The sequence below is a fragment of the Megascapheus bottae genome, chromosome 18, assembly GCF_031878675.1.
Source record: "Megascapheus bottae isolate mThoBot1 chromosome 18, mThoBot2.hap1, whole genome shotgun sequence".
NCBI lineage: Eukaryota > Metazoa > Chordata > Mammalia > Rodentia > Geomyidae > Megascapheus > Megascapheus bottae.
In genome coordinates, this window is record NC_143526.1 from 26728258 (window position 1) to 27268427 (window position 540170).

At 45.6% G+C, this 540170-nt stretch overlaps 22 protein-coding genes, 1 long non-coding RNA gene, 6 other non-coding genes and 1 pseudogene across 42 annotated transcripts; 13 read left to right on the plus strand and 17 right to left on the minus strand.

The window, feature by feature from the left end:
- Nucleotides 1-7481: 7481 nt before the first annotated feature.
- Nucleotides 7482-18121, plus strand: Slc4a11 (solute carrier family 4 member 11). 2 transcript variants are annotated; one of them, XM_090352061.1, is made up of 19 exons: nucleotides 7482-7546; nucleotides 10256-10417; nucleotides 10532-10575; nucleotides 11391-11622; nucleotides 11708-11789; nucleotides 12056-12179; nucleotides 14187-14390; nucleotides 14466-14559; nucleotides 14653-14778; nucleotides 14859-14972; nucleotides 15061-15193; nucleotides 15452-15525; nucleotides 16000-16258; nucleotides 16331-16437; nucleotides 16539-16707; nucleotides 16798-16971; nucleotides 17154-17349; nucleotides 17430-17599; nucleotides 17735-18121. In XM_090352061.1, exons 1-19 carry the CDS (start codon nucleotides 7486-7488, stop codon nucleotides 17802-17804), a joined length of 2595 nt encoding a protein of 864 aa, XP_090208187.1. In that variant the 5' UTR covers nucleotides 7482-7485; the 3' UTR covers nucleotides 17805-18121. The 2 variants fall into 2 exon arrangements, with proteins under 2 accessions (XP_090208187.1, XP_090208188.1); XM_090352062.1 differs by lacking the exon at nucleotides 17430-17599.
- Nucleotides 18122-20457: 2336 nt separating this feature from the next.
- Nucleotides 20458-33414, minus strand: Itpa (inosine triphosphatase). Its single transcript, XM_090352063.1, has 8 exons — nucleotides 33288-33414; nucleotides 30050-30107; nucleotides 29887-29951; nucleotides 29316-29389; nucleotides 27338-27369; nucleotides 25440-25555; nucleotides 22441-22517; nucleotides 20458-21345 (listed from the first exon to the last, which is right to left on the minus strand). The coding sequence occupies exons 1-8, from the start codon at nucleotides 33351-33353 to the stop codon at nucleotides 21207-21209; spliced, it is 627 nt and encodes a 208-aa protein (XP_090208189.1). The 5' UTR covers nucleotides 33354-33414; the 3' UTR covers nucleotides 20458-21206.
- A 4670-nt stretch (nucleotides 33415-38084) lies between these two features.
- Ddrgk1 (DDRGK domain containing 1) lies at nucleotides 38085-49668 on the plus strand. Its single transcript, XM_090352064.1, has 9 exons — nucleotides 38085-38228; nucleotides 39330-39536; nucleotides 41640-41752; nucleotides 41992-42093; nucleotides 45231-45353; nucleotides 45616-45654; nucleotides 48443-48499; nucleotides 49015-49063; nucleotides 49374-49668. The coding sequence occupies exons 1-9, from the start codon at nucleotides 38138-38140 to the stop codon at nucleotides 49538-49540; spliced, it is 948 nt and encodes a 315-aa protein (XP_090208190.1). The 5' UTR covers nucleotides 38085-38137; the 3' UTR covers nucleotides 49541-49668.
- A 13711-nt stretch (nucleotides 49669-63379) lies between these two features.
- Lzts3 (leucine zipper tumor suppressor family member 3) lies at nucleotides 63380-72992 on the plus strand. Its single transcript, XM_090352065.1, has 5 exons — nucleotides 63380-63499; nucleotides 67790-67952; nucleotides 68464-68941; nucleotides 69235-70089; nucleotides 70444-72992. The coding sequence occupies exons 3-5, from the start codon at nucleotides 68483-68485 to the stop codon at nucleotides 71140-71142; spliced, it is 2013 nt and encodes a 670-aa protein (XP_090208191.1). The 5' UTR covers nucleotides 63380-63499; nucleotides 67790-67952; nucleotides 68464-68482; the 3' UTR covers nucleotides 71143-72992.
- A 2450-nt stretch (nucleotides 72993-75442) lies between these two features.
- On the plus strand, nucleotides 75443-88282 carry Fastkd5 (FASTK mitochondrial RNA regulator 5). Its single transcript, XM_090352066.1, has 2 exons — nucleotides 75443-75532; nucleotides 84594-88282. The coding sequence occupies exon 2, from the start codon at nucleotides 84631-84633 to the stop codon at nucleotides 87076-87078; it is 2448 nt and encodes an 815-aa protein (XP_090208192.1). The 5' UTR covers nucleotides 75443-75532; nucleotides 84594-84630; the 3' UTR covers nucleotides 87079-88282.
- Nucleotides 75443-119736, plus strand: Ubox5 (U-box domain containing 5). Of its 3 annotated transcripts, none has more exons than XM_090352067.1 (6): nucleotides 75443-75532; nucleotides 101050-101221; nucleotides 104573-104667; nucleotides 106129-107326; nucleotides 111131-111292; nucleotides 119001-119736. In XM_090352067.1, the coding sequence occupies exons 3-6, from the start codon at nucleotides 104614-104616 to the stop codon at nucleotides 119207-119209; spliced, it is 1623 nt and encodes a 540-aa protein (XP_090208193.1). In that variant the 5' UTR covers nucleotides 75443-75532; nucleotides 101050-101221; nucleotides 104573-104613; the 3' UTR covers nucleotides 119210-119736. The 3 variants fall into 3 exon arrangements, with proteins under 3 accessions (XP_090208193.1, XP_090208194.1, XP_090208195.1); XM_090352068.1 differs by having other exon boundaries at nucleotides 119006-119736; XM_090352069.1 differs by lacking the exon at nucleotides 111131-111292.
- A 9690-nt stretch (nucleotides 119737-129426) lies between these two features.
- Avp (arginine vasopressin) lies at nucleotides 129427-131052 on the plus strand. Its single transcript, XM_090352798.1, has 3 exons — nucleotides 129427-129581; nucleotides 130487-130688; nucleotides 130811-131052. The coding sequence occupies exons 1-3, from the start codon at nucleotides 129462-129464 to the stop codon at nucleotides 130981-130983; spliced, it is 495 nt and encodes a 164-aa protein (XP_090208924.1). The 5' UTR covers nucleotides 129427-129461; the 3' UTR covers nucleotides 130984-131052.
- Nucleotides 131053-137026: 5974 nt separating this feature from the next.
- On the minus strand, nucleotides 137027-137815 carry Oxt (oxytocin/neurophysin I prepropeptide). Its single transcript, XM_090352799.1, has 3 exons — nucleotides 137638-137815; nucleotides 137245-137446; nucleotides 137027-137158 (listed from the first exon to the last, which is right to left on the minus strand). The coding sequence occupies exons 1-3, from the start codon at nucleotides 137755-137757 to the stop codon at nucleotides 137103-137105; spliced, it is 378 nt and encodes a 125-aa protein (XP_090208925.1). The 5' UTR covers nucleotides 137758-137815; the 3' UTR covers nucleotides 137027-137102.
- Nucleotides 137816-151154: 13339 nt separating this feature from the next.
- Mrps26 (mitochondrial ribosomal protein S26) lies at nucleotides 151155-152913 on the minus strand. Of its 2 annotated transcripts, XM_090352071.1 has the most exons (4): nucleotides 152673-152913; nucleotides 152441-152587; nucleotides 152207-152330; nucleotides 151155-151696 (listed from the first exon to the last, which is right to left on the minus strand). In XM_090352071.1, the coding sequence occupies exons 1-4, from the start codon at nucleotides 152885-152887 to the stop codon at nucleotides 151562-151564; spliced, it is 621 nt and encodes a 206-aa protein (XP_090208197.1). In that variant the 5' UTR covers nucleotides 152888-152913; the 3' UTR covers nucleotides 151155-151561. The 2 variants fall into 2 exon arrangements, with proteins under 2 accessions (XP_090208197.1, XP_090208196.1); XM_090352070.1 differs by having other exon boundaries at nucleotides 152207-152587.
- Nucleotides 152914-153749: 836 nt separating this feature from the next.
- On the minus strand, nucleotides 153750-154251 carry LOC150050271 (progonadoliberin-2). The gene is given in 2 exon segments (XM_090352698.1): nucleotides 153750-153936; nucleotides 154049-154251. Coding segments are annotated over 2 exon segments (390 nt in total).
- A 3135-nt stretch (nucleotides 154252-157386) lies between these two features.
- Ptpra (protein tyrosine phosphatase receptor type A) lies at nucleotides 157387-277901 on the minus strand. 4 transcript variants are annotated; one of them, XM_090352074.1, is made up of 24 exons: nucleotides 277632-277901; nucleotides 246509-246594; nucleotides 237127-237215; nucleotides 217197-217275; nucleotides 215713-216054; nucleotides 208458-208484; nucleotides 198340-198424; nucleotides 197121-197194; nucleotides 196844-196980; nucleotides 179090-179180; nucleotides 175729-175805; nucleotides 173230-173266; nucleotides 170198-170295; nucleotides 169176-169295; nucleotides 168387-168553; nucleotides 167780-167915; nucleotides 166921-167070; nucleotides 165409-165502; nucleotides 165046-165122; nucleotides 164460-164594; nucleotides 161470-161595; nucleotides 161231-161382; nucleotides 158782-158917; nucleotides 157387-158022 (listed from the first exon to the last, which is right to left on the minus strand). In XM_090352074.1, exons 4-24 carry the CDS (start codon nucleotides 217267-217269, stop codon nucleotides 157948-157950), a joined length of 2409 nt encoding a protein of 802 aa, XP_090208200.1. In that variant the 5' UTR covers nucleotides 217270-217275; nucleotides 237127-237215; nucleotides 246509-246594; nucleotides 277632-277901; the 3' UTR covers nucleotides 157387-157947. The 4 variants fall into 4 exon arrangements, with proteins under 4 accessions (XP_090208200.1, XP_090208198.1, XP_090208201.1 ...); XM_090352072.1 differs by lacking the exon at nucleotides 237127-237215; XM_090352075.1 differs by lacking the exons at nucleotides 237127-237215; nucleotides 246509-246594.
- Nucleotides 237513-237615, plus strand: LOC150050273 (U6 spliceosomal RNA). Its single transcript, XR_016538771.1, has one exon. It is a non-coding gene; the product is annotated as a U6 spliceosomal RNA (small nuclear RNA).
- Nucleotides 277902-278245: 344 nt separating the features above from the next.
- On the plus strand, nucleotides 278246-281880 carry LOC150050274 (uncharacterized). Its single transcript, XR_016538603.1, has 2 exons — nucleotides 278246-278342; nucleotides 281686-281880. It is a non-coding gene; the product is annotated as an uncharacterized LOC150050274 (long non-coding RNA).
- Nucleotides 281881-281925: 45 nt separating this feature from the next.
- Vps16 (VPS16 core subunit of CORVET and HOPS complexes) lies at nucleotides 281926-302055 on the minus strand. Its single transcript, XM_090352078.1, has 24 exons — nucleotides 301883-302055; nucleotides 291183-291271; nucleotides 290890-290987; nucleotides 290674-290802; nucleotides 290449-290593; nucleotides 290212-290327; nucleotides 289970-290092; nucleotides 289791-289846; nucleotides 289364-289453; nucleotides 289171-289265; nucleotides 288930-289006; nucleotides 288383-288514; nucleotides 288160-288287; nucleotides 287744-287779; nucleotides 287485-287593; nucleotides 287189-287323; nucleotides 286981-287089; nucleotides 286799-286896; nucleotides 286618-286725; nucleotides 286246-286323; nucleotides 285979-286148; nucleotides 285798-285894; nucleotides 284846-284949; nucleotides 281926-284730 (listed from the first exon to the last, which is right to left on the minus strand). The coding sequence occupies exons 1-24, from the start codon at nucleotides 301933-301935 to the stop codon at nucleotides 284586-284588; spliced, it is 2520 nt and encodes an 839-aa protein (XP_090208204.1). The 5' UTR covers nucleotides 301936-302055; the 3' UTR covers nucleotides 281926-284585.
- LOC150050276 (high mobility group protein B1 pseudogene) lies at nucleotides 294578-295361 on the plus strand (annotated as a pseudogene).
- Nucleotides 302056-302259: 204 nt separating the features above from the next.
- Nucleotides 302260-307130, plus strand: Pced1a (PC-esterase domain containing 1A). 2 transcript variants are annotated; one of them, XM_090352076.1, is made up of 8 exons: nucleotides 302260-302499; nucleotides 302803-302962; nucleotides 303486-303565; nucleotides 303676-303914; nucleotides 304004-304154; nucleotides 304243-304489; nucleotides 306185-306454; nucleotides 306743-307130. In XM_090352076.1, the coding sequence occupies exons 2-8, from the start codon at nucleotides 302839-302841 to the stop codon at nucleotides 306988-306990; spliced, it is 1359 nt and encodes a 452-aa protein (XP_090208202.1). In that variant the 5' UTR covers nucleotides 302260-302499; nucleotides 302803-302838; the 3' UTR covers nucleotides 306991-307130. The 2 variants fall into 2 exon arrangements, with proteins under 2 accessions (XP_090208202.1, XP_090208203.1); XM_090352077.1 differs by having other exon boundaries at nucleotides 306383-306454.
- A 10654-nt stretch (nucleotides 307131-317784) lies between these two features.
- Nucleotides 317785-322049, minus strand: Tmem239 (transmembrane protein 239). 5 transcript variants are annotated; one of them, XM_090352079.1, is made up of 4 exons: nucleotides 321967-322049; nucleotides 321473-321624; nucleotides 320139-321165; nucleotides 317785-317921 (listed from the first exon to the last, which is right to left on the minus strand). In XM_090352079.1, the coding sequence occupies exons 2-3, from the start codon at nucleotides 321621-321623 to the stop codon at nucleotides 320693-320695; spliced, it is 624 nt and encodes a 207-aa protein (XP_090208205.1). In that variant the 5' UTR covers nucleotide 321624; nucleotides 321967-322049; the 3' UTR covers nucleotides 317785-317921; nucleotides 320139-320692. The 5 variants fall into 5 exon arrangements, with proteins under 5 accessions (XP_090208205.1, XP_090208206.1, XP_090208209.1 ...); XM_090352080.1 differs by lacking the exon at nucleotides 321967-322049 and having other exon boundaries at nucleotides 320139-321153; nucleotides 321473-321776; XM_090352083.1 differs by lacking the exons at nucleotides 321473-321624; nucleotides 321967-322049 and adding an exon at nucleotides 321294-321378 and having other exon boundaries at nucleotides 320139-321153.
- Nucleotides 321865-322659, minus strand: C18H20orf141 (chromosome 18 C20orf141 homolog). Its single transcript, XM_090352084.1, has 2 exons — nucleotides 322251-322659; nucleotides 321865-322154 (listed from the first exon to the last, which is right to left on the minus strand). Exons 1-2 carry the CDS (start codon nucleotides 322514-322516, stop codon nucleotides 321914-321916), a joined length of 507 nt encoding a protein of 168 aa, XP_090208210.1. The 5' UTR covers nucleotides 322517-322659; the 3' UTR covers nucleotides 321865-321913.
- A 12901-nt stretch (nucleotides 322660-335560) lies between these two features.
- On the plus strand, nucleotides 335561-342189 carry Cpxm1 (carboxypeptidase X, M14 family member 1). Its single transcript, XM_090352085.1, has 14 exons — nucleotides 335561-335786; nucleotides 336723-336881; nucleotides 337021-337130; nucleotides 337223-337362; nucleotides 337711-337801; nucleotides 338682-338832; nucleotides 338930-339018; nucleotides 339317-339440; nucleotides 339524-339720; nucleotides 339809-339988; nucleotides 340075-340372; nucleotides 340540-340679; nucleotides 341626-341728; nucleotides 341842-342189. Exons 1-14 carry the CDS (start codon nucleotides 335618-335620, stop codon nucleotides 342081-342083), a joined length of 2193 nt encoding a protein of 730 aa, XP_090208211.1. The 5' UTR covers nucleotides 335561-335617; the 3' UTR covers nucleotides 342084-342189.
- Nucleotides 342190-347959: 5770 nt separating this feature from the next.
- On the minus strand, nucleotides 347960-391471 carry Ebf4 (EBF transcription factor 4). The gene is made up of 17 exons (XM_090352801.1): nucleotides 391335-391471; nucleotides 380226-380382; nucleotides 379976-380039; nucleotides 379750-379805; nucleotides 378064-378137; nucleotides 376862-376930; nucleotides 356658-356739; nucleotides 355836-355953; nucleotides 355617-355750; nucleotides 355400-355526; nucleotides 353924-354012; nucleotides 353742-353807; nucleotides 353458-353635; nucleotides 353159-353347; nucleotides 350000-350197; nucleotides 348956-349031; nucleotides 347960-348736 (listed from the first exon to the last, which is right to left on the minus strand). The coding sequence occupies exons 1-16, from the start codon at nucleotides 391469-391471 to the stop codon at nucleotides 348961-348963; spliced, it is 1809 nt and encodes a 602-aa protein (XP_090208927.1). The 3' UTR covers nucleotides 347960-348736; nucleotides 348956-348960.
- Nucleotides 391472-405650: 14179 nt separating this feature from the next.
- Idh3b (isocitrate dehydrogenase (NAD(+)) 3 non-catalytic subunit beta) lies at nucleotides 405651-410584 on the plus strand. Of its 2 annotated transcripts, none has more exons than XM_090352086.1 (12): nucleotides 405651-405701; nucleotides 405829-405909; nucleotides 406049-406147; nucleotides 406266-406386; nucleotides 408096-408156; nucleotides 408232-408364; nucleotides 408457-408590; nucleotides 408699-408801; nucleotides 408893-409039; nucleotides 409268-409362; nucleotides 409466-409526; nucleotides 410146-410584. In XM_090352086.1, the coding sequence occupies exons 1-12, from the start codon at nucleotides 405666-405668 to the stop codon at nucleotides 410233-410235; spliced, it is 1161 nt and encodes a 386-aa protein (XP_090208212.1). In that variant the 5' UTR covers nucleotides 405651-405665; the 3' UTR covers nucleotides 410236-410584. The 2 variants fall into 2 exon arrangements, with proteins under 2 accessions (XP_090208212.1, XP_090208213.1); XM_090352087.1 differs by having other exon boundaries at nucleotides 410465-410584.
- On the minus strand, nucleotides 410582-416640 carry Nop56 (NOP56 ribonucleoprotein). The gene is made up of 12 exons (XM_090352699.1): nucleotides 416095-416640; nucleotides 415845-415934; nucleotides 415416-415530; nucleotides 414116-414277; nucleotides 413775-413973; nucleotides 413219-413406; nucleotides 412981-413136; nucleotides 412753-412849; nucleotides 412255-412403; nucleotides 411898-412019; nucleotides 411552-411689; nucleotides 410582-411019 (listed from the first exon to the last, which is right to left on the minus strand). Exons 1-12 carry the CDS (start codon nucleotides 416638-416640, stop codon nucleotides 410642-410644), a joined length of 2340 nt encoding a protein of 779 aa, XP_090208825.1. The 3' UTR covers nucleotides 410582-410641.
- LOC150050284 (small nucleolar RNA SNORD57) lies at nucleotides 411782-411853 on the minus strand. The gene has a single exon (XR_016538796.1). It is a non-coding gene; the product is annotated as a small nucleolar RNA SNORD57 (small nucleolar RNA).
- LOC150050285 (small nucleolar RNA SNORD56) lies at nucleotides 412109-412179 on the minus strand. The gene has a single exon (XR_016538797.1). It is a non-coding gene; the product is annotated as a small nucleolar RNA SNORD56 (small nucleolar RNA).
- LOC150050286 (small nucleolar RNA SNORD86) lies at nucleotides 412605-412690 on the minus strand. The gene has a single exon (XR_016538749.1). It is a non-coding gene; the product is annotated as a small nucleolar RNA SNORD86 (small nucleolar RNA).
- LOC150050287 (small nucleolar RNA SNORA51) lies at nucleotides 413520-413651 on the minus strand. The gene has a single exon (XR_016538750.1). It is a non-coding gene; the product is annotated as a small nucleolar RNA SNORA51 (small nucleolar RNA).
- On the minus strand, nucleotides 414401-414468 carry LOC150050288 (small nucleolar RNA SNORD110). The gene has a single exon (XR_016538752.1). It is a non-coding gene; the product is annotated as a small nucleolar RNA SNORD110 (small nucleolar RNA).
- Nucleotides 416641-423398: 6758 nt separating the features above from the next.
- On the minus strand, nucleotides 423399-463746 carry Tmc2 (transmembrane channel like 2). The gene is made up of 20 exons (XM_090352802.1): nucleotides 463579-463746; nucleotides 462802-462846; nucleotides 459597-459912; nucleotides 456916-457068; nucleotides 453005-453095; nucleotides 447081-447162; nucleotides 446647-446753; nucleotides 445311-445409; nucleotides 444179-444321; nucleotides 442199-442346; nucleotides 441241-441429; nucleotides 440094-440273; nucleotides 438436-438585; nucleotides 435637-435765; nucleotides 431698-431765; nucleotides 430801-431040; nucleotides 429714-429839; nucleotides 427460-427538; nucleotides 425673-425784; nucleotides 423399-423704 (listed from the first exon to the last, which is right to left on the minus strand). The coding sequence occupies exons 1-20, from the start codon at nucleotides 463610-463612 to the stop codon at nucleotides 423487-423489; spliced, it is 2709 nt and encodes a 902-aa protein (XP_090208928.1). The 5' UTR covers nucleotides 463613-463746; the 3' UTR covers nucleotides 423399-423486.
- A 6899-nt stretch (nucleotides 463747-470645) lies between these two features.
- On the plus strand, nucleotides 470646-478749 carry Snrpb (small nuclear ribonucleoprotein polypeptides B and B1). Its single transcript, XM_090352088.1, has 7 exons — nucleotides 470646-470771; nucleotides 472706-472857; nucleotides 474921-475032; nucleotides 476611-476763; nucleotides 477177-477315; nucleotides 477644-477769; nucleotides 478604-478749. The coding sequence occupies exons 1-7, from the start codon at nucleotides 470769-470771 to the stop codon at nucleotides 478627-478629; spliced, it is 711 nt and encodes a 236-aa protein (XP_090208214.1). The 5' UTR covers nucleotides 470646-470768; the 3' UTR covers nucleotides 478630-478749.
- Nucleotides 478750-496718: 17969 nt separating this feature from the next.
- Nucleotides 496719-514548, minus strand: Tgm6 (transglutaminase 6). Its single transcript, XM_090352700.1, has 12 exons — nucleotides 514323-514548; nucleotides 513680-513922; nucleotides 513044-513162; nucleotides 511674-511802; nucleotides 510095-510272; nucleotides 508967-509105; nucleotides 508037-508140; nucleotides 507716-507961; nucleotides 505837-506178; nucleotides 498602-498756; nucleotides 498267-498400; nucleotides 496719-496872 (listed from the first exon to the last, which is right to left on the minus strand). Exons 1-12 carry the CDS (start codon nucleotides 514546-514548, stop codon nucleotides 496719-496721), a joined length of 2169 nt encoding a protein of 722 aa, XP_090208826.1.
- Nucleotides 514549-540170: the final 25622 nt, after the last annotated feature.

Below are 540170 nucleotides of genomic sequence, written 5' to 3' on the forward strand. Positions count from 1 at the left end.
TTTTTCCACTTTTACTGATAATTTATTCATATTTAATTAGCAGTTATTAGTTGTAAAAGGGAGGGTTTCATTGTGACATTTCAGTGTATCACAATGTTACCCTTCTCTCTCCTCTCCCCCATCTTCCCCCACACACTTTTTTTTTTTTTTGGTAGCACCATCTTGAGGCTTGAACTCTAGGCCTAGGCACTGACCCTGAGCTTTTTTGCGCAAGGTTAGTGCTCTACCACTTGAGCCACAGTTTCACATTAAGCTTTCTGGTGGTTAATGGAAATAAGTTTCACTGGCCTTCTTGCCCAGGCTGGCTTTGAATCACAGTCTTCAGATCTCAGCCTCCTGAGTAGCTAGGATTACAGGTGTGAGCCACCAGTGCCTGACTTTCTTCACTTTTTTTTTTTTTTTTTTGGCCAGTCCTGGGGCTTGAACTAAGGCTCTAAGCACTGTCCTTGGACTTTCTCAAGGCTAGAGCTCTACCATGTAAGTCACAGCACCATATGTATGCAGTACTGAGGAACCAAACCCTGATCTTCATGCATGCCAGGCAAGCACTCTTACCACTAGGCCAAACTCCTGGCCCATTTCTTCCCTTTCTTCACACATGAGTTGCAACAAGTTTCACTGTTCTGTTTTCATACATGCCAGAACAGGGTACTGGTTTGAACTCAAAGCCTCCAGCTTGTATAGCAGGTGCTCTACCACTTGAACCACATCCCCTGCTCCTTTTTTTTTCTGAAGCAAAAGAACACTCTTTCAGACCTGGAGATTTACTTCAGTGGTAGAGCTCTGCTTAGCATGTGAAAACTCCTGAGTGTGATTCTCAGCACTACAAAAAAAGAAAAGAAGGTCCTGCTGGCTGTAGTGGATAAGCCACTGCTCCACACTGGGCGTGTAACAAGAGCATCTTGGAGGAAAAACTGACAAGAATCACCTGATGACAACAATAAAAGTGGAAAAACCCAAAGTGGAAAATCACTGGTATTTTGAAACATTTCCAAGAGCGTTTTGTTTCATTCCCTAAAAGTCTGAAGAATAAATTTGTCCATAAATTATTCCTCTTCTTTCCAGGTCTCTGCACTGCTCTGTAGTGACTAGTTAAAAAAAAAAAAGAACATTGAATGGAAATAAAAATTTATTTCAAACTCATTGTTTATAAATCTTCAAAAAAAAAAAAAGGTATGAATGTATGTCTATCCCTATAATACCCGCTGCTTTTGCTGTACCAGTAAATGTATCCAGGCTCACACGTGTGGTTTGAGGCCAACCCAGGCAAAGTTTGTGGAAATCCATTTTAACCAGGGGAAAAGATATAAAATACTATCTCAAAAATAGAGCAAAGCCAGGCTCCAGTAGCCCATGCCTGTAACCCTATGATCTAGTCATCTTGAGGAGGTTTCAGAGCCAGCCCAGACAGGGAAGTCCACGGGATAACTTACCTCCAATTAACCACGTCAGTGGAAATGAAGTGTGGCCCAAGTGGTAGCGTACTAGCCTTGAGCACAAAAGTTTAAGGTCAGCAAGCACCTAGACCCTGCGTTCAAACTCTAGGACCAGAATTGAAAGGAGGGAAGGAGAAGAGAGTAAAAAAGTTAGAGGTGCGGCTCAAGTGAGTTCAAACCCCAAATAAAAGGGGAGGGATATAGGTGTGTGCATGCCCTTGTCCTAGGGCTTAAACTCAGGGCCGAGGTATCATCCCCAAACGTTTTTGCTCAGAGGTAAAGAACTCTACCATTTGAGTCAAAGCTCCACTTCTGGCTTTTTTTTGGGTCAGTCCTGGGGCTTCAACTCAGGGCCTGGACACTGTTCCTGGGCTGCTTTTGGTCAAGGCTAATACTCTACCACTTGAGCCACAGAGCCACCTTTGGCCTTTTTTGTGTATGTGGTACTGAGGAATGGAACCCAGGGTTTCATGCATGCTAGGCAAGCACTCTGCCACTAAGTCGCATTCCCAGCCCTACTTCTGTTTTTTTGCTGGCTAATTGGACATAAGCTCAGGGCATTTCCTGCTGGACTGGCTTCCAACTATGAATCTCATATCTCAGCCTCCTGAATAGCTAGGAATAGAAGTGAGAGCCACCAGTGCCTGGCTGCTTTCACTTTGTTTGGTGGTGGGGCCTGAACTCAGGGCCTAGGCCTATCCTTGAGCCTCGTTGTGCTCAAGGCTTGCACTCATCACTTAACTACAGTGTCACTTCAGGTTTGTTTGTTTTTGCCAGTCCTGAGGCTTGAACTCAGGACATGGGCACTGGCCCTAAGCTTCTTTAACTTGGAACTGTGCTAGCACTGATGTACATAGAACCTTTGAACATGTATCCTAGGTAGAGCTAGGAACTTAGATTACAGACCCACCCACCACTTATTACTCTACTCCACCTCATGCTTTAGACCACTCCGTGCGTGCGTGCGTGCATGCGTGTGTGTGTGTGTGTGTGTGTCTGATCCTTAAACTCGGGGCCTTTTTTTTTTTTTTTTTGCCAATCCTAGGCTTGAGCTCAGGGCCATTTCTGGCTTTTTTCTATGTATGTAGTACTGAGGAATTGAACCCCCGTCTTCGTGCATGCTAGGCAAGCACTCTACCACCAGGCCAAACTCCCGGCCCCAACACTTACATCTTGTCCTTTAGCTTTTTTTACTCAGAACTGATGGTTTGCCAAGTGTCGGTGGCTCATGCCTGTAATCTTAACTACTCAGGAGACTGAGATCTAAGAATCACGGTTCAAAGCCATCCTCAGCAGGTAAGTCTGTGAGACTCTTATCTCTAACCACCAAAAAATTAGAAGTTGCACTTTGGCTCAAAAGAGCTCAGGGACAGGATCCAGGCCCCAAGTTCATTCTCTTGCTGTCAATCTCTCCCCATCTTTCTCTCTCTCTCCCCCCTCCACTTATTTCTCTCTCAATGAGTGAGAAGTCATTGATGAGGAAGAATGATTTGTGGGGGCTCAGGGGACAGACACAAGTCAGAAGGAGGACCAGGCTGGAGAGCAAGAGGGTGGAACAGTGCTATTTGGAAGGTCAAGGCAGCAACACTTGCCTCGATATGGAGTCAATGTGGATGAGTCAGAACAATGGAATGCCCAGGTCGGGAGCAGCTGGGTGGATGGCAGAGTCGGGAATCCTATTTGCACGCATTTCACTGGATTTGTGTATTAGCCTTAGGGTCTGTGTGGGGTGGGAGGTTACAAGGCTGTAACTCAACTCGGGAACTCAGGGACAGGAGTTAGGAAATTTGAGTCAGCCACCACCAGCCACAGGTGAAAGAAAACACCAGGAAGCTCTTAGAAGGGAGGTGGGAGGCAAAGTCCCTTCACAAAAGTGCTGTGTGGGGCCAGGAGTGTGACCTAGTGGTACAGTGCTTGCCTAGCATGCACCAAGACTCAGGTTCAACTCCTCAGTACCATGGTACCACATACATAGAAAAAAGCCAGAAGTGGTGCTGAGGCTCAAGTGGTAGAGCTCTAGCCTTGAGAAAGTCCAAGGGCAGTGCTCAGGCCCTGAGCTCAAGCCCAGGTCCAGCCAAAAAAAAAAAAAAAAGTGCTGTGTTCTGCTGTTTACTTGCCTGGGCAAGAATGCCCAGGCAGGGAGTTGGTAGAGAGTAATCTCCAAAAGGCAGTGTGAGTGGGTTGAGGAATATAGAGAAGGGGACTGTTTGAGACAGTTTTCTCTACAGTGTAATCTTAGCACTTGAGAACGGAGGCAGGAGGATCCTGAGTTCAAGTCCTACCTGAGGTACATAGTAAGACCCTAAGAGCCTGGGTGCTCTATCAGTTGAACCACAGCTCCACTTCTGATTTTTTTTTTTTGTTGGTGATTGGAAATACGAGCCTCATGAACATTCCAGCCCAGGCTGTCTTTGAACAGCAGTCCTTGAATCTCAGCCCCCTGGCTTGCGAGCCACTAATGCCCAGTAAATGATTTGGTATTTCAGTGAAGGATTGATTACAGTCACTTCTCATCTCAGATTTGAATTACAGGCAAATGAAATAGCAGGTGAAGCCCAAACTGAGCAGAAGGTCCCTTGACATAGGTGTTGGGTGACTGGTGGAATCCAGTGGACATGGTTTGATGTCTACAGCCCAGGGATGTCATAGGTCCTAAAGGAGGAAATGAGAGAAACCCACAAGCCTCTGCCTCTGCCTGGGTCCCTCAGCCTTCTTGTCCCAGTGAGGCTTAAGGGAAGGCTTACGGTTGAGAGGGATGATGCAAAGGATGATATTAATATGCATTGCACTTATAAACTGATTTGTGGGGTGTTCACCACTTTGTGCAACTGAAGATCATTTTTAAAAACAAAAAAGATGGTGGATTATAGGCAGGAGAGCTCAGGCATCTGACTTGTCCTCAACCTCCAAAGTACAAGGCACAGGCAGCTTTAGCTAGAAGAGATAGGTGCTGAGTTCCTTGAGAGCCATACTGGGAGAAAGGTGCCCAGTGGGTCACAGACCCCTCCATGAGGGGGTTTTGCTCTGAGTTTCCCTTCTGTCCTCTGGCTAAGGGGTGAGGTCCTCTGATTCCAGAGTAGGAAATTGTGGTAAGGTGATTTAGGTGCTGCTCTTCCAATCCCAGGTGTGTGGGGTTTTTGTTGTTGTTTACTTTCCTGGAACAATGGGATTGAAAAAACTGGCAGGTGTGTGGGAGCCACTGGGAGGCAGAAGCAGAAGCCAAGACCTCAGGTGCAAGAAGATTGGGGGAGTGTTCCACTCGCACACCTGTCCACACCATCCTCCTCCCCAAGCAGTGTCCACCTGTCCTTCAACTTCATGTACCCTCACTCAGTCACCTTACGGAATCCTCATCCAGCCAGAGCTCTGCTTACAGGACTAGACAAGGTTGGGGGTGTGTGTGAAGGGGTGCACAGGATGACCTGTGTCTTTCCTCTCAGGGGCTACTTACCCCAAGGAAGCAAGCATGCAGCCAGCTCCGAATGCAGCCGCCTGGGATTCAGTGGCCAACATCTTTGGAGCAGTCATTAGGTTTCTTTAGTGAGGCCTCTAGGAACGTAGGTGGAAAGGGACAGTGCCCTGACTGTCCTTGATCCCCTCAGGCTCCCAGCCACCACACCTATATAACTTCCAAATGCATCAGGGGCCCCGGATGCAGTCCCTGCACAGAGAGGCACCCTTAGCCCAAGGGATCCCAGTGTGGAGGTTGTAAAGGGAACGGCGCATTGCTGGGGGAGAGGGTGTGTGTGGGACCATCTGAGCTCCAGGGGCTGTAGACTTATTTACTGAGGACCCCCCACGGGCCAGGCCAGGGGCTCACCGCGCACCAGCATCTCACAGTCGCGCTCAGCTCTCCAAGCCAACCCTGCTCCTGCATGTCTAGGAAAGGACCCGGGGCGGCGGTGCCATTTGGGGAGGCGCATGGCGGGCGAACCCTACACGGTGGAGCGGGAAGTGGAAACCGGCTCGGAGGGCCCAGGGGAGGGAGGGTGCACCTTAGCTCAGCCGCCCGGGCGGGAAGAGTGGGATCAAGTGAAAGGTGCCAGCGAGTTTGGGGCGGAGCCGGCGAGCGGAATGGAGGAGGTGGGGCCGGCGGTGGGCGCGGCCGGCGGACGCCCCAGCCCGTGGGCGGGGGCCGGCGGTGCATTTAAAGCAGGTGCCTCGCCTGACCTCCCGAGCCTGCGGCGAGCACTCATCCCCGCTCTCGGCATCCTTGAGCTCGCCCAGGTTTTGTTTTGGTTGGGTTTGTTTTTTCCCCAGCTACATCCCAGCCCCGACCCGGAGCCGCTGGGGCAGGCGCGTGTGAGCCGTGTCCACGAGGTCTGGCTAAGTGGCCGTGGGCTCTTCGGGAGGTGAGGGAGGGCAGCGGGCGGGCGAGCGGGACCCCGCCGTGGGTGGCACGGCTTCCCGTAGCCGGGAGGGGCCGGGCGGAGGCCCGGGAGCGGGATTAGGCCCCAGGTGAGGCTACGAGGTGGACCGTCGGCTCCCGCCACTGGCGTGCGGGGCAACCCCAGGTGTGAGATCCCAAAGGGTGAGAAGCCCCCTGTGTGTGCGCGCGCGCAGTCACCCGCGGGGTCATTGCCGGGGTCACGGCCACCGCCACCAGATGTGCGTCACCGCCGCCTGGCAGTGGGTGTGAGCGCCGGCCGGCGAGGCGAGGGCGCGGCCGGGACGCGGAGCCGTCGGGGGCACCGGACCCCGCCGGCCTGGGGCAGGGGTCCCCCTGGGGAGAGCCCAAGTCCTGGCGGGTGCGCGCTGGCGGGACGGAGAAGCGGGCGCCCCATGGACAGCGCGGGGCGCACTGCCGTCTCGGTTTTAATCCTCCTGTTTGAACGAGGGATGAAGTCGGTGGGGGCGGCGTGAAGGGAGTCAGAAGTGGGCAGGCTGTGGGGTTCCCGGCACCCCGGAGACCAGAATTCCTCCGGGCCGTCGTGGGGCACTTCCCCGGGGCGTCCCCGACGGCTGCCGCGCAGCGCGGGACCCCAGCCAGAGCCTGGCTTGTCCCGCCACTTCCCTGCAGGTGGTCGCGCGGAGGAAGATGTTACCTCCAGCCGCTGCCGTTTTCCCTTTACTGTCCCTTCCGTAGTCCCTGGGCCCCACTGTCCCGCCCACCGTACATCCCCACCCTGCAAAGCCCCGACTCTCCTCCCCCGCACGCGGCACCGCCTGTGCTTTCTTCCTTGCACCCCTGGAACAAACAGCCTTGCTATCCGGGGCCCAAGCGGGGAGCGCGCCCAGCACCTTTCCAGCTTCCTGTGCTCCCCCTCTCCACTTCGTCCCTCTTTTCCGGACCAGCACCTCCTCCTTCCTGGCGCCCCGGGAACTGCCCCACCCCGGGGGGTGGGGAGGGGGAAAGGGGGAGGAGGGAGGAGGAGGAAGGAGTGGGAAGGAAGAGCATGCCGCAGGCATTTATGGCAATCTGGACTGGGACCCTGTCTGGTCTGAGAAGGAAAAGTACAGGCCCAGAAGTTTGATTTTCAGAGCAATGGAGAGGGAGGATGGAAGGTTCTAGCAGCCAAGGATGGGTATGGTCCTGCAAATCTGGATTAATGTATCCAGTACCGTTAATGGGGTGGGGAAGCATCCTCTGGAAGTCCTTTCTTTTCACCCCTGGGCAGCCTCTTGTCCATAGAGGTATTTATTTTTTTGCTAGTCCTGGGGCTTGAACTCAGGGCCTGGATGCTGTCCCTGAGTTTCTTTTTGCTTAAGGCTAGCACTCTGCCACTGGGCTATGGCTCTACTTCCAGCTTTTTCTGAGTAGTTAATTGGAGATAAGAGTCCCATGGACTTTCCTGCCCAGGCTGGCTTCCAACTGGGATCCTCAGATCTCAGCCTCATAAGTCATCAGGGTTACAGGTGAGAGCCACTACTATAGTGTGGCTTACAGGGAAGAATTTAATCTCTTTAATTAAGATTGGTGTGTTTTCTTTCTCCCTAATACTGTTTCTCAGTGTCTGTCATCCCTCCATGGCTTGGGGCAGGGTAGGTTGCAGGTATGGAGCTGGTTACAAGACTTTGGCTTTCCTTGTAGGAAACCCCCCCCCCCACCATGTCACAAGCTTCCACTGTGTCACAGAATGGATTCCTTGAGGATTCCAGTGAAGACTTAGGTGAGTGCAAAGAGAGCTCCTTGTTGCACATCTTTAGGGACCTGCATGTCCCTGGTCTTAGCTCCCTGTGTGGCCTGGGGCTGCTGCTAAAATACTTTGGAACTTTCCACCAGTTAAGGGTCAGGGGATGCTGAGGTCTGGTGGAACAGCTGCTGCTTCTGCTTTTCTTTATGGTGGTTCACTGCTAAGTGGCAGGTGTCTGGACAAAATTAAGCAATCCCTTGTGCAGTCCCTTATCTCTCAGTCCCCACCTAGCTCTGCACTTGGCCCTTTAGAAAATCTTGTGATAGCCGATTGCGGGCTTAGCTGGGGCACTAGCCGGGGCTTGGTGACTCACGCCTGTAATCCTAGCTACTCAGGAGGCTGAGATCTGAGGATCAAGGTTCAAAGCCAGCCCGGGCACAAAAGAACCTAAGACTCTTATCTCTAATTAACCTCTAGAAAATGGGAAGTGGGGCTTGGCTCAAGGGTAGGGCAGTCACTTTGAGTTGAAGAACTCAGGGACAACGCCCAGGCCCAGGGGTAGGGTGTTAGCCTTGAGCTGAAGAGCTCAGGGACAGTGCCCAGGCCAAGTTCAAGCCCTATGACTCACAAAAAAAAAAAAGAAAGAAAATTTTGCAATATCAGTTGTCCCCCTTAATCTGTTGTCCTTTCCTGAGTCTCTAGGCTGGTGCTGTCTTGCCGCTCCTGTGCCCAGCCCAGTGTTGATTATCAGGGCATAGTTGGAACTGTGGTGGTGTGTTCTTCATGCTGGGTTCCCAGAGGCTGGGGGTTCTGTGTGCCAGTCTGTGGTCAGGTTAGCTTTGTGGCTGGGCTGTAGGATGGCATTGTAGGAGCCCTGCAGGAAGCTAAGGCTACATAGAATAGAGCTCTGGGTAGAGGGAGAAGATGGACACACACACACCCAAGGCAGCATGGGGTAGTAGTGCTGGAAAGAGTAGAAGGCAGACTGGGACAGGTTAGTACTGGTGGAACCAGATATTGTCTTGATTTTTTTTTTTTTTGCCAGCCCTGGGGCTTGAACTAAGGGCCGTGGGATTTCCTCAAGGCTAGCTCTCTACCACTTGAGCCACAGCACCACTTCCGGCTTTTCTTTGAACCAAGGTCTTTGTGCAGCTAGGCAAACACCCTACCACTGGGCCAAATTTTCAGCTCCTGTCTTGATTTTTGTGTGTGTGTGCTATTAGTAGGGTTTGAATTCAGGTCTTCAATCTCTTGCTCAATTTTCTTACTCATTGCTGATGCTGTATCATTTGAACAATAGGTTGAATCCAGCTGTTTTTGCTGATTAGAGAAAGAAGCTCTCAGATTTTTCTTCCTGGCCTGGCTTTGAATGTCAGTCCTCTAGGTCTCAGTCTCCTGAATAGCTAGTATTACAGCAGGCTAACCAGCTGTTTAAACAAGGTAAGTCCAGAATACAGAAGGCAGGGAGGACATTATTTGACTTAATCTTTCTTCTCTGGGCTCTGGATGCAGTATAGGTCTGAGACTGGGAGTCACCAGGCTTTGAAGTCAGGAAATTGGGGAACCAGATGTACAGAGAGGTCTGGTGAACTGGTGTGAAGAAGAGGCAGGTGTAGGTGCACTGCTGGTCAGTCTGTGGGCAGGTGTTTGTGTACTTCTTTCCTAGGAGTACTCACATGTGAGGAAGTCAGTATAGTGCAGTCTGGAAGAGGTTCAGGCTAGGCCAAAAGAGAGGCAGGGCTGTTAAGAGAACTCCCCAGAGGAGGAAGACTCCAAATGAACCCTAAAATAAGGCCCTGGCGGGAGTTATACCTTCTGAGAGGAGTGCGCATGCCTGGGGCACTGGAGATGAGTGTGGAATAGGACTGGGTCTCGAGAGCTGAGGCTCACGGAGGGCCGAGGACATTTGTATGTCACCAGGAAGTCTTTCTATAAGAAGAGGCCTACGAGGGGCAGTTTTGAGATCATGTGCCATGAGAAAAGCATATGATGAGAAGAGGCTTCCTTCCTCTTTCTTTCTTTCTTTCTTTCTTTCTTTCTTTCTCCTTCCTTCCTTCCTTCCTTCCTTCCTTTCCAGTCCTGGAGCTTGAACTCAGGGTCTGTGCATTATCCTTGGGCTTTCTCAAGGCTAGAGATCTACCACTTGAACCACAGCACCATTTCTGGCTTTTCCTGTGTATGTGGTACCAAGGAATGAGACCTGGGTCTTCGTGTATGCTAGGCAAGCACTCTACAACTAGGCCAAACTCATTTCTTTTGACTCTTCCTGGGCCTTGAACATTGCTGGACTGGGTCTCAGCCTAGAGGAGGCCCCACCTGCACTCCCTGGCATCAGGGGCTCTAAGCTGTGTTAACAGGGGTTGATCTGGAAACTGCAGTAGCTCTGCCTTCCCTTGGGTTCCGTAGCCTGGGGCTTTTGGGAGACAGAGGCTAGTCAGTCTTGTCTGTGCTATGTACCTTGGGCTTAGTCTGTGGAATGAACATATTGACAGTGCTAGAACCTTGGTTCTCATAGCTGGGAAATGTTGGTGAATGTGCCCAGCAATGTCTACCTATTGGCACCATGAGTGAGACCAGGCAGGACCAGAAATCCTGCCCCTGTGCGGAGGCCCATTCCTGGTGTGTGTGTGTGTGATCCCTCACCAGTCAAGGTGCCTAGGTGGACATTGCAGGGAAGTCTTCTTGTGCTCTTCCTCCTCCTGGTGTACAGAATTAATGGCTCTCTTGGGTATCTTTTGCTGACAGCTGCATCTCTGAACTATTTCAAGAATGACACAGATAGCACCAAAGCCCGAGAGGAGAACCTGCGGGATGAGAACTTTGATACTGCCAACTCCTCAATTGTGTCAGGCGAGAGTGTCCGGTTTTTTGTCAATGTCAATCTTGACATGCAGTCCACCAAACCTGGTATGAAGCCTTCGGGAGGGACAGGCCTGGGAGGCCCTGGGAAGAGAAAGCCCTGCTCTATCAAGTGAGACCTGAATAGTTGGTGGCACACTGAGTTTTTCTCCATTTTTCTAGATATTGCCACTGGTGGCTGCATGCTCCTGCACACTTCTCGCAAGGTGAGAGCCTGTCTTGGGGTCCCTTGTTGGAGAGAGCTGCTTCTGTTAGATTCCCCAATATGTTCCTCTCTTCCATCATCTCCAGAAATTTTTAAGCAGATGTGTGTGTGCGCGCGCGTGTGCGTGTGTGCATGGATGCACATGTACCAGTAGTGTAGCTTGAATAGCCTCACACTCTTGCATAGTTTTTTCTAAGCAAGGCTGGAGCATTTTGCTGGTTAATTGGTGATATGAATTTTTTTTTTGTCTTGCCCATCTTGGGACTTGAACTCTGGGCTTGGGCATTGTCTTTGGGCTCTTCAGCTCAAGGCGAGTGCTCTACCACTTGAGCCACAGAGCCACTTCCCAGTTTTCTGGTGGTTAATTGGACATAAGAGTCTCATAGTCTTTGGTGCCAGGGTTGGCATTGAACCATGATCCTCAGATCTCAGCCTCCTGAGTAGCTAGGATTACAGGCGTGAGCCACCAGCACCCGTAAAAGCAGAGATTTTATTGATTGATGGATCACCAGTCATTGGGCTTGAACTCAGGGGCCCGGCACTGTCTCTGAGCTTCTTTTGCTCAGGGCTAGCACTCTACCACTTGAGCCACAGCACCATTTCTGGCTTTTTGCATGTATGTGGTACTGAGGAATCAAGCCCAGGGCTTCATGCATGCTATGCAAGCACTCTACCACTAAGCCACATTCCCAGCCCTCTAAGACAGAGCAGTGTTGGTCCTGGTGAGCAGGGGCAGCCAGAGGCCACCATGAAGGAGGGCAAAGACAATAGTGTCCATCACAACCGTGTGTGGTTCTGACCCCGGATGCCCCACAGTACCTGAAGTTGAAGAACTTTGAGGAAGAAATCCGTGCACAGCGGGATCTGGATCGCTTCCTGGCACAGGCCAGCATCATCCTGGATGAAACGGCCACCTCTCTGGATGAAGTACTGCGAACCATGCTAAAATGCTTCACCCAGGACCCCAACCATGCAGAACCGAAGTGCAACCTGGACCGGCTCATGGCCAAGCTCTTTACAGATGCTGAGAACCCCATGGAGGGTAAAGGTAAGACCCACGCCCCTGCCTTATGCAAGGGGACATTAGCTGCTGGGCTCACTGACTGCTTCTTTTCCCTCCATTCTGCCTTTAGCCCACCTGCTGTCAGATACCATTCAAGGAGTCACTGCCACAGTCACCGGGGTGCAGTACCAGCAGTCGTGGCTCTGTATCATGTGAGTTAACAGGCAACAGCCACCATACTTTGGGGTTCCGCCCAGGCTCCCTCTTATCAGCTTGGAGCTTGGCATCTTATATCCCTGCAGAGCACGGCCCATAAGTGACACAGCTGTGTTTGAGACAAGGAGGTCTAAGCACTCTATCCCATTTGGTCATCCTTTCCTCCCTAACTGAGGGTACAGCTTGGAGCTCTGGGTAACTGGGAGCTGCAGCCCCTGAGGGTGGCAGCAGTGGGTCCTGTGTGTTCTTCTGTTCCTACCAGCTGTACCTTAAAAGACTTGCATAGGAGGCACGTGTGCATTAGTCGCCTGATTCGCCCACAGAACTGGGGGGAAAACTCCTGTGAGGTTCGCTTTGTCATCCTGGTGCTGGCTCCACCCAAGATGGTGAGTTCACGTCTTGGGGTGGCTTTGCTTCTGGGGAGGAGGGTCTCTGGAAGCCTTTTTCTCACACCTGAATGTTTACGTTTCTGTCACATCTGTATTTCCCAAGAAGTTGCTCAAAAGGTTTTTCCTTACCTGAAAAGGAATTATTTTTCCTGCAGTACTGAGGTTTGAACTCAGAGCTTGATGCTTTCTAGATAAGCATTCTACCATTCAAGCCATATGTCAGCTTTTTATTTAGTTAGTTGCGGTTTAGTTTAGTTTTCAGGTAAGGTACCATGCTTTGGATCTTTTTGATTCTCCTGCTTATGTCCTGAAATAGCTGGTTTTACAATTGGGCGGCTCTGGGCCCATGATGGTTCAAAACACTGGGGTTTTTCTTTAATCTACTCTTTGCCCACTCTAACTCTCCTCATGTATTATTTGTGGGTTAAGAATCCTTAATTTTATTCCTTGGACCATCACCACCCCATCTAGGACACCTGCTATATATTTTTAGAATTTTTAATCCAATTAAGATAGGGTCTTACTATCTAACACCCTAGGCCAGTCTTGAGCTTCAATTCCTGACTCCATTCCTCCAAGTGCTGAAATTACCATGGAACTACACCTCTAGCTCTCTGTTGGCGTGTGTGCATGCGCGCGCATGCACATGGGCAAGGGCATGTGTTCTGGGGCTTGAACTCAGGTGCTATCCCTGACCTTTTTTTTTTTTTTTTGCCAGTCCTGGAGCTTGACCTCAGGGGCTAAGCACTGTCCTTGGGTTTTCCTTAAGGCTCTATCACTTGAGGCACAGCACCACTTCTGGTTTTTTGATATATATGGTACCAAGAAATCAAACCCCAGACTTTGTGCATGCTAGGCAGGCATTCCACCACTAGTCCAAACTCCTGGCCCCAACCCTTTTTTGGGGGGGGCTAGTCCTGGGCCTTGAACTCAGGGCCTGAGTTCTGTCCTTGGACTTTCTCAAGGCTAGAGTATAACTTGAGCCACAGCAACATTTCCAGTTTTTTCTATATATGTGGTACCGAGGAATTGAGCCCAGGTCTTTGTGTATGCTAGGCAAGCACTCTACCACTAGGCCAAACTCTCGGCCCTGTCCCTGAGCTTTTATGCTTAAGGCTAGTACTCTACTACCACTTGAATCATAGTTCCACTTCTGACTTTTTGGTAGTTAATTGGAGATAGAAGTCTCGTAGACATTGCTGCCCGCATTGCCTTCAAACCCCCATCTTTAGATTCAGCCTCCTGAGTAGCTAGGAATACAGGCATGAACCATTTGTGCCCAGCTGAAGGAGAAAAGCTTTATATTGTCTCAGTGGTTTCAGTCTGTGGTCAGCTGGCTGCATACTGCCTTGGTCTAAATACTGTGGTGAGCAGGGCTTCATGGAACGAAGCTGCACATCTTCTGGCCACAAGGAAGCTGAGAGAGAAGGGGAGGTCCTAGGATAAGACGCAGCCTGCCAAGGCAGGTCCCCTCAATCTACTTCTTCCTACTTCTTTATTTTTACCACCTCCCAATAAATCCCATCGTTATGAATCCATTATGGAATTGACCATTGTTTGAATCTGAGCCCTCATAATCCAGCTATCTCTCAATTTCTGGACGATCACTTGAGGCTTACCCCAACTTCACAGCTCTAGCAGTTGACCTTGGACAGGAAAAAGAGACCAGATCAGCCTGGACCCCTTCCCTTTAAAAGTCAGATGAGCCTGACTTGGGAGTTTTGTTCCATTGTGATTTCTTATCCACAAGTTTTGTTTGTTTTTTTTTTGTTTTTGTTTTGTTTGGTTTGGTTTTTTGGTTGCTCGCAGCAAGGATTTGTAAGGAAAATATTGGCTAGTAGTTCTGCAGAGCAGCCAACCTGATAGGAAGTGTAGTGGGATACTGTAAGGCCTGAGCTTCGAGAAACCGGCTGCCAGTTCACAGGGGAGCCCCCGCCTGGGAAGGGCAGGGCCTTCCCTATGCTCCAAGGCTGCACACGTAACTCTCACATCCTCCAACTCCAGAAGAGCACCAAGACAGGGATGGAGGTGGCACGGACATTTGCCACCATGTTCTCGGACATCACCTTCCGACAGAAGCTTCTGATGACTCACACGGAGGAAGAATTCAAGGAGGCCTTGGTGCACCAGCGGCAACAGCTCACCATGGCGATGCCAACGTTATGGGAATACAGCATGATCTCCCTCCCTTCTCACAAACATCCAAAGGTACAGGAGAGAGGTGGGCCTGCGTGGCTGGGGTCATGGGACAGTTGGGGCTAAGAAGTATCGTCTTCTCCCCAGCCCCCGAAGTTCAAGGACTTCTTGCGATTTGGGAAAGGCATCCGGGAAGACATCTTGCGCAGGCTTCCCGTGTACCCCCTGGACTTCACGGATGGTATGTGGCCCAGAGTTCAGCTATTCAGGCCCCAGAACCACGTGTGTGCCCATGCTGCATTTCCAACAATACTGCCCCATCCTCCATTCCTAGGCCTCATCGGGAAAAACAAAGTTGTGTGTAAACACATCACCACCACCCTGTTCCTCTACTTTGCCTGCCTCCTGCCCACCCTGGCTTTTGGATCCTTCAATGATGAGAACACAAACGGCGCCATTGGTGAGGTGCTGGTGACTAGTGGGGTGTGTGCTGGGCAGGGTCCCAGGCTGCACAGCTGACCTGCCCATGTCTCTCCACAGATGTCCAGAAGACCATAGCAGGGCAGAGCATCGGAGGCCTTGTGTACGCGCTCTTCTCCGGGCAGCCGCTGGTGATATTACTGACAACCGCTCCCCTGGCCATCTACATCCAGGGTGCAGTGGGGGTTGAAGTGGGAGATGGTGCTTGAGGTTCCGGGTCCAAGCCGAGCTCTGACCGCCCACCCTACCCCACTGCTTGCAGTGATCCGTGTCATCTGTGACGACTACAACTTGGATTTCAACGCTTTCTATGCATGGACGGGCCTGTGGAACAGTTTCTTCCTCGCACTCTATGCATTCTTCAACCTCAGCCTGGTCATGAGTCTCTTCAAGAGGTGACTGGTTCTGACCGAGTTGTTGCGGGTCCTTCAAGGCCAGGGATCTGGGTCTGCCTCGTGGCAGCCTCTTGAGTTCCTGTAATTCAGGGGGGCAGGTGGTACTTCCCAAGGGGCTATGGCAGACTCATTGGGCAAAGCCTGAGGCGTTGGTCTTCTTCATTAATGTGGGGTTGGGGTAGTCTCTGCAGAGGCTCAGGGACGACCTACTCTTCCCTAGTAACAACCCCCTCTTACGAGGCATATTGGTTCCTGTAGGTCCATGGAAGAGATAATTGCCCTGTTCATCTCGATCACATTCGTGCTAGATGCTGTGAAAGGCATGGACAAAAGTGAGTGTGAGCCATCTACAAAAGAGCTAAGCTGGGATGGAAAGCTCTGGCCTATGGCCTCATCGGGCAGAGGAGATGGGGTGGGGCTCAGGTTCCTCCTTCCCATGGTCAGCTGTGGAGCTCACAGCTTTGGGAGCTGTGAGTGGCAGAGCAGGGAGAGCAGCAGCCCCACATGGGTGGCAAGGCTGCCCCACATGGGCCCAGAGATGGGGGAAGAGGCACTGGGCCAGTCATGATGGGATGTCAGAGATGTGGGAATGGTGGCCTAGATGAGCAGGTCAGTAGAAAGGTTGCTACAAGGTTAGAGTACTCTTCCTTTTCCCCTCTACCTCCACTTAGAGGCCATCTTCCTTCAGGATCCTCCCCCTTTTCACTCTGTCTCCCTCTCCTGGACGCCCTCCCTCCCCATCCAGGAGGAAGCTGGGCTCCGACTTCAGAGCTCAGATGACTGAGGCTTATTGGCCTGTTCCACAGTCTTCTGGAAGTACTACTATGGTCACGGCTACCAGACAAAAAGAAGTTCGTCTCTGGTGAACCTGCTGGGCATCAGTACCACCCTTAATAGCACCCTCAACAGCACCCTCAACAGCAGCCTCCTGGACAGCCCCCCCCAGGTAGCAGAGGAAGACCACTCTAGTACCATGCACCCGGACCGGGCAACCGCAGTCCTCAGCCTCCTCATCATGCTGGGCACACTCTGGCTGGGCTATACGCTCTACCAGTTCAAAAAGAGGTGAGGGGGGCAGGAGTCGGGGGGCAGGACCAACTGTTGCCCAGGCCATGCTCATGTGCTGGTTGTCTCCAGTCCCTACCTGCATCCCCGCGTGCGTGAGGTCCTGTCTGATTGTGCCCTGCCCATCGCAGTGCTCTGCTGCACCATCATCAGCTCTTCTTGCTTCCGGGAAGTCGAGAGTAAGTTGCACCCTAAGGAGGAACATGGGGAAGAGGGCAGGGCAGCATGGGCTTATTCCCTGGGGGCTGCAAGCTAAGCAGGAGCCTGTCCCCTGCTGCAGTGAGCAAGTTTAGCTACAACCCCAGTGGGAACCTCTTCAAGCTAGCCCACATGCAGTCGCTGTCCCTGGAGGCGATCGGCAGTACCATGATCCTTGGCTTCCTGCTCTCCCTGCTCTTCTTTGTGGAGCAGAACCTAGTAGCTGCCTTGGTCAATGCACCAGAGAACAGGTATGGAACTGGGGAGGGTGGAGCTAAGAGAGCTACTCAGCCTTCTCAGGGGAAAGGGTGGCTATGTCCATGTGTGCCTGTCTTCTGCAGGCTGGTGAAGGGCACTGCCTACCACTGGGACCTCTTGCTACTGGCCATCATCAACACGGGGCTATCTCTGTTCGGGTTACCCTGGATCCATGCTGCCTACCCACATTCCCCACTGCATGTGCGAGCCCTGGCTTCAGTAGAAGATAGTGTGGAGAATGGGCTCATCCATGAGACGTGAGTGTGAGTGTGTGTGTGTGTGTGTGTGTGGCCCCTGGACACTTGGGGACAAGAGCTATGTGGACTTGAAGCAAGGGGAATCTTGGGTCACATAATCTAGGGAGGCATGTGACTTGGAGAAAGAGTCCAGCGACAGTGGCCCAAGATGGGAGTGTGGCCTTTTGCTCTGGGCCCTGCAGGATTGTGAATGTGAAAGAGACTCGGCTGACCTCCCTGGGGGCCAGCATCCTCGTGGGCCTCTCCCTGTTGCTGCTTCCCCTGCCGCTGCAGTACATCTCCAAGCCTGTGCTCTATGGCCTCTTCCTCTACATTGCACTCACTTCCCTGGATGGCAACCAGCTCTTCTCACGTGTGGCCCTGCTGCTCAAGGAGCAGGTAAGTCCTTAGCCTGAGGAAGAACTGTGGGATTGGGGACCCGGCCATTCCTGCCTACACCTGGCCATTGCTACCCACAGACGTCATACCCGCCCACACACTACATCCGGAGGGTACCCCAGAGGAAGATCCACTACTTCACAGGCTTGCAGATCCTGCAGCTGCTGCTGCTCTGTGCCTTTGGCATGAGCTCCCTGCCCTACCTGAAAATGATCTTTCCACTCATCATGATTGCCATGATCCCTATACGGTATGGACAGACAGACAGATGCAGAGGGCAGGGAAGCCAACCCAGTGCTGGGAGAGGGCAGACTGAGGTGGGTACCTGCCGCTTTCTCCTCCGACCATTCACTGCTTACCTTCTTACTTCTCCCTCTTCCCCCAGCTACAAACTGCTGCCCCAAATCATTGAAGCCAAATACTTGGATGCCATGGATGCAGAATATAGACCCTGACTGGCAGGACCTGGCCACTCCCCTTCACCAACTCTCCCCACCCTCCCAGGCTGGATCTGTGGCTATGTAGGGAGATGTGGGTGTCCGGGTTGTTGCTGTGTGTCCTCACGGCTGTTTTCCAGGACTAGGACTGGGATTTGATGTTGTGTGCTCACCACTCTCCCCATTAGCCTTGAGCTTTGGGTCAGGAACATTGCCTAGGGTGGGACTAAGCAGGGTGGATTTTCTTTTGATAAAAGAGTTGATGCCTGGGAGAGAAAACATTTCCTTGATTATGTAAGGAACTCACTGTATGCACATTAGAGAATAAATCTATTTCTAGGCTTCTGTATGCTGCCTCGATCCCTGCCATCCCAGCCCACACTCGGAAGTGAATTGGGAAGGACTTGTATGTGGAGCGCCACCTGCATGGGTGGTGATCTGGGAGGCCTCTGTGTGCCGCCGATTCTCGGCATGTACAGGAATGATTTTACCATATGCAAGGGCTCAGGGGGAAGGGCTTGAGAGTGGCAAGGTGCCGTGGCTGGGGGTGGTGAGCAGTGTGGGATGCAGGGCATATACTGGAGGGTCGCACAGTGACAGTGACTGGTAGAAGATAAAGGTAGGCCATGCTTTTGTTTGCTCATTTGGTTGTTGGCCAGGGTCCAGGACAGTAGCAGCCATCAGCAGGAACACGCTCTGAGGTTCAGGGAGTGCCCCTGTGCACACCTGTGTGCAACAACGGCAGACTGGAAGATGGGCTCACAGGTGCTGCCATGACTTCTTTAAGGGCTCTGGCTTCACAAATGCCCTGCACACCTAGTTTTGCGCTAAGGTAGTGAGTGAAGAGATTTGTTCCATCTAAAACAAAAGGGACTGACACCTAAAACAAGAATTCCTACAAAGCAATTATGGGGCTAAAGGTGTGCTCAAGTGGTAGAGAGCAGGCAAAAAAAAAGTGCTGATGGCTTATGCCTGTAATCCTCTATACTCAGGTGGCTGAGATCTGAGGATCATGATTCAAAGACAGCCCAGGCAGGAAAGTTAGTGAGACTTATATAACTGCAATTAACCATCAGAAAACCGGAAGTGCAGCTGTGGCTCAAGTGGTAAAACACTAGCCTTGAGTGAAAAAGCTCAGGGACTGTACCCAAATCCTGACTTCAAGCCTCATGACCCACAAAAACAAAAAAGACCCAACCCACGATACATATACACACAGAAAAGAGACAAAGACTGAACAGAGGCAAGAAAGGTTAACAGTTCAAAGTCAGCCTGGGCAGACAAATCCCAGTTTTTTGGTTTTTTTTTTTTTTTTTTTTGCCAGTCCTGGGGCTTGAACTTGAGCCACAGTGCCAGTTCTGGCTTTTTCTGTTTCTATGGTACTGAGGAATCAAACCCAGGGCTTCATACATGGTAGCAAGCACTCTACCACTAAGCCACATTTCCAGTCCAAATCCCAGACTTTAATCCCCAGTTAACCTAGAACACTACCCTTGAGCAAAGAAGCCAAGTGAGAACATAAGGCCCCTCAGTTCAAGCTCCATTCCTGGCACACGTGGACACACACAGCTGGACTAAGAGCTTGAGGCTGTGAGATTGAGCCACACCACACACACACACACACACCTCTCAGTAAGCAGAAAGATGGCAAACACCTGCAGGCTGAATGGTGTTGGAGTAGGCCCTGCCCCGCCTGCCCCTGTTGCTGAACAGGGAAACAGCTGAAACTAGGCTCTAGGATGAGAGGTTGGTTCGAGTCTGTTGTCCACGGTCCAATTTGTAAAGATAACTAAAGTCAATAAAGTTTAATGTGCACACAGGCCAGGTCTCAGGAAGGAGCTCAGCAAATACCAGGGTGCCCTGGCAAGCCACATCCACCCTTCCCGTGAGGTACAGGTTCTGTCTTGGTGGCCCCTTCCTCAATTGTCTGGGTAGAGCCCTGTCCCATCAGTCATGGGACAAGCAGTGGCTCAGACATCCTCTCACACAGAGACTAAGCAGGCGCTGTGCTCAGGGGGATGAGCAGGGTGCGGGGTGGTATGCCAGCACTTCTGAGGAAACCACTGAGCTGGGGATGTCAGAGAAGTAAGGATGCTCTGACCTCGCCCAGGAATTGCTCTTCCCCCGTAGACACCATTCTCAGTAGGTTGAACTTAGGTCTAGAGCCATCTTGCTATAAGGAACAAAGATTAAAAGAAAGGCATTTCAGAGCTGCTAAGAGCAGAGGTTAGCCTGGGAGGGACCCACCTGCATTGAGACCCCACTTTTGCTTTCTGTGACTGCCCGACAGTTTCTAGACATCTTTGAAACTGTGTACCCTTCTTCACAAGAGAATGACTTGCATGAAATCCAAGGTAGCCATCTTGGTCCCCAAAGTCACTTCCAGAGGGCACAATGAGAGTTAGGGGCTGCTGAGCCAGGCTTCCTGGGGGCTAAGTCTCCAGGCTGAATTATGTTGTGCCAGCACGCATTCCATCATGTCCTCACACCCAAAAATAACTTGGCATTATAATCAGAAACATTTTAGTTGCTCCAATGTACAAAAACAAAGTAAAAGTGACATTCCACAAGTCCACCCCGCAATCCAGTGAAGACCAGCAGACATCACCTAATTGAGGGGTTGGGGGAGGCAGCATGAATCTGGCAGAGAGAAGCAAGTCTGTGACTCATGATCCATGACTTTAATAATAAGAGAAGGAAGGCATCTGTGGCTCACACCTGGAATCCTACTACTCAGGAGGCTAAGATGTGAGGATGCTCATTCAGAGCCAGCGGGACAGACAAATCTTTGAGATTCTCCAGATAACCAGCAGAAAGCCAGGCAGACATGTGGCTGAAGTGGTAGAGCACCAGTCATGAGCAAAAGAGCTGAGTAATAACAGGAAGCTCAGAACTGACACCCACATGTGCACACATACACACAAGATTGAAGAAAAAGCACAAGTAGAGAAGATGTAACACCAGCTAGCAAGGGCAGATGGATACCCTTGGCAATGGCACTGCCCCTTTGCCACCCTCATTCATAAGGCTTCCTGTACCTGCCAAAGGGGACCGAGATGTCAGCCTGGAGCAGGGCTCAAAGCAAATATAGAGTTTATTTTGGAAACAAATCCCTTCCAAAATTTTCATTTGTTGCACTTTCAAAACATCAACGGCCATCTGTGAGGTTCTTACCCACACACTCAATCCTGCCAAGGCTGCTTTAAACACCTAAGGTCCTGTCAGGATCTCAGGCCCAGAGGCTACAGGAGCAACCACTGAATTCCTGGGGCAAGAGTCAGGCTTCAACTTGCCCAGAGCTTCTCAAAGCAGAGCCAGCTGCTCTTCCATACCGGGATGGTGAGGCTGCCCCATGCCCGGAGCAGAGGGCACTCCTGATGGGCATCGTGGAGGTGGCCTTTAGGATGAGCTGGTTTCTGGCTAGCTCGCTCCAGATCCTGGGCCCAAGTGACCACCTTTAGGCCCAGGAGTCACACTGCCGAAGTATTCCTGTAGCTCCAGCAGGGCCCGGAATCGATGGGAGATGGTATTCTTCTCAGCCTTGGGCATTTCTGCATACCTAAGGGGGTAAAAGGAGCAGCTCAGACGACACAGAAACCAGATCCTGGAAGGACGTAACTCCAAACTCACCCCGGAGCCTCAAACTCAAGGAGCCTTGAAGAAGCAAAGCCAGGGATCCCCAGCTACTGTTAAATTTAATTGGATAGTTTTAAGTTCTTATGTAGGTAGAAACCCTTCTTAATAAGCATGGAAAGATATTAACATTTGCTCTAATGTGTCCAAAAGTCATTAAGGGAAGCTGGAGACAGACGAGCTGCATGTTTGATCAGCTTTGTCAGCTGTGGACAAGAAGCAGTGGACCTGACAATGCAAACATAGCATGGGGGGTGGGGGGATGCCTGGTGGTTGGCCAGCAGCCCAAATTCTGTGAGAGGACTGCAGTGATCCAGTGAGGTATGAAGACACACTGATCTGTGGGCTCTAGACCACTATCCAGTATAGTAGGCACTACCCACACACTGAAGAAACTCAGTGCCTCTAATTACACTGCAAACACTTCACTGGGTTATATGCGCCCAGTGGCCATGCAACCATAGTGCAGATACTTGTCAGTCAAGAGCATTCTTGGACAATGCTGCTTCACTATGTCCTCCATCAGCCTTGTGTGGCTATTGTTGAGGCCTCTGGTCACACACTCTAGGGCCTCCAGCCTGGAAAGACCAAATCTAATAAGAGTAGATGTATGCATCACATACATAAAGGTGGCTAACGGGAAACTGGGAGAGCATCCATCCAGCACCATCGGGTTTATGTTTCCACCAGAGACTGCAAACGTTGGAACATTTTCCCAGTCCAGATTAGGGCACGTGACAATCCTACAAAACTCTCAGCTTTAAACCTCTCGATAAGCCAAGGCCAGAGAGGGAAGCCACGGGTCACACAGCTGCTCTGGGGTAAGTGGAGAAAGAGCCAGGACACCTGATCCGCCCTGGTGTGTGGGCTGGGCCACCTGGATTCCTTGAGTCCACCCCAGCAGAGCTGCTTTCAGCTGGAATGGCACTCCTGAGCCTGTTCCACCCATACCCACATGCCAGCACCTGGGCAGGGTGCCCACCCAAGCCCACACCCCAGGGAAGGGAGTGGAGCTCCTTACGTTTGCTCATATCCATCAGGCTGAAAGCACGGGTCCCAGCCAAAGTCCCGGCAGCCTCGGGGCACAACAATCCGGCCCTGCCACAGGAAACAGGAGACAGGTATAACTGGAGATGCATCTGGTTTGAATTTGGCTATTTGGGAATTTGATTAAACACTCAAATGCAGTTCAAAGGGTCCATGTGTGATGAATACCTGTATACAATTCAGAGCAAGGGTATAGCAAGAATTGTGAATCTGACTGGTCACCAATACAACTCTCTCTTTATTTTGAGAAATTAAGACAAAACATGTATTCCTAATAGGAAGTTAACGGCTTCTCTGTGCATGGCATTTTCAAAAGTACAAGGGAGTTTGGCCTAGTGGTAGAGTGCTTGCCTAGCATGCATGAAGACCGGGGTTCAATTCCTCGGTACCACATACATAGAAAAAAGCCAGAAGTGGTACTGAGACTCAAGTGGTAGAACTCTAGCTTTGAGAATGTCCTAGGACAGTGCTCAGGCCCTGAGCTCAGGCCCAGGATAGGCAAAAAAAAAAAAAAAAAAAGTACATGGGAGGTGACTGGGAAAGTAACTCACTGGTAGAGCACTTGTCTAGCATGTGCAAGGTCTTGAGTTCAATACCCCATACCACAAACAAACAAGAAATAATTAGTATAGCACGTAAAAAGTACTGGTTTAACTCATGGGCATGACAGGATGGGAATTTGCGCCTAAATATCAATTCAAGAGAGCCATGCAAGTAGAGAGCTGTGCCACCAAGTCCAATTACTGGACCACTCAAGTGTCACTCAAGTGACAGATTTTCTGAGTACCTACACTGCACCTGCAGTGTGTCCTTAGTACTAGAATCACAAGACAACCTTCCCAGTGCAAGCCAAATAAACAGTGTACGGAAGTCAAAGGAATAATTAACAAAGGCAAAGTGCCTTACAAGAACCCAATGAGCTGTTGAACACCATAACTAAAATCAGTCTTTACTATTTTTAAAATGTAAAAAATAAGCAGGAACTGGTGGCACACACCTGTAATGCTAGATGCTCAGGAGGATGAAATCTGAGAATCATGGTTTGAAGTCAGTCTGGGCAGGCAAATTCCAGAGATTACCTCCAACTGACCAGCAAAAAACCAGGACTGGAGCTGGTAGCGTGGTAGAGTACCACCCTCGAACAAAAATGTCAAGTGAGAGCATGAGGCCCTGAGTTCTAGCCCCAATATCAGCATGTGTACATACACTCACTCACTCACACACACACACACACACACACACACACACAAGGCAAAAGAATAAATTGAAGCTGGACACTTGGCTCGTGAACCTGTAATCCTAACTACTAGGAGAGCGAGATCAGAGAATTGTGGTTTCAAGTCAGTCAGACAGAAAAGTTTGAGGCTGTTTCCAATTAACCAGCAAAATGCCAGAATGGACATGTGACTAAGTGACAGCACCAGCGTGAGTAAAAAACCAGAGGCCTTGATGGGTTCAAGTACCAGTACACAAAAAGAAACTTTTTTCTTTTTATTTGTTTTGCTAGTCCTGGGGCTTGAACGTAAGCTCTGGACACTGTCCCTGAGCTTCTTTGCCTCAAGGCTAGCACTCTACCACTTGAGCCACAGCACCACTTCTGACTTTTTCTGTTTATGTGGTACTGAGGAATCAAACCCAGGGATTCATGCATGCTAGGCAAGGACTCTACTATTAAGCCACATTCCCAGCCCTAACTTTTTTTAATGTTAAGACAGAATGCTCTATGTGTCACAGATAGTTGATACAGGAGTGCTAGAATGGAGTGGAGCTTGGTATCTCTTAACTTGCTAAAAAGCCCACTTGGCTAATGTGTGCCTATGACAAGGCACATCCAGCACATCAGTGAGAATGAGCACAGGTGAAAACAGAACAAGATGAAGAAACAAGGCAACCTCAGGGAAAATCCGGGACTTGGGACTGGCAAGGAACAAAGCCCATGAGGCAGACCAAACTGAAAGTGGAATAGCAGGGACTACAATCATGCAGACGACAGTTAGCTGCTCTTTACTCCCTACAGAAAGTGAGACCTGTGGCTAAGTGGAGGTTTCTGGAAAAGCAGCAATAACCTGTTGTATTTCTATGTCACCTGGCATTATTTACAAGTGCCCAGAGGTGGGGGCAACCTAAAGGTTACTGAGAAATCCAGAGAATGGAGGGCTATTCACACAAGAAAATATTCTTTTAAATATTCCTTATACGTAAGTGGGATCTATTATACCACAGTATAAACATGCTTAGCACTGATGTATTATACACTTTTAGAAGTTACATTCATGTTATGTTCTTTTACTACTAAAAATAAAATAACCAGGCATAGTAAAATGAAGTATCTGTGAACAGTCCCAGGGAGTTTCTACATTTTAACCTGGCAGAGGGATTTGGCAGTTAAGTGCAGAAGGCATAGCCCTGCCACAGTCAAACAGAAGGAGAGGGGTGTTGATCACCTAGGAGGGACGACTGGACCAAGGGAAATGCAGCTATCTCTAGTGATCTGATAGGCAAATGTGGAGGTATTAGCTTAGGTGATGGATAAAAATTCTGGACTGGGTAAAAATTCTTGACTGGGTAAGTAGCTCATTGATCAGGCACTTGCTTAGTATATGTGAAGTCTTGGTTTCGATCTCCGACATCAACAAAATAAAAAGACCCAAAAATTCTGTGGAAAGCTGTGAGAAAGCTGAGGGAAGCTGCAGCCTTGGCAGATGGATAAGGAGATATGGGTGTAACATCTGACCTATAGATGTAGCTTTCAGTTTGCACAACCTCTTCTTACTGGGGCCCTTGGTGGAGAGATCTGGGCACATCATACCTCAAGAGCTGAACCAGGGGGCCTCAGGGGTCAACTAAGTTTGGGGATTGACAATGCTTTTAACCCTGGTGTCCAAGAATGCCTCCCAGCAAGGTCCTGATAATTGTCCCTGTGCTGCGCCGTCTGGTGGCACAAAGGATAACTGCATCTGAGTGGATACTTACCGAGGTCCGGCCCCTGAACAAACGTACAGGCTCACTTGGGTCCCCTGTGCTGAGAGCAAAGGTGCAGAGAGCATAAGCTGATTTGTCCTCGAAGCCTGCAAGAAGCTGGTGGAGACCTAGGGACAAGTACAGCAAAGTCTCAGTACCTCCATGCTGCTCAGCCACTCTACCACACCCCCCCCACACCAAAAAGAAAGGAATTCCCAAAGTTGGATTGAAGCCAGATGGGAAGGAGAGGCCACAAGAGTTTCACTCCAGGCCTTCATGAGAGCTGAGATTAGGGCCACTTTGAAGTTTGAAACTGGTTATCAGCTAGCTGGCATAAGGGTTTGTAAAATGCAAAAAAAAAAAAAAAAAGTGTGAATCATTGCAATGTGGAACTTGTTGGTTCCCATCTATAAGAAGGCATTTTTGCTGCAAGTCAGGAACCCTGTCCCCAAACAATACTGAGTGAGAAATTAGCTGAGGGTACTGCTCAGTGATAGAGTGTATGCTTTACATGCTTAAGGCCCTAGGTTCTGTCTGAAGCAGTAAGCGCGCACGCGCGCACGCATGCACGCGCACACACACACATTTTACACTTACATCTAATTTTGATTGGTTAACGTTTGCAAAAATTTTCAATTCTCACAGATACAGACTGAAGAACCATGCATGTTTATGATTTGCTTTAGGATACTGTTCATGTTGAGTGCTCTATGACCTTAAGCCACAGCACTACTTCCATGGTTGGCTTGTTAAGTGACAAAAATGACACATTTATGGCATTATTTTCTATTTTACTACTGTGCATGTTTAGGGTTGGAATTCAGGGCCTCACATATGCTAGGTAAGTGAATCTACAACTGAGCTACAACCCAACCCTTAGCTTTTCAAGACAAAGTATGCTGACTTTCAATTTGCTATTGTAGGCCTTAAACTCCTGCCTGTTGAATGCTAGGGTTATGGAGAATGCACCACTCAAGGCTTAAAAAGTACCTACTTTTAAAGGACCTAAAAAGGGAAAACTCGGGGCCAGGAGTTTGGCCTAGTGGTTAAGTGCTTGCCTAGCATGTGCGAAGACCCGGGTTCGATTCCTTGGTACCACCTACATAGAAAAAAGCCGGAAGTGGTGCTGAGGCTCAAGTGGTAGAGCTCTAGCCTTGAGAAAGTCCAAGGACAGTGCTCAGACCCTGAGCTCAAGCCCAGGACTGGCAAAAAAAAAAAAAAAAAAAGGGAAAACTCTAGCATAACCAGGTAGGTGGTAGGGTATAAACAATTCAGACTTGAGAGGGACTGTCCCCCACAACCCCCGCCCCCAGATCAGGCAAGGCCCTGGATGAAGCAGAGCCCACAGGTTGTCACTAGGATCAAGCGCCCCTTCCCCTCCCTTTCTTTTTCTTTTCTTTTTTTCTTTTTTTGCTGGGCCTGGGCCTTGAATTTTGGGCCTGGGTGCTGTTCCTAAGCTCCTTTTGCTCAAAGCTAGCACTCTACTACTAGGAAGTGTCCAGCTGTGATTAACTTTTTTTGATTAATTGGAGATAACAGTGTCATAGACTTTCTTGCCAGGGCTAGCTTTGAACCACAATCCTCAGGTCTCCGTCTCCTGAGTAGCTAGGATTCTACACATGAGCCACCAGTGCCTGGTGGGTCATGTCCTTCTTCAGAGCCAGAATTAACAATCACAGCTTTTAAATCACATCTTTACCACCCATCCCTCACCTTCTCCTCCCTGTCTCAGTGATCTCTGGAGTACAAGGAAAGGTGAGTGTCAGGTTTCAGACAGGGAAGGTAAATGGAGGCCCAATGGTTGAGGCTAGAGGCAGGAGGTCTAATTTCTAGTAGACCTTTCTGTTTTCAAAACTACCCAAGGATTCTCAATTCCAACAGATCCAAGGGAAAAACAATGGGGACAATACCTTCAGGCTGTAACTTCTCCAGAAACCATTTTCTGCAAAAGAAATAAGGAATGATCAGACATTAGGAGCAAATGAATCTTCCTATCGCCTTCTCTGGTTCCACCCTAAAAGGATCAGCACTGTGGGACAGCCAAAAGGAAAAAGAATGCCTCAACTCAAAACTAAGAGCAATAATCTTGGGGATAGGGTACAGCTCTGTGATAGAACTCCTGCACATAGCATGCTTGGTTCAGTCTGCAATAACAGACAGATAGAGACATGTAAGCAGAAGGGCATGCAGGCAAACAGGCAATAAGCCCTAAGTAAATAAAAGCCTCAACCTTCTCACTGGTAACTAGGAAAAGACAACTTAAAACTGCACGTGGTAACATTTCCTATTCCCCAAATTATAATGCTAAAAGGTCATGACAGTAGGGAAGGCTGGTAATGAGGATGGCCTGTTAGGATGTAGATCAATATATACTGCAGGTTTAAGTATGTACAGTGCAAATGCTTTGGCAAACAGACTGGTTATCCAAAATGTGTTTATTTTTCCGTGTCAGTCTTGGGGCTTGAACTTAGGCCCTGAGCACTATCCCTGAACTTCTTTTGCTCAAAGCGCTCTACCACTTGAGCCACTTCCAGTCTTTTTGGTTTTTTTTTTTGCTGGGGGTGGGGCATACAGCTTATTGATAAAAGTCTCACAGACTTTTCCATCCGGGTGGCTTCAAACCAAGATCCTCACATCTCAGTCTCCTGAGTAGCTAGGATTATAGGTACGAGCCACCAGTGCCCAGTTCTACTTATCTTTGAGAACAGGGTCTCACTATGTAATACAAACTTTGCCATCCTCCTGCCTCAACTTCCCAAATGTTGACCTTAACAGGAGTGCATCACCATGCCTGGCTCACATCAAAAAGCTAGATATGTATACTCAAAACCCAGCAGGATGGACCAGGAGTATGGCCTAGTGGTAGAGTGCTTGCCTAGCAGACACAAAGCCCTGGATTTGTTTCCTCAGTACTACATACATAGAAAAAGTCAGAAGTGGTGCTATGGCTCAAGTGGTAGAGTGCTAGCATTGAGAAAGCCAAGGACTGTGTTTAGGCCCTGAGTTTAAGCCCCAGGACTGGCAAAACAAAACAAAACCTAGCAGGAACATTTCTGTACCACTGTCTCCAACAGAAGCATCTTCAACTTGTACTCTAAAAATATTCAAACCCAAGGGGGCCAGGCCATTGGATAGTTTTAAGGAAATTTGTTTGTGGATCTCAACTTTCTTATTTCCTTTTTTGTGAAACTGATCTGCCTATGTGTGAACCTCTGAAATGAATGGGTTTCTCTTTTCCAACTCCGCTTACATAATCACATTCTCACACTTTACAAAAGAAAGGCACTCCTCTTCGGTATTCCTACAGTGAATGATCCAAAATATCAGATAACTAATCATTTGTTTTGCTGAGGGTTTTTTTCTTTTGTTCTGCCAATCCTGGGGCTTGAACTCAGGACCTCGGCACTGTTTCACTCAAGGCTAGTACTAATCACTTTTTTTTTCCTTTTTTTTTTTTTTTTGGTAGGTTATGGGACTTGAACTCTGGGCCTAGGCATTGTCCCTGAGCGTTACAGCTCAAGGCTACTACCCTACCCCTTGAGCCACAGTGCTACTTCCAGTTTTCTAGTTAATTGGAGATAAGAGTCTCAAAGACTTTGTGCCCCTGCTAATTTTGAACCCTGATCCTCAGATCTCAGCCCCCAAAGTAGCTAGGATTATAGGCGGGAGCCACTGTGCCCAGTGCTTTATCACTTTGAACCATAGTACCACTTTCATTTTTCTAGTGGTTAATTGGAATTAAGAGTCTCTCAGACTTTCCTGCCTTGGCTGGCTTTGAACCATGATCCTCAGATCTCAGCCTCTTGAGTATGTAGGATTAAAAACTAAGCCACTGGTACCAGGCTCTGTTTTTCTGGTTTAAGGACCCTGTAAGGAGGGATCACTTACATGTAGGGGCCAGGAAGTCCCCCAAGGGCATTGAAGCACAGACAGGTATCCTCCACCAGTACAGGCCCCTGTACCTGCAGCATAAGGACACACAAGGCTGAGACTTGCAATCAGAAATACATCCCCAAGCCACCTTGGCTAGGGCCAAGCCTATAGCTAGTTAAGGTAAGCAGACAGAAGGCCATCAAGAACCACAGCACGAGCTCCCTTCACCTCCATATTAGAGATGGGAACACTGGAGCACTGACAGGTATAAAGCTTACTCCAGACAAAGCAGGTGCTGGGATTCACATACAGGCAGTTTGACTATTCATAACATGCTCCTAAGTTCTCCAAAGATGTGTGCCTGCAGGGATGGATGTGTGTGGGGAAAATGTAGGGCTGGAACACATGTACCTGAGAAGCAGAAGGGTGTGGGTTGGAACAGGAAGGCATTGTTTCAAAGCCAATTTTAACTGATGCCAACAGAGCTGTGCTTGGGCAGGTCTTTGAAATGCTTTCTCTACTGTTCTATTTGTTCCCAGGAGGCAAATGCCCCAGGATCGAATGTGGACAAGCAGAGGATAAGTACCTGGCGAGCTGCCTCCTGACACTTCTGTATGGAAATTTCATCCGGCTCTCCCTGGTACTCAGGCACTTGTCAGGGAAACAGACACATATATACACAGTCAGGTCACAGGAAGACAGAGAAATCGAACCATCTTTTAAAAAATAAAACAAAAACAAAAACATACGGTCAATTTTCTGTGCCACCAAGGTACATGGAAATTTATCACCTAGAATCTGAATGACCTGTTCCAAAATAAAAGAACATTTATTATCAGTTGAGAATTCTCTATTATACTGTGAGTTGTCATCCAACTTTGTTATCTACTAACTCTCCCTGATCCCCTAAAACTTACCAAGCTGGTCCCATGAGGCTTATCGTAACTTTTGAGTCCCTATCTCAGCAACCTTACATGCCATTTGCCCCTCTTCTAATTTCACATGTCCATTTGTGCCTATCCCTTTCCCCACATTCAGAACACTTCTCGTCTCACTGCTCTTAGGCACCCCAACTATCTTCCTATCAAGGGTCATCCAGAGTTCTAGAAGGTGACTGGATAGGATGAAACATTCTTTACTTCCAATTGAAAGTTAGCACTCTTTCAATTGCCAATGTAGACAACAAAGCAAAATAATCCTCTCAGTTTCCATGTTTTGTTTTGAGACAGGATTTCTGGTTGGGGGAAGGGGGCAGTTCTGGGGCTTGAACTCTGGACCTTGGCCTTGTCCCTAATTTTTTGCTCAAGGCTAGCACACCACCACTTGAGCCACAGTACCACTTCCAACTTTTTGTGTAATTGGAGTCTCATAGATTTTTTTACCCGGATGATTCTGAACTGTGATTCTCAGATCTCACCCTCTTGAATAGTTAGGATTATAGGTGTGAGCCACTGGCACCTGCCTCCTGTGAGGAGTCGAGAGTTCAAGAATAGCAGAGGTTATATAGCAAAACACTACCTCAAAAAGAAAATTAAAAAAAAACTATTTTCCTGACAAAGAGTCCATAATAGTGTTCATCACCTTGCCAATGGAATACCAAGAGATAAAAACTCTCCCCTAGGATAAAACACTTGTCTAGCATGCATGAGGCATTGGGTTGAATATATAGCACCAACAGGGAGAGAGGCAGACTGCCCTGCTTAGCCAGAGTTCAAGTGATCTTCAAGGAAGACTCTCTTGGTACTCAGACCCTTCTTTTTTTTTTTTTTCTGGGCCTTTGTACAAGGTAGGCAAGTTTTCCACCTACCACTGAGCCACACCCACCATCTTAGCCCTTTTTCTGGGTGAGGGTGGTACTGGGGATTGAACTCAGAGACTCATATTTGCTAGGCAAGTACTCTATTGCTTGACCCATGTCCTATCTTTGTTTTTGTTTTGTTTTGGCTGCCCTGGGACTTGAACTCAGGGACTGAGCACTGTCCTTGGACACTTTTTGCTCAAGATTAGCGCTCTGCCACCTGAGCCACAACACCACTTCTGGCTTTTTCTGTGTATATGGTACCAAGGAATGGTACCATATACTAGGAGTGCATGCTAGGTGAGCACTCTATCACTAGTCTACAGTCCCGGCCCCATATCTCAGGTTAATTTTGAACTTGTTAAGAAGCTAGGCCTGTCCTCAAACTTTTTATCCTACTGCCACAGATTTCTCAGTACTAGGATCACAGGCACATGCTACCACAGCTTCTTTTCTTTCTTTCTTTCTTTTTTTTTTTTAATGCCAGTCCTGGGACTTGAACTCAGGCTCGGGCATGCTAGGTGAGCACTCTACCATTAGGCCACAGCTCCTTCTTTAAATGTAGAAAAGTCATATTCTCAGCCAGAGGCTTGGGTTCTGATGTTCACTAACCAATTTACATGGACTTCATTACGATGGTACTGCCATCTGCTTGACTAATTTGGCCTCAAGCTCTCAAAGCTTCCCATTAGCTGGATCCTAGCTCCTGAGAACACCACCCTTTCCCTCATATAGAAGTGCCAATAATCCCCTACATTTCACTTGGAGTTCTGCTCCATGCCAAGGAAGAAGCACTACACAGAGAGAATATGAACTCGAACAGGTTTGCTGCATTTCCCCACTTAGCCTATTAGCACTGGATTGTACATTTTTATTTAGAAAGCCAGGGCTTCAGACTTTCTCGTAGGCATTCTATCAAGTGTGCCACACCCTTAGTCTCTATACATTTTTTTCCCCCAGTCTTCGGGCTTGAACTCAGGGCCTGGGCACTGTCCTTGGACATTTTTTTTGCTTAAGGCTAGCACTCTGCCACTTGAGCCACAGCGCCACTTTTGTTTTCTGGTGGTTAATTGGAGATAAATGTCTCACGGACTTTTGTGGCTGGGCTGGCTTTGAACTGTGATCCTCAGATCTCAGCCTCCTGAGTAGCTAGGATTGCAGGCATGAGCCACCAGCGGCCAGCTCAATGTCTTTCTTGCCTAGGCTGGCTATGAATCATGATTCTCAGATCTCAGCCTCAGCTAGGATTTACAGACAGCTCCTTATACTTTTTGATCAGTCATATTTCTTTTCTTTTCTTTTTGCCAGTCCTGGACTTGAACTCAGGGCCCGAGCACTGTCCTTGGGCTTTCTCAAGGCTAGAGCTCTACCACTTGAGCCACAGAGGAAGCAAACCCAGTCTTTGTGCATGCTAGGCAAGCACTCTACCACTAGGCCAAACTCCTGGCCACAACCAATCATATTTCTATCCTTGTTTCATGAATCTAAGCTGGAGGTGTGACTCAGCTGTAGAGTGGATCTCAGCAAGTGTAACGTCGAGCCTGATCCCAGTACCACTAATGAGCATCTGATTAGATAGATTTATTTCTCAGATGTGGGGTGTAGATCAGGATACCCAGGACTCCTGAGTTAGGTTCATACTTCCCACCAAAAAAACATACAGATTCTTTAAATCTTCAAGGGCTCTGGTGCATGCAAAACGTTACCCTGTCTTCTGCTAGAACTGTCGGCCACAACCATAATGATAGGCCAGAGAAGGTACCACGCGCTACAGAGAGGTGCAAGGTGACTAAATCAATTTCTGGACCGTGATGGGCCGTGGTCCGCTCAATTTGGAGCAACCATTTCACGTTCTCCCGCCGCCATTTCGGAAAAAGCAGAGGTATCTGGATCCGAGAGGCGGCTTGATCAGCCACCGGTTTGGGGGCTACCTCATGAGGTGACCCTTGTTACAGGTGCCATTCCTCCAGCTCCCGCAACCGCCGGGCTCACGTGCCCTGTGCTGACATCTGGAAACTCTCTTCCCTACCTCGACCCTCGGGGCGTCCCCACGAGGCGCCGCTCCTTTCCCCGCAGCGCAGCCTCTTCCCACCTATCCTTCCCGGCAGGGCCTCCGCTTGAGTCCCATGCCGGGAAACCCCACTCAGCCTATTCCCCGCTCCCGGTCGGCCCCCACTCCCTCCCGGCACCTCCTCCAGCTTCTTGGCGTTCCCTGTGACAAACACGATCTTTTTTCCGACCAAGGAGGCCGCCATGGTGAGACCCGGTTAGTCCCTTTGGAGACCCCCGGAAGCTCTCAGTAGCGAGTAGCAAGGCACTTCCGGCCGGAAGCGGAAGTGGCCGAGCCGGCTTCCGGCGGAACCTGGAGCGGCTGGGCCACTGAAAGCGGCTCTGGCAACCTGTGAGCGCGGGCGATCTCGGCTCCCGACCCGCGGGAACACCGCAGAAGATCCGATTCCAGAAGAACTGGAAGCCTCCGTGCCACTCGGGAGCTCAGTGCCCTCGTTTGAGCCCGCATTGCCGTTTGTAGGCGCCAGAGGAGGCTGGGCTGTGGTGGTTGGGGTTCTCTTTGTGTGGGTCCTGGAGCTTGATCTCACGGCCTGGGCGCTGTCCTTGAGCCCCTTTTGCTAAGGTTAGTGCTCCAGCGCTTGGGCCACAGCTCCTCTTCTGGGTTTTGGTGATTAACTGGAGATGAGGATAGCATGGAATTTCCTGTCCAGGCTTGCTTCGAGCCGCGATCCTCACATCTCAACCTCTTGAGTACCTTAAGATTACATCGGTCCCCTGCTGGGACGCTGTGGTTTGGGACCAGAAGAGGCCACACGACCCAGCGTATGTCGCTCCGGATGTGAAAGGAAGCAGAGAACCTGAGAGGCCAGTTATTTGATGAGTTGCAGCCCTGTGTCCTGGCCTGGGGCGCTTTCTTGAGGCTCCTATAAAGCTGATCCCAAATCTGGTTTTTTATCCTGCCTTCACCTTCATCCCCACTCTTTGAACGCTTCCTAGCCAACCAACTCATGTACTTGATTGTGAACTTAAATTTGGCATAACGTAAAAACAAGCCATCTTTTACCTCCCTCTGAAGCATTGGAGATCAATATGTCAACTCATTTTCTAGTCTCCCGAAGCCTCTCAGATTATCATTCCTCTTCATAGTCACCATTTTGACCATATCTCAGAGAAACCCCAAAGTTCCTTGCTCTCCAAAACCTTTGCTTAATGACCTTAAAATAATGGATGCCTTTACAAAGAACAATAGTGTGTTATTGGAAGAAACTGTTCTCAAAGTTTCTCCTTCATCCTGAACGCAGCAAGGCAGACTTAAATTGTCTTAGACTTTCCTCTAAATAGGCCTTGACCCTCTCCTGACACCCTCATTGGGCATGCCTTTTAGGCCTTGTCCTGAGACTCAGCCCTCTCCCTCCAGCTACCCTGGGATAGTAGTTTTTGTTTGTTTTCTGTTTTGGTTTTGATTGACTCCTAATGTTGTTCCTTTGTTTTACTAACTCTTCATCTGGTGATTACTGTGCAAACACTGTACCACTTGAAACATTCCTCAGTTTGGAAAATAGCATTTTTCACACATAAACGTGAAAGGAAGGGTGTTCTTCACCAATTTCTCTAGTCATTCTGTTACCAAAGTATGGGTAGTGGTGGTATTAAAAGTAGTAGTAGCTAAGCTAGGAATGTGGCTTAGTGATTGAATGTTTGCCTACCGTGTATGAAGCCCTGCCTGTGAGTCCTTAGTACCATATATACAAGAAGCAAGAAGTGGTGCTGTGGCCCAAGTGGTAGAGTGTTAGCCTTGAGCAAAAGAAGCTCAGGGACAGAGCCAGGCCCTGAGTTCAAGCCCCAGGACCGGCAGGACATAAAGAGAGGTTATGAATTCCCTTAATCTTACCTTTCCAGCTCAACTCCAAGAAGCCATGAATCCTCACAAAATCACCATTGAATGGGTCTGAAGGAGAAACTTGAGAAGTTTCTTCCAATAACAGTATTGCTCTTTGTATTATAAAGGCATCCATTGTTTTAAGGTCATTTAGCAAAGGTTTTGGAGAGAAAGAGTCTTTGGGTATTGCCTGGAGATAAGACTTGGGTTTTAAAAATTGGAAAAATTAATGGAGTGCATGTCTGTAATCCTGGATGCTCAGGAGGCTTAGACTTGGAGGATCACAGTTTGAAGCAAACCTAAACTGAAAAATCGGAAACCTCCATCTCCAATTAATGAGCAGAAGGCCATACTGGAGGCATGGTTCAAGTGGTAGGGTACTAGCCATGAAGAGAGTACAAGATGGGAGTTCAAGCTCCAGTACTGGATCCAAAAAGAAGAAAAAAACAGTGCCAGTGCCTCATGACTAAAATCCTAGCTACTCAGAAGGCTGAGAGCTGAGGATTGCAGTTTGAAGCCAGCTCCGGCAAAAAAAAGTCCATGAGACTCAATTCATCATAGAAAAAGAAAGCTGGAAGTGGTGCTGTGGCTTAAGTGAGGAAGCCTTGAGGAAAAGGAGCTCAGGGATAACACCCAGGCCCAGCATTCAAATGGCAAAAAAAGAAAAGAAAAATGGGATGTGGTATGGCTGTATTAGGCCCTGAATTTGGTCCCCCGCACCACACACACACACACACAATGCATAGAAATCATCAAGATTATCAGAGGACAGGGCTGGGAGTTTGATCTAGTGGTAAGAATGTTCACCTAGTATGCTCAGAGATCCAGGTTCTATTCCTCGGTACCATATACATAGGGGGGAAAAAAAAACAAGAAATGGTGCTGTGGCTCAAGTAGAAGAGCGCTAGCCTTGAGAAAACCCAGGGACAGTGCTTAGGATCTGAGTTCTAGCCCCAGAACTGGCAAAAAAACCAAGTTTACTGGTAAATTATTTGTTCCCACATTTATACAGATCCTAAAAAAAGAAAATTTATATTTCTTATAGGTATACTGAGTTCTCAGTATAGAAAAGCAATTATTCTATGTACAGCCTAATAAAGCTAATTTTGTGGGCTAGGAAAATGGCTTAGTAGAATGCTTGAATAGCGTGCATGAAGCCGTGGGTTTGATTTCTCAGTACCACATATACATAAAAAGCCAGAAATGGCTCTGTGGCTAAGTGATAGAGTTGTAGCCTTGAGAAAAAGATGCTTAGGGACAGTGCCCAGGCCCTGAATTCAAGCCCCAGGACTGGCAAAAATAAGTAAAAATTAAAAATGATAAACCAAAAGCTAATTTTGTGTAAGTATCCGGCTTGAACTCAGGACTTCATGCTGCTATGGCTTTCTTGCTCATGACTGGCATAATACACCTTGACCACACCTCCATTCTGACATTTAGATGGTTAATTGGACATAGAGTCTCAAAGAAATTCTACCTGGGCTGGAGTTTCCAGATTCTAGCCTCCTGGGTGAGAAGGATTACAGGCATTAACCACTGACACTACATTTATTTGTTTTTGTTGGTCATGGGGCTTGAACTCTGGGCCTGGGTGCTGTCCCTAAGCTCTTCAGCTCAAGGCTAGCACTCTATCACTTTGAGCCACAGTGCCACTAACTTTTTTTTTGTCAGTCGTGGGGCTTGAACTCTTGGCCTGGGTGCTTTCCCTGAGCTCTTCAGCTCAAGGCTACCGCCTTGCCCCTTAAGCCACAGCACTGCTTCCAGTTTTCTAGTGGTTAATTGAGATGAGTCTCAGGTTATTTAGTGCCCTGGCTGGCTTTGAACTGCAATCCACAAATCTCACCCTCGTGAGTACCTAGGATTACAGACATGAGCCACCGGGCCTGGCTAATTTTATTTTTACATAGAAAAAGTGCAGATTATTTGTTTAAATGAGAGATTTGATTTTCCTCACAAATGTTAACAAATACAGTTTAAAAAACCAAAAAATTGGAGGTTATAGGGTTGGAGACATGGCTCACTTGGTAGAGCACTAGCCAGTGAGGGGAAACATAAGGTACCAAGTTCAAGTCCCAGTCTTGGATCAAAAAAAAAAAAAAACAAAAAAAGAAAGAAAGAAAGGAAGGAAAAAAGAATTTAGAAGTTCTAGCAAGAGAGTGTGGCTACTGTCATATCCTTATATTTCTATATCCTTCACCCAAAAGTTGTCCTGTGTGGGGCAGGTTGTCCTCTCCCAAGCACAGCTTGAGAGGAATAAATATGTAGCAGTCAGAAAAGAAAAACTAGCCAATCAGCTCAGCCAAGTCAACCCTGGTGATCAGAGGAGACTGGCTTGATTTCTCTCACATCCAAAGTTCTCTTCAGGTCCAATTGTTTTCCTTTGTCATTCCAATGGTGTTGCATGACTCCCAAGCTTCTTTTTCTTTTTCCCCTTATATTTGTTTCTATAAACACTCTATGGTATTTTTAATATAATTTTGCTTTTTAATTATTATTAATTTTTTTGGTGATGAAGTTCTAATCCATGTCCTCTCACATGCTAAGCAAGTATTTTACTATTTAACCACATTTCCAGCTCCACTGACTTTAAAATATAAACAGTTGACTGCCATATGAAACCTCCTGCAATTATTTCCACTTAACCTTATGGGTTTTATTTTTACAAATACCCTCCATAACTTTTTTTTTGGGGGGGGGGTCCGTCTTGGGGCTTGAACACAGGGTCTGGCTGCCTTACCTCTTTTGCTCAAGGCTAGCATTCTACTACTTTGAGCCACCGTGCGATTTCCGGCTTTCTGGTGGTTAATTGGACATATGAGTCTCAGGAACTTTTCTGCCTGTGCTGGCTTTGTACTGCAATCCTCAGGACTCAGACTACTGAGTAGCTAGGAATACAGGTGTGAACCACCAGCGCCGGGATCATAACTCTTTAAGAAAAACCTTAAGGCTTCACCCCTCTACCCATTACCCCGACAATAAAATACAATAAAAATAAAAACAACTTAGGGCTTCTAAGCAAAGCTAAAGCAAAGCCATGGCCTGGATGGGCAAGTGGGCGGAGCCTCGAGAGAGGGGCCATGGGCAGTGGGCGGGTCCCGAGCGATCCGAGTCTCACGGTGAGATATCGCGCTGGTTCTGCTGGGAGGCGTCATGGTGGCGCCCGTGGTGTACTTGGCGGTGGCAGTTCTACTTATCGTCCTTATCCTCTTCTTGACTCGCATTAGGAGCCGAGGGGCAACAGGTAGGAGATGATACCGCCCCGGGATCGGTTGAATCTGTTCCTTTGGGCTTCCGAGCTTTTGTAGGCCATGACGCTTGCGGCCAATGCGCATGCGCCTGCGTGCCTGGCGGGGTTAGGGAGCCGTCATCCAAGTCGTGCGTATGCGGTTATGTCGTAACTACGGGGACGGATGCGGAGCTAAAACCAAATCTGGGAGCCGGGAGTCAGCCGTCCCCCACCTTTTCTTCCACTCCTAAGCGAGAATCTTGCCCTTCCTTCTCTTCACCACCTTGTACCTATACCAGAAGGGTCGGGCCCTTGCAGATACCCTGTCATTCATTAGCCATCTGCGCTCTTAGGGTAGGCCACAGTTTTTCCCCTCCTAGGCTGGCTCCAGAAGGTGTGCATCTGAGTGTTTTCTGCCGACATGGGGCTGGAGGAAGTATGAATGGGTTCCAGAAAACTCTCTTGAAGCCCTTTCCTTCTCACCAAGGAGACCATTCTAGGCTGCCTTGGCCTCTGCTCCACCAGATTCTGCATCCTGATCAGATCATTCTTTGGCCAGGGCACAGGACAGATGCACCTGTCAGCCCCCATCCCCACTTCTTGTCAGCATCGGAGTTTGTGCATGTATCTCTTCCAGTCCCTGGGCCCACAAACTATTTCAGAGCAAGGGCATGCTCCAAGAGCAAGGGAGAAAGAAGATGAGATAAGACTAACAAGGAACATCATCCTGAGGGCTGAGACTTAGACTTGCCTGGTAGGTGTCCTCTCCAGTTGTGGGTGCCATACAAAATGACAGCAGATGCAGTAAAGCAAGAAGTATTTCTGAAGTAGGCATTTACTGAGATCTGGAGACACTAGGGTGGGAATTTAATGACAGGCAAATTGGAATAGTGCAACATTGAAGGCAGAAAAAACAGGTGAGCTTGCTGCATCAGACCAAGATCTGAGTTGTAAAGGCCTTGGCAGTAGACTATGAAGCTGAAAGTTGGTGCTCTGTGCACTAAGGATCTAGAAAGAGGTTGAGCAGGAGGAGGAGGTGGCTTCCATTATGTTGTTTCCCCAGTCTTGGAGATTGCTGGCTTGGCTGATAGCATTGTGATTCCTCTCTTCCCAAAGCTGGTCAAGAGCCACTGCAGAATGAGGAGGAGCCAGTAGTAGCAGGCCGGCTATCCCAGTCTCAGCCTCCAGAGCCTGAAGAGCAGAGAGCTGGAGGCAGGCCTAGGCGCAGAAGAGACCTAAGCAGCCGCCTTCAAGCCCAGCGTCGAGCCCAGCGTGTGACTTGGGCAGAAGGTGATAACAATGAGGAGGAAGCTGGAGTACCAGGTAAGAAGTGTTTAGCCTTATGGAAAAGAGGGTTGGATTGAGAGTGAAGTTTCCTAAACTCAGTGGAGTTGTAGAGTATGAAACAACAGGGTAGGAGGGTGTCTGAGAGTCACAGGTAAAGATTTAGAATCTGAACTTTGGCCATGAGGGCCAACAATTCTGCATCTTAACTACTCCATTTGGCAAGCCCCTCAGTATTTAAGTAAGACAGCAAGGTTCTTCAGACTGATCCAGGAATTCCTCAGCCCGTCTCTATATCCTAGCACCCTTCCTGGAGTGAGGTCACTTTTAACCCCCAAAGAAGGATCTGGAGGTAGAGACATTTCTGTTCACAAAAAGGCCTCCTTAATTTATCATGCTAGGAGACAAATAATTCCATAAGATTGGAGAAGAAGATGTCTGTGTTACAGTATTTAAAGACTGGCTTGAGTCTGAAGAGGGAGTGTCTGGATCTTTCCCAGAATCTGGGAGTAATTGAGGCTCTTGCCTTGAGCTCTTAGGATTAGCACCTTTGCCTCAAAAAGAAGTTGTCTCAGACAGGTGTGGTGGCACATACTTGCAGTCCCAACACTTAGGATGGTGAGGTAGAAATGTCTCAACTTTAAGCTGGGTACAATGTCTCATGCTCGTAATCCTAGCTACTTACGAGGCTGAGCTGGAGGATTGCAGTTCAAAGCCAGCTCGGATACTAAAAAAGTCTATGAGATTCTTATCTCCAGTTAATCACCAGAAAACCAGAAATGGTGCAGTGCCTCTAGGGATAAGGCAGTAGTCTTGAGCTGAAGAGCTCAGGGACAACACGCAGGCCCAGAGTTCAAGACCCACAACTAACTAACTAACTAACTAAATAAATAAATGTCTCAACTTTGAGGCTACCCTGGGCTACATAGTGAGACCCCATCACAAAACAAAAACAAAAGCTTGCTAGGCATGATAGTATATACCTGTAATCTCAGCATTCAGGAGGCTGAGGCAGGAGGATCAGGTGTTCAAGACCAACCAAAGCTGTTCAAGATCCTGTCTTAGAAAACGAAGCAAAACAACAACAACAACAACAACAAAATGATTAATAAAGCCAGGCAAGGTGGCTCATGTCTGTAATCCTAGCTACTCTGGAGGCTGAGATAAGAGGGTGACAGTTCAGAGCCAGCCAGGGCACTAAATAACCTGAGACTCTTATCTCAATTAACCACAAGAAAATGGGAAGTGGGGCTGAGGCCCCGGGGGTAGGGCAGTAGCCTTGAGCTGTAAAGTTTATGGACAACGCCCAGATCCAGAGTTCAAGCCCCATGACTGGGAGGGAAAAAAGATTAATAACAACAAAAAATATATAGGACCTTCCTGCCTCAGACTTGGGGTCAGAACCTTTACTCAGTCATCAGCAGATCCTTAACTTTCACCTGGCCCTTATATAATCCTGGAGTTAAGGCTGTTCTTTTTGTGATATGTATATGCCAATCCTGGGGCTTAACCTCAGAGTCTGGGCACTGTCCCTGACTCAAGGATAGTGCTCTACCACAGTTCCACTTCCAGCTTTTTTGGTGCTTAATTGGAGATGAAAAGTCTCAACTCCTGACTTGGTTGGCTTCAAACACTGATCCTCAGATCTCAGCATCTTGAGTAGCTAGGATTATACCTGTGAGTCAGCTGAGGCTGGTCTTTAACTTGTAGCCTGGCTCTTATAGGACAAAAGGCCAATCTTGGCCAAGAGCTGAGTCCAGAATGCTCAGGAGTTTCTGACTAGGGTGGGGAAGATTTTGGCTTTGCTATTGGGGTCAGTTTTCCCCAGAGCTATCACCCCTAAAGGTTTGGCACAGAAATGGAAGCCAGGAACTTCTAGAAGCCCAGATAGTCCCCACCTATGATCCTCAGACATTTGAATAGCAGCCCCTCTCCTTTAGAGCTGTACTGTATCTCACCTGTCCCCAGCCCTCACGGCTCCCAGCCTACCCTTCATATACTCATACATGTGACACATGTGATTTACAGTAGATTCCTCTGAAGGACAGACATGAGCAGAAGGGGCTCTCCTTGTGGTGAGAGGGACAGGGATGGAGCAGATTCTCTGGTTAGGAACTGAACTGTCTCTCTGACCATACCCAGACCAAGAAGAAGAAGGCATTGAGAAGCCAGTGGAAACTCACCTGACAGGGAAAATTGGAACCAAGAAACTACGGAAGCTAGAAGAGAAACAGGCTCGGAAAGCTCAGCGTGAGGCAAGGAAAAGGGACAGGGCATATCAATGGGAGGTCTGGGATTTTCCTTTTCCTTTTCCTGTTCTTGAAACCCTGCCCTTGGGACTCCCCTATACTGGGTTGGTGATTGGTACTTGCCTGACTCCTGTCTTACAACTTGGTCTATGTCCTAACCCAGGTATTACCATCCCTGATCTGTCTTGGAGGTGGGCACACTATCTAGGGTTGGGGGACATACCGCTATAAAGGCCTCTCTCTAGGCAGAGGAAGCTGAACGTGAGGAGCGGAAACGCTTGGAGTCCCAGCGTGAGGCAGAGTGGAAGAAGGAGGAGGAACAGCTTCGTTTGGAAGAAGAGCAGAAGGTGAGGCTGACACCTGATCCTATCCCAGCATACCTTGTTTCCTATACAATTTTCTCAGCCCTCCATCCTAAAGGATGGTCTGTGGTTCCTTTGGACCCTGGCCCAAAAATGTCACTTTATGGAAGCAATATTACTGTGAAACCTCACAGGAAATCCAGTGTGGTATTACTGTGGTTTTTTTGCCTTTCATTTCTTGAAAAGAAGTATGTGTCCAGCCTACACTTAAGGGGTAGAAAAGGACCTACAGAAATGACTTTTACAGGGGATAAAAGCTTTTGCAAGGGACTTATCTCTTCTGTACAAACTGCTTCGCATTCATATAAAGTTACGGGTTTTTACTTTGCACTTGTTAGCATGATATTAAATAGTAACACAGTGAAACTGTTTAATTGTTGCACTCTTGGCCATTGTGAGCATGTTCCTCTGTTCCTTTGATCTTGACTCATTGTTTCTTCTTTTTCTTTTTTTTTCTTTCTTTTGCCAATCCTGGGGCTGGGCACAGTACTTGAGCTTATTTTGCTCAAGGCTAGCACTCTACCACTTGAGCCACAGTGCCACGTCCTGCTTTTTCTGTTTATGTGGTAGTGAGGAATTAAACTCAGGGCTTCATGCATGCTAGGCGAGCACTCTACCACTAAGCCACATTCCTAGTCCCTTGTTGTTACTTTTTTTTTTTTTTTGTGGATCATGGGGGGTTTGAACTCAACCTGGCACTGTCCCTGAGCTCTTCAGCTCAAGGCTACCACCCTGCCGATAAGCCAAGCCCCACTTTCCGTTTTCTAGAGGTTATTTGGAGATAAGAGTCTTAGGTCCTTTTGTGCCCAGGCTGGCTTTGAACCTGATCCTCAGAACTCATCCTCTTCAGTAGCTAGGATTATAGGTGGGAGCCACCGTGCCCAGCTTCATTTTTTTTTTTTTTTTTTTTGGCTCTTACTTTCTGTCTTGATGATGATGATGATGATGATGATGATGATGATATAGTACTTGTACCAAAGGATTACAATTCCATGAATTAGGTTATATGTATAATGCTTCTTGGTCAATATCACCCCCTCCCTTTATTCTCTCCTGATTTCCCCTTCACATACCTAGGCTTTTCTCATATTACTTGCCTTAGCATTAGTTTTATATTTTATTTATTTGATCTGTGTGTGTGTGTGTGTGTGTGTGTGTGTGTGTGTGTGTGTGTGTGTCCTGGAGCTTCAACTTAGAGTTTGGGCAGTATCTCAGTATTTTTTGCTCAAGGCTAGTGCTCTACATTTGAGCTATAGCTCCACTTCTTGCTTTTTGGTAGTAAAATGGAGAGAAGAGTCTCATGGACTTTACTACCTGGGCTGGCTTCAAACTACGATCCTCAGATCTCAGTCTCCTGAGAGCTAGAATTACAGGTGTGAGCCACTGGCATCTAGATTTTATTGTCTTTATGTAGTAGCTTAAAAGATTTCAATTGAATATTTTTTTTTTTTTGCCAGTCCTGCGGCTTGAACTCAGGATCTGAGCATTGACTGTCCTTGGGCTTTCCTCAAGGCATAGTGCTCTACCACTTGAGCCACAGCACCACTTCTGACTTTTCTATGTATGTGGTACCGAGGAATTGAACCTGCGTCTTCATGTGTGCTAGGCAGGCACTCTATCACTAGGCCAAACTCATAGCCCACTTCCAGCCTTTTCTGTATATGTGATACCTGGAAATTGAACCCAGGGCTTTGTGCATGCTAGGCAGGCACTCTACCACTAAGCACACTCATAGCCCTGTTTCATTTTTTTTTGCCAGTCCTGGGCTTAAGCTCAAGGTCTGAGCACTGTCCTTGGACTTTATTTTGCTCAAGGCTAGCACTCTACCACTTGAGCCTCAGCGCCACTTCCGGCTTTTTTTTTCTATGTATGTGGTACTGAGGAATCGAACCTGGGTCTTCTTGCATGCTAGGCAAGCACTCTACCACTAGGCCAAACTCCCAGCCCCTGTTTCATATTTAAAAAAAGCTTTCTGAGTGCTTTGGAAAATGATTTGGGTTGGGAGGAGGCCATTATATTAGTTGGTGATGGTGTCAGAGCATAGATAGACTAGGGAATTTTAAGGAAATCAGAAAAAGAAGCAATAGACAAGATCTCATTTCTTGGGCAGTAATGAGGCTTGAACTCTGGGCCTGGGCACTGTCCCTAAGCTCTTCAGATCAAGGCTAATGCTCTACCACTTTGCCTCACAGTGCCACTTCTGATTTTCTGGTGGTTAATTAGAGATAAGAGTTTCACATAGTTTCCTGCCCAGGCTAGCTTTGAACTGCCATCCTCAGATCTCAACCTCCTGAATAGCTAAGATTACAGGTGTGAGCCACCAGTGCCTGGCTGAGAACTCATTTCTAACCAAGGTATCTAGCCAGATGACTGTGGAATTCATTGAACCAGGGAACCAACAGGAGGATCAGACAGGGGATAGATCACAAGGTTTGTTCAGTGCCTGTTTCACCCAAATAGTTATGTGTTTGGCAGAAGAAATTAGAGTGAAAATGTAACTGGCAACCACATGGGAGTTGAGGCTGTTGCCCAGAGAATGCTGAGGAGGAAGCAAGAGCAAGGTTGAATGTTGGAGGTGGGAAGGAAGCCGTAAAATGGAGGATGGAAGCCAAGACAGGAGAGGAGGATGTTTTGCCATTCCCAGAACCACTATAATGGCAGGGATTTGAGGCCTGAAAGTTGTGGTTTGGATTTGTGAGGTAGAGGACATGGTAGAGACCATACCAGGAGGAGTGTTAATAGAGCTGGGTACACAGAAACAGCTTGGAGTAGGCTGCTGAGTGCATAGGTAGTGAGAAAATGTAGCCTGATGTTTCTTCACAAAGTCTGGATATGATTGGGTAAGGAGAAGGTGGGATTATGGCAAGATTTTTAAGAGATTCTTGCTAACTTCTTGAGCAAGGAGGGCAGAGAAGAGGCTGAGGAGACTTTGTCTGGGTGGTGATAGGGCTGAGGACAAGAGAAGCCTCTCTTCCTGTTGTTTACCCAGAAGACCATGGAGTGGGAATCTGGAAGTCAGTGAGAGTAGACTTGCTGTATGTCTGGTGCCCTGCAGGGACAGTAGAACCCAGAACAAGGATGAGTAGGTGGCTGTCCTGACTGTTGTTCTTCTGTGTCCACAGGCAGAGGAGGAGAGAAAGGCCCGGGAGGAGCAAGCTCGGCGAGAGCATGAAGAGTACCTGAAACTGAAGGAGGCCTTTGTGGTAGAGGAGGAGGGTGTGGGTGAGACGATGACAGAGGAGCAGGTAAGCCCACAGCCCTTGGCTTAGAAACTGAGAGCTGGGTGGGCATCAGTACTAGTAAGTCATCGTGGCAAGAGCCTTGTTCTCAGTGGACAGTGATGTTCTATCACCCCAATCCTTGGGACATTGGGGTGCTTATGCAATCAGGTGGTTGGGCTGGCACACCGGCAGGTGACAGGCAGGTGAACAGAAAGTAACGTAAGGCCAGACATGAGCCTTTGTCTCTATCAGGAAGACACTCACTCTGATTTCTCTGCCCCTCTAGTCCCAGAGCTTCTTGACAGAATTCATCAACTACATTAAGGTAAGAGGCTCAGAAGAACACTGGTGTCAGCTCCGGCCACACATGTATGCATGAGTGTGTATGTGTGTGTGTGTGTGTGTGTGCGCGTGCGCGTGCTCGCGCACACGTGTGTGTCTGTGTGTTCTCAGGGCTCAGTGCGGAAGGCAGGAGTAGTTACTGCAGGTGCAGGTGGATCATTCAGTCTTGCCACAGGAGTGGTATACCCAAAGGAGCTAAGCTGCTGGGCCGAGGCCAGGAAAGTCCCTTTCTCCTAGACTCAGAAGGTAAAGAAGGAGGACTGGGTGTCTGGGGGAGGCTCAGGCTTCTGATGGCATCCTCACACTTGGTTTGACAGATCCCCCTGCTCTTCAGACCCCACGCTCAATGAGTCATTGTGTTTTCAAATCTGTTCACATGTGTTTTTTGTCAGTTCTGTCACACTGAGGCTCTGCTGAATTGAAGCAGGCAGCCTTCGCCATGTGCTGCTGACCAGGAACATGGGTTTTCCAGGAGAACCAGGGTGGTATTTCCTTTGAAACTAGGGCAGGGCATTATTGTGCCCCTGTGAGCCCACAGCCACCTCAAAGGCCACCCTGATGCAGCTCTGGGATGCATAAGCATGTCCTGATCTGCTTTGCTGCTAGGCAACTTGTCTCCCATAAAGGATGCAGTGAGGGGAGAGGTTTTCAAGTGCAACTCAGAGATGCAGAGGCGGCTGAGGGAAGGAGTGCAGAGGGAGCGGGGGCGATAGTGGAGGTGGTATCAGGGGCTGCCAAGGAGTCAGGGCTTGCATAATCCTCCCCCACCACTCCTGAAAGAGAGCAGTGTTTAGCCACCTCCCAGCTGCAGTGAAATGGTGGGCTCACAGCCTGGGGCTCAGGGTCCCTAAGAAGGAGAAATGCTGGTGGCTTCCTCTGGCTGCAAATATTCGCTTGTGTTGGGACCTTTGTTTCCTCCCTGAGTGGGGTTTGCTGCTCTGGGCAGGGTTTCTTACACTGTCCTGCTTGCTATCCCCTCCTACCCAACTGGCTGCAATGTGGTCCCAAAGTACCTTGTCCAGGAAGCCTTTCCAGGTGTTAGATTAAGGAGTCATAGTCCATGTCACCTCTCCTTTGCAGAGACTAGAGGAAAGTCTGGGGCCATTCTGGTCCTTAGTGGCTCTCTGGTGATTCCATTCTCAGGGCTTCTCCAAATTCTTGGGAGTAGCAGTTTCTCCAGGATGTGTGGACTGATTCTCCCAGAGCTATTTTCTAGCAAGGAAATTCAGCCCATCTATCTTTTTCCTCACTCCAACAGATTGGGCCTTCTACACTAAGGATTATCAATAGAGCTGGAAGAAGGTTTCTGCACATAGAATATTATATTGATATGAGATATAGGCTTTGCCTGCTTTTGCTGATCCACTCTTTTTTATCATGGCTGGGCTTGTCTGTTTCTTTGGTCATTTTTTTTTCCAACAAACTTTTGGCTAGGTCCTCATGTTGACTTTATGGTCCTGCTCTGAGCTGTCACTGAGCCCAATACCCAGTGCCTGTTTTGTAGGTGGTAGCTAGCTGGCCAGGTCACCTTGTGCTTGCCTGCTCCCTGGGCCAGTTGCCTCTTGCTTTCCCCCTACTTGTACATACAGCTTAGCATTTCAAACAAGTCACATGCCATCTGCAGCTGGGGAGGTGTCACAGTGTCATTCCTCCCCCAGCTCATGTGCTGTGCAAGATTCACAGCAATGTAAAGGACCGCCTTCTCCCGAATCACATGCTGTCTGTGGGAGAGGCGGGGGCAGATGCATGTGGAGACCCAGCCGTGGATCCTCAGCTGCACCCCTGGGAACTCAAATTTCCACCAAGAGTGTGACAACAGCACGTGGAACACGGGGCTGCACACGGGAAGCACTTGTCAGTGTTAGTGACAGTTATTTTCAGGGTGGGCTCAGTGTCTCAGACAGTGCGTAGAGAATGAGTGAAAAGAAATGTGGGTCTGTCAGGGTGGTGAAGGATCCAGGCTGGATGGTAGGAAACACAGGTGAGACAGAAGTGAGCCCCCAGTTTACAAAGGCTTTTTAGTTTTTGTCTCCTGTCCGTCTGTCTTGTCACCAGCTGGTCTGCAAACTTAATGAGTGGGAGCTGTGTCTTACTTTTTTTTTTTTTTGCCAGTCCTGGGCTTGGGCTCAGAAACTGAGCACTTTCTCTGGGTTTTCTCAAGGCTAGAGCTCTGCCACTTGAGCCACAGCAGCCACAGCACTACTTCTGGCTTTTTTCCATGTATGTGGTACTTAGGAATGAAACCTGGGTCTTCGTGCATGCTAGGCAAGTACTCTTAACCACTAGGCCAAACTCCAAGCATGTCTTACTATTTTTGTATTTGCACCTTCTCAGTTCTTTGTCCTGCCTCAGTTCTCAGAAAACACAGATCTTGAACACTGGTTTTGTTTTGTTTTGTTTTGTTGGGGGTTTTTTTGTTTTTTTTTTTTGTGCCAGTCCTGGGGTTTGAACTCAGGATCTAGGTATTGTCCCTGAGCTTTTGTGCTTAAGACTAGTGCTCTATCATTTGAGCCATAGCTCCACTTCCAGCTTTTCTTTGACAGTTAACTGGAGATAAGAGTCTTATAGATTTTTCTGCCTGGGCTGGCTTTGAGCCTTGATCCTCAGATCTCAGCCTCCTGAGAAGTTAGGATTAGAGGTGTGAGCCACTTGCCAGCTTTGTAGACAGTTTTTAAAAATAGACCAGATCAAAACATGAGCCTCAGGAAATATATGTTCTAGCAATGAGTTCACCAAACTCAGGCTTTCTCCCTTTTTTCCCTCTCCTGTAGCAGTCCAAGGTTGTGCTCTTGGAAGACCTGGCTTCCCATGTGGGCCTTCGGACTCAGGTAAACCCTGAAAAGTGAATTGCTATATGAAGAGTGGCCACGGGGACTTTGTGGCTAACAAGGTGAGGGGGGAAGAGGGGAACTATCCTAAAGATGGAGACCACCTAATGTCCCTTCAAACTTGCCTCCAACAATAGGGTGGAGCATATAGGAATCTCTTGGCACGCCAAGAATCCTGCACTTCTACTAGATAAAATGAACATATAGGAAGGAAAAATAAAATATGGATTCCATCTTTCTGCCAAACCTATCAGCAAACAGTGCAAATCCAGTTACCCTGACAACTCTTGTAAACAAGCTGCCTTATGGCTAGATGTTTCCACTTCTCCCTTCCTGACTGAAATCCTTCACTGAGAGTCTTTCAGGGTTCAGGGCAGGCGTCCCTTCTGTCCTAAACTCCTCCAGAATTGAAGCACAGAGTCACACCATGGGGAGATTTGGGAGGCTGCAGGTGGCTTTCCCCCACCTTGGGAACCAGAACACCCATCTCTCTCCTGAGAATTTTTTCCTCATAGGACACCATAAACCGTATCCAGGATCTGCTGGCTGAGGGCACTCTAACAGGTGAGAGGGTTAGAATCAATCACTACAGGGTCTGGCCTTGGGGAATGGCTAGCACAGGGAAATACAGGGACTTGTCATAGGCAGGATGATTGTTATGGGTGGTGGAGGGCTGTGCAGCAAGGGGTGCTGAGTCATCTGCAGGGAGGGGGTCAGCTGAGGGCCAGAGGCACCTGATTTCACTCACTGTCCAAAAGGGCAGACAGGAGACCTGTGGGACTCAGAGTCAGCTGTGAAGGAGTGGATGGTCACACCCAGGCCAGTTGGGGAGGGTCCAGAAGGGCTCAGCCCCACAACCTGCATGTCCCCACAGGTGTGATTGACGACCGGGGCAAGTTCATCTACATAACCCCAGAGGAACTGGCTGCTGTGGCCAACTTCATCCGACAGCGGGGCCGGGTGTCCATCACCGAGCTTGCCCAGGCCAGCAACTCTCTCATCGCCTGGGGCCAAGAACCCCCTGTTCAGGCTCCAGCCTGACTCCAGCTCTTTCCTCTTGGACTTGGAGCTGGCATAGCTTATCTGGCCACACATCTTCATCTCTCCCTACCATCTTGGGGCAGTGGTGGAATATGGCCAGGAAGTTGTAGATTAAAGGTCTACAAGCACTGCTGAGCATTTTGTAGCTTCATGTGGCAGAAGGCCTAGCCTAGTATCTCAGATAGACAGGTGAAATATAGATCTCCTGATACCTGAGAGGTAAGAAGGTTTCCTTGCAATCTGGTAAATGTCCCACTCTCTTCGGCCTTTTTTTTTTTTCTTTTTCTTTTTTTCCTTTTTTGGCAGTACTAGGTTTTACTAGTCATGCACCATCCTGCCCAGTCATTGTGTTTTTCCCCATAGTTTGAGATGACAGATGTGTGCCACCACGACCAGCCATTAATTGAGATAGAACCTCATTAAGTTTTATGCTGGGGCTGGCCTTAATGTGAAAATCCCCTAGTCTTCATCTTCCAAGTAGCTAAGATTACAAGCTTGAGCCACCTTGACTGTGAAGCCTCTCATTCTTTGTGTGTGTGCGTGTGTGTGTGTGTGTGTGTGTGTGTGTGTGTGTAGGCATATGTCTGCCAGAACTCAGGGCTAGAGTGCTCTGCCTTAGCTTTTTCAATCAAGACTAGTGCTCTGGTTAAGTGGAGATAAAAGTCTCACAGATGTTTCTGCCCAGGGTATGTTTGAAGCAGGAGCCTCAGACCTCAGCCTCCTGAGTAGCTAAGATTATAGGCTTAAGCCACCAGTGCCCAGCAAGAAGTCCCACCCATTTTCCATCATTCATTCATTAAAAGAATGTTTTGTGTCCTTTGGGCCTAGCTCCTGAGGCCCTGCCAAGCTCTTTCTCTACCCATATCCTAGGTAGGAAACCTCTCAGATCACACCTTCCTTAACTAGAGAAGAAATCTCCATTTTATTTATTTATTAAAGAATCAAGACTCCCAATCTAGACCAAAAGCTCCAAGAAGAGTTAATGGGGAATACCAAGTATGGAGTCCTAGGAAACAGTCGCCTCAATAGCCTTTGAGATAGAGGGAAAGGAAGTCACTGAAAAAGAAAGGCTGGCTAGCTGCTGTGGGACAGGTAGGCAAAGCAAGCCCACTTAGCTGGATTGAATTGTACAGCGGAGACGTATTGTTCACGCAGCAAGTCACAAAATTCAGCCCTGAATCCTTGATCAAAAAAAAAAAGATGTAAGTGTCGTGGCGAATATGAGGACCATATATTCAGAGGTGGGTGTGAGATGAGAGCTGGCTGTCTCCTGTAGGGTCAGTCTCTGGTTCCTATGGGTTCTTCATAGAGGAGGATCCTGCTGTGCTGAGAATAAGACACATGTTTCAGTGTGGAGGTTTTTTTGTTTTTTTTAATTCAGGGTGGCCCCTAAACATAGGCCACCTACTTCCTCTGGTGCCTGGTAGAGGCAGTTTTCTGTTCTGGCCCAGAAGGAAGTTGTCTGTGTGGATGGTGATGGGGAAATAGTACATCAGGCTCCAGGCTCACAGCCTTCCTAAGAGGAGGAGTTGTCAAGGGTGATTTTGACTCATGTGCCATAAGCATTGAATATAGAAATTCACTTCCAAGTAAGGGGTGACTCTGGTTGATCTCATCAGCACCAGGCACTGCCAGTCAGTGAATGGATTGCATGCATTGTTTGGAAAGCCATCTGGCACCTACAGTCTTAGTGGGAAAAGGAAGGAACATAGTATGAGTTAGTAACATTATGAAGTAAAAAGAGAGCTGCGTGCCAGTAGCTCACACCTATAATCCTAGCTACTCAAGAGACTGAGATCTGAGGATCATGGTTCAAAGCCAGCCTGGACAGGAAAGTCTGTGAGACTCATGTCTACAATAAATTATTCAGAAAAGGCTGGATATGGCACAAGTGGTAGAGCGTAGCCTTGAGCAAAAGAAGCTCAGGAATGGTGCCCAGGCCCAGCAAAATAATAATGAAGTGAAAAAGGACTTATAGTTAGATCAGTGGTTCTCCACTCTGATTTTATTCATTAGAATTACCCAGAGCGTATTCTGTCTTGGATGTCAGACTGCATCCAAGACCAGAATTAGAAACTGTGGAAGTAGCATCAGAGACTATCAGTATGAGACTCCAAAGGGCAAACGAGGTTGAGAGGACCAAGGGACAGGGGTGCAGATTAAACAAGTTGCAAGTAATTAAAATCCCAGTGAAAGCGGTAGCTCCAGAGCCTCTTTCCACTTCCCCTCAGCCATCTTTCCCACTATCCATGTAACTAATGGCTAATGTAGCCCTAACACCAGCCTCACGACCATCCAAGATCAGGAAGAAAGTACATCCCTTCTTCACATCCTGAAGCCTTTTAAGATTCTTGATGTTGAAAAGACTTAGTATGGAGGGAGAAAAAAAACCTACCCAAAAAACCCCTTTATTATTTGATCTAATAAGTTGATCAACTAAACAGTTCATTAAATGATCAAAACATTTTGCTAAATGTGGTTAGCTGCTTATACAACAAATCATCGAAAATTTATAGGCTAAACAACTTAAAGAGTTTTCTGGACACTTAAATTGTTAACTTAAAAGTTTCTAAGAATTTAATTAAAATCCCCATTAGCTCAATAGGTATTCGTATACACAAGGCCCTGGTTTTGATCCCTAGCACAACAAAAATAAGAAAACCTTTTTTTTTTTAATTTTTAATTTTTTTAATGGTTCTAGGATTGCACTCAGAGACTCACACTTGATTGGCTTGCTTGCTTGGCTGATACTTTATTACTTAGCCACACCTCTAGTCCGTCTTTATATTGAATTATTTTGGAGTCTTGTGGACTTTTTGGGTCTCAGTCTTCAAAAGTTCAGCCTCCTGAGCCGGCCACCAGTCACTCACGCCTGTAATCCTCACTCCTCAGGAGGCTGAGATCTGGATTGCAATCAGAGTCAGCCCAGGCCCAAAAAGTCTGTGAGACTTTTATCTCCAATTAACTTCCAGAAACCAGAAGTGGTGCTGTGGCTCAAGTACCAGAGCGCTGGCCTTAAGCTAATGAGCTCTGGGACATCACCCAGGCCCAGAGTTCAGGCCCCACGACAAAAAATAAAAAGGAGTTCACCCTCCTGAATAGGGTTATAGGCATGAGCCACCTGTACCTGGCTAAAATTCCTTAATTTAATATATAATTTTTTTTTCTTTGCCAGTCCTTGGGCTTGAACTCAAGTTCTGGGCACTTTCCTTGGACAGTTTTTGCTCAAGGCTAGCACTTTGCCACTTGAGCCACAGCACCACTTCTTGCTTTTTCCTTTGATGTGGTATCGAGGAATTGAACCCAGGGCTTTGTGCATGCTGGCGAGTACTCTGTCATTAGGATTTGCTCCCAGCCCATGAAATTATTTTAAGTGCTTCTATATCCTAAAAGTAGGCCAGATATACCTAGTGTTATAGATATTACAGTACTGATTTGAACATGTCATAAGTACAAACATTTCATTACAATGGATTTATATTTGCTTTCATTAGCTCTATTTTACTTTGAGGGGAGTGGGATAATTGCCTGAGGATGGATCCCAGGGCCTGGAGCTTATAAGTATTCTACTATATGAACTACACCCTAATTTCCATTTTAGGCTTTATTATCCTGGAGCATCAGATATTCAAGTGATTGATGACCCAGGATCCCGAGCCTACCTACCTGAATCATTTACATGTTGGATTTCTCCCAACAAAAGGAGCTCTGGCCAAATGTTTGCCAACTAAAATTTTGAATTTTGTAATTCCCAAGCAGTGCCTGTTTTGGGTATCTCCATACTTAGTCCAGCATAAGTCTATTTTGGTACCACTTGCTTACAATAGAGTCTAATCTGGCTTATTAATTCCATTATTTTTTTTTCTTTTTTTGCCAGTCCTGGAGCTTGGTCTCAGGGCCTGGGTACCGACCGTCCTTGGGCTTTCTCAAGGCTAGAGCTCCACCAGTTGAGCCACAGCTCAACTATTTCCAGCTTTTCTCTATGTATGTGGTATTGAGGAATTGAACCCTGGTCTTCGTGCATGATAGGCAAGCAGCGTAACACTAGGCCAAACTCCCAGCCCCTAATTTTTATATGCTTAAAATTCTTCATATCAGAAAGTTTAAAATGAACCCAGTGAGTCCTTTATGGCCTGAAGGGGCCGATGTGGCTGGAGATGTAGTTCAAATGGTAGAGGGCCAGCCTAGCAAGTGCAAGACTGTGAGTTCAGTCCCTAGTACTTCCAGAAGAAAAAAGTGGTAACACAATTCACCTGGCAATTGAGTCATTCCCTTAGGCTTATCACAATAACCAAGCACAGGATACAAATTGGGATTTTGTAACATTGAAGATTATTTTGAAATATCTGAAGAACATTTTAAAAAATAACATCTATATAGAACCTGCTAAGTACCTAGCATCCCTTAGGAAGATTTTTTTTTAAATGTCCACACACAATACCACCACAGTGGTATTACCATAGTAGAGACCAGTCCCTCAGTTAAGCAAGTGTGAGACCAGCTGGTAGAATGTAGGAAAGGGACTAACTGGCTAACAAGGACTGGTCTTCCAGTGGAGGGGAGATTAGATGAAGCAGAGAATATAAGGTGTGAGGTGGACATGGACTGGTGGATGAAGAAAAATGTTAAAGGTGAGAGTGAAGGGAATGCTGAGCCCCAAGATTTGGGCTATATTTGGTGAGATGGGGCAGAAGAGTGGAATGTTTTGATCTTGTTTGTTTTTTTTTTTAATTTATTTTTGTCAGTCCTGGGCAAAAATGCTGGGTCTGGGCACTGTCCCAGAGCTTCCTTCGCTCAAGGCTAACATTCTACCACTTGTGTCACAGTGCCACTTCTGGCCTTTTCTGTTTGTGTGGTACTGAGGAGTCCAACACAAGGTTTCATGCTTGCTAGGCAAGCACTCTACCACTAAGCCATATTCCCAGCCATTGTTTGTTTTTATTTTAAGACAGAGCCTCATTATGTATGTAGCACAAGCCAGCCTAGAATTGGAAATCCTGACTCATCCTCTCAGGTGCTGAGATAACAGATATGTGCCACCATGTCAAGTCTGAGAATGTTTAAGAAGTGTCATGAATCAGTAAACTTTATTTTATTTTTTTTGGTCAGTCATGGGGCTTGAACTCAGCCTAGGCACTGACCCTGAACTCTTTTGATCAAGGCTAGTAAGCCAGAATGCCACTTGGAGTTTTCTGGTTAATTGGAGATAAGAGTCCCATGAACTTCCCTACCTACAGCTGGTTTTGAACTGTGATCCTTGGACCTCAGTTTTCTGAGTAGCTAGGATTACAGGCGTAAAACCACTGGTACCTGGCAGTAACTCATTTCTTAGGTCTCCTATATTCATTAGGCTATTATGGGTGCCCTTTAAAGCATGCACATGGCACCTCTAGTTCCAAGCCTTGGCTCCAAAATTAGGCTCTGATGTTCACTTTTTTCAACAGTACTGCTTACTGCAATACTGCAGTTCAGGGGCTGGGAGTTTGGCCGAATGGTAGAGTGCTTGCCCAGCATGCACGAAGACCCGGGTTCGATTCCTCAGTACCACATAAATAGAAAAAAGCCAGAATTGGTGCTGAGGCTCATGTGGTAGAGCTCTAGCCTTGAGAAAGTCCAAGTACAGTGCTCAGGCCCTGAGTTCAAGCCCAGGACTGGCACAAAAAAAAATGCAGGGCCGGGAGTTTGGCCTAGTGGTTAAAGTGCTTGCCCAGCATGCACGAAGACCCGGGTTCGATTCCTCAGTACCACATAAATAGAAAAAAGCCAGAATTGGTGCTGAGGTTCACGTGGTAGAGCTCTAGCCTTGAGAAAGTCCAAGGACAGTGCTCAGGCCCTGAGTTCAAGCCCAGGACTGGCACAAAAAAAAATGCAGTTCTGTTGGGGGGCTGAATAACACCGTGTCTAATAACTTTCTGTAGTAAGGGTAAACACGTGGACCTCTTTGTCCTGCCCACCTGTTGTGCTGATAGGCTGCGGCATATAAGGCTACCAAATATAAGGAGGAGGGATTTAGGGAATAGAGAGATTTTCCTGGCTTGATGAAGCTACGTGGCATCTCTGTTCATGCCCCTGGGCTGAGTACAGGAGGACAGTGGACCCTCTCCTCCCCTGGCTCGTCCTGGTTGGGGCGTGTTTTTCCCCATCCCTCCTACTAGTCGAGAGGGACCTGGGACGAAGGACCCCAACACAGTTCATCTCCAGTTAACCAACAAAAAGCAAGACCAGAGGCATGCCGCTAGTGGTCCAATGTCAGCCAAGCAAGCAATCTTGAGACCCCAAGTTCAAACCCTAGTATATGCATGTACTATGAAAAAAAATATAACTCAGGAGAGGAAAAGTTGGAAAAGTGGTAACAAATCACAAACTACCCAGGCACGGTGGCTCACGCCTGTAATCCTACTCAGGAGGCTCAGATTTGAGGATTGTGGTTCAAAGCCAGTCCAGGCACTAAAGTCTGTGAGACTCTTATCTCCAGTTAACCACTAGAAAGCGTGAAGTGGGGAAGTGGCTCAAGGGGTGGGAAGCAGCCTTGAGGTGAAGAGCTCGGGGACAGCACTCAGGCCCAGAGTTCAAGCCCCACAAAAAAAAAAAGTTTGAAGAGGGGGTCTGAGAGTTTGGCTTAGTGTTTGCCTAGCATGCACAAAGGCCCAGGTACTACATAGATGGAAAAAGCTGGAAGTGGTGCTGTGTCTCTTGCCTTGAAAGCCCAAGGACATTGCTGAGGCCCTGAGTTCAAGTCCCATGACTGACAAAAAATAATTGTGCCAGGCACAGTGGCTCACGCCTGTAATCCTAACTACTCAGGAGGTTGATATCTGAGGATCAAGGTTCAAAGCTATCCTGGGCACAAAAGGACCTGAGATTCATTTCCAGTTAAGCTCTAGAAAACGGGAAATGGGGCTTGGCTCAAGAGTAGGGTGGTAGCCTTGAGCTGAAGAGTTCAGGGACAGGACGCAGGCTCAGAGTTCAAACCCCCTGACCCACCAAAAAAAAAAAAAAAGACTGTGAGACTCATCTTCAATTAACTACTACTAGAAAAGTGGAAGTGGTGCTGGTGCTGTGGCTCAAGGGGTAGGGCTTGAGGTGTAGCCTTGAGGTGGCCTTGCTAACTTGATACACTCTTCCTTCTTAAGATTTTGATTGTATCTCTTATCAACTGCTTACTGGTCATTTGAATCTATTGATTGACTTCTATTGTTGCCTATTCTATAAACTTAGGTTTTTGTGATTTCATTTGTCATTTAAAGCATGAATGAGCATCTCTTTTGGATAGTTTTTTAGTGCTACTGTAATAAGGTACCACAGTGTTGTACAGATTTATTTTTTATTTGTACAATGTATCTTTTTATTGTATCTTTTTTTGGCAGGGGGGAGGTGTCGTGGGGCTTGAACTTGGTCTGGGCACTGTCCCTAAGCTCTTCAGCTCAAGGCTACCACCCTACCCTTGAGCTAAGTCCCACTTCCCATTTTTCTAGAGGTTAATTGGAGATAAGAGTCTCAGGTTCTTTTGTGCCCAGGCTGGCTTTGAACCTTGATCCTCAGATCTCAACCTCCTGAGTAGCTAGGATTGCAGGTGTGAGCCATCATACCCAGCTCTTTTTATTGTATCTTACTGTCCATATAATGTATAGAGGGGTTACAGTTACATTCATCAGGTGGTGAGTACATTGCTTCGAAAATTGATACCCCTTCAGATTTATTATTGTACAGTTTTGTAGCTTAGAGTCTAACATAGGCCTTAGCAGAGCTGAAATCAGGGTGGGGCTCTGTTTCATTTTAGGAGATTTATTTTCAGGTGTCCAGAAGCCACCCACATTTCTTGGCTTGTAGCCCTTTTCCTCCATCTGCAAAACCAGTTTTGTCACATACCTCTGACCATTCTGTAGACATATCTTTCCCTCTCTTTTAATTTGGATTGTACTTAGGGCCTCATACCCTCAGACTTGGTAGGTAAGCACAACTATTGAGCTAGTGTCCAGTCCTTTGGTGCACTGTTTTTTTGCCTTTTTTTTTTTCCAGCACTGGGCCTTGAACTCAGGGCCTGGGCACTGCTCTACCACTTGAGCCACAGCACCATTTCTGGCTTTTTTCTCTGTATGTGGTACAGAGGAATTAAACCTGGGTCTTCGTGCATGCTAGGCAAGCACTCTACCACTAAGCCAAACTTTCAGCCCAGCCCAGAACTGAGACAAGGTCTCCCTATATAATCCAGAATGACCTTGAGCTTTTTTTTTTTTTTTTTTTTTTTTTGCCAGTCCTGGGCTTGAGCTCAGGGCCTGAGCACTGTCCTTGGACTTTCTCAATGCTAGAGCTCTAGCTCTGGAGCCTCAGCACCACTTCTAGCTTTTTTCTATGCATGTGGTACTGAGGAATCGAACACAGGTCTTCATGCATGCTAGGCAAGCACTCTACCACTAGGCTAAACTCCCGGCCCCTTTTTTTGCTTTTGTTTTTTGCCAGTCCTGGGGCTTAGACTCAGGGCCTGGGCACTGTCCTTGTGCTTTCTCAAGACTAGTGCTCTACCTCTTGAGACACAGCACCACTTCCAGCTTTTTCTGTGTATGTGGTACCAAGGAATGGAACCCAAGGCTTCATGCATGGTAGGCAAGTACTTGGCCACTAGGCCATGCTCCTGGCCCCTGCACTGTTTTTTGTTTTTTTTTTTTTGGTGGGTCATGGTGCTGAACTCTGGACTTGGGCACTGTCTCTAAGCTCTTCAGCTCAAGGACACCGCCCCACACCTGGAGCCACAGCCCCACTTCCCTTTTTCTAGAGATTAATTGGAGTGTCACAATCTTTAGTGCCCAGGCTGGCTTGGAACCTTCATCCTAAGATCTCAGCCACCTGAGTAGCTAGGATTACAGGCATGAGCCACCACGCCCGCCCAGCCCAGAGACAGGGTAACTTTCTGCCTGAGCACACACCTTGACTATGCTTTTTCTTTTTTTTTTCTTCTTGCTGTAGCTGGAATGACAGGTACACACTACCAACTGTCCAGGCTGGCCTGGAACAACAATGTTTCCAGTCTTAGCCTACCACACAGCTAGATAACAAGTGTTCACCCTTGCACCTAGCTGTTGGTTTAGATGTAGCCTTGCAGAGGCTGGCACACGACCACATGCTACTAAAGTTTAAACTCAGGGCCTCATTCTTGTCAGGTTGATGTTTTGCCTCTTGAGCCATACCTCCATCTCTTTTTTGGAGTTGGGTCTTGACAGCTTTTCTGCACCCATTGGCCTCAAGCTACCATCCTCCAGATATCAGCTATCTGAGTAAGTAGGATTACAAGTGTGAGCCACTGATACCTAACTTCTTATTCACTGTTTGTTTGTTTTTTTTGGGGGGGGGCGGTTAGTTGTGGGGCTTGAACTCAGGACCTGGATCCTGTCCCTGAGCCACAGTTCCACTTCTGGTTTGCTGATGGTTAATTAGAGATAAAAGTCTCATAGACTTTACTGCCTGGGATGGCCTTGAACTGTGATCCTCAGATCTCAGCCTCCTGAGTAATGAGGATTATAGGCGTGAAGCACCAGCACATGGCCCTTCATTCACTTTTAAAGATCTCAGTAATGCAACCTCAATAATGCAAGCTAGTTTCCTAATGTGGTCAGTTGGTCAGAAGACCTAATTCTATATCATCTTAATCTCCTTTTTCTATACAACAACATATTCATAGATTCTTTTCTCTATGTATGTGGCACCAGGAGTCAAACCCAGGTCTTCATGCATGCTAGGCAAGCACTGTACCACAAGGCAAACTACCAGCCCACATCATAGATTCTTATGATTTAAGATTTAGACATTTCTGGAGAGCTGTTATTACGGTAACTAGAGTATTAAAATGGAGATTAGGAATTTTTTAAAAGGATTCTGAGGCTGGGGATTTAGCTCAGCAGAAGAGCCCTTGCCTGGCAGGTGCAAGGCCCTGAGTTCGGTCCTCAGCTATAGGGGAAAAAAAGGATCCTATAAACAGTGGAGAAAACAGATGATTAATCCATTACAGTTTTCTCATGTCTTTTGTAAGGTTTTAGCATTAAGAGCATTCTACCTATGTAAAATAAATGCATGTCACAGCCTGTAACCCTATAGTTGGCATACACCAATAATTCTAGCTACTGAAGCGTCCAAGGCCTTAATGGTATGGTAACTTGGTGAGACCCTGTCTCAGAAATAAAATGAGAAAGCCAGGCATGGTGGCTCATGCCTGTAATCCTACCTACTCAGGAGGATGAGATCTGAGTTCAAGGTTCAAAGCTAGCCTGGGCATGAAAGGACCTGAGACTCTTATCTCCAATTACCCTCTAGAAAATGGGAAATGGGGCTTGGCTCATGGGTAGGGCAGTACCCTTGAGCTCAGGGACAGTGCCCAGGCCAAGTTCAAGCCCCATGACCCCCCCAAATAAATAAAATGAGAGGGTAATAGGGAATGAATATGATCAAAGTACATCATGTACATGTTTGAAAATGGAATAACCCAGTAATATAAAAACAAAAATGAAGATAAGAAAGAATCCAGGAGAATATAAAAGTATATTATATGCATGTATAGAAATATTGCAGTAACAACCCTTTGTACAATTAATATGAGCTAATAAGAAATAAGCTAGGCACTGATGGCTCACACCTGTAAACCTAACTAGTCAGGAAGCTGAGATCTGAGGATCACAGTTCAAAGCTAGCCCAGGCAAGAAAGACTGTGAGGCTTATCTCCAATAAACTACCAAAAAAGCCAAAAGCAGAGCTGTAGCTCAAGTGGTAAAATGTAGCCTTGAGTCAATGAAGTTCAGAGACAGTACACAAGTTCTAAGTTCAAGCCCGAAGAGTGGCACCAAATAAATAAACTAAAAAGGCTAACACACAGGCTCTGGGCTCAGTCTCTAATACCACACACACACACACACACACACACACACACACACACACACACACAAAATAATAAAAGCTTTTCATCTTATCCTACAATTTAGGATTAATCTTCTTAAAGCATTGGTAGAATGCAGCAGTTAAAAAAAAAGTGTGTGTGTGGGGGGGGTATCTAGGGGATATATACTGAAAAGCCAAGGAACTTGCCTAGTGTACACAGGCTATGGCATCAGTCCCCACCACTGGGGATTCCTTTTTCCTATAGCCTCTCCAATATAGACCATCATAAGCCTTGTGAAGTTTTGTTTTTAACTACCTCCTTATGTCTTTGGTGAGTTTCCCACTCCAGAAATACCACACAGGACACTTGACACTTGTGTACAGATGAGAGTGGCAGTAGTTTATTAGTTACATGTATAATCCCTTCCGAGGGGAGGAGGACACCATAAACCATGGAAGGCTACATAGGACTTGTTTCTGGTAACGGAGTGGACAGTCAGAGGTAGTACAGAGGCAGCTTTTGTAGTAACAAGAGGGTAGGGGTTCCCTGGTTCCTGCTGGGGATGTGATTGGTCTGTTTGAATAATTCCAAAAGTTGGCAGGGAACTAAAACACACAACTGCGAGATAAGCAGGAATTGCACCTGGTCCAATTGATAAGAGGATTGTTTGGGTAGGGAACCTTATCCACGGGTCCAAAGGGAGAGAAAACCTTGTGGTTAGACCATTTAAGGCCTTCCTGATTTTACCAATCAGTGGCAAACAATAGTAGATAAGTTCAGCTGTTTCTGGGTAGTTAGGAGGTTACTGTATGTGCTACTCGAGTGCTCTACCATTGAGTCCTACCCCCAGGAGGGTCTTGAATTTTGCGTGGGCTAGCCTGGATCATGACATGGTCCCTCTACTTAAGCCTCTTGTGTGGCAGGCATGAATCACCACACCTGTTGAGATGGAATCTCTGTAATTTTTGCCTAAGCTGGACTCAGACTTCAGTCTTCTTGGTTATTGAGGCTAGCCATGAACCAAAAAGATGAGTCAGAGCAGGAGGGCTCTTGTTTCAAGCCCTCGTACTGGCACACATTCACACACAGATGCAAAAAAATATTCTCCATGAAATAGAGAAGTATAAAGAGTTAATAAGCCAAAATAAAAATAGAGGTGTAGTGGAAACTGGCTGAAATGAAAGGAAAATATAACATGTCTCACTGATGAAAACAAATAGTGTTCTTGACAAGCTGAGGGCTGGGAATGTGGCTTAGTGGTAGAGTGCTTGCCTAGCTGGTCACCAGTAGTTTTGCCTATAATCCTAGCTTCTTAGGTGGCTGAGATCTGAAGATTGCAGTTCAAAGATAACCTAGGCAGGAAAGTCCATGAGACTGTTTTCTCCCACTAACCACCAGAAAACCAGAAAGGGCACTGTGGCTCAAGTGGTAGCGCCCTAGCCTTGAGCACAAAGAGGCTCAGGGACAGGGCCTAAGTCCCGAGTTCAAGCCACACACACACATGAAGGCTTTCTAGAAATCACTAGGATATAAAAGCAAATGTGGATAACTTCAGAAAACAGTAAGACATAAAAATACTTCAGCTATCACAGATAGAATGAACTAAAACCTTGCTAGAGTGGAGGTGCTGCAGTCTTTAGGATAGACCCTGGTGCATTCATCCTTTTCTTGCCAGTCCTGGGGCTTGAACTCTGGGCCTGGGCACTGTCCTTGGGCTTTCTTTCTTTCTTTCTTTCTTTTTTTTTGCCAGTCCTGGGCTTGAGCTCAGGGCCTGAGCACTGTCCTTGAATTTTTCTCAAGGCTAGAGCTCTACCACTTGAGCCTCTTCCGGCTTTTTTTTCTATGTATGTGGTACCAAGGAATCGAACCCGGGTCTTCATGCATGCTAGGCAAGCACTCTACCACTAGGCCAAACTCCCAGCCCCCCCTTGGGCTTTCTTAAGGCTAGTATTCTACCACTTGAGCCACAACACCATTTCCAGCTTTTTCTGTGTATGTGTTACCAAGGAATCGAACCCAGGGCTTCGCATGTTAGGCAAGCACTCTACCACTAGGCCAAGTTCCCGGCCCCTGCGTCCAGCCTTTTTACTGACGCAGATCCTTCAGCTTGGTTTGTTTCTCCACCCTAAAGGTGGCGGAAGGCCATAGTACAAGGCCAACTACTTCCTCCCGCCCCTCTTGCCGAACCTTGGGGCATTACCTCCTGCAACCCCTCGCTGTAACTGGGGCTCGGCGCTTGCCAAGCAGGCGCTGCCTTGCTTCCTCTCGCTCTGGGGTGCAACACGGGGGTCTGCGTCCTGGTCTGACACCAAGGCACACCACCCAAAATGAACGCATGCAAACCCTTCTGGAGTATATTGTCTATCTCCTAGTCGCACCTCCCTGACAGCCTTCGGGAGGAGCAAGTTTCAAAACCAGCTCCGTCCGCGGAGTTACTGGCCCTCGACGCCTCCTACAAGCCTGCCAGGGATCCACGCGCGCCGACGGATCTTTTCCCAGTGGAGGTCGATCCGAGCCACCTGCACCAGCTCATTCCGCCGGCACCTTGCAGTCTCAGGGTCTCAAAGGCGTCCTACTGGAAAGCTTCGTCCCGAAGAACAGGGCTCGGGGTTCACTCGGGATGCCCCCTCCTCAAGCCAGCAGCGTTCGTTCCCCATTGCCTAAAAGAGATGGTGTGGGGGGGGATCAGGGTAGGCGCGGTCTTGTTGGATTTTTAAAAAAAGAGCCTGGGGGCTGGGCTCAAAGCGGTTGGTAGGGCGGGAAAAAGCTGGTAGCGGAGGAACTCAGCGGAATTTTGGCGCCTCCGAGCGGGCGAGACGGTGGGGGGGTCCCGAGCGCCAGCCCGCGTGCAGCGACTTCGGGGTGAAGGCGCCCCGCCCCGGCTCGGCGATTGGCGGCTCCGGGGGGCGTGGCCTGAGGGCGGGCCCGCGTTTGCCGCAGCCGCTGGTGGGCGGGACCCGGGCGGGGAGCGGGAGGGGCCCTGAGCGGAGCCGGGCCCGCGCCGCGCGCCCCGCCGGGCGGGCTTCGGACTGCGCCAGAGAGCCGAGCCGGTGGCGTCCGCGACGGAGACCCTGCGCCGGACCCCGAGACAGCGAGTAAGTGGGGCTGGCTCACCGCGGCGCCCTTCCCGGCTGCGACCCGCCTCCGTGTCCGCTGCACTGCGTGGCGCGTCTGGCTGGACCCGCAGCTGGGGAGGGGGCGCGTCCCGCTGCTAGGGTCCCGGGGGGAGGGGAGAGATGAGGCTGATGATGTCATGGATGCTTCGCCGGGCCAGGGGGAGGTGGCGGCCGGAGGGGGTGCGGTCAGGATTATGTCACCTCTTCCCTCCGCGCCCCGCCCCCCGGGGCCACGCGCGTTGTCAGGGAGCCCGAAGAGGTGCAGGCGGGATTTCCCCCACCTTGGAGACCCCCCTGGCACCTCTGCTAATGGCTTGATGCCGGGGTCTCTCTCCATTGGCGCTCTGCGCCGTGGGCTGATGGTGAACGGCAAGCCCTCCTCCCCCCTCCCTGCACAGCTGAGCCTCGTGTGTGTGCACGCGCGTGTGCGTGTGTGTGTGTGTGTGTGTGTGTGTGTGTGTGTGTGTGTGTGCTGGGATGTGAGGGGAGTGAGCTGTCGGCCCCCTCAGTCCTGAAAACCCGCTTCATCAGAACTGGGATGGAGGAGGATAGGGTCTCTTCCCCTTCGATGCTCATACCTCCAAGGAAAGATGGATCTTCCCTCATACATCCCAACCAAGAAGTTCTGGAGATCTCTGCACCCCCAAAATCCCACATAGTGCCCCCTGAATCCCTTTCCTTCGTCAGTCCTTCCCCTTGGAAACCCTTCCTGATTCCTCTGCTGGATTAATTGCTTATTTGCACCGTTCCTATCATTCCTATATGCATTTGCCCTGAATTTTCTTGATGTCAGGGCCCAAAGACCCCTAAGATAGCATTTGTTCCCCAGGAGTACCCACAGGCAAGCCTTGGGCAGGCCCCAGTGAAGTAACCCTAGGGTATTCTGAGCCAGGTACTCCAAGACCCCTAGGGCATCAGGGATGTTATCCTCAGAGGCAGCATTTGGACTGGTGCCAGAAGGATTTAGGATGGGCAGAAAGCTGAGAAGAGGTTGAATGTAGAAGTGAGAGGCTCAGATCAGGAGAGATGGATATAGGATAGGTACCAGGACAAGCTGTGGGGCTCTTCTGCAAGCTCTTTTTGGTTGGGGGTGGGGAGGGGGAAGCAATAGAAATACCAGACATCTTACCCATAGTACATTTACTTCTTAAAATTCCTGCAAGGTAGGTGTGAGAATCTGAGGTGAAATAACCTGCATAAGGTTCCACTCCTAATCAGTCGAGCTGCGATTTACACGTAGAGCTGATGCCACCAGAACTACATCCCCTGCATTTGACCCTGGGAAACATGTGGCCAGCGCAGGGACAAAATTGGCACTGCCCTTTAGAAAGAGTCCCTGGCAGCACCTGGGGGAGGGAGAGGAGGAGTCCCCTGCAAGGGTGTTGGCAAGTTGGCAGGGGCCCTGCTGAGATCTTCAGGAGGTGAAATGGGATGGGCTTGGGGCTTGAGATCCCAAGTATTCTAGGCTGGGTGGTCACTATGGGTTGGAGGGACCTGCATGTGTAACTCCCCACTTCCAGGGGAGCTCCATTTGGCCCTTTTGTGGCTGCTAAATACTGTGTAATGTCACCAGCACTGAGGGTTGATGGAACAGGGATAGTCAGGCAAAAGGCTGCTATCCCAGTGTGATGTTATGAGGCTAGACCACTTCAGGATATTGGCCCTTAGAGGAACTTCAGCCCTTCCTTTCTGCTCTCAAAATGTATCCTCCTCCTTGTCCTTCCATCCCTGTGCCAGGGTTAGTAGGGTTAGTAAGGAAAATTTGCAGCTTGCAAGCTTGGAAGCAGCAAAAGATAGGGTATGGTTTACAAAGGGTTGACCATGAGAGATTAGAATTAAGGCAAGAAGCTCTTTGGGGACCAAGGCTCCAGGGGGTGAATTTCTCAGGTGAAGCACAAAGAAGTGAGATTCAGGGCTCACTTGTTTTCATCCAAGACTGTGGGGAAATAGTGGGGCAGACAGTCATAAGACCAGCCTCAAAGTATGGCCCAGTTCTCCTTTCCTGGATCTTAGGAGTAGATGATACTGTCTGAATTCACTTTATAGTTTACAGAGCATCTCCCCAAACATGCCAATTGTTCATTATCAAGATCATTTCTGAGGTTCCTTTCTGCTCACACCTAAGCCTCTGATACAACCTCCCTTGGTAGGCCCCTTCCTAGACCTGCCTAGGATTAAATAATCCTTGTCTTTGGCATATCAGCATACTCAAGTTGCTGCCATATTTAGTTAAAAACAAATTTTAAAGCCCTTGGATCCAAAACCTCCTTAAGTGACAGCATCCTCTGGCCTCATTTAGCAGGGAACTCTTTTTCTCTTTGCACCCTATCACCCCTGTAGCTGCTTTTACTTTGCACCACTTTTCTGAAGCCATGCTAACCAATGTCTTCAGCTGCCAAATCCAGGGCACCTTCTTCAATGCTTTTTGTTTTTAACAGTAAGAGCTGCCCCCACTTTTTTTTTAAGGTAAGAGTCCATGCTGCCCAGAGTGCATTGAACTGGGCTCAAATGATCTTCCTGAATAGCTGGGACGACAGGTGTGTCTTGCCCCTACATTCTTGAAGCCCTCCCCTTGATCAGCTTCTTCTGGCCCTTTTCCTGCTCCCACACTGCCTCCTAGACTTCTGGGACTCTGCCACCCTAGCTCAATGCGGGGCCCTCCCACACCACCCTTGGATCTGACATCCCAGTCTCTCCACCCAGTGCATGAGAGGTATTTTTGCTCTTCTTGAAAGCACCTGTTTCTACAAGCAATCTTCTCCTGTTAAGAGTGTTAAGGGTGTTGCCCCATCTGGGTACCACAGCCCAGACTCCTACTAAGGACCCTGGCAGTATGACGTTTTGTCAGTTCCTCTTTCCCAAACTCTGCCCAGGCCTTCCCACTGGTTCAGACCATTGAGCTTCCATCCTTCTAGACCCAGTCTCCCTACCTCCTTTTATATTCCTGAGGAAACTCTCAGGGATGGTAAGAGAAAGGGGGCATGATTAGGGTGGGAAGAAGTTTCAAGGTGGAAAGGTAGCCAATAGTTTGGATTATGCTGGCCGGTGGAGGCAAAGCAGAGTCGAGGGAGAGGCAAGAGAGGCCTGGAGCACAACATTTAATGAGACCACTCTCTGGGTGGCGCATCTGTCCACTGCACTTCAGTTGTGACCTCGGTACCTCTCATGCCCCAACCTAGTAACAGCTTCCATGTGGGGGCTGGACCGGCCCAAGGGAGGAATGTGGAAACCTGCCCTTCTCCACACCTCTGAGGACAGAGCTGAGAGAATGGAATTCTGCAAGGGCAGTAGACCAAATTAATGGTAAACTTTCCCACCCTCTAGGGCTGTTATTACTGGCATGATCAGAAGACACTGAAGGGCAAGCTCCCTTGGTCTGGAGTCTAATAGGAAGGACACAGTATTGCAACATTAGAACTAGGCAAGAGAGTCTTGCAGAGACCTGAGAGTGTGCCACCAGGGCCCCTCACCTTAGAGGGAGGTGGGTTCCCTTCCTGGTCTCTGCTTGGACTAGGTGCTAGCGTTCTGAAGGGTGACCCTTCTCATTTCTGACACATGTATGTGAGCATCTAGCCAGCAGCTGGCACTGCCTAGTGTACTCCAACCCCTCCCCCCCCCAAATCTGGATTATGCAGATTTCTGAGACAGGTGAGGACCTGAAACAAAAGAACCAGGAAGTGGGGTTTCTGGGAGCCCAGGTAACTTGAGGCCCAGCTCCCCTCCTTCTGTAGGCTGGCTTTAGGAGAGGGGGTGCACACCCAACAGAACTGACTCTGGGGACTTGACCGTGAACGGAGCAGGGGTCAATGTCCATCTGGGAAGGAAGGGGAGGGGTAATCCAGGAAGTCTTCCTGGTGGCAGTGCATTCCTAGCGGAGGGGCGGGACCGGGATCCTCGGGCGCTGGAGGGTGCTGAGGCCCCGCCCACCTGTGGGAAACGCTTGCGGGGAGGGCGGCTCCCGCGGCTGGCGCTGCGTCCCAGCGTGGGGACCCTGCAAGGTACGGACCCCCCCCGCCCTCGGGCTGGCCCCGTGCAGCCCAGTTGGGAAGACTGCCCAGAGGGCTCGCTCGTCACCCCGCTGCCCACCCCGGACCCCGTGCGTCGGTCCGCGCGCTCAGGGCTGCGCCCACCCGGGGAGGGGGGCGAGCGCCGCAGCCGCAGCTCCGCCCACCCCGCCGAGACCCCAGTTCCTGCCCTCGCTCGCCGCCTCTGGGCGCCTGGCGCGCGGCAGCTGGGCGAGGTTGGTTCTTCATTCCTCCCATTTCGCAGAGGAGAAAACTGCAGTCCAGGATGACTCGGTCAGCTCGTCCGAAGTTGCGCCGCTGGTTCGGGCCCAGCCCCGACCGTGAGATTGAGCCACTCGGCCCCTGCAGACCGGGCCTCGGAGGGTCCCAGGCTTGAGGGCCCGTCGGCCCCCCACCCCCTTGGAAAGGCAAGGAGAGAAGCCTGCGCCCCTGCCCTGGACTGAAACACCTTAGGTTAAGGGGCTGGGAAGGATCCCACCGTCAATATTTGGATAGTGGTGTTATGTCTCCCCTTTAATCTCCGAGGTTCTCTATTTGATACCTATACTGCTTTCCCTTTCCCACCCCATCTCCCCAGCCCTGAGGTTAGGATATGGGGGCCCAGCCCTAAAGTGCCCCTAAATTCTGCGAATTCCAACAGAGAGGGACACTGAGTCGGAGAGGCTCCTGGTGGATGGGAATGGGGTTGAAGAGTGGAGTACTAAGCTGAGCCCAGGCTGGGAAGCTTTGCACATGGTACCCTGGGGCATCTGGCAACCCCCTTACCACTCTTCACCCTATTCTGTTCACCTTGAACGCCTATGACCTCTTACATGCATTGTAGGCAAGGGGACTCTGTAGGACAAAGTGGGACAGGGTGGAGGTGGGCTGGCACTGGAATGGGATCTGATCTCTCTGCTTTTCCACCTGTGCCCACAGTGCCCCCTCTGGCGTAGTCATGGCGAAGCTGGAGACACTGCCTGTGCGTGCTGACCCAGGGCGGGATCCCCTCCTGGCCTTTGCCCCACGGCCTTCTGAGCTTGGCCCTCCAGATCCCCGCCTGGCCATGGGCAGTGTGGGCAGCGGGGTGGCCCATGCCCAGGAGTTCCCCATGAAGAGCGTGGGCACCCGCACAGGGGGTGGGGGCAGCCAGGGCAGTTTTCCTGGCCCCCGAGGCAGTGGTGGTGGGGCCAGCAGGGAGAGGCCCAGCCGCTATCCCTCAGAAGACAAAGTTCTCGCCAACTCCCTCTACCTCAATGGCGAGCTGCGAGGCAGTGATCACACAGATGTCTGCGGCAATGTGGTGGGCAGCAGCGGTGGCAGCAGCAGCAGCGGTGGCAGTGACAAAGCCCCACCACAGTATCGGGAGCCCAACCACCCACCTAAGCTCCTAGCCACCTCCGGCAAGCTAGACCAGGTCAGTCACCAGGGTTTTGGAGCCTCTCAGCCTTGTTCTGTGGTGGGAGATAGCCCAGAGAGGAGGGTGTGGTGGGGCTTCTTGGGGACTGGGCTGGGGACCTGAGGAGTGGGGCCCTGAGTGTTGCTGTTTAGATCCAAGGCAGAGACACCTGGCTTAGGGGAGAGCTGAAGACAAATATCAGGAGCTTCTTGGATGGAGATGTAGTAGGAGTGGAAACCAAAGGGAAGAGGCTGGGGCCAAGCAAAGGTCTTCTTCTGATATCTACTCCCCCCTCTCTTGCTTTTATGCAGTGCTCAGAACCACTAGTTCGGCCATCAGCCTTCAAGCCTGTTGTACCCAAGAATTTCCATTCCATGCAGAACTTGTGTCCCCCACAGACCAATGGGACCCCTGAGGCACGACAGGCCCCAGGTGGCCTCAAAGGAGGACTGGACAAGTCTCGGACCATGACCCCAGCGGGTGGGAGTGGAGGCGGTCTCTCAGACTCAGGCCGGAACTCACTCACAAGCCTGCCCACTTATAGTTCCAACTACAGCCAGCACCTGGCCCCCCTCAGTGCTTCCACCAGCCACATCAACCGCATTGGCACTGCCAGCTATGGTAGTGGCAGCAGCGGTGGGGGGGCAGGCTACCAGGACCTGGGCACCTCTGACAGTGGGCGGGCCTCCAGCAAGAGTGGGTCATCATCATCCATGGGGCGGTCAGGCCACCTGGGCTCTGGGGAGGGCGGAGGTGGAGGCCTACCATTTGCAGCCTGCTCACCACCCTCGCCCAGTGCACTGATCCAGGAGCTGGAGGAGAGGCTGTGGGAAAAGGAGCAGGAGGTAGCAGCTCTCCGGCGCAGCCTGGAGCAGAGTGAGGCTGCTGTGGCCCAAGTGCTAGAAGAGCGGCAGAAAGCGTGGGAGCGTGAGCTGGCCGAGCTGCGACAGGGCTGCAGTGGGAAGCTGCAGCAGGTAGCCCGGCGTGCCCAGCGTGCCCAGCAGGGCCTACAGTTGCAAGTGCTGCGACTGCAGCAGGACAAGAAGCAGTTGCAGGAGGAGGCAGCCCGACTGATGCGGCAACGGGAAGAGCTAGAGGACAAGGTGGCCGCCTGTCAGAAGGAGCAGGCCGACTTCTTGCCCCGGATGGAGGAAACTAAGTGGGAGGTGCGGGCTGGGGGGTTGGGCCTCCTCCATCCCCCTTCCTTCTGTTCCTTTAGAAAATTCCATAGCAGTAATCCAGAACTATAACAAGGAAGAGTGGAAGGACTAAGGGAACCAAATCAGTTCAGAGTGTCTGTGAGGATGGATTCTGTGAGATCAGATTCTGTGAGATCAGATCCCATGTCTGTCCTGAGTCCTGCAGGTTGCCAAGTGTGTCTTTCCTGTCTGTCTGAAGTGGGCTGAGCCTGACAGGGAAGCTGGGAGCCTCTTGTTTTTGTTTTTGTTTTTTAGCTAGATTGGGGGTTGAGCAGAGCTTTGTCTTTACCCTGGTTTCTCTTCCTACCTTTCCCTGCCCAGGTGTGTCAGAAGGCCGGTGAGATTTCCCTCCTGAAGCAGCAGCTGAAGGACTCACAGGCTGATGTGTCACAGAAGCTGAGTGAAATCGTGGGACTCCGCTCACAGCTACGTGAAGGCCGAGCCTCCCTAAGGGAGAAGGAGGAGCAGCTGCTCAGCCTGAGGGACTCCTTTGGCAGCAAACAGGCCAGCCTGGAGCTGAGTGAGGGAGAGCTGCCCACTGCCTGCCTCAAACCGGCGCTGACCCCTGTAGACCTGGCTGAGCCACAGGAAGCACTGGCCACCTGCGAGAGTGATGAGGCCAAGATGCGTCGGCAGGCTGGGGTGACAGCTGCTGCCTCCTTAGTTTCTGTGGATGGGGAGGCGGATGCTGGTGGGGAGAATGGGACACGGGCTCTGCGGAGGGAGGTGGGGCGGCTGCAGGCCGAGCTGGCAGCCGAGCGGAGGGCCCGGGAGCGCCAGGGTGCCAGCTTTGCAGAGGAGCGACGTGTGTGGCTGGAGGAGAAGGAGAAGGTGATTGAGTACCAGAAGCAGTTACAGCTCAGTTATGTGGAGATGTATCAGCGCAACCAGCAGCTGGAGCGCCGGCTACGGGAGCGTGGTGCCTCAGGGGGTGCAAGCACACCTACCCCCCAGCATGGTGAGGAGAAGAAGGCCTGGACCCCCTCCCGGCTTGAGCGCATCGAGTCCACAGAAATCTGATCCTTACCTAGGCACATGGCCTTCTGACAAATGCCCTGTCAGAAGGCCTGAGGTCTAGTATCCCCTTCCCTCCATTTCCCTTCCCCATGTCCCCCATATCCCCAGACCAAAGAGGTTCTCAAAGCAGCTGTGGCCAGGCTCCTCCCTACCCCACCCCCACCTTTAGTGCTGCCCTCATGGGCAGCTATGTGGACCCTCCTTCCCAGGGAGGGCATGGGGGAATCAGTGCATGGGTTTGAGAGCCCAGGCAGCAGGGAGTGTGCTCCCTTTCTGGGAAGCCCCTTGTTGGAGATGGAGGCAGCAGGCCTGCAGTGCCAGGAGATGCCCCAGCCCTTCTGGGGGATCTGGGATGCTGCTTTTGGCCACCTTGTGTCCAGTTTCTGTACTCCTAGGCTGTGCAGCCTGAGGGGGCCTGCACGGGTCTGCCAGTGCTGACAGATCCTGGGCTCCCAGTCTCTCTCCTTCATGTGGTTGTTTTTCCCCTCCCCGGGGCAGATTGGCAGGATGAGAGGGAGCAGATGGCCTGCCTGTGGTTGAGAGGGCTACCTGCCCAGCCCCTCCCCCCAAGGTCTCTTGGGCTCAGGCATCTAGAGCCTGGCCTGGTCCTGAGTGTATGTCTGTGTGTGGGGCGGGAGGGAAGGGTTGGGGCTGGAAGCTCAGTGTACAGGACAGATCTGCCCTCCTGTTTTAAAGGAAAGGAGGAGGCTTCTTCACACTACCCTTACCCTTCTGGCCAGAATTCCGCAGGGCCATAGTCCCCACTGCTTGGCTAACCTCACACCCAGGGCCACTGTCCAGCTCTAACTACAGCTATTAAGTGCAAGCTGCCTCTCAGGCACTACCCTGGCCCAGTGTCTGAGGTCAGATGAGTGTCTGTGATGTCTTCCTGTGTCTTCCTTCACTCACTTCCCCCAGCCTCCTGCTTTCACGCTCAGAACATCATCTTCCTAGGCTGCCTTTTCCTCAAAGTCTCACCTTCTAATAGGAAATTCTGCTTGACCTTTGGTGCACTGCCCACTTCCCAGCTCTACTGGCCCAAGTCTGAGCCCGAGGCCCTTGTTTTAGGGGGGCCATGAAGGGTTAGATGTGATTGCCCTTGAAGGACAAAGGCTGACCCGAGAGGAATACCAACCTCTTGGTTCCTTGCCAAGCTCTGAGTTAGCTCAGTATTTGCCCAGGGGTGGCATGGCCACCAGTAGGGGTTGGGACAGCCAATGTCACTTCCTTCTCTGGGATCCTTCTCAGAGTCTATCTCCCCAAGACAGGGAGGGAAATTCAAATTTTCCTTCTCAGAAAGTAATTTTCTAATTCACCAGCAATAAAAATTGGAGGAGGCTTGGCCCTTAGTCCTTGTATTTCTCTTTTTCACTCTCTCTTCCACCCCCAAGATTGGGGGCAGAATGGAGAGAGTTGGCAACTACTGTGAGCAAGTCCCCCAGCCCTTGACCAGCCTCCTCCCATGACTGGTGACTGTTTAATGAGCTGTGCAACCCCCATAAAAACAGGAGTGCATCCTTTGTGGCCTCCAACCCTCTGCACAGCCCCTTCTAGGTGGTTCTCATCAGGTTTCTGAGCTGGATGGGAGGCTATCCTGGCAACCACTGCCTATTCTACCCGACTCTTCATTACACCTGATCCAGAACCTGGGCCTGGGCCACAGGGACTGGAAGAAAAGAAGGCATTAGTACAAAAAATAAATAAATAAAAATATGAACAGACTCAGCTTTGGGATGTCCAACCACAAAATAAATTATATATATAAATATATATATACATATATATATCATATGTGATGGAAAGACTTTTTGTTTTCCTTTCCCAAAGAAATAAAATGGAGAAAGCCTCTTGAACGGCATTCTATGGCCTGGTCGTTTCTTTGCAGGTGTGGGAGGTGAGGTGGAGTGGTGGAGAGGGCAAAGCTGGAGTAAACATTTCCCAGGGGTGAAACCAGAAGGGCTTACTGGACCTTACCAAAAGGTTCGCCCATGTGCAAGCTCCTGTGCACTTCCCCCTAGGGTGTGTGAGTGTGTGTGTGTGTGTGTGTGTGTGTGTGTGTGTGTATTCACTGTTCTATGTTTCTACCCAATGGGGCTTTCTTTTGGCAGGACTAGATGCAGCCTGAAGTTATCTAAGCCACTTTCTACCGACTTGCATATTTTTGAGGGCATAAGCTGTACAAGGACAGAATGGGTTTACAATTAATAACAAAATGGATCTGATAAGTGTGATGCATAGCACTGAGTATTCCTTTTCAGAATTGCTTCTGTCCTCAAAGCTACACCATCAAGAATGTATTCTGGGGCCAGGAGTTTGGCCTACTGGTAGAGTGCTTGCCTAGCATGCACGAAGACCCGGGTTCAATTCCTTGGTACCACATACATAGCAAAAAGCCGGAAGTGGTGCTGAGGCTCAAGTGGTAGAGCTCTAGCCTTGAGAAAGTCCAAGGACAGTGCTCAGGCCCTGAGCTCAAGCCCAGGACTGGCAAAAAAAAAAAAAAAGAATGTATTCTGATTTACAGTATCTTTTTTTTTTTTTTTTTTTTTGCTAGTTCTGGGACTTGAACTCATGGCCTGGGCACTCTCCCTGAGCTGCTTTTCTCGAGGCTAGCATTTGAACAACAGCACCACTTCTGGCTTTTTCTGTTTATGTGGTACTGAGGAATTGAATTCAGGGGTTTATACAAGCTAGGCAACCTACTATTAAGCCACATTCCCAGCCCTACTTATAGTCTATGGCCTATTTTTCCTCACCTTGGGGGAAAAGTCTGTGTGTGGGTGTCAAAGAGGTTGTTTCATTGTGGAACCAAATAGACTTACTATCCCATTCTAACTTGTTTCCTCCTTGCCACAAGGTGGCTTCTATCTTGTGAAGGAATTGGTTTACACCACTTCATCAGGCAAGTAAAAGCTTTCCCATAATCCTGTCAACATCCTTCCTTTTAATCTTATTGGTCAGAACTGAGTCATATGCTCCTACTTCAAGGGAGACTGGGAAATTGAGTGTTTGGCAAACAATCATGGCTCCTATCCTAGGAATGTGCTTTCTGTTGTCTCCTGCTTCAGAGAGAGACTTGCAATTAGCAACTGCAAGAGTTCCCTAGACTGACCTATTGAGAGACCCTCTCAAACTGTAGCATCAGTGGTCTGGGGTGCCAGGCAAACTGCCTGCTACAGAGTTTAGCAGTTGGGATGCTGGATGCTCACCTTGGCCTGGCCTTGTCCTCTCTATATATTTTTTGACAAAATGGTATCTGAAGGGAACATTCTTGGGTCTCCCCCCACCCCTACATGCCTTTGACCAGATGGCAGGTTATGAAGACTCTGATCAGCAGCTTTCAAGTACCCTCAGGTATGGCAATAGAAGCTGGGCTTTCCCTTCTTCTCACCTTACTGCGCTCCCCCACCCTGCCAGCTTTCTGGTGTTTGAATTCAGGGCCTGTGTGCTATCTCTGAGCTTTACTCAGGGCAAGCTCTCTACTACTCATAACACAGCTGTTGTACCACTTAATAGCACTCTCTCTCTCTCTGTGTATGCATGCGTGCGTGCATGTGTAGAGAAGAATCCTTTTCTGGTAGGGCTAGCTTCAAACTCCTATCCTCAGATCTTAGCTTTTTGAGTAGCTAAGATTAAGATTACAGGCCACTGGGGTCTGGCTTGGGGCCTTCTGATTACTGTAGAGATTCGGCAAAGTCTCTTTCCTAGGATCCCCAAAGCTACCCACAACCATTATTTCCAAACAGTCTGGCCCATCCATCACTAATTCTCCTAAGAGCACTTTATAGATATATCTCTATTACAAATGCATTATAATCCTCACTGTACTCACTGTATAGCTGAGAAACTGAGTTTTAAGAGTTTACAGAGTGGTAGAGTGTTTCCCTAGCATGCATGAAGCCTTGATTCGCTTCCTCAGTACCACATACACAGCAAAAGCTGGAAGTGGTGCTGTGGCTCAGGTGGTAGAGCTCTAGCCTTGAGAAAGTTTGAGGACAGTGCCCAGGCCCTGAGTTCAAGCCCCACGACTGGCTTAAAAAAAAAAAAAAAAAAAGTGAGTTCCCCAAAGTCATAAAACCCTGATGCCCAGTTTCTAACCTGTATCTACGCTGCTCAGTTACTTCTAGGGTGACCCACTCAGGGTACTATGTTTCCTTCTGCAGGCCGTGGCTGACCTAGCGTGTTTGTTCACGCCTTCGGGTGGACTTGGTCCTTGAAAACGCGGTAGAGGCTTTTGAGCCTCTTAAGCACCCGTCCCTCGCGTAGCAGACGGAAGTAGCGGCCAGCCGGCCGGAAGTGATGCTGAGGAGCCCGGCGGTGTATGAGGAGCGGTCGTGTCTCCTCAACCGGAGGGGTCCCGGGTCTGGTATTGCAGCGCCGCCTCGGCCTGGCTCAGGTGAGTGACAGTGGCTGGGGAGGAGATCGGGGCGGCCGCTTCCTGTCCTGGCGACCCACCGGCCCGGCCTGGGGCTGAACCTCCGGCCTTCCTGGTGCGTGCCGGCCTTGCGCGCGCCGAGGCCCTGGGCAGCGCGTCCCAGCCGGCGCTGCCCTGGGAGTGCCGCGGTCACCCTCGCCACCCCGGAGTCCTGCGACCTGACCGGACCCTGCCCCGTTGTAAGTGAAGATGGTAACTGTCGTGTCTCCCCCTTGTGAGGACGTAGCGAGATCTTCGCTCTCAGCACACTTGAATCCTTTTGTGCACACGGGTCCTCGGACATTTCTGATTCAGCCGCTCCGGGGTAGGGCTTGAGGTGCTGTTGTTTCCAAACTCTGCTGTACTTGGTTTAGTATCTGGGACCAGGTGAGTCTACAATAAATGAGGGAAGGTTACAAACCCGCCAGTCCTGGGGCTTGAACTTGAACTCAGGGCCTGGGCACTTTCCGGCTTTTTCTGTGTATGTGGTTCCGGCGGATCGAACCCAGGGCTTCGTGCATGCCAGGCAAGCACTCTACCACTGGGCCACGCTTCCGGACCTACAGACTTTGTGTGTGTGTGCATTCTGGTACTGGGACTTGAACTCAGGGCCTGGGTGCCGTCAACCTTTTCGTTGAAGGCTGGTTCTCTGCCACTTGAGCCACACTTCTGTTTTTTTTTTTTTTCAGCTTTTTGGTGATTAATTGGAGATAAGAGTCTTATGAACCATTCTACTGATTTAGAGCCATCGTCCTCAGATCTCAGTCCCCTTGGGTAATGGTTCCTTTTTCTCCTCCCACGCCTCTCCCCTTCCCCCCCTTTTTTTTTCCCCAGTGCAGCTTTTTGCTGACACAGGGAGCTTTGTTAAAGCGTCCCATCCTTCATAGGTCCTTCCCTGGAGGAACGTCATTGCTCACTCACTGTCGACCCTGGGCAATGTCTTGTCCTGTAGAGCTCATAGCCAAATGCTTTCGCATCAATGATGATTAGTGTCTCGAACTCCAGTCACGTTTTCTGCTCTTTGGGTATAGTGTGAACAGTTAAGAACAGCTCCCTTTGGAGAGCTAGGTCTGTACCTCATTGCTGTGGATCACATTGGAAAAGTCCTTTATGATTTGCGACCACCTAAAAGATGAAAATAAAATCTAATGACTGTTGCTTCATGCAGCCAAAAAAGTGAGGTCTTTGGCAGTTATGCAGGACTGTTGTTATTTGTTAGTAAAATTTTTCTCTTCCTTTTTTACTGGTTTATTTTTCTGGTTCCCAGCAAAAAACTTGTCTTTTATCACATAAATAAACCAAATATGATATCAGAGCATTCTGAAATTCCTCCTTGGCGTGTCTGAAATAATATGCTAAACAATCTTGCACACTAAAAAAGCAAGTAAAACCACAGGCTTAGTGGGCTAACAGTAATAGTTATGGGAACCTTTTATTTGAGAATTTTTTCTTGTGACTCTGTGCATATACTAGGTTTTTGTCATGCTTCTAGTAATCTCATTTACATGGGCCAGGAAGACTCTGTTTTGTTTTATTTTAATTAATTAATTAATTTATTATTGTTTGCTGGTACTGGGGCTTGAACTCAGGGCCTGGAATCTGCCCTTGAGCCTCTCTGTGCTCATGGCTACACTTGCTGCTTCTGGGTTTTTCTGTTTATGTGGTACTGAGGACTCTAACACAGGGCTTCATGCATATTAGGCATGCACTCTACCACGAATCCACATTCCCAGCCAACACTCTGTTTGATATGAGAGGTTTTCCAGATCCAGGATCTTAGGAAACACTTTGAAATAAGTTACTCTAACAAGTCATCTTTTAGGCTTCATACCTACCCACATCCTGTTACCATCCTGGTAAAGGAACAGCAGAGTCTTAGAAGGAAAGGAGAAGAATGTGTGTTCTGACAAAGTTTAACAGATGTTTGGGCTATTTTCTTTCCTATAAGCACTGAAACCAGAACAAATAAAAGAGAATGATTTCCTAGATTTGATTCTGGTTTAGCTTAGCTCTGTAGATGACACTTTGACTAAACACTTTTACGTGTGTGGTTAACCTTCCTAATACTAGTATACCTCTCTGGTATGCTCTGTACCTAATGTGGAAACGGAGAGCCTAGCCAGTTAATATCTTTGATGACAGCTAAGCGTCTTTCTGTGAGACACTTCAGCTCCTAGAGAAAGTTAGGTATGTAACTCAGTGATCTTTCCTAGCATGTGTGAGACTCTAGGTTTGAGTCTCAACACTGGAAGAGAAGGAAGGAGAAAAGAGTTGGGGGAGACAGACAAAGCTTTGGTACCTAGAAATCATATATTCTGAGGGTGTTATATACTTAATCTACAGTTAGCAGGACTACCTTCCTCTGCCCTGCTCTCCTCTATCTTTCTGGACTCGTTTAAAATGAAGTTATTTGAACTTGCACTGACCTGTACCTGGAAAGTAGAAAGGTAAATTCCCTATTTTTATGAATAATGTCAGTCAGGGTGGTTGGCAGTGCTTTTTGGAAATGCCAGTCTGTTTTGAGAATATATGCTGATTCAGTAGGACTCTTTCTTTTTTTCTTTCTTTGTTTTTGCCAGTTCTGGGGCTTGAACTCAGGGTCTCAGCACTGTCCTTGGGCCTTCTCAGGGTTACCACTTGAACAACAGCACCACTTCTGGCATTTTCTGTGTACGTGGTACTGAGGGATTCGTGCATGCTAAGGTGGAGCTGGGAAGGAGAATGCAGTTGGGGGCACTCAAACTAAAAAAGGAGCTTTGTGCAATGACATCAGATATCTTTGAGTTTTTAGTGAAAAAGAACCCAGACTTAACAGAACTTAGAACATCTCATAGTCTCTCTTTTGAGCTAATGGATTCTTTGCAATTATTATTGTTATTATTGTTTTTGTCTGTTGTGGGACTTGAACTCTGGGCCTGGGTGCTGTCTGTGAGCTTCTCAGCTCAAGGCTACTGCCCTACTCCTTGAGCCACAGCAACATTTCTAGTTTTCTGGCAGGTTAATTGGGGATAAGAATCTCTTGGACTTCTATGCTCAGGCTGGCTTTGAACCTGGATCCTCAGATCTCAGCCTCCTGAGTAACTAGGATTACAGGAATGAGTCACCCCACCCAGCCTCTTTGCAATTCTTTTTTTTTTTTTTAAGCCAGTCCTGGGGCTTGAACTCAGGGCCTGGGTGCTGTCCTTGGACCCTTTTTTTTTTTCTCAAGGCTAGCACTCTGTCACTTGAGCCAAAGTACAACTTCCAGCTTTTTCTGTGTATGTGGTTCCGGGGAATTGAACCCACGGTTTTGTGCATGCTAGGCGAGCACGTTACCACTAGGCCACAGCTCCAACTTTGTCTCAGGTGTGTTCTACCTGGGTGGCAGACCCCACCTCCATTCCTTTATAATGCTTTTTATCCTAGTTTCCTACCCTACTGTTTCTCTTTCTATCTTTTCCCCCACAGTACTCAAGACCTTTTTTTTTTTTTTTTTTTTTTTTTTTAGTTGGGTGTGGGACTTGGACTCTGGGCTTGGGCCCTATCCCTGAACTTTTCAGCTCAAGGCTACCGCCCTATCCCTGGGCCTGGGTGTTGTCCTTGAGCTCTTCAGCTCAATTGGAGATAGTCTCAGGATCTTTAGTGCCCAGGCTGGCTTTGAACCGCAATGCTCAGATCTCAGCCTCCTGAGTGACTAGGATTTACAGGCATGAGCCACCTTGCCTGGCTTAATACCTAACATCTACAGCGCTCATACTTTAGAACACAATGTATGTGTTGTTGCAGTATTTAGTATAACTCCAAAAGTTGCCTGGTGAAATACGGGGAGTTGGTGGTGGGTGGGGGGAGGGTAATGGGTACCAAGACATGTGAAAGGGTATCAATGTATGTGAATTAATGCACCTTCTATCTGGCAAATATCATGTAACCCTTTTATTAATTACAATATATATATATATATATATATATATATATATAGAGAGAGAGAGAGAGAGAGAGAGAGAGAGAGAGAGAGAGAGAGTCAAAAAAAAAGTTGCCTGGTGAAAAAGTAAGTGGCTACAATTGCAATTTTGTACCTCAGAGATTCCTTGTCACTCTTCATTTCTGTTACTGGGCATCTATAAAGTTCTGTAGGAAGTTCTTACAGTATAAATTTCCCATATTTCCTTATATTTATAAAAAGTTATTTCATTGTCTTTTTGAAGAATACCTAATTTCTTGTTAGCCCATGCATTTTGTAAGTTTAATTTTTATTTAAGTTGCACTTTTTTTTTTTTTTGGTAGTCCTGGGACTTGAACTCGGGGGCCTGAGCACTGTCCTTGGGTTTTCTCAAGGCTTAGTGCTCTGCCACTTGAGCTACAGCATCATTTCTGGCTTTTTCTTTTCTTTTCTTTTCTTTTTTTTTTTTTTTTTTTTTTTTTTTTGCTAGTCCTGGAGCTTGAACTCTGGGGCCTGAGCACTGTCCTTGGGTTTTCTCAAGACTTAGTGCTCTGCCACTTGAGCCACAGAATCATTTCTGGCTTTTTCTTTTCTTTTCTTTTCTTTTTTTTTGCTGGTCCTGGGCCTTGAACTCAGGGCTTAAACACTGTCCTTGGGCTTTCTCAGGGCTGCAGCTCTATCACTTGAACTATAGCACCACTTTTGGCTCTTTTTCTATGTATATGGTACTGAGGAATTAAACCTGGGTCTTCAGGCAAGTACTCCAACCAGTTGGCCAAACTCCTGGCCCCTAAGTTGCACATTTTTATGATTTAAACTACCAGTAGAGCTTATAATAGTATTAGTTCCTTTTTTTCCTCCATTTTTGTTTCTCAATATTTTCATCTATTAATCTGTTTCTTTTTACATTTCTCTATTTTAGAATTTGATTTACTGTTATAACAACATGAGTAAAGGAAATTTTAAATAGAAAACGTTTCTCCATTTCTTTCTTTCTTTCTTTCTTTTTTTTTTTTTTTGCCAGTCCTGGGCTTGAGCTCAGGGCCTGAGCACTGTGCTTAGACTTTCTCAAGGCTCTACCACTTGAGCCTCAGCACCACTTCCGACTTTTTTCTATGTATATGGTACCGAGGAATCGAACCCGGGTCTTCATGCATGCTAGGCAAGCACTTTAACCATTAGGCCAAACTCCCGGCCCTTTTTTTTTTTTTTTTGTATGTTGGTCATGGGGCATAGACTCAGCCTGGGTGCTGTCCCTGAGCTGTTCAGCTCAAGACTACCGCCTTACCCCTTGAGCAACAGTGCCACTTCCGGTTTTCTAGTGGTTAACTGGAGATTGGAGTCTCACTGTCTTTAGTGCCCGGGCTGGCTTTGAATTCTGATCCTCAGATCTCAGCCTTCAGAGTAGCTAGGATTACAGGCCTGAGCCCCCAGCATCCAGCTTCTCTCTTAATTTCATAATAGCAATAGAGCAGCTGCTTTCACATAATATATTTGTCTTGCCTGCCCGCCCTCCCTTCCCTTCCTTCCTTCCTTCCTTGCCAGTCCTGGGGCTTGAACTCAGGGCCTGGGCACTCTCCTTGGGCTCTCTCAAGGCTATTTATTGCTCTACTACTTGAGCTATAGCACCACTTTCAGCTTTGTCTGCGTATGTGCTCCCGAGGAATCAAACCTAGGACTTTGTGCTTTGTAGGCAAGAACACTAGGCCGCCCCCAGCCCCTCTTTTTTTTTTTTTTTTTGCCAGTCCTGGGCCACTTTCAGCTTTTTCTGCGTATGTGCTACCGAGAAATCAAACCCAGGACTTTGTGCATTGTAGGCAAGTACTCTTACCACTAGGCCAAACTCCAGGCCCTTCTTTTCTTTTTAGAGAGGATCACTATGTTTCCCCAGCTGGTCTTCAATACCTATGTGCAAGTTATTTTCCCGCCTTAGCTTCCCAAGTGGCTAGAACCACAGGTGCAGCCAATTCTCCTGCCTTTTTGATATTTATTGATTTCTAACTTTTTTTTGTACTAGTCCAGGGTCTTGAACTCAGAACCTGGGCACTGTCCCTGAGCTTCTTTTGCTCAAGGCTAAAGCTCTACCACTTGAGCCACAACTCCTTTTCCAGCTTTTTGATACTTTATTGGGGATAACATTCTCAGGATCTTTCTTGCCTGAGCTGGCTTTGAATCACAATACTCAGATCTCAGCCTCCTGAGTAGCTAGAATTTCAGATGTCAGCTGTTTATGCCTGGCTTGACTTCGGAGTTTTGTATCTTTTGACTTCTGTATAACAAACTTTAGGACTCTTCTTCCTCCCTCCCCACCCCACCCCCACTAATAAAGTTTGCACTTAGGGCCTTGTGCTTGCTATGCTGTTACCTAGTCTGTGAGACTCATCTCTACTTAACCACTAGAAAACCAGAAGTAGGTCTATGGCTCAAGTGGTAGAACACTAGCCTTGAACTGAAGAGCTCAGGGACAATGCCCAGGCCTAGAGTTCAAATCCTATGACCGACCAAAAAAACCCAAAAACGTTATTTCTCAGTTTTGGTGTAGTGGTACATGCCTGTAATTTTAGCTGCTTGAAACATGGACAAGAGGATCAGGAATTCCAGGCTAGTTTAGGGGGAAAAAAAAAAAAGAGGTAAGAAAGTAAGGGAAATATTAAAGCGGTTACCTAGCATGTGCAAGACCCTGGATTCAGGGGGTGAGGGGAGGGAAATGGGGACAAAAACATGAGAAAGGTTAGCAATGTTCATGAAGTAATGCACTTTCTATCTGGCGAATATAATTTAACTCTTCTATTAATTACAATAAAAAATATTTTTAAAAAAAGACCCTGAATTCAAAACCCCGAACCAAGGGAAAAAGTTATTTCTTAATAGCTAGTGTCTAAGATAGACTTGAACAGTTTATACTCTAAATGGACTAAATGTAGGTTATAGGTTGCAAAGCAGGTCTTGTTAAAAGCCTTGTTCTGTCTTCTGGAACATTCTGTTACTTCTCTTGTATTGCCATCAAGCCTGTGTTATAATATTGAGAGTTTTAGTGACTATTTTGAGACATATACATCTGTTTTTTGTTTTTATGGCACTGAGTCCAGAGTCTCATGCATGTTAAGCACACTACCACTAAGCTATACCCTCAGCCCAAGGCATGTGAATCTTTAAGTATCATCTAAATATCGAAGAAAAATAAAATCATTTCAGTACTAGCTTCCTTTTTTTTTTCCTTCCCTGATCATGGGACTTGAACTCAGGGCCTGGGTGCTGTCCCCCAGCTTTTAGTACTTTATCACTTTGAGCCACAGTGCCACTTCCAGTTTTCTGGTGGTTAATTAGAGATAGGAATTTCATAAACTTTACTGTCCAAGCTGGCTTTGAACCAGGATCCTCAGATCTTAGCCTTCTGAGTAGGATTAAGGCATGATCCACTGGCACTGGAATCCTAATGTTGTTTGAATGTAGATATTGGCTCTCCACATTCATAAAAATCAACTAATAGGGGCCCAGGATATGGCTTAGGAGTAGACAGCGTATGTAAGGCCTTGGACTTTAGCCCTAGCATCTCAAAAATTAACTATTTAACTACCCAATTAATGGTCTATGGCAGAAAGCTGTGAACCTTTTCTATACAGGGCTATATAGTATATACTTGCATAAATACAGTCTTTGACAGTTAATTCTGCTTTAATGACAGGAAAGTCAATTTAAACTATGGGTAGGTTGTGATAAACCTTTGAATACATATTAGATGTAGGATTAGATTTGAGCCCTGAGGTGTCGTTTGCTGACTCCACATCTGTGGCACCTGATACACGGGTTGAAACTTGGTAAGATTGATTCGTAGGTCACAATAAAGAATCAAATGTAGCCAGGCACAGTGGCTCATGCCTGTAATCCTAACTACTCAGGAGGCTGAGATCTGAGGATGGAGGTTCAAAACCAGCCCGGCTCTAAAGAACCTGAGACTCTTATCTCCAGTTAATCACTAGAAAAGGGGAAGTGGGGCTGTGGCTCCAGGGGTAGGGTGGTAACTTTGAGCTGAAGAGATCAGGAGCAACCTCCAGGCCCAGGGGTAGCCTTGAGTTGAAGAGCTTAGGGACAGTACTCAGGCCCAGAGTTCAAGCCCTATGATCCACCAAAAAAAAAAAAAGGTCAAATGTAATCCAGGCACTAATGGTTTTTGCAAATAGTCCTAGTTATTCAAGAGGCTGATATCTAAGGATTGTGGCTTGAAGCCAAATCCAGGAGACTCTTATTTCCAACTAACCAGCAAAAGCTAGAAGTGGAGGCATGGCTCAAGTGGTAGTGCCAGCCTTGAGTAAAAAAGTTAAGCAAGAGCATGCGACCCTTAGTTCAAGCCCTAGTACAGGCACAAGACAAAACAAAACAAAGCTGGGCACTGCTGTAATCCTAGCTCTTTAGGAAACTAAAATCTGAAGATCATGGTTCAAAGCCAGACCAGGCAGAAAAGTCCCATGAGACTCTTGCCTCAAACGAACCACCAGAAAATTGGAAGTAGCACTGTGGCTCAAAGTGGTAGAGCACTAGCCTTGAGCAAAAGTGCTTAAGGAACAGTGCCTAGACCCTGAGTTCAAGCCCCACAACTGATGAGGGGAGGGTGGGAAGGAGAAAGAAGGAAGGGAGGGAAGGAAGGAAGGAGAGAAGGAAAAAACCTAGGGAGGTAGGAGTGTCACTGTTGGTAGAATTGATTAAAACTAACTACCAAATCCCACTTTCCTTTGTGATATTAGAATAGCAGGTTTTATAAATACCTTATTCTCCAAGTATAAACTTTTTTTTTTGCTGTTAAAGAGATGAAATGAATTTCTCACTCTTTTTCTAACCTTCTTTGAAAATCTTCCTTTTTCATTCCTACTGAGTATTAGCAAGCAACTTGACTCTTACTGCTTCTTTCCTACAACAGAGTAGTCTGGGTCAAGCAGGAGTCTAGACACTCCTGGGCTTGGGGTTTTCCTGTGCCTTTATAAAGCAAGGAAATAATTTATCTTTGATACATGCTCACTAGCATTGAACTTCTTTGTGTGGACAGCAGTGTAGTTTGAATCTATTTCTTGTAAGTTGTAGTATTGTGATAGGTGGAAGCCATTTATTCTTCATCTACCCTTTTTTCAGTATCTGGCACCAATTCTGGCCCAGTCATTTGTCATCCATGGCTTTTGTGGTATTCCGAAGATGTCCAGGCAGTTTATGTGGAACACCTCACTGTCCAGCTCTAATCAAGCACCATGTAGACAAGAAACTGGCTCATCAGACCTATGAGGATTGTGCTCTGCCTGCCAGAAAGATCAGTACTCACATCCGAATGGCAGCTACTCTCAAGTTGTTAAAACCTGTAAAATGCAAAGTATTTTGCAGACCTTTTGCCTACTGTGCAAACCAAAGTATGGCTTATTGGAATATGGGCGGCAGCACACGGCAAGGGGGACTATACCTTCCAGAGCAACATAGCCCCCACTATGTTGCCAGAAAAGTTAAGAACATTGCTAGTATAGCCTCTTCTCAGAGAGGTCTTATAACCAGCAGTTCTCTCCTGAATTTGGAATTCAGCAAGGCTTCTATCTCCAATACCAGCATGTTGAAGCCAGGCTCACCCCGTGCCATGAGGGTTGATGAAGAGGATGTAGAAGTTTTTGATACCTTAGAAGACATCCGGGTTTTCCTGCAGCTAAGGCCAGAGTACCAGATTCACAGCTATACCAGATCTGAGACTTCTCAGCCCCTGTCTGTTTCAGACGGTGAACTGATTTTGCACAAAGTCACAGTCTATCAAAATAGCCTTCAGCCTGAAGTCATTGTTGATTACTTCTGTAAACTGAGCACTTTGCCTGCTGATCAGCATCCTGGCTTGCTGCCCAGAGCCAGCTTTGCATTGCTCTGCCAGCTGAGTATAAAGAACATACAGCTCTTCCATACAGAAGATTTGATTCGTATTTTGAAAGCCTTTATTGGTTTAGGAATTCCTCGCTCCCATTCAATTCTAGATGTGTATGAAACCAGATTTTGCCGTCAAGTGTGGAAGATGAGTTTAGATGAGCTTCTCTTGGTAGCTGATCTTTGGCGATACTTGGGCCGCAAAGTACCTCGATTTTTAAATATTTTTTTCAGTTACCTTAATTTGCACTGGAAAGATCTATCCTTGTCCCAACTGATTCACTTAATTTATATTATAGGTGAAAGTCGTGAAGTACCACAAGACCTAATGCAAAAACTAGAATCACTGATTGTTAAATACATAGATCTGATCAATTTAGAGGAGGTTGGCACAATCTGTTTGGGTTTCTTTAAGTCAAACAGTAGTCTGTCTGAATTTGTCATGCGAAAAATTGGAGACATGGCTTGTGCTGACATGAAGCATCTGAGTAATCATGCCTTAGTGCATATTCTTAAAATGTTCCGTTTCACTCATGTAGATCATGTAAATTTCATGAAGCAATTTGGAGAGATTGCTCCTCAGCGAATTCCTTCCCTAGGGGTGCAAGGCGTCATGCACCTGACACTGTCCTGCTCAGCTTTACGCTTCCTGGATGAAAGAGTCATGAATGCAGTAGCTGCCTCTTTGCCTCCTCGGGTAACACATTGTCGAAGTAAAGATGTTGCCAAGATTCTGTGGTCATTTGGAACTCTGAATTACAAGCCACCCAACACCGAGGAATTTTATTCCAGTCTGATAAATGAGGTGCACAGAAAGATGCCTGAATTCAACCAATACCCTGAACACCTGCTCACTTGCCTGCTGGGTCTGGCGTTTTCAGAGTACTTTCCAAAAGAGTTGATCAACTTTGCTCTGAGTCCAGCATTTGTCAGATTGGCCCAGGAGAGAACTAAGTTTGAACTCAGTAAAGAACTATATACTCTTGATGGTATAGTTGGCACTGAGTGTCCAGATTATAGAGGCAATCGTCTTAGCTCTTATCTTCAGAAAGAGGCATCTGCAAAGTTATGGAATTTAGCAAGGAAGGATATGACTTCAAAACCTGAATTTCTAGAAGCTTTCAGTTTACTTGAGACCATATTGGGTGGCCCTGAGTACCTCATGCACCATATGATATTGCCTCATACTCGATCCTCTGACATAGAAGTCCATCTTTATGCTAACATGAAGCCATTACCACTTAACAGAGATGCCATACCAACTGAAGATGCAGCCAAAAGGCTTAAGCGTGTGGGAGTTAGCCTTACAGATGACTTGATTAATCAGTTGCTAAAAGGGAAACCAAGAGGTTATTTCAAGGGGAAAACTGAGTCAGAGACTAGCCAGCAGCTCATGGTGTTAGATAACAAAGGAGCTATTACCGCAGAGGGTGCCCATTGCAATGTAGTAGATAAATTGGGGACTATGGAGATGGCTGGTCCTTGTCCCCCAGTCCAGATAGAGACTCCAGTAGTGAAACTAGCCATTCAGTTGACAAACAGAAACCAGTATTGTTATGGTTCCAGGGATCTGCTTGGACTGCACAATATGAAGAGGCGGCAGCTGATTCGGCTTGGGTATCGTGTGGTAGAGTTATCCTACTGGGAGTGGTTCCCACTATTGAAACGAACTCGCTTAGAGAAGCTGGCATATCTTCACGAGAAAGTATTCTCTAGTGCTCTCTGAAGTGCTCCCAGAGGCATTTGTACCCATAAATGCAGTAGGTATATACCTTACCAGATATAGATTGAGCATCCTTAATCCAAAAATAAAAGATCACAAGTGCTCCAAAATCTGAAACTTTGTTTCATTGTTGGCAATACTGGAGTTTTCACTGTAGGTGCTGTTTTGTTTCATTTTGTTGTAGGTCTTGGGGCTTGAACTCTGGGCCTGAGTGCTGTCCCTGAACTTTTTTTCCTCAAGACTAGCTAGCTCTCTTATCATTTGAGCCACAGTACCAGTTCCAATACTGGAGTTTTGAACTCAAGCATCATGTTGGCTCTGCACATGCTCTATTATTTGAGCCATTTATCCAATGTTTCTTGTTCTTTTTGTTTTATTTTTTACATGTGTACATGCATGTAGCATGCCAAAATGAGGCCTTGAACTTTTTGCTGGTTTTGGAGATAAGAATTTCTTGAATTTGTCTGTCTTTGCTAGCTTTGAATCATGATCCTCAGTTCTCAGCCTCCTGAGTAAGTAGGATTATAGGTATGGGCCATCTGTCTGTACCCAGTGGTTTTTTACTTTTAACTATTTTTTAGATAGGGATTAATTGTGTGTGTGTGTGTGTGTGTGTGTGTGTGTGCGTGTGTGTGCATGCGTGTGCGCACACACATGCGTTTGTGCAGTGCTAGTCTCAAACCACCTCCTACCTATAGCCTTCTAAGTTGCTGGGACCATAGGGTTTATACCGCCAGATCCAGCTTATTGATTTTGATAGGTTTCCACCCAGGCTGGTCTTGATTGGACCATAGTTCTACACTCCAACTCCTGAGTAGTTGGGATGGTAGGCATGAGCTGGCTAGGTAGGGTAGCATCAGCCTATGTAGGTTTGTTCTTTTTCTTTCTTCTTCCCTCCCATTCCTCTCTCTTTTTCTTTTTTATGTGATTTCAGAATATTTTGAATTTTCAGGATTTTGGATTAAGGAAAACCAGATGGCAACCTATGAAAATAATCTCAAATCTAAAACAGCCTGAAATGTGCAATATTTCTGTTGCCAAGCATTTTTAGATAAAGAATATTCAACCTGTATTGCCAATACAAAAGCTAGAATGTAAGCTTGATAATAATAATAAAAAAAAACCTTACAATTTCTGTGTCAGATTAATGCTAAAGTACGTTACTGTGAATTATTTGTAATCCTTAACAGTAGTAAATTGTGGCTAGTTTATAAGTTTATTTTTGGTAAATAAAAAGAAAATCTTAAAATATCCAGTGGTCCATTAAGTCCTATTTAATTTCCCTTTTTCTGTTTACTGTCATTCTCTCATAGTTATTTCGAGCCCATCTAAAACCAATTTAAAAAATTGTCCTATACTTTGTGTCAGGTAAGAATCTCAAAAAAAAAAATCTCTAAACTTCACTTACATTTCAGGATTTTCCTTTATTTGTGCTTTTTCTTTCTTTTCTTCTTCTTCTTTTTTTTTTTTTTTTTTGCCAGTCCTGGGGCTTGAACTCGACCTGGGCACTGTCCTTGGACACTTTCACAGTGCTATCTCCAGCTTTTTCTGAGTATGTGGTACTGAGAAATCGAACCTAAGGTTTCATGCATGCTAGGCCAGCACGCTACTACTAGGATATGCTCCTAGTCCCTCATTTTTGCATTTTTTTACATCCTCTAAACTGACTATCTAAATCCTCCTCCTCCTCCTCCTCTTCCTCCTCCAGTCCTGGGCTTGAGCTCAGGGGCTGAGCACTATCCTTGGGTTTTCTCAAGGTTACCACTCTACCACTTGACCCGGCTACCACTTCTAGCATTTTCTATTTATGTGGTACTGAGGAATTGAACTGGGATCTTTGTGCATGCTAGGCAAGCACTCTAACCCTAGGCCAAACTCTTGGCCCCTGATTATCTAAATTCTAGTTTACATTAAGTTGACTGTCCTTTGCTGCTCATTCTTCCTTATTTATTTGTTTATAGTTTAGTGCCAGTCCTGGGGCTTGAACTCAGTGCCTGGGCACTATCTGCTTTCACACACAAAGCTAGCGTTCTGCTACTTGAGTCACAATTCCACTTAAAGCTTTTTGATAGTTAATTGAAAATAAGAATCTCATGGAGCTGGGCGTGGTGGCTCAGCTTGTAATCCTAGCTACTCAGGAGGCTGAGATCTGAGAATCGCAGTTCAAAGCCATCCCAGGCACTATAAAGCCCGTGAGACTCTTCTCTCCAGTTAATCACCAGAAAACCAGAAGTGGTGCTGTGGCTCAAGGGGTAGTGTGGTAGCCTTGAGCTGAAGGGCTCTAGGCCAATGTCCAGGCCAAAAGATAGGGCAGTAGCCTTGAGCTGAAGAATTCAGGGACAAAGCCCAGGCCCAGAGACCAACAAAAAAAAAAAAACAAAATTTATTTAGTGCCAGTACTGGGACTTGAATTCCAAGGTAGCAATTCAGCCACTTGAGCTATACCTCAAGTTCCAGCTTTTTGCTGGTAAATTGGAGAAAAAGCATCTCAGGCTCATCAATTTGTCCACCCAGGCTGCTTTATGATTGCAGATCTCAGCTACCTGAGTTGCTATAATTGCAATGTGAGTCACTAGTGCTCAGCTTCCCTTGATTTTTGATTGTCAAAGACCAGTATCAAAACTAACAATGTATTTATTAGAAGTTTTGTTTGTTTTTCTTGGGTTGTGAGGCTTGAACTTTAGGACCTGGGTTTTTGTGCATACTGGGCAAGCACTCTACCAGTAGGCCAAACTCCTGGCCCTAAGTTATAGATCTTGACTAAGCTTTTTTTTTTTTTTTAGAAGAAAAATGGATGTTTGCCTATGTCTTGTTTTAATCTTATGTGTTTACTTATTACCTATTTTTTTCCTTTTTTTTTTTTATCTGAGACAGACTCACTGTGTAGCTCAAGCTGATCTTGAACTTTTGATGGCCCTGCCCAGCCATGTGAATGTTGGGATTATACATTTATGCCAGCACTCCTGCCTTTTTTCTTTTTGTGGTGCTAGTACTGGGACTTGAACTTAGGACCCGAGCACTGTCCCTGTGCTTCTATTGCTCAGGGCTAGAACTCTACCACTTGAGCCACAGTGCTATTTCTAGCTGTTTTCTGTACTGAGGAATGGAACCCAGGGCTTTATACATGCTAGACAAGCACTCCACCACTATGCTACATTTCTAGTCTAGCTAAAGCTCATACTTTTCAGCCCAGGCTGACTTCAAACCATGATCCTCAGCCTCCTAAGTAGCTAGAATTATATGTATGAGGCACTGGTGCCTAGCTCTTACCTTTGGGTTTCTTAAGAGTAAAAGCTTTGTGAGGCCCAGAGTTTGGCCTAGTGGCATTGCTTGCCTAGTATGCATGAAGACCTGTGTTCAATTCCTCAGTACCACATACTAGAAAAAGCTGGAAGTGGTGCTGTGGCTCAAGTGGCAGTAGAGCTCTACCCTTGAAAAAGTTCAAGGAGAGAGCTCGGGCGCCAAATTCAAGTCCTAGGACTGGCCAAAAAAAAAAAAGTGAAATGTTTGTTCATGGGCTGGAGATATAGCTCATTGTATAAGGTGCTTGTCTAGCATATTCAACGTCCTGGGTTTGATTCTTAGCACTGCAAAAACAAAACTGTCCACTTGTGCCTGGTACCTTAAACTTCAACACATTAAACCATTGAAGTATGACTTCCCTGTACAACTTACAAAATTACAATCTTCTTTTGAACCTATGCTTATTTGTCTTTTTTGTACACCTTTCACTGATAAAGATAGGCTGGGAGCAGCTGTCTTCATTTTAACCAGCTCTTAAGAAAAAAATGCATAAGTTACACATTTTTCATGGGTGGACAGGTAAGTCAATTTAGAAATTATAAGAAGTATTATGTGTTTTTAAAAGCTGAAATGTTCAATTTTTTTAAATTGCTCACCATATTGGTATTCCACCTACTCTTTGAGGTTAAATGCTTTTCTCTGATTTGACAGGTAATCTTTTTTTCCCCCTCTATAACCTGTTTGAGCCCAGTCTTTAAAATATGTGTATCTGCCAGAATTGCTTTCCATTATATTTTTTTTTGTGAGAATCAGTATCAGATTGTATAAGTCTGTTATGGCAGCTTCTTTGTAGGCCTAAGGAAAATGGATGATTTCGTGTTCAGAAAGTGTCATGGTCACCTTATTCTCCAAATTATCCTTCCACATGTCCCCCACCTCCAGGATTTGACCTCAACAGCATCAGCAAAGTTTGTTTCAAGCTCTAGGAAGTACCTTTGATCTGGGTAACCAATTCATCCCAGTTGGCACAGGACTTTCCCAGTTTTACCACTTGAAAGTCCAATGTTCTAAGAAATCTCTCAGTCCTGAGTAGATCAGTATAGTTGGTCACTACTTCTGGATCCCTTTCTGACCCTTTCTTTCTGTTCCCTTTCCTGAGCCCAAGTACAGGAAGGTAGAGGAGAAAGGTATGTTTCCATCGGAACATAAAGACCTGTAGGGACTTCCAGCTATAAAAAGTAACCAATGGATGGAGATTGTGTAGTCCTCCCTGATACCATCCTGAGACTTCAGAACCAGTCCAGGTATTTAAACTACTCAGCTCAACATAGCTCACTAATCTGGTGTTTACATCTAGTATTTAAATTTGTGAATATATACCATTGCCTCAGAAAGTGCTTGTATATTATATCTATAGATGTGATTTATTTGTTTCATTTTTGTTGTTTGAAGCTCAAACCTAGGGCTTTGCTAGGCAGGTACTACATCCACACTGTGCGTGCGTGTGCGTGTGCGTGTGCGTGTGTGTGTGTGTGTGTGTGTGTGTGTGTGTGTGTGTTTGGAGATTGAATTCAGGTCTTATTTGCACTGTTCCACTTGAACCATATCCCTGTGCTTTATGTTTTTAGTTATTCAGCTAAGATCTTATGCCAGGTTTCTTCCCTATCTCCATCTTTCAAGTAGCTGATATTATACGTATGCCACTATGCTCAGCCCTTTGTGTTATTTTTTTCTCCTTTTTTTTGAGATAGGGTCTTACCATATAGCACAGGGTACCCTCTTAATTCCTCCTGCTTCACTTTCCTAGTGCTGAGATTACAGGTCTGTGCCACTGTATGACAATAGTTCTACAAGTTTTGTGTTCTTTTTCTTTGTCTATACTTAAGATTTTTCTATTGTTAAGATAGCATTTAAGTGACATGAGCAATAAAAAAAAATATGTTGGAGCTGGGCACAGTGGCTCATGCCTGTAATCCTAGCTACTGAGGAGGCTGAGAGCTGAGGATCCTGATTCAAAGCCAGCCTTGGCAATCAGTCTTTGAGACTCTTATCTCTAATTAACTACCAGAAAACGGAAAGTGGCATTGTGGCTCAAGGGGTAGGGTGATAGCCTTGAGCTGAAGAGCTCAGGGACAATGCCCAGGCCCAGAGTTTTAAGTCCCATGACCAAAAAAAAAAAAAAAAAAAAAGAAAAAATAAAGAAATATGTTGGTCCAGGAGTGTGGCCTAATGGTAGAGTGCTTGCCGAGCATACATGAAGCCCTGGGTTTGTTTCTTTGGTGCCACACATAGGAAAAGCTGGAAGTGGTGCTGTGGCTCAAAGTAACAGAGCGCTAGCCTTGAGCAAAAAGTGCTCAAGAGTTCAAGCCCTGGAACTGGGGGAAAAAAAGAAAAGAAAAATGTCTTTCAGGTTGGTTTTTTTACAATATAAGCAGAAGATTTTAATGGGGCTTAAATTGAGATGAAGAATTAAAACACTCATTAATAATTGGGAAGCCAGACACCAATGGCTCTTACCTGTAATCCAGGGTATGTGAGGAGCTGAGGTCAGGAACATCATAGTTTGAGGCTAGCCCCATGCAGAAAACTTTCCCAAACCCTTTCTTAACACATACTTGGGTGTATTGGCACATGTCTGTTATCCTAAGCTATATAGGAGGCAAGACAGGGAGGCTAGTGATTCTAGGACAGCCCAGAGTAGAAAGGCCCTGGAGACTTCATCTCCACAGAGGGAAGCTGGATGTAGAAGTATGGGTGTAGCCTAACGTGGGTTTACTCCCAGATAAGAAGCAAGACCTTATCTGAAAAGTAACCAAAGAAAAAAATTAAAAAAGACTGGAGGCATGGCTTAAGTGGTAAATGCTAGTATGACAAAAGTTTGTTTGTTTTTAAGTATTTAGGAGATATAGTTCAGTAGTGAAGCACTTAATGGGTACCAGTGGCTCATAGCTGTAATCCTAGCTACTCAGGAGGCTGAGATCTGAGGATCAAGGTTCAAAGCCAGCCTGAGCACTAAAGAACCTGAGACTCATCTCCAGTCAATCACTAGAAAAGGGGAAGTGGGGTTGTGGCTCCAGGGGTTGGGCGGTAACCTTGAGCTGAAGAGCTTAAGGACAGCCAGAGTTCAAGCCCCATGACCCACCAAAAAAAAAAAGTGTCCAAGGGTACAACCCCCAGTCCCTGGGTTCAAGCTCCAGGACTGGCAGAGTACTGGCTACTTGAGTAGAGAAGCTCTAGACATATACACAAATAAGTGTAAAACTGACAGAAACTAAACAAATGTGTTGTTACTAGTGTCATGTTCTTAGTGTCATATATTACAGTTGTGTAGTCATTACCATTGGAAAAAATGGTGTAGAGTATGTGGGACCTCTCATTTCTTTTTCTTTTCTTTTTTTGCCAGTTCTAGGCCTTGAACTCAGGGCCTAAGCACTGACCTTGGGCTTTTCTCAAGGCTAGAGCTCTACCACTTGAGCCACAGCACTACTTCTGGCTTTTTTTTGAACCCAGGTCTTTGTGCATGCTAGGCAAGCACTCTACCACTAGGCCAAATTCCCAGCCTGGGATCTCTCGTTTCTTATAATGGCACATGAGCCTAGAGTCATCTTAAAAGAAAGGCTTAATTATTTAAAATACAAATTGCTGGGCGTGGTGGCTCACATCTATAATCCTAGCTACTCAGGAGGCTGAGATCTGAGGATCGAGGTTCAAAGCCAGCCTGGGCACTAAAATGAGATTCTTATCTCCAAGTAACCACTAGACAACTGGAAGTGGTGCTGTGGTTCAAGGAATAGGGCGGTAGCCTTGAGCTGAGGAGCTCAGGGACAACTCCCAGGCCCAGAGTTCAAGTCCCACAACCAACACAAAAATAAATAACATATAAGTAATTTATTAGAGACTAGCCTTGAACTCCTTGCAAGATGCTTAGTAATACATTATATGAATTATCCATTTTCTTTTTTTTTTTTTTTTTTACTTTTTTTTTTTTTTTTTGCCAGTCCTGGGCTTGGGCTCAGGGCTTGAACACTGTCCTTGGACTTTCTCAAGGCTACAGCTCTACCACTTGAGCCTTAGCACCACTTCCGGCTTTTTGCTATGTATGTGGTACCGAGGAATCGAACCCGGGTCTTCATGCATGCTAGGCAAGCACTTTAACCACTAGGCCAAACTCCCGGCCTCCATTTTCTTTTTGAAGACTATCCCTCCCTCAAATTAAAGACAAAATATCAAGGGACAAACTGAAAGTACCCATTTATTTCTAAGTAGTTTGTACCTTGGTGCTCATTTTTGCTGTCTTCAGGCAGCCATTTGCAAAATAGCCTCACCTGTAGTACAGAGAGGTCGTGGGAACACATTAGCCAAAGGAAAGAGAGCCTTGAAGGATGAATCGTTTCTAAGTGGTTCAGAATTGCTTTTGTCATCTACGAGGTTAATGGTGGATATCATTAGTGTCATTTTCCTTCCTTGATTATAAGCTTTCTACTACTTGCTGTTCAGTAGGTTTTAATATTTTTTGTAAACCCTTAGAAATGCCTTTTATGTCTAAACCTTAAATGAATAAATAAATAAACGAACAAGTATATCTATATCTCTCACTATATATATACATAACTGAAGCAAAAGTTTTACAAAATAATACCCTTATGTGTGATACATTCTGATATTTTCTTTCTATTCTATTTAATTAAAAAAATAATGGGGCCAGGTGTGGTGGCTCATGCCTGTAATCCTAGCTACTTAGGAGGCTGAGATCTGAGGATCTAGGTTCAAAGCTGGCTGGGCACAAAAGGACCTGAGACTCTTATCTCCAATTAACCTCTAGAAAATGGGAAGTGAGGCTTGGCTCAAGGGTAGGGTGGTAGCCTTGAGCTGAAGAGCTCAGGGACAATGCCCAGGCTCAGGGGTAGGGTGGTAGCCTTGAGCTGAAAAACTCAAGGATAGCACTGAGGCAGAGTTCAAGCCCCATGACCCACAAAAAAAAGTAAATAAATGCTGGGGATCGGACTTTGGCTTAATGGTAGAGTGCTTGCCTAGCAATGCACATAGACCTGGGTTTGATTCCTTGGTACCATATACGTAGAAAAGCTGGAAGTGGTGTTGTGGCTCAAGTGGAAAGCCTATGATTTGAGCCTATGATTTTGAGAGTAGATTGGGAAGAGTGAAACTGCATCACAACAAAATTTCCAGTCCTTTAAGTGGCATTTCCTGAACTTGTATCATACAGCCCAGCTCCTCTTCTATGACTTGATTGTATGTAGGACTCTTTTTATTCCTTCTAGGATCCTGTAGTTGAGCATATATTCTCCAATGTGTGCTTAGGATGTGACATCTATCACTGCTGTGCTCAGTCTTGTATCCACATTGTTCATGCCAGTTTTCTCTATATTGTCTCAGTTTTACTCTTTGTACTGCTAGAACAAGCACAGTTGTCCATGGTTTTATTTATTTTTATTTTGCCAGTCCTGGGGCTTGAACTCAGGGACTGAGCACTGTCCTTGGGCTTTCTCAAAGCTAGAGCTCTACCACTTGAGCCACAGCACCACTTCTGGCTTTTTCTATGTATATGGTACTAAGACTCGAACTCAGTATCTTTGTGCCTGCTATTGTGCCTGCTAGGCAAGCACTTTAGGCCACATTCCTGGCCCCTGTCCATAGTTCTAATGTTACTCTTATATATTCTTCCCTGACATCTGAGTATACTTTTAAAAATCAAGACTGGGCGGATGCTTATGGTTCATGCCTAGCCACTCAGAAGATTTAAATCTGAGGATCTTAGTTCAAAGCTAGTCTAGGCATAGAAGTCCATGACACTTATCTCCAGTTGACCACTAGAAAACCAGAAGTGGCACTGTGGCTCAAGTGGTAAGGCACTAACCTTGAGCTGAAGAGCTCAGGGACAGCACCCAGGCCCAGAGTTCAAGTCCCATGACTGACTAAAAAGAAAAAAAGAATGGGCCTGGGAGTGTGGCCTAGTAATACACAAAGCCCTAGGTTCCATTCCTTGGTACCATGTATACAAAAAAATCCAGAAGTGGCTCAAGTGGTAGAGCGCTAGCCTTAAAAAGTCCAGGGACAGCTCCCAAGCCCTGAGTTCAAGACCTCAAGTTAAAAAAGAAATCAAGACCAACAATAGGAAATATATTTCATGCTAGATTAAATATGCTTTTTTTTTCCTTTTGGTAGGTCATGGGGCTTGAACTCTGGGTTTGGGTGCTGTCCCTGAGCTCTTCAGCCCAAGGCTACCATCCTACCCTTGAGCAAAGCCCCACTTCCCATTTTCTAGAGGTTAATTGGAGATAAGAATCTCAGGTTCTTTTGTGCCCAGGCTGGCTTTGAACCTGGATCCTCAGATCTCAGCCTCCTGAGTAGCTAGGATCACAGGCGTGAGCCACCGTGCCTGGCCAACATGCTCTATTTGTACAAAACTGAAACAGAAGCTTCCTAACCTAATGCTCATTCTTTATGCACTTTGATATTTGTTATTTTTTTTCTTGTTTTTAATTCCTTTCTTAATTTAATTCCATAACTTGATTTCAAAAGCTACAAATTGAAGAAACATTGGTTTAGGTCATTCACCCCATTTTAAGTATCATCTCCAGAAAGCTCCATTACAAACCTTTATATACTTTTCTTTTTTGCCAGTCCTGGGACTTGAACTCAGAGCTTAGGCACTGTCCTTGAGCACTTTTACTCAAGGCTAGTGCTCTGCCACTTGAACCACCACATCATGTCTGGCTTTTTTTTTTTTTGTCTATGTGGTAAACAAGGAATCAAACCCAGGGCTTCATGCATGCTAGGCAAACAATCTACTGGGCCACATTCCCAGCCCCCAAACCTTTATATTCTGCAATCACTGATAGAAGTCTTGATTTGCTCCAAAATATTAATAGAACTTTTTTCTTTTTTTTTTTGCCAATCCTGGGGCTTGAACTCAAGGCCTTGGCACTGCCCTTTAGTTTTTTCAAGGCTGGCACTCTACCACTTGAACCACAGCATCACTCTCAGCTTTCTCTGTATATAGGGTACTGAGGAACCGAACCCAGGGTTTCATGCATGCTAGGTAAGCACTCTACCTCTAGGCCAGGCTCCCAACCCTTTATTTTTATTTTTATGTTTTTTGTTGGTTGTGGGACTTGAACTCAGGCCCTGGGCATGTCCCTGCAGCACCATTTCCAGCTTTCTGGTGGTTATTGGAGGTGAATCTTAAGAATTGTCTTGCCGGGCCGGGAGCCTGGCCTAGTGGTAGAGTGCCTGCCTAGCATGCATGAAGACCCGGGTTCAATTCCTTGGTACCACATACATAGAAAAAAAGCCAGAAGTGGTGCTGAGGCTCAAGTGGTAGAGCTCTAGCCTTGAGAAAGTCCAAGGACAGTGCTCAGGCCCTGAGCTCAAGCCCAGGACTGGCAAAAAAAAAAAAAAAGAATTGTCTTGCCTATTAGTCCTCCAATCTCAGCGTCCTGAGTAGCTAGGATTATAGTAAAGAGCCACCAGCACCTGGCTTACATTTTTTCTGGTTAATTGGAAAAAAGAATCTCTTGGACTTGTCTGCCTTACCTTGCTTTTCACCCCGCTTCTCAGCTCTCAGGCTTCTGAATAGCTAGTATTACAAGCACGAGGGACCTGTGCTAGCCTTTTTTATTTTTATTTATTTATTAATTTTTTTTTTTGGCCCCCTTCTCTTTCTGGCCCCGCTCGCTCCGGCCCCGCTCGCTCCGGTCAGGCTCGCTCCCGCACGCTCCTGGCCCCGCTTGCTCCGGCCCCGCTCGCTCAGGCCCTTTCTCGCTCTGGCCCCTCTCGCTCCCGCACGCTCCCGCACGCTCCGGCCCTGCTCGCTCCGGCCACCACCACTCGGTTGGGCTCCTCTTGCTTGCTTTCGCTCTCTGTCGCTTGTTGCAGTCTCGTCTCTGCCACTTCCGGCTTGGTTGTGTCTCGTCTCTGCCACTTCCGGCTTGGTTGTGTATGTGGGATACCGAGGAATCGAACCCGGGTCCTTGTGCATGCTAGGCAAGCACTTTAACCGCTAGGCCAAACTCCCGGGCCCGGATCTAGCCTTTTTTAACAGTAAAAAATTTTAGGGCCGGGAGTTTGGCCTAGTGGTTAAAGTGCTTGCCTAGCATGCATGAAGACCTGGGTTCGATTCCTCAGTACCACATACATAGAAAAAAGCCGGAAGTGGTGCTGAGGCTCAAGTGATAGAGCTCTAGCCTTGAGAAAGTCCAAGGACAGTGCTCAGGCCCTGAGCTCAAGCCCAGGACTGGCAAAAAAAAAAATTTTTTTAAGCATCTCATGCATACAATTGTAGCTACTCAAGAGACTGATAATCTGAGGATCCAAGTTTGAAGCCAGTTGGGACAGGAAAATCTGTGAGACTCACTTCCAGTTAACTAGCAAAAATCTGGAACTGGAGGCATGGTTCGAGTGGTAGATTGAAGCCAAGCAAAAACATGAAACTCTGAGTTCAAGCTTTAGTACCAGCGTGCATGTGTGTGTGCGTGCGCTCTTTCTCTTTCTCTCTCTCTCTCTCTCTCTCTCTCGCACATGTGCGTGTGCGCATGCACACACACACACACACACACACAGCATTTAGAAAGATAAAATAAAAATTCTACCGAGACAAAAATCTACTTAAAAAGTTTACCTTAATGTTATCATAAGTAAAGGGTTGCTGCTGATGTAAACCTCCACCAAAAGGAGATGATTTATTACTGATTTAGACCCCATCCTGTTCTGAAGAGATTTTAGGAAAACTTGTTCATAACAAAAGATGACATTGACATATGACATAAAAATATTGACGATTTTAGGATAAGAGACATTTGAGTGATGTGCCACAGATTTTACTGAGCTTTCTAGAAGCCGAAGTAAAAGAACACTGACTTGCTTGTGAAAAGCAATTACTGTGGTACTGAAATGAAAGGAGACGTTTCTTCGTGGGTCTCCAAGAGAGAATCCCATGTAGAATAGAAAATTATCATTTGTAAGTCTAACAAATAGCATCCGCCATTACAGAGCCATGTCTTACACAGGGAACAGTTTGGTGAAGAGTATTTGTGGTGGGATGTGGAGGTTAGTGATGATGGTGGCTGCTGTGAACATAGGGATGGTCCACTACACTGAAGGACAGATTTTTTTTTTTTGGTTGGTTGAGGGACTTGAACCCTGGGCCTGGGCATTGTCCCTGAGCTCTTCAGCTCAAGGCTACCATCCTACCCCTTGAGCCACAGTGCCACTTCAGGTTTTCTGGTGATTAATTGGAGATAGTCTCGTGGATTTTTTAGTGCCAAAGCTGGCTTTGAACCACCATCCTCAGATCTCAGCCTCCTGAATAGGCTGGATTATAGCCTCCTGAGTAGGAGCTAGGATTACAAGCATGAGCCACCACGCCCAGCTGGAAGGATAGCTGTTATTTAATTTTATTAAATCTTTGTGTATGTGTGTGCTGGTTCTGGGGTTTGAACTCAGTGTGTGGGCAGTGTGCCTGAGCTTTTTTGCTCAAGACTAATAATATTCTACCACTTGAGCCACACTTCCACTTCTAGCTATTTTATAGTCGTTAATTGAAGATAAGAGTTTCCTCCTCATGCTAGCTTTGAACTGTGATCCTTATGTTTCAGTCTCCTGAATAGCTAGGTTTACAGACATGAGCCCCCAGTGCCTGGCTTTTCTTTTAGCATGGGTTAATTGTACAAAGGGATCTTGTTGTGGGGGGTTGTTTGACAGTACTGAGGGTTGAACTCCAGGCTTTGTGCTTGGAAGACAAATATTCTGCCACTTGAGCAACACCCCTAGCCTCTTTTTGCCTTGCTTACATTCATGGGGTTTTTGTTTGTTTGTTGTTTTTGCCAATCTTGGGGCTTGAACTCAGGGTCTGGGTGCTCTCCTTGAGCTTCTTTTGCTCAAGGCTAGCACTGTACCACTTGAGCCACAGTGCCACTTCCGGCTTTTTCTGTGTATGTGGTACTGAGGAATGGAACCCGGGGCTCTCTACTGTTAAGCCACATTCCTTGCCCCAATGCCTAGGTTCTTTTCTTTTCTTTTTCTTTTTGCCAGTCCTGGGTTTGAGCTCAGTGCTTAAGCACTGTCCTTGGACTTTCTCAAGGCTAGTGCTACCGCTTGAACCTCAGCACCACTTCCAGCTTTTTTCTATGTATGTGATACCGAGGAATTGAACCTGGGCCTTTGTGCATGCTAGGCAAGCACTCTACCACTAGGCTAAACTCCTGGCCCCTCTTTTCAAGGTAAAGTCTCAGTTTATGCCCTGGACAGCTTGTGTTCTCACTAGCTTCACTGTATTGCTGGGGATAACAGGTATATAGCATTGCACCAAGTCACTGTGCTTCCCTGTAGCTTGGGTAACAGATTCTACCACACCCAGCCATTGGTTGAAATGGAGTCTTACAAACTTTTATGCATGTCCCAGCCTTAATCAGTAATCCCTGATCTCCACTCCCAAGTAAGATTACAGTCTTGAGCCACTGTATACTGTTCATTGTAACTTTGATCAGTTTCACCCAAAGGATTTGTTTTAGATATTCAAATTATGATTCCCAGCTATGTGTTATGTTACCCTAGTGTCCTTCGAGTTTTCTTGATCAGTTATTGAATTTGTTTTCTTGTCACTGTTGGAGATTGAAACTGGAGCCGCATATCTGATAGACAAATAATTTAGCATTGAAGGAATACCTCTGGCCCCCAATTTTTATTAATATGTTGTATTTTTTCTTGTTACAGTTGAAGATCCAAACTGCTGAGAAATTTGTGATGTAGTATTATTGAATATGCCCTGCAACAGCCCTCAGGGATGCCAGGCAGGAGGCGAGAGGTGCGACTTGGGCTAGACTGAAGAGAGTTAGCATTGGATCTACTGAAGTTTTCTGTAAAATTTCCTTCACATTACATTTTGGTGAGTACTTGGGAAAGCAGCTAGTCTGATCAGTTCTAGGCTCATATGCTTTATTTGTTGTTATTTTTGTGTGTGTTTGTTTGTTTTGTCAGTCCTGGGCTTAAACTCAGGGCCTGAGGACTGTCCTTGGATTTTTCCCAAGGCTAGAACTCTACCACTTGAGCCTCAGCACCACTTCTGGCTTTTTCTAAGTATGTGGTACCAAGGAATCGAACCCGGGTCCTCGTGCATGCTAGGCAAGCACTCTACCACTAGGCCAAACTCCTGGCCCATTTTTTTTTTTTTTTTTTTTTTTTTGCCAGTCTTGGGCTTGAGCTCAGGGCCTGAGCACTGTCCTTGGACTTTCTCAAGGCTAGAGCTCTACCACTTGAGCCTCAGGACCACTTCCAGCTTTTTTCTATGTATGTGGTACCAAGGAATTGAACCCGGGTCTTCGTGCATGCTAGGCAAGCACTGTAACCACTAGGCCAAACTCCTGGCCCGCTCATGCTTTAGTAGATAACTAGTCAAGTTGATTACCTCGTTGCAAGGTAGAGCAGCTTCATCAGTTAAGATATTTGGCTAGAAGACCCATCTCCACTCAAGTGGGAAGAAGGGTGAGCCCTGTTAAAAATTTTCCTCACAAGCTAGCACAGTGGTTCAAACTTATAATTCTAGCTACTGGGAGGTAAAGGTCAGGAGAATTGAAGTTTGAAGCCAGCTTAGGCAAAAAGTTGGTGAAAGCACATTTCATCCAATAAAACTCTACTGGATGGCACATAAACTTGACATCCCAGCTATATAGAAGATATAAATAGGAAGACTGTTAGTTCAGGCTGGCCTGAGCAAAAACATAAGACCCTATTTGAAAAATACCTGAAGCAGCTGGGTGCTGGTGGCTCACCCCTGTAATTCTAGTTATTGAGGAATCTTAAGATCTGGGGATCATTGTTTGAAGCCAGCCTAGGTAAGAAAGTCTGTAAGACTCTTATTTCCAGTTAACCAACAGAAGACCAGAAGTGGGGCTGTGGCTGAAAATGGTAGAGCACTATCTTTGAGCAAAAGATCTCAGGGACAGAGCCCAGGCCCTGAGTTCAAGCCCCATGACTGACAAGAAAAGAAGAGCCTGAGATAAAACCCTAGTACTACTGAATAGACAAAGATAAAACAAAAAACAAAGAAATACTGTGTTTATATCATAAAGGGAAATGCTGTGTTTATATCATAAAGGAGGCAAAATAGCTCTTTAAATTGCTCCGTGTAGTCTGTAGAACTCAATTTTTTTTTTAATAAAAAAGGACAGCTCTCAGTGATAATTTTTAAATTTTTTTCCACCAGTCCTGGGGCTTGAACTCAGGGCCTGAGCACTGTTGGGCTTTCTCAAGGCTAGCACTCTATCACTTGTGCCACAGCAACACTTTCGACTTTTTCTATATATGTGGTACCGAAGAATCAAACTTGGGTCTTCATGCATGCTAGGCAAGCACTCTACCATTAGGCCAAATTCCCGGCCACCTTTAATTTTTTTTTTTTTTTGCAGTGCTGAGATTTGAGCTCAGAGCATTACACTCTATCAGATGAGTTACAGCTGACTCTCTACTTGAGTCATGCACTTGTAGCCTTGCATTTTTTTTTTTTTTTTTTTTTTTTGCTTCCAGTCCTGGGGCCAGAGCACTGTCCTTGGGCTTTCCACTTGAGCCACAGCACCACTTACAGCTTTTCTATGTATGTGGTACCGAGGAATTTAACCCTGATCTTCGTGCATGCTAGGCAAGCACTCTACCACTAGACCAAACTCCCAGCCCCCCGCCCTGCTTTTTACTATTTATTTTGGAGATGAGTTTTGACACACCTTCTGTATAGTCTGGCTTTGAATGGTATTTCAGCTTCCAGAGTAGAATTACAGGTATGAGCCACCAGTGCCTGCCTTCTCTCCTCCCCCTCCCTCTGTCTCTCCCTCTCTCCCTCCCTGGGGCACACTCAGGCCTAGGCACTATTCCTGAGTTTTGGGTTTTTTGTTTTGTTTGTTTGCCTTTGTTTTTCTCAAGGCTAGTTCTCTATCCCTTGATCTGTAGCTCTACTTCCAGCTTTTTAGTGGTTAATTGGAGATGAGTGTCTCTTGGAGTTTTCCTGCCTGGGCTAGCTTCGATCCTCAGATCCCAGCTCCTAAGTAATTAGGATTATTGGCATGAGCCACAAGCACCTGGCTTGATTGTTTTGCTTTATTAAGAAAATATTAGGGGGCCGGGAGTTTGGCCTAGTGGTAGAGTACTTGCCTAGCATGCACGAAGGCCCAGGCTCTATTCCTCAGTACCACATGCATAGAAAAAAAAAATCCGGAAGTGGTGCTGAGGCTCAAGTGGTAGAGCTCTAGCCTTGAGAAAATCCAAGGACAGTGCTCAGGCCCTGAGCTTAAGCCCAGGACTGGCAAAAAATAAAAAAAGAAGAAGGAGGAAAGAAAGAAAATAATATTAGGATAAGGCACCCTGCCTCATATCTATAATCCAAGATACTTAGGAGTCTGAGGTCTGATGATCACAGTTCAGAACTAATCTGAGCAGACAAAAATCTGGAAGTAGAACTGTGGCTCAAGTGTTAGTGTCAGTCATGAGGTGGGGGGGGGGGGGCTGGGGGAGGAGCCAAACAAGAGCAGGAGACGCTGCCGGGCGTGGTGGCTCACATCTGTAATCCTAGCTACTCAGGATGCTGAGCTCTGAGGATCAAGGTTCAAAGCCAGCCCTGAGACTTATCTCCAATTAACCTCTATAAAAACAGGAAGTGGGGCTTGGCTCTAGGGTAGGTCGGTAGCATTGAGCTGAAGAGCTCTGGGACAACCCCCAGGCCTGGGGGTAGGGTGGTAGCCTCTCTCTCTCTCTCTTTCTCTCTCTCTCTCTCTCTCTCTCTCTCTCTCTCTCTCTCTCTCTCTCTCTCTCTCTCTCTCTCTCACACACACACACACACACACACACACACACACACACCTCTGAGTTCAAATCCAGCCCCCCCCCCATAAAAATCATCAGTGAATTTACAAATATTAAATGACAGAGGTAGCCAGCACTACTTCCATTCTAGGCTCTCAGGGTTATTTGTTTGTTTGTTGAGCCTTTGGCCCTTTCTTGGAGGGAGCTTCTGTATCAGCACTGGCAAACGTTACCTCCACCAGGTCTTTGGCATGGCTGTCAGCCAGAGAACTGGCAGGTTTTACCAAGCTGAGGAGTCTGCAATAAAAATTCCTTTACAACCTTCATTGTCTAGTTTTCCCCCAATATTGTGTTTAGGATGCAGGGGAGTCTGGATTTCAAGAAAGTATGTTAAAGGTTTTGTTCTCTTGAGTTTTAACTTGTCTAATGCCAAGATTTATTTTTTAAGGCTGTTTCTGATGCTTGGAATCTGTCCTTGCAGCCACAAAGATGGTAATAAATCTTTGTCTTCCACAATTCAGACCAAGAATTCACTGCAACAAGGTAAACAATATATACACATACGTATTCAGTATATATTTTCCCCATTTATTTTCTCTCTTGTGTATGTAGACTTGATTCAGGATTACTGTACTTTCACCTTTAGATTCTACCAGATAGTATTTAGGTAAGCATGAGGTAGACATACCTCTAGAATCATAAAATGCCATGTGAGGAGAGCTGTAACTCTTTTTGTGCAGGAATTTTTTGTTGTTGTTGTCTTTCTTTTTTGGTAGTGGGGAATGAAACCCAGGACATTGCACTTGCTAGGCAAGCACTTTGCCACTGAGCATCCTGCCTCAGCCTCTCATGTACAAGAATTACAAGTATGTTCCACCACTGCCATTTATTATTTGATTTTTTTTTTTTTTTGTCAGATATGGGACTTGAACTCTGGGCCTGGGTGCTGTCCCTGAGCTATTCAGCTCAAGGCTACCATCCTACTCCTTGAGCCACAGTGCCACTTCCAGTTTTCTGGTGATCAATTGGAGATAAGAGTCACATGGACTTTTTAGTACCCAGGCTAGCTTTGAACCATGATCCTCAGCTCCCAGCCTACTGAGTATCTGGGATTATAGGCATGAGCCACCACACCTTAATAAAAAATTAAGACAGAATGTATATAAACTAACTTGCAGTCATGTTTAGCACCCTACCTAAATGCCAAGATTATAGATATCCAGCCCATGCCCAGCTTGGGTGGAGTTTTTTGGCTCCCATTACTTGGGGACATAGTTGCCTATAGCTTTTGATGTGATTATGGGTATTTTACAAAAAACAACAGCAACAAAAAAAAATCTTAGACAATTCAGTAGAGAAAATTTGAAAGTGAGGAACTTTCAACTTCCTTAAGGAGTGGGTTTTTTTGTTTGTTTGTTTGTTTTTTTGCCAGCTTGGGCACTGTCCTTGGACATTTTTTGTTCAAGGCTAGTACTCTGCCACTTGAGCTATAGCAGTATTTCCAGGTTTTTCTGTATATGTGGTACCAAGGACTCGAACCCAGGTCTTCATGCATGCTAGACAAGCACTCTGCCACTAGGCCAAACTCCTGGCCCTTTGTTTTTGTTTTTGTTTTTTTTAAATGAAAAGTTCCTACCTTGGTGTCATTAGCTCACACCTATAATCTGAGCTACTCAGGGCTAAGATCCAGAGGACCATGGTTTAAAACCAGCACAGAGAGAAAAGTCTGTAAGACTCCCATTTGCAGTTAACGATCAAGAGGCCAGTCTAGAGGCATTATAGTAGAGGGCAAGCTTGAGTGAAAGAGCTAAACAAGAGTGTGAGGCCCTAAGATTGAGCCACAGTCATGAGGGGAAAGAAAGAGACAGAGACAGAGACAAAGAGAGAGAGAGGGAGGGAAGGAGGGAGGGTGAAATTACAGAATGACAACACAATTCCTCTTTAATTTTTGAAAAGCAGTTGTTTTCATTTGGATCAGTGTATATCCTATGTCATTAAATCTAGATATCAGCTGATGGTTATGAAGTTGAAAATCTCATCTCTGAAGACCTCACAAAAAGAAGCCATGGTTTTAGGACAGAGTATTTCATTAAGCCACCGGTCCATGTGATAGTTTCCTTTCCTTTTAATGTGGAAATCTGTAGGATTAACATAGATCTCACAGCTGGGGGAGGCCAGAATGTCACTGGCCTGGAAATGTACACATCTGCCTTATCCAGCAGAGCCTCTTGGAGTTCATCTGAGTGCCAGGCACTGGGCCTAACTGAACCATCTGTCCCGGACAAGGAATCGTTCACTTTGGTAGGCAAAGTCCTACTGAGAAACCAGAACCAAGTTGTGTTCAGCCACAGGGGCTTCAAGGCCAGGCCACCTTTTAGCCCACCAGCAGTCACACTGCCGTCTCCTGCTGTTGTAGTCCAAGAACTGTGGAATAAGGGAGCTCTTTCCCTAAACCACGTGGCCCACCTCAAGATCTGCATTACCCACGTGACAGGCAGTGGCATTCCTTGCATCAAACGGCTGGAGGTGTGGGGTCAGCCGGCCAAGACCTGCTCTCAGGATGTGATAGACAGTGTCCTGTTGTTGGCTTCAGACAGCCTGCCTCAAGACTTGGCTTTTCAGACTCCAGCTTTGCCTATGGAGAGCGATTGTGCCCCTGAGGGCCAGTCTCAGCACCCACAGGTCCCCTCGGGCCTCCAGGGGCTAACTAAGGAGATTCAGGATGTGCCTGAGGAGTTTCTGGATCCTATCACCCTGGAGATCATGACTTGTCCCATGCTGCTGCCCTCTGGCAAGGTCATCGACCAGAGCACACTGGAGAAGTGCAACCGCAGTGAAGCTGTGTGGGGCCGAGTGCCCAGCGACCCTTTCACAGGTGTAGCTTTTACTCCACACTCACAGCCCCTGCCCCACACCTCCCTGAAAGCCCGGATTGATCATTTCCTGCTCCAGCACTCCATCCCTGGCTGCCATCTACTTGGGAGAGCACAGATTGCATCAGCAGTGACCCCTTCTGTCATCACCCTGCCCTCTCGGAAAAGGAAGCTGGAGCAAACTGGACAGGCCTCGTACAGCAGCCTTGGTGCAAATGCTTCCTGTTTCTCTATAAACCCTCTGGTCTCACCCACTACCTCAGAACACACCACCAAGAAGATGAAAGCCATCAATGAGCTCGGCCTGATGCACATGGACTGTTCAACAGGTAATTTCCTGTCCTGTGTCCATGGCCTATGGACATTAGCTTATCCTCCTTAGCCATATGCTTTGTAGTTTACTTTGTCAGGCTACTGCCCATGTTTCTTTTTCATTCAGTAAGATGCCCCAGCTCTGTCTTCAGTACTGAGTATTTGGACACCTCAGTGGGATTGTATGTGTTTTTTATGCCTTGACTCCATCTACATTTTCCCCCTCTACCTAGTAATAGTCACACTAGTGGGCTTACCTACCTCAGGTTCCCTTTTTGTGCCATGGCCAGGGCAACACTTTTCTGGCTCAAGTCTTCTCTGGTCACACCTGGGAGGAGAGACACAAATCCTTCAGAGCAGATTATATTTTCTGTTGATGACATCCTTTGGGCTCCTTAGCTATCAGTGAGCTCCTCCATGGTATTCCTTCCCCACCCCCAATCCCTGGTCGTGGGGCTTGAATTCTGAGTCTGGGTGCTATTCCTGAGCTTTGCAGCTCATGGCTAGCACTCTTATCACTTAAGCCACAGTGCCACTTCTGGTTTTCTAGTGGTTAATTAGAGATAAGAGTCTAGGACTTTCATGCCCAGGCTCTGAAACGAGATCCTCAGATCTCAGCCTCCTGAGTAGCTAGTACAGTCATGAACTACCAGTACCCGGCTTCACAAAGAATTCTTTATACTACGTTGTCACTAAACTATTTTAACTAAACTTAACCTTAGCACTAGCTTTTTTTTTTTGGCCAGTCCTGGGGCTTGAGCTCAGGGCCTGAGATTTCTCGAGACTGGTACTCTACCATTTGAGCCACATCACCATTTCTGGCTTTTTCTGTGTGTGTAGTACAAGGAAACAAATCCAGGGCTTTGTACTTGCTAAGCAAGCACTTTAGCACTACGCCAAACTCTCAGCCCTCCCCTCTAGCTTTTTAAACATAAACAATATAGTCATGTAGTTTTAAAAACTGAAAAATTTAACCACACAAAATGAAATAACCGGTACTCCTCTATCCTCCTTTTGGTGGCAGTTAAGTTGTTTCTCATTTGGGGGCTATTAAACATAGTGCTGCACAGAATTAACTTTGTACAAATATAATTTTCCATCTCTGCAGGTGTCTCAGTAGGATATGATCGTAGAACTGGAATTTCTGAGTCAATAGATACATTCTGTAAGTTGGATAGATGTTGGTGAATTGCTCTTTGAATCATCTCACCAGTGATGAGAGATTTCTCATGTCTGTACTAACAGTATTGGCAAACTGTTCACATCATTAGTTGATAAGTTAAACAGTCTCTCAACAGTCTCTCGTATTGTTTTAGTGTCAAACCTTATTAATGAGCCCATTCCTCACATGATTAAAACAAAAACAAAAACAAGCAGCCTGTGCTTCCTTTCCTGTAAGCTATCTATTTCTGCTTGGTGTTTATTTGTTTTGAAATAGGATCTTGCAATCTAACCTACTCTAGCCTCAAACTCTCCATCCTCCCCTCTATCATCCTGTCTTAGCTTCCCAAGTACTGAGATTATGAGTATATACCACTTAGTTTCCTATTGAATTTAGTACCTGACATTTTTTTTTTTGCCAGTCCTGGGCAGGGCCTGAGCACTGTCCTTGGGCTTTCTCAAGGCTAGAGATCTACCACTTGAGCCACAGCACCGCTTCTGGCTTTTTTCTATGTATGTGGTACCAAGGAATCGAACCCGGGCCTTTGTGCATGCTAGATAAGCACTCTACCACTAGGCCAACTCCCGGCAGAGTACCTGACACTTTTATTCATTAGCTAGCACTCTATGAACTGAGCCATACCTCCAATCCCTCCCCCCAATTTCTCTTAGTTGTTGATTTTTTTTCTTGATCCTAGGAACTCTTTATATATTGTGAAGTCTAGCCCTTTATCTTCCACATGAGCTAAAATTCATTTTCCCAATTTGTTGTCTGATGGGAGACAAGAGCAAGGCATCTTTGATCAGGCTTTTATGTATTTTTTTTCTTTATTAAAAGAATTTGAGCCAGCAGCAGTTTGGCCTAGTGGTAGAGTGCTTGCCTAGCATGCACGAAGACCCGAGTTCAATTCCTTGGTACCACATACATAGAAAAAAGCTGGAAGTGGTACTGTGGCTCAAGTGATAGAGCTCTAGCCTTGAGAAAGTCCAAGGACAGTGCTCAGGCCCTGAGCTCAAGCCCAGGACTGGCAAAAAAAAAAAAAAAAAAAAAATGGGCTCGGCTCAGTGGCTCACACCCAGCTACATAGGAAGCTGAGATCTGAGGATCTGTTCAAAGCCAGCCCCAGCAATAAAGACCATGAGACTCTTATCTCTAATTAACCACTAGAAAATGGGAAGTGGCACTGTGGCTCCAGGGGCAGGGCGATAGCCTTGAGCTGAAGAACTCATGGACAATGCCCAGGCCCAGGGGTAGGATAGTAGCCTTGAGCTAAATAGCTCAGGGACAGTGGCCAGGCCCTGAGTCCAAGCCCCACAACCAACAACAACAACAAAAAAAGAATTTGGACTGGAAATGTGGCCTAATAGTAGAGTACTTGCCTAGCATGCATGAAGCCCTGGGTTCAATTCCTCAGTACCACATAAACAGAAAAGGTCAGAAGTGGAGTAGTAGCTCAAGTGGTAGAGTGCTACCCCTGAGCAAAAAAGAAGCTCAGGGACAGTGCCCAGGCCCTGAGTCAAGCCTGAGGATGACTGGCAAAAAAAAAAGAATTTGAAAAATTTTTTTCATATTCTGAAACAATTTCTTAATATTGAAATAATCTACATTTTCCATGTTTGGAGATTGTCCTGGATAACAGTTTATGATACTATGGAAAATAGGTTAGCAGTTTTTTTTCTAACAAAAATTAGTTTAAATGTTATCATTATTTTCCTGTTTTTTCTCTAAAAGGTTATGCAATATACAAATACTTTGCATTCTAAATCACTATATATCCAGATTTGAGAATACATTTTAGCTAACAAGACCCCCAGAAACTTCTGGAAGCATGTTAAGTACAGTAGGATGAGATGGCCCCATCTCCTATGGGGATCTCTGTGGTGTTGGCCTTGTCAGGCTTGATATGACACGGTACCACATTGTGATCCTGTAAGGCCCCAAGTTGTTTTTCTATGTACTGCAAACTAATAAAACATGATACTCACTTTTGGGGGTAGTCTTGCAAATTCTGCCACCAGACAGGTCCTGAGTCCTTTCTTAACCAGCCATAGCTTGGCTTTCTGTTGCTTACGTAACTTTTGTGGTTGTGGCCTGATGAGAGTGAGTATCCAAGCTTTACTTGCTTTACTTGCCAGCAGAGAAAGGACACAGCATGTAGAGTGTGCAGGTAAGCAGCCCTACAAGGATAGCAGCCCAAGAAGGGAGGAATTACATAAATGGAAGACTGCTAGAGAGGAAAGATGGAGGCAGGGGCAGGAGTACAGAGCCTGCTCACTGCTTTTCCTATTTCCTTGGCCAGCAGGGAGGCCTTTATAGAAAGTCATATTCAGAGGCTGGGTTTTAGCTCAGTGGTAGGGTACTTACCCGGAGTGTGCAAAGCCCTGTGTACCATGTCCTCCGCTCCATAAAAAAGAAAAAGAAAAAAGAAAGGCAGCTGCAGTTCTCCAGCAGTGCCACAAGGTGGCCCCCTCCAGCCCAGCTATTGGGTCCCCAGGGCTGTGACTCCAAGTTCTGTCACCTACCCCTGGAAGACAGGAGGAAGGAGTTTCTTCACATTTATTTCTGAAGTTGGAAAGGCTGTTTTGTAGTCCTCTGAAGATGTGTGGCTTCTCTTGCCAAACCTCTCTCTGGATGTTGTGGTCTGCCTATCTCTTAACAGGTCCAATGACCCATGAACAGAAGCTGTCACAAAGCTTGGAAATTGCCTTGACGTCCACCCTTGGCTCCATGCCCTCCTTCACCACCCGGCTGGCCCGAGGGCAGCTCCAGCACCTGGGCACAAGAGGGAGCAGCACATCTGGGAGGCCAGGCACCATCTCGGGTAACCTGGACCAGCCATCTGCCAGGGTTTTAGAACCAGTGGTTTGTCTGTCTCTGGCCCTGATTTCTTGGGACTCCATGGGTCTACATGACCAGCTCCCCTTTCATTGTAAAACTCTCTTTCCTTCTTCAGGGAGAGGTGGGGGGCTACCCAGGCAGGTGACGCTTTACCATCAGACCTGTCATTCTGTGGACTTAGAGCCTGCCTACTCTCTGCTGTGGTTTCTTCATAAGATCCAATGTTCACTATTCTCTCCTGAGGAATTTTTTCTTTTTTGCAGTGTCAGGGAGGGTAGTATTGCTATTTGAACTCAGCGTCTTGAACTTGCTTAGACAAGTATAGTACCACTTGAGCCAGTCCTTTTGCTTTTTTTTCTTTTTTTTTTTTTCTTTTTTTTTTATTGTAATTAGTAAAAGGGTTACATGATATTTGCCAGATAGAAGGTGCATTAGTTCACATACATTGATACCCTTTCACATGTCTTGGTACCCGTTTCCCTCCCCCCCCACACCCCCCACCCGTCTTGGTTTTCCCCCCTTCCCTATCAAATTTCAAATATCCAAATACAAATAAATTCAATATATCAGATAACAAAGTGAGATACTATACCAATATGAGATAACCAAGGGACAGCAAAGGAGATGAGAGACAACATAGTACATTAAGGACAACAATCATTCATTATATGGATTTTGTTTCACTATCCTGGAGGTCCTTTCAATTAGCTTCACATTATATGTCCTTATGTATCAAGATTTTGCTCTATTGCAAATCTCTGCTAGTAGAGTCCAAGGTTTCTACTGATTATGACGAATGAGGGAAACCATTGAGCCTAAGTTCCTTGAGTCTGGCTTACTTCACTTAATATGATTTTTTCTAAGTCTTTCCATTTCCTAACAAATGGGGCGATGTCATTCTTTCTGACAGCAGCATAGAATTCCATTGTGTACAAATACCACAACTTGTCGATCCACTCATCAACTGAGGGACATCTAGGTTGGTTCCATATCTTTGCTATGGTGAATAGTGCTGCAATGAACATTGTTGTGCTAGTGGGTTTAGTATGTCCTTGTTTCTGGATGGTTGGGTAAATGCCAAGTAGTGGAATTGCTGGGTCAGAGGGGAGTTCTATGTTTAGCCTTTTGAGGCACTGCCACACTGCTTTCCATAGTGGTTGGACGAGTTTGCACTCCCACCAACAGTGTAGTAGTGATCCCTCCTGGCCACATCCCCTCCAGCATCTGTTGTCATTCGTTTTCCTGATCCTGGCCATTCTAGCTGGAGTGAGGTGGAATCTTAGAGTTGTTTTGATTTGCATTTCTTTTATGACCAGAGATGTTGAGCATTTCTTCATGTGTCTATAGGCCATTTTTGTTTCTTCTTCAGAGAAGACTCTCTTTAAGTCTTTGGCCCATTTTTTAATGGGATGGTTGTTACTTTGGAGGTTAGTTTTGGAGTGATTCAATTTTTTGAGTTGTTGATATATTTTAGATATGAGGCCTTTGTCCGTTGTTTGGTTGGTGAAGATCTTCTCCCACTCTGTAGGCTTCCTGATTAGAGTCCTTTTGCTTTTTTTTTTTCATTTTATTTTTTATTATTGAGGTAATGTATAGAAGGGTTACAGTTACATTCGCCAGATAGTAGGTACATTACTTCTCACACATTGATACCCTTCTTAGGTTTTTTTTTTTCCCCCCCAGCCCTGGGGCTTGAGCTCAGGACCTGAGCACTGTCCTTGGGCTTTCTCAAGGCTAGAAGAACTCTACCACTTGAGCCACAGTACCACTGCTGTCTTTTTTCTATGTACATGGTACCAAGGATTCAAACCCAGGTCTTCATGCATGTGAGACAAACACTCTACCACTAGACCAAACTTCCAGTCCCCTTTCTTATGTTTTTGTCCCATTTCCCTCTCCCAGCCCCTCCTTTTGCTTTTAGTTTGGGGGTTTTGTGCTTTTTCCCAGGCAGGCCTTAAACCATGATCCTCCTTTCTTCACCTCCTGAATAGCTGAGAATACAGACATACACCACTGTGTCTGACAACTTTCTATTTATTTTCCTAGTCTGTCGCCCATCCAGCATCTCCCATCAACATAGAAAGGTAGTTGATTGGGCCTGGAATTTGGCCTAGTGGTAGAGTGCTTGCCTAGCGTGCACAAAGACCTGGGTTTGATTCCTCAGTACCACATACATAGAAAAAGCTGAAACTGGTGCCGTGGCTCTAGTGGTAGAGCTCTAGCCTTGAGAAAGCCCAAGGACAGTGTTCAGGCCCTGAGTTCAAGCCCCAGGAATGGCAAAAAAAGAAAAAAAAACAAAAGGTAGTGGTATATTAGAATTTGTTCAGATAGCCAGGTACGGTGGTTCATGCCTGTAACCCTAGCTACTCAGGAGGCTGAGATCTGAGGATTGCAGTTCAAAGTCAGCGTGGATACAAAGGCCCATAAGACCCTTATCTCTAACCACTAGAAAAACAAATGGCGTTTTGGCTCAAGGGCTGAGTGGTAGCCTTGACCTGAAGAGCTCAGAGACAGCACCCAGGCTCAGAGTTCAAGCCCTACAACTGACAAAAGAAAAAAAAAAGATGAGAAGACCTGGAATGCTGGGGATATAAGATGAAACTGCAGGTACTTGACTCCTGCTGATGCAAACCTATGCCTTCTATTGTGGTCTGGATTGTAGACCATCTCCTTGTCTCACTTCTGCACATTCAGATGGCTTCTACCTTAACTGTTAACAGGAACTTGTCTGTCAAAGTGACAGGCAATTAGCTGGATGCTGATGGCTTCCCAGATTCTCAGGAAGCTGAGATCTGAGAATTAATGTTTGAAGCCATCCTGAGCAAGAAAGTCTGTGTCTTGAGCTAGAGGCATGGCAGAAAAAAAATTAAAAATGACTGGTAGCTTGCCCTCTGGCATCTTTTGATGTAGCAAACCAGTGTCACCTTTTTTTTTTTTTTTTTTTGCCAGTCCTGGGCCTTGAACTTAGGACCTGAGCACTGTTCTTGGGCTTTCTCAAGGCTAGAGCTCTACCACTTGAGCCACAGTACTATTTCTGGCTTTTTTTCTATATACATGTGGTACTAAGGAATCAAACCCAGGTCTTCATGCATGCTAGGCAAGCACTCTTACCAGTAGGCCAAACTCCTGGCCCCCAGTGTCACTTTTTATCTTGGCCTTCAGGTAACATGTCTTCCCTGTCTTCAGTGGTTTCCCTTCACTATTTTTTTTGATATTTTTTATTGTAATTAATAAAAGGGTTACATTATATTCACCAGATAGAAGGTGCATTAATTCACATACATTGATACCCTTTCACATGTCTTGGTACCCATTACCCTCCCCCTCTCACTATTTTTTTTTTTCTTGCCTTGAACTCTGGGCCTGGGCACTATCCCTAAGCTCCTTTTTGCTCAAGGTTAGCACTCTACCACTTGACCTACAGTACCACTTCCAGCTTTTTCTGTAATTAATTGGAATTGGAGATAAGAGTCTAATGGACTTTCCTGCCTGGCCTGGCTTTTAACCGTGATCCTAAGATCTCAGCTTCCTGAGTAACTAGGATTATAGGCCTCACTGCTGCTTCTGTCTCTACCACACTCTAGCCCTGGACCCTCTTCTATCTATACTCAGTCAGCCTAGTAAAAGTTCATTTGTCTAGTTTTGCCCTTTAGCTCCTGCTTCTTAAAGCTTAGCCTGCTGTTCCTGACAGCTACTATCTTGCCTCTTCTCTTCACACAGGTATCATGATTAATCATTCTAATTGAGCTGTCTTATCTGCCCTCCAAGGCTTTCCTCTACCCTGTTTCACTTGGGTAAAACTAATTCTTGATGGGTACTGGTGACTCAGGCCTGAAAGTGAAAGTGGTACTGTGCCTCAAGTGGTAGAGCGCTAGCCTTGAGCTGAAGAGCTCAGGAACAATGTCCAGGCCCAGAGTTCAAGCCCTGTGACTGATCAAAAAAAAAAAAAAATGGGCTAGGAGTTTGAACTCTAGTGGTAGAGTGCTTGCCTACCATGCACTAAGATCTGGGTTTAATTCCTCGGTACCACATACATAGGAAAATCTGGAAGTGGGGCTGTGGCTCAAGTGGCAGAGCACTTTTCCCACCTATGACACAGAAGTCCTCCCTGGTTTCCTACAAGTCCTCATACTAACACTCCATTAAGTCTCCTTCCTACTCCTCTATAATACATCTCAAATTAGATTCTACTGTGATTCCCTGGACTGCCATCCTAGTGCCAGCTCCTGCTGTCTCTCCTTGTAGTCCTTGCAGCAGCTCCTACTGGCTCCCCACAGCCATCATGTTTACTGTCATTGTCATGTTCAGACTAGTCAGAGAAGTCTTTTTCCCCCCCAGTCCTGGAGCTTGAACTCAGGAATTGGGCATTGTCCTTGAGCTTTTTCAAGGCTAGCGCTCTGCTACTTGAGCCATAGTACCACTTCTGGCTTTTTCTATGTATGTGGTACCAAGGAATTGAATCGAACCCAGGGCTTCATGCATGCTAGGCAAGCACTCTACCACTAGGCCACGCTCCCAGCAGAGAAGTGTTCTTAAAAAGGTAAATAGGATCATGATGCTCCATTTCTTCAAATCTTCCCATAGCATGCCATTGAACTTAAGAGTAAAATCTGATCTCCTGGTATCTCTGAGGTCCTGCATGCTATATAGCTATAGCTGCATATGTATAGTCTGTCTTTTCTCCTCTCAGTTTCATCTGAAATCACGCTGTAAATCACGCTGTCACTCACTGGTCACATTCTATATCTTTCTTTCTTTTTTTTTTTTTTTCCATGAATGGTCTTTTCTTTTTTTTCTTCTGCCAGTCCAGGGGCTTGAACTTAGGGCCTGAACGCTGTCCTTGGGCTTTCTCAAGGTTAGAGCTCTACCACTTGAGCCACAGCACCATTTCTGGCTTTTTCTATGTATGTGTTACCAAGGAATCGAACCCTGGTCTTCATGCATGCTAGCTAGGCAAGCACTTTTACCAGCAGGCCAAACTCTAGGTCCTTGGTCTTTGCTTTCTACCTTTGCCTCTGGGGTTGTAGGCCTCTGAAACTCTGGGACTTCTGGTTGTACTAGAGAGCGTTAGGGCCTTTTATGTTTGTGTGATATAGTATAGTTCCAGGTATGTTCTTTGTTGTTTTTGTGTGTTTTGTATGTGTTGGTACTCAGGTTTGAACTCTGGGTTTCAAGCTCTTGCAGGGTATGCTACCACTCAGGCCATGTCGTCTCCAGTTCAAGTTTTTTTGCTGGTTAAAGAATCTGGATTTCGGCCGGGAGTTTGGCCTAGTGGTTAAAGTGCTTGCCTAGCATGCATGAAGACCCGGGTTCGATTCCTTGGTACCACATACATAGAAAAAAGCCAGAAGTGGTGCTGAGGCTCAAGGGGTAGAGCTCTAGCCTTGAGAAAGTCCAAGGACAGTGCTCAGACCCTGAGCTCAAGCCCAGGACTGGCAAAAAAAAAAAAAAAAAGAATCTGGATTTCTCTGTTCTGACTTACTTTAAACTATGATCTTCAGATCTCAGCCTTCTGAGTAGCTAGGATTATTGGCATGAGGCACCCGCCAGGTGTGGGCTTTTTTTTTTTTTTTTTTTGGTGGGTCATGGGGCTTGAACTCTGGGCCTAGGGGCTGCCCATGAGCTCTTCAGCTCAAGGGTACCACCCTACTCCTAGAACCACAACTCCACTGCACATTTTCTAGTGATAAACTGGAAATAAGTCTCAGGTACTTTAGTGTCCCGGCTGGCTTTGAACCAAAATCCTCAGATCTCTAGCCTTAGTAGCTAGGATTACAGGCGTGAGCTACCTCACCTGGCCAGGTATGGGTTTTAAGACTAGTAAAAAATGGATTGTCGCAGTGCATCTGTGGGCCAGACCGATCTTAGAAGCATGTAGCATAAAGTTTGCATCAATAAATTTCTTTCCTTCTGCTTCTTCCTTCCTTCATTCTCACCTCCCTTCTGTCTTCTCTCGGCCTCCTTCTTCTGTTTTAGAAGATGAATAGTAAGGAATCTAACTCATAATATTTTCTCTTTCTTTGTGACATTACTGGGGCTAAAGGACAGGGCAATCTCCCTTAGCTTTTTCATTCAGAGCTGTTATTCTACCACTGAGCCATACCTTCACTTTTAGCTTTGCTGCTGTTTAACTGGAGATCAGAATCACAGACTTTTTTTTCTTATCAGGTTGGCTGCAAATCATGATTCTCAGGTCTGAGTCTCCTGGGTGGCTAAGATAACCGGCATTTCACTGGTGTACTGCTGATTTATGTGATTCTTGGCTAATGTGCATATGAGAGATACCCCATTTTTTTTAGGTTACTTCATGCTTGGCTCAAGGGAAACCTTCATGACCAGGCACTTTTTACTTGAAGCCTCAGGGATGTTGAGGCAGACAGCACTCTGTTTATTACATGGCAGCTTGTGCTCCAAGTCAAGCTGCATGTCTGGATAGGCATACTCTCTGTGTAGATAGCAGACATTTATCCACATGCCGCTCTGAGGTGTTTTGCTGGTCCCTGAAAACAGAGAGAAAGAATCTCATGTGTGGTCCTTACCCTAGAGAGGTTCCTAAGGCACAGCCATGTAATTGGTGACATGAGAAGACCTGAGGGCTCAAGAGTACAGGAAAAGGGTCATAAGCCTCTTCGTATGCCTGGAGACTCTGTTCTCTGAGCCGCAGGGGCATTACAGGCCTAGGGAACTACAGGCACAAGGTCTGGAGACCAACAGCCTCCAGGTGCACAGAAGTGATTTGAAAAGACTAGACCATAAAGAGCAGGCAGAGAGGCTGGACAGGCCATGCAAGGACTGGAGGGGACACCCCAGGTCATATGAAGACATGCAAGACGAGACCAGGTCGTGCTGGTGAAGCCGAGGGTCAGTTTCAAAAAGAAATGGTGAAGACAAAACTGCAGGAGAGTAAGCCAGGGAGGAGGAGGCATGTTGCTAACAATGGAAGTAGATAGAGCAGACTGGTTTCAAGTGCCTTTGGGATAACCCAGTTGATGGTAAGTGGGAATAAAGAGTTGGACTCCCCAGAAGAAGGGCAAGGGGCCGCAGGGAAGGAAGGGTCACAGGCGGGGCAGGTGAGGAATAGGGAGTGCTCTCCTCACTCAGGAGGCCCTTTGGGAGTTGTGCAGGGGAGCTGAGCTGTCCAGCAGAAGAAGACTGAGGGGCTAAGGTGTCTGCAGATGGATAGCAGCTTGCTTCCTGCCAACTTCAGCCTGACCCCGATATCAGGAAACTTTGTGCTTTTCCCTTTCCTGGTTTATGGTGTCACACTGAGCTGTGCTGCACTTCAGCTTTCCAGAGAAAGAACCTGGCTAAGAAATGGGGACAGGCCTTATCTTTCTCAGGGTCTGAGCACTGTCCTTAGGCTTTCTCAAGGCTAGAGCTCTACCGTTTGAGCCACAGCACCATTTCCAGCTTTTTCTATGTATGTGGTACTGAGGAATCAAATCCCCATCTTCATGCATGCTAAGCACACATTACTCTAAGCCAAACTCCCAGCCACTTGCCTGGTTGCCCTAGGACCCAGCTCTTCTCCAGCAGTCATAAAAATAGCACCAAGACTTGGTCACAGTGGCAGAGAAGAGTCTCTGTAGGTTCTCTGGGGTGGGCTAGGGAGGGACAAAGCCAGGCTGCTGTGGAACCTGGACTGAGGAACAGCCATTCCTAACCTGGCCATTCTCTTCCTGATTCACCAGAGCAGCCCAGGAGTGGTGTTGGTCCCGAATGTGCCTCCTGCAAAAGAGTATTTTCTCCCTACTTCAAAAAGGAGCCTGTGTACCAGCTACCCTGTGGCCACCTCCTCTGCCGGCCCTGCCTGGGTGAGCAGCAGCGCTCCCTGCCCATCATGTGCACAGCCTGCCAGCAGCCAGTTGCCAGCCAGGATGTGCAGCGGGTCCACTTCTGAGAAGCCAACCTCAACCTGAGAAGCCCTGTTGCTAAGAGGAGCCTGGTGTGGGGGGGAGGGGGCAGGGTAGGACTGGGGCTCAGTGCTCCATGTTCCTGGGACCTGGCTGGTGCCAGCACAGAGAAGCCTCTTCCCTGGGACTGCAGCACCTCACAGTGTAGCATGGTCACTAAGTGGGAAGCACTCCACTCCTGGTTCAGGTGGCAACAGGATAAAAAAGCCATAAGCTGGGCATGGTTGAGGGGGATGTCCTAACTTCCTGGGACCTCCTTGCCTTTCCCAGCCAGAGCCCCAGGCCCCTGGGACCCCCTGCAGAGGCCCCCAGGTTATCTGCACACACCTTCTTCCAGCCTTGTGAGTAGAGCACAGTGACTATGACTCAAGATCTCACAGAGATCCTCTGCCTCAGGGTCACCAGAAGTGGACCACAGTGGGAACTGGGGAGCACATGACCCAGGCCCTCCAACCACCACCACTGGCAGATAGCAGATGTCTTCAGAGCCTTAATAAAGTAATGGTTGATAGCCACTGTGGGCTTCCTCTGGACAGAGTGCTTATTTATTTTTATATTCCTGTCCCCACCTGCATCCGTACAAGCCAAACTGTCGCAGGGAAGCTATGAGCAGTCACTACAACCCACCAGGCTGTTAGCATACCAACTGTGTGAAGGCAGAAGCATCCCAGGGCAGGAAGACCGCAGTAGTGGGTCTGCAGTGGGTGCTGCTGAGTAGAGAGATGAGTGGCCTCTGTGTGGCCATGGGCCTGCATGCACTCAGCTCTTCTGGAACTGCTGAGGTCAGCACACCTGTCTGGAGTCTCAAAGGGACTCCAGAAAGTATTCCTACAATAGTTTCCTGGTCATGAGGAAAATGTCAGTGGGAGAATACACTACACCATTGCTGTTCCCTTCCAAGCTTGGTGGGGAAGAACAGAATAGCCTGTGATCCATCTCAGGCCCTGTCGATAGGCCTTGGGGTGCAGGTCCTTGTCACTTCAAGCTACCCAGGGCTCCAGTCCAGAACCCAGGACTGACAGACATAGGGTTGTGTATTTTGAGGTTCCTGGGGAACTTATCTACACCGGTGGTTGTGTGAAGGTGGCTGCTCTTTCCCTGGTCTCACTGGTGTTAACCTTGCCACAGTCTGTTGTGAGGCCCTTTGCCTTTCAGGTCTGAGGCCTGTATGTTCTACCACCTTCATGCCTGCCTTTTCCTGTGTGCTTGATAGTGAGGGTTCAACCCTCCACCTGTTTGGTCTCAGAAGAATAGCTTATTTTCTACTAATGTCCCATGTCCTCCGGACTGATGGCTAATTTTGTGCTAGGTTCTAATGAGCCAGCAGCCCAACAAGAGGAAGCTCAGGCCTGGAAACCCCTTAGAGCACATAGGACCTGTCCTGGGTCCTACTTACATTTCCCCAAAACAAGTGATCTTCACCCACTCTCAAAAGAAATATACCACTAGCCTTCATTTTTCTCCCCTAGAAAATGAAAATGCAGGGTTAGGGATGTTGCTTAGTGGTAGAGTGCTTGCCTAGCATGCATGAAGCCCTAGGTTCGAGTCCTCAGTACCACATACACAGAAAAAGCCAGAAGTGGTGCTGTGGCTCAAAGAGTAGAGTGCAAGCCCTAAGCAAAAAAAAAAAAAAAAAAAAAGGCTCAGGGACAGTGCCCAGGCCCTGAGCTCAAGCCCAAGACTGAGCAAAAACAAAACAAAACAAAAACATGGAAATGCAATTTCTTCTGTTCTCAGCTGGTCCCAAAGGCAGTTTATTTCTCATCATAGCCCAGGGCCAAGCACAAAACAGTGTCCCAGTAAACAGAGTTCAGCTCTGTTGGCAGATGACAGGACCCCACAACCTTTCTGTGTCTCTGCTGCCCTTCACAGATTTCAGGGGGTCTGTAGGATATTTCTCCCTTCTGGTGTTATTTGCTTAGTGGAGGCACAAAGCCCATTTGAGACTCAGAGAGCAGGCAAGATGGCTTGATGAAACCTAGCTACCTGCTCAATTAGTCACTCCCTGTCGTCACTCAAGAGTTGGGGTATACCAGCTGCTATTTCCTCCAGCCTCTGTCAGAATTAATATGGAAAAGCACAAGAAATAGAAGAGCCAAATTGCCAGGAAGAAGGCCAGCAGGTCCTGAGTGTTCACAGACAATCTCCCCTCCCTGCAGTTGGACAGCTGTAGCCCCTAGGTCCTGGAACTAAGAAGCCTCCTGAGCGTCACACCTGCCCTACTTCCTCCTAGAGGTCTCCAGCTTGAGGCCACTCAGCTGCTGGATGCCGTGTCAGTCCCCAGGAAACGGGGTCCACTGATGCTGGTGTTGCTGTAAGTAGGTCTGCAGACAAAGAGACCTGCCTCTGGAGTAAACCACCCCGTGCTGTTCAGCCTTTCTGCCTCCCACTGCCAGTAGCATTGTGACAGGCCTGAATGTCATTATGATGGCCACTGGGGTGGGAATGGGGCTGCTGCAGGATGGCCCCCTCCCTGTAGGACTCCCTTGGTTGTGTAGTGAGCAGAGCCAGGCCCTGCCCTGCCCTGCCTTGCCCCCACTGTCGGCAACAGGCTCAGGTGTGCTGTTGCCTGCATCTTCCCTTGGGTTCTGGGTGGGAAGTGGGGGTGCTGAGCTGGAAATTGGCTGAAATCATAAAGTCCAGTAGGGAAAGCATCAGGCTGCATAGGGCCATTTAAACTTAAAATGTTTTACAACTCATTTTCTAGTCTCACCAGCTAGTCACATCTCAAGGGTTTGATAATCACAGTAGTTAGTGGCTACTGTAGTGGGCAGTTCATTCGTAAAGTTCTAGACCAAAATGTGAATGCAGTGAGACTTGTCTGTGCCGTGCCTGCAGGAAACTACTGCAGCACACAGTGGAGAATGGTGTAGGGGGAAGCAGGATAATAGGAGAGGTAAATCACCTGAGCTTGAGCCTTATCCCCTACGTCACTCCCCTGGTCCCTGCAACTGGACATTAGCCCTACCTCAGCCTCTGCTAAACTGTCCTGTCAGGTGCAGGGAAGCTGAGATGCTAGCTACATGTGAGTCTTAGAACAGGATGATCACAGTTCCAGGACACCTCTGTCAGCAAAGTCTACAAGACCATGCTGGTGCATACCTCATCTCCCAATGATAGCCGGAAATGAAAAAGAGGAGGGACAAGAGGACGGGCACATGCCTATGCAGGGAGACCCAATCGCAGGAATAACCAGTGCAGCTGGGCACTGGTGGCTCACACGGAGCCTGAGATCTGAAGATTGTGTGAAACCAGCCTAAGCAGGAGGAGTCCATGAGACTTATCTCCAACTCCCACCAGGAAGAACTGTAGCTCAAGTAGAACAGTGCTTGCCTTGAGCAAAAGAGCTCCAAGACTGACCCTGAGTTTAACCCACAGAACTGTCACCAAAAAGGACGAGGAGAAAGAGGAAGTGAAAAAGGTAGGAAGAAAGAAAATGAAAAAAAAAAGAAAGATAACCAGTGCAAAAGGCTGGAGGTTTGGCGCAATAGCAGAGCACCTGCCAAACAAGTATGAGGCATTTTCAAACCCCGGTACAGTGTAAATAAGGTTTGGGGAGAGCAGGGGGAAGGAAAGTGCCTAGAATGGCTCTGCCTGCCACACCTTCCCAGTGACGACAGGGCCTCATTCACATGGGAGGCACACGTGGTGATCCAGATCCCTGGAGTGTCACAGGGATGAGAAAGACAAAAGAATAGACAGCTCTTGTGATAGTCATGTGTCCATGAAAATTTAGACAAGTAACAGGATAGTATACTTCCAAGATGTGACCACACAAATATTTTGGAGCTTTCCCTTCCCATACTTTTGTATATGGGAAACGTTATATGTTTTGTTTGTTTGCTGTTTGTTGCCAAGAAGAAAAAAAAAAACTTAGCTCAATGGTCGAGTGCCTGTTTAACATTCATGAGGCCCTGAAAAAATTAAAAAAGTAAAAAGTCGAGAACAATGCTTCTAAAAGTATCCTGATCAGTGATCAGGCTGGGAGTTTAGCCTAGTGGTAGAGTGCTTGCCTAGCATGCATGAAGACCTGGGTTCGATTCCTCGGTACCACATACATAGAAAAAAGACCAGAAGTGGTGCTGTGGCTCAAGGGTAAAGTGCTAGCCTTAAGAAAGCTCAAGGAGGGGTAGGGGGAGGGAAATGGGGACAAAAACATGAGAAGGGGTATGAATGTGCCATAAGTAATGCACCTGCTACATACTATCCCGACAATTGACAAAAGAAAGCAAGCAAGCAAGCTCAAGGACAGTGCTCAGGCCATGAGTTCAAGTCCCAGGACTGGCAAAAAAAAAAAGTCCTGATTAATGTGTTCAGTAAATACATACAACTGAGGTTAGGAGGAGCCTGAGGTTCAGTTATCCTCAGAGGTGCTAGGACTTACTCCAGCTTTGTAGTCGGGTGACCCCGTGGAGTCCATGGCATTGCCAGCACCAGTCTGGCAAGAAATCACTGGTCACACAATGTACAGGAACCTCCTTGTAGGCATCAGAGTAGAGTCACTAGATGTCTACTTCATGAGCAGCCCATGACCCAGCTATGTGCCTCTAGGCATAAAAGTAAAAGCTGCTTCCCTAAAGAAGGGCTCTGCAGGGTTAACTCCTGGTTGAACTGTGATTGAAAAAGTACCTGCATACACTTACTGAGAGAGGTCACGGGAAGGTTTTTAGCAGGCAGGGGCACAGTGGTATGAGGCTGCTCTAAGGTGGACTTGCCATGTTTCACAGAGACCCCTGGTGTGTGATGTGTATGGCTGAACAAGAAGCCGAATGGTGTGGAAAGCATGTGTAAGTTATTACCAAATGAGCCCAGGTGGTCCTGGCAGAATGAGAGGCAGGAAGGACAGACAGATTCGAAAACAGTCTCAGAATGATGTCAGGGGTAGGAAGAAAGGGTTGGGACTAGAGGCCTTCTCAACTAGTGGAGAGAACTGGGCTTTGAAAAGGGAAGGGCAGAAAATTAGCCTCCATCTCTCAAACTTCCTCTCCTCCTCTTGGTACCCTCCCCTTGGGCCCAGGGCCCAGACAGCAGCTCTAACTCAGCAGATGAAATGCAACCCCATGGCTCATTAATTAGGAAGACTGTAATTAGCCTGTCTCAGAAACTAGGGGCCTCCAGAGAGAACCCCTTTCACCTGCCTTCCTCTCTCCCACCCACTGGATGAGCTCAGACTGAAGGAGCTCTGGCCCTGGGGACTTAGGAGCATGAGCAACTGTGGAAATGAGATGCCCTGGCATGCACTTATGTGTGCAATGGTGACCTTCTGTAATGAGATGATGGAAATGATTTAAGCTGCCTGAACCCTCAAGGTTTCCTTCCTGAAACAACAAGGGAGCGGCCCAGCCCGGGCTGGTTCACCTTGGCCTATGTAAGGCCTGCAGAGCTACATCCTTTTGTTTTGTTTTGTTTTTGGTGGGTCATGGGACTTGAACTCTGGGTCTGGGCGCTGTCCCTGAGCTCTTCAACTCAAGGCTACCTCACTACCCTTGAGCCAAACACCACTTCCCGTTTTCTAGAGGTTAGTTGGAGATAAGAGTCTCAGGTCCTTTTGTGCCGGGGCTGGCTTTGAACCTTGATCCTCAGATCTCAGCTTCTTGAGTAGCTAGGATTACAGGCGTGAGCCGGCACGCACGGTGGCTCTGCATCCCTTCTTGAAAGTCTTTCAGCTGTGTCCCCAAAGCTGTCAACTGTTCTCCCTTCCCTTTCAACACTCCTTGATACAATCTGCCCCAAACCTCAGGCCTCTTCTCTCCTGACTTCTTGCCTCTGTGTTTTAAATTATTGCTTCTTGATTTATCTGGCATGCTTTTCCAGACAGATTTGGTTCCTTTTCTTGGCTCTCAACAGCTTATGGATGTGTTGACCATCCAGTATGGCAGAATTCACCTTGGGTGATCTCCAAGGTTGTCATAAAAAGCCATGTCACTCGTTTCAATCTTGTTTTCTGAAACATTCAGTCTTGAAGCCCTGAGCTCCCATGCAAGTCTTCCAGAATCCACTTATTTTGAGGCCACTAAGATATGAGAAACCCACAGACCACAGGAAATAAGACATTGGAGTCAGCATGCCCAGTGGAGAACCTTGGGGCCCCTCCCACCCAGGTGCCATGAAGGAGTCTCCAGATGATTCCAGTTGCTGGCCATTCATTCTTGCCAGTGGAGGCTCCAGACATTGTGAAGCAAACAAAGCATGACCTTGCTACACCCAGCTTGAATTCCCAGTCGTCAGAATTGAAGAATGGTGGTGGCAAGCCAGGCATCAGTAGCTCACATCTGGAATCCTAGCTACTCAGGAGGCTGAGATCTGAGAAGACTGTTCAAAGCCAGGCAGGAAAGTCAGGAGACTTTTATGTCCAATTAACCACCAGAATGCCAGAAGCGGAGCTGTGGCTTCAGTATCTTCAGTGAAAGAGCTCAGGGACAGCACCCAGGCATTGAGTTCAAGTACCATGATTGACAAATAATAAAATGTATTCATAAATGAATTAAATGTCCTGGTGGCTTAGTCACTCCCAGAATTTGGGACAGTGGAATAACTGTAATCTCAGGGCGACCTACTGATTATTACCTCGGATCCTTATGCAAGTGACTCAGCCTCTCTGTCCTTCAGTTTCCTGTCTATGAACAAGGATAAAAATACTCATCCCTTGTGGGGTTTTATGTGATTCAAGGAGGAAAGCATGTAAGAAAGGTTGCCTCGGATTGCCACATACTCGTGTCAGGGCATTGTGGTTCAACACACGGGCGTACACACACATGCTCACACGCACGTGCACACACCCTGTTCCTTTACTCTTACGTACAAGTTCTTATTTCTGGGTGTATCCTTCCCGCCCTCCGGCCCAGGGACGTCAGTCCCCCAAACCACAGGCCCGGGCAAATCCTGGGCAGCCTTCCCTGAGCAGCGGCCTCCATGTCCCTATAGTTTCTCCTCCGGTGTGGCGAGGGGTGGGCGCCGTGGCCGGGGAGCGGGGAGTGTGGGGGGGGGCAGATCCCCTGGTGTGGGCTCTGGACCCCCGACGACTCCGCTCCCGCTTGCTTTCCGCTGGGGATCCAGGCGCGAGCCTGGCGTTGGGGAGCCGCGGCCGCCACCTCCGCCGCCCCCGCGGGCTGATGGCGCTGAGTGATTCCGGGCGCTGCGCCCCGGGGCCGCCGGGGGCCGCGGGCCTCGCTCATGGCGCTCTTAGCAGTCGGGGCACAGCGCGCCTCCTTAAGCCGGGCGGGGCGAGCCGCGCCGTGCGCCCCAGCTGCGCGGCCCAATTTGCGCCCGACCTCGGGCCGCCCTGGGCCAGCCCCGGAGGCCCCGCTCGGCTTTCCGCGTGATTTCACCTCTGAGCCTCCGCTTCCGTCGTCCTCAAGGCTTTCTCTGGTCGCTTTTGCTCTGTATTCCGCCCCCATCCCCACCCCAAGTTCTGGGGCTTGAGCTCAGGGCCTGGGCACTGTCCTTGGACACTTTTTTTGCTCAAGGATAGCGCTCTGCCACTTGAGCCACAGCACCACTTCAGGCTTTTTCTGTGTGTGTGGTTCCAAGGAATCAAACGCAGGGCTTTGTGCATGCTGGGCGAACACTCTACCACAGGGCCACACTCCCAGCCCCTCTGGTTGCTTTTGTCTGGAAGCTTCTAAGGGGAGAGAGACACAGATCTGACCCCTGGCCCTGCAAAGGTGTCTCCCCACCCCCACCAGAAGCCTGTATTTCTCCCTAGTAAATGCTGAAGGACTCACGAAGCTGGGGAGAGAGTCTCTAGATTTGAAACTTGCCTCTGTACGGGATTTTAATAAAAGAATTATCAAATTATCAAAATTGTTTTCCCTCCATTTTGCTGTTTACTTGGGTTATTTTTGCAAGATTTCTTTTTCTTTTTCTTTTTCTTTTTTTAATGGTTGGGCATCAATAGCTCCTACCTATAACCATAGCTATTCAGGAGGCTGAGTGAGACCTGGAGGATTGAGAGTCAAGGCTAGCTTGGGCAGAAAAGTCTAGGGGACTCCATCTCTGGTTAACAAAATGCCAGACAGGAATTGTGGCTCAAGTGGTAAAGCATTTGTGTGTCCTCATGGTGAGTAATTTGCAGATAAGACTCGTAGGAAACAGGTGACAAGAGAGAATATTGTTTTGGCTAGCAGTCAGTGTCATTTGAAAATGAAGCCAACTGTTTAATGGCAACTCCTTTGTACAACTACTTAAAAGTAATACAAAGATTATTTTTAATTTTTAAAGAAAATGAAGCCAACTGTAGTTGGAGTAGCAGAGACTTGTGTGGAAGGGAATATGAACAGGGTTTGGCAGCACACAGCTGTAATCTGAAGCAGGAATGGGGCAAGATAGTTTAGGAAAAATGAAGCATGGTAAAACAGCAGCCTGGAATTCAGAAACAAACACTATATTTACTTTGCTTTAATACCCATGTACCTTCATAAGCTGTGGTATTCGTATAAGGAAAATGAAAAGAAAAAGAGCAGCTTTCCCCAACTGACCTTGCTCTCTGGCCCAAAATAATTAATGTGATCTGAAAACTGAGCAAGGCTATCATAAAGAAAAGCATTTATCACAGAAGAGCAAATACTTGGGGAAATGATTCCTGGCACTAAGGACTGATTTTATCTCAAATAAGAACATCTGTCTTGAAATGAATATGAATGCATCTTTTTTTTTCCCAGTCTTGGGACTTGAACTCAGGGCCTAGGCACTGTCCCTGAGCTTCTTTTGCTCAAGCCTAGCACTCTCCCTTTAGCACAGAGGCTCGGGAACCACACTCAGGCCCTGAGTTCAAGCCCCACAAAAATAAATAAACAAATAAATAAAGGTAGGTGAACAAAAACAAATGAAAAACTAAGATAATCATTTCGGGAAACACAATAAGTTATTGGTAGAAAGGGCATCATATATTTACTATATGACTTAGCCTATAAGGGGTATAATTGCAATTTGTAATAATCTAGAAGTAGGATATCCTGCCTAAATCTCAGATACTTTTTTTTGCCAGTCCTGGGGCTTGAACTCAGGGCCTGCGCTCTGTTCCTGAGCCTCTCTGTGCTCAAGCTAACACTCTACCACTTGAGCCACAGCAGCACTTCTGGCCTTTTCTGTATATGTGGTATTGAGGAATCAAACCCAAGGCTTCATGCATGCTAGGCAAGCGCTCTACCACTAAGTCATGTGCCCAGCCAAATCTCAGCTACTTGGGGACAGAGATCGGTAGGATCCAGGTTCAAGGCAAGCGCAGGCCTCTGTGTCAATACATAACCTGGGTGAGGCAGCATGCCTGTGATCCCAGCTACTTAAGAGACTGTAGGTATGAGAGGATCGGCGTCTGCAGCTATCCATCTAACTCTGGCTTCTTCCTCCTCAACCAGGCCCAGGTCCCCCAGCCTCTCCCCAGGCCCGAAACCTGGAGCCTCTGAGCAGGACTCTCCCCACACCTCCGAACCTTTCTAGGCCTGGATTCTCATTCTCTACATTAGCTCCCCAACCCATGTGACTAGATTAGGGGAGACCATAGCACACACCACAAGAAGCTGTCCTCAAGGCCCAGAGTCTCTGGCCCTGAGTGTCTCTGTACCCTGCTCTGTGGGGTGCACAGCCTGTGTGGAGCATTCCAGCCTTTCTTTGATGCCTTTCTGCTCCCCACCCCATGGGACCAGAACCCCTAATTCTGCTTCCTCTCTTGACCTCATGACTTGAGCTACCCAGGAGGGTGCTGAAGCGCTCTGTCCTTGCAACCAAGTGTATGTTATTCTGGGTCACTTGTCCTATTGCAGGGCCAAGCTGGCAGTCCCCTGCTCCATGGCCCCTGGGCCTAACTCTATGCCTAAGCCCATAGGGACCCCCTTGCTTCCTCTCAAGGGCTGGGTCAGGTGGATGGGGCCTATGAAGCCCCAGCCCCTTCTAGCCAGCCAGAATGCTCAGAGACAGTCTCCAGGAGGCCTCCCTGTCTGTCCCTCTCCTGGAGTCCACAGAGCCACAGCCACATTGGCAGCAGTTCCTGTCACACTATGGTCAATGACAGCGCGTTGGCCTGCCCCCTCCTCCACATCCTCTGCACAGACAGGCCCACGTGTGTCCCCAGATGCCTGAATCACTGTTGATGGCTTGGGACCTGGGGAGCCACTGGGGAGGTGGGGGGTGGCAGCCACGTTGCTCCAAGGGAACACCTGCGGACATAAATAGGCAGCGAGCGGAGGCAGAGGCGCAGAGCCAGCTGAGCAGTCCTGCACAGCCTCCCCTTCGTGCACCAGGATGCCTGACACCATGCTGCCTGTCTGCCTCCTCAGCCTGCTGGCCTTCACCTCCGCTTGCTACTTCCAGAACTGCCCCCGGGGTGGCAAGAGGGCCATGTCTGACCTGGAGCTGAGACAGGTAATGCTGTGGCTGAGCTTGGGAGTGTGGGGGGGTGACTGGGTGCAGTGGTGTCCCAGAATCAGCACCCCAAGGCACGGGCTAGGAAAGTCATGAGAAGAAGGCACCCTTTGGACGAGGTCCCAGGGAAGAGGCGGCACAGCTGGGCCACCGGGAGGCAGCGGGGAATGGGCTGCCAGGCAGGCATAAAAGGCTCTAGACAGAGGGTGCAGGAAGGTGAGAGATACATCCACAGCAAGTGGGCTTGGGGTAGAACAAGGCAGAAGTGGGTGCCGTGGTCTGGCTGGGCCTGTAGGGTCCTCTCATCTGGACCCGCTGCAGTATGGAAGGCTCTGTCTTATCCTATCCAGAATTCCACCCAACCCCAGCATCTTCTTGTCACAGGAGTCCAGACTCACAGGAGTTGGCCATTGTTCTGAGCTTGCCTGAGCAGGTTTGGTTACCCAAGCATCCTGTGCAGAAGTCCTACTGGGTATCCAACCCCATTCTCTTAAGCTGTGTGGCCAGCTGGTGCCCGATTGATTCTAGCTCTGGCAGAGCTGAAGTAAACCTGAGTTTTTCTGTTCAGTCTTGCCCAGTAAGCAAGTGGCTCTACATTGAGCTGTTGAACCAGCTGGAGAGGGCAGCCGGCGATCCATGCCCCCAGCCTGCTTTTCCTCCCACAGAGCTTCTCTTCAGGCGCCTCAGGCACCAGGGGGCTATTCTTCCTGGGCTTGGGCCTCTGCTGCCAGCCTGGTGGGCCATGATGGGGTGAGCAAGGAGATCGTGAGCCAAGCCAGGAAACAAGGAGGCAGTGTCTGGGCGGGTTTTGGATGAGGGTAGCTTCCAACCAAGCCCATCCCCATGTGCTGTGCAACCCCAGGGGCGCCCCCAGCGCCTCTCCCTGACCTCTGCCCGCCCCGCAGTGCCTCCCCTGCGGCCCCGGGGGCCAGGGCCGCTGCTTCGGGCCCAGCATCTGCTGCGGGGACGAGCTGGGCTGCTTCGTGGGCACGGCCGAGGCGCTGCGCTGCCAGGAGGAGAGCTACCTGCCGTCGCCCTGCCAGTCCGGCCGGAAGCCGTGCGGGAGCGGCGGCCGCTGCGCAGCCGCGGGCCTCTGCTGCAATGACGGTGGGCACGGGGCGGGGGGGGGGGGGGATAGGGAGGAGTGGGGGAGGGGCGGGGAGGACTCGGAGGAGCTGTGCCCGCCCCCTCCTCCCCCGGCGCCCGCGCTCACACCCTGCCTTCCGCAGAGGGCTGCGCGATGGAGCCGGAGTGCCGCGAGGGTTTCCACCGCCGCGCCCGCGCCAGCGACCGCAGCAACGCCACGCAGCTGGACGGCCCGGCCGGGGCGCTGCTTCTACGGCTGGTGCAGCTGGCCGGGGCGGCCGAGCCCGCCGAGCCCCCCAAGCCCGCGGTCTACTGAGCACCCCACTCCCCCCGCGGCCACACCCCGCGCCCCTGCAGCTCCGAGAAAATAAACCGTGGAAACGCACCGCTGCGCCTGTCTCCGTCTCTAGGGGAGGGGAGAGAGGAGGGAGGGGACACATAACAGCACTCCAGGGCCAAGATGCCCCTGCCCTCCGCTCCCTCGCTTCCTCTCCCTGCAGCCCCTCGCTCTCCTCGCTCTCTCGGCCCACGGTGGCGTCCTTTCCATACGAGTCTGCATGGTTTGCAAGGATCCTCCGCAGTGCACACTGAGGCCAGGAGGGAGGGCGGGCGGAGAGGGGCCCGCGGACCCCCGCGCCCAGGCTGGGGGCAGAGCCTGTCACCCAGGCCGCTCCCTTGGCCTTGACCCTTGACCTCTGCGGGGCAGCCGCTGTAGGGCCAGTGGAGCCAGGTGGGGTGGGGCCAGGCAGGCGCCTCTCCCCAACCTGGATCCCTGCCTCCTCCACGTGTGGCCTCTTTGGCTCTACCCCTACATGAAGCCTATTGGTGTTTCTGACGCAGGGAGGTAGGAGAGGATGTGGCTTGGCTGCCCTGGATCAGCCTTGGTGTCTGGCTTGGAGATTTCACAGGGAGATTCGGAGCCTCCTCTTGGAGCGCAGAGCCTCTGCGACCTGTTTCCTTTCTCTCCAGAAGTCAATGAGAGGTTGCTACATTCTGCAACCCCCCCCCCATACACACTGCCCCTGGATGTCTTTCTATTCCTTCCCTCCTCTCTGGAGCCCCCCCACCCAGCTTCAGAGCGCTTTACAGGAAGCTCTGCTCAGCCCCTCCAGGGGCACAGGGGCTGCCATAGCTGGTGAAGCTTCAGGACACTGTCCACGCTTCCACACCTCCTGTTTCATAAAACAGAGCCATCAACAACATCTTCTGATCATTTCCTAATGAGCCAAGCCCGGCGGCTCTCACCTGTAATCCTAGCTATTCAGGAAGCTGAGAAATACCTATCCAGCTTTAAAACCAACCCTGGCAGAAAAGTCCATATGACTTTTACCTCCAATTAGCCACAAAAAGCAGGAAGTGGAGTTGTGGCTTGAGTGGCAGAGGCCGAGCTTTGAGCAAAAAGAAGGTGAGGGAGCTGGGCTCTGGTGTCTCATGCATGCAATCCTAGCTACTCAAGAGGCTAAGATCTGAGGATTGAGGTTCAAAGCCAGCCTGGTCACTAAAATCCATGCGATTCCTATTTCCAATTAACCATCAGAAAACCGGAAGTGGCACTGTGGCTCAAGTGGCAGCACACTAGCCATGAGCTGAAGAGCTCAGGGACAACACCCAGGCCCAGAGTTCAAGCCCCATAACCAACTAACTAAATAAATAAATAAGTAAATAAATTAAATAAAGGTCAGGAGCTGGGAGCCAGATGCCAGTGGCTCATGCCTGTAATCCTAGCTATTCAGGAGGCTGAGATCTGAGGATCATGGTTCAAAGCCAACCTGGGCAAAAAAATCCCCATGAGACTCTTATCTCCAGTTAACTACTCAAAAACTGGAGGTGGAACTGTGGCTCAAATGGCAGAGTGCTAGCCTTGAGGACAAAGAGGTTTAGGGACAGAGTCCATGCCTAGAGTTCAGGCCATACAACCAACAAAAGAAGGAAGAGGAAGAGGAGGAGGAGCAGGAGAGAGAGGAGGAGGAGCAGGGGGTGGTGGAAGTAAAGCTGTGGCTCAAAGTGGTAGAGTGCTTGTTTTAAGTGAAAAAGCTCAGGGACAGTGCCCACACCCTGAGTTCAAACCATAGGCCTGACAAAAACAAAAGCAATAACAACAAAAAAACTACTCTCCACCTCCCATCAGTAACACTTGAGAAGTGGAGGATACTAGGAGTATCTCTAATTTAAGGCTAGCCCTTGGTAGAACTCTGTCTCAAGAAGAAAAGAGGGCTGGCAGTTTAGCCTAGTGGTAGAGTGCTTGCCTAGCATGCACGAAGACCCGGGTTCGATTCCTTGGTACCACATACATAGAAAAAAGCCAGAAGTGGTGCTGTGATTCAAGTGGTAGAGCTCTAGCCTTGAGAAAGTCCAAGGACAGTGCCTAGGCCCTGAGTTCAAGCCCAGGACTGGCAAAAAACCAGAATACATGGAAATAAAAGCCAAACAAACAGAAACCAAACAAGGGTTAGAGTTGTAGCTCTTGTAGCTCAATCATAGAGTACATGTATGCTCTAACCTTAGTAGAAAAGAAAAATAGGAAGCTGAGATCTAGGGATTGAAGTTCAAAGTTAACCTAGGCAGAAAAATACAAGATATTTACAATCAACCAGAAAAAGAAAAGCTAGATTGGAAATATGTGGTAGAGCACCAATCTTGAATTAAAAGACTAATCAAGAGTATGAGGACTTGAGTTCAATCTCTAGTACCAGCTCTTAACTAATTAATTAATTAATATCCCACTGTCCCTCTCTAACATTAAGCTGAGGAAATTTAACACATGGGCCTTTGGGGACATTTAAGATTCAAATTTAAGGGGTGGAGGGAGGGGGGAGGGAAATGGGGACCAAGACATGTGAAAGGGTATCAATGTATGGGAATTAATGCACCATCTATCTGGCAAATATCATGTAACCCTTCTATTAATTACAATAAAAATATATGAAAAAAAGATTCAAATTTAAGACAGGTGCCAGTGATTCATGCCTGTCACCTTAACTATTCAGGAATCTGAGATCTGAGGATCATCATTCAAACCCAACCTGTGCAGGAAATTCTATGATACTCACCTCCAATTAACCACCAGAAAACCAGAAGTGGTGCTGTGGATCAAAGTGATAGAGTGCTAACCTTGAGCAAAAAAGCTCAGGGATGGGCCAGGAGTTTAGCCTAGTGATAGAGCGCTTGCCTAGCATGCACGGAAACTTGGGGCTCGATTCTTTGGTACCACATACTCAGAAAAAGCTGGAAATGTTGCTGTAGCTCAATGGCAGAGCACTAGCCTTGAGCAAAAATTGTCCAAGGACAGTGCCTGGGCCCTCCTGAGTTCAAGCCTAGGATTGGTAAAAAAAAAAAAAAAAAAAACCCAAACCAAAAACCAAAAAAAAAAGCTCAGGGACAAGGCCTGGGCCCTGAGTTCAAGACCCATGACCAAATCAATCAATCAATCAATAATTGCATATTTAGCCTAGCATAGTAGCTCAAGCCTTTAATCATAGCTACTCAGGAGGCAGAATTTTAAGGACTGATTCAAGGCCAGCCTGAACATGAAAGCTGGAGAGACTCAGTATGGTATCCCAGCTACAGGGCAAGCACAATAGCTTAAGGCATGTGAGCTCCAGCAACACCTTTCCGCCTTCAATCCCAAGTCTTCCTGTGCCCTCCAGTGTTACCCTCCCTGTTCTAAGTGTCAATAATTTCATGGTGTTCACAGTGTTAACCCAGGGTTGCTTCTAATATGTATTTGAAATGCAGGCACATGAGGATTTCCTTTAATCGTCCTTTCAGATTCTTTAATTTTATGCATTGAGGTCATTGGCTCTTACCTTATAATAATTGCCTTCTCTCATGACCAGGGCAGGGTGGGTTTTGTGAGCATTTCATATGTGCAGCCTTAAAGTCACATTTGCTCTAGCTGTTGAGTGCAATGTTTTCTAGACATCTGATGCCGCAAAATTAGTAATGATGGCATGAACGTGATGAGAGGGGTGATGCATCAATATACTTTGTACTCATAAACTGCTTTATTAAATGGCAACCCCATTGAACAACTAAAGCTAATTAAAAAATTTCCATTAATCAGCCAGGAGTTTGGCCTAGTGGTAGAGTGCTAGCCTAGCATGCATGAAGACCTGGGTTCAATTCCTCGGTGCCATATACATAGGGGAAAAAAACCTGGGCACAGTGGCTCATGCCTGTAATCCTAGCTACTCAGGAGGCTGAGCTCTGAGGATCAAGGTTCAAAACCAGTCCAGGCACAAAAGGACCTGAGACTCTTATCACCAATTAACCTCTAGAAAACAGGATGTGGGGTTTGGCTCAAGGGTAGGGTGATAGCCTTGAGCTGAAGAGCTCAGGGACAATGCCCAGGCCCAGGGGTAGGGCAGTAGCCTTGAGCTGAAGAGCTCAGGGACAGTGCCCAGGCTGAGTTCAAGCCCTATGACTCACAAAAAAAGAGAATATTATGTTATATATTATATTATTGTCCGCATAGTCTTTGTTTCTCATTGTTCTATGACTTGTTGCTCTCTGTATATATATATTTAGAATATTGGTAGATATGACTGCATAATCCTTTTCTTTTTTTTTTTTTTTTGCCAGTCCTGGGCTGAGCACCGTCCTTGGACTTTCTCAAGGCTAGAGCTCTACCACTTGAGCCTCAGCACCACTTCCGGCTTTTTTCTATATATGTGGTACCGAGGAATCGAACCCGGGTCTTCATGCATGCTAGGCAAGCACTTTAACCACTAGGCCAAACTCCCGGCCCCAATCCTTTTCTTTTTTCTATGTATGTGGTACCAAGGAATCACACTTGGGTCTTGTGTATGCTAGGCAAGCACTCCACTGCTAAGCTAAACTCCCAGCCTCTTTTTCTTTTTTAACCAGTCCTGGAGTTTGAACTTAGGGACTGAGTGCTGTCCCTGAGCATTTTATGCTCAAGGCTAGTGCTCTACCCTTTGAACCACAGCTCCACTTCCTGTTTTCTGGCAGCTGATTGGAGATGAGTCTCTTGGACTTTCTCACCTAGGCTGGTTTCAAACTTCAATCCTAAGATCTGTTTCCTCTTGAGTAGCTAGGATTTCTCAGGTATGAGCCACAGGCGCTTAGCTCATAATCATCATTTTTGTATCTTGCTCTTTTTACCTACATATAATAATAAGTCTCTAATCATTTTTTATTGATTGTATTTTGCTCCATGATCAATATTTGCCTCTTGTCTTTCCTCTTTTCCATATTTTGCAGATACAGTTAGTTGACAGGCTTTTCTTCCTTTTGGCTTTGGAGTCACCTGCTCAAGGTGGGCTCTGGGGACTGCCATCCTCCAGGAGGGGGCCGCCTTAGGCAGACAGGAGGAGAAGGGTTCAGACCCAGCGCTGGAGACACCCTGCTGAGCTCAGCTTCCCCAAGCAGATGGCTCCAGAGGCCTCCTTGGGGGCCTGGCAGCGAGTGCCACACCTGAGGCCCTTGGAGGTCTCACCTCCAACACCCTAGCAGGCTAACTGCTCCCCTAACCCTCAAGCTGTGACTCAAACCTCTTCTGGGAGTCAAGACGCCACCCAGCTTGCACTGCCAGCTTCCCCTTTGCCAGGTAGACCTGGTCCCTGTCCATTCACCGCCACCTTTGTCGTTTGGGACTTTTGAAGGTGTATGTGTGTGTGTGTGTGTGTGTGTGTGTGTGTGTGTGTGTGTGTGCTGTGTCCACCTGCCTGTACTAGAGCTTGAATTCGGGGCCTGGGCGCTAGCCCTTGGCTTTTTAGCATAAAGCTGTGCGTGTGTGTGTGTGTGTGTGTGTGTGTGTGTGTGTGTGTGTGTGCTGTGTCCATCTGCCTGTACTAGAGCTTGAATTCGGGGCCTGGGCGCTAGCCCTTGGCTTTTTAGCATAAAGCTGTGTGTGTGTGTGTGTGTGTGTGTGTGTGTGTGTGTGTGTGTGTGTGTGTGTGTGTGTGTGTGTGTGTGCTGTGTCCACCTGCCTGTACTAGAGCTTGAATTCGGGGCCTTGGCGCTAGCCCTTGGCTTTTTAGCATAAAGCTGGCACTCTAACACTTGATCACCAACTCCACTTCCAGCTTTTTGCTGTTTAACTGGACATAAAATCTCAAGGATTTTCCTGAGTCGTGATCCTCAGATCTCAGCCCGAGCAGCTGGGTTTATCGGATCTGAGCTCTTAAGGCAGCTTGCAGGCCCGGTCTTGTGTGAGGAGTGGGGAGCGGGGGCTTTTCCACTGGGCTGGAGCCGGCCCTGTTCGGTGTCCCCTGATTTCATCCCCTAAGGATGGTGGCAACCGGTCAGTCCCCAGCGTCCACTCTGGACCCTTTGCTCTTGTCAGGCCTGGCTCCCCTGCGCCCTCCCCCCATTTCAGACACTTGGACGCGAGTGCGGCTGGGGAAGGACGATGCTTTATTCCTGGGTTATTGACTTGGGCGGGTGGGGGCGGGCGGGGGGCGCGGCAGGGGCTCAGCGCTCCGGGAAGCCGGCGTCAGGGTCGCAGGCTGGGTCCGAGCGGCAGCCGTCTGCAAGCACAGGGGCGAGTCAGGGGCGGGAGCGGAGGGGTCTCCTCCGCCGGGGTCGGCACCCCGTCCCGCCCGGCCCCGCTCACCGGGGCTGCAGCAGAGGCCCGCGGCTGCGCAGCGGCCGCCGCTCCCGCACGGCTTCCGGCCGGACTGGCAGGGCGACGGCAGGTAGCTCTCCTCCTGGCAGCGCAGCGCCTCGGCCGTGCCCACGAAGCAGCCCAGCTCGTCCCCGCAGCAGATGCTGGGCCCGAAGCAGCGGCCCTGGCCCCCGGGGCCGCAGGGGAGGCACTGCGGGGAGGGCGCAGGGCGGGGAGGTGGGGTGGGCAGGGGTCCCGGGGTCCCAGGCTCCGGAGCGGGGGTCGGGGGGTGGAGGGGTGGGGGGGTGGGGAAGACAGCAGGCGCTAGGGCGCTGTGTCAGCCCGTCGAGGGCCTGGGGTCCCCCGGGTGGCCGGGGGTGGAGGGTGGGGCGCGGCTCTCACCTGGCGCACGTCGAGGTCCAGCGCGGCCCTCTTGCCGCCCAGGGGGCAGTTCTGGATGTAGCAGGCGGAGGTCAGAGCCAGGAGGCCCAGCAGGCAGCAGGCGAGGCTGGGGCCGGCCATGGTGCGCTGGACGGCGTGGCGGGGCCGGGCTCGTCCGGGCTCGGGGTCCACGGCTGGTTAGCCGTCGCTCCACCCTGCCCTTTTATGTGCTGGCCGGGCCGTGTCTAAGCGGGCGACCGCTTGCCTGGTCACGGCGGGTCAGGCCCATTCATTTGCAGGGCCCAGGCCAGGGTGAAGGTCACCGCGCTGGCTAGTGGTGGAGGAGCGGCGGGAAGGCGAGCGGGAGCGCACGGCCGAGGCCAGGAGCCCAGCACCGGGTGGGGGGAAAGGCTGCGCGAGCCGGGGTCTCCCACGCTCCCCACGCCCCCAGGAGGAGGGCAGCGTGGGGAGAGGGGCGCCGGACCCCACCCACCCCTGACACCCGGATGGGAAACCTCACCTCTTCTCTAACCTCTTAAAAGAAGCTCGGCCTCTCTTCAACTAGGAGATAGGCAGTGGGCAGCATCCGGGCTCAGCCGCCAAGCCGCCTGAGAAGCCACCAGGCCGCTCTGGTGGGAGCCACTGCCACCGAATAAAGACTGTTTCCATGCATCGCTTGGAGGTGATAGCAGTTATTAGGCCACTATAAATCTTTCTATCTAATATAGATAGATAGATAGATAGATAGATAGATAGATAGATAGATAGATAGATAGATAGATAGATGATAGATAGATAGATGTGTGTGTACATCTATATATTTACATATATATGTATATATATATATGTATATGAACATTTAGGGAATTAGAAATGTCCTTCAAGAAGTAAAGCATCAGCCTTAGGCAGCAGAAGCCAAGCAAGAGCTCTAGGCCCTCAGTTTTCAAGCCCCATTTCTTCCACACGCACACATGTGTACACACACACACACATTTTAGGACAATGGTGAAATGTAACAATGATAGCTAAATATAAATATAATTGGTTTCTTTTGGAATCAGATGTCTTTTTTTTTTCCCTCTTTAAATAGAGTTTGAATTCAGGGCCTGGGTATTTTCCCTGAGCTTTTTTCCTCAAATGATAGAGCTGGAACTCTACGACTAGAGCCTTCACTTCTAATCTTTTGATGGTTAATTTGCAATGAATCTCTCAGATTTGTCTTCCTAGTTAGTTTTCAAGGTTTGGTCCTCAGATCTCAGCTTCCTATGAACCACCAGTGCCCAGGATCAAATGTCTTTTCTTCTTGTTTCTTGGATAGGATGTTCAGGATTGAAATTGTGTTTTATAGCTAGGAGTGATGACATACTTCTGTAATTCCAGGGAGACAGAGGCAAACTGATGATAAGTTCAAAGCTAGCCTGGGCAACACAGCAAGTTTAATGCTAGCCTTGGTTCCATGGTGAGACTCTGCACACCCCCCCCCCCAAGGCTTACTCTATGTATTTAAAAACATTTGTGAGCGGAGCACAGTGGCTCACACCTGTAATCCTAGCTACTCAGGAGGTTGAGATCTTAGAATCACAGTTCAAAGCCAGCCTGGAGCACAAAAGGACCTGAAACTCTTATCTCCAATTAACCTCTAGAAAATGGGAAGTGGGGCATGGCTCAAGGGTAGGGCAGTAGCCTTGAGCTGAAGAGCTCAGGGACAGCGCCCAGGCTGAGTTCAAGCCCTATAATCCCCCCCCCCCCCCCCGCACGCACACACACACACAAATTGTGGCTGCTGGACATAGTGCAATGGCAGGATACTTGCTTAGCACACATAAAGCCCTAGGTTCCAGCCCCAGCTCAGAAAAAGAAAAGCAAAATGTTTTTGGACTTTTTTTTTCCTCTTGCATTTTAATTTATTTTTTGGTATTAGTGTCTGAACTTAAGGTTTTGTGCCAGATAGTCAAATGTTCTGTTTGAACCACATCTCTGGCCCTTTTTGCTCCCCTCCCCCGGCCAATTCCTGGGGCTTGAACTCAGGGTCTGGGAACTATCCCCAAGCTTCTTTTGCCCAAGGCAAGCACTCTACCACTTGATCCACTTCTGGCTTTTTCTGTGAATGTGGTACTGAGGACTCAAACCCACGACTTCATGCGTGCTAGGCAAGTACTCTACCACTTTGCCCAGGAGCCATAATCCTCCCAATATCAGTTTTTTTTTTTTAAGCTGGGATGACAGGCACAGTCTGCCAACATCATATCCACCTGTGCTGGAGATGGGAGCTTGTAAACTATTTCTCTAGACTGGCCTCAAACCACAATCCTCCAGATCACATTGCCTCCTGAATATCTAGGATTACAAGCAAGAGCCACTGCCTGGCCCATGTTCTTTGCATTTAAATGTATCTCAAAATGAAGCTAAAACGTAAGGTTTCTCACCGGGCACAGTGGCTCACACCTGTAATCCTAGCTACTCAGGAGGCTGGAGATCTGAGGATAGTGGTTCAAAGCCAGCCTGAGGAACTAAAGACTGTGAGACTCTTATCTGCAATTAACTACTAGAAAACCAGAAGTGGTGCTGTGGTTCCAGGGGTAGGGTGGTAGCCTTGAGTTGAAGGGCTCAGGGAAGGGCTCAGGGACAGAGTCCAGGCTTGGAGTTCAAGCCCCACGACCAAAAACAAAACAAAACAAAACAAAATAACAAAAAAAATCTTAAGATTTCTCTACGGAAGGAGTGCTAGTAGATGGTGTGGATAAGAGAGTATCCTGTCTGGACCTCTTTAGAAACAAAGTACTTCCCCTGTCTTTTTTTTCTTCTTTTTTAGATTTTATTAACATTGATTTTTTTTACATCGTATTTCAAATGTCAAGTTTAACAAATATGTATTCAAGTATGGGATTTCTGTGTGCCATCAGTACTTCCATTTCTAAGAGTGTGGTCACCAGCTCGCTTCAGCTGCAAGGAGTCACCTGGCCCAGGGTGACACCCTTCCCAGCTGGCCACACCAATGGCTGATCCATGGGCCCGAATGCGGGATTCCTGTATAGAGCATTTCAGCTCAAGCTCCCTGTGGGACCCTATGTGCCAGTTCTCTTTCTGCTACCCATTTCGTCTGCCTCCCCTTCACAGGGGGTCCCCAGGGCTGCTCCCTGCAGAGGGAAGAGTGAGAGTCAGTGCTGGAGGGCACAGGCTTGCTGTGTTGGCTCCTCTGCCCTAGGAGCATGAGGCAGACTAGGCCCTTCTGCTGTGTGTTTACCCTCCTCCAGAGGAGGCCATGGGACCTGAGAAGTTTACAGCACCCATCCAACCCTGAGTTCAAGGCCTCGTGAGACTGCAGAGAGCTTTCCAGCACTGGAGAAGTGATCAGGTCAGTCTGGGTTACAAATCAGCTCATTTCCCACCTACATCAGCTCATTGGTATTCCTGGCCTAGAAGGTCAACAGCCTGCCCCAGCAGCTGTCCCACAGAGGCCTCCCGCCCACTCTGTGGGCACACTGACCTCACCCGAGCTAACACTTGCCCATAAATTACCATCACACACCGTTCCCCACACAGCCAGCATGCCGTTTTCTGTGACCCAATCCTCATCTGAAGATGCCAGGGGTCCCATTGCAGATGTCTGCGAACATTAGTGAACAAAGCAGATGAAATCTTTGCCCTTGGGCTGAGGCAGTAGTTCAGTACTTGAGCTAAACTCAGGAGACTCACATGAGTAAGGAGCATTCATGAGGCCTTGGGTTTGATCTCCATCACTGGAGAAAAATCTTCATTCACTCAAGATTTATTTTCTAGTGGAGAAGGAAAAGTGTGAAACGATAAGCATTCCAGTAGTGTTATGGCTTAGATTCTTTTTTTTCACTGAAGATTAAAAAAATGTTTTTTGTTGTTTGTGGGACTTGAACTCTGGGACTGGACACTGTCCCTAAGCTCTTCAGCTCAGGACTACAGCCCTAACCCTTGGGCCATGGCAACACTTCCAGTTTTCTGGTGGTTATTTGGCTATAAGAGTCTCATGAATTTTAGTGCCGGGGCTGGCTTTGAACCTTGATCTTCAGATCTCAGCCTCCTGAGTAGATACGTTTACAGGCGTGAACCACTGTGCCCAGCTGGATTTTGTAAATATTTTCTACCTTTTTTAAAAGAATGAATCTGTTGTCAGAGTGACGCATAGAGGGGTTACAGCTACATTCATCAGGTAGTGGGTACATGACTTTTTTTTTTTTTATTGCCAGTCCTGGGGCTTGAACTTAGGGCCTGAGCATTGTCTTTGGGCTTTCTCAAGGCTAGAATTCTACCACTTGAGCCACAGCACCACTTCTGGCATTTTCTATGTGGTACCAAAGAATCAAGCCGGGGTCTTTGTACATGCTAGGCAAGCACTCCACAACTAGGCCCAGCTTCTGGCCCCGTGTATTACTTCTTGAACATTAATACCCCTTTCCATGTTTTTCTCCCGCTTTCCCTCCCTTCACCCCTCGCAATCATCATGTTTTTCCCCTTTCCTTCCCTATTTCTAATAAACAAATATATATATAGTATCCCAGGTAACAAAGTCAGATACAGTAACCACATGAGATAAATATAGGGGGAAAAAAGAGAAAATAGATAACTTCACAGAGAAGATTAAGAACAACAATCACAGATAAACCCCTTGTCTGCATATTCTAGAGTTCATTTCGTTTAGCCTCATCCTATATGGCCATATGTACATAGCTTTTGAGCTATTGTGATCCTCCGCTAGGAGAATCCTAGATGTGCACTAATGATTACAAATGAGAGAAATCAAGCAGCCTGTGTTCATGGTTTAGACCTTGTATGTCCCCCAAGCTAAGCATGGATGGCTTGCATGTAATCATACATGGAATTCTGGATCCCAGGACGCTGAGATCAAGATCACAATTGGAAGTCAGCCCAGGACTCCAAAATAACTAGCTAAAAGCATGGTTCAAATGAACAAGCAAGCTGAGCAAGTGCAAGTCCCTGAATTCAAACCTCAGTACCAGCAAATGAGAGAAAAAATAAAAGGGCTTGGTCCCCAGGATGGTGATATTGGGGACAGTGGAACCTTTAAAGGGTGGGGCCTAGAGGGAGGTCTTGCTTGAGCTCAGCGTCTGAGCACTGTCCTTGGACTTTCTCAAGGTTAGAGCTCTACCACTTGAGCCTCAGCACCACTTCCAGCTTTTTTCTATATATGTGGTACTGAGGAATCGAACCCGGGTCTTCGTGCATGCTAGGCAAGCACTCTACCACTAGGCCAAACTCCAGGCCCCTCGGGGGGGGGGGGGAGGTCTTTTGACCAGAGACATGCTTCACTATGCATTCAGCCACAACAGGCTGCCTCAGGTAAGGAACAGGGTCAGTAGACAGTAGACGGGAGCCATGCAGACCTTTCCTCTTGAAAAGTTCATTATCTAGGTGTTTCGCTGAAGTAACTCAAAGCAAACAGGAAAGAAAGATAAAGCATAATCCTATTCGGATAGTAGTGTACACGGGTGGGGGACTTCGGGTGGTCTCAGTGGTAGACGCATGGGGCTCAACCTCAACACCAGAATGAGCAGCAGGTGAATTGTGAGGAACTGATGAACGTTATGGAGAACAAGGGAAGGCTCTGTTGCACTTGTTCTTAGGACAGGCGGCAGAGATTTCTTTGTGAAGATGACCTGAGCACTCAGGAGGGGAGGACAGAAGCCATGGGCTCTGGTGGCTCATGTCTGCAACCCTGGGTGTTTAGGAGTCTGAAATCTGAGGATCGTGGTACAGGAAAGTCTAGGAGACGCTTATCTCCAATTAACCACCAGAAAAGTTGAGAGTGGAGCTTTCCACTTTTGGCTCTACCAAAATTGTGGCTCAGACTTGTGGCTCAAGTGGTAGAGTGCTAGCCTTAGTGCTCTGCCGCGCTGCATAATGAACATCAATAGCAGTTTGTGTGCATGTGTGTGCAGAAGGAAGGCTAGTATTAGAGAGAGTGGGCTTTGTCGTTCCCAGTGCCCCCAAAGAGGAACATGAGGTAGCTAGGCCTTGAACTCAAGGCCTAGACACTGTCTCTCAGCGTTTGTGCTTAAGGTTAGTGCTCTACTACTTGAGCCACAGCTCCACATCCAGTTTTTTGGTGGTTCATTGGAGAGATGAGTCTCATGCCTTTGTGTGCCTGGGCTAGCTTTGAACTTCAGTCTTTAGATCTCAGCCTCCTGAGTAGCCAGGATCACAGGCTAAGCCACTGTGCTCCCCACACCAGGAGTGTCATACTTAACAATGTTTTCCATCACGTCATTTTTTTAAAGGGCCCTGTCACTATCATGGTGATATTTCCCTCTGCTGGAAATAAGAGGAACTGCAAGTTGATCTCGACATGAATTCCCAATTTCACCACTGTATTTGGCACATATTTTTCTCAAGTCCACAGCAGGAGGCTGTCCTCTAGCTTTTTTTTTTCCCTCCCCAGAGTAATAGTATGGATTGATGGTGCAGCTAATAGTAGGTTATGATTGAACCACTTGGGGTTACATATTTGAGATCAGCCTGAGTATCAGGAAGAACTTGTCACAAACTCTAAAAGGCTGAAGTGGTAGGGTACTTGAGCAAAGCCTTGGCTTCAAACAAAAGTACTGCATTAAAAAAAAATTGCGCAGCCCGGTGACTCACGCCTGCAACCTTAGCTACTCAGGAGGCTGAGATCTGAGGAACAAGCTTCAAAGCCAGCTCAGGCACAGAAGGACCTGAGACTTTTTTTTTCTTTGTCGGTCATGGGGCTTGAACTCAGCCTGGGCACTGTCCTTGAGCTCTTCTGCACAAAGTTACTGCCCTATCACTGGGCCTGGTCACTGTCCCTGAGCTTTTCAGCTCAAGGCTACCACCCTACCCTTGAGCCAAGCCCCACTTCCCATTTTCTAGAGGTTAATTGGAGATGAGTCTCAGGTCCTTTTGTGCCTGGGCTGGCTTTGAACCTTGATCCTCAGATCTCAGCCTCCTGAGTAGCTAAGATTACAGGTGTGATCCATCAGTCAATTAACCAGGCCCAGGGGTAGGGTGGCAGCCTTGAGCTAAAGAGCTCAAGGACAGTGCCCAGGCTGAGTTCAAGCCACATGACCCACAAAAAAATAAAATAAAATAAAAAAATTGGGCAAAGAGTTTGGCCTAGTAGTAGAGTACTTGCTTAGTATGCACAAAGACCTGTGTTGGATTCCTCTGTACCACATACATGGAGAAAAGCTGGAAGTGGTGCTGTGGCTCAAGTGGCAGAGCACTAGCCTTGAGGAAAAAGCCCAAAGATAGTGCTCAGGCCCTGAGTTCAAGCCTCAGGACTGGAAAAAAAAATTAAAAATGGCCAAGTGCTGGTGGCTGTAATCCCAGCTTATTCAGGAGGCTGAGATCCAAGGATCAGGGTTCAAAACTAGCATAGGGCGCCAGGAATGTGACCTATTGGTAGAATGCTTGCCTAGCATTCAATTCCTCGGTACCACATATACAGAAAAAGTTGAAAGTGGGGGCAGAGAGTTTGGCCTAGTGGTAGAGTGCTTGTCTAGCATGCACGAAGACCTGGGTTCGATTCTTGGTACCCCCACATACATAGCAAAAAAACAGAAGTGGTGCTGAGGCTCAAGTGGTAGAGTGCTAGCCTTGAGAAAGTCCAAGGACAGTGTTCAAGCCCTTGAGCTCAAGCCCAGGACTGGCAAAAAAAAAAAAAAAAAAGCTGAACGTGGCACTGTGGCTCAAGTGGCAGAGCACTAGCCTTGAGCAAAAAGTGTCCAAGGCCCTGAGTTCAAGCCCCAGGACTGGCAAAATAAATAAATAAATAAAGAAAGAAAGAAAGAAAAAAAGAAAGAAAGAAAGAAAGAAAAAAAAACAGCATAGACACACAAAACATCCACGAGACACTATTTCCAATTAACCAGCAAAATCTGGAAGTGGAAGTAGAGTTGTGCCAACCTTGAGCAAAAAATCAAATTGAGAGTAAGAAGCCCTGAGTTCAAACTTCAGTTCCCTCCTCCTCACAAAATTAGCTGGGTGCAGGTGGGTCATGGCTGTACTCCCTTCTACTCAGGAGGCTGAGATCTGAGGATTGGATATGAAAGTCAAATCAGGAAAGTCTCTGAAGCTTTTTTTTTTTTTGCAAATCTTGGGGCTTGAAGTCAGCCTCAGCGCTATCCTTGGGCTTTCAAAGCTAGAGCTCTACCACTTGAGCCACAGCACCACTTCTGGCTTTTTCTATGTTTGTGGAACTGAGGAATTGAACCTGGGTCTTTGTGAATGCTAGGCAAGCACTCTACCATTAAGCCAAACTTCCGGCCCTCTTAAGCACTTTTCAATTAACCACTAAAAAGTTGGAAGTGGAGCTGTGACGCAAGTGATAAAATGCAAAGTATAAACTACACTACATTACTTCCCTAGAACCTTTTACAAGCTAGTTTTTACCCAGTAACAGAAAATTCTCAGCCATTTGGGGGTGATGAGTGGAGATCTGGCTGCTAGGCCACTGTGCAGTGCTGGTTGAGAGTGGGGTTTGTGCACCTCTGGTTTTCTTTTTTCTCAAGAGGAACCATAATCTAGCTTTGTAGCCCAAGTTGGCTGTGAACACTGAAATACAATGTGTCTTTCCTTCATCTGTCTGGGACTATAGGCATGGCATGTAGTACACCACTTACCTTTGATTTCATGTCACTTTCCTGGAATTCTTATTATGAATTATCTTTTTGGCTAGTACCAGCTTTGAACTTATGGCCTTGTCTTTGCTGAGCTTGCTTGCTTGGCTGTAGGCCTACCACTTGAGTTCTGCATCCAGTCCTGCTTGTTTGCTGGTTATTTTGAAGATGGACTCTCAAATTGCATTAATGCTCATGCTGCCCCTTGAACTATGATCTTCTGGATTTTAGTTTCTTGAGTACCTAGGATTATAGGCATGAGTCATTTAGCACCAAGCTCCTCAAATTCTTGACCTCAAGGTGTTATAAATTGAACTCCGAAGTTGGCACAGGCTGTATTCTGTTCTTTGACATATTAAGCTTCACATTTCTTTCTCCCCCACCTCCCCAAAGCCTGTCATGTGACTTGAACTCTGGGCCTAGGCACTATCCTTGAGCTTTTCAGCTCAAAGCTACCACCCTTCCCCTTGAGCTACAGCACCATTTCTGGTTTTCTGGTGGTTAACTGGAGATAAGAGACTTATGGATTTTAGTGCTCGGGCTGTCTTTGAAATGTGATCCTCAGATCTCAGCCTCCTGAGTAGCTAGGATTACAGGTGTGAGCCACTGGAGCTGGGCGTGACATTTCTTTATGGTACTTGCCTGTGATGAGGATCTAATTGCCAGGGAACTCTCCAGGGAAATTCCAGCACCATTACTTGGCCTGTCTCAGGATATGGGGGTTATAACACTGCTTTGGACTTACTTCAGAAGGAAAAATAATTCGAAGCTTGACTCTCCATGCTAGAATTACTTCAGTGGTAAAGTAAGTTTCCTATCTGTTTTCAACTTGTGAATTCTGAGGGAACTATTCAATATTTCTGGGATTATGAGATTATTTTTTATTTTTAGTCGGTCATGGGACTTGGACTGGGCCTGGGCATATTCCTGAGCTCTTCAGCTCAAGGTTACCACCCCACTCCTAAAGATACAGTGTCACTTCTGGTGGTTAACTGTGTCCAGACTGGCTTTGAAATGTAATCCACAGATCCCAGCCTCTGAGTAGCTAGGATTACAGATGTGATGTGAGTCACTACATCTGGCTATGAGATTCTTTTGACTGTGTTCTATGCAAAAAAATTGGAGTAGACCAGAAAAATATGGGGAATTGTCGGAGTTTTTAGTCCTTGGTCCCTCCCGACCTGCAGGAAGGATAGAGATAACATTCCCCATCAGGAGACCCAAGAAAAGAGAGGGCCAACTGACCATCCGCACCCAGCCCTCCCTCGCCAGAGGACAATCAGACGGGTCAGGGAGACCCGTCAAGGCAGGAGCTCGTTTATTGAGGAAGTCCATTCAGCTGATGTAGGGCGCAGGAGCCTATCAGCATAAAGGTGGGCAGGGCGGAGGAGATCCACGTGTTTACTCTCACTATCGGTCTCAGCAGAGACTGATAAAGCAATAACACATTCGTACCCAATGATAATCAAGTCTCAGAAGAAAGTGATTCACAACACTGACGATATAGCTCAAAGTTAGGCATGGCGTTCATACATGACAGCTCGTTTGTGTGGTTATCCTAGTTAGTGATGCAGATTCATGGGCCAGCCTGACCCTGCACTCGGCTCCCAACAGGAATGACTTTAGTTTTGTTCAATCAGGCCTCATGGCGTCTCCCTGACAGAACAGCACCTTACCTGTTAACCTGGCAAGTGCATCCCTCTCTTCTCCACTTAGACCACTACAAATACTTTGTCTTCACCTGGCAGCAGCACAAAACCTTCACATCCAGTCTGAGGAGCAACTGAGCTATTTTGCAGAGACACTGAGCATCCTAGGGAAAAACTGTCCCCTCAGTAGTTCCTGGGGACAGCATATTCCCTTCCAAGTGAAACACCACCTCTTCTCCGTACATGAGTCACCCTCCTCATTTTTTTTATCGGTTGTGGGACTTGAACTCTGGACGTGTCCCTGAGCTCTTCGGCTCAAGTCTAACCAGCCTACCCCTAGAGCCACGGCACCACTTCCCGTTTTCTGGTGGCTAACTGGTGATGAGTCACACAGGCTTTAGTGATTGGGCTGGCTTTGAGCTGACCCTCAGATCTCAGCCTCCTGAGTAGTTAGGGTTACAGGCGTGAGCCACTGAGCCCGGCTTCTCCTCAGTTCTTGGGGAGGCACTTATATATGGGTGTTCAGTTCCAAATGTGTTTACTGGGAGGCCCCCAAATCTATTACCTTTTTTTCCCCCTCAAGGATAGCGCTCTATCAATTTAAGCCTCAGCTCCACTTCAGGTGGTGAATTGGAGGTAAGAGTCTCATGGATTTTCATGCCTGGGCTGACTTCAAATCCCAATCTTTAGGTCTCAGATTCCTGAGCAGCTAGGATTACAGGTGTGAACCACCAGTGCCCAGCCAAATCCACTACTTTGAATAAGAGATTTCCTAGGTAGTCCAGCCTGCAGCCAAGTATGGTTCTGGCAACTCTGACCCTTGTCACCTCATGAATATGTTTATGCCTGCTCAGAGGACACGGGAAATTAAGCCCATGAAACAAGGGTAATTCTGGAACTGTCAAGCTTGGACATTTTTCCTTCCTAATTAGTAAGTCGAAAGCAGTAATGCAGGGCTGGCGATGCATTCTATTGATGGTAGAGGCAAGGATCATTAGCACTTCTGGTGTTTTTGGCCCAAAGCCACACCCATCAAATGAACAGTCCAAGCCGGGGCAGTGGCTCATGCCTATAAACCTAGCTACTCAGGAGGCTGAGATCTGAGGATCATGGTTCAAAGTCAGCACTGGCACAAAAGGACCTGAGACTTTTTTAAAAAATTTTTTATGTTTTTTTCATATATTTTTTATTGTAATTAATAAAAGGGTTACATTATATTCACCAGATAGAAGGTGCGTTACTTCACATACATTGATACCCTTTCTCATGTCTTGGTCCCCATTTCCCTCCCTCTACCCCCACCCCTCATCTTGTTTTCCTCCCTTCCCTATCCGACTTCAAATAGCCAAATACCCATATATACAATACATCAGATAACCTGATGAAATACTGTAATAATATGAAATAACCAAGGGACAGCAAGAGATGAGAGATAACATAGTACATTAAAGACAACTGTCACTCATTATATGGCTTTTGTTTCTATATCTTGGAGGTCCTTTTATTTAGCATCATACTATATGGCCTTAAGTATCTAGGTTTTGTTCTACTGTAAATCTCTGCTAGGAGAGCCCAAGGTTTCTACTGATTATGACAAATGAGAGAAACCATTGAGCCTATGTTCCTTTGAGTCTGGCTTACTTCACTTGATATGATTTTTTCTAAGTCTTTCCATTTCCTTACAAGTGGGGCAATGTCATTCTTTCTAACAGCAGCATAGAATTCCATTGTGTACAAATACCACATCTTGTTGATCCACTCATCAACTGAGGGGCATCTGGGTTGGTTCCATATCTTTGCTATGGTAAATAGTGCTGCAATGAACATCGTTGTGCCAATGGATTTAGTATGTCCTTGTTTCTGGATGATTGGGTAAATGCCAAGTAGTGGAATTGCTGGGTCATAGGGGAGCCCTGTTTAGTCTTTTGAGGAACTGCCATACTGCTTTCCATAGTGGTTGAACGAGTTTGCACTCCCACCAACAGTGTAGTAGTGATCCCTCCTGGCCACATCCCCTCCAGCATCTGTTATTAGATTTCTTGATCCTGGCCATTCTGACTGGAGTGAGGTGGAATCTTAGATTTGCATTTCTTTTATGGCCAGACATGTTGAGCATTTCTTCATGTGTCTATAGGCCATGCTTATTTCTTCTTCAGAGAAGACTCTCTTAGGCCCATCTTTTAATGGGATGGTTGTTTCTTTGGAGATTAGTTTTGGAGTGATTCAATTTTTTGAGCTGTTGATATATTTTAGATATGAGGCCTTTGAAGGACCTGAGACTATTATCACCAATTAACCTCTAGAAAATGGGAAGTGGTGCTTGGCTCGAGTGTAGGGCAGTAGCCTTGATCTGAAGAGCTCAGCGACAGTGCCCAGGCTGAGTTCAAGCCCCATGACCCACAAAATAACAAAATACATATAAACAGTCCAGGGCTCTGCTGGAGATCAGGTTTTCTACCATGGGACACAATACAAGTACACCTGAGTTTACCTGCGCACCACTAGCAGCAGGACAGACAGGGTGGGCTTGAGTCAAACCCTGAAAGGCTTAACCAACTGCCTATTGACACCATAATGCTACGGGCTGTTGTTGAAGCCTGGTTTTTAGGAGGATCTGTACCAACATCAGCAGATGGGAATAAATACTAGGAGTCACATCTCCATGCAGGGCCGGGCATTCTGAAAAGATTTGCCAAGCTACCCTGACCTCATTAAGCCTTAGCCAACCAAGCTTCCCCAAGCAGTACCATTTGGTGGGTGGTCCAAGAATGCTAGGAGCACCGGGTGGATGTACATCATTGAAGGTGCAAGTAGAGAACTATCAGGAGAAATGGGAGTCTCCCTTGTTTTCTTGGACATACCAGACCCTGGCCAGCAAAGGCCAGGACTGAACAGTGGGCTTTGGGTCACTGGTTAGCTTCTGTAGATGACTGGGCAATATATCCCCATTGGAGCTAGTATTCTTTTTTTGCCCCTCCTGTGCTTGAGCTCAGAGCCTGAGCACTGTCCTTGGGCTTTCTCAAGGCTAGAGCTCTACCACTTGAGCCTCAGCACCATTTCCAGCTTTTTTTTTTTCTTCTATGTATGTGGTACCAAGGAATCAACCCGGGTCTTTGTGCATGCTAGGCAAGCACTCTACCACTAGGCCAAACTCCCAGACCCCCTGGAGCTAGTATTCTAAAGCCTCAAGTCATCCAGACTTTGTTGAAACTGTTCATCTCTGTCACTGTTCCAGTGTAAATGTGGCCAATGGACAAGCAAGGCTGTTTCCAATAAACCTTTATTTACAAAAGCAGACATCAGGTCACAAGTAATTCATGTTATCTCATGACACTCAGGGATGGCCTGCCTATGTGAGGTGATGCTGCCATGAGACAGAAACCACTCTAGAGTTAGTACTGTCTTGAGGCTGTACACAGGGCAGAATAGGATACTGTGGTCCTGGGAGTTTCTGACCAAGTGATGAACTTGAGACCAGAGGGCGAGGACTGCTCAGTAAAAGTTGAACCTTTCTCATAGGAACTTCTTTGCTCCAGAGCAAAACTTGGCCCTCCATTTCCCATTCACACACACACACACACACACACACACACACACTTTTTTGCTCCAGAGCAAAACTTGGCCCTCCGTTTCACACACACACACCCCCACACACTCGCTTCTAGGCCCCTAGGAGTCTCTGTTCTGGGACCTGACTACCTTCCCATCTTGGGTGACAGCCCAGTTGTAGCTCTTGGGGGAGTTCAGTGCTTCTTCTATACGTGCCTCCAGGTTCTCCCGGGTGATGAACCTTTTTGCCTCTTCCTACAGGGAGAGAAAAGGCCAGATGCATGTGAGCCCTGCACAAACTGTTTGCCAGGCACAGCCTGCTGGAGGAAAAGGCTCCTGAAGTCTCTTGAGGAAGAAGGTACCGAGAGTCTAGGACCTCTTTTAGAATCCCACTGACCTTCTAGAATAATTACAGGTGTCCTTGCCATATACTTTTCTTACACCATCATCCACAGGGCACCTCAGCCAGAACCTCAAGCACTAGCTGTGTCAACCTTCTGTCCCCAGTGGTGGACTCAGTCCCTTACCTCTTCCTGGTCTCCTCTAGACCCCTCTCAAACTTGTCCTTCTCTCTCTCTCTTAATCTAAATTCCACCTACTACTGTAGGATTACTCCCCTGCTTTCAGGTTTCACATGTCAATCCTGGCCTGGTACAATGGTTTTATCATGCTCAAGGTCAAACCCAGCCCAGCCCTCTCCTCATCTGCACTTGCAGGCACTCGGCTTTCCTTCCTCTCCCCACTCCCGCAAGCGTTCCACCTCACCTGCAGCTGCAGCACTTCTTGCTCCTTGCGCTGTATCTGGGCCTGCAACTCCAGGGCTCGGCGGGCCTGCTCCTCGGCCTGCCGCTGCTCCTCTTCCAGCGCCTCGCGCCGCAGTCTCTCAATCCTGCAAGAGCGAGTTGGAGGGGGTCGAGGCTGAGCGGGGCTTCTCCCTCCCCAGGCCCAGATGGCCCGCCCTGGCTCGGTCCCTCCGGTCCCGCCCCGAGCCACACGCACCGCAGTTCGTGCAGCCGCTGGTTCTCCGCCCGGTTCCATGCCATCAGCCTCTGGTGCTCGGCGACTTCCTCTCGCACCTTGCGCTCTGCCTCGACCCCGGTTCGGGACTCCTGTAGCTTCGTCCGCACCTCCCACGCGAATTCCTGCCTGGGCGGGGACGCGCTTCCAGTCGGCACCCTGCCGCCCGCCCCAACGCTTCCCCGAGGGCGCGCCGGCCACCGCGCACACACACCTGAGGGCGCGTACGGTCTGGCGGTAATGCCGGTAACGCTCCGTCACTACGAACAACTCCGCCGGATCCACCGCGGGCGGCGTCTTCACGCGCCCTACCTTGGACTTGGCAGGCGGGTCATCCCGGGTCTTGCGGCCGCGCGTTGGCGGCAGCAGCAGCAGGGCCGGAGGCCGGCATGGAGGCCGGGCGCACACGGCGCCCAGCGAGCGTAGCATCCCCGCGACCGTTCACGACCGGTCCGGAAGCGGCCGCAAAGCATCCTGGGATCTGCAGCCCTCAGTTCCGTCCTTCTATGACACGCCCATTGTGGGCGGAGCTACCACAAGGCTACCCAATCGGTGATCGGTATTTTCCTCCTTCCCCGCCCCTGCACCTGCCCGGCGCTCCCCGCCGGGCCTGCGCAGAAGGGTTATCCCGCCCCCGGCCAGCGCCTCTCCCTCTCCCGGGGGCTCGGACTGGACAAGGGAGGGGACGAATAACTTGAGTAACTTGGAACCTCATACTTTTTATTGAAAGGCGGCGGGACGCGGCGCTCGGGCTGCGTTCTGCGGAGAGGGGCGATCGAGTGACTGGGCACATGGGTCCCTCCCGGATCCTTCTGTCGTCCCGCCTGCCTCCTCCCACAGTCGCTTGAGGACCCCACGTGGGGCTCTCCCATTGTAGGGAGGCCGTCTGTTTACCCTAAACAATCCAGCCACTTCAAACAGGCGACTGGGTAGGACCGGTAGGTCTCTAGGCCTCGTCGGAGTTTACACTTTCTCCATTAGTAATGAGCAATTTCCAAGTTAGTAATGAACCACTTCCCCACAACTCTCCTCCGCTATGGCCGTGGGGAGCGCAGTAGTCGAGTTGTGGAGTGCACATGTCAGTAACCACCTGGCTCCCTGATCGCCGGCTGCCACTCACTGGAGGGCAGGGGGCTGCCCACTTTGACACTTGAGTCCCCCAGAAAGGGCCCGAAGCTGCCACTCCTCCTTAGGGAGTGCCATTACATCCTACTCCACTAATGAATAGAGAACTGGAAGGGGGAGGGGACAGAGGCACCCCATTGGTTGTTCTTCTCTCCCCAGGCCCCAGTCAGGATGGCTGCTGGTGACCAGAGGCTGGGCTTGAATGCTGGGGTTTCACCGCACTTACCAATAGGTTATACACCAAGTGCTGCTTCCTGTAGAGGGGCCACTGGGCCATGGTCCGCCCTCCCAAGGCATAAGGTCCTTAGAAAATGCCAGAGTCACTTGGGAGGCCGTGGATACTCTGGGGTGGGCTGTTGCAGGACCGGAGACATTTTCTCAGAAGGGAACAGTGGCTGCAGCCTGTCCCCTCATCCCCTCACCTGTTGGGTGTTTCCTCCCTGTCAGGTGAGGGAGACCCATCACCCACCTACGGGCCTCGGGACACTCCGGGGGTCCTGGGATGAGCTGGAAGCTCACTTTCCTCTGGGGTACCAGCCATAGGGCTAATGGTGTGCCTTTGAAGGTCCAGCATGGACAGTCAGCAGCAGCAGCAGGAGGTATAGCCTTGAGCTGGCAATGGTAGGGCTGCTCTCAAGGACAGTGGACAGCACTGAGGATGCTGACATTTTCACGTATAACCTCTTCCCCTTCTCCAAGGGTCAGCCTAGCCAATTGGCACCTTTAATGTTCCCTAAGTGTTCCCTTGCTGCTATTGTGCTCTTCACCTCAGGCTCCAGTCATCAAAACTCTGAAAGATCATGGCCTGTGCCAGGGGAGGATGCTCCAGACCACCAGCCACTTCCCAGAGCACTACACATGGCTTCCCAACCATGCCAACTGGGGCTTCAGACATTTCCTTCTTTCTTTCAGGCAGTTCCAGAAAGGGAACTGGAGAGGGGCAGCAGCAGAGACATTTGGACCACTGGTGTTAGAAAACTAAGATGGCAGATTCTGCTCTTTCTCTGAGGCCTCCATCTCTCATCTATGATTGCTGGGGATGTAGAAAGAATGTGGTGGGGGTGGGAAAAGTGTTTCAGTCTCTTGCTCTTCCCAGGCAAGGGTGGCTAGCGAAGGGTAGAGTGGAAGGGGAGTGGAGCAAGGCTTGGGAGAGAAGAAAGGAGGAATTGAGTTAAGACTCAGAAGCCCTAACCTTAGGAAGGAGAGCCTAGGGAGCTATGGATGACTCCTTCAGATGCTGCAGGACCCTAGCCAGACAACTCTAGGATTTATGATCCAATACATTGGAAACTGAATCCAAGAGGAATGATTTTCTGGAATTCAACAACACTTTGCAATGTTTGAAACACGGCAGCCATTTAGTACTGCCTCCTGAGTAGAACACTGCAAAGGATTTATAAAATCAGGATTACTCTGATCTGTGCCATACTTGCTTCGATCTCACTTACATTCCCAAAGACTAAGCTGCACATGCTCATGGCTTCTTGTTCTGAGTCTCAAGCCTGCCTGCCTTTGGTGGAATACTGGTTCAATCTAAATGAACCTGTATTCCCATTTGTTTGGTACCTGAATAAAACTGCTTCTCTTTTAACCCTGTTTGTGACTTCTTGGTTTACTGAAGTCATAGGACTCCCGTTCCAGGATGGTTCATGTCCTCGTCTCATCTTCCCACTTTTGTGGATGCATCCTCAAGCTCCTGCCCTTGTAGCCTGTGAAGCCCTCCCTGACACAAAAAGGACACTGAGGCCTAGATCTGGGTAGTGAACCCCACTCAAAGCTCTGACCAGTAGGAAAGTAGGGGCCCATGAATGGGCACCCAACAGCTTGTAGAGGTCTGTGGGTGATTACTTGCCCCAAGGGCTCCCACCTATAAGATTGTCCCGTCACCGAGGTTGAGTCAGTCCATAGCCTGCCACTAGAGGCAGGCTGGTGGGGTAGTACCCACCAAGGGTGGCTTCCTTCCCTCCCTATTGGGGGGCCCAGTCGAGAGACCTGCATCTCCTTGGGGGAAATTTTGTTCTAATTTCTCATCTTGTGCTCACCATTCATAGATGTGGACAGTGTGAGCTGTAGGAAAGGGCTCTCAACCCCTAGCCTGTGTCAGCAGCTCAGCTTTCCATTGCCAGCATAAATGTCTAGGGGTTGGAGGCCTGTCTATAGGGTTAATAGCTAATCTCCGCATTTGAACAGACCAGCAGATACAAGGGCGGGGTCAATCTTGGTGCTGTGTTGACTGGAGCCACTGGACAAACAGATGCATCAAATCCTGTGACAATAATGGCGAGGGTGGGATGGGCACTGCTGTGATTTTCCAAACTGATTTATCAGGAATCTGAAATGACTGAGGAAAGTACGACCAATTACCCTGTTTTGGGAAATCTGAAGACTTTAATAAAGGGATAATTTTAATTAAGTTTTTTTTGACAGTAGTGGGGGTGGAGCCACCTGATCAATAAATCTTAGAGTTGTCTGGCTAGGGTCCAATAGCTCCTGAAGGGTCACTTCATCCACAGCTCTTCCAAGGGGAGTGAGGCTGTCTTTCCTAAGGCTGGGGCTTCTGAGTCTAACTCCATTCCTCCTCAAGCACAAGTTCTTGTGCTTGTTCAGCTTGGTTCTACCATTTGAGCTACACCCCCTTTCTGGCTTTTTGGACTTTCTAGCTACTTTTTAGATAGTCTTCTCATGCCTAGACTGTGATCCTCCTACTTACATTTCCCTCTTGGCTGGAATGACTGGCTTATGCTACGAAGTTCTGCTATTCGTTGAAAGAGCCTCTCAGACTTTTGCTGGAATTTCCTCAGTCTTCTCAATCTTTACCTTCTGAGGAGCCAGGATACCAGGAGTGTGCCATCAGCTCCTAGGTAACTAGACAATTTTTAGGAAAATATCTGTATTGTTGTTTAGTGAAAACAACTCTAGTAGAGTCAACTAGCTATGTTCTGCTTTGGATTGACAGAATGTTTTAATGACCTTGACACACTTATTTAGAAAGAATGGGGTGCCTTTATTCTGTACGTCCCTCTTGCCCTCTGGAGAAACCCAAAGCAGGATAACAGGTTTTCCATGGAAAACTCTAATCTTATTCTTTGGGAAATACATTTAGCGTTTCAGAAATGTCTGGTGTTCCTCCCAGGCTGATTCTGGAATTTACCCTATGTTCTTCTCAGCACAACAGGAAAGCCATTTGTTGGCCATGAAGCCCTTACTAATCTCAAGTCTAATCACCGCAGCTAGAAGTAGCTTGTAACCAGTGGGAAAGCAGAGGGCTAGAATATACTTGGGTGTTGTTGGTGACAGATGGGCACAGACTCTCAGCAGTGGCCTAGGGCTGAGGATGAAGATGACTGAGCTGGAGTTTGGAAGTAGAATGGCATAGCTGGATTCCCTACCAAGAAACATAATGGAGGGCAAGTGGAGGAGCTGCAGGAGATCTGGGCTGCAGTGTGGGCTGGAGCCATTTGGAGGGTTAGCTGGCATGAAATGTTCTGGGAAGAATGACAATCCAGATGGCTTTGGAACAAAGCACCAGTGACTGGACAGGTCAGATTGGCTCCTGCCCCACAACTGAGCCAATCTGGACCCCTGTCCTCAGGAAAATTCAGCACAACTTTGGTCATTATCCCCACAGAGCAAGGCTCACTGGGATCACTAGACCAAAGATGGGGTGGGAAAGAGAACAAAGTCCCGGGGAATGTCCAGAGCTGAGAGCTGGGACAGTAGCGACAACAGCGTCAACAAGGACAAAAGTAGCCTAGAGTCCCAGCCATACTTACAGCTGCCCCACCCAGACAAAGGGAGAGACATTTCCTCAGGGAGTCAAAGCTTTTATTACCTGATAATCCCTAGTGTGGTGCCAGAGATACCGCTCTGGTCCCATTACTCCCCACAGGGGGCTGCTGGGATGTAGGTGGTGGCAGGAGTGGGCTGGAGAGAGGAGGATAATTTACAGTGAAGGAGGGGACAGAGGTTTTCATTGGGGTACCGGGACAACCATTTCCTCAAGAGCTCTGAGAACTTTGTGCTTGTTTTCTTAGTTGGTGCCGAGCTACCTGGAATGGGACTTGTGTCTATCTTTTTTAGGAACAGATGTTTTAATGCAGAGTAATAACCCAGCCCAATTTCCAGGCTGAGGATTTCACGATATCAATCCAAACATCACACTATTTAATTCCCCAATAAAACATTGGAAAAAGGACTATCAGTGCTAACACATTTACATATAAAATCTCCACCTAATAGGTAATAGAAGCCTATGTACCAATTTCTAAAACAGTTATAAGATATATACACAATTTTGGGTATATTAACAAAACAGAATATTACAAAATATTAAAGGCAATTCTGTCTGTGGGCCTCATCTTCTGTTACTTGAAGTTGGCATAGTCTGAGAAAGCATCAATGTATTCTTGCACCACCTTGTAGCAGAACTCATACTGTTCCTGGAATGGAGGAGGGGAAGAAAGCCAGGGTTACCAAAGAGGTTGCAGAACTGTAGTTGCTAACTGGCTCATGTCCCCCCCCCCCCCCCCCCGCAGTCCTGGGCATTGTCCCTGAGCTCGAGCTCTTCAGCTCAAGGCTACTGCTCTACCACTTAAGCCTGGCTTGTGTTTTAAAAATGGAAAACTGAAGGCCTTCCACCTGCACCTGACCTGTCAGCCAGAGTTCCGGCAGCTCTGCTTGCTGGGCTAAGAGCTGATGATGAGGTCAGTGCTAGGTCCTGCAGGGTCAGGCATGAGTGTGCAGGGCTGGGATGTGCCCTGGCTTTCAAAGCATCATCTCTAGATCTCCTCAAAATCATCTTGCATTTTGCCCTCAAACATTTCTAGCTCCACAGGATTCAAGAAAACTTTAATGGCCGTCCAGACTGTCATAAGACAGACCTCTTGACTGGGGAGCCCAGAACAAAGGCAAAGGTAGGTAGGTATTCTTGTGTGCCATTCTTTCCTCTCCTCCCTTGAAATGAGGTAAAGCACAGGCAAGCCCTGTGGGGCACCCGGTGACCCCTCTAGCCTCCCACACCGCCCCCCTCTCAGGACAAAGGCTATGCTCCCACTGAGATCCTGCCTCTCAGGGCACTTCTTTTCTCTTGGAACACTTTGGGGAATGGTGGGCCTGTGGTTAGTCTGTTGGTGGCCTCTGCAGGCCCCCTCACTGGTAGGGAAGGGTTGCAGCTGGTGTGGTAGCATGGACTGGCATACCAGTGTCTGGACCATGTGTGGCCTTTGCAGTCGCAGGCTCTTGACAGTCTGGAAGACATCCAGAATCCCCTCTGCTTTCACACGCTCCAGGACTGTGCTTAGAGCACAGAAGGTCCCCGTCCGTCCTGCTCCGGCACTGAAATAGACAGACATACTTACCAATCCTCTGTGCTGAGGAGTGAATGTGACAGGAGCAAAGGAAGGATGACTAGTGCTAGGAAGGTGAGTGATGCATTGAAAGTACCAGGGGAGAGGGCAGCAGGGCAGGAGGCCCATGATCACTCCTGCCTTCCAGCCTAGAGGGGCCATGTGACAGCATGGGTTTGGGGTGGCATGTACCCTTGCTGCGCTTTTCTGTGCCTGCTGTGTATTTGCGTATGGGACTGTATTGACCAACAATCTCATCCCATCCCACCAGCACTATCCACCTATAAGGCTCTGAGCTGCTCATTGCTGGCTCAGGTTAGAATTCTCGTCTTTCTGCCCTGGCATGTGTCTGCAGCTTGTTCCCTGTGTGTTTCATATTCCTTTTAAATCTGGGTAAACCAAACCCTGGCTTTGACACTATCTACCCTATCCAACGTCACAGGCTGATTTCCTCACCAGAAATTGAGTGTTTAGCAGGGCGAGGCTTAGCAGACTCCCTAGATAAGATGTACAGTAAGGGGAGGAAGAGTGGAGTCCCGAGCAGGGTGCTCAGGGAAGCTTGCTGGGAGAGTGTTATGTAAGCAGAGATGCCCAGAAGGTGAGGATGAAGCACCACAGCCGCCCGGGAATAAACCTCCTGGGTTACAGGTGCTGAGTTTATGTGGCCATCTTTGATGTGGAAGGGAGAGGAGAGTGGTGAGGTGGGGTCAGAACCCTAGGAAAATACTAGCTCAGAATATTCCCTGCTGCCTGGTCCAACAGGGAACCCTCAGATCACACTGGGAACAACATAGAGAAGTGGAATGGTCTAATTTATAATGAAAAGGCTCTGAAGGCCGATGTGCTGAGGACAGTAGAGAGGGTGGGAGCAGGGAAAATAGTAAGACCAGATTTTGAGATGACATGCAGATAGAGCATCATATGCTATGGGTTAGGAGTGATATGAGAAAGGGAAAACAGGCCAGTTCCATGGCTTGTAAAAAAGTTAAGTGGTAATGAAAATGTCTGCTACTTATTGATTTAGGGAAGATTTGGGAAGAAAGACCAGTTCTGATTAGAACTCTATGTATCAGACACAGCATAGGAAGGCTGAGTACTAGGCTTGGACTTTGGAGGGGAGGCCGAACTGATAATAAATACTTGGAAATTGGCATAAAAACCAGGGGACTTGGTGAGTTAACATAGGGGAATGGTCTGTTGACCTGAATCTCAAGGAGTGGGCCCTTGGTCACAGGAAGGGTAAAAACAGCATAGGACACGGAGAAGAAATATCTCATGAGGTTGAAAACCAGAAGAGAAGTTGTGTTAGAGCTCCAGGGAGATGAGTGATTGATCATCCAGTGCCAATGGAAGGTCAATTTTAAAAAGGATGGAGTGATCACTGGCTTTCTTCTGCAACCTGGAGGCCATGGGTAGTCCTGATAGGGCAGGGGTAGGGGTGTGTGTGTGTGCGTGTGTGAGAAGTGGAATAGGCTTGACAGAGGATAGGAGAAGAGGAACTGGAAAGTTAGAACGCACAACTTTTTTTTTTTTTTTTTTTTTTTTTGCCAGTCCTGGGCTTGTTCTCAGGTCCTGAGCACTGTCCTTGGACTTTCTCAAGGCTAGAGCTCTACCACTTGAACCTCAGCACCACTTCTGGCTTTTTTTTCCCCCTATGTGGTACCGAGGAATGGAACCCGGGTCTTCGTGCATGCTAGGCAAGCACTCTACCACTAGGCCAAACTTCCGGCCAGAACGTACAACTTTTAAATAACTTCAACTCTTAAGGAAAATTTAGGGCATATTTTTTTTTTCTTTTGGGGTGGGATGTACTAGAATTTGAACTCTTATTATTTGAGTTACAACCCCAGGCTCTAACTTTTTTTTTGTTGTTCAAAAATGTAATCTCAAATAAAATTCACATTCACCCAAACAAAACTGGCCTTCTCCCTCAAACAAGACTTACTGTCTTCTGTTGGTCACATCAGCAACAACTGGGGATTGAAAAAAAGGCTTCCTAGCAAGCACTCTATTGCTTGCGTTACAACCCCCGCCCTTTTCTTTGCCTTTGAGATAGGGTCTTGCTAACTTCAGTTAGGCTGGCCTCTAACTCCTGTTCCTCCGACCCCTTTCCTCCTAATTAGCTAGGCTTATAGGTGTGTACCACCAGGGTGACATCTAGGCCACTATCTTAGGGTTACTTGTTCCCCAGCATTTCATAGATCACACTGTGAGGCTTCCTCAGTTTGACCCTCACCCACTGCTGTTCCTCCTGCCTGCCTCTCCTTGTTTTCCCTCTGCCCCGATGCGAGGTGAGCAGTACCTGCAGTGCACAGTGATGGGGTGGTTTCCCGACTGCTGCTGCTGCTTTTGCACGGCTGCAATGATGCTGATCATGCCCTTCCCATCACTGGGTATGCCCACTTCAGGCCAGCCATGGAAGTGGAACTGGCGGATCTGCCGGCTCTTGTTCTCCTTTGGAGGAAAGGGGATCATCAGATCAGGGAGGAGGGACAGCTCTGTCTTCTCTGCTGGAGGATTTCCACTCACCACTAATCTTACCCTGGTGTTGGTGACCAGGAGGTCTCGGACAGTGTAGCTCTCACATTCCTCTTCCTTCTTCAGCTCCATTGTGATGTCTCCATAGGACACCAGGCCATCAGATGGCCAGTACTGGGCACACTTCTCCTGGAGGGATGAATGGGAGAGGTGAGGGACTACAACACTGTATGTGGCAGAGCAGCACTGTTCACAGGTCTCCTCCTCCCTCTCAGCAGTTAGCTCTTCTGACACACTGAATAGGTATTGATACTTGGTGAATTTTCATATCATTTTAACTAACTTTCAACTCCAACTAACCACAGAAAATCGGTTAACCACTTGGTGTCACTTATAGTTTAGCTTACAACATAACAAGAATCAAGAGACTTATGTTGCTTTCAGTGGTACCAATACTCAAATGGATATAGGAAGGAATAGAGGAGTGAATATATTTGTTCTAATTCCTGTCTCCCTACTTTCCTTGGGGGTGTTTCCACACTCTGGAGCTGATTACTTGTCAACTTCCTACTTCAGAAACCCCAAGCCCAGGGCCGGGAGTTTGGCCTAGTGGTAGCATGCTTGCCTAGCATGCATGAAGACCCGGGTTCAATTCCTCGGTACCACATACATAGAAAAAAGCTGGAAATGGTGCTGAGGTTCAAGTGGTAGAGCTCTAGCCTTGAGAAAGTCCAAGGACAGTGCTCAGGCCCTGAGCTCAAGCCCAGGACTGGCGGAAAAAAAAAAAAAAAAAGAAACTCCAAGCCCATTTACACCCCCACTGAGCCAGGGTGCTTAAAGATAGGCTATTCCTTTCATCTTGATCCCTTCAATCTGCAAGGCAACTGAGGGCTGTGGGCTCTTGTATTTCTTATTAGTGGGCAAGAAATGGCTTACAGTCTAGTCTGTCTTTGCCTGCACCTATTTCAAGTTCCTCTACGGTCCTCTGTAGGGTCAGGCTATCTCTTTTTATTTGTATTCTCAGCATCTTGCTCAATGCCTGGCACATAGTAAGTTTTTTGTAAGTATATGGTAGATGAATTTATTCAAAATCTACAGAACAAGTCAAAGTATAAATATGTAGATAAAATAAAATAATTATATGTTCTATTTGTTTACAGTATTTTGGGGGAGGATCTGAGATTCTTCACTAATAGCAATTTAAACTTTTCAACTTTGTATGTATATATGTTGTTTAGGAAAAACAAAAAATAAGTAGAAAAAGATATTTGACTTGAACTCAAGAGCCTTGCACTTCTGGCTCAGCTTTTAAAAAATCTTTTAATGTACTTTTTTAAAGGTTTAAGGCCATCCCAAATATGAGAGACTCTTACCTCCAGTTAACCAGGAAAAGGGTAGTTCTAGTGGTTAATTGGAGGTAAGAGTCTCTCATTTATTTCTTGGGATGGCTTTGAACTGAGATCCTCAGATCTCAGCCTCCTGAGTAGCTAGGATTACAGGTATGAGCCACCGTGCCTGGCTTCAACCTACACTTTAAATGGCTTTTAAAGAGGCGGGGGTTCCCTGTAACAGAAAATGTTCCAAAGGCCGGACAGATTTTCTATGCTGAATGGAGTTGACTTGAGGGATCTGAAGTATCTTGATAGCCTGAACTCTCAGATGATACCACTCTTCCGTCAATCTGAAGTCTTTAAAAAATTCTGGCCAGGCGTGGTAGCTTGTCTGTAATCCTAGCTACTCAGGAGGCTGAGATCTGAGGATCAAGGTTCAAAACTAGTCCTGGCACCAAAGTCCATGAGACTCTTATCTTCAATTAACCACCAGAAAACCGGAAGTGGCACTGTGGCTCAAGGGGTAAGGCAGTAGCCTTGAGTTGAAGAGAGCAGGGACAGTGCCCAGGCCCAGAGTTCAAGTCCTATGACTGACAAGAAAAAAAATAATTCTTGCCAGGCGCTGGTGGCTCACGCCTGTGATCCTAATGGTGCTTTGGCTCAAAGTGGTAGAGAAGTAACCTTGAGCTGAACAGCTAAGGGACAATGCACAGGCACAGAGTTCAAGTGTCACGACAAAAAAAAAAAATTGTTAAGTTTGTGGAGCACAGTTGGACATGTTTCATCATGCTCCTCTTGCTTCATCTCTTTCAAATAACCTTGCTCAGCCAATAAAAATATAAATGTCTCCAGGCCTAATATTAAAGTTGCACATTTCTCATTTTGTTATTTCTCAAATTTTACTGTTTCATTTATGTAGCCAGCAGAGATGATCTCATTTTAGGGACACTCAGATGGCTCCACTCCAGAGCCCTGATGAGGCCATACACCCTGCTTCTCATCTTGCTGGCTGGAAAGTGGGATAGAGAGGGTATGCACAAAGGAAGTCTAGAATTGAGTAAAAGCTCAGGTTACTCTTAGTGTTCTACTCCTGGGAGAAGCTAATGACTTCTTAGGTACTAACTAGTTGGATGATAGACCAGCATAGTATAAATCAAAAATCTAAGATCTAATTTCCATCCTCCTCCTCCCTGCCTTGTCAGTCATGGGACTTAAACTCTGGGCCTGGGCACTGTCCCTGCTCTCTTCAACTCAAGGCTACTGCCTTACCCCTTGAGCTACAGTGCAACTTCCGGTTTTCTGGTGGTTAATTGGAGATGAAAGTCTCATGGACTTTAGTGCCTAGACTGGCTTTGAACTGTGATTCTCAGATCTCAGCCTCTTAAATAGCTAGGATCACAGGTGTGAGCCACCAGTGCCTGGCTCATTCTATCTCTTATAACTTAAAAAGCTCTTTCTGCCTCTGCCTATAATCCTAGCTACACAGGAGGCTCAGATCTGAGGATTGAGGTTCAAAGCTAGCCCTGGCACTAAAGACTGTTAGACTCTTATCTCCAATTAACCACTATAAAACTGGAAGTGGCTCTTGGCTCAAGGTGTAGGGCAGTAGCCTTGAGATGAAGAGCTCAGTGATAGCACCCAGGCCCAGAATTCAAGATCTAAGACCTGCCCACCCCCTCTCCGCCAAAAAAAAAAAAAAAAAAAAGCTCTTTTTGCACTCACCTGGCCTCTCTCCTCCAGTTCTGTTAGCATCACGATGGAACAAGACTTCCACTCCCAGATCATTCTCCAGAAGTCCTCAATTGTGTGTAGAAGAGGGCCCTGGCTGGCAATGTAGGAGTCCTTCTGCCGGTAGCCCTATATAGGTCAGATAAATCACAGAGGTAAGGTGGTTTAAGTGGGAGAGGGAGTGGAAAAGATGGGTCTATTGGCAGGCTGTAAAACAGGCCCCTGGGAAGATATGAAGGGCTCCTTGGAGGTATACTCTTCCCAGGGAGGGTTCCCCTTTGGACAAGGATCAAACCTTGGGGAAGGGAAGCACTTGCTGGAGTTAGGATGAGAAGAATTGGAATAGGAAAAATCAGCTTTTTTATCTTTCTTGGCTGTGACTGTTGTGAGCTTCTCCTCTAGGAATCACATAGGTACATACCCTGTTTCCTCTACCTTTTCTTCTTTGGGGCTGGAAAGATCTAGAGCTCAGTCAGGGTAGGTGGGCAGATATAAATTCAGTAAATGTTGACTGGCTCAAAGATGATCTTTTAAGAAGGCATGTGAAACACTGCAAGCCCAAGGGAATCCCACCACTTACGTCAATGAAGGATGCATTCACATAGTCTGTGTTCTCCTCACCCCGCTTAACTGGAATGATCACTCTGTTGAATTCATCTGAAAGGACAATGGCTCACAGTTGACCAATTTTTCTCTCTCCCACCCCCTCCTTCCCACCTCCCAAAGTCTAGCGAGATAATCATGTTCAAGGACTTGCCAGCCCAGAACACAGAAAGCCTTTGGCTTTTATGGTCTTTCTTTTACAGAAGCCTCTGAAATGAGATTCACAAGAGGCAATGTTGTGACTTTAAGCTAACCACTAACTAGTCTCTGGGAAGTGGAATGGGTGAAAGGAATTGATGGGTGGGACAATAAGGCTTTGGGGTAGGGAGAGGGTTCTTACATGGAATGATCTGTAAAACACGGTTTTTCTTCATATTGGCTGGAAGGTTTCCAGTACGCATCTTGTCATTCTGGATTTTGATTGACGTTAACTTCTGAGTAAGGGATGGGAGGGGAGACATTGCTGATCCCAGAAATATCCAGAGAGGATGATGTGCAACAACACTTCTAGCCACCCCATGCTGCTCTTCCTACCTTGCCTAACCCTGACTTCCATTGTAAATATTGTCAGAATACTGTTACTTCTGTCTCTAAGCTCAGAAACAAGCCAAGAGAATTTTGGGAAAACACTGCCTTCCAGGTTTCTGTGGACCCTCTGGAACTCTTCGGGCCTGGAATTTTATGACCCTGTAGCAAGAGTCTCAGTATAAAGGAGCTATAATGTGGGCACTCATTGTTCACATCCGTAATCCTAGCTACTCAGGAGGCTGAGATCTGAGGATATGGGTTCAAAGCAAACTCAGACAGGAAAGTTCATGAGATGCTTACCTCCAACTAACCACAAGAGGCCAGAAGTGGAACTGTAGCTCATGTGGTAGATAGAGCACTAGTCTCGAGTACAAAACCTCAGATAGCACCCAGACCCAGAGTTCAAGCCTCAGGACTGGCTAAAGAAAGAAAAAAAAAAATAGAGGAGTCGTGCTCATTTGCCATTTACTTTGTTGTTCTACTTGAGATACAGGCAGTTTTACTTTTTTTTTTTTTGCCAGTCCTGGGCCTGAGCTCAGAGCTTGAGCACTGTCCTTGAACTTTCTCAAGGCTAGAACTCCACCACTTGAGCCTCAGCACCACTTCCGGCTTTTTTTCTATGTATATGGCACTGAGGAATCGAACCTGGGTCTTTATGCATGCTAGGCAAGCACTCTACCACTAGGCCAAACTCCTGGCCTCAGTTTTACATTTTTTGAAAAATAAAAAAAAATCAGATGTACATCCTTCCTTCCTGGTTCTAAGGTTACTTCTTATCCTAGGGCTTGAATTCAGGACCTGGTGCTGTACTTGAGCATTTCTGTGCTCAAGGCTCTACCACTTGAGAAAGTAGCCACAGTGCTACTTCCATTTTTGTTGTTGTTGTTTTTTAGTTTATGGGAGAAAAGAGTCATGGACTTTCTTGCCCCGGCTGACTTTGAACCACAATCCTCAGATCTCAGCTTCCTGAGTAGCTAGGATTACAGACATGAGCCACCAGTGCCCGGCTGAGGTTACTTCTTAATCCTTACTTTTCAAAGTAGCCCATTCATCGGCAGTGTTAGCCTTGCAAATCTCAGCCTCTAATTCAGACCCACTGAATCAGAACTTGCGTGCTAACAGGATGCCAAGGAATGTGTATATAATCACAATGCGAGAAGGACTTCTTTAAATGAATTGGTGCTCATCACTCCGATCCACATCTCTGGCTTCTGGGAGCACTTCTTATGGGTGAGAGCATGACATAGGTTTATTACCTCCTTAGTCTTGCATTTTACCCAACATTCATTCTACAGACTGGAGAAGTTGTCCAGCTCCAACTCACCTTAAACTCTTCTTCTAATCCATTGTTGCTGGTCCCAGGGATTTTGTTGTAAATTTTCTGCAGGTGGGTTTCTAGAGAGGTCACTTCCAGTTCTGTATCCCCATATAGATAATGTTCTAGTAGGGCTTGGTATATGAAAACATATTGCATCTGAAATGTGGATGACGTGAAGTTCTCAGTTACATACCACAGTCCTTGTGGCACCAGATCAACCCTCCATCCCCTTTCATTCCCATCCACTACTCCTTTGCTCCCAGGAGGGATAAAACGATCCATTCTAATTGTCCTAACACAGTGAAGTGGGACTTAAAATGTATGTATTCCTCTAGGGGGTTGCTTAACTTGGGAGGCAGGGTCTCAGTCTGCCTCAGGGGTGCTGGTAGAATCTACGGTCCGAAGGGGCTGCTAGAAGCTTACTTGGACAGCCAGACTTCCTGGGCTGTGGCCCTGACCACAGCACAGAGGCATCACACTGCTGTTCTCAGAGGTGTCTGCATCCTGACTGCAGGCTCTGGTACACTTGCTTTCCTCAGAGACTATGTATCATTAACTCCAGGGGAAATGACAGCTGCCTTTCTGACTCCCACACCTACGATGTCACAACCTCCTCTGTGCTTTCTTTAAATATATATTTTATAAGGGCCCTTAATGACATTGGATGGTGATGATTTACAACAGCCTAGAAAACTGGCAGTGGCAATGGGGAAACGTTTGATCTCAGACAGAGTTAAGCATATCTGTGCTATTATATTCAGCTAGAAAAAGGTGGAAGTCAGGTGGACTTAAATGACCTGGACATGAGCAGATGTTTGGTACTGAAATGCCACCTTTGGTCCACTCTCATACCAAGACCACTTACGTCTGTTTGCACCATCTGGCAGCGCTGGGCTCGAATCCGACTCACAAAACCGTAAACATCCACCTTCCGCTCTGTGTGCATCATGTCCAGCATGGCGTCAATGACAACAAAGGTACCTGTGCGTCCTACACCTGCACTGTAGCCAAAAAGCCAAGAGGGTTACTGTGATGGTTAGTATGACTTGTGGCAGCGGACAGGGCTTGGACTCTTACTCCAGAGATCTAAACTCTAATGGCAAATGCAATAGAAATAAGTTCTGGAAGCAACAAGTCCAGTCTTTTGGGAACCCCTGACCTCCTGACATCTATCTGGGTAACCTGACACTTACAAAGGTCTGAAGGAAGCAAGAATACTTGGGCAGCACTTAATGTATCTGGCTTTATAGTAATTTTCTGTGCTCCTGGCCTCGGAGGACTGCCCTTTCTTCTGTTTCCTCAAGTCATACATTTCATGCCACACTAGAACTTCAGAATCTCTAGGGCTGCTGCTCTAGGACTCAATCGTGCATCTGTTTTTTGCTAGCCTCTTTGACAAGAAGCCCTGTGCTGTTCCCCTGCTCTGGACAATGGGACAGAAAAGTGGGAGCCTGGGGTCAAACTACACTAACCTGCAGTGAACCACGATGGCCCCTGCGTACTGAGGGTTACAGGCTTTCACCTTCTTGAGGAACTTGAGCATGCCAATTGGAGTGAAAGGAACCCCAAAGTCTGGCCAGCTGGTAAAGTGGAACTGAGTGATGAGACGTTGTGGTTTTCTGTTGGTCACGTCGCCTACCTGTGAAGTGAGGAGATGCATATTTACCCTACTATCCATGTGTGGGTAGTGGAAGGAGGATACAGCAAAATGGGGAAGTTTTGCTCATGGACAGAGGCACTTTCCAGTAATTTCATTAGTTAGGTATAGCTGTTACTATTACCCTCAGCCAGATAAAGGTAAAAGTCAGAGATCTGGATGACACATCAAGGCCTCAGAACTAATAAATGCTAGGCCAGAGCTAAAGTTCAGGACTTCAATTCTTTGTAAGTCCCCTTTCCACATCTCCTCTGCAACCTGTAGAGGCTCCATACCAGGTCCACTATCTTTGCTGTTAGGAGACTTCAGAATAGGAAAGGAGAGGTGAACCCGGCACTCAGGCAACTGCTCACATCCCAGTGTTCCCTGTTCACATGGCTTGTACATCTAAGGTGATCAAACGCCACTTGACAGGCATTTTTCCTCTTAATCATGACACTGTTGCTCCCTTAGCTTTACAGAGAAGTTGCAAATACATGGCATACTTAGCAATTCCTGAGCACCTGGAACAAGAGTGGGGATGATCTGGCTATTCCCATATTCCCATCCTTTACTGTTCTGCAGATCCTCAGTAAGAACCAGGAGAAGAGGAAGCAGTCAGTACCTGCTGAATGCAGAACTTTCGTACTGTATAGTCCACCAGCACAGTGACATCTTCTACAGACACACGAATATTCCCATAGGTCCAACAGCCTTGGTCTGGCCAGTACTGGGCGCATTTACACTGGAAAAAAGCAAACACATTCTGATACCCATTTTACTTATAATATCCCAGGACAGAGGGAAAATGGTCACTTTTTTTTTTTTTTTGTGGGTCATGGGGGCTTGAACTTGGCCTGGGTGCTGTCCCTGAGCTCTTCAGCTCAAGGCTAGCGTGCTACCCCTGGGCCTGGGCATTGTTCCTGAGCTCTTCAGTTCAAGGCTACTGCCCTACACTTGAGCCAAGCCCCACTTCCCATTTTCTAGAGGTTAATTGGAGATAAGAGTCTTAGGTCTTTTTGTGCCCAGGCTGGCTTTTAACCTTGATCCTCAGATCTCAGCCTCCTGAGTAGCTAGGATTACAGGCATGAGCCATCACGCCCAGCTGAAAATGGTTATCTTTAGGACTATTACGAATGGGGATTCCTCTCTAGGGGTTAATTCAGCACTCATCAGACTGGTACTGGCTATGGTCATGGCCCAATGACAGAGCTGGCCAGGGCAGGAATAGACTTGGCAAGCACAAAAGGAAAAGGAGCTGTTAAATCCTGCAGGGTCAGGCTCAAGCCTCAGAGTCCCTTGTACTCTTGTAGGCACTTAGTCTATACAATTCCCTCTGCTAAGAATATACCCAAGGCCTCAAGAAACTAGAGAAACTAGGTGAGAAAAGCTTTTCCTTAGCTAGTGGCTCTAGTTTTCTCAGTTGTTTTAGAATCAGAGTAAATTATCAGACATGGTATCTGGAGAAGGTTCATCTGAGGCTTCTTGGCCATAGAAAAATCTGGTAGACCTATTAGCCTGTATCTGTCTGCATGATCTATTGGCACAGCAGCCACAAAAGCCATGTTCAAACTCAGAGCCACAGTAGGGCACACCCCGCTGGCTACATCTATACGATGAAAATTGCAATATAATTTTTCCACTTACCTCCTTTCTTTCCTTCAGGTTGGTCACCATAACAATGGTGGCTGTGTTCTGTTCCCAGATCATCCTCCAGAAATCATTTACTGTTTCTTCCTTTGGTCCTAAAGTAGTCAATGAAGATGAGAACACACACTACATGGAAATTGGGAATACCTATTCTTAACTTTTGAAAGTCTGTGTCCACATGTTCTTAGCTGAATATCCTCCTACCTACCCTTCCACTCACTTACTAACTAAACTTTTCTCTCATATCCATTACATTTGTGACAAACACTATCCTAGGGCTGGGGATTAAGAAGGCTGCCAAAAAAGAGCAGTCTCCATGGATAAGACAACTGAGAATTATAAATCATGATGGCTTACTAAATATCTACATTATGAGTTCAGACAAATTAAGTGCATGATATGGCATTTGCTTCTTCTCTTCATACCAAGGTGGACATTATCAGTCCTAGAAAGAAGGACTGGCCTTTTCAGGTTGGATTAAAAATTTATTTGCCAGGGCCAGGAGTTTAGCCTAGTGGTAGAGTGCTTGCCTAGCATGCACGAAGACCCGGGTTCGATTCCTCGGTACCACATGCATACAAAAAAGCTGGAAGTGGTGCTGAGGCTCAAGTGGTAGAGCTCTAGCCTTGAGAAAGTCCAAGGACAGGGCTCAGGCCCTGAGCTCAAGCCCAAGACTGGCCAAAAAAAAAATTATTTGCCATAGTCTTTTTTCTGGAAGCTACAAAAATAATACATCAAACCCAGGTGCCAGTGGCTTCCACCTGTAATCCTAGCTATTCAGACAAAGAAATGTACAGCAGTAACAGAGAGGCTAATGAAATTTTGAAAGTGTTGGTAAGTGGAAGTCTTAGTTAACGTTGCCAGTATAGAGAGCAATAGATCCACCACTGTGGAACTGAAGATAAAAGGTCCTGAAAGGAATTTTTTTTTTTGTCAGTCATGGGACTTGAACTCTGGGTCTGGGCACTGTCCCTGAGCTGTTCAGCTCAAGGCTACTGCCCTACCTCTTGAGCCACAAGTGCCACTTCCGGTTTTCTGATGGTTAATTGGAGACAAGAATCTCATAGACTTTTTAGTTCCTGGGCTGGCTTTGAACCAAGATCATCATATCTCAGCTTCCTGAGTAGCTAGGATTATAGGCGCTAGCTACTGTGCCAGCTCCTGGAAGGATTCTAAGAAAAAAAATTAAACTTGAAAAAATATTAAACTTTATGTATATAAAGTGCTGGAAGAAGATATTATCTACTAAAGAGTTAAAGAGGAAATCTAGCAGTATATTAAAAATTAAACTAAATGACTAGGAAAACAAAGCAACTATTAATTCCCGAAAAAAGGAAAAACTAAGCTGGGCACAGTGGCTCATGTCTGTAATCCTAGCTTCTCAAGGAGGTTAAGATCTGAGGATCACAGTTCGAAACCAGCTCGGACACTAAAGTCCCTGAGACTCATCTCCAATTAACCACTACAAAACAGGAAGTGGCACTGTGGCTCAAGGGGTGGGGCAGTAGCCTTGAGCTGAAGAGCTCAGGGACAGTGCCCCAGGCCCAGAGTTCAAGTCCCAGGACTGACCAAAAAAAAAAAAAAAGGAAAAACTATACAAAACATCACAGTTCTCTGTGCTACACTGTACTATTGATATATTCATGATGATGGAAATAACAAATACTATCTGAACTAAGAGTTGAGACTGAATTCTACTGGGAAGTCTCCTTGATAATTACACGTGATAGTTTCTAACTTTTGTTTCTTTTGATGCTTATTATCTGACTTTTATTCCTCTAATTATTCCCTTTGATAAAAGTAAAATCATTACAAAAATTGGTGCTAGGTATGTTTTGGTACAGGGTACTGTAAGCCTTCTTCTGAACTATTTCCTCATTTCCAAACAAAAGTCTTAAAAAGACAAACAGTGCTCACTTAATCACACACAACTGGAACAAAAATAAAGAGTAGCATGATCCCTAAGCAAGGAGAACTGCATATTTGTGAAGTGTTCCATATAAGAAGAAAAAAATGAAAGAAAAACAAACAATAATGGAAATAAAACACAACAGAAAGATTTTTTTTTTTTTTGCCAGTCCTGGGCTTGAGCTCAGGGCCTGAGCACTGTCCTTGGACTTTCTCAAGGTTAGAGCTCTACCACTTGAGCCTCAGCACTACTTCTGGCTTTTTTCTATGTATGTGGTACCAAGGAATTGAACCCAGGTCTTTGTGCATGCTAGGCAAGCACTCTACCACTAGGCCAAACTCCCGGCCCCAACAGAAAGATTTATAGGGCCTGAATACACATTTCAGGCATGAGGACAATGTTCTGGGAAAGGTGGTATTTGGAAGGTATCATGGGTTTCAATTAGATGGGACCTTAGAAGGGAGCAGAGAGAAGACAGGCAAGTGTATGTGCTGGGCAAAGCATGGGGCAGAGGGGGAGTGGCTTGGAAAGAGTTCTTTAAGAGGTCACTGTAGGCTGTAGGCAGTGGTAGAAGGTAAAGCAGAAAGGATTTCATAAGTGAAAGGAGTAGAGGTAGCAGACTCCTACAGGGCAGAGGCAGGGTGCAAGAATGCTTCTAACAAGAAAGGGAAATCCTTACAAGAATTTCAGGAGAGCCCCAACTAAAGTTTTGCTTTGAGAAAAGCCAGTCTTTGGGTAGGGATGAAGAGTGCAAAGCTGAGGCACAAAGACACCAGTCAGCAGGTTCATGCATGGCGCTGGAAGAAAAGGGAGCAAGAACACATACTGCTGAATCTGGTTTGCTAATTATGTGGCTAATTTCCAGTCTTCAGCCAGAGGATATAAGATAAAACATTGTTTTGGAGCTAAGTACATTATATCTTAGTTTCTGAAAATGAATCTAAAAAGTTTTATATTATCCAGACAAAGGTATAAAAAATGGTCTGAAAAGTGGCTCAGGAGCTCAAGAGAGGCGGCAGTCAAATAGAGACAGTACATAAGCCATTTAGTATTTGGGAAAAAACCTTCAATCCACTTCAAGGTCATGGTTAACAAGCCTAAAACATTAATATTACTTTACCTTGTGCAGCAATAAATTTGTTTTTTTCTTGGTAGCCCTAGGGAAAAGGGAAAAGGAAAAAAAAAAGTGAAAAACAAAAGTCAGTAGGAATGAAATCAGTCTTCCAACTAGTTTACAATTCTCCCTTGTGAAAAAGTTCAGGCAATTAACAAAGGCTTCCATTCCAGAAATTCCCAAAGAGTTAGTTTTAGAAATAAAATTCAAAGATTACAAAACTCAATTGGTTTAGGTGGCCCTTTTTTTTTTTTTTTTTGGTCAGCCATGAGGCTTGATCTCTGGGACTGGGTGTTGTCCTGAGCGCTTCAGTTCAAAGCTACCACCGTCCCTTTGAGCCATAGTGCCACGTCCTGGGTGGCCTTTTTAAAGTGAATTGGGGTATACTGGTATAAGAGAAGCCAAATACCAACTCCTAGGCTAGAACATGTGTTTGATGATTTATAAGCCTCTGACAATGTAAGACTTAACATTAAAAGAGAAAAGCCTTCAATGACAAAAAGAATCAGAGGTGCTTCCAGGGATGAAGCTGGGAAGGACAGTGGGAAAGACAAAGGACTGAGAATGCTTTACCAGATGCAGACCCTTTTTGGGGACAGCCAGCATAGACAATTAATTTCTCTATTACAGATAGTGGACAACTCCAAAAGCCAGGGAGCCTAGGGTTCCTACAAGCCTTTGAAAAAACTAACAACAGGCAGTAACTTTCTTATGGTTCTAGCTGTATGTCTTCAGAAGTCTTAGGAAAGTGAAAGGCCCCAGATTTTTTTTTATTAAAGAATTTATTAACATTGATTTTTACATCATATTTCAAATGACGTGTTTAACAAACAAGTATTCAAGAAGGAATCACTATATACAATCACTGGCACTTAGATTTTAGAACATAATTAAAATTAGGTTGAGGGTTTGTATGTCATAGATACATATTAATCTATGTAATAAAATATTATGTCTATAGGGTCATAGATTTTTATGTCTATGTAGTTGTGTTTATTTTCCAATACCATGTCCATAGCATTGGGTACTCAAATATTGAGTCCTCGCTCTTGTACAGTTTGGATCTAATAGCCACATATTAAGGATACCATGCGCCTTTTGTTCCTTTGGTCTTGACTTATCTCACTCAATATGATTCGCTCTAGATTCATCCACTTCCCTGAAAATGCCATTATTTTATCCTGTCTGTTGGCTATATAGAATTCCATTGTGTATGTATGTGTATGTATATATATATATATATATACATATATATATATATCACATTTTTTGTATCCATTCATCTGTAGTAGGGCATCTGGATTGTTTCCATTGCTTGGCTATTGTGAGTAGTGCAGAGATAAACATAGCTGAGAAGGTGTCCTTATCATATCCTGGATTATGATGTTCAGGGTAGATGCGCAGGAGTGGTATGGCGGGATCGTAGGGAACGTCAATTTTCAGTTCTTTAAGAAACCTCCACACTGCTTTCCAGAGTGGCTGAACTGGTTTACAATCTCACCAGCAATGCAGTAGGGTTCCTTTTTCTCTACAACCCCGAAAAGGTCCCTAGATTTAAGCATGATGGATCACCCTCTGGCCTTCTCAATTTAGCAATGAAGATGGGCAATGACAAAGGAATCTCAAATGGGACACTGGGTCACACACCAAGCTGATCAATTCAAGTACAGTTAAGGAAATGGCCAAACAAAAGAAGGGACCTCAGTTTGAAGTAATTTCCTATTCCAATTCAAACAAGGACAGAACAGAGTTGTTTATGCTTTAAGCTTGAAATTAAACTCTTGTAATGAACTCTTACGTATATATTAAGACTTGGCTGGAAGCCTCCTTACCAATTGTCTAATAGCTCTGCCTTGCCTCCTCCTGCTACCAGTCAGGTGGGCCTACCTTTGTGTTCCCTAAGCTACAGACCCCATGCACTCTGCCTGGTATCACCACTTCCATGGTCATGGTGGCTAGGATAACCTCCCTTCTATCAGACTTAGTTCATGGAAGACATGACTAACTGGACTTGGAGCCAACTTTTGTTCTGCTATCCTTTTATTCTATTATTATTTTGCATAATTTTATGATTAAGCTATTTGAAAGAGCTCAATAAATGGTTCACTAATACAGAGAAAAATATTTAGATTCAGATTCCATTCAAATTTCTATATGGGTAACCTCTGTGAAAGATGACAAAAATGATTTTTTTTTTTTGTCAGTTGTGGGGCTTGAACTCTGGGCCTGGGCGCTACCCTAATCTCTTCAACTCAAGTTGTGGCTGTGGCTGTGGCTGAAGTGGTAGAGCTCTAGCCTTGAGAAATCCCAAGGACAGGGCCCAAGCCCTGAGTTCAAGCCCCAGGACTGGCAAAAAAAAAATGTCAGTCACTTCAAAAAATTTAAGTTTCTTAGAAGAAACTTCAGATGTCAAATATCCATCTTAATATATATCTAGAAAGGAGTTAACAGATGGTAGCCAATGATCATGCACAAGTATATAACAGAAAAGCATGAGTTCCTTACGTTGATGAATGAAGCATTGATGTAATCAGAGTCTGGAACTCCTTCAACAGGTGTAAGGTGGACTCTAGAGTGGTCATCTAGAAAAAAAACCCAGCAATTAATATTCCACTAAATGCAATTGTATTTCTTATTGTTCTTGATATAACTAGGTCAGTAAAGTCTTCTGGACCTATTTGTACCGAGATACATATTTATAAAGATGTCACTCTGAAACCTTTTTTTTCTTTTTCTGCAGTACTGGGTCTGCAACTTAGGGCTTCATGATTATTGGGCACTCTGCCAGCTGAACCACACTTTCAACCCTTTCTGCTGTAATTATTTTTGAATTAGAGTCTCATGTTTTGCCCAGGTTGGCAAGGACCACGATCTTCCTATTTACCCATAATGTCTCATGTGTTGACAGATGTGCACCACCAAATCCAGCTTTACTGGTAGAGATGGAGTTTTGCTAAATATTTGCTAAAGCTAGTCTTAAACTATGAACTCCACCTCCCGAGTAGTTGATTTATAATTACTTTTTGTCAGTTGTGGGGCTATAACTCAGGGCTTGGGTATTGTTCTTGACCTTTTTGCTCATGGTTAGTGCTCTACCGCTTTGAGCTACATCTCCATTTCTAGTTTCTGAGTGGTTAACTGGAGATAAGAGACTCACAGGGCTGGGCACCTGTGGCTCACTCCTGTAATCTTAGCTGGTTGAGATCTGAGGATGATGGTTCAAAGCCAGCCCAGACATGAAAGTCTGTGAGACTCTTATCTCCAATTAACCACCAGAAAACTGGAAGTGGCTCTGTGGCTCAAAGAGGTAGAACGCCAGCCTCAGTGCCCAGACCCTGAGTTCAAATCCCACAACTGACAAAAAAAAAAAGTCTCACAGGGATTTTTCTGCCCAGGCTGGCTTTGAACTGTGATCCTCATATCTTAGCTTCCCAAATAGCTAGGATAACAGGTGTGAGCCAATAGTGCCTGACAGCCTCCTACGTAGTTGGGATTTCAAGTATTATGCCTGGTTTCCAATACTGTTTTTAACACTAAAAATTTAGAAAGCATTTTTACCACTTGGGGATAATATAGTGAAAGTACAGAATACTAAACCATTGATTTAAAAAAAAAAAAGGAAAACACTGCCTGGTGATAGGCTCATGCCTATAATTCTAGCTACTCAGAATCATGATCTAAGGACCATGATTCAAAAAGCTTGACTGGATAGGAAAAATCAAGAGAGATTCTTATCTCCAATTAATCGCCAAAAAGCCAGAAATAAAGGTGTGGACTCAAGTGGTCAAGTGTTAGTCTTAACAAAAAAGCTAAGAGACAGCCAGGCGTGGTAGCTCACACCTGTAATCCTAGCTACTCAGGAAACAGATCTGAGAGATCTGAGGAGTGTGGTTCAAAGCCAGCCTGGCCACTAAAGACTGAGAGACTCTTATCTCTAATTAACCACTAGAAAACCTTAAGTGGAGACTCAAGGCGTAGGGCAGTGGCCTTGAGTTGATGAGCTCAGGGACAATGCCCAGGCCCAGAGTCCAAGCCCCACAACTGACCAAAAAAAAAAAAAAAAAGCTAAGAGACAAGTACCATGCCCTGAGTTCAGCCCCAGTTACTGCACAAAAGAAAAAAGAAAACTATTTATTGACAAATCAATAATGTTGAAAAAAGGCAGAGCAATGTGTACATCAACTATATTTAAAAAATATAATAAATATACACCTGTATGTGTATAGAAAGGGCCAGTCTCTACTTTTTTTTTTTTTGGTTGATCACGGGGTTTGAACTCAGGGCCTGAGCATTGACGTTGGGCTTTCTCAAGTTTAGAGCTCTATCACTTGAGTCACAGCACTACTTCTGGCTTTTTTTTTTTTTTTTTTTTTTTTTCTATATATGTGGTACCAAGGAATCCAACCCAGGTTTTCATGCATGCTAGTTAAGCACTCTACCACTAAGCCAAACTCCCAGCCCAGTCTCTACTTTTGTGATCCCCTATGTCACCAATAAAAATTTGAGCAGGGCCTGGTATCAGTGGCTTATACCTGTAATCCTAGCTACTCAAGAGGCTGAGGTCTGAAGATTGTGATTTGAAGCTAGCCAGGGCAGGAAAGTCTGTGAGAGTCTCCAGTTCTTTTGTGTCTGGGCTGGCTTTGAACCTTGATCCTCAGATCTCATCTTCCTGAGTAGTTATAAATACAGTTGTGAGCTACCGCCACCCAGCCACCCACCACTCTGAGACACTTATCTACAATAACCTACTCAAAAAAGATAGAAGTAGCACTGTGGCTCAAGTGGCAGAACACTAGTGCCTTGAGTAAAAGAAGCTCAGATAGCACTTAGGTTACTGATTAAGCCCCAGAACCAGAAAAACAAACAAATAACTGAGCAGGCATTTTTGATATATGTTCATTTACCGATAAATCATGCAGAAGTATTAAGGAAGTAAATAACACCATGATACAAAAATTTTAAAGGATGAGTTTGTAAAAAGCAAATAAAAATAAAGTTCAAGACGGGTGCTAGTAGCTCATACCTGTAATCCTACTCAGGGGACTGATATCTGAGGATTATAGTTTGAAGCCAGCCATGGCAAGCAAGGCTGTGAGGCACTTATTTCCAATTTCTACCCAAAGTGGAGCTGTGGCTCAAAGTGGTAGAATATTAGCATTGAGCACAAGAGCTCAGAGGCAGCACCAGGCCCTACATTCAAGACTCATGATGGTCCCCACCCCCCAAAGAAAATAGCTTAAATAACTTTCTCTCATATCCCACTGGATTAGGCCTATCTCATCTGGAGACTACTGACCTAGACAAATACCTGTTAGATAAAAACAATTGAGGGCCAGGAGTATGGCCTCATATATGCTAGTGCTTGCCTAGCATATATGAAGCCCTGGGTTTGATTCCTCAGTACCACATACACAGAAAAAGCTGGAAGTGGTGCTGTGGCTCTTGAGAAAGCTCAAGGACAGTGCCCAGATCCTGAGTTCAAGTCCCAAGACTGGCACACAGACGCACAAAAAAATATCATTAGCAGTGAGTAACTGGGAAAATCAACTCAGTGGTTAAAGAGAACTCTATATTTAAATTTCTTCCAATGAGTACAATAAAAAACTACCTTCATTACAACTCACATCTTGTTGGATCCTATGAAGCTTTCCTCCTTGGACTCTAGAAAATCTAGGCCTGTAAAAGAAATCCTGATCAACTGCCTCAATTTTCTCTATGTGCTTTCCAAGGGACTCTAACCTAAGGACTGACACTACTCTGGCTATAGGATTCTTGTGACCAACTTCAAGATTCTTTCCATCTGCACAAAATCAGTCCATAGGTGTACTTTCAGGTTATAGTCCAAGAAATTCTATACAACACTCACAAGGCAAGATGTTTACATATCGATTTTTTTCCTTGTTTTCTTCCTTGGAGGCAGCCTCACAGGTAGCCTGGATTGGACAAGCAGGGAGAGCCTAAAAGGTAAAAAAAAAATTAGAGGAGTTATTAAATGGGAATAAATAACAAACATGAAGCCTGCTTCATCAAACCTGCCTAGCAGCAAGTTCTACCTTCTTGTGTGGGGTACAGACTCAAGTGAACATTGTGTTGCTCTCCAGTAGCTCAAGATCTTTAGAGTTTAAAATCAAGAATCTCCAGGAACAGAATATATACTCTTTGTATAATTACTGTAAGGTTAGGAGCTTATAACTATGCTAAGTTAAAATGGATTATCCCCAGTCCTAGTTGGGTGTTGGTGGTTCACATCGGTAATTCTAGCTACTCAAGAAGCTGAGATCTAAGGATCATGGTTGGAAGCCAGCCTAGGAAGAAAAGTCTATCTTATCAGCAAAAAGCTAGAAGTGAAGTTCAAGTGGTAGAGTAGAAGCCTTGAACAAAAAAAGCCAACCCAGAGCATGAGACCCTGAGTTCAAGCCCTAGTACTGGCAACAACAACAGAAGTATTGCTGGGTGCCATTTACTCATAGCAATCATCTCAAAGATGAACTGTGCAGCACCTCAGAGTAACACCACTTAGGAGGGATCTGAATAGTCAACTTAGGCTCTCATTAGGAGTCTGGCACAGAGGCAGCACACACTAGCCCTGAACATTATGTGCCAAGGTAGGTAGAAGGCGGACAGTCACACAGGTATTGCAGTTGGGAAGCAGAGGAACTGGATACTGAGTGTACAGCAGTTTTAGAGTAAATATAACTGGGCTAGCACAGGGAAGTAAGTGGGCATGAAATATTTTGAGAAGAGACAGGCAAGTTGTGTGAACTTGAGCAAATCTGTTCAAACTTTCTCTGCTTACATTTCCTTATTTGTAACAATGAAACCAATACCTGCCACATAAGAAGTAAATGTCATATTCTCATGTACAAATTAACAAATAAGCATTACTGGCACAATACTAAGCATTAAATGGGTACAAAATAAGCATTCAATAAATGAGTTTGATGAAAGTGGGAAGCTAAGTTTTATTTGAACAGTTTTCCTGACGTTCTACAAGTTCAAACAAAAAGGAAAATAGATTAAATTTCTAGTCTGGACAATCTTTCAGGTAACTGATTTGGAAATACATTTTATGAGCTTTATACAACTCATACTTTCTCCCACTTGAGCCACACCACTTTCAGCTTTTTCTATGTATGTGGTACTGAGGAATTGAACCTGGGTCTTCATGCATGCTAGGCAAGCCCTTTACCATTAGACCAAACTCCCAGCCCAAGTCATACTTTTTGACCTAGGAAATTCACTTCTGATAATGTATTCTAAGGAAATAAAACTCTATGTTCAACTCATTTACTTTATTATTATTATTTTATTTTTTGCCAGTCCTGGGGACTGAGCTCAGGGCCTGAGCACTGTCCTTGGGCTTCCCTCAAAGCTAGAGCTCTACTACTTGAGCCTTAGCACCACTTCTGGCTTTTCTATGTATGTGGTACCGAGGAATTGAATTCGGGTCTTCATGCATGCTAGGCGAGCACTCTATTATTTGGCCAAACTCCTGGCCCTCATTATTTTATTTTTTTAACATGTAGTGGAAAATTCAAACAAGTGACATTTAATATTGTTGCTAGTCATAGTCCTATCAGGGTGAGTAGTAGCCCTTTTAAAGAAATGACTGAGACACCAGCACACTGATGAATTTGCAATAGATCAGAAAAATAGCATATCATACAACCATAGTTCAAATTTAGCCAGTGATCTAGCCACAATACAACAATGAATCTCACTTTATGGAAACCACAAAATAGACAATGAAAACAACAGGTCTCTGGATTTCCATGTTATAGCTATGTTTCTTCTATAGAATATGTTTGGGATGTGCAATATGCAAAGAACATCCCAGGAACTAAGTGAATGATACATTCAGTGCACAGCAGAGAACAGACATTGTTTCGGGCCCTCATTGTTTAGAATGAGAACCTTCTTAGTATTTAGCAGTAGGGAAACAGTTAAGTACATTAAGATTTATGTGCTACTTTTCATTATTATTTCAAATAACAGACTAGGTACAGAGTTAGCAGTGGTGAACCAAACATGCACACTTCTTACACTCATGGATAGTGCCAAAGTGAAAGTCAGATATGAAACAAAACAAATATGTAACTACATACCATGACAAATGCAATGAAAGAACAGAAGAATGCTCTTGGAGTACATATCAGATTTAGATGAAGGGTAAGGATCTATAAGGAAGTTGAATGTAGAGGTAGTATTCCAGGCCTAGGGCACAGAATCCTGTGATTATCAAGAAGTATGAAAAGGCTCTACTGTGTGAGGACCTGGAAAGTCTGTGGGTATGTCACATATAAGAGAGGTTGGTAGGATAATAGGAAGTGGGAAGACAGGAGCTTGACAAGATCAGTCTATTCATTTCCATTGTACAGGGAGTCTGGTGAGTGAAAAAAAAAATCCCACCAAATGTTTTAAAGGTAGTTTGATTTATATGATAAAGAACAATTATGGTTGCTATTTGGAAAATGAGAATGGCAAGAGTTGAATTATGGGAGTAGAAACAGGAAGGTGATGGTAAAAGGATAATGAATGCATTTGAAGTATATTCTAGAGTTAGATCTACTTTTACCAGCTGGAAATAGTAATTTAAAAAGGGAACACATATATTTCTTGGGAACCACAATGGTACTGTTAGGAGAAATCAAACTAAAACATTTGAGGTAGAATTAGGGTCTCACTATCTATCTGACTTTACTCAAAAATTTTCCTTCCAGAGTTAAAACCATGGAGGTTTTGTATTTTACTAAGAGGGGCAGGTTCCCTTTGACCTTATGCTCTCTCTCTCTCTCTCCACTCCAGTCCCTTTTTTTGGGGGGGGGCCCGTTGGTCATAAGATTTGAACTCTGGGCCTGGGCATTGTCCCTGAGCTTTTATAGCTCAAGGCTAGTGCTCTACCACTGAGCCACAGTATCACTTCTGGTTTTCTGGAGGTTAATTGGAGATAAAGAGTCTCACGGACTTGTGTGCTCGAGCTGGCTTTGAACTGTGATCCTCAGATCTCAGGCCCTCCTGAGTAGCTAGGATTATAGGCATGAGCTACCAGTGCCCAGCTTTCGTCTGAACTCTTGTACACGGAACAGAAACCATGTTTAAGACTGGAATTTGACAATTCACTCACACTTTTCCTTCTCTTCCTTCACGCAGGTTAGATTTTCACAGGTTTTAATTCTGGCACAGGGGATAAAGCACCAGTTTTTTAAGTCTACAAGTCAAATCCAGAGGTACATCCCTTCTCTACAATTTCTTTTTTCATTTTGATTGGTCATGGGCTGCAATTGCAGTCTGGGAGCTGTCTGTGTCCTTAAGCTTTTTTCTTTTTGGTGCCAGTCCTGAGCTTGAGCTCAGGGCCTGAGCACTGTCCTTGGACTTTCTCAATACTAGTGCTCTATCATTTGAGCCTCAGCACCACTTCTGGCTTTTTTCTATGTATGTGGTACTGAGGAATTGAACCCTGGTCTTCATGCATGCTAGGCAAGCACTCTACCACTAGGCCAAACTCCTGGCCCCTCCTTAAGCTTTTTTAATCAAGACTAGCACTCTACCAATATGAGCCACTTGTGGTTTTCAATTGTTGGTAGGAATCTCACAGAGATAGTTCTAAGCACAAAGCCCCAGCAGGTTTTGAACTGTGTACTCAGATTTCAGTTTCTTGAGTAGTTACAATTACAGGTGTGAGCTACTGGCACCTAGCCGGTAAAATTTAACAATTCCTGCATATCCCTATTTTGAAGTGATATAGAATAGAGATAGTGACACAAATACTTTTTTTTTTTTTTTTTTTGCCAGTCCTGGGCTTGAGCTCAGGGCCTGAGCACTGTTCTTGGACTTTCTCAAAGTACTGAGGAATCAAACCTGGGTCTTCGTGCATGCTAGGCAAGCACTCTACCACTAGGCTAAGCTCCTGGCACTTTTTTTTTTCCTAGTCTTAGGACTCAAACTCAGGAACTGGGTACAGTATTTGAGCTTTTTCTGCCCAAGGCTAGTGTTCTACCACTTGGACCACAGACACAGAAACATTTCTGTTTTTTTCTGTGAATGTGGCACTGAGGAATTAAACCCAGGGCTTCATGAATACTAGGCAAGCACTCTACTACTAGGCCACAGTCCTGGCCCTGACATAAAGACTCTTAAAGGCACTTTTTAGTACAGAAAAGTCAGAAACAACCATGACTACTGCCTCATATGCTCATATTAACATCTTTTCCTCCCTCTACTCCAGTCATAATGAAAACAAATTTTGTCTAAGGCTCCTAAAAGAAAATCTGAAAGAAACCACAGCCATCATTCATTGGTAGAAAAGACTTTTCTTGGAGAATATAGCAATAGATTCAAAGGCTTAGACTATAAAATCTAAGTCAAGGATGAAAATCTAGACCAGAGATAGAAAGCAGACTGTCAGACGATGCTAGCATCTCTAAATCCAGTAGATGGCACCAAAAAACCATTTCACGTCTTGCTCAAGCCTTAACTGGGAAAGAAGGCTAAGAACTCTATCATTGAAACAAACAAGCAGAAAAACATGTCGGCCAGTCACAGGTGGCTCATGTCTGTACTCCTAGGTACTCAGGAAGCTGAGATCTCAGGATCAGGGCTCAAAGCCAGAATAGGGAAGAAAAATCTGGGAGACACTTAATCTCCAACAAATTATGAAACTGAGTTACAGCTCAATTGGTAGTTTTAGCTTGAAGCATAAAAGCTTAGGGACTGCCACTTGTAATCCTAGCTTCTCAGGAAGCTGAGATCTGAGGATCGCAGTTCAAAGCCAGGCATGAAAGTCTCTCCATTTGGGAGACTTATCTCCAATTAACTACCAGAAAATTGGAAGTGGCTCAAAGTTCAAGTCCTACAACTCAAAAAAAAAAAAAAAAAGCAAGCAAGCAAGCAAGCTAGCTTAGGGACAGTACCTAGACCCTAGGCTCAAGCCCCTTATGCCAGCAATAGGGCCTGGGGACTGACATTTAGCTTTTTCTGTTCAAGGCCAGCACACTATTGTTTTTGCCATACCTTCACTTCAGGGTAATAGGTTAAATGGAGATAAGAATCACACAGACTTGCCTATCTGGGTTGGCTTTGAACCATGAACCTCAGATCTTAGCTTCCTGAGTAGCTATCATTACAGTTATGAGCTGTTGGTATAACAAATTATTTTTTTTTAAATTTTTAAAATTTATTAAAACAAGGTGCATCTATCATTCAATTAAAGTAAGAAGTTCTTTTTGGGCTCCTCTACCCTTTTGATCTCTTTCTTATTCTCTCACAGTAAACTTGGAACTTTTTAATTACCTTTATTTTATCCCATATACTCTGTTATCTTCAGTCTGCTTTGTGATAAAAATGGAATCATAATGAAGGAGTAACTTGATTTTTTGCTGAACATTATTTTCTTAAGGATTAACTTATCTCTTTACTGTTTAATGTTTCAATTTGAAATCAAATGTTTTCCTCCATTCTACTCCTGATATTGATTGCTTACAGTTAACTGTCCTGCTGCAAGTATGAATTTGCATGTGTCTCATACACCTATGCACAAAAATCTCAGGTATGAGCATATTTAAGCTTACCTGATGTCTTCAATATAGTTGTACTAATTTACAATCATTACTAACAATGTAAAATGTTCCATTTGTTCTGTATCCTAATCTGCTGTTAGTTTTTATGAAGTTTCTATTTATGCTTTTTTGATTATTAATGAGATTCATTTTTTTTTTTTGGTTGGTTGTGGGGCTTGAACTCTGGGCCTGGGTGCTATCCCAGAGCTCTTCAGCTCAAGGCTATTGCTCTACCACTTGAACCACAGTGCCACTTCCTCAGGTTCACTTTTTTTTTTTTTTTAAGATTTATCAGTCAAAACAGTTTCCTCTTTTGGGGCATTCCTAAGTCTATAGTGTTTATATTATATTCTTATTAATTTTTTTTTCTTGAAGTATGAACTCGGGCCTTACACTCTTAATTTTGATTTTTTTTTCTGCTCAAGGCTGGTGCTTTACCACTTGAGCCACACCTTCATTTCCAATTTTTTGCTTGCTAATTGGAGATAAGATTCTCTTGGATTTGTCTTCCCAGGCTGGCTTTGAACCATGATCCTCAGATTTCAGTCGCCTGAGTATCTAGGATCATAAAGGTATGAACTATTGGTACCTGGCTAATTAGTTTTTTATGCAGTTTGGTTACTTAGTCATTCTTCATCTGTTATTTGTGTTACAAAAGTAATTTTCCAAGTTTGTGACTTGTCCTTTCATTTTCCTTTTTGATATTTATGAATAGAATCTGATCATTCTCATGTAGTCAATTCATTGTAAGGCTTACCAACATTTTAAAGTTGAAGAATGTCTTTCCTACTGTGAGGTCACAAGTATATGTTCCTACAGTACTGTCTTTATGATTTATAGTTCTGTCCTTTAAATTTCATTTTTTTTTTTTGCCAGTCCTGGGCTTGAGCTCAGGGCCTGAGCACTATCCTTGGGTTTTTTCAAGACTAGAGCCCTACTTCTGGGTTGTGTGTGTGTGTGTGTGTGTGTTACACCAAGGAATAGAACCCGGGTATTGGTGCATGCTACACAAGCACTCTACCATTAGGCCAAACTCCTGGCCCTAAATTTCAATCTTATATCAACTAGATTGATGTTTTTGTCTGGTGTGGGACAAACATGCCATTTCATAAGCTCCCAGAGGGATGCCTGGTTGTCCAGAAGTATTTCTTGTAAAGACTATCCTTTCCCCAACCAAAATGGCAACAACGTTTGTCACAAATAGGTTTCTATTTACACATGGATCTACTTTAGGGCTATTTTTTTTTTATGGGCTAATCTGTCTATCCCAGTGTCAATATAAAACTGTCTTAATTACTAAATTTTATCATAGCTTGTTATATCTGGTAAGGCAGTTCTCCTCACCTTGTTCTTCTTCTTCGGGAATGTCTTGGCTATTCTTGGATCTTTTCTCCTCCATATAAATTTTAGAATCAGCTTGTCAAGTTCCACAAATAACCTGTTGGGATTTTTATTGGAATTGCATTGAATCTACGTATCACTTTGGGGAGAATTGACATCTTTACAATATTGAGTCTTAGATTCATTGATTCTATTCCTTCACTCAACTATTTTCTTTAGTGTCTTTGAATTTTCTCTAAATACTGTAAATATTCTTAGGAACTTTACATTTGGATACTACATGAATGACATAGTCTAAAAAAATACTACTATATTATCTGTGGCATATATATAGAAATGCATTCATTTTTATACTGCCTTTGAACCAAAAAACCTTGCTAATATGACTAATTCTAAATTTATCTGACAAGTCTGATTTTTCTAAAATCAATAGTTTCCTAGTGAAAAAATTCACATTGTTTTTGTCTGTACAGTCTTTCCTTTGTTTTCTTATTGTTTCACTGTGCTGCCTAAGATCTAAACATGCTGAGTAATATTCACTTTTTCAGGTTTGAAGCCTAATTGTCATCTTGAAGTCACTAGTACACAAAACAATCAGCAGTGATGGGGAATTTATTACTCTCTACAGTAGTTTTTAGAATAGTTGTACTTAAAAGAATATCCAGATACATAATTTCTTCTACATCTCTATTTTTTTTTTTTTTTGGTGCCAGTCCTGGGGCTTGAACTCAAAGCCTGAGCACTGTCCTTGGGCTTTCTCAAGGCTAGTGCTCTACCACGTGAGCCACAGCACCACTTCCAGCTTTTCTATGTATGTGGTACTGAGGAATCAAATCTGGGTCTTCATGCATGCTAGGCAAGCACTCTACCACTAGGCCAAATTCCTGGCCTCTTTTACATTTCTGTTGATGAATATAAACTCAGATGTCAATTACTGTCTTTTCTTCCCTTTGCAAAACTGGAATCCACACTTTCATTAGAATGTTTCTCTCACTGCCCCCCCCCCCACACCCCTGAGTCCAGGGGCTTAAACTCAGGGCCTGGGCACTGTTCCTGAGCTTTTTAGCTCAAGTCTAGCACTCTACCACTTGAATCATAGCACTACTTCTGGCTTTTTCTGTTTATGGGTACTAAAGAATCAAACCCAGGGCTTCATGCATGCTACGCAAGCACTGTACCACTAAGCCACATTCCCAGCTTTTGCCACAGTTCCTTTGGCTGGCTTCATTTATTTGGTGGTATAGCTCACCAAGTTGAGGTTCTTCTGTTCTGGTTTCAACTCAGATGTCTCCTTATAGTCCTATTATAAGATGACACCTATGCCTTCATCTGGCAATCCAAGAATTGTGATCCTAAAAGGCCAGGCTCAGCAGGCACAGGTCTGGCTATCTCACTGGCTCTACCTCTTTTCTTTCTCCAGTCTTCATCCAAAGTTGATCATGTTTTTCCTTATCTTTTTTTTCTTTTTCTTTTTCTTTTTTTTTTTTGCTAGTCCTGGGCTTGAGCTCAGGGTCTGAGTTCTGTCCTTGGACTTTCTCAAGGCTAGAGCTCTACCACTTGAGCCTCAGCACCACTTCCAGCTTTTTTATGTATCTGGTTCCAAGGAATCAAACCTGGGTCTTCGTGTGTGCTAGGCAAGCACTCTACCGCTAGGCCAAACTCCCGGCCTTCCTTTTTTTTTTTTTTTTGCCAGTCCTGGGCTTAAGCTCAGGGCCTGAGCACTGTCCTTGGATTTTTCTCAGGGCTAGAGCTCTACCACTTGAGCCTCAGCACCACTTCCGGCTTTTTTCTAAGTATGTGGTACCAAGGAATCGAACCCGGGGCTTCGTGCATGCTAGGCAAGCACTCTACCACTAGGCCAAACTCCCGGCCCCATTTCCTTATCTTTTTAAGCCTTGAATATGCTTTAAGAAACTCTCTCATCAAGGGCCTTTCAAAGGCTTTCTTCCTATGATAAATGCTGATGAATAAAACAATTCTAGTTTACAGTTCTAGATGAAAGCCTTAATCTGAATTTCCAACTATGATAAGGATTAGAGAAATACTAGATAGTGTCTTTTCAGCTTGTCAAATGAGTGAAAACAGTTGTCATGTCCTATCTGATTATTTCTTCAGTTCACCCATTGTCCTGCTTCTCTCCAGAACAATAACCCATTTGGTGACAGACCTTTGCATACCAATCTGACTATAGCCCTCCTAACCATTTTAAAGAATAGCAGCTGGGCACTGGTGGCTTACTCCTGTAATCCTAGCTACTCAGGATGCTGAGATCTGAGGATCATGGTTCAAGACCAGTTGGGAGCAGAAAAGGCCCTGGGAGACTCTTATATCCAATTAACCATTCAAAAACTGGAACTGGCCCTATAGCTCAAGTGACAGATTGCTAGCTTGAGCAAAGAACTCAGGGACAGTGCCTAGACCCTGAGTTCAAACCCCTTGACTGACATACATCAGGACATATAGCTTCCTGATAGACTGCTGACCATGAACTTTCTCATTAAAAAAACCCCAAAAAATAAATAAAAACAAGTCTGGTATAATGGTGCATACATGTAATCTTAGTACTTAGGAGGATGAGACAGGAGGATCTTGAGTTTGAGGGCAACATTGGCTATAAAAGTGAGTTCAAGGCCTGGGAGTTTGGCCTAGTGGTAGAGTGCTTGCCTAACATGCACCAGGACCTGGGTTCGATTCCTTGATACCACATACTTAGAAAAAGCCAGAAGTGGTGCTGAGGCTCAAGTGGTAGAGCTCTAGCCTTGCGAAAAATCCAAGGACAGTGCTCAGGCCCTGAGCTTAAGCCCAGGACTGGCAAACAACAACAACAACAACAACAACAACAACAACAACAACAACAACAACAACAGTGAGTTCAAGACTGGAGTAGGCTACACGTAGCAAGGCTCTGTTGAAGAAAAAAATGAACAAACCAAATTCCCTAAACCCTTTTTAAACAATATTATAAAAAGAATATTCTTGCTGTGAAGCATGGTGCCAGTGGCTCATACCTGTAATTCTAGTTACTCTAGAGGCCGAGATCTGAGGATTGTAGTTTGAAGCCAGCTGGGGCAGGAAATCCGTGAAATTCTTTTTTTTTTTTTTTGGTCAGTCATGGGGCTTAAATTTTGAGCCTGGGTGCTAGACCCGAGCTTTCAGTTCAAGGTTAGTTTTGGTTTTCTGGAGGTTAATTGGAAGTAAGAGTCTTATGGAAATTTGTGCCTGCGTTGGCTTTGAACTGTGATCCTCAGATCTCAGCCTCTTGAGTAGTTAGGATTATAGGTGCCTGGCATGTGAGATTCTTATCTCCAATAAACTACCAAAAAACTAGAAGTGGAGTTGTGGTTAGAGCACTAACCTCAAGCAAAGGAAAGGACAGTGCTCAAGGACAAGTGTTCAGGAAGAGTTCAAGCCCCTGTATTACGCCATCTATATTCATTTGTAATGTGTTTCTTTTTTCTTTTTTGTGTCAGTCGTAGAGTTGAATGCTGGGCACAGGCAATGTCCTTGAGCTCTTCAGCTCAAGGCTAGTGTTCTCCTACTTGAGCCATAGCGCCACTTCCGGTTTTCTGGTGGTTAATTGGAGGTAAGAGTCTTATGGACTGGCTGGCTTTGAACCATGGTCCTCAGATATAAGCCTTCTAAGTAGCTAGGATTACAGGCATGAGGCATCAGTGCCTAGCTTTGTATTGTGTTTTTTTACATAATGTATCTTTCCAAGGTGACACATTTATTTTAATGACAGTTCAGAATTTCCTGATGGCTACAAGATACCATTAGTCATTTAGCTATTTGGCATATATTTATTTTTGTGTGGGTCATGGGACTTGAACTTGGCCTGGGAGCTGTCCCCGAGCTCTTCAGCTCAAGGCTACTGCCCTATCCTTGAGCTAATCCCTACTTCTCATTTTCTACAGGTTAATTGGAGATAAGAGTCTCAAGATTCTTTTTTTGCTAGGCTGGCTTTGAACTTTGATCCAGTTTGGTGCATTTGCCTTGTATTTCTGGGCTGACTGACTCAAGCAGGAACAACTAACACTGAGCAAAATTTTCTTTTCCAGTTGAAAATTGGAAAGAGGGGCCGGAAGTTTGGCCTAGTGGTAGAGTGCTTGCCTAGCATGCACGAAGACCCGGGTTTGATTCCTCACTAGCACATATATAGAAAAAAAGCTGAAAGTGGTGCTGTGGCTCAAGTGGTAGAGCTCTAGCTTTGAGAAAGTCCAAGGACAGGACTCAGGCCCTGAGCTCAAGCCCAGGACTGGCCAAAAGAAAAAAAAAAAAAGAAAAGAAAAGAAAAGAAAGAAAGAAAATTGGGAAGAAACAGGAACTTTCCTAGGAGACCCGAAGGGTTGATACTTGAATTCACCTTTCAATTCTGTCAGCTCTCCACACCTTCCCACTAGATGCTGGTTTTGTTCTTCCTTCTTTCCTTCCCTTTCCCTGCTCTTTTTTTCTATTCCTCTCCCCTAGTCTTTTCTTTTTTTTTTTGGTTATAGGACTTGAACTCTGGGTCTGGATGTTGTTCCTGAGCTTGAGCTCTTCAGCTCAAGGCTACTACCCTACGCCTTGAACCACAGCGCCACTTCCAGTTTTCTGGTGGTTAATAAGAGTCTCATGGCCTTTTGTGCCCAGGCTGGCTTTCAACTGAGATCCTCAGATCTCAGCCTCCTGAGTATCGAGGATTACAGGCATGAGCCACTGCATCCCCCCCCCAACCTCATTCCTCTCTTGATTGAATTTTCTCAATTGTCTTTTTGAGCCTGAAAACTCTTAGCATAAAGTAGAGCAGATCAAAGTGTTACATAGTCCTCACAGGTTCAACTTTTCCTTCCTTCCCTCTCACCCTTCTTTTATTGGAGATAAAAATCTCACAGACTTTCCTGCCCAGAATGGCTTTGAACCATAATCCTCAGATTTCAGCCCTCAGCCTAGCTAGTATTACAGGCATGAGCCATTGGTGCTGGCCAGTCTCAACTTTTCTACTGACACATTCACTACACTTTTTTTTTTTTTTCCTTTTTTTGCCAGTCCTGGGCTTGAGCTCAGGGCTTGAGCACTGTCCTTGGACTTTCTCAAGGCTAGCACTCTACCACTTGAGCCTCAGCACCATTTCCGGCTTTTTTTTGCTATGTATGTGGTACCGAGGAATCGAACCCGGGTCTTCGTGCATGCTAGGCAAGCACTCTACCACTAGGCCGAACTCCCGGCCCTCACTACACTCTTGATGGGATCTACAACATGCTCCATGCTGGAAAGTTACACTACTAGTAAGCAAAGTACTATAATATTTCGGAATGATATGAAAATGAGAAGCATATGATTCAGCTTAGTTGAGGGGTCCTACAGACTACCCTGGTTAGGGGAAGGGCTCTGACATCTAACTTCTATACTTGGGTAATTTCATCTCTTTAATATGGAGGCGGCCGGACAACTATGTGGAACAATTATGTCATAATGCACCAACACTCATATACCTTGAGTCTTGTCTTCCTCATGTTCCTTTAAGAAATTAGTCATTTATTATTTATTGGTAACTGTGCACTGGGCAAAGGGGAAACCATCTTTCAGAGATTATTGGGTTTGGCTTTGAGCTATTAATTACTTGGAACTCAAAACACCATTATGGTATGCTACTTAGAATGGAGCCTTTGCAGGCTAGGTGAGGAAGAGGTTTCTCACAGGGATTCTTTAATTCATTGGATAAAGAGCACTACAGAAAGCAAATGGAAGCTCCCAAAGTCTTTTTACCAAAAAGCTACATCCATAGATAACTAGATATCTTTTTGTTGTAGTTGGTTTTGGGGCTTGAATTCTGGGCCTGGGTGTTTGTCCCAGAGCTATACAGCTCAAGGTTATCACCCTATCTCTTGAGACACAGCGCCACTTCCGATTTTCTAGTGGTTATAATTAGAGATAAGAGTCTCACGGTCTTTAGCATCCGGGTGGGCTTTGAACCTCAATCCTCAGATCTCAGCTTCCTGAGTAGCGATGATTACAGGGGTGAACCGCTGCACCTACAACTATCTATATCTATATATCTTAAGTGCTACAGAGAATTATACAGCTGTGAAATAATCCATGGACATCTCTGAGCTTAGCATAGAGTGAGTGCTCAATTCTAGTACTATTATTGATACTTCCTATCATCTCCCACCAGTCTTCAGGAATGTCAATGAAAGCCAGGCAGGCACTGGTGGCTCATGACTGTAATCCTAGCTACTCAAGAGGCTGAGATCTGACGATCCTGGTTTGAAGCCAGCCTGGAACAAAAGTCTGTGAGACTCATCTCCAATTAACCACCAGAAAATGAGATGTGGTGCTTTGTCTCAAGTGGTAGAGCTCTAACTTTGAGCTGAATTGCTTAGGGATAGCACCCAGGCTCAGAATTTAAGCCCTACGACTGACCAAAAAAAGAAAGAAAGAAAGAAAGAAAGAAAGAAAGAAAGAAAGAAAGAAAGAAAGAGAAAAAAAAAGTCAACAGAAGCCAGCCATGGTAGTATTTGTTTGTAGTCCTAGAACTCAAAAGCTGGGGCAGGTGGATTGTGAGTTTGAGGCCAGCCTTAGCTACAAAATGAGATACTACCTTATAATAGATAAGTAGACAGATAGGTTCAAAGCCAACCTGGGCAGGAAAGTCCATGAGACTCTTATCTCCAATTAACTACTAGAAAACTGAAAGCGGCACTATGGCTCAAAGTGGTAAAGTGCTAGCCTTGAGTGAAAGAGCTCAGGGACAGCACCCAGGCCTTAAGTTCAAGACTGACAAAAAGAAAACAGCACAACAACAACAACAAAAAATCCTGAAGTTGGAGATGCAGACTGACAGTTGCTTTTCCAGCAATTCTTCTGACGGATTAACACATGGAATCTCCCTTTTAATAGGTCACATACATACATACATACATACACAGACACACACACACACTCTTTAAGTTATGCAGCCTAGCTGAAGAAGTTTCCCTTTTATGAAAGGAGCTGCTTCAGTGTAAATAATCCTGGCGTATCTATGCTGTGATCCAGTCTTACTGGTTCACAAGACCTTATTCTGTGACATTACTCTGACAACCAGGCTGATAACATTAAGTCAACAGAACCTGACAAGCAGGAAGTTATATATCTTGAATATAAGACAGTAAAAAAATCAAATTCTAAAAAGCAGTGGCTTGTTACCTTTGTTACCTCAGCTGAGTTGTTTGAAGGTCAGCAGCTTTTAGCATGTCAGTTTATCTCCTCCAACATAGAAGACTAGTTGCTATTCCTTGCTCTACTTTTATTCCCATATTAGATAGAAGGAACAATGCTTGTTGAGCCAAACTTTGGAGTTTGGAGATAGCATATATTACATGCATGTATCCTGCTCTATTTATTGAATAATCTGAAAATACAAATTCGGGACTGGGAGTTTGGTCTAGTGGTCGAGTGCTTGACTAGCATGCATGAAGACCCAGGTTTGATTCCTTGGTACCACATACCTAGAAAAAAGCTGGAAGTGGTGCTGTGGCTTAAGTTGCAGACCACTAGCCTTGAGAAAAAAAGCCCAAGGACAGGACTCAGGCCCTGAGTTCAAGCCCCAAGACTGGTTTAAAAAAAATAAATAAAAGTAGAAAATTCTCCAGCTTACTAGGCCAGAGAGTAATAGGCTTTGATAGACTCAGTAAGACCCTAAAATGTTCATGATAAGGCTGAATAGAAGAACTGTAATGAAAAATTTCATGATGAGGCAACAAGCTCAAGATCATTAGCAGGATCATGATTCTAGCTTAGAACTGGGCTTTAGAGCACAGACCAGAACACCAGAAATACAGGTGACCTCAATTCCCCGTCAAAACCTAGGTAGTAAAACTGATGTAGACAGGTGCCAGTGGCTCACACTTGTAATTCCAGCTACTCAGGAGGCTGAGAGCTGATGATCAGGGTTTGAAGCCAGCTAGGGTAGGAAAGTCTATGAGATACTTACCTTCAATTAATCCCCAGAAAACTGGAAGTGGTGCTGTGGCTCAAAGTGGTACAGTGTTAGCCTTGAGCAAAAAAGCTCAAGGATAGTGCTCAGGCCCTGAGTTCAATAAAAGCTGGGGAGAAAGGTCTACTAAACTACACACCAGAATCTCATCAAAGATGGGAGTGATGTGGTGAGACACCTGTCCCATATCCCACTCCCTCAATAAATTATTGCCAACTTCCTGCTGATGTCAACATCTAAGAAAGTATCAAATGGCTCTGTGTGACATTCTGGCCCATACAGAAAGTAGACTCCTCTAGGGTTAAGTATTTAAATGGGTCTGAAATCTCAGTAAACAGAACTTCCAGCAAGTCATCACACTATTTATCTTATTGGAGGTCAGAATCTAAGCTGATCCCTGAATAGTGAATAATGAGAATAAGAGAGAGAGAAATACTTAGGCTCCATATGAATATTTACCAGACAGCACTCACTGCCAAGAATCCAGGCAATGTTGGTCACTCTTTTCCTCTGTTATCCCAGTGCTGACTTGAAGAGTTCATGAATATGATGGCCATTATAATCTACCTCAATTTGCCTACTGTACTTCTAGGAATGCTACTCTTCCCCAAGGATTTACTGAGATATCAGGAAATATTAACTATAGAAAGTCCATTTCACGGAAACATACGACAACAGGATTACATACCTCATTACCCAGAGCCAGAATATTACAGATAACTAAATAGTACCATATCTATCAAATCTAGCTGTGGTGCTGAGGCTGGGATGTTGTTCCAGGATGAGGTAAATGTTCTCAACCAATAAGGAATATTAGATGATATTGTTTCTTTAATAGCTTAAAAAATAAAGTAAGAAAGGTACAAGGTATTCCATTCACTCTTGCATCTTCCCTTGTAATGGTCTCTAGCTCCAAGTCTTGCCTCCCTTCTATATATTCTTGTGTTTTCCCTAGTTCTGGGGCTCGAACTTGGAGACTATTTGGCTCAAGGCTAGTGCTATACCGCTTTAAGCCACAGTGCCACTCCTGGCTTTCTGTGAGTTTATTGGACATGAGCCTCATGGACTTTCCTGTCCAGGCTGGCCTTGAAGTATGATCCTTAGATAATAGCTTCATGAGTTGCTAGGATGATAGGTGTGAGCCACCAGTGACCAGATAGCTCTTCTATCAATAATCTGGCCTAGCCTTTTTTATGCTTAAAATTTTTTTATTATAGAAGTGATATATACAGGGGCTATATTTACTTAAGTCAGGTAGTGTTCAGTTCTTTATGGACAATGTCACTGCTGGCCTAGCCTTCTCTTGGTTTTATCTCTTAACAACTCTTTTTTTTTTTTGGTCATAGGACTGAACTCTGGGCCTGTCCCTGAGCTCTTCAGTTCAAGATTAGTGCTCTACAGCTTTGAGCCACGGCACCATAAGAGTCTCACATACTTTCGTGCCCAGGCTGGCTTTGAACCGAACTCCTTAGATTTCAGCCTCCTGAGAAGCTAGGATTATACGTGTGAGCTACTGGTGCCTAGCTCTTACAACTTCTTTAACTTCTTCTCTAAGGTTATTGAATAACCTCTTCCTTAATTTTCTCAGTGTGTCTTCCCTTCACTGCTAACAATTTGTTCCTGCTATTTTCAGATTCTTGAATGTTCTCTAGTTCCCTTTTCCTGCTACCTCTGCTGCTTCTTCAAGGAAGTTCTTTTGACCTGGCAAGTGGGGATCACAAACTGGTAGTTTACATGTTATGCTTTCTGGAGAGTTACAAGGCCTGTGCTCTTTGTCTGACATAGTCCCAATTTCCATATTGATTTACTCCTATTTATTGTGGACATGGAATCCCCTGGACTAGACTCTATATTTAAAGTCTCTCTTGATAGCACTGGTGGCTCGCAACTATAATCCTAGGATATCAAGAGGTTGATATCCAGAGGATTGCTGTTTGAAGTTGGCTTAGGCAGAAAATCCTTTAAGGCTCCATTATCAAAATAAGCATCAAAAAAACAAGGTTGGAGATACAGCTCAAGTGGTAGAGTACCAGCTAAACAAGTAAACTAAGCAAGGACAAGCACAAGACCAGGTGCGGTGCGGTGGCTCATGCCTGTAATCCTAGCTCCTCAGGAGGCTGAGATCTGAGGATCAAGGTTCAAAGCCAGCCCTAGCACAAAAGGACCAGAGACTCTCATCTCCAAGTAACCTCTGGAAAATGGGAAGTGGGGCTTGGCTCAAGGGTAGGGCAGTAGTCTTAAGTAGAAGAGCTCAGGGACAATGCCCAGGCCAAGTCAAGCCCCATACCTGACAAAACAAAAAAACAAAAACAAAACAAAACAAAAAACCCCTGAGGTCAAACCCCACTACCATTAAAAAAATAAAGAAGTCACATTTTAATATGTAATCCTTCAACTATGACCAGTCTTTCATGTCCAGATGGTTGTCTGAACTAATTATTTCTGTTCTCACTATAAGGATTTCCCTCATGGCAGTGAATTCCTTCAGAGTAGACTGGCTACTAAATCCCTGTCACTTGCAATGTTACCTGGTACACAACAGACAAATGAAGTAACAGATGTGATGATGGATGGGAACATGGGGGAGATGAAATAAATCTTTTTTAATTTCCTGTCTATAGGGTCAAACAGCAAGGGAGTGAGACAAACCTGGTAGAAAATTCCTCTATTAGCCATTAAAAACCAATTTTCTACTTCAGAATGAAAAGGCCTGACTTTAGGTCTGCCTTTTTCCCCGATGCCACACAAGCCTTAACAATGAACTCACATTGAATTCTTCTCTGAAGAGCTTATTGTCATCAGCCATTCTTCGGTTAATCTCTTCTTCCAGCTTGTCCACAGGCAGGGGTGGGTACTTCCTGTTGGTGCTTGGTGATCTGGCCAGAAGTGGCACGCTTTGGGGCTCTGTAGTACACAAAGGGAAAGGTCAGTGAGGTACCCTGGGGTTGCCGTCCCTTTTCTGGAGTAATAGTCTTACTCTTTTAAAAGGATGGAGAAACACCTAATTTCTTGGATTTTCCCTATGAAGGTCTCCCCTGCCTTACCCACATCCTCGGCGCGGCCATTTGATAAGCGGAAAGAATTGGAATGGCTCCCAGCTTGCTTGTATTTCTTAAACCTAATGAAACAATGTTTATAATGAAAAACTGTGTACAAAGGCAGAAGAAGCCAATCACTGGCTTTGTATTTTTGCTTATTAACACAATCTTCTTAAACCTCTTTTGTCAAATAATCAGACTTTTTTTTTTTTTTTTTGAGAGATAGGTCATGTACAGCTTAGACAGCTCTATTCTCTGGTGACTAAGTTCCTTGCTTATTCTGCTTATCCTTACCCTAGAATCCAACCGAGGTAACACCATGGATATCGTCTAGTTTTTATTTGGCTCCTCTGTGTACTCTTCTACTTCCAGAACTCACTAGAGCACAGTTACTCTAGGTAGAGAAACAGTATGGTATATAGCAGGGAGAGACAGGAAGATCTATATGAAGCAAAATCCTGGTGCTACCCAAGTGTAGCTTAGAAGCTCTTAGAGATTCAGATCTCTACACTAGGTGGACAAAGATCTGATGGAGACACAAGTGGGGGATGGGGGAGAAATACATACAAGGCCCCCTCCTATTCCTATAGAAGAACAGAGGGAGTACTGAGCAAGTTAGGACAAAAATAAGGCAGAGTTTAATCCAGGTCATCAGGGTAACAACTTTAGCAGGAAGGTGACAAATGCACTACCCTCTTCTTTTTTTTGGTTGTCTGTCCTTGTTCTTGTTCACTGAGGGGTCATGGTCTAGAGACCTCTGAAAGAAGGTTACAAAGAAGAATCCTGTAGTGTGCATTACTCAGCTCAGCATGTCAGGGTCAGCAGTTCTAGAAGGTTTGGGGGCAAACCCCAACTAGACATAAAGTAGGCTTTTGTTGTGCATGTCATCTCTCTAGGTTCTTTGCTTCAAAAGGGCTAAAACTGAAGATCTTGAACAATGGCTGTGGTTTCTTCCTCCAACATCTGAACTACCATTCTGGGCTTTAGGTTGAACCGAACTGAGATTTGGTTTGGAAAGACAGAAACCAAGGAGGGGCTAGAGCTTAAGTAGGACTATTCAGAACTTTTCAGCCAATTCTAAATAAAATTTTAATCTTAGCACTATTATGAAAGTATCTACTTATTATTTTTACTTCTAGTCTTCTGGACTGTGTGGGTAAATTTACTGAGACACCAGGGTATTAGAAGAAAGTCTAAAAAGAGAATACAGAAACAGTACACTTACCTTAACATGTATAAAACTATGATAATAAACACGATCACTAACAGAGAGGACAGGGCCACCATCACTGCAATAATTGGAGTCTCATCTGAAACCAAGAAAAGACAAGTCATTATCATGCTGTGCAATGGAGGTCTGAAATTGGATGATGAGAAAAACTCACTGGTGAAAAAGGGCTTGGTTAATGCTTTTGTTGATGCAAGTTATGGAATACACACACACAGAGTGAGAATAAGAACAAAAGAGAGTGAGGGAAGAGTATGCCAGGGAAAAGTACTTCCCCTTTACCTTAGGGCTAATGGGGAGGGTATGAGGTAGGGGAGGAAGAAGAGACCAACATTATAAATTTGTTTATTCTGTCTCTCTGCATTAGAATAAAAGTTACTGAAGGCAAAGACTGTTTTATTTATAGCTATATCATTTGAGCCTGAAACAATACTTGGGCATACAAAAAGTACTCAGGGATGCACAAACATAGCAAACCATGGTGGTGGGTGTGCAGGGTCAGTGTTATTCTCTCAGCCTCAGTGGGCTTTCTCTAGAGGAATATGGGAAAGGAAAAAAAAAATTCAAAAACAAGACACCATTAAAGCTTTAGATACCATATATCCCAAACTGCTGTTTGTTTCCTTCTACTTCTTCCCATATCCTGTTTCCTCTGCCACCTTTTGCCAGGACCCCAACTATAAAAAAAGGCTAACTAACTTAAAACTAGGCAAGTTTCACACCACTCCACAGAACCTGGCTCCCTTTCCACCTAACCCCATTTCTTATATAGCTCACTAAGGCACATTGCCAAATCAATGTTTGGCAACAATCCCATTTTTTTTGATGATCTATTTTTTATTTAAAGAATTTATTAACATTGATTTTTTACACCATATTTCAATTGACATGTTTAACAAGTATTCAAGAAGGGAATCTCTATATACAATCACTGAACATTCCCATTCTTATTTGATTCAACCTTTTGGCAGAATTCATCCAAAAATGTTTAGAAAACAGTACCTGATGGCCGGGAGTTTGGCCTAGTGGTTAAAGTGCTTGCCTAGCATGCATGAAGACCCGGGTTCGATTCCTCGGTACCACATATAGAAAAAAGCCGGAAGTGGTGCTGAGGCTCAAGTGGTAGAGCTCTAGCCTTGAGAAAGTCCAAGGACAGTGCTCAGGCTCTGAGCTCAAGCCCAGGACTGGCAAAACAACAACAACAAAAAAAAAACAGTACCGGGGCATGCAGTAGCTCATGCCTGCAATCCTAGCTACTCAGGAGGCTGAGATCTGAGGATCAAGGTTCAAAGCCAGCCCCCCAGCACAAAAGGACCTGAGACTCTTATCTCCAATGAAGCTCTAGAAAATGGGAAGTGGGGCTTGGCACAAGGGTAGGGCAGTATCCTTGAGCTGAAGAGCTCAAGGACAGCACCCAGGCTGAGTTCAAGCTTCATGACCCACCAAAAAAAAAAAAAAAAAAAAAAGGAAATAGTAACTGTATTTTAGGCCTCCCACATTGTGAATACTAGGAACAGAAAAGTGCTCAGGCAGACCAGCAGTAAAAAAAAAAAAAAAACAAACCCCCCTCCCCAAAACAAAACGCATTCTGTGGGGAAGGAGAACTGCTTAGCAGTTTTTCAAAGAGGAAAAAATCAACTCAATGAAATCCTGCTGAGAGATGGAATAGGATGAAGACAGAGAAATAAATTAGATTTGACAGAATAGCAGCTAGAGTGGTTTCAGTTGAGTAAGGATGAGAAAGCCTAAATGCAGTAAAAGATAGAGGGAAGAAGGAGATAGTGATTCCTTCATGAGGACTTTTACATGACAGCATGCAGAGAAAAGAAGCAGTAGGAAGTGGTGCTGTGGCTTAAGTGGTGGAGCGGTAGCCTTGAAAAAGCTCAAGGACAGTGCCCAGGCCTTGAGTTCAAGGCCCAGGACTGGCAAAAACAAAACAACACTAAACACACTCACACCCACACACACACACCCTCCAAATTTATAGGGCTGGTAATGTGGCTTAGTGGTAGAGTGCTTGCCTATCATGCATGAAGCCCTGGATTCAATTGCTTAGTACCATATAAACAGGAAAAGCTGTAAGTGTAGCTGTGGCTCAAATGGTAGTGTGCTAGCCTTGAGCAAAAAGAAGCTCAAGGATAGTGTCCAGGACCTAAGTTCAAGCCCAGGACTGGCAAAAAGAAAAAAAAAAAAGAAAGAAAAAGACTTCTCTTCCTGGGTTGGTTTTGAACAATGATCATCAGATCTCAGCTTCTTGAGTAGCTATGATGTATAAGCATGAGCTACCAGCCCCCAGTTTAATAAAGTCTTTTTTTTTTTTAATTGAAAGGTTTTGCTATATGGTCTAGGAACTCATGATTCATCTGCCTCTGCCACCCACGTGCTAAAGTGCAAGGATTACAGTTGTATACCTTCTACTCTCATTTTGTTTTTATTTTTTTAAGGGACAGGAGATGTTATACCATGTTTGCTGATGGCAATTTTCTGCAGTTCAATTACTGCCAAAAATAATTGCCTACTGGGTAGGTGTTATAACACTCGAGCCATATCTCTAGCCATACTGATGATAATTTTCAAATATACTATGTTTGTTTGTACTATGTATGTAACTCTCATCTTAAAACGAAGATTCAAACTGGATAACCATTCCTCCTCTTTGAAGACTTTCCACAATAAAGCACTCTTCTGATTTTCTTTCTCTTTACTGTTCTCCTTTGTTACTTGTTTGTCTTCCAGTACTAGCTCTTCTACTGTGGGAATGGTTCAGCTCTGTGCCTGGTCATCTTTTCTATATTCTTTTTCTTATAAGATAGATGACTGTAAGTACAAGTAATTCCCAAGCAATAACCATGTTTTACACTTTTGGTCTGCCCTCTCACTTACTGACCATCTATCTCTACTTTGAAATTTCATAGGCAAAACAAACTTTTTGTTTAAACCTTTCTTCCACCCTTCTGTGGTCACATACTTTTCTACCCTCTTGATCAAGTAATATCTCTATTATTATTATTATTATTATTATTATTATTATTATTATTATTATTATTATTATTTCTTCTTCTTCTCCTTCTTCTTCACTACTCCTGGGGCTTGAACTCAGGGCCTGAATACTATCTTTGGTCTATCTCAAGGCTAGTGATCTAACACTTGAGCCACAGCACTTCTGGCTTTTCCTATGTATGTGGTACTGAGGAATTGAACCTGGGTCTTCATGTATGCTAGCAAGCACTCTATCACTAAGTCCCGCTCCTGGCCCTATTTCTTCTTCATATTTATCTTCTATATCTAACCCACAGCAAGTAATATATTTTAGGGCTAGAACCAATACCATAAATCTATCCTTCCCCACTCCCCTACTGATATTTTTATGTTTGTCTGGGTGTTTGAACTCAGGGCTTGGATAATATTCCTGAACATTTTGTTGTTGTTGTTCAAGACTAGGACTCTGCCACTTGATCCACAGCTCCATTTCTAGCTTTTTGGTGGTTCACTGGAGAATAGAAAATTTATCTCAGAAATTTATCTTCCCAGGCTGTCTCTGAATCTGGGTCCTTAGATCTCAGCCTCTTGAGTAGCTACAATTACAAGTGTGAGCCACTGGCACCTGGATGTCTGCCATTTCTCCATTTTCTACCATCATCAACATTCACCTCTAGAATTCTCTTACTTACACCACCTTAGTAAGTTCTGGCAATCCATTTTGTAAAAATACCAGAGTGATCTGTATAGGAGCAAATCAGATTATGTCCTTCTGCAATAGCTTCCTGTGTCTTTAGAATGAAATCAAATCTTGCCCTGGCCTCTAAAAAACTCCCTAAATTAGCCCCTACCTACTCTATTTTCCACTAGACTTTCCTTGCCCACTAAACAGCAATCACCAGCATTTACATCTCTCTATGCTGTTTGTTCATCCTTACGCCTCTGAATATGTTATTCCTATGAGTCACACGGCCTATCTGTATTCTTTATCTGGCTAACTCCTACTCATCCAACTCTTATTTTAAGTGTCATTTTTCTCAGAGGTCTTTCACTTCCTAATACTAAATTTACCACTTCAACAGAAGATATTCTGAAGATTAAATGAGATCATCCATGTAAACTTCTTGGCACAGTAACCAGCACACGCTATGTACTCAGTTGTTAGCTATATTTTGCGCTAGTCTCATAAATAGCACCCTGTTATTTCCCTTGATTATACCTCTCATATTTATTAATCAACTATAATCAAACAAATAATTACAAAGTGTCCATTCTTTATACTATAAGCTCCACCAGAGCAAGGGTAACTTTTTTCTCCTGTATACCTTAAAACCCAGCACAGATGCCAGTGCCAGTGCCTCACACCTGTAATTCTAGCTACTCAGTAGGCTGAGATCTGAGAATCGCTGTTCAAAGCCAGCTGGGCAGAAAAGTCCCTGTGAGACTCTTATCTCCAATTAACCACTCAAAAAAGCCAGAAGTGGAGTTAAGGCTCAAAGTGGTAGAGTACTAGCTTTGGGCAAAAGAGTTTACGGACAGTGCCCAGGCCCTGAGTTCAAGCACTATGGCCAACAACAACAACCAAAAGAGAAGAAAGAAGAAAAAAGAAAAAAAGCCCAGGAAAGGACCTCACTAGGTGCTAACAATACTGGATTATATTGTATGAGTGAATAAAAGTAGTAGTGGTTTATCATAAAATGTCTTTATTAAATTCCAGTCACAGAGGAAAGTATTTTAAGGAGGCATTAATGGGGTACTCTAAGGAAATAATTAAAAGACATTTGAGGTCTGGGAATATGGCCTAGTGGTAGAGTGAACCTGGGTTCAATTCTGTGTACTACATACACAGAAAAAGCTGGAAGTGATGCTGTGGCTCAAGTAGTAGAGCCTTGAGAAAGCTCAAAGTGCCCAGGTCCTGAGTTCAAGTCCTAGGACTGGTAAAAAAAAAATTAGACTCTGGGTCTTGTGCTTGCTTGGCTAGTGTTCTACCATTTGAGCCATACCTCCAGTTTAGCATTTTATTGGCCAAATGGAGATATGAATCCCACTGACTTTTCTGCTAGGGCTAGCTTCAAACCTTCATCCTGTAGATTTGAGACTCCTGAGTGGCTAGAATCATAGGCATGAGCCAGTGGTGCCAGGCTTTTGTATACTTTTTTTTTTTTTGGTGGGTCATGGGGCTTAAATTCTAGGCCTGGGCACTATCTTTGAGCTCTTCAGCTCAAGGCTACCACCCTACCCCTTGAGCCACAGCCCACTTCCCATTTTCTAGCAGTTAATTGGAGATAAAAAGAGTCTCACATTCCTTAGTGCCTGGGCTAGCTTTGAACCTTGATCCTCAGATCTCAGCCTCTTGAGTAGCTAGGATTACAGGTGTGAGCCACCGCACCAGCTTTTGTATACTTTCTATTACACTCTATGGGTTCTTTATGATCCTACCACATTGATCTAAAGATACTGATTATATCTTCATTGAGTAGGAAGTTCCTTGGGGATATGGGTTCAAGTCATTTCCAAGTATGCCTAAGCTACTGTTTAGGGTCAAGGATTTAGCTCTGTGAGCTCTGAGGATATACTAGTGAATAAAGAAAAACTCTTCTTTTTGTGAACAGGATAATAAAGGAAATCTATAATATGAACACATACTAAGAAGAAAAGTAAGGCAGAGCAAAAGAGAACAGGGTAGACTGTTCTATTATTTAAGATGAGGTAGGAAAGGTCAAGTAAGTGAGCAAGAGAGATGAATGTCAGGAAGGCATGAAACTTCAGTATTGTTTATGACTACAAGGAGAGTTAACAATTATAAAGGAATATGGAAGGTAGCTAGCCAGATGTTCAAAATTAAGTAATAAGCATTAGCATTTAAATACATATGTTGCTGGCATAGATTAATTCTATTTTATACATGAGTAAATTGTTAATACCAATCATCCCATCTGATACCAGCAAAAATGCTTTCTAAAAAGAAAAGGAAGATGTTTTCAATTTGGGATAATAAAAGCTTTGGAAATGATTATACAATGATGTAAATATACCTAATGTCATTGGTACACTTAAAAATTATTGAGGTGGTTAATTTTATGTTAGATATATATATACATTCACATATATATGTACTTATATACATAATTTTTATTTATACATTGGCTTTTTGGCTGGTAGTAGTGCAGGATAGATCCTAAAATCTCATGTATGTTAGGTGACTGTTTTACCATTGTCCTATATCTCAGCCCCTCCTACTTTTTTCTTTTCCTTCTTTTCTTTCCTTTTTTTTTTTTGTTTGTTGGGTGTGGGCTTGAACGCTAGGCCTGGGCACTGTCCCTGAGCTCTTCAGCTTGAGCCACAGCGCCACTTCCAGTTTTCTGGTGGTTAACTGGAGATAAGATTCTCATGGATTGTAGTGCCTGGGCTGGCTATGAACTGTGATTCTCAAATCTCAGTCTTCTGAGTAGCTAGGATTACAAGCGTAAGCCATCGTACCTGACTACTTTTTTTCTTTTGTGTCAGTCCTGGAGCTTGAACTAAGGGGCCTAGGTGCTGTTCCTTAGTTGTTTTGCTTAAGGCTATCATTATATCACTTGAGCCATAGCTTTACTTCTGGCTTTTTGCAGGTTAGAGTCTCAAGCTAGGCACCAGTGGATTTGAGGATTGTAGTTCAAAGCCAGCCCAGGTATAAAAGTCTGTCAGACTCTTATCTCCAATTAACCACCAGAAAACTGGAAGTGGCACTGTGGCTGTGGCTCAAGTAATACAGTGCTAGCCTTGTGCTGAAGCGCTCAGGGACAGTGCCCACGCCCAGAGTTCAAACCCCATGACTGACCAAAAAAAAAAAAAAAGTAAGACTCTCATGGACCTTCTTGCCTGGGCTGGCTTTGAACCATGACCCTTCCTGAGTAGCTAGGATTACTGGTGGGAGCCCCTAGCACTTGGCTTCCTCATACTTTCTTGGGACTTGAACTCTGGGTCTGATGTTGTCCCTGAGCTCTTCAAGGCTAGCACTCCACCACTACAGCCATAATACTGCTTCCAGCTTTTTCTATGTATGCAATATCAAGGAATCCAACCTAGGGCTTCTGCATAGTAGGCAAGTACCACTAGGCCATACTCCTTGCCCCTCATACTTTAAACAACAACAACAAATTACTTCTACCCAAGTAAGTTGGAATACACTTAAAAAGTAACATACATGAGAAAATAACTGGTTTCTTGGAGACAAAGAGAGAAAGAAAAATTGCCTTCCTACTTCACTTCCTTTATTCTTTTCTGCTCTGACAATTTAAACACCAGCCCTTGCTGTTTAAAAGCAGCCTAGAGCATAAAAACTTATAACCTTAATTCACATAATTTGCTTATCAAACCTATTGTAATGCAAATATTTCTGAACAGTTGCCTCATTTTTTAAAAAAGCATTTGGTTCTAAAAGTAGAACATTATGGAACTGGGGTATAACTCAGCGGTAGAACACAGGCTTAGCATGACAGAGGTCATGGGTTTAATGAAGCACCAAAATAATAAAAAAAGAAAAATTTACAACAGTATTTTTAAAGATTAGCTCTGGTTTAAAAAAAAAACAAAATAAAGCATTACATATGAGGTGTTAGAGACTAAGAGTCTGTATGCCTTTGTGTTTCCTGTTTGGTTTAAAAAGGAGATTCCCTTATAGTAAACTTCCCATATGTCACATTTAACAATAATGATGATAATTAAGGTAATTTTCTTCCTTCTTCCCTTCCTCCTTTTCTTGGTGATGGGAATGGTAACTAGGGCCTTGCCTATGGTGGGCAAGCATTGTGCCACTGTCTTGTTTCTTTTCCATTATAATATTAAAATTACTTAAACAGTAGCTAAATAAAATAAGCATGTTGGGAGTAAGAAAGGGTAGTTATTCTGAAAATATACACTAAGAGTCATATATCTTTTTTTTTTTTTTTGCCATTTCTGGGACTTGAACTCAGGGCCTAAGCATTGGTCCTTGGGCTTTTTCTTTTTTTTTGCCAGTCCTGGGCTTGAGCTCAGGGCCTGAGCACTGTCCTTGGACTTTCCCAAGGCTAGAGTTCTACCACTTGAGCCTCAGCACCACTTCCAGCTTTTTTCTATGTATGTGGTACCGAGGAATCGAACCCGGGTCTTAGTGCATGCTAGGAAAGCACTCTACCACTAGGCCAAACTCCCGGCCATCCTTGGGCTTTTTCAAGGCTAGAGTGCTACCACTTGAGCCATAGCACCTCTTCTAGTTTTCTCTGTGTATATGGTACCAAGGAGTCGAACCCAGGCCTTCATGCATGCTAGCCAAGAACTCTACTACTGGGCCAAACTCTCAGCCCCATATATCTCATTTTTAAACTTGAAACTATTACTTTGACTTTTTTTTTTTGGTGGGGGGGGGGGAGACGGGTAGTCCTGGGGCTTGAACTCAGCACCTGAGTACTGCCTTAGGCTTTTTTCTCAAGGCTAGCATTTTACCACTTGGGCCACAGCACCACTTCCAGCTTTTCTATGTATATGGTACTGAGAAATTGAACCCAGGTCTTTGGGCATGCTAAGCAAGCACTCTACCACTAGGCCAAACTCCCAAGCCTCACTTTGATTTCCGACTTTTTTTTTCGGTGGGTCTTGGGGTTTCTCTGGGCCTGGGTGCCCTCCCTAAGCTCTTCAGCTCCAGGTTCCCACCCTAACCCTGAGCCACAGCCCCACTTCCCATTTTCTTGTGATTAACTGGAGATAATCATCCTCAGATCTCAGCCTCCTGAGTAGCTAGGATTACAGGCCTGAGCTACTGCTCCTGGTGACTTTTGACTTTAAGACTGATTAAAAGAGCTATCTTAGAAAAAAATCACAAGTCTTGCAATACAAATCAAATCTACATCTACTAGGGAGAATCTAGTGGGTGAAGCTAGAGGAACTCACTCTGTTCATCTATGTTTGCTTACTGAGTTTAGGAAAGCAAGGGCTGCAAAAGCAAGGGGAAAATAAAGAATCTCATTATCCCTCACTGTGGCAGATAAATACAACATGAAAAAACTCAGAATATTCACTGGGCTGAAATCTGAAATCACAGTTCAAAGCCAGTAAAGACAGGGAAATCCATGAGACTTAAATCTCTATAAAAAAGCTAAAAGTGGCTCAAGTAGTACAGTGCTAGCCTTGAGCAAAAAGCTCAGGGGTGGCTCCTAGATCCTGAGTTCAAGCCCAACACACAGACACACCAAAATATTCACTTTTCTAACCCAATGACTTTTTACTTGAACATGTTTCAAGTAATTTATTTATTTATTTTTATTTTTTTTTGCCAGTCCCGGGGCTTGAACTCAAGACTTGAGCATTGCCTTTGTACTTTCTCAAGATCCAGTGCTCTACCACTTGAACCACAATACCACTTCCAGCTTTTTCTATGTATGTGGTACCAAGGAATCAAACCCAGGGCTTTGTGCATGCTAAGCAAGCACTCTTACCACTAGGCCAAACTCCTAGCCTTGATTCAAGTAATTTGAACATTGTAAATAAAATCAGAAAAAAATCTGAGAAAATCTGATTAGACAATAAAACTATCATGAGAGTACTCCTTCAGAGTATTATTTTCTAAACTCAAAGAACATTTCTTAGAATGTTGTATTATTTTATGTCACTGCCTCATAAATTATGACCAAATAGTATCAAAGGGTAATATTAACAAGGGGGCATGAACTAGTGAAATAGTATTGTTACTTACTAAAATGTCAAAACTGTCAGAATCTAAATATTTATCTACATCTAAAAATATGTTAAACCTCATTTCTTTTTCTTTTTTTTTTTTTTTTTTGCCAGTCCTGGGCTTGAGCTCAGGGCTTGAGCACTGTCCTTGGACTTTCTCAAGGCTAGAGCTCTACCACTTGAGCCTCAGCATCACTTCTGGCTTTTTTCTATGTATGTGGTACCAAGGAATCAAACCCGGGTCTTCATGCATGCTAGGCAAGTACTTTAACCACTAGGCCAAACTCCTGGCCCTAAACCTCATTTCTTAATTCTTATTTCAGATTAACATGAAAACATATCACAAACATAGATGCACTAGATTTGAATAGACTGTGAGCAGAGGAAACATGAATGGACAGTATACACTATGGAAAAAGGATGACACACAAAGGTGAGCAGCTCACCTCTTCTGTCCTTTGAGTCAGAATTACCTGTGTAATAAGTGAAAAATAGAAAACATTCACTCAGGTTAGAGGAAAACATTACTATTCAGTTGAAGATAAAACAAAACAAAGCTCCAGGAATACAGATACTTTTCTCCATATTCAGTGTTGGAGCAGAGTTGGGAAGTCTTTCAATAACTGGAAACAAATGTCTCAAGTTCACTAAACTTAAGTCAGTGGTCTGGCCTTCTGGAATACACAAACAATTTAACAGCAGTTCCCATAAAAAGTTTAAGGAAAAATATAAATGCATGCTCTTAGTGAACTGACTTTGTCTTTTGGATCATTACAATGTACAAGGTGAAAACTAATGCTATAAAAGATCTAAATGATGACATGCAACAAAATCAAATTGCTACATATACAATTGTGTTTTAACAGAGAATGCACTTTGAAAGACATATGTAAAATTCCCAATAGTGAAACAGTGCAATATTCTTTCGTCATGACATATTAAAATTAGGAACTAAAGAAAACACTGAAGAAAAAAAATCTAAATAAAAAACAACAAAAAAACCCAATGGGGACTGGGGTTTCAGTGGTACAATGCTTGCCTTGCAGGTAAGAACCTGAGTTTCATGACAAACCCTTACTTCTTGACTTTAGTACAGAACTCTTATTTCTTAGCTGACAAGTTGTCAGGTTTTTTTGTTTGTCTTTGTTTTTGCCAGTCCTGGGGCTTGAACTTAGGGTGTGGGCACTGCCGTTGGACACATATGCTCAAGCTAGTGCTCTGCCACTTGAAACACAACACCATTTCCAGCTTTTTCTGTGTATGTGGTACCGAGGAATCTAACCCAGGGCTTTGTGCATGTTGGTCATGAGGCTAGAATTGGGTTGGGCACTGTCCCTGGGCCTGGGCGTTGTCCCAGAGCTCTTCAGATCAAAGCTAGCCCCCTACCCTTGAACCAAGTCCCACACCCCCTTTTCTAATGGTTAATTGGAGATAAGAATCCCAAGTCCTTTTGTGAGGGGTTGGCTTTGAACCTTGATCCTCAGATCGCAGCCTTCTGAGTAGCTAGGATTACAGGTGTGAGCCAATGCTCTTGGCCCTTTGTTTTTTGTTGGTTGTGGGGCTTGAACTCTGGGCCTGGGTGCTGTCCCTGAGATCTTCCACTTGAGCCACAATACTACTTCTGTTTTCTGGTGGGTAACTGGAAATTAGGGTCTTACAGACTGGGGCTGGGTTTGAACTGTGATCTCAGCCTGAATACCTAGTATTACAGGTGTGAGCTGCCACAGCCTGACTAAGTTGTCCAGTTTAAAAACTGCATTTCTTTTCTTTGTCAGTTTTGGGGCTTGAACTCAGGGCTTTAGCGCTACTCTTGAACTTTTTTTTTTTTTTTTTTTGGCCCCTTTCTCTTTCTGGCCCCGCTCGCTCCGGCCCGGCTAGGCCCCCTTTCTAGCTCCGGCCCCGCTCGCTCCTGCCCCGCTCGCTCCTGCCCCGCTCGCTCCGGCCCCGCTCGCTCCGGCCCCGCTCGCTCCGGCCCCGCTCGCTCCGGGCCCCGCTCGCTCTGGCCCAGCTTGCTTCCCCCAGGCTCGCTCCAGCTTGCTCTTGGCCCCGCTCGCTCCGGCCCGGCCCTGCTCCTGGCCCCGCTCGCTCCGGCCCGGCCAGCTCTCCCTTGCTCCTGGCTCTGCTCGCTCTGGCCCCTTCTCGCTCTGGCCCCGCTCGCTCCCGCCCGCTCCGGCCCGCTCCGGCCCGCTCCGGCCCCGCTCGCTCCGGCCCCGCTCGCTCCCGCTCGCTCCGGCCCCGCTCGCTCCCGCCCGCTCCGGCCCCGCTCGCTCCCGCCCGCTCCGCTCGCTCTGGCCCAGCTTGCTTCCGCCCGGCTCGCTCCAGCTCGCTTCTTGTCTCTGCCACTTTTCCGATTTGGTTGTGTCTCGTCTCTGCCACTTCCGGCTTGGTTGTGCATGTGGGATACCGAGGAATCGAACCCGGGTCTTTCTGCATGCTAGTCAAGCACTTTAACCGCTAGGCCAAACTCCCGGGCCCTACTCTTGAACTCTTTTGCACAGGTCTAATGCTCTACCACTTTGAGCCTCAGCTCACTTCTGGTTTTCTGGTTGTTAACTGGAGATAGGAATCTCATGAACTTTCTTGCCTGGGATGGCTTTGAACAGCTGATCCTCAGAGCTCATATTCCTGAGTAACTAGGATTACAGGCATGAGCCACCAGTGCCCCACTCTACAAAAGCTATGATCAACCTATCTGGAAAAAATTAATTATGTTAAATACACAGGTAAAGGAAAAATAGCATCTACAGAATTTTTTTCATTTTGTAATTTTTATTAATTTAGTGCAAAATATAGAATGTTAAGTCTTCCTATCTAGTGTAGTATATTCTACCTGTTCAAATCTTTAGTGGTAAAAATGGCTCAACAGCAGTGTGGCTGCTTTCTAAGTGCAAGCCCTTTAAGTTCAAATTCCAAAAGAAAAAGAAAAGATGTATCTTTGCAAAATTTCAGGACATCAAGAGAGAGAAGATTTTAAAAACACAACTTTGAATTCTCCAAAGTTGGTAATTAAGTCGGTTAGGGAAAAACTTTAAAAATTCTAGAGGAAAGTTATTTCCTCAAATTCTACATGAGTGCTAAAATTTCTTTCAGACATGTCAAATCTTATACAATTTATCTGCTGTGAACCCCTTTTTCAAGCTATTAAGAGATTTTGCTCTACCAACTGAAAGAAGAAGACAAGAAAGAACAAAGTAGAAGCCAGGCAGCAGTAATGAGAATCCCTACAGTGATGGAGAAGGGACTTATTTAATAGGTCTGACTTTGTAGAAAACTGTACTGAAAGACTCTGGGGAAAAATGAAAAACGGAAAAAAATGGCTAGCAATAACTAAAAAATAAAGCATGAAAGAAGGTAATTATTAAATCTGGAAAAAGTCACCCAAGAAAATATCATATCATAGTTATAGTTTGGTAGAGAACAATATTTACAGTCGTAATAATATAAAGAGATCAAGACTAGGAATGCAAGTTTAATCTATCTATCTATTATCTATTTATCTTTTTTTTTGCTAGTTGTGGGGTCTGAACTCAGGGCCTGGGCACTTTCCTTGAGTTTTCTCAAGGCTAGCACTCTACCACTTTGAGCCACAGAACCACTTCTGGCTTTTTCTGTATATGTGGTACTGAGGAATCGAACCTAGGGCTTTGTGCATGACAGACAATCACTCTACCACTAGGCCATGCCCCTGGCCCCAGTTCAGTATATGTTTATTTATTTATTTTTTGGTTGGTTGTAGGGCTTGAACTCAGGGCCTGGGTACTGTCTCTGAGCTTTTTCACTCAAGGCTAGCACTCTACCATTGAGCCACAATGACACTTTCGGTTTTCTGGTGGTTAATTGGAGATAAGTCTGGACTTTGCTGCCCAGGCTGGCTTTGAGGGTGATCCTCAGATCTCAGCCTCCTGAGTAGCTAGGATTACAGGCGTGAACCATTGGTGCCTGGCTGAGTTCAGTGCTTTAATAGCACTTGTGAAGCCCTGGGTTTAATCCCCAGGGCCACACACAATCATGATCATAATTATGAACCCTTAGCACCACATACTATATCATTTACATAATTAACATTATCTATCAATTTACATTTATGATGTAAATGTTTACTATGTAAACATTAAATGTTTATATTTACACAATGTTTATAATGTAAATATATTTACATCATAGATGAAATATTACAGGAGGATTGGTATAATGGTGGTGGATGACACAGAATGCCAAGGTTAAGTCTGTGAAATTCTTTTTTTTTTGGTTGGTTGTGGGGCTTGAACTCTGGGCCTGGGTGCTGTCTCTGAGCTTTTCAGCTCAAGGTTACTATGTTACCCCTTGACTCATGGCACCACTTCTGGTTTTCTGGTGGTTAATTGGAGATAAGAGTCTCAGAGACTTTAGTGCCCGGCTGGCTCTGAATAGTGATCCTCAGATCTCAGCCTCCTGAGTAGCTACGATTACAGGCTTGAGCCATGGCACCTGGCTAAGTTTGTGAAATTCTTATGCCCTACAATAGTTTCTTTGTGTTTTACTCATCTTGAATAAAAGCCACCAGTGATAAATAGTCTGTCTCCTTTGACATGAAATGTGTTAAATATATATTAACTGGAATCTTAGTTATGGGCATACTTTGGACTCTACTCATTATATGGAAAACTAAACGTCCTACTAAGAGTATGGAAAGACTGTAAAAGTAACAAATATGCCTAATTTGCTACTTACAAGCCATGATATCTTAAAGAAATCATTTACCCCCTGTAACTTTACATTAAACATGTATTAAATAAAAGACGATAACTATCCAGGGTAACCTCATAAGATTGTTAAATAAAAAAATACAACAGAAGGGCTGGGAGTTTGGCCTAGTGGTAGAGTGCCTGCCTAGCATGCACGAAGACCCAGGTTGGATTCCTCAGTACCACATACATAGAAAAAGCTGGAAGTGGTGTGGTGGCTCAGGGTAGAACACTAGCCTTGAGGAAAGCCCAATGACAGTGCTCAGGCCCTGAGCTCAAGCCCAGGACTGGCAAAAACAAGGACAACAACAACAAAAACACAGAAAACATGGGCTATAAAATTAGTTGAGCTTGGCTTATAGTTTAGACTTCTTTCAAGTACTCCTTTCTTCCTTCCTTAACCTACATGGAGGAATATATTTTACTTTGTTATTTCGTAAATGTATCCGGGGCATTTGTGCATAACAAAAGTTGTAGAAAATAATATACGTTACATAAAAATAATAAAAATGAAATAGGGTAATTCATTAAAACAAAACAATTGGAAGTATCAGTGTAGCTCAAATGGTACAGTGCCAGCCTGGAACAAAAAAGCCAACTTAAAATTTGAAGATCTGAGTTCAAGTTCCAGTACTGGCATCCAAACCAAAACAATGGCTAAGAGATAGAGCAAGTAAAACTGGCTGTGATACATTGTATATACATATGGAAATGTCACAAACAACCTCTTCCTTTGTACCATTAATATATGTTAACCAACAAAACACAACACTAGTGGTGGCCCGTTTAAATTAATTACATAAGTAGGTTATAATCTGGACTTTATAAAATGTTCCATAAATTGTTTTCATCATTATAAAATTTCTTCATGTAGGGGCCAGGAGTTTGGCCTAGTGGTTGAGTGCTTGCCTAGAATGCATGAAGACCCGGGTTCAATTCCTCGGTACCACATACATAGGAAAAAAAGCCAGAAGTGGTGCTGAGGCTCAAGTGGTAGAGCTCTAGCCTTGAGAAAGTTCAAGGACAGTGCTCAGGCCCTGAGCTCAAGCCCAAGACTGAAAAAAAAAAAATTCTTCATGTATTAAAAAAAAACTTACTTTAATGGGATTATTCTAGAAAACTCATTCTTATAAACTATTTATTGCACTATAAAAAACTGTAATTAATGTTAAAAGTGCAAAGCAAATTGCAGACATTGTCTGAAGTTCTCTGCAGAACTTAAAAATACTTGCAGGGGCTGGGCTGTGATTATGGCTCAGTGGTAGAGTGCTTGCCTAGCATACACGAAGCCCTGGGTTCCATTCCTCAGTACCACATACACAGAAAAAAACAGAATTGACATGGTAGCTCAAGTGGTAGAGTGTTAGCCTTGAGCAAAAGAAGCTGAGGTTAAACTTGTCATTTGAAATATGATGTAAAAATCAATGTTAATAAATTCTTTAAAAAAACAAACAAACAAAAAAAGAAGCTGAGGGATAGTGCCCAAGCCCTGAGTTCAAGTGCCAGGACTGGCAAAAAAAAAATAAAAGAATAGTTGGAAGCCATACCAATCTAATCTAATCTTTCTACCACTGGGCTCTAAAGTCAGTCCTTGTGGTTTTTTTTGTTTGGTTTTGTTTTCTTCTGGGACAGTGTCTGAACTTAAGGCTTTCTGCTTTGGCTGGCACTCAACTACTTGAGCCACTGCTTCTTTTGCTGACTTTTCTACTTGGACTGTTTATCAATGTGATCCATAAGATCTCAGTCTCATAACATGTGTGAGCCAAGATTATAGGTGCTTGGCAAAATTAGAACATTTTTCTTTTTTTGGGGGGGTACTGGAGTTTGAACTCAGGACATGTGCTTGTAGGCTGGCACTCTACCCTTGAGACATACCTCTAGTTTAACCCTTAAGTTTTGTAAGTCAGTAACTTACTATGTAGCCCAGGCTGGTCTGCACTAGTGATCCTCCTGACTTAAGACTCCTAAGGTTTACAGTATATGTCACCATGCTTTTATTAAGTACTTTCTAAATGTACCATGAGACAGACATGATTTCAATTAGGGAATCCACAAAACAAGAAAAAAAAAAATGAAAGCAGGGTGCTAGTGGCTTCACATCGGTAATCCTAGCTACTCAGAAGGCTAAAATCTGAGGATCACAGTTTGAAAAGCCAACCTGATCAGTAAAGTATGTGAGACTTTTATCTCCAATTAACCACCAGAAAACTGGAAGTGGTACTTTGGCTCAAACAGCACTCAGGGCTTAAGTTCAAGCCTGATGACAGATTATTGAAGGGGAAATAATAATTTTGCTAGAAATGAAATGACAGTCACAAGGAAACCAGGGAAAAATTATATCCTTTGCTACACATGAAGGATCCTGTTTTATAGACCTGGTCCCAGATCCAGGACTTCAAACAAGTGAATCTGATTCTAGGAGGCAGAAGGCTGGGCTGAGATCCTGAGATCCTGAGGTCCTGCAATGAAAGAGTTTTCCTGGGCCCCACCTTTCTAAATACATGCCTGAACATTAGTTTCCATCCCCTTTTCCATGGTCTCTATGGCTCCCGTTTTTCAAGGCTATTATTACTCATTTTTTCATGTTAGTCTCTTGCATCATTAATTGGCTTCTCTCTCTTAAGTTTTCAACTTTTTTCTTTATCTTTAAACATAGTCTACTAACCAGAATCTCACCTAGCCAAAAAAATGGATCCAGAAAACTACATTGACGAGCTATTCTAAGCACTTCTTACCTCTATGTTTCATTACTTTGCTTGGGCAATGTTACTTAATTTTTGTACACACACAAAATAAAATGGTGAGTAAAAAATGGTGAAGAAGAAAACAGATGGAACAGAGTGATAGAGACTAATTGGAATAGAGTATAAATCTGTGGAGATATACCAATGAAATCCTACCTCTGGTAGAACTGGAATAAGCTAATTTAAAAACAAGAAAGGAAAAAAGTTGTGACAAATAGAAAGCATCTCTGTACCTGCAGGAGGAAAGGTTTCTGGAGTGGTTGCAGCTGTGCTGGAATTCCCCTCCCAAGGTTCTGTTGTGGCATCTGTGAATTGGTTATCTGGAAGCCATGTTCCATTTGGTGACATGGTAATGTCTTCAGAATTGGTGCTTGCTGTTTGTGTGGTCCCATTGTCAGAGTGTAAAGAATTGACAGTGGTTACATAGGTGGGTTTTGCAGTTAGATTTCGGCTGACTGTTGGTGTTGCAGAAATAGCAATTACTGAAGAGGTTGGATTTGAAGTCTTGTTCTCTTCTTTAGCTGATTCTGCTGCTGATGTTGTAACTGACTTTGTAATTCCTAAGGAGGGTGAAACTACAAAACACAAAAAGGTAAGAAAACATTAGGGGCAGGGAGTTTGACCTAGTGGCCGAGTGCTTGCCTAACATGCACAAAGACCGTGTTCAATTCCTCAATACCACAGACATAGAAAAAAGCCAAAAGTGGTGCTGTGGCTCAAGTGGTAGAGCTCTAGCTTTGAGAAAACTCAAGGACAGTACTCAAGCCCTGAGCTCAAACCCAGGACTGGCAAAAAAAAAAAAAAAAAGAAGACATCACACAAAGAATGTGAAGCTTAAAAGTTAAGACACAAAGCAGTTAAGTTTCATTAAACTTCTTAATGTTTGGAGACCAAGCAAAGATATATTACAAGTGTCTCTGTGTGTGTGTGCACATGCACTTGTGCATGCAGGAGAAATGAGATTTCTTACTTTGTTCTTTATAGATCAATAGGTACAGTGTTAAGAGTCAATAACTTCTGTTACGTTTCAGGAAAGAATATATAATCTCATTGGTATATTTAAAACAGTAGACAAAATGCATAACAAAGCTGAGCACTCAACACAACTCAAGAGATTTTTCAAAAATATTTATTTTGCCAGGTACTGGTGGCTCATGCTATAATCCTAGCTATTCATGGTTCAAAGCAAGCATGGAAGCAAAGTCCATGAGATTATTATCTCCAATTAACCACCAAAAAGCCAGAAGTTAAGCTGTGGCTCAAGTGGTAGAGCAGCAGCATTGAGAAAAAAGCTCAGGGACAGTGTCCAGGCATCTAAATTCAGACCCCAGGACTGGCGTGCACACACATGCACATGCGCGCCCTCGGGAGAGCATACACGCATGACCAAATGCATGTGCGCGCACACATATACACACTCTTCTAAAAAAAATACCCACTTCTTTTACCATTACATACTTACACAAACATACACCAGTTATACACCAAGGTATTTAATTGTTACATTTTCTCATATATTTGCACCATTGTATTCCAAATAATCTCACCCTCTCTATCTCTCTGCCTGCCCTCCTGCCCTAAAATATAGTACCCCAACATAACTTTTAAATTAATTAAATTATTATTAATTTTCTACTACTTAGGTCTCTAAATTTGGGTCATTACATGTAAAAGCAAAATATTATTTAAAAAATAGCCTTCTCAAATGGCAATTTACCTGTGGTAGCATTGTTGGCACTGGCACCTATCAGACTACTGCCAAGCAGAACAAGAATGAACCAGGAATCCATGCTGACCTGGAAAACAAGGAATATATAAGATGAGGTTTTGTTATTATAACTGTATCCAATGACTTGAAATACAAAAAGTATTCTGGGCAAGCTTTTCTTTTGGTTAGTCATTCATGAGGCTTGAACTCTGGGCCTGGGCATTGTCCCTGAGCTCTTCAGCTTAAGGCTACTGTCCTACCCCTTGAGCTATATCACCACTTCCGGGTTTTCTAGAGCTTGGCTTTGAAATGCGATCCTCAGATCTCAGCCTCCTGAGTAGCTAGGTATGAGGCACCTTGCCTGGCTGGGCAGCATTTTTGTAGCTATTAAAAGATGTGTATAGGGGCCGGGAGTTTGGCCTAGTGGTAGAGTGCTTGCCTGGCATGCACGAAGACCCGGGTTTGAGTTCTCGGTACCACATACATAGAAAAAAAGCTGGAAGTGATGCTGTGGTTCAGGTGGTAGAGCACAAAAGTCCAAGGACAGTGCTCAGGCTCTGAATTCAAGCCCCACAACTGGGAAAAAAAAAAAGCTAGAAGTTAAACTGTGGCTGAAGTGGTAGATTGCAAGTCTGTGTAAAAGAGCTTAGAGATAGTGCCTAGGACCTGAGTTCAAGTCTCAGGACTGGTACACATGTTCCGCACGCGCGCGCACACACACACACACACACACACACACACACGATGTACACAGGCTTAATAACCTTTTGTGAAATGGATATACTTTATTTCCCTCCTCCCCCCTTTATTTTTAATACTGGAGATTAAATACTTCCTAGAAAAGTGTTTCACCACTGGAGCTATGTCTTCAGCCCTTAGGTTTACATGTGTTTTTGAGATTGAGTCTTGCGAGCTTTGGCAGGTTGTCAACTAGCCCTAACCTCCCAAGTAGATGGGATTATAGGCATAAGCCACCATTTAGGCTTTGAGCCTTTATACAAATGAAAGTAGGTTTAATTAAGAAAACATCTTTTTTTTTTTTGAGACAAGGTTTCACTATGTTTTATTGGCCTCAAACTTGTGACCTTCCTGTCTCATCCTATGGAATATTGGGATTATAAGAATGTACAACCATGTCCAACAAGTATCTATTTTTTAAAGCACTGATTATCATCCCTGACTGGACTTTAAAATTACCAAAAACCTCTTAAAAATGCTCAGGCCAGACTTTATCTCTGTGGGTGAGATGTGGGGAGTGGTCCTTAAAGATCTGAAGTTAATTGCTATGTGCACCTTTATCCTTTACAGAGTGAAAAGTATGGAGAAAGGCTGACTGTACTAATTACTGTACACTCTTTGAGGTGTATCATGTTATATTTCTGTTCTCAACCTTTAATCTTCAAACTCTGTAAGAAGACAGTGGTACATTCTCACTAGTAGTAAGGATTCTTTCATTCACTCATATTTCTGTGTCCTACAAGGAGGTTGACCCTATAGAAAAAATATCAGGGAACAATTCCTTACAAGTCCTATTTTCCATGGGGCTCACAGTGGAGAACTAATTCAGTATGGTAGTTACCTTCCAAGGGAAAGAGAACATGACTTCCTCAGGGGCACATGACAATCTTTGGGGTTGGGGTAGGGGTATGAAAGGAAGGAGATGTAAACTGTTTGTATCTAACCCCAGAAGTTTGCCATGCTTGTTGGCAATGTCTAGCTGGGGAGTAGGGTCAGCTGGTAATTTCTCCAGGGGTAATCTCACAATTTTCTTTAACCCCTCTCTCTTTTTCCTTCTTTTCCTTCCTTCCTTCCTCATCTCCCCCCCCCCGCCCCCCCCCCCCGGTTGTGGGGCTTGATTGAACTCTGGGCCTAGAGCTCTTCAGCTCAAGGCTAGTGCTCTACCAGTGGAGCCACAGCGCCACTTCCGGTTTTCTGGTGGTTAGAATAATAGTCTGATGGACTTTGGTGCCTAGGCTGGCTTTGAACTGTGATCCTCAGATCTCAGCCTTCTGAGTAGCTGGTAGCTAGAATTACAGGTGTGGGCCACTGGAGTCTGGCCTTTTAAATTTTTTGGCTGTGATCATTAAATCAGTTATTTAACTCTAAAAGATTTGGATAGAAGGCTAACACTGATTTCTGACAATCCCACTTAATTCTTACCTGACTGTACTCAACAATTAGGAATACATATAATTCTCTCCACAAGGATTAAAAAACAGACTGGTAGGCTGACTAATGTATATGTACCAAAGAAGACACACATGTGACAAGGATGCTGCACATCGAATGTCATTAGGGATCTAAAACAATGGACTACAACTACATGCATGCCTATTAGAATAGCCAAAATCTAAAACACAGATACACAACTGTTTCATGAATATGAAGCAATAGAAATTCTCATTCATTGCTGGTAGAAAGGCAATGTGGGGTAAAGTTATTCTGAAAAACTATTTTTTTTATTATCATTACTGTGTGCATCTGTGTGCACAAGTGCACATGCATGCTGCTAACTGGTGCTTAAGATTCATTCTCACTCAGCTTTTTCACTTATATCTATTGTTCTACCCCTTCAGCCACACCTCCAGTTCCAGTTTTTTCTGATTAGCTGGAAGAGTCTCTTGAATTTGTTTGCACTGGCTGGCTCCAAGCTCGATCCTCAGAACTAGCCTTCCTGAGTTGCTATGATTTATAGGCAAGAACCACTGTCACTCAGCTAAAACTAAATATACTTTTACCATAACAGCCATCAACTACATTTCTTGGTGTTTTCCCAACTGATTGAAGATGCATACTCACACACAAAAAATGCGCACATAGATGTTTTTAATAACTTTATTCCAAATGGTTAAAATTTGGAAAGAGGGGTTGGAAGCATGGCTCAGGTGTAGAGAGCCTTCAAGAAGTGTGGAGTGTTAGCAAATTTGAGTCCTGGTCTCAGGAAAAAAATACCAACAAAACTTGGAAGGAAGTAGGCATGATGGCTCATGACTGTTATGCCAGTTACTTGGGAGACAAAGATCAAGAGGATCATGTCTCAAGGTCAGCCTAGGTAAAAAGCAAGACTCCATTTCAACAGAAGTTGAAAGCTAAGTGTGATGCACGTATATGAACAACTGGAAGTAAAAATGTCTATAAATATTTTGGCATTGTACCTTTCTTATAATTACAGCTTATTATTTTCAAATAATAAGCATGATCTATTTTTGAGGGGGGTTGGTACTGGGGTTTGAGCTTGGGGATTTGTATTTGCTAGCATAGTACTCTACTGCCATTCTACAAGTTCCTTTTTACATTGGTTGTTTTCAAGATGGTCTTACTCTATGCCTGGAGGGATCTGGACTATATGATCCAATTTTTCCTCCCTTTGTCATTGGGATGATAACTGTGTGAACAGCCCTAGGCTTGAGATGGAGTTACATGAACTTTTATGCCTAGAATGATACAAAACCCTGTTCTGCCTCCCAAATAGCTAGGATTACAAATTAAAAGTATAATTTTTAATTAAAAAGCAATATAACCCCTCTGTAAATCACCTTTATAGTAACAGTATAACATCAAGAAAAGTTAAAAAGTGCAGATTTCACCATAGAGCATAAATGTGAAAGACTAATACCCCCTGGGGCAGGTGTGTGGCCTAGTGGTAGAGTGCTTGCTTAGCATGCATGAAGCCCTGGGTTTGATTCCTCAGTACCACATACACAGAAAAAGCCAGAAGTGGTGTTGAGGCTCAAAGAGTAGAGTGTTAGCCTTGAGAAAGAGAGAGAGTGCAAAAAGGCATACTTGAAGTAAAAGAATGCAAAGGAAAATAAAGAATGCAGTAATGGAAGTAAGAGAAGATTTGTATGCATAAGCTAGAGAATAACAGACATTTAAGAAGACCCATATTACCATGCTATTTCCAAGTTATGCTCATAGATTCAAACCAGGAAAACCACAGTGAAAGCAGCTTGCTTTTTCAGAGAGAGAGAAGAGAGAAGAGAAGAGAGGAGAGAGAGGGAGAGGAGAGAGAGGGAGAGGGAGAGGGGGAGAGGGAGAGGGGGAGAGAGAAAGAGACAGACAGACAGAGACAGAGACAGAGACAGAGAGAGAGACAGAGTTATAGAGAAGAAATCCTTAGGCAAACTACTGAGACTTCCTGATTCCCTCCTGATATCTGTAACAACATCAATCCTCACTTTCCATCTTTGGTCTATTCCAAATATCCTGGAGTATCCTGTCAGAAGTAGAGTTGAATCCTTTTCACTCATAGATGTAAGCCATTTCTCTATTCTTTTTTTTTTTGCCAGTCCTGGGACTTGAACTCAGGGCCTCAGCACTGTCCTTGGGCTTTCTCAAGGCTAGAGCTCTATCACTTGAGCCACAGCACCAGTTCTGGCTTTTTCTATGTATGTGGTACCAAAGAATCAAACACGGGTCTTTGTGCTTGCTAGGCAGGCACTCTACCACTAGGCCAAACCTGGCCCCATTTCTCTATTCTTGAATGGCAATTCATCACTTTCTTATCCTTCAGTTCTCTTGAATGACTCTGGCCTTCTCCCCGATAACAACCACAATAGCAGACCAGCCTCCCAGTTCCTTAACTCCAAAGACCTCAGAGCTCTATTCATCTGGGCTGCCCATGATAATAGGTGCATTTCAGATTCTGTCATTACTCAGAAAATCTCTGGCATAGAATCTTGCCTTTCCTCTCTCCAACCACACTTCCTGCCCTTGAAATTCCCTTGGTTATGTCTGTTATACCAGTTCTCTGATTTCATGCAGGCGTTATGTCTCTTGAACTGTCTTCAACCTTTTTCCAATCTTTGTCTACTCATTTCTTCCTTCTTTACTAAACCACAAAATGTTGGTGTCAGCTCAAAGTCATCTTGATATTCTAAATTCCTTACACTACCCTTTTACACCAAAATAAAAGACAAAATCCAGAATTCATCACTCCTGCAGATGATTACTAAATGATGCTTATGAAAGCTGAACAACCCATAGTGTTGGTGTGATCATGGATCACTTATGTGCCTCAATGGAACACAACTTTTCTGCTCAGAATTTCCAATTCTCATAGCCTTCTCTACTTCCAATCATTTTCCTGGGGTGTTAGTTTTGCTTATGTCTGCAAGGATGCATATCCTCCTCCTAAAATATGTTTCCACTTCCTGGTATTTATGGGCTTCATGCTTCCTAGGCTAGGACTCATCACTTGAGCTATATCTCCAGACTGGCTTTTTGCTGGTTATTTTGGAGATAAGACTCTCAAGAAATTTTCTGTCTCGGCTATCCCTGCACCATTAAGATTTCAGCCTCTTAAGGAGCAAGGATTATAGGCATGGCCCAGTGGCACACTCTTTCCCCCCTCCCATTTTTTCAGAATAAGAAAGTAAATAACCCACAGTTTAGGAATTTGCTCAAAGCTATTCATTTATTCCAGTCCTGGGGCTTGAACTCTGGGCCTGGATGTCTGACCTTCTTTTGTTCAAGGTTTGCAGCACAGTACCACTTCCAGGTTTTTTTTTTTTTTTTTGGACAGTTTACTAGAGATAAGAGTCTCACAGAGTTTCTTGCCCAAGCTGACTCTGAACCATGATCCTCAGATTTCAGCCTCCTGAGTCACTAGGATTATAGGCATGAGCCACTAGCACCTGGAAAAGCAAAATACTTAATAGTTATTGGTTTTCAAATTCCAAAGCTCATGTTCTTTCTTTCACAATTTGCCAGATATTGGGAGAGTCTCAGGTTCCACACACTGCCATCAAAGACTTCACTAACCTGTAGTGAAGCACAAATAAACTACTCAAATACTAAATAATCTCTCCCCATAGAAAACACTAAGAGCTGGGTACAGTGGCTCAGACCTGTAATCCTAGCTACTCAGGAGGCTGAAATCTGAGGATACTGGTTCAAAGCCAGCTGAGGAACTAAAGTTGGTGAGACACTTATCTCCAATTAACCACTAGAAAACTGGAAGTGGTGCTATGGCTCCACAGGTAGGGCAGTAGCCTTGAGCTGAAGAGCTCAAGGAACAGTGCCCAGGCCCAGAGTTCAAGCCCCATGACTGACCAAAAATGAAAGAGAGAGAGAGAGAGAGAGAGAGAAAGAGAGAGAGAGAGAGAGAGAGAGAGAGAGAGAGAGAGAGAGAGAGAGAGAGAGAGAGAGAAGAAAAAAGAACGAACCAGCTAAGAACGAACCAGCTAAGGGGTCAGAGTGCGGCCTAGTGGTAGAGTGCTTGCCTAGCATGCATAAAGCTTGATTCCTTGGTACTATATACATTGAAAAAAGCCGAAAGTGGTGCTGTGGCTCAAGTGGTAGAGTGCTAGCCTTGAGAAAGCTGCTCAAGGACAGTGCTCAGGCCCAGAGTTCAAGCCCCAGGACTGGAAAAAAGAAAAAAAGAAAACACTAGCTAATGCACACTAGAGTGTGGGGAACACTATAGTGTGAAGGAATCTTCAAGAGAGATGAACCCTGAGCTGCACTTGGAAGTATATGAGCAGGTAACCAAGAAAAGGATCAGACATAATCTTAAGCACAGAAGGCTTGAAGTTTGAAAAGGCTCGTTAAGTTATACAAATGGTAGAGTTAGATAAGGTCATCAAACAGGACCTCAATATCTATTAAATTAATATGAAAGACTAGTGTTGGGGAGGATGGAGGATAGAATAATACACAAAATTAGACCAAAGGAGTGAAGGTGGGCTATGAGAAAATGTCTTAGCAGTTATCTCAACAGGGAATTACATCATGATTTAGCCATATTTTAACAGTAAGTAAGAATGACTAAGCTTTTGTGTGTGTGTGTGTGTGCCAGTCCTGAGCCATAAATTAGGGTATGGGTGCTATCCCTGAGCTTTTTTGCTCAAGACTGTCACTCTACCACTTGAGCCACAGCTCCACTTCTAGTTTCTTGGTAGTTAACTGGAGATAAAGAATCTCAGGGAGCTTGTTGCCTTAGCTTCAAACCATGACCCTCAGATCTCAGCCTCTTGAGTAGCTAGGATTAGAGGCATGAGCCATCAGTGGTTGGCATAATCTGGGTTTTTAGAAATGATAATTAACAGCAGGATAGAGGGTCGACAGTAGAATCTGAAGTAAAAGAAGACACTAACTGAAGTCTTCAGAAGTTATCTAGTGAATGAAGAAGAAAGACCTCAGCAGAGGACAATACTATCTAGGGTAGAATAAGAGAATTTTTTTTTTTTTTTTTTTTTTTTTTTTGCCAGTCCTGGGCTTGAGCTCAGGGCCTGAGCACTGTCCTTGGATTTTTCTCAAGGCTAGACTCTACCACTTGAGCCTCAGCACCACTTCTGGCTTTTTCTAAGTATGTGGTACCAAGGATTCGAACCCAGGTCTTCGTGCATGCTAGGCAAGCACTCTACCACTAGGCCAAACTCCCGGCCCGACTAAGAGAATTTATAGGGGTAGAAAAACGACAAAATGAGAGGCTAGAAGTAAGAACTGCCACAGGGTCTGACTTCAGTGGCTCACCATCCTGCATGAGGGAGGATGCTCAGTTTAGCTAAGAGGGTGGAGAGTATGCAGTAGTACAGTACATGTTGTACCTGAAAGGGGTGGTGGGAGAAGGACCAGAATGACGGACATCGTCTGTCATGGAGCAACTGCCATGGAAGTCAGGCAGAAAGCCAAAGACTGCTACAGGGAAGTTGTATAAGAAAAAGTGTCACAAAAGTGACAATGAGCAAGCCAGGGAAGAGACATCTGACAATCACAAGAGGCAGGAGTAGGTGGGTGTTGATGAGTAGGAAACTGATACATGCTATCAAGGGAGGGTGGAGGAGGAGCAGCACACTGCCAGTGAGAGAAAGTGGCTTGAGAAATTGATGGAGAGCTTCTGGGGAGGTCAGCAGACACTAGACATCAACTTTCTCTATAGGTCTTCCCTGGAGAAAGACAATGCAGTAACAGAGAGGTCCAAAACAAGAGGAAGAAAAGGACTAGAGAAAACTGGAGGCCTGGGAAAGCTGCTCACTTCCACAGATGAAAGTCCACAAGGAACAAACTGAGACCACTAAGGCTACAGATTCTGAAGTTCTAATGCCTTTAAGTTATACCTAAGGCAAAATTCAGTTTGGGGCCAGGGTAGAGATGAGCTCGGAAAGTTAGTTACATAAATTCAATGAAAAAGCACATAAAAGGGAATTTGAGGTTGAGTGCTGGTGGCTCGTGCCTGTAATCCTAGCTACTCCAGAGGCTGAAATCTGAGGATCATGATTCAAAGCCAGTCTTGGGCAGAAAGTTCATGAGATTCTTATCTCCAATAAACTACGCAGAAAAAGCCAAAAGTGGTAGAGTGTTAGCCTTGAGCAAAAGAAGCTCAGAGACAGCATCCAGGCCCTGTGTTCAAGTCCCAGTGCACAAGAAGGTGGGGGTGGGAGGAGGAATTGGTATAATTACATTGAAGATCAAGATAAGAATAATATAGAAAAAGTATTTGAAGCATATCACTGGATTTATAGGTTAGCTGTATAAAATGAAAATAAAACAAATCAGGACAATACAACCAGAGCAAGAAATTCTACTTCATGTATAGCTACCATCATCAATGTGGTATTAGAAGGACAGGCAGAAAAATGGAATAAATTACAGAACCAGACTCAAATTTACCAAAATATACTATGTATCTATTTGTGGGTCTCTCTCTTTCTCTTTTCTTATGCTAGTACTTGGATTTAAACTCAGGGTGCTCTCACTTTTTTTTTTTGGTCCTGGGGCTTGAACTTAGGGCCTGGGTACTGTCCTTGAACTTTCTCACGGCTAGCACTCTACCACTTAAGCCACAGTACCACTTCCAGCTTTTTTTGTGTGTATGTGTGGTACTGAGGAACTGAACTCAGGGTTTTGTGCATGCTAGGCGAGCATTCCACCACTAGGCCACACTCCAGGCCCCCCACCTTTTTTTAAAATTTTTTTTTTACATCTTCCTTCTTTTCATTCACTCATGGCTGGGACTCTACTACTGTGCTATGAGTCTAGTCCAGCAGTTTTACTAGTTAGTTGGAGATAAGAATCTACTGGACTTTTCTGTCCAAGCTAGCTTTGGACTGAATATGTATGTAGCTCAGTGGTACATGTGCAGATACCAGGGTGGGTGTCCAGGAAGAAGGGATAGGGGTTCGTTTCTAATGGGCGTACAGAGTCTTCAGTAGTGAAGATGAAAAAGTTCTGAACATGGATGGCCATAGAGCAATGTGAATACATTAATACAGGCACACATACACAAAGCAAAAGTATTATCTGCGCTGGGCACTGGTGGCTCACACCTGTAATCCTAGCTACCCAGGAGGCTGAGAACTGAGGATTGTGATTCAAAGGCCAGCCTGGGCACTAAAGTCCACAAGACTCCTCCAATTAACCACCAGAAAACTGGAAGAGACGCTGTGGCTCAAGTGGAAGAGTGCTAGCCTTGGGCTGAAGAGCTCAGGGACAATGCCCAGGCAGTTCAAGCCCCATAATTGACACAAAAAGAAAGAAAGAAAGAAAGAAAGAAAGAAAGAAAGAAAGAAAGAAAGAAAGAAAGAAAGAAAGAAAGAAAGAAAAGCAAGCAAGCGAAAAGTACTATCTGCTTTTTTAATTTTGGATTTATTTGAAATAGTCTTACTTTGTTGCCCAGGCTGATCTGAACTCACAATCCTCTTGACTCTACCTCTTAAGGTATTAGGGTTTCACCATGCTAGGCCCATTTTTTTTGGGGGGGGGTGTCAGTTCTGGGGCTTGGAGTCAAGGCCTGGGCTCTATCCCTGAGCTTTTGTGTTCAGGGCTAGCACTTTACTCCTTAAGTCACAGCTCTACTTCTGGCTTTTTTTTTTTTGTGGTTAACCAGAGATAAGAGTCTTATGGACTTGCTGGATTCAAACCATGCTCCTCAGATCTCAACTTCCTGAGGAGACAGAATTAGAAGCATGAGCCACAACTGATGTCTGGTTTCCACTTGTTGTAATATATGGGCAATTCCTTTTCCTACCCCGCCCTCCCCTCTCCCCATACCAGCCTTGTCTTTCTCAGGACAATAAAAATAAATAAAAAGACTTACAGAGAACACAGTTAACTACTGAGGAGAGATGGTGAGGACCAAGTGGATTGGTGGATATACAGATTATAGAGTTTGATTAGAATTAACTTTTAGCTTATTTCCTAAAAAAAAAAATAAAATAGTAAAAATTAGAAAGCTTACTGTTATTTGCAGGAAATGATTGCTGACAGGAAACCTACAAGAGTGTGTATAGGCAAATTATTAGAAATTATGGGTGAGAGGGTACTGAGGTAATTAGAGAGAGAGAGGGAGAAGGAGAGAGGGAGAGGGAGAGAGGGGGGGCGGTGGTGGTGGTGGTGGTGGTGTGTGTGTGTTGCTAGAAATGTAATCTAGGGTCTCTGTGTACTAGGCAAGTGTTGTACAACTGAGGTACACCTTCTAGCCTACTAAATATAGATTTGGGGTTGTTTGGGGGGCCAGTCCTGGGGCTTGAACTCAGGGTCTGGGCACTGTCCTTGAGCTTCTTTTGCTCAAGGCTAGCACTCTACTATCTGAGCCACAGCACCACTTTCAGCTTTTTCTGTTTACGTAGTATTGAGGAAACCAATCCAGGGCTTCATGAATGCTAGGCAAACACTCTAACACTAAGCCACATTCCCAGCCCTAAATATAGGATTTTTATGCATCCTATAAAAAGTCACTTAGCTTGTATGTCAAGGAAGAACTAAGGATGTATTAATGTTAACAAAGATCAGATAGAAAGAGAAGGTATGTAAGAAAGGTTGAAAGTAGGAGAAATAGAAAAATGAGGGCACTACTGTTCAACGTTTTCAAGATTTCTCTGTGATCCATGAAGCACGGAGAGAGAGCAGGGAGATACTTTTAAAAGTGGTAAGACTAATAATGATGCTCCAGAAAATGACAGGAATTACAGACTTTGGGCAACCCAAATGAGATGAGACCTACTTTTACTAGTTTTATTTTTCTCCCTAGTTTATAGAACAAACATACAGCATTAAAATTTTGCTGGGTAAATGCAACAAAATTATGAGTAGGACTGAATGGCTGAGTTGCTGAACCACTCTAGAAAGATAAAAAAGGAAGAACACTAGAGATGAATGGGAATATAAAGGATTTAAATGGGTAGAGAATGGGAACAGTGCAGCAAGTAAATTGTGCAGGCCTTAGAAGACTTATTTTATCAGAATGGTTTGAAATTTGAGTAAATAATGTTTTTATTTTTTATTTATTTATTTTTTTTGCCAGTCCTGGGGCTTGAACTCAAGTATCTGGGCACTATCCTTGGATACTTTTGCTCAAGGCTAGAGCTCTACCACTTGAACCACAGCGCCATTTCCAGCTTTTTTCTGTGTATGTGGTACTAAGGAACCAAACCCAGGGCTTCATGTATGCCAGGCAAGCACTCTACCACTAGGCCACACTCCTGGCCCCCTTTAAAGAAATGATAAATAGGAATTGGAGGTGTGGCTCAGAGATCATGTTCCAACTCTCTTCTCCCCTATGTCACTCACACACACACACACACACACACACACACACACTTAAAAATAACAATAAGGCTAACTACCCTTGAGTTATATGGATATTAGTAGAATACAATACTAATACAATGTAAATCTGTTACTACCCCAAATTAATGACAAAAGCAGCTTGCTTCAAAATTCCTTGCTCCCTAGTCAGACTCAGTGGCTCATGCCTATAATCCCCACAACTGAGGAGGCTGAGATCTGAGGATCACAGTTCAAAGCCAGCTCAGGCACTGAAGTCCATAAGATTCTTATCTCCAATTAATCACCGGAAAATGGAAGTGGTGGTGCTGTGGCTCAAGGGTTAGGATGATAGACTTGAGCTGAAGAGCTCAGGGACAACATCCAGACCCAGAGTTCAGGTCCAACAACAACAACAAAAGTTATGAGCATTTATCTAGCTTATTTGAAACATTCATTATCTCCTACCCAACTGAGTTAGAAGACATTACCTACAGGTAAATTTCACATAGAAATTAATATAAACACTTTTTATACTTTGGCATAAGTATTTGACAAAAATTAGGCTGTGTCACATATTCATTAGATACTGGTAGACATTAACTTCTATGGCTGTGACACTAATGAATGCTGAACCTCTTATCTGGAAGGAAGGGTATTCATGGATTCAGTGTTTGCAGAGTTCCTGCTGAGCTAAACATAGTCTAGTTTGTGCTCCATGGAAAGAATACATGAGACCAGTTATAGGGGAGGGGGGTAGCTTAATTGTCTCACAATGCCTGTTGAGAGTCTGGCAGTGATGAAAGCCTAGAAAACTCATGAAAGGCCCTTTTATAACTAGGGTAAATGTGGAACACAAAAGCAAAGTCAGATGACCTACTTAAAGCTTTGCTTTCACTGCTGAGAATTCATTTTCATTCTAGTTTAGTCTCTTTCTAGAAAAAGAAAACTTTACATCATAATTAGAAAATTAAGATACAAGAAGCATAACTAATTTTTCCCTCTCAAATACCAGATAAAGTCTTAAGGTCTGTGGCCAAAGATAGAAAATGGCCATAAAGCTCTGAATAGGCTTTTCACCTCAGTATAACAACGTGTTCTCTGATTGCTGGACTCTTGAGGAAATTTAAATTCAAAAACTGATCAGACCAGAATTTTGGATTAGTGATATCATGAGAAAAGTTTTGTGAGTATTTCTGGACTGCATAAAAAAAAATGAATGGTGGGCCATTCATTTGGGAGTTTGGTCTAGTGGTAGAGTGCTTGCCTGGTATGCATGAAGACCCCAGTTCAATTCCTTGGTACCCAACATACACAGAAAAAAGCAGGAAATGGTGCTGTGGTTCAAGTGGTAGAGCTCTATCTAGCCTTGAGAAAGCCCAAGGACAGTACTCAGGCACTGAGTTTGGGCCCCAGGACTGGCAAAATAAAATATGTAAATAAATAAATAAATGAAGCTAATTAAAAAAACAAATAAATGGTAAACTCTACTTATAAGGTAATGACAGTTCAAATTGCTTCAAAGCAAGGAAACTCTAAAATTGCTCATTTGTTCAATTATCTTGTGCCAAGCTGAGGTGACAAGGGAGAAAGCTGTTACTGATTTAGAGGAGCTCATGTCTCGCATTTTCTTTCTTTTTTTTGGTCAGTCATGGGGCTTGAACTCAGGGCTTGGGTCCTGTTCCTGAGCTCTTCAGCTCAAGGCTAGTGCTCTACTACTTTGAGCCACAGTACCACTTCTGGTTTTCTAGTGGTTGATTGGAGATAAAGAGTCTCACAGACTTTAGTGCTCAGGCTGGCTTTGAACCATAATTCTCAGATCTCAGCCTCCTAAGTAGCTACTAGCACTCAGCTCCAGCATTTTCTTACCCATTTTTTTTTTCATGTTGCTCTAAACATTTCAGATCAAATTATTTTCACTTAGGAGATGGATGTGAGTTTTCTTCACCTTGATTTTTTTGTTGTTGGTGGTGGTCATGGGCTTGAACTCTGGGCCTAGATGCTGTCCCTGAGCTCTTCAGCTCAAAGACAGCACTCTACTACTATGAGCCACAGCCCCACTTCCAGTTTTCTGGTGGTTAACACTGGAGATAAGAATCTCACAGACTTTTGTGCCTGGGCTTGCTTTGAGCTACGATCATCAGATCTTAGCCTCCTGAGTAACTAGGATTATAGGCATGAGCCGCTGGTGCCCGGCTATTGATTCTTTGTCTTTTCAATAGAGAAATAAGATGGAGGGATTAGAGGTGTGGCTTAATTGGTGGAGTGTCAGCCAATGAGTAAAGCGCCAGGTACCAAGTTCTGTTGGGAGCCAGAGTGGAATCAAACTGTACCTTGACTTGCATCAGACGATGGCTATATTGTCTTATTGCTTTCTGGCCCTATTCTATGTAAATGACCTGAGAATTACCATATGAATGGAACACCTGGAGGTTCCCTGGGAGAGGAGGAGGGAAGAAGGGGGAGTGGAAAATAAACGCGGCAGTCTCGGAGTCTTTGCCTGGACTGCGGACATCCCGGACCGTGTGTGTCTGTCTCTCTTCTTTTTCTTCCTAGTCCTTGTCCCCTATTTCAGGAACCCCAATCTGCAAACCCTGGTTTGCTGCCGGTTGGCCCCGGCAAAGTTCAAGTCTGGGTCTCATTCCCTTCACTCCCCCCCACCCCCCGCCAAAAAAGGAGAGGCAGACAGAAAATTATTATCTATTTTTCTCAATAGTTAAGACAAATCTGATCTGTTCTCATTCTACTGAATTCATAGGTAAGTCTAGGATGCCTACTATAGGCATCAAGCTGCAAATGCTTAGGAGGAACACAAAGAGTATCTCCTATGTGTTTCCTTCCTATACCACTTTAATGTTTCCTCCCTATTTTCCTTTCTTCCATCTTTTTTTTTTTTTGAGTGAAGAATTGTCTAACTCCAAGAGTTACAGAGCTAAATCCAGGTCCTAGATGCATCAATACCTAATTCATTAATTTTTCTGAAGGAAAATAGAAGAAAAATAGGGGTATAATGCCCTAGAGCTCATCAATATAGTTAGAAATCAGGTAAGGTGCTAGTGACTCACACTTGTAATCCTAGCCACTCAGGAGACTGAGACCAGGAAGATAGTGATTTGAAGCCAGTCTGAGCAGTAAAGCCCAGGAAACTTCATCTCCAAAATAATCAGCAAAAACTGGATGGAAGCACAGCTCAACTAAGCAAAGAATCAAACTGAGTGAGCATCAGGGCCTGAGTAAAAAAAGAAAAAAAGGGGGGCCGGGAGTTTGGCCTAGTGGTAGAGTCTTATCTAGGAAAAACATGTATGTACATATGTGTTTCTTTCTTTCTTTCTTTTTTTGGTGGGGGGGGAGGTCAGTCCTGGGCTTGTGCCTCAGGGCCTGAGCACTGTCCTTGGATTTTCTCAAGGCTAGAGCTCTACTACTTGAACCACAGCACCACTTCTGGCTTTTTCTATGTATGTGGTACCGAGGAATCAAACCCGGGTCTTCATGCATGCTAGGCAAGCATTCTACCACTAGGCCAAACTCCTGGCCCCACAGGTGTGCTTCTAAGTCAGTCTCAAACCCCTGTCCAAACTGTCTGCTCTCCTTCTTTTCCCCTCATATACTATTTATTTATTTATGGCAGAACTGGAATAAGAATTAAAAGATGTTGCACTTGCTAGATTATATGCTTTACTATGCAAACTACCGCCACTCCAGCCACTTTTCCCATTATTTATTTTCAAGATACCAGCTGACTTTATGCCCAGGCATTAAAAAAAAACAAAAACAAAAACAGAAAATAATGTCTCTTTCTAGTTCTCTCCATCAGTCAGTTTTGAGGTTAAACAAAACCTGCTTCGGTGTGAATTATGATAACACTGTTTTTATTCTCTAAGTGTTATCACAGCAGCCTACTCATAGTTTCCACAGAATTTATTAGCTGAGTATATATTTACCTGTCAATTATAATCATGGCTATGCTCAACTCAGGCCAATAACCAGGTCTGCTTCTATCACATAACTACAAAGTATCAAGAAAAATATCCCATACATAATATGTGTAACAGGTGATGGACTGAGGTTGATGAACCCCTGTAGAACTATGGGTCCTGATTAAAAGCAACTCCATCTCTGAAACTGGATTAAAATGATTCAAGACCCCCATACAAAGTCAGAAACAAATATAAATAATCTTTTTTTTGGCCAGTCCTGGGACTTGAGTTCAGGGCCTGATCACTGTCCTTGGGCTTCTTCTCAAGGCTAGAGTTCTACCACTTGAGCCACAGCACCATTTCCAGCTTTTTTCTATGTATGTGGTACCAAGAAATCGAACCTGGGTCTTTGTGAATGCTAGGCAAGCACTCTACCACTAAGCCAAACTCCTGGCCCTACAAATAATCTTTAGAACAAAAGTAAATTCATAATCTCTGAAACTCTTTACAAAAACTGTTTTGTTGGCCAGGAGTGAGGCCCAATGGTAGAGTGCTTGTCTAGCAGGCATGAGGCCATAGGTTTGATTCCTCGATATCACAGAGGAATATACACAGAAAGGGGCGGAAGTGGTGCTGTGGTTAAAGTGGTAGAGAACCACCTTTGTGAAAGCTCAAGAACAGCGCCCAGGTCCTAAATTCAAGCCCCAAGACTGGAAAAAAAAAAAGTTTTGTTTCCTTTTGTTCTGTTTTGGTAATAAGGTCTCATTAGCAGCATAGCATAATCTTGAACTTCCTATGTAGCCTCTAACTCAAAATCCTTCTCTCTCTGTCTCCTGTAATCTGGGATTATAGGTATGAACCACCATACCCAGCTCTACAAACAAAAGTTAAAAGTCAGACTTGATTATGAATTTCAGCAAATAATCAGTGCTACTTAAAAAAACATTACAATGAGAACCAGATATTCTATAGGGCTATGCATATTGCTTGGTGGTTGAATGCTTGCTTATATAGATGAGGCCCTGGATGCTTGCTTATATAGATGAGGCACTACATTAGCACACCTTGGTGTGGTGGCTCACACCTCTAATTCTAGCTACTGAGGAGGCTGAGATTGGAGGATCATGGTTCAAAGCTAGCCCAGGTACTAAAGGTCGTGAGACTCTTATCTTCAAATAGCCACCAGAAAATAGGACATGGTGCTGTGGCTCAAGTGGCAGAGCACTAGTCTTGAGCTGAAGCGCTCAGGGAAAGCGCCCAGGCCCAGAGTCTAAGCCCTATGACTGACAAAAAAATAAAAATAAAAATCTAGATTGGTCTCTAACTACCTTTTTTGCATAGGAGAAATTTTTCCACATTCTGTTTATCAAAAATAAATCCTTGCTAAAAGTTTTATTTTTATTTTAAACATTGGAGGCCTGGGACTAGTGGCTTACACCTGTAATCCTAGCTACACAGGAGGCTGAGATCTGAGGATCATGACTTGAAGACAGACTGGGCAGGAAACCAATGAGACTCTTATCTCTAACCACTGAAAAGCCAGAAGTTATAGCTTAAGTAGCAGAGTGCTAACCTTGAACACAAAAACTCAAGGACAGTGCTCAGGCCTTGAGTTCAAGCCTCAGAACACATATACAGACACATAGACAGACAGACACATAGACAGACATAGAGACACACACATATACCTACACAATTAGAATGAAGAATTTATAACTTTTAAAATCAATACCATAATTGACATAAAGGCCCTAATATAAAGATTTAAGATAAATCTCTATATAAGATAAAACAGCTTAAAGTCAGGTGTGGTGGTTCATACCAACTACTCAAAAGGTTGAGATCTGAGGATTGTGGTTCAAAGCCAGCATGGGCAGAAAAAGCAAAGTCCATGAGACACTCTATCTACCATTAACCACTAGAAAATCAGAAGTGGAGCTGTGGCTAAAGGTGGTAGAGTGCTAGCCTTGCCCAAAACAGCTCACAACTGCCCAGATCCCATGTTTAAGCCCCATGGGTAACAAAACAAACAAACAAAAACTATAGTTTAAGAATTAGTGAACTGGAAGATAAACAAAGGGAAGTATTCAAAATGGAGCAGAGAGGGCAAAAAATATAGAGAAGCATACTGTGAGAAAATCTGACCTGCACATAGTTTGAGTCCTCAATAAAAGGAAAGAGAGAAATGGGACAGAAGAAATATTTAGAGATAGGGCTGTAAAACACTCAAAAATGGGCAAAAGACATCAAACTATACATTTAAGAAGGCCTAAGAATTTCTAAATGGATGAACAAAAAGGAAACTTGTGACTAGATAAAAAGGAAATCAGGGGCCTGGGAGTATGGCCTAGTGGTAGAATGCTTGCCTGGCATGTATGAAGCCCTGGGTTCAATTCCTCAGTGTGACATACACAGAAAAAGCTGGAAGTGGTGCTGTGGCTCAAGTGGTAGAGCTAGTCTTGAGAGAGCCCAAGGACATAGTAAGACTTCTGAAAAAGTTGTGGGTTTTTTTTTCGGGTTTTGGTTTTGGTTTTTTTTTGGTGGGTCATAGGGCTTTGACTGGGCCTGGGCGCTGTCCCAGGGCTCTTCAGTTTAAGGCTACCACCCTACCCTTGAGCCAAGCCCCACTTCTCATTTTCTAGAGGTTAACTGGAGATAAGAGTCTCAGGTCTTTTTGTGCTTTGAACCTTGATCCTCATATGTCAGCCTCCAGAGTAGCTAGGATTACAGGTGTGAACCACCACGCCAGGCTTGAAAAAGTTTTTTTTAAAGGTAGTCAGAAGGAAAAAACAAAGCCACACACAGTGACAAGTCTATTCGTGCAGATGCCTACAAAAACTCCTATTCCTATACAGATATTTTTTACAGTGAGACACTGTCATTTTTCCTACAAAGTAGTGAGTTTATTCCCCATCCCTTTCATTTGATTGCTCTGTGACTTGTTTCAACCAATAAAATGCAGCAGAAATGATGGTGTGACCTCCAAGTTGACACCTCTTGAAACCTTGCAGCTGTCATTCTGCTTTCTGGAAACACTATTCTCAGTGTGAAAAGCCTTGGCACACCTTCTTACATGGAGAGGCCTAGAGAATAGCCAACACCAACTGCCAGACATATGCTTAAGACAATCTCAGCTATAGACAAATCACTAGCTGCCTACAGCTGCATGAATGACTCTAGTCAAGACAGCAGATGAACTGAACAGATAATCAGCAGAGACTGCTGACTCACAGAATTGTGAGCTAATTAGATTGAATACTTGGGACAGAGCTGGGCAAGTACTCTAAGACTTGAGCCATGCCTCCACTCCTAACCATTTTTTGCCAGTTCTGGGGCTTGAACTCAGGGCCTGAGGCACTGTCCTTGAGCTTTCTTAAGGCTAGAGCTCTATCACTTGAGTACCACTTCTGGCTTTTTCTATGTATGTGGTACCAAGGAATTGAGCCTGGCCTTAGTGCATGCTAGGCAAGCACTCTACTACTAGGCTAAACTCCTGGCTCCCCATTTTGTTTTTGAAATAGGATTTCACTAACTTTTCCCAGTTGGCTTCTAATTTACTATTCTCCTGCCTTGCTCTCCTGAGTAGCTAGAATTATAGGCAGACTATTACTGTTGGCCAAATGGATTATTTTAAACAATTAAACATTAGATATTTTATCATATAATAACAAAAATGGTAAATATTTTCTTCAAGGAAAAACAATTACACTAACAGCTGATTGTATATTTAAGTTACAATATATCAAAGGGATCAATACCACCCATAAACTTTGTATCTTCTGTAGAAAGATGGTTTTAATTGTATAAGGACAGTGCTATCATGTCAGAAGCCTAACCTTGCTAAGTCTTCAGAGGTTAAGTATGGCTTAAAGAGATGTGAACTGTGATAAGACAAGGGGTAGGAGCATTTGTGATGGTTATTTATTTATTTATTTAATTTTTGGTGGCAGTCTTGGGCTTGACCTTAGGGCCTGCATATTGCCCCTGACCTTTTATACTCAAGTTAACCCTCTACCACTTTGAGCCACAGATTTACTTCTGGCTTTTTTTGGTAGTTAATCAGAATCTGGACTTTTCTGCCCAGGCTGGCTTTGAACCACGATCCTTAGATCTCAGCCTCCTCAGTAGCTACAATTAAAGGCATGAACCACCAGTGCCTAATTTAATATTTACCTTTTTTCCTTAAATTTATTTTAAAATTTTAAATTGTTATTATAAAGGTGATATACAGAGAGGTTACAGTTAACATAAGTCAGGTAAAGAGTACAGTTCTCGGGCTGGGAGTTTGGCCTAGTGGTTAAACTGCTTGCCTAGCATGCACAAAGACCCGGGTTCGATTCCTTGGTACACATACATACAAAAAAGCCGGAAGTGGTGCTGAGGCTCAAGTGGTAGAGCTCTAGCCTTGAGAAAGTCCAAGGACAGAGCTCAGGCCCTGAACTCAAGCCACAGGAATGGAAAAAAAAAAAAAAAAAAAAAAAGAGTACATTTCTCTTTGAACAATGTCACCCATTTGCTTACTCCCTCAATATTACCTTTTAATTGGTGAACTCTGAGTCAAGCAGACTATCTTTCCAGACTATCTTTCCAATCTTCTGAATGTCTGGACAAAAGAAAAGGGCTTCTGCGAGAGAAAAAATTTTCTAACAGCTTTTGGATTTAAACTACTACTCCTTTCTCAATGTCCTATCTACAAATCTCTACAAGTCAATTCCTTAAAACAAACCTGTAAGTAAATATTTATAGAGTCCCTGACTCAGCTTTGCTTGACTTAGGATTTTTTTTTTCAGTTTTATGGTGTAGAGAAAACATATCCTGCAACCCCTGGCAATCACTTTAACTAAAAACTTAATGAATGACATGAGAAATCAAACACTTCATTATAAAATAGGCTCTGAGTTACATGATTTTGCTCAACCATGTGCTTTGGTGGCATATATGCCAAAATTAGAACAATGCAGAGAAGATCAGCATGGTTCCTGTGCAAGAAAGACACACAAACTTGTGAGGCATTTCATATTTTTTTTCTCCCATATGTAGAAGTTAGATCTAATTTATGGGGTTGGGGATTTAGCTCAGTGGAAGAACACTTGCCTGGCAAGTGCAAGGCAAAGCCTTGAGTCTGGTCCTCAGCGCTACAAAACAAAAACAACAAACCTAGATCTAATTTACAAATATATGTAAACATATGAAAAAATATACAAACATATATAAGCAAACACACACACACACATATATATATATATATCTGTAAACATCTGCATACATTCACAAATATGTTAAGGAAAGGGAGAGTTCCAAAGGTGTAATCCCTTGGAGCAACTAACTTAGTCTAACAAAATGACCAGGAAGCTGGAACTTGGGATATCAGAGAGAGGTAAGGTCAAGGGGAGAGAAAAGTAAACAAATGAAGAGAGAAAGGGTGGGAGAATATAGTCTGAATATTATGTGAAAATAGAACTAGGTAACTTGAGGGGATAGGTAAAGATGATAGAGATGGAAGAGAATGATGGAAAAGGTGATACTGATCAACATGCATAGTTCTTCTACATCAATGCTCTAAGTCAAAAGAAAAGTCCTTTTGTACAACTACCTAAAAATAATATTTAAAGGGACAGGAGGGTGGCCTAGTGGTAGAGTGCTTGCCTAGCATGCACAAAGCCCGGGGTTCAATTCTTCTGTACTACATACACAGAAAGAGCCATAAGTGGTGCTGTGGCTCAAGTGGTAAAATGTTAAGCCCAAGGAAAGTGCCTAGGCTGAGTTCAAGCACCAGAACTGGCAAAAAAAAAAAATATATATATACACATATATATATATACACACACACACATATATTTATATATATATAATATTTAAAAAATTGGGGGGCTGGGAATGTAGCCTAGTGGTAGAGTGCTTGCCTAACGTACATCAAAGCCCTGGGTTCAATTCCTCAGCATCACATATAGAGAAAAATGCAGAAGTGGTGCTGTGGCTCAAGCAAAAACAGCTCAGGGACAAAGTTCAGGTCCTAGGACTGGCAAAAAAAAAAAAAAAAAAATTAAAGTCAATCAATCCAAAAGGCAAGAAAGGAGGACACAAGGAACACAAAACAGATGGAGCAACTATAAGATGAAGAATGAGCCAGGCGCAGTGGCTCACACCTTGTAATCCTGGCTACTCAGCAGGCTGAGACCTGAGGATTGTAGTTCAAAGCCAGCCAAGGCATAAAACCTCCATAAGACTCTTTTCTCCAATTAACCACCAGAAAACTGGAAGTGGTACTGTGGCTCCAGGGGTAGGGCAATAGCCTTGAATTGAAGAGCTCAAAGACAGTGCCCAGGCCCAGAATTCAAGTTCCCCAACCTGGGGAGGGGGGAAGTAAAGAATGAAATGGTTGGATTTAATTCTGCCTTGTTAATTACATTAAATATGCTAACAAAGCCTGAACCTTGTATAGTTTATTTAAAAAAACATATTAAAACATAAGGATACAGAAAAGTTGAAAATAAAAGAATGGTTCAGGGGCCAGGAGTGTGGCCTAGTAAGTAGAGTGCTTGCCTAGCATGCATGAAGCCCTAGGTTTGATTCCTCAGTACCACCTACACAGAAAAAGCCACAAGTGGTGCTGTGGCTCAAGTAGTAGAGCTCTAGCCTTGAGCGAGCCCAAGGACAGTGCTCAGGCCCTGAGTTCAAGGCCCAGGACTGGCAAAAAAAAAAAAAAAAGAATGGTTCAATAAACAGTGAATAAACCATGAACCTTGATGTCAAAATCAGACAAAGCATACAGTAAGAAAATAGTAACAGAAAGAAAGAGAGATTATACATATAAAGCCTTAAATTCCTGGCAAAGAAAATGCACCATGTTATAACATGATTAAATTTTACTTGAGAAATTTAACCAAGAACCATTATAAAAACAACTAATAAAAAATCCTCATAAAATAATCTGAAAGTACTGTCATCAGAAGATATTAGTAGTCAGGTTAAGAAGGTAGTTATGAACAACTTTTAAGACAATTTCAAGTCAAGCACAATTGCTTGAAGGCCAATCTTCAATTAATCAGCAAACTGCTGTACTGGAGGTATGGTTCAATTGGTAAAAGATCAACATCAAACAAAACTGCCAAATGAGTGTAAAGCAGTGAGTTTGAGCCTTGGAACTGGAAATATTTTAGAAGAACATTTAAAAATATATCTAGCAATTAATTAAAATAGCAAGTGCTTTCTCATACATCGTGAGAATTATTATGTAATTGTGTTGAAACTGATTTATAGTGGGAGACAAAATTTTAGAGTGAAACATTAGAAGAAATGAAAGATAAATAACCATCTGAATAGCAAATTTCATAACTATCTATAAGTTAATGTGTAAAGTTGGACAATTTGAGTAAAGTAAATGATAAGGGCATAAATACAGTTGAAACTGATCCATTAAATGGAAATGAAGGAATTAATTCTGTAAAAGTTGAAAATAATGCTATGTATCCATAGGCTAGAGAGAATATCCCATACAAGTTAATAAATGTTAATAGATAAACAAAAAAAATCCTCATAAAATAATTCAAAACATGAAAGGCCAGATGACTAATCAATACTAGAAAAATGTGCTTACAAAACTTCACTTTTTGGGGGTGATCAAAAATATATTCACTGGAGAAAGGGGATGTACTAAATAAGCATTTATTGTGTACTTGGGTCTTGTTCCTAATACATGAAATAGCAAATCTAAATATTTGCCTTCATGAAACACACAGTCCAGTGATACTGACCACTTTCCAAATGTGAAAAGTGGAAGAAAGAGAATTAAAAGACTTTGAGAACCTATATAGAAGTAAGGGAGCCAAAGATTCGGGAGTGACTGACTCCTGGGCCAAAATGTAAAGAATGAATGGGAGTTAGGGAGACAGGAGGATACAGAAATCCATTCTGAATTGGGTTAGAGAGAGTGCAGAAGCCACTGAAAGAAACCATTGTGTCCAGGGCACAAAGACTGAGGGAGAACATGGTGCCAGGAGACACTGGGGACGTATACAGGGCAGGATCATGAGTGTGGGGCTCTGATTTTTTTCTTGTTCTTCAAGCATTAAGTTGCCTTTGAAGAATGGAAGCCCAAGGGTGACTTGCCTGTCCTGTGTTTTGGGAACAAACATTCTAGCCTCATTAGAAGGTTAGATAACAAGTGGAAATGCAAGAATGGAGATCTTTAAGGTGCAAACTACACAGCACTGGGCAGAATTTGCTTTGGGGGTGAGAAGGGAGGTGTTAAATGCTGTTTCTCCTATGTTTCTTGAGTACCTAGAAGGTGATATTCAATGAGTCAGGGAGCAGAAGAAGAAAACTGGCTTTGTGAGGGAAGAAAAATCTCAGAGGAAAAAAGATATATACTTAAAAACTACTGATACTATAAAGCTTGAAAGTTAAACTACCAAAGGAATTTACAGTTCAGAACACAATAGGAGTTAAGCATTGTCTACTTTATTCTCCCCACTAATTATTAATTGAAGTCAGGGCCTTGTATTTGATTGGCTGGTACTCTACCACTTAACTACACATCTAGCCTATCTTTTGCTAGTCATTTTGAAGACTTTTCTCCCTGGGTGGCCTTGAATCACCATCCTCCAGGTCTTAGCCTCCCAAGTAACTAAGTACAGGCATGATCTACTGGCACCCAACAACAGTCTTTAGGTTTTTCATGACTCCACATCGGAGTGTAAATATACAATATTTGTCTTAGTAGTTTTGTCAATTAGTAAAAGAAGGTATTGAGCTGGCAACTGTAATTATTGGTCTGTTTCATTCTCTTTCAATCATATGTTTTTGTTTTACTTACTTTAAAGCTACATATTCCATGTGTACATTTGAATATTTATGCCTTCTTGTGAAAATGATCCTTTTATTGGTGTGTATTGTTTCTTTGTCTGATAATTTTCCTTGCTTAGAAGAATACTTTATCAGGTTTTAATATAGGAAGTTCAGCTTATTTTTCTTTTGATTAGTGTTTTTATGGTAAATCATTTTCCATTAAAATATACAATTTTAAAAAGCAGTTCTAGCTGTACAGAAACATTGAGTGGAATGTAGTTTCCATTTATTTCCATATATATATATTTTTTTTTTCAATTGACCAGTCAGTATTGATTTGATTGTTAAAGCTTACATTAGGGACTGCTTTTTTTTTTTTTGGTGATACATGTGTGAATTTGATGAACATATATCCACCATTACAGTATCACACAGTAAATCCCCTGAGCTCCAACTATTTGTCCCTCCCTTCCTTCTTTTCTGTGAGGGAGGATCTAATATATAGGTTTAAGGAACTAATTTCTGAAGCTCTGTCCTTTGTGCTATAATTGGGTCCATCTTGGGACACCTGGATGGGGGTAAGGATGGAAGATAGTGCAACTAGCATTTCCCACAGCTACAGTTTGACTGCCCACAGTCCCTGGAGAATCAGGGGTACTCCCTTTTCCCTTTGCCTGAAGTAGGACAGGCGTGGTCCAAATATTTCTGCTATTCTGTGCTGCCCCTTTGTTGAAGAGAAAGCAGATCATCCCCCCACCCCCGCACTTTCTGTGTTGAATGATGTTTCCAGGTTAAAGTTCCATCAAATGAAATAAAGTTTATGGAACTTTCTACTGGGTTGGCTTTTGTACCCCACAGTCCCTACTTAATCCCACTTCTCTTTTCTCCTCATTCAAATCTTTTACCAATAGTGTCATAATTCTGTTCAATGATAGTTGGGTTACATAAATGAGAACTTGTCTCTAAGAAAGAATGACATAGGAAAGAAAGGGAGAGGGGCTGAGAGTTTGGCCTAGTGGCAGAGTATTTGCCTAACATGCATGAAGACCTGGATTTGATTCCTCAGTACCATATACATAGAAGAAGCCAGAAGTGGAGCTATGGATGAATTGGTAGAGCTCTAGACTTGAGAAAGCCCAAGGACAGTGCTTTAGGCCCTGAGTTCAAGCTCCAGGAGTGGAAAAAAAAAAAAAAAGAAAGAGGGAGGGAGGAAGGTTAAAGAGGAGAAAAAAAGAGGGGGGAAAGGAGGGAAGAGAGGAGAGAGAAGAAAGGAGTTGGGAGAGGGAAAGAGGAGAAAGGGGAGGTGGGGAAGAAAGGGAGAGGGGAGACAAGAACACCCCATCATGTTCTCTGCTAAGCTTTTGATACATAGTATTTGTACTTATGTTCTTAATTTCTTTACTCTCAAATCTACAAAGAACATCCTGATCAATTTTTTTTCCTGTTTTCATTTTCCTCGGTCTGTATAAAACATGTTGTAGTTGGCTCCTTTCTCAAAAGTTTCTCAGTTTCTTGGTTCTTTTGACACAAGCACTAATAAATTTCAGTTCCAAAACCTTTTCTTTCTCTACTATTAGCAATTCAAAATTTCATTACCATTTGATTATGGGCAGGCATTGGGTTAATAAGGCATGCAAGGAAGAAAAATGCAATTTTCTTTATTGTAAAGTTCATGTGTTTCTTCTCCAACTCAAGCATTCATTCAATCAACTGAGTTAGAGGTAAATCCTCATCTTTCACAATGGACAGAAGGTAAAACCATCACTTTCACAATGCAGAGGCAAAACTGCTGATGGTTTTTTTTCTTTTCTAAGAAAAAAAGTTCACTAAAGAAACAGCAGTGGAAGACCACTGCAGTGGAAGCAGCACTGCTGGGTGGAATGTAAACAGTGTTACCACTTTGCAGAACAGCATGGAGGTTGCTCAAAAGAGTTACTGGGTCATAGAATTACCATATGATCCAGCAATTCCATTTCTAAATATATATCCCAAAGGACAGAAAGCAGGGACTTGAATAGATGTTTACACATCCATGTTCAGGGTGGCATTAGTCACAATAGCCTAAAGGTGGAAGCAACCCAAGTGTCCATCAAGTGACAAACATAAACATGGGGCATATATATATATACAGAGCAATGTTTAGTCTTAAAAAGGAATGAAGTAGGGCTGGGAGTTTGGCCTAGTGGTAAGAGTGCTTGCCTAGCATGCTCGAAGACCTGGGGTTCAATTTCTCAGTACCACATACATAGAAAAAAGCTAGAAGTGGTGCTAAGGCTCAAGCGGTAGAGTGCTAGCCTTGAGAAAGCCCAAGGACAGTGCTCGGGCCCTAAGTTCAAGCCCAGAACTGGCAAAAAAAAAAAAAAAAAAAAAAAAAAAAAAGGAATGAAGTATTGACATATGCTGCAGCACAGATGACTTTTGAAAACACTATGTTAAATGAAATAAGCCAAACACAAAAGGACAAATATTCTGCTTCTTTTATGTGAAGTACCCAGAGCAGTCAAATTCACAGACAGAAAGTGAAATGTAACAGACAGGGGCTGGTAAAGGAGTCAGTTCTGGAGAGGGGTGGTAGTAATGATTCTACTATGTGAATTTGCTTCAAGTTAATGTATCATATACTTAACAATGGCTTAAAATCATTTAATCATTAGAATGGCTTAAGTCATGTGGGGAAAAAGAAAAGCTGTACATATATGCAAACATTAACAGCAGGCCTTTACAGTGTGGCTGAGACTCTCATTCCTTTCAGCACAGCCTGCAGCCAGCTAGATGATGGCCTCCAACCTGACTTCCAGTATTCCATTTTAGTTTTACATGGTAACTGAACTACATCGGCCTTGTGTTTTCCTTCCTTCACTCAGGGAAGATTGTATCTCTTAAGACTCACCTATATGCATACTGTTAGTTTGCTCTTTCTATTGCTAAGCAGACTCTCACTGCATGGATAAATCACAACTTAACTACTCATCTGTTTTTGAACATTTCATTCTCAACTTTTCCCAGCTATTCAAAATAAAGTTTCAGTGAACAGTTCTGTGTGTCTTTGTGTGGAGCTGCTTTCCTTTGTCAAGGGTACCTAGGAGTAGAAGTCTTGGATTACTAGATACAGGTATGTTTAACTTTAGTGTTAATTTTGGTACTGCCAAAAAGTTCTTTGCTTTATAGTGACTTATAGTCCCACTGAAAACTGGGCTCTATGGCCGAGAGTTTGGCCTAGTGGTAGAGTACTTGCCTAGCAGGCACAAAGACCCGGGTTCTATTCCTCGGTACCACATACATAGTAAAAAGCCAGAAACGGTGCTGTGGCTCAAGTGGTAGAGCTCTAGCCTTGAGAAAACTTAAGGACAGTGCTCAGGCCATGAGCTCAAGCCCAGAACTGGCAAAAAACAAAAACAACTTAAAAAACTGTGCTCTACCCTGTGCTCATTTCTACAGAAGAATTAATTCAATAATAGCAAGATGGGAGAGCATTTCCTCTGGCTTTTCTGTTTTTTCCCTTGGCAGTTTGGTGGTTTAAAATCAGGCCTTGGCATTTACTAGAAAAGCACCTCACCACTTGAGCCACACCCTGGCTCTTATTTGTAAAGATCTTTAAGCGATTCTGATTTATGGCTATGTTGAGAACTTTAATCTTAAAAGATGCTAAATGCTTTAATTATAAAAATAGGACTAGGGGGGCCAGGAGTTTGGCCTAGTGGTAGAGTGCTTGCCTAGCATGCACGAAGACCCAGGTTCAATTCCTCGGTACCACATACATAGAAAAAAGCCAGAAATGGTGCTGAGGCTCAAGTGGTAGAGCTCTAGCCTTGAGAAAGTCCAAGGACAGTGCTCATGCCCTGAGCTCAAGCCCAGGACTGGCAAAAAAAAAAAAAAAAAAAAAAAAAATAGGACTAGGGCCGGGAATTTGGCCTAGTGGTTAAAGTGCTTGCCTAGCATGCACGAAGACTCGGGTTCGATTCCTTGGTACCACATATACAGAAAAAGCCCGAAGTGGTGCTGAGGCTCAAGCGGTAGAGTTCTAGCCTTGAGAAGGTCCAAGGATAGTGCTCAGGCCCTGAGCTCAAGCCCAGGACTGGCAAAAAAAAAAAAAAAAATAGGACTGGGACCGGGTTCGGTGGCTCATTCCAGTAATCCTAGCTATTCAGGAGGCTGAGATCTGAGGATAGGGGTTCAAAGCCAGCCCAGGCACTAAAGCACTAAAGACCCTGAGACTCTTATCTCCAATTGACCACTAGAAAACTAGAAGTGATGCTGTCTGTCAAAAGGCAGGGTGGTAGCCTTGAGCTGAAGAGCTCAGGGACAGCGCTCAGAGTTCAAGTCACAAGAGGGACCAAACAAACAAACAAACAAACAAACAACAACAAGGGCTGGGCCGGGTGCTGGTGGCTCACACCTGTAATCCTAACTACTCAAGAAACTGAGATCTGAGATTTGTGGTTCAAAGCCAGCATGGGCAGTTAAGTCCCCAGGAGACTCCTATCTCCAATTAACTAATAGAAAACTGGAAGTGGTGCTGTAGCTCCAAGTGGTAGAACATTAGCCTTGCGCTGAAGAGCTCAGGGACAGTGCTCAGGCCCAGAGTTCAAGTCTCATGACCAACAACAACAACAAAAAAAGAGGGCCAGGAGCATGGCCTACTGGTAAGAGTGCTTGCCTAGCATGCACAAAGCCCTAGGTTCAATTCCTTGGTACCACATATACAGAAAAAAGTGGGAAGTGGTGCTGTGGCTCAAGTGGTAGAGCACTAGCCTTGAAAAAGCTCAAGGACACTGCCTAGACCCTGAATTCAAGCCCCAGCACTGGCAAATAAACAAATAAAATAAAAATAAGGTACCTAACTTATAAACAGAAGACAGTGGAAAAGAATCTGGTTTGAAGTTTACTTTTTTTTTTGCCAGTCCTGGGCTTGAGCTCAGGGCCTGAGCACTGTCCTTGGACTTTCTCAAGGCTAGAGCTCTACCGCTTGAGCCTCAGCACCATTTCCGGCTTTTTCTCTATGTATGTGGTACCGAGGAATCAAACCCGGGTCTTCATTCGTGCTAGGCAAACACTTTAACCACTAGGCCAAACTCCCGGCCCTTGAAGTTTACTTTGTAATTAGTACACTTCTGGTTTTATTTCTCTTACCTTAGTTATTTGAACTGCATCATCCATCACCATTCATCTGAATTCCAATAAATACCTTTTCTTTTTTTTTTTTCTAGTTGGGCTACCTACAACCAAAGGGAAAAAGATATAAAATAGCTCTATTTAACACCCTTACAAGGTGTTTCAAAAAGATGTACTTAAAATTCCAGAGGCTACAGAGCAACAAAATTCCATCTTTTTTTTTTTTTTTTTGCCAGTTTAGGGGCTTGAACTCAGGGCCTGGGCACAGTCTGAGTATTCTTTGCTCAAGGCTACTGCTTTCCCATTTGAGCCACAGTGCCACTTCCAGCTTTTTTCTGAGTATGTGGTACTGAGGAATTGAACCCAAGGCTTCATGCATGCTAGGCGAGTACTCTACTACTAGGCTACACTCCAGGTCCAAAATTCCATCTTTCTTTCTCTCTCTCTCTCTCTTTTTTTTTTTTTTTGGCCAATTGTGGGGCTTGAACTCAGGGCCTGAACACTGTCCTTGAACTTTTTTTTCCCCTCAAGGCTAGAGCTCTACCCTTGGGCCACAGTAGCATTTCCAGCTTTTTTCTATGTATTTGGTGCTGAGGAATTGAGTCCTGGTCTTTATGCATGCTAGGCAAGCACTCTACCACTAGGCCAAACTTCTGGTCCCCCAAATTCCATCTTAAACAATTCAGATTATAGCTCATGAGAAATGGATTCAACAAGAGATTAGGCCCACTCATTGAAGACAGAATGGAGAATGGAGTACTACTTCCTTGTCTCTGAACTTGGTCTATGTCCTTATAGGATCATTAGATACCTGCCCCCAAGGGACATGTGGTAATTTTGATTATCACAACTGAAAGTGTGAGGGCTGTGTTACGGATAACTAGTTGGTAGAGGGTAAACATCTTAATAATCACAGGACAGTCCTATAACAAAATATTATCCAGTCCCTAAACATTGTCAAGACAGTAAAACCCTGCATCTGGCAAAAATCCACTTCTAGATTCAAGATCTACAATTTATTAGTTAAGGGATCCAAGCCAAATCTATTAAGTTCCTACAAGCCTCACATTTTTTTTCCGTAGAGTTTAAATAAATGTTATCTCCTAATTCATTAGATACTAAAATAATCAAATGTCTAATAATCTAGTCAGGCACTTGCCTCAAGTGGCTGAGGCAAGAAGATAATGAATTTATGGCTAGCCTGGGTTATATAGTGAGTTCAAGGTCAGCCTAGGATACATAGTAAGACTCTGTCTCAAATGTATAAACAAGAAAGCACACACACACACAATTTAAAAGGTACATAAAATAACATATAAAGGAAGCGACACTATGGCTCAAGTGGCAAAGTGTTAGCCTTGAGCTGAAAGAGCTCAGGGACAGTGCACAGGCCCAGAGTTCAAGTTCCAAGACCAACCCAAACAAACAAAAATACATTTAAAGCCAGTTGCTGGTGGCTCACACCTGTAATCAATCCTAGCTACTCAGGAGGCTAAAATCTGAGGGTTGTGGTTTAAAGCCAGCCTGTGCAGAAAAGTCTTTGAGACTCTCATCTCACCAGAAGTGGAGCTGTGGCTCAAAATGGTAGAGTAATATAGCCTTGAGCAAAAGAGCTCAGGGACAGTACCCAAGTCCCAAGTTCAAGCCCATGACAGACCAAGAAAAAATTTTAAGCTTTTGCAATGGTCAATACCTCATACTACATGTTTTTATACATTCTACTCATTTCATCTTCAAAACATCCCTATAAGATAGAAACTGATCCACAATATTCAGACAAAGAGGCTAATGTTCTGAGTCATTCTCAAGGTCACAAAATTACAAACAGCAAAGACAACATTTAAACCCAATCAGATTCTGGAGCCCTCATTGTTATCATCATCTTCCCACCCTTTGGACAGAGGACTGAACTAACATATCTTCAATTCACTTTGCTAAAGACATTATGAGATCACACTTTAGAAAGGGAGACTTCATTTTCAGCTACAAATTAGCCATGACTGAGAAAACAAGACTCAAGGTTACTGAGGACCATTATGTCACCAGTTCTCATTCTTTGTGGTGACACTATAAATTACAGTCCCTTTAACCCCTTTTAACACGAAGGTCTTATGAATGTTCATTTTGTTCAATCTGTTTTACTTCTGAGAATCTATTCAAATAAAAGAATCCTAAATAATCTTAAAAACTTTATATAAAGGTGTTATCATTTTTGATAGTATAGAAAATTTGGAAACCTAGGGAATGAGTATATTAAGTAGGCACTGTTGGAATACTATGTATGCATTTAAAAAATCTAACCCATGTGTGTTAAGCAGAAAAGGCAAGGCACAACATTCTGTATCATGACAGACACAAAGATACATTGAACAGATTCCTCTTCAAACTGTAAGAAGTCCTGTGATCTAATAGTTCCCTGTTTGCTTCTTGGGAATCTGTCTCCATTTTTAAGCACAGAGCACTCTTTCTTCAGCACTGCCTCCAGCCAATGACTGGCAATATGTTGAGTTGAAAGCCCATTTTGGTCTCATGGCCTCTATCAGGCAATCTGGCAACAGAGACTGCCAGGTAAGCAATTGTCAGATGGCTCCCCGTACCTGGTCCTATTCCTTTTTCTTCTTGAAGACATCACAGACATTACTCCCTAATGAATTCTTTCCCTTTAATTCCACCTTATTACTTATATGTACATAGGAAAAAACCACTGAGAGAAAAAAACTTCCAAATGTTAACAATTTACTACTTATAATTAAAAATATTAAAAAAATTACTTTAGCTAGGTGCTGGTGGCTCATGCCTGGAATCCTATCTACTCATGAGGTTGAGATCTGAGAACCATGGTTCAAAGCTAGTCTTGGGCAGGAAAGTCCATGAAATTCTTATCACCAATAAACTACTCACAGAAGTGGCCTGTGCCTCAAGTAGTGGAACCCTAGCCTTGAGCTGAAGAGCTCAGAGACAGCTCAAGGGCCCAGAGTTCAAGCCCCTAGTATGACTAAATAAATACATAAATGAATAAACTACTCAGAAAAAGCTGGAAGTGGCAACACCCCAAATATATATATTTATATTACATATTTATACAAATATATTTAATATATAAATACTTAATATATAAATATAAATTTGATATTTAAACATAAGCATATTTATTTAAATACATTTATACATAAATATATAAGGTGTATTTTAATATATTGTTATATTTAATAATTATACTATTGTGTTATTCTATATTATATTTATATTATACAAATATCTAACTATATATTTATATAAAATTAGGCCTTTAGGGGCCGGAAGTTTAGCCTAGTGGTAGAGTGCTTGCCTAGCATGCACAAAGACCCAGGTTTGATTCCTTGGTACCACATACCTAGAAAAAAGCCAGAAATGGTGCTGTGGCTCAGGTGGTAGTGCTCTAGCCTTAAGAAAGCCCAAGAGCCCAAGGACAGTGCCCACGTCCTGAATTCAAGGCCCAGGCCTGGCCCCAGCCCCCCCAAAAAAATTAGGCCTTTAATTCCAAACTGTCTGTAATGTTAAGATTAGCTCAGGAAATATGAAAAAATCTAGCTCTGAAAACTGAACAGTGGCATCAAGTACTGTCACTTCAGGTTTCCTTTCTGAGTGCTGACTCCTTGACTACATAAATAGATTCAAGGTGTATTCTCTTAGCAAACCTATATCCCCCACTGCTCCCTAGCTTAGCTATTATGTTCCCCCACTTTCCTTACCTGATAATCTCCTCAATAGTTCACACTTAAAGGTTTCACTTTCACCTCAAATCACTGTTCTCTAACTCAGATTGCCACTTGGCCTCGGTAAGAACTGCTCTTGGGGCTGGGAGTTCAGCCTAGAGGTAAAGTGCTTGCCTAGCATGCACGGAGACCGGGGTTCAATTCCTTGGTACCACATACATAGAAAAGCAAGTGGGGCTATGGCCTCAAGTGGTAGAGCAATAGTCTTGAGGCAAAAGCCCAAGGACAGTGCTCAGGCCCTGAGCTCAAGCCCCAAGAGTGGCACAAATAAACAAACCAAAAAAAACCAGCTACTCTTGATTGGTAAGAGTCAGCAGTCACCTCCAAAGAGACCCTCATCTTACTTGATCAGGTGCGGGGTCTGAGCACTTCAGTCTCCATCATCTCTCTATCAGCATTTCTTCTACTCAATAGGAGTCCCTAAAACTGTTCCTTAAATGCAGATGCTCCCCAGAGTTCCATCTTCAATCTTCTCACTCTATACCAGTGGCTCTCTCAAAGCTGACTGTACATTGGAATTGGTCAGGAGCTTAAAAAAAATTGTGGTGTCTAAGTTACCACTCTTCCAGGCAGGATTCTTGATTCCATCCTTTCTCCCCAAACCTATCTCCAGCCTTAATCTCTCCTCATAATCCTAGACCTACATTGGCTTTTACCTTCTACACATGCCTATTTCAAAAGTACCTCTGACTCAGAGGATCAGCACTCACAGATAGGTTTTCTACATCTGTTACTCCTCACTTGCTTGTCTCAGTAGATAAAAATCACCATCTGTCCAAGGAGTCAGCATTTTCTGTAAAAAGCAAATGGCTTTGCAGACCAGTCTCTGTTACAATTACTGAGCTATGCTGTTTAGCACAAAAGCAGCCACAGACATTATGTACAATTTTAGCATAACAATATTCCACTAAAACTATTTAAGGACATTTATGTTTGACTTTAATTTCCACATCACAAAAGAGTATTCTTCTTTTTTCTCAATTATTTAAAGATGTCAAGAATCATTCTTAGTGGATTATGCAAAAACTGGCAGAAGGTCATAGCTTACAAACTGTGGTCTATCCCATTACCTAAGCCAGAAATCCCAGTTGTTCCAATTGCTTCCTTTCCCTCAGCCACTAGTTAGTCATTACCTCTAGCAGAATACTTGGCACATGTTATGGTTTATGACATCTTTCAACTAACACTAAGAGCCTTGAGGATAATGTCTATGTCAATTCACAGAGAGGCCGGCAGAATGCTTATAATGCTGTAGGCTACCTATAAAAAGGTTCTTTGGCCAGGTTCTAATGGCTCATGCCTGTAATCCTAGCTACTCAGGAAGCTGAGATCTGAGGACTGCAATTTCAATCCAGCCAAGGCAGAAAATTATGGTACAGAGCAGTTAACTTGTCCACAAACTGGTAGACTAAAATGTGAGATAACTGAATATAGAATATTCTATCCTGTTTTTGTGGTGCCAGGACCTACCCCAAGGCCTCACAAATGCTAATAAGCATAGTCTCTAAAACTGTACTAGCTCCAAGTATAGACTACTCAGAATTGTATGCTTTCCCCCTTAACCTTTTATTTTTGCTAGTATTGGGGCTTGAACTCAGGGTGTGGGCACTATCCCTGAGGTTTTATGCTCTATCACTTAAGCCACAACTCCACTTCTGACCTTTTTTTGGGGGGGAGGGGGATGCTTAACTGGAAAATCTCAAAAACTTTCCTGCCCAGGCTAGCTTCAAATCATGATCCTCAGATCTTAGCCTCCTAAGTTGGATTACAGACATGAGCTACCTTCACTCAGCTTCCCTTATCTGCTTAAGTTTACTACTAATAAGACAGTAATCTGGGTAAGAGGAAATTTGTACTTCTTAGATCTGCACAAGATCAAGTTAATTTTCTTAAAAGCAAGTATTTTTGCACTCATGTTTCTTTCTTAATTAAATCATAAAATTAAAATTAAGTATAATTGGCGCAGGATTGAAATCTGGAACCTGGAGAGCAGTGAATGAGGCACACTAAAGAGGAGAGAGGAAACATCCTACCAATAATGAATATTTAGCTTTTCTAAAAATCATTCAAGCCAGGTACCAGTGGCTCACAGTTTGTGAGACCTTTTTTTTTTTTTTTTTTTTTTTTTTTTGCCAGTCCTGGGCTTGAGTTCAGGGCCTGGGCTGAGCACTCTGTCCTTGGATTTTCTCAAGGCTAAAGCTCTACCACTTGAGTCTTAGCACTACTTCCGGCTTTGTTCTATGTGTGTGATACTGAGGAATCAAACCTGGGTCTTTGTGCATGCTAGGCAAGCACTCTATCACTAACCCAAGACTTTTATTTCCAATAAATTACCCAAAAAGTGGAGCTGGGGCTTGAGAAGTAGAGAGCTAGCCTTGAACAAAAACACCTCAGAGACATTGCCTAGGCCCTGAGTTTAAGCCCTAGAACTGGAACACATCTCCCCTCCCTCCCCCCTACTCCACCACCACACATACCTCCCCCACACAAAATTTAACAGGCTTTAGAGAAAGAAAAGAAAAATGTGATTGGGCAATACAGCAGATAGACTCTGTAATTTGGGCATTATCTGAGTATAGCCCAATTAGGAGTTTTTAGATCATTTCCCATACTGTTACAGAATAGTCAATCCTTTTTTCCCTTAGATATTTTTTTTTTCTTCCAGTCCTTGGGCTTGAACTCAGGGCCTGGGTACTGTTCTTGAACTTTCTCCAGGAGAGCACTCCACCACTTGAACCACAGCACCACTTCGGCTTTTTTCTGTTTATATGGTAGTGAGGAATCAAACCTAGGACTTCATGCATGCTAGGCAAAGCACTCTACCACTAGACCACATTCCCAGCCCAAGCTTCTTTTTATTAAGAACAGTGCTTTATCACATGAGCCAGAGCGCATCTTTTTGGGGGTTAGTTTATCCAGGCTGGCTTTGAACCACAATCCTCAGATCTCTCAGCCTCCTGAGTAACAATAATTACAGGTATAAGCCACTGAATCCTAGTTTTTTTCTCTGATCTTTAAATGCTACTTTTATCTTATTCTAAATTTCCAGCTTCATCCAGGTCTGTTTCTAGATTTACTATGTATCCCAGGCTCATCTTAACCTCACCATCCTATTGCCTCTATCTCCCAAGTACTGGTGTATAACACCCCTCCCCATATCTAGTATATAGTGAACAATGTTTACCAAATTGACAAATATCTTGCTAAATGATAAAAAACGCAATACTGAATCTTTATACAGAAACAGAGATGGATTTTTCATTTGGGATAGAGAAGACTGTCTTAAAACACTACCCTTGTTAATGAGCCTTAGAAAGTACCTATGTCCAACACACTTTCCTTACTTCAGAGGTTTTTCAAAAATGAATTCAGTATAAACTTTTTTCCCAGCTTTTACAACTTCACTGGTATTTTTTATTTTTTATGTATCAAAGAAGTAGCCACCCCTTGTGAATGCTTCCTCTAAGTTAAGCACTTTACTTCATTCTTACTCTACATCACAACCTCATGAAGTGGATGTGATTATTCCCTCTTTTGCAGGTGGAACCAGAGGCACCAACAGGTTAAATAACTGGCCCTAACATACAGCATAGATGAAATGTGACCCTAGGTAGTTCATCTGCAGAATCTATAAAATATTTCAAGGACAAAAAAAAAAGAAGAAATTAGAATAAAAAAAAACAAAAAAAATAAAAATAAAAATAAATAAAATATTTCAAGGACCACATAATTTCATCTTTTTCTTTTTTCTTTTCTTGTGTATGCCAGTACTGGGGCTTGAACTCAGGGCTTTACACTCTTACTTGGCTTTTTTGTTCAAGGCTCTTTACTAGTTAACTGGAGCTAAGTCCCATGGACTTTTCTGACTGGAGTTGGCTATGAACTGTGATTGTCAGATCTTGGCTTCCTGAGTAACTAAGATTACAGATGCAAGCCAATGGTGCTCAACAATTTCATACTGTCATTTCATTACTGCATTGGTTTTAACAAGCCACTTAAGAGCCTAATCAAATAAATTAAATGAAACTCAAAATATCTACAATTCAACGCACCACATTCTTAAAATAAAAAAGCCCCTACTTAAATTATACATAAATATCTTTAACTGTAGTTTTGTTTAGCAAACTGTTAATAGTTAACTGATTCATTTAAATCAGTTCAAGAACTTTTTTAACCCCCTTCTAAGATGACTTGGAATCATTTGACACAAACCTTTCCAAATTGTATTATTAAAGAATCTTACGCCTTTTATGAAAGGATCAGATCAGGGCTAGTAGCTGCCAAGAATGAGTTTACTGCCTCGTTTCCATGACTGCATCAATCTGAGACCAGCACAAGAAAGAAGATGTAACCTTGGAAACCAACTCTCTGCTTCCCTCAATTAAGAAAGGAAGTGGGGAAGAAAAAAAAAAATAAGAAAGCTTCAGAATAATTTAACTCATATTCTATGTGCCCAATGCCCATGAGGCAAAAGTTTTATCCCAAAGTTCCAAGGAAATTGCATGGAGCATAGTAAAAAACTGCAAATGAATTTGATTTCAATTGTCAAAACAATCACGATAAAAGCTTTATTAAGAACTTTATAATTCTAACTGGGAACAATATTTAGCAACCCTCAATACCTCTGTTGTTCAACTCTATGCTAACACCTGAATTCTCTATACAGTCCCTTAGATGTATGCTCTAGAAGGTCCTTTTATTATAGGCATTGCCTACTGTGAAATTTCAAAATGGAAGAACTGTCCCAATTAAGGAGCAGATTCAATATACTGAATTATCTGCAGTTCCTAAACCAACAGGTCCATTCACCTCGCTTACATTTCTAAGGCAAGAATGAACAGTAAAGTATAAATGAGTAATGTGGAAATAAAGTACAGCTTCCTAGGTTCTCTTAAACTGGGATTCGTAACACCTCTCCTTCCCTGGAGCTATAAATAGATTTCCTGCCATCAATAGCAATGGCTGGAGCAACCCCTCTATTCAAAAGAACTAAAAATACATTATTATACATATCCTCCCTTCTGCCACCCACCCACCATTCCAAGAGGAACTGACAGAGGGAAATACAGAGCTATGTAAGGTTCAGCTAAGTACAGTGAAGACTATAATTTTCTCAGTTTTAAAAAATTAAACTAGCTCCAGTTGAATGAAGGGAAGCCTCAGCTTCCCTAGTTAGCTATTCTAGGGTTAGACTAAATTAAAAAAAAATGGAGATGCTATTCCTGATCATAAATCATATTTTGTATTTCACTAACATTGCAAAGGAAACAGTACTATTTAATTAACAATGGTAATGGAAATGTTTGAATTTTGGACCCATGTAAAGACTATGCTACATACAGTGGCTGGAACCTATAATCCCACCTATGCAGAGGCAGACAATGGAAAAATTTTGGCTGGAGACCAGACTGGGCTAAAAGTTCAAAAGTGCCCTATCACAACCATAAAAGTGAGGCATGAGGGCCGGGAGTTTGGACTAATGGCCAAGTGTTTGCCTAGCATGCACAAAGACCCTGGTTCCATTCCATTTTCCAGGACTGGGGGGAAAAAAAAAAGTGAGGGGTGATTGAAAAGGCCTGTCATTTCTACTATTTGGGAAGCAGAAATAGAGATCCAAGCTGGCCAAGACATAACTGCAAGACTTTACTATAAAAGCAACAGGAAGAAAAGGACTAGGGGTATGGCTGAGTGGTTGAGTACTTGCTGGGCAAGGCTAGGATTTTAAACTACAACACCACCAAAAAAACAAAAGACTGGGGCCAGGAGTTTGGTCTAGTGGTAGAGTGCTTGCCTAGCATGCATGAAGACCCGGGTTTGATTCCTCGGTACCACATACATAGCAAAAAGCCGGAAGTGGTGCTGAGGCTCAAGTGGTAGAGTCCAAGGACAGTGCTCAAGCCCTGAGCCCAAGCCCAGGACTGGCATTAAAAAAAAAAAAAAAAAAAAAAAAAAAGACTTTCTATAAAAATGGCTCATGGAATCAAAAGGGAATGCTTAGCCAATATAGTAGTAGGGCTGGGACCAATGAGATGGCCTGGTGATTAACAGGTTGCTAACTATAAGGGGACTAAGAAAAAAGTCAATGAAAGTCTAATGAAAGCCAGATTAGTCATTATCAGAGAAGAGAGGTATGAAAACAGAAATGGGAAAAACTAAAAAGAAAAAAAAAACTTTAGGGTAGCTGGGGCATACCTCAAATAGTAGAATAACTGTCTAGCGAGGACTGAGGCTTTCAAATCCCAGTATTATTGGGGGGCGGGGGGAAGAGAGGAATATATGTTTTAAAATAACAGCAGTATCAGGAGGCCACTGGCTCATGCCTGAAATCCTAGCTATTAAGGAGGCTGAGACCTAGAAGATTGCAATGTGAGGCCAGCACAGGCAGAAAAGTTTGTAAGACTCAATCTCAACCAATAACATGCTGGACTGGGGGTATGGCTCAAGTGATAGAGTATCAGCTGCAAATACATTGAGTGAGGGTGCGAGGCTCTGAGTTCAAGTTTTAGTATTAGCACAAACAACATCAACAAAATCCCTATAGTGTTGGAATGGAATTACAGTTATCAGAATGAAGTCATACCTTCTAATATTTACAGGTAAGTATATATGCTTGTGCATATTTATATACTCACATATGCCATCCTGAAAGCATTAGCCAAAATGGTAAAGTTGTTCATATTCTTCTGTTTCTTTTTTTTTGGCCAGTCCTGGGGAACGAACTCAGGGCCTGAGGACTGTCCTTGGGCTTTCCTCGGGGCTAGTGCTCTACCACTTGAGCTACAGCACCACTTCTGGCTTTTTTATCTATGTGATACTGAGGTATTGAACCCAGGTCTTCTTGCATGCTAGGCAAACACTCTACCACTAAGCCAAATTCCCAGCCCCTTAAAGTTATTCATATTCATACCATCTTTGTGGTTTTTCACAATGTGAAAAAAAAATCCTATTATGCTAGGTACTTGTGGCTCATACTTCTAATCCTACTTAGGACACTGAGAGCTGAGGATCACAGTTTGAAGCCAACCCAAGCAGGAAATCCATAAGACTCTTACCTTTAATAAACTACCCAGAAGTAGAGCTTAAAATCAGCCTGGGCAGGAATGTCTGTGAGACTCTTATGTCTAACTAACTACCAAAGAGTTGGAAGTGGAGCTGTGTCTCAGGTGGTAGAATGCTAGCCTTAAGCGAAAAAGCTAAAGCACAGCACCCAGTCCCTGATTTTAAGCCACTGGACTACTATGCCTGTATGCACATATGCACACAAAAACTATTACAAATCCTTACTCACAGATCTCAACGTCTAGTTTTGCTTTCTGTACAATAAGAGATGTCTCTACCTAACAAGTATCAACCACTATACTAAGAATAGTTTTCTACTACCTCCTGCTATTCTGGACCCATTCTGGTGCTTCTCCATGTGGTCCTATGCAACAAGGTATACATCTTGCTTCTGGGAAACTAACAAATTTAACTTGCAATGGTACTGAACTCGGTCATTCCTCAGGCAAACCTGTAAGTTAAATTCAAATTATATATTAAAACAATTTCACAGTTCTGTCTGAGCCTAAGAGCAATGGCATCCAAATAGCAAGGAACACATCCAGTGCTCAGTCTTGATTTCTAAATACAGCCTTGGTTCTGGCTGATTCCAGGACCAAGCCTAAAGTACGAGATGAACATGAAAAATCTAGAACCAAAGGGGGAAAAAATGATCAAAGAATGAGGAGGACATGAAAAAAGGACACGGGAAAGAGCTTGAAAAGTTTCCAGTGACCAAATCTGGGACAACCTGAACAGCAAAATAAGTAGAAAAAGAAAAAGAAAATAGGAATCTGTGAGTCTATGTTGGTATTTTAAGGTGGTGTGTGTTTTTGTTTTGTTTTTTGTTTGTCTGTTTTTGTGGGTTATAGGACTTGAACTCTGGGCCTGGGTGAGGTGCCCTACCCCTGGACTTGTTGTCCCTGAGCTCTTCAGCTCAAGGCTACCACCTTACCCCTTGAGCCACACTTCCCATTTTCTAGTGATCAATTGGAGATAAGAGTCTCATATTCTTTAGTGCCCGGGCTGGCTTTGAACTGCGATCCTCACATCTCAGTCTCCTGAATAACTAGGATTCTTGGCTTGAGCCACCGTGCCCAGCAAGATTGTTTTTCCTTATAGCAAAATGCCTGGTAAATGCAAAAGGAATGAGAGTTTTAAAAAACTTACCATATGGCAACCACCATAGCAATAACATTATCAATGAGTATCTGTGTCAGTTACTCCAAAGTAACTGACATGGATTCAAAGTATCAGTTCTACAAAAACATATACTGTTTATTAATCAGTACACAAAAATACTTCTGAACTAACATCTTGACTAAGTGATACAATTGAACAGTGATATAACTGGAAGTAAGAGTAGTAAAAGAGGTAAGAAGTTGGGGCCAGGAGCATAACCTAGTAGTAATAAATAGCACTCGGTTAGCATGCACAAAGCCTTGGGTTCAATTCCTTAGTACCATATATACAGAAGAAGCTGGAAGTGGCACTGTGGCTCAAGTGGCAGAGTGATAGCCTTGAGCAAGAAGTGTCCAAGGACAGTGCCCAGCCCTGAGTTTAAGCCCCAGGACTGACCAAAAAAAAACATGGTAAGAGGTTTTCCAGCATTATTTTTGAGGTAATGGTGGTATGTTGATATTGTTGTTTTCGGTTGTAGTAGTTCTGCTGCAAGAGATATAATTGGGAGATTAGTAAAATCTAAGGGGTGTGATGGTTAATCGTGACTGTCAACTTATTGGACTGAAAGAAACTGATTAGTAAACCCAATTCTTGATGTGCCTATAAGGGAATTTCCAGTGATTATTAATATGTGGCGCAGCAACTACATAGGAAAGAACCACTCTGAAAGTGAGTTATATCGTCTAATAGACCGAGGGTCTGAATGGAATCAAAGATAATGGAGGAAGCCAAAAGGCATGGGTTTCTATGTTCTTTCCTTTCTTCTCTCTTAAGGCTCCCTAGATGCTGAGAGGTGAGCAGCATCATCAGCAACATGACCCTGCCACCATGATACTGTGTTTCATCATACACAGCAATGGGGCCAAAAGCTGTAATGAGTCTTTTTTTCCCCCTTTTTACTGGGTCCTGGGTTTGAAGTAAAGGCCTTGTGCTTCCTTGACTTGACTGCTTTGCCAATGCTATACCACTTTAGCCACACCTCCAGACTGGCTTTTTACTGGTTATTTTGGAAATGGAGTCTTGTTCAAGCTATCCTGGGCAGAAAGTCCACAACTGTGAGTTACTGGTTCTTGGCTAAACCCTTCCTCCTTATAAGTTGTTCATGTTAGGCATTTTGGCATAGGGATGATGAGTTTAATGCATTATATAAATTTTTAATACCTGATTTTTTTTTTTTGCCAGTCCTGGACTTGAGCTCAGGGCCTGAGCACTGTCCTTGGACTTTCTCAAGGCTAGAGCTCTACTACTTGAGCCTCAGCACCACTCCCAGCTTTTTCCTATGTATGTGGCACCAAGGAATCAAACCTGGGTCTTCGTGCATGCTAGGCAAGCACTCTACCATTAGGCCAAACTCCCAGCCCTACCTGATTTTAATTGGGTTCTATGCAATGTAGGATGTATTCTTGTTTTAAAGAAATACACAATAACTTAGAGATTAAGGAATACATGTCTGCATGTTACTTGTAAAATGATTCGGCTCAGAAACAACGTCCAGGCACAGAGTTCAAGTCCCAAAATCGACAAAAAAAAAAATTATTGTTTTTTTATGCCTATCCTGGGGCTTGAACTCAGGACCTACGCACTGTACCTGAATGCTTTATCGCTTGAGAAATTAATCAACATAAAATAAAAACTTCAAGTAAAGAAATAAAACTGGGAAGTGATGCTGTGGCTCAAAGAGTACAGCAGTAGCCTTGATCTGAAAAGCTCAGGGACAACACCCAGGCCCAGAGTTCAAGTCCCACTACCAACCCCTCCCCCCCAGAAAAGAAAAATTGTTTGCAGATGACAAAAACTGCATGCTTAAGAACATGTATTTGATATCAGTGGACAAAATATTGCTGTAATCAACCTATGCAAAGTTGCTAGATACAAGATTATACAAAGGGAAGGAGGGAGAAAGGAGGAAAAGGGAGAGGAGGAGAGAGGGGAAGGAAGAAGTTTCTTAGAATTGAGATATAGATCCCTTGAAAAAAACAAAATTATTCTTTTGTAAAGTTTCAAATATTTTCTTTTCTTTTTTTTTTCTTTTCACCAGCTGTGGGACTTGAATTCTGGGCCTGGGAGTTGTCCCTGAGCTCTTCAGCTCAAGGCTACCCCTGAACCACAGTGCTACTTCTAGTTTTCTGGTGGTGAATTGGAGTCTCATGGACTTTAGTACCGGAGCTGGCTTTGAACTGCAATCCTCAAATCTCAGCCTCCTGAGTAGCTGGATTACAGGCTGAGCCACTGCATCTAGCTTTATTTTCTTATTCATACTGTATGAAGTTTTCCAAAACCCCATAAACAAAGCTAGGCACTGGTGGTTCATGCCTGTAATTCTAGCTATTCAGGAGGCTGAGATATGAGGATGACAGTTTGAAGCCAGCCAGGGCAGCAAAGTCCATGAGACTCTTATCTCTAGTAAACAAAAAATTTTAAAAAGCCACAGGTGGTGCTGTGGCTCAAGTGGTAGAGTGCTAGCCTTGAGCAAATGAAGCTCAGGGATAGTGCCCAGTCCCAGAATTCAAGTCATAGGACTGTCCCCACTTCCCATAATTATGCAAAAGACCAATAAAACATTTAACATAAGCCACCCCCTCCTTTACCCACTTACCCACAGACTGTAAAATGAAAAAGAAAAAAATAGAAAAAAAATCCCCACCACTCAGTAAGGAAATAATGTTTGCAACTATTTTTTGTTATGCCAGCCAAGACACATACAACTAGGAGAAATAAAAAGCTTTTGCTTTCTATTTGAAATATCTAAAATATTTGAAAAAAATTATTATGGACCAAAAAATGTACAAAAGAATAGTTCTTCCCTGAAAGAAAACAAGATTCTTATATACCTTTAATACTAAATTAATGTTTTATAAGGAACGCACGTAAACATAAAATCATGGTGTTATACAACTACAGACACATCTTGGTCTGTTGTGTTTCTGTGACAGGATATGAAAAAAAGGAAAAGAAAGGAAGGAGAGGAAGGTTGATTTTTGACAGTTTGAGAGGCTGTGAAATCTAGTATCAAAGTGTTGATATCAGGTGAGGGCTTCCTTTCTGAGCCAGCCCCCGGTGAGATGCAAGAAGACAGATGCTTACCTGGCTTCCAAAGATATGTTTGAGTAAGCAACACATGACTCCATAGAAAAACAAACAGGATAGGAAAAAGAGAACAAAAGGTATCTCATAAGAACATGATGAGGAACAGGGTTGGAGCTAAGTGGTGGAGTACTTGCTTAGTATGTTCAAGGTCATGGGTTCAATTCTCACGTCACTCTCTCCCTCCCCCCAAACACCACATACACAAAGTAAAATTCAAGTTGTGTGCATTTTGAAGGCACTTAAAGTTTCTTGTTCAAATGTACTTTCAAAAATAGAAAGGAAAATAAAAGAGACTAAAAGAAAAAAAAAGGCAAGAAAATAGAAGTGATGGCATGGGTCAAGTGGTAGTGTGCCTAGCAAGTATAAGGTTTGCAGTTCAAATCCAAAGTAATATGGGCCAGAGGTGTGGCTCAGGGAGCAGAGTGCCTGCTTAGCAAGTTCAGGACTCCTGAGTAAAATAAACAGCACCACCCCCCCCTCCAAAAAAAGAGCTTAGGGCATGGTACAGTACAGCACAACTATAAACCCAGAACTGACAAATCACAGGTACAAGAATCACAAGTCCAAGGCAGTCTAGTTCCCCAGGTATTAGAGAGGCTGCAGCAGTAAAAAACACTTGGAGGCCAGTTCAGACTACATAACAAGAACCTGTCTAAAAAAAGAAAATTTGATGCCGGTCAAGGTGGCTCATGCCTGTAATCCTAGCTACTCAGGAGGCTGAGATCTAAGAATAGCAGTTCAAAGCCAGCCCAGGCAGAAAAGGACCTGAGACTCTTATCTCCAACTAACCTCTAGAAAACGGGAAGTAGGGCTTGGCTCCAGGGTAGGGTGGTAGCTTTGAGCTGAAGAGCTCAAGGACAGAACCCAGGCCCAGGGGTAGAAGGGTAGCTTGAGCTGAAGAGCTCAGGGACAGGGCCCAGGCCGAGTTCAAGCCCCATGACCCACCAGAAAAAAAAAAAAAAAGGACAAAATTTGGACCAGGAGTGTAGCCTAGTGGTAGGTAGACTGCTTACCTAGCATGCATGAAGCCCTGCGCTCAAAACCTTGGTACCATATACTCAGAAAAAGCCAGAAGTGGTACTCTGGCTTAAATGGCAGAGTGCTAGCCTTGAGCAAAAAGTATCCAAGGGAGCCGGGAGTTTGGCCTAGTGGTTGAGTGCTTGCCTAGCATGCACAAAGACCCAGGTTCGATTCCTTGGTACCACATACATAGGAAAAAGCTGGAAGTGGTGCTGAGGCTCACGTGGTAGAGCTCTAGCCTTGAGAAAGTCCAAGGACAGTGCTCAGGCCCTGAGCCCAGGCTCAGGACTGGCAAAAAAAAAAAAAAAAAGAAGAAAAAAAAAAGTATCCAAGGACAGTACCCAAGCTCTGAGTTCAAGCACCAAGACTGGCCCCCCTCCCCCCCAAAAAAGAAAACCTCTGCAATTGCAAGTACTATTGGTTATCATTATCATTTATTCTACAGAACAGACCATAATCAAATCTGGATGATTGTAATAAAAACCCTATTAATAGTTTCTTTCTTTCTTTCTCTCTCTGTCTCTCTCTGTCTCTCTCTGTCTCTCTCTGTCTCTCTCTGTCTCTCTCTCTATATCTATCTATCTATCTATCTATCTATCTATCTATCTATCTATCTATCTATCTATCTATCTATTCTTCCCCACCTCCAGTCCTAGTGCTTGAACTCAGGCCCTGGACACTATCCTCTAACTTTGTCAAGGCTAGTGTTCTACCACCTGAATCACAGCACCACTTCCAGCTGTTTCTGTGTATGTAGTACCAAGGAATCAAACTCAGGACTTCATGCATCCTAGGCAAGCACTCTACCACGAGGCCATGCTCCTGGCCCCAAGACTATCATTTTTCCCCCAACAGAGACTAATTCTGAAGCCAATCTGAGCTACACAACAATACCTTGTCTCAAAAAGGGAGGAGGAGAAATATTATAAAAGGCTTGCTCTGTTAAGGAGTTTGATTTTAAATTGGGGAGTGCTATGATTGGGGAGTACTGAGATCACTCGTGGCAACATATGATAACTTGCTAGGGCTTCACTTGCTATTCTGCAATGAAGGTTAGAGAATATCCAGCAAGTTAGCACCACTTTCATCTTTTTCTGAGTAGTTGAGATAAGAGTCTCTCAGACTTTCTCACTTGGGCGGAATTCGAACCACCACCCTCTAATCAGCCTCCTGAGTAACTAGGATTACTGGTGTAAGCCAACAGTGCCCATACTTTTAACCCCAAAATCTTGGCTCTCTGAGATGGTAAAGCTGTTCTCCATAATTGGGTAACATTAAACTCTAGGAAGAAAAGATGTGGGTAATCAAGTATACAAAAGTTGTACTGCTAATACTTTAAAGGTTAAATGATGGTAATTCAGATTTAGCCAATGAAAAGCACAGGTCTTACAAGAACCTACATTCATACATTTCTGGGTTTAATTTTTGGGTTTAATTTGTAGCTCAGTGCTTAGAGATTCTGTATATTAAGGTAATAACTGACCTGTCAAAGTCTGTCAGAGCTTGACAGATTGATTATATAAATGTGTTTTAAACGTCTCAGGAAATTTAATTCAATGACTAAGGTTTTGGAATAATTCATTAAGTTCAAGAATTAACATACAATGAAAGTTATTGTTCCTATTTCTATATAAAATTACAATGCTTATAAGTATAATAGCAAACCTATCAAAGGAAAGACTAACAATGGAAAATTTAGGTTTTAACTTGACATAAATTAGTGGCACTGTGGATCAAGTGGTACAGCAGTAGCCTTGAGCTGAAGAGCTCAGGGACAACGCCTAGGCCCAGAGTTCAAGTCCCATGACTGACAAAAAAAATTGCCACAAATTAAATTTGGGGCTGGGGAGTGGCTCAAGTGGTAAGAGTATTTATTTGCCTAGTAAGAGTAAGGCTAAGCCTAGAGTTCAAACTCCAGTCCTGACAATAAATGGCCAAGAAGATAAAGTATTATTTTGAAACTCAAGGAAGTATAGTCTTTTACATGTAAAAAAAACCTCCTCTAACATGAAAACATTCATACATAAAACTGAACTGTTAGGGTCCAGAGCATGGCCTACTGGTAGATTACTCGCCTAGCATGCACGAAGCCCTGGATTCAATTCCTTGGTACTACATACACAGAAAAAGCAGTTAGTGGTTCTCTGGCTCAAGTGGTAGAGCACTAGGCCTTGAGCAAAAAGTGTCCAAGGATAGTGTCCAGGCCCACTTAAGTGGAAGCCCAGGGCTGGCAAGACAAACAACAACAAACAAACCCTGAGCTGTTCTTCTGAAAAGTTTTCTTTAGGGAAGAAACTTTGAAAACTGATTAAGTATGAATAGGTCAAGCTATCTCTCCCAGTAATACTGAAGGAACTAAATTGAATGTACGTGTAACATTGGCACCAAAGATAGATAGGAAGGTACATTTAGTGCTTGCCTAGCAAGTACAAAGCACTGGGTTTCATCCTAGCACAACACATAAACATAAACACACACACACACACACACTCCCCTCACCCATCTCAATCTCCCCTCAACCCTTCTGATAAACAACTCATACCCTCCTTCATTGTGACTTGAAATAGCAAGTTTAAATAACTGCTATGTTGTATAGGCATATAGTATTTCTGGGAGGTTTCATAAATGCTGTTCACTATTTCTGTGAATAACTTTAGAAATAAGTTCAGCCAGGCACTGGTGACTCATGCCTGTAATACTAGATACTTAGGAAGCTGAGTTCCGAGGATCTGTTTGAAGCCAGACAGGATAGAAAGTCTAAGAGATTCTTATCTCCAATTAACCACCAGAAAACTGGAAGTAGAGCTGTGCCTCAAAGCTCCACTTCCTGTTTTCTGGTGGTTAATTTGGAGATAAGAGTCGCTCCGGGAGGGCTCTAAACTGCGATCCTCAGATCGCAGCCTCCTCTGTAGCTATGATTACAGGTTCACAACTGCTACTAGTGCCACTACTGCTAACTAGGCATGAACCACTGAAAGTAAAGGATCTCTAACATTATGCCACACTCATCAACTACAGGAAAGGCGCTGGACACAGCAAGGCTTCTCTGAGCTGCTTGTTTGTCACCTGTGGCAGTTTTAGACTGAGGCCCATTCAAGCTAACATACCAGACCCAGTAAAGGGAACCACTGATAAGCTGGAAATCATTGTGATCTCAGGCTCTATTAACTAAAAGTGGATGAACCCCGCGGAGACAAGGAGAGGATGGAGGGAACTATCTTACAGTGTACAATAGAGGCACTAAGTTAGGGACCAGCCTTACTCTCTACAAGGTAGGAGAAGCTTTTATCTCCCACAGACAGAAAATCAGGAGAGCAGAAGCATGTAGACAAAAGATCAGTTCCTTTTAGAAGAACACAGAAATTCTGGCACTATTCCACACTACTGTGGTAACAGGGCTGCTAACACATCAATGAAAAGCATTCTCTTTGTTAATGGGTAGTATTGATGTCTTTATATCGATTACATACTTATGTATTAAGCCACCTGTCAACCAGTGTTTGAAAACTAATTGTAGGTTAAGCTATTTGTCAGTCAATATTTGAAAACTACCTCACAATTCACAGAAGCTGGATTTCAACTTCCTATACACAGAAGCTCTGTTCACCATCTAACAAGCATTCTCTTCCTAAAGCCAAAACTCTGGAATACTACCATTTCTATTGTTTAAATCATACCTGTCCACAAATCTTCATCCCCACTCTCCCATACTAAACAATCATATATGAGAATCTGGGAATCTGGAGAGGGAAGAGTAACAGAGTAGGTTAGTCCCATCAAGCTACGTGACAAAATGAAATTCCTTGGTACAACTAGCTAATGCTAATAAAAAAATCAAAAAGCTAAAAGACTGCTCTGACCAGTACATTCTCTTTAGCAGTGAATCAAATCTTTTTGCTACACATCTACTAATAAAGAAGCCTCTTAGCCAAGAGCCAGTGGCTCATGCCTGTACTCCTAGCTGCTCAAGAGACAGTAGATGAGATCTGAGAATCATGGTTTAAAGCCAGCCTGAGCAGGAAAGCCCAAGAGACTCATATCTCTAATTAATCACAGAAAAAGCTAGAAGTGGTACTGTTGATCAAGTGGTACAGTGCTGGCTTTGAGCAAAATGGAGTTTAGGAACAGTGCCGAGGCCCCGAGTTCAAGCCTCAGGACCAACAAAAATAAATAGGACCTCTCTCCAGTACCATAGGTACTAACATATAATAAACATTTATGTTTGTGTACTAAACATTTTCAAATAATCACCACATACTAATATTTTTATCACTAAAGTATTAATATAGAACTCACTTAAAAATATGTTGGGCCAGGAGTTTGGCCTTGTGGTAGAGTGCTTTCCTAGCATGCACAAAGATCCAGGTTTGATTCCTCAGTGCCACATACATAGAAAAAAGCTGGGAATGGTGCTATGGTTCAAAGAGTAGAGCTCTAGCCTTGAGAAAGCCCAAGGATAGAGATCAGGCCCTGAGTTCAAGCCCCAGGACTGGCAATAAGTAAATAAATAAAATAAAAATAAAAGAAGTATTTATGTTTGTGCACAGCAGCTTATACTCATAATTCCAACAACACAGGGGGCAAAGGATTAGAAAGACCGCAGTTCAAAGCCAGGCAAGGCAAAAAGTGAGACCTCCATCTGGACAAGCCAGCCATCTTGGTTCACATTTATGATGCTTGCCTATAGGAAGGCCATAGTAGTACTAGATTCTTGGTGGCCCTTAGCAAAAACTAAGAGATCCTACTTGAAAGAATAAAGCAAAAAAGGGCTAGGGGTATGATTCAAGTGGTACAGTGTCTTCTTGGCAAACATGAGGCTCTTGATTTCAAACTCCTAAACAGCCATAAAGGAAGGAAGGAAGGAAGGAATGGAGGGAGGGAGATACTTAAAAGGGCACCATGGTTGTGATATTTATTCTTCCATCACTCAATTACAAGCATCTTAAATTTGGCTGCCAATTTTTTTTTAAGGCATCACTTATTTGTGTTCCTGGGGTGTGAACATAGGGCCTTGCACTTGTTAGGCAGGTACTCTACTATTTGCTTTGGTTATTTTTGAAATAGGATTTTATGTTTATGTGAAGACAGCATGAACCACAATCCTATTTCCACTTTCTATGTAGCTGGGATGACAGGCAGCTTTTCATGGTAGAAATGGGATGTTGTGAGAGGGCTGCCTTTGAACTATGATGCTCTCAAATCTACCTCTTATGGCCTGAGCCATTGTACTGGGCACAAAATCTTTTTTTTTCTTTCTTTCTTTTTTTTTATTGTGGGTCATGGGGCTTGCACTGGGCCTGAGCTTGTCCTTGAGCTCTTCAGCTCAAGGGTAGGGTACACATGGCAAAATCTTTTAAATAAACACATTTGGCTAGCAAAAGCTCATCTTCTCTCATACAATAACTTTTTTATTATTTCCAATATTGGGGTTTGAATTTGGGGCCTTGTAGTTTTGCTCGGTTTGCTTACTCATGGTTAGCAATCTACCACTTGATGGTTTATAACAACAACAACAACAAAGAATGAATAATAAGTGTAGACAAAGACTTAGAAAAATTACAACTCATGGGCATTACTGCTGGAAATGTCCCTTTGGAACAATTTGGCAACTCCTCAAAGCAATTCCATTCTTAAATGTATACCCAAGGGAAATATAAACATATTTATACAAAAATTTTATACGTGAGGCCAGGTGCAGTAATTCTAGCTACACAGGAGGCTGAGATTTGAGGTACAAAGCCAGCCCGAGCACAAAAGGACCTGAGACTCTTATTTCCAATTAATCTCTAGAAAATGGGAAGTGGAACTTGGCTCAAGGGTAGGGTGGTAGCCTTGAGCTGAAGAGCTCAGGGACAATGCCCAGGCCCATTCAAGCCCCCCCCCCCAAAATTTATACATGAGAGGTGGGTACTGGTAGCTCCTACCTGTTATTCTAGCTCCTCAGGAGGCTAAGATCTGAGAATAGTTGTTCAAAGCCAGCCCAGGGAAGAAAGTCCATGAGACTCTTATCTCCAATTAACCACTAGAAAACCAGAAATGGAACTGTGGCTCAAACTGGTAGAGTGTTAACTTTGAGCAAAAGAGCACAGGCAGCATCCAGGCCCTGAGCTTAAGCCCCACAACCAACAAAAAAATTAAAAAATAATTTAAAAAAATATATAGATAAATGTGAATAGCATCATTATTCAGATAGCCAAAAACAGCCCAATGTTCATCAACTAATGTATGGATAAACAAAATATGATATACCCACATAATGAAATACTGTAATTTTTGGCCATTAAGAGGAGTAAACAAGTTAAACATGGATGAGTCCCAAAGAAATTATTATTATTAAGAAGCCAGTCATGGGCTAGGAGTTCAGTCAATGGTAGAGTGCTTGCCTAGCATGCACAAAGACCCGGGTTCAATTCCTTGGCACCACGTATACGTAGAAAAAGCCAGAAATGGTGCTGTGGCTCAAGTGGTAGGTTCTAGCCTTAAGAAAGCCCAAGGGCTGTGCTTAGGCCCTGAGTTCAAGGCCCAGGACTGGCAAAAAAAAAAAATGAGTACATCATCAAAAGACCAATAAATGATAACTTAACAACTCTTTGTCCATAATGGGGCAACAAATGAATTTTCATTCTTTTATTCAAAGTAGCTTTTCTGCTGCCAACCGTTTATATTCCAAGTTCTTACTTATTAAGGCAATCATTCACAATAATAATGTATGTTCTCTTTTTTTTTTCTCTAGTAGTCACAAAAGAATTGGATGTCCTTGAATATAATTATTAAAAGAGAATCTAGCCAAGTGTAGTGCCATATACCTATAAACAACTCCCAGCAGTTTTTTTTTTTTTTTTTTTTTTTTTGTGGATCATGGAGCTTGAACTCAGCCGGGGGCTGTCCCTGAGCTCTTCAGCTCAAGGCTACCACCTTATCCCAGGGCTTGGGCATTGTCCTTCAGCTCTATAGCTCAAGGCTACCACTCTACTCTTGAACTAAGCCCCACTTCACATTTTCTAGAGGTTCATTGGAAATAAGAGTCTCAGGTCCTTCTGTGCCCAGGCTGGCTTTAAACCTTGATCTTCAGATCTCTGCCTCCTGAGTAGCTAGGATTATAGGCATGAGCTACTGCACCTGGCAAATCAGGTCCTTCTGTGCCCAGGCTGGCTTTGAACCTTGGATCTTCAGATCTCAGCCTCCTGAGTAGCTAGGATTATAGGCGTGAGCTACTGCACCTGGCAAATTCCAGCACTTTGAAGAGGAAGACAGATCAAAAGTTCGGTAACAGTCTAGGCTACAGAAATAAAGGGTTGAGTAAAGGGGAGACAGTAATACTAATGCTAAAAGCTGCTGGATTTTTATTTTCTTTTAGTACTATTTTCCAACTCAGGGCCTCATACATGTTTAGGGCAAGCATTTTACCTTTGAGTGTAGCCATGGGCTCAGAGGCTGAATGTTTATAACTTCGGATCTCCCGGCCTCAGTCCCAGACTACCTGATTTTACATGTACAACCATATCTGGCTTTGTTCTAACATCTGTTCACTAATTTACTAGTGTTTTCTATGGTCTTCCAACAAAATGCTGACAAAGGAAACCATTTAGCTTTTTTTTTTTTTAATTTGTTGGCCTTGGCACTCAAACTCAGGGCCTAGCACTGTCTTTGAGCTAGTCAGCTCAGAGAGTTCTACTACTGTGAGACACAGTGCCACTTCCGGTTTTTTGGTGATTCATTAGAGATAAGAGTCTTGGAGATAGGAGTCTCACATACCCACTACCTGACGAATGTAACCTAATAATCCCTCTATATATCACCCTGACAATAATATAATATATATACATATATATGTGCATATATATGTGTGTGTGTGCACTAAGGGACAAAAAAAAAAAAAACTGTCTCAATGGACTTTGGGGCCTGGGCTGGCTTTGAACTGCAATCCTCAGATCTCAGCCTCCTGTGTAGCTAGGATTACAGGTGTGAGCTGCCAGCACCCAGCCCATTTTGCTTTCTTGATACATTATTTCCCATACATTATCGTCTTTTTGTTTAGTATTTAGCAGGGCCTGCCAGTGGTATGCCTTTTTACTTCTAAAACCTCAAAATATAAACTTTAATCCTAACATTTATAAATCCATCTGACTGAATATCTGTATCTTTAAAATCATTGGGGAAAAAAAACAGGGCAGTAGGGATATGGATAAGTGGCAGAAAACTTGCCTTGAACTAATAAGGCCCTGGTTTAATTACCAACACTGAGAAGTTTTCTTTATGTTCTGGATGCTTAGCTTTGACGTTTCTTGGTACTTGTGACAGACTACTAAAATTTACTATCAAGGCTTTACATACTCAAAGGGCAAAATTCTAATTAATATAGGATACAGATCCATATTTTGTATAATATTTTTTAATGAGAGCTGATTTACTTAAACCTGACTTAATATCTCATAATACCAACAGGACAAGTGTCAGCTTTGCCACCTTCCCTTGGGCTTGTGTAATCAGCATTTTCTTCAATCACTTCCTCACAACTTGTATAAGGGTTAGCTGAATGAAAACTGGATAATGTAAACTGTTACCAATTTGTTGCCATTTACTGAATGGATGAATACAACTATGCTCACTGAAGAACTCCCTCTCTTCCTTCAAAACACCCTAAGTTCCATGATTCTTAAATTAAATGTGATCTCTCTTTTCTTTTAGATAAAAAGTTCTACATTTTGCCAGTACTCCCATAAGCTGTCTTATCAACCTCACTATGAAAATTATTGCTCTACACTGAGGCCACAGTAACCTCTTAAAATTGCAAATCAGATCAGTTCACTCTCTTGGTTAAAATTCTTCAATGGCTTAGCTCTGTCTTCAAGATAAGCCCAAAATCTTTACATGCATATAGAGCCCTTGATTCTGTCTGTCTCCAGACCACTGGTTCCAAGTCCTAACTTCATATTAGAATCATCTGGGGAATTAAAATATGTATATACATCCCCAGATCCTACCCAAGACCAACTAAATAAAAACCCACAGGGGTAGGCAGGGCATTTGCATCTCTGATTTTTGTAAGCTCCCAGGTGAATCTAGAGTACAGCCAGGACAGAGAATTAAGGCTCTAATGTCATAGCAAGCCACCTGGCACTTCCTGTTCACCATGGCCAGCCAGTTTCAGGTGCTCACCAAGGACTCATGTAGGCTTTGCTCTGCCAAATGTGATCCACCCACCAGTAGCATCTGCTAACTGCGAGGTGGTTAGTAATACAGAGTCCCAAGTTCCACCCCAGACCCACTGAATCAGAACTTGGCATTTTAACAAGAGTCCCAGATGGTTTGTGTGCACATTCAAGTTGGAGAACACTGTCCTGAGCTATCAAACCCTTCCTAGCTCAGGGCCTTTGTAAATGCTTAACTGGTAGACTTCTCTGACACCCCCAAAAAAAACAATTCTTCTCCTTGAATCACATCCACTGTGTCTGTAATCACCATAAGGTGATTAATATCTCTTTACTGCACTAACAAGTGTCATGAGGATAAGACATTATATCAATGCCCCCTGCTCCTGGCCAATGCCTTACATATTCAATAGAACAACATTTAGTCCTAGATTTTATACCATGATGATTCTTTTTTACTTTTGCAATATTTTTCCATTAAAGAAATATAAACTGGGATCTGGGTGCTAGTGGATCATGCCTATAATACTAGGTACTTAGGAAGCTAAAATCTGAGGATTTCAGTTTGACGCAGCAGGTCGGCAAGATCCAACAGACTTATCTCCAATAACCACAAAAAAAAAAGCTTAAAGTGGAGAGCAAACTAAAAGACAGCATCCAAGCCCCGAGTGTAAGCCCCAGTACTGGAATGCACATGCATAAGCGTGTACATATACACATGCATAGACACACATATGCACATACGCACATGCGCACACACACACACTACACTACACACACACACACACACACACACACACACACACACTATGTGTTGAATCTACCTCAAGGTACCCCTGTGTTTCTTTCAAATTAATAAAATATGAAATATAAGCCTTTCCTTTTTAAGTGATAACACTGGCTAGGTTCCCAGGAAACAGGGCTACATTTGTTGCTGATGGAATTGTAGCAACTGAGCACTAAACTATTCCTCTGACTCCTTAAGACCACTTGAGAAGTTAAGGTCCAAGAAAATAATGCAAAAGAAGTACTTGAACACAGATGCATGAATTTATAACAAAAAAAAAGGGAAGGAATAAAGCACACTATACAAATTACAGGTGTTAGTTGAGAATGTGGCTTGGTGGTAGAGTGCTTGGCTAGCATGTGTGAAGCCCTGGGTTCGATTCCTAAGTACCACATAAGTAGAAAAAGCTGGAAGTGGCACTGTGGCTCAAGTGGTAGAATGCTAGCCTTGAGCTCAGGGACAGTGCCTAGGCCTCAGTTAGAGCCCCAGGAGTGGCAAGAAAACAAAAAACAAAATAAAAACAAATTGCAAATGTTGATTCATGTTGTGATTTTTAAAATATTGTGATTTAAAATAGTAAAGACACATAAACAAGTAAATATAAAATACTTCATGCTACTCAACAATTCAAAACTTATATTCCCTATATACAGGCTACAATTATTAAAATCAATGTATACCAAAATAGATGGGAATTTAAAATAAATATAGTTTTATGCTTAATGAATTCTCTTTCAACAGAGAGTATGTTTAAAATAAACCTTAATATTGGGTTATTTATAGGTTTCCTTCAGCTTCAGAACTTGAAACATTTATTAGCTATTGTACTAGAAATTAAAAAAGAAAAAACAGACTATATTTGATCAGCTTCCTACTTTTAACTCAAGCCTGGAGGAGGGAAAAAAAATAGTCCAACAATGTTCACAAATTAATGTTCAGCATCTCCATAAAGGACTAGATACACAATGCCAGAGCTGCAAAAATAAACCACCACTATTTAACACTGATCTTGCACAAGTCACTCAAACCCTTCTGAGTGAGCCTCAGTGTCTTCCATGTAAACTGAAAACAGGCTACAATCACATGGGGAGGTGGGTGGGAAGCAGCCATGTGATGGCTGAAAAAGCATCATAGATGATCTCATTAGATATTTTGGTGAGCATCCAACACATTTTGGGGAACAGGTTAAATTCAAAGAATTATCTCAAAGGGTTAGCAATATGGCTACATACCTTTTAAAAAAGAAAGTATAATGTCCTTGACTTAATACTTACACTTCAAAAACTATACCGTTGAGACAACTGCACAAATGAGCACAAAACGAAGGATATACTATTTCTGTAAGAGAAACAGGCTGTAACAAATGTTTACCCTGAAGGCTACTTACAAGTATATACAAATATAGCTTATTTCACAATGCAGTTGCATAGTGTCAATACAAAGAATAAATAATTCAGCAGGGTTCATTCCTATAATCTTAGCTACTCCAAAGGCTGAGATCTGAGAACAGAAGTTCAAACCCACACAGGGCAGGAAAGTCCACTGGACTCTTTTATCTTCAAAATCTTCCAATAAGCTAGAAGTAGAGTGGCAATGTGCTAGCCTTGAACAAAAATGCTCTATAAAAAAGCCCAGGCCCTGAGTTCAATCCTCCTACTCCAAAAAGATGAATGATTCAGAAGATAGTAATATAAGGTAATTTCTTAAATATGTTAATTTAAAGAGTAAGGTAAGGCCAGGAGTTTGGCCTAGTGGTACAGTGTTTACCTAGCATGCACAAAGACTGAGATTTGATTCCTCAGCACCATGTACATAGAAAAAAGCCAGAAGTGGTGCTGAGGCTCAAATGGTAGAGCTCTAGCCTTGCAAAAGCCCAAGGATAGTGTTCAGGCCTTGGGCTCAAGCCCAGGGCTGGCAAAAAAAAAAAAAAAAGTAAGGTGAGACAAACATACCATGGTGAGAGAAATGTAAGTTGACACACATTTATAAAACAGTGACTATGGAAGGTCACAGAAACTGGAAACCAGCTATCTCTAGGAATGAGGTTAGGAAATAGCAAACTTGGGGTCAGGGGTAAGAGAGAGACTTATTTTTTCTATATACAGTTTTGCACTGCTAGATTTTCCTCTCAAATGCACTATCTTCTCAAAACTCAGCAGAATTGGGGTTGGGAGTTTGGCCTAGTGGTAGAGTGCTTGCCTAGCATGCATAAAGACCCAGGTTCGATTCCTTGGTGCCACATACATTAAAGAAAAGCCAGAAGGGGTGCTGTGGCTCAAGTGGCAGAGTGCTAGCTTTGAGGAAAAAGCCTAAGGACAGTGCTCAGATCCTGAGTTCAAGCCCCAGGACTAGCACCAAAAAAAAACAACCAAACAAACAAAAAAAACCTGAGCAAAATTATCTCAGAAGAGGAATAATCAACTAAGTCTAAGAGGATACAATTCTATATGATAGAGCTGGGACACTATTTTCTAAATTGATAGGTTATCAGCAACTGGCCCCAGAAAGGCACTCATCGAAAGACCTTTCCCAAGACTCAGTCCCAAGTCTCTGACCTCCTTTAAGCCTTTCTGTGCTTTCTGTGGCTCTCCACTGCTCAAACACACACACACTCTCTCTCTTCTTTTCTCTCCCCTCTCTTCCCCTCCCCCCTCTCTCCTAGTCCTGGGACTCAAATCAGGGCCTGAGCACTGCCCTTGAGCTTTTTTTTAACTCAAGGCTAGAGTTCTGCCACTTGAGCCACAGCACCACTTCCAGCCTTTTCTGTGTATGTGGTACCAAGGAATCGAACCCAGAGATTTGTGCATGCTAGGCAGGCACTCTACCACTAGGCCACACTCCTGGCCCTCCAAACTCTTTTTTTTTTTTTTGTCAGTCCTGGGCTTGAGCTCAGGGCCTAAGCACTGTCCTTGGACTTTCTCAAGGCTAGAGCTCTACCACTTGAGCCTCAGCACCATTTCCAGCTTTTTTTTCTATGTACGTGGTACCAAGGAATCGAACCCCGGTCTTTGTGCATGCTAGGCAAGCACTCTACCACTAGGCCAAACTCCCGGCTGGCCCTGCAAACTCTTAACACAGCATTTATAGTCCTCCAAACTGACCCTAATCTCATCTATTCAATCCAGCTATGTTTAACTTTTTCCCAAAGACAGTTGGCCCTCCCACCTTCAAGCTTCCTCAAAAAACAAAACAGAACAAAACAGAACCTAAACCAACTTCTATGCATCCTTCAGAACCCAAAGGCTCCCTACCAAGAAGCCTTTCTCTAACCACTCAGGGAATGCAACCTGCGAAGCCCGGTAGAGGATCTGAAGGTAGACTGGCAGGACTAAAATTCAGACTATTGCCTCATAGGCCTACCATAGAAACTTAGTTTTCAGCCCTACAGAGTAGGAATAAGCCCCCATACAACTATTGAAAAGATTACATGAGAGAATACTGTAGGCGTTTATTACATAACCTGTCACAGGCAAATAAAAGGTAATAGCAATCATTATTACTCCAGTAGCACCTACAATGTAATTATATCCACCTGTCCTGCACTGGTCTGAGTGCTTCAAAGGAAAGGACCCAAGAAGTTTCTCACTTTCATTCTGCATCATAATCAAGCACTTTACTTGGCAAACAGATGACATATAAATATACTTAAGTCAAAGGGCTTGCATTTTTTTATTCTGTAGAGTACTCACATGCTAAACAGGAACCCATTATGTGGACTCCTATATTTATTTCATCATGCATTCTAGTGTACCCGAGGCCCCTCTAAGCAGTGAAAAATGACTAAGGGGATTTTGGTCTTTCAGGGACAGTCAAGCAAGTTGGAAGCCTGTGGACTATAGAACCTGTCCATTCCTGCCTGCTATTTATGAAGGCTAGGTGGGATAGACATGGGAAGATGGGGGAATTGGAGGTACCAAAAGTCCTGGCCATGTATTCCAAACAGGCCTTTGGGGAAGACTAGTGAAAATTCTCTTGGGAAATGGAGACAACTGGGAAGAATTCTCCCAGCACAGTCAAGATGGGAGGAAACAGGACACAAGAAGGCAAAAACCTCCAAATAGGTGAAGGGGCAACCAGGCAGCTCTGAATGGCTAGACCCATAGGAGGATAGAATTAAGCTAAATATAAAAGAGTAAATTGAGGTAAGATTGTGACCTGATTAAGACATTTTGAGTTTCATTCATCCCACGAGAAAAACAAAGCAAGGGAGTTTTTAAATAAACAAGTGACAGCATCCGATCTGTGTTTTTAAAAGGAGTGGCCAGGCAGGAAGATGCTCGCCCTTTCCTACTCAATCTTCCTCTCACCCACCATCTTTCGGGTTGTCTGGCTGTCTTAACAGCTAGCAGGTGGTTAGTGAAGCAATCTCGGAGGAGATGTGTCTAGTTTCCAGCAACAATCCTTATTCTAGCCAAAGGCTGCTACAGGCATTATTCTGCGTAAGAAGGCTTTGAACATTCCTCTTTTCCTGTCTTACAAGTATTACTGACCACACACACGCCTACCTCAACATTAGACTCAGTTCTGCCATTAAGGTTTTTATTTTCAGGAAATACATTTGAGGATTATTCATATATATGTATTTAAGAAAAAAAATAGCGTAGAAAGGGAGGGGATCTGCATTCCCAAGTGGCTCATTACGAATTCTGGGCAGCTATCTGTTTGCCTGTTTCCCCCTTCCTCGTGCATCTTCAACAGTTGGGAGTGGACGGCGAAGAGAGAGGGGCCTGGGAGCCGGGCCAGGAGGGGCTTTTAGGGAAAGAAACTCGGGTCCCTGCAAGAACAAAATTTCTCTCGCCAGTTTTCTTTCTTTCTTTCTTTTTCTTCTTCCCATGGACCTAGGCGAATGCTGTTCTCGCCGTTCCAAGTTTCTTGTTTCAGAATGAACTATGGCAGCGCCCTGGCCGGTTCCCAGGAAGACGCCCGCAAAGTTCTGGGGCACGGGAGAGGGGTCGGCGCCCGGTCCCCCACGCTTCCGGAGACCCCCGGGTCCCCACCCACCGCGCAGGGATGCGGATCCCAGAGCACCAGCCCGACGCACCCCGCCCGGAAAGGGAGAATCCGGGGACCCCTCCCACCCGCGTCCGGAGCCCACCCGGGCGGCGGCCGCGAACACTCACCGAGTCCGGCGCTGGGCGGGACCACGGGGGACCGGGACGGCAGCTCCGCCTCAGTTCCGCGGCGGCGGCGGCTCGGCCCGCCACTCGCCCTCAGGGCCGCCGCCCGGCCCGCAGCTCGAAGGCTCGCGGCGGCGGCGGCGGTCTCGCCTGCATGGCGAGAGGGGAAGTGGCAGAGGGACGACGGCGCAAGCGACGGTGATGGCGGCCTCGGCCCCGGGTCCGAGCTCGGTGGCGCGCGCGCGCGCGCGTCCCTGTCAGAGCTGCACTCACCGCAGCCTCGCTCGCGACCCAGCCCTGGTTGTAAGGCGCGTGCTCATTGGCTGTTCAGAGGAGGGCGCTGGTTGGCCAACGCCGAACGGGCGTCTCCGGCCTTGGCGGGCCCCGCCCTTGCGCGCCTCCCAAGTCTCTCTCTCTCTCTCCCTCCCTCTCTCTCTTTACGGGGGTGTGAAGTGGGTCCCACGGCTCTCTGCAGCTCCAAGAACTCCATCCTACGGAAAGCTGGACTTTGGTAGTTCCGGTAGATCGTTCCTCAGGATCCTCCGCTTGGACCTAGGACTCTTCCCAGTTTACAGATGCGGAAACTGAGGCCAGGGACCAGCCACACCATTACCTAGCGACTGGAGCGGCCTACACCACCAAAGCCATCTACACACCCCTCCAAATGTGACCGATTCGGCCTTCTCCTGCCCTCCCTGCCCCCGTTACCGCGAGGTACTTAGAAGAGCCTCTTCCCTAGAACGGGTCTGGCTCCTCGGGTGCTGCCTGACATTAAGCCAGCAGCCTACATCATCCCAACCGGAGCCCTAATGCGCCGTGCCGGGCCTGACTAGCCACGGAACTGGGTGGAAGCACCACCCGTGATGCTGGCGGGGGAGGGGAGGATCAGAGCCTGAGGAAGATGGAGAGACAAGGTCCCCCAAGGCCGGGATGCTCAGCCCCTTCCCGGAGCCCAGGGAAGGGGAACCGCCGCCCTCTCGTGTATCCCTGGAAGCCATGTGTCTGTAGGCAGCATGTTTCCAGGTGGAACCACTTTGAGTGCTGCAAGACCTAAGCCCCTGCGGGTAAAAGTCAGCTTACTCAGTGGTGTTGAGTGGAGTGAAACACTTGTGCGGCCTCCAGGCCGACCTGCGGGGCTTCTGCAAGCCCTGGAAGTGGAGGGTTACACTTCAGCCTAGACCCGGAGACTGTGGTGCCCGGAGTGGGTGGCCGCTTCTCCTCCAGGCAGGTAAGAGTCAAGTTCGCCCACTACACCCCAAAGAGCCCAATGCTTAGGAAGGAGATAGAATCTGTAACTAAGGCAACCGAGTGGCCGATGGGAAGACATCTGCACAAGAGCTAGCACACCGGTTTGGTATTCCTGTCATCTCCTGTCGTGCCCCCCCTCCACAACTTCCACTTGTTGATAGAACTCTATGCAACCCGCCCTCTCCCTGCTCTCCCCACCTCGGTTACCGCAAGGTACTTATAAGACCCTAGAACTGGTCTGGCTCCTTGGGTACTGCCTTACATTAAGCCAGCAGCTTACATCATCCCAACCAGAGCCCTAAGGGAAATTTCCCCCATTTTCCAACTGTGAAATTAGTATGTTTACCAGAGCCATGTCCTAGAAATATGGGCTGCAGTGGGCCTTCATCGGGTCTACCCCTTCTGTGCAAAGAAATCACTACTGGCAGAGCCAACCCAAGGTCCCTGCCAGATAGACACTTCAACTCAAAGGCTCAGAGCCACTGCCCAGTCCTCTTAAGTCCCCAAGGGTAGCCAGTGAGGGTAGATCCTTCCACATGCCCATTTCTTGGAAGTCCACATTTAAATCTATCCAGAATGGAGGTACATAGAAAATGGAAACATGAAATTTTGGCCATGTCTTGGACCTGTGCAAAAAATAAAAAAAAAAAAACCTGAAAAACAATGTAAGCACAAAAGGTACCTCAGCAATAAGGGCAGCCCCATGGCTTCACATTACCAGCTTAGTTTTTACCTAACAACACTGTAACCTAAATGTTTCTTTTGGTCAATTTGATTATATTAACATAAGAGCTTGACATGCTACTTAGGTGTGCTAATGAATTAAAACAGCTGTTAAGACAGGTGGGTTGTCCTTGAAGGACAATCATGTGAAGAACCCCTACTGGATCTGACCACACTTGGGAATCCTTGCAGTTGAGTGTGGTAGTCACAGAGCTCTAGGTTTCTAGCTCTCTGGAACCTTCCAGAGGTTCTTTCCTGGAACCTTCCAGAGCTGCAATGAGAATTCCAGACACACACACACACACACACACACACACACACACGCAGCTTGGCCAGTAACCATTCTCAAGAAATATAAGATCCTTCACTCTCCATGAGGCAGGCACACTGTGTAATCATAACATCTGTGGTGTGTGTGATATAGAATTCCAGAGCAAGGGAGTTGGGGAACCCATTTCAAGACCCTGGGAAGATGTGGTGTGCACACTGTTTCCACTGGTCGAGGGCACAGTCCTAAACTGCCTGCCATGGAAACTGATCTGGTGCTCAATTCTACTTGAATGTCTGGGGGCCTCTCCCCATCAACATAGTTAAGAGCTGTTTAGAGAGGGATTGGAGACAGGCTTCTCCAGATAACCCAAGTTGAGACTGTGGCTCCCTTACTCCCTGTTCTGCATTAGTCCCAACTCAGGTCATACCTAACAGGCACCTGTCAGCCACACCACAGGTTCCCAACAGCCACAGGGTTAATGAGTAAAAAACTAAAGAAAAGTTGCTGTCCTGTTCCTTCAGGCAAATCACTTCCCTCTCCAGGCCTCCTTTCCCCATCTAGTAAATGGAACAATGAGTCATTCAATTTCTTATTGAGTACAGACCATGTGCTGGACACAGCAGGGAGTAAGAAGAGGCCTCCTGCTCTCAGGGGCTTACTTTCTGGAGGGAGAGACAATAAACAAATGAAAAAGAATGTTTCCTAAGTGCTGTAATAAAAATAAAGCAACACAATAATAGATGAAATAAATGAGAGCCAAGAGTCCTTCCAGTCACTGTCTATCTACAAGATTTGCAGAAGCCTCTTGCCCTGAGGTGTCTTACGGGAGCATTCTCACTTTGTCTATACCCACCACTCATACCTAAACTAGGAGAAATGTTTCTAGACCCTGCCCATAGCTAGAATTCTAGGAAAGACTTGGCCCCATCCCACTTCACAGGTTCAGGCCTGCTATACAACTGCTCCAAGTAAAGAACTTTTACACTACTTTCAACGGAGCAATTAAGAATTTGGAAGAAAAAGCCCTAATTATAATTTTTTTTTAATTTTCTGGTTCCAAGATTGAATTCAGACCTCACACATAGAAGGTAATGCTCTACCACCGGGCTTAGCCTACCTCCTCTCCATTTCAGTTTTTTTTTTTTTTTTTTTTTGCCAGTCCCGGGCTTAAGCTCAGGGCTTGAGCACTGTCCTTGGACTTTCTCAAGGTTAGAGCTCTACCACTTGAGCCTCAGCACCACTTCCGGCTTTTTCTAAGTATGTGGTACCAAGGAATCGAACCCAGGTCTTCGTGCATGCTAGGCAAGCACTGTACCACTAGGCCAAACTCCCTGCCCTCCATTTCAGATTTTTAAGTATCCCTTTACAGTTGTATGAACCTGTCAAAGCCCAGCCGATGTATGTACACTTAAGATCTTTGTGATTCATTATAGGTAGTCTTTGCCAAAAAGGAAAAAAGAAAAAAGAAAGAAAAGAAAACCCTGTAGCTGGGTGCTGGTGGCTGTAATCCTAGCTACTCAACAAGCTGAGATCTCAGGATTGTGGTTCAAAGCCAGCCTGGGCACTAAAGTCCATGAGACTCATCTTGAAGTATCTATCCACCAGAAAACTGGAAATGGTACTGTGGTTCAAGTGGTAGAGTGCTAGCCTTGAACTGAAAAGCTCAGGGACAGTGCCCAAGTCCAGAATGCCCAAGCCCTACGACCAACTTCTCCATCAAGAAAAATAAAAACAAAAAACTTGTAATGAATTCTTAAGTATTTAGAGGGAGGTGTACTGAAATCTTCAATTTACTTTTTTTTTTCTTTTTTAAAGACAGGGTCTCATTGTTGTAGCCCAAGCTGGCCTTGAACTCTCCAACTTCCTCGTAATCAAGAGTACTGGTATTACAGACCTGTGCTGCCACACCCCTCATAAAATTTACTTTGAAATGCAACAAAAATAAGATGCATTAATTAATGGATACATGGATAGATGTGTAATAAGTACAATAAAATATGAAGAATCCAAGTAGTAGTTATACAAGTGCTCACTGTAAAAATCTTCCAGTTTGGTTACATATGTTAAAAGTTTTCATAGAAGAATGTTAAAAAGAAAATTGGTGATTGACTTTAAAACACACACACACACACACACACACAACCTGTCCTCCTCTCCCCTCCCATTGGTGGTACCATGGATAAAAAACTCAGAAAAACATCAAGCCCACTCTAGGTAAGTGCTCTGCCACTGAGCTACATCCTTAGTGTCTGCCTTTAACTTTCAAATAACTCTCCAATAGACAATCCTAAGGCTTTTCCACAGGCACACACATTTTTCATGAAGTTTTAATTGCTTTATAAATCTTCCATTGTTGTTAAAACTTATTTCTCACATATTGCTAAAAGGTCACATTCAGTGTCTATTGTTTGCATTGCACATTAGGAAGCAGGTAATATGTTGCTTTGTGGGTGATTTTTTTTTAAGCCATATATATTTATTTAGCCTTGGACAAGTCTCCCCTTCCACAGAGGGAAGACTGGACTCTTTGGCAGCATCTTTTCTCCACTAAGGGGAAGGAAAAATAGAGGGGGGGGAATCAAAGAACCCAAGTGCAATGGGTTACACCTGTAATCCTAGCTACTTGGAAGGCAGAGATCAGGATTGTAGTTAGTTCTAAGCCAGCCAAGGCAAAAAGACGCATCTCAATCAGTAAAATGGGAGAAGTATGCATTTGTAATCCTAGCTACACAGAAGGCCATAACATAGGTAGGGGAGTCTAAGTCAAATCATTCTGAGGCAAAGATGCAAGACCTTACTAGGGTAATGAACTGTGAGGCCAAGACTAAAGAAGACAAAAAGACCAGAACGAAGAGCCTGGCATAGGGGGATCCTGCTCTTTCTTTGGGAATGTCTGTTTACTCCAAAGAGAAGACTAATCTTGAAAGAATAACTAGTAACAATCTTTCTAGAACTTTCTCCTATCAAGAGGTGCTACTGTTTTCCTTGGTTAGACAGCTTTCTGAAGCTGTCCTGACAAAAAGAATGTGGCAAATGAGACACCAAGGGGCTTCAGTGCTAGGTCAGCAACAGCAAAATGTACTTTGACACTAGGACAACTATGCTACCAGGTACCCCAGGCTGTAGGTGTTCTGGTCTAAAAATCCTAATGTTCTAGTCAACAAACAGCTTTATCCAGGCATGTGGGGGAACAAGCTATCAAATGATTTCAGTCTCCAGTCTTCTGGCCGATGTATAAACATTGTGGAGTAGACACAAACCATCCCTGCTGCATGCTGACCACATTCTTGACCCACATAATAAATGGTAAGCATAATAAATGGTTGTTTGACGATCTGAGTTGTATTCCCTTGGAAGATTTCTACAAACTAACATTTATAAATCAGACAGGGGAAAAAAAGAACTACCTAGGCCCAGATGCTTTCATTTTTTTAAAAAACATGGTCAGGCCTAGGGGTGTTAAAGAGTTCCTGAAGCTCTAGTGAAGGCTGCATACTCTCTGGGCTTTGGTTTCTTCCTGTGTCTCCCTACTAGACAACAATGCCCTCAGTAACAGGTGGCAGTGTCATGGTACATTGGAGTACACAGACTGTATGCTGGGAACAGAGTGGAGGGCCAAGCTGGTGCCTCTGCTGACTGGGAGGCTTCAATTGGGATGCAGTGGAGCTGGGGGGGGGGGGTCTCTAGTTCATAGTTCTTTGGGCAAAGTTTTTCCATCCTCTGTGTTGGGCAGATCTTTCATCCCTCTTTCTCTTTGTTCCAGTGCTCACCACAGTTCAGTAAGCAAGGTTCCCAAAGGCTTCTCCTCAAACACCCACAAATGAATGGTTGGTCACATGTGTCCTACTAGTCCTCCAATCCTCCCTGCAGGGCAACACAGAGCCGTCTCAGGACTTATTCCTGTTCCAGCTGGAGTCAATCTGGCTTTCAAATCCTGGTTTTGTCACATATTTGCTGTGACTATGGTCCTCAATTTTTTCTTCTATAAAGAGAGGTGATGCTACCAATCATGAGGAATAAGTGCAGTATTGGCCAAGTGTTCAGCATGGCTCTCGGAAGTGTGTGCACATACAGGGAATGTTTTTCATTGTGGTTCTTATTCGGTTTGTGCTTAAGTTTCATGCCATTTCTCCCCATAATCTTCCTAGGAGTTTTGAGAGAGTCCCTTAAAAGAGCTTTTGGGGGGGAGGGAAATGGGGACAAAAACATAAGGGGTATCAATGTTTGTGAAGTAATGCACCTTCTATCTGGAGAATATAATGTAACCATTATATTAATTACAATAAAAGTATGTTTAATATAAAAAAAAGAGCTTTCCTTAGTACCTATGTGGAAGCAGATAGGCCTCTACTATAAGAACCTACCTCCAGCCTCTACACAAAGATGGAAAATTCTGTTGCAGTATCTAGATGATTCTGCTTTAATATTTTATTTTATTGGGGGGGGGTGCTAGTGTTTGAACTCAGGGCCTCGTGCTTTCTAGGCAAGCACTCTACCACTTGAGTCACACCTTCAGTCCCCTCATGCTTGCATTTTTCAGGCTAGTTTGTGTAAAATAACCATTTTAAAGTCTTCCAAGTTTATTTACAACCAGGCTCTGCATTCTTAGACCCCTCCCAACTTCTCAGCTTCACCCAGAGAGGGAAGGAGTTGGATGGAGTGACCCTTCTGCCAAGTCCAGGATAGAAGATCTCCCCAAAGCTTCTAGAAGCTCTTCACTTCTTCTGGGCTTGTGCTCTGGCCCGTTGAATCTTGTCAGCTGTGGCCCCGTCTGTGGCTCCAGTGCAGTGTGACAATACAAGGCTCAGTTCAGTCTCATTCCGGTGCTCAATGGCTACATCTGCAGCCTGAGCCACATCACTGTTGTTTGAGCAGGAGAGGAGATGGTGTTGGGGCTGCCCAAGAGCAACAACCCTGCCTCTTATCAACCCACTGGTTTAGCTGCCTCCCCCCATGGGGCCCTTATTTGACATACCCAACAAGAAGCAAAGCCTTGACCTTTTGCTCAGGACCCACACGGGAAGCATACTTCTTGGCCTCATATTTGTTGTGCTGTTTCATGCAGATCTCCACAAAGGGCTTTGAAGGCAAGGGAAGGGAAAACAAAGCAGACCCCTAGTCTTCTCTGACAAAATTCCAATGGATATATTGGCTGTACATATTTTATACACTAAATAGTATATGTAGTTCCTTTCCCATCTTCACAAGAATTGCTGTGATTTCAACATTCTTTTCTTTCTTTCTTTCTTTCTTTTTTTTTTTTTGCCAGTCCTGGGCTTGAGTTCAGGGCCTGAGCACTGTCCTTGGACTTTCTCAAAGCTAGAGCTCTACCACTTGAGCCTCAGCACCACTTCTGGCTTTTTTCTATGTATGTGGTACGGAGGAATTGAACCTGGGTCATTGTGCATGCTAGGCAAGCACTACCACTAGGCCAAACTCCCAGCCCCTGATTTCAACATTCTTAGAGAAGGAACAATCTAAAGCAAAGATCCATTAGAGCCTTGAAACTAATTTTAACTATCTACAATAGGATGACTTCTCAGGTCCTGTGTCTTCTCTCATAATGAAACTTGCACTCTACTTCTCTGTACCATCTGCCACAAGAAATAACCTGATATCCTCCCTGGACTCTTCCTCCCCTTTCTACCCCTAACTTAAGCAGGACTTCCCTGAAGGCACATGATATCCCATGGTCCTCCTCATGCTCTTTAGCACCTGCTCAGGGTCAATCTCCAGTGCATCTAGAACAGTACGTGGTGTCTTCCCACTTTCTCATGGACACAAAAAGTATTAGCTAAGGACTTGGGTCAGCTTGTTCAGCTGTTACCTATTCGGTAACATGTATGGGCCATCCTGCCAGTCACCCTGCCTAATTCCTTGCCAAGGACTACCCTTACTGGTGGTAGGGGGATGAGGGAAGATCTCACCAGGTAGCCAATGGGTGATTTCTTGCTCTTGGAAAACTTCTCTAGCTCCTCCCAGTCTTCCAAATCTGCCAAAGCAGTCAGCTTCAGCCACCAGAGTCTACAGGGAAGTTGGACTTGAATGTACTGCATGCAGGAGAGACAGGTGGTTCTAGGACAACCCACAACCCACGTCCTCGTTTACCTCTTGTCAGGAATGCGGAAGTCACGTGCCAGCTGCTCTGCACGCTTATTGTGGCCACCAAGGATGAGAGTAGTGACTGTGTCATGTAGAGACAAGTCTAGGAAGTGACCCCCCAGCTCATCTTCTAGACGCCGTTGTAGCCGTAGGAGCCGCATTTGATCCTCTGTAGCCTGGGAACCAAGATAAAGCAGCCTGGGGATGGACAGGAAGGACAAGGAGGGAAGTCCAAGAAAAGATGACAAGACTCAGAAAAAAGGCTAGCCAAACCTTGGCTGCAAACTCATTCTTGGCCTTGTAGAAGGCATCAGCTGCTGTCTGTAGGGCTGCTACTCGTCCCTCGATACGCTATAAAGACAGAGGTGGATTAGGTTCACAGTGCACAGGGGCCTTGGCCCTCCCAGCCCAGGTGACAGTTTTCCCCCCAATCCATATGCCTACAGTCGGTTGGGTCAGCCTTATAGCAAAGGGATATGGTTCAGATATTCTAGGGGGATGGCTAGCTCCTCTGAGATCATGTCTTCTCAGACTCTCCCTCAATGATAATGATGATGACCAGATGTGGTGTGTACTAGTGTGGGGGGGTCTAGGTTCCTGAAGAAGGAACCACATAAGGAATCCTAGCCCACCATGACCTCAGACCTCTTCTGCTGCATAGCTGGCTCGGACGTGGAAGCTGCCCAACTCCTGGTGATTGTCATCCTGATTGTAAAGGTCCTTCAGTGTCTCTAGCTCCTGATGCTTACAGAACTAGATAAGATAATTAGTCAGCAAAGTCAACTCAAGAACTCAAGAGACTCCATCCTCCCTGCTTTCCACGTACCTGTCGGTACAAACTCAGGGCCATGGGCTGATTCCTGAGGGTCATGAAAAAGTCTCCTCGGTTTAACTCATTTTTCAGGTGCAGCAACACTGTGAAAACTGTGGGACAAGGAAAATGCAACTTCCAGACTGGCCCTCCTCAGTGAAGGAACCCTACTTAGCCCTCACCTAAACTCTGCTTACCCAGGTCTGTGTCCCCACTCTCAATAGCCTTGCTAAGTGCTAGTTTGCTCCTCTTCATCTTTAGGAGGAGGGGCACCTGCTCCCCTGAGCGCGGCTCATACTCCAGCAGCTGTGGGATGGGGAAGACAGCACAAAGGGAAAGAAAAAGCTGGTGTGAGAGCATTGAACACTCACATCAGCATGCCTGGGGAGGGCTGTATGCCTCTACCTTGATAGCTAGCTCCGTGCGGCCACAGCCATAGGCCCTCGCAGCAATGTCAGAGTATGAGACACCAGGTGTATCCCCCAGCTTCTGATTAATGGCGCGTGCAACATCCTCATCGGACACATCCTTCTGTTGTACCTGTAAGGTATGTTGTAGGGTATAATACAAATCTGGATCTCATCCCTGCCCCCTCCAGAGTACCCTCAATCAGAACCTTCACTTCTATACTTTGTGTTTCCTGTACTTTAGTAGGAACTGAAATTATCTCAGTGCCCCTGGACCTCACCCCATATCCTTGCCTTGTAGCAGGCCCAGTGAGCCAGTATCCTGCTCACACCCTGAACTTCAGGAAGACGCAGGTATTCACATATCTGGATGGCCAAAGGGTAAAGCCTTCGCAACACAAGCCTAGAGACAAGAACACAAAGGCGCAAGGGTAAGATGAGAAAGCTAGAGAAGGAAGAGCAGACCCAGCCTATGTGACCTTAAAGACCCCACTGAAAGCTATAGGAGCCACCCACCTCTAGCCCTGCTCTAGTACCCCTGGGTTTGTTGTACCTGTCCAGCAGCACCTGGATGGTGAGCTGCTTATATCTTTATTTTCTTTGGTTAAGGATCCAGCTGTAAATAAAAGCCTATTTGCCAGGGTCAGGTACTGGTGGGTCCCACCTGTAAGTCTAGCTACTCAATAAGTTGAGATCTAAGAATCAATTTAAAGCCAGCCCAGACAGTAAAGTCGTATCTCCAATTAATCCCCCCCCCAAAAAAAAATCCAGGAATGGGGCTGTGGTTCATGTAGTAGAGCACTAGCCTAGAGCACAAAAGCTCAGGGACAGTGCCCAGGCCCAGAGTTCAAGTGCCAGGAATGGCATAAATTTAAAAAGCCTGTTTTCCAACGGTCTATCTGGCCATATCTCCAACTCCTTCTCCTGCCACACCCAGCTCATATGCCTTCTCCACGTGCATGGGGATACTGGCTATAGGTGAGAGGGATCCCAATGTGGTAGTCTCGAACAGCATTGAGTACACGCAGGTCCTGGCACATGTGCACGAAGCTGTCTGGTGGAAATCTGTCCAGGAAACACTTTCCAAAGGAGGCTGCCTAAGAAGAGCCAAAGGGTAATGGAAGAGAGCTTCCCATGCTACTCAGGCCACTCTTCCCAGGCTTCCCTCCCTGAGATCTCCCTCCAGGACAACCCTAAGAAGACTCTTCTGCATGTCTGGCCGGTGTTCATGTCCTGCGGCTTCAATGCACTGCTGCACAGCCTGGGTCAGCTGCCCCAGCTCCTGGATCTCCCGCAGGTATTCATCTGCCTTCTGGCTCTCTTTCTGTGGAGGAAAGCCCGAAGATGGAGCATCATGACAGGAGATATCCCAATTCTGGCCCTGAGTTTCTCTTAACTGGTAGCTGCATAGGCCAGAGATCAGCCCTCAATTCTATCTATTGAGCCTGGGGTTCCTACAATTGCCCCCTGGGGGGAGATGGAAAGGGGACTTAACACCTCCAATAGTGCCAACTTGTGCCTGGCTGGGAAGAGAGGAGGCACTGTGTCCTATCCCAACACATGTCAGATACTACTCCTATAAGCCCACCAGCCCAGGCAGGTGTCTCGTCAAAATCCCTCTCTTGAGAGGTGGCACCTAAGTGTTCCCACACACACCAAGAAAGAGACAAGGGGTTGAACCAATCAGGGGAAAGGGATGGAGAACCTAATGGGGCCTGGAAAGAAGCCTGGGGATCTACCTCATACTCCTTCTGGGCCTCCAATAGCAGCGCTCCAGGGGCCATTGAAGCAATTTTGAAGATCTCTTCACTGGCCACTGGGGGAGGAAATTGGTGAGTGAATAAGAGACAAAACCCACAGCTCTACCTCAAAATCCAGAACCTACTTGTCATAGTCCAGGACAGTAGGGAGAAGGAGGCTGGGCCAGGAAAGGTCAGGAGACCTGCCCTGGGTTATGCAGCGCACTTATGGGGGCCTTACCTGGCACCTCATGCAGGAATTCATGGGTGCTGCGGGAGAAGATTCGGACCCCATCAAGTTCAGGCACCAGGTAGGAGTCCTCATCTAGCACAAACCTAAGCAAAGTCAAGGCTCCCAAGGGCATTTCAAGATAGGGTAGGGCAGATGACCCTTCTTTCCCCCTCTCACCAAATAGGCAGCCCTTTAAGGATACTGGATGCTTTCAGGCGCATCACCCACCACCATCAAGCACCTTTCCCAGGCCACCACGACAGCCCTCTCCTTGCTGCGAGGATGACTGCACCTGTGGGCAATACCACCTATGTCTGAGATCCTTGTAGGATAGCAGGCTCACAGCCATGTCTCCATCACTGTTTGTATTTCTTTGCCTTGGATAGCTCTGAACATTCTCATACCCCTTATCCCATTCCTCTGGCTATATGCTGCCCTGTCTACTTCCCCCTCAGTCCTATGCTGCCAGCTCCTGTGAGCAGCCCCCTGTGGACAATGGTATAAATTTACAACAGCAGAGAAGGGGAGACCCATACTCCACTTAGTTTTACCAATACAGGAGGAAACAAAATATCCCAGAAATGAAAGCCATATCCCAGCCCCAACCCCAAGAACGCTCCTACCCTCACCAGACCATCTGCTTTGGAGGTGCCCGGATATTGCAGTTGAATTCACACAGCTTCTCCTGAAAGGGTGCAGACATGTCATAGTCTCATCCAGCAGATACTAGTCTACTTGAAAAACCCCTTGCTACCAATACATTTTCCCTGGACAAGGCATGGTACCCCTTGTTGTCCTAGTATCACACCTTGAGTGATGCTGTCCCCATCCAGATGTAGCCTGTGTCTGTGAAAAGGGCCAGGTGTCGGTAGGTGAAGGAGACAGCCATCTGCAGGAAGCTGCTCACTCCTGGGGGTAGGCCAGGGGGGGTCTGGAGCACAGAAGGAGAGGATACCAGACAGACTGACTTCTCAGAGTCAGATAGACTGGCTCAGAGGACACTAGACTTCTCTTTGCCTCTCCCAGCCCTCTATTTGTTACACTCCTCACCACTGCAGAGCAGGCTCCATGGTCAAGGAGATAAAGATCTGGCCCCACAGCCAAAAGAATGTGTGCCACTCGATCTTGGCACAGTGTAGTCCAGCATGAGGGTGCACTTTGCAGACCTACAACCAGGGAAGGGGACAATCTGAATCACTGGACCCCACCGCTTCTGCCTCTGCTGGTCCCAAAGACTAGAAGCACATCAGTCATACTGAATGGTTATCTCAGTCAGGCAGGGCTCACCTGGCACTTCTGGCATCCGCCGGAGTTTAAGGTCGCCCACATTGGCACTCAAGGTAAAACGATGGGCTCCTGTAAGGATGGCTACCCCAGAACCAAACTCTGTGTGAAAGATGCGGGCATCCAGAACCCGGTTCTGGAGTACCTCCTGGAGAAAAGGGTCATGGGTTGAGCATTCCACTGAGTCATAAATTCCATCCACCAACCCCATCCCCCATGGACCCCTACATTGCCCATGCTGAAGTGTCTCCGGAAGTCACCGTGAAGTCCATAAACGAGTACTGCACCATCTTCCTGCACACAGAGAAGTTCCTCCTCAGCTGACCAGCCTAGGGACACCACAGGCCCACTCTTCCACTGCAGAGTAGAGAGGTTTCTGAGGTTATCCATGGGATTGGAAAGCATTACCCAGCACACAACCCAAAGGCAGTCTGGGAAGCTCACCAGCAGGCTGGCCAGAGGCATGCCAGACGCAGAGTAGATCTCAAGTACTGGCCTCACACTGACAGTTTTCTCTTTCTTCCAAGGGTTCCTCAGTAGTGCTGCAATTTGAGAAGACATTTTTCTTCTAGACCTATACATTTCACATGGGGCAGGCCTCACCCTGACATCCAGAATTAAAAGAACCACAGCACAGTGAATTGGCAGAAAACAACTTGACAGCAAATCCCCAGGAGTCAAGGGCCTTGAGTTCATCCCTGGGTTCCAGAGCATGTAACGGTGAAAGAACAACATACCAATGGGGCCCCCATAAGGTGCAGCAGCCACCAGGCAGTCCCTGAGTTCCTCCTTCAGGTCCCAGTCCATGCTGTACAGTTCATATTTCCTGTCCACACAGAGAAGAGCAGATTAACTTCTTCATGAATCTGCATCCAGTGAACCTCAGAGGAATCACTTCCATCTGTCCTCCACACAGCAGTAAAGGCATCCCAGAAGAGGAGAAAAGGATGGTAACTAGAAACTGACCACATGCTGGCCTACGGATAGCAGCAAAGAATCAGAGGGTGTTGGCAAGGAAGTATGTGGTTTTTGAGGCAAGTGTCCAAGACTGGCAAGAGCTCCTCAGAAAGGCAGACTATGTGGCCAATATCCAAAGCACACACTGAGATAGAGGGAGGGCAGGTGGCTGGTTCGAGGTGATATTAGTGGGGATTAAGACCCCTGGAAAAGGGGTCAAGGTAGGAAGACCTCCTTCCATTTCTGGTTCTTAACAATGGTGTTAGGCATTTTTAACCTTGGGGTCCACCTACGCTTACCAACCAAATGCATTTTAGAGGCTCTACGCTACCAGTGCCTGAAAGACATCTAAGAGGACTATTTCAGTGAGATGGGGCTGAGGTGAGACATGCAATTAATGTTAGTTTGTGAATATTTGGCTTAAAGGAGATAATGAAATCACAAGCAGGCTTGAGATACAACATGCCTATAATCCAAGATGTAAGTAAATAAAGATATCAATAAACCTATAAGATAGAATAAACTAGCTATTACAAAATAGCAGCAAAGACATCTCAAAATGCACAAGAATTCTGCTAAAAATCTTCCCCCAACATTTTACAAGAATGCACAAACTAATGGAGGGACAAAAGGTGAACAAATAAGCCAGGTACTGGTGGCTCACACCTGTAATCCTAGCTACTCAGGAAGGTAAGATATGAGGATCACAGTTCGAAACCAGCCCAGGCAGAAGAGTCTGTGAGACTCTTGCCATCAATTAATCATCAGAAACCCAGAAATGGAGCTGTGTCTCAAAGTAGTAGAACACTAACCTTGAACCAAAGAGATCAGGGACAGAATCCAAGCCCCAAGTTCAAGCCCCATGATTGATCCAAAAAAAAAAAAAAAAAGGAGAGGAAAAAAAAAGGTGGACAAATGCAGCAATGGTACTCACTGGACACTATGTTGAAAATGAACTATAGAACTAATGTGTGGGGATGGGAGGAAAAAACTAGTGGAGAGTGAGGGAAGGATGTCATTGACTTATATAACTGTAAACCTCCTCTGCACATTACCTTTATAGTAACAATAAAAATTTTAAAAGGAATAACACACAAACTGATTCTGATGCTCATGGGGTGTATGTGTGGGGGGAGGGGTTGCCTGAAAGGAAATATTGGAAGATAAAAAATATAGCTGAGTTCTTAAGAGGCTGAGATCTGAGTATCACAGTTTGAACCCTGCCCAGGCAGGAAAGAACACTGTTAAGTGGTACTGTGGCTCAATGCAGTAGAGCACTAGCCTTGAGCAAGAGTTCAGGGACAACATCAGAGTTCTGAGTTCAAGCCCTATGACTGACAAAAAAAGAAAAAAAGAAAAGGAAAAAATATATAAGTAAATATAAATCAGACAGTAAACATACTATATGAATTAACTTAAAACTATTGTCTTGGCATAGGAATAAACAAATAGATCTGTGGACAATGAACAAATGGATCAAAAGGACAATGTTCAAAAATACCTGGGAATTGAATATATAATAGGAACAGTACAATGGTACAAATTGACTTGAAATGAGACAATGGGCCATACGGGAAGAAACACGATAAGTGCTATTTCAAAATTTAATCTCCACAATAAGATATCTACCAGATGGGATTTAAGATTCAAATGTTAAAAAATGCCATATCAGAAAAAATATCTCAGATATTTTTATAATCTCAAAGTAGAAAAAAAAAGTTCCAGGCATGATACAAAACTCAAATCCACAAAGAAAAGACCAATAAATATATCCAAATGAAAGTTAAAACAATTCAGTATAATTTTACATATAAAAGATTAAAATAGTATATTCATATTTGCTTCTGATTAAAAAAAGAAAAGAAACTATGCCAGGCATGGTGGCTCATGCCTGAAATCCTAGCTACTTTGGAGATGGAGACTGGGAAGATCATAGATTGAAGTCAGGCAGAGGGAAAAAAATCTATGAGACCCTATCTCAACCAATAAAAGCTGGGCATAGTGGACACCTATGGTATCTAAGCTATGTAGGAAGCATAAATAAGATGATCATAGTCTAGGCTGGCCAGAACATAAATATGAGACCATATTTGAAAAAATAATTTATGAAAAAGGGCTAGGGATGGGCCAGGAGTTTGGCCTAGTGGTTAAAGTGCTTGCCTAGCATGCATGAAGACCCAGATTCGATTCCTCGGTACCACATACATAGAAAAAAGCCGGAAGTGGTGCTGAGACTCAAGTGGTAGAGCTCTAGCCTTGAGAAAACCCAAGGACAGTGCTCAGGCCCTGAGCTCAAGCCTAGGACTGGCAAAAAATAAAAACCAAGGACTTACTTTAAAAAAAAAAAAAAAGAAAAAGGGCTAGGGGCATGGCCCAAGTGGTACAGTGCCTACATAGCAAGTTAAAGACTCTGAGTTAAAATTTTAAAATCTAAAGACTCCATTAAAAGGAAGTGGCATGGCACTATGGCTCAGAATGGTAGAGTGTTAACCTTGAGCTGAACAGTTGAGGGACAGAGCCCAGGAACAGAGTTCAAGTCCCATGACCGACAAAAAAAAAAAAAAAACAACGAAAACACCAAAAAACCCTGCCAGACACTGGTGGTTCACACCTGTAATCCTGGCTACTCAAGAGGCTGAGATCTGAAGATGGAGGTTCAAAGCCAGCCCAGGCACCAAAGTTCATGGGACTCATCTCCAATTAACCACCAGAAAACTGCAAGTGGCACTGTGGCTCATGGTAGAGCCCTAGCCTTGACCTGAAGAGCTCAGGAACAGTGCTTAGGCCCAGAGTTCAAAACCAATAGTATAGCGGTATAGTATAACACTGAAAAAATCAGTAGCTTTTCTGTATATCAACAGTGAACTAGCTGAGAAAATAAATAGATTCTTATAGGTATAAAATTAACCATGGTGAAAAATCTCCACAAGGAAAAATATAAAACCTTAAAGAAAGTAGCTGGGGGGTGTGGGGGGGGGAGGGAAACGGGTACCAAGACATGTGAAAGGGTATCAATGTATGTGAATTAATGCACCTTCTATCTGGCAAATATCATGTAACCCTTTTACTAATTACAATAAAAAAAAAAAAAGAAAGTAGCTGCGTCTGGCTCCTGCTCTCACAGCCATTGCAGTACATTGAGCTCCATAGAGACAGCAGGGGCAAGTGTGAGCTGGACGGGCACCGAGCGACTCTGTGCCTCATGGAGGAAAAACTAAACATGGGCAAAGGAGATCCTAAGAAGCCGAGAGGCAAAATGTCATCATATACATTTTTTGTGCACACTTGCTTGGAGGAGCACAAGAAGAAGCACCCGGATGCTTCAGTCAACTTTTCAGAGTTTTCTAAGAAGTGCTCAGAGAAGTGGAAGACTATGTCTGCTAAAGAGAAAGGGAAATTTGAAGACATGACCAAGGTGGACAAGGCTCGTTATGAAAGAGAAATGAAAACTGACATCCCTCCTAAAGAGGAAACAAAAAAGAAGCTCAAGCATCCCAATGCACCCAAGAGGCCTCCTTCGGCCTTCTTCTTGTTCTGTTCTGAGTATCGCCCTAAAATCAAAGGGGAGCATCCTGGCCTGTCTATTGGTGATGTTGCAAAAAAAACTGGGAGAGATGTGGAACAACACTGCTGCAGATGACAAGCAGCCTTATGGGAAGAAGGCTGCTAAGCTGAAGGAAAAATACGAAAAGGATATTGCTGCCTACCGGGCTAAAGGAAAGCCTGGTGCAGCAAAAAAGGGGGTTGTGAAGGCTGAAAAGAGCAAGAAAAAGAAGGAAAAGGAGGAACATGAGGAAGATGAAGAGGATGAAGAAGAAGAGGAAGATGAAGAGGCTGAAGATGAAGAGGATGATGATGAATAAGTTGGTTCTAGCACAGTTTTTTTTCTTGTCTATAAAGCATTTAACCCCCCTGTACACAACTCACTCCTTTTAAAGAAAAAAAAATTGAAATGTAAGGCTGTGCAAGATTTGTTTTTAAATTGTACAGTGTCTTTTTTTGCATAGTTAACACACTACTGAATGTGTCTTTAGATAGCCCTGTCCTGATGGTCTTTTTAATAGCCACTAACCTTGCCTGGTACATATGGGGGTTGTAAATTGGCATGGAAATTTAAAGCAGGTTCTTGTTGGTGAACAGCACAAATTAGTTATATATAGGGACGGTAGTTTTTTTCATCTTCAGTTGTCTGACGCAGCTTATACAAAATAATTGTTGTTCTGTTAACTAAACACCACTCTGCAATTGCAAAAAAAAAGTTGCAGCTGTTTTGTTGACATTCTGAATGCTTCTAAGTAAATACAATTTTTTTATATAAAAAAAAACCTTAAAGAAAGAAACTAAAGACACTAGAAGATGGAAAGACCTTCCATGCTTACGGACTGGCAAAATTAATATAATAAAAATGGCCCGACTATCAAAATCCATCTGCAGATTCAACACAATACCTATCAAAACCCCAGTCATTCTTTGCAGAATGGAAAAATCCATCTGAAAATTCAGATGGAACTATGAATAGAAAACAAAAGCAATCTTAACCAAAAGAGAAAGAGAAACATAGGAGATAACACAGTGCCAAACTTCAAATTATATTACAGAGCCATTATAACAAAAATAGTATAGTACTGGAACAAAAACAGGCCCAAAGACCAACAGAAACAAGAACAGGAATAAAACCACACAGCTACTGCCACCTACTTTTTGATAAAAGAGCCAAAAACATACACTTGTGAAAAGGGAGCTTATTCAACAACTGGTACTGGAAAGCTGGAGTTTTCATATAAAGGAGGCTGAAATCTGAATTCTGTTTCTCACCCAGTACAAAAAATCAACTCCAAGTGGATAAAAAACAAATTAGGTGTAAATTTGAAAATTCTGGGGCTGGGATGTACCTCAGTGGCAAAGCGCTTGCCTAGCAAGTGCAACATCCTGGGTTTGATCCCCAGTGCCAAAAAAGAAAAGACAAAAAAATTAAAAAATTCTGAAACTACAAGAAAACATAGGGGAAAATTTGGAAGGCATAGGCACTGGTAATTACTTCTAAATAGTACCTTAATTGCCCAGAAAATAAGAGCAAGCATGGACAAATAGGACTGCATCAGATTAAATGGTTTTTGCAAAAGGAACAGTTACTAGAACTGAGATAACTCACAAATTGAAAGAAAGAAAATTGGCCGGGAGTTTGGCCTAGTGGTAGAGTGCTTGCCTAGCATGCACGAAGACCCAGATTCGACTCCTCGGTACCACATACATAGAAAAAAGCGAGAAGTGGTGCTGAGGCTCAAGTGGTAGAGCTCTAGCCTTGAGAAAGCCCAAGGACAGTGCTCAGGCCCTGCGCTCAAGCCCAGGACTGGCAAAAAAAAAAAAAAGAAAAAGAAAATTATTTGCACCTGACACCAATGGTTCATGCCTGTAATCCTAGCTATTCAGGAAGCTGAGATCTGAAGAAAATAATTACGAACTCAGCCATGCCAGGAAAGTCTGTGAGACTCTTTAATTAAACACCAAAAAGCCAGAAGTAGAGCTGTGGCTTATGCCTAAAGACCAGCACCAAAAAGGGGGGGTGGGGATGGAAGCAAGGCTCAGAGCACTGGCCTACCTAACGGCAAGCTCTCGGTTTATACCCCAATTACCACCACCACCACACCCCCAAATCTAGTATTTTTGAGAAATGGAATAATGAATACTTACAATATGTTCACTAAAACACAATTAGCTAAATAAACTATGACCATTCTGGAAAATGTTCTGTGCCCATTAACATAATTCTGTAGGTAATGACACACAATTGAACTTCTATGGTATCTTAAGTGAAACAAGTAGGTTGTAGTTCAACATGAACCATATAAGATTATTTATGCAACTCAAACCTGAACATACATCTTTGATCAGCATGTTTACATATGATCACATTTGTGTACAAATATACAGAAAAAAGTACAGAGGCATCCCCATGAAGCTAGAGACAGTGGGTACCTTTGCAAGGGTGGTGGAAGAGGAGAAATATAGTAATGTATTTGTATACTACGTACTTCCATATTACATGAATTTTTGAAACCTTGAATTTTGACATTTAGTTACTAAAATCACTGGAAAAAAACTGAGAGGAAAATATTCACATAGACTTGTTATCAACTGATTGTTATTCTGCTACAAGTTATGGATTCTGTGATAATGATGAGCATTCTTTCAAGCCTTTCTCCTGCATGTGAAATGTGATACCCAACTTTCTCAGCAGAGGGAGCTGGGAGAGTACTGGATGAGGACCTCCTGCTCTTCTGCAAACAGTGGCTGTCATCCAGCAGGAAGAGTGTGAGGGTACAAGCCTCAGTCCTGCACTTTGAAAACCCTGCCAGATCAATGTCTGCTGATTCTCTGGACAGTCACAGGGCTCCAGGCTTCTTGCCCGTCTATCTGTTCTTCTGCACCCCAAGACGTCTGGCCATTAGCTGTACCACCTGCATCCTAGCATGTTTCCTTCATGTACTAATTCCCTTTACACACAACTAGTCACTGGCTGTGGCTTTCCTGACAGACATCTTTCCAGGCCCCTACCTGCACACCTACACTTGCTGCCTGTCCATACCCCAGGCAGCCATGGAGGCTTGCTTGCATGCCATACTCAATATTATGTATGAGCTCTGCTCAGGCAAACCAGTGAACTTCTCTCCATCTAGTGGACTGTAACTGTATTTTTTTCAACAGGGTCTGAACCTCTGTTTAGGGAGAGATCACCCTTTCAAATAGCCATTCCTTGAGTTCTCTCCTGCATCTCTAAGCTACCATATAAGGTTTTCTTTTCTTTTTTTTTTTTTTTTTTTTTGCCAGTCCTGGGCTTGAGCTCAGGGCCTGAGCACTGTCTTTGGACTTTCTCAAGGCTAGAGCTCTACCACTTGAGCCTCAGCACCACTTCTGGCTTTTTTCTATGTATGTGGTACCGAGGAATCGAACCTGGGTCTTCATGAATGCTAGGCAAGCACTTTAACCACTAGGCCAAACTCCCAGCCCCCATATAAGGTTTTCTTATAACTTAAACCCCCCCCCCTTTTTTTTTTTGCCAGTCCTGTGCTTGGGCTCAGGACCTGAGCTTTATCCTTGGGTTTTCTCAAGGCTAGAACTCTACCACTTGAGCCCCAGCACCACTTCTGGCATTTTTTCTATGTATGTGGTACAGAGGAATCCAATCTGGGTCTTCATGCATGCTAGGCAAGCACTCTACCACTAGGCCAAATTCCCAGCCCATAACTTAAACTTTTAAACCACAACTTAGCAATTTTTAAAATTAACTTCCCATATGTAAATCTCCTGACTGACTGGACCCAGACATAGACTTGCAGGGAGTGATCTCAAGAAGCAGATCATTAAATATGGAATTGGGCATTTCCTTTGTATATGCTATTCTTTATCACCACCCTGGATGGGGTATTATTATTTCTTTCAAAGTCTTTATTTCTGTCTCCCTTCCCCTCATCTCATCTATTAAATGCTCTTTTAGGTTATATATTCCTGCATCTTTTATAGTCAGTAGTATGATCAAATACTGCTATGTTACAGCTGCCTTGCCTGCTAACTATAAGCCAGTACATCTCCTGCTCTACTGGCAGACACAGCCTGGCAAAGGTTTGGTCAAGCTTATTAATGGGATTAACTCAAGTTACATTTTTTCTTGCATTTTTTATTGTAATTAGTAAAAGGGTTACATGATATTTGCCAGATAGAAGGTGCATTATTTCACATACATTGATACCCTTTCACATGTCTTGGTACCCATTTCCCTCCCCCCCCCCACCCCCTCAAGTTACATTTTTAGAATAAAAATGACTGGACATCTACAGCTCCAAAACAACTAGCCACCATTTTTTTCTCCTTGCCTTCCCAAACTCAAATAAGTTCTCCAGAATACCGCCGCCAATGTAAATAGAATCCCATACTGCAAAAAGGACTCAAACTGCAATGTCTCCCACCTATTTTCATTCACTCACTGCCTAGAATATGGATTAGAGCCTAGCTACGCGCACATAGGAACAAAACCTGCCCTTAAAGCATTTTCATTCTGATGGAGAAACTAGTATGTGCTCCTATTATTTCCTGTTTTCAAAAGAACCTTATACTTGAACACAGAATCTAAAACTAGAGTCTACCACTTACCCAATGTGGAACCCAGTCTTTATAGCCTGGTTCATCTGTCTGAGCTTCTCATCAGTAAGATGAGGCTCATCAGGATTCCCCCAACCTAACTGGATTGTTAAAACTTAAGCAAGTTGACCAGAAGTTTGGCCTAGTGGTAGAGTGCTTGCCCAGCATGCACGAAAACCAGGGTTCGATTCCTCGGTACCACATACATAGCCAGAAGTGATGCTGAGGCTCAAGTGGTAGAGTTCTAGCCTTGAGAAAATCCAAGGACAGTGCGCTGAGGCTCAAGTGGTAGAGTTCTAGCCTTGAGAAAATCCAAGGACAGTGCGCAGGCCCTGAGCTTAAGCCCAGGACTGGCAAAAAAAAAAAAAAAAAAAAACTTAAGCAAGTTAACAAAATACTTGGCATAGTGTCTAGTAGATAAAGTCTCAGTACATTAACAATTTAGAATATAAATATCCTCCACAGCAAGGCTCAGACTCCTAATTCTTTCTGCTGAATTCTTTGCTTGGTGCCACAGCTAAGGCCAGGTTAGCTACTCAGATCCATGTCTATGAACTCCACGTTCTTTTAAAATTTTATTGGTGAAGCCACAAAACTTAGATTTGATAAACAGGAATTCTGTGGTAATGAGGTTAGTTATCTCCAGTACTCTTTAACATGCCTGGACACGCAACAGGTATTTTCAAAAGTAAATATTTTTTAAAGTGTGTCAACTAGCCGGGTGCTGTGGCTCATGCCTGTAATCCTACTCAGGAGGCTGAGATCTGAAGATGGAGGTTCAAAGCCAGCCCAGGCACTAAAGACCCTGAGACTCTTTTCTCCAATTAACCACTAGAAAACCAGAAGTGTCGATGTGGCTCAAGGGTTAGGGTGGTAGCCTTGAACTGAAGAGCTTAGGGACAATGCCCAGGCCCTGGGGTAGGGTGGTAGCTGAAGAGCTCCAAAGACTACCACAAGACACTGGCTATCTTGGAAAACATTATATTATGAATTAAAAATTACATTTAAAAGTATGCAGAAGTGAGTGAGAATGGTAAATTCATTAGCAAAAAAAAAAGAATTCTATTTCTATTGAAATAGGACTCAAATGAAGTATTTTTGTGATCTTTGGGTGGTATCAATAAAACATTCCTTAAAATGTTTATTGAAGCCAAGTCTCCATGGCTCACCTAGCTACCAGGAGCGGAGACCTGAGGATCACTGTTCAAAGCCAGACCTGGAAGGAAAGTCCAAGAGACTTATCTCCAACTAACAACCAAAAAAAGAAAAAAAAAAAGAAAAAAAAAAACTACAAGTGGAGCTGTGGCTCAAATAGTAGAGTGCTAATGCTAACATATTGAGAGAAAAAAAAAACCCTCAAAGACAGCACAACAATCAGGCCCTGATTTCAAACTAAATAAATAATATTGAGCAAAATGCATGGTTCTAAATATAAATTGGAAATAAGTGCAAAACACATGACCTCAGAAACTTAGTTTAGCAGTTAAGAATCCCATAAAAAAAAAAATTGCCCTACTCTGCCTCACATAACAAACACAAGTGCTGAGGAGCCCTGTGAGGCCCACAAGATTCTACTGGAGGAAGGACCAAGGAGGGTTAGAAAGAAGGAGGAGCAAGACTTTCTTAGTGTGATATGAGGGAAATGGAAGTAACCACACAAGGCACTGCGGGTCCGTGCAAACAAGGAAAGCCACAAACTATCAAGCACCTCCGAGACTCTCGCTAATTCTCCAGGGCTGTAACAACAGAATTTGGGTTAAGGATAGCAAGTGACGTTGGCGAGACAAATACGAGCTGACCCATCCTAGAGACGTTGTACAAGCCATCTCACAGAGAGAAGTCACCATGAAGAAGTCTAGTCAGGGTAACGCTGTGATTCGCTTAAGGTTTCTGGACTCTTCAACTCCCACCGAGACGGATCCTCACTCGAGCTGCCCCTCCATGTACCCAGCCTTGGTCAGCACAATCACCCCGCCCGCCGGGCGAGTCCGCCCCCCTCCGAGCGCCCCTGTGGTCTGACTTCAGCAGCACTTTCCGGCAGAAGACTGGGCACTGGCTGTCACCGAGGGCGGCCTCCCCCAACGTGATCTGAGCATCCTTCCGGAAGCTGGCAGACCTAGGCTTGGGGTGGTCACCGCACCTGCCTCGATTTCCTTCTCTGAAGCAGGGGGAAGGCCCCTAGGGGGCCCCGTGTTCAGTGACCGGCTCGCAGAAAAGAGCGACCGCGGGGCGGACCCCAGAGTCCGCAGTGACGGGGACGAGCGCCGCCGGCCCCGCAGGGAGCCTCGAACCGGCTGACAAGGGGGGTAAGCCGGGCCGTGGGCGGGAGGACAGGGCGGCTCACCGGTAAAAGGCAGAGTCCCCGAGCGGGTTCCAGTTCGCCGTGTAGCAATCCATGGCTGTTGCCAGCAGCGGCGAGACAGCGCTGAGGGGGAAACGTCTACCCAGTGCAGGTTCCAGGCCGGCACTTCCGCTTCCGCCCGTCCGGGTCACGTGGCGAGGCCGCCGCCGCAGCCATCACGACTGTGGGCAGCCGCACTCTGTCGTTGCCGTGCCCCCGCCCGTGCCCGGGCTTTGCGCCAGCCCGGGTGGGCCAAGCCCTGATTCCTACCCCCTGCGGCGGCCGACGTGCGGCCTTCCAGTTCCCTCCGGCGCTGGAGGTCGTGAGGGGCGGGACATGGGTGACCGGAAGTGGGAGCGGTGAGCATCGCCGCCCGGGGCGCCGAGGCCTGAGGCGCCGTCGGTGCCTCCGTGACGCACGCATGGAGAGCGCTGGGCGTTGGGCTGCGCACCGACGGCTAGCAGGGGCGCATAGGCTCTGCGGGGCTGGGGCTTTGCAGAACCGACTGCCCTCCCGGGGCACGGGAACATGAGACTTGACCACGAGCCCTCCGCGGGCGAGGCGCGCGGTGCGCTGGCCTCTCCTGCTCGCCGGTGAATTGCGCGGAGCCCCGGGACTCGGTAATTGGCGCGAGCGGGAGCGCGCGCATGCGCGGGGTGGCGGCGGGCACGTGGCGGGGCGCAGGGCGGCGCCGCGCGGGAAGCGCCACGGTGCCCGGGAGGGCCTGTGGGCCGGGTGACCCCTTGCTTTCTCGGTCTGGAGTGCCTGAGGCTGACGTCGCCATGGGCCCTGTACTGCAGTCGCCTCGGTCTCCTCCCCACAGCTCAGAGCAGCCTGGGAGTCTCATTTATCCCAGGGCGGGCCTTGGGGCCGACCTGTCCTGAGATCCTGACTTGGGACCGCTTAGCACCTTCTCCTTGCAGCCCGTGGCGGTGGTGGTCGGCGGCGGCGGCAGCGGCATGGTCTTCTGTCTGGAAAACGAGGTGCCGCACCGCCCGCTGCGAAGCGCCATGGTCCACTTCCAAGCCTCGGAAGTCCAGCAGCTGCTACACAACAAGTTCGTGGTCATCTTGGGGGACTCCAGTGAGTGCCCCCTCGAGGATGACGCTTCCCAGCCCCACACCTGTGCGCTGTGTCTCCATCTCAGACCTGTCTACTCCCTACTTTATTTTAGCCCACTAGACTCCCCCTCCCCCCCGTTTTGTTTTGTTTTGTTTTGTTTTTTAAATTTCCCATGCACCTTCCACAGGTGTCCCGGCAGATGTAACTTGGATACTTTTTAGCCCATCTTGACTTAGCATCTTTCTTGTGTCCTTACAATCCTCTGTAATTTTCCTAAATGAAGTTATGGATTGTGTTGTGTCTCCTGGATGTCTTGGTCATCTTAACTATGCCAGGTGCTCATGGATCACTGTATACTCAGTCGGTGGAGAGGGACACAGCTAGATGGCCCAAAGTCAGTGCTAAGGATTTTAAACCTCACCAGCACTCCACCAGGCTGATTTTGGGCAGCCCAGCTGCCTTGGGCAGACAGGATGCCTGGACTTGGGATGAGCTGGGATGGGGTGAGGTCTGCCTCAGCCTTGGGATCTCTGTTTCCCTGCAGTCCAGAGAGCTGTGTATAAGGACCTGGTGCTTCTGCTCCAGAAAGACTCACTGCTTACAGTTGCCCAGTTGAAAGCCAAGGTGAGGGAAGGTCGGCAGCCATGCCAGTGGTGGGAGGGTGCAGACCCTGGCCTGGCAAGGTCCACCTCCCTGGCATGGGTCTGACTAGCTGGGTGGGGGTGGGTGGGCAGGGGGAGCTAAGCTTTGAACAGGACCAGCTGGTGGCTGGGGGCCAGCTAGGTGAGCTGCACAACGGGACACAGTACCGTGAGGTCCGCCAGTTCTGCTCGGGTTCTGGCCACCACCTTGTACGCTTCTACTTCCTCACCCGCGTTTACTCCGAGTACCTTGAGGATATCCTGGAGGAGCTGACATACGGGCCTGCACCTGACCTGGTGATCATCAACTCCTGCCTCTGGGATCTCTCCAGGTTGGGATGGGGAAAAGAGAAATACTGCTTGGAGGTGGAGGTATGGCTCCACCCCTTTGCTCTTGCCCACCTTATGTGTTTCTTAACAGGTATGGCCGCTATTCCATGGAGAGCTACAGAGAGAACCTAGAACGAGTGTTTGTGCGCATGGACCAAGTGTTGCCAGATTCCTGTCTGCTGGTGTGGAACATGGCAATGCCCCTGGGGGAGCGTGTCACCGGGGGTTTCCTTCTGCCAGAGGCAAGTGATTGGGGCCCTTCTGGACAAAGTATGAGGCCGCTAGCTGGTAGACAGGGCATCCTCTTAGAGGCCGCACTTTCTCAATCAGCTCCAGCCTCTGGCCGGCTCTCTGCGGCGGGATGTGGTTGAAGGGAACTTCTACAGCGCTACCCTCGCTGGGGACCACTGCTTCGATGTCCTGGACCTCCACTTTCATTTCCGACATGCAGTACGGCACCGCCATCGAGATGGTGTTCACTGGGACCAGCATGCACACCGACACCTCTCACACCTGCTTCTGGCCCACGTTGCTGATGCATGGGGTGTGGAACTACCTAAACGAGACTACCCCCCTGGTGAGCCCTGCCACAGGAGGGAAGGGGAGCAATTCCGGGAGGGCCCTCAGAGTGTAAGGCTCAGGAAAGGAATGGAACAGAGGTATTCACAGAGAGTAAGGATCCCTCCAATGGCTGTTGCTCCCAAGTGTGTCCTTCTGGTTCCCTGGTGCACAGCAGCCACATTTAAGCTGCAAATTTTCAGTTCTTTACAGTCTAACATGTAATCCCTTCTACGTACACTAATGAGTTTATGCCAGCATTGATTATGTAAGGCAGGGTGTCAAAGGTTAAACATGAGGTTATTTCTAGCTAGGCATGGGTATGAGATAGGAAAACAGAAATTGAGGAAAGGTGTGCACAGTGTGGCACAGGCAAGAAAGCCTATGGTTGAGCTTGGGGTAGTACATGGTCAGATGAAAGGGTGATGATACCATAATGTAACTTCTTGGGTTCTTGGGAGAAGACTGGTCTTTGGTGATGGTCTTAGTAGACAGCATCCCGCAGGCTCTTCATCAGCTCAGCCTAGTGCAGCCGTCCTCTGTCCTCTGGCCTTATCTGTGGTCATTGATGGAAACTTCTGCTTATCTTGGGAGCATTTCTTCCATCACATCTCAGCTTTGATATCCTCTGCTGCTGCGTATTTGTTTTTTGTTAACCTCCCAGCCCTTGCCTGCTCGTGATTGGTTATTTACATATCTGCTGCTCCTCTGCATCACGTCTCTAAAGGGAGTTTCCTACCTCACTCATCATCAGCTAAAACACCCTCCATTCCATTGTCTGCCACAGTTGCTCTGTGCACAGTGTCAGGAGTATAGTATTGGTTGCATTAGAAACATAAATCATCTTAGTGCTGTTTATTGTAGCACTAGAGAATGTAGGGAACAGAGACCAGAAATATCATAGAGGCAGACCCCTAGGATTTAGGGCCAGGAGTTGGAGCATCAGGAGGGTGAATTAGGACTTGGGTTATAAAATGGTTCCATTTCTTTGGTGTTTAGTTGCGAGAATTGGTCCCTAGTAAAGAAAGGGAAGTTCTAAAGGTTTAATATTAGTTTATAGCAGCTCTGGCTTTCTGAATCTTAACTAGAAGCTATGGAAATGAAGGATATCAAAGGAACCGTTGATCTGGAGTAGGAGGATAAATTGATGTACGTGAAAACAGTAGACTCCCATTGCATGGTATCTAGCAGATATAGAGAAAAAGGCAAGAGTTGAGAACTGTGAGGGAGAAAACAGAACAGTGTTCATGCTTTGTATTAACAGGGAAGGATGATGATGGAGAAACAAGGATATGAGTGTAGAGGCACTTAGGGAAAGCATGGAGTTCTGTTAGCTATGCCTAGCAGCTGTCAGGAAGAAAGCATTTTGTTGAGTTTGTCAGTGAACAGTTACTTTTACTAGGAAAAGTGTTGACGGCTTGAAGTGGGGATATAAAGAAGTGAGCAGTTGATGAGGGAATGGAAATAGGACAAATGCTCCTGGTGACAGATTAGGGTAGTATGAGGTCAGCACACAGGTCATTGGGAGAGGCAAGAAAGAAGGGAACATACCTTGATCCTTGTTGGAATGGAAGAGAATGAAGAAACCTGGACAGAAAATGAGGAAAACTGGGGTGCTCTGACTGGTGGCCTTATTCTTGGAGAGATTGGAATGGCCAGAGTTCAGGGCAGGCTGGCTTCCTAGGTCTACCTAAAACAATCATCCCATTCCTAGACCCATGGATTGAGGACTGGTCAAAGACGGATCATCCATTCCAGGGAAGCCATAGGCAGCCCCCAGACTTCGGGGAACAACTGGCCCTGCCCCCACCCTCTTCTTTGCCCCCTCCTATGTCATTTCCCTACCCACTTCCTCAGCCCTCTCCACCTCCCTTGTTCCCACCTCTGCCCCAAGATGCTTCATTTATCCCAGGCCAGCCCTTCCCACCTAATGAATTCTTCAACTATAATTCAACGGAGGACTTCTCAGCACCATCCAACTTAGGTAGGTGCCTCTGCAGCCTCCCCTTGCATGTTCCCCAGCCTAGCCTCCTGTGCTCAGACAGGCCAAGAGGAGTTGTGTATCCTTTATGCCTCCAGGACTGGGTTTGTTTACAGCAGATTCATTAATTCTCACAATTTCCTGCTCTAGAGGTTAGGGAAGTAGTATCTCCAATTTACAGATGGAGAAGGAAAAGCCCTGAGATACCCTGGAGAAGTAGAGCTGCTTGTAGGCAGAGCTGTGCTCACTCTGGTCAAAACCCAACTCTGATAATAATTGGTTCTTTTGTAGGATGTGGCCCTGGAGTGAACTTTGTGCCTGGCCCCCTGCCACCTTCAGTCTCTGGCCCTGTCTCCCATGGTCAGCAGCGGAGCCCTGTGGTCCTCCGGGGGATGTCACGCTGTGTTCCCAACAGCCCCTATCATGTGCCAAGAATGGGGGGACCTTGTAGACAGCGGCTCAGACACTCAGACAGACTGATCCACACATATAAACTAGACAGACGGGGGCATTCCCATTCGGGGACATGGCCTGGGTAGACTGGGTGTTGGGCTTGGGCTGGATGTGCCAGTGACTCTTCAAGGCCTACCTAGCACCCTATGTGCTGGGATAGGATATGTCTGCTGTGCCTGACGTTGATCTTGTCCATTGCTGTCACCAATAAAGGCATGGAAGGACAGAGTGACATATTCCTGTGTAAGAGAGTGAGTCTCCCGAAATCATGAACTTAAGAGTTGAGTATGTTGCCTCTGAGCTCTTTCCATCTTTGGCCTTTGGACCCCCACTGTTTAAAAATTGACTGTGCTCCTAGAGCACTCATTTGTACTTTCACTCGGACACATGTACTTAAAGACCCCAGAGAGCAGCCAGCCCTGATATCAGCAGCTCTTTGGAAATGGGAAAAGTCCCAAGCTGAGTTAAAATTTGTTTTGGGGGGATGTTGAGACAAGAGTCTCACTTTTTTTTTTGTCTGTCATGGGACTTGAACTCTGGGCCTGGGAGTTGTCCCTGAGCTCTTTAGCTGAAGACTACTGCCCTACCTCTTGAGCCACAGTGCCACTTCCAGTTTTCTGGTGGTTATTTGGAGATAAGAGAGTCTCATGGACTTTAGTGCCCAGACTGGCTTTGAATCTCAATCCTCAGATCTCAGCCTCCTGAGTAGCTAGGACATAGGCGTGAGCCACCGTGCCCGGCAAGAGTCTCACTTTTTAGCTCAGATTCGCCTTGATCTCACTGTGGATTTTGATGTTCCTCCCTCAGCATTCTGGGTGTTGGCAGGTATGCACTACCATAGGTGGCAAAACTATCAGTATTTTGTATGGAATCTTAGATCTTCATCTATCCCAAAGGTTAAAAAGACAAGTAAATTATCATGCATAATTTTTTGGCACATTGGAGTCACTTACTAGGTGGTTGAAAGTAAACAAGCCCTTAATCCAGGTAGAAGACGAATTATAAACCTATTTACTTGATATAATGTGAAACAGAAACAGTTACTAACTTCTTTGGTGATGATGGGGAAAACAAATTTGTCAAAGGCTGTGCTAAACTCCATGTTCATCAAAAGCTGGCAGGGGGGTGGGGGTGTTGGGGAGAGCTGAGAATGTGGCCTAATGGTAGAGTGCTTGCCTAGCATTCATGAAGCCCTGGGTTCGATTCCTCGGTACCACATACGCAGAAAATGGAAGTGGTGCTGTGTGGCTCAAGTGGTAGAGCACTAGCCTTGAGAAAGCCCAAGGACAGTGCTCACACCCTGAGTTCAAGCCCCAGAGTGGCCAAAAAAAGAAAAGCAGAGGGGATTCGGGATCTTGGCTTTGACAATTAGTCTTGACCACGGATTTTGGGCCCTACAAAGAACACCAGTAGTGAAATATGGATTGAAAAATGGGGAAGGGTGGGGGATAGAGCAAGGTAGTGGGTTTAGGAGTGATGTAGAGATAGAAAACTAAGTTAACGCAAATGTCTGTTAAATAATCTTGAAGTAGAATGGGTGGAAAGGTATGGCAGCATTCTTAACATTTCTTTTTTCTTTTTTTCCTGTGGGTCAGGAGGCTTGAACTCTGGGCCTGGGTGCTGTCCTTGGATTCTTCCGCTCAAGGCCACTACCCTACCCCTGAGCCACAACCCTACTACCCATGTTCTAGTGATTAATTGGAGAAAAGAGTCTCACATTCTTTAGTGCCCAGGCTGGCTGTGAACCGAGAGCCTCAGATTTCAGCCTCCTGAGTAGCGAGGATTACAGGTGTGAGCCACTGGGTCCAGCTTAACATTTCTGTAATGCTAAATGAAACCTTGAAAGAAAGCATGTATATCTCACCCTCAAAGAAAATGCCACATCAGGTGTCAAGCATAGCTAGCCATCTGCTAGACAAAATGCAAATTAAAGGACCCAGTTAACACAGATGATGCTTAGGAAGTATACAGACAGCGAAGTCCGGAAAGACCTTTAGAGGAACCAGAAGACTGCAAAAAGTGCCAGCAGAGTACCTGAAGCAAATTCTCTTGTGTGAATATGAAATGGAAAGGATTATTTGAAAAAAAAAGATAGCTGTTTTGTTTTTTTAACGATTAGAGGTTGGATCATTTCGTAAACTTTTTTTTTCCTTTTCATTAACCAAAAAATCTAGTCCTGAAACAGCCTTCTCCAGCTGCATCCAGTTTGCCCAGTCTGTTGTCATTCCTTTATGTATTTTTTTCTCAAAACCTTGTTTTTCTGTCCAGATACTTTGGCACCTGCAATTCTAGGTTTCCTTTTTACTGAAGAAAAAAGAAAAAAAAAAAAGGCAAAACCAGCACCTGGATTAATTTGCATGGCCTTTCTCTTGTCATCCTGTTCTTCAAGAATTTCCTCCAACCTTTCCTGTTGAATCTTTCTAGGCTTTCTTCCTTGCATCTTGGACTCTCTCCTGATTCTGGTCTGTGTATGCAGTCTGGAGACTTTTTTTTTTTTTCTGGTCCTGAGGATTGAATTCAAGGCCTTAGCAATGTCCCTGATCTTTTTTTTTTTTTCTCTCTCTCTCTCTAGGCTAGTGCTCTACCATTTGAACCACAGTTCCACTTACATCTTTTTGGTGATTAATTAGACATGTAAGTCTCATGGACTTTCTTGCCCAGGCTGGCTTCCATCCTCAGATTTCAGCTCTCTGGTTAGTTAGGATTATAGGCCTGAGCCACCAGTACCCAGCCTGGAGACTCTTTAATATCCTCTCCATTCTTCCTTCATATTTCTAATTTCCATTCCACTTTGCTGTGTGGCTTACGTCACTCACTTCCATGTCCCAACCATTCTGTCCTTATTTTTGTTTTTCTTACATCCCTTTAAAATTTTTTGAAGTAGGTGCCGGGAGTTTGGCCTAATGGTAGAGTGCTTGCCTAGCATGCACAAAGACCTGGGTTTGATTCCTCAATACCACATACATAGAAAAAGCCAGAAATGGTGCCGTGGCTCAAGTGATAGAGCTCTAGCCTTGAGAAAGCTCAAAGACAGTGCCCAGGCTCAGAGTTTAAGCCGCAGGACTGGCAAAAAACAAAACCAAAAATTTATTGAAGTAGTTTAACAGATTTGAGGGAAAAATTGTTTTAGTTTTGGTTTGTTACGCACAATACAAAAGATTAAGATTGACTCTGTTCAGTCATGATAGAGAAATAGCTTTATACAGATCATTGTTTGCGTTTAAATAATTTCATGGGCTTTGTTTTGAGCTGCACTAATGATGAAAATCTTAGATTGCCCTGAGTATGTAAACCCACTACTGGCTACTTAGGCAAACCCGAGCCCAAACTTTATTGTCCAAAAAAGTGTTCATAGCTGACCATTGGGAAATCAGTTACTAAGAAAACTCCCTCTAATAAATTCTTAGTGTGCCTCCCTCCCTCCCTTCGTCCCTCTTCCCAGCCACTCTCGCTGTCAATAGGATCTCACTAGCTCAAGCCAGCTTTGAATTTGTGGACCTCATACTTGAGGCATACTTGAATGCTAGGCGTGTGTGTGTGTGTGTGTGTGTGTGTGTGTGTGTGTGTGTGTGTGTATTTAGAGTTTGAACTCATCTTTTTGCTTCTTAGCCTTCTTGAGCCATGCTCCCTATCATTTTTGCTTTTATTTTAGGGAATAGGGTTTTGTATTTGCCACTATGTCCTACCTCCTCAAACCTCAAATCTATTACTGTTTCCCATGTAGTTGGAATGCCAGACTTGTACCACTATGCCAGCTTTTTTTTTTTCTTTTTATTTTTTCCTTTGGTTGATATATCTTGCATACTTTTTTTTTTTTTTTTTTTTTTTTGGCTGGGGCTGGCCTTTAAGCACAAGCTCCTGATCTCTGCCTCTTGAGTAGATAGGATTACTAGGTGTGAGCCACTCATGTGGGGTTCACTCCCCTTTTTTAAAAGGTAAATCTTAGGCTAGAGCACCTGCTTACTTGAAGTATGAGGTTCTGAGTTCAAGCCCCTGCTCAAACCCCAGCTACTTCTGAATAAAAATGAATCCAGTATCCTATACCTTTGCCCTATCAAGATATTGCTAAAAGGTATAGAGTTCATGAGCACTTCTGTTGAGATGTGGCCTTTACTTTCTATGGGGAAAATACTCTTTTGAGAAAAATATAGTGGATTTCCCCTCCAAACATTTGATGTACTGGAAGTTTCCCAACAAAAGTGGATTATTTGGGGCTGAGAGTTTGGCCTAGTGGTAGAGTGCTTGCCTAGCATGCATGAAGACCCAGGTTTGATTCCTCGATACCACAAACATAGGAAAAAGCAAGCCAGGAATGGTGCTGAGGCTCAAGTGGTAGAGCTCTAGCCTTGAGAAAGTCCAAGGACACTGCTCAGGTCCTGAACTCAAGCCCAGGACTGGCACACACACACACACACATACACACACACTCTTGCCTTTTGTCCCATTATCAGCTCCTTGTATAGACTGTTCAATTCTTTGTTGATACATCTACACATGAATTGGTGAAAATATAATAGTAAACTCTTACCACAAGGAAATGAATTTTTAATACATATTTTATTAAAATGTGATTGACATACATCTTTCATCTATACTTATATATATATATATATATGAAACTATCGCAACCAACATAAAGCAAGTTTTTCCTCTATGATTTCCTCACTTCACCTGTCTTCCCACAACTTCCTCATGTCTCCTCCATTTGTCCCCAGTCATTGGTAATGATCTCCTTTCTACATAGATCAATTTGCATTTTAAAGAATTTTATATAGAAGGCCAGGAGCATGGCTTCGTGGTAGAGTGCTTACCTAGAATGCATAAAATCCTGGGTCCCATTCCGCAGTACCACATACACAGAAAATGTTGGAAATGGCAAGAGCACCAGGCTCTGGTTGCTCACACCTGTAATCCTATTTAATCGAGAGTTGAGATCTGAGGATCATGATTCAAAACCAGCCTGGCAGTAAGGCTTGTGACTTTTTTTTTTGGTGAGTCATGGGGTTTGAACTCCGCCTGGGCATTGTCCCCGAGCTTTTCAGCTCAAAGCTACCACCCTACTCCTGGGCCTGGGTGTTGTCTCTGAGCTCTTCAGCTCAAGGCTACCGCTCTGCCCTTGAGCCAAGCCGCATTTCCCATTTTCTAGGGATTAATTGGAGATAAGAGTCTCAGGTTCTTTTGTGCCTGGGCTGGCTTTGAACTTTGATCCTCAGATCTCAGCCTCCTGAGTAGCTAGGATTATAGGCGTGAGCCACCACGTCCAGCTCTTGTGAAATTCTTCATCTGCAATTAATACCAAAGTGGAATTGTGGCTCAAGTGGTAGAGTATCAGCGGGGAGGGGAGGGAAGGGAAGGATAATGCTCAGGCCCTGAGTTCAAATCCCAGGATGAGCACACACACAGAGATACACACATAAACATACTAATAATTTTATATAAATGGAATTCAGTAAATATTAAACTGACTTTTTTTTTTTTTTGCCAGTCCTGGGCTTGAGCTCAGGGCCTGAACACTGTCCTTGGGGTTTTTTAAGGCTAGAGCTTTACCACTTGAGCCTCAGCACCACTTCCAGCTTTTCTATGTATGTGGTATTGAGGAATGGAACCCAGGGTCTTTGTGCATACTACGCAAGCACTCTACCACTAGGCCAAACTCCCAGTCCATAAACTGGCTTTTTCATTCATCCTAATAGTGGAACTTACAAATCATTCCAAATATTAAACTGATGTGTGTTACTGTGCACTTGCCAGATATTTAAAGTGTAAGTTATAGAGTTCTCTAGACCAAAGGAGACCACATCAGTCCAATAGATATCACCAGGAGAGAGCATCTTCCCATGTGGGCCTCAGCTTATTGAAGTGTTCATCTTAGCCACTTGATTCAAAACTTTTAGTCTCCCACAACTGAAAGCTGTGTGGATTACTACAGGTTTTTTGAAAGTTAACTTTCACTCAGTTAAAACTCTTTTCCGCCTAAAGCCAGTGGCTCACGCCTGTAACCCTAACTACTCAGGAGGCTGAGATCTGAGGATCTGTTTGAAGCCAGCCTGAGCAGAAAAGTTCCTGTGAGACACTGTTGTGCCCAAAGTTCACAATCCCCCTGAAAGACCACCAGAGTCCACGACCAATGCAAGCAACAAAGAGCCATTTATTAGCACGCTCGAGCTTGGTCCTCCAGGTCTTAGAAACCAGTGACACTTCGAGGCCCCGAGTACTGAATTAGCACAGCTTATATAGTACAGAATAAACAAGTTGTAGTTTTGATTCTCACAGCCTCATGTTTTAGTTAACCTTCACATAGAGACATTCCACAATTTCTTACGTTATGGTTTCCCACAGAAGTTTAGTCTTAGGTGTCCTTGCTAGCTGTGGAACACAGCTGCAGTCCTAGAGGTCACCTTTGAATGTCCTTGCTAGCTCTCTGAGTAAACAACTGATGGAGCATCTTGCAGTTCTCCTGAGAAGAGGCAGTTAGATTTCTCAGAACTTTATAAAATGGAGACCGCTTAGAAATAACTTTTGACTGAAGTTCATCAAACTTCAAAATAAATTTAGGCCTCACAACTCTTCTCCAATTAACCACTCAAAAACCAGAGGTTGAGCACAAAGAGGCTCATGAAGAGTGCCCAGGCCTAAGTTCAATCAAAGACCAAACCAGAACAAAAACCCTCTTGTTGATACTTAGTTTCCTAACAGTTTTGATCATGAATGGATGCTCAATGATAAAAATTACTTTTCATGGGGCCGGGAGTTTGGCCTAGTGGTAGAGTGCTTGCCTAGCATGCATGAAGACCCAGATTCGATTCCTCGGTACCACATGCATAGAAAAAAAGCCAGAAGTGGTGCTGAGGCTCAAGCGGTAGAGCTCTAGCCTTGAGAAAATCCAAGGTCAGAGCTCAGGTCCTGAACTCAAGCCCAGGACTGGCCAAAAAAAAAAAATTACTTTTCGTGCATTGCAGGACTAATTTGTTATTCTGCTTTGTTGTGTTTACACAATGAATTATGTTTTTGTTTTCTTCACTAAACTACTTTTATGTTTCCACACTAAGATATTCTTGTATTTCTTGAAAGAAAGCATCCTGCTTCTCATGAGCACATGCACATTTTACATGCAACTAAAAACACAAATTTCGTAGATGACTTACTGAATTTTTTGTCTTTTCTTTTTTTGGGGGTACCGGGGATCAAACCCAAGACATTGCATGGGCTAGGCAAGCACTTTGCCACTGAGCTACATCCCACCCCTATGCCTTACTGGATTTTTACATGTGTGTTCATACAGCCACCACCCAGCTCAAGATATAGAAATTTTTCCATCATCCCAGGAAATGTTATGTGCCCCTTCTTTCTTAGTACCTCCCCCCCTCCAAAAAGTAACCACTACTGCCATCTCTTTCACCTTAAATTTGCTGTTCTTGAAATCATGTAACAAAACCATATGAAATGCACTTCTGTCTGGCTTCTCTCCAGTTTACTTTTGTGAGGTTTATCCATCATGTTGCATAATTTCATAGTTTGTTACCTCTTACCTTCTGTACAGCATTCCATTAGATATAAAGAATACAATGTTTAATTCTCCTGCTGATGGACATTTGAATTTTTTTCAGATTTCGTCTATCATGAATAAAGCATCTTAGTGTTTTTTGCTCAAGTCTTTAGGTGGATTGAGATACTCATTTCTCTTGGAGTGGAATTGTTAGGTTGTAAAATATGTAAATACTGAACTTCAGTAAATGCTGCTCAGTGTTCTTCAAAGTGGATATATCAATTTGCATTCATTTTATTCTGCTTTTTTCCCCAGAATGTCCATTTAAGTTGGAGTTTCTGCTCTCTCCTGATCTCATCAGTCTTGCTCTTTGCAGTTCTGTTTCTCATTTTCACTTTTGTTTGAGTAATTTCTGAGAGAGGAGGAAATACCAAGTTTATCACCCTCAAACTATACAAACACCTTTTTAAGCCAAGAAAGCAAATTTAGATCACATTAAAAAAATAACTAACAACCACATTATTGCACTAAATTTTTAATGTGATCCTTTTAATAGAGATAGAAAAGATATTTTAAAAATTCAATATCCATTCCTGATTATTTAAAAAGCTTTCCAAACAGTAGAAATAGAAGGAATAAAGGAAATAGTCTCAACTTGATATACAAAACTTCCAGCTGACATCATACTTAACAGGGAAAAAAAAACTGAATACTTTACCCCTGAAATCAGAAACAAGTATGATCATCTGCACCATTTCAATTCACTGTTATACTCACTGGAAGCCATAGCTGCTGCAGTAACATGAGAAATATAAAGATACAGAGATTGGAAACTAGAAGTAAAACTTTTGTGGGCAGACAACAGGAGTTTCTGTTGGAAATTATTTTTCAAAAAGCTACTAGAACTAAAAGTGAATTTAACCAAATAGTTAACATATCTGTGAAGTCATAGTTGTAAGACAAGGTAAGTATACAAAAATCAATAGTTTATTTGTATCTAAAATGAGCCATTAGATATGTAAGCTCTTCAGCTCAAGGGTACTGCCCTACTCCTGAGCCACAGCACCACTTCTGGTTTTCTGGTGATTAACTAGAGATAAGAGTCTCATGGACTTTTAGTGCCCAGGCTTGCTTAGAACCATGATCATCAGATCTCAGCCTCTTGAGTAACTAGGATTACAGGCATGAGCCACCACGCCCGGCCTTCCAAGCTGTTTTAATTATATAATTATTTTTCATTATTTTGTGCTGGGCTTGAACTCAGGGTCTGGATGCTGTCCCTTAGCTTTTTTTGCTCAAGGCTAGCCACTTGAGCCATAGCTCTACTACTGGCTTTTTTGGTAGTTAATTGGAGATAAGAATTTCAGGGACTTTCCTGCCCAGGTTGGCTTGGAATCTTGATCCTCAGATCTCAGGCTCTTGAATAGCTAGGATTACAGGCCTGAGCCTCTGGCACCTGGCTTTTATTTTTAATTGTATTATTAATGTTATACAGAGGGCTACCTTTTCATATTTATTTCTAAGATGGAAAGTATTTGGAAGGTAATGAGTGGGTATAAAGGAAGCAAAGGTTTGTTCGAAATGTAAATGGATATGTTTGGATATATTTGAAGTCATAGCTTGTCCAGAGTTGGTGGTGGCCACATCTTTAACAGGACCTCATAAAAAGGCCAGACTTTTACCCTGGGAAGAATGATAGTATCAAACTGGAGCTAGGTCAGGAGTCAGAACAGTCAAATCTGTTATAAGTGGACTTTCCTTCCCAGAATTTTCTTCTTTTGATGGTCATGGGGATTGAACTTGGGACCTGGGTGCTGTCCCTGGGCTCCTTTTTGCTCAAGACTAGTGCTCTGCCACTTGGAGCCATAGTGCCACTTCCGGTTTTCTGGTGGTTCATGGGTGAGAAGAATCTCACAGACTTTTATTCCCGGGCTGGCTTTGAACCGCGATCCTTAGATCTTGACCTCTTGAGCAGCTAGAATGACAGGCATGAACCACCAGCACCCAGCTTTTCCCAGAAGTCGTTAAGCTCTGCCCTCCAGGATTCAAGACCCTGGCTGGTAGGCTCAGTTAGAGATGTGGGACAAGAACGAAGCTACTATTGTAATGACCATGATCCTGAGATGTCTCTCCCTGGCCCCAGGCCTTGCCCCACCGAGCTTGTGTGCGCGCCGCCCCTTACCCAACTCCAGCATCCTCCGATCTTATAGGGTCAGAGCCGGAGATGTCCGCCAGGGGGCGCGCCTCGCACACGCAGCGGTGCCCAGGCAGCCGAAGCCCCGACCGTCTAACGTTCAGGACGTGGCTTGGGTGGTTGCCCACGGCCCTCCCACTGCAGGGTGGGCTTCAGAGTTCCTCCACAGCCTCAGGCCTGTGTCTCCACGCTCCCGCCTCGATGCCCGCCTGGGGTGGTTGTCACCCTCTGCCATGCGCCTGAGCCCGCCGCCCAGCCTCTGGTGTCCCCAACACCAACTTCCCAACCTCCACTGCCATTCTCCCCCTCTCACCTCGCCCCCGCCCCGCCCTGTGGTCCCGACGCACCCAGCACGTGCCTGCGTCTCAGAGACGCGCCCCTATCTTGGGGCGCCTGCCCAGTCCCAGATGACCCGGCTCCTCTGTCCTCCCCTGTGGTCTCTTGTGGACTGCTTGGTTCTAAGGGCCATGCACCCCAGGCCATCGCCCGGTTTTTTTCAGGACCCACGAGCCTGAGGGCCAGTGGGCCTTGGGAGCCCTCCCTCTTGCCAAGGACCCCTTTTCTTCCCTTTTGGGTGACTGTTAACGCTTCATCTCAAGAGGTACCCTCTGGACAACCAGCCATGGCCTTGATACAGCCCTTTGGAGCTGTGCTGGATGCTCCCAGTTTCTGGAGTGGGGGAGGAGGCACGGGGAGGTCCTCCTGGGTATCTGCTCCTCTCCCATTTCTTAGGTATTCCGCTAGAGTTTGTTTCTGTGGTGGTGGATCTGCTCTGTTCAAACAAAAGGCCACTGGTAGTTGACCCTCCGCCCTGCCTCCTTATGCTCTGTTTAATTTGGTTTGCTAAGGATGGAACCCAGGTCCCCAGTCATAGCTTGCTCATGCTGGAAGAGCACTCTACCACTGAGCTACCATCCGGCAGCTGACTTAGGCCAGAGCGGGATAGTCACTGATTCCCAGCCCCCAGCCCATACCAACTCTATCAGATAAGGCTATTGGGATGAATTGGGGAGCATAGGCAAAAATATCCCATCTGATGGTTGTGGTTATACAAACCAGAGAGACAGTTCTTCCTTTCTTAGCCCAAACCAGAAAAGCTTAGAACTCCTTCATTCTAGCGTGTCCATTTTCCCCAGGCTTGTATTTAAAAAAAACAACAAAAAAACAACCTTTTCACTCTAAATGGATGACTTTGTCCACATTAAAAGGAATGTCAGGAATTATATCATTTTCTTCTCGGCAAAGGTCTTTGGCTTTATTCTCTTTTGCTCTCTCACTTCCATTTGCCTCCCCCTAGTTGTCCATGCCATTTGGTTTATCTCTTGTTTTCAGGTGTTCTTGGGGGAAAAACAAAACAAGGTTTTGCTGCTATGCATTTTAAACGTGTGCAAAAGAAATCGTATTTTCTTTTCTTGTCAGTAAGTGCTAAGATTTTAAGACTGATCCAAGTAGCTTCTGCCTCCTCTTCATGATGCCATCTCTATGCTTTACCCCCATCAATATCTTCAAATCTCTCTCCTTATGCAGCATGTCCCAAACTTTAGCATGCATGTGTATCACCTGGGAATCTTGTTGAAATGAAGGTTGTGGCTCGGCAAGTCTAGGGCTAGGGCAATGGCTGCATTTTTAGCTAGCTCTGATGGAGCACATATACTGCTGGGTATATTCAAAGGTCTGGGTTGCTTGGTCATAAGGTATGAGTAGGCCTAATCTGGGTCAAGTATTCCCTCTCTGCTTCCCAGTCTTGCTATACTAATTCTATCCTACACCACAGGAATGGCATGGAAAAAATGGGTATTCATATGTGGACAGGTCCTTGATCCTGCCTATGTCTTGAATGATAGCTTCTTTTCATCAGAATGACTTTCAGACACCAGAATGATATCCCTGGCCAGGAATATGGAGCCAAATCAATGAAGGATCCAGGTCACACATTCTGATCTCCAGATCTCCAGATCTCCAGAGGATCTAGATTGGTTTGATTCATGGTATCTCTAGGCCTGAGATTCACTTCAGATAGGAGCCTTTGAGAATGAGGAAACTCTCGGGATCTTCTCCCATAGCCTTACCACCCACTGGAGTAGAGTGTGACCTGGCCACGAGCAAGTTAGTCACCCCCAAGCTGACATCTTATCTCCAAAATGAGATTGTTACACTCTAGCTATACATTGTAGCAATAAGAGCCAGATCAGACTTTTTTTTTAAGGAACCCCACAGAATCCCCAAGACAGGTTTCCTTGACATTGTCCTATCCCAGAAAAAAATGACATTCAGGAAGGCTTAGCTCCAAGGCTGTGGAGCTGAAAAAAAAAAACAGCGCTAGGATTTGAAACCAGTCCCAACATGCACACCATGATAGCCAGGAAGCTATACCATCTCATCTCCATATCCTTTCTTACCTTCAATAACAGGTCTTACTCAAAGAAACAGGAAGGAAGGACCTGTATGTCAACTCCATGCTGAGACATCTAATTAGTGACCATGTTCCTCATGGTCCAAGTATTTAGGTGGCAGGAGAGGGGGATCTTGGGCCTAAAGCATTAGGAGTCAGGATTTTAGGACTAGCTATAAATAGTTGGGACTAGATGGAGGCTGAGTGAATTGGTTCTAGCTGTAAGGGAATTGTCTAGCATGTCTCATCGGCTTAACCTTTGATCTAATCACTCAGTGTTGTTCTTTTGTAGGGCAGGGTCATCATCATGTGAATCACCGGAATCTGGGATGTCAGGGGATGCTACTTTGTCAAGAAATACCCTTCTTAGTTACAAGCAGCTCTGCTGGATGGGCTCTGGACATCCCTGAGTCATTATCTTCCTCCCTACTCACACAGCTGTGCCAGGATGTCCTGGCACTTTGCCCCAGCCCCAAGCATTTCACAATCAGAGGAGTTCCACATCTGCTCACTTTGAGATTTCATGGCACATGATATTTTACATCTGGTCCACACCTTCCATCCATCCTCTGTTTATCATTAGAGGCTCCAAATTCTATCCATGACAGAGCATTAATCAGAAAGCCTCGTGAAGCTCCTTTGCTGTCTCATCTAGTTTATGAGTCAAAAGACCTTTGGAGTCTACAGCATGTTTTTAGAGCTCAAAACATCTTTACAGGTTTTTTTTTAAACCTTTACAATTTTAGTATCCCCTGGAATAACCCTGGGACCCATTTAACACTGACGTTCAGAGAGAATGAACTGGCCAGGGCCATGCCTTATGTAGGTGACTGAAATGAGACCTGTTTTTCCATAGCAGAAGAAACTGGGGCTACAGCTAAAGAGGTGGAGCTTGGGGCCGGGAGTTTGGCCTAGTGATAGCATGCACGAAGACCCAGGTTCGATTCCTCAGTACCAGTCAGAAGTGGTGCGGTGGCTCAGGGTAGAACACGAGCCTGGAGGAAAATCCAAGGACAGTGCTCAGGCCCTGAACTCAAGCCCAGGACTGACAAAAAAATAAAATAAAATGAAAAGAGGTGGAGCTTGTACTTAGCATATGCCAGGCCCTGGGTTCAATCTCTAGCATCAAACAACAACAACAAACAAACAAAAATAGTGAAACTTCTCTGGTTGACCCATTTCCCAGATCTGGGGTGTGGACAGAGGCCGGTAAGGAGGGGGCGCCCTGGGCAGATGAATAAGGTGAGATCTCTAGGGCCTTCTGGCCATCCCTCACCCAGTTAGCTTTCTGTCAGTGGGGCCCTTTCTAGAGTCTGTGGTCCTCCTGGAATTAGAAGAGGGGATTTGGCTGAAAGGATGGCAAGGAGGGTAACTCAGGAAGACGCTCTCAACGAGTCTCAAGCTGAGAGGGCTGAGCAGCTATGTTTCCATGGGAGCCCCCGTGCTGTTCCCACATCCCCTTAGGTGCTCTCGGTGCTGTGGGCAAGCTGTGTTCCCAAGCTCAGCCATCTGTCCTGTCCCCTCTTCTCAAAGCCTCTGACCCCTCCTTCCAGGTACCTGCAGCATTGGGCTTGAGGTAGGTGCCAAGAGGCCAGGCTTCTGCTCTGGATGAGGGGTCTGGGGCCTGCTAAGGCTCCACTACCCGCCCTCTTCCCCGATGTTCATGCCCTGGGTCCAGGGCTCAACAGTGAGAGACATCCAGGTGGGGTTGCCCTTCTAGGGAACCAGGTCCTGAGCATAGCCTGGGTGAGTCATGGAGGTGAGGAGGCCCACGAGGCTGAGCAGAGTGGAGAAGAGCAGCAGGAAGGAGGCTGTGAAGAGCAGGGCAGGCAGAGCACTGAGTAGCAGCAGCAGCACGGCCGGCAGCAGGTGACGCCACACTGCAGCTACCACAGGCCACAGGGAGCTGAGGAGGTGGGAGCCAGTAGTGAACAGCGCATGGCAGAGCATGAGTGCCAGCAGCAGGTAGAGTGCCCCCTCCACACCCCACAGTATGCGCTGCAGTGGTTGCCGCCAGCCTGATGTTGTCCACCACTGGACCCAGCTGGGAGGTATGTGGTATGCCCACCAGCGGATCCAGCCCTGCCTGGTGACCCAGGCTGACCAGGACGCTGCCGGCTGCGGCCCCTCGCCGGCTCCGTTGGTATCCGTCTCCAGTCGAGACTGCTGCATCATGGCTGGTGGTGCACCTAGGGACAGGTCCAGGCCAGCTGCAGGAGCCGCTGGCGATGCTTGGGAATTCAGGGCAGGTGTTGGTACAGGGGGTCAGGAGGGTGGGGCAGGGTGAGGCCTTGAGCCCCTGGGACCCGAGACTTACCTCGGGAAAAAGCCATTTAAGTCATATTGTCTCCTGCTGCACCCAGGATAGCCTGGCAGCCAGATCCAAGCCTTTCACTCTCACCCACACCCCACCATCCCTGGGAGAGTCCCATTATGACCCGGACTGGGGTGGGGTCCAGTCAAGACAGGAGCCCCCTGTATGGTGTTGGGGCTCACCTGAGTTCCTCTCCATGGGCCTTCTAGGCTGGCAGAGGAGCTTGGTGAGCTCTGCAGATGCAGTTTCTCCTGCTAGTTTCTGGAAGCCTCCATCACTGTCCCTTCCTTGATGACTGATGTCAGCTCCAAGTCTTTTTCTATGGACTCTCATTCTCCAGAACCACAGGGGAGGCCAGAATGGTTACCCTCAACCTATAGGCTCTGAGTCAGCTGGCACATCCCATCTTGATCTCCCTGCCTCCTCCCCTGCCTTCTGGTGCTGCCTCAAGCCTCAGTCCTGACTCTCCTCTCTACATTATGAGGCCAGAGGTCCCCTGAAGTTCAGGCTGAGATTAAAAGGGCGTGTCCCTCTGTCTAGCTCAGGATGGCGAGGAGGCCTAAGAAATCAGGAAGACCAATTAACTTTTTCTTTGAAGAGCGCTCAGTGTTTGAGGTGGGTCCTCAGATCCAAGGATGGAGGCAGAAAGCCAGGCCTAGCAGAGCCAAGGGCATACCTCGAACTCCCAGGAGCAGCCCCAGGCTCAGGAGCAGCAGAAGCAATGCATCCTGGAGGCTGAGTTGTCTTGGAATTGCTTCTGTTGGGAAGAAGGGAGCCGCCTGCTGTTCTGGCCCCTCACCGGCTCCCTGACTTTGGCCCCTTGGGAGAAGTCTGTGTTGTGGCGAAGTGGGACTTGTGGCAGGCCTGTGGGGAGAGAGGATATCAGTTGGGCTCCGGAAAGTTGGCCCACTTGCACTCCCTGTCTTACAATGCCCAATTGCCAGGGGGTTGCCCACTTACCTGTGGAGCAGGTCAAAGGTGAGGAAGCTGGTCAGTAGCAGCAGCAGCAACAGGGCTGGGCCAGTCATGGAAAAGATGGCTCCAAGTGTCAGCCCTAGTGCCCCCAGACCTAGGACACTGTCCAGAAGCTGGGCCCAGCTAGGATCACAGCAGGACACACATAGGTGCACTGGCCTACTTGATCCCTCCCCCGCACCCAGACCTCTGGGAGGGCATGGGATGGGATCTGCAAGGGATTTGGGCCTGGGTAAGCAGAACAGGGTCATAGAGGAAAATGGAAAGTGGTCAGAACAGCTGGTATTGGAAGGGAGGAAAGGGGGGGAGGGGAAGGGGTCCCTGGGCTATACTCAAAGGTGGGCTTGGAGTAGGGATCCAGGATCCTCAGGAATTCCCCCCCTTCCCCTGTACACCCCACCCCTTCCTCACCTCCTTTCACTTGGGCCAGCCATTCTAGGACTGCGCAGCTGGGATTATGACCTAGTGCCAGGTGAGGCCCTGGGACAGGGAGTGGTCGCAGCTGTCTGGCCTCATAAGCACATGGGTTTAAGTAAGACCCGTGTCAGTCAGCGATTCCTAAGAACTAAGTGAGTCTTAACCAGGAAGTCAGTGATGTCTGAGAACTAATTCTCAGCCTTTTGCCTTTGCAAGTTCTGTGCCCCTGGGCTTTCCCATGGTACTCTGGGTTGTCAGGAATGTCATCACTCCTTTGGAGAGCTGTCCAAAAAAAATGATGGGTTACTCTCTTCTTCAAGTTCCCAGAGCCATCAGTCTGGGAACATTCAATCTGTCTCTGGAGTGTTTCCTGAGCGAGGTGATACTTACAAGGCCCTTGGGGGTAAAGGGCTTTTTCTTTTCATGACTAATCTCTTGGAATACAGAGAAAAGTTCTGCAAATGGGAGCTTTCTGGAGTTGGGCTTCCAGGTGACCTGCTAAATGAGGGTGGCTTGGGAGGAAGCTATTTCTAACCACTACAATTTATGGAAGGTGCTATAAGCTGCTGAGGTTTCAAAAAGTGTGCTAGTGAGCCATGCAAATTGATATAAACCTATTATCCCAGAACTCAGCAGATTGAGGCAGGACAATTGTAAGTTTGAGGTTATGTTGGGCAACATAGACCCCTACATTTAAAAGAAAATGAGAGGGGTAACTAGCAGCTGCCTTGGACTATGTAATGTGAGAGTAGGAATTTAGGGGGAGAAAACTGGGGAGAACGATGGAAGTGGTGACATCAATCAAGATGCGTTGTACTTATAACCTGACTTACTAAATTGAAACCACTTTGTACAACTACTTAATAATTATAAATAATAAAAAACAACTTCTGAAGATGGAGTTAAGACAAATGAACAAGAAAGGGATTGATCACCTAAAAACAACAACCTATTTCCACTGATAATCTGTCAATGGGTGGTGACTACAGAGATGTCAACATATCTAGTGACTTGAGAAACCAGGGTAGGGGCTGGGAATGTGGCTTAGTGGTAGAATGCTTGCCTAGCATGCATGAGGCTCTGGGTTCGAATCCTCAGTACCATGTACACAGGCCAAAGTGGTGGTGTAGCACAAGTGGAAGAGGGCTAGCCTTGAAAAAGCTCAAAGACAGTGTCTAGTCTCTGAGTTCAAGCCCTAGAACAGGCAAAAAAAAAAAAAAAGAGGTTGCATTGCTGGACATTCAGATTTGAGGATCCTATCCTGCTAAGTATACGGAAATGAAGCAACTACATTTTTGCAAAACTATTGGGTAATAGGATATGATGAATGCTCCTTAAGGGTTTGCTATATGCAATGTGCTCTGAATAAATTTATAAGCAATTCGATTTGCAATAATCTCCTCCAGGGTTTATTCTTCATTCACACCTACATACCATGCATTGTGACTGACACTGGATACATGATTTAGTGAGAGTGCCCCCAGAAGAAAACTTGTAGAAAGTTGAGGGAGACGAACAAATGAAGCTAAAATATGGTTCTGCCTGAGGTCTAGCCTCACCCGACTTCAGATAGCTTTAGAAGTTGAATTGTACCATAGAACTGGTCCCATCACGCACATGTGTCAGATGATCTCAGGCTGTGGCTCCCTTATGAAAAAAATGGGGGAAAAGGAGATACAGAACTCTAATCTGGATAAGACAGCACTAGAGATAACAGTGTTTGACTGCTCATTCATATTGATGAGCTTTGCCAAGTTTCTTCTAAGTTCTTGGAGTAGCCTACCCAATATAAAGAGTTTTACTTATCTGGGGTTCATGGTCCACATCAGATAATAGATGGCAATAATGTCATTTACATTGGAATCTTGGCCCATACAGCATCACAATCCCTAGAGGGACCAAATTAAGGCCAGCAACATGGGAGGAGGTCAACTATGAGATGACCCCTGCTAAAGATCCTGGACACCACGTTTCTAGTGGGCTTCCCTTGTTGGTGATTTTCTGTATCTGTGGGTCATACATTATGCTGAAAGGTTTAAGGACAGATGACAACTCAGAGCTTGTCATCTGCCCTAGGCACCTTTTTCCATTGATGCTTTGCAGTCTGTACCCTTTCTCTGTAATCAGCAACATCATGTGTAGTAACTACTTTGCTGAGTTCTTTGAATTCTTCCAGTGAACTATTAAACCTGAGAGTGGTCTTGGGGTTTTCCAAAAATGGTCTTGGTATCAGAAATAGGATTCACTGGAGCTGCTTCATCGAAGCATAGTGAAAGCAGGCTTTGGAAACAGAAGGTAAAAAGGGTGAGGATTGCCAAGTCTTTGCTTCATTGTTGGTTGCTTAGCCTTCCAATACAGAGATGCAGTTACTCTAGGGTAGTTCTCAGGTGGTAAAAGTTACCAAATAGAAGTAATTAACAATAAAGCTAATTCCTGAGAAGTGTGTCAAAAATCTTCTAAGAAGAGTCAATACAATTGGAGGATCAATATTTAAATAAACTTTTAACAAATTAGAATATGAGCAAGGCAGTGGTGGCTCATGCCTATAATTCTGGCTATTGGGGAGGCTGAGATCTGAGGATTGTTCTTCAAAGGCAGGAGTCTGCAAAACTCTTATCTCCAATTAACCACAAAAAACTGAAAGCGGAGCTGTGATTCAAGTGATTGAGCACTAGCTCAAGTACAGTGTCTAGACTCTAACAAGTCAAATCCCAGGACTGGCACAAAAATTTAAAAATAAAAAAGAATGTCAAAAATAAATCTTTAAAGATGGGGCTGAGAGTTTGGCCTAGTGGTAGAGTGCTTGCCTAGCATACACAAAGACCCAGATTCGATTCCTCAGTACCACATACAGAGAAAAAGCCAGAAGGGGTGCTGTGGCTCAAGTGGCAGAGTGCCAGCTTTGAGGAAAAAGCCCAAGGACAGTGCTCAGGCTCTGAGTTCAAGCCCCAGGACTGGCAAAAAAAAAAAAACCCAAAACTTTAAAGACCAAGTAACTTCAGAAGTAGAAAATTAATTTATAGGCATGAACACTAGCAATGCATGCTTTTTATTATTTATTTATTTATTTCTTCAGATCCTGAGGGGCAGCTCTTCTGGAGGAATGCTGAACTCGTGCCCATGGTGGAGACAGTAAACATGACAAAACATGGTCTGAGAACATGTTGAGTGCCTTGAAGACTAGCAGAATGAAAGGGTGAAAGCAGGGGTGATACGAGGACTGAACTGACTTTACTCAGGGACAGCCTTTGGGAACAGATATAAATGATGAGATTTGAACACAGTGCATAAGTACAAAGGAATGAAGGCTGACTGTCTGGTGCAGCTAGAATGCTGTGTGCCAGTAGGATAGAAGCAGGAGCAGAGGGAGTGGGTAAGGCGTGGGTAGGAAACAACGTGGTTCTGAGGGTGGTGCAGATAAACTTGCTGGAGACTTAAGCCTGGAAGAATTTGAATCAGTTCACTACTAAGTGGAGAAGGGCTTTGAGGTGGGAGTCTCTGACCTGTCTTTTCTTTTCTTCCCTTCCTTTCTCTTTTTCTTTCTTTCCTTCTTTTTTTCTCTTTCCTATCAGAATAATTTTGTTATACAGGGGAAGACAAACACATTTACAATGATTGTAATCATTTCTGTCCCACTCTATTACTCTCCCTTCCTGCTTACTGAAACAACTCAACATTTATCACTGTTCTGTTTTTTATACGTGAAAACAATCTACTTTGAATATATGCATCCACTCTCCTTGTTAGTTCAACTCCCTCTCATTAGAACTCTTCCCCAACAGAATCTGTTCCTCCTCCTCCTCCTCCTCCTTTCCCCCTCTTCCTCCTCTTACCAGTCCCAGAACTTAAACTCAGGGTTTTGGTGCTGTCCCTGGCAAAGCCTGGCACTTTGCCAATTGAACCACAGCTCCACTTTGGGCTTTTTGCTTGTGATATTCCAGCCCCAGCTGGCTTTGAATCAGTCCTTGTATCTTAGCTTCCCAAATTAAGGCATTAGGATTATAGGCATGAACCACCAGCACCCAGCTGTCACCTTGTTTCTCTTTTCTTTCCTCCTAATGACCTATTAATCAACAGCTTTTATTGAAGAATTTGTTATTTTTATATATAGCTGAATAATATTTCAGAACTATTTACCCTCTTTTTCTCTTTCCCTTTTCCATTCTAAATATTCTCTTAGATTTATATTATGTTTAATCCATATATGTAACTATGTTTATACATGTATATTTCTATATTTATATTCCATTTATTCATATATATAATTATGTGTCTATACATATATATATATATGTTTGTGTTTATGAATATGTATTTTAGGTGTAGTTTCCACATATGAGCAAAAACATAAGATATATTGTTTTTAGACCTTGTCTTACTCAATATGATGTCCTTCAATTCCATACATTTTCCTGAAAATGACATTTCATTTTCCTTTCTTTTTCTTTTTCTTTTTTTATTTTTTATTTTGTCAGTCCTGGAGCTTGAACTAAGGGCCTGAGCATGGTCCTTGAACCTTTTTTTTTTTTTCTAGTCCTGGGCTTAGGCTCAGGGTCTGAGCACTGTCCTTGGATTTTTGTAAGGGTAGAGCTTTACCACTTGAGCCAGAGCACCACTTCTAGCTTTTTTTTCTATGTATGTGGTACCTAGGAATCGAACCCGGGTCTTCGTGCATGCTAGCAAGCACACTACCACTAGGTCAAATACTTTTTGATCAAGGCTAGCACTCTGCCAGTTGAGCTACAGCACCACTTCTGGCTTTTTCTGTGCATGTGGTTCCGGGGAATTGAACCCAGGGCTTCATGCATGCTAGGTGAGCACTCTACTGCTAGGCCATGCCCCTGGCCCCATTTCGTTTTTCTTTATGGCTGTGTAATATTCCATGGTGTGTGTGTTTGTGTATGTATATGTGTATGCCATATCCTTATCTGTTTTTGAGTATTTTGCTGATTGCATCATGGTGAACAGGGTTATAAAAAGCACAGAAAGGGCTGGGACCACGGGCACAAGGTGGCTCACGCCTGTAATCCTGGCTATTCAGGAGGCTGAGATCTGAGGATCAAGGTTCAAAGCCAGCCCGGGCACAAAAGAACCTGAGACTCTTATCTCTAATCCTTAGAAAACGGGAAGTGAGGCTTGGCTCAAGAGTAGAGCGGTAGTCTTGAGCTGAAGAGCTCAGGGACAATGCCCAGGCTGAGTTTAAGCCCCATGACCTACCAAAAAAGAAAGAAAGGAAAGAAGAAAGGAAGGAAGGAAGGAAGGAAGGAAGGAAGGAAGGAAGGAAGGAAGGAAGGACTGGGAGTGTGATGTAGTGGTAGAGTACTTGCTTAGCATGCATGAAGCTCTGGATTTTATTCCTCAGTACCACATACACAGGAAAAAGCTAGAAGTGGTGCTTTGACTCAAGGGGTAGAGCGCTAGCCTTGAGGAAAGCCCAAGGACAGTGCTCAGCCCTGAGTCCAACCACCAGGACTGGCAAAAAATAATAACAACATAGAAATTTGGATGTCTTTCTGATATACTGACTTACTCTCCTTCAGCTATATGGTCAATCGTGGTATGGTGGAGTCATAAGAAAGATCTATTTTTCATTTTTGGAGAAATCACCATCCTGATTTCCAAAGTGGTTGCACTAATTTACATTCCTTCTTATGATGCATGAAAATTCCTTTCTGTCTCCCCTCTCCCCAAATCCTTGTCTTCTTGAAAGATGCAATTCTGACTGGGGTGACATAGAGTCTTAGTGTGGTTTTGATTTGCATTTCCTTTATAGCTAAGGATGATAAGCATTTCTTCATGCATCTATTAGCCATTTGTAGTTCTTCTGAGAACTATATATTTAAATAGTTCATTTGCCCATTTAGTAATTGGACTTTTGTTCTTAAGCTGTTTATTTTTTTAGCTCTTTGTTTATTCTGGTAATTAATTTTTTGTCTATTGAGTAACTGGTAAAGGTTTTTCTTCCATTCTGAAGGTTGTCTCTTGATTCTGGTAATTGTTTTATTTGCTGTGAAGAAACTCTTTCCTTTGGTAGTCTCATTTGTCAATTCTTGTTGCCATCTTCTAGACGAGTCTTATCCAATAAATATTTACTTGTACCTAAACTTTCAGAGTATTCCTCATGTTTTCTTGTATTAGATTTAAAGTTCAGGTCTTATTTGAGTCTTTAGATTCAATTGAACTTAATAGAGGTATGAGATAGAGGTCCCAGTTTCAATTTTTCTGAAAGTGGATAGCTAGTTTTCCCAGTATCATTTGTTGAAGAGGCTCTTTTCTCCAGTATATATATTTTTACTCACTTGTCAAAAATTAGATGGCTTCATTTCTGGTACTTTTTTTTGCCAGTCCTGGGGCTTGAATTAGAGCCTGGGCACTGCTGCTGAACTTCTTTTGCTCAAATCTAGCATTCTAGCACCTGAGCTACAGCTCTGCTTTCAATGTTCTTGGTAATTTATTGGGAATAAGAGTCTCACAGACTTTTCTGTCCTGGTTGGCTTAGATCCATGATCCTCAGATCTCAGTCTCCTGAATAGCAGGGATTGCAGGTGTGAGCCATCAGCACTCAGCTATTTCTGGTACTTTTATTCTGTTCCATTGGTCTTCAGATCTGTTTGCATACTAGTACCAAACAGGCTTGGTTATTATGGCTCTGTAGTATGATTTGAAGTCTGGTATTGTGACATCTCCAGCCCTGTTTTTTGTTTGTTCTACTTAGAATTGCTTTGTTATTCAGAGTCTTTTATGCCTCCATATACATTTTTGATTGATTTCTATACTTTCTGTGAAGAATGATACTGGGATTTTGATGAGTATTGCACTGAATTTGATGGGTAGATTACGATTGGAAGTTTGACTATTTTCATAATATTGATTCTGCCAAACCATGAATATTGGAGGTCTCTCCATCTTCAGGTGGCATCTTCAATTTTTTTGCTCATAGTTTTCATTGTAGAGGTATTTCACTTCCTAAGTTAATTTTTGTAGTTTTCATTATAGAGGTGTTTTACTTCCTAAGTTAATTTTTAGGGGTTTTGTTTGTCTGTTTTTAAGAATATTGTGAGTGGAATTGTTTTCCTGGTTTCTTTCCCAGCCTGATCATTGTTGGTCTATAGAAAAGTTTCTGATTTTTTTAATGTATTTTTTAATATTCTGCTATATTTTTAAAGGGATTTATCAGTTCTACCAGTTTTTTTTCTTTGTGTGTGTGTGAAAATCTTACCATTTGCAAGTTGGGATAATTTTACTTCTTCCTTTCCCATTTTGGGGGCGGGGCACTGGGGCTTGAATTGCTTGAACAGCTGGCACTTTACCACTTGAGTCACACCTCTAGTTACTTTTTAGTCTTTGGTTAATTGAAGATAAGAGTCTTACTGATTTGTCTACCTTAATGATTTTGAACTACAGTCCTCACATCTCAGCCTCTTGAATAGCTAGGATTGTAAGTGTGAATCACAGATACTTGTCCTTTCTTCCCTATTTGAATCCCTTTTATTTCTTTCTCCTACCTTATTGCTCTGGCTAGGAATTCCAATGTCACAGTGAATAAGAGTGAGGAAAGGGGCCAGGAGTTTGGCCTAGTGGTAGCTTGCCTAGCATGCACAAAGACCTGGGTTCGATTCCTCGGTACCACAACAACAACAAAAAAAAGCTGGAAATGGTGCTGAGGCTCAAGTGGTAGAGCTCTAGCCTTGAGAAAGCCCAAGGACAGTGCTCAGGCCTGAGCTCAAGGCCCAGGACTGGCAAAAAAAAAAAAGAGTGAGGAAAGTGAGTTGGGTGCCAGTGGCTCATGTCTGTAATCCTAGCTACTCAAAAGTCTGAGATCAGAAGATTGAAGTTTGAGGCCAGCTGGGGCAAGAAAGCCCATGACAGTCTTATTAACTAACAAAAAGAAAAAGAAACAAATCTGGAAGTGAAGCTGTTGCTCAAGTGGTAGAGTGCTAGCCTTGAGCACAAAAGCTCAGGGACAGGGCCCAGGTCCTGAGTTCAAGACCTAGGATTAACACATACACACACACACACACACACACACACACACACACACACACACACACACACACCACACACTCACATGCAAATGAAAATGGGAGAAAGCAAGGAAAAGGGTAACTTTGTCCAAAAAAAGTGTTATGTTTTATAATTATTTTATTGTTATAATAAAGGTGATGTAGAAAGGGATTACAATTACATGTCAGGTAGAGTACATTTCTTTCTTTTTTTATTTTTATTTTTTTGTGCCAGTCCTGGGCCTGAGCTCAGGGCTGAGCACTGTCCTTGGACTTTCTAAAGGCTAGAGCTCTATCACTTGAGCTTCAATACCACTTCCAGCTTTTTTTTTTTTCCTATGTGTGGTACCAAGGAATCGAACCTGGGTCTTCATGCATGCTAGGCAAGCATAGAGCACATTTCTTTATGGACAATGTACTTTTTTTTTGCCACTCCTAGGGCTTAAACTCAGGGGCTGGGCACTGTCCTTGGACACTTTTTGCTCAAGGCTAGCGTCCTGCCATTTGAGCCATTTGAGCCACAGTGCCACTTTTGGCTTTTTCTATGTATGTGGTACTGAAGAATTGAAGCCAGCCAGGGCTTTGTGCATGCTAGGCAAGCATTCTACCACTAGGCCAAACTCCCGGCCACTCAAAATGTACTTTTTACCTTACTTTTGTAACTATAATCCCTCTGCACATGCCTTTATAATAGCAAGAGAAATATCTGAAAAAGAATGAGGAAAGATGAGACACTCTTGTCTCATCACTTCTTTGTGAAAAAATGATTTGTTTTTTTCTCTATTTATGTGATAGCCTTTTTTTTTTTTATTTGTTTTTTGTTTTAGCAGTCCTGGGGCTTGAACTCAGGGCCTGGAGGCTGTCCCTGAGCCTCTGTGCTCAAGGCTAGCACTCTATCACTTAAGCTACAGTGTCACTTCCAGCCTTTTCTGAGTTTATTAGAGATAAGAGTCTCACACAGACTTTCCTATCTGAGCTGGCTTTGAATCATGATCCTCAGATCTCAGCCTCCTGAGTAGCTAGGATTACAGATGTGAGCCACAGAACCCAACTATCCTGTTTCCTATATCTCCTTTGCTGCCTCCTCTTTTTCATATCTATTTGGTAAACTGGGATGGGGATGGGGATGGGGCTGGAGCCACAGAAGTGACTTTAAAGGAAATCAAGCAGCCTTGGTACCTGTTCAGACTGTTACCAGAGAATCAATACAGCTCTTCTTTTCTTTGCAAGTCCTGGGCTTAAATTCAGGGCCTGGGCAGTGTTCTTGAGCTTTCTCAAGGCTAGCACTCTACCACTTGAGCCACAGCATCACTTCCGACATTTTTTGTGTATGTTGTACTGAGGAATCCAGGTCTTTGTGTCTGCTAGGCAAGCACTCTACCGCTAGGCCACACTCTTTTGATTCACATAAAAGAGATGAAAGAATTACAGCATGAATCAAGAATCATTCTATACATGTGTTACTCATAACCACCTGGAACAATACAATTTTTTTTTAGCTGGTGATGGGGCTTGAACTCAGGGTCTGGGCATGGACCCTGAGCTTTTTCACTCAAGGCTGTACTGCTTTGAGCCATGGTGTCACTTCCAGTTTATTGGTGGGTAGTTGGAGATAAGAGTCTCACAAACTTTCTTACCCAAGCTGGCTTTGAACCAAAATTCTCAGATCTCAACCTCCTGAGTAGCTAAGATAACATCCATGAGCCACCAGTGCCAAGCAGATTTTAAAAATTATTAACACACTACTTGTACAAGGAAAGGTTTCACTGTGACATTTTCACATATGTACAAATGGATTCCAGTCAATCTTGCCCCTCACTACTTTCCCTTCTTAAAACAATTTCAACAGGCTTCATTTGTTCTATTTTCATACATGCAAATAAACTACTTCTACCATATGCATCCTCACCCCCCTCCTTTGTTACCCCAACTCTTCCAGTAGAGCTTGTTTTAGTTGACTGTCATTCCTTTTTATAGTGTATATTATATATTTTTTGTGTACATTGAGTGCACTAAGATTTCATTATGGTATTTCAGACATGAATATATTGTCCTTTTCTCAGAATGACTTTCTATTTTTTTCTTTCCCTAACCCTAACTTCCCACATCCCTATTGATCAACAGCTTTCATTGTTTCTTTATGCCGTGTGTGTGTGTGTGTGTGTGTGTGTGTGTGTGTGTGTGTCAGTGTGCTGGTATAGAGGCCTGAACTCAGGACCTCGTGCTCTCATTCAGATTTTTTTCTGCTCATAGTTGGTGCTCTACAAGTTCAGCCATGGCCTCCGGTTCCAAGACACTTGATGGCTTCACACATAGTTGCATAGTTCTCCCTCTTAGGTTTTTCCTCTCTCTTTCCCTTCTTCCTCCTAAATATTCCCACAGTTAGAACCGTGTGAACCATAGTTGTTTTTAACTTAACAAAGACCCAGGTTCATGACCCTTCCTGGAGGGGGTCATTTATCATGACACTGCTCTCTACCTTTGACGTTAGCCCTGTAGGCTAAACTTGGGCTAGGGACTCCTCCCTGAAGGTCTCAAGAAGTACTCTCCTCCCCTGACAAAGGCTATAACATTATTATTTTCAACCTAGGGACCACTTTCAATCTATTCCAAGTGAATTCCTTTCCAGATAAACTTTCCTATCTCTCTACATTTGGTAGCTTGCTAGAACTCTCTGCTTGAAGGACACAAAAGTTAAGATAGATGTACCAACTTTTCTGATAACAAAAGCAGCCTACCCTAGCCCCATCAGACCAGAACTTGATTTTCATTTGGGACTATGTGTAGGATGACATAATGATGCGTAGCGCTCCAGAGCAAAGTTAAACTTGAGAAGGATCCAAGCTTCATGGGGCCTTCTTATCAGTTCACCTCAGGCTGCCTCCCTAAGAATCAAAGTGTTTGATTATAGCATATAAGGCAGACAAATGGAGAGCAAAAGAGGGAGATAGAGAAGGCTGGCAGCACGTAAGCACTGAACCAAGGACTCTGCTAGGATAGGCCCTTGGCTCCTTTCTGTTACCTATCCAGTTGTGGCCTTCCCACCTGGAAGAGGGGCACAGCCTGCAGTACTGCCTGCAAGCCTCAGGCCTGAACTTCCAGTGTCACAACTTTGGGACTGCTCTTCTTTTTTCTTTCTTTGTGTGCCTCAGGCCTGCACTTCTAGTGTTACGACTTTGAAACTGCTCCTTTTTTTTTTTTTTTTTTTTTTTTTGCCAGTCCTGGGGTTTGAACTCAGGGCCTGGGCACCATACTGTCCCTGTACTGTCTTTGGGCTTTCTCAAAGTTAGCACTATACCACTTGAGCCACAGCACTACCGGCTTTTTTCTGTGCGTGTGGTACTGAGGAATCAAACCCAGGTCTTTGTGTATGCTAGGCAAACACTCTACCACTAGGTCAAACTCCCGGTTCCTTTTATTTTATCTTATTTTTACTGTCTTTCTTATGTGCTTTGTTAGTGCAGCAGGTAATTGGTCTCATAAATGTCCCTCTCTCTTGTGCCCTGGATTTGGGCAGAGGTGTGTAGGTTCATGCCAGTGAGAGACCTGGTTCTGGGTGGATTTGGTTTGGTGTCCTCCTTCTGCAGGCGCTTTCTTTCCATCAGGAGTAGAGTGGAGCAGATGCTTTGTCAGGACTTGTGCCCATGAGATGCCTTGTCAGTTGTGTGCCTTAATGCCAGAATCGCCTCCTCCCATCTTGTGAACTTAGGTGGCCAGCATGGTGATGGCATGCTGATACTAATTCAAATTGTTTGTATAGATAGTGCACCCCCTAAAATAACCGGGGGTGGGGGTGGGGAAGGGGAGAGAGCCATCTGTGGGCATTGCTTCTTGAGGGAATGGCAGTAAAGACAAAGCACAGTCCAAAGGCACTTAGTGGGTAGATGTGTTTTCTTCCCCTTGGGTAGTTGACCACCAGGCATGGGGGGGCTCAATGGGGGGTAGAGGGAGGCGGGAGGAGGCTGGGAAGGGTCTTGCCTTCTGGAATCCCCAAATAGAGACTAGGACTAAGGGGAGAAAGGGGTAGGAGGCCTGGAGAGGAAGGAAGGCGGCGTGGGGTGCACATCCAGTCTCAGCCTTTCTATCTCCAGCTCTGGCCTTCTGGGTATCGCTGCTGGCGGCTCTTTGGGTTATGTAACCCCAGAACGTGGCAGCTGAGCAATGGAAGGAGTAGGGGAGGGGAGGAAAGGAGAGAGGAGAGGCGGGGCGAGGGTGGTGGGAGTGGTGGTGATGAGAAGCGCAGCCTCTGGATGGGCCCCTTGGGCTGTCTTTCAGGATTCCTGGAGAACCATCCCTTCCTCTTCCCACCGGGCGTCCTGTCTCCCGCCTCAGTTTCCCCATTCTTTCTCCCACCGCCCTAACAGGGGACCTGTATGTAGCTTCCGGATGGATTCTTTCTTCTTCATCCTCTATTTCTATGGTTTTAGTTTCCTCCCCAAACTTCGCTTTTCTACCTCGGCCAAGTGAATTAGCCGCCGCTGGGAGCCTCAGTTTACCAGTTGGTAAAATGACCACCACATGCACAGCGCGTAGCATCCATCGTGCGTGGTACCAAATAGGTAACCGCGGCGCCCGGCAGCACCGAGTGGAAGGTTGGCTTTGCAAAGTTAGGCTCCTTACCCCGGGACGGTGGGAGAGGGAGGAGCGGGGTCGGTGGGGCGGGAGGCCTCGGGCGGCGCGGCCCCTGGGTGCCCCGCCCTCTCCGCAGCCCCTCGGGCTCCCCCGGTCCGGCCCCGCGCCTGGACCCTCCCGGCTCTCTCCTCGGAGGTCGCCGTCCGGCCAGCGGGCGGTGGGCGGGCCGGAGGCTGCGGAGGGGCGTGGGGTGTGGGTGGGGGCCGGCAGGAAGGGGCGGGGGGCTCCCGAGCGACCGGCAGGAAGAAGCAAACCCGCTGATCGCGGCGGGCCGCGGGCGCCCGTACCTCCGCGCTAGCCATGTGGGGCGTCCTGTTCGCCTTGGCCGTCTTCGCGCCCGCGGGGCGCCTGGGTCTGGGGGCGCCCAGCGCCTCCATGCTGAGTCTGACGCCGCCTACCACCACCGCAGCCACGGGCTCGACCCTGGCCCCAACTCAACCTCTCTGGAAGGTGAAAGCGAAGGCGAATGGTGAGCCTCGGGATCCAGAGATCCAGACCACACACACGCGCGCGCGCGCACACACACACACAAACACACACACACACACACACACACACACACACACACACACACACACACACCAGGGACTGCTGATTCAGCAACCCCATTCCGGCCAGACGTAGTCAGCAGTCTTGGGGACTCCTCAGACGTTAGTTGTGGTACTGGTTCCAACCTCCCAGCCTTCCCCCTTTACAGATGGAGAAACTGAGGCTTGGTGGAGGGGAGAAAGAGGAGCAAAGGCACTGGATTAAAACGGTTGCAGAGTAAGCTGTGTGTAGGAGAAAAGTTTAGGGCAGGGTCCTGAGGGAAAGAACAAAAGAAGGAGAAGCCCTTTGTGGGGGTTGTGCGGAACCAGCAGTATTGTCCCCAGACTGGGAGAGACAGGCTGCCTGACCTCCCCTGAACTTCTCCCTGAGAGAGGCCCAGCGCCCAGGCTGGAAAAGCCCTCCACAGAACGTAGACTTCTCAGTGGAGAAGGGCAGTGGAGCTAGCCCAGGGGCTTTAGGACAGGGCTTCTAGTCTTGAGCCACAGAAGGCTCAGAGTGACTGGTGAAGGATTGGGGTGCACAGGAGAGGGAAGGAATATGAAGCGCCTATAGGGAAAAAAAACAAACTCAACTCTTTGGAATGTTCAATTTCTAGTAGTTGGATGTAGCTCTCCATCGGGTCAGTGGGCCAGAGACAAGGCTGGCCAGGTGGAATGTCAGAAAAATGTCCCAAAGAAGTAGCTTAGAACAGGGTCAGGCTGCAGGCCATTTGAATGCCAGGCTAAGTCCTTTGGGTACTTACACATAGGCTTGCCACAGGCTTGTATTCCTTCCTGGGCTAGCAGATCATTCCCTCAGGAATGGTTTCATACCATTCTTGCATCCCCGATGCATTCTGGGCTCTTTTGGACCCTAGGGACCTCAGTACAGCGTGTCTTAGTTCCAGTCATTAGGAAAAAAGTCATTGTGAGGAAGCGAAAGAAGGTAATTCGTCTCAGCCACTCCATAACTGAAAGACCTGCGGTGACTACCAGCCGATCAAGGACCTTGGAACGCCCTCAGACACAAGAACCAGGTACTGTCTCTCCAGGGGCCCTGCTTGGGCAATTACCAGCCTAGCTCCTGGCCTTATGCCAGGAGTGTAAACCTAGCTTCCTACCTGTTCTGATTATCTTTCCTCTGGTCCAGTCTCATGGCTCTCTTCCCATTCCTAGATTGCCCTCCATTGGGCCTGGAGTCTCTGAAGGTTTCAGATAGCCAGTTTGAAGCATCTAGCAGCCAATCTTATGGTCTTGGACCACATCGAGGGCGGCTCAACATCCAGGTCAGCAACCCGGGCGGCTCAGGGCCCACTCTTCATCCTGGCCCACCCTACTCAACCTACCTGGGTCTGACTACTATATCCTGTGCCCACAGTCAGGCCTGGAAGATGGTGATCTATACGATGGAGCCTGGTGTGCTGAAGAACAGGATGTTGAGCCCTGGTTTCAGGTGGATGCTAAGAAACCTGTCCGCTTTTCAGGCGTTATCACACAGGGCAGGAACTCTATCTGGAGGTGAGGCAGGATACCGCCCTAGCTGAGAAGTCATGGTGGATACAGGAGGACTGTGGTGGGACTCCTGAGGAGTCCTGAGTTTATTTCTTTTTCTACCTGTCTTGGGGCTTGAACTCTGGGCCTGGGTGCTATCCCTGAGCTTCTTCTGCTTCTTCTTTTTGGCTCCAAGCTATCGCTCTACCACTTGAGCCACAGAGCCACTTCTGGCTTTTTCTGAGTAGTTTCTTGGAGATAAGAGTCTTAAAGACTTCTTGTCCCAGCTGACTTTGAACCAAATCCTCAGATCTCAGACTCCTGAGTAGCTAGAATTACAGGTGTGAGCCACTGGTGCCTTCTTTTTCCTTTCAGATATGACTGGGTCACATCATACAAGGTCCAGTTCAGCAATGACAGCCGGAGCTGGTGGGGGAGCAGGAATCTCAGCACTGGGATGGATGCGGTAAGTGGTCCCATAGTAGCTGAGTCCCTCTGTGGTCCCTAGACCATTGCACAGTACTTGGCTAGGTTAAGGCCTCTCTGAGGACAAAAAATAAATGTCCGTTTAGGCGTATCAGGGGAGAGAGAGGGGCGGGGGGAGAGACCTAGTAGGCCCCATTGTGTGTGCACATACTTACTTACACATGCTGGTACCAGGGCTTGAACTAGGGGCCTCAATCTCTCATTTGCTTTTTGTGCTCAAGGCTTGTGCCCCACCAACCTTGAGCAACACTTCCACTTCTGGCTTTTTACTGGTAAACTGGAGATAAGAGTCTTGTAGACTTTTCTGCCCTGTCTCCTTAGTAGCTAGTATTACAGGTATAAGCCATCAGTACCTGGCTGAGTGCGAAGTTTTTTTTCCTTTCAGTGCTAGAGAGTGAACTCAGGAAAGTACTCTGCCATTATACCATGTCTCCAGCCCAGGATGTTTCAGGAGATGCCCTATCACCGCTCTGGGTGTAACGGTGCCTTGTGCTGAAGTTTCCTCCTTCTGGCTCCTGGGCCTCTGGCTTGCATCACTTCTTGCTTGCTCATAGCGTTGACTTCTCCATGTTACAGATCTCTTTGACACTTGGCTACAGAATGAAGCCCTGGCAGCATCAGGATGGAGCCATTGTGAACTGCAAGGCCATGTTGGCCTAGCCAGTTGTGACCAAGCCAGAAAACAGCTGTCTGGGGCCGAAGTCAGGGTAGGGGGAGCCGGGTCCTGGTTTAAAATGGTGTAGATCTCCAGTATAGATCTGAGCCCAGCACAGAGGGTTAGGAAGTCAGCTTGGGAGCCTAAGTTTCTTCCCTGGATCTTGGGGTTTGAGCACCCCTAAAAAGGATCTCAATGTCTTCAGGTATTTCCTGCCAATTCCGACCCTGAAACCCCTGTGCTGAACCTCCTACCAGAGCCTCAGGTGGCTCGCTTCATCCGCCTGCTGCCCCAGACCTGGCTTCAGGGAGGTGCATCTTGCCTCCGGGCAGAGATCCTGGCCTGCCCAGTCCGAGGTGGGCATCTGGGAAAGGCTGGATGGGCAGGGCCTGGGCGCAGGATGCATCCTCCACTGTGAGCTTGCCCTGTATCACGAACTTCGTCTTTTACCAGATCCTAATGACTTATATCCTGAGGCCTATGCACCGGGCTCCTCTGATCCCCTGGACTTTCGGCATCATAACTATAAGGACATGCGGAAGGTCAGATATAAGCAGGCTCTTATCCCCTATCTACCAGAGCAAAGCCTGCATGGCCCCTGCCATCCACCCCATTCCCCACCCTCTCCCATTTCTCTCCACTGATCGCTAAGCTCCGCTGTCATTCATTACCCTTGTCCTAGCACTTGCCCTGTTCTGGCCTATTCTGCTGCTCCACTTGTGAGCCATGCTAGGATGCTGTCTTCTGTGTGGCCCACCACAGACTTGTAAGTCCTTTCACAGTCAAGTGTGTTCTGACTCCTGGACGTAATCATCTCGTGCTCCCTTCCGCCCCCTGCAGCTCATGCAGCAGGTAAATGAACAGTGCCCCAACATCACCCGCATCTACAACATTGGGAAGAGCTACCAGGGCCTGAAGTTGTATGTGATGGAAATGTCAGACAAGCCTGGAGAACATGAACTGGGTACTGGCAGGTGCTGTGGGGGAGAGGTGGGCAGAGGGCAAAGCGAGGTGTGTGAAGCAGCGGTGAGCCCTCTGTGTCCCCAGGGGAGCCTGAAGTGCGCTATGTGGCTGGCATGCATGGGAATGAGGCCCTCGGGAGGGAGCTGCTTCTGCTTCTGATGCAGTTCTTATGCCATGAGTACCTGAGAGGGGACCCACGAGTGACCCGGCTGCTCACTGAGACACGCATTCATCTGCTGCCCTCCATGAACCCCGATGGTTACGAGATCGCCTATCGCAAGGTAGGCCACCCGGCACGGGGGTGACCCTGCCCCTTCTGCACTGGTGCTCAGAGTCTGCTTGGCTTGAACACACGGTTTCTCTTGGCAGGGTTCTGAGCTGGCAGGCTGGGCAGAAGGTCGCTGGACGCACCAGGGCATTGACCTGAATCACAATTTTGCTGACCTCAACACCCCACTGTGGGACGCTGAGGATGACGGGCTGGTGCCCCACACAGTGCCCAACCATCACCTGCCACTGCCTGCATACTACACCCTGCCCAACGCCACTGTGGGTATTCTGGGGTGCGGTGAGGGAGAACCACCCAGGGACCTCTCGTTGCTCTGTCCGACTTCTCCTGACCAATCCCCGTCCAGGTGGCTCCTGAAACGCGGGCAGTGATCCAGTGGATGAAGCGGATTCCCTTCGTGCTGAGTGCCAATCTCCATGGGGGTGAATTGGTGGTGTCCTACCCATTCGACATGACGCGGACCCCCTGGGCTGCCCGCGAACTGACTCCCACAGCCGACGACGCTGTCTTTCGTTGGCTTAGCACGGTCTACGCTGGTAGTAATCGGGCCATGCAGGACCCAGATCGCCGGCCTTGTCACAACCAGGACTTCTCCTTACACGGCAACATCATCAATGGGGCTGACTGGCACACAGTTCCTGGGAGTATGTGGAGGATCCTGGGCTGGGAGGGGTGGATTAGCCCCATCCTCACCTCATGGCAGACCCAGGTTATGTACAACACCTAGAAGTACCACTCAGGGGACAGCACCAGGAGGGGTGGAACTCCCACTCTGCCCTCCTTAGGCTCTGACATCTGTGAATTCCTCCAGGCATGAATGACTTCAGCTACCTCCACACCAACTGCTTTGAGATCACTGTGGAGCTGTCCTGTGACAAGTTCCCTCATGAGAACGAGCTGTCCCAGGAGTGGGAGAATAACAAAGATGCCCTCCTTAATTACCTGGAGCAGGTCAGCGGAATCCCCAGCCTGCCTGACTCACTCCTAGCCAGCCTGCTCTCCACTTAAGACTGCTACTGCCACCTGGGTTTCTTCTAAGGTCCAACCTACATAAGGTTCCCACGATACCACGGGCCACTTAGCATCCGGTTGTCTTGGATGAGTCTAGACAGGAAGTACAATTTATTAGCCGGGTGGTGTAGATGCCAATGTGAGTCAGTGGTACCAGAGAGAGCAGTCTGAGAGGTGGTCTCAGGGGCTCTTCTCAGGGAAGATATGAGGCACAAATAGAGTGGGTCACCATGCATTTGGGAAAGCCCAAAGATACTTCTTCCTCCCAATCAGAGATATTTCTAATCAGGAGATAAATTAAGCAAAAATGTGTCTCTTGGGCATCTAGTAGCTCTACTATTCTTATCAGGTTCACAAGAAAGCTAGAACATTAGTCACACTCATGCAGAACAAAAGGTTCTTCTGGTTTGCTTCCTCCCCCATCCTCACCCCCCAGTACCAGAATCTTGGGTCCTTGAGCTTGCTTAGCTTGCTCATTCAGCTTGCTTGTTTGACTGGTCCTTTGAGCTGTGCTTCCAGCCCAGCTTTTCGCTGGTCAATAGGACCTCAAGTTTCATAGACTTTTCTTCTCAGGCAGGCTTTGAACTATGATCCTTCAGATTTCAGCATCCTGAGTAGCTAGGATTATAAGCATGAACCACTGTTGCCCAGCCTGCTTTTTGTTTTGTTTGATTTTGTAATGATACGGAATCTTATTGTACAGCCCAGGATGGCCTTGAACTAGAGATTATGCTGCCTCCACCTTAGGGGGTTTAATAAACTTCTCTGCTGGGTGTAGTTGTAAATGGATCGCATCTGTCATCTGCTGAGTTCCAGGTTCCCCTGGGATACACAGCAAACTCTTGTCTTAAAAGTGGTGACAAAACCCAACCTTCTTCCCACATAGGTGCGAATGGGCATCTCAGGAGTTGTAAGGGACAAGGATACAGAGGCTGGGATTGCTGATGCTGTCATTTCTGTGGAAGGGATTAACCATGATGTCACAACAGGTAAGGAGTGACTGGAGTTTGAGGCACTGAAGGAGGGGGTGGAGTCTAGGCTGAGGCAGACCTGGAGAGTCCCAGAATCATTGGATGCTAACCTTGCCTTTCACTCTCCTCAGCACGAGATGGGGATTACTGGCGGCTGCTGACCCCAGGGGATTATTCTGTGACTGCCAGTGCCGAGGGCTACCATTCAGTTACACGAGACTGCCGGGTCACCTTTGAAGAGGGCCCTGTCCACTGTAACTTCCTGCTCACCAAAACTCCCAAACAGAGATTGCGAGAGCTTCTGGCAGCAAAGGCCAAGTTGCCCCCAGACCTTCGGAGACGGCTGGAGCGTCTCAGGGGAAAGAAGGATTAATAGCTCCAGTGGGAGGAAGCCTTGGACAGGCTGGACCTGTCCAGAACTGAAGGGGAATTGTGGGGAGGGGAACAAAGTAGTAGAAGAGGTGCCCCAGCTCATTAAAGCTGCCTGGCACCTAGTGTTCTGTTGTCTGTATTTCTCAAGTCCTTACCTGGGAACAGGCCTCAGGCTGCCTGTCAGCTTCCCTTCTATTTTTTTGGTTTTTTTTGGTGGGTCGTAGGACTTGAACTCTGGGCCTGGGCACTGTCCCTGAGCTCTTCAGCTCAAGGCTGCCGCCCTACCCCTTGAGCCACAGCTCCACTTCTGGTCTTCTGGTGATTAATTGGAGATAAAAGTCTTACTGGTTTTGTAGTGCCTGGGCTGGCTTTGAATCATAATCCTCAGATCTCAGCCTCCTGAGTAGCTAGGATTATAGGCATGAGCCACTGTGCCTGGCTGTTCCTGAGCTTTTGTGCTCAAGGTTATTGCTCTATCACTTGATCTACAGTTCCATTTCTGGCTTTTTGTGGTCTCATGGACTTTTCTGTCCAGGCTAGCTTTGACTCTCAACTTTCAGCTCTCAGCCTCCTGAGTACCTAGATTACAGGTATGAACCATCTGTGTAGGCTCTGATGGGATTCATATCTAAGACATATACAGAATTCTGGTAACTCAAGAACAAGAACTCAACAACAACTCAGTTCTGATAGTATGGCTCCAGTTGTAAAGTACCTGTCTAGAAGTGTGAGGACCATAGTTCAAACCCTATCCAGTATTGCAAAAAATGTATGTATAAGTAACCCAATTACATAATGGATGAGGGGCTGTGTGCCAGTGGTTCATACTTGTAATCCTAGCTACCAAAGAGGCTGAGACCTAAGGATTGCAGTTCAAAGCCAGCTCAGTTAAGAGAAAGTCTGTGGAACTCTTACCTCCAATTAACCACCAGAAAAAAAAAAAAGTGCGGGGTGGGCAGAGTGGAGCTGTAGCTCAAATGGTGTAGAGTGCTCACCTTGAGCAAAAAAGCTCAGGGACGGTGTCCAGGCCCTGAGTTCAAACCACAAGACCAGGACTGATATACACACAAAAATGGACAAAGGTTTTGAATAGGCAGTTCTCCAAAAATGATGTAAAAATGGTCAAAAAATATATGCAAAAAGTATGACATTACAAATCATTATAGAAATACAAATCAAAACCACAAGGTGCCAATAAAATGGCTCTATCACAAAATGAGAAAATATGGTCAGATCTGGGTGCTGGTAGTTCATGCCTGTAATCCTAGCTCCTCAAAAGGCTGAAAAGTGTCCAATTAACCACAGAAAACTGGAAGTTGGATTGTAGCTCAAGTGGTAGAGCACTAGCCTTGGCAAAATTGCTCAGAGATAGCACCAAGGTTCTGAGGTCAAACCCCATGACCAACAACAAAAAAAAAAGAAATTAAAAATCAACTGATGCATGCCTGTAATCCTGGCTACTCAGAAGGTGGAGACCTAGAAGATTTTGGTTCAAAGTCAGCCCAGAGAGAAAGTTCCTGAGATTCCAGCTCGAACCATCAAAAAGCCAAGTAAGAGTGTAAGGGAAGTAACCTAGGAGTGGAGAAGGGGACGTGGTTAAAGATGACAAGGGAGTTGATTAGCCACCTGGCAACTGCTCTATCCTGGACTTCAGGGTCTCAGAACGAAGAGTGGTCCGGACTCTCATGGGGCAGGGAATATAAAGGCAAAAATCACCCATAGAAAGCAAGGCAGTTTCTCAAGCAAGCTAGTGGATTCACAGATCCTAAATCTGCTGTGCCATTAGGGATAGGGGTGAGAGGTGAGCACTTCTGCAGCTGCTGCTGGGCCTGGCCTGGGGAGTCAACAATTGTGGTCAGGCCCTAGCGGTGAGCATTCTGCCTGTGCAGCTGGAGGCCGGAGGTACATACAGTTTCAGGACAGTGATCAGGGCTGGTCTGAGTCACCTAATTTTGGGAAAAGGCTCAGGACTTAGGATAGAGGTTACTGAGGGAAAAAAATGGCTTTCTTTAAGCTACATCTACAATTGGGTTCTCACAATATCTAAAACTGGGCTATCCCATAAGGAGGTACTGAGTTCAAACCCCACTACCAGCATACACACAAAAATTAAAAAAAAAAACACCTTGAGTTTACTGTTATATTTGGATGCAAAAGTTAAAGAAAACAAAAAGAAAGAAGTAATAACACGTGTTACATTCTAAATGAACCCTAAACACCCTGTACTAAGGAAAGACTTACTATAGCCATACATTGTATGATTCCATTTTTATGAAAGTGTTCAATACAGGCAGATAGGAGATTTATGGCTGCTCGGGTCTTGTTGTATATGGGACAGTGGGGATGGAAATTAAAAGCAACAGGGTTTATTTATTTATTTATTTTGAGATGATAAAATGTTCCAAAATGGACTGTGTTGATACATATCTGCAGATACATTAACAGCAATTGAATTGAGGCATTTAAATAGACAAATTGTAAAGGTGTGACTTTTTTTTTGCCAGTCCTGGGTTTGAGCTCAGGGCCTGAGCACTGTCCTTGGACTTTCTCAAGGCTAGAGCTCTACCACTTGAGCACCAATTCCAGCTTTTTTTTCTATGTATGTGGTACCAAGGAATCAAACCCAGGTCTTTGTGCATGCTAGGCAAGCACTCTACCACTAGGCCAAACTCCTGGTCCAAAGCTGTGAATTTTATCCTACAACTATTGTAGCCCCCAACGCAGAAAAGGTAGCTAGTACAATAATTCCAGCACAAAGGACACGGGGAAATGAAGCGCCACAGAACCAAAGCTTTGTATATACCTATATCAAGGGCAGTCACAAACACTATTGATATCAACAAGCTAGTTATTAAAAGTTAGTATGCACCAGGCGTTGGTGGCTCATGCCTAGGATCCTAGCTACTCAGGAGACTGAGAGCTAACAATTGAGATTCAAAGTTAGAAATTCCATGAAACTCTTCTTTTTTGGTCAGTCATAGGGCTTGAACTCAGGGCCTGGGTGTCGTTGCTGAGCACTTTTTGCTCAAGGCTAAGTCCTCTGCCATTTTGAGCCACAGTGCCGCTTCTGATTTTCTGGAGGCTAATTAGAGATAAGATTTTCATAGACTACCTGGCTGGCTTTGAACCACAATCGGAGTTGCGTTACTCCACTCTAGCAGCCTGCAGCAATGACTTGATGGACCCCCCCATTTCACAAGAAGGGTTTATATGAGGTACCCTTTAAGTTCCAGAGCTAGTCTTGCCTCAAGGTCACATTGTCACTTAATTCTTTCCTTATTCTGTCCTGAGGCCTTCTCTCCTTTTCTCCAGAAAGTGCCTTCCATGTTCACCCCTATTTTACGCTCTTTCAGGGACTCCCACCTCCTAGAATGGGCTATGATGTATGCTGATGAATTGTGGATCTAAAGGCAATGTAGCCACACCCACACACCCACACACCCACACACCCACACACACATACACACACACTAGGCACATACAGACGCAGACACTTCCTTCTAACACTTTCTACTTCTGAGCTGCTAGGAATTCTGTCCATCATGGAAGCTTAATGATGAACTTCTCTGATTTCAAGCAGGACCCAGAGAGGGGACACCTCCGCTTCACTCAATGGCACAGAATGATTTCTGGTAGTCCCTTAATATCTGCTCCTGACCTGGTCTGATCCTGGGAACTTTCAGGACTCTACGATGGGGAACCAGCAAGGACCCCATTTGACAAACTCACCAAGTTTGGGCCGGCCCAGCAGCCATACTCCCACATTTTAGAAGCAGCCACAATTTATCTTGGCAAGGTGAACTTCTAGGCTCAGCTCCAAAGAGGGACCTGGGGAATGGCCCAGACAAACTGGCTTTTACCACAGAAGCCAAGGCTGGCTGGACTTGAGTTAAGTGCCAGCCCCAAAGTGGTAGCAACTTCCCCCATCCACCTGAAGGAGGACTCACCCCACTCTGGGTGAGTGCATGGGTGCATGAAGGAGTGGGGGTGGGGGCAGGTCAAGGGCAGAGTCACAAGGAAGGTACTCAGGGAAGAGAGCCAGAGCGGAGGGGTTTTCAGCTCCTCACTGGTTCCAAGGCAAGCCTTCAGGAACTGTGCTCATGGAGGGAGACAGGAGGACCAGAAGGCTCCTGCCACCCAAGCCAAGAACACATTAGAGCAGATTTCATTCTCAGGCTGGAAGACCAGGGAGCTGGAGAGGCTTTGAAGAACCAGGATGCTGGATGCTGGGCCCCAAAGGAACAACAAACCCACTATTAGATGGCATTTTTCTTTCCCCCTTTTAAATAGTTGGCTCCTTCTTTCCCAACAAATAAAATGGTTTAAAAGGAATGGAGAAAACCAGTCATGTTTCTGTTACTGCCCTGCTGGGAAGCCACTCCATCTTTGCAGTTAAGAAGTCTTTTCCATTCTGTGGATTCTGTGAGGAATCTGCACCCAGCACCTTCCTGCTTTCAATTTCTCTTCCAGCTCTGAACCCAGAGCCCTCTCCATGTTCCTCTGCCGTGGTTGAATCAGGGCAGAGGGTCTAGACACCTTGCTTTGAAAAGTGAATGAAGGAAAAGTTTCTGGACCAGTTATTCACAAGGGCTTTTCTAGAGAGAGAGAGAGAGGCAAGGGGGGGCGGGAATTGGCCCTAAGGCTTGGACTCAGGGCCTAGGTGCTGTCCCTGAGCTTTTTCACTCAAGGCTGATGCTCTACCACAACTCTAGCTCTCACTTTTTGGTGGCTAACTGGAGATGAGTTTCATGGACTTTCCTGTCAGGTCTGGGTTTGAGCCATGATCTTTATACTCCAGCCTTCTGAAGAGCTAGGATTATAGGAGTGAGCCCCTAGCTCACAGTGTCCTCTGGATTTTTAGTAATAAAAGGGACCCATAGCTAAGAAACTGAGATGTGAATGGCTAGTGGCTGGAAACGTGGTTTCGTGGTAAGAGTGTTTGCCTAGCATGCATGAAGCCCTAGTTCAATTCCTCTGTACCACATAAACAGAAAAAGCCAGAAGTGGTGCTGTGGTTCAAGTAGTAGAGTGCTAGCCTTGAGCACAGAGACTCAGTAATAGAGCCCAGGCCCTGAATGCAAGCCAGGAGTGGCAAAAAAAAAAAAAAAAATGGCTAAGGACAATTCGACTAAGGTAGAATGACTTAGAGTAATCTATGTTTGTGCTTGTCTTTTTTCCTCACTTGCTCCTAGGAGGTAGCTAACCAGAAAAAAACTGAAAGTGGTACCTGGGAGCCAAAGGCTGCCCTGCCCACACCAGGTATGGTCTCTCCCGTGTGGGCTCAAGAGCAAGCATGGGTGGGGACTATTGTTCAGTGCATCTGTGGGGCCCTTTCAAAAGCCCACAGTAATGAGTTCATTTCTGCCTTATTTCCCCAAATCAAGCAAGACACCAGGTGCACAGGAAAAGGCCTGACCACATGCTTGTCTGCAGGTAGGTTATTCCCCTCTGGGCTTGGCCAAGGACACTGCCCGTGGCCCCAGGAGACCACAGCCCCTCACCCCAGCTGGAGCGTTCCACTCTGGGCCTAAGCCAAGGATTCTACCCTGGGCCCCCCAAGAGGTGTCCATTTTTGTTTTTAATTTTCTGCTTCTTTGTTAATCCCTATATATAAGTTCACTCCCAAATCCAGTCCCTCCAGCAACCTCCAAAACCATGGGAAGGTCTATGCAATAAACAGTTCTCACCCGTTGATCGAGTTTGGCCTATTCCTTTTTTGTTCTCCTTCATATTCCTAACACAAGGCACAAGAACACACTGCCCAGCAGTAGGGGGTCAGAGGGGTTCCATGAAAACTTCAGAACCACTGAGAAAATAAGACCCACACCAAGGAATCAGGCAAGAGAAGCCAGATGGCCACCTGAATCTGGTTTATTGTTCCAGTTTCTCCAAACTTAGCAGAGCGGTGGATGAAGCCACTTGGGGGTGGGGGGACAGCCAGACCGTTCCGTGGGGCCAGCCAGTCAATGCATGTGGGGAATCCTAGTTCATCCACTGGAGTGAGACCCAAAATTCAGGAGACCTGAAACCCCCTCTACACATCCTCCATACCAAGCCCCCAGGAGAGGCAGGATGCGGCAAGCATTGGTGTGCAGGTCTCAGAGGAGGTAGAGGCAGCACAGCCGTAGGGTCCGATGGCTGTGGAAAGCTCCATGGGAGCCTTGGTAGGCCTCCTGAGGCTGCTGGGCCCCGCTCTGTTCACTGGAGAGAAGTTGGGGTGCTGGGCCAGTTGCGATGGGTCAGATACAAATAGGACCTTTGTAGGTTACCTCTCCCTGAGCTGTGCTATTTCCCATGGTCCCCAACCTCTGCTTTCCTCCCTGACACCCCTGGTCTGTAGAAACCATCTCTTCCAGAGGAACTGACCCAGTGAGTGAGGTGCAGCACCCCAGCACCTCCCCGGATAATCTCCTGCTAGGAGCATTAGCACAGTGTTGGGGTTTCCAACCTGCCCCAAGAAAGGGAGGTGAGAGACACCTGCGGGCTGAGGAGGGCTTGAGCACGGGGCGGGGGCAGGAGGGAGGCCTTCCCTGTTCAGCTCAGGGATTGAGGTCTGCCCACAGTCCTGTATCTCCTTGTGCTGCTATCCAGGGCATGAGTGCAAATCCCAGAGGGACCTCCAGTCCAGGCTCAGTGGGGACAATGCCTGTGGACCTGATGGGGAAAAGGAGGAGATGGACTTGGAGGAAGCCACTGCCCGCATCCTGACCAGCTCAAGACACTGGGGTGGGTATGTGCCCTGGCTGGCACATAGTATATACTGGGCCCTGGAGAGGGAGGCCTGGACTCAGCTCCCCATCTCTCCTAAGGCCTTTGAGACAGAAAACCGATCCCAGAGTCAGCAGAACAGGCAAGAGCCCGCCAGATACCTACCATTATTAGGAGTATGCCAGACTCTGGAGGCCCCGGGCTGCAGAGTGGAACTTGTCAGAATCCTCAAAAGACTGGTCTGCGGTCACCAAGGAGAAAGGGGACTTGAGCCCTGGGCAGCCTGATGACCCTGCCTGCCTGGCCCTCACTGGGCTAGAAACAGTTGGCAGAGCATACAGCACTTCCTACAGGCTGTCCGCCTTGATCTGGGGCCAACACAGCAGATGCTAAGTGAGAGGTACCCCGCAGGCCTCAGGAGGTGTAGCCCACATCTTTTTTCTTTTTTTCCCTGCTGGTCCTGGGGCTTGAACTCAAAGCCTGGTCACCGTCCCTGAGCTTCTTTTGCTCAAGGCCATCCCTCTACCATAGCACCACTTTTGGCATTTTCTGAGTAGTTTAGTGGAGCTAAGAGGCTCATGGCCTTTCCCGGCTAGGGTTAGCTGAGTAGCTAGGATGAAAGGTGTAAGCCATTGGCATCTGGCTCAACCTACATTTCTGTTCCTTCCCCTCTGTGCCTTGGACACCAGGCTTATCTCTTTCTGAACACTTGGGTCAAGGTACAGAAGCAAATGAGTAAGGACCAAGTCAGTAAGGAAAGAGGCCAGCCTCAGAGCACTGACACATGCACACAGCAGTAGCATTGTCTGCTGTCTACATGAGAGCCAAATGTATCCCTTCCCCACTTCCCCAACCTGCCTACCCTACTTGAGCTTCTGTGTGTATGCAGAATTCAGACACACTGGTGTGCTGCCCTCTGGCGGCCACACGAAGAACGCATGCAGTCCATGTGAGTTCCTCCAGCTCTGAGATGGTTGGGTCTGTGCTCTGGGATGCATTGGTTAGGGGTGAGCTACTGGGATGGTTTCTAGGCCTTCTCACCATGGGAGCTCAGTCTCTGTCCCCTTGGCCAAGTGGCCAGATGAGAGTGTCCAGGGAGAGCCTGGCACGTCTAGCTGTGAGGCTTTGGAAGTGAGTCCTGATGGGCTTCTCTAGACCTCTTACACAGAGTACTTCCTCGGCCACTAGGGAGCACTATGGATGGCTCACCTGTAAGCCCCTCTCCGTGGGCTCTGGGGCAGGCCTGGGGTGGGGAGCTGGGTGGGCGCAGCACAGGGGCAAAGGCGCTCCTCTGTTTGACAGCGGAGATCATGTTGACAGGCGAGAAGGAGAAGACGCTGGTGGTAGGGGCAGCAGCCGGGAGGGACATGGAGGAGGCAGCCGCCAGCGGGGGGCTAGAGGGCATGACTCCGGGTCGGGGCGGGGAGGGGCAGTTGCAGCAGGGAGGGTGGGAGGAGACACAACAGGGAGACAGCACCAGAGTGAGCACCAAGGCTGGGGTTCTGCACAGGGCAGTGGCCCCGATGGGCTCCTGACCACACTCCAGGCTCAGATCTCTCTGGGGAAGGTCCTGGGTCAGCCGGGGCCATCTTGGGGAGTTCTGAAGACTCTTACAGCTGAAGATGACAGGTCAGACCAGATAAAAACCAGACAGTAGAGAAAGCCCTGTCTCATGAGCTTCAGATGAGTAGGTTGAGATTTCTGCTGAAAACCATTGGGATTCTGAGGTGTAAAGATACATTTAAGGGCCCTGAGATGCCAAAGCTAGAATGAAAAATTCAAGGGTCATAAGAGCAGGGTGATTAGTCAGGGATGAAGTTTAGAGCACTTACAAGTTTCTGTTACAAAGCTTCTCTGTCAAGGATCATGGCTCACACAAGTATCCTAATTGGTCCACCAATATGCTCTCCTCCCCAATATCCCCTGCTAACGGTCTGTTTCTCTGCTTCCCATTCCCAGGATACTTCTTAGCTTAATGCTGTCTCTGTCATCTCTATTCTATACCATGAAGATTTATATCTCTCACGTCTAGCTGGTTAATTCTAAAGAAAAGCAGGGAAGTGACATTGTCAAAGCTTGCTGTTATCCAATTCTATTGCCACTCAGGGCTTCAGCTTGTCTTTCTGGGAATACCAAGAGAGCTTTTTGCATACAGGTTTTACCTGGAGGCTTTAGGTCTCACTCTAAATTTGATACAATGATGTCATCAACAACTTCCAAAAATGTCTTTAGCTCAGGGTCACTATCTCCTTTAAGATCAAATTTACTAGTAGCTGGTAAGGTCACAGAACCCTATGGAGCACTTGAAACCAATACTAGAAAATGTACCAGATCTCCCAAGGGCAGAGATGATTACCGCCATATTTCATAGCTTGGTCATAATGGACATGGTGGGGCATTCTAGGGTTGCTGATGGCTGATACAGAGGACTAAGTGAAGAGCCAGGCAGACCCTGGCTTCTGGCTGTGGCAGTTCTAGTATCATTTAGGAATGTTCTGGGAAATTCAATGGAGAAGATACCCCCTGCAGTTGTGTCACAAAGTATCCTTCCCTGAGCAGTGGATAGGGCCTGGGTTATATTATGAGTAGCAACTGGCCTCTAGATGAGTCCAGGGGTATCCTGGCTGATGCTAGACACGGAGCTTAGGCAGCTCCAGAACTCCTGTTCTTGCTGCATGGGGAGACCTCAGTTGGTTTGGCTTCTGTCCCTGGAGCAGCACCTTCCTCCACTGTTGGCTGCACTGTATGTGTAGGAGAAGGTCCAGTGCGGCGGGGGGGGGGGGGGGGGGGGGGGGAGTGGTGGTGGTGGTGGTGGAGATTCGAATCCTAGGAAAACCTGGGGAGAGGTTAGAAGGCCACTGTCCCAGAACCAAAGGGAAGCAAAACAGGAGGGCAGGGCAGGAGAGTCATTGGGAAGGACATGGCACGACTATCCCCTGTGTGGATGCTGGTTGAGATGTCTTTCCATGGATCTCCAGAAGGATATGCCAAGTTGAAACCCCTAGTCAGAAAGAACAGCACCCAGGATACAGGTCCCTGGGAAAGAAAGCCAGGCAAGTCTGTTTTCAACCAGACAGACAAGAGGACATGCGAAGGAGAAGAGAGTGACTTGTAGACACAACCTGCTCCTTCTTACACAGCTCTCACTAATTTTGGTCCCTACAGCATCCGAGGCTTTGAGGGACAAATTTCTTGTGAGAGTTTCTTGCCAGTAAGCAAGGGCAGAGCAATCTCCAAGCTCCGTGCTTTGTTCACTGTAGACACAGAACAAATGCCTGATAAGCTTCCTTTGGAATTTCAAAGTACCAGAGGGCCATTCAAAACACAAAGGTATCTTTGAATGTCCTCAACTCATGACCTCTAGAGGCCATCTTTTTCTTTTTTCAGTCATGGGGCTTGAACTCAGGGCCTGAGCACTGTCCCTGAGCTCTTCTGCTCAATGCTCACGCTCTACTACTTTGAGCCACAGCTCCATTTTTGGTTTTCTCGTGGTTAACTGGAGATAGGAGTCTTACAGCCTTTCCTGCCTGAGCTGGCTTTGAACTGTGATCCTCAGATCTCAACTTCCTGAGTAGTGCGGATTACAGGCATGAGCCCTCAGCACCCGACTACCTCTTCCTCATTCTGATCTGCCCCACCCCATGAAGCCAGAAGGACTCCACCCACAGAGGAAGCTGGACCTACCTAACTACACATTCCTCCTGAATTGAACGAATTCATTCTGTCTGCTTCTTCATGTACAACAGCCACGTCCATGGGGATGGAATCCATCCTCTTTTACTTTCAAAACCAAAGTGCAAAGAAGTAACTTGCTGAATAGGCAAGCTCCTGATTCCGAATGGGGGCCGATTCCCAACATAGGCCTGTGCACTCAGAACTTGCCCCAGAGCCTGACTCTCCTATTTGTTACAAGCAGCCAACCCCACCACCGCCCACCGGGCAGCGTCAGGCTGCTGGGGGCGCGCGGGGGGCCAGCAGGAGCCGTGCGTTTCCAGAGGTGCCCGGGAGGGGGCGCCAGCCTCCTTCCCAAATCCCAGCGGAAAAACCAAAAGGCGGCACCGGGTGTCCGCCCCGTTGCCCGCAATTAAAGCAGGCTTGGGGAGGGCGCACGGGCGAGAGGCGGGGTGTGAACTTGAAGTCGGCCTAGAAAGCTACAGGTGGTAGAAATCGTTTGGCCGCGGAACCAGGGGCTCCGTGAGTTCGGACGGCAGGGGCTGGTCCCATGGAGCGGGAACTTTGGGGCTTCCCATGGCAAGACCAGGGGGGCCCGAGACTGGCACTGGTGTCCCCCGTCCCCATGAGCCGGGTCCCGTTCTACCTCCCCAGGCCTCGGCTCTCCCTCCCCGCGGGCGGGCGGGGGACACTCACTAGCGAAGGGCGAGGTGGCGGTGGAGCCATTGAGGAAGCTAGGGGACCCGGGCACGCCAAGGCCGGCCACACCTGGGGTGCCGTAGCCGCCGATGCCAGCCCCAAGACCACTGCCATAGCTGCTCTGCTGCGAGCCGGGGCTGGGCGCGAACCCGCGGGGAGACGTGCTGCTGCAGCTGCGCGCGTAGCCTGCGGGAGACCGGAGGTCAGCGGAGAGGCGCTGGAAGAGCTGAGGTCCGTCCAGGCGCCCCTCGATTGCGAGGAGAGCAAGTGGGGCGGGGGAGGGAGGCGAGACGCACCAGGCTCGGGCCCCGGCGTGGCGTCCCCGACGGCGATGGCCAGCGGGCTGCTGAAGGCGTTGAGGCCCACGACGGCGGGGTGCGGGTGGTTGGGCGCCAGGGGTCCGAGCGGCGCGGGCGCGCGGGGGGCGCTGTACAGAGCCTCGGCCACGTCGGCCGCGCGCTTCAGGAGGAGCTCCTGCGGAGACAGAGCAGGGCGGGGCAGGGACCGCCGCGGGCACGGGGGGGGGGGGGGGCGGAGTGGGGGGGGAGCGGGACGGCGCGGGGCGCAGCCGGCCTCATACCTGGTTACTGCTGGGCATTCCGTACAGGGCCTCCGCCAGGTCGGCCGCCCGCTTCAGCAGCACTTCCTGAGGACGGAGGAGGAGACAGAGACGGAGGAGGGACGGGCCGCCCCGGGGGAGCCCCTCCTCGCCGCCGTGACCCTCCCGACACCCTCACTCCCCATCCCACCCCTCTGGAGTACCTTGGGCAGCCTCTCCGGGTCTCCGGGGTGTCTGGGAATGACTTTCTGCAGCCTCTGGAATCCGTAATCAATGGTGGGTTCATTCAGGGCTGGGGAGAGAGGAGGGGGGTTGGAGGGCACGCGGGCGACATCAAAGGCATGCAAGCTACCAATCCCCAAAGTTCCCTGCAGGCCTCCCTGTGGGTGGCCTAAGTCCTTGTTTGGTCTTTCACGCAGCAAGTATTTGCCCAACTAGACTCTGTGCCAGGTTCTCAGAACACATGCATTGTACGATCCTACTAGAGTTGAGGGGTGGGGAGGAAACTGAGGCCAGGAGTAGCGCACATCTGTAATTCCAGCACCTGAGAGGTAGAGACAAGGCAATCGTGATTTCACAGCCTGGATTATGACAGGACACCCTGTCTCTTACACCGCACTTACCCCAAAGATTTTCAAGCTTGTTTATTTTCTAGGGACAGAACCCTAAGGAGAATTTCCTATCTGCATTTGGTCACATCACATTATTATTGTTGTTGTTCTATTGATAGCTGGGTGCTGGTGGCTCACTCCTGTAATCCTCGCCAATTAGGAAGCTGAGATCTGAGGATGGCAATTCAAAACCTGCTCAGGCAGGAAAGTTCGTAAGACTCCAGTTAGCCAGAAAAATGCTGGAAGTGGAGCTGTGGCTCAAGCGGTAGAGTTCTTGTCAACCTTATACAATAAAGGTGTGGTACACACCTACTTACTCTTTTTCAAGCCTTAATACTAGCAGACACAGACACACACACGTTCCATTTATTATGGTTCAGAGGTACTGTCCACACTGCCTGACCACTAGAGGCACACACCCCTTGCACCTAGGGATGGACCACCACCTAAGGGCTTAACTGCCACTTAGGGCTGGAGGATGCAGCAGACTGGAATGGCTCCTCGGCCCTTCTGCCTCTCCAGGCCTTGTTCCTCCTCTTCCATCCTAATCCAGTCCCTCCTTCCCCACCTACCAGTCCTAAAGCTCTCCTTCCTCCTTTTCCAACTCCAGATGTAGTGAATCTCCTTGAGTTGTCCAAATAGCATAAAGCCCTCCCTTCCTAAGTTTTACATAGGTCAATCCTTCTCTCACGACCCTCTTTCCTTTCTGCCATCTATCCACACACTCTATGGCCAAGCATAGACCTCAGCTCCCTGAGGGTTAAGTAGAGCCTCACTAATCTACCTGTGAAAGGGGTGGTGTGACATGGAGAAGCCAGGGGCTTGGCCTAGAGGAATCTACCACATATCTCATGTCTTTGCATGGGTGTTGTGGAAGAGTGTGTGTGTATGTGTGTGCGCGTGTGCAGATGTGAGCTCCTCAGCAGCTAGGAAAAGGATGGTGCCTAGGCTACGGGCAGGCGTGGCTTGGGGGCGTGGCCTCCGTCGGGGCGTGGCCTGGGTATGGGGCGTGGCCACATGGTAGACTGCACTTTTGGAACAGTTTGGAGGCACTACAGGATTCCTTACCTGTGTAGACAAAGCGGCCAGGGGCTCCCTTGCAAAATTGCTTGGACTTGTAGGAGAGGGTCACCTCCACTACCCCGGGGATGTGTCGCGGGGGTGTCTGCACCCGGATGGCGTGGGGCGTGATGAGCTGCGAGGGGAGAGGGGAGGCCTGCAGGTCCCGTCCCGTGGGAAGGGCCCAGCCCCGAGGCCCGGAGGGAGACTGGCGGGGGTGGCCCACCTCGCTCCACACGAGCACGTTTCCGAACACGACCTGCAACCCGTCGAAGAAGTTGTCGCCGATGACAATCACAGTGGCGCCTCCCGTAGTCCAGCCCTCCCCGGGGCTGATGGCCTTGATGCAGGGGGTGGCAGCTGGGAGGCAGGAGAGGACCCAGGTCAGGGGACCGCGCCAAGGTGGGGACTGGGGACTCGCCAGGGCTGGGCTGGAGGGCCTGACCTTCAGAAGGATCCAGGCGGCGTGCCCTGCGGCCATGCTTGGAGTTGTTATGCACAAACATGTTGTCAGACACAGCCAGCACGTGTCCATCCACGCTCACAGTCGTGGACACCACAACCTGTGTGGAGAGCCAAGGTCAGTTTGGAAAGGGCCTGGGGTGGGAAAGTGGCAACCTGAGGGTGTCAGGATGCTGGAATTCAGGGTCCCTGGGTGGGGAGAGGGGGCTGGTGAAATCAGGGCCAGCTAGATCAGGTGACCCCCAGATGAAATGCCTCCTAGGAGTTAGACACATTCAAAGGGATGAGAAAACAAACCAAAACAGAAACAAAAAATAACCCTGGCTCCTTGGGCAGAGGGTTTCTTGTCCTGGCACAAAACCTCCCAGGCCCTACCCATAGTGCATGTGCACACAGGGAGCTCTCCAACCCATCAGCAGGAGCCTCCACCCTGCTCAGGAGAGGAAACTGGGGCTGCCTTCTCCCACTATCCCCCTGTGTTGGGAGGTGTGTGTGTGTGTGTGTGTGTGTGTGTATGCTGGGGATGTGCTAGGGGCAGCTGTTCTGTGCTTCACACTATGCAAATTACCTGGGTCGTTAATCATGTAAAAATGTCACAATTAGCATCTTCTTAAGTGGGACTTTAATGAAGCCTCCCTTTGGCAGCCAGCTTAAGTTGAGATGGAGCTGCCCCACCCCCAGCAGGCACCAGGCCCTGGATGGCACAGGGCTGGGCAGAGACCTGCCTTGGCAGAGCCACAATCTGCTCTCCCCCTCTTATCAGGCACAGATGGGTTTGCCAATGGAGCCTCTTCCCCAAACCCACCTGGAAGCGACGCATGTCTCTGGGATTCCCTGCGTTCTTCAAGCAGTTCTGGTTGCATTTGAGGAAGAATTTGAGGAAGAACCTGAAACAGCAAGGTTGGTGGGTTTGAGAATCTGTGGGTTCTAGACACAAATGTAAGTGCCCCTTTCTGGCAGGGTGATTTCCCTGCCCCCCACACTGCACAGGTGCATGCCCCTTATTAGCCATATACATGGAATGCCTGATGCAGGCTAGACTGTTCATAAGAACTTTCTCACTCCATAGAATATCTCCCAGACACACTGGGAGCAGCCCACCTGGTGTATATAGTGTGCTTACCACACTCATTCAACACATACTCATCACAAAAAGGATGCCCAGTATACACTTGTAAATTCAACAACACAAGCCATCCCCACCACACATCTGATGATACTCTACATACAACATGCATTTATGACACCTACCCAATGTAAACGTAACACAATGTAGACCAGCTCCCATCGGTACCCATCGCACACAGAGCATCAGTCACAGAGCATTCCTCTCTCCCAGAGAATGCTCATTCCATTACCCACATGTGTATGCCATTTACACAGCATGGTCATATAGTCTTACAAGAGATAGCCATTACACGGGTGTGGCACGGGGGTTCTGTATCTATGGCTTAACTCATCACACAGATGTTAATCTAACCATTGTGAGTGTATACCCACCAAGCAGAGTGTACACATACCCTACAGAGGCTGTGCACAGGAAGGATATGGCATATACATTAGTATGCATTTTGTTATATACGAGTATCCAAAACACAGTCATTGCACACCCCATGTAGATGAGAGCCCTCTTGCATACATTCTGTGCTCCTGTATACATTCACAACCTTATCATACACAGCACATACCCGCCACACACTGAACAGAGTGATACCAATGACTGTATTCTTCTTCACATACCATATTGGGGAAAAGCCCAGGATAGGTTGTGATGAAGCCACCTGATGTACAAGTACACAAGCACTTGGTCTTCCAGTCCAGGAAGATAATCACCAACAGTTTCCAGTGGTTATATACTTAGTCAACTCAAATCATTGTCAATGTTTGCCTTAGCCTTTATGTGACTCTGTGAGCATCTGGGTGAATGCCCTTTACAATTGTAGAGGGCAAGGCCAAAATCTGTGGCTGGTCATGGCATGTGGCACAGGCTCCAGGGCCACTATGTGGGCTTCCATAGTCCCATAAGCTTTCTTATCTCTGGAGAGAGGGGGGGGAGGGAGAGAGAGAGAGAATCCTGGGGATTGAACTCAGGGTCTGGGCACTATTCCTGAGTTTTTGTGCTCAAGGCCAGCTCTCTACCACTTTGAGCCACAGCTTCATATCTTGCTTTTTTGTGGTTAATTGGAGATAAGAGTCTCATGGACTTTCCTGCCTGGGCTGGCTTCAAACCATGATCCTCAGATCTCAAGCTCCTGAGGAGTTAGAATTATAGGTGTGAAGCCACCAGCACCAAATATATATAGAAGCATATTTATAGTAAACAATGGGCAAGTTCTAAAACCAGAGGGAGAACTTTAAGTCCTATATGTAATAGCTATGCCTGTGTTATTTGTACACTCACCCTTGAACATCCATTTAATTTACTAGAGTTACTGCCAAAGTCTGCCAACACAAACTTCCTGTTCAGAGGAAGCTTTGGTAAGCTTGGTCCTCAAAGGGAGCTCCTCCAGTAGTGGAAAGGATTGGGTACCAGCCATGGAACAGAGCTGTCTCTAGAGCAGCCACTAATGAGACGCTGGTGGCAGCCACTTCCTTGGAGGTATACCTTCCCTCCCCCACCTCACCCAGGGCCCTGTCTCTGCCCACTGTAGACATTGTGCAGACTGTCACCTGTCAGATTCAGCCCTCCTAGCTGGTACCCCTTTGAAGGCCCTTTTATTTTGTTTTCCGCACAGATAGCACATTAGCACATCTTTGTATCTAGTGGTAATCTCATAGGAAACACTTACATCTCAACCAGATACCCACAAAGCCCGCCAGCGTACAGAAAAGTTAAGTGACTTGTGTGCAGTAAAGAGTGGGTGCTGTCCCTCAGATTTTTTTTTTTTTTGCTCAAAGCCAGTGCTCCACCATTTGAGCCACAGTGCTCATGGACTTTCCTGCTCAGGCTGGCTTTTAACTGCGAGCCTTAGATCTCAGCCTCCTAAATAGCTAGGATTACAGGCATCAGCCACTGGCACCCAGCTTTGCTGGCTATATTTTAAAAGGAGTCTTTGGGGCTGGGAGTTTAGCCTAGTGGTAGAGTGCTTGCCTAGCATGCACGGGGACCCGATTCTATTCCTCGGTACCACATACATAGAAAAAAAGTCAGAAATGGTGCTGTGGCTCAAGTGATAGAGCTCTAGCCTTGAGAAAGCCCGAGGATAGTGCCTAGGCCCTGAGTTCAAGGCCCAGGACTGGCAAAAAAAAAGGAGTCTGTGGCATTTTCTCTCCAGGGTTACCTTGAACAGCCAATTTTGTTGAGTGTGTGAGTGTGTGTCAGTATTTGGGCTTGAACTCAGGGATTTGCACTCTTGTGTGACTTTTTTGCTCAAAGTTGGTGCTCTACCAGTTTAGCCAGACATGCATTTCTGATATTTTGCTGGTTCACTGGAGATAAGAGTCTCTTGGAGCTGCCTGCCCAGCCTGACTTAGAATTGGGATCCTCAGTTCTGTTTCCTAAGTAATTAGAAATATAATTGTGAGCCACTGGCATCCATTAATTTGTTTTTCTGGTTCTGAAACTTGAACTCAGGACCTAGGAAATGTTAAGTTGCTCAAGGCTAGTGCTCTACCACTTGAGTCACAGTTCCACTAAGGAATTCTTTTACTGGAGTTGATTAATTGGTGATAAGAGTGTCATGGACTTTCCTGCCTGAGCTGGCTTTGAACCATAATCCTCAGGTCTCAGCCTCCTGAGTAGGTAGGATTACAGGCATGAGTCACTGGTACCCAGCTTTTTCTTTCCCCCAGTAACAACAGCTTAAATGAAATTAAAGAGAGCCTCCTCATCAATGGAATATTCCTTGCCAAAGCAAATTCTGGGCTGAATATGACTCAAGGGCAAATACGAGACTCACACGGAGCCTCTTAGGGATGCCAGCACTGCATGAGGAATAGGCCCTCAGCTCATTGCTTTAAGCAATAAGCAGCAGATGGAAAACGTGGAGGCAATGACAGGAGCTCACCACTGAACTCAGGGCTTGCCGAGGGTGGAGAGCTGCGTGAGGATGAGCTGTTCTTCTGAAGCCAGTGCTCAGGGATTGCACAGTGGGGTGGTGTGGGCCTGGATCCCGGCATTCCTCAGCTGCCGTGAGGCTTGCCAGTTGAAGAGCTTACAGCTGAGTAACTCTCTACCTGAAAATTACTCCCAATGGGAAGAAAATCCCTTCTAGCAGCAGCCCACAGCTAATGACACACTGACGTCACATAGGACTGATAACTGGGCCATCCACATTCTACACCACCCCATGGGACTGACAAGCTAGACCTTCCTCTCAAGTGCGCTCTCTCTCTCTCTCTCTCTCTCTCTCTCTCTCTCTCTCTCTCTCTCTCTCTCTCTCTTCTCTCTCCCTGCCCCAAAGCAGGCCTCCCTCACACCTTTTCTCCCAAGACTCATCTTCCAATAACCCACTTTCACAAGAATCCCCATCTCAGGCCTTCTAGGAATCCCAGAGTCAGAAATCCAGTTACACAGCTAAAACTTATCACTTATATTTTCCTCCCTGGCTCTCTGAGAGATACTTAGGGCTGAAATTGCAACCCCCCCCCCCCTTCCAGAGAGAAAATTGTTAGGAACAGGAAGAGTTGGATTGAGTTTTCCCCTACAGAATTCTCAGAACTCACAGCTCTAGATTTCAGTGTTTTATAATTATACCAGAACGATCTCCATTGGCCACATGCAGCTGTTGAAATGTAGTGACAGAGGACCTAATTTTTTGTTTGTTTTTGGTGGGTCAGTTGGTTGTGGAGTTTGAAACTCCGGGCCTGGGCATTGTTCCTGAGCTTTTTGGCTCAAGGCTAGCATTCTACCACTTGAGACACAGCTCCACTTCTTGCTTTTTTGGTGGTTAACTGGAGATAAGAGTGTCACGAAACCTTAGTAACCAGGTTGGCTTCAAACTGTAATCCACAGATTTTAGGATTACAGACATCAGCCACCAATACCCACCTAAGGACCTACCTGTTAAATTTTTCATGTGTGTATTGTGTGTATGTGCATTTGTCTGTACATGCCAATCCTGGGGCTTGAACTCAGGAACTGGGCACTAGTTCTTGTTCTGCTATAACTCTACCACTTGAGCCACATCTCCACTTCTTTTTTTTTTTTTTTTTTTGCCAGTCCTGGGCTTGAGCTCAGAGCCTGAGCACTGTCCTTGGGCTTTCCTCAAGGCTAGTGTTTTGCCCTAAGCCACTGCACCACTTCTGCCTTTTTCTATGTATGTGGCACCCAGGAATCGAACCTGGGTCTTCATGCATGCTAGACAGGCACTCTACCACTAGGCCAAACTACCAGCCCCTCCACTTCTAACTTTTTGCTATTTAATTAGAAAATAAGAGTTGGTGGCATATGCTTATAAATCCTAGCTACTTTGGAGGCTGAGATCTGAGAATTGTGGTTCAAAGCCAGCTGGGGACGGACGTGGTGGCTCATGCCGGTAATCCTAGCTACTCAGGAGGCTGAGATCTGAGGATCAAAGTTCAAAGTCAGCCTGCGCACAAAAGGACCTGAGACTCTTATCTCCAATTAATCACTAGAAAATGGGAAGTGGGGCTTGGCTCAAGGGTAGGTGGTAGCCCTGAGCTGAAGAGCATAGGGCTGAGTTCAAGCCCTATGACCCACAAAAAAAAAAAAAAAAAAAAGCCAGCTGGAGCAGGAAAGGCCACCAGACTCTTAGCTCCAATTAGTCCAATTAACCAGGAAAGAAAAAAACCCCAGAAAAACAAAAAACAAGTGGCGCTGTGGCTCAAAGTGATAGAGCACTAGCGTAGAGAAAAAAGCTCAGGACAGCTCCCAGGTCTTGAGTTCAAGCCCCATAACTGACCTGCCCGCCCCCCCTCGCACACAAAAAGTTCCACTGACATTTCTGCCTGGGCTGGCTTTGAACCACAATCCTCAGATCTCAGCTTCTTGAGGAGCTAAGACTATAGGTGTGAGCTCTGATGTTCATCGTTTAGATGATCACAGGTGGCTTATGGCTACAGTGTTGGACATTGCAGATGTACAGAGGAAATAGAGCCAGCGGATGTGTGAACGGGGCAGGGGTTCATCACATCGGCTGCATCCTGCAAATGCCTTGGGAAAAGAAGGCAGATTAGGAGCAGAGAAGAAATTAAATTTATACACATAGATGTACATATTCCAAGACCAAAGTTGGCACTGCTTCCTGCGATGGAGCATGGGGGCAGTGGCCTCTTTGAACTTTTACCCTGAAAAATTTGCTACTGAGTGTCAGAAGAAGCAGAACAGCGCCCAAGGTAGAACGATCTCCAGTGTTTTCCTTGTCTGCTGCCCTCCACCCCCACTCAGGAACAGGATACAGATGCTGGGCCATGCATTCCTTCACTCTTCTATACACCTATTTTTTTTTTTTTTTTTTGCCAGTCCTGGGCTTGAGCTCAGGGCCTGAGCACTGTCCTTGGATTTTCTCAAGGCTAGAGCTCTACCACTTGAGCCTCAGCACCACCTCTGGCTTTTTTCTATGTATGTGGTACCGAGGAATCGAACCCGGGTCTTCATGCATGCAAGGCAAGCACTTTAACCACTAGGCCAAACTCCCGGCCTATACACCTATTTTTGAAGGCTGATTAAACCCTTTCCATGTGTCATACATGGGGGAATCTAGATGTAAACAACAGCTTACAGAATTTAGGTGCCAAAAGGAAGCCCAAAGGAAGAAGCAGTGGTACGAGGCAGGGTGCTACTGGCTCAAGCCTATAATCCAAGCTACTCAGGCAGCTGAGAAATAAGGACTGTGGTTTGAAGCCAACCTGAGCAGAAAAGTCTGTGAGAGTCTACAGCCATACCACCCTGAACGCGCCGGATCTCGTCTGATCTCGGAAGCTAAGCAGGGTCGGACCTGGTTAGTACTTGGATGGGAAAAGTCTGTGACACTCTAATCACCAATTAACAACAACAAAAAGCCAGAAGAGGTGTGGCTCAAATGGCAGAGCATGAGCTTTGAGCTGGAAAAAAAAAGTCCTAGTACCAACACAAATTTTAAATAAATAAATAAATAAATAAAAATAAAAGGTAGAGTGAAGAGTATGGCAGAATTGTTTGCCAAATGTTTCCTGTAGCAGCCACTTGTTTTGAGAGGCAAAACATTGGATCTTGAGCATCAGATCTTGGAGGCTCAAGAGAAGTAGGCAGGAATATGGTGATGACATGGACAGCACACTGTCCAGTGGAACCTGATAAGACTGGGGGGTGGGGGGCAGCTGTGAGCTGGGACCTTGGGGCCTGAGTTGTGTGGGCTGTAGAACCCATGGTAGTGAGACAGCCATCTGCACAGGGTCCTTCACTGACTATCACTTGCAATAGTTGATTTGCTTCCAGGGAAAAGCAGATAGCAAAAGACCTCTGCCCAGGAAGGGAAGGGGGACCAGAGGTGGCTGAAGTAGTTCAGACCCAAATGGAGGCTGCCTAAGCTGTTTCCAGGACTTGGTCTATGATAGCAGTCAAGACAGAGTGTCCCTGGGGGGATCACCACCTGCCTGGACTGGACCTGGCCTTTCTACCAGGATCCCCAACTAGGGTAGAGGTGGCTACAGCGCAGATGGGCTGGGGGACTATAAATAGCCAGGGGCGCATACATTAGCATGCCAATGCACCCGCACCCCATCCTCTATGCTAATGGCCCACCATGCGCCTGAACACCTTCTGTTCCCCTGCATGCATTTGCATGCACAATTAGCATAATCTTGTATAATTAATGAACAGCGTCAATTTTAGCTCCTAAGTAATTTGATTAACATGTTGATAGGGCACTTACCAGGCTCTCCAAACCTCAGGGCTGGGCATGGGGTCTGAGGAGAGGGGGAGAGGGGGTGGAGAGACTGCTCAAGGCCCCCTGGCTACCCCTGAAGAATGGCAGTTGACTCCAGTTTTCCCAAAGTGGGCCAGAGGGGAGAGGAGGGGAGGCAAGGAGAAGAGGCTGCTCTGGAGGCCTCTGAGCACTCCATGTGGAGTGGGGCACTGGCTAGAGTGCAGTGACTGAGGGGAACCTGAGCATGACACCCATTTGTGCCCATCGGGACACAGGCATGCATACACATCTGATGTCCCCCACGTCTGGGGAAGCATCTATGAATGCAAAATATTGGACTTCACAGGAAGAGCAGGAGGAAGGACATAGCAAAAGTGGAGGATAGACAGGCTGACAAAGTCACCCAGGAGGAAGGCGAGTTTGTGGGTGATTTGGGGTTGTGAAGGAACGAAGCTGTGTGTTCCTCAGTCCTCAGGGGGTGGAGAATTGGCTCCGAGGCCATAGACCTTGGCATCTCCTACTTAAGCAGGGTGGGATTGTCAAGGCCTGGCATCTTCTACACCAAGCAACCCAGAAGAGAGAGGACAGTGAGAAGGCCAAATACTGCCTCATCATACTCAATGTACCAGACATCCTAGGGCCCTCAGATGAGGTTCATGGCTTCTGTTCATCTCTGACTATGGTTAGCACCAGGGAGTTCTTGGCTCTAACTGAATGTTTTTGCCACTGTCTAGGCTCAGGTGCACTTAATTTCTAAGATAATCACTGGAGAAAAGGTGGTAGGGGATGGGTCAGAAATGATACTGTGGCAGACATTGCACTGGGCACTGTTCAAACTCATCACACTTGACTTCACAAGATGTAAAGGAAAGCTGTCACTGCAGTTGCAGACAGTTCATTCTCTCACCACTCCCTCCATCTACAAGAAGGGTCTCAGGCCTCTCCTCCTTCAATGTCCTCTGGGAACAATGTCCACAACTCTAGTCTTCCCTCAGCTACTCAAGCTCCCAGATTGGCCTCAGCTGCCCAAAGGTCTTTACATAAGTCCTTCCCCCATAGGGGTCCCTTGTCCTTGACTAGCATCTGGACTTATGACCCCAGGTCAAATGGGAGAATCTCTTGAATCCCTTCTCTTCCTCCTCCCAGAAGTGCTCTGGGCTCTGAGAAGGGACACAAAGGGAAAGGATGAGCAGGTGAGCAGGTGATTTGGGTGGCCCGAAGGAACCCTTGGTCCCACCTCAGTAGATTCTGGGACTTCAAAGGGAATTGCCAAACTGAGTGTGTATCTGGAAACGTTTTGTTGCAGCAGTTGTGAATCAAAAGGGCCCTCTGGAAGGGGCAACAAATGAAAAGCCATTAGCCTATAAGGGACTGAGAGCCAAGTTTGTCCCTAACATGGCAAACCACAGTTTACCTCGGCAGGTGGCTAGCATCTGACCTGTTTCAACAGTATCACTCAACAACGCCCACTGTGCAGCAGGCACAACTACACACCAGGGAGGAACTACAACTCCTGGGAGCTAGAGGAAGGGAGCTGTGGGCCTCAGATGAGTAGGAATCTTCCACCTCCATACCAGCTCTAGGGATATCCTGACCAATCAAGCAGATATTTAAAGCCACAGAGCAGCTAGGATGTCTGATAAGGTGGACACACAGGGTTTTTTAAGTTTAAATACAATTACAAATTTACTTTCTCAGTCACACTAGCTACGTTTCAAGTACCCAACTTCTATGCATGGTTGTTGAGCACCATAGTGGCCAATACAGAACTTTTTCATCATTGTAGAAAAATCTTCTTTGATAGGTAGTGGGGTTTTTCTTCGTTTTGGTGTTGTTTTCTTTGTGTTAGTACTAGGATATGAATTCAGGGCTTTGTGCTCTTGCTTTGCTTTATTCACTGCTAGCTAGTATTCTACTACTTGAGCCGTACCTTCACCTCCAGCTTTTTGCTGACTGATGATAAAAGTCTCTCCGAATTTGCAGACTGGGCTGGTTTCAGACTGTGTCCTCAGATCTCAACCTCCTGAGTAGTGTGATTACAGGTGTTGGCCACCTGTGTTTGGCTCCTGGTTCTGATCGTGTCAGACCACTTAAAGCACTCTTTACTTCCCCCTAGCCCATTATGTCATACGTATCATCTTAACTGATCTATGTCTGAGTTCACCAAAACTTTATTGCCCCCCCCCATAATTTTGAATGTAATTTTTACTGTAATGATGTTCTGTCTCTTTGGCTTCTCTATAAACTCTTGCTGGGAGGGGGTGAGGAGGGAGGGGAGAAAGAATTGTTTACATTTCTATTTTTTCTGAACATTTATCATGGTTTTTTTCCCTAGAGCAGGTGCTAACTGGATTCAGGGTGGGATTAGAGAATTCAAAATTACTGTGACAGGATGAAAACCACACCAAAAACAAACAGGAAAACCTATATGTTTAGTGGCAGAAGTAAAACAATCAGTGAACTTGAATATAGGCTCTGGGGAAGGAATGAAGGAACCTATGGGACGCCATGAAGAATACCAATATGTGCAAAATGGGAGTCTGAGAAGAGAAGGAAAGGAGGCAGGAAGAATGTTTGAAGAAATAATGGAGCTGACAAAACCTAGATACTTAAGGCCATATAGGATGAGGCTAACTAAAAGGACCTCCAGGATATGGGAAAAGAGCTATATAATGAGTGAATGTTGTTCTTAATGTACTGTTATTTCTCATCTTTTTTGCTGCCCCTTGGTTATTCTCATATTGTTACAGTATCCTACCTTGTTATCTGGTATATTGTATATACATTTATGTGTTTATTTGAAATAGGAAAGGGAAGGGGGAAAACAAGGAGAGGAGGTAGGGGGAGGGAAATGGGAACAAAAACATGAGAAGGGGTATAAATGTGTGTGAAATAATGCTCCTTCTATTTGGCGAATATAACTGTATCCCCTCTATTAATTACAATAAAATATATATGAGAAAAAAAAGAAATAATGGAGCTGAGGTGGGGGGAAGGAAACGGGGACAAAATCATGAGGAGTATCAATGTGCGAGAAGTAATGCATCTACTATAATTGTAACCCTCTATACATAATCCTGACAAGAAAGAAAGAAAGAAAGAAAGAAAGAAAGAAAGAAAGAAAGAAAGAAGCTGAGCACCCATGGCTCAGGCCTGTAACCTAGCTACTCAGGAGGCTGAGATCCAAGGGTTGCAATTAGAAGCTAACCAGAGCAGGTAAGTCCATGAAACTTCTCTTCAATTACCCACCAAAAAGCTGGAAGTGGAGAGCTGTAGCTCAAGTGGTAGAGTGCTAGCCTTGAGTTAAGAATTTCAGGGGCAATTCCCAAGTCCTGAGTTCAACCTCTAGTACTGGCACTGATGCATGCGTGTGCACACGCACACGCACGCGTGCGCGCGCGCGCGCACACACACACACAGAAACTGAATACAACAATAAGTATAATTTATAAAGATGTAAATTTATCAACAACTCCAGGGGAGACAGAATGGAACTATACTGGAGTATTGAAACTCCAGTATACTATTGAAATTAAGTTTCTATCATCTTAGCAAGAGTATTCTAAATTAAGATATTATGGGGCCAGGAGCTTGGCCTAGTGGTAGAGTGCTTGCCTAGCATGTACCAAGCCCTGGGTTTGATTCCTCAGTACCATATACACAGAAAAAGTTAAAGTGGTTCTATGGCTCAAGTGGTAGAGCACTAGCCTTGAGAAAGTCCCAGGACAGTGTCCAGGCCCTGAGTTCAAGCCCCAGTACTGGAAAAAAATAGAAGAATGAGAAAATATTTATCATGTAAAGCCTGACTTAATGGGAACTGGACAGGGCATAGTAATGTACAAAATAATTTTAAGACAAAAATTATTATGAGTCAAGCTCATGCTTGTAATCCTAACTACTCAAGACACTGAAATCTGAGAACTGTGGTTCAATGCCAGCCCAGACAGGAAAGTCAGGAAAATCTGTGAGATTCTTTTCTTTTTTTTTTTTTTTTGCCAGTCCTGGGGCTTGAACTCAGGGCCTGGGCACTGTCCTTGAGCACTTTTGCTCATGGTTAGGGCTCTGCCACTTGAGCTACAGTATCACTTCCGGCCTTTTCTGTATATATAGTACTGAGGAATCAATTCAGGGCTTCATCCACGCTAGGCAAGCACTCTACCACTAGGCCACACTCCCAGCCCTATGTGAGTCCACAAAAAGCTGCAAATAGAGCGGTGGCTCAGGTGGTAGAGCACTAGATCTGGGCATAAAAGCTCAGGGACAATACTCAGGACCAGAGTTCAAGCCCCAGGACCAGCCACAGGACTAGCCAAAAAAGTTATAAGAAAGCACAAACCTTTTTAATAATAAAAGTATCCATGTAACTAATGTATGATAATAAAAAATCACTTAGGAAATATTTAAAACATAAAAGTGTCACTCTATAGAAAGAGCTATAAACATGCACACCTAATATCACAGATACAAAGTACATGAGGCCAAAAAAAAAAAAAGAAACAGATACGTTAATAATAATAGTTGGTGTCTCTTATGACTTACTTTGAATAATGGATAGAACTGCTAGGCAGCAGACACGATAAACCTCTACATACATACTTACAGATCACGGTACACAAAGACAGAATAATAAACCTTCTCAAGTGTACATGGCATATTTTCTCCCATCCAAGGACTAACCAGCCTCTACCCCGCTTAGCTTTCAAGATCAAACAAGATCAGGCACGTTCAGGGTGGTATGGTGATAGACCATGGCACATTTTCTAGTATAGACCATATGTTAGGCCATTTTAAAAGTCTCAGTAATCTTTTCTGGGCATTGGTGCCTCACATCTGCAATCCTAGTAATTCTAGCTACTTAGGGGCTGAGATTTGAGGACTGTGCTTCAAAGCCAGCCTGGACAGGAAAGTCTAGTGAGATTCTTATCTCCAATTAATCAACAAACATTTACTTCCTTGAGAGAGCAAGGGAAGGGAGGACATTGTCCAAAAAGAAATGCCCTCTTTACCTGACTTACGTAACTGTAAACTCTCTGTACATCAACTTTATAATAACAATTTTAAAAAAATTTAAGACAGGCACCAATGGCCTGTAATCCTAGCTATTTCTGAAGCTGAGATCTGAGGATTGTGGTTTGAAAATAGCTGGGGCTAGAAAGTCTCTGACACTCTTATCTCAGGAAAAGCCAGAAATGGTGCTGTGGCTGAAGGGGTAAAGTGCTAGCCAGCATTGAGCACAAAGAGGCTCAGAGACACTGCCCAGGCCCTGAGTTCAAGCCCCAGGAAAAATAAATTACTTCCTCAGTCACAGTAGCTACATTTCAGGTGTCCAATTTCTATGCATGGCTATCAGCTACTATATTGGTCAATACAGAACATTCTCAAATCCTGATTACTTACATTTCTCTATTTTTTCTACCTGTTACCTTCTAATAGATATAACTATTATTATTCCCTGATTCCCCATTGAATACTTGGAAAATACTGTAAGACAAATATTTTTTGTCTGCATTGTTTACTATTTTATACGTAAAGCCTAGAACTTTGTACCTAGGGCCTGGTACTTAGCAACTGCTTAGTAAATGCATATTGAATAAATTAATGAGTAGAAACAAGCATGTGGCTTTTATTGAAAAAATTATTAAGCAACATTAAAGAAGAGCTACATAAATGGGAAGATAAACCATATTCATGAATAGGAAGATTCAGTAACATAGAGATGTAATTCTTCAAACTGATGTGTGATACATCGCAATATCTTAAAAACTCTTAAAAAGTGTGTGTGTGTGTGTGTGTGTGTGTGTGTGTGTGTGTTGAGGTGATACTTTGTAAGCAGATTCTAAAATTTATATGAAAACACAAAATGCCAAAGTATCCAATATTCTGAAAAAAAATATTCAGGGAAGCCAGACACTGGTGGCTCATCATTATAATCCAGGCTACTCAGCAGGTTGAGGTCTGAGGATCATAGTTCAAAGCAAGCTTGGGCAGGAAAGTCTGTGAGACTCTTATTTCCAAGTGATCACCAAAAAGCCAGAAACAGAGCTGTATCTCATGAAGTAGAGTGCTAGCCTTGAACAAAGAACTCAAGGACAGAGCCAAGCCCTGAGTTCAAGTCCCACACTGGCATGCGGGGAGAGAGTATATATATATTTTTTTTTCAGGGAAAGCAGATAACTTGCCCTATACTCCTTTCCTGTATATTATAAAGTTATCATGATTAAATGATATGATGCTAGCTCAGGGGTTATGAGATCAATCAAAGGAATAAATCCAGAGTCTGGAAGAAACCCACCAATAGAAGGAAACCAGCAAGGATATAGCTCCTACTACAACTCAGTGGGAAAGGATAAGCCATTTCATAAATGGTGCTGGTATAATTAGTGATTCATAAACAGAAGGTAATTACACTGATTCATTACTTCACACCAAACTCCCAAATTAGTTCCACACAGATTACAAGTTTAAATCTGGAAAAGAAAACTGTGAAGCCTTTGAGAGAAAACAGACAACAGTATATTCATGACCTCAGCAGAGGAAAAGATCTACTAAATAAAATGTGGAGTAAAATCCATGAGGGAAACAATGATAAATTCAGCAGCACTGTGACACTCACACTCTTCCTGAGGAAGGATCAGCGTGAGGAGCTGGATGGGTTCACCAAAGTCAATATCAAAACTCCCAAATGATTAGAAAAGAGAAATGGGCAAGAGATTTTAGTGTACTCTTGGAAGTAAAAGACATTCAATCTTGTTAGCAATCAGGAAAATGCAAATGAAGGCCATGACAAAATTCTCTGTATACCCACTAGACGGGTAAGCCATAGATGTGTGATAGTAGCAAGTGCTGGGGAAGTAAGCACACAACACAGGAACAGAGCCTACGGCAGGCAGTGTGTTTCTTAGTGCAAGCACATTGGAAAACAGTTTGACATTAACCTGTACAGTTGACATTGTGCATATAGTCCAGACCTGGTCATTCCAGTCTTTGTTTATATCCTAAACAAATACTTGTACCTTTTCTAATTAGGAGACACAAACAAGAACGTCTATGTCAGCTTTGCTTATTACAGCAAAATACATGTTGTAGCAAAACACAGCAACATAGGTAAGTCTTAGAAATGCAATACTGTACAGGTATAGCTGTACAATATGTCATATAGGGATCTTATACTCTGTGATTAAAAATAATATAATCTAATATAATAACACATATAATTACTTAATAAACTATACTAATAATATAAGTTAATTGTATGATAATTGCAAATAACTAGCTATATCATAATATAAATATATTGTAATTGTTTATCCTATGTAATAATTATAGTTACAACTATATATTAATTATATGGAATAATTATTATTTTGCCAGTATTGGGGCTTGAACTCAGAGCCCAGTGCTCTTGCTTGACTTTTTTGCTCATGTCTAGTACTCTACCATTTGAGCCATGCATCCAGTTTAATTATGTTTTTAGAAAAGCGAAGTCACACTGAACAGTCATTTCAGATAGTAGTATGAAATGTGACTACCACTTTCACTGGTGGTTTTAATATTCTTGATTTCAGCTCTCTTAATAAGTTCCCAGTTGAGGGCCGGGAGTTTGGCCTAGTGGTTAAAGTGCTTGCCTAGCATGCATGAAGACCCAGATTCGATTCCTCGGTACCACATACATAGAAAAAAGCCAGAAGTGGTGCTGAGGCTCAAGTGGTAGAGCTCTAGCCTTGAGAAAATCCAAGGACAGTGCTCAGGCCCTGAGCTCAAGTCCAGGACTGGCAAAAAAAAAAAAAAAAAAAAAGTTCCCAGTTGATGCTGACTGTCTATTTTGTGGTTTCTATTCTGTTTTATTTTTCTGTTGTATATATCATATGGAACCTAACAAATGGATCAGGTATTTGAATATAAATAATAAAATCATAAAAGTACTAGAAGAAACCAAAGGATAATAAAAATGTATCATAAATAAACTTATAAGGTTAAAAATATATAGGATTTTTTAAGGTCAGAGTACCTGAAAGATCGAGAGACTGAGTCTTTAACTCCCATTTCCAGCAGAAAATGTTTCTCTTCTCTATTTCTTCTTGTTTTTTTTTTTTTTTTTTTTTTTGCCAATTCCAGGGCTTGAACTCAGGGCCTGAGCATTGCCCTTGGGCTTTTCTCAAGGTTAGCTGCCTGCCACTTGAGCCACAGTACCACTTCCTGCTTTTTCTACATATGTGGTACCGGGGAATTGAACCCAGGTCTTCGTGCATGCTAGGCAAGCACTCTACCACTACCACTAGGCCAAACTCCCAGCCCCTATTTCTCCCTATTTTAACCTGTTACACTAAAAGAAAACCTTGCTAGAACTAAAAAATAAAATAAAATGGAGAAATTGGGCACATTTCATCATAAGCAACAATCAACCAGGAAAAAAAAAGTATGTGCAATTCAGTCAAAAGACTAACTTCTTTTATAGATACTTCTACAAATCACTAAGAAAATACAATCTTTTATGGAAGAATAAGCACAAGATATGAACTCAGTTCAGGGACAATGAAATACAAATAACCTTTAAACACACGGGAATGCTCTAACCTCACTCAGAATAATAGAAACAAAAGTCAGGGCAATACTATTTAGTTACACAATGGAAAGGGAAAACAACATGGTGCCCACTGCTTGTTGGAGTCATTTATCAAGTCTGAGCTCACTTGCTTTCATTTAAAAATATTTGCTCCTGGATAGACAGACAGACAGATATCATATATATATATACATATATATATGATCACTAATATATATAAGTATATATACGTTCATTACACATACTCCCTTTTCCCAGAGTTTGAACTTAGGACACCACTCTTGCTTGGCTCGTTTGGCTCGAACTCTACCACCTGAGCTATATCTCCAGCTTAGCTTCGTGCTGGTTAGTTGGAGATAGAGTTTCCAGGACTTTTCTACCTTGGCTGGCTTTGAAGGGTGATCCTCTCGATCTCAACTCCCTGAGTAGCTAGGATTACAAGAGTGAGCCGCTGTCACCCAACTTATACTCTTTCCTGAATGCCGACCATGTTATAATGCTTGATGTCTCAATACTGACGTAGATCAATAATTCTTCAAACCTTCTCGTCTCAATTCCTTGAACATCTTTTCTCCATTATCCTTACCCCCCCATTTCTCTTGGCCTCCAAATACCCATAAAGACAACCCTCCAAATATCCCACCTACAGGCAGCCCAGTCTCCAACCCCTTTACAACTTCCGGCTCAACCCCTGTGTAGATTCTCAACTCCAACAATTCTTTGGCTGCATAGAAATTATGTGTTTTTCTCTCACAGTCTCCCCTAAATTAGCTTCCCTTTTCTGTTCCCATTAGTAAATATTGCCATGCAAATGCTTTTCATTCTCTTACCCTCTCAGGTTCCCATAGTGCTTACTTGGCAAAGCCCTAAGTCTGGTGTCATGAGACCACCCACCTGTTGTACCTGCACTTGTGTAGTCCGATACAGTCAAAGAAAGTTCTTACTTGAAGGTATGACCACAAACCTCAAACAGGTTCTTAGTGTTGCTTGACGATCCTGTGGTGTCCCCCAGTTTATTCATCCTCCTGGACAGCTATTTTATGCCCCCCTCATCCTCCTCAATGACTGCCCTGCATTCTGAATTCACTGAGAAAACCAAGCACTCAGAGGAGGATGCCAACAAACTCCCACACTGGGTGTTTTAGCAACTTTCAAGTCCAGGTTTTCCATCTTCCCTGGCGTTTCTATGGATGAGTTGCCTGTGCTCCCAGCTAAAACCAGGGCATGTGACTGTGCTCTAGATCCCATTCATTAAGTCAACAGAAAAATGTTGCTTTTCCAATCTTCCCTTCCCTCTCTGTATCCTCAACCCCCTTCCTTACTGGGTGTTCCTTATCAGCCAAAGAACTAGCTATCTATTTTTTGTCTTGCCCTTACATTATATTCCAAATCCCTTCAAATCAGAGTATAAAATTGGAAAGAGGTCCCCCATGTGCTAAATTCTCTCCTGGACATCATCCTATCAGATCCCTGACCTTCTGTCTACAGAAATGCTTCTGCTGAGCTACTCTTCTCAGAGATATCCTCCACGGTGCTAAATCTAGTGGTCAGTTCTGCGTCTTCCTATCATATTCATGAGTGGTTGTCTGATGTAGTTGCCTGTTCCTCCATCTGGAAACATCTCCTATTTGGGGTTCGGAGGCTCAACAATGTTCTGATTTCCCACTTAATTACCTACAACTTTTGCTCATTTTCCTTTGCTGGTCCACATCTGTATCACCTCTAAACATTTGACACCCCGGGATTCTATTCTCAGACCTCCTCTCTTCTCTAGCAGCATTCATTCATTGGATGATCTTATTTCTTCAAATTTCTCTCTGTAGTCCATGGCAGCTTGAGCTATCATGTTCAAATATATCAGCATTGTCCTCAAAACTGCCCCATAAGGGTCTACATCCTTCAGAATAAAAGCCATAAAGTTCTTGTGATGGCCTAGAAGCATAAATACATCCTACAAGGCCTTGCACAGTGTGGCCTTTCTCCTACCCCATCGTTGCCTCTTTTCCATCAATGTCCCTGACTCCAGCAACTCTGCTGATTCCTAATTACATAAGACAGAGTCCTGCCTAGAAGATTCTTTTCCTAGCTATATATATGGCTTGGACCTTTACTTTCTCCAGGTCTCAGTTCAATAGCATCTTTTCAGTGAGGCCTTAAATGTTCTAAAAGTTCAACACTCCCATCCTAGGTGTTCCTTGTTCTTTTTTTTCTCCTCCCTTCCTTCATTTCTTCTTCTTTTCTTTCTTTTTCTCCCATTCCTTCTCTCCTCTATCTTATATGCTGGTACTGGGGTTTGAACTCAGTCTTTTGCACTTGCTTGACTTTTTTGCTCAGTGCTAGCACTCTACCACTTAAACTACAGCTCCACTTCTGGCTTTCTGGCAGCTCATTGGTAGTAAGAGTCTCAAGGACTTTCCTGCCCAAACTGGCCTTAAACCTCCATTCTCAGATCTTGGTTTCCTGAGTGGCTAGGATTACAAATGTGAAGCACTGGTGCTCAGCCTTCCTTCAGCTCTTTCTCAATGGCTTTTTCTCCTTAGTATTACTAACATGTAATATGGTAGGTCTGGTTCACTTTGTTAGTTTATGTTTATCTCTTCAAATTATAAACCTAGGAACACAAGGCTTTTTGTCTATATTGGACACTGTTTAAATTCATGGAAGTGACCTTAGCACAGAATAGACATTCAAAAGTTATTGGACAGCCAAGTGCTGGTGGCTCATGCCTGTAATCCTATTCAGGAGGCTAAGATATGAGGATCACAGTTCAAAGCCAGCCAAGACACTAAAGTCTATGAGACTCTTATCTCCAGTTAACCACCAGAAAACTGGAAGTGGCACTGTGGATCAAGCGGTGAAATGTTAGCCTTGAGCTGAAGAGCTCAGGGACAGCATCCAAGTCTAGAGTTCAAGCCCATGACCAACCAAAAAAAAGAAAAAAGAAAAGAAAAAAAGATAAAGTTATTGGACAAATACACAAAATACTTCAATGGCCAAGGCCTGGGGAAGCAAGATAGATAGATAGATAGATAGATAGATAGATAGATAGATAGATAGATTGATTGATAGATAGATAGACAGACAGATAGATAGACAGAAAGATAGATATCCTTCATAGAGGGAAAATTGGTACTATCAATATGGCAAATGCAGGTATCCTTTGGCCTAACAATTCTCCTTTTAACAATATCCTTCCTATAAATTTACACAGTTGTAAAGTGATACATGGATAAAGTAAGTCACAATAGCACTTTTCTTCATTCCAGAAAACAGCCTAAACACCCAACAATAGCAGAGCAGTTAAAGAAATGGTGGTGTAGTTATAATCTTCTACAATAACAAAAGAAATAAGGATACTTCTGTGCCCTGATACCAGCTTTCAGACATGTTTTTCAGTAAGAAAGAATAGAGTGAAGAATGTGTTTAGGATGCAAGAATAAAGGGAAAGATACACAAATAATATACCAATGCCAGATGTTATAGACCATGCCTGTAATGCTAGCTGAGGCAGGAGGATTATGGGTTTGGGGCTAGCCTGAACTACATAAGACCCTGTCTCAAAAAAGGGAGGGAAGGAGCTGGGCACGGTGACTCACACCTGTAATCCTAGCTACTCAGGAGGCTGAGATCTGAGAATCACGGTTCAAAGCCATCCTGGGCACTAAAGACCGTGAGACTTTTATCTCCAATTAACCCCTAGAAAACTGAAGTGGTGCTGTGCTCCAGGGTAAGGCGGTAGCCTTGAGCTGAAGAGCTCAGGGACAGCACCCCAGCCCTGCATTCAAACCCCATGACTGACAGACAATAATAATAATAATAATAATAATAATAATAATAGGAGGGAATGGTGTACTGTATATCTGTATTTTCTTGAATGGGTGCAGAGCATTTCAGGAGCCACAAATAAAAAAGAAAAAACTGGAAACAATGGTGCTTATCTTATTTGGAGGGAAATAGGCTGAGTAGGAAAACATTTCCTGTCAATCCTTTTAAAGTATCTTGACCTTTTTTTTGTTTTTGCATCTTGTGAATGTTTTCTCTGTTAAAAGGAGAATAAGGTACTGTTTAGAACCCCATATGGAACCATCTTGAAGGTATAGTTGCCAAAAAAAAAAAAAGTTAAAGTGCAAAAGAATGTGTATAGCACACTTTGCGTGGAGAGAGCCGATTTCATTGCTTATGCTTTTGATCCTTTGGATTTTGTACTTCCCTATGTAAAAAGAAATACTGCTTAAAATTAGTGGTGGGAAGGAGGGGAGAAGGCATCTTCACAAGACCCATCCCGACAGCCTATGAGTGAACTCTGCCAACAATCCTCCTTTCCTCAGCAAGTTTTCCAGTAGCTTCTCCCTCAGAGAAGTCAAACAGCACAGAGGAGCTGAGACTTGCTCCAGTCCCTCCTCCCCCTTCTCTCCTCCCTGCCTCGCCCCCTGCCCGCAATCTCCCACAACACCCCTGATCCTCCTCGCTTCTTTCCTGAGGGAACTTGGGGAACCTGGAAACATGGCCTCCTAGGCGGCTTATAGCTTATCACTGGGCTCAGAGCCACCTGCCCAGGGCTCCTCCCCAACCCGCAGTTACAAGGCTGACTCCAGCCCACCTCCCCAGCAGCTCCAGGCCTCCTCCCCAAGCCTGTACCTGTCAATAATAACTGGGTCTGAGGGTGTCTCATTCCGGTTGCCACAGCTCTTCCGGTCACAGCACCGACTGAAGGAAAGATAAGAAGGGAGTGGGGAGGTAAAGAAAGACACTGCTAGTGTGAAGGTGGCTAGGGCAGTCTGAGTGAGAGTGTAGTTATCCTGTCTTTGAGTGAGGAATGCCTGGGCACAAGGGCTCACTCCCAGGGGTCTTGGGGGACAAAGGCAGGGAGGGTCCTGGCAGACTTTGTCAGCTTCCACTTGGGGCTGAGACTGTCCTCAGGAAAGGGCAGATCACCTGCAGAGTCTCTCACTGTTATGGAAACACTGTCTACTTATAGAAAAGAGCTCAAATTATAAGCATGCAGCTCTTGAATAACAAAGTATCCTGCCCTGCCCGCGTCTTCAGCACACCACATGACCACCACCCCAGGAGCCCCTCAGGCCCAGCCTCTCTCCCCAAAGGTGGCTACCATTCCAACCACAGGTTTTTTTTGTTTGTTTTGTTTTTGCCAGTCCTGGGCTTCAGCTCACAGCCTGAGTACTGTCCTTGGACTTTCTCAAGGCTAGAGCTCTACCACTTGAGCTTCAGCACCACTTCTGGCTTTTTTTTTTTTCTTATGTATGTGGTGCCAAGGAATCGAACCCAGGTCTTGGTGCAAGCTAGGCAAGCACTCTACCACTAGGCCAAACTCCTGGCCCCCAACCACAGGTTTTTAAACACCAGTCCCCACCTATCAGCAGCTGCCCCTGGGAACTTTTGTTGTGTGACTGGCCAGGTACCTGAAACTCTTGTAGGAAAAGGCAAGCTTGGGGCCATGGAGAAGAGGGAAGGAGGACCCCCCTCCCAGCCCTCCAGAGAGCTACCCTCAGGTGCCCTCCTCCCTGCAGCTCTGAGCTAATGGGAAGGGGGAGGGGCTTCTGTCTGCCTGGCTCTGGTCCTCCTTCCACCCCACCCCTCCAGTGAACCCTTCCCCTGAGCTTTATTATAGTTAAGCTTCCAGTAACCACAGGAGGCTTGTCTTACAAAAACACATAAACAGGCCAGGCTAATGGGGCCTCAAGGAGCCTCTCCTCCATCAGCTCTGTGCCCAGGGACTTCACTCTTTCCTCACTCCTCCTCTCCCCAGTCTTCTCTGGGGAGCAGGGGCAGGCTGGGTGGAGGCTTCAGCCACATCTTCACAAAGCAGTCCATCATCTCACCTGCACATGATCTCGTGGGTGAGCAGCACTCGGCACATTTCAGGGTTCTTGTCCTGTCCCTCGTAGATGATGGCCTGGGGGAGGGAAACATGCTCAGGTGGAGAGGTGGAGATGGCACACCGAGGTGCACCTGTGTGCTTACACTGGCATCTCCATCCCAGACAGAGGGGAGGCCCTGCCCCCAGAGACGACCATGCCCTCTGCCCTACTCTGGGGGAGCCCAGGAGTGCAAAGCAGGAGTTTGGAGCCTGATTGCCTAGAAAGAGGAGAACTCCCTTCCCCCAAACCAGGACCACTGCCTAGGTGGCAACAGTGGCAGGAGGTCTCAGTTGGTTTGTCTGCAAGTAGCTCTTTCAAGGCTTGGGGCCTGCAGGGAACTCATACCATTAGGATGGAGGCCAGAGGAGCTGATGTGCTTCTCTCCCCACCGGGTATCATTCTCTTCCTTGCCCTAGCATCCCCTGTGCTGGTCCTAGTGAGACTCTGTCATAACTGTATGTCCAAACAAACCCAAGGGCCACACAGCCCTGTCTTCCTGCCTCCCCATTACCTCCCAGCCCAGGCCTGTCACCTCCTTGGACTGTGGGATTCCCTTCTCCCCAGTCTCCCAGCCCCAGCTCTGCCCTGAGCAAAGAATGAGCTTTCAAAATTGGCTCCACTGGGACTCCTGATTTTCTTCCTCCATTTGTGGAATCTTTTTCTCTCTGGGCTTCTTTCACACCGTTCCACACTAATGCTTCTGCTTGTCCTACCTTCCTTTCCACAGTGACCATGGGCTTTCTGGACACCAACTGTTTCTTCCTCTGCAATGGAATTGGATGGAGGCTGCTAGAAGCCCTTGTCTGGTCAGCAATACTCAAGTTGCTGCCTTATATTCCAAGACCGCTGATCACGCTCATTTAGACTCCACACCTTCCTGATTAGCTTGTGTCATGTTTCTGCAAAGCTGGAGACCTGGACAGGCCTTATACAATCCTTCAGAGTTAATGGAGGTTTCAGTTTCCCCAAGCTATTTATGCTGGCTTTTGTGCCTGCTTTCTGTGACCGCCACATCAGCCAGGTGCTCAGAGTCTACAATGATAGCTCCTGAGGCAGCATCCAGAGCCCTCTATTGAATCTATGTGTCTCCCCTGCTGTGGTTTGTGTTGGTGACAGAAGGCCTTCCCTTGAGAATTGTTCTCAGGGGATGGGAGCTTCCTCTTCTGTACACACTCCCCTTAGTAGTGACCCCCGCTAATGACTGACTCATTCAGGGTGTAAAAGCCTGCTTCACTGGCCCACTCTGGTGCCTTCTCCCTAAGGGTCAGGCTGGAAGTCTACTTTAGACCACCTGTTTACTAAGCATTTTCCTGCCCAGCTCACCTGTCTCTTCTTACTCCTAAAGAGCTCGAGCTCCTATTGCTCCAATAAACTACCTGCACCTGAATTCCTATCACAGGCTGAAGCGAGGAAGGAAATATGGAAATGAGGAAATATGACCTATACTAGTGTCTTTCACAAATACTGTCTTTTTTTAAACACTCGTAGGCAAGAGCAAAAACCTACTGCCAAAGATTGGAAAAGCTAGGCTAGGAGGGTAGAGAGGCACAGAGGTGAGAGGATAGAGGTGAGGCTCTTCACTGGGGTCCACAGGATATGTTTTGGAAGAAGGCAAGGTGGGCCTGAGCTTCCTCTGGGCTGGCTCACCTGCTTGGACATGGAGTCAATGAGACGCACATAGAGGTCTTGTTCTGTCCGAAGTCCTGGGGTGGGAAGATGGAGAAATCTTGCTGTCAGGGCAGCACATGGGGTTTCAAGGTGATCAGTCCACTCCCAACCCTACCCCAGCCCTACGATGGGCATCCTGTGTGTCACAGCAGCAGCCAGATATCTTCTGGGTCTAGATCAAGGAAGGGCACCAGTCTCCACTTACCATTGTTATACACCAGCCGCAAGCGGTAATGGATTCCATTGTTTGTCTTTTCAGTCCCAGGCTCCTGTAGAGACAAGACAGGATGCTCAAGTGTCCAGAGACACTCCAACCTCCTTCACCCATACCCCTCCATTCATTCATGATCTATCCACTTAGGCCCCAGTGTATGTGGGGTGGGGGTGGGGGGAATCCCTGAACCCTCCCACCCTCCTCCCAGGGCTGGTCCCAGGGGAGCCCACGAGCCTCTCACACGGTCCTTTTCCACAAAGTCGATGAAGGCTGTGCGTTCCACCTCCACGGGCTGCCCCTGCCGGTCATACATGGCCAGCACAAAGTGGAAGAAGTTGGATTTCCTGAGGTTGGAGGGGGGCTGCTTCTCAAAGTGTGCTCGTGCCAGGCCCACACCACTGCAGGAAGAAAGGAGCTGGAAGACCACTGGCAGGATCTTTTCCTGAGAAAGACCCCGGAACTTCTGGCCAGCTAGCTGAGTTAGCCAGGACTGGGCTCCAACATGCCAAGAGTGTGGGCCAAAATAAAAAAAAAAAAAAAATCAAATTGGATGGGCTTTTCATCCTGACCAAGACCACCTCAGTTATGGAAAGAACCTTTCAGCACTGAGGTCATCCCAGCCTGCCCTTTGGGAACAAGTGGCACGGCAGATGCTGTATGAAGGTGTCCTGCCAGGCTCCACCGCCACCTCCTCGGATCCCCCATTTTGAAATGTCAGTTGTCAAAATTAAGTTATAAACTAATCCATCTTACTGACCAGAGGCACCTGAGATTACCTCTTATGGGTTATTGGACACCTGGATGGTTCTGGAATACATTACCCACTGAATGTCAGCTCATGGCTGAGGCTTCGTGACATTTTCTGGGAAGTGATGATGTCTATCAAGTTATCAGAGACATCAAACTGGCTCCAGGCTGTAAGTCTGCCTGAGCTGAACCCTGGGCTATGGCTGATTGTGTGGAACAGCCTCCCCAAGTATAGAGAATTTGCCTCCAACTTTGAGAAAGACAAGCATGGTTCCCTTACCAGGAGGGCTTTTGAGTCTGGCCCAGGGCTTTCTTCATCAGAAACCATGCATAGAACCAAGACCAGGACAAATACTGAAGAACAAGGCTCCGTTTATCAGGTCTCTACTGAACTGCAGTAGTGGGCCATTCCTGGACACACACACCACAAATTGGACCAGAGTTAAATGCATTGAAGGGGAGGAAATCCACAGAGAAAAAGCCAGAACACGGACAAAGTAGCAGACGCCTTCCCTTTCTCCCCATGAAAGATGTCACCAGGTTAGGAACAAACAAAGCAAAACAGAAACAACCAGCCAGAGGCCTGTGGCTCATGCCTGTGATCCATGTTACTCAAAAGACTAAGATCTAAGTATCACAGTTGGAAGCCATCCCAGGCAGGAAAGTCTGTGGGACTCATCTCCAATTAACCACCAAAAAGTCAGAAATGGAAGTGTGACTCAAGTGGTAGAGTACTAGCCTTGAGAGGAAAAAGCTAAGGGACAACATTCAGGACTTAAGTTCAAGTCCCAGTACAGGCTTACACACACACACACACACACACACACACACACACACACACACACTATAAAGAAGAAAAAGTATTTTGTGGGAAATGAGGGGCACTCCATTGTGGAAATGGCTGTCAAATTCATTGCTACTTCACATATTTGCTCTATATCATTTATTATTTATTTTCCTTCATATAATTTAAAAGCAATGTATTCTTTGCCTTGGCTTCATGCTAAGCTGTAGTATCTGCAGTGTCACCAATCTGAGTGACTTACAATGTTTGTCCCTCCCTGGGAACTGCAGGGGCTGCTGAAATACTGACTTAGGAGGCTGAAGTGAGGGGTCTACTCACAATCTAGGTAAGGAGGAGAGGCCACCAGCAGCACCCTTCCCCACTAAAGGGTCCCCCATCCCCACCCACCCCCAGGCTACAGTCTTTTCAAGTAGAGGCCTTGACCACCCCTCCACTCCCTTCCCTAACCAGCTGAGAGGCTGGGAAGTCCAAAGAGGGCTTTTGAACACAGCAGGTCCCTGATTACTGTTGATGAATATGCTAATGAGGCACCAACCCTGAGCCCCTCCCTCTTTCTCCCAGAGCCAGCTTAGCTTGAACTTTACCAGGAACTGGTTCCAGGACTACCTTAGTAGCAGGAAAGGCCAGAGAGGGGTGCCCTTGTAGAGCAATCCCAGATCACCTACACCCTTTATTTTGTCTTTCTGAAGAGCCTGGGAGGTTTTCAATTAGTGGGAAGGAAAGTTGAGAGAGAGAGGCCTTAGCACAAGAGGGAGGATGCTGAGAAAACAAAATCCCCTGGACCACTCAGCCTATTCTTCTACCCAGATTTCCTTGCAGTGCCCAGGCCAAATTCTAAGCTGATACAGAGTAAATCAGTGGTGTGGGCCTGAGATTCTTTTCCCACCCTGCCCCACTCCCTTGGCAAATGTCAGGCAGGACCCCAAGATTCTGGCTATAGAGTTCCTGCCAGCCTGCTGAGAACCAGATCCGGGAACTCTAGCCGAACTCTGAAGGCAAACTCCCTTTGCTGGGCCTCCTATGCGAGGAGGTTGAGAGGAGGGGAAGCCGAGCACGGTGGCTCATGCCAACTATGGTGGCTCAAGCTACTCAGGAGGCTGACATCTGAGGATTCCCAGTTCAAAGTTAGCCCAGGCACAAAAGTCAGTGAGACTCTTTTTTATTTTCTTTTTTAGTGTGTGGGTGGGGGGTGAGATGGGGCTTGAACTCTGGCCAGGGTACTGTTTCTGAGCTCTACAGCTCAAGGCTACTGCCTTACCCCTGGGCCTGGATGCTGTCCCTGAGCTCTTCTGCTCAAGGTTACCTTGAGCCACAGCCTCACTTCCCATTTTCCAGTGATTAATTGGAGATAAGAGTCTCTGGGCTGGCCGGGAGTTTGGCCTAGTGGTTAAAGTGCTTGCCTAGCATGCATGAAGACCCAGGTTCGATTCCTCGGTACCACATACATAGATAAAAAGCCAGAAGTGGTGCTGAGGCTCAAGTGGTAGAGCTCTAGCCTTGAGAAAGTCCAAGGACAGTGCTCAGGCCCTGAGCTCAAGCCCAGGACTGGCAAAAAAAAAAAAAAAGAGTCTCTGGGCTTTGTAGGCTTTGTGTTGCCTGGCCGGCTAAAGTCTGTGACACTCTTATCTCCAATTAACCACCAGAAAACTGGAAGTGGCACTGTGGCTCAAGGAGTAGGGCAGTACCCTTGAGCTAGAGAGCTCAGGGACAGCACCCAGGCCCAGAGTTCAAGCCCAACAACTGACCAAAAGAAAAAAAAATAGTGGAGTAAATTGGTTTTCTTGGGGTCTGTGGACAGGTATCTGGTGCTCTGGGGGGGGGGGGAGGGTGGGAACACAGACAAGGGCTGTACCATCTCACATGCCCTACTGGCTACCTCCACATCTCCGCATTCTCTGAGACAGCCCAGAGCATCATCTGCTCCTCTCTCCTACCCTGTACTGCTCGGGGGATCTGAGATAATCACTCTCCTGGACTCGGGTATCCATAGGGAAGCAATGTCTAGTTTACCTCACCAGGACAGGCTCATTATTATGGCCAAGCACAAGATTAATGATGGCCCCTTTGGAGCAGGCCTGTGTGCAGAATGGCCAAGACCTCCTCTGGGCACACAGGCTGCTCCTTGCTCCAGGCTTGGGAACATCTCCTGTTTATCTGATTCAAAGCCTTGTTGGACTTGTAAGATCAAAATCTTTAGGGATTTTGCTCTAATGACATTCTAGTATTTCCTGTGGACAGAGAGACACCAGGAACACCTAAGGGAGAGGAAGCAAGGGAAAATAGGCAAACTGGACAGTGCCTTCCTTCTCTGATTGCCCCAAGGTTCCTGCATTGCCGACTATAGTAGGTGATGTCAACACCTGTTGAACAGAACTTTCAGCCCCAAAGGGAGGAGGAGGGAGAAGAGATTTTTTTTTTCTTTCTTCTCTTTTTTCCTTTGGGAGCAGCTGGTGCTCTAGTAATGAGAAGACAAAACAAGAAAGGACAGAAATAAAAGAGATACACTCAAATGATCCAGGAGATGTTCAGAGGTCTGAGTCCTGATGGGCATATTATGAGCACAGGTGTGTGGGAATACAGGTGAGAGGTGAGGTGCTGTCTGCTCCCAGACTAGCTTAGAGAAAAGGCTGTGGATAAAGGCCAATGTTTTTGGTTCTGTAGTATCCAAGGCAGAACTATCCAAGACCATCACTGGGATATGGAATGTGTGTGTGTGTGTGTTGTGTGTGTGTGTGGGCGTGTGTGTATCTCCAAGATGTCTAGTAATATATATTCTGGAAGGAAAGCCAGCTGAGCAGAAAAGTCGGTGAGACTCTTATCACCAACAAACCAGCAAAAAGCTGGAAGTGGAGGTATGGTTCCAATGGTAGAATACTAATCATAGGCAAAAAAGAAAGAAAGAAAGAAAGAAAGAAAGAAGGAAAGAAAGAAAGAAGACCAAGAGGCCCTGAGTTTGAGCTCCAGTTCTGGCACTAAACAAACAAATAAATAAATGAAGGCTAGAGAGGGAAGGAAGAACAGAGCTAGCCTCCTACCCTTACAAGTTGGAGAATGAGTATTTCATTTGGATTCCCCTAGAAGAAGACCCTGAGACAAAGATTCAAATATCAACAGTTTATTTGGGCAGTGATTCCAGAAAACAGCGATTAGTGAAGACAAAGAGGGAACCTATCCAGAGCTCCCAAGGGGCAAATAGTGCTCAATTCCCGGAGAGCCGGAGCGATACAGAATGAGCACCTCACCTGAGAGGCAGGTGAGGACTCAGGAGTGTCCGACTCACAACGCCAGTCTGTCCCCATCAGCTTTAGTTTCTATGGTGGCTATTTCTCCAGTACTTCCAGCTCCCCAGACTTTTGACAGCCAGAGAGTATGTGGACAGAGCAAGCTGTGGCCTCCTCAACAAGTCCTCCAGCAATGGCTAGCAGACTCTACTATAGGTCCTGGGAGGACATGGATTGGGTACCAAATACCAGCCACCCCTGGGCCGGGGCTATGAGGAAGCCAGCCAAGCTACAGTCCCAAGGGTCTGAGTGCAGCTTGGCAGATCCAAGTTGTAACAAATGTGAATGAGCACTGGTCCACCCAGCACACACATTGCTGGAGCCCATAATTCACAGACATTTCATTCACTTAGCATCATTAGGAAACAAAGTGCACCACATAAGCGCCTTTTTAAAAAGATAAATGCAGCTGAGTGACAAAAACAGCCACATTAACCACTTTTGTAAGCCTCCAAAATTGAATTACACATTTCCTTACTTTCTTTATAAGATTGATTTAGACACAATGCTCAAAATGCTTTCTTCTCAACTCTAGAGGGTGTTGGGGAGTGTAGAGGGGGTGCATACGTACCACAAAACCCAGACTTGGGAGGGGAAAAGATTCACTTTTATATTATTTCTACTATGCCCCACTTGCCCCTCTCCCACTTCCTGTCCCCAGAATAACCAGGAATCTATGACACCAGAAAAGACCTTTTCCCACATATACTTTTTTTTTTTTGTTTGGCAAGTCCTGAGCTTGATCTCAGGGCCTGATCATTAGCCTTGGACTTTCTCAAGGCTAGAGCTCTACCACTTGAGCCATAGCACCACTTCCAGATTTTTTCTACGTATGTGGTACCGAGGAATCAAACCCAGGTCTTCATGCATGCTAGGCAAGCACTCTACCACTAGACTAAATTCCCGGCCTGACATGTACATTTTTGTTAGCAGGAAACATGCCTTGTATCAAGCACAGATGTGCCCAGGCTTCCTGAGCACTGTGCTGGGAGTCCAGGGTCAGTGGACCCTAAGGCTCACCATGTAGACTGTCTACTTCAGAGACACAGGGATGCAAATGGGGACTACAGTGTCTGGCTGTCATTGTTGGCACTGCCCCACAGGTCCCTGGAGATGATCCAGAGCTCTTTTCCTGGTAATCTGACCCTGCCACGGCTCTCTAGCACAGTCTCCCTTGCATCTCTGTTCTTGAGTCCTATGCCACACAAATCCTTAATCACATGCTTGCTAGAGATAAAAGCAATTTAATAGCAGCCATGCCATCCTCTCACCTCTTCCTGAAGCCATCTCCCAAATTTTTCTTCACACCACATCCTTTTCTCCACCCCTATGCCTGGGCTTAAACTCAGGCTCTTGAAATAGTTCCAACTGCTTGCCTAGCTTTTCTACTACTTGAGCCGTGCCTTCAGCCAGGCTTTTTGCTACTTCTTTTGAAATGGGGGCTTATAGACATCTCTGCTTAGGCTGGCTTCCAACTGCAACTCTGCTTCTTGAGTAGCTAGATATGAGCCAGCTTCCCATCAAATTTTTTTTTTTAATTGGTTGTGGAACTTGAACTCTGGGCCTGGCCCTTGTGCTTGAGCTCTTCAGCTCAAGGATACTGCCCTACCACTGAAGCCATGGCGTCACTTCTGGTTTTCTAGTGGTTAATTGGAGATAAGAGTCTCACAGACTTTTGTGCCTGGGCTGGCTTTGAGCCACAATCCTCAGATCTCAGCCACCTGAGTAGCTAAGATTACAGGGGTGAGCCAACGTACCCGGTTTACCACCAAATCTCAACTCTAATTGATAAGCCTAATTCTGAGAAGTGCTCTAAACCACCTTGATGTGTGGGATGCTTAGGTGATGGCACAAGTCACTGCTAAAACCGTCAGCGATGGAAAGACCATCCCCCTACCTCCACTAGGAAGCAAAAGGAGAGGGGAAAAACACTTCCTATACCTCATCCCAGGTCTCAGTTTTCCCCAAAGTCTCTCTATCCTAAATCTAGCTTCTCTCCCTGAAACTCTGGTATGGCTTCATAAGTCCCCTGTATCTTTCCTCAACATCCTCCCTCCCTCTAAGCATCCTATTTGTTCCCACACTGCTCACTGTAGGAATTCTCTGGGTCCCTAAGGCTGTTCAGGATCATCATACTAGAACTAGCATTTCTGCCCCCAGCCACCATCTATTGGCTTGGTCCTGCTTAGTCCCTCATATGCCCAGCAAGAGTCCAGCTGTGTCACAGACTACAGAAGATCAAATTAGTAGCACACCCATTTCAATCATGTAGGTAAACAGGGGAGAAGGGCCAGGTACAGTGGCTCATACCTATAATCCTAGCTACTCAGGAGGCTGACATCTGAGGATCAAGGTTCAAAGCCAGCCTGGGCACAAAAGAACCTGAGACTCTTTTTTTTTTTTTTTTTTTTTTTTTTTTTGCCAGTCCTGGGCTTGAGCACAGGGCCTGAGCACTGTCCTTGGACTTTCTCAAGGCTAGAGCTCTACCACTTGAGCCTCAGCACCACTTCCGGCTTTTTTCTATGTATGTGGTACCGAGGAATCGAACCCGGGTCTTCATGCATGCTAGGCAAGCACTTTAACCACTAGGCCAAACTCCCGGCCCTGAACCTGAGACTCTTATCTCCAATTAACCTCTAGAAAACAGGAAGTGGGGTTTGGCTCAAGGGTAGGTGGTAGCCTTGAGCTGAAGAGCTCAGGGACAGCGCCCAGGCTGAGCTCAAGCCCTGTGACCAAAAAAAAAAAAAAAAAGAGGGGAGAAGGGCCAGGTGGCTAGAGGCAGCGGCACAGCACCTATATGTGGAAAGTTCTAGTGAAAGAGGAGGATTGGGGCACAGAGGCTTCAGGTACCCTGTTTCGACTTCCCAGTATCTGCCCCAGGCTCAGTGGCTCAGGTCTTGTAGGATATAGGATAGGAAAGAGAAGGAGGATTACTAGCTTGGTATTGTCTCCCTCATTTCTACCTACTGACTGCCTAACCACCTCCCATTTCTCTTCTGCCTACCCTCTTACCCACCCACAGGCTGGGCTGCCAGGTCCCAGGCTGAGGAACAACTGGCTATCAATTATTAAAGCAAACAAAAGCATTTCCTAGCAGGGAGGCTGGCCTGTGGCTGCTTACAGGAAAGGCAGCCCCAGCTGGCTTCCCTCTCCCAGGCCCTGCTTGTGTGCTGTGACCAGCTCATGGGAAAAGGCTGGCCAGGGTTCTCCAGGGGTCCCCTGCAGAGAAAGACTGACCTGAGCCTGCAAGAGTTCTCCCCAGCTTGGGAAGCACTTTAGGAAAAGACAGCTGCTCCTGTGCTGAGGCCTTAGCAGCACTTGGGACTGCAAGGGAGTCTGGGGAGTGGGTTGGGACTGCACCTAAGGGTCTTAGAGATAAAGTTCGATTGATTCAGGGAAGGAGCAGTCGGAGCAGTGACTAGGGATCCTCGTGCAGATTTTGCTGGTAGGGAGACCCTGGTAGGGAAGATAGAAGCCCTCACCACCAGCCTTCCTTTCATGGGTGGACAGGGAGAAGATCCCTCTTCACTTCTTGCTCAGAACCTTTCTTCCTCTTGGCAGAGTCCTCCCACCCCCAGTTTTACCAATCCTTTTCCTCATCACTTGGTTAAGTTGCAGAAATGGAGAGAGATGGCCGCTTTGGTGCCTGATTCCTGTGCTTACCAAGGTAGAGATGGGGAACCATCTCTGCCTGAGTGTGTCCTATGTGCCACAGACAAGGGATGAATGGACTACTATCTGTACCCTGGAGGAAGATGGGAGCGAGCAGAGGGCAGCAGAGCCTCCCTGTGGTAAGCATTCTCAGGCAGTACTGGGCAGGCTGGAAGGCACAGACAGAGAGAGCAGGTGCTATGGTGGGGCAGGGGATCTTGAAGGTGCTGAGACTGTTCAGTGGACATGTGGGTACCAAAGGCAGGAGGACGGATTGAAGGTAGGACTTACTGGAAGTCCTGCTGATACTCTTACACCAAATGCCAGGTCTACAGAAGCTGAGAAAGAAGGTTGGCATCAGACTGTGATGAGTGTTGACTGGTGACTGTTCAGGAAGAAGTGGGACAGATAGAGACTACCGACTCTGCTTATGGTAAACATCCTTAGGCAGCTAAGCACAGTTTCTTGAGGTAGGATGGGAGAACACAGAGAGAGCAGAGGCTTGGGGGTCACATTCATTTTAATCAGGGCAGAGATATGATGGGAGAACAGTACTTTGGAAATGTGGCTTTTATTCATAGTGCATGGAAGATGGTTCAGGGGGAGGGGTGAGAAGCTGGAGTGGGAGCACCAGGCCAGGAAGCTGAGGTGGGACGACCAAAACACAGTCATCCTTCCAGCCATGAGGGAAGAGGCACCAAGACTGGATCTAGGACACAGAAACCTTTAACCAGGTGGCCATGGGATGAGGGCAAGGGAGGCATCAAAGACAACTCTGCTCCAAGGAGAAAAGGAGAGTAAAGCCAGGGAGGGACTGAAGAGGGAGGTGGTGGTAGGACAGAAATGCTCCTTTTGCTGTTTGGGAATGGGAAGACTAGATGAGCAGCTAAAGGAGAAAGATTTGAATGGGAGAGGTGACAGTGTGGGGAAACATGAGGAGCAATCATTAGCTTATCTCTCAGGAAGCCAGGGTGATAAATGATCAAACATGTGGCAGCTCCCAATCTGGGGGGGGGGCGGAGGGAGAAGAAGAGAAGGAGAGAGAGGGAGAGAGGGAGAGAGAGGGACAGAGAGGGACAGAGAGAGAGAGAGGGAGAGAGGAGAGAGAGAGAGAGGGAGAGAGGAGAGAGGAGAGAGAGAGAGAGAGAGAGAGAGAGAGAGAGAGAGAGAGAGAGAGAGAGAGAGAGAGAGAGAGAGAGGTATCCTGGACGTGGACACAAACAGTCCTAGCCTGAAGAAATCTCCCTATTAAAATTGTGGGACCCCTGGGAGTTCCAGTGAGGAGGCTCTGGATCCTCAACCCAGACCCTACAGACAACATTGTTAGTGTGGAGTCCTAGATGGGGGAGGGGGCCACAGCCTCATGCTTCCTGCACCCCAGCCAGGCCACAGTGCACCACCTCTCTAACACTCTCATCCAACCTGCTGACTGTGGGTAGACACAGACGGGAAGGACAGAGAGAAAGGGGGAACATTCAACCTCAGAGACACCACCACAACTCCCCACAACCATCTCAAGTTACAGAAAAAGTCAGAATCAACAGGAAAACAGGGACTACGCACAGCCTGGTAAACACAACATAGGAAAAAGCCAGCTAATGGGAAGCAAAAGGGAAGGAGACACGTGAGAACACAGGCAATAGTTTGTGTAATATGGGTGGGATTTGGTTTTCCACAGTCCAGTTTTTCTGGAATACAGTTAGATCACTCTAAAACTTATGGCAATTGGTGCATCTGAGACCCTTTCTTGCCCAGAAGAACTCAGCTCCAGACAGTCCCCGTGCTCCCTGCCCCCAAGGGCCAGGAAAGGTCAGATTTGCAGAAACACAGCTTCAGTGGCACATGAAGGATTGGAGTGTCTGTTACTGGATGAGGGTGGGGAGCACTATGAGTGGTATCTCTGGACAGGACTGGGTAGGCAGACTGTGCCAAACCTGATTTACCCTGATAGCTCCCTATGAATCCTTTCAGGCTGCTGGATAGCAGTGGCGCAGACTTTCCGGAAGCCCAGTGCCTACCCTGCCCCAGCCGAGTCAACCCCTCCCTAAAAACAGCCGCACTGAAATTCCCCATGGTGTCTAACCTCCCCGTGTTCAAGGCTAGGTTATAAAAACCTCCAGGTCCCAGGAGCAATAGGGGCTAAGTCAATTAACCTTTAAAGTTCCCATCCAAAGCTTCACCTAGGTCCCACCTAAACTCTGAAGAAGGGGGGAAAAAGTGTGTGTGGGGGGGGGAGCCAGAGGAGATGGGCGTGGGTGCTGAGGTCCCCAAGGGTTCCCTACCGAAAAGACACCTGTCAGAGAGGTGGAGCCCTAGCCCATTCCCAACCCGTCAATCAGTCCAGCCACGCCGACTGTCCACTGCCTCTTTGCACTCTTCATCCCCCAGCTGTATCTCTGGACCTGCGTGGGAAAGGAGGGGCGTGGGAAAGGAGGAAGGGGGCAGGGTTTCTTGCCTTTCTTGGCAGAAAGCCGTGGAATTAGATAAGCTGAGGCATCGGTACTGCCCAGGAAGGAGGGGTTGGACGTTCCTAGACGGCTGGTAGCTGTGGGTCATGGCTCAGGGTCTGCAGACGGAGGGGATGCGTCCTCCTCCCAAACCCTGGACCGCAGTTGGAGACTGTCAGAAAATCAGAGCCGGGACAGCCGGGAGTGGAGGCAGAAGCCCCGCCCCGGTCCGCCCCAGATGCTCAGGAGACTTTAGGACAGAGGCGCTAGGGACAGGGGGAATTGGAGTGCTCGCCAGGATGGCACCCAGCTAGGGTTTCCTCTACCCTTCGTCCCAGCACCTCAGCAAAGCTGAGCAAAGGCTCTGAGCAGCTCGGGCAGGTCCGACCCGAGTTGGCGGGATCCCGTCGAGCGCTTACCTCTGCGCCGCGGTGCTGGAGTCCAGGATGCCGGCGCCCTGCATCCAGGAGCGCACAGAGCCCAGGCCGGCGGGCAGCAGCGGCTCCTCCTTCAGGTTCAGCCCGCCGCGGGGCAGAGCGTCCTGCGCAGGGAACATAAGGACGCGCAGTTGGTGGGCGCCCACACTGCCCAGGATCGGGTCCCGCCGAGGCTGTGGGTATCGCAGTTCGGCCGACCCGACGGCACCGGGCGCCCTCCGGGAGCGCAGCGAGGCGCGCGGTCGGGATAGCTCCGTGCGCGCTCGCCTCTGGGGCGCTCCCTCGGAGAAAGCGGGTCCGCGGGCGCCGGCGCTGTCCCCTCCCCTCCTGGGGCGCGGGGCGGGGAGATGGAGGGATTCCCCCGCGGCCTGAGCGCTGGCGGGCGGACTGCGTGCGGGGCGGGGAGGGCGGGGAACACAGCCCGCACCGGGTCCGCACGGAGGCGCCCCAGAGGCGCGCTCTGGCGGCTGCCCAGGGCCGTGGTCTTCGGAGTAAGGGGGGGGGGGGCGCGCTCCAACAGCCCCAGGAACTGCCGCGGGCGAGGCGGGGGCGCGGGGCTGCCCGCCCTTTCCCCCCTCGCCGCCCCCACCTCCTGCCCGCCCGCGGCGCCGGCGCGGGGCGCTGATTACCATCCGGGAGGCGGAGGCTGCGGGCGCGGAGCTCGGTGGCGGCGGCGGCGGCGACAGCGGTGGCAGCGGTGGCAAGAGCAGCAGCAGCCGAGCGTCCCGGGAAAAAGCAGGGGCAGCGCCAAGCCAGCAGACGCCGCCGCCCCCGCCGGCGCCCCGAGTGCCCCGGCGCCCCGGCCCTGCCGCAGCTCCGGGCGGCAGCACCTGGAGCAGCAGCAGCAGCAGCCCGGCCGACTCCCCACGGGGCCCGGTTCCCGCGCCGCCCCGCCGTGGCCGCCGCCGACCGCCGCTGCCCGGGGCCTGGCCGCGGGCCCGGGCCATCCCGCCGCCGCCGCCGCCGCCGCCGCCGCTCCCCGGGGAGCGGGAGCCGAAGGGAGGGAGCGCGGGCGGGAGGAGGGCTGTCGCGAGCGGGCGGGCCCAGGGGACGAGGGGCCGGGGGAGGCGGGGGCGGGGCGGCGCGGCCGGCCGAGGGGCGGCCAGGGACGTGACATCATCGGGGGAGGAGCGGCCGGGCTGGGGCCGCCGCGGCGGGGCGGACCCTGGCGAGTCGGTCGCCGGGGTTGGGATTGGGGGGGGAGGTAGGGGGTGTCTGCGGCCTGCTGGAGGCCGCGCGCGAGGATAAGAGGGTCCGGCGCGGGACCTGGAGGCCGGGCCCTGGATGATCGGGGGCTGCGCGGCCAGGGAGTCCGGCCGAGGCCGAGGGGCGCGTTACGCGGCGCCCAGGAATCTCTCCACGGCCTCCCCGTCGCCACCGGACGAAGCCTCAGCATCTTGGTGGCCCCATCTCCCGCCTCCAAGTGCACGCCGCTGTCTCCACGGCAGGACGCGCGCAGTCGCTGGACTTGCAGCTCCTTTTGACTCTTCCTAGCTCTGCTCTCGGCGTTCGCCTTCCTGTGGTCCTCTCCCCGCACGGCCCCCAGCAAGCCTGACCTCGGGTTAACCTTTGAGTCAAGTCTGTCTGCCTGCCTGTCGGTGTGTCTGTCTGTCTGTCCGTCTGTCAGCCTGTCTGTCTCCGTCTTTCTCTTTTCACACATGCACACAGAGCTCGGGGTTGAGAGCCCAGATGATCTCTTCTTTTTCAGTCCCACCTCCCCTTTCCCAATCTTATTCCTCTTTTCTTAGTTCCTGGCACAGAACTCATCTGGCCCATGACTGCAGCGCAGAGCCATTTCTGCCCCTCTCCCAACATTCTGGCCAGGGGTGTCTTTAGTAGGACTAAGTCCACTTTTCCCGCAGAACAGCACGGGGTGGCCTGCCTTGCTGCCACTGGCACCCCGAGACCCATATCCTCTTTGGGGATCTTACAAGGGTTCCGTTTGTCTTCTGTCTCGTGTTGACCTAGATGAAAGATCCCAAGGGGGCCCCTACCACCTCAGAAATCCTTCCTCCCGAACCTCCTTTCCAGGCATCTTGCCTTTTTATGCTTGATGCCTCACCTTTAGGGGGGTTGGCATGCCCATTCAGACGTCTCAGCTTTTACCCCTGGTGGGAGTGTTGATGGCGAGTCTCTCTCTGGGGTGAGGTCCTTCACAATGGCCAACCCTACCGTTTAGCTGACTCTTTCAACCTTGTTCCTCACAGCACTGCCTCTGGAGCCCAAGCACCGACTTGACCTGGGAGCTTGTGGGAAATGCAGACTGTTAGGCCCCACCCAGACTGTCACATCAGAACCTGCACTAGAACAAGATGCGAGGTGATTTTTGCACACATTACCTTTGAGAAGAAGGACTCTAGAGAACTCTCCGAAGCTGTTCCACACTTGCTAACTTATCTCCCTGGCCTTTACAGATAACTGTGGCTCCCTAGTTTCCAGTGGGTAGGTACCCTGATTCTTTCCTTGTAGAGAGGACAGAAGCAATCTTAGTGGAAACCTGCTGACTCCTATCTGTTTCTCCATCCCCTCCTGCATTCTCTCCCTCTGTCCTAGAGATGGATGTGAAAGCTCTTGCTCAACCCTTCTGAAATTGCCCCAACAGATCCTCTATTTGGGCTCTCTTCTTTTCTCATATTTCTCCAATTGTAAAAAGAATGTCCTCAGTTCCTTCTTCAGACTCTGCCCCCTCTTTTTTTCTGAGGAAGTTCACAGGAATACCCAAACTTTGCCAGCCCCAGCAAGCTACTCCAGAAGGCCTCAGGCTCTGGCTCCCTTCCAGCTCTGCTGTTGGCTTCTGTTCTCGGACTCCATGACCTCTCTTACAGTTCAGGCCTTCTGCCCAGCTCACTCTACCTCCTCCTCTAACACACCTGGGGAAATTATTCTGAACAGCAAGTCATGTTTTCTTCCTGTACCCTCTGAACACCCAGCCTCCAAACTAAGGCAGTTTGCTCCCTTCTCCCTTCTTCTCTTCAGAGAATCCACATTTCCCCTAGTTCTGGAGCTGGGGGGAATTGCTCTCCTAGCATGAGCCTCTGTCCTGTTTCTGTCAACTTGTCAGAACACTGAGGCTGGATGATGGGGTGGAAGAGAAACCTGCCTCCAGGGAGGGGCCCTGTCACAAGTGATCTGCCACTGAGCTATAGTGCTTCTGCTTGCTCTCCATAGGCCCATTCCTACATTTCTATATATCCCTAACCAACTCCTGATCTGCTGCCCATCTGGTTTGGGGCCAAGGAATCATCTCTGATACCTTTCTATCCATACGCACAGCCACTTGTTTGTGAGGTCTTAAGAACTCTCCCTTCCATGTCCTTTCCCTGCTCAAGGTCTATAGAGATTATCTGTTTTCTTTGGTTTAGGGAAGTAATTTGGGGGTGGGGGGATCATAGGGCTTGAACTTGGCCTGCGCTGTCCCTGAGCTCTTCAGCTCAAGGCTACTGCCCTACCCTTGAGCCAAGCCCCACTTCCCTTTTTTTAGAGGTTAATTGGAGATAAGAGTCTCAGGTCCTTTTGTGTCCAGGCTGGCTTTGAACCTTGATCCTCAGATCCCAGCTACCACGCCCAGCTCCTAATGGGGTTTTAAGTCAGGGCCCTATGCCTGAGCCTTGTGTCTGCCTCACGGAGAATATCCTTAATAGTGAAACTTCCCTTTCTATGGGCTATGAACAACTCTGTTGTCTCTTTCTATAGTCTCCAGCTGTGCAACCTTATGTATATTCTGTCTTCCTGCCACCTTTTAAAACCATCCCTAGAATAGTGCCATTGCTTGCTTAGGAACTGTTAAATGTTTTCTGTAGCTTCCCAAGTAGGTATTTAAGGACTCAGTTTAGGAACTGATCCAATTTCTCTCACTAGCCAACCTTCCTCCCTTCCCTTGCTATGCAAATTCTTGGATTGCCTAACATCAAGAGCTTAGCATTGTCCAAACTGAGTTCCCACAATCTCTGCTGTCCCTTCCAGCAGGAATGCTGTCACTTAGGTAACATTTTTTTTTGTTTTTTTTTTTTGTTTCGTTTTTTTCTGTCAGGAAACAATGTGGGGAGTCCCTGTGCCTTTTCATGGTGTTGTATCCTGGGTCTGGAAGTTTCTCTTCAAGATAGAGTTGAGGATTAAGTGCTCAGAATTAACCTGGAGTAGAATACCACTTTCCTGTTTAGGTGGCATGGGTTAGTTTTTGTTGTTGTTGGGTTTTTTTTTTTTTTTGGTTGGTCATGGGGCTTGAACTCAAGGCCTGGGTACAGTTTCTAAGCTTTTTGCTGAAGGCTAGTGCTCTACCACTTTGAGCCACAGGTCCATTTCTGGTTTTCTGGGTAATTGGAGATCAGAATCTCATGGAATTCCCTGCCTGGGTTGGCTTTGAACTGTGATCACCAGATCTCAGCCTCCAGAGTAGCTAGGACTACAGGTGTGAGCCACCAGTGCCCAGCTACCATGGGCAGGTTTTTATTCTTTTCTAACCAAAAAGAATAGAAAAGAGCCAACCAGGATGGTGTTTGAAAATTCTGACCCTGTAGTCCCAGAACTTCTGGGTTAGAGCTGCTGAACCAAGGAGCCAGCTAAGGAGACCAAATGAACAAATTCAGTTTCAGTCCTTGGAATCAGAGTTGAGTATGTAAACTTGGTGTCACTCTAGAGTGTCCTGAGATATCACAGAAGTAAAATAAATAAATACAATGGGTTAAACCCAGAAGGCTTCCTGCCTGTGAGGGGAGATGGGTGCATCTCAGGCCAAAGAATCAGCCTATGGGAAGACTGAATGAATGGGTTTACTGCCCTTGCCTTCAAGGTACTTGGAACTTCAAGGTACTTGGAACATTGTGTTGGTGCCCAACCTGACAAAATAAAAAACTTGAATTTGTTTCTGTAAGTCTAGGTCTTAAAATAATGTTTTTTCAAATGAAAAGAGGAAACTCTTCCCTTTATTTATTTATTTTTTTCCCATCCAAATGCCACTGCACACCATAGAAAACATCCAAAAGTTGTGTTTCAGGCTGCGGTTGTGTATTGTACTGTAGCGCCCCCTGGAGGCCTTCGAATATCAAGCACTTGGATCCACTTCCTGTTAAGTTTGCCCATGGGAATTTAAAAAAGTGAGAATACTGGAATTCAAGTATGCACTCATCATAGTTATTTTGTGTTCCAAGAAGAACACTATTGCAGAGGAATTTCCTGGAAGCTACAACCCATCTAGCAGCCTTCCTTTCTGTTGACTCTTGAAATTTTCAATCCCTTCAGGAAAATCCCTCACCACAACTGTTAATCATATCTGAGGATCCATCCCATTCCAGGCACCTAATGAGGAATATGAGGAAGTTGATTAATTGTGCAGATGAAATTCAGAAGGGTACGACAGATGTTGGGATGGAGAAGTGGCAGAGTATAGGTCAAGGGTCAAGAAGAGATATAAAATGTGAGAACGTGGCCATTATTAAGGACTGGCCTTGCCTATGTGAATTTCTTTGTTTTCATAGCACCTGAGCAGCATGACAAATTTTAGAACGGGTCAGTTTTCAGTTATGGCTGCTGCTTGACTGAGATGGAACAGCTGATCTTTCTTTTCAGGCTGTTGCACTAAACCTGTGGGCAAAAGGTGCTTTAACCACTAATCCTGCACCTGCTAGAATCTGAGATGACTCTTCACCAGGCTTCCATGGCCAAGAAAGCAATGCACCTGGTAGTTATAACTTCATCTTTTCTTCAGTATTTCACATCCAAACTAGTCATCTGGATGGGTCAGATAAGACAGGGCCAGGAGCTTTGTTAGAAAAATATATAAAGACTGTCAGGCACCAGTGGATTACACCTGTAATCCTAGCTGCTCAGGATGCTGAGATCTGAGGATCCCAGTTCAAAGTCAGCCAAGACATGAAAATCAGTGAGATTCTTATCTCCAATTAACCACCAGAAAACTGGAAGCCGTGCAGTGGTTCAAAGTCATAGAGCAGTGGCCTTGAGCTGAAGAACTCAGGCCCTGATTTCAAGCCCCCATAACTGACGATGAGAAAAAAAAATCATAATAACCCATTAAGATAATCCAGGCACTAAAGAAGCATTAGAATTAACTTCAGGACCCTAGGACTCCGTTAATCAGGCCAACACCTGGAGTTTGTACCAACCAAGCTGATGGGAGTTGCTGTTGGTTGGGCATGGGGAGAAGAGAATGATTCTCAGGAGTGGTCAGATATTGACTTTTGAGAATAGCTTTATATAATCCCTTCCACTCCTTCTGTTTTAATCATTACCCAGCAAGTGGCTGAGAGGAAGTGGGCTTTGATTGACATACGGTGTTGGCTTCTGCATCATGAACTTAGAATTCTTGATTTTGTGCTGATCTCATGATGGCGTGTGAGTTGCCATGTCTAGTTTGTCGATGGATCCTGGAAGTGATAGTGGTGATGTAGGCAGCCAGAGCTGGACCAGCAGCTCAATTTCATAAAAGAACCCTATCCTAGGAATCTCCTTCATATTTTCATACATGAATGCTGCTTCCACCCTATTCACATTCTCTGCCCACACTCATTTTCCCACTGGTGTTTGGGCCCCAGAGGGGATGTGTTTTACATTTCTATACACAGCAATTTCTGAGAAGAGTACAACAAAAAATTACCAGTAAAATGTTGAAAAGATGTTTTCTCTTAGAAATCAGAGGTGGAAAACAAGAGCCCAGCATGGTGATGTGGCATAAAATCACAGCACCCCAGGGTAAGAGTCAGGATGGTGAGTTCAGGCCAGTCTAGGCTAAATAGAAAGCAGTTTGGACAATATACTGAGAATAGTCTGAAAATAAACAACAAAAATGCTGGGGTTGGAGGTGTGGCTCAGTTGGTAGAGGGCCAGACAAGGAGAGAAGGTGTTAGTACTGAGTTTGGTCCTGGTCCTAGACCTGAAAAAAAAAGAAGGAAAAGAAAGAAAGAAAAAGAAGGAAAGAAAGAAGGAAGGAAGCAAGGAAAGAAAGAAAGAAAGAAAGAAGAGAAAGAGCCGGGCGCGGTGGCTCACACCTGTAATCCTAGCTTCTCAGGAGGCTGAGATCTGAGGATCAAGGTTCAGAGCCAGTCCCAGCACAAAAGGACTTGAGACTGTTCTCTCCAGTCAACCTCTACAAAAATGAGAAGTGGGGCTTGGCTCAAGGGTAGGGTGGTGGCCTTGAGCTGAAGAGCTCAGGGACAATGCCCAGGCCCACGGGTAGGACAGTAGCCTTGAGCTGAAGAGCTCAGGGGCAGTGCCCAGGCCGAATTCAAGCCACATGACCTACAAAAAAAAAAAGGAAAATTCCTTCAAGATCAATTAATTATTTGCCTTATCTTTTGGCAAATATTAGGTATAAGCAAGAATGTAGAGTTAACATGTAGTTAACTGGTACATTTAGATCAGATCTTTGGCTCTACACACTAACACCGAAATTGTACTTACAATTCTACTCATAATTTGCCATAAGCCCTCCCAAACAGTTCATTGGAATAGTAAGTCTTGACTCATTAATGGATAGCCAAGTCAATACAGTGGCTCTTGACTACAATTACTATTTTTTTTATTTTAATGTATAGAGGGGTTACAGTTATATTCGCCAGATAGAAGGTGCATTCTCACACATTGATATTCCTTCTCATGTTTTTGTCCCTCCCCCATGTTGTTTTCTCTCCCCCAGCCCCCTCCCCCCATCTTTTCCCCTCCTATTTCAAATAAACAAATATAATATAATATGTCAGGTAACAAAGTCAGATAGTGTAACAATATGAGATTAACCAAAGGGAAGATTAACAAGAGGAGAAAACATAGTACATTAAGAACAACATTATTTTTTGTTGTTGTTATTAGGACTGAAGTGTGAACCCAGGCCTTATGCTTGCTTCTCTGGAGCTCTACCACGTGAATCACACACCCTCCTCTTTTTGGTTTATTCTTCTTCAAATAGGGCCTCCTATTTGAGATCATAATCCTCCTAATTTATGTTTCCCGCATCTGTGAGATATTGGACACGTGACACCATCTTCAACTTTTATTGGTTTACATGAGTTTTTGCAAACTCACATCACTGCCTTCCAGATCTCAGTCTCCTGAGTAGCTAGAATTACAGATGTGAGTTACCAGTGTCCAGTACATACACATAAACAAAGGCCTGCGTGCTGTCCCTGAGCTTTTTTCGTCGTGAAGGCTAGTGCTTTGCCACTTACGCCACAGATCCACTTGCTGGATATTTTGGTGGTTAATTGAAAATTAGAGTTTCATGGGCTTTCCTGCCCAGGCTATCTTTGAACTGCAATCCTCAGACCTTAGCCTACTGAATATCATGTGCCACTGGTGCCTGGCTTGTTTTTGTTTGTTTTCTTCTTTATTCTTCTAATGGCACAGATAAGTATGGAATATTATAGAAGAGGAAATTTTGTCTTAAATTTTTGTCTATTAATCTACTGAAGCATAAGACAGACTGTTTTTCTTATTGAAATAATACTTAAAAAAACACGATGGTCTAGACACTAAGTGTATCAGTGGACCTCTTCTCACTGTCCAGAGAAGCACTGTTTATGATAGAAAAACAGAAACATGGAAACACAAAAATCTGTAATAGAAAATATATGGTCACATATTCACACAATAAAACACTCCAGAGGTTGACCCAGGACAATCGTGAGTTCAGTGTGAACCTGAAATACACAGCAAGACCTGGCCTAAAAAAGACAAAGAAAATCCCACAATCGAAATTTCATGTAGGGCACCACTGGGGTTTGAACTCAGTGCTTTGCACTTGTCAGGCACTGAGGGCTTAATATCCCTGCCCTACTTCTTTTGTTTGTGTGTGTGTGTGTGGGGGGGGGTTGTGGGGCTTGACAGCAGCCTGAGCTCTTCAGCTCAAGGCTAAAGCCCTACCCTGTTGCCAAGCCCCACTTCCCATTTTCTAGAGGTTAACTAGAGATAAGAGTCTCAGGTCCTTTTGTGCTGAGGCTGGCTCTGAACTTGATCCTCAGATCTCAGTCTCCTTAGTAGCTAGGATTACAGGCCTGAGCCACCGTGCCCATGCTGGCTTTTAATCCCTTTTTAAAATTTAGTTATGGGGGTGTGGGGGGGGAGGGAAATGGGTACCAAGACATGTGAAAAGGTATCAATGTATGTGAATTAATGCACCTTCTATCATGTAACCCTTTTACTAATTACAATAAAAAATAAATTAAAAAAATAAAATTTAGTTATGTTTTCAATAGGGTATGTTACACTTTTTGCCTTAGCTAGCTCTGGGCCACCGTCCTTCCGTGTCTCCTGAGGAACTGGGATTACAGACATGCACCATCATGCTCAGCCAATTGGCATTTCTGAGACTTTTATTTTTTTGCCAGTCCTGGGCTGGGGCTCAGGGCCTGAGCCTGCCTGATCCTTGGGTTTTCTCAAGGTTAAAGCTCTACCACTTGAGCCTCAGCACCACTTCAGGCTTTTTTCCATGTATGTGGTACCAAGCAATCAAACCTGGGTCTTTGTGCATGCTAAGCAAGCACTCTACCACTAGGCCAAACTCCTGACCACTAATTGGCATTTCTGATAAAAGGAAGTACATGTTGTTGGGAATGTTCGTTTTCTAGGTGTGAATGCAAGAGTGAGAACAGTAAGCAGTTACAAATGGACTATGAACTGAGGATGAGGACATCAGATTGCATGTGAAGGTCAGCAGAGCAGAATTGAGAGCCTGGGTCTCTGGTAGCATCATCATGCAACAAAAGCCAGTCTCAGTTAATTCCTTCCCTTCAGAAATAAGAAGGCAGAAAGCAACAGTGCCTATATGCTGAAACACAAACTCTGTATACAGAAATGTGGCTGATAACAGCTTTAGACATTGCCACATCTAGCAAAGCAATGACTGTAATAAATTAACACCAATTTAAGAAAAGACCAATAAATTTAATAAATTCACATTATATTGTACAGTGCTGCAGAACAAAAGAATAGGCCTGTTTACTATCTAAGACATGGTATGGTGTCTTAGATCTCTAAGATATCTAATTAATAGTGTCGAGGGAAAAATGTAAATCACAGAACGAAGTATAGTGAATATGAATTCATATACCGAAGCATACACCCATAACAATACTTTATGTATTGCATATACAAATACATATACACCAAATGCATATACAATATACGAATACATATACAAAATACATATACACCAATATGCATATACAACAAAAACAATACTATATGTATTGCATAACATTTGCATGTCCAAGTGTGCACAGGAAAAAGCTTTTGAAGGAGACAACAATCTCTGAGGACAGGGCAAAGGCTTTGGAGACCATGGATGAAGTGGTAAGAAAGTCTACTTTATTCACAATCTTATTTTTGTCAGGGTTGGGACTTCAACTCTGGGCCTGGAAGTTGTCCCTGAGCCGTTCAGCTCAAGGCTACTGCCCTACCCCTTGAGCCACATTGCTACTTCCAGTTTTCTGGTGGTTAATTGGAGATAAGAGTCTCTCAGACTTTAGTGCCCCGGCTGGCTTTGAACCTTGATCCACCACACCCAGCTATCTACAATCTTTAAAAAAAAATAATTACAACCTTTCTTTTTTCTTTTTTTTTTTTTGCCAGTCCTGGGCTTCAGCTCAGGGCCTGAGCACTGTCCTTGGACTTTCTCAAGGCTAGAGCTCTACCACCTGAGCCTCAGCACCACTTCTGGCTTTTTTCTATATATGTGGTACCGAGGAATCGAACCTGGGTCATTGTGCATGCTAGGCAAGTACTCTACCACTAGGCCAAACTCCCAGTCCAAAAATAATTACAACCTTTCTAATAAAAAAAATACTAATAGCCGGGGTGTGGCGGCTCACACCTGTAGCCCTAGCTACTCAGGAGACTGAAGTCTGAGGATTGTAATGGTTCAAAACCAGCTTCAATAGGAAAGTCTATTTGACACTCTTAACTCCAATTAACCACCAAAAAAACCCAAAAAACAAAAAAACAAAAACAAAACTGAAAGTGGAACTGTGGCTCAAGTATAGTGTTAGCTTTGAGTACCAAAAACTCAGAGACAGCATTCTGGCACTGAGTTCAAGTCCCTTTTTCTCTGAAGGGTCCAGTCTGGTCTATGTCATGCAATCCAAAGTAGGGCTAGTAAGTCTTATTTCAAATAGGAAAATTTTTAGATGTTATGCTACAGATCAGGCTGAGGTCACATCTTGTTAGATTCCTTATTCTTCTCACTTCTGCTCATGCTCCTGTCTCCTGAGAACAGGGTCAATAAGTCACTTGCATAACAACCTATCTTGGGTTTTGCTTCTAGGCAACCTGACCTAAGACATCACTATTGTTTACAACTCCATTTTCCCTGGCATGCAGACAGTTTCCTGTAATCCTGTTTATCTTTTAATCACAAATTCTCTCCCACAGAAGAATCTCAGTCTTCAAGAAATTATCATGTTGAGCTGGGAATTTGGCCTAGTGGTAAGAGTGCTTGCCTAGCATGCATGAAGACCTGGGTTCAATTATTCAGCACCCCACATGCATAGAAAAAGCCAGAAGTTCGGGCTGGGAGTTTGGCCTAGTGGTTAAAGTGCTTGCCTAACATGCATGAAGACCCGGGTTCGATTCCTCGGTACCACATATAGAAAAAAAAGCCAGAAGTGGTGCTGATGCTCAAGTGGTAGAGCTCTAGCCTTGAGAAAGTCCAAAGACAGTGCTCAGGCCCTGAGCTCAAGCCCAGGACTGGCAAAAAAAAAAAAAAAAAAAAAAAAAAAAAAAGAAAAAGCCAGAAGTGGTGCTGTGGCTCAAGTGGTAGAGTGCTAGCCTTGAGAAAGCCCAAGGACAATGCTCAGGCCCTGAGCTCAAGCCACAGGACTGGCAAATATATATCATGTTATATTACCCATTTGGTAGATAAACACCCATAAGCCCAATGAATTCCGAATTCATTGCATGATATGGACCTGTTTGGAAAGCCATTGAACTCAGGGCCTGAGCACTGACCTTGAACATTTTTTTTTTTTTGCCAGTCCTGGGCTTGAGCTCAGGGCCTGAGCACTGTCCTTGGACTTTCTCAAGGCTAGAGCTCTACCACTTGAGTCTCAGCACCATTTCTGGCTTTTTTCTATGTATGTGGTACCGAGGAATTGAACCCAGGTCTTTGTGCATAATAGGCAAGCACTCTACCAAACTCCCGGTCCCTCCTTGAACATTTTTTGTTTTGCTCAAGACTAGTGCTCTCCTACTTGAGACCCAGCATCCCTCCAGCTTTTTTGAGTAGTTAATTCGAGATGAGAATCTCAAGGGCTTTTCTCCATGGGCTAGCTTTGAATTGTGATCTTCAAATTGCAACGGTTACAGGTGTGAACCACTCTTTCTTCTAAATTTATAAAATAACACTACAAATTTTAAAGTATTCTGTGGATAATAAGAATGTTTCCTTTTAGGGACCGGGAGTTTGGCCTAGTGGTTAAAGTGCTTGCCTAGCATGCGTGAATACCCGGGTTCGATTCCTCGGTACCACATACATAGAAAAAAGCCGGAAGTGGTTCTGAGGCTCAAGTGGTAGAGCTCTAGCCTTGAGAAAGTCCAAGGACAGTGCTCAAGCCCTGAGCTCAAGCCCAGGACTGGCAAAAAAAAAAAAAAAGAAAAAAGAATGTTTCCTTTTAATATGGCAGTATGTGTGCTGCTTTATTAATGCATTAAACAACAGGATCTAGCATTGGGACAAAGGAGGAATTGGTATCCAAGGAGGAATGAGAGCAAGGGGTATTCAAGATAACTACTGCAAATGAAATGTAATATGATAACAGCTATTGTTTCTATTAGAAACAAATGACAAGTAGCAGTTAGCCATAAATAATGAAAACGCAAAAGGAACCTAAACATAATCACAAGGTCTATGAGAGAAAATATAAACTTCCCAACTCCTTGTAGACTGGACCTAGGGACAGGACTTGCACAGGCAATCATAGTTAAGTTCTCAAATGCAAAACAATTAATCACAGTAGAGACAATCTACTTTCAGTCTACTGAAAGTGTATCTGTAACAAGCACTTTTTTTTTTTAATGCCATGCGTTATGTAAAAACGGCGTGGGGGGACCCCCAAACCCCTGACATCTCTGCCTCCTTTGTGTGTGTGTGTGTGTGTGTGTGTGTGTGTGTGTGTGTGTGTGTGGTGGTGGTGGTGGTGCTTGCTATTACTGGGACTTAAAATCAGGGTCTGTGTGCTGTCCTTTAAGCTTTTTCCTTCACGGAAGGTACTCCACTAGTTGAGCCACAGTTCCACTTTCGGGTTTTTGGTGATTAATTATAAATAAGAGTATCACAGGGCCGGGAGTTTAGCCTTGTGGTAGAGTGCTTGCCTAGCATGCATGAGGACTCGGGTTCAATTCCTTGGTACCACATACATAGAAAAAGCCAGAAGTGGTGCTGAGGCTCAAGTGGTAGAGCTCTAGCCTTGAGAAAGTCCAAGGACAGTGCTCAGGCCCTGAGCTCAAGCCCAGGACTGGAAAAAAAAAAAAAAGTATCACAGACTTTCCTGTTGCAGGCTGGCTTTGAACCTGGATACTCAGATTTCATCCTCCTGAATAGCTAGTATTACAGGTGTGAATCACTGGTGCCCTGCCTATGACAGGGATTTTAAGCATCAGTCGTCTAAATTCCCTTTTTTTCTGAAAGTGCCACTGACATGCTTGAACTAATTTGTAGTACCAATGATGGCCCTGCTTTGGGAAGTTCAAGCTTAGAACAATCAGAGAAAACAATTGCAGAGGGAGGGGAGGGGAAGAGAGGAGGAAGCCCTGGTGGAGCATGAGGGAAAAAGGGTGACACTGATCAAAAAGAAATGCACTCTTTATCTGACCTATATAACGGTAACCGCTTTGTGCATCACTTTTATAATAAAACTTTTCAAATGAAGGGGAGATTTGATCGACTGTAGGATAAGTTTCACACATCTGCACGCACAGTGCGGCGTTCATTTCATGAGCGTGTCTGACGTGTGTTCAGTAGCGCTCAGAGAGAGACACACACACACACACACACACCTTAGCACACTGACTCCCCGGGACGGTTCTAAACCTCGGGCCCCTCGTCGGACACTTACAAATTCCCCTTCAATATCATTTAGAAGTCACGCCATAAATTAAATATGGCGATTGGAAATAAAGCTACGCCGCGCCGGGGTGACCTGCGACCCTCCCTCGACTAGGAGAAGGAAGGCAGGTTAAACCGGGGAGGAGAGAAGGCCCAGCATGGCGGGAGGACGACCACGCACCGCTCCCCCGGAGGGACCGGAAGTCAGACGCCCGGGGCCCCGCGCGGGCGGCTCGCGTCACTTCCGGCGCGACGTCCTCGCGGTGAACATGGCGGCGCTGAGCGGTGTCCGCTGGGTGACCCGAGTGAGCCAGGGCGGTGGGAGGCGCGCGGCAGCGGTTGGGCCGGGAAGCCAGGCGCGGGTTTGGGGGTACGGGAACCCCAGATCTGACCCCCTGGGCCCTACTTAAGGCTGTTTCGCCTCTGTCGCAGGCGGTGGTGGCCTCCCGGTTCCCTGGGTCATGGAGAGGTCTGAGTACCACGGCCGTTGCGCCCGCTGCTTCCAAGAATCAGGTACAGGCGATTGCCTCTGGCGCTTTGACCAACACTCCGATTTCCTCCTCGCAACGCCCTCCCCCCCACCTGGTTTTCCCCAACCCTTCATCGTGCAAGGTCCCTGCCCCTGCCTTAGCTGTGCTGGCCCCACTCACAGGCCGCAGACCTGAGAGTGGAAGGTGCCTTTCCTGTGACCATGCTGCCTGGAGATGGCGTGGGGCCCGAGCTTATGCACGCCGTCAAAGAGGTCTTCAAGGTGAGTGGGCTAACGGGTGAGGTGGAGTCGACCATGCTGGTGGGAGGACGAAAGGGAGAGTTGGAAAATTCTCAGCTTGACCTTGCGCTTTTGTTGGGGGTGGGACCTGTCCCTGAAGGCTGCTGATGTCCCGGTGGAGTTCCAGGAGCATCATCTGAGTGAGGTGCAGAATATGGCTTCTGAGGAGAAGCTGGAGCAGGTGTTGAGTTCCATGAAGGTGAACAAGGTTGCTATCATTGGTATGTGTGCCCTCTCTCTATCCACTCCATTTACTTGTCATTTAAAGTTAAGTGATCAATGTTCATCCATACTATCTTTACACATAGGAATACATCAGCTTCCCAAAATGTCCCCTAATTGATACTTGGACCCATGTTCCTTCTCAGTGGGAGTGTGGAATCAGGTCAGCTGTCAGCTGTTAGTGGTCTGTTCAGGATTAAGTGTCATCGATGTTGACACTATATCATTCATTATCAGGTCTGTTAACTGTTTCTAGACTACTGGTTCTGGCTGCCCCTTTTCTTTTGTCATCCCTTTTGCTGCTATGCCTTGTTTTCAGTCTGGGGCTTCAGTTCTTTCCCCCCTTACAGTTCCACCTTTCACATCTCTTCTCTTGAATGCCTGACTTTACCAGGCCTAACTTTCACATAGGCAAGTTAAGTTCTTTTTAACAGGGATTTGGCTTTTCTGCTTTAGTTTTCACACTTGATCTGTGCTTTGATCAAGCCTGACTGTCTTGGTGTCCAGATATATGGGCTTTGCCCAAAGTATTCTTCCTTTCTGCTTGTCAGAATTCTTATTCACAGTATCAGAAACAAGAAGTCTGAATCTAAGATGATGACAGGGCCACACTCCCTCTCAAAGTTTAGAGGGAAATGCTTCTTTGTCCCTGGACTTATAGATGGGATTTCCTTCTTTATATGGCTTTCCCCCCCTCAGTGTCACTGTATCCTCCCCGCCCCTCTTCCTCCTCCTCCTCCTCCTCCTCCTCCTCCTCCTCCTCCTCCTCCAGTTTTCTGGTGATTAATTGAAGTTAAGACCCACATGGAGGACTTTTCACCTTGGGCTGGTTTTAAACTACAGTCCTACAATCTCAGCCTCCTGAGTAGTTAGAATTATAGGCATGAGTCACCATTGCCTGGATTGTTTTGTGTTTTTGCCAGGGGCCAGCTTTGAGCTTTGATCTATCTACCTATGTCTTCTCTGAAACTAGGATGACAGATGTACACCAGCAATACCAGCTTATTGAGATGAGGTCTCATTAATATTTTGCCTGGGTTGGCCTTGGTTGGTGATCTTCCCAATCTCTGCCTCCCGAGTAATAGGCATCACGAGCCACTGTCCCCAGCCCCATTGTTTCTCTGTGAGGAAGAATGAAGTCACTGGTTTTATGGCATAGAACAATTTATTGTCAGGATCCTTTACCTTTGCAGGAAGCCTTTTTCCAAAGATCACATTTACAGTTTCTGAATTTTAGGGCATTACTATTCAGCTCACTGTACTCTTAACCCTTTCCTATTATTACAGGTACAGATTACGTCCTGTTGTATTGCTAATACTGTTCTGGTGTTTTTTAGCATGGCTTTCACCTTATCTGTCTTTCCTGGGTATTGTTTGCTCCTTGAGGGCAGATCTGTGATTTTAGATTGGTATCCCTGTGGCCAGACAGGTAATTGTCATAGATGAGACAATCACAAACATCTAGGGAAGTTGTAGATCCTAACATTGTTTCAACCTATTATAAAAAAAGTAGCAAGTTAAAATGTTCTGATTGTAACTATATTGTAACTATTGCCCTCCCTTACCGGAGGCAACTAAAGAGTCACAGATTTGAGAGTAGAGATGGGAGTGTGAGTTGCACTATATTACTGGATTGATTTGACACTGGTTTCTGCTTTCCTGGGCTTGGTCGGTGCCTGACACTGCTCTCCACATTTGGTTTCCACAGGGAAGATCCACACCCCGATGGAGTATAAGGGGGAACTAACCTCCTACGGTATGCGGCTGAGGTAGGTGAATAAGTGAACTTGGGTGAGAGCGGTGCTGAGCAGCAAGCACAGAGCTAATGGTGTTGTCCACCTTAGGCGTAAGTTGGACTTGTTTGCCAACGTTGTCCATGTGAAATCACTTCCTGGGTACCCGACTCGGCACAACAATCTAGATCTGGTGATCATTCGAGAACAGACAGAAGGGGAGTATAGCTCTCTGGAACATGAGGTGAAACTCCAGAAATGAGTGTGTGTTTGGGTGGGGAGGCATTGAAGAGAGGTTAGAAAGAGGTGGATCTCCTTGCTTCTCTTCTCACCTAGAGTGCAAAGGGAGTGATTGAGTGCCTGAAGATTGTCACTCGAAGTAAGTCTCAGCGGATTGCAAAGTTTGCCTTTGACTATGCCACCAAGAAAGGACGCCAGAAGGTTACGGCTGTCCACAAGGCCAACATCATGTGAGTGGCATGGCTTTTTGTTCATAGCTTTTTGTTCATGGCTGGTTCATAGAAAGGTAGCTTCCCACACTCTCTTGACTGCTTGTTCCCTGGGTGGCCTGTAACCAGGAAACTTGGAGATGGATTGTTTCTGCAGTGCTGTGAGGAAATTGCTGAACTGTACCCCAAAATCAAGTTTGAGACAATGATCATCGACAACTGTTGCATGCAGGTGAGGCCCTTCCCAGGTCTCTACTGTTACAAAACATTGTGAAAGCAGGCAGAAACTCATTTCTCTTTTTCATGCCCATCTTATTACTTAGCTAGTACAGAATCCTTACCAGTTTGATGTACTTGTAATGCCCAATCTCTATGGAAACATCATTGATAATTTGGCTGCTGGTCTGGTTGGGGGAGCTGGCGTAGTCCCCGGTGAGAGCTACAGTGCAGAGTATGCAGTTTTTGAGACGGTGAGTGTGGATGCTTTCTTTTCAATCATTTGTATCCCTTCTTGCTCTGACCTCAGGCCTCTTCTTATTCCTCCATCAGTGCTCTCCCTCCTAAATGGCCCTGGCTTCTACCTGAGATTCAGATTCCCCAGCTACTTGTCAGAGACCCTAGCCTGTTCTCCCTCTTTTTCACACAATGCCCTTTGTGGACCTTTGCCTCTGCTTATGCCTGCCTCCTTTTTTTTACAGGGTGCCCGGCACCCATTTGCTCAAGCAGTGGGCAGGAACATAGCCAACCCCACAGCCATGCTGCTGTCTGCCTCCAACATGCTGCGGCATCTCAAGTAAGGCACGGGAGGCTGGGTGTGGTAAGGAGGAGCACCAGTGGGAAAGTCTCGGGAGGTGTTTCGGGTGGAGTCTCAGTTTCTTCTCCTTTTCCATTGACAGTCTAGAATATCACTCCACTGTGATAGCAGATGCCGTGAAGAAGGTGATCAAAGTTGGCAAGGTAAGTTTAGAGGGTGCTGGATTCAGGGCCTTGACACCATGAGGAAGCTGAGGAGTCTCCTTGGTACCCAGAACATCTGCTCTTCGACTCTTACAGGGCTGCTCACCTACCTTCTTCTGGCTGCTTCATCTTCTTGGTCTTGCCTTAGTTCCCATCTGTTCCTTTCTGCTCCATACTGCTTCATGTACGGCCTCTTTCTTGGGGCATCTAAATGCAGATCATGCTGCTGATGGGAGTAGCAGGGGAAGAGCATGCAGGATGAGGTGCTACCTTCACCTTGTCCCAACCTGCAAGCCTGTCTTCTTTCCTTCCTCCCACCTGGCCTGTCTCATATCCTCTGAAGTAGCTTCATCCTTTCTGATGCACATCTTACCTGCCCATCCCACTGCTTGCTTGGCTTCTTATCCTGCCTTGGTGGCAGTAGATCCCTCAGTAGCTCGGGAGCAGTGAGGTCTCTGCTCCTCCACTCCCGGCTACCTCCTTCCCATTCCTGCTGCATCACATCTTCTGGCCATCTGTCACCTGTCCTGGATTCCATCTTCCTTGGTCATATTGCCCTGCCCCACTTCATGGGCTCTCTTCTCTTCTTCCCCATGGCTACTGCCTGTGGTGGTTGTAGGTGCGGACTCGTGACATGGGCGGCTACAGCACCACAACTGACTTCATCAAGTCCGTCATCAGCCACCTGAACCCTCAGCATGGGGGGTAGAGCCCTTTATTCCCTCCAACTTCACAAGGACCATGCTACCTACACATCCCTTCATCAGTGGACCAGGAAAGGAGACCTGGAACCTCTAGACAGTGGACCATAATCACTTTTGTAGGGGACCTAGGCTGCCCTTGGCTGGCTTCTGGGAATTTATCGCTTGGTGGTTGGTGGGCATTGTGAGGGCCCCACCCCTAACAAGGTATCACGATCATGGCATTTTTCCCCACAGGTTCGAACTTCTGACATGGGTGGCTATGCTACTTGCATTGACTTCACTGGTGCTGTCATTGCTGCCCTGGCCCACTAGCTCACGCTTATACCCATGAAATAAACATGGCTTAAGGAGACAGATTTTGTTATGTCTTTATTAGGGTGTGGGACATAAGATCCCCAGGTAATGTCCATTCTAATCCTGGGATGCTTTTTTTTTGAGCTTTTTCTTTTTCTTGGCACTGCTTTTGCTGCTAGCAGCTTCTTCAGGCTCGCTGCTAACTGGCTCCTCCTTGGAGGAGAATTTCCTCTTTTTCTTGGGGACAGGGAGGCTGTCTGCCTCTTCTGGTTCACTCGCCACTTCCGCCTTAGGTTGCTTCTTCCTCTTGGGAGGACTCATACCGCCACCAGCTGTCTCTTCGAGATCATTATTAACCAATTCCTCCTTGGAAAAAGCTTTCTTTTTTTTGGGTTTGGTGGAAGAGACAGAGGGCTCTGGTTCTTCTACCCCGTTTTCCTGAGGAGCCTCCTGGGGTTTTTGCTTTTTCTTCTTTTTGGGTTTTTCATTTGTTTCCTGATGGGAAGAGACACAAGTATTATTCCTGGTATGTGCACCCCCCACCCCCCGCAAAAATCAAGGCAAAAAAGTAAACTGCAGTGCTGCTGGATTGCTGATTGGCTTGAGTTCCACCCTCAAAGCTCCTAAGTGGAAGTCAGAGAAAACAGGTGAAGATCAACTCACAGAAGAAAACCCCTCCCTGCTGGTCATAGAGCCATCACCCAAACTGTTCCAAAGGGAACAATGAAAGTCCCCTTACACTGTGAAGACCTCCCTCCCATGACCAGAGAACACTTTCTGGAACAGGCAGAACAGGAATTTACACAACCCCCTGAGACAGAAGACACTTGCCCAGGGTATATGTGCTATAACCAGCTGAGCTCCAGAGCAAGAAGCCCTCTTACCCCCTATCTGCTTCATATAGAATCAAGAGTTTGTCTTAGATGTTTCTGTTCAAAGACCTGAACTCCAGATGATGGCCTGTAGACAGAGCCTTTGTTTTGCACTTGGAAATCTGCTTGTTTGGGGGACTTCCCCACTGACTGACCTCATTTTCCTCTGGAGTACTACTGCTGTTTTCTGGAGATGCCACAGCAAGTGCAGCTAGTCGCTTCTTTTCTTTCTTCAAGCGTTTCTTCTCCTGCTTCTCAAGCTTCCTAGTGATTTCAGCAGCTGCTTCCTCTGCCTGACCCCAAAAAAGGTGGGGGGGGGGGGGAGAAAATAAAGCACTGAATGGTTTGAGGACTCCTGGCTTACTAAATTCCTTCTTACTCTATTGGATCAGGCTCATTAAATCAGTATTTTTGCCTCCACTCCAAAAGGTCAGGCCAAGGTAGCTCATCACCTCCAAAAACCACTTGAAAATCAGGAGCCATCCAACAAGGCTGACTGACCTGAACCATTGCTTCTTTCATAACATCCAGATTCTTCCGCGGAATCTCTCCAGTCTCATAGAAGGACAATCGCTCCTCAACTTGTTCTCGAAGCTTCTCTCCAAATACACTGGTGGGTACCTCTGGATTTGTGTGAGGTAAACAAAACCAGGTCAGCTCTTGACATGACAAACACCACCCACCTTCTGGCATCCTCTCTACCCCCAGAGCTTTACTCAGACCCAAGTTGTCAACACTCACTAGGTGAACTCTGTTGACGAAAAATATTTACCATCATTGTAGAAGCTGTGAAGGTAGTTGGTCTCCCTTCCCCTTCCCTCCCAGTCCTTGTTGAACTATAACCTCCCCACTCCATACCAGAGAAGCAATCGATTCGAGAGGCAATACTGCATTTGTTTGCAAGGTATCGAGAGATGCGGCCTTTGTTCTTGGCAGCTGCTCGGCCAATGAAGGTGGAGTGGAAAATGAGTCCGTATTTTGGTGTGTTACCCCTTGTCTTCAGGGCTCTGAGAGAATTTTCAGAGTTTAAGATTAGAAATTATAATCCTACCAAGCCAGGGCAGCTCTTTCCCTCCTTTGCTGCCCAGCCTTAAGCTGGACTGGATTCTCAACCCACCACAAGCCAACCCAGAGATTACTCCCAGAGGCATAGGGAAGGTACCCAATGTCGCTGACCTGGAAACTCAGTCCCTTTGCTGGGCCCTGGGAATTACTCAGACACCAGGACTGGCCATCACCCCTACAGCACAAGTGTCTGTAGGTCAGGGAGCCCTGAAGAGCCATCACTGTGAATTCCCAAACAAGTAATGGACACCAGAAGTGGCACCTGATAGGGGCAGGTGCCCTCACTGGTACCTGAACAGGGCCTTTTCAGCCCCAAGGATCTGCACTGTAGATGCTGGATACTTGGCCAGGTTGGTGAGGCTGCCAGCATGAGCAATGAGACGAGCACCTACCTGGAAAAAGATTCAGTGAGTTGAGAAACGGACAAGTGCTGGGGACCAGTTTATATGCCTTGCTCTCTTCCCCATCATGCACATCCAGAGAAGAATACGAACAATCTCCCCACATCGTTCCTATGACCTACCGCTTCCCCAATTAGCGCTGACAGGCTGGGGGCTACTTGGCTCATCTTGGAGCGCAGGTAAGAATGGAGGCTCTGGCGGTAATCTGATAAAGACACCACGCGACTGGAGAAGCTCTCGATGTTTATTAAGTCGATGGCAGATATGTCCATACCTAAGAAACCAACTAGAGTGAACAGGGGGCCCAGAGCTCCATAGTCCCATACCTTCTGCTGCCTGCAGGGCTCTGCACGTACCCATGGAGGACCTTGAAGCATCCAGAATAGCCTTAGCCTTGGCTCCATCCATTGTCAGTTCCTCCAGCTTCTCCAACTTTTCCTCATTCAGCTCTTTGCGATCTCCAATAAACTGGGCAATGCGGCAGTATGTGGCATTATCATTAATGATCTTTACCAGCTCTGGAAAGTGATACCCATACCACTCCCTGCAAAGAGGCACAATCACACCCTGGGCTGAACTGTCATCAACAGTGAAGCCTCCTCATATCTACTCTGCCTGAAGGAAATGGTAACAAATCAGACTCAAATCCTCCCTGGCCCATGTCTCCCCATTCACAATACAGACCGGGCACAGGGCCGGGGCTGAGGTGTATATGGGGTAAGTTTATTCTGCCTCCTCTTTCTATACAGTCAGTGTAAGAACACAGCCTGTGGTAAGCACCCGGAGGCCTACTCTCTTGGTTCTGACCACAGGCTTCGTCAGCCCGGTTCAAGAACACAAAACTAGCCAAAAACTACAGGCCAATCAATGACTTCAATGACTCCACTGTGAGGGGTGGCCCCTGCACCTTACCTGACACGCATAGAGAAGGTATTGATGTCTTTATCCAGCTGGTCCAGGAGACTAATGGACTGGATGATCATATTGTCCACCCGGTTCACATTAAACTTGACTTTGGCACGAGAATAGCTGTGTCCCAACCCTAGCTGGGCTTTACAAGCTGACAGATCAGTCAGACCCTTCACCAGATTATGGAAGTGCAGACGAACTCCTAAAATGAGGACAGGACCATGAGCAAGGGCTCTGAGCTAGCTTCTGCATCCAGTGATCAACAGGCAAGCAGAAGAAACCTCAAACACTCTAGGAGTTTCTATATCCCACCCAGTAAGTAGCCAGTTACAAAATCATCTCACCTCGCAAGATCTCAGCTATTACACCTCCAGTCTGACAGTTGTACCCTAACTCCTCTTGTATGGCGGCACCAATCTTAGGGTCCCCAACCCCCAGGAGCACTTTCTTCTTTTTTGAGGGAAGGTAGGTCTCCAGGAGCAGGCGAAGATTCTCATGAACAATGCCTCAAGACAAAACAAACTCTCACCAATATGCTCAAGGATCCTTCTATTGTAAGAATCCTGATCCCTGGCTGATCACGCATGCCCAACAGCAGACTGGGATGCTAAAGGGCCCTCACTCAGGCTTTGCTCAGAAGGAAGGAGACATCAACGTTACTCTCAGGGGATTGACAGATATTAAGTCATCACTGCAAAGCCTGGTACATGGGAGGTACTGAGGACTATGTTGAAAGCTTCAAATGTTCTGCTCTAAACTATTTGCCTTTTTTAACCTTTTGCCAGCCCCGGGGCTTGAGCTCAGGGCTTTCACACTGTCTTTGGACACATTTTGCTCTGCCACTTGAGCCACAGCACTACTTCCAGCCTGTTTTGTGTATGTAGTACAGAGGAATTGAACCCAGGGCTTCATGTATGCTAGGCAAGCACTCTACCACTAGGCTAGCTATGGGCCCCAACCTTTTTTGGTGGGTCATGGAGCTTGAAATTGGCCTGGGCATTGTCCTTGAGCTCTTCAGCTCAAGGCTAACTCCTTACCTTTGAGCCAAGCCCCACTTCCCATTTTGTAGAGGTTAACTGGAGATAGAGTTTCAGGTCCTTTTTGTGCCCAGACTGACTTTGAACTGTGATCCTCAGCTCTCAGCCTCCCGAGTAGCTAAGATTACTGGCTTGAGCTCTACCACTTGAGCCTCAGCAACACTTCTGGCTTTTTTCTATGTATGTGGTACAGAGGAATGGAACCCGGGTCTTCATGCATGTTAGGCAAGCACTCTACCACTAGGCCAAATTGGCCCAGAAGCCTGACCTCTTTATTTTCCTGCCTCCAAGATAACTGTTTTAAGCCACAGCGCCACTTCCGGTTTCCTGGGGGTTAACTGGAGATAAGTGTCTCATGACCCTACCAGGCTTTGAAATCGAGATCCTCAGATTTCATCCTCCGGAGTAGCAAGGATTACAGGCCTGAGCCACCGTCGCCCAGCAACTAACTGCTTTAAATTGCAAAAACACTGCCCCGTGTATGTTATTACCTTAGAATGAATCAGGAAGGAGCACGTATTCACTACCAAGCCTCCAAAAGGGCCCAAGGGGGAATTACATCTCACATATTTCTCTCTAACGTGTTAGTGTGGGTGGGCTAACTCACCTTCAGACACCGCATTGGCATTTTCCAAGGCAACCTGCGACGAGGAAAAGGGACTAAAGGCCACGAGACGAACAATGTTGTGGAACTTGCCCAGGTTGAGCACACATTCCTCCACCTGTGGAAGGATGCGCATTTTCTTTCTTTCGTTCTGCCTCCGCAGCACAGGCCAAGAGCAGTTATCAGCCCTGCCGTAATTTAAGTACACAGACACATGGGCCCCGTTCTAATGTAATCGGTGGAGTCTGGGGGAGTCCTCCTAAAACGACGCTCCTCGGGGGCCAAGGTAAGGATCCCCTGCCCCTGGTGGCTCCAAAGCGTTCCTTGCCCAGCTCCCCCCAACCCGCCCGATCGGCCACGTGGGAGGGCGCGGTGCATGCTGGGGCTCGGAGTGTGGAGGGGCTGCAGCGCGAGCCCACCGCGGGAACTCACCTGCGGCAGCAGGAGACTGATCTCCTCCACTTCTTTCAGCGCCAGAAGCGCGTAGCCGACCGCGTGCTCGAACAGCACGTGCAGGAGAACCTGGAACAGGGATCCGGGGACGCGAACATCAGAAAAATCTCCGGATTTCGCTCAATCCCGCTCCCACAGTAGACCTCAGCCCAAACCCCGAGTTCAAACCCGAATCCACCACCCAGACCGCGGGCCTTTGCATCACCCACAAATGACAACCACTCCTCACCATGGCGCCTGCTGCTTGCCCAGCTCGCAATGCGGCTAGCAGGCTCTGGCGCGCGGAACCAGGCTCCAGAGGCCACGCCCCGAGCGGAGTGGACCAATCAGAGGCGCGGGACGGCACCACTTTCGAGCCTTCGCGGGGGCCGCCGGGATGCGATGGCCCGGAGGGCGGGCTGGGTGGCGCGGAGAGCGAGCACACCGGGGCTTTTCTTTTTTTTTCTGCCTTCTGCGGCTGCGCGGGCTCACGGGCGCGGCCGCCGAGGACGCGCGGGGCCCGGAAGGGCCTGCGGGCTCTGAAGGGCTCACAGGAGGGCGTTTTCCCAAACTCATACTTTCGTCCTCCATGTGCTTCGCGGTAGAGCCCAGTGAAGTGGTGAATCCGGACCGACGTGGGCCCTGGCGATCGTTCCAGACCGGAGCGCCTCGGAGCCGGCTTCCGGCCGCCCCAGCAACCCCGGGGCCTCAGATTCCCCTTTGTGCTGCTGTACTCCTCGGGCCGGGCCTCCTGCCCGGGGTCGCCCTCTCCACGAGCCCTCGCCCCATCCCCCATCCTTATCCCCCACCGAGCTCCAGGCCGCGCGCTCGGCGCTCCTTCCTCCGGCGCCCACGGCACGCATGCGCAGAGGCTGCAGGGCCCATGGCTGCTCGCTGCTTTCCTATGCTTTAATGACTAGTATCATTAGCATCATTCCCCCCCCCTTTCTTTTTTCAAATGTAGGCTGCAGGTTTTCCTCGGCCGGTTCCTTTTGCTGTGCAGGGCCACGTGTTGCTCACCCGCTGTCCTGTCCCTAAATTCTTTGCTCCGAATGAATGGCAGCTGCTTTACTGTCTCCTAGGTAACTATTCAAAAATCGCCTTGCCTTAAATGACGAATATAGAGTTATCATTCCCAAACTTGGGTGTCTTTATGTATGACCTGGTACATTAATCATTTAAAACAATAACTTCTCGTAAGCCACATCCATGTCATGTATTTTATTTTCTTAAATGATGCAGGGGTTTGACACATTTCAAGCATTTCAAGCACTCAAAAATATGGTTGGTGAACCATAAAAACTTAAAAGATATTTACTTGGGGATTTTATGTTCTTAAATAGTTAATACATATTTACTTAGAATCATGAGCCTGAATCTGTTACTGCCTTTCACCTTTTAAAAGTGTGCCAGTGACTGTATATAGAGATTTCCTTCTTGAATGTTTGTTAAACATGACATTTGAAATATGATGTAAAAATCAGTGTTAATAAAATATTTAATTTAAAAAGTGAGTTACGAAATCAGCCTGTTTACATACTTTAATGTGTTGGAGTGTCTGAAGCATTACATCAAAGTAAATGGAAAATATACTAATATAATGGAAGCCATTAATGCTGTGAGTTTGATTTACTTTATTATTTCTATCCTTGATCTTTTTTTTTTTTTTTTGCTAGTCCTGGGCTTGAGCTCAGGGCCTGAGCACTGTCCTTGAACTTTCTCAAGGTTAGAGCTCTACCACTTGAGCCTCAGCACCACTTCCAGCTTTTTCCTATGTATGTGGTACCAAGGAATTGAACCCGGGTCTTCGTGCATGCTAGGCAAGCACTTTAACCACTAGGCCAAACTCCTGGCCCTATTTCTATCCTTAATCTTAAATCTTAACTGGGGGTTGATTGCAGATGCTTATCCACCAGGAAGGCTTTCAAGGAACTCAGAATCCATTAATTGGCATTTGTGGCTAGTATTTTACAAATGGAAAGAAGAGGTAACTCTGTAACAAGTATTGATTTGTAAAGCTTTTGTCTCCATTGTATATACACAGATACTACACATTTTTACATACATGTATGTAAACTATAAAGTCCCTTTTCTGAGTATTAGAGCAGGATGTATACCCCAAATTGAGAGTCACTCAATGAGCCAAAAAACCACCACAGTCATTCTTTGGGTAGTTCTTAACCTCTGTCAACAAAGGGGCCCCTCATGAAAGTTGGTTGATTTTATATAAGTCTGAAGTAAACTATCTCAACCAGTGAGATGCAAATGCTTGTGATTTGATGGAAAGATATGGTGTACATACTAAAATAAACCATTCCTTTGATTTCCTCACCTTTGTCCTTTCTTTGAAATATCTCCCCAATACAATCCTGACCCCAGTGTGCATCTGCAAATGTGATGTCACAAACCATGTCTTCTTTTCCGTTTAGGCTGTTCAGTAAATTCAGTGCTCTTGCTTAGGTTCAGAGCTTCACCACCAAAGTAGACTTTGTGTATGTGTGTGTGTATGCTGGTGGGAGGTAGTTCTGAGGCTTAAGATTAGCATTCTAGGGCCAGGAGTTTGGCCTAGTGGAAGAGTGCTTGCCTAGCATGCACAAAGACTTGGGTTCGATTCCTTGGTACCACATACATAGAAAAAAGCTGGAAGTGGGGATGAGGCTCAAATGGTAGAGCTCTAGCCTTGAGGAAAATCCAAGGAGATAAGAGCCACCCAGACTTTCTTGCTTGGGCTGGCTTCAAACCACTATCCTGAGATCTCAGCCTTCTGAGTAGTAGGATTTACAAGCATGAGCCTTGAGTAGCTAGAATTACAAGTATGAGTACTTGGCTCCAAATGGACTTCTATAAACCTGTGGCTTAGACTTTTTCCAAACCATTTTCTTTCCTCTCCTCTTTACTCGTTTTCCATCTATCTCCCTCCCTTCTTTCCTTCCTCTTTCCCTCCTTAATTTTCCTTCCCTTCCTTCCTTCTTTCATTTCCCTCTCCTTTCTTCCATTCCTTTCTTTTTCCTCCCTCCCTCCCTCCCTTCCTGCCTTCCTGCCTTCCTACCTTCTTTCCCCCTCTCTCTTTCTCTCCTGTTTTTCTCTTGCTTGCCTGCTTGCTTCTTGCTTTCACTTGGCTACTTCAGACCAGCCCCTGGACCTGTGCATTCTGTCCTGAGGTGTCCTGATCTCAGCTAGCTGCTCAATGACTCTGGGCTTCCTTAGTGTTCATGTTTTTCCTCACTGAGGCATGACCAGTTTTTTGAATCCTCGGCCTGCATATACTGAGAGCTGGGTTTTTTTACTAGGAGTGTTCATTCCCAGAGGCACTTAGGTTATTCTACCACTTGAGCCACAGCCCCACTTTTATGCTTTTTTCTTTTCTTTTCAATGGCTCTGGGCTTCCTTGCTGCAGGCTTTTTTTTTGAATTTTGAAACATTTCAGATTTTGGATTTTCAGATTGGACATCCTTGATCTGTATTTTTTGTTTGTTTGGTTGTTGTTTGGGCCTTGAACTCTGGGTCTGGATGTTGTCCCTGAGCTCTTCAACTCAAGGTGACTGCCCTACCCCTTGAGCCACAGGGCCATTTCTGGTTTCTGGTTTTTTGGTGATTAATTGGAGATAAGTCTCACGGACTTTTTAGTGCCCCAGCTGGCTTTGAACCAAGATCCTCAGATCTCAGCCTCCTGAGAGGATTATAGGTGTGAGGCACCATGCCCGGCTTTGTATTAGCATTTTTTGTGCTTTATTAATCATTTTATTGAATCCAATGTGAAAGTTCTGGAGAATGTGTCAGCACATATGAGCCATGGGGATCTGCTGGTGGCTTGTTTTGTTGAATTTAAGAATGAAAAAAAAAAATGGGGAGCTGGGAGTTTGGCCTAGTAGTAGAGTGCTTGCCTAACATGCACCAAGACCTGGATTCAATTCCTCAGTACCACATACATATAAAAAGCTCAAGTGGTAGAGCTGTAACCTTGAGAAAGCCCAAGGACAGTGCTCAGGCCCTGATCTCAAGCTGGGTGCTGGGAGCAGTGGCTCACATCTGTAATCCTAGCTACTCAGGAGGCTGAGATCTGAGGATCGTGTTCAAAGCCAGCCCTGGCTGGCTTTGACAAAAAAAAAAGAATGAAAAAAATGGGCTAGGCACTGCTGGCTCATACCTACATGTTTAGGAGACTGAGATCTGGACAACTAAGGGTCAAAGCCAGCCTGAGGAAGAAGACACTTTTGTGATTCCATCTCCAAAATAACCAGCAAAAAGAGCTAGAATGGAGGCATGGCTCAAATGACAGAGCACCAATCTAGCAAGTAAGCCAAACAGGCATAAGTTGTTCAGTGCAAAGGACCATGCAAGCCAATGAGGCCCTGAGGCCTTGTTTCAAATCTCAATACTGGTTAAAAAAAAACAAACAAGAATTAAAAAATGGCATTGGGCATGCCTCTAATCTCAGCTATGTGGGAGGTAGAGGTAGGAGGATCTCAATCCAAGATTGGCCTAGGCAAAAGTGGGAGATCTTGTCTGACAAAGTAAAAGTCTTAAAGAATGGGGTAATTATAACCCATAAAATCTATCTTCCTCGGGCCAGGAGTTTGGCCTAGTGGTAGAGTGCTTGCCGAACATGCATGAAGACCCAGGTTTGATTCCTTGGTAACCCATAAAATCTATCTTCTTCGGGCCAGGAGTTTGGCCTAGTGGTAGAGTGCTTGCCGAACATGCATGAAGACCCAGGTTTGATTCCTTGGTACCACACACATAGAAAAAAGCTGGAAGTGGTGCTGTGGCTCAATGGGCTAGAGAACTAGCCTTGAGCTGAAGAGTTCAGGGACAGCACCCAGGCCCGGAGTTCAAGTCCTATGGCTGACATACACACAAAAAAAGAATGTGTTAAGCTGGGCGCAGTGGCTCACCCCTGTAATCCTAGCTACTCAGGAGGTTGAGATCTGAGGTTCAAGCCAGCCAGGGCACAAAAGGACCACAGACTCTTATCTCCAATTAAACTCTAGAAAATGGGAAGTGGGGCTTGGCTCAAGGGTAGGGTGGTAGCCTTGAGATGAAGAGCTCAGGAACAATGCCCAGGCCTAGGGGTAGGGTAATAACCTTGAGCTGAACAGCACCCAGGCCGAGTTCAAGTCCCAGGACCCAAAATTAAAAAAAAAAAAAAAAGAGTGAGTTAAAGGTGTAAAATTCAAGTTGATCAGTAGTTATACAAGACTGAAGGCGCTGGAAGGTTAAATCTAGAAGATAAGCTTTGAATTAATTGCTCAGTTGTTAAGCTGAGAAGAGATTCTTGATTACCTGTACAATAGCTGAATTGGAGATTAAAGGTGGTTAATGTGCAAGTCAAATTGATGAATGGGTTCATACTAAGAAAACACACCACAGGAGTAGCAGTTCTCAGTGGACTGTGGGCGTCTTAGGTGTATTTCAAACTTCAAACCAAATGGCTCCTGAGTCTTTTTTTTTTTTTTTTTTTTGCCAGTCCTAGAGCTTGAATGCAGGGCCTGAGCATTGTCCTTGAGCTTTCTTCAAGGGTAGCATTCTATCACTTGAGCCACAGTGCCATGTCCAGCTTTTCTATGTGTGTGGTCCCCAGGAATCAAACCTGGGTCTTCATGTATGCTAGGCAAGCACTTTACCACTTGGCCAAACTCCCGCCCCCTCGACCCCCTGCCTCTTTTTTTTTTTTCCTTCTGTGTAGAAAAGACTATTCACTTTTGGGACAGAATCACATATGAAATCACTTGACATTTTTAATTTAGCCAAGCCTACAGCTGTCATTTTGGTGTAAATTGAACTAGAATTTTTGCTTTGGGCAAGATTAATGAATACTGTAAATAGAAGGTACAATTTAAAATTCTCAGCTTCAGAGAGGGAAATTGCACAATACCACCACAAGATGGCCACACTTTACATTCATTTTGTGAGTGAGAACATTCACATCAAATTTGAAAAGGGTTGGGCACTGCTGTTCTGAAAGCTGAGATCTGAGGATCATGTTTTTTTGAAACCAGCCCAGGTAGAAAGTCTTGAAGACTCTTATCTCCAATTAACCAGCAAAAAGCTGGTTTTACCCATGGGCTGGGTAAAAGCTGAGTGAGAGCTGGAAGCCCTGAGTTCAAGCCCCAGTACCTGCATACGAGTATTTGCACGCACGTGCGCACACACGCATGTACGCACATGCATACACACACATACACAAAGTTGAAAGGGCTTCTAGCAATTCATGAGTCCTTTCTCAAATATGGAAAGTCCCACAGCATTTCTTTGTCATGAGTTACACATATATACATCTTACGTAGCCACAGAAGAAGAAGGAAAGGTCATTTAATCCAGCAGTCTTTGTCTTTTTTTAGGCATTGATCTGGCCGTTTCTGAAGCCCAGACACTAATGAGGACTATAGGATGTTTTGTTCAAGCCAGATACTATGCCTGTGACAATGTCAGTTATACGTTGTATACTTAGAATAATGTTTGGAGTTTTGTAGTTTTACCCAAATTGTTAAATCTTCACAACACAATTTGGATGTTGGTTTATTGCTTTGGTGATATTAGGGATTGAACTCTAGGCCTTGTGCTTTCTAGGCACATGTGCTATCACTTGAGGTACGTTCCTGTAGGAGTTAGCTTGGGAAAGCAGGAATGGGCTCACGATCGATAACAAGGACAGTACCTCACATAAAAATATGTTTTATGCTGGGGAGAGTGGCCTAGTGGTAGAGTGCTTGCCTAGCATGCATGAAAACCTAGTTTTGATTCCTCGATACCACATATATAGAAAAAAGCTGGAAAAGGTGCTGTGGTTCAAATAGTAGAGTTCTTGCCTTGAGAAAGCAAAGGACAGCACTCCAACCCTGAGTTAAAGCCCCAGGACTGGCCAAAAAAAAAAAAAAAGAAGAAGAAGAAAAGAAAGAAAAAGAAAAGAAAAACATATTTCATTATGCCAGACTCAGTGTTTTAAAAATACTTTTCTGTTCTGACTAATCTTTAAGTTTCCTTCAGTTAGATCAGGAGAAACTGTGTCATTCACTTGCTTCTTAGTCTTGCTGCTGAGGCAACAGTGAATATTTTGTGCTTAACTGGCCTCAGTTTCCCTCAGGCTGGATGCTGGGGCATAACAACCCCCTCCTCCAGGTCCTTCTCATTCACTGTGTATAGACTTGGGATTCTTTGCCTTTATTTTCATTGCTTCTTGGATCTTTTATTTTAACCACGTCACCTCTGCTGGAGAGAGGTGATGGTCAGGAAGGCTAAGCCTTTCTGCATTGCGCTCCAGGTTAGTGGGAATGAAGAAACATGATCCTAACATGTGCACTATAAAGTCTGTGAGGGTAGTGATCCTGGCCCCAGTCCCTCCTCCCTAAGTCTGGAGCCCAGGGAAACCATTAGCCAGTGAGGCCCCAAAAGCTGCCCTAACCAAGACATTGGCAAGGACAGTCAGCACAGGGAAAGCCTCTGCACCAACTCATTCCCTAAAGCCAGGGGAAGCCTGTGGTCTTCTCTTTTGGTGGCCAACAAGACTCTGAGACTAAGTAATCAAACTACTCATTGTAAATGAGAGGGAAAAGAATGTGCCTGTGTGAGAAAAGTTTGGGATGTGTGAAAAGATGGAGCCTGAGGATCAGTACCAGGACCGGGGCTCTGTAAGTCCCAATTGTCAGTGGGGAGTCCTCTGAACATTCTTTCCAGCAGCTGACCTGAAGGGGTGCACTGGAGACTGGGATTGCTCAGCATCTGGTTTGACTCCCAGAGGCCGAGATCCAGGGAGGTGCCTAGAAGCTGACTGTGGGATCTTCCTGGCAGCACTGGAGGTCATTGTACTCCCTGACTTCTTGTCCAGGGCTTGGCTTTGGCTGGCAGAAGGAGGCATGGGCTCTGGAAAATGAAGATAAGAATGAAGATATGGGGGATTTCGACACTCTGGAGTCATTAGGTAGCTAGCTGTAATTGGGGAATCCCTTTTCAGCCAAGGGTCCTTTGGGTACTATAATATCATCCATGTGCTGTGGCTCAAGTAGTAGAGTGCTAGTCTTGAGCAAAAGATGCTCAGGGATAGTGCTCAGTTCAAGCCCCACAACTAACCAAAAAAAAAAAAAAGTGGAGACAGTATAATATCATCCATGGGCCTAGATTTATTTAAATTTAATTTTGAAAAAAAAAAAAATCTAGGTTTAGGGCCAAGAGCATGGCCTAGTGGTAGAGTCCTTGCCTAGCATGCACGAAGAAGAGCATGGCCTAGTGGTAGAGTCCTTGCCTAGCATGCACGAAGCCCTGGGTTCTGATTCCTTGGTACCACATACAGACAAAAAGCCGGAAGTGCTGCAGTGGCTCAAGTGGTAGAGCATTAGTCTTGAGGAAAGCCCAAGGACAGTGTTCAGGCCCTGAGTTTAGCCCCCGCAGGACTGGCAAAAAAAAAAAAAAATCTAGGTTTAGCTAGGGACTGGTGGCTCCTGCTTCTAATCCTAGCTACTCATGAAGCTAAGCGATGAGGATTGCAGCGCAAAGACTGCAGCCTAAGCCAGAAAGTCCATTATCAGCTATTAACTACCAAAAATGCAGGAAATACTGCTGTGATTCAAAGGGGTAGAACCCTAGCCTTGAACACCAAAGCTGAAGGACAGTGCACAGGTGCCAAATCCTAGCACTTGCACACACTCACATACACATAGTAAAAGAAAAAGAAGAATAAATCAAATATAATTGCTAAGAAATTGGAAAACTTAAGCTGAGCACCCGTGGTTCATACCTATTACCTTAGCTCCTCAGGAAGCTGAAATTTGAGGATCATAATTTGAAGCCAGCTGACAGGAAAGTTCTTGAGACTCTTAGCCTATGCAACAAGTGGATGTGTGGCTCAATTGATAGTGTCAGCTCTGAGTGGGGAAAACTTCAGGGGCATTGTGCAGGCTCTTAGTTCAAGCCCTAGCACTATCATAAGTAAACATGGGTGGTAAGTATACAACCATGTACACTATAAATGATAAATGTACCCTATAAATGGTAAATGTATTACTATAAATGATAGATTCAGGGAAGAACTCAAACAGTATAATTCCTTAGAAAGGCTAATCATAGTTCAATAAAATAAACACCAGGAAACAGGTACTTGAAAAGGGTAGAGTTGGCTCAAAGGGAGGGAGTAGATGAATGAAGAGGAGAGGGGGAGGGTGTAGATTCAATGTATACCCCACGAAATTAAGAGGGAAGGGAGGGAAGGGGTGTCATTGATCAAGATGCATTGTACTAATAAACTATTTTGTTGAATGGCAACTTCTTTATACAACTACTTAAGTATTATATGTACACATATGAATATACCTAATTTTTTAAAAAAGAAAAGAATTGGAACCTTTGTAAAAACATTTTATAACTCTTAACTCTTGGTATCTTGTTCAACCTAAAACCAACATGACTACATGTTGGCAATGTTTAACTTAAAAGCAGAGATAATCCCTAGAAAATGGAATCACCTCAGAGGCTCTTTCAACTTGACCTTTCTTCCCTCCCAAGTTGGAGCTTGTGTGATCACACTCCTTCAAAGTCCTGAGACACTTTTTTCCTTGAAACTTCTTATGAGTCTTTTTCCTCTAGATATTCCAGAGTTTTTAATTCTTTTTTTTTTTGAGAGCGAGAGAATACAAACTTCTACTATGAGTGAGTATTCACTGATGTGTTCTCTGTGCTAGGAATCCCGTTAAGCACTTTCATGTACTTTCTTCTTTCATGTTCAGTCCACTTAGCTCATCATCAGCATTCTGATTCCAACCGTATCTCCATCCGATTTCACATTATATGTTTCTAAGTGGCCTAGTAAAAAAAACATCGTCACGGAAAATAATTTACCTTCTTTGGTGAGTTGCAGCTGGGTGTCATTTTTGGGGCTGTGTTTTGATATGTCCTCTGAATTGCTGGCTCTGCGTTTAGCAGATTTGTGGTTCTTCTCAATTTCACGAAGCTGTAGAGAAAAAAAAAAAAAACCTCATAAAAAGAATTGTTACTCCCAGCCAACCACGTAGGTATCTGAAGCTTAGAGCCCAGGGGAGTGAGAAGAAGAGAGTAGAACTGTGTTTTCAGTTCTTGTTGATGACCTTCAACTACCTATAATTGGCTCTACAGCTAATTAGGGAGCAAAACTTGAGGCTCTCAGAACACATAGTACTCAAAGGCATGGCTAAACTTTTGATCTTTTATTTCAATGGTTTTCTATATATCTCTCCCATCCTTGCCCTTCCCTCCCTTTTCTTAATTTTGTAGCCCAAGGAAGCTAACTAAATGATGATGTGGGTAGGGAACCAGCAAGACAGAAAAGATTGTTCCAAAAGTGAGATAGAGGAAGCAAGAAGGACAGGGCTTAAAGAGGGTTAGGGTCTGATCTTTAGGTCATTTGTGTCAGGAGAGAGCATTCAGAAGTCAAGGTATCAGCTGGGATATTGAGAGAGCCTACTCATGTGTCAAGTGGAACTCAGGAGAGTGCTCTTCTTAGGCTAAATGGCACAACTATAGTTCTGCCATTCCTGTTAGTAATCTTTCTTTTAGCTCAGGATTGAATCCAAAGCCTTGTAAATGCTAAGCATAAACTCTACCACTGAGCTACACATTTTCCATCAAATACATTTAACTTTTTAAATTGTTTTTGGGTGGTCATGGGGCTTGAACTCTGGGCCTGGGTGCTGTCCCTGAGCTATTCAGCTCAAGGCTAGCACCCTACCACATGAGCCACAGCACCACTTCTGGTTTTCTGCTAGTTAATTGGAGATAAGAGTCTTTTTAACTTTCTGCCTGAGCTGGCTTTGGACCACAATTCTCAGTTCTCAGCTTCCTGAGTAACTAGGATTATAGGCATGAGACCCTAGCACCTGGTCTTATTTTTATTATTTATTTATTTTTGCCAGTCCCGGGCTTTGAGCTCAGGGCCTGAGCACTGTCGTTGGGCTTTCTCAAGGTTAGAACTCTACCACTTGAGCCACAGCACCACTTCTGGCTTTTTTCTATGTATGAGGTACTAAGGAATTGAACCTGGGTATTCGTGCATGCTAGGCAAGCACTCTACCACTGGGCCAAACTCCCAGCCCTGTTTATATTTTTTGTTGCTGGTTGTGGGGCTTGAACTCAGGGCTGGGTGCTATCCCTGAGCTTTTTTTGATCAATGCTAGCATTCTACCACTTGGAACCACAGCACCACTTCCAGGTTTTCTGGTGCTTAACTGGAGATAAGAGTCTCACATTTTCCTACCCAGGCTGGCTTTGAAGTGCCATCCTCAGATCTTGGCCACCTGAGTAGCTAGGATTACAGGTGTGAGCCCTGACACCCAGTCCATCTTATATTATTAGTTGGACTCTGTGGAAATCATTGTAGGTACTGGATTTATTATACATGAGGCCTAGCCCATTGTATTTCTCCTGTTCTTTAGCAAAATTTCTCATTATTATTATGGACTCCTACCAAATTGTCACACTGTAAGTATATGGTTTTGTGGTTCGTAAGGTGACTTCCTATAATATAGATATTTTGGGGTTTGATTTAGAAGAAAGCCATGGAGATCATACAACTGGAACCACAGAGTAAAGTAGCAAGAAACAGAATCATGACAGCTTTTTACCCACTAGGGTGAAATTTCCAATAGACTCACTGCTTGGATTTTCTTCCTCAGCTGGGCATTAGCTCGAGAAAGGCTTTTTGAAACTGAGTTCAGGTAGTAGATGGCCAGGCTGCAAGAGAAAAACATGCTGCTTGTGATTCGGGAATGCTGGAAGATGCCAAGAGCTGGATACTTTCCCATGGAAGTCAAGATGGGAATCTGCTGCTAGCAAAGTGGAAGGAGGCCTTTTATTCCAGATTCTCTCCTCAGCATAGAGAGTGTCTTGGACACCACTACTGCTTCTCCATTTTATTGAACGTGGGCATGATCTACCTAAATCTTTGTCCCTGAGAGTGCTCATTAAAGGTTTCCAAAAGGAATCCTTACTCTCCTGGTAAATCTGAAAGGGTGAAGGAAAGGTAGGTTTCTGTCTACAGAAGAAGCTGGTCATGTTTTTGGCCACCTGCCTTCCCTATGCCAGGCTCTGTGCCATGTGTACATTCACCCCATATCACATTAGTTTTAATGAAAACTCCATGGATTGCCAAGGGTGACCTCCATGATTCACAGGGCATACCCAGGTATTCAGAGAGGTGAAGCAATTGGTTCAAGGTCATGCCACCCATCAGTATTCCTTGGAATCTTTCTACAATCTTTTCCTACAAAGCTTTTCTACAAAGCTCTTTCTCTAATGTTTAAACCCTAAGGGAAGAGAGATGCAGCATGATTGCCTAACAATGTCACTGCAGATGCTCTGAAGGTCTCTACACAGAAAGTCTTGGCAGGTCAGGACTTAGGACTTTTAGAGTCTAGCTCCTCCTGACTGACTGGGTGAGTTCACCCATCTTTGAGGCTGCAGCCTGGCCTTCCTCAGGATGTATACTGTACCATCTGGAAGGAGAAGGGACAAAGCCAGAATACCTCCTGAGTTGAATGCTTTGCTATTTGTTGTCTGTGAATTTTTAGGCCATCCTTATTAGTCATTTTCCTCCATGAATCTTAAGCTTCATCTCTTCTAGTGTCAGTTTCCTCTGAGACTTTCTTCTCAAGGTTGGGTGACCTCATTAGTGCTCTACTCAGCCAGAGATGAGGAACTACATTGTTCTTTTCTTTTCTTTTATTATGGGGGGTCATGGGGCTTGAACTTGGCCTGGGTGCTGTCCTTGAACTCTTCAGCTCAAGGCTACCATCCTACCCTTGAGCCTGGGCTTTGTCCCTGAGCTCTTCAGCTCAAGGATACTCCCTACCCTTGAGCCAAGCCCCACATCCTGTTTTCTAGAAGTTAATTGAAGATAAGAGTCTAGATTCTTTTGTGTCCAGGCTGGCTTTGAACCTTGATCCTCAGATCTCAGCCTCCTGAGTAGTTAGGATTACAGGCTTGAGCTACTGGTGCCGGAGGAACTACATTGTTCTTGGAGCAAGATAAGAGCCTAAAGCTGAGGCTGTCACGTTATTACTGATGAGGGACTCACTAGACTGGACAGATAGAGGGAAAAAGAACAAGGGAAGGAGTGGATGCCTACTTTGTGAGGCCTTCTCTGTGCTAGTTCTCTGTATCTCTCCCAATTAGTCATTAACCAGAGGTCAGATTTAACAAGCTTTAAAACCACAAGAGTCAGGCCAGGAGTTTGGCCTAGTGGTAGAGTGCTTGCCTAGCATGCATGAAGACCTGGGTTTGATTCCTCGGTACCACATACATAGAAAAAAGCTGGAAATGGTGCTGAGGCTCAAGTGGTAGAGCTCTAGCCTTGAGAAAGTCCAAGGACAGTGCTCAGGCCCTGAGCTCAAGCCCAGGACTGGCACAAAAACAAACAAACAAACAAAAAAACCCCCACAAGAGCCAAGTATCAGTAGTTCATACCTGTAATCCTAGCTACTCAGGAAGCTAAGATCTGAGGATCACAGTTGGAATCCAGTCTAGGCACAGAAGTCTGTGAGACTCTTGTCTCCAATCAATGTCCAGAAAGCTTGAAACAGAAGTGTGGTAGAGTGCTAGCCTTGAGCAAAAAGCTTAGGGACAGTGCCCAGGAACTGAGTTCAAGCTCCAGGACTGGTACACACACACACACACACACACACACACACACACACACACACACACACACACACACACACACACACACACAATTGAGAGATCATCAGGCACCATGCCTTTCCTTTTCCTTTCCTTTTCTCAATTACTAGCCCCCTCACTTGACTCTTTCTCTCAGGGAAATCTCTCTGGGGAATCTTGTAGAAGCAAGGGAATGAGAAGGAAGTCTCAGTTGTAAAGGAAGGGTTCCAGCGCAGGCTGTGGGCTACTTACAACATCAGCAGGATGGCTGGGATGATCAGGCCTGGATTGGCGAGGAAGGCAAAGATCTTGCCTAGGAAGGTCGGGAAATCATTTTCAATGGTCTCCTGGAGAACGTCGTACATTCTGTTTTTCCCACTGGAAAGAGGAGTAGACACATGACAGCAAGCAGGAGTGCTGCAGGGTGTACCTGCCCTGTCCATACCCCGTGGCTCTGAAGCTGTCACTGCTTCCTGGCCTCTGCTCCAAATGGACTACAAGGAAACAAAGTCCTAAGAAGGTCTGCCACTTTGGTGAGCCTGTACAGCTGAGTCTGGACCCTAGCTCACAGCTTTCTGTCCTTGGCACCTACTTTATAACCTCTCAACTTACAATGGTCTTCTCTGATTCCTCCACACAAGAAAATGTATGGGGTTGTTTTTTTTTTTTTGTCTCACATTGTGTGTGTGTGTGTGTGTGTGTGTGTGTGTGTGTGTGTGTGTGTGTGTCCTGGGACTTAAACTAGGGCCTGGGTGCTATCTCTGAGCTTCTTTGGGTCAAGGCTGGCACTGTACCACTTGAGTCACAGCACCCATTCCTGCCTTTCTTAGTAGTTTTTTGGAGATAACAGTCCTATAGACTTTCCTGCCCAGGCTGGATCTCAGTCGTCTGAGTGGCTAGGATTATTGGCATGAGCCTCCAGTGCCCATCTTCTTTATTCTTTTAAGGTTTAGCCATGTTGCTCCAGCTAGCTCTAGACTCTTGGGCTCAATCGATCCTCCTACTTGAGCTTCTCAAATAACTGGGACTACAGGTGTGAGCCACCACACCCAGCTTTCTCATACACTCTAATAAGAGACTATTTCAGGTGATATAAGAAAAACCTGGGGCTTCCTGGCATAGAAAAAGTTCCCCTGAGACTGATAAAATGAAAACGTCCCATATCGGGTAGCATAGAGCATTTCCATTCTTGCAGAAAACTCTACTGAATGACACGGACGATTTATTTACTCGAAGTTCTATGACCTCTTACAAGCTGACATGAACTGGAAGTCTGAGCAAGGCCCTGTGGGCAGACTGCCTCGAGAGGACCTGTCCCCAGGCACTGGAGGTTCTGTACCTGAACGGGCCGCAGTCAAAGGAGGGCGGGAGGGACATGATGGTGTAGGCCACCGGCAGAAGGCTGAGGAAGAGCACGAGCAGCAGCAGGCCCATGTAGAAGTTGTTGGACCGGGAGGCTTTGAACACACGTTCGTGGGGGACATTGCTGCTCATCACCGCCCAACACTGGAAGTACATGGAGGTCAGCAGGCGGAGGACATTAATGCCCAACAGTCCTGGAGCGTAGAAGGAGCCCATCCTTGAAGGGCAGAAACGAGACACCTGGTTGGCCTGGTAGCAAGCAAGGTGAGGGAGTGCTGATAGGAGGAAATGGATGGATGGATTTCAGAGCACGAGACCAAGCTGCTTTTCTGTGGGTCTCAGGGGTAGGGACATTTAGTGAGGACATTTGTCACGCAGCCACAGCCATCCTGTCCTCAGGAGCATGACACACTCAGCCTTTCTGGCTTGGGCACTGGTCAAGATTTTACAGGGTTTCTACAACAGGTGCTAACCGTGGGATAGCGGCTGTCAGGCTTTCCCTAATATCCCAGGTGCCTTCGGCTCAAGTGAGGCAGCCTCGTCTTTCTTTCTGAAGGAGGAAGTTCCTAGTTCATTTAGCTGCCTCCTTCTTCCTCCTTTGCCTCTTTTCTTTCTCTTCCCTTCCCTTTTCTCTTTCCTCCTTCTTCGCCCCCTCCCCACTTTCTTCTCTCTCTTCTCTGTCTAGGTTACTTTCAAGTAGGACAGGGATGAGTCAGAAACTGCTGGGGTTCTCAACTAGCCTTGCCTTTTATTTTTCATACGAAAGATCCCTCTTTCAGAGGCTAAGGTGTCTTATCCAAACCCATGATGCTAGCCTCTAAAAAAATTATGAATCCTCAAATTCAGTGATCTATAAATAAACTGGATAACTCACCAGATCATTCCTTGATTGAAGATCAGACCCAGCACATTTCCACTAATATCAAATTCAGCATACGAAGGCTGCAGGAATGAGAGGGGGAGGGGGGGAGAGAGAGAGTTAAGTGTTGTCAGCCAGCTAATTGGCACCAATGCTAAGAGGCTGCTGTGTTGCCCCAATCTGATGTTTCTTTGTCAGGTTTCTGTTTGTTTGTGCTGATTTTAGGACTTGAACTCAGGGTGTGGACACTGTCCTTCAGCTTTTTTTTCCTCAAGGCTAACACTTTACCACTTGAGCCACAACTTCATTTCTAGCTTTATTATTATTATTATTATTTTCGTTTATTGGAGACAAAAGTCTTGTGGACCTTCCTGGTTGGGCTGGCTTTGAACCATAATTCTTAGAGCTCAGCATCCTGAGTAGTTAGGATTATATGTGAGCTCAGTAAGGTTTGGTTGTTTTTTTTTTCTGGTCAGTTGTAGGGCTTGAACTCTGGGCCTGGGCACTATCCCTGAGCTCCTTAGCTCAAGGCTACCATCCTATCCCTTGAGCCACAGTGCCATTTCTGTTTTTTTTTTTTTTCTGGTGGTTAATTGGAGTTAAGAGTCTTACAGACTTTAGTGCCCAGGCTGGCTTTGAACCACGACCCTCAGATTTCAGCTTCCCGATAGCTAGGATTACAGGCATGAGCCACTGCGCCCAGCTGTTTTTTACTGTGTGTGTGTGGGGGGTGGTGGTGGTAGTGGTCATGGGGCTTGAACTTGGCCCTGGGCACTGTTCCTGAGCTCTTCAGCTCAAGGCTACCACCCTACTCCTGGGCCTGGGTGTTGTCCCTGAGCTCTTCAGCTCAAGGCTACTGCCTTACCCTGGAGTCAAGCCCCACTTCCCATTTTCTAGAGGTTAATTAGAGATAAGAATCTCAGGTCTTTTTGTGCCTGGGCTGGCTTTGAATTTTGATCCTCAGATCTCAGCCTCCTGAGTAGCTAGGATTACAGGTGTGAGTCACCTCTTTCGGCAGGTTTTTTATTTTTAAAGAAAAGTTTTTGAGATTCTTAAAGCTAAAATTTTTCTCCAATAAAAACTGTTAATAGGCTGGGAATTTGGCCTAGTGGTAGAGTGCTTGCCTAGCATGCACAAATACCTGGGTTTGATTCCTACGTACCACATACATAGAAAAAAAAGCCGGAAGTGGTGCTGGGGCTCCTGTGGTAGAGCTCTAGCCTTGAGAAAGCCCAAGGACAGTGCTCAGGCCCTCAGCTCAAGCCCCAGACTGGCAAAAAAAAAAAAAAAACAAAAAACAGCCTACAGGCTGGCCCTATATTCCTGGGAGGAGCTTAGGAATATTTTGTTTCGTTTTGTTTTTGCCATTCCTGGGGCTTGAGCTCACGGCCTGAGCACTGTCCTTGGACTTTCTCAAGGCTAGAGTTCTACCACTTGAGCCACAGCACCATTTCTGGCTTTTTCTGTGTATATGGTACAGAGGAATTAAACCCAGGGCTTTGTGCATGCTAGGCAAGCACTCTACCACTAGGCCATACTCTTGGCACCTAAAGGAATATTTTGCACATGATTGAATCAGAAATTTACCTTGAAATTATAATCTAATAGTAAATCTAATAAATAATAAATACAAATAATTAATTGAAGAATCAAATGGAAAGACACCTTTATAACAAACAAAAAACAAATTATTCTTCTACCTGTCTTTTCTCCTTTCTTTCTCCAGTAGGAGAGTAGTTTGCAGAAAGGAAGATCAAAGCCAAGTGCCAGTGGCTTATGCCTGTGATCCTAGCTGCACAGAAGCTAAGATCTGAGGATTGTGACTCAAAGTCAACCAGAGCAGGAAAGTCCATGAGACCTGTATTTCTAACCAGTAAAAATTCAGAAGTGCAGGTATGGCTCAAGTGGTAGAGTGTTAGCCCTGAGTGAAAAGCCTAAGGGACAATGACCAGATCTGAAGTTAAAGCCCCAGGAACAACCAGTGTGCAGATATAAACCAAACCAAACAAACAAAAAGACTGATTCACATTTCCATCCTGACTAATTTTCATATTTGATGATTGTTAAATATTTGCAACAACATAAAGCTGAGGATCCTTGAAACATATTTATTTACATATCTGCTTCTCAATTTGTCTTCTAGAAGTGCAGATGAAAGGGTGATAAAAATAATGAAGAATAAGAAAAGGAGGAAAGGAGGATGGGCTGGAAGTTTGGCCTAGTGGTAGAGTGCTTGCCTAGCATGCATGAAGACCAGGATTCGATTCCTCAGTACCACATACACAGAAAAAGCTGGAAGTGGTGCTGTGGCTCAAGTAGTAGAGCTGTAGCCTTGAGGAAAGTCCAAGGACAGTGCTCAGGCCTAGGACTGGCAAAAAAAAAAAAGAAAAGAAAAGAAAAGAAAAGGAGGAATGCAAGTTTAGGGAAGAGAGAAAAGGAGGCCAGAAAAACCTAGATCAAAGTAGGAGAGCTGCATAATGCAAGTGCCTGTTGGGTAAAGGCTGGGAGTTTAGATTTTTTTTTTGTTGGTCATGGGGCTTGAACTCTAGGCCTGGAGCTCTGTCCCTGAGCTCTTCAGCTCAAGCCTACCACCCTGCTACTTGAGCCACAGGTCTACTTCCTGTTTTCTGGTGGTTAATCGGAGATAAGAGTCTTAAGGTCTTTTAGTGCCTGGACTGGCTTTGAACCGCATTCCTCAGATCTCAGCCTCTTGAGTAGCTAGGATTACAGGTGTGAGCCACTGCACCTGGCTCTAGTTTTTACATCTTTAAAATATGGGTTTTTGTTTTGTTATTTTTGCCAGTCCTGGGGCTTTGTGCATGCTAGGCAGGCACTCTACCATTAGGCCATGCTCCTGGTCTGTGAGTTTGATTCCTCAGTACCACATATATAGAAAAAGCCAGAAGTGGTAAAATATTAGCCTTGAGAAAGCCCAAGGACAGTGCCCAGGCCCTGAGTTCAAGCCCCAGGACTGGGAAAACAAAGACAAAATAAAGACATAAAATAGGAAGTATAGTCCAATTGTATCTTCTAAAATTTTTTTCTTAGATATAATTCCAGATGCTTATTTAAAAAATAAACTTGAGAATAACTTTGGAATCTTGCCGAAATTATAAATGAGTATGATGTTAGTATATCAAAGATGTCATCCTTTCTGTGCACCAGATTCTTTTGCCTATATTCTCAGACATGGTTCTGAAGTCTTCTATGGCTGGAGTTGAATAGGATTATTTAAAACTGCAGTGGTACTAAAAGAAAAATGGATGACAGAAACCTTTACTGAGGGTCTTACCTGCCAGGTACTCTAGTGTGGTCCAAGATGAGGGCTACAAAGGGAACCAAGATAGGGAGCCTGTCACCAGAAACCCAATGAAGGGAGGCTCCCTTCACCCCCAACACCAGTGACTGATGAGTCACCAATGAGGTGACATGCATAGGACAAATGAGTGGGCCAGAGATCTGGCAGATCATAGAAGGTCATTGTATACCATCTTGGCATTGATGACACATGTTTGGGATGAGCAGTTTGCTACCTAGATAAGCAAGAGGTGCATTCTGGGTAGAAAAACAAGAATCCTGGCATGTTTCAGGACTTGGTAGGACCTTCATATCCATCCTAGGATTTCAGCTTCCCTGATGAGGGGTAATGTTACTCAGGCATTTTCCCATCAAGTATCTTCTCAGATATGAGGTGTGTGATCTGCCTTTTTCCCAAGGCTGATGCCACCATGGCCCCCATAAGGTCACAAGGGGGAAAAAAACAGAATTGCTTCAATGAAAGCAACGAGGGCCCTGAAATAAAGGACATAAAGAAATACTTGCCTATATCACAGAACAGAGATTCGCATTAAGAATCCAAAGAAATGAGATGCACAAAAATGTATTTCCTAGTAATCCTCAAAGAAGATAGTTAGAACACCTTTACTGCGGAATGTATATGAACAGGTAACCTACAAAACCGGCCTCCAGGTCCCAGCACCAGCAGTGATTCATGAATCGGACAAAACAAGCCCGGAGAAAGTCCCCCACCAAGATGGTGATGTAAGTTACCAGCATGTCAGACACTGTCAGCCTCATGAACTCCTGCAAGAAGAAACACAGATAGTGGGCGTGGTCAGGGTTTTACCTTGCCTATTTCCCCTACTGACTACAGACACACAAACTCTCACCTGAACTCATTTCTAGGACCTTCTAGTTCTCCCTACCCCCCCTCTTGTTTTGTTTCAGTCCTGGGGCTTGAACTCAAAATCTGGGCATTGTCTTTTGTGTTCAAGGCTAGTATTCTGCCACTTTGGGGCACAGAGCCACTTCCCGGTTTTCCTTTTTTGGTAGTTAATTGGAGGTAAGAGTCTCACAGACTTTCCTGCCTATGCTGACTTCAGACCAAGATCCTTGGATCTCAGCATCCTGAGTAGCTAGGATATCAGGTGTGAGCCACCAGCGCTTGCCTAGCATGCACAAAGCCCTGGGTTTGATTCCAAACCACCTTCATAGAAAAAAACTGGAAGTGGTGCTGTGAATCTAATGGTAGAGTGCTAGCACAAGGACAGTGTCCAGGCCCTGAGTTCAAGCCTCAGGACTGGCAAAAAAAAAAAAAGTGGTGACATGAGAAAGGGTCTCTGGCTCTGGAAGATGCTTAATTTAAGGCACGGTTCTACAAATTATTAATTACATTACTTTGGAATAATCTTGGAACATTGGAGCAACCTTTTTTTTTTTTGGTGATACTTGAATTTGAACTCAGGGACTCTCAGTTGTGAGGCTTCAGCTCTGCCACTTGTGAGCCATACCTCCAAAATCTTATGCCTGGGCTAGCCTGGTATACTTGTGCTTCCTCACTGTTATGACACCTAGCCCATGGTTGAAATGGAGTCTCTTGAACTTTTATGATGAGTCTAGCTTTGAGTCATGATCTCCAGATCATGGAGATCTACTTCTCAAGTAGCTGAGTTTTTTCTCTATTATTATTATTATTATTATTATTATTATCATTAATATTATTAGTATTTGCCAGTCCTGGGCTTCAATTCAGAGACTGGTCACTGTCCTTGGGCTTTCTCAAGGCTAGAGCTCTACCCCTTGAGCCACAGCACCACTTCTGGGTTTTTATAGAAAAAAAGGCTAAAGTTCTACCACTTAAGCCACAGCACCACTTCCAGTTTTTCTATGTATGTGGTACCAAGGAATTGAACCTAGGGCTTTGTGCGTGCCAGGTAAGTACTCTACCACTAGGCCAAACTCCTGGCCAGGTAGCTGGGCTTATAGGCTTGAGTCACCATGTCTAGCTTCTGGAAACATCTTTTTTTTTTTTTTTTTTTTTTTGCCAGTCCTGGGCTTGAGCTCAGGGCCTGAGCACTGTCCTTGGACTTTCTCAAGGCTAGAGCTCTACCACTTGAGCCTCAGCACCACTTCCAGCTTTTTTCTATGTATGTGGTACCGAGGAATCGAACCCGGGTCTTCGTGCATGCTAGGCAAGCACTTTAATCACTAGGCCAAACTCCCGGCCCCTGGAAACATCTTTAAATTGATAATGATATCACCCCTGTAAGGTTAATGAGAAGCCTGGTGATTATGTATGCAAATTGCCTGGTATGTTGGTAATTCCCAGTGCATGGTTGTTGTCATTACTCAGATCTCCAGGTTAACAATCTGCTCTGAAATGTCAGTTTTCCCTGCTAAGACGTCATGTGGCCATCTATCCCTGGGAAATATAGCAGGCTCTTTTATCTGCTATAGATTGGTAGACAGATCTGGAAAGATCCATACCTTATGACTTTTTTTTTCCTGTACTGCAATTTGAACTTATGGCCTCCTGCTTAGGCAGGCACTCTACCACTTGAGTCATACCCGTAGCTTCTCATTATAATATTTAAGATAGAAATAGGGAGCTGGGAGTTTAGCCTAGTGGTAGAGTGCTTGCCTAGCAAGCATGAAGACCTGGATTTTATTCCTCAGTACCACATACATAGAAAAAGCTGGAAGTGGTGCTGTGGCTCAAGTGGTAGAGCTCTAGCCTTGAGAATGCCCCAGGACAGTGCTCAGGCCCTGAGCTCAAGCCCAGGACTGTTTTTTTTTTTTTTTTTTTTTTTTATGGTAGAAATAGATTTGGAGTTCTTAGGGAGCACAGGATTCCCCTTATTTTATAGTTTCCAAAATGATTAAGAAGTGCTTATTTTTTTTTCTTAAAAGTACTTTAAAAAGGAAAATTTTTTTGTATTTTTTATTTACATTTTATATTTTTGTACATATTGTTAGGGGTCAGCCATTTTTAATGATCTCGGATGACCAAACCAGCCTTCAGAGCATTCTGTCCTACTTCTGACTACTTGTGGTGTGACCATGTTCATTATAATCTCAAAGGAGAAAAAAAACCTTGTAAAAAAAGCAAAAAAAACCAATCTTATTCCGAGCATTCCAGTAACTTTTTTTGTGTATGTACTTAGCTGTACTATAAAGTAGTTGGTTTGTATGAGATGGTTAAAAAGGCCAAAGATAAAAAGGTTTCTTTTTTTTCCTTTTGTCTATGAAGTTGCTGTTTATTATTTTTTTTTGGTCTGTTTGATGCATGTATGAAACAATGTTGTCCAACAATAAACCGGAATTTTATTTTGCTGAGTTGTTCTAACAAAAAAAAAAAAAGAAAAGAAAAGAAAAGATGGTTGATGAGAGCTTAGGGTTTTTGCATACGTGGGAATACCAAGGAAGGAAAACAAAGAATCAAGACTAAAAGCAAGGGGTCACCTTTGTACTCACAATGCCCACTGCTGTCTCCCAGCAAGAACCCCGGGGCACATCTGCAGGGTGCAAGGCTGGCCGGGGGACACTGTCATTCCAACCTGAGGAATTGTAATAGTTAAACAGGGTCCAGTGAGTGATGTTCTTTATTGTCTCTTCCTTAGACAGCTAGAACAGAAGATGGAGATGTTGGGTTGGAAGGAGCCAGTAACAGTTCAACTCTTTCCACAGGAGCAATTACATTAGTCAGTGCTATAATTCTGCCATCTGGACTCTGCCTCCTGGACAGAGTCATTTCAGAAATGCTGTAAAGTCTTTGGTTCTTCACTGTTAGCTCAACATCTTCTCTAACTAAGCATCCACCTACCCATCCATCCATCTATCCATCCATCCACCCACTCACCCATCCATCTATTTACCCACCCATCCATCTAACTACCTACCCATCTGTCTGTTCACCCCCACACCAATTCATCCACCTGCCCATCCATCCATCTACCCACTCATCCAACCAGTCATTCATTCTTTTTTGAAAATAATTTATTCCAGCTCTACTTTGGGCATATCAGATAGTGGTGACCCAGGAGTAATAAAGAGAGATGAAGCTTCTCTCGGGAAGTTCACAATCTCATAAACAACAGAAATGAACAGACAATTATGGAACAGTCATATGAGCTGTGGGGGATTTTCTCTGGAGGTTGAAGACTTCCTGGAGGCAGTGATATTTGGCCACAAACTTCAGGAAGGATCAGTTAAGTAGTTATAGAAAGAAATGAGAGAGAGAGAGAGAGAGAGAGAGAGAGAGAGAGAGAGAGAGAGAGAGAGAGAGAGAGAGAGAGAGAGAGAGAGGGGGGGGGGGGATAAAACTTTGCCCCTTGGAGATAATGTGTGGAGGGTGGGACAGACTCTTGGGATAGAAAGGAAGGAACAGAATGAGGAAAAAGGCCACAGTCGATCAATCCCACACTTAGAACTTTCCAATCTTTAGTTTCCTGTTAATCTCAGGAAAAAGTTCCTGCAGGGCAATAGTTGGGATGGAGGACTGGGGAATACTTATCATCTGGCCCTCCTCTCTCCAGTCTAATTTCTCACTTCTTTCCCTCCACTCCATTCTCCAGCCATCCTCAACACCCCTGTGGTACCACTGGTTCCCTCTTGCTTTTCTAACTTCTGTTAAGATTCCCCAAGCTGGAGTCTAGACCACCTTCTTGCATTTCCCTATTGCTCTGGACTTGTTCTCAACACAGCACATCCATCTCCTGCTGTATTGAGTGAGTCTGTCTCCCACCCCAGAGCGTGAAGGTATTTGAAACAGTGAGTGCTCACTGTGAGTGCTCAAACAGTGAGTGCTCTGCAACATTATGGAGCCTCGATGGGCCACAAAGTCAACCATGGCATATCACCTTTCTAGGATATTGCTTAAATCACAATATAGAAAGGGATACAAATAAAATATTACCAAATAACATGAAAAACCCTCGAAAACATATAACCTAAGGAAAAAAAATCAAGAAAGAATCTGCAGTCACTGGGTCATTGGTGGTTTCTTCTTCATTTTTCTTTCCTGAACGTCTAACATTCATTTCATTAGTAGAAGTTATGCATGGGTGAAAAGTATTGTATTTCAAAAGAAAATACAGTGGGTAGTAGGCCTTGGTGGTGCTTATGGTTTTTACCTTGAGGTGGACGTCATCCATCAGGGCCAAGAGAAACGTATATAGGTTTCCCAGGAAGAGGGCGAAGATACGCCCCAGCTGCCACTTCAGCCCAATGCGTGGATGGTAATTCTCCAGGGCAGCGATGGTTTCGAACAGAGGAGGGCAAAACATTCCAAGCAGGGACATCACAATCTCCACCTGAGCAATCCCAGAAAGCCTGGGTTATTTGCATTATCAAGCTTACCTCATGTGGCCCCCCATTCCTATACCCCACGGCCATCTGTCTCCCCGAGACCCGCTTCTCTGATTCCCAAAGTGCCCTTGGGCTGCTCCATCTCTCTGTGTGGCCCTGGCTTAGCCATCAACATAGCCTGAACAGTCAGCCCGTGCCCACACATCGTAATTCCAGGGGGTACTGGCTGCTTTTCTGATTGTTGTGATTAATATTGAGTTGAAAAGCAAACTTCCCTTGAGGAACAAGTGAGTTAATGTATGAGGTAGTGCTTGGTGTTCTATAAAAGTTGTGAGTTAGGCAGCAATCACCTTGGTAAACCTTAACTCAAGAGCACCGAAGATAGGAAACTTGGGTCATAGAAGGGAACCAACAGTAGAAGTTAGGAATGGGGTTAAGACTTTGACATTTGAGTTAGAATGCGTGCGCGCACGTGTGTGTGTGTGTGTGTGTGTGTGTGTGTGTGTGTGTGTGTGTGTACTGGGGCTTGAACTCAGGGCCTTGAGGTCTCACCTAGCTTATTCTCTCAAGACAGTCACCCTACCACTTGAGCCACACCTCTACTTCTGGCTTTTTGGTAGTTAACTGGAGATAAGAGTCCCATGCCTGACTGGCTTCAATTCTTGATCTTCACATCTCAGCCTTCTGAGTAGCTAGGCTGAAGAATCATCTTCTTTAATAATTGGTATTAGGACAGCTGGGTACCTAGCTAATTGACACGTTGCCTATATTCTAGTTTTATGGAGTTCATAAATCTCAGCTCCCAAATTCTAATAACAGATGATTCTCAGTTTAAAATGCTCATGCTACTTGAAAGTGATATGATTTTACTTTTTGCAACACATCTTATAAAACAGACTTTCAGGAATTCTACCGAATGGCACGAGAACCAGTGATTCTAGCTTTTCCTTCCACCAGTGATGTCCTTCTTACCTCATTCCTTTCATACCAGCTGACATTCTGCATTTTGGAGAATTCCTGGGATCGCTTTACCACAAAGTAAATGAGGTATCCACTTCCACACAAGCAGCAGATGATGAGAAAGTTGGCCAGGACACGAAGGAATCTTGTGAGATGGACATTTTCTTCTTTGTTACTCTCCTGTTCATCCACTATTGATTCCTTAGTATGTGCAAAGGAGATATGACTAATGTCAGCCTAAGAAGCAACAAGAGCCATGCTTGTTGGCTCTCTGAAAATACTACTTCCTTGTATTTCCAGAAATAAATAACAGAGGGGTGATGGAATGCCCTGTGCCCAGTGAAGAGTTATTTTCTTTAAGAAAGTAATTGTTATTGTTATTGTATGTGTGCTGGTCCTTCAGCTTGAATCCAGGGCCTAGGTTCTTCTACTCAAAGCTAGTGTTCTATCACTTTGAGCCAAAGCTCTACTTCTGGTTTTCTGGTAGTTAATTGGAGATAGAGTCTCACAGACTTGCCTTTCACAGTACTGACTCTGAATGGTGATCCTCAGATCTCAGCCTCCTGAGTAGCTAGGATTACAGGTGTGAGCCACCAATGCCTCGGTTAAGACTAGCTCCCTACCACTTGAGCCACCCCTTAGGTAATTTACCACAGAAAAAAAGTTGACAAATGTTCCAAGTGAGCCCCTTCATTTCCTCCACAGAAAGCAATTTTGTGAGGAAATAGACAATTCCAGATCTTAGTAGCCAGGAGTTTTAGCAATGTAAGAAATAGATAGTGGGTACTTGCCATGAGCAGTCTTTCTGGAAGGCTGGAGAGCTGAACTTGTGTGACGGGTAAAACTCTTTCCACAGATTATTTGTAGATCCCATTTCCTATGTCTTTGCTGGGAGAAATTTCCTAGACACTAGAGGGACCCAGAGTCCCTCTGTCCCTTAGGGGAGCAGGAGCTCCCCTGGGATGCCTACCTTGAAGCTGGTAGTGATGGAGGCATATTTGTTGTCGGCTGTCTCTGAATTCCCAATCAGGTAGTCCCAGCTGGTGAACATCTTGAAGCTGAAGGTGAAGTTATCATTCTCGCCCTCACCTGTGCTCCCCTGGGTATTGCTGGCCATCCTGGAGAATAACGAAGCCCCATCAGCAAACCTACCTTGCTTCTGCAACATTAAACTTGGCCTGCGCTTTGGGCAGCTCTGATATTGGCTTGAAAACTTCCCACTCCCCCCACCACATTCAGAGTCCCCTGAAAAACATACATGGCCTCCACTGGACCACAAGAAGCCCATGGGCTCCAGGACCCGTGACCATGTCCTCTGCCCTTGTACTTGGTTTCCTGTGGCTTGTGTGCACTGCAAATACACTTGCGAGTTCTTTAAGAGGACCCCCCTCTTAAGCCATCTGTTTTCTTGGATGATACGTCTATTTCTCTCTGATATATAGTGACCCCTGGAGAGGTTGATAAGGCCATCAGGTAACACATCCTTTTCTAAAGCAAGCTTGGCTTGAAGAACCTTGGGCTTTCCTTGTCACCCACCTGTTTTATCCTACCTCTCCATGCTCCTAGGAGTTTATCCCAGTGTAGCTGTGGGCACCATGGCATTCCAAGAAGGGCCTTTGTTGATACTCTAGGGGATTTTGTGTTCCTTTCTCATGTCTTTATACTTTTGGTCTTTTGTTTTTGCTATTTTGTACGACTTCAGCTTTTTCAGTCTATCATCAAAAACATCCTCTATCCCTCTGCTTATGAAAGATCAAAGCAGGCAGAAAAAACAAATAACATGAGGGCCAAGAAATAAAAGCAAGCCTTCTTGTTCTTTCTCTTTTGTTTAATAGTGCTAAGTGGCTAGATATCATCTCATGCTCACCGGCGAGTGCTGGCTAGGGTCTAATGAGGAGCAGTACCTGCTCCATGAGAGGACACAGGAGCCATTTCATGGGTTCTAACCAGGCTTTGAGAATGCTCAGGAGACACAGCTGCCTGTGCTTCCCTGGGATTAGCGGACCCTTGTGGTTCTTCTGAGGGGCAATTGAGCCCTTGTGGTCAGTTTTCTACAGAGGATTGTGATTCTAACTCCACAGCTCTTAGCAATGGCAGATGGAATCCCCTAGCTCTGCTGAAGGTAATTCATGAGCATGGCCAATATTTCCCTAAGGGAGTATTAATGAAGAGGCACAGTCCTATTCCGAGGTCATTTCTGACCACAGTGACAGGCAGATGTTGGGATAGAGAGGTTGTAGTGATCCATCTCAGATGTATTTATTTAGCATAAAGTCATTGTTTTATCTTCATAAGTGCTAGGCTTAGTTCTAACTTAGAATCCAAGTTCTAGAGAAAAGCAGAAATAAGCCTTGAAAACCCTCCAGCCTCACTTTACCAGATACCCTTGAGCCATTCTGGACTTCTGGAAGTTTGGGGACATACAAGACTATTTGCTATCTCAAGTCCTTTGAACCTGTTCTTCCTTTGTATAAAATCCTGCATTTCAGACTTTCAGCATTGCTGACAATTCTCAACCTCATGTAAAGGTGTTTGTATATCATTTTTTAGAACTTTCCATATTTCCTGGCTTATAGCTTTTTTTTTTTTTTTTGCCATTCCTGGGCTTGAGCTCAGGGCCTGAGCACTGTCCTTGGGCTTTCTTAAGGCTAGAGATCTACCACTTGAGCCTCAGTACCACTTCTGGATTTTCTTCTATGTATGTGGTACCGCGGAATCGAACCCGGGTCTTCGTGCATGCTAGGCAAGCACTCTACCACTAGGCCAAACTCCCGGCCCTGGATTATAGCTTTTATACTCACACATGATCATCTGCATTTGCTTTGTGTATCTGTTTCCATGGTTTCTTTTTAAGGGCACCATTAGAAAGGAAGTAGCCACAGTAGGACCTAGTGAAAGACTGTTTCTGTGATGAAAAGTCAAAATCAGTTTAGGAGACAGTCATACTTACGATCTAATGACAATCATCAAGCTGTAACCGAATACGCTGACTCCCACCATAAAGTAAGCCATGGGAAGCCTGTACCTCAGCCACCCAATAGTTCTCTGGTTGTTGTAGTAGCCATAAAAGAGGGCGGAATACTTGATGTAGCCCTGTAGGACAGCAATGCAAATGCTCAGGGTTTGGAAGTTCAGAACTGACAGTCAGCAGACCCTTCCATTCTACCAGAGATTTGGGTCTCAGAGTTTGAACCGAGTCTAAAGGGACAAAGGCAGAGTTCTAGTTGTTCATGTTCTTCCTCTTAGTTCCCCAGTGACTCCAGGGTTTACCCCTCCCTTTCTTCACACATCCCTAACATGAAGAATGCTTGGAGATACATGAGAGAGGGGAGAGTGCTGTGAGCTTCATGATGAAATTAGGGGGTCAAGGTTGTGTGCATGTGTGTGACCATACGTGTCTGTAAAGTTCCCAGTTATTTCTCTCATCCTGAGGTCTGAACACCATGTCTGTAATCCTAACTCCTCAGGGGAGGCTGAGATTTAAGGAACGTGGTTCAAAGCCAACCTGGGCAGGAAAGTCTATGAGACTCTTATCTCCAATTAGCCACCCAAAGAGCCAGAAGTGGAGCTGTGGCTCAAATGGTAGAGTGCCAACCTTGAGCAGAAAAGCTCAGGGACAGGCCCAGAGTTCAAGTGCCAGTACCCACACCCATGCCCTCCCCCCCCCTCCCCGCCCCCCATGACAAACACAGGACTAGAGAGGAGGGAGCTACAGCAGGCAGTGAGAGAACACTGGCAACTCCTTCCATTTGGGAGTGGGAGGCAATGACTATCTGAGGTAGGAAAGTGACAGGGTCAGAGTCCCATTTAGATAGTTCTCTTTGGGAGCAGATGGAAAGATGCAATCTGGGATCTTAAGGGCCACATATAGACAAGGAGATGAGGGAGAAAATTCCTGCATCTCTCTGGATAGAATGAGGGCTTGGTCAAAGCAGAGCTATAGGAAAATCATTTTATCTATTTGATCCTACTTGATGAAAGCACCAGTTTTCCCAATAACTAAATGGATCCTCGCAGGCTTCTCTATGCAACCTTTGGCTTTCCAAGCACACAATGGAAGTTTGTTGGTGTGTTGTTGATACCTCAAAATCCCAAAGGACAGAGAAGTCCATGGCCTTTGCTTCCTCAGCCCGAGGCACAGTCTTCCGGGGGATACTTCCATAGGGCATGCCCATCAGAACCTGGCAACAGACAGAGGGACATAAGAACAAATGAGACAGGTAGAGACTGGATTGGACATTTCCTCCCAGAGCAGGGGATAACTGTTTTCCTCTTTTAATAATATTAATTGGTTGGGAGTTTGGCCTAGTGGGAGAGTGCTTGCCTGGCATGCACGAAGACCTGGGTTTGATTCCTCAGTACCAGATACATAGAAAAAGCCAGAAGTGGTGCTGTGGCTCAAATGATATAGTGCTAGCCTTGAGAAAGCTCAAGGACAGTGTTCAGGCCCTGAGTTCAAACCCCAGGCAAAAAATAATATTAAACATTTTCCTCATTTAAAAAACGTAATACTCATTGTACAAAGTATAGAGAAGAGCATTTAAAAATTACATATTGGCCGGGAGTTTGGCCTAGTGGTAGAGTGCTTGCCTAGCATGCATGAATACCCAGGTTCTATTCCTCAGTACCACATACATAGAAAAAAGCCAGAAGTGGTGCTGAGGCTCAAGTGGTAGAGCTCTAGCCTTGAGAAAGTCCCTGAGCCCAAGCCCAAGACTGGCCAAAAAAAAAAAAAAGAAAGAAAAATTACATATCATTACCAGGCCCCAATGCTCACACCTGTAATCCTAGCTACTCAGGAAGCTGAGATTTGACAGTCATAGTTTGAAGCCAGCTCACAAAGGAAAACCTGAGAGACTCTTATTTCCAATTAACCACAAAAAGGTATGATGAAAGGTAGAAAAATTTCTTTCTTACCTCAGAAACATAAGCATTTTGGTTCCTTTATTTTGTACTGAACTATCTGGGCAATTATGTGAATGGAGAATTTTAAATAAAAAAGAGTGCCAACATTGAGGGTAATCACTGAGTTTGGCACCAGCCTGAGCTACATAGAAAGATCCTGTCTCCCCCACACTCCCCCACCAAATTATTTTTAGTGATCTTAGCAAAACAAAGTACTTGAAAAATATAAGTGAAGACAATGGCCATGGTAAGCCTTAACACACAACAAAATAAAATGACTTCAAAATATCCAACCATCTATATATGTACCGTCAACATACTCAACAGATTCCCCATTGCTGGACAAAATAGCATTTCTTGCTCTGCCTGAGTATTCTCATACACCTGCTCTTATTCACATCCTTGCTTATACAGAAAGTCAGAACTGGCTTAAATTTATACATTCATTTAGTATAGATTTTCCCCCCCTGTGAAGATAAGAATAGCAAGTTCTGTTGCTGTTGTTGTTTTTACCTCTGGAATTATCACTAGACCAAATATTAAACCAAAAAGGACAAGGTTGACTCCATACATCCACCGGAGGAAGATGAAATAAGATGCCACGGAAGAACCAAAGTGACCTGTAAGCGGGAAAAGATGTAGATCTAAGATGAAGAGCACTGACTCCTCTGAGTGCTTCTTGTGTGTTTTAGGTTCATATTGTGACATCCTGACCTCCATTGCCTTTTAGTGGATGAATAAACCCGGGATTGTGTGAGGGTCCATAGACCTGACTCAGCACCCACAACTAGACAGCCAGGAAGTCCAGTTTAAACCTTGTTCCTTCTAGTCTCCAGGCCAATTGGCTGAGGAAGTTCTTTCCTTCCTTAAGGAAACATGGACACAATCCAATCCAAAGGCCAGTAGACAACCCAAGTCCTTGGCAGAAATCAGCTAAGAGAACTTACTTTCAATGTCTTTGATCTTCATTTCCCAGGGGATACACTGAGTCTTGAAATTACCAAAGTCTCTCTTAAACTTGACCCATTTCTGAAATGAAACAATTAAAACACTCAGTAACTATAATGTGGAGCTGGAGCACAAGGAGGCAGTGGAGGGGACATACTGATAGAGTCCCTTAAATGTGAGGTTGACATGTGGGTGACTGAGGATGCCATCTGGGAGCCCCCATCTTGTGCAACCTTGAGTCTAGGCTCCCTAACCTTTGCCTCCCCCGTGTGAGGGATGGTGGGATTCTTCCCAGAGTTGCCAGTGCAACAGCAACTCATTTGTATTTGTCTCCAGTGCTGATGATACCTCAGATTTAGACAGTTTATGCCTATTAACTTAGAAATTCTGTGTACAGTTTCTCATTTGGGGACATTGAATTTGGTTAGTAACTTTGAATACAACTTTTTTTCATCTTAAAACAAAAATTCAAGGGAAAGAGAGATTTCACAAGTCTTTTTTTTTTTTTTTGGCCAGTCCTGGCTGTGGGCTCAGGGTATGAGCACAGTCCTTGGGTTTTCTCAAGGCTAGAGCTCTACCACTTGTGCCACAGTACCCCTTCTGGCTTTTTTCTATGTATGTGGTACTAAGGAATCGAACCCAGGTCTTCATGCATGCTAGGCAAGCACTCTACCACTAGGCCAAACTCCCGGCCCTGCACAAGTCTTTTAATTCATACTCAGCAGGCAGACAAATGCCTACACCTTGTAAGAATTGGTGCTGAACTGTGAGACTGGTGGAAATGGTTAGCTGATCTCAGCCCTTGGCTGCTCATTCTTCTCTTAAGGAATTAACCATTAACAGCTTTGTTTTTCTGAAAGAAATAAAGAAGGCATTTTCCCCCTTCCTACCATAATTTGGATCTGGGAATCTTTAAGAGGTATTATGTAGTGAGAAATCGTCAGCTCATTGGGGGTGTTCCTTTTCTTTTCTTTCTTTTTTTTTTGCCAGTTCTGGAGTTTGAACCCTGGGCCTGGGCACTGTCCCTGAGCTCCAAGGCTAGTGCTCTACCACTTTGAACCACAGTGCCATTTGGACTTTTTCTGGGATTAATTGGAGATAGGAGTCTCATGGCCTTTCCTACCTGGGCTGGTTTCTCACTGTGATCCTCAGATCTCAGCCTTCTGAGTAGCTAGGATTATAGCTGTAAGCCATTGGCACCAAACTGGGGGTGTTCCTTTGAAGGGGATAATGAAACTTTAGCTATCCCTCTATCCTTCCTTCCCTCCCCTAAAACAGGGTCTTACTATGTAACTCAGACTGGCCTCAAAATCAAGATTCTTTTGCTTTGGCCTCTCAAGTGCTGGGGATTTTAGGTATATACCATCATACCAGGCCTTTTCCCTTTCTTCTTGCATCCCGGCCATACAATGAGTGCTTATTTTGCCCTGCTACATAATCCAGCCATGATATCCTGCTCATGGGCTAGAATCTCCAAAACTGCTAGCCCAACTAATGTTTCTCTTCCTGAGTCAATTATCGCAGTATTTGTTACAATGAGAGAAAGCAGACTAAAGTCCGTGGGTCTGTCTACAGTTTGACAAGCAGAGTTTTTATCAACAAAATTGACGCATCTTATCTAATGGCTAGGGGTTATTCTTTCAATCCTCCCAGGAGAGGCTCTCCATAATCCATGTTCCTGGATATAAAATCCACTTGGAATTTTTAAAAAGTCTCAGGAAACAGCAGATTAGGAGGTAGTCGAAAACAGATCCTTGTTCATGCAGGAAATGAGACTCTATTTCCCTTGTAAATTCACTAAAGGGTTGAAAGGGTTAAGTGAAGGCAGCAGATCTGATTTTTCAGGTATGGTTTCCAGCATAAGCTGGTAGAATGATTATGATATGATCAAAGATGCAGAAGAGGTGAGGGGTTCATAAGCAGAAGAATGAATATAAAGATCTGGATGGCAGGTGATGGCTTTGGGCTGCTGTAGCCCCACAGCTAAATCCACCATCCCTGGTTCTGATTCTGTACTTGAAAATAATCTTTTGCTATCTTTATTCTTTTAGTTCTGTATAGAGCAAGCATTTTGTGATCCTCTGGGTTGTGTGTATTTTGGTTTGTATGGCAGTGGCTTTTGTTGTACGTTAATAGATTGCGGTTGGGATGGTGGTTTCGCTTTCCATAGCACTAATTTGACTAGTCAAGATGAAAGAAATCAGTAATGATGTGGATTTGGAGTTTTCTGGCTCTTATACCAGTCTTTTCTCTTTGTAAATTAAGAACCCAGTATCTGGTTTTACATATCAGGCTCATAATCTTTATTAACGTGAGTTGTTCCTTGAGAGATGGATCTCATGTCAGGATGCTGATAAAATCAGTATGAAATATATAGGCCTACCATGGCTGGGGATCAGCAGGGGTAATGGATGCAGCTAGGTGGTCCAGCCTGCTCATGGGTCCATTGGTAACCAGCCACTGGACAGTTCCTCAAGGCTGTGGACATCTCAGATGGTAAATGATGCTGGGAGCCTGGGAGAAGCTGCTCATGGAAGCTCTTCCACTTCATTGATTCAGAGGCCACACCAAGGACTAGACTAGGGCAAAGGCAGAAGATCCCAACTGCCTGCCTCAGGGCTGTGGGAGATGGGGCTGTTGACCCTATGACTGAGCTATCAGTACTCATGTCATCTTCTTCCCCACCTGCATGTAGGGAAGAGGTTTCAAGTAGTGATTGAGCCCAAATTGTCCAAGATAGCATGCATGTACACATGTGCATGCACACACACATGTTCAGATCAATCTTATGAAAACTTACATAAAAAACATAGGTAAATGGGGCTGGGAGTTTGGCCTAGTGGTAGAGTGCTTGCCTAGCATGCACGAAGACCCAGGTTCGATTCCTCCGTACCCCACATACATAGCATAAACCAGAAGTGGTGCTGAGGCTCAAGTGGTAGAGCTCTAGCCTTGAGAAAGTCCAAGGACAGTGCTCAAGCCCTGAGCTCAAGCCCAGGACTGGCAAAAAAAAAATAGGTAAAGCATGGTATCCTTAATATGTGTCTATTAAATACAAAGAGTACAAGAGCAAGGACTCAATATTTGCATACCCAATACTATCGACATGGTAATGGAAATATAAACATAACTATATAGACATAAAAACCTATGACTCTATAGACATAATGTTTTATTTCATAAATTAATATGTTTCTATGACATACATAGCCTAATTTGGATTACGTTCTAAAAACTAAGTCCCAGTGATTGTATATAGAGATTCCCTTCTTGAATACTTGTTTGTTAAACTTGTCATTTGAAATATGATGTAAAAATCAATGTTAATAAATTCTTTAATTAAAAAAAACTGGCCCGCAGAGCCAGAGATGTGAGCTCACCTGGAATGTAAATGTAAATATAGCATTCCACTCAGGTTACAAACAAAAAAAATAGGTAAAATATCATAATATCAAATTTGTTCATTGAATTAAAAGCATTTGACTGTGACCAATATTATCTCAGAAATAAAAGGAAGTTTCATAACAGGGAAAAGATGGGTGCGGTGGTTCATGCCTGTAATCCTAGCTACTCAGGAGACTGAAATCTGAAGATCAAGGTTCAAAGCCAGCCTGGACACAAAAGGACTTGAGACTCTTTTTTTTTTTTGCCAGTCCTGGGCTTGAGCTCAGGGCCTGAGCACTGTCCTTGGACTTTCTCAAGGCTAGAGCTCTACCACTTGAGCCTCAGCACCACTTCCGGCTTTTTTCTATGTATGTGGTACCGAGGAATCGAACCCGGGTCTTCATGCATGCTAGGCAAGCACTTTAACCACTAGGCCAAACTCCCAGCCCAGGACTTGAGACTCTTATCTCCAATTAACCTCTAAAAATTGGGAAGTAGGGCTTGGCTCAAGGGTAAGTGGTAGCCTTGAGCTGAAGAGCTCAGGGACAATGCCCAGGCCCAGAGTTCAAGCCCCATGACCCCCCCAAAAATAATAATAAAAAAACCCCCAAAAAACCAGGCCCAGTGTGGTAATTCATGCTTGTAATCCTAGCTACTCAGGAGGCTGAGATCTGAGGATTGTGATTCAAAACCAGCCCAGGCACTGAAGTCTGTGAGACTCTTTTTTTTTTTTGTCAGTCCTGGGCTTGAGCTCAGGGCCTGAGCACTGTCCTTGGACTTTCTCAAGGCTAGAGCTCTACCACTTGAGCCTCAGCACCACTTCCGGCTTTTTTCTATGTATGTGGTTCCGAGGAATCAAACCCGGGTCTTCATGCATGCTAGGCAAGCACTTTAACCACTAGGCCAAACTCACAGCCTGTGAGACTCTTATCTCCAATTAACCACTAGGAAAGGGAAAGTAGGGCTGAGGCTCCAGGGTTAGGGCAGTAGCCTTGAGCTGAAGAGCTCAAGGACAGGGTCCAGGCCCAGAGTTCAAGCCCCATGACCAAAAAAAAAAAAAAAATCTAATATTAAAAATCAAAGTCTTACTAAAGTATGACTAGAGGATAATTTCTTTTTCTTTTCTTTTCTTTTTTTCTTGCCAGTCCTGGGCTTGAGCTCAGGGCCTGAGCACTGTCCTTGGACTTTCTCAAGGCTAGAGCTCTACCACTTGAGCCTCAGCACCACTTCCGGCTTTTTTCTATGTATGTGGTACCGAGGAATCGAACCCAGGTCTTCGTGCACATTAGGCAAGCACTCTACCACTAGGCCTAACTCCTGGCCCCCTAGAGGATAATTCTCATCATGAGTAAGTCTATTTGAGTTTACAATAAACATAATGTGAAGTGCCAGCCTTTCTCACTGAAATTGTGAAAAGATCCACACAGTCTATAATCACTACAGTCCATGGAAACTGTCCTAGAATGAATCCACACTTTAGGGTAGGAATAAGATATCCCATTTAGAAGAATCATACAAAAGCATCTTTATATACATAATCGGATGGCACTAACTTAGATTAATGAGACAATGCAAGGGGTTGGGGGGTGTAGAACAGTGACAGTACTTGTCTACTATGTGGGAGGACCTAGGCTCAATTCCTAGAATGTCTAGAACAAAAGGAAATACAATAAAAAACTAGATGTAAAATTGATACAGAAATTTGTATGTGTGTAAGCGTACACATGCACATATGTGCACATGCTGATACTGGGACTTGAAATCCAGGTTCTTGCTTGGCTTTTTCTGCTCAAGGCTATGTGTTTGAGCCACACCTCTACTTCTGGTTTTGGTGGGTAATTGGAAATAAGAATAATGCTAACTACTTAGGAGACTGAGATCTCAGGATCAGGTTTCTAAACTTGCCTGGACCTTCAAGACCCACGGGATTCTTATCTCCAGTTAACCAGCAAAAAGTCAGAAGTGCAGGTCTGGCTCAACTGGTAGAGGCACAGACTTGTGCAAAAAAGCCAAACAAGAGTGCAAATCCCTGAATTTGAGTCCCAGTACTGCCATCCATGCTCACACACACATCGGTGCTGGTGGCTTACACCTGTAATCCAACCTACTCAGAAGGCTGCGATCTGGAGGACTTCAGTTCAAAGGTCATCCTGGAGCAAAAAGGTCACCAGGAGACTATTTTTCAAATAACCAGCAAAGCTGAGCACTGCTGGCTGCTGGCTGTAATACTAGCTAAACAGGAGGTTGAGATATAAGGATTATGATGCAAAGCCAGAATGGGCAGGAAAGTCTAGGAGACTCTTCTCTCCAATTAGCCACCAAAAAGTCAGAAGTGAAACTATGGCTCAAGTGGTGACGTGCTAGCCTTGAGCATGTTTGCTCTAGGGACAGCACCAGGCCCTGAGTTCAAGCGACAGAACCAGCATATACAATATGGATACAGGTACAGACGCACAGACAGACCACACAAAACGATGGAAAATATCTCCCCTCACATGAAGCAGGCCCTCCCCAGCATTTGCTTCTATGCAGCACCCACCTTTGCCATCTGCATTCTGTAGGCATAGAGCCTCTTGCCCTTGCCCTTTCCCAAGGTTCCTTCATAGTTCTCCACAAACGCTTGGGCCTCCCTGGGCAGGAAGGGGAAAAGAAAGAGCAGGAATTAAATTAGCACCTAATCCAAGGAAATCTCAGCCACAAGGACATGCATGAGAGTTAAAAGTCTGTTTTCGTTGTTACTATTGTAGGTTGTGGGGCTTGAACTCAGGGCCTGGGTGCTGTCACTCAGCCTCTAGGTGCTCAAGGCTAGTGCTCTAAACACTTGAGCCACACCACCGCTTCTGGCTTTTTCGGAGTAGTTTATTGGATAGCAGAGTCTCACAGACTTTCCTGCCTGGGCTGGCTTTGAATCCTCAGATCTCAGCCTCTTAGGTAGCTAGAATTCTACGTGTGAGCCACCAGACACCTGTCCTATGAGACTCTTCTCTCCAATTAACCAGCAAAAAGATGGAAGTAAAGGTGTGTTTCAAGTGGTAAAGTGCCAGCACTGAATGGAAAAGCCAAATGAGATCTTGAAGCTCTGAATTCAGTATAGGCACAAAATAAAAATAAATTCCTGACTTTAATATAGGCAGGTTATTGTGATTGTCTGTATGGGCCCAATGTAATCACATGAACTTTTAAAACATACAAAGCAGGGAAAAGAGCCAGGGCAGATGTGGCAGAGGGAGACATCTGAGAAGAGAAAAGCAGGGAAATTTATTTATTCATTTATATTTTTTAGTGAGCTTCCTGAGTCTCCATTTATTTTATTATTGTTATTGTTATTATTATCATTATTTTATTGTCATTCATGGGGATTGAATTTAAGGTCAGGGCTCTGTCCCTGTGCTTTATTTCCTCAAGGCTAGCACTCTACCACTTTGAGCCACAGCTCTACTTCTAAACAGGGAAATTGTTGACCCTCTGTTATCCAGGCCCCTGTGGAGGGAACCTCTCGGCACAAGTGTGGGGGGATGTGAATTTTGCCAGTATTAAGTGAGCTTGCAAGAGGACTTTTACTTTTAAGCCCTAGATGAGAACTACAGCCCTACTATTATATATTGGAAAAGCTGGGTTGCCAGCTTCTCCAATGTCCAGTCTGGGATATAGAAGACAAAAAGAAAATCCAACGAACTTGATGCTCGTCCATTCTTAGCCAATTTGCTACCTTCTCTCTACCAAATCTCCTTCTGTTTGCCTTATGTGTAACGCCTAGGGTTTTACTTGTAATGAAAGAACTGCCTTTCTAGAGGGAGACAGCTTCTGTTTATTCTGAAGACTAAGTCTGGATACACTTTCTGAGATATCAAGCTTCTAACACAGCCAATGGTCCCACCTGACAGCAAGAAAGCAGTATTTCCAACTCATGGACCCTAATTCTTATACTGACATCACTTCCTTCCTCATTGTTAACTAGGTCCACATGTTTCTCTGGTGCCCAACCTCATCTCTCAGTGCCCATATCTGGCACAAAAGATGTTCAAGTTTTGGTAACAGCAATAATAATTATTTATCAACTTCATAGTCTACATTCAAGCATTTAGATGAATAGTTTTGAATTTGTAGAACAACCCTGTGAGGCAGGCATTTATTTTCCACATGGGTACCAATGAGGAATGTGAAGCTTTGAGAGGCCTTAGATGGAGGAGTAGCCAAAGCCACTTGAATGAGGGAAAGGCATATTGCCTTTCAGATTTGCCCCCAATTCACTCCAATTGCTTTTCTTGTCTTGCTGTTCTTCTTAGAGTCTACAGTTGCTATATATACACTTGGTTCAGCCAGCTGCATGGTTGGGCCAGAGACTGTTTTCTAAAACCTTGCTTCTAAACAGGAGGAAAGCTACCTGCAGGTGGAGACAAGGCCAAGGGGTGCCTTCTAGAATACCTGGTCATTATGATGAGATGATTACAAATGAACATACAGATCCTGGAGCCAAAAAATTCCTGAGTTCAAATCCTGTCCGGTCAATGAACTTGCTATGTGGCCTTGATGAATCTTTGGTTCCCTTTCCTCATCAGTGAGATGGAGATGATAATGGTACCTTCATCACGAGGTGGTTGTGAAGGTTAAGTGACCTGCACACATACATGCTGCACTCAGAACAGTGCCTGGCCTCTGGGAAGCACTCAGCAAATGGGAGACATTTATGGTAAGTACCACACAGCTCTGCAAACAAGAGTTAGGTGAGAGGAGAGAGCCTTGGAGGTCAGTGGTACAGAATATAACTGAGTCTGAATGGAGGGAAGGACAATGGGGATTTCTGTAAGACCTGAGTCTTATTGGATGTGGGAGAATTAGCCAGATGAACTTCTAGAAAACAAAAGTTTTTGAGGCAGGGCCTAGCTAAATGGTGACCCTGAGACTGGGAGCTTACAATGAGGCTTCCTGGGGAAGGAAAGAAAAGGGAGAAGAAAAAGGGAGGTATTTGATGGAGAGAGATGGCTCAGTGAAGGAGATATGATCACTTCTTCCTCTTAGGCCCTAGTCACTCACTGCCCACCCTAACAGCAGCAGGGACTCTGCTTGCCCTAGAGGCAAGAGCGCATGCAAATTTCCCCTCTGCTGGTTCTCCAGACTTGAAGCCAGCCGGAGATATCATTCCCATAAGCATCTGGGGTGTTCTTTTTCCACTGTTAATAAAAGATGTGTTCAGGTGACACTTGAGTGAGGGTGACGACGTGTAAGAGTGACAGGTGGCTGATCAGACCCGCTGACAGGAGGAAGAGCCAACCTGAAGAGAATGGTGTGAAGGAACTTGGGAGAAGGAGGCTGGAAAAAAGCCAGCTCATGGCCTAGAGCTAAGACTGTCTATAATCTGTAGCTGCTAGCCATGTGAATTTTTGCATTTTAAATTTTTTATTTTGTATATTTGTGTCTGTCCAGTACTGGTGTGTAAACTAAGGACTTTATATTCTTGTTTTTTTGATGGGGGGGCTTATACTCTTGCTTAGTGTTTTCTGTCAAGGTTAGTGCTCTTCCAACTTGAGCTGCACCTCCACTTCCAGATTTTGGCTGGTTAATTGGAGATAACAGTCTTTTGGATTTGTCTGCTTGGGCTGGCTTCAAACCTCAGTCCTCAGATTTAAGCTTCCTGAGTAGTTAGGATTACAGGTGTGAGGCACCAGCACCAGACAAAATTCCTTTTTGCCTTATTATTTTCACTGATAACAAAGAAATGTAATTATTTATGGTATATAATATGGTATTTTAATAAATACGCAATTGCTAAGTTAAACTAAAGTTAATTAAGTAACGTATTACCTTACTTAGAATTTTTTTTCTAGTGAGAGCCCTTAAATCTACTCTCAAAAACAATTCAAGTACACATTACATTGTTAACTATCATCACGATGTTACACATATAAAGTAAATTTAAATAAAAAGAGCTTGGGCCAGGCACTGATGGCTTCCCTACCCATCAGTTATATACCCTCTCAAAACTGCATTGGAGATTCAACAGTCATAAATTCCTTGGCATGCCAGCCCTTTATGTGGAAACCAGAGAAGCACTGGGTTGAAAGTAAGAGGCAAGTGGCATGAGTGGGAGGCCCAGGATCATTTCCAGAACTATCTTCACAGGGCAGCATTCTCCACATGGCCAGGCATTGGGCTAGAGGCCTGCTACCCACACCTTGTACAACTCACTGCGTGTGGGAGCAGGGTGCACATGGAAAGATCCCAGCTACATACAGAAAGAGCGGTAAGAGAAAGCTGATTTCACTGAGACGCCTCATGTACAGCTTCTTTGATCTCTGTGCTGGGTCATGAGGGTTGTGCTTATGGTAGGAAGGGTGGGGAGATGAATCTCCACGTTGTCAAGTCCTCTTGGGACAAAGAAGAGGAGCGGAGCCCTCAGACACTGAGAACTGGAGTTGGTCAGGATGGAGAGCTCAGATGACAGTTGCTCACCTGAGTTCTGTCAGCTTCTTCGCCATGGGCCAGGGCTTGTTCCGCATGGTGGCGATGAGCTTCTTTTTTTCTTCTACCTGTTCCAGGATCCGGGCCAGTTCTTCCTCCGATAGGGACTCATCACTAGAGGTACTGGAGACCAAGGAAGATGACCTACGGGCAGAGCCAGAGGAAGACTCAGAGAGGTAGAAAGGAGGGGAGTGGGTTCATGAGATCTGAAAGTGGAGAAGCTGGCAAGGCTGGCAAAGCCTGCTCCTGCCCCCAGAGACCTCCACTGCCTGCCTGTGAGGCCCAAGCTTGGTCCTGTGGCCCATGACACCATAGGGTGCTGCTTTCCACTCCATCTCTCTGACTTCTCCATTCCCACACCAGTGCTGCCTGCGAGAAAGAGAACGTAAGCCACTTCTAGTTTACATTTTTCCAGGTGCCACATTTAGAGAGCAACAAGGAATGGACAGAACTAGTATTAATATGACTTCATTTCAAGCCAGGCACCGGTGGCTCACACCTGTAACTCTAGCTGCTGACGAGGCCCAGATCTAAGGATCATGGTTTGAAGCCAACCCAGGCAGGGAAGTCTATGAGACTCTTATCTCCAATAAACTACCAAGAAATCTGGAAGTGGAGCTGTGGCTGCAGTGGCAGGGTGCTAGCCTTGAGTGAAAGAGCTAAGGGAGAAGGCTCAGGCCCTGAGTTCAGGCTCCAATGCTAGCACCTATACTTGTCTCCCTCCACCCCCTCCAAAAAAAGTTCAGACCAGGAATTTGACCCAGTGGTAGAGTGTTTGCCTAACATGCAGAAAGATCTGGGTTCGATTCTTTGGTAACATACATAGAAAAAGCCGGAAGTGGTGCTGTGGCTCAAGTAGTAGAGCTCTAGCCCTGAGAAAACCCAAGGACAGTGCTCAGGCCCTGAGTTCAAGCCCCAGGACTGACAAAAAATAATGCTCATTTTAGCCAACATATTAAAATTAGAGTTTGAATATGTACTCAATATAAACTTTGAGATATTTTAGTCCTTTTTTTTTGGTCCTGTCTTCAAAATGTGTTATCTACTTTGTACTTTAAGAATAAATAAACTTAGACATTAAATGTCCAATCATCATGTTTGATCTTTATTTGGATTTCATAATCTTGTATTTGAAAAAGTTGATTCAAATGGGCAAATTGTTTTCAATATAAAGTTTCCCAATAAGTGAATCATGTGGCAAGATTTTATTTTCCTTGATGTCTGCATCATCAGTGATATGTTACCTTTTTGTAGAAGACATGTTTCGGTTTCTAAGTCAAATCAAATCGATTAAAAAAACTGCACCTGTCTTTCTAAAGTAAATAAACTCACTCTTTAAACAATGGTATTAACATTGAATTAAAACGATGTCAAACTAAATTAAACCGGAAATTCAGTTCCTCAGTCACACTGAGGAAGCACACTGTTTCAAGCACACAACAGCTACATTTGGCTTATGGCTATGACACTCGATTTTTTAGGAGACAGATATCAGGAAGATAGAGATTTTAGGCTAGCTTGGGCAAAAAAGTTAGTGAGGTACCTATAACAACCAGCAAGCCAGCCATGTTAGTATGTATTTGTAATCCCAGCTATGCAGGAGACATAAGTAGAAGAAATGTTGTGTAGGACTAAAAGAAAACTAACTAAATCAGGTGTTTTTTTTTTTTTAAGTTACAGAAATGGCTTAAGAGGTAATAGACTTGCCTAGTAAATGCCAGGCCCTAAGTTCAAACCCCAGTGCTGGTGGGGGTGGGGGATGGAGGGCAGAAAAGGAAGAGACACAGAGACAGAAAGACAGAAACAGAGACATAGACCAGAAGAAGAAATGCTAGCTCTGCCATAATCCTTTTTTTTTTTTTGCCAGTCGTGAGGCTTGAGCTCAAGGTCTGAGCACTGTCCTTGGACTTTCTCAAGGCTAGAGCTCTACCACTTGAGCCTCAGCACCACTCCTGGCTTTTTGCTATGTATGTGGACCGAAGAATCGAACCCGGGTCTTTGTGCGTGCTAGGCAAGCACTTTAACCACTAGACCAAACTCCCGGCCCCAGCTCTGCCATAATCCTAACCCAATGATTTCAAAAGCATCCCTAGACATTCCCACAGCAAGATCAAGTAAGGTTTAAACTATTTCTGGTGAGTGACAAAAGGAGGCAGAGTGACAGGAATCCCACCAAAATGAATTCATTTGAAAGTGAACTGAAAACTCGGACCTGCAGATTCTCGAAGCTGGCTCTGTCCATTACCCAGCATGGACCAGCACTAATGGAACAAAACCCCCCCAAACACATCCCCCAATCCTAGGATTTCAGAACTGGAAGAAATCTGGCAAGTTTAGAGGAAGAAGAGGAAACGTGGTTTGGGTGGGGGAACCTTGGGGTGATCCTCAGTCTGAAGTGGCTCCTTTTGCTCAGCTCTTGTGTTGGGGAGCAGAGGTCTTGTGCTCTTGTCCTACGCTACTCAGGCCACCTCCCCACAAGGTGACAGGTGTCACTTACGACAGTGTCCACACAAGTGAGGGATGTCCAGGGGCCCCTCCACCTGTGACCCTGGTGCAAGGCAAGGCAGACAGAAGCAGGAGCAATGCAAGGCTGCTGTCCCTAAGGAGGGGGCACAGGGGAGGAAGAAGACCCCCCAGGAGACTGCGGGCATGAGATCAGAGCCACAACACACCTGGGTTTCTTCAGCCCCTTCCCCACAACCTCCTTTTCCTTCTTCTGGCGTACTCTCCTCTCCTTGAAGGAAGTCCTTCCACTGCTCTTCCTCCTTGCCTCACAGGTCCTTTTCCCCACCGAGTTCCGCTCTTGTTGGCGCAGCCTCTCAGGCCGGCTCCTGCCTTCTGGACGCTCGGTGGGCTTCCTCTGGGGAGACCCAGGTCTGGGGCTCCCCGCAGCCCTCTCCTTCTGGCTGGGCTGGACTCCACATGGGCTCCGTGAACTGTCAGCTTTGGGAGTTCGCTTCTTTGAGGGTCTCCTCCTTGAACTGTCACCTGAGGGGGCAGAAAGTGGACAGTACTGACTCACCAACTTCAGCCACAGGAAAGGGCCCCACCCCCACCCCGTGAGAAATCAAAAGTCCAAGATGTCCTGGAGTTGAGAGCCATTCATCGTGATGCACTGAGTGTTTTCTTTTGAAGAGAATGGAGAAAACTCACAAGTCACTCTGACCCCCTTCTCACCCCCCTAAAGACACACCCTGAAGTGACAGGTGGCTTGCCCCTTGCTTTTTAGGAAAGAATGTCACACAGAGAGGCCAGGAAGAACCTAACAACAAACAGGCTTGCTTAAGTCCTTGATTCTCAGTTGTCATTAGCTTTTGGTCCTCCAAGTGTATTTCCAAATGGTTGGCCTTAAAAAACAGGTTCCTGAGCCGGGAGTGTGGCCTAGCGTTCAAGTGCTTGCCTACTGTGCACGAGGTCCTGGGTTCAATTGCCGGGAACCACATACACAGAAAAAGCAGGAAGTGGTACTGTGATTCAAGTGGCAGAGGGTTAGCGCTGAGCAAAAAGTGTCCAAGGACAGTGCCCAGGCCCTGAATTCAAGCCCCAGGATTGGCAAAACAAAAACAAAAACAAAACAACAACAACAAAGCAGTTTCCCTCTTGGTCTTCTGATTTTCGTTTTGGACATATCACATTTATATGACCTGGGTACAAGTGGCTCTCCCCTATAATCCTAGCTACTCAAGAGTTTGAGATTTGAGGATTGTGGCTGAAAGCCAGCATGGGCAGAAAAGTCCATGAGGCTCTTACCTCCAATTAACTAACAAAAAAGCTAGTAGTGGTACTGTGGCTCAAGTGGTAGAGCACTAGTCTTGAGCACAAAAACTCAGGGACAGTACCAAGGCCTGGGTTCAAGCCCCAGGACTGGCACAAAAAAAAAAAAAAACTTAAATGAATTTTGTATACTTTTTTTCTCCTCATGTGTCTATCTTTTGCTGGTCTCATCAAAATTCAATGCCGTTCTTCAGAGACAGAAAAATCAGCCCTAAAATTCATGTGGAAGCATAGAAGACCTGAAAAGGCAAGCAATTTGTCAGAAAAACAAATTCTGGAGATTACCACACGTCTGAACTGCAAACTCTAGTACACAGCCGTAGAACACAAACAGCATAGTACTGGCACAAAAATAGACAGGAAGACCAATGGAAAAGAAGACCCATAAATAAATGCACACAGCTACAAGCCATCTGATTTTTGACCAAGGAGTCAAAAATATACAGTGGGAAAAAAAAGACAAGTCTCTCACCAAAGAAAGTATACAACCTAGGTGCTGGGTGTCATGCCTGTAATCCTAGCTACTTGGGAGACTGAGACTGAAAACATTTGAAGTTGCAGGCCAGGTTTTAGCAGACGTGTCCGTGAGATCCCTTTTCAAAGGAAGATGTTGGCATGGTGGTTTATGCCTGTCATCCTTTACAGTGGAAACCACAAAATAGGAGAACCAGGTCTAGACTTAATTAGGCAAAAAGAAGAAAGACCTGTCTTATAATAACAGGTGTGAAAAGGGCTAGCTCAATAGTCCAGTGCTTGCCTAGGTTCAAACTCCAAAACAAAACAAAGCTAAAAGACCACAAAATGAGAACATGCACAGATGGCCAATTAGCACATGGAAAGATCTTCTGCATCTTGTGGCATGAGCAAACTCAGAGGCTGAGATCTGAGGATTGTGACTTGAAGCCAGCCTGGGCAGAAAAGTTCCTGTGAGACTCTTATTTCCAATGAATCACTCAGCAACCTGAAGTGGTGCTATGGCTCAAGGCGGTAGAACGAAAACCTTGGGTAAAAGAGCTCAGAGTCAATGCCTAGGCCCTGACTTCAAGCCCCACAACCAGAAAAAGAAAGAAAGAAGAGAGAGCGAGAAAGAGAGAAAGAAAGAAAGTTAAGAGCCATGAGACTCAATCTCCATGACGAAAAGCTGAATGTGATGACAATTTCCAAAATAGGCGGACTGTAGCTTTATAAAGAGGTGAGGCACTGTAAGGAGAGCTGGGAGAAAGAGGGACTGTAACAAGGAGTAGTTGGGAGAGAAGAGGGCTGTGGGTAGAGGAAGGGCTGTGGAAATTCCAGGGGTACAGCCAAGCCTGTCTCCCATGGAAGCTCCTGAACCCTGACTTCATTGAAATCAGGACCTCAATAGTGGAGGAGTGGTCAGGAAGGAGCACTGACCCGGGACTAGTTGAGTCTACCCTCTTCAGAGCTGAGCAGAGTAATCTCTTTCAACTCCTCATAGGCTCCACTACCTCCTTACCTACAAGTGGGGTCCAGCTCACTGGGGATGTGAAGAGAAGAAAATGGTACTTCCCCTGTGATGCTTTGTAACCTGAAGTGTAGTACCCATGAAGCCTGCGCGTGTGTGTGTGTGTGTGGGGGGGTTCTCCTCTGCCTGGGGCTGCCTGGGACTCCCCAGTTTCTCTTTGGTGGTGGCTAGATCCCTCACAGGCTCACTGAAGAGATGTGATCACATTTCTGATGGACAGTGCTCAAGCATCTGCAGTAGCAGATGGACTCTTAAGAGACCCGAGGGTGCCCTGTGGAGTACAGTGGCCTGGGTCCTGGCACCCGCCTGTCCCACATTGTCCTGTCTCCAGGCTTTGCAAGGCTCAGATCACAGTGTCTCTAATCCTGGGCACGTCCTCTCTGACACTCACCGCTGAGGAGCAGAATGCTTCTGTGTGGCATTCTGTTTCCTCTTCAGTTAATCGCTGGCCTGTCTGGATCTCTGGTGTAGTAGAATCGGGGAGGGAGGGAAGGATGGAGGGAGGAAGGAAGGAAAGGGAAAGGGAGGAGAGGAGATGTGGGGCCAGCAGCTGGACTGCAGGACTGTGGTGGTGAATCTCACAGCAAGCACACGCCCCAGGAGTCCATCATCCTTCTCACCTGGGTGTGGATGCCTGCTCCGGCCCCTCCCTCTCACTCCACCACCTGTGGAAAGGGACAGGAACAGGATAAATGGCAGTCTTCTGCAAAGTTCTTTTTCTTCCAGCACCTCCATGTTACAGTGGGAACCCTCAGATCAGAACTTGGCTCCAATTATTTTGTTTAGCAAGTCCCAAGTCCCAAGCCTGGGATATTTCTCCAATACCTTGAAAAAGTCTTGGGGGGGCCAGGAGTTTGGCCTAGTGGTGGAGTGCTTGCCTAGCATGCAAGAAGACCCGGGTTCGATTCCTTGGAACCACATACATAGAAAAAGCCAGAAGTGGTGCTGTGCCTCAAGTGGTAGAACTCTCTAGCCTTGAGAAAACCCAAGGACAGTGCTCAGGCCCTCAACCCAAGCCCAGGACTGGCAAAAAAAATATCTTGGCATCAAAAACACCCCATGCCCCAGAGAGACAAATGTGTGCAGGGGAGAGGAGGTAGTGCCATTGAGAGGGCAACTAAAGCCAAGATGTGAGACTGGGCTTTAGCGATCATGGAGGACTGCAGTAGCCCCATCAGGGATTTGGGGCACAGTCCTTCACAAAGGTCATTTTCAGTCTCTCCTGTGGCCCTTGAAGACAGTGCCGCCATCCCATGGAGAGAGGGAGAGGATGAGTAGCCAGCCTGAGGTCACTCAATGCACAAGTGGTGGGCCCTGTACTGGAGCCTATGCAGATGGCTTCTATGCCTCCACTCTGCCCAGGACTCCCTGTGGCGTGGGGTGATAACAGGACTCACCTTCCTTCTCCAGGCCCTTTACCTGATGGCTCATGGTCAGCAGGGCTCTCTGGGTCCCACAAAGACTTACATAGCTTGCTTGTCACTGCACACCTCCATCCTGGGATGCTTTCCTGTCTTCATGATGGCTGGTCTCCCTTCTTGGGCCTTGACAGAAGCCAATGTTCTTTGGTTTGAGACTGAATGCAGAGGTAGGTAAAGTCTGAGAGGGAGAGAGGAAAAGAGAGGTAGGAAAGGAGGCAGCAAATTCCCAGCCCATCAATCCGGCCACACACTCCTCTGCTCAGGTTTCCCTGCCAAGTGTGTTGTAGCCTCCCGTTTCAAGCATTACTAATAGATGAGGGGCCCTGGAGGGGCAGGAGCCACAGGCTCAGCTCCTGGCAATGACACCACTGGCATTCTAGCCAGGGGAGGTACGAGCTGCCTCCTGGGGCTCTTTCCCACTGTCTCAGCCCTGATGAGGACAAAGCCATAGGAGAACTCATGGATGATCATGTAAATTGCCATCTGGGCATTCCAGGATGGACACTGGTCATTTGAATCACTAGCTTTAGGTTAGGTTCTGGCTCTGGCTCAAGGGTCCTGTGCTCACCCTGACATAAGTCCCTACTTCATCCTCCTTCTTGCTCAGTAGCTTTGCCCATTGCTGCCTGCCTTTCGGAGGACAGATCTGGCTGTTTTGAAAACCATCTCTGGGTCAGGTGTTGGTGGCTCACACCTGAAATCTTAACTACTCAGGAGGCTAAGACCTGGAGAGCTGCCGTTCATAGCCAGGTTGAAGAATCTGCAAGATACAATCTCCAAGTAACAGGCAAAATGCTAGGCTAGAGATGTGGCTCAAGTGGTAGAGTGCCAGTTGAGCAAGCAAGCTAAGTCAAAAAAAATGAAAGGTTCTGAGTTCAAACCACAGTAACAGAAAAGAAAGAAAGGAAGAAAGGAAGAAGGAAAGGAATAAAAAAGGTAAGGAAAGAAAGGAAGGAAGAAATCAAGAAAGAAAGGGAGAAAGAAATTTGTGCATTAGGAGGCAGAAATTAGAAGGCTTGTGACTTAAGGCCAGTCTAAGGGAGAAAAGTTAATGAGTGCTCAATTGAAATAAACATCCGGGTACAGTAGTCCACACCTGTCATCCAGCCATGCTGGTAGCACAAGTCGGGGATCCAGACCAGCACAGGCCCAAATTGAAGACCCTATGTGAAAAATAAGGAAAGCAAAAAGGGATGGAGACTTGGTTCAGGTAATAAAATACTTGCTTAGCAAGGGCCAAGTCTCTAGTTCAAACCTCACTACTGAAACAACAACACTAACACGAAACAAAACAAAAATCTTCCCCCGAGCGTGTCATATGGGTTTCATGACATCCCCTGCCGCTGGCAGACCTGTGTCTCCTCGCTTGCTCAGTTTTCAAGGCTGTCAGGAACTAAGAGCCCATCACCTAGTGAAGGAGAGCACAGAACTGCCATGTGGCAGCATCTCGAGCTTCTAATCTTATCCTTTTGTCATTTCCTCTTGGCTTCAGACCCAGCTGGTTCCTGCAGTACCTTTTCAGCCCTGGAGGCAGCGAGCAGCAGGGCAGCAAGGGGCCCTCACTGGCATCCGTGCCATCAGTACAGTGGATCCACAGTAGCTGAGTCTTGGCCCCACCAGGTCCCTGCTTGGCAAGGAATCTGTGCACGTGGAGCCAGCATTACTGACGCTGCAATAACAGAACAACTTTGGAGGTCAAGTGCTAAACATAAAGCATTTTGCCTTTTTTTTTTTTTTTTTTTTGCCAGTCCTGGGGCTTGAACTCACTCTCCTTGGGCTTTCTCAAGGCTAGAACTCTATCACTGAAGCCACAGCATCACTTTTGGCTTTTTCTATGTATGTGGTACTGAGGAATCAAACCTGGGTCTTCATGAATGCTAGGCGAGCACTCTACCACTTGGCCAAACTCCTGGCCCATTTTGCCTTTTTCTTTGTGTGTAGGAGACCATCCTGAGAATTCTTGGTAGAAGATGAACCCCTAGAATTGTATGACAACAGCCCATCTCTGAGGACAAACTACGTCCCTAAATCACTGTCAGGTGGTGTCTAGTATCTGAGGACTGAATTCAATCTTCCAGAAGATTACTTCTCTGCTGTGGCCACAGGCTTTGCAAATATTCCTTAAGATTTTCTTTTCCTGCTGGTTTTGGTGGCTCATACTTGAATCACAGTTACTCAGGAGGCAGTGTTTGTGAGGAAGAATGACAGTTGAGGCCAAATCAGACAAAAAAAGTTCAGGAGATGCCATCTTAACTGATAGGTAAGTATGTTGAAGTATGTTGTTTGCCATCCCAGCTACATAGGAGGCATAGATAGAAAGATTGTGATCCAGTTCAGCTCACAAAAAAAAATGGAAGACTGTGCACTGGGAGTTTGGCCTACTGTAGAGTGCTTGTCTAGCATGCACAAAAACCCGGGTTCAATTCCTCAGTATCACATACATAGAAAAAGCCAGAAGTGGTGCTGTGGTTCAAGTGTTAGCGCTCTAGCCTTGAGAAAGCCCAAGGACAGTGCTTAGACCCTGAGTTGAAGCCCCAGGACTGGTTAAAAAAAAGAAAGATGGTATTTGAAGAATAACTCAGATAAAAAGGGCTGGGGACATGGCTCAAGTAGAAGAGTGCCTGCCTAGAAAGTATGAGGCCTTGAATTAAATAAAGGTTGAATTTCAAAAACATTTTTTTTTGGTGATTTCAACACATATAATATAAAATATAAAACACCTTGATTTTACACCCTTGCAAGTTTTAATAAAACTAGAAAAATAATTTAGTTTGAAGAGAATGAAAAAACAAATTAAGTAGCACAAAAATATGAAAAATATGCCTTTTAACCTGTCACAAAATTGGCTCATCTTCATTACCCAAGGCTTGAGTTAATTGATATTTTTGTATTTGCCAATAACGGGGTTTAAATTCAGGGCCTACTACGCTTGCTTGCCTTTTTTGGCTCGAGGCAGGCATTCTATCATTTGAGCCTCAGCTCTACTTGTGGATTTTTGCTTGTTAATTAGAGAAAAGAGACTTCCTGCCTGGGCCAGCTTCAAACTGTGACTCTCAGATTTCAGCCTCCTGAGTAGCTAGGATTATAGACGTGAGGCACCAGCACCAAGCCTAATTAATATTTGACCTACATTGATTTCCCATTCAACTGAACAGAAACAAACATTGCCCTGAGAAGTAATAATACTGGGAGAGAGTGTTCTCATAATGCATCAGGGTGCTGAACATTTCTATAGCTCAAGCTAAGAGTGGCAAGCTTTGTGATCATTTCCATTCAGAAGTGTGATGGGAGAAAATAAAACCCAATACTACAGCAAGAAAAAAAATGACCAAGAGCAATCCCACAATCCCAGCTACAGGTTACAGGGCATCCAAACCCAGAGGCACTTTGATCACAAAACCCTTGTCCTTAGGGAAGCCTCTTGCACTATCTGGTTATTTTATCCCTCCAATTAAAAGCATGCATATATATATGTATAATTAGCTATGAGTATCTGCTTACAAAACATCCAGTGTTGCTCATGGAAGCTTGTAAAGCAGCACAATGGGGAGGATCCAGTTACTAGCAGGTAACACCCTAGCTGGAAAAAGAGAGCAGCTGCTATGTCACTGCCCTCCACCATCAGACTCATTCCAAAGATCTGAGGGATGGGTGATCTGAATGCCAACAATGCCTCCCTTTTCCTAAGAGCTTTTCCACATGAGGTATGAGCAGACTGCTTATGTCTTTTCTCCTCCTTCCCTTTCTTCCTCCCCTCTCTTCCTTCCTCCCTCCTTCCTTCCCTCCCTCCCTCCCTTTCTTCCTCCCTGTTTCCCTTCCTTCCTCCCTTCTCTTTCGTTTTGGTGCTGGTACTGGTGCTTGAACTCAGAGCTTTGTAGTCTCATTTGGTTATTTTTGTTCAAGGTCAGTACTCAACCACTTGAGTTGTTTTTGTTTTTCTCTTTTCTTTTCTTTTTTTTTTTTTTTTTGCCAGTCCTGGTCTTGAGCTCAGGGCCTGAGCACTGTCCTTGGACTTTCTCAAGGCTAGAGCTCTACCACTTGAGCCTCAGCACCATTTCTGGCTATTTTCTACGTATGTGGTACCGAGGAATCGAACCCGGGTTTATGTGGTACCGAGGAATCGAACCCGGGTCTTCATGAATGCTAGGCAAGCACTTTAACCACTAGGCCAAACTCCCAGCCCTGTTTTTCTCTTTTCATACAAGTAGACTTCATTTGTGGAGGTTTTGCATTCACAGTAAAACTGAGTAGAGAGGACAGAGGTTTCTCATCGATGGCACTTACGTCCTTGTATTTTATTTAAAAGGCCCCATATAAGTCATTCATAGGAAGAGTGAGTCACAATGGAGCACAGGGAGATACGGGGGTGGGGGTGGGGGGAGACATTTATGTTAGAACCAGTGTCTACTTTAGGAACGTGTTGTTCTCAGAATCAGAGAACCGATGGAATCATACAATGCTCAAGTGACACTATTCCTTTCACTCACCTTTTGTTGTCCAAAGCAAGTCACAAGGTTAAGCCCATTATTAGGGACAGGGAAGTATAATGTTTTTAAAAATAGGAAAACAAATAATTGGGAAAGATAATGAAATCTATTATGTGGGACTGTTTTATTCTGCTCCCATTGTAGCTGGGGACATGGTTCAAGTGGTAGAGCTCCTGCCTAGCAAGCCCAAGGCCCTGAGTTCAAATCTCAGGATTGCCAGAGAAAAAGCTTACATTCTACTAAAAATTATAAAGATAGAGGAACTGAAGCACGATATGACAAAGTTGAGAAGCCCAATTGGTAGCACAACTTCTAATACTACCACATGAATGGACCACTGAATGTTCTTGAGGACCATGTTGAATGGAATATTTGGGACTGGGCTCTATCTCCAGTAGGTGTGGAGGGGGTGTCTTTACAGAGGACTGCATAACTAGAGATCTCCCTTACAAAAGAACCAGAAGTCTTGCAGAGTACAGGGCCATAGAGGATTGAACAGATGAAGCCTTGGGACACAGGAGTCAGAAGCTGAGTTCTGCATGCTCAAATGGGTGCAGAAAGAAATATACAGAGGTTCTTTCTCCATGGACATGATACTGTGTTTTGTTTCTTCCCTGGCTTGGGTTCTAGGTAACAGAGACTGATCCAAGTCATGGAATTTAAATCTGAGATGCAGAGGTGGAAGAAATTGTAAATCTTGAAAAATTAGGGAGAATAGAAGGGAGAAGATGAGAGCCAATTAGAAGAGAATGGAGAAAGCCAGGAACTCCTTGTTTCTTGTATGAGAGGGCAGGATCCCTGCTGAAGAGGCTTAGGCATGAGGTCCACAGTAAAGACAGCAGCATGTTTTCCATTTCACAAGTCTTGGATATGTGGAAACAAGGGCTTTTATGATGACGATTGTAGCAGATACCCATTTTGAGATGGAATAATCTGGCCCTCTGGTGGAATTCTGAGGTACATACTGGAATCATTTTGGCCCTAATCTGGTTCTGACGTTGCCAGATTGATGTTACAGGACAGTGGGAACGGAGACAGGCCAGGTTGTGCAGGGAAGGAACTCAGCAGACCTTTGGGGCTAGGCTGCCTTTACTCTTCATGGATTGCCTGTTGGAAAAACTTATTTCTGTCTTGTCTCTGATGAATCCTTCTATATCCTGTCAAAGGATATTGGTTTTTTAATGGTCTCTTTACAGCTGTAGTTTCAGGGAGTATAGCTATATTCCTCTTCAGTCTTCCAGATTCTGGGGGGCATTACAGGATTCCAGGCTCAGTCTTTCCAGTCCCGAGGTGTTCTGCAGTCGTGAGTCAGTGCACTGGGATTTATAACCACTCCTGCAATCAATGATAAAGTGTCTAAAGTTCCCTGGACACAGCTCCAGTACCAATGTCACTTCAGCATCCAGCCCTAGGACCCAATTCTCTTAATGATATGCTACTTTGTGTTGTGACTCTAATAACGACCTCAGGGGGGGGGGGTCATGGGGCTTGAACCAACCTGGGTACTGTCCTTGAGCTCTTCAGCTGAAGGCTACCGCCCTACCCCTGGGCCTGGGCATTGGCTCAGAGCTCTTCAGCCCAAGGCTACCGCCATACCCTTGAGCTTCAGCCCAAGGCTACCGCCATACCCTTGAGCCAATCCCTGCTTCCAGTTTTCAAGAGGTTAATTGGAGATAAGAGTCTCAGGCCCTTTTGTGCTTGGGCTGGCTTTGAACTTTGATCCTCAGATCTCAGCCTCCTGAGTTGCTAGGATTACAGGCGTGAGCCACCGCGTCTGGGTTGCAATTTATAACTTTTAAGTTGCACACCGTTTAGAGTTGCGTTATGAAGTAGTATGCCTTCCTGCTTTGCCCCTTCTGGGAGTGCTATTTCAAGTAGGCTCATTTTATTTAAAATTGGCCCTGGTAGTGATAATGGCAACTCAGAACTGACAGAGTATTCTCTTTAAGTGAAAAGGAGAAAGTTTATCACAGGCATTATATGTAGGAAAAGTAGAACATATTAAGGATTTCATACTACCCACAGTTTCAGGAAGCCACTGAGAATCTTGGAATATATCCTCCTTGGGATAATATCTCACTATTGTATAGCATGTAAGACGGCAATCAACATTAGGAGGAACGTAAGCAGAGGCAGGTGTGAGTCGGACTGGCGGTGGCAATTTTAAAATAGAATGGTCGAGGAAATCTTCTTGATGACCACGTTATGTCAGCTTCAGTCTTGAAGGAGGTGAGGGCTTAGCTTATACTCCTACCTGGGGCTGGGATTCCAGTAAATGCGGGACGGAGATCCAGGAACCAGTCAGTAAAAATCAAGAACTGTGGATGTACTAGGGAGAGCCGGGGCGAGTAAGTAAGAGATGAAGGTCCAGAGGTGGAGAGGGCAGAGGAAGGCGAGAAACAAAAGAATACAGGAGGGTGTGAGGTTCCAAGCAGGAGGCTAACTCGGCCCTAAGCCCCGCCCCCCGCCCCGCCCCAAGCCCCTCCCCCTCCCCGTCAATAACTCCGCCCCCGGGGCCGGAACTAAACGGGCGAGGGCAGGGACCGGAAATAGCTTCATACCGGACCGCAATTTGCTGGGTGCATTTCCGTTAGCAGCGGCGGGAATTGGGTTGTGGCGGGCAACTAGGCCTCGGAGGAGGCGAATCCGGTGCGAATCCGAACCATCAGAACCGCCACCATGGTGAGAAGACGCGGGGTAGCGGCGTCTGGGCTTCCCGAGAGTGTTGTGGTGTCGGAGGCGCGGCTGGTGGGGTCGGAAGCCGTCGGCTGGCGCTTCATTGTGAAGGCCCGGCGACGGGAGGGTGGGGGTGGGTCCTGGTTGTGGGGCCAGGCCGGGCCCGGTAGCGGGAAGAAGGGAATCCGGACCGGGGATCGGAGGCCTGGGCCTCCTTGGTGGTGGTAGGGGTGGCATCCTCGTCCTGGGCCTCCCCACACTGGCGGTAGCTGTAATGCTCGGAAGGCAGCGGACACGTCGGGGGGGGGGTGGGGTTGGAGCTTCCTAGGGAAAGTGGGGGAGAGGCCGAGCAGTTGAGGACAGATACTTGGTCTGGAACTTGAATCTTGAGGAAAAGAAAGAGGTAGTGAGAAGGTCAACGAGAACCTTAGTTGGAGAATTCAAACTCGTGTGGAGCTTGTTTATCTCTGACTTCTCTGGCGCTGGAGCAGAAGCGTAAAATGTATTTTCTTCCTTCTCTGAGTTCACTTTCTAGTTGAGGACACGCCTAATAAAGAGCATTCAGTGTAGTAATTCTGCAGTAAGCAAAGGTAACGGTGTCGGGGTGGGGTAAGAACGCTTAGCTTTCTCCATGAAAATGGGAGGGACTGTCCATCCTAGAACTTGGTGATCAAGACTTGGGTAGGGAGAAGGAGAATTAGAAAATGAGGTTATTCAGGGCTTTGCGAGGTTGGTAAAGTGTTATCTTTGAAAGATTTTAACAGCATGGCATGAACTTAGTTGGGCTTAGAAAAATGACTTCAGAGCCGATCAAGTGGTAGAACGTCAACCATGAGCAAACAGGCTGTGCAAATGGGAGGCCCTAAGTGAGTTCAGGCCCTGGTACTGGCACCAAAGAAAAGTCAAATCACTGTAGAGTACGTTGGCTCATGCCTTGAGGTGAGGTTGAGAGTTTGAGGCGAGCCAGGGCTACATATACCTTGTCTTAAACAAACATGGAATGTCACACTAGCTGTTGTGTAGAAGCAGGAGAAAGTCAGGGAAACCTAGTTAGGAGAATTGGCTGACCGCTTAGCTTTCCAGCTGGGAGACATTGTTACTTAACTCGTGGAGTAGTTCTGAGGATTAAATGAGATATACAGTGCTCATCTTGGTACCTGACTACAGTAGGTCTTAGACTCAGTAGGTCTTACCTGTAGACCCACAGTAAATGGTATTTCCTGGGGTGGGGGTGGAAGAATAGATGCCCTTCAGAATGCTCATTTAGAAAATAAAAATAAAGTGATCATCTAAAACAAACAGCATCATGGTCTGGGTCTTGAAGGTAGCAGTCTGTAACTTGGAGACACAGTTTGGGTCCACACATTTAAGAGTTCAGAAACTTGTCTTTGCTCAGGACCGGAGATGAGCAGCAAATACAGCTGAACAGCAAATCCAGTGCCTGGCACAGAGAACTTGTTTGGATAAGTTAGTTTGGTTTCTTTTCCCAGTCTTCTTCTGGCCTACACCATTCAGACTGATGGGAAACTGATAGTAAGAGACCAGCTGTCAAGTGGAATTTTCTAGACAGAAAGAAAATACCATGAGCACAAGACAGTTCACACAATGAAGTCTACATTACCTCTTTTGTAAAGCTACAGTGGAAGCCACGCTATAAAGGCATATTGTTGGGTTAAGTAAGAAATAAGTAGAGTAAGTTAAATGTTCTTAATAGCCACCAGAAGATTTTTGTTCTCTTCCCTAAAAGTCTTGGAGGCAATCTCTTGGAGACAGCTTCTTTATTTGGGGGTCAATTCCTTTCTGGTAATAAGCTATTCCTTTATTGGATCTTTTTTGGGGGGCGCAAGTCCTTTTGCGGCTCTTCCTTTTCTCACGTTGTAAGAAGATTTATATGTTTCTGAGTACTTGCACCTCACTTACTCCTGCTGTTATCCTTGCAGACGGTCGGCAAGAGCAGCAAGATGCTGCAGCACATTGACTACAGAATGAGGTGCATCCTGCAAGATGGCCGGATATTCATCGGGACCTTCAAGGCTTTCGACAAGCATATGAATTTGATCCTCTGTGATTGTGATGAGTTCAGGAAGATCAAGTGAGAAGGGCTCTGGGAAAGGAACTGAATGGATTGAGTGGGCTGGGTGACAGATGGTGATACAGGTAGCTGGTTCCTCTGCTTGTTTTCCTGCTTTTGAGGACAGATGTCAGTGGGAATATGAGCACTAAGAAATCTTGAGAGTCCAGCAAGCCTTCTCTTGTTTTGGCAATGTGCAGGTTGTGAGGAGGGCTAACAGGCTTCCGATTTTAGTGGCTTTGCATTCCCCTGGGTATTGGGGTAAAGGGCTTTCATGTTCTCCCCACAGGTGTGTGAGGGGGGAGAACTTGATTTTACAAGTCCTATTTGTAAAGCTGTAGCCTAAAGGGCTCTCACAATGCAGCCTGGTCTGAAATGAAACTGCTTTAAGAAGCCTCTGACCCTCTTCAGGGTAAGTGCTCTGTTCCCCTTGTGGGTTTGGGGCCAGTGATTTTCTTGACATTTTAGAAATAATTGCTGATAATTTTTGCATTGCTGGAATTCTATACTTTATTCTTTACTCCCCTATTTTAAATCTTAACAATCTTAAGCTTCTGGCTTATTAACCAATGAAGCTTTCTGACCTATTAAATTCAAGATAGCTTGCAGTCCAAGGAGGTTATGTGACTTTCAGGTCATGTGCACACATGTAGTATTCACATTATGTTGTCCCTTTAATGCCTTTTTGGGGTTTTCTTTTGTGTCTCGGGGTTGAGAAATTAGGATAAAAGCATGGAGATGCCTAAGTGCCTGGTACTTGTTAGAGAGGGTTAGCAGATCAGTGTGGAACTCCTTTAGATAGACTCTTTTTAAAAAATTCTGATTAAAAGTCAATCAGGAGAAAAATTAACCCCTATAGAGTTTTCTTTTTTTTGCCAGTCCTGGGCTTGAGCTCAGGGCCTGAGCTCTGTCCTTGGACTTTCTCAAGGCTAGAGCTCTACCACTTGAGCCTCAGCACCACTTCCAGCTTTTTTTTTTTCCTATGCATGTGGTACCGAGGAATCGAACCCGGGTCTTCGTGCATGCTAGGCAAGCACTCTACTGCTAGGCCAAACTCCTGGCCCCTTGAGTTTTCTATTTTTTTAAAGAGGTATTTTCCTGTTTAAAAGTATGAATAGAGCCAGGTGTGGTGGCTCACGCGTGTAATCTTAGCTACTTCAGAGGCCGAACTCTGAGGTCCTGGTTCAAAGCCAGTTCAGCCACTAAAGAATCTGAGACTCCAATTAATCACTGGAAAATGGGAAGTGGAGCTGTGGCTCTAGTGGTAGGGTGCTAACCTTGAGCTGAAGAGCTCAGGAACAGCACCCAGGCCCAGAGTTCAAGCCCCATGACACAACCAACTGCCCCCCCCCCCAAAAAAAAAAAAAGTATGAAAAGAATGTCTGCTCACAAAACCAGTTAAGGCAGTACAGAGTATTATCAAAATAATATCTTAAAAGCTTTTAAAAATCAGGATATTTTGTCTTCAGTTGACATTTTTGTTTTAACTTTCTCTGGTTGTTGCTCTTTGGGAATATCTGGTTTGTACTTTTTGAGGAATTGGTGTGAAATTTCTTATGTAGCTGATGTAGAAATTCAACTTTGAATGTGAAAGCTCTTTTACTTTTTTATTGCTTTCATTTCTGCTGTAAAGGACAGAATTATAGGTCTATGAGGTTGAATTGGTGCTATAAGGGTACCACATGGAGGGATGGATGGATATTCATTTGCTTTGAGGAAATGTCAGGCTTCCTGGCATTGATTAGGCCTTAAATTGAAGGGAGAAAACAGAACACGAGTGAAGAAGACTTGATTGAGAGAAAGCTTGTTACAGTTGCCTGTAGAACAGCATCTGACGAGGGCTGGGCTTTCTTGCCTTTTCTTCTCTTGGTGTGTTCATCCTTTTAGTTTAATAGAAAACAGGTAGGGGGCACAATCTTAGCCTGTGGGTACTGTTCTGGAACCTTTCTCAGGCAAAGTTTATCTGCCATTTGTCAAGGGTTGTAATATAAAGACGACTATGGAGGCTCCTAAGCAGGTGAATCTGAACTTTACACATCTTCTAAAGCTTTCATTTTTTTCTCCTCTTCTAAACTTTTCTTTAGGCCAAAGAATTCCAAACAAGCAGAAAGGGAAGAGAAGCGAGTCCTTGGTCTGGTGCTGCTTCGTGGGGAAAACCTGGTTTCAATGACAGTAGAAGGACCACCTCCGAAAGACGTGAGTCTGAGCGGAATCCCTGTGCAAGGAGGCCCTGCCTGGAATCAGGCCCTTTGTTAGGTTCTCTGCACATAAATTGAGAGGACTAGGGCTTTTAGTTTTGACCTTTTCTTGTCCTTAGTTGATACACATGGTGGAGTAGCCGGCCCCACACCTAAGGCCATCTGGGTCATAGCCCAGTGTGGTGACAAAGTCTAAGTAGACCTTAACACTCGTCACTCTAGAATGCATGTGTGTTTCCTACAGTTACCAACTGCTGTGTTTAATCCTTGTAACAATTATTTGAGATAAATTATACTTATCTTGTAGTTGAATGAAACAAGTAGACGTTTAGTGACTATCCTAAGATGTCCTAAGCTAGTAAATGATGAAAGTGACATTTGAGGGCTTGGGAGTATGGCCTAGTGGTTACAGTGCTTGCCTAGCATGCACAAAGAACCAGGTTCGATCCCTCTGTACTACATAACAGAAAAAAGCCGGAAATGGTCCTGAGGCTCAAGTGGTAGGGCTCTAGCCTTGAGAAAGCCCAAGGGCAGTGCTCAGGCTCTGCCCAAGCCCAGGACTGGCAAAAAAAAAAAAAAAGTGACATTTGATCCACCATAGTCTTCTGTTAATGCTAAATTGCAGATGCTTACAAACAGCAAGCTTTAGATAATTTGAGCAAACTTATTTTCCCTTTTCATTTAGGACATTTCAATCATTTAAGACATTTCAGTTAAGACATTTTTTGTTCTTATTAATACATAACATACATTTAGTAACGATTGATACCTACTTCCAGTGGAGTTGGCTACTTGATTGTAGTTTTTAATGAACCTGCATGACCACAGCCAGTTTACCATAATGCCATCATTTTCAGATGAATTTCAGTTCTAGAATTACGTAATTAGTTGCTTACTATCAGTACACAACGGAAAATCAGAGCTGAAAATAGATTCCATATCCAATTCTTGTCAGATCAGTTGCTGTTGTCCACTGATTCAGGTGGAATTCTGGGTCTTTGCTCTGGATTTAGTTTTTGTATGAGAGCTACATGTTGTACATTCTCTCCCCCCCCCCACCCCAGTCCTGGGGCTTGAACTCGGTGTGAACACTGTCCTTGGGCTTTCTTTGGGCTAGAACTCTACCACTTGAGCCATAGCACCACTTTCGGCTTTTCTATGTATGTGGTACTGAAGAATCGAACCCGGTCTTTGTACATGCTAGACAAGCATTCTATCATAGGCCAAACTCCCGGCCTCAATGTGATAGCACATTCTTATAACTCTAGCCCCTGGGAGAAGGTGGCAGGAGGATTCCATGTTTGTGGCAAAACTGAGCTCCATAGGTGAGACCTTTTCTCAGGCAAACAATATGTCAATAAGTAAATCTATTTTCATAGTACATGTAGCTGCCTAATCTGTGGCATGTTTCTCCAGACTGAAGTCCTAGCCTGCTTTAGGGTGACAAAAATGTAAACCTATGTGGAAAAATGTTAGCACATGTGGGCAGGTAGTGTTTACAAGCTGTTTGAATGCCTTATGACTCTGAGGGGCTCTCAACAGTACTTGTGACATTTTAGTTTTCTTTATTTTTCAGACTGGCATTGCCCGAGTGCCACTTGCTGGAGCTGCTGGGGGCCCAGGAATTGGTCGGGCTGCTGGCAGAGGAATTCCAGCTGGTGTTCCCATGCCTCAAGCTCCTGCAGGACTTGCTGGACCAGTCCGTGGGGTTGGTGGGCCATCTCAACAGGTGAGGCGTAGGGGAAAGGATACTATTCTCTGGTGCATAAAGGATAAAGGGAAGTCCAAACTTGGAGAATTGTAGAATTGCCAGCCCAGGATCAACAGGCTGTCAGTGTTCCTGTAAAGTAAAGAGAAGCACAAAGTTATTTTAGCCGATTGAATTTGAGCAGACTGCTTCCATGACAACATAAAACTTAAAAACCTATGGTCAGTCTTACTTGAAAGGCTCATAAGTCACCCTTGAACTGGCCTAGAGGATGTGAGTTGGGCATTCAAGTGGTTATTTCATGACACTTGATTGGTAACATGATTTGTAGCCTCAGGGGATTTGGTTCCTGGTATTTAATTGAGTTGGGGAGGAGAATGGGAAGCTGAAATAACTTCACTATTCTGCTTAACTCCCTTCCTGTCTTTTCTTAGGTTATGACCCCACAAGGAAGAGGCACTGTTGCAGCTGCTGCAGCTGCCGCCACCGCTAGTATTGCAGGGGCTCCAACCCAGTACCCACCTGGCCGTGCAGGTCCTCCCCCACCTATGGGCAGAGGAGCACCTCCTCCAGGTGAGAAGCCCATAAAGAGGCCAGTGCTAACTGATAGGTGGTGCCTTAGCTGGATTCATGATGAGATAGATCCTTAACTGAAACTGGTGATGAGTTTGTATAATTAAGCAGGATTACTCTGAGATCCAGCTTGGCCAACTGACTTTGGAAGTAGTTTGACAAGAGCCATTGGGTGGTCCAGCTTTTGGGCTAAAGTGCCATCTTTGCATGTTTCTTGTAGCAGAGGCTGAGAGGGTGGAAAGGTCTATCACTCAGACCATTTTGTATATTTCCTGATAACTTTTAAGACTAGCTTTTGAGGCATATTTCCTGGGCTTTTTTCTTTTAGGCATGATGGGCCCGCCTCCTGGCATGAGGCCTCCTATGGGTCCCCCAATGGGGATTCCACCTGGCAGAGGAACTCCAATGGGCATGCCTCCTCCGGGAATGCGGCCCCCACCCCCTGGGATGAGAGGTAAGTGTCAGGAGAGCAGTGATTGGCTTCTTCCATGAGCCGAGGAAAAGGGAAGTTAGAGGGAAATCTGGTCGACTTGAATTTATCAAATTTTGGAGGACAACTTTGTCCAGAAAGGACAGAAGACAAATTAACATTTTTAAAGTTGACCTTATCTCTCTTCTTATAACAGACTTTATAAATAATCAAGGTACTTCTTAGATCTTCTGGTCCTAGGGACTCTGAAATAATTCATTCTGAAGATTCCAACAGGGAACTTAGGAGAGTGTCTAAATCCTATAATCTGATAGTGTCTGGTAATTTAAGAGAGTCTCTGGGTTTTGTTATGCATTTTTGCATAACTCCAGTTTGAGAAATGTTGATAGACTCTACACGTATAAGAAAATAGGCCCAGAGAACACCCAGCATCATGATTTCCAGCCTGTGTTCTTTCCATGAAAGCATGGTAGCTCTGAAGATGAACTACAAAATCAAACTAGAAAGGCCCTCTGTCTCTAGTATGGGTTTTACATTTATGGGGTTTCTAGGTCTTCTTAGGCCAGGCAACCTGGAGATGTCCTAAGTTAGCCCATACAAGGTGTTTTATCTTTTTGGCTGCTAAGTAACTGCAGAGGGGAGGCTGGGGTATACTTGGGGATTTGAGTTCCTTCCAGATCAGGTACTGATGAAACTTCTTCTTCCTTTGGGCCTTCTTTGACCCTTGGCCATAGAGTTACAGAAGTAGCTACAGAAATAGCATGGGTCCCATTTCCCAAGGCCATGTTGCCACAGTCTTGTTTCTTATACAGTTGTTGGTTGGTGGAGTCTCATTGGATTGTCTGGTTTCCATTTCAGGGCCCCCTCCTCCAGGAATGCGCTAGACTCCTCTTGTCCCTCCTCAGCTCCCTGCCTGTTTTCCGAAAGGCTGTACATAGTCCTTTTATTTCTGTGGCCTCTGAAATTGGTTTATAATAAACGCTTAAGAGAATGTTGTAAATTCACCTGATGTATGCATTTATTTTTAGACAAGCCTTTGTCATATTGGATATTTAACAGTCAAGGATTACCTAGGGTAAATTAGTTCTAAACTGCTACTACATATAATTACAATATTTTGTAACCTCATATACTTTGAGAATGAAAAGATTGAACTTCAGTGACAGTTTTGCTTATCAAAGCAAGGCATTAAAGCTAGTGCCTGGCTCACACCTTTAATCCTGTCTACTCAGGAGGCTTGAGATCTGAGGATGTGCTTCAAAGCCAGCCTGGGCACTACTAAGACTGTTATCTCCAATTAATCACTAGAAAATGGGAAGTGGAGCTGAGGCTCAGAGCTCAGAGAACGCCCAGGCCCAGGGTAGGGCCGTAGCTTTGAGCTGAAGAGCTCAGGAACAGCGCCCAGGCCAAGTTCAAGCCCATGACCCACCAAAAAAAAAAAAAAAAAAATCACAAGGCATTAAGTATAGAAAGACATTCATTTGGATAGCTCCTTAAGCCGTATGTGTGTGTTTTTTTTTTTTTTTTAATATTTTTTATTGTCAGGATAATGTATAGAGGGGATACAGTTACATTCGTCAGGTAGTAGGTACATTACTTCTCCCACATTGATATACCCCTAAGCAATATGTTATAACCTCTACATTTGTTGTATACATTCAATCTAATAAAACTAGAATTTGAATTGAGGGATCACTGATCTCTTCTACCCAATTTATTCAGTGGACACCTGGTATTCTAGTAGTACAATACTTGTAAAGGAGTGGGAAGCTGAGCATATTAGCGAATTCCTATAACCTCAGCACTTTGAACTTGATTCAGGAAGATAAGAAGTTTGAGCCCGGCCTTGTCCCAAAGGAATGGAGATACTAATGGAATGAGGAAAGATAAGTACTGTGGGAGTATTATAGTTTGCTTAGAAATGTAAGTTTGTGTTTTTTTTAATATACATCAAAGAAATACACCACACTAAGAGCCATAGATTTTTACAAAGAACTTGAGCAATAAAAACCATATTAAAAATGAGCGAAGAATAGTACATGGGGGTGGGTGGGTGGGTGGGGGGGAGGGTAATGGGTACCAAGACATGTGAAAGGGTATCAATGTATGTGAATTAATGCACCTTCTATCTGGCAAATATCATGTAACCCTTTTGTTAATTAAAAAAAAATATATATATATAAAGAATAGTACATAGTTCCTCAAAGAGGATAAATGGCCAATGAGCACCTGTAAAGCCATTCATTGCTCTTTGTTCCTCACAAAAAAATGCATATCAAAACTACAATGGGATACTCCTTCACACTCACAGGATAAGTGGAAAAGCCAGAAAGGACCCCTGGTGCCATGCAGGTGGGAATGGAAAATGCAGCAGCCACAGGAAACAGTCTTGGCAGCTCCTTAAAGCGGTGCAGAATACCATACGATCCAACTGCTCTGTATAAATCTGCTATGGAGGATTATTTGGTCTTTGTCCCTGGTTCCTGTTGCCAAGCTCCCCAAACCTTTAGAATTTCCTGTGAAATAGAATCTTATTCATAGTTCCCTTGGTAACTCCCCAAGTTGATGTTAAAGAAGTGACTGGATGGGTCTCTACACAGCCTTAGAATGGGAATAGTCACCAGAAAGAAGGGTTCCTTGCAGACCAGGCTCTGAACTTGAACCGTGAGATGTGAGCTTCTGGCTTACTGTACACATGGAAAGTGCTATGCCTGGAGGTGGCGGAGAAGCTGCGTCCCTTCATACCACCTTAGCAACCTCACATTTTATAGTGTACTTAATCTAAGTGTTGAATTCTGAGCCATCCTAGGAATAACTAAGGAGAGTGGTCCTTTCCACCCTTCGGTTTATGGCTGGTTCATGAGTTACAGGTCACAACTTGAAGCTTAGCGGCTGGCACTCAAGGTGGAGGACAGGCCTGAATTCTGAGGGCTCTGACATGATCTAGGAAATAGAATTAATGATAAGACACCCAGTTGGTGCCTAGTGGAAAGTTGATTGTATGTAAGACATCCCCCACCCCCAACCTTGTCATAGAAAAGTGTTGGGACAGGAGAGAGAGTAGGAATGGTGGGTGAGGTGTTTTCCAGAAGTTCATAGAAAAACATATGTTTCAGCAACATAATTGTCATAGAGTGTTCAGTAAAATGTACCAGAATACAATGAGTTCACATCTTGGTAAGTGTAAATTCAAAACAGCCAGGGCATAAGACAGGTTTACTCCATGCAGCAGGTGAGAGAACATGGGAGTAGTTTCCAAAGCAATTCCCCAAACCAAAGGAAGCCAAAAGCTTTATTTAACTTCTGGACTGGTCTATGTATATTCATAGGAAAGCACTTTTGGGAGGTTATAATTTAAAGGCAGCAGACACATTTTTGTTCATACTTAGATCAAGGCCCAAGTTCAAAGGGGGTAAAGTGATAGACTAGAATGCCTCTAGACATGCTCAGCATATGCCATAAAATTTTAGCTAAAAATAAAGGAAAGGATACTTTGAAAATGCATTCAAATGCCTACCTTGTTCAGTGGGTAATAAGTTCCCTGGAGACATTTCTCATTCTTGAGAGGCTCAGGACTGGAAGTCATTTTGTGACTACTTTTGCCTGTGTGGTGAGTGCTGTATTTTCCTAGTTAGAAGAGTGAAACGCTTGATGCCAAAAAGAAAGGTAAGTCTTTGGATCACTACAGACATTGTCTGATGCCATTTTGGGAGTTCTTTCCATAACTTGTTTTACTTTCAAACATTTTTGAGACACATATAATTCTGACATAAACCAGGAGAAAAGTGAGTTAAATAAATGTTATTTTTTGTGTGTGTGTGCCAGTCCTGGGGCTTGAACTTAGGGCCTGAGCGCTGTCCTTGGGCTTTCCTCAAGGCTAGCGCTCCACCATTTCCAGCTTTTTCTAGGTATGTGGTACCAAGGAATCAAGGGTCTTCGTGCATGCTTGGCAAGCATTCTACCATTAGGCCAAATGCCTGGCCCAATGTTCTTAATTTATATAACCCAGAAAATACAGGAAATACAAAAATACAGAAAATACAAGGAATCAGGTCAAAATATAGTTAAATAGCATAGTTAAGCACACAGGCCAACCTAAAAAATACAAAGGAATACTTAACAATTGTGTCTTACATGGTTGCTTGAAATGTAATTTTAAGCTTTTAGTTAAGACAAAGGAGCATAATAAGCATTCAGAAGATTAAAACTGCAAATAGAGCAACTAGGAGAATAGGGTAAATGAAATATTCACTGCTTGGCTGTACCTACTGACTAGCATTAGTGCGAGTCCTGGTCTTAGCTCATTGGAACGCTTGCAGGCTCACTTGTGTCTTTAGTATAATGAATCCAGGAAGTAAAGGGGGGAATTAGTAATACTAAATAAGATCCTGTCCAGATGGAGTTAGGATCCTGACTTTCAGATTTCTAATGTTTCTAATACCTCATGGACAGGGGTTGAAGTCTGTAGAAGGAGGAAATTTTAGGTTACTTGCCTGGTAAGGGTCGGCATCTACCCTAGATTATTATTGGCGGTTCAATTTCTAGGATGTATTTTAGAGCTAGTTTCCCCTGTAAAGGACTTTCAGTGCAACATTTTAAAAGTGCTGAGCTTGCCGGGTGCTGAGGCTCATGTCTGTAGTCCTAGCCAATTGTGAGGTGAAGATTGGGAGATGGCAGTTTAAGGCCATCCCAGGCAAAAAGGTTGAGCCAGCTAACCTAGGCTGGTCCATGAGAATACTTTCCAATAAACTACAGTACTCAGAATGAAGCCAGAAGTGGTGCTGTGGCTCAAGTGGCAAGAGTGCTAAGCCTTGAGCACAAAAGAGGCTCTGGGATGGCTCCCAGGCCTTGAGTTCAAGCCCCATGACCTCCAGCCAATGGCTAGGTGCAGTGGCGCATGCTTGTTATCTACAGTGCAACGGATAGAGAATGCAGCCTGGGGATTGGGAGTTTGACCTAGTGGTAGAGTGCTTGCCTAGCTTGCATGAAGACCCTGGTTTGATTCCTTGGTACCACATATATAGAAAAAGCTGAACGTGATGCTGTGGCTCATGAGTAGACCTTTAGCCTTGGGAAAGCCCAAGGACAGGGCTCAGGCCCTGAGTTCAAGCCCTGGGACTGGCAAAAAAAAAAATGCAGCCTGGACTAGCCCGAGACTCTATCTTAAAAATAACCAGTGCAGTTGAGCAGAGTGGCTCACACCTGTAATCCTAGCTACTCAGGAGGCCGAGATCTGAGGATCACAGTTCAAAACTGCCTGTGCATTGAAGTCACTGAGACTCAAAAAAAAAAAAAAAAAAAAAAAAAGAGAAAGAAAAGAAAGGGCTGGGAGTTTGGCCTAGTGCTTCGTGCTTGCCTAGCATGCATGAAGACCCGGGTTCGATTCCTCGGTACCACATGCATAGCAAAAAGCCTGAAATGGTGCTGAGGCTCAAGTGGTAGAGTGCTAGCCTTGAGAAAGTCCAAGGACAGTGCTCAGGCTCTGAGCCCAAGCCCAGGGCTGGCAAAAAAAAAAAAAAAAAAAAAAAAAAAGTCCCTGAGACTCTTATCTCCAATTAATCACCAGAAAACCTGAAGTGGCACTGTGGCTCGAGGGGTAGGGCAGAGCTCAGGGACAGAGCCCAGGCCCAGAGTTCAAGCCCTACGACCCACAAAAAAAAAGAAAAAGAAAGAAAGAAAGAAAGAAAATTACATGCAGAAAGAAGGCTTGGTGGCATTCTAGCTAGCTACTCAGGAGGCAGAGGTAGGAAGATTTCTAAGGGGCAAGAAAACAATGCGAAAAATGGGAGAGGGCAGAAGTTTAGCCTAGTGGTAGAGTGCTTGCCTAGCATGCATGAAGACCCAGGTTTGATTCCTTGATACCATATACATAGCAAAAAGCCAGAAATGGTGGTGTTGTGGCTCAAGCGATAGAGCCCTAGCCTTGAGAAAGCCCAGGCCCTGAGTTCAAGGCCCAGGACTGGCAAGAAAAAGCTGGAGGCATGACTGAGGTGATAAATACAGCTCAAGGCCCTTGAGTTCAATCCCAGTATGACCAAATAAATGAAAATAGTCATGTTAAGCTTGAGTTTCTCCTTGGAGGCAACTCTGATATGGGTCAAAACCATATGTACAAGTATTAACCTAATTTTGAGCTTTGACACAATTTGGCCAAGTATGTGATGGAGTAAGTGTATGCTTTGCTCATCCAGTTTTGCCAGCTGGCTGCAGTTTCCATGTCACATGTAATCTGTAATTGTATTCCTGTCATCTGGGAAATTCTCCCATTACCTTTGAAATACAAGTGGGTTCCTTGTCACTAGATAAATCCATGTAACCCAGACCTTGAGGTCATCCCTTTTTAAAAATCATTGACTATGGGGCGGGGAGTTTGGCCTAGTGGTAGAGTGCTTGCCTAGCATGCATAACGACCCAGGTTCGATTCCTCGGTACCACATACATAGAAAAAAGCCGGAAGTGGTGCTGAGGCTCAAGTGGTAGAGCCTCTAGCCTTGAGGAAAGCCCAAGGCCAGCGCTCAGGCCCTGAGCTCAAGCCCAGGACTAGCAAAAAAAAAAAAAAAAAAAAAAAAAAATCATTGACTGACTTCCTCTCTTTTTGTAAGGGAGGCCTTTTTATCCAAGTAGTAAAAATATCTGCAAGAATCAAGAGATACTGAATTGCCCTTGGGGCCGTTGATATGAATGTAAAATCTATTGGTCAATCCACGTGCAGGCATCCCGTCTCTGGCTTGTGTTGTTCTTTTTCATGAGGCACAGGTGGCTTCATGGAAATGTAATTTTTCTGGCAGTATGCACACCATTCTGTTAGTTTAACTGATCTCCTTTAAATCTAGAGCTTTAATTACTCCAGGAAGCTCGTTGTAACAGAGTTTCTTTTCCATAATGAGCTGAACTATGGGCACATGTAATAATCAGGCAGGCCACCTTTTCTAGCAACCAGACTTTTCCTTGCTTGTCAGTTGCCAACCCTGCTGAGAGGAGACATTTGAAAGCCTGCCCTTTTTGCTTCTTCTTGTCTAGCTCTCAGTAGGAGGGAACAAATTTGTCCAGGCCTGGAGAGGATCAAAGGCAGCTGTTGAATCTGTGCACAAAGCTTTTACGTTTAGCTCCACAGTTTCTTTTTCTTATTTCTGAGTCTCCCCTCTGATGCCCCCTGCAGGCTACAACTGCCACTTTCGTAAGGTCATTTGCTCCCTGAAAATAGTCTAGGGAACTTTAGTCCATAAAATTTCCTCACTGGTAGCATTAAGAAGACGACTCTTTCTATTTGCACCATGGATCACTAGAAGGCACAACTGGAGTCTGTATATATCTCCTCAATTAAGTGCTCCAGTCAAGGTTATTTTTGGGGGGTGGAGTAAGGGGGGGCTTTGCCTTAATAATCTCATTGTCAGAGACACTATAATCAGCGTGCCATTGAACACTATTGATAAAATTGCTCCCACCAACAAACCACACTTTTTAGTGCTGGGCAGGAGTTCACCTTGAAGGTCCTTCATGTTTGAGTATACCTAGTCTTTGAGTTCCAAGCAATCGTTATGTTTCAGAGGCTGGGTTTAGTGTCTGGCAAGGGTTTGGGATCAGATAAGGACATTTAATGTTTGAGCCTAGCTTGAGGACATTTAGCAGCTTGTCAGCCAAGGATGGCCTTTGTTTCCACAATACTGAGGGTAGGGGTCTGATCTCTTTGTATGATGAGAACGGCATTCCTGGAATAGACAGAAATGGATGCATTAAAACTTAATAAGGAAGTGGCACTGTGGCTCAAAGTGGTAGAGCTAGCCTTGAGTAAAAAAGCTCAGGGACAGTGCCCAGGCCCTGAGTTCAAGCTCCATGACCAACAAAGGGAAAAATAAAGTAAAATTAGGTACAGTGGCTCATGTCTGTAATCCTGGTTACTCAGGAGGCTGAGATCTAAGGATCATAGCTCAAAGCCAACCTGAGCAGGAAAATCTGAGAGACTCTGATCTCCAATTAATCACAGAAAAAAACAGAATCGGAGCTGTGGGTCAAGGCACTAGCCTTGAGCAAGAGGAGCTTAGGACAGTATCCAGAGTTCGAGCCCTAGGACTGGAAAACAAACAAACAAACAACAACAACAAAAACACAACAACTTGGTAGGCTGGAGGCTGGCTCAAGAAACATTTTCTTTTGTTGTTGATCATGGGGTTTGGACTCTGGGCCTGGGCTACCACCTTACCCGAGGAGCCATAGCCCCACTTCTGGTCTTCTAGTAGTTAACTGGAGATAAGAGTCTCAAGGTGCCTGAGCTGGCTTTGAACCTCAATCCTCAGATCTCAGCCTCTTGAGTAGCTAAGATTACAGTTGTGGGCCACTGTGCCCTGTTTAAGAAACCACTTTGTTTCTCTTTCCTGATAGCACCTCTTATATTTTCTCTTGGAAAAATCACCCTTTTTAGTAGTTAGCAGAGTACCTAGCTCTATTATAATGTTGAATCAAACTCAGTATCTCCAGGGACAGCTGAAGTAACTCAGGCCTCTGGGGGAAATCTCAGTTGTACTAAAGGAGTTGAACAAGGACCCTCTTGGCCCCTTTAACTCATCTTCTGTAGGATGGAATTGAAAGGAGCCAGTTGTTTCTCTCCTTTCCCCTTTCCCTCCTCCTTTGTTCCTCCTGCTTTTGGAATGCACATTGTGGGCCCAGCTGCAGTGGGTCCAATGCTGAGGGGCATGGTCTTCTGTGGAGGGTAACTGCCATCAGAGCAGCTTGTGCCAGTTTTTCCTTAGCAATCTCACCTCTGGTTGAAGGCCTTAAAGACAATCTCCACAAAGTTAGAGAGTCTGCTCTACAGCTATGGATTTTCTTTGGCTATTGGGAGCTTTCTGAGAAAGGAAATAGGTTTCCAGGGTGATCTCCTGTGATTTTGCATGGAAATTAGAGTCCTCGGGCCTGAAGTTTCCTTAGGCAAGTGCTGTAACACTTGAGCCACACATTCAAAGCACCTTGACTTTTTGAAGCATTTCCTCTCAGAGCAGATATCCCAGAGAATATGAGTGCCTAAGATTGGGATGGCTTGGAAAATCAGAGAGCTTCATTCATAAGACACAAGGGAATTTCTGGCTGCCAGGTCCAGGATGCTTTGTGGCTTTCTGGAGTCTGAGGTCTGGAAGGCAGTGAAGACAGCCCCACGTCAGAACTGAAAGACTCAGAAGCAATCTGGGGGTTAAATGTTCCTTACATGAGAAGATTGCTGAGACTCGGCAAGACTCATGTTATTTCTTCAGGGTCATAGAATAGCAACCTTCATTACCAGGGTCTCCTGCCCACATGAAGCCATGTGGGCATCTTATCACCAGACAAACTAGAAGAAAATAAGAAGAGAAATTGCATGGATCGTAGGGTCTGAACTATGATCTAGAAGTCTCTGTGCTATAAATGATTGTACCTGTGAACTTACTGTCCTCTAAGACTTCTTGTACAGGCTTCATAAGAGGTATGCTATTGCCAGGAGTGTGGCCTAGTGGTAGAGTGCTTGCCTAGCATGTATGAAGCCCTGGGTTCAATTCCTCAGTACCACATACACAGAAAACCCCAGAAGTGGTGCTGTGTTTCAAGTGGTAGCCTTGTGAAAGTACAAGGACAGTGCACAGGCCCTGAATTTAAGCCCCAGGATTGGTACATGCATGCGCGTTTGCACGCGTGTGTGCGCGCACACACACACACACACACACACACAGGAGGTGTGTTATGTGCTATGTATAAGAGTGGGTTAGCTATGTATAAGAGTGAGTTAATCCAGGTACTGGTGGCTCACTAGCTACTCAGGAAGCTGAGATCTGAGGATTGCAGTTCAAAGCCAGCCTAAGCACGAAAGTCTGTGAGACTCTTACCTCCAATTAACCACCAGAAAACTGCAAGTGGCACTGTGGCTCAAGTGGAAGAGTGGTAGCCTTGAGCTGAAGAACTTAGGGACAGCACCTAGGCCCAGAGTTCAAGCCCCACAATCGACCAAAAAACAAAACAAAAAGCAAAAAGCCTGAACTGGCCTACTGGGCTAAAATTCACTGGCCTCAGCCTTACTAATACTGAGCACTTTATCCACAATCTTTTATATTTAATTTTTATTACTAAAATAGCAGTTAAATTACAAATTGAGTACCCAAATTTGAAAGAAAATATAATACGCTTAGTCTTCTAACTAGATGTTTTAGCCAATTACTTTTAAGTCAATTTTTCCACTTTATTGTCAAGTAATGTGATTTAATACACACTTAATAGGCAAAGTAATTTTAATGCAGTGACTAGTTCTAAGAAGAAGCATTTTTTTAAATTAAAACTTTTTGTATTATACATACATGGTTTTTAAATAATGACTGTTGAGCTGGGCACCAGTGGCTTATGCCTGTAATCCTAGTAACTTGAGAGGCTGAGATCCCAGGATTATGGTTTAAAGCTAGCCTGGCTAGAAAACTCAGTGAAACTTTTATCTCTAATTAACCAGCAAAAAGCTGGAAGTAGAGCTGTGGCTCATGTGGTAGAATGCTGGCCTTGAGTGAAAAAATGAAGCTCAGGCCCAGGTAAATCCTGTGACCCGAACAAAAACAAGACAACATCCCCCCCCCCCGAAGAAAACAAAAACAAAAACAAAAACTTGAGAATATATACTCAGACCTAAGGAAATAGCCCTAACAACCCAAATATTCAAATGTTTGTCTGCTTTCTGGGTTTGCATCCTTATGTTTCTTTTAATATCAAATCATCCAGAAATCGTTACAAACATGACTTTAGAATCACATCAATTGAACATACCAGTATTTACTGGATCAACTCTCTGTTGACATTTAGCTTAGATTTTTCACTAGTAATGTGACGACCATATTCTTTGCCTAAGTGTTATCCTATATTTAGGTTAAAATGAAATTTATAAATCCAAGGATGTAAACTTTTTGATTAACAGGAAAGTTGATTAAAGTCAATTAACTTAAAAGCTTGAGCTAATTTTCCCTGTTGCAAATCAGACACAACTTACTTTAAAAACAAACAAAATGCTTCTCAGAATTGGTAATTATCAGGAAAAAGTACAGATTTTAGTCCTGCAGTTGAAAAGTGCTACATCTAATAAAAATATAACAAGCTATAATTTTTATTTGTTTCCTCTTTTTTTGTTTATGTGGCACCAAGGAATCGAACATAGGGCCTAATGCATGCTAGGCAAGCACTCTACCACTAAACCATGCTCCCAGCCCTTGAGTAGTAAAACACCTTGTGATGTACATAAATTCTTTATAACTTGGTTATTCCTCCATCTGGGGAATTCATTTCTGAGTTTTCTTGAGTATACATCAAATCAGAGAACAGTTTTATTAGCTTGTGTAGAATTATTTTTTCTGGGATTTTTCTAAGTTGTTGTTGGTGGTGGTGGTTTTTGGTTATGGAGCTTGAACTAGGGGTCTGAGCACTGTTCCTGAGCTGCTTTTGCACAAGGTTAGTGCTCCACCACTTGAGCCACAGCTCTACTTCGGGCTTTTTTTGATAATTTAGTAGGGATAAGAGTCTCAGACTTTGAGTAGCTAGGATTACAATGTCAGCCACTGGTGCCTAGCTGGGTTTTTCTGTTTTTAGGAGCAGCATTCATGACTTTAAGGCAGGAGCTGAAAGAAGAGAATGGTTATTAAATTCAGGCATGAGCAGTGAGTACCTTTGTGAGATTGTATAGGATTTGCCCTGTTTGCTTGCTTGTGGGGAAAGAAACATGTTTTGAAGGGAACAGAAACAAAAGGAAGAGTTTTAGCAGAGTACATTTACAACTTTTTAAATATTGATGGTTTAAGTACATTATCAAGTTTTAAAAATCAAGTTCATTAAAAAAACGGTGAAATAATAAAGGCACAATCCACCAGGGGGCAGCATTGCTCTATAAGGGGAACATTGGTTAACAAATGCATAGACTATGCACGGCTACTGGGACTCAGTTTGTTTTGTTTCTTCCTTTTTATATTGTTTCAGTTTTCTTATAAAGGTCTATATATAAATAAAATATACCTTATTTTATCAAAGAAGGAAATGGCGAATCCTGTCCCACTTTAACTGTGGTACATATAAGGATATATACACACAGAAGTAGGGTTATTGAGGAAGAGGGCATTACATGTAAAATGGGGTGCAGCTTAGTAGTGAAGTGCCTTCCTAGAAGGCCCTGATTTCAATCCCTAGCGTACAAAGAAGAAATAAAATTTAACAGTATGGGGCAGGGAATGTGGCCTAGTGGTAGAGTGTTTGCCTAGCATGCATGAATCCCTGGGTTCGATTCCCTGGTACCACATACACAGAAAACACCAGATGTGGTGCTGTGTTTCAAGTGGTAGAGCACTGGCCTTAAGAAAAGCCCAACGATAGTGCCCAGGCCCTATGTTGAAGCCCCAGGACTGGCAAAAAAAAAAAAGTTAATAGTATGTCAAATGTAACAGTGCAGTGTCTTCCTACTGATCTGTGCACTCAGCACATAATGTAAATGAAGAAAAAGGAACTTGAATTCACTCATATTTGTCTTGGGGATCCCAATATGAGGGTCTCACAAGAGGGCCAGGGCTTGCATGGAGCTGAAGAGAACAGCCCACAGACTCTCTGACCTGGGTCCAGAGAGCAAGGTGTGTGTTGTCAGGGAACTCAGTTGAGAGAGACAGAGAAGCCACCACTTGAGACCAAAATGATGGGAGTCTTTGTTTGAGAGCCAGAGGACTGCTAGTGGACTCTTGTCTCAAAAACCAACAGCCACGAATGCAGCTAGCACAAAGCTTATATAGGTCAAAACCACATATGGCGTGAGGAATTTATGTCCTAACAAAAGTGTTATACATCAGCAAAGAAAACCAAATGAAGCCATCTAAATCTAACCAAGGTGTTAAATACAAGCAAAGCAAACCAGATGAGGACATAATCAGGAGAAATCTGGGGCCACTTATCTAAGGAAAGTAAGACTTTTCTGGAGCTTAACACCTCAGGACACACTTGTAATTCAAAGAATGTCCTCTATTACCTCTAGAGGTTTTCAGAGTGGTGTGAAAAGTCCCCTCCACCCAGCAAGGCACCATGATGGCTGTAAGGACAAGGCATATTGTTTTAAGCCGTATGCTTAGACCCAGCCTCTTTACTTCATGTGTGTATATGGTAGGGGTGGAGTGCTTGAGGGCTATGAGCAGTCAAATATATATATATATATATATATATATATATATATATATATATATATATATATATGGTGAGTCAGACTTTCTATTGCAGCATGAAAGACCTCATCTCATATAACATTAAATCTGATACTGAGGTGTAGGAGAGGGTTAGTAAATTCTTGCTGTCATTGGTGTTGAGTCTAAGTTTGTGAAGAGGTCTTCCTTTTGAATCTTGCTCGACTCAGTTCTTTGCAGTCATGAGAACTGTAGCTCAGGGTTCAACAACTCTATACATGAGATAATCTCCCACTGAGCCCTAGACAGTATTTATTCTGGAGTCAAAGAAAGAATACGCCAGTTTCCAGAATGCCTTGTGCTGGGGGCATGCTCAGTGTGGCTGTGTGTCTGCTATGCCAAGGAATGCTAACTGACACAGGTTGGGCCTTGCCCTGTCCTGTCCATTTCTCTCCCCACCCATTTGCCTTCCCTTCCCTTCCCTTCCCTTCCTTTCCCTGTGTGGGCATACAAGAGTGAATCAAAGAGAGTCCTCTGTAGAAAGGAAAGGCAGGTGAAACATGATAAACATGAATGTAGATAATATAGAAAAGTAATGCCTGCTAGGGATAAAAGTAAATCGGGGAGAAAATCCAAGAGTTCCAGGATGATAGTTCTACTTAGAACAGTCAGGAAACCTTACTGATAGGAAGGGATATGATTGGGAAGAAGACAGTTTCTGGTTGAGGGCACAGCAACTGCAAAGGCACCGGGTTGAGAGGTTTTTGTTGCTGCTGTTATTGTTTTTCAGAGAACACCAGCAAGTTGGGAGCTGCAGGGATCAGCTTATGGCTTAGCACCAGGTCCACTCACTAAGTTTTGCATGGTGTTCAGACTTGTCAGTAGAGGGTGCCAGAGATACATTGCTGGAAGAAAGGCACTCTTCCCTGGTTCTGAAGCCTGCCCCCTGGCTAGGATGCACTAAAAGCCTAGGTGACTTCTCTGGCATCAGCTTCCGTAGGGAAGATGGCTTTTGCCAGGCATAGTGGCCATGTGCCCTCAGCAGCTTCCTCTGGCTCCTTGTGTGTTTCTTAGTACCTCTAGGAGAGATACCTCAGGATAAGGCTTTCCCTGGTACCCTAGAGGGCAGATTCTAGCAAATACTTCTAGTGAGGCAGCAAGGTGGCTTCTCGGCACTCTAGGGAGCCAAAGTATGCTTTTTCTAGCTCCTTGCTTGGGGCCGGCAGGGAGAATGCTCCTCTTTGGACACTGTTCCAACCCTAGGGACTCCTGCAATCTGCCAGCCCTGGATTCTTTGGTGTTCTCTCTTTCTTAGTAGCTAACCTGCAATTGTTTCCATTCCCTCTCATAGAAAACATTTCTTGAGCCATGATCTGAACTCACAACCATTTCCTGAAGGAATGTTTCCCCATACAACTTACCTCATGGTTTTTCTCATGAGTAGCCCATGGCTGATAAGAGCTCTCCTGGTATAAAGAATAAATAGAATATTAGGAGGTGGAGTCAGAGAAGAGCCTGGGGCTCTGAAGGACACTCTCAGTGGGATGAGACCCTCATGGGTGGGAATTGAACAAAGAAGTGACATTTTGTGACTCACAATCTGCAAGTGTCCCTCTGGCTGCCTAGAGGAGAAGGGACAGGGTGGAGACAGGAGCAGAAGCAGGACTTCTTGGATTCTGACTTGTTCCTAGTGATGGATGTATGTTTTTTTTTTCCTGTGGCTGTCACTTTTATTTTGTTGTTGGTAGTGCTACATTTAAATAGCATTGTTGTTTTTTTTTCCCCTTGGGAGAATTTACTTATTTTGCTTTCTATATTTTTACATTTCCTATTTGTTTATTTTTGACTGTAGTGGGGATTGAACTTGCTAGACAGGCCCCATACAGGAGAGCCATGCTTCCAGTGTGTGTGTGTGTGTGTGTGTGTGTGTGTGTGTGTGTGTGTGTGTGTGTGTGTGTGTGTGTGTGTGTTTCTCTCTCTCTAGCTTTAAAAGTCCTGATGAATCTGTCTTCATCAGCTGGAGGGGGTCTCTGTAGGAGCCTATGTTGCTCTCCTGTCTTTGGAGATGAAGAGTGCAGGGCAGGGACTGGGAACGCAGTCCAGGTCCCTCTAGTAGGGAGCTTGTTCCAGCTGGTAGTTGCTGCCAGCAGATAACCTCAGCCTGTGCAGGGATGTCCCTACCCTGGGGAGTTCTTTTATTTTTTTGCCAGTTCTGGGGCTTGAACTTAGGGCCTGGGCACTGTCCTTGGACACTTTTTGCTTAAGGGTAGTGCTCTGCCACTTGAGCCACAGCGCCAATTTCCGGCTTTTTCTGTGTATATGGTTCTGGGGAACTGAACCCAGGGCTTCGTGCGTGCTAGGTGAGCACACTACCACTAGACCACACTCCCGGCCCCCGATGGGGAGTTCTTCTGCCCTTTTCTGGGCAAATCAGTGGCAGGTGTGAGCATTAGAAAGGCCCAGCTCAGGCAACTCAGGCCATTCCAGCTCCATCGCCGCCTGTGGGAGTCCTATGTATCATGGTATAAAGCCTCTCTCTGCCCGCCTCACTTCTCTTCACCCTTGGTACCAAGCATCTGCCCCCAGGTCACTCTTCAGTCTGTATCCTGTACCCTACACTCCATTTCAGGATTGGCTTCCTGGGAGGCAAGTGTGGCTAGGTGAGTAGAGGAGGACAGGCAGGCAGGCCTGGTCAGAGGCTCTTTGAGGCCTGGGCTGTGAATGTAGATTCTCCCCGGGGACAGAGCTAGAGGGACCTAGGCATTTGTCATGCCTCACCAATATCAGTTCATCAAAAGGGAAAGAAACGTGAGCTCAAAGTGCTGGCCCCAGAAGATGGGACAGGTGGAGGGGCTGGAGCTGTGGGCCCCATCTCAGAAGTTCAGATGTAGATAGAAAACCCAAAGCTGAGGCCCATAGCCAGATCTGGCTGGGGCCTGACTGAAGCCAGGTCTGGGCATAGGACTCAAGTTCAGTCTGAGGTGAGGATTTAGTCAGAAATCAGGACTGGAGTGGAGTGTGAATTGAGCTGACTTTCCAATAGCAGCTAGAATAAGTCCATTCAATGGGATATTTAAGGTTAGTTTAAGGGAGAAGATTTGTTGAAATTCTCAACAAATGGGGTCATAACCTTTAAGCTGGCTTTAGTAGGGTGTCAGCTCAGTGTGGGGTCAGGGTTCTGTGAGGACAGAGTTCAGTCTTTAGCCAGCCTAAGTCAGGATTCAGCATGGTAGGACTTAGTGTGAAACAAGATTTAGGAACTGTTTGCTCCAGCTTCAAGGTCATGAACCAGCCTGTCTCCAAGATATGATTATTTGGGGTCAGTGATACTATCTGACTCCTGGGTCAAACTCTTATAAATAAAATTTTATTAAGACACGTCTATGCACATCTGTTAATACACGATGACAGCTTCAACACTGTAGATGCAGAGTCCAGTAGTTGTAAGAGACCTCGTGATGTCTAGGCCAAAATACCCGCTCTAGGCCTCGATGGAAAAAGCTTGCCAAGCAAGTTGCAGAGACTAGAGAGGCCTCTCGTGTGAAAGCTGAGACCCCTCACCTCGTTCAGTGTCTGATGCTCCTGTGGATGTTTGGATTGTGTTTCAGGAACTGTTGAGTGGGAGCCTGTTGCTAGCATCTTGTGGGGTCCTCATAACCATAACCAGCCAAATTAATGCCACATCCAAGGCTTTTTCAGCCTTTTCTTTTTGGTGCTGGTACTGGGACTTGAACTCAGGGGCTCACATTCTTGCTTGGCTTTTTTGTTCAAGACTGGCAATCTACCACTACAGCCACACCTTCATTTCCAATTAAATGGAGATAAAAATCTCTTGGACTTGTATACCTGGGCTGGCTCTGAACTGTGATCCTCAGGTCTTAGCCTCCCGAGTAGCTTAGATTACTGCATGAGCTAGTGCGTTCTCAGTCTTGAACAACCTGCTTGTGTGCTACTGGCCACCAGGTAATCTAAGCAGGCACAATTCTTCCACCCCCCCAGCCAGTGCCCCTGCATTGGCTGCTGTCTTAGTCACTGCTTTCAGCCAGGCAGGACTAACCTGCAGGGCCAGTTTGGACCTCTTAAAGTACTACAGCAGCTTAGCTGAGAGGCGCCAAGAGAAGTGGAGTTGAACAGGAAACAGCTACCAGGCCCTTGCATCTTTAGCTACTTTCCTTGCACACACACACACACACACACACACACACACACACACCACACACCACACACCTCATGGAGTTTCATCACTGGAGCTGCCTATGTGGCGTTGAGGCTGTCACCTGGATGCATCTGTCTCAGAATTAGCTTCCTGGAAAAATCAGCCAGAGGAGGGGATCTTGAAGACAGGAGCATGCTGGAAGAGTAGGGGAGGCTGGAGCCAGCAGGAACTGCTGGCTTTGTTAGTGGTTCAAGGCCTGTTGATTCCAGCCAGAAGGGAATGTCAGCTTTGCCATATACCTTGCCCTTGTTATCTGGGACCCAGATCAAAAACTTAGGTTTCAGAAGGGGATCTGGGGGTGTCCTGGAGCCAAGGCTGACTCTATAAACACTCTGCTCATTTGGTTGCCAAGTCCCATCACCAAATTCTGTGGAATCACTGGAGAAATACCTGCACAAGGGGCCACAAAGACACTCTAGCACATGCTGTCTTTGCCTGATGCCCTCTTGGCAAAGACCCTGTGTGTAGATTATTTTCCTCTGAATTGGTATCGCTTATTTTGCTGCTGTCATTCAGATCTTGTAAATTATAATCCAGGGATGGGAGTTTGACCTAGTGGTAGAGTGCTTGCCTAGTATGCATGAAGACCTCAGTTCGAGTCCTCAGTACCATATACAAAGAAAAGTTGGAAGTGGTGTGGCTTAAGTGGTAGAGTGCTAGCCTAGAGGAAAGCCCAAGGGTAGTGCTCAGGCCCTGAGTTTAAGCCCCAGGACTGGCCAAAAAAATCTGTAATCCAAGTTGTGTAGAAAATTTCACACTGCCCATCTAGTACTAAGACTGGTGGTGGCTGCTTTGGTCTTTATCCCAGGGTCCTGATTTGAATCCCAGCTCATGCTTGGCAGAGGTCAGGCTGCTGGAGATGTCTTGCAAAAGTCAGTGTTGTTCTGCTTTTCAAATAAAGAAACATCGGCTTTAGCTGGGCAGATCAGACTTGGGGCTGTTGGTTTTAGGAGAATACAGTCCAGCCTAGTATCTCTCCTTGGGCCTCTTCATCTGTTTTCAAACAGCCGAAGCCCCTCAGATGCAGAGATTGTATCTCCATTGAGGGAAAATCTCTCACTGCTTAAAAATACTCTGTCTTTTAGGAATGTGACTTTGGGGTGGCATTGGCTTGGGTTGAATGGCGGGCCTCTGACTTGGCCTGTGGCCTTGCCAAACCCCTCTTGCTCCATCTGGGGAATGTACAGTTCCAGTTCTAACATTTTGGGTTGTCAGTTAGGTCTGGGGGAGGAGTCTTGGCTCTGGAGATGACTAGGGCATTTGAAGAGCTGGGAGAGAAGTGAGGAGAGGTGAGCTGGCTGGCTTGCCATGGGTGGCAGAAGCGGAAGGACCAGGGCTCCTCCGATGCGTGGTGTGCCAGCCTCCCAGCTGATGAGGTAAGAGACGGTAGGTCTCTAGAGTCTTACATCAGGCATTGGTCCAGAAGGGTGAGGATTACGGAGCCTAACAACTCATTTCACAGAGGGGGAGACTGAGGCCCAGGAGGAAACTCAGAGTAGCGTAGAGAATGAAGCAGGACCAACTCAGGGCTCCTGATTCCCACATGGGGGAGATGGAGAGATGGACGGGAGGACAAGGGGGCCACATCTTCCCCTCAGTCCCAGGTGGTTGGTCACTTGGCTGTGGCCACATGGACGATCACAAAGCCCTTGATGTCCGGGAAGTGGGGGCTGATGAGGTCCACCTGCAGCTGTCTCGGGCCGCTCTTGGAGGGGGTGATGTTGAACTGGACCAAGGCTCTCTCCTGGGGCTCCAGGATGGGCACACTGGAGAAAGGAGCAGGGGAAAGACAGAGCATCAGTCCTCTCTCCTGAGTCTGATTGGCTATAGCTCCCCAGGAACCCTCAAGACCAAGGTCACTTTGTGACTTACCGTTCACATCTCATCACCTTTCCAGCCTCAGCCCTCTGTCCCCACCTCACTCTCATTCAAGAGCTGTCTCAGATCCCCTGGACTTTAGGGGTCCCCTGTTTGCCCAAATCATACTCATCTCCCGGGAAGGACCAATTCCCTCCCCAACAATTTACACGTGGCTTGGAAAGATCAAGGGTCAAGTGGAAAGTGAATAATGCAAATGAACGAGTGAATGACTTGATGATATGAATGAGGTCATGAATGACTGGAACATATGAAAGAGCAAATGAATGCATAAGCGAATGAGTAAATAAGTGAGCAAGTTAAAGGATTACGGAGGTGAGGTGGATGAGGGAGGATGCTGGAGGGGTGAGTCTGATTGTGTACATATATGGACATACCAAAATGAAAACCCCTGGCACCATTAATTGATGCTAATAAAAACATGAGAAATAAGGAATGAATATGTGTGGAAGACCAAGGATAATATCCAGGGGAGACAAAAGCAGGTGAATCTGATGGAAGTGCACGTCACACATGGACAGCAATACCTTAACAGAGTCCACTCTTTTGTAAATGTAAATGTAAGAATGAACGAGTAGATGAATGAACCAATCAAAACCGACTTGAGTAGAGGAATGAACAGGTGAAAGAATGAGGGAGTGAAAAATGTGATAAAAGAGTAAATGACGTCTGGTGCAGTGGCACATTCTTATAATCCCAGTAGGTGGAGGGCTGAGGCAGGAGGCTGGTGAGTCCCAGGCCAGCCTGAGCTACATAGTGAAACCCTGTTTCAAAAAGCAAAATAAAACAAAAACTCAAACCCAAGCAAACAAGAAACAAAAACAAAATAAAAAACCAGAAGGATGAATGAATGAAAGAAAGCAGATGAGGGAATGAGTAATAGCTAAATTGGTGGCTGGGTAATGGCTTAAAGGTGAAGGCTGCTGTGTCAGGTGGCTTACCCTGTAACCCTAGCTACTCAAGAGGCTGAGATCTGAGGCTCTCAGTTCAAAGCCAGCCCAGGTACTAAAGTCCATGAGACTCTTTAGTTAATCACCAGAAAACCAGAATTGGCACTGCGGCTCAAGGGGTAAGGCAGTAGCCTTGCGCTGAAGAGCTCAGGGGCGACGCCCAGGCCCAGAGTTCAAAGCCCACAACTGTCCGACCAAAATAAAAATGGTGAAAGCTGCTGTGAATGGGCAGTGGGCTTGTTCCTGTCCACCCCTCACCCAGGCTGCTTCTCTCTGGCCCATCCCATGAGGCAGGCAGCCCCTCTTCCTCCCACCCCCCGGCTGGCACTTACTCAATGCTGAGCTGTCCTTGAAGCAGGCCGCTGCCCTCTATCATCAGCACACAGTCCTTCGCTCCCTCCAAGAGGGGGTTTACCACAGTCACCTCCACTGCCACTGCCACTCCCACCACGGCAGGCCCCAGCACCTGGGGAGCAGCAGCCTCGAGTCACCTCCAGTCCTTCCATCACCCCAGGAAAGCCATAGTCCTGGCTCCACCTGTCCCATGACAGCATCACCACCTCAGCCATCCCCCCTGCCTCCACGTCCTCTCCACCAGGAAGCTGGTGGCAAGGGCACCATCCCCAGCTCTGCTGGGAACAGCAGGGCGGGTGTGGACAGAGGTCACCTTGATGCTGATGAAGTCCTCCAGGGTAATATCCTTTTCCACTAGGAGCTTCTCTCCTTTGGTGACAAAGCACAATGCAGCCAATAGGATCTTCTTGTCCTCTGTCAGGTCTTCTTTGTACTGAGAGTAAGATATGGCCACCGGAATCTTCTTCTCTGGAAGCAGAGATGGGAGTGGGGGGCTTGATCTTCTTCTTAATGGTATCCAGCTAAGCTGACCTCGGACTGGAATCCTTTCAATCTCTGCATCCCTGGTAGCTAGAATGATATTTGTGAGCCACCATACATGGTCTTACAGGACAATTTGTATCGTCCAGTGCAAATGTAGAAAAGAAGGTAGATTTTAGATGAATAATCTAAGCTTCCATTTTTACCAACCGAGAAATGTTAAACCTCTTATAAACAGCACAAAGGGAATAGAGAAAAAATAGAGCAGATATCAGTGCCATTGAAAGCAGGAATCAGAAAGGAAAATGAACAAAACCGCAAGTCAATTCTTTGAAAAGAAATCAATAAAAGCAATGAGCTTCTAGCTAGGCTAGGTTAAAAAAAAAGACACATCATTAGTATCAGAAACACAAGAAGGGACATCACTACAGATCTTATGTATATAAAAGATAGTAAAGGAATATAATGGACAACCATATGCTCTCCAATTTGACACAGGAAATTTCTTTAAAAGGTTTACTCTGTTCACATGCACACAAAAAAACAAAATAAAACAATATTGCTGGGTGCAGATGGTGCATGAATAGAAATTCAGGAGGCTGAGATCTGAGAATTCTAGTTTGAAGTTTGCCCCAGTAGAAAAGTCTGGGAGACTATCTCCAACTAACCAGCAAAAAGCAGGGTTGGAGGCATGGCTCAGATGGTAGAACACCAGCTGAGTAAATAAGCCAAGTGAGAGTGCAAAGCCCTGGATTCAAACCTCAGTACCGGCAATCAATCTATCAACCAACCACTCAATCAACAAATAAGGGAAGAAAGAAATATAATCAGTAACTAACGGTTTTCCAAAACAGAAAGCAGCAAGACCTAATGGGGTTATTAGTGAACTTTACCTAGTATTTGAAGAAGAAATTATACAAATTCTCTACAGTCCTTTCCAGAAGCTTGAAGTATGGAAGCTGTATTCCTTTAGCACCAAAACCATAGAAAGATACGATGAGAAAACTACAGATGATTATAGCTCATATACATAGGTGTAGAAGTCCTCAATAAAATACGTTTGAATCTGACAATGAATTATATATCACAAGCAAAGCAGGATTGACTTCAGATGTGCAAGGCTGGATCAATACTGAAAGTCAATCAGTGTGTCCGTAGAATCAACAGAAAAAAAGCACATAGCTGTAACAATAGATGCAGCCAAAATCCAACATCCAGCCACAATAAGAGCTCACAGGAGACTAGAGTTAGAGAGGGACATGCTTGATTTGATAAAGAACAACTATGAAAGACCTACAGCAAACTTCAGACTTAATAGTGAGTAGTTAGAAAATTTCACCAAGACCAGGGTCCAGGAACGGGTGTCCCATCTTGCCACCCCTTTTCGTAGTGGAATTCCTAATTCGTGCAATAAGAAAAGGAAGCTAGATGCCAGTGGCTCATGCCTATGATCCTCGCTACTCAGGGGGCTGAGATCTGAAGATCTTGGTTCACAGCCAGCCCGCAGGAAAAGACTGTGAGACTCCTATCTCCAATTAACCAGCAGAAAGCCAGAAGTGGCACTGTGGCGCAAGGGGTAGGGAGAAGTGTTTGTTCACTGGTGACATGTTTGCTTACGTAAGAAATCCAAAAGAGTTCACAGTGATAATAAACAAAAACCAACCAAACATTTATAAAGAAAAGGATTAACAGAAAAAGTCAGCCACTTTCCGATATAATAGCATGATTCATGAAGGAAAAAAAGTGATGAAAAAGAGTTGTATAAAAATTATCCCCGCATTCATTAGTGGCTCACACCTGTAACCCTTGCTAATCAGGAGGCAGAGATCTCTGGAGCTCTGTTTGAAGCCAGCCCAGGTAGAAAAGTCCTCAAGACTCCCATCTCAAACTATTCGTGAAATAGAGCTGTGGTTTAAGTGGTAGAGTACTAGCAGTGAGCAAAAACAAAGCTCAAGGGCAGTGCCCAGGCCCTAAGTTCAAGTATCAGGATTAGTGCGCGCGCGCACACACACACACACATACACACACACACACACACACACACACACACACACACACACACACACACACACACACACACAGAGTAAAAACTCTGCCCTCTAAAAGAGAATAAGAAGACCAGACACAGACTTGGGGAGACAATATTTACAAAAGCCATGTCTGATTAAAGATTATGATTCAAAGTATACCAAGACTTTCTGAAACATGACAATAGGAAAACAAGCCACCCAATTAAAAAATGAGCCAAAAGATCTAGAGGCTTCTTCCAAGAAGGTACACAGATGGCCAAATATGCATAGGAAATGATGTTCAACATCATGCTTCATTAGGGAACTGCAAAGTAGACCAACAACGAGACCCGATGGCACCTTTGTGAGAATGGCACACAGAGTCTGGTGCTGGGTAGCGTCATTGGAAAACAGAAACTACAGAAGGCAGCCATGATGGAAGAGAGCTTGGCAGTCCTTTGTAATGAAACCTACTCCTCCTACAGGACCTCAAGACTGACATCCTTGCTCTCTAGATAAACAACTGGAAAACTTATATCCCCATAAAACTCAGCGCACTGACGTTTAGGTTTGAATGTTTATATATTGGAGGTTTGGTTCCCGTGGGAGATGGTGGGCCCTTTAAGAGCTGAGGACTCGAGGGAATTCCTTAGGGGATGTATGCTCATGAAAGACATTACAGGACACCAGTGTTTCTTCCTCCTCCTTCTTCTGCAAGCATATATGCTCTATCATTTATCTGGGGCCCTTGTCAGAGTTCATGACATGCTATTTGGATTTCCAGCCTGCAAAACTGTGAGTTAGATAAATATCTGTTTCTCTATCGGTCTCTGTCTCTTGTCTATCTCTGTCTTTCTTTCTCTCTGTATCAAATCCAAGATCTTTACGTGCTAGACATACACTCTGCCTCTGAGCTATATTCTCCATCTCTAAATCTCTTTCCTCTGTAAAATTACCTGTCTTAGGGATTTCTTTTTCCTTTTCCTTCCTTCCTCCCTCCCTCTCCCTATCCCTCTCCCTCTTCCTTTCTGTCTCTCTCTCCTCTATCTATCTATCTATCTATCTATCTATCTATCTATCTTTTTTCTGGTCCTGGCTCTTAAAATGTGAGTTTGAGGGTGCTGTCCCTAAGCTCTTTTTGCTCAAGGCTAGCATTCTAACTCTTGAACTATAGTGCCCCTTCTGTTTTTTTTTTCTATAGTTAATTGGATGTAAGAGTCTCATGGAAGCAAGGCACCATGGCTCATTCCTGTATTTCTAACTACTGAAGATGGTGAGATCTGATGATCTCGGTTCAAAGCCAGCCTCGGCATTAAACACTATGAGACTCTCATCTCCAATTAACCAGAAGTAGTGCTATGGCGCAAGGCATAGGGCAGTAGTCTTGAGCTGAAGAGCTCAGGGACAGTGCCCAGGCTGAGAGTTCAAGCCCCACAACCGACAAAAAAAGAGTCTCACAGACTTTCCTACCTGAGGTTGGCTTTGAACTGTGATCCTCAGATCTCAGCCTCCTGTATAGCTAGGATTACATAAGTCACAGGCACCTGCCTGTAGCACAAAACAGACTCTTACAGCCATTTAAAGTAGCCTGATTTCTAACTTCCCCAAGTTGGAGACAGTCAAGATGAATTGACAAATAGAACAGTATGTCCACATAATGGAATACTACTCAGGGGTGAAAGAAAATGATATATCAATGGACAGATAAAACATAGCAGAATTTTGAGTATATATTGCTGAGGAAAAGAAATCATCCTGAAAAGGTGACAAACAATATGATTCCAAATATGATTCTGGAAGAGGTAAGCCATGGAGATATTGAAAGGTCAGTGATTGGCTGGAGATGCAGTGACAGAGGAAAGGGAGGAGGGTCAGAGGGAGGGAGCCAGGAAGGTCAGGCAGAGTATAGAGGATGACACTTTGAGGTTGGTGACACTGTTTTGTATGACTCTCACAGCGACTGCATGCTACACATTTTCAAAACCCAGAGAGTATACAACATTGAGATTGAAACTTAATGTCACTTGTGGACTTTGACTAAAAATAGTGACCTGGTGCTGGCTCATCAGTTGTAAGATTAATGGAGGATGTTAATCAGAGAGAGGGGGTGGAGAGAGAAGACAGGAACTCTCTGTAAACATAGACTGATAGGCCCTGAGTTCAAACTCCAGTTCCATAAAGCATACAAAAACTTCATAACTAAAATATAGCCTATTCACTAAAAAGTAAATTATATATTTTAATAAAATATGTTATAATAGCTAATTTGGCTTAAGAATTCTACTGTTGTGAATCTATCCTAACAAGATAGTCCAAAATCCAAAGGGAGAAAAAGGTGTTTTGTTTTTTTTTTCCTGTGCACATGTGGCTCACACCTGTAATCCTAGCTACTCAGGAAGCTGAGACCTGAGGATGATAGTTCAAAGCCTCTGTGAAAACTTTATCTCCAACAAAATACCACGCCCCCCCCCCCCAATCCTGAAAGTGGAGCTGTGGCTCAAGTGGCAGAGTGCTAACTTCGATCAAAAAACCTTGGGATTTTCAAGCCCCACAATTGATCCAAAACAATTTTTTTTCTGGCAAGATGTTTACTTTAACGTTATTTTTAATGGTACTGTTTTGGTAACTACTCAAAAGATAAAAAATTCACTGTATATTTATTTAAACATTAAATATCGATTAATTTGTATCTATAAAGAGCTTGTAAAATACTTAAATTATAATACAAGAAGAGTAGGGTATCAGTGAATGTATCTGCAATATTTAATGAGAGCTATGTTTTTCAAAAAGCAAACAGGCATTAAAAGTTGGAAGGAAACTTGCTAACAGTTTGGAGGTGGGTGGTAAGATCACAGGCAATTTTTCTCTTTGGCTCTTGAAATCTTTAATGAATATGTATTACTTTCAACATGAAAAAAATTACCAAAAGCCAGGGGAAAGTGAATGTTAATTAATATTTTGTTATGAAGTGTTATTCTGTGATTTAGGTTTTGTGACAGAAAATGACACAAAGAGCTAAAAAAAAAGTATGACACCTCCTTCATATGTTTTCATCCCTGTCAAAACCCACAAAGTCCACTTGCCAGGAACTAGTCCAGAGCAGCAACTGCAATTCAACTTTGTTCATTGAATCTTTGGAGTTTAGATGGTATGAGAAAGAAGACATACATAGATAGTACAGAGTGAATATCTGTCTGTCTGTCTGTCTATACATATAGAAAGATCTAGAGATGAATAGAGTCAGTATTAAATATAGACATACAAAGACAGACATATAGAGACAGAGATAGAGCCATATATACAGAAAGAGAGATATAGATGGAAAGATAAAAAGTTATAGGGGCTGGGAGTTTAGCCTAGTGGTAGAGTGCTTGCCTAGCATGCAGGAAGACCCGGGTTCAATTCTTTGGTACCACATACTTGGAAAAATCCGGAAATGGTGCTGAGGCTCAAGTGGTAGAGCTCTAGCCTTGAGAAAAATCCAAGGACAGTGCTCAGGCCCTGAGCTTAAGCCCAGGACTGGGAAAAAAAAAGAAAAAAAAAGTTATAGTAAGAGAGGAGAAATATAGATAGATAAGTGATAGATACAGATAACTGAAGAGACACAGAAGAAACACATAGACCGGTAGAGGGGAGAGATGTGTGTGCGTGCATACCAGTGTGTGTACACCAGTGTGTGTACACACTCTATAGACTTCTGTATCTGCAGGCTCATGGATCCATGGAGACCAAACTAAGGAAACCCCACCCATGCTCAGGCCACAGAGTGCAACCCTGTAGTGCATTTGGTTGGTTCATTTTTTTTTTTCCTCACAATGCCACCCAACTTCTGCCTTACACCGAATCTCAGACTTTTTACTATGTCACTTAAATGAAGCACCTTCACTTTTCCCTTGCTCTTAGACTCATTGCTTTTTTGGGAGGCAGACTTTCACAGAATGAAGGGAGGGAACACTCAGCAAATCACACAGTGGTTTAATATAACTGATGATAATGTGGGGCTGGGAGATATGCATGGGAATCAGACATGTTATTTTGGAATTCCTTTCAAGTTTTAAGTTTAGTTTTTGACCATGCTTGGTCAAAACTGCATGTAATAATCTGTAAATAAAGTGGGCTTATTAGGTATTACGTATTTATAGCTCTTTCTCTCTTTATATGTATATACACAAGACAGACACACAGACAGACAAAGAGGAGAAAGAAGCTGTGAAAAGGAGACCCATTCAGTAAATCATTCATGAAGTGCTACGTGTTTAAAGATCATGAAAAAAAAAACCTTTCATATATTAGCACAAAATCGATAAGGTTACTTAAAAGCGTACAAAAACCTTTCCAAGGCCTGAGTCCATTTCTTGTTGGGATGAAGTTCTGAGAATGGATTTTAGCCAACTGTTCCTAAAGCATGGCTTCCAAGCAAAGCATGGCCTTTTCCACGGCCTCAGTGCACACCTTGTAGTGAGGTGGCTGGGTCAGCTGAGGCGCAGCACCTGGGCTTTGGAACCTTGCCCTTTCCTTCCCTGCCCTTGTCTGGGCCACGTGGGTGTGCGTTCTGTATCACTTGCACCAACTCTGTGACTTGGGGCATGAATTTTCTCCTTGTTGACAGGATGGAGCCACCACTGGGTTCCATGAGTGGCTGCGGGTCCTGCCCTCCCCTGCCCTCCCCTGTCCTCCCCTCTGCGTTCTCAGGACGGCTTGGCACACTGCAGCTGAGTGAACAGCTCTTAGGGGGAGCGACTGCTGGGACAGGATCTGGAGCCAGATGGACTGAATTTTGGAAAGGTCACCCACAGCGCACTGCACGCGAGGACGGAACTGCGGCGAGCGTACTAATTGGGGTGATTTAGGGACTAGAAATCACCTGGTGATTGTGGATTTTTATTGTCCTAAAATTGTAGACTGAATGCTCGCAGTTTGCCCTCGAAGGCCCCAGTTTTCCCATCGGTGAAGCAGGGGACGGAGGGCCTCGAGCGCCCGTCCTCGTGGAACGAGTGACACCCCATTCCCATCCCCCAGGGGATGGACGCCAGGTCCCAGCGGGCCAGGCCGTTCTTACCCTCCTGAGGCCCCAGCCTCACGGTGTGGGATTCGCGCAGGACCTCGGCCACCGGCCGGCGGGTGTAGAGGATGGTGGAGGCGCTCAGGTTCACTCGGACCCTCTGCGGCCGGGAGGTGAGGTTGGCCAGGCACAGGGCCAGCCTCAGGTCGTGGCCCAGCGCCAGCGGCTCCAGCACCTTGAACTTGCCCGCGATGCTGGGCTGGGCGGCGGGCTCCAGGAGGTCCTCGCGCCAGAGGCCGCGCCCGCTCGCCCTGCGGAGGCGCGCCCTGCGCCCCGGGGCCTCCAGGCTCAGCAGCTTCTTCACCGCCTGGCTGTACACCTGACGCTCCTTCCGGGACCCTGCAGGGCATGGCCAACACCACAGCCGTCATGGCCTCCCTCTGCAGCCCGCCCCGCCCCTCAAATAAGAATTTACATTTGCCAACCATAATAAATGCAAATTCCCAATGTCGGTGACAACTGAGGGGAGGAAGCCTCCTTATTATGGAATGGGATGTTGATTTCTTTTTTGTAAAAAATTTATATTAGCACTACTGGGGATGGAACTTGGGACCTCATACACACCAAGCAGACACTCTGCTCCTGGAGCCATGACTCGAATCCCTTCTTATGTTGGTTATTTTTAAAGTAGGGTGTCACTTTATGACCAGGCTGGCTTGGACTGCCATCCCCCTATTTGTACTCCTATTTGTATTACTGGGGATCACGGGCCTGAGCCATTGTACCCAGTTTTTGTGCCTCTCTTATAGTGGAGGATAGCAGGTGTGTGTCATTGTACCCAGCCATTGGTTGAGGTGGAGTCTCAGAAACTTTTTTTGGATCCAGGTTGGCTTCAAACCATATCCTCTAATGTCTGCCTAGATAGGATCACAGGCTTGAACCACTGCACCCAACTAGGATGTTGACATTTTCCAAGGCTTTAATCCAAGCTGAGGACAAATATCTCCCAAAAGGGGCTGGGAGTTTAGCCTAGTGGTAGAATGCTTGCATGAAGACCTGGGTTCGATTCCTCAGTACTTCATACATAGAAAAAGCTGGAAATAGTGCTGTGACTCAAGCGGTAGAGTGCTCGCCTTGAGAAAGCCCAAGGACAGTGCTCAGGTCCTGAGCTGAAGCCCCAGGACTGGCAAAAAAAAGCCTCAAAGACCCCATGGTCTAAGTTCTTAAAAGCTCACTGTGGATGCAATCAGACATTAATGTACAGAGACAGATGAGACCTCAGCCTGACCACTGCCATCCCAACTGCCAATCATTAATTGTCAAGCAAACCCCAAATTCCTAAAGATGGAATCAGTGGTGCCTGTGAGGATGTGAGGGTGTGGATGCTTGGAAGAATTGGTGTTAGGTTGACAACAAAAAGGGGCTGACTAGCAAACAGTGGGGTTGGCCAGGAAGGAGGAAGTGGGGTTCCATTCCACTGAGGGAGCTCTGCTTACCTGTCTCTCTGAGCCTTAGTTTATCTAAGCAGGAGAGAGACCTGGACAGGGAAGCCCTGTTCTGAGGTCTTGAAGACCTCACTCTCCACCCCTGGTGACATGTGGAGCAGACCTGTCCCCTCTTCTAGCCACCTGGGGAGGGGGATACCACTGCTATAGCTTTGCTCAGGGGAGGGGAGGGGAGGAGACAAGATCTCTGAATCAAATTTGAATTGGAAGTTTTATTGACTTGGAAACAGTGGAGGCCAAGTGTCTATGGCTCAAGCCTGTAATTCTGAGGCTGTAAATCTTAACGTCAGGAGGCCGAGAACTGAGGTTTAAAGCCAACCAGGACAGATAAATCCAAGAGAGTCTCTTACTGCTAATTAACCAGCAAAAAGCAGGAAGTGGAGGTATGGTTCAAGCTGTGGAAATCAGTAAGGGCTGCCTGTGGTCCTTACCTTCAGGGTACTTGTAGAGGCCAGTGATGTCCACCCGGGAGTCGCTGCCCACAGCCTTGGTGCTGATGCATCTCCCAATCTTTTTGGTGTCGGAATAGACCCGCTCGCGCCTCTCATCATCCTCATGCCAGAGCCAGGTGATGTAGTCTGCGTTGACCTCCGCAAACACGAAGGGACCGTCGTGGGCCAGGTGCACATCACCCTCTCGGATGGCGGTGACAGAGGCTGGGCCACACTGGAACACACCTAGGAGGGGAAAGGTGGCTGCGCGTGGTGTGGAGGAGGAGCACCAGGATGTGGGACCCACCTTCACTGTCCTACCTTCGCTCTCCTCCTGGGGTGTGGCATCCAGAACCTGCCAGCCGTTGTAAGAGGGACCCAGGTCCCGCCGTGCAAACCAGCTTTCATTCCAGACATGGAAATTCCTGCCACATGGAAAGGAGGGCACAGGTGAGTAGAGGCCCAAAGGAGACAGGCCCTGCCCGAGACCAGGGGCCGGACCTCAACTTGGTACGAATGCTGGGCTGTCAATCATGTTGATGAACACTTACCATTCACATACATGTTTATGTATGTGTACATAATGAGCACATTCCTTTCAAGGTACCAGAAAAACAATTGCAAATCAGACAGCGGGATTCTTGCCTTCAAGCAGTGTACATTTTCACCAAGGAGATGGCATAGACAGGCAGTGTTAAGCTAGCAGACAGAACCAGTGCAAGTGACAATGAGTGTTGTGAAGAAAAGGAGGGCTATGTGTTAGATCTTCACTGCTGGAGGCCTCACATTGAAGGTGAGATGTAACAACTGTACGAAAGAGTCAGCCAGAGGAGGGGTGGAGAGACCAATGTTCCTGGTAGGAGGAACAGCAGGTGCAGAAGTTGAGAAGCAAGAAGAAAAGCCTGGTGTGTTCAAGGAATGCGATGTGTATATCTCTGGGCTGTGATAAATGTAGGGTCACCCCTGGGAAAGAGTTCCTCATTTATTTTCAACTTTGGGTGTGTTCATGGCAAGATAATGAGATCAGGAAGTGATATTTACTAGCCCAAGGTCACACAGGAAGGAACAGTAGAGGGAAACCCAACTCTTGCTTATATGGTATCCATATAAGCCTTTGAGAAGTATTTGGGTGATGGAAGTCCCATACAGAAAGAAGTGTCTGTGTGAGGAGAGAGGGAATGGAGCATTTGGGGCTGGGCTGGGCAGAGTAGCTCTAACCTCAGCCTGGAGTCACAATGCCCTGAGACCTACCACATGCTGTCTTCCGTCAGATCCTCCAGAGTGCGCCCAAAGGAGTCCACATACTTGTCTACACTCAGGTTCTTGTCAGTGTCATGGGCTGAGTTGAAGTTGGACACTACCCGGGTTGCAATCCCCAGGCACCTGAGGACTACAGAGCAGAGGGCTAGGAGGTCAGAGAAGTTGCAGGACCCAGGCCTGGAGAGGGGCACCTGGACCCCAGCAGAAGGGTGTACACAGCCCTCCTTCCTCTTAGTCTTTGTCTGTTGTCCACTTTGGCAGGGGGCAGGGCTAAGACTCTTGGCCCTCAGAAATATTATTCTTAGTTGGTTGCAGTGGCTCACACCTGTAATCCTAGCTACTCAGGAGGCTGAGATCTGAGGATCAATGTTCAAAGCCAACCTGGGCACTAAAGTCAATGAGACTCTTATCTCCAATTAACCACTAGAAAACTGGAAGTGGTGCTGTGGCTCAAGGGATAGGGTGGGTAGCCTTGAGCTAGAGCTCAGGTACAATGCCAGGCCCAGAGTTCAAGCCCCATGACTGACAAAGAAAAAGGAAAAAGAAATATTACCATTCTTTGTGCAGACCTGTCAGGGAATCTGTCAATCCCTCTCTCCCAGTGGGCAGATCTTGAACCCATGCTCCTGAAATCTAAGGGGCCATAAGACCCACCCAAGCCACTCAGTAAGCTAGAGGCAGAGACAGATGGACTCTTGCCAAAAGAAAAGATCAACAGTCAACTATAAAGGGCCAGTGACTTGTGTCTATAATCCCAGCTAGTCAGGAAGCTGAGATCTGAGGATCACAATTGAAAGCCAGCCCTGATAGACAAATCCACCAGACTTCTATCTCCAATTAACTAGCAAAAACCTGCAAGTGCTGCTGTGGCTCAAGTGGTAGAATGCTTAGCCTTGAGTGAAAAAAAATCAAAGGACATTGTATAGTTCTGAGTTCAAGCCTAGCCCCTCCCACACCCCAAAAAGTCAAGACCATCTATCCTGTTTTTCTATTCATCCATCATACTTGCATTTCTTCCTGGTCAATGAAGACTGATTACAGAAAATGCAAATACATGTAAATATATGCAAATAAGCACATGCACCCAGCTTAGGCTGAGGGGCCCTTGGTGATGGGTACCTGTGCACATGACTCCAGCGAAGACCCAACACTGACCATATTTGACCGGCTTGTACCTGCCCTTGAACCACTTCTGCAGGATGGCCACGCTGCCTCGCCAGTGCAAGGGGCTGGTACCACCTCCATACTTGCCCTGCCACTGGCCTTGTACCACGCCCCGATCATTGTTGCTGTTCACCTGGGCAAAGGAAGCAGGGCCAGCTTACACTGACTGGGAATTGATGCGGGGGCAGGTGGGGACTCTGCTCTCTTAAAATATCTGCTTTTTTTTATGGGTTGCAGGTATGTGATTTAGTAGTAGATCAGATCATGGGATTAGAACACTCTTGAGGCCTGGAGTTTGAAGTTTGATCCTCAAAACTATCTCTCTCTCTTTCTCTCTCTCTTGTTCTCTATCCCCCAAAGAAATCTAGCCTACTTTTTTGGGTACTATTTATAATTTGCAACTGTCTCCCATTTTATGTTGCTAAAATCATCTACTATTTCAGGCTATTTCCTGTTTTGAATGATCTACATTCTGTAATTTGGGGTTCTGAGTGGCATCATAATTACAAAGACAGTTGGCATTTGTGCACATTAAGATTTAACTTGTGTTTTAAGTCTACAATATAAATTCTATTAGTCCTGCCTTCTCCCCTTTCCAGATGAGAAAACTGAAGCTAAGAGGGATTAAGGGATGTGTTCAGGTCATTTAGCAAGCTAGCTAAGTGGGGAATGCATGAGCTCACACCTTAGACTTGGGGCCTGCATGGCTGTCCACTGGGTTATCACATACTACTGTGAGAGACTGGTCAGCTCTGTGAATTCTCTGTCTTCCATGTCTCTGAGATCTTGAGAAATTGAGAGCATGAAATACAAGAATTATAGCTTTGACCAGTTTGGGAACCTCAGCTCCCCATCCCTGGCCTTAACCTCTACACCCAGTAGATGCTGGTAGTAGACCCCAGAGCTGACCCATTCAGTGACCACTTCTCCTCCAGGGAGGCAGAACCTGTGTTTCTTCCCCCTGAGTCTGAGCTGGCCTGGGATTCTTCAAACCTCTGATTATAGTGGATGTGTTGCTGGACCAGTATCCTGGGCTGAGGCTTTGCTTGGAGTACTAGTAGCTACTGCCTCCTCTTTTTTGAAACCATTGCAGGCATGGAGGAGCCTGCTGCCATGTGTGAGTCTGCTTTGAGGAAGCCCTCACTAGCCATGTGGAGAGGCTGCAAGAACAGAATACATGGTCACTAGCCAGTTCCTTCTGATGCAGCCACATCAGTCTAGGGGCCTATAGGAGGATGAGGAAGCCATTTTGGACAGATTGACTCCAAAGGACTCAGACAAACAAGAAACAATCAGAACAACAGGCCCAGATTCAAGGTCAGTCACACAGTCTCAGACATCTGCAGCCATTTACCGCACTCCTCACCCCCCAGCTGACGCATCCTGGAGCGGAGACAAGTCTTTCTCTCAGAGCCCTACCCCAATTCCTCATCACGAAGTTGTGAACGTAATGTAGGGTGCTGGGCATACACTAAGACACAGGGATGACGGGGAAAATTTCCTCTGCCTGTAGGTCTGGGATTGGGGTCCTCACCATGGCACTGATGATCCTGGTGACATAGACAGGGTCGTGACGATGGGACACGTCGGTGGCTGGGTCATTCTGGTGACTAGGGCTTCGATCCAGGATGGAGAGGCAGATATCCAGGATGTCCTCCTCAAACTGCTTCCAGAGAGGTTGTCCTTAGAGCCTGAAGCCCCCCACGGCCCCAGACCCTCACACAACCCACCTGGTCAGTGGTGTGTATGTAGGCAGGGTAACTTGCCCTAATTCACTTCCTGGATGGATCACAGAACATCCATAACCATCAGAAACCCTTCCTCAAGGGATCACTTGGGGAACCAGAGACTCAACCTTGACTGTGTCCTTCATTTTCTCAATAACCCCCACATGACATTAACATCACAAACCCTGTGGTTCTGTAGCCATACCTGGGATAGGCTTTTTTGGCCTACATGATATTTTCAGTCAAATACATTTGGAATAATTGACAAAACTTAAAAACTGGGAGACATTTTAAACATTAGATTTGATTTCTTATTCCCTCTCTGAAAAAGTGGAAAGGCTGTCACTTCTGCGCTCACTTGTCTCCATGGCAACAGCAAGTGGGAGCTGAGTAGTGGTTAGCCCTTAGATGGAATCTCATTTTGCCTGTGTATCATCTATACCCAGCCTCTGAGATCCAAATGCTTTCAACCCCCAACTGGTGAGCAGTGGCAGATTCTTCAGCTACAGAGGGATCTGCCCCAGCTTCCTCCTAGGAGCCCAGGACTCATTTCCCTGCCACCTGGAGTTGCCCATCTACTCTTCCCCTTTTGTGTCTAGGCCTTGCCCAACTTTGGAGGCCCAACCCTAGTGTTGGAAAACTTTCCACAGTCTCCAGGGTGCCTGTGGATCCTTCGCTTTCTTCTGGGACCCTTTTTTGCATCTATGGGTTCTCAGAATATAAGGACTCTCAAAGTATAGTTCCAGGCCCTAATTATCAGCATCGCTGGAAACTCATTAAAATGTGGATTCTCAGGCCTGGTCCTGCACCTGCTCAGCCCAGTGACGCGGGGAGAGGAGAAACCCACTTGTCTGTTTTAAGGAGCACTCTATGTGATTCTGAGGTACACTGTGGCTTAAGATGCACTGATTTATCATTCCACACAGAACTGACTTCCAAACTGTCTTCAAAATATCTCTTCTTCCTGAGGACCCAACATAGGTTCATAGCAGCCCAACAGTAAATAGCAGACGAATGAATGGTGACTGGATGGATGGATAGGTGGTGGATGGATTTGTTCTGAGAGTCTCGCCCATCTGGTCCCTCCCAGGAAGGGGTGAGTGAATAAAATGCCCACACTGACTTTGCCCATGCCCCAGCCCCATCCCCATCCCTGTTTGTCTGGGCCCCTGGAGACCTGCCCGTAGTTCCAGCCCTGGGCTCGAATGTGCTTCTCCACGCCTCGGAAGATGATGCCACTGTCGTTGAGCACGTACTCTTGTCTCTCCTCTTCGGAGGCCAGAAACACATCATCCTCTGAAAAGCAGTCATCAGGCCTGGTGTGGGCTGGGGCTCTGGTCCTGCCCACTTGGGAAGGGGCTGTGACAGGGCTCAGCGGCAAGATGGAGCCTGGAGGCTGACTGGGATAGGATGGGGCAGGAGGGGTTTGCCAGCCCTCAGGCTGCTAGCCTGTCAAGCTCTACCCTTCCTGGGTGTTCTTTCTTCACTAACCCAAGGAAGGAGGGCTTGGGGGGTGCTCACCCTTTGGGTGGCTTTCCTCAATGCCAACAGAAGCTTCACACTCCATAGACGTCAATGAGCATACCCACCCTGACTGCCCCTTACTGTGATGAGTTTGTGCCTGACAGCATTGGCTCTGTGCTTTCCCACTGTATCCCCAAGAGTTAGGCTGTTTTTCCATCCCATAACTCAGACGGGAAACCTGAGCCAAGCCGAAGGAAGCAACTTAGCAGAGTTGGTCTGATTCCCAAACCCCAGCTCTTAACCACTCCTGGGCCTCTCTGGTCGTCAGGCTCACCCTTGCAGTTCTTACCTGGGCACCAAGGGTTGAACAGGAGAATAAACTCCCCCAGCTTCTGGTCACTGTGTTTCCGGCGGGAGGAAGGCCTGGCACTCAGCAGGTAGCGGCCAATGACAGCATTGGGGGGACTGGCAAGGCTAACAGTCACCGTGTTCCCTGTTTGCTCCTCTCTTGCTGCTGTCCAGGCATGGCCTACCTCCAGCTCTGCTGTCTCGAACATGGCTTTGGTGTGGAGGGCCTCGGATGCCTGGGCCCCTGGCAGAGAGGAGAAGGGATCAGGAGACCCTGCCTTTTTGGAGAAGCCCAGCCATCACTCTTGAAATGCCACAGGACAACTGGGAAGAGGATCCAGTCAAGTACAAGCAGGCCAGTGGCTCAGAAGATTCCCTTGTCCGCCCTGACTTCAACCACACCCTAGAACCAGGAAAAAGTGACAGTGCCCAAAGTCTTCCTTATATCCGTCCAGGAAAGGAAAGATGATTTTGGGCTCCAAAAGCTCCAGAGCCCTGGATTCCTGGTACTGTCAGGGTTCTCAACTCAGCCCACCCATAGAGGTCAGCTTTCCTTTAAGCCTGGGCTGGGGACCAGGGTCTTAGATGGTAAGACACAGCGCTCCTACTATCCAGCTGCAGGGGGCGCTAGGGAGTCCAGTTACCTGTCTCCACCGTGAGCATGAGGGCCTCCTCGCTGCCCAGGACTCCACTCAAGTCCAGTGTGAGTTTGAACAGCTGGCCCCGGCGAACCACCAGCTCTGAGCAAGGGTACTCCTCGGTGTGGTGGGCAGCGCCATTCCCAGATCGCTGCCAGTCCACCTTGGTGATTCTGACCCCTGTGCAGGGAAAGGACAGGAAGGTGAGCTGATGCCTGGGTGGCTCTCCCATGCTTCCTTTTGCTGGTTGTGGTTCATCTTAACCCTTGATCATCTGCTTTTGATTCTCCTTATTTGTAATAGTTATCCGTGTGTGTGTGTGTGTGTGTGTGTGTGTGTGTGTGTGTGTGTGATTAATTGTGAATAAAAGTCTCATGGACTTTCCTACTCTGGCTGGCTTTGAACTGTGCACTTCCTGAGTTGCTAGGATGATAGGCCTAAGTCACCGGAGCCAGGTTTTTACAGCCCCTGTGAACACGGAATTAGCAAGGTCTGAACTGGTTGTTCAGGATTAGGTCCTTGCAATTCTGGGGTCCAAACTTATTTATTAACCCACCAATATATAGCTTTGCATTATGTGTTTTCATTTAAAGACACTTTAGTCAGTATGCACTGTCAGTTTAACGTTGAACTTGCTGCAGACGTAGCATTGTAACTCACGCCTGAATAATATTTCCCCAAAACACACGCAGTTCCCCGCAAGGCGCCACATAGCCTTGGAGCAATTAGATGACGTTTTACACTTAAGAGCACTAGACAGTCGTGCCATCCCAAGCTCCGGGGCCGTTGTAAGCTGTGAAATCACCAACCCAAATGCTCAGAAATACAAAAAGCATGGATTTAAATGGACCAAGAAGGAATATTTGCTTATGCATGAAAGCAGAAACCTGAAGTCTGAGCAATGCCTATTAAACTTCATCTGGGAATATGAAGGTAGGTAGGAGGTCTCTCTCTCTCTCTCTCTCTCTCTCTCTCTCTCTCTCTCTCTCTCTCTCTCTCTCTCCCTCCCTCCCTCCCTCTCTCTCTTCTCTTCTCTTCTCTTCTCTCTCTCTCTCTCTCTCTCTCTCTCTCTCTCTCTCTCTCTCTCTCTCTCTCTCTCTCTCTCTCTCTCTCTCTCTCTCCCCTGCCCATGTTTTTGAATGACCAAGAAAGTGCCAAGAAAATACATTTTGGAGTTAGAAATACATTTTCTAACATACAGACAATCTACACTGGTGATGATGTACTATTTATTCTTTTGCCAGGTGCTGGAAATATGTGAACAGGACAGACATGGCCTTGCTTTCAATGGATAAGAGCATGATGAGGCTGGGTGGCTCAGTGGCTAGAACCAGGGACTTTGGGGGCCGCTGACATGAGTTCAAATCCAGATTTGCCCAGCTTCTGGGTTAGCCATTTTCTACCTGATTTCTCTGTACCTCAGTTTCTCCCTCTGCAGACTAGGAATAAGGGTGCCGTGGCTGAGAGGAAAACTTCCTGTCACTGAGTGACCCTAGAAGGTAGGAGGTAAGTAAGGGCAGTTATTGGGGTGACATGTGGGTGGGTAAGGCCCCACCTACCTAATTACTATTTTGATACATTCTGAGGAGTACAGACATTGAAAAGACACATGACAGAAGGGCCTGGTGTCATCTGATGGATGATAAACAAGACTTCTTTGAGAGGGTAGCATTAGGCTGAGTCTTGAATTGCACAGTGAGCCTGGCCTCAATCTCAGCATCCCCTTCCTTCATCTATTTGGGGTTTGTTCATTTAGGTGTTGGGTATATAGTAGGTGCTGGGGGGACTTGACATATCATGAAATGTACACTAGCCCTGACAGAGGGAGTTGAAAGCCTAGTGGGGGAGAGTGGTATTAAACCTCAAATCTAGGATTAGGCTTTGAAAAGTCCCCCCCAAGAGAAAGGTGTAGGGAACTCAGGACCACCAGACAGGGCTGGCCTAGCCCTGGCCTACAAGCATAAGCATAAGCCAGGCATAGACAGGAATAGAGGGAGCTTGGTAACTTCTGACAGATGGGAGAAAGTATCCTGTGAAGAAGGCAGAGTCCAGACCACCAATACTTTGGAGAGGGGTGAAGAGTCTTCTCTTTATCCTAAGAGGCATGGCAATTCGATAGGAATTTAGAGGAGGGGCTGGATGTGATTTGATTTGCACCTTGGGAAAATCCCTCTGAGCAGGGTGGAACATTAGTTAGATTAATATTGATATCCCCTGAGCTGCTTTGTGGAGCAAAGGGCTTTTCTCCCTTAAACCGTGTTCTTGTCTTGTTACAAGTGTGCTTGTACCCAAATCCCCACAGGAGGTCACATTGAAATTTGACAAACTAGGATGTTCCCAAACGCCTTCATTTTAGACAAAGGGCCCAGCAGACTCCGTGCTTCCCATCCCTGCAGCCCACCTCTCATTCCTGCTCCTTATCCTTAGACCTTCAGTGTCACACAGGCCTCCTAACCTCCTGCTTATGTGATCTGAAGCTTGCCTGTTCTGGCTCCTTCCTGTATCCTTCCCTTCACTTCCTGTCTGCCATGAGGTGAACAGTTCTTCAACATGTGCTCCTGCTGCCATGATGTTCTGCCCAGGCATATGGGCACAAGCATCCCTTCCCTGCCTCACTGTGTCATATGGCCCTTCGTGGTTGGGGTGCTGTTGATTGTCTTCTGAGAAGATGTTCCTGCCCCTCTGCTGCCAATGGAGTCAGTCTCTCTTTTGTAGAAGCAGCTGTTAGGTTTGGAATAACACAAAAGTTTTGCAGGTGACAGTTCCATGAAGGAGGTGATACCACTCTGCCTGTTTTCTAGATGGAACCAGTGTTTACTGGCTTCCTGCTTCAGGGCGCCTTCTCAACACGGTAGTTGGTAAGTCTACCTTGAACCTCCGAGGCAGACTTGCTTAGCAGAATGACTCACAGCCTTTTGATATCTTTCTGGATCTTTGGGTCCTCTGCTCCCTTCGCATCCTCTTTGTCCACACTGCTTTTTTTACTGTTCCTTAAACCTATGGGCATGCTCCCTCTTCAGGACCTTGGCACATGTCGTTCTCTCTAGGTGGTGCACAGAAGAAAGATGGTGGTTTTGTTCTCCATGGACACAGAGCTGATATCACTGGGAGTGGTCAAAGGGAATGTCCCCCAGGAGCTTTCTGGCTATTGGCACCAACCTGTTTGTTTGCTGCAATGTTGGAAAAAGACCCTAAGTTTCAGACATTATGAAATGTGAAGGACAGGATGAATGTTCCAGTCCACACAATATTTAAATGTCCCACTGGATGTTCTTATAGAAAAAAAATCTATTTATTATTATCTGAGCCCCAAATCCAACTGTTTTATATGTGCATACTCAGCTAGTTTTGTAACATTTTAAAATTTACTGAATTCCTAAGAATGCAACTGTTATGCAATTGACAGTTATGCCATTTAGGTTGTTGTTTGGATATAAAATATCCTTTGCAGGCTCATGAAGTAGGAGCTTGGTTGCCAGCTGGTAAGATTTTTTTTTTTTTGTCATTTGTGGGCCTGGACGCTGTCCCTGAGCTCTTTAGCTCAAGGCTACTGCCCTACTCCTTGAGCCACAACACCACTTCCGGTTTTCTAGTGGTTAACTGGAGATAAGAGTCTCACTTTAGTGCCCAGGTTGGCTTTGAGCCATGATCCTCAGATCTCAGCCTCCCGAGTAGCTTAGGATTTTAAGCATGAGCCACTGTGCCTGGCTTACCAGCTGGTAAGTTTTGAGAAGTGATTGGGTCTAAGTACTGTGGCTTAATCAATGAATTAATCTCTTGATGGAGTTATAAAATGGCAACAGCACTGTTGGGAGGTGGTGAAAAGGAGATGGAACCTAATTGGAGAACATGGGTCACTAGACAAGTTTCCTTGGGATCTATAACTTGCCTAGATTCTTCCTGGATTCTCCCCGCTCACTTCCTGTCCACCATGAAGTAAACAGCTCTCCTCCACCACATGCTCCTGCTGCCAGGATGTTTGGTCCAAGCTCCTGGGCCAAGTGACCATGGGCTGAACTTCCTGAAACCCAGAGCCAAGAGAAATCATTCCTCTTTCAGTTGTTTATGTCGGGTATTCTGTCACAGCAATCAGGAAAATACCCAATACGCTTACATTATTTGGGACTTTTTCAGGCTCCTTGTTGTTGGAAAGACTCCCAGGACTTTTGGAAAGACCTGTCATAAACGGTAATGTTTCTTGAGTGGATCCAGGGCCTAGCACAGCCCACAGGAGTGGGTCACCATTGGCAGGTGAAACCTTCATGGTGCTTCCTGCAGTAGCATCTGGTTACTTTGTCATATCTTCCAGTGAAGTCAAATGTTGCCAACTAAGATGTGATCTATTCTCATATATCTTTTTTTGGGCAAGTTCTGGGCTTGAGCTCAGGGCCTGAGCACTGTCATTGGACTTTCTCAAGGCTAGAGGTCTGCCACTTGAGCCTCAGCACCACTTCCACCTTTTTCTATGTATGTGGTACCGAGAAATTGAACCTGGGTCTTCGTGTATGTTAGGCAAGCACTCTACCACTAGGCCAAACTCTCAGACCTCATGTATCTTTCATAGGATATACTCATTTAAAAAATGCCTCATAGTGGTTATAATAGGCATCAGTTTGATTTCAGGATAGAAAAAGGTATTAGAAGATATTTGTCATAAGGAGAAGACATTAGGATTCAAGAGAGCTTATATGTACTTATATTTTTTTAAAATCTTTTTTGGTGCTGTCCTGGGCTTGAACTCAGAGCCTGGATGCTATCCCTGCGCTTTCTTTCACTCAAAGCTAGTGCCATTACTCTACTTCTTGCCTTTTGGTAGGTTTTTTTTTTTTTTTGGTCAGTCCTGGGGCTTGAACTCAGAGCCTGAGCTTCTTTTGGCTTAAGGCTAGCACTCTACCACTTGAGCCACAGTGCCACTTGTGCCATTTTCTGTCTGTGTGGTACCAAGGGGTCAAACACAGGGCTTCATGCATGCTCGGCAAGCACTCTATCACTCTACCACATTCCAAGCACAGTGGCTTTGAACCATGAGCCTAAGATCTCAGCATCTGGAGTAGCTAAGATTATAGACATGAGTACCCAGGACCCAGCCAGGGCTGAGAGCTGTTACTACTTAGCCAACTTTCCAGACTCAAAGTTTCCATTCAGGAAAACCAGGATCATCCACTAGAGCTTGGATTGTGCCCAGATAGTCAGTTCATGCTTAGATGTCCTTATGCAGATGCGGTCACACATCAAAGGGGCTGCATTCATCTGGAAGCTTGCCTGGGACCAGGGGAGGGGCTGACACTTCCAAGATGGTTAACTTTCTCAGTTGGAGAACTGGTTCTGGCATGCCTTAAGGACCACCTTTCCACTCTACATAGGCCTCCCCTGGGACTGCTTCTATGTCCTTGTGGCATGGTGGCTGGTTTCCCTCTAGACAAGTGATCTAAGACACAGGGGGAGAAGCTGTCCTCTTTTATGACCTGATATCTGGAGTCATGCTCATTCCCTCCATTGTATTCCATTGGTCAAGGCAGTTAGAAAGGTCTGCTCAGATTCAAGGAAAGGAAAAATGCTCTACTTCTCACTGAAAGTATATTGGTGTTACCATATAAAAAGAATGCAGAACATGAATTTAACCATCTAGTAATATCACTAAGTACTTACCCCCTGCCTAAGAGTACCTCCAATATAGCCCCTGCCTCTAATTTTTCTTTTTGGTCTTTTCCTTTTTTGGTACTGGGGATTGAACCCAGCACATTGCACTTCCTAGACAAATGCTTTTCCCATGAGCTTCATCCCAGGCCCTCAATTTTCGTTAGTGCTTAGGAATACCACAGTGTTCTGAACTACTGCATAGGTTTTATTTAGTAAGGCTTCCTGTGAACCAAGCAGTTTTCTCATTATTTTATAAATATTATTTTCTTCAATCTTTATAAACCATGTGAGGAATATTATATCAACTTCGCCAATGAGGAAACAGAGACATGTAACCCTTCACATGGTCTTGGAATTGATGGAGCTCCTGAGTCTGTGCTTGTACAGAACCCCTCTATCTCTGACCTCACAGGAACCAGAGATCCAGTAGTGCCAGAACCCAAAACACCACATAAGCTTGAGCTTTGAACATCAGAACAATAGGTTCGTCTGGATAAGGGCCTCAGTCTGGATAAGGTAGGTCAAAATGCTTTACGTTATAAAGATCCTAGCACTATCACATAACCTTTTAGTTCAGGGAATAGGGCATTTTCCAAAGATGATTGCAGCAATTTCATTCACCTCACATTCACTCTTACACTTCATTGTTGACAGTCCTCTCATTGAGGAGTGCAGTTAATAGACCACCTCCTGTTAAGTCTTATAGCTAGATCAGAGTAATACTCTAACTTCCAATACTGACATGGACTTCTAGATAATAAACATTGATACAGCTTCTTTCTGCCTCCCTTGATTTCTTGTTCTTGGAAACCCAGCCATCAGGCTATGAACAAGCCTAAATGGCTGTGTAGAAGCACACATGGAGAGGAACTAAGGCCTCCAGCCTCCAGCCTGCTGAGTTGACAGCTGACAGCCAGCCCCCATTTGGCAGCCATGGAGTGAGCCAACTTGTAAGCAGATCCTTCAGCCCCCAGTCACGCTGCCCCAGCTGGTACCAAATGAAGCAAAGATGAGCTGTCCCTGCTGGGTTCTGCTCAGATTGCAAAAGAATGATTGTTGTTGTCTCAAGCCCCTAAGTGTGGGAGTGGTTGTCACACTGTGGTACATAACTGAAACAGAGGGGCCATGTCTCTCATTGCAGTTTAGCAACAACTCCTAACTAGTCTCTACTTGTGATTTGCCTGGACTGGTGCCATGGAAGATTTATGGAAAAGCTTGGCATCATGCATGGCGTAATGACTGCACATGTAAGTAGGAATTCACACAGCTGACATAGGCATACCAAGCTTGGATGCTCCTCCTGCCACCCCTGCTTGGTGAACAAGACTACACAGGACTTGTGTTCAATAGCGCCCCCACGTGCCTGAAGCTGAGATGAATTCTTAGTTTGGAAAGTGGACTTGGATCTTCCCTAGATTTGGTCACATTAGTTCTTACATAGGCGCAGGCCTTGAAAACCACTGAACTTTCAGCTTTGGTGGACTGAAAACACAGACTCATGTGTGAATTTGTCTGAAAACAGCACAACTGGAAGAGCTATTAGAAGCTCCGGTTCCCACCTACTGCCATAGATATAAAGAGCTGGAGCTGGGCACCAGTGGCTCATGCCTATAATCCAAGCTACTCAGGGCTCTGAGAGCTAGAGAATGATAAGTTCCAAGCCAGCCCAGGCAGAAAAAAAGATGCTAAACTCCATCTCCAAAATAATCAGCAAGAAGGCTGCATGCATGGCTCAACTGACAAGAGTGCCAACTGAGCAAAGAAGCGGAGCAAGCAGAAGGCTTGCTCAAACCCTAATACCACAAAAAAGGAAGAAAAGAGAAGAAAAAGAGACGGACGAGGGAGGGTTTTTTTTGCCCAAGGGCATTGAATTTCTTTGCTTGTAAATTCAAGTTGCTACTTGCTATCCCAGCGTAGGCAGATGCAGGCCAGAACAGTATGTTTTTGAGGTTTTTATTTATTTTCTATTTTTTTATAGGGGGATGAGTCAGGAGCAGGCAATGACATTATTGGGTAGGTGGTAATTATCTCAGCCTTGGCATGGTCTTGGGTGGATGTAAAAGGGGTTGGAATCTGATGATAGCTTTTGGACTCCAGGTTATGGGTTCAAGCCCTGAGGACTCAATTATTGGTTGGCCACACCCCAAACTAGCTCCTGTCATTCTCTGAAACATCAACATTGTAGCAGAGGTGGGCAGGAGAGGGTGGATTGAATCAGAACTGCTATCATCATTGTTATCCCCAAATCTCAGAGGCCATCTCTTTCACAGCATCCTGCTCAGGGTCAAAGTTCATCAAACTCTCTGGGGACACTAGATCACAGTCCCAGCTTTGCATTAGCAAGTCCTTCCTCTGCTAAATCGAAGACTTTCTTCTTCTCTTCATTTATCTACAATCTGCTCCTCAACTAACTTCAAAGGACACATCTTGCTAGGTGCTAGTGGCTTATGCCTGTAGTCCTAGCTACTCAGGAAGTTGAGATCTGAGGATAGTGGTTCAAAGTCAGTCCAGTCAGGAAAAGTCTGTGAAACTCTTAACCAACAGAAAACTCAAAGTAGAGCTGTGGCTCAAAGTGGTAGGACAAAAACAAACAAACATACAAGCATCCCCAAGCAAAAATCAAAACACATCTTTTTCTTGTAGTCCTTGGAGGTTCTACAGAGTTATAATCTAGAAATCTGGACCTGTTATCTCCCATTTCAGCTCATATCCCAGGACCTCACAGGCCCTGTCCTCATGTGATCTGTCCCTAGTGCTTCTCCTTAGGCAATCAAAGTCATCTACATCCATCAGTGTCATCTGCCTTTTGTGGGGTGGGGTCCAGGGTCCTGCAGGAAAAAAGGCACCATTCTGATAATTACTACTCAATTCTTTCTTGACCAATGTCTTCCTGACTGTCCTAGTGGCTGATCACTGGGCACAGGAGGAGAGGAGCCCAAGGTGAGGAGGGAGCTGTGTGTGCAAGATGGTTTCTAGATTCCTTGTCAAAATCAACTCAATGTCATCTATCTATGGGCTCAGCTCAGGTCCTGCTTTCAGAGACCTGTGGTCAGGGATGCTGTTAAGAGCCCTTTGCTTACTGTCTGTCTCCTTTACTGAATGGAGAGCTCCATGAGGCATGGTTCTCACTCTCTCTGGGATGTTCGAGCCTGGCTCTAACAGATGCTCCGTGACTATCTCTCCCTGACCCTTGGCTGGCTTGTGACAAGGAAACTGATTTTCAGCATCCTGGGTTTGCCCTTAAGGATTAGTGCCCACACCCCATCTCACAATTCCCGTCTCTCAAGCTCTCCCATACCCAAACCTGCCCTCCCTTCCTAACTTCCTTAACTCACTAAGTCATAGTGCTGGGGGAGAGGGGATTGTGTAGTCCCTGATAAGGGGCTCATCACTTCAACCCTCCCATCCCTAACACATTTATTTCTCTTTTTCTCTCCTCCATGTCTTGATTAAGTGACTTCAGGGTTACCACTACTTTGGAACAATTTTCAGCTCATCCTATTCAGTCTATCCTGTTGCTATGGAGAAACTGAAGTCCCAACTGGAAGAGATACTCTAATGCCTGGATGTCAATATGTGATTTCCTGGCCTCTAGAACCATGAGATCCACACACATCCTGCTGGCATCAAGGTCCCTGGCTGGCCTTGGTCCTAGCTACCAACCCCTTCTCTGCCAACTTTACCCACTCCTCTCCAGCTCCCTGACCCAGCGGCCAACCCCAGAGATGAGCCCTAAGAAAAAGTCCTACTTGCAGGAAAGAGGGCATAGAAGACTTCCTCCCATCCACCCAATCTTTCCCCCCCAACCATCCCACCCGCCCTAGCTCGCCATAATATTCTCTCGTGTCAATCAGCTGGATGATACCTGTCTGTCCACTGCCCCGCTCTGGCCTGGGCATGCACCCAGTGAGGCTGAGCCCAGGAAGCTGTGCTGAAGCCAGCAATATCTCTCAAACTGGACTCAGGATAATTGGTTTCTAATGGTCCCATTATGACTCCATCCTTAGTATGCATCACGAGGGCCTGAGCTCCCCAACTAAATGATTAATTAGGGAGTTGCCTGGGGCCTCCCTGGGCCACTACCTAATGTCCCTTTCCTTCCTGGTCCTGTTGGAAGCTGATGGCCTGCCTCTCACCACTAGACAGTGGTCATCAGCCCCAACCAATGGCCTGCCCAGAGTCAAAGCCACACAGACTATGCCACTCATTCAAGTTCTGAGCTGAAGCTCAGTAATGGGAAAAGGGTCTTAGTTTAAGCGCTCCTCTACTGGTAGGAACTGCTGAAGAATTCCACTAAATGGGGAAGATCTGGAGTTACACCCAAGCTCTATAGGAAAGATCACTCTGGTCAACTAGTGATGTCTATCCTGGATGGAGGAGCGAGCTCTCCCTGATGAAAGACACATTTTTCCATTAGGCACCTTGTTTATTCATGCAAAGAGCACATAGTAGGTACAGCCTGCTGCTCTGAGGAACGTCCCTCCTAAGAGTCTTAAAGGACCCAGAAACCCTGGAGAATAGCATTTAATCCGCCAGATACTTGATGCAAGGGGCAAGATGGATCCAATCCAAGCATTCTTTACTTTTGTACTGGTATTGGGGATTGAATTCAGAGCCTGGGTGCTGTCCCTTCAGCTTTTCCCCTCAAGGCTACTATCAAGTTACAGTTCCATTTCCAGCTTTTTGATGATTAATTGGAGATAAGAATCTCATGGACATGGGAGTTTGGCCTAGTGGTAGAGTGCTTGCCTAGCATGCACAAAGACCCGGGTTCGATTCCTCGGTACCACATACATAGAAAAAAAGCCAGAAATGGTGCTGTGGTTCAAGTGGTAGAGCGCTAGCCTTGAGAAAAGCTCAAGGACAGTGCCCAGGCCCTGAGTTAAAGCCTCAGGACTGGCAAAAAAAAAAAAAAAAAGAATCTCATGGACTTTCCTCCCTGGGCTGGCTTTGAACCACAATTCTCAGATCTCAGCCTCCCGAGTAGCTAAGATTGTAGGCATGAACCACCAGTACCTGGCTCAATCCCAATGGTTTCTAGGCGGTTCAGAAAGAGGTGTGGTCAACCCACCAAATTAGCTGTAGAGTTCACCCTAGAGCCCCCTTTCCCTAGCACCTTTGTTCTTCCACAACAATGAAGCTAAGTCCTGTCAATTCTAACACTGCTATTTGTTAAGTGGTTAGGAAAAGTCCTGAAAATCGGATGTTGGCAGGAGCAAAGCCTGCTCTGATCCACTAGGGCTGCTGGGAAGGTGGCTCCAGATGTATGGGGGTACTGTCAGTCTGCAGAGTACACCCATCCCAGGAGCCAGACAGCCTGGCTACTTAGTAACAAAGCCAGGAGGAAATATGAAGAGGAACTTGAAATAAGACAAGGAGATGAAAATACTTGCCTTTGAAAGTCAAAAGGTAAACGAGAGTTCATTCACAGAAAGGTCACATGCTGCTTACTGAATAATAGAAAATGGCAGGCGTAAAATTGGAAACAGCCTAAGCTGGGTGCGGTGGCTCACGCCTGTAATCTTAGCTATCGCTGGGGTGGAGATTGAGGGGGAATCACATTTGAAGGGTAACTGAGAGAACCAAGTTCAAGAAACTCCATCTCAACCCCGACTGGACATGATGGCTTGTGCCTGGGATTCTCTGGTGAACAGGAGGGAGCACAAGCAGGAGGAATACAGTCCAGGCTGCCCTAGGCATAAAGTCAGATCCAACCATTGCAAGAAGGAGATGGAGGAGTAGCTCAAGTGGTAGTGCGCATGCCTATCAAGTGCAAGGCCCTGAATTCAATCCTTAATACTAAAAAAAGAAAAGGAATCAGAGACCTTTGAAGCATGGGGCCTATCTCCACTGGATGACCCAGCATCCAAGGACAGTACCTGGGTAGTCAGAGTGGGAAGAAGTTTGCTCCTCTCTTTTCTGAGGCCAGGGAACCCATTTTTTTTCTGAGTCCACAAGGTCCACATGAGCTGTTAGGGTGGCAGAAGGTAGCTGGCTGGTCTCTTCCCAGCAGGCCTGTGAGAAATTATCTGTATTCTAACCCCCATTGCACAGATGAGAAGACAGAGACATCAAGGGCACATTCTCTTACCCAAGGTCAGATGGGGCTGCTCTTGCCAGATCTGCCTGGGGTAGGAATGAGGATGCAGCCTTTGAAGCCTCTTTCTCTTTCCCACACCTTCCATGCCCAGAAGTGCCTATGGATTCCTATTATGTGAACTAGGGTGTGGGAAGCTGAAGATTCTGCCTTCGCTATTCTGTTTCTAACTCTCAGCCTTAACTCATGGATTTTCCAGGGTGGCTCTGGGTCCAGCTCTTGCCATCCATTTTTCTCATGGATGCAAGAGAACAGCTCAAATCCTAATGATCCAAGTTCTACCTCACAGGTACCCTCAAAAGCTCCTCTCAGAGGCCACATGGCCCAAGTCCCCAGCCCTGCACACTCACCTGCCATGCGACAGTCAGACAGACTCTCTTGCACTGCACAAACCGTGTGTGGACCGTCCGGACGCTGTGTCAGAGTCTCTAGCCCAACTTGTGTTCAGGAGGAAGCTCGGAGGCACTCCGAGGCAGGGAAGTCAGAGCTCTGAAGAGGAGGTGTGGCCGATCTCACCCCAGCAGTGACACCTACACCACACATAATCACCCAGTAATTGCCTTGGTTTGCACCTAGAAGGTGTCCAGTGTGGGAGTGGCTGGGTTGAGAGCTGCACTGTGGGAGAAACTGAGGCTCAGAAAGGCCATGAGGCCCACATAAAGCAGAAAAAAGGACAGGGCATGCAGAGGAAAGTTAAAGGCCATAGCAGGCAGCCATCCTTACCCCTCTGACCTTCAGATGGGAAACCTCAGCTGAGCTGGGGATAAACTGCAGATTTGGGACCAGAAAGCAGGAGTTACCAGGCACCATGCCCCATCCAGGGCTCTTTTCCTCCTGGGTGAGAGGAGAAGAATCCTAGGGCCAGAGTCCTCTAATCTATATGGTTACCCACAGAAGAGTTGGCTTCCAATCTTGCAGGGACATGCTCCCAACAGCCCCCCCCAACACACACCTGCACTTCTGTACATCCACATGGACAGACTCAGCAGCTTCGGATCCCACGCTTGGTCCAGAGCCCAGGTCCTCCTGCTCACTTCATGCTGTGACCAGGCCAGGTTTCCTGATGGAGTCCCCCAAGCCTCAGCAACATGGAGAGGGTAGCTCTAAGGGGGCTACTAGGTTACCTTGTGGATAGAGTTTGGATGCTGAAGGAGCATAGCTCACCAGCTTTTCCCCTAGTAAGCATGGCACACTCAGACTAGCAATCATAAGTTGGAGACTGAACTGTTTGTCAGAGCCCATCATTCCTTCTGCTGTATGTAAACCACCTCACCCGGGACCTCGGAGCTTTGAGGTGGAAAGTGGTGTAGTTATATCCTTTGGTTTCTGCCTGGGGCACCACTACTCCAGAAACCAGAAAAAGGCCCTCACCTGGTTTCTCCCCTGAGTCCTCTGTCCTTCCGATATCTTGCAGGGCCTCCCTTTGACCTGGACTCTTAGGAAAAGAATAAGAATAAGAAGGAAGAGGAGGAAGAGGAGGAGGAGGAGGAGGAGGAGGAGGAGGAGGAGGAGGAGGACAGAAATGAACAAGGCCTTTGATTCAGAGGCAAGGCTTACCTGCTCACTCTGTGAGCTGGTTCCAACCTGGAATTTGAGACCTGGCCTCCACAGGTGTCCCTGACTGTGGGCAAGCCCTCTCCCCTCCCAGAAGCCAGAGAGTATCTCCTGCTGAAGACAGAGCTATGCAGAAGACCCAGTTCTGAGGACTGTAGTTCAAAGCCAGCTTGGGCAGGAAAGTCACTGAGACTTTTATCTACCATTAGACCCAGAAAACTGGAAGTGGTGCCATGGCTCAAAGTGGTAGAGTGCTAGCTTTGTGCACAAAAATCTCAGAGACAGTGTCCAGGCCCTCCCAATTAGAGTTCAACTCCAATTGCTGACCAAAAAAAGAAAAAGAAAGAAAGAAGGAAGGAAGGAGGGAAGATTATTCTGGGGGGAGGCATCTTTGCTCAAAGTCTTAAGATTCTGGGCCCAGTGACTCTAGCATTCAAGGCCTCTTAAGTCTTATGTGTAATTAAATGGAGGGGGTTTTATTTTTATTGAAGCTGGTCGGGAAACTCCTCTTTGATGGGTGACTTGGGGCTCTCTCTCGGAGGCTGGGTGTGGGCCGTGCAGGTTGGCAATCTGTGTGAGGGGAGCAGGGAGGGGCGAGCAGAGGGCTCCACACCAGTGCTACGAGAGACACCCAATCTGTGGGATTACCCTAAAGTTCAGGAGAGTGAGAAAACTCCAAAGGGTTTCATGGGGTTGGATTTCTTCTAGAAAGTAGCGAAGAGGTTGGGTTCTAATGGGTGCAGAGAAAGATTTTTTTATTTTTATTTTTTTCATAGCAAGATTGTTAATGGGTCATTTGCCTTCTAATTATTGTCATCTGGCATCTTCCATGCGCCCTGAAGCCTGCTGCCTGATGGCTGGGCAGACCCCGGGCCCTAATGAATCCACTCTTCTGCCTGTGCAGGGGCAGGCTCCTCCCCACTAATGACAGTCTTATTTCGCCCCTTTCTGTTTCATCTTGGGTTTGTCTGGACAGAGTCTCTCTAGGAGACAGGAGATTCAAGATCATACCTCTGTGATTCATACTCCAATGTAGCTTGGCAGTAGGGCCCTGGGCTCAGTTATTTCACACACAAATGTTGTGTGATCTTCAGCAGATCACTCATCTTCTTTGAGCTTCGGTGCCCTTATTTGTGAAGTAAGGTGTGAGCTAGCCAGTGTGTGCGTGTGTGTGTGTGTGTGTGTGTGTGTGTGTGTGTGTGTGTGTGTGTGTGTCTACTGGAACTTAAACTCAGAGTTTTATGCTCTCCCTTAGCATTTTCTCTCAAGAGCCATATCTCTACCTCTAGCTTTTTTGCTGTTCAGTTGAAGATAAGAGTCTCTCGAGGGTTGGAAGTTTGGCCTAGTGGTAGAGTGCTTGCCTAGCATGTATGAAGACCTGGGTTCAATTTTTTAGTATTACCTGAAGCACCTGAAGTGGTGCTGTTGTTCAAGTGGTAGAGCTCTAGCCTTGAGAAAGCTCAAGGACAGTGCTCGGGCCCTGAGTTCAAGCTCCAGGACTGGCAAAAAAATGGTAAAGAAAAAAAAAGAGTCTTTTGGATTTGTCTATGTTGGCTACCTTTGAACTATGATCTTCAGATCTCAGGCTCCTGAGAATCTAGGATTATGGGCATGAGCCACCAGTGTTTGGCTTTTGATTCTGAACAATCAGACTAGAGATAACTGATGGAAATAAAGATGGGGGTAACTCAGTGTACCCCTGGGAATGCCAGAACACAGTGAGTGCATTGGGAATTAAAGTCCTTTCCTATGGAGCAATCAGATGTTTTAAATGTAGTTTAATTGCTCTCAGGACAATAAAGATACTCATATAGAAAGACTCAAGCGATACAGAGACACAAGAAAGCACACATGAGCTTCACCACAAACATTTGCGAATGTATTTACACAGTTTTAACTGCACGTAGGTTATTATTTATTATTATTATTATTAATTATTACTACCAGCCTGTTGGTAGTATTTTGTCCTTTTTCATGTCATAGGATGGTGCCAATCTTCTGTCTTGGATATGATGGAGCTTACGCTTCAAAAATCCATAGGGATTTATGTCATTTTCGTTCCTGTCCTTATAAAGAAATTGCATATCTTTTGCATGTGTTTTGTGTATTTCCTTAATGCAGTAGTTTCTGAGATGGTTGAGATGGAACATTCTTCAAGGTAGCAATTTCAACTACAGAAATTTGTCTGCCAGATGACTTCCGACTTTTGTATAAGGACGTCATGACCACATGAGTACCAATGCAAATGCAGGCGTTCGTGTCTCCCACAGTAGGTTAAACCACCTGAAATGCTTTCAATGAAATATACATACCACAGCTATTCAACGAACAAAGGTGGACTGATCCAGGTACCTTTGGTGAGCTAAAAGTGAAAATTAGGTTTCTTTTTTCCTTCTTTTGTTCCTTCCTTCCTTTCTTCCTCCTCTCCTTCCTTCCTCCCTTTCTTCCTTCTCTCTCCTTCCTTCCTTCTCTCTCCTTTCCTCTTTCCTTCCTTCTTTCCCTCTTTTCTTCCTTCTCCCTCTTTCCCCTCCCTCCCTCCCTCCCTCCTGTCTTTCTTCCTTTCAGCGGTAGAGCCCAAGAGTAGGGAAAAACTTGATTTTTAAGGTCTGGGAATATTTTACTATATGGTTATATATACTGTCTTTTAAGTAGATCCTTTAAGAGAATATTTTTACTGATCTTCACTTAATAGCCACATGTATTTTCAAAGCAGCATTCTTTTTAAAATATTATAACTCCTCAGATCCTGAATGTATGATAGCTGCTTCTTGCTATTGAGTCAAGTTCAAGGCCTTTAGTGTGGCCTTCAATGACTTTGATAACACAATTGTAACTTTTCCCAAGTGGTATATTGTTGTTGCGTTTTTCTTAATACTCTGCCTTACTCCGGCTCAGCAGCAACCTCCAGGTCACACAGGTCACATGAAAATGCTGAACAGTAGCTCATGCCTATGATCTCAGCTACTCAGGAAACTGAGACCTAGAGGATCTTCCCTGGAAGTCAGACTGGGCAGAAAAGTCCACAAGGTTTGATCTTCCATGAACAAGTAAAGTACCAGACAAGTGGAAGTCTCAAGTAGAAGAGTGTCAGCTATGAGAAAAACGAGACAGAGAAGCTGGAGTTCAAGCCCCCGCACCTCACAAAATAAATATAACAAAGCAAAATGATATTTTGTTAATAACTGTCTCTTCTCCTAAGTGCTCTGGTAGGAGACTACACAGTTCACAGTTAGATTTAAGAATGAGTTATTTAGATGGGTGCAAATAATGTTTTTTTTTGGGGGGTGTTATCTATGTTACAGGTTTGGCTATGGAGTTGTTGGCTCAAATTTCAGCTTGTTCCATTCCCTGCTGGGAAATAATTCAATATCTCTGTGCTTCAGTTTCCTCCTGGCATGATGAAAGGTAAAAGTAGTATGCCTCATAGGGTAGTTGTGAAATTCAAACGCTTGTAATGCACAACACTTAGAATAGTGTAGTGCCTGGCACGTAGCCGACAAGTATTAGTTGTAATTATCAGCATTGCTCATAGTTGCTGAAGTTGATTGACTACTATATGAACTTGGCATATTATTAAAATCAGCAATGAATCTTTTTTGGTATCATTTGAGTTTGAAGTTGGGGATTCGTATTCACTAGGCAGGTGCTCCTGATGAACTTTTTGCTGAGACCAGCCTGGACCACAGTCCTCCTGATTTTAGCCTCTGATGTATCTAGGATAACAGGCACACAACTGAGGAATCGAACCTGGGTCTTCATGCATGCTAGGCAAGCACTCTACCACTAGGCCAAACTCCCAGCCCCAGGTTTGTTTACTTTTAAGCTTATTGTTTTAATTGTGTGGATTAGGGTGGCCTTATGCCTTTTTTGTTCTCTCCTTCCTTCCTTCCTTCCTTCCTTCCTTCCTTCCTTCCTTCCTTCCTTCCTTCCTTCCTTCCTCCCTTCCTTTTTTCTTTCCTTTCTTTCTTTCGTTCTTTCTTTTTGGTGGATCATGGGGCTTGAACTCTGGCCTGAGTGTCTTTTCTGACCTTTTCAGCTCAAGACTAGTGTTCTACCACTTTGAGCCACAGTGCCACTTCTGGTTTTTTTGGTGGTTAACTGGAGATAAGAGTCTCATGGCCTTTTGTGCCTGGGCTGGCTTTGAACCACCATCCTCAGATCTCAGCCTCCTAAGTAGCTAAGATTATACGTGTGAGCCGCTGGCACCCAGCCCTAGAACCTTTTGAAAGCTCAGGCCACCTATCTTATCCTAGCTTCACTTCTAGCTTTGGATGGTTAACTGGGGGCAAGAGTCTTGTGAACTTTCTCCTGCCCAGGCTGGCTTTGAACTGTTGATCTTCAGATTTTAGTTTCCCAAATAGCTAGGATTCCAGCACCTGTCTATCTTCGTAAAAGTTGACTTACCTCCAGGATTACAGTACTAGGATATTGCCAGCCCCGTCTGTGAGCGAGATCTTGCATGTCAAGGGTTCCAGGGATGATTCTGGTGCACGTTACATTCTGGAAAGCTCCACCTCCAGCAGTGGTCCTGCAAGGGAGGGATCTTTGGAGGAAATGTCATAACTCAATTGAGGTTTTTCTCACTTATTTATTTTCCTATTTCATTCTTGTTCTCTCATACGTGGAATTTTCTAGAAGCTACATGATATATGATATTGCTGAAAATTGCAAGCAGAAGGCCCTGTGAGGACCCATCTGTTCTCTATTAAACTTTTCCTTTAGATAAAGAGATTTGCAGAAATCCCTAGCCCCTTAAAACAAAACAAAAATCCCCAACCAAAAAAAAAAAAAAAGCAAAACTCTCTAAATAAATCCAGAACCATAAAACAAGGCCCCATCTGGGTATACTGTGTGTACATATTGACCTGTCGATGGTTACTCCCTTCCCATGCACAACTAATTAATGCTAATAAAAATGTCAAGCTGGGGTCCAGTGTCTCACACCTGCAATCCTAGCTACTTAGGAGGCTGAGATCTGAGGACTGAGATTCAAAGCTAGCCTGGGCAGGAAAACCCACGAGACTTCTTATCTTTAATTAATCACCAAAAACCCAGAAGTGGAACTTTTGCTCAAGGTCCAAGCAGCATTAGCCTTGAGCAAATAAGCCCAGACCCTGAGTTCAAGCCCCAGGGCTGGCACGCACACACACACACACACACACACACACACACACACACACACACACGAAGTTTAAAAAAAAATAAACAAAGCCAGGCACCGTGGCTCATGCCTGTAATCCTAGCTACTCAGGAGGCTGAGATCTGAGGATCATGATTCAAAGCCAGCCCAGGCACTAAAGACCTTGTGACTCTTATCAATCCAGTTAATCACTAGAAAATGGGAAGTGGGGCTGTGGTTCAAGGGGTAGAGTGGTAGCCTTGAGCTGAAGAGCTCAGGGACCGCTTGGGCCAGAGTTCAAGCCCTATGACCCACAAAAAAAGAAAAGAAAAAAGAAAAAAAAGAAATACGGCAAGAAAATCTCCCTCATTTTACTATTACTATGAACCAATAAAAGATATGAAAATAGGGTGGGTGCTTGTGGCTCATGTCGTAATCCTAGCTACTCAGGAATAGGAGATCTGAGGATTTTGCTTGGAAACTCTTATCTCTAATTCATGATCCAAAAGCTGGAAGTGGGGCTGTGGCTCAAGTGGTAGAGCATCAGCCTTGAACAAAATAGCTAAGGGATATGGGGCCAGGAGTTGGGCCTAGTGGTAGAGTGCTTGCCTAGCATGCATGAAGACCCAGATTTGATTCCTTTGTATTACATACACAGAAAAAGCTGGAAATGGTGCAGTGACAGCTCAAGTGGAAGAGCTCTAGCCTTGAGAAAGCTCAAGGCAGTTCTCAGGCCCTGAGTTCAAACCCCAGGACTGGCAAAAAAAAAAAAAAGCACTCAGGGATAACACCTAAGTTCAAAACCCCAGTACTCCTATACATACACAAAAAGTTTGAAAAAGAAAATGTCACAGACCTAAATCACAGGGGAGGAGGACAATGCTAAAGGTAAGGTCATGCAGCAGAAAAATCCAAGGCAGCCAGACCTTCTGGTGCTGTTGAAAACCAAACTCGGTGGTGTCAAGACCCATAGGCCTGGCACTGCCCCTGGGTGATTCCAATGTCTGAGCAGCCAGCTGGATGTGGGATCTTGTGTGCTCTACCCAGGAGTCACTGCCTCCTGAGAGAGTCACCCTCACAAGACAATGAATCAGGAAGACTCATCTGGACTGGCCATTGGCAGGCTATCCCTGCCCCTCTGGGCCTCTGGAAACCCAGCTGTAAAATGAAGATGACACCTCCCCCTTCCCAGCTTGGGTGAGGTCACTGGGGAGTTAATGAAGAACTATGATGCTCACTTCTACATCCCCACCCCTCGTCAGTGACCTGGACATCCAAGGCATGGGAGGGAAAATAGAGGCGGCTTTACCCAGTCCAGGGTCCAGGTCTTGTCTGTCCTATCCATGTAGCCATCTATCAAAGCATTATGGGATTCTACAAGCTATTAGGAAGCCACCAAAAGCTCAGTGCATGCTCTAGTTTTGTTCTAGATGCCCAGAACTTCCTTTCCTTCAGAATCTTCTTTTGTTGATCCATCCATTCTTCCCTTACTCCTTCCATTATTCCTTTAGCAAACACTTTCTGGTGCCCATTGAAGGACAAACCATGCCAGTCTACTGAGGTGACAATGGCTTGGGGCTATTTTACATATACCCACTCTAGAGCTTCCCCTTGGCTCACACTAGCTCACTCATTCTGGAAAGGGAAGAGTGTTCTTGACATGTTTTCAGTTGTATTTTCTGTTAATTCAGTGTACCTGGAACTCCTGACTGAGCCAAATTGTTCTAGTGACTCAGGGAGAGGGCCCAGGGGACCCAATAACAATGACTTCCATCGTGGACTGGCTGCCTTGTTAGGTGCTTTGATGTCTGGGTTTTGTTTTCTTTTGGCTTTCCTAAAATCATTGGTCTTTAAAGCTAAGCTTTGCTGCTGTGTGTGGGGGCATGGGCCTGGAATTCTAGCTACTGCAGAAGCACATGAAAGGATATTGATTAGAAACCAGCTCCAGACCCTATCTGAGAAACAGTAAAACACAAAAGGACTGGGGGTGTGCCTACTGTGGCTGAGTGCTTGCCTGCTAATTATGATGCCTGGACCAGATCAATCTCCAGTATTGGAAAAAGAAAAGAAAAGAAAGCACTAGGCATTGCTAGGAAGGAATTTAGCATCATCCCCCACTTTCTTTCAGCTCAAGAGTTTAAACTCAAGGCACGTTCCCATTTGAATCATGCCTCCTGCACTTTTTACGCTGAGCTAGGGTCTTGTTTTTTGTCCAGGCTGGCCTTGACCGCGATCCTCTGTATATGCTCCCCACATAGCTGGAATGCAAGACATAAACCACCACGCTCAGGGCTTGTTTCTGTTGAGAAGGGATCTTACCAACTTTTTTGCCCAGGTTGGTCTCCTCCTGCCCAGTTCTCCTCCCAAGTACCTAGGTTTACAGACATGAGCCACCAGTTCAGCAGGTCTAATAAACTCTTCAAATTCCCATCAACAAGCTGGAGGCAGGCCTGATGGACTTGACATGGAGGTAAGTGTAAGCTGTAGCCAGAGATCTCTAGAGATACGTCAGGGAGGATGAGAGAGAGAGAGAGAGAGAGAGAGAGAGAGAGAGAGAGAGAGAGAGAGAGAGAGAGAGAGAGAGAGAGAGAGAGAGAGAAAGAGAGAGAGATTTATGTGTGTGTATATATATATATATATATATATATATATATATATGTCTATCTCTCTCTCCCCCCTCTCTCTCCCACACCTCTTTATTTAATATGCTGACAAAAATGAATGGTTGGGACGGATACCAGGGAGAGGGGAGTGGGTGACAGAGAGGGTGAATGTGGCCAGAGTTCTCCATATGCAGCATGAAAATAGAACTATGAAACCTGTTGGACTTTTTTGAGGAGGGATGAGGGAGGGAGATGGAGGGGGTGAACTTGATTGGGGTACATTATATATCTATATGGACCTTGGACAACTAATAAAAAATCCTTCAAAAGAAAACAAAGCAAAAACACACATTAATTATGCCAACCCAGGGCAGAAAGGGGTGATTCCTAAGAAATGCAGAAGCAGAGGGCTGTGATAGCTGAGAGCCAGCAGAGGACATTTCTAGCAAAGGTTTCCTAGGAAACAGAATAAAAGTAATTTCATTCTGTTGGGAAAATGATGCTCTTCCTGTGTATCTTAACTGCTTTTTTATTACATCTCAAATGGAATCAGACGGAAAAAAATACTCTTACAATCTAATTCCCAATATTTTTTTGTCCCTCAAGAATTCTTCAAATTCGTAAAGGGAGATGAGAAAGGAAGGGAAATATGAAACAATTAGGAGCTATCGTCTTCCGGCGTTGGTTGTGTAAAGGCCAGAATAAGTCATATCATGCTCACCCCTGCTGCTGCAGAAAGCCAGATAGAAATGTCACCTGCCAACACAAAAACCTATCACTAAGAGCTTCAAGGTCAGAGGGGTCAAGGGGCTTGCAGGCACAGATGCCAGAGTGTGTACAGAGTTCTATGGAAACCTCACCAGTGAGCAACAACAATTGCTTATTTCAATCCAGCATTGGTGGCTCACACCTGTAAACCTTACTACGCAGGAGGCTGAGATCTGAAGATCATAGTTTGAAGCCAGCCTGGTGAAGGAAAGTCCATGAGACTATTATCTCCAATTAACCAGCCAAAAGCCAGAAGTGGAGTTGTGGCTCAAGTGGTAGCATTCTAGCCTTGAGCACAAAAGCTCAGAAATAGTTCCCAGGCCTTGGGTTCAAGCCTGAGTACTGGCACACACACACACACACACACACACACACACACACACACACACACACACACATACACACGTCTATTATATCACATAGCTCGAAGAGGAGTTGGACTGTCTTCAATAGTCAAAGAATTGGTAAACGTTTGAGGTGGTATTGCACTCCAAAAATACCCTATGTACAATTGCTATGTGTGGAAACTAAAAATAAAAGAGTGTCTTCACAAAAGCACAAATGCACAAGGATGGAGAGCCAGGGAGAGGGAGAATCAGAAAAACCAAGGGAGGCGGGGAGGGCAGAGGAAAGGCTGACATGTGACTTAAGAGATCTGAAAAAAACTGCCTGGTCTGGCAATGAGGAAAAGCAGCTGATATTCATGGCAGAATTCCAGGAAAGCCTGGGCAATCCGAGAGACACCTCCATCAGTTAGGTTGGGGTTGAGGGGCTCATGGACGTCAAATAAAGAGACGTGGTTGTGCTAGCAAGCATCAGGTCCTAAGTTCAAACCCAGTGTGGCCAAAGGAGATCCAGGAGTTCTTTCTTGGGAAGAAGCTCCTGAAGGACATTCTGCAGCACAGAAAAAAGTAAGCCAGGCAAGAAGAGATTATATTCAGGCTGGTTATGGTGGTTCATGCCTGTAATTCTACCTTCAAGGGAGACGGAAGTAGCATTGAAAGGCCCACCCTGGGCAAAACGTGTGAGACCCTATTTGAAAAAATAACCAACACAGAAAGGGTTGGAGGCATGGCTCAAGTGGTAGAGTACTTACTTGCCTAGTAAGTTCAAGACTTTGAGTTCAAACCACAACATAGATATTTTTGGTGCCAGTACTGGGATTTGAACTCAGGTTGTGGGTGTTGTTACTTAGCCTTTTTTTTCCCTTTGCTGGTTCTCTACCATATGAGCATACTTCCAGTTCTGCGTTTTGCTAGGTAATTGCTGATAAGGGTCTCATGGAGTTTCCTGCCTGGACTGGCTTTGAACTGCTATCTGTGATCTTTAAATCTCAGCCTCCTGATTTACAGATAGTGAACCACCCACCTGTAGATATTTTATACACTGAAACAAGTAGAAACCATAGAAACTAGAAGTTGGTGGTTGTCAAGCCCTGGGAGAGGGATGGGCGGGGGCAAGGAATGCTCGCTTACTCATGGGGCTCGCTTAGAGGAATGAAAATGTTAGGGCCACATAGATGTAGTAGTTACCCAACATTGTGAATGCGGTAAAAGCCATTGGATGGGTCACTTTCAAGTGGTTGATTTTATGTTATGTAAATTTCATCCCAATGAAAACCACTGATCTACTTGCATGGCATTATTTTGGATTAGCGAGTGCAACATCTCACTGGTCTGGTTAAGAGAAGTCACCTCTCTTGAGGGAGAACTAGGGCCTCATTTGCTTTTTTCTGCCTTTTTACTTTGATGATTCCATTCTTTTTCTTCTACTCCCTTTCTCCACCCTATAAAGTTGTTCAGTTCCCTTTAAAAACTCTTAACAGTGTGTGTGTGTGTGTGTGTGTGTGTGTGTGTGTGATTTTTCTTTTGAAAATGTTCTGATCTGACATTTAACTTCTCAAGAAAATATGAGTCTGTGTTCCTATGCATGGGTTATGGGATGAACATACAGAAATTATAACACAAAATTTGACCCGCTCTTCCTATATCACAGTGTTTGAAAGGGGAAGTCTCAGTGAAGTTGAATTCTTCTTTCAAGGCTCTCCTTTGGTAGAAACCGAGTAGTCGACCAGGACTGGTTTCATCTGAGTTTACTCAGATTATTGGAAGAGCTGAGACATTATAGGACTGAGGGCTTTGATTCTTGGTTGGCTGGCGGCAGGGTACTGATCTCAGAGCTCCTAGATCGTAGCCACAGGGATCCCCAAGAGCAGTAGACCACAAGGGGGCCTGCTTTCCTGTAGACTAGCTGGTCTACCAGGTCTCTGATGCCCCCTTCAGTGACCAGACAGAGAAAACGTTTTCCTTTTCCAAAGGTTCATCTGATTGTGTCTGGCCATGCAGGGTAACCTCCTTTGTTCATGTGCTCCAATGTAATTAATGGGAATGGGCTCCTTCGTGGGCTTTCTGTGGATACTCATGGAGGGGAGATTATGTGTATACTGGTAAGGATCACTGGAGATTATGTTAGTCAAGATTCTCCAGAGAAACAAAACAAATGGGCCTATTTATTGAAAGGAATTGGCTCTTAGGATGGTAGACATTGACAGGTCTTAAAGAGCTGCAGGATGAGTAAACAAGCTGGAGGCCCAAGAGAGCCCAAGGTTTAGTTCAAGGTCAAGTTCAAAGGCATGTGAACTAAGAGGAGCCAATGGTGTGGATTCAGGCTATCTAGGCTGGCAGGTTTGAGACTGAAAAGCAGCTCCTGTGTCTGCTTAAATCTGAAGGCAGGAAAAAGTCCATGCTCTACCTCCAAGACAGAAAGGAGGCATTTCCTTCTATGTGGAGGCAACTCAGTCTTTTTGTCCTCCTTAAGTCTTTAACAGATGACAGGAGGCCCATCCATACTACTTCATTACTCTACCAAGTTAAATACTAAACACATACCAAAACATCCACAATAATTTGTTGGACCAAATATCTGGGCACCTTGTTGCCCAATCAAGTTGCCACATAAAGTTAACCACTACAATGTTCATTGTAGAATTCCTCCAGCTTCCAAATGGATAAGAAGTTATAACTGGGAGAGGAGGCAGCTGGAGAAAGGGAGGGGGTGAGGAATGTCTTCATACAGATCATGAAGAGATATGGAATTGTCTTTAGATCTGGGCCATTCACCCCATCCTTCCCCATCAGTTGAGAAGTCTGTGGGGGTCAAGAGGCCATAGTTTCATATACCTTTCCATGACCTATTGTCTCCACAGCTAGTCTGAAGACACTGAACACGCTGATGAAACAGCTTAGCGTCTGTGTATAAATCAGACCACTTGTCTTGGTGGTGGGCTTCTATGTATACCTTCAGACCCGAGAAATAGACCAGTGCCAGCTATGTGTAGCTGTGAGACTCACTAGAAAACCAGAAGGGTGCTGTGGCTCCAGGGGTAGGGCGGTAGCCTTGAGCTGAAGAGCTCAGGGACAATGCCCAGAATTCAAGCCTTATGATGACAGAAAAAAATAAAAAATACCTCTCTGGCTGAAAAGTACAAGAACTAAAATTAAAAATCTGCCAGAGGGATTCAAAGGCAGATGTGAGCAGAAAGAAGAAAGAATCAACAAACCTGAAGATGGAAACAATTGCATTTGAAAAAGAGAAATAGAAAAGATCAGAGAAAAGTGCACAGAGACCAGGAGACCTGTGGTATAATATCAGCTTGACCAACTAGGGAGTCTCAGAACAGAGAGAGAGGGAGAGGGAGAGAGGAGAGAGAGGGAGAGAGAGGGGGAGAGAGGGAGAGAGAGAGAGAGGGGGGGGGAGAGAGGAGAGAGAGAGAGAGAGAGAGAGAGAGAGAGAGAGAGAGAGAGAGAGAGAGAGAGAGAGAGAATGGAGAGACAATATAAAGGATTAATAGCTGAAAATTTCTCCAAGATAAGGATATAAACACTCAAAAAGTTCAATGAACTTTAGAGAAGTCTACAGAAAGAATCACACCCAGATACATTATAATCAAACTATCAGAATCAAAAGTGAAGGACTTTTTACACTTCTTTGCTGGTCCTAGAACTTGAACTCAGGGCCAGGGCGCTGTCCCTGAATTTGGTGCTCAAGATTAGTGCTCTACTACTTGAGCCACA

Excerpts from the sequence above, each read along its gene's own strand:
- Tmc2 (XM_090352802.1), bottom strand. The coding sequence starts at position 463,612 with ATGAGCCATCAGGTAAAGGGCCTGGAGAAGGAAG. Across the intron at positions 444,322-445,310 it reads CTGTCCTTTGGGATTTTGAG|GGCTACATCAAGTATTCCGC; the intron begins GTATCAACAACA and ends GCTGTCCTACAG. Across the intron at positions 431,041-431,697 it reads TTCAATCAAGGAATGATCTG|GATGGGCTCCTTCTACGCTC; the intron begins GTGAGTTATCCA and ends CTGCCCTTCAAG.
- Slc4a11 (XM_090352061.1), top strand. The coding sequence starts at position 7,486 with ATGTCACAAGCTTCCACTGTGTCACAGAATGGATTCCTTGAGGATTCC. Across the intron at positions 11,790-12,055 it reads CAGTCGTGGCTCTGTATCAT|CTGTACCTTAAAAGACTTGC; the intron begins GTGAGTTAACAG and ends TGTTCCTACCAG. Across the intron at positions 14,973-15,060 it reads CCTGGCCATCTACATCCAGG|TGATCCGTGTCATCTGTGAC; the intron begins GTGCAGTGGGGG and ends CACTGCTTGCAG.
- Idh3b (XM_090352086.1), top strand. The coding sequence starts at position 405,666 with ATGGCGGCGCTGAGCGGTGTCCGCTGGGTGACCCGA. Across the intron at positions 406,387-408,095 it reads GAACAAGGTTGCTATCATTG|GGAAGATCCACACCCCGATG; the intron begins GTATGTGTGCCC and ends TGGTTTCCACAG. Across the intron at positions 409,040-409,267 it reads AGTATGCAGTTTTTGAGACG|GGTGCCCGGCACCCATTTGC; the intron begins GTGAGTGTGGAT and ends TTTTTTTTACAG.
- Ddrgk1 (XM_090352064.1), top strand. The coding sequence starts at position 38,138 with ATGGTGGCGCCCGTGGTGTACTTGGCGGTGGCAGTTCTACTTATCGTC. Across the intron at positions 42,094-45,230 it reads GTTTGGAAGAAGAGCAGAAG|GCAGAGGAGGAGAGAAAGGC; the intron begins GTGAGGCTGACA and ends CTGTGTCCACAG. Across the intron at positions 45,655-48,442 it reads AATTCATCAACTACATTAAG|CAGTCCAAGGTTGTGCTCTT; the intron begins GTAAGAGGCTCA and ends CCTCTCCTGTAG.
- Ebf4 (XM_090352801.1), bottom strand. The coding sequence starts at position 391,471 with ATGTTCCCTGCGCAGGACGCTCTGCCCCGCGGCGGGCTGAACCTGAAG. Across the intron at positions 354,013-355,399 it reads TGGCCGCTTTGTCTACACAG|CCCTGAATGAACCCACCATT; the intron begins GTAAGGAATCCT and ends CTCTCTCCCCAG. Across the intron at positions 350,198-353,158 it reads CGCCACCTCGCCCTTCGCTA|TCATGCCCTCTAGCCCCCCG; the intron begins GTGAGTGTCCCC and ends CCCGACCCGGAG.
- Oxt (XM_090352799.1), bottom strand. The coding sequence starts at position 137,757 with ATGGCCGGCCCCAGCCTCGCCTGCTGCCTGCTGGGCCTCCTGGCTCTG. Across the intron at positions 137,447-137,637 it reads TGGACCTCGACGTGCGCCAG|TGCCTCCCCTGCGGCCCCGG; the intron begins GTGAGAGCCGCG and ends CCCTCCCCGCAG. Across the intron at positions 137,159-137,244 it reads GGGCCTCTGCTGCAGCCCCG|ACGGCTGCCGCTCGGACCCA; the intron begins GTGAGCGGGGCC and ends CTGTGCTTGCAG.
- Pced1a (XM_090352076.1), top strand. The coding sequence starts at position 302,839 with ATGGTCTTCTGTCTGGAAAACGAGGTGCCGCACCGCCCGCTGCGAAGC. Across the intron at positions 302,963-303,485 it reads GGTCATCTTGGGGGACTCCA|TCCAGAGAGCTGTGTATAAG; the intron begins GTGAGTGCCCCC and ends GTTTCCCTGCAG. Across the intron at positions 304,490-306,184 it reads TAAACGAGACTACCCCCCTG|ACCCATGGATTGAGGACTGG; the intron begins GTGAGCCCTGCC and ends TCCCATTCCTAG.
- C18H20orf141 (XM_090352084.1), bottom strand. The coding sequence starts at position 322,516 with ATGACCCTGTTCTGCTTACCCAGGCCCAAATCCCTTGCAGATCCCATC. Across the intron at positions 322,155-322,250 it reads ACCTTTGACCTGCTCCACAG|GCCTGCCACAAGTCCCACTT; the intron begins GTAAGTGGGCAA and ends CTCTCCCCACAG.
- Itpa (XM_090352063.1), bottom strand. The coding sequence starts at position 33,353 with ATGGCGGCCTCCTTGGTCGGAAAAAAGATCGTGTTTGTCACAGGGAAC. Across the intron at positions 25,556-27,337 it reads GGAGAAGTTACAGCCTGAAG|GTCTCCACCAGCTTCTTGCA; the intron begins GTATTGTCCCCA and ends ACTTGTCCCTAG. Across the intron at positions 21,346-22,440 it reads CCTGATGGATATGAGCAAAC|GTATGCAGAAATGCCCAAGG; the intron begins GTAAGGAGCTCC and ends TTACCCCCTTAG.
- Lzts3 (XM_090352065.1), top strand. The coding sequence starts at position 68,483 with ATGGCGAAGCTGGAGACACTGCCTGTGCGTGCTGACCCAGGGCGGGAT. Across the intron at positions 68,942-69,234 it reads CCTCCGGCAAGCTAGACCAG|TGCTCAGAACCACTAGTTCG; the intron begins GTCAGTCACCAG and ends GCTTTTATGCAG. Across the intron at positions 70,090-70,443 it reads TGGAGGAAACTAAGTGGGAG|GTGTGTCAGAAGGCCGGTGA; the intron begins GTGCGGGCTGGG and ends TTCCCTGCCCAG.
- Tgm6 (XM_090352700.1), bottom strand. The coding sequence starts at position 514,548 with ATGGGAGAGCCACCCAGGCATCAGCTCACCTTCCTGTCCTTTCCCTGC. Across the intron at positions 513,923-514,322 it reads CATGCTCACGGTGGAGACAG|GGGCCCAGGCATCCGAGGCC; the intron begins GTAACTGGACTC and ends CCTCTCTGCCAG. Across the intron at positions 510,273-511,673 it reads CCAGGATCATCAGTGCCATG|GTGAACAGCAACAATGATCG; the intron begins GTGAGGACCCCA and ends TCCTTTGCCCAG.
- Tmem239 (XM_090352079.1), bottom strand. The coding sequence starts at position 321,623 with ATGAGAGTCCATAGAAAAAGACTTGGAGCTGACATCAGTCATCAAGGA. Across the intron at positions 321,166-321,472 it reads GCCCATGGAGAGGAACTCAG|GTGCACCACCAGCCATGATG; the intron begins GTGAGCCCCAAC and ends ACCTGTCCCTAG.
- Ptpra (XM_090352072.1), bottom strand. The coding sequence starts at position 246,541 with ATGGTGATGGATGATGCAGTTCAAATAACTAAG. Across the intron at positions 198,425-208,457 it reads TGACTCAAAGGACAGAAGAG|ATGAGACTCCAATTATTGCA; the intron begins GTGAGCTGCTCA and ends TCTTGGTTTCAG. Across the intron at positions 170,296-173,229 it reads CAAATTTATTGCTGCACAAG|GACCAAAGGAAGAAACAGTA; the intron begins GTAAAGTAATAT and ends TGACTACTTTAG.
- Ubox5 (XM_090352067.1), top strand. The coding sequence starts at position 104,614 with ATGGTAATAAATCTTTGTCTTCCACAATTCAGACCAAGAATTCACTGC. Across the intron at positions 107,327-111,130 it reads GCACATGGACTGTTCAACAG|GTCCAATGACCCATGAACAG; the intron begins GTAATTTCCTGT and ends ATCTCTTAACAG. Across the intron at positions 111,293-119,000 it reads GAGGCCAGGCACCATCTCGG|AGCAGCCCAGGAGTGGTGTT; the intron begins GTAACCTGGACC and ends CTGATTCACCAG.
- Fastkd5 (XM_090352066.1), top strand. The coding sequence starts at position 84,631 with ATGGCTTTTGTGGTATTCCGAAGATGTCCAGGCAGTTTATGTGGAACA.
- Nop56 (XM_090352699.1), bottom strand. The coding sequence starts at position 416,640 with ATGGGGGATGGGGCGAGGGCTCGTGGAGAGGGCGACCCCGGGCAGGAG. Across the intron at positions 414,278-415,415 it reads TGCCAATGCGGTGTCTGAAG|GCATTGTTCATGAGAATCTT; the intron begins GTGAGTTAGCCC and ends TTTTGTCTTGAG. Across the intron at positions 412,850-412,980 it reads GCTAATTGGGGAAGCGGTAG|GTGCTCGTCTCATTGCTCAT; the intron begins GTCATAGGAACG and ends TTTTCCAGGTAG.
- Avp (XM_090352798.1), top strand. The coding sequence starts at position 129,462 with ATGCCTGACACCATGCTGCCTGTCTGCCTCCTCAGCCTGCTGGCCTTC. Across the intron at positions 129,582-130,486 it reads CTGACCTGGAGCTGAGACAG|TGCCTCCCCTGCGGCCCCGG; the intron begins GTAATGCTGTGG and ends CCCGCCCCGCAG. Across the intron at positions 130,689-130,810 it reads GGGCCTCTGCTGCAATGACG|AGGGCTGCGCGATGGAGCCG; the intron begins GTGGGCACGGGG and ends TGCCTTCCGCAG.
- Vps16 (XM_090352078.1), bottom strand. The coding sequence starts at position 301,935 with ATGGATTGCTACACGGCGAACTGGAACCCGCTCGGGGACTCTGCCTTT. Across the intron at positions 290,803-290,889 it reads TGCCTCTGGCCAGCCTGCTG|TGGAAGAGTGGGCCTGTGGT; the intron begins GTGAGCTTCCCA and ends TCTACTCTGCAG. Across the intron at positions 289,847-289,969 it reads TGGGGACAGCATCACTCAAG|GAGAAGCTGTGTGAATTCAA; the intron begins GTGTGATACTAG and ends GCACCCTTTCAG.
- Cpxm1 (XM_090352085.1), top strand. The coding sequence starts at position 335,618 with ATGTGGGGCGTCCTGTTCGCCTTGGCCGTCTTCGCGCCCGCGGGGCGC. Across the intron at positions 337,131-337,222 it reads GAGGGCGGCTCAACATCCAG|TCAGGCCTGGAAGATGGTGA; the intron begins GTCAGCAACCCG and ends CTGTGCCCACAG. Across the intron at positions 339,441-339,523 it reads GCCTGGAGAACATGAACTGG|GGGAGCCTGAAGTGCGCTAT; the intron begins GTACTGGCAGGT and ends CTGTGTCCCCAG.
- Snrpb (XM_090352088.1), top strand. Across the intron at positions 472,858-474,920 it reads GATGAGTTCAGGAAGATCAA|GCCAAAGAATTCCAAACAAG; the intron begins GTGAGAAGGGCT and ends ACTTTTCTTTAG. Across the intron at positions 477,770-478,603 it reads CCCACCCCCTGGGATGAGAG|GGCCCCCTCCTCCAGGAATG; the intron begins GTAAGTGTCAGG and ends TTTCCATTTCAG.
- Mrps26 (XM_090352070.1), bottom strand. The coding sequence starts at position 152,887 with ATGCTACGCTCGCTGGGCGCCGTGTGCGCCCGGCCTCCATGCCGGCCT. Across the intron at positions 152,588-152,672 it reads CAGACCGTACGCGCCCTCAG|GCAGGAATTCGCGTGGGAGG; the intron begins GTGTGTGTGCGC and ends GTCCCCGCCCAG. Across the intron at positions 151,697-152,206 it reads AAGAAGTGCTGCAGCTGCAG|GAAGAGGCAAAAAGGTTCAT; the intron begins GTGAGGTGGAAC and ends CTCTCCCTGTAG.